The sequence below is a fragment of the Motacilla alba genome, chromosome 7, assembly GCF_015832195.1.
Source record: "Motacilla alba alba isolate MOTALB_02 chromosome 7, Motacilla_alba_V1.0_pri, whole genome shotgun sequence".
Taxonomy (NCBI): Eukaryota; Metazoa; Chordata; class Aves; order Passeriformes; family Motacillidae; genus Motacilla; species Motacilla alba.
This window is the reverse complement of record NC_052022.1, coordinates 34932565-35423585: the sequence shown is the minus strand read 5'-3', so window position 1 is coordinate 35423585 and position 491021 is coordinate 34932565. Positions and strand designations below refer to the sequence as shown.

General features: G+C 42.5%; 3 protein-coding genes across 6 annotated transcripts; 1 reads left to right on the top strand and 2 right to left on the bottom strand.

The window, feature by feature from the left end:
- The first annotated feature begins 15309 nt into the window (after positions 1-15309).
- Positions 15310-56668, top strand: BARD1 (BRCA1 associated RING domain 1). Its single transcript, XM_038143474.1, has 11 exons — positions 15310-15543; positions 15642-15698; positions 19570-19715; positions 26333-27321; positions 35254-35334; positions 35950-36122; positions 42987-43095; positions 44596-44731; positions 45752-45844; positions 55350-55447; positions 56143-56668. The coding sequence occupies exons 1-11, from the start codon at positions 15389-15391 to the stop codon at positions 56470-56472; spliced, it is 2367 nt and encodes a 788-aa protein (XP_037999402.1). The 5' UTR covers positions 15310-15388; the 3' UTR covers positions 56473-56668.
- Positions 56669-75411: 18743 nt separating this feature from the next.
- Positions 75412-121137, bottom strand: VWC2L (von Willebrand factor C domain containing 2 like). 3 transcript variants are annotated; one of them, XM_038143350.1, is made up of 4 exons: positions 120629-121137; positions 118071-118537; positions 102694-102823; positions 75412-77463 (listed from the first exon to the last, which is right to left on the bottom strand). In XM_038143350.1, exons 2-4 carry the CDS (start codon positions 118479-118481, stop codon positions 77315-77317), a joined length of 690 nt encoding a protein of 229 aa, XP_037999278.1. In that variant the 5' UTR covers positions 118482-118537; positions 120629-121137; the 3' UTR covers positions 75412-77314. The 3 variants fall into 3 exon arrangements, with proteins under 3 accessions (XP_037999278.1, XP_037999280.1, XP_037999279.1); XM_038143351.1 differs by lacking the exon at positions 75412-77463 and adding an exon at positions 94137-96911; XM_038143352.1 differs by lacking the exon at positions 102694-102823.
- Positions 121138-122447: 1310 nt separating this feature from the next.
- Positions 122448-488086, bottom strand: SPAG16 (sperm associated antigen 16). Of its 2 annotated transcripts, XM_038143348.1 has the most exons (16): positions 488022-488086; positions 484736-484782; positions 484201-484299; positions 479542-479669; positions 475276-475413; positions 470120-470227; positions 468724-468841; positions 467272-467341; positions 462255-462403; positions 436086-436216; positions 315751-315894; positions 295581-295766; positions 273531-273657; positions 243603-243668; positions 226314-226440; positions 122448-122700 (listed from the first exon to the last, which is right to left on the bottom strand). In XM_038143348.1, exons 1-16 carry the CDS (start codon positions 488065-488067, stop codon positions 122483-122485), a joined length of 1902 nt encoding a protein of 633 aa, XP_037999276.1. In that variant the 5' UTR covers positions 488068-488086; the 3' UTR covers positions 122448-122482. The 2 variants fall into 2 exon arrangements, with proteins under 2 accessions (XP_037999276.1, XP_037999277.1); XM_038143349.1 differs by lacking the exon at positions 470120-470227.
- Between the last annotated feature and the right edge of the window lie 2935 nt (positions 488087-491021).

Sequence of the window (491021 nt, the reverse complement as noted above, 5' to 3'; positions counted from 1 at the left end):
ATTAATAGATGGAGTAGTTTAATATGATTCTTCATTAGATGTATCAGCATAAGCCCCCAAAGACTCAGGTTTGGGTCAGGGCATTGATGTACCTTCAAGCACAAAATGAACTTAAACTCTGAGCTCAATAAACTTGCTGTTGCTGGTAAAACAGATTGCAGATAAAGCCTTACCTTGTGACACCTGGGGTGGCCCATACAACTTGCCTGGCTTCACCCACACAATTTCAGCCAGGTGGTTTCTTTTTCCTTTTCTTTTCCTTCCCCCAAACGAATTTGAGTCAAAGGAACCTTTGATGAAAGCTGCAACGACACATCTTTGTTACCCTGCCCATGAGTTTGACTAGTTCAGCTCCTCTGTGATGCCAAGGTTTGCTGTGAGAATTGTGCAAGGAGCAGGCACTTTGTAAAATCCCAAACACCCTTGATATTCAGTGGGATACTGAAGTTCAAGGTTTAGCTGCTGCAAGGAGGTCACATCCTCTCCTTGGATTTGGTGTAAACTTCTTACTGATAGCAGGAGGAGTTTTGTTATGGATTGAAAGTATTACAGAGCTTTGAATTATGCCTCAACCTGCTGACTGTAATTAAAACTGGGATTCAGCTCCTTTCCAGAATGCATTTGACACCTGCAGTTTATAAGTGACTGAAAAAGCTGCCCAGACATCCATTGTAGCTTCTATTATTATGTCTCCAGCTCTGCAAAAGCTCTTTTTTCTCATTTTCATTGCACATCTTACACAGATCACAGTATAAAATTAAGCTTTTCTCTAATGGAGGGCTTGTGCTCCCTGCAAAGGACTCGGAGCATGAATGCCAATGATTTAAATGCAGCCTTGTAATACCAATCAGAGTATTATTTTATTATGTCGATGGCTTTGCAACTGCCAGTGAAAGATGGATCTTCAGACTCTGTCCAGATGTACTTTACATGTAATTGAGGGAGACTGATACAAAACTATTCTTTTGTCCCTTTAGAGCCTACTAATCAAACAGGGAAAAAAAAAAAAGGAAGTGATTCATTGGAATACTTCAGCAAGTTGCAATTTAATTGTGTTAAAATAGAGTTTTGAGGAGAAAAAAAGCCAAAAGCATCCTTTGAATTCCCACCCAATTCTGGCATTAATAGAAACATCTGCTCCGTGTGAAATGTGTCACGGCCATGATCTACGCTCCCCGCTCTCACTCGCAGGTAAAAATAAACCATCTGCTCTTGCAATCAAGTCTGTGGGTACTGGTCCAAGCAAGCCAGAGTTTATATACTGGGGGAATTTAACTGAGGCCCGTGGAGAAGCAGTTACATCCGTTTGGGGGCTGGAAGCATCTGGCAGGGAGGTTGTATATAACGTCACCAGGGCCTGAATTACCATTCGTGCCACTTTCCAAACACCCCCATTCCCTGCAGAGCCTCAAATCCATCCTGTCCCTTTCAGAGGTAGGACACGCTCCAAGCTCAATTGGAGGCAAAACCCTCGGAAGCCAGCACTCTCCTGCCTCTGAACATCAGCTCCACGCCTCCCATCACCGCTTTGGCTCCCTGAGAAGGGCTCAGGGGTGGCCAGGAATGCGGAGCACTGACTGAGAAACCACTGATGAGAATCTGAAAAGTTTTGAGCAAGGTCTACAGGGCAGGGGAAGGATGGGGTGTCATACTGAGTGCCCCCCCACCGCCAGCCCTCTCTGAATCCCCTCAGAAATTGTGGCTTTACGTGACTCTGCTTCCAAAATGAGCCACCAGGCTGCCGCCTTCCTCTGGCCTGAGCAGGGAGCTGAGATTGCTGCCCTGGAGCGCTGCCTACCATGGCACATCACCTCTCCAGGAGCCAGAGATGAGCGTGTGTGCCAGAAGAAACAAGCTTTTCATCTTCCTCCTTTAATGCAGCGTCACCTCAGTCACCCCAGTATCCCCCGAGGAGGCAGCGGTGCCAGGGCGAGCCTGCCCAGCGCGGTCACACATTCAAAACGCATTTAACACAAGGGACAGGCAGTGCAATCCCTGAGCAGGGCCAGGGAATCAAGAAGAAGAATCGCAGAATTGGTTGTGTGCACTGCCAGGCTGATTGAAGTCAGGTTTGTAATTTTTGAGTTGTGGACTTGGAGCCAGCGATTCAAATCTCCATCCCGGCTCTCCTGCTTTGTGATGTTGATGGGAGCACGGTGCTGCTCCAGCCTGATCCTTCCTGAGCTCTGCTCTGGGTGCAAATGGCCCCTGAGGGCTGGTTTGGCAGGGTCGGAAAGGGTCTGGGGAAAACTCTTCAGAGGAGCCAGTGTTAAGTAAAATATTGTAAATATAAAGTCAAGGTCTCTAATGGGATTTTTTGGTCCTTTCATGAGAGCTGCAGGAGTGGTTTTGATACTGGGTCAGTTCAGTAAACATGTTTACAGCACAGATGAACACATCCAGGTAAACAAAATTCAGTGACTGCTGAAGCTTAGGGGCTGGTGGTGCCCAAAGACCTGCAGGCTGTGAGGAGTCACTCCTGGGATCCAGAATTTGAAGGATCTCTCCTCGTAACAGGCTCACAATGGGGCTTAGCCTGTAGGAGGAGCTTCAGCTTCCTTCCATTGCTGCAGCTTCACTGAAGTTGCTGTGAGGCTTTTTGGCTTTTTACAAGCCAAGAAAAATATCTGTCTCTTCAGTTAATAGTGGAAGGGTTATTTTGTGAGCTGGTGGAGAAAGAAAAATGGGTTTTGGATGGGAACAGCGCATAGCATGATTTTACTCTTTTTTTTTTTTTGTGGACAACAGCTGTGATCTTGCATAGCTCTAACAAAGTAGCAACAGCATATTAAAAGTGAGCACAACACAGAAAAGCAGCAGTGGGGAATGACAAAAAAAAATTGAATTCACCAGAATTATTATTCCATGGCAGTATTTAAATAAAAAAAATTACTCTAATTAATTTAGTTGTTCAGGGAGAGGATGGAAAGAAGGAAGATGGCACTGAAATAATAAGAAGAACATTAGTAAGGGACACAGCCAGCTCTTGCTGTTGGCTCTGTTCCTCATGCTACTCACATACCCAGCACTGGGAAGGAGGGAGCACAATGAGGAGCAGAATGGCAAGTGCAGCCCATTTTGGGCTAGACCTGACTCTTCAAAATATCTGTAGAATGCACAAGATCAGCCCAGGGAGTACCAGAGTTTAGGGGCTGGAGGCTGCCCCATGCCACGGTACAATCCTGCAGCAGCTGGATGGTGGCACGTGCCAGAATGGAAGAGTCCCACTGGCTGAACCTGGGATGAAGGACACAGATCCTTGTGCCTGCAAGCCATGGAGCAACACTTGGAACCAGTTCCCTCTCCCAAGTGCTCATCCCGGGGGGTGCAGCCCCCACTTCATTGCTCATTGCTGCTGGAAGACCCTTCTGGGAACAAGGCATCCACCAGGGAGAGCGATCCTGAGGGCCCCGTGCTGGGGGTGAGACAAGGACACGGCAGTGCTCCCACGAGCTATAAGGCTCAAAGCAGCAACCCCACCATCTCCCCAGCCTTGAGAGTCATGGAGGTGCTTTGGTGTTAAGCAGCGAGGCTTTCATTGGACCAGCAAGTTGGATAGAAATGAAGCATCTCTTGGAAAGAGTTCAGGTCTACACTGACCAAGAAAAAAACACAGGACGGCCATGACAATTTATGGTAACACACATGAGATGAAATCCAGGTGAAGACAGGGTGATATTTGAGACTCTTACCTCCGTTAGCAGGTCAAGGTGAACTCTGAGCCCTCTACTCTCCATGTCCTGGTTGTCAGGGGAAGGGTTTTTGCCCAGCCCTCTGCTTGAGTGTGCAGCGCCTCTTTGCCAGCCAGAGACAAACAAATTGAAGCACATCCAGCGTGTGACAGGGAGGAGGAAGCAGGGTGATCTGCCTCTCCATAACCAGACCCAGCTGGGTTATTCCTGCACAAGACAGCAATGAATCTAAGTTAAAATGATACTGAGCAGATTGAAATGCAATTAAAGGAGTCCCCTTAGGGTTGTGCCTCCAATTAGTAGCGTGCCTGTAATTACACCAGTGCACTTCCAAACGGACACATGCTGAGAGGGCCAGCAGCCCAGAGCTGAAGCCTGCCTGGTGAGCCATATCTGTGAGGTCCCAGAGGGTCCAAACATGAGGGTTTGCATCACCAGCAGTGTCCTGCTCCTCCCCTGGGAAAGAGCTCCCAGAGGAGAAACACAGGAACCTTTTTCAGCTTTGTTAAGAGCAATTTTCTCCAACAGACAGTTTCTGGAAAACAATAATTAAGATCCAAGTGCTTGTAAAAGGTAAGAGTTTTTCACACTTTTTTGTACATGACATTTTCCTCTTGCAGTGCCAGAATGTACCCTGCCTCCAGGAACCGTGAAAGTTAAAACAACAGAGTTGACTTTGATAAAAAAAATTCATTAAAAAATTAGGAATGCAAACATTAAGAATTGCTACAAACACCAGAGCACTTCTAGCTGTCCCTCAGCCATCTCTGTCGAGTTACATGAGTTAAAAGAACTTGAAATACCTCCCCACCTTTAACCTTGAGCATAATGCCATCCCCAAAGCAGGCAGCTGTGAGGCTGGAGTATGGTCCTTGGTCTGCAGCCTTAGCTGAAGTCCCTGTCAAAGCCTGTAGTCAGGCTGCTCTGGACAGCAGCAGGCCGTGCATCCACACCTTGCTCCCCCAGATTCTTATTTAAAATCCTGTCAAAGAGAGAAAATAAAGCTGAAGGGGGCTCTCCTTTGCCCGTTTTACACGAAGCCTGAGGGCTGGCATGTGTTGATCACCCAGGTACCCCATTTTAATGCAAACTCCCATCAACTTGCACCACATGGAGCCCTGGGATCAATTCTGAGAGGTGCACGGAAGCAGGTGCTTCATCCATCTTCACATGCTCCTCCTCAGGTGTTTCTTTAAGTACCTTCAATGTCAGTGAAACAAGCAAAAGCTGAGAGCCTAGGCTTAATCAGATTAACAATTCTAACCATTCCCATCCATCACTGCGAAGCAGCTGCAGTGCTGCCGAATCCCTTCTGCTCCAGGAACCTGGGAAATCGGAGCCATACCTGCTCAGCCAGGCAAGGGCAGCTCCAGGCTTGCCATAAAGAGAGCCATTGCTCAGCCTGACTCCTTTATTCATTTTTTATGAGCCTCCAGAGGCTCCCCAGAAGTTACTAAAGCGTCTCTGAGGAGCGCTGTGGCGCAAGGGGAGCGATCCCTCCTGGGCTGGTGCTCACGCTGCGATCACGCCCTGTGAGAACGCACCGGGGCATGGGCAGGGAGGCCTGTCCTCCCCCCTGCTTCTGCAATTTGTCCATCCTCGTTACAGACTCAGCAAGGGGCTTCCCCCCCCACAATCAGCTCTTTGCCACGCATTGGTGGAGGGCGGCAAAGGCACAGCTGGGGTGTTTGTTATAAACCACCCTGGCTGCCCGTTTGAGGGACCCTCCTGCTCCTCAGGGTTGGGTTATAAACTGGCATGTGTGAAATTGGACAGGATTAGGGAACACCACGCCATTGCAGCAATGGAAACCTTCACTGGGAGGGATCTAGGCTGAAGACCAGGCAGTGTACGAGCATGTGCAACCTTTAAAGGTCCTACAGCTGGGGCTGGGCCCCCAGACACCTGCAGGGGATGGAGATGCTCGGGGAGGAATGGGATGGTTTGCTCCCTGCCTGCTGCCCTGCCTTTCCTGACAGTGGAGGCAGCTCAGCAGGGGGATGCAGCTTCAGACCGAATTCATATTTCAACCATTCCGGGAATCCCGTGTGCCAGAACCACATAACTCTGTCAGCCTACAGGAAAATGCCATTCCTGTGTGGATGTCAGTGACCTGTGAGAGCAAGAAACCTTCACAGCTCCCTTGGAGAGTCTTGGTGTTGTAAGGGGTCATTTTTCCACTGTGAATATCCTACATGGGGTGATTTCAGGGCTTGAAATCAGCTCATATATGATGCTAATATAGTGCCCCTGTGAATAATATAGCACCCCTTCTCCCAGCAAGTGAAATGGGAGAGGCAAGTGTCCCCCCTGGACTGCTGAGATCCTGTATTATCTCACCAGGCTCATCCTGATAAATCCAAGCTGCTGTGTCATACTTCCCTCCCAGCCCCTTTGGCATTCCTGAGCTCTGGCTCAAGCAGGAATGATGGGGTGAGCTGGCTTGGGCTGTATAAGGGAGCACTCCAGCCTGTGAGCTTATGAAGTCCTTGAAATCACCTTAGGATGTGGGAAGCTGTTTTCCCATCCACCCAGGCTGTGACGTGCAGAGGTGCTCAGCACCCATCAAGTGCAAACAGGAGAGCCTGTGCCAGGGCTTTCCCACCCCCACGGGCCAGCTTGCAGAGTGGGGCAGGAAAAAGGAGCCTGTCCAAAGGGTTTGGATGGCTCAGGGCTGGGGAGTCCCAGCGGCAGCCTGGGGCACTGGGGGTGCAGGGCTGGGGATGTGCACTGGCTCCGGGGGAGCAGAGGAGCTCACAAACCATCCTGCTTCCATCAGGTGGATCAAGAGGAGGGATTACAGCAAAACCAGGGCACAAAGGTAGGGGTTGTGCTTGCAGCATGGTACATTGAGTGACAGACCCTGATAGCCTGGAGGGGAGGGTGCAATGGTCTCACCCACTGTCACAGTTTGGCTCTCTTCCCTGTGGAGGCTGGAGGAGCCAGACCTGCTCCAGAGATTTCCTCTGTTTTCCAGAGGGAAACAGCCCCCATGGCTCACAGGTCAGACCACTGTTTCTTCTGGAAGTTTATGGCAATCCTATTTGTGGATTAAAATGCAGCTGCCCAGGCTGCTGGCACAGCATTTACAAGGTGGCCTCAAAATACAGGAGAGAAGGAAAGCTGAACTCTGCTTTGATGTTTGCAAGTGTAAACTGCAGACCTGGGCTGAACACACTGTAAATAAGGATCATTAATCATCAGCTAAGTGCCGTGCAGTTGCTGTTATTTACTATAACAACATAAATCATCAGGAGCCGCTATCATGTTAATTTGGATTTAGTATGGATTAGTATGGAAAAAATAATATCCTCACCTATTTGCAGAATACATAGCTTTACTTGTAAACCCATACAGATGTGCTGTGGCTTTTGTTCCTTAGCTGCCTCCAGCCAGGATGCAAGTCAGGAAAATGCTCTGGGAGCTCTCCACGTGAGGGATTGCCAACAGTTCAGGCCAAGCCACAGCCCAACAAAATCTGTCTTGTGCTGACACAGTAAATCAGCACCGAGGAGGAAAGCAAGACCAGGAGGTCTTGGACCTGTTTTGCCACCCCCAGGCCTCCCTCCAGCCCCAGTGCAGGGCACAGTGCTGGCACCTCCCAGCTGCTGCATTGCATCCATGGATCTCGGCAGTAACTCCACGGGTTTCCTTATTTTTTTTATCTGCTGCTCAGCTCTGGCTTTCACATTTAAAAAGCACCAGGCATGGGTTTTGTGGGATGCTGGAGCCTGCTGCTCCTCCCTTTGGAAGGAAGGCTTAGCAGGGAAGGAGCATTTCATTTTAAATTAAGGGAGCATTACCCACACATTTCATACTCTCCAGAAATGCCAGCTGCACTCCTCCCTGATGTATTATTTTTTTTTCCCCTGATTTGACTTTATTCAAGCTAAAAGGTGGGGCTGAGACACTCATGCACCAGAGCAAGGCTGGCAGGGCACCAACAGGACTGTACTTGGTGTTTTGGGTGTGGAGCTCATGCCAGATTGGCTCCATCCCTCTCCACGGATCATTTCTAAATTTGGTGGTGACACAGCTTCACTGCCCAGGGATCCTCATCTCAGTGCTTGGGCACAGCCTCTGTCTCTGCCCTCAAGCACTCGGGCAAAGTGGGGGTGTCTTCTCTAGCTCCCAAACTAACTTGAATTTTTTTAAGTGAGGCAGGTTTGTTGGTAAGAAATCACAGCACATTTCTTCCCAAAGTCAGTCCAGCACTCACAGTCCTGGCTATCTGCTTTATCCTGGAGGAACTGCAGGTGCTGAGCCCTGACTGAAGGTGTAGAGATCCCTGACTGTCCTGATGGAGGTCACCAGTGCTGCCTCAGCTGGAGGTTAGTCCTGATTAAGAATTAGGCCTTGATATCTGGGAAACAATTATGGTTTGCATTTCTGAAATGTAACTGGAAGGAAAATAAAAATAATTTGATTTTTTGGGGTGTCCCAAGGATTTCCCTTAGGCTTGGAGCTGCAATGATACATTTAAAAACAGTGAAAAGAACAAAAGCAATGTTGCATCTGCACTTTGACTCCATCGGGTCTAAAAATGCAAGTAATTGCCTTTCGTGGTCTCTGTCATTTTTAACCTGTATTTTGTGTGTGCCAGATGAACAGACATCAAACCAAGGGTGAATCTCTCCAAGCGCTGAGCCAGAGCTGAGGTTTGCATAAATTAAAACTGGGTTAATTATAATAATTCTACTACAATAGGGATAGCATAATGAGATTAATTAGAGGGGGACTAATAAGAGGGTGCAAGCCACAGCAGTACAAAACCTGCACCCAGGTTCTTCAGTGCTTTCCTTGGACTTGTCTCCCACTCAGCTCAAGGCAATCCAACACCTAAGAGCTGCTGCAGAGCCTTACTGTGTTTTCCCGAGCATCCAGGCTCGCCTCGCACCGACCATATGTCTGTCTCTGTCTGCTAGCAGATTGCACCAAATATTTTCCTTTTTCATGGTGGCTGAGCAAACAAACACCATCTGTGGGGCTCGCTGAGGGAAATCCTGGCCCCCCGGCGCCAAGGGGAAGGCAGCCACACGTGTCCATGGGGCTGACGTTTCTGACATCCACAGCCCAAGACAAGGACTTCCCTCTGCTCCTCATCTCTGCCCATGAGTCAGGACCTGGCATCTCCCAGATTTTAATTCAGATTTTAGTGAGGAAAAGGTGGGTCCCATCAAAGCAGACTGCCCAGCCTGACCCAGGTTAGTGGGACTGCCTTGGGGTGGCGGTAGGTGGAAGAGGGCAAGAAGGCTGTTTTTTGGGTGGCTCTGTCTTGGATGCACCCACCCTGCTGGAGGCTTTGGGCATTTTCCAGCCGTGCCGAAATCCCTCAAATCCAGGACTGATGGGGATTTTTGGTCTTGCTTGACCTGCTTGGAGCCAGAGTTCTTGGAGGGCAGCTGATGTGGGATGGAAATTATTCCCAGTTCAGATTTTTTTTCCTTCAGAAGTTAAAACTCTGGGGGACACCACCTGGTAGGGAGGGTCTGTGCCACCTCTCCGTGCACCCCAGCACTGGAGCAGGGGAGCATCAGCAGTTACTGCAGCAAAGGTGTGAACGTGGTCCCTGGCTGGGCACAGGGTTTTCTCATGCTTTGCTGTTCTCTGTTACTTGCCTTTCTGCAGGAAATCCCTTTTCTGGTCAAATCAGAAGGGTAATTTAAATTTTGTAAAATCCCCCACAGTTTTTGACCCATGTGGGCATTGACAGAGATCTCCTGCCGGGCGATGGGCAGGTGGAAATTACCTGTCACCTCTGTTGCTTTTCTGCAGTGCTGGGCCCAGAGCTTGTGCTCTGACCAAATCTTTTGTACAAGTGCCCTTTGGATTTAGCAATTCGCACAGTGAAAGCAGAACCAATGAACCACAGGCTTCTCTGCTGCTGCCTTTAATTAAAAATGCCATGTCTAACACCAGCAGATGTTCCTGCTATCGAGACTGGAGGAATAATTTAATGCCGTGTAATGCAATGCTGACTGTGCTGCTTAGTCTGAAAGTGTAATAGACTTTTTATTATTATTGTTATTTCCTTTCGGGGATCAAATCCCTCCGTATTTGAAATCTGAAAACTTGGTAGTCTACCAGCCCTAATCAATTCCTGCACTGAATGATCTCAGCAGCCCCATGTCTGTCAAATGAGCACTGCAGCCCACGATGCCTCTGCGACCACAGTGAGCTCACAGGGCTTTGGGTGTGGGACAAAATCGGCCCCAGAGGAGTGGCCTGAGGAGCAAACAAAGCCTGTTAAAGCCTGTGATTCAGACATTTGGGAAGAGAGGGAATTCAAAGATGAGGCTGCGCCTCCTCCAGTTTTTTCAGAAGTCTTCTGATGAAGAGGATCCATCCTGTTGCTTGCTGTGGGTGGTCAGCACATCGAGCTGGGTGCAGAGGTTTCAGGATGTGCTCTGTATTCAGGTGGATGAGAGCTGAGGGATCCCCTCTTTGAGCTTTGGCTCTTTTAACTCCTAGGAAAACAGCAGATTTACAAAACTCAATGGAACTGCTTCCCTCTGCATGCTCCTTCCCGTTACACGATGAATCACATAATAATTGTATATTTGCTGAGAAACATCTGGGGAGCTTCGCTAAATGAATAAAATATCAGGTAGCGGTGTATTTCCATTAAAAAGTTCTTTACCAGATGGGCAATGCTTTGAAATGAAGCACGAGGTAGGCGAGGATTTTTTTCCCTCCCTTGTCAGCTGGGGAGCTGAGCCATCCTTCAGCACGGCTTTGGCTCTGGAGCCCAGCATTGTGTGGAAATCCCATTTCCAGCCCAGCACGGCGAGGATGAGCACTGCCTCAGCGGGGTGCAGAGCGCTGATGCACGCCCGCACCAAACGCTGCTGCCTTACTATATCACACCACTGCTGAAACCCCTTCACTGGCTCTCTGTCATGCAACAAATTCATTTTAAAGTCTGTGGGCCTCATACTGCCTGGAATGGCTTGACTTGTACTTTAAATACCGCATAAACCAAATTTAGAGATATATTTCTTGCTTCCCTCTGTTCCCCCCATAATTATTTTTTGCTCCTGACTCTCCAATTGGTTGCAGTAATTCACTGCTGAAGAAGACATTTCTTAGATTTCCAAGAGCGCCAGCTCCTTAACCTTTATAAAATTAAGGAGAATGAATCATTCGTGACTTTTACATCTTTCTTGAGCGCAAGTATTTGTTAGATGCAGGCTGCCCAGGGCAGTGCTTTGCCTCAGTTTAACTTAGTTGTAAATGTTTGTAAATTCCCACATAATGTCTCAGCACAATGGAATCTGTTGCATCTGTGGATTTATTGAGAGAGACACTAAACATATTTCAGCTGGAGGAAAGGAAGAGGAGGCACTTATCTGCTTTACTGTGCTATACAGTATATATCGGCATCTCATATTTTGTGAACATAAATGCCAGGTTGACTCAAGAGATCTATGGATCAAGTGTTGTTTGTAACCTGCTCCAAATGCTTCAAATTGCATTAAAGTTTCATCTCAGCAGTGAGGCCTTTTGCCATCTTTCAGGATCCCTGGTGCACGGGGAGCTGCTGGGAGCTGGGTTTTTGGAGCACAGGATGAGCCAAGCAACAGGGTGTTAAGGTTGCACCTGGCAACTCTTCATTCTTAAGGGAAAAATGACAGGCTTAGCTGATTTTGTGAGTTTATCCTGGTTTTGGCGATGTGAGGGAGCAGATCCCTGTCCCAGCTCCACCCCCTGCTATTACCGTGGGTCTTCTGGGCAGTCAGGACTTGGTGAAGGGAAGGAGAGATCTTGACTCCATTTCAGAAGGCTGGTTTATTGTATTATGATATATATTACATTAAAAAAGACCACACTATAACTATACTACAAAGAACAGAGAGAAAGATTCATCAGCAGGCGAGACAGGAATAGAAAAGAATGAATAACAAAGTTCTGTGACTCCTAGAGAGTCCGAGAGCTGCTGCCTCCTCGATTGGCCGCCAAGTGAGAAACCCTGCAGCCCAAGGACAGGAGCGAGTGTGCCTTGCTGTCATCCCCCTCCTGCATCCAGCTCTGATGGGATGCGTGAGTCCCCAGGCTTGCAGGGCTTGGGGACAAACTCCTCTTCGAGCACCTCTGCCTGCCCCTTTCCCTCCGCCAGGACAGGAAAGGAGGATGCCGTGCCCCGCAGCAGCTCACTGCGCCCAGATCCTGTCAGACACGCGTCCGAGCGTGCGACAGCCACACGTGTCCCTCGCAAGGTGCGCTCTGTGACACGCAGCGGGTTTTGTTCGCTCGCCTCCGTGGCTGCTGCTCTTCCCGCAGCGCCGCTTCCCTGGCGGCTCCCGAGGCAGAGGGGACGCAGAGTTCTTAACGCAGCGGGGCTTCCCTGAGCGCCGGGAAACAGCGGCGCGTTAGAGACACAGCCGCGCTTCTCCCGCCCGCATCCCAGCGCGCTGGGCAGCTCCCGCCCTGCCGCTGCTTCTGGGAGGGCACTGTCACCTCCAGAGGATGCTGAGTGACCCTTCAGCCCCTCCATGGATTCCGCTCTCACGGGTGGGGATTGGGAGATGCCACGAGCGCGCTGAGCGTGATGATGCTTCGCCCTGTGATGCGCCAGCTTTGCCCCAGACAGCAGCCTCAAACATTCTCCAAGTGCTGAGAGGTTTCACAATTCCACATCCTGTGCGGAGCCCACTTCCCTGCACCTCTCGCTCGTATTGGTAAAAATTATAGATATTTAGCCTGCTCTAAATAAAGAAAAAAAATAGAAAATTCACAATTTAGACCATCCCCGGTGTTCAGGAGCCATGGAGGGAACAAGCTATGAAAGCAGAGGAGTGTGACCCTTGCAAACTGGAGAACCTCCCTCTTGGAAGACATGAATAACTTATTAAGAAATACTTTCAGCCCTGATTTAACACCCATTTAAGTAGAACTCCTTCTGTTTAGATAGGGTAAGGCCGGGATACCCCTCTGATGGCTGTTTTCTACGACAAACCAAATTTTCATAAACCAAATTTTGCAGCTCCACACCACCATGTCCTTTTATGATGAAGTTCCCTCAAAGAATAACTTGCTTGCTTTAATCATGTTTTCTCCGAGATTTATGGCTTGATGCTTATTCACTGGCGGAGCTTCTCCACGTGAAATGTCAGTAAGCCCGTTATAAATTGCTCCTGGCATCCCCGCTCTATCTTTTACTTTGCCAGGAGTATTTCTACCTGAAAGTGATAAATTCCTGCTATAACTACTTTATCTGCTCCAGTAATTATGCTGTACAGGGATGGCGGGGGCTGCCTCTCTGTGCAAGTACCACCTAAAAAACATCAACCTGCAGAGGTGGGAGATCGGGCTGTGGCTGGCGTGCTGCAGGACACACGGGCTGAGGGAAAAACCACTCTGGAAACCCAAAATAACGGTGACTGGTTAGTTATCTCTGCCAGATATTTATGTTTATGCTGTGTTAGACGTGTTTGTTATAGATACGCAGACACTGGGAAGACGTACATAGAAGCATCAGGTTTGGGTAGGAGATCAATTTTGGATGCTAGTGTGGTATCTTGATGGGCTGAGACCAACAGCACGAGGTTCAAGAAGGCCAAGTGTGTCCTGCACTTCGGCCAGGCTGGGGCAGAGGGGCTGGAAAGCTGGGAAAGGTGCCAGAGGCAGCACAGGTAGGCAAGAAGGCCAATGGCACCTGGCCTGTATCAGTGTGAAAAGCGCATGTTATATGGCTCTGCGCAGATATGTACTATATGTATTATGTTGTATTGCTTAGCAGTGCTGTATTAACATTTTACTAGTATGGTTAATGCAGTTTTGTAGCTAAAAGGTAACTTTTGTGGTTAAAATAGGAACTATGTATGTGGGATTTTTTTTTTAAAGAAAGCAACGAGGTACTCGCACCAGATAGCAACCACGGGACACCTAAATCTTTCAGAGAAAGAGAATTTATTGCTCTTTTATCAGAAGAAACTAACTTTTTCCCTCCTTGCTCAGCCATGAAGACACCAGGTGAAGACACCGTTAGGATTAAGAAGAAGAAGATGACAATGACCAGACAGAATCCTTTGTTTGAATGGAATTTATGCATCATGTATGATGTATGAATATGCAACAAGCTATTGCTTTTAAGGGTTAATCCTTTGTTAACGGGTGCCCTTTTCTGGGCTTATTTTGCCCAGAAAAGGTACCCGTAACTCTTTGTTCTTATTATCTCGTATTTTCCTAATCTCAATTGTTCAAATTTTTATTACTCTAATTATACTGCTATTTTAATAACCATTTTATTACTATGAAACTTTTAAAATTTAAAAACCAAGTGATTGGCGTTTTTCACAATCAGGAATGGCACGGCCCCAGGAGCAGGGAAGCGATTTTTTCCCCTCACACTGGTGAGGTTGTGAGATACAAAGCTGTGTTTCGTGTCAGGTACACACAGGCAGCGTGTGTGCTTGTGATTGTGATGTGTGGAAACTGATCATGGGACAATTAAAGGATGAATTCCAAAAAAATAACTGAGGGAGTAAAGCGTGGAAGAAGGCCTTTGAACTTATCCTTTGTTTGCAATTAACTTTTATAGCATCTGAATTAAAGCTTTAAGGATGTTGCTGCTGGACAGGAACTTTTTGCACGTAGCTAAGCATTAAACAGCTTTGCAATAATAACCTTTTGAAGTATAATTTTAGAATATTGCTTGTAGTAAGGAGCTTTGAAAATATAAGTTTAGAATATATGTCAAGGAAACATGCTTATCTCAACACCTTAGCAAAACAGTAAAAAGCAGCCTGAGAAAGGAAGATGAACCTCAACCCAAGGATTGATAGCTTCGACCAAGGGAAGCTGGACATCACTGCTATGAGATATATAGTCTTGCAATTAAAAGGTGGGCCCACATCTGGAGTCTGCACCGCACCAGCTGGAAGACCTCTTTCTTCTTTCGGAACCTGGACCCCACCATCTGGGGATACTCCTTTTTGGGCTACATCCTGAGAAAAACTAACTCACAACAGTGTAGAGAATTGTGACATAAAAATTGGGAATAGAAACTGCTGAGAAAAGCTTATGTGTGCCCCTATAAATATCTGTACGCCCCAACCATCGGTGTGCAGCTGGAGGGAAAACTTCCCCCCCTGTACCCAGCGCTGTTTTGCTCATACTTTACCACATTAATTAATAAATTGATTGCTGCTTGAATATTGGCCTAGTCAAGCTTCTTATTTATGACAGTTCTGCAATATACTTAGAGACTGGCGCGGAGGCATTTCTCCTATTACCCTAAAGTTCAGAAGTTTAAACTCTCCGGGTCCTGTAACAAACCTCCGCAGTTTGATGTTCGTAGAGACAAAAAGACCCGTTTTCCCTCCAGACTCTCAAGCCATTCTTTCAGACCTAGTCGTTCCTGAAGACATTAACAGCCTATTTTCCCTCTAATTACTGCAGACTCCCACCCACGGAGCCGCACGTGAAGACGCTAACACCCAATTTCCCTGCCACACCCGAAGTGCCCCAGCACCCCTGGATCCCCGCCCCGCCCGCCATTGCCCCGGCGCTCCCCTCACGGCCGGCCCCGCCCCGCTCCCCGCGCGCGGGAAACGCTGAGGGCGGCGAGCGCGCGCGCGCGGCCCCCGCGCCTGCGCAGCGGCGGCGGGCGGGGGATTCGGAGCGGCGGCGGGAAGCGCTGAGGGAAGGAAGGGGCTGAGGCCGGCGCTGATGAGGGAGCCGCTGTGAGGGCAGCGATGAGGGAGGCGCTGCGCGGACGCTCGGGCAACCAGCCGGCCCCAGGCAGCCCTCTCCGCCCCACTAACCCCTCCATGGCGCCGCCCGGGCCCCCCTGGTCCCACACCCGCGCCGCGCTGGGGCGGCTGGAGAGAGCTCTGAGCTGCTCCCGCTGGTAATGGATGTTCTCCTTCCCTTTCCCCGCCCCGTTTTCCTCCACGGCCCCTGGTGTGTGTGTTAACGGAGCCGCGTTTCTCCTTGCTCTGCCCACAGCGCCGGTGTCCTGCGGGAGCCCGTGTCCCTGGGGCAGTGCGAGCACGTCTTCTGCCTGTAAGTACCGGGGCCCGCCGCCGTGCTGTGGAGCAAGGACAGGGAGGTGGGCACCGCTGGGGCCTTCTGGTCCTCCCGGCGAGCTGAGGGGAAGAGCAGCGCCTGCTCTCTGGGGGTCCCATGCAGGCATGCTGGTGTAGGCTTCAGGGTGCTGGCCAGGTGTGAAGGGAACTTCCAGTGTGGTGGAGGGAATTGTCCGCTTGTAGCGGGGTAGAAATCCAAAACAACCTGCAGTTCGCATCGCCCTCAGCCCCTTTCTCCTCGCATGAAGAAAAAAGAGCAGCTTGGGAAGGTGTTTCCTGTTTACGAGGGGGTTTTCCTCTGCCCCTGAGGGTTGTTGTTGGTTTGGCCTTCTACCAAGACTTTGCTCCTTCAGTTCTGCCTGTGTGCCTGTTGCTGTTCTCACACGTTGGCATAGGCAGGTTTACTTTTGCTTAGAGTTGGTCAAATAATCTGAGTGCTTCAAAAAACTGACTTAAATTAGAAACAATCTGCCAGCAAGGCGCTTCTGAGGTGGTGATGGTCCCGTCGCCTGTCGTGGGACAACTCACTGCGTTGTCAATACAGGCAGAGGCTGAAATGTTTGTGCCCCAGAAGCGCCTTTGGGTGAGGTGGGAGAACCTTTTGGCAGCCCTGTGTGTCACTGCTCTTCACCTCATGCACATGCAAGTACCGGGAGTTAAAGTCTGCCTGTATCTTAGAGCTCTGCACAACACAGGTGTAAGCAGTCTGATAAAATCCTGCCTTTGTTAGGGTGAAGAAGAAAGATACTGTGTACCCTCTGCTTGTAAACCAGCATAGATACTCGGCTTTATGTCCTGGTAATCTGCAGTCAGTATGTCAGTAAAAGCTGAAGAACCCCTCCCTCCCTCATGGATGGGTATCCGCTCCCTCTCTTCAGCTGCACTTTTCTAATAGGAGTTTACAGTGCTGAAGGCCTGAAAGGTAAAACGCAAGCAGAATATTTACTGGCTTTTTGAGGAGTAACTGATTATGGGACAGATGATGCCTTCAGCATCTCTTTCCCAGTATGCATGTACTGAACCGTGCACAGGTGATGTATTTCTCTCCAGACACGTGTTCTTTCCCAGCCGTGGCCACTGATTGCTGTAGAAGATTTTTGAAGAGAGACCCATTCACAAGGGCACGTAGGGACAGGATTAAAGGGAGTGGCTTCCCGCTGAAAGAGAGCAGGTTTGCTTTGGATATTAGGAATAAATTCTTCCCTGCGAGGGTGGGGAGGCCCTGGCACAGGGTGCCCAGAGAAGCTGTGGCTGCCCCATCCCTGGCAGTGGGATGGACAGGGCTTGGAGCAGCCTGGGACAGTGGAAAGTCCCTGCCCATGGCAGGGGGGGAAATGAGATGGGCTTTAAGCTCCCTCCCAGCTGGAACCATTCTGTGATTCTGCTATTTGAAGGAATTCTTTAAATTATTTATTTCATTTATACAGCCTGTCTGCAGATCATTTTGTAAAATAACCCCCAGAAACTTGTAAGAATTTTTTATAAACATTTCCATGTGGTTTGATAAATGTAATTGTTCAGCTCTTGGGCGTCTAAGGCCTTGTGGTTTTATTTTGGATAACCCCTGTGCATTCTAGGTGATAGATTTAAATCACCCACTGGTCGTTAAAGCTTTGTGGGGTTTTTAAAGAATTTTCAAAAATCAAGAGGACATGGTTTCTATGTCTAATCCCATCAGCACCTTCATTCATTTATGGAATATCTCTTTATTGACACCGAAATGGATTTTAAGTGACGAGGCTTGAAGCCCGTGTCCAAGTGTAAAGGGATACATTTTATATTTTATATATTTTATAGATTTAAATCACCCACTGGTCGTTAAAATTTTGTGGGGTTTTTAAAGAATTTTCCAAACATCAAGAGGACAACACAGTTTGTATTGATGGGGCTGGAAACAACAGCTAACAGGAGTGTTAAGCGCTCATTAGCAGCTGTTTCTTGCTCCAGAAAAAGGAGTTTATTTGCTATTATCTGAGTTATTGTTGTGCCTGATTTTCTTTCTTGCATACCTGACCTTTTAGCAGCAATTTCATCTGTCCTTTGATGACTGAGTCTTGGGCAGTGGCTATTTTTTAAAATTACCCTAAGGAAATTGAGATTAATTTATTCAGAAGCAAATTAGTTATTTTCAATAATATTTGCAGCTACTATGAACTATTCTCAAAACTAAATTACAGAAAACCACAGCGTATTTGCCACAGCTTTATAATCTCTCCAGTAAGTCCAGGTTGCTGCTGTTTCAGTCGCGACTCAGTTGTTTGCTTGCATATTGTCCATTGATGTTTACCTGTTGAAAGACAAATTTCCAGTACTTTTTTTGTAACTGGAGTCAAAATGAGTTAAATTCTGTTGTATCTGGAACTTATAAAGAAGCTCTCTCAACTCTGACTTCAGTTTTGTTACATTTATGTGATGTTAGGTTTATGTTTTGTCAAGTTGAAGTGCTGTTACATTTCAGCTCTGCCGGGTTTAGGTTCTGTTAGGATTAATTTCTGTCAAGTTTGACCGTTTAGAGCCGATTCTGGTCCACTGCTGAGGACAGACATTTATTAACACACCTGGGGAGGATTGAGGCCGGTGGTTGGAGCTGGCTCCTGAAATAGGGAGTGAAAGATCTGAAACCAGTGAACTGCAGTACTCGGGTCACCCATAAAACAGCCGGTTCTCCCTGAACTGCAGTACTCGGGTCACCCATAAAACAGCCGGTTCTCCCTCACCATGGTTTTGTCGTGGACAGGGGTATTTATCACGATCAGTTTCTGCAGTTTGTCGGGGTAGCTGTGCTAGGTTACCTGCACCCCAACAGCTGCACGTAATTGAGAGATGTTGTGGTCTGAAGGTCATTCTGCATCTCCTTTGCAGTGCCGTTTCCAGGGGTGGGAAGCCTGAGGCCGGCCAGCTTCCCTAGAGGAGGAGACCTGGTTGGCCCTTCCCTTTGCTCCGAGGGATTTGTCAGCTGTCTCCTCGGATATGTTGTACCCAAGAGCTTCAGTCTGCCGAAAACAGCAGTGCCTCTGCCTGTTTAAAGCACAAAACACACCTAGCTGCAGTTTTTCCATGGTCGGGTAACTGAGACTGTTCAAACGGATTCAGTCTTGGCTGTGTGGAACTATAACCTCTATTTAATAGGAGAGATGGGGGATGAGATGTAAATGGCCCTTGAATGTTGCAGTTCAGATGACAAATCATAAAGTATTCTCACTGGCCTACTCAAAGAATAAAAGATTTTAGGCTGATTTGGGGAGAGTAGTGTTAGTGAGTAAATCTGTTACCCCAGCTATCCCACCGTGATCATCTGACAGAAATGCTGTGAAAGAGAGCAGTGATAAAATACTCTGAGCACCTGGAGATCCTCGTGGGACTTCATACGGAGAAATGTTCACACAGGTGAAGCTGTTCAAACAGGTGATTTGCAGCATCAAGCAAATTTTAACTAGGAAGAAGTGGAAATTGTAGTTTACTATGGGCTGGCCTGCTGGCTCTTGTTTGAAAATGGACGGCTGCAGAATAGCAGGTGTAAAAGAATGTGTAGTTTTAACAGTGAAGCCTAATTATTACCTGGAGTCAAACAGCAGTGGAGCATTTGAAAATTTGGGTCAGTTTATGGGGCACTATGTTTTTCATGACTGTCCTGACAAGGCTTTGGAAGTGGGTTGCTTCATTTTATGTTCAGCTTGTCGCTTGCCGTGATAGATTTGTCCTGTCCTGCGTGTGTGGCTGACTCGTGTGGGCTTCCCTACGGCGGTTTGTCAGTGCTAAAATGAGATTCTGGCTGGGCTGTGAAACAGTCAATGGTGGCTGCAGCGGGTAACTTCCACCGGGTAATGGGTTTTCCCTTTGCCTTGCAGGTCCTGCGTGGGTGACTGTGTTGGCACCGAGTGCCCCGTGTGCCACATGCCGGCCTGGGTTCAGGACGCGCAGATCAACCGGCAGCTGGATAACATGATCCAGCTCTGCAGCAAGCTGCGGCAGCTCCTGGGCGCCGACGCCTCAGGTGAGACTCACCCGGCTCCCTGGCGGCTGCAGAGTCCAGGCCACCCCCTTTCATTTTACAGGGAATGAGCAGCGCAGCCCTGCTTAAAATTCCGAGAGGCTGCTCCAAATCGTGTTTGGAAAATTTGATTTGAAGAGAGCTGTCCGTATGGATTGCTCGTTCTTTGAATCTGTTTTACTAAGAAATCCGCGTGAGCGGGTTAGTCCATAATTCATTAGAATCAGTTTTCCAAAATTAGATGAAAGTGGGAGAGATTGCCGAGTCACGTGGAACAAAGCAGGGGCACAGGTTGTCCTATCTTACCCCAGTGTGTAAAGTTGTGCATTGTATTAGAGGGGCCCTATGAAAGAATTAATGCATATCTTCTCCTGCCTCTGGGTTTCTGTGCACCGAGTCGTGGCTGCTGTCCCTGTAATTTTCAGTTCAGGGTTTTTGCACGTGGGAAAAATGATCTATGCTCTTTGCCTAAAAAGGGGGAAAAAAGCAAGTCTTAACTCATTGATTTTCTGGTCCCTAACAATCAGCTAATCTGCTGCAGTGAAGTATTGTCATTGCTGACTGTGCTGGGAGATTGCAGAGAACATACTCTGAGAATTAATCTCTATCAAATTTTAGGCTGTTTGTCAAAGTAGGAAAAACTAGTGAAATAAACATAGGTGATTGTGTGTTTCCTCCGCAAGCTCCGAGAGGAGCATTTATGTAATAGCAAGTTTTAGAAAACATTCATTTAGTTGTCAGATGCAGAACAGGTAATTCTTCCTTCATTGTTGCTTCCTAATATGTTTGTCTAAGTTAAAGATTCCTTTTCTATGTCTAATCCCATCAGCACCTTCATTCATTTATGGAATATCTCTTTATTGACACCAGAATGGATTTTAAGTGACGAGGCTTGAAGCCCGTGTCCTAGTGTAAAGGAATACATTTTATGTAGGTATAAAATCCTATGGTGATTAAATCTTCTGGAGCATAGAAAACAGATGATGGCTTAAATAAGATTTCAGGGAAACATTTTAAGTGACGAAGGCTTTTAAAAGCACGCTTGGAAGAGAATAATTCTGAGAGGAGCTGTTTGTGATGCTATAAGTAAAGCTGTACTTATAAGTACTTATTTTAAGTACAGTTAACTGTACTAAAAATTGAACAGTACATTTAATCCCATAGCTCTTCTAAAATGAAGTCTGTGTGGTGTGGCTAGGCCACAGAACTAAATGAGGTTCTTTTTATCATCCCTTGTTCTGACTCTAAAAGCAGACACAAAATAGAAGTTTACCGGAGTGTTTTGTATGAAACGATGTGGGAGATGCCTTTCTGTCACTTCCAATCTTTGCAGCGTGCTGAGGATTAGCACAGTGGCCTTCTGGATGTGTGATACTGAGGTTAGGAGAAAATCCTCCCTGGTACTGTCAGGAATGGCTTCAATTCATAAGAAAATGAGCACACCTCTAAGAACAACCAGTTATGTATTGGGGAAAAAAAACCCATATGGTTGAAAATCACAGGATATTGTAGCTTTAGGGATTTTTGAGAGCAAATTCTTCAGGATGTTTTGTCCCTCATCTCTGGCAAATCCCTCACCTCCCATAGATGTCTGCATGCATTAAGTTCTGCCTTGAACTTAGTGTATCCAAAGAGAAATATGTTTGAGTTTGGAGAATCATGGGTTCTTTTCTCTTGTTAAGGACTTGCTTTCATGTTCTTACAGCACTCTACTTCTGTCAACAATATTTTCTTCTCTTTTGTGTTAGAAGGTCAGAAATTGTACTTTCTGTTCCAGTAAAGGAAATAGACCAAAAAAATCAATCTTTCAGTGCAGGAAAGGAAGAGAAGCAGTTGAAGAAAAGAATATTTCCATATATTTGTTTTATATCCCTTTTGTATATTTGCTGTGTATGCCTTGTTTTGAGACAATTGTGGCTTCTCTTGAACCTTGTTGGAGATCCTTGTTGACACTGAAATTTCTAATTGCATCCTACTAGTATATTTTTTTTTTGTCTCTGACAGAGCTAGTGCATGCAGTAAGTTGTGTGTGTTTCTTTTAAAAAAGAAACACGGAATATGGAACTGCCGTGACTGAAAAGGATAGGGTTAAGCTCACACTGAATATTTCAAATACAAAAATCCCTGTACCCTAAGGTTCCACGGCAGACATGAGAGGGATCTCACTTTGTATTCCATTGGGATAAAAACAGCTTCTGCCAAACAGCATGTGCATTGTAAGAAGCAGCAGCAAATAATTCAGGAAAGACTGCACAAACCAGCTAATACTTCCCTTTTAAATTAGAGGGAAACACAGCAAATGACACTCCTGGCGTGGCTGAAGATGAATTGACAAACCTGAAACTGGCAGGAAAATGCAAATTGTAGGTGGAAAATTCAAACTATAGGTAGGAAATGCTGAGCCTCCAAATGAATTCACTTGTGAGAGGTTTTCTATGTTTAGCCCATGGCAAGATGATGAGAGGTGCCTGACTTTTTTGGCTGCCCTGTGCTGTACCTTCCTAAGGGTAAAGGGAAGCTGCCTGGCAGGCACCACGGGTAGGATGTGATGTCTGCACTCAAACTCTTTAGCTCTGACATTGCAAGGCATCTTAGGAACTTGCAGTGGTGGGACGATGGGCTTCATGGGTGGGTAATTCCTGAGGACTTGTGGAATCATGGGCCTGGTGTACATAAGGCACTAGATTTGTTGATTTACAGTGATGATTTTCATAGGTAAGTTCCAAATACTTTTCTGTGTAATGTTCTTTAAAAGAAGGGATTGTTTTAATTTTTCAGAACCATCGCCAAGCATTTATAGTTGATTTTACCTTATTCTTTGTAGCAATCTGCTTCACTCTTATACATCAAACAGAAAGCCTTCCCCCCTCTTCTCACGCAGAGCTACATCTTGCAGGAGTTGGTCAAAGCTTCCCAAGCTGGTGCTGATGCTGGAGGACAGTCAGTGCCATCAATCAGCCTTTATAGTATCGTGAGTGTGTTTCACATTTCCTGGATGTGGAACTCCTGTTGTAACAGATTACATTGCATTTCATGGATGCTGCGACATTTTCCATAACATCTAAAGATTAAGTTTTGAATAGCTGGAATTTCTCCCTTTCCCCTTCGGTGCTGAGCACTTAACTTGCAAAACAATCACTCTTCAGTGAAGGCACTAATGTTTCACAGATGGTACCAAAGCTCTTCCCTTTGATTTTTAATAAGGGACTAGTTTGTCAAAGAGATTTCTCAACTTCTGTTCTGAAACCCATAATAGAGAATAATTTGAAAGGCACACAATGTGCATCGTTATATTCCTTTGATGCAGATTAATGATAGCTAAACCACATTTTCTAATTGCTCCTTTTTTTCCCCCTCCACTAGCCTGCTACTGCACTGCAGCAGAAGTTGGAGCTCTAGTTGCAAGGCACTGGCTATCTCCACTGGTATTTTTGTGTATTCTCAACCTTTCTAACACTTGAGAAATCCAACTCCATTAAATGTCAGCGTTGAGAAATTTTGTGCTTATTATGTGCAAATAACTCTAATTTAGAAATAATTCAGTTACTACATTGTGTGTCTGAATGTTAGGTTTAATAGGTAATGGAGACTAAATCTACTGCATTTATTATGGGCTGATTCTAATACTGCTATTGTGGATGCTCTTTATGCTATTGCAGATGCTTAAAATCTAGAATTAGTAAGGAATGCTCTACTGATTTACCTTGTCTAAATGCCTCTCTGAAAATTTTTGTGAGGACACTTATGTATTAAAAAGACAAATCAAAATAATAATAATAATTTTTTTTTGATCCTGTTGAGATCCAAGCTCTGGCTTCAAACTCGGAGACAGCAGAGAATTCATTGGGATTGATTTTATTGTGAGCAATTTTCTCTGAAGGTACTTTAACTGAATGAACTTAGCCACCAGATAATACCCTCTTTATATAAATTAACATTTACTTATTAAATCATAAGAACTTCCTTTCAGCATCTTGGCTCTGCATGTCCCCTCTTTATTTCTCTCTCTCACAGCTCTGGGTCCATCAAAAGATTCGATTTTCAAGAGAGGCAGGTTGGCCATTTGTCCAAGTTGCTTGGGCTCCCTACCTTGTACCCTTTGGAAATGGAGGAAGGGCTAGCAGAAAATGCAGTTTCCTCCCCTGGGTGTGCAGGGCTGGCCTCTGGATGGAGTGGGTGTCTTTGTCAGGATATGGGCATCTTTTAATCATGTCCCATGAGTGCCTCCCTGGTCTAGAACATGCAGTATACTCTATTACACCTCAAGTTATTGCAGGTGAAGAAAAACACTCCTTGGGAAGTATTTATTTAGCATGTAACATTTTCAGCAGTTTTTTAATAACCTGACTAGTAAGTGCCTGCTGAGGAACCAGCAATGAGCAGATCAGTTCAGGAAGCCTTGTGGTGGATTTTTCACAGGCTTTCCTGCTGCCAGAAGTGGTACATCCAGTGTAAATGCTTCATTGTGTTCTGCTGCCTTAGATCATACTTCTGAAGGACAGTGCCTTTGATTGAATTTGTCACTTGGACTTTAAAGTCTTGCTGTGCTACGCACATCAAAAAGAATTCTGGCCATCACAAAATTGTTGCACAAATTACTTCTGCAAGTCGATTTCATTCTTTCTCTTTACTTGGGGATGACTGGTACTTTTAGCAAGGTAAATATTTTACAAGGAGTTCTGCTAGTTTGTGTAAACACTGGCAAGATGAGAAAATAGTAACTTGTGTTTTATATTTTGCATCTGTTTGCAATCAAGCCCTTCCTTTTTTTTTAGATGTTCTTGTCGGAATGAGATTGGATATGTTCTCAAGGCTGGCTAGTTCTGAGATTTCAGTCTCAATTTCAGTGGTTTTTCTCTTGTTTGCACCAAGCCCAGCCTTAGAGGAAAACCAAATAGCTGCAGTTCTGTACTCGATGATGATCTTTAGATGCCTAAATGATTGATTAAGTAGCCTCAAGCTGTCTTCTTAATGACACTTTTGTTCTGATGGCTTACATATTCCTCTACCTAAATCTAATATGTAACAGGATTTAATTCGAGGGGTAAGTAGGGTATTTGAAGTCAAGATTAAGGAAACATATATAAGTTTGCAATGTTGCTTTAAAAGACACCTGTGAATGTCTGTTTTAGTGTTGAATTACAAGCTGCACAGTTCTCTTTTAAGTGGAGTTTCAAAAGTACTTTTTTTGTGACTAAGGGATTGGAACCAGTGTGTTTGTTGCTATGAGTTTGTCCCAGCTTGCTGTGAAAAACTGGCTGTAGTTACTAACACCAAAAATAGGAGAGAAGGTGTGGAGATAATAAATTAGCCATAGAAACTTAATGCACTGAAGTGGAAGTGATAGATTGTCGCAGTGAGTGTCTGTCACTTTTAATAATTGAGACTTCATATTGTTTATTTCAAAAATGCTTAAAAACCCTCCCCGCCCTTCTAATCTTGGTCTTGGTGCTGCTTCAAAACAAAATTCGTATTGGTTTTGTGTTTGATTGTTATAAATCACCAAGACTTTTGTGAGTGGTGGTCCCTAAGGTTTGAGGCAACAGGGAGAATGAGTTGTGCATGTACTTTTAAAGGACTTGTCCAAATAACCAAAAATAACACCAGTTCAGAATGAAGGAATTGGTAAAAAAATCTGCTATGGTTCTTGTGTGTCAAAAAAACTGTGAAATTAAATTAGTGTCTAACTTTGAGGTCACTTTATACTCCTTAATTTATTCCTAAGCCATTGAAGACGGTATTTATTTCCTCAGTCCTTGTTCTCAACTGTTATTTCATGTGCTGGGAGTACAGGATATGCCTCCGTCATCCTGGTCATTGATTTGTGATGTGATTTATAAAATTGCTCCAGTGCATATTTTTAAAGAAATGTTTGAGATCATCAAAACGCTTAGCTTCCTGAAATTATTTACTACCCAGGGATAAAGGATCAAACAACAGGACACAATTGCTTACAGATTTTCTATATTGATTCCTCTGGTTCATCTCCTATATCTGTGGAATCAGTCAAAATTTCTCAGGAATGTTTGACATTTTTATAAGTATATTGTTTTTGCTTGCTTACAGCTATTTTTCCTTTCCATCTTCAGATGAGCTGTAGTATCTCTGTAGAAAATTATTTCTGTGCTCTTTTGTGTATGCACATGCCTCTTCGTTAAATTTCCCTATTTCCAAGGGAAACTCGGCGAGGAAACCAACGTCTGTTCTTTTCTGACCTGGTCAGAACTCTGCTGTGTTGTGAACCCAGACTGCTGAAGGAATTTCTCTGCCAGGATGCTAACTTGCCTGATGGATAGCTGTTGCTGCACTGGGATCTCTGAGCTCCAGAGTGGGATGTAGCCTGGCCAGGGCTTTTAAAGTCTCTGTATGTGCCTTCTCAGAAGGGTGACCCTGCCAGGGCTTTTAAAGTCACTGTATGTGCCTTCTCAGAAGGGTCACCCTGCCAGGGCTTTTAAAGTCACTGTATGTGCCTTCTCAGAAGAAATGAAGGCACTCATAGATTGTATTTAGTAACACTTCATCAATTATTGCAGTTGTTGTTATGATCTTTTTTTTTCTTGGCTTTGTGAGGTTCTGAAGAGTACTCCATAATTATTTTTACCCTTTCCTCATGCACTTAGATTCAGCAGAGAACACGTGCACACCGACTGACTCAGAGGTGGAAAAAAAGAGCAAGAAGGAGCAGATAAAAATGTGGTTCAGCCCCAGAAGCAGGAAGATTCGATGTGTCGTGAACAAGAGTCAGGCTGGCACTAAAAACAATGACCTTGGTCAAGACACTTCAGTTTATGATTTCTTTCCTTCCCCTCCTCACGAAATGCCCTCTAAGCCAACAAAAAGACCAACTCAGAGACAGATTAAGAAGATGAAGAAGAAACATCTAGCAGAGATTAACAAAGAGTGGAGCTTAGAGAAACCTGAGCAGAAAAAAGCGGAGAAGATTCCCAAGGAAAAGTGTGTGACCATCTGCAGTCAACCAGTAGTGCTGTACACTCAGGAACCAGAGAGTCCTGAAGAAAGACCCCAGCAGGAGCCTGTAAAGGAAGCTGACTCCAGCAGTAATACAGAGGATGAGGAACTTCTACCACAGGTAGAATCCCCAGAGAAGAAAGATAACAGTGAGGCTGTGTGCTCTGCACGAGAGAGCAAGGGAAAAAAATGTGCTGCAGAGACATTGCTGTCGATAGCAAATGAAGTGACACCTTTGAAACGTGGAAGGGAGCAATCCAGGCTTCAGGGTACTCCTCAGTCTAAAAGGGCAAGGAGAAGTGAGAGGGGCATTCCTGGGAAGTCAGACAAGCAGGCTGATGGCTTAGAGGAGTCTCTGCAGGGCTCCCCCATCTCCCCAGCCGCTGAACAGACACCAGTTCAGATTTCTTCCTCTGCATCCACACCCACTGACACTGGAATGAAGACAAGATCATCTGCAGCCCTTCAAGTGATAAACAGTCCGTCACTTTCAGAACCTCCCTCTACCCCATCCACTTCCAAGACTGGCAGTCAAGTAGCAACACCACTCAGTCCTTCTGTGTTGAAATCCCCTGGTGTCAACACAATTGCCAGAAGAAATTACAAGGGAGAGACTCTGCTCCATGTTGCTTCCATCAAGGTAGGACCATCATCTTCTAGTTCAGCTTTAAGCAGAGGTTTAAAAAGACAATGCTGTTTTAAAAATATTCTGGAAACCAGTTACTTCACAACATCCTATTTCAGCGAGGGAAATCTCATTTTGTGATCTTTTTCTTCTAGGTTTATTGGGGAGTTTCCAACCCGATTCTCTGATTTCGTAAAGAAATGACTGTTTGAATGAGTGTCAGTTATACCTGTGAGTTTTAGGAAGTGATGAGCATTTAAATGTTGTGGCCTTGTGTGCCAGGAAGCCGTGTCTGATTTGTCACAAGGAGTTCAGGAAGTATTTCAGATCTCACTGAGTGACCTTGATCGGTTCAGTCTGAGCTGGTAACTCAGCTAGGATGAGATCTGAGTTATGTACATAAAGATAACTCTTTGAAACACTGGTTAACATGATGTAAGTGTTGAGATCCACCACCTGATGCCAAGTGCTGCACCCTGTGATTGCCATGCTGAGCCCTATGCTCTGGAGGGAAGGGACCAGAGTTGGGGCATTCTCAGTTTTATGTAAGATCAATATTATTCTTGGAATGACAGCTATCACTCATTATGCTGTTAATACCTTAACCAGTGCCTGGTGTGGCAGAACTGCATGGCTTTGCTCTTTGCAGGGGCTGTCCTTGCCCATTGCTTTGTAAGAGCTGGTGAAACATGTCCCACTCATCAGATGCACTCTCACCTTCTGAGAGGTCATTTCAGAGAGTTTGTAGTCTGGCAATTTCAATGTGCTTTGTGCTAAATCGTAAAATACAAATGCTGTGTGGTTAATAAACTGCATATACTGGAAGAGTTGATTCCTGTGTAAGCCCCTGGCTTTATGCAGCACTTCTGTCTGGTGAGACAGAGGCTGTTCTTGATAAATAACTCTGTCCTCTTTCAAAGGCATTCTAATAAGCCACTCCTGCTGCACGAGACCTTTTTGAATGGAAGTGTCAGCTGAGCTGAGTTGAGTTCAAATCTCGTATTCGATGTCATTAATATGGAATTAGGGAGGAGAAAATTAAATGCTGTCCTCACAGGACTCAAGAGCTTTGAGGAGAGATCTCGTGTTACCTCTTGTCATAAGTCCTGCATATTCCACTTTATTAAAACACTGTTTACAAATTTCCCTTCCATGATTTTCTGGGAGTTTGTAATGAATGCAGTCATGAGTGACTGGTTCTGGAAAAAATTGATCTGCCCTGACAAGTTTTCACAGAGGTATGATTTCTAGCAGAATACCTGATGCTTCTTTGGAGCACAGGTATCTCATCTAAGGAAACAGCATCCCTGCAGCTTGTTGAGACTTGGAGTGTTGGCACATTGGTGACATGCCAATAAGGTTTCATTGCAAAGCATTTTGATGATAAATGAAAAATTAGGCAGTTCATGCCGTAGACAAACAGGATGATAAACATGTTTTGATTATTGAAGTTCAGTGGTGTTGCTGGCACTCCTTACTGGCATTGGAACAGCCAAAAAAAAGCTGACTTCCAGCTGGAGTGTGGGCAGTGGGATGGCTTTTTCAGTCCTGTGTGTGAGCTCCTCTCGGTGTTGTCTTTTGATGTTTATAATTATTGAGCTGAAGTGGGAAATGGCTTCTGTTCCTCATTAGTTCTGCTGTGGTTTTTATCCAGCAGCTCCACACTCATTGAGGTGCTCATTAGCAAAGGCTTGTGTAGCTAGGTAGGGCTTCAGGGTGATCCCAGAGTTTGCTTTGAAAAGGAACTAAAATAACATGAGGAAAGTGATCTGTTGGTTATGATCTTTTAACTTGCAGGAGCCCTGTATGAACTGATAAAAGTATTTTGTCAAACTGGTCTTGAAAATACCAGCCTTTATTGTCTTTGTACAATTTTTAGTGTGGGGTTTAGATTTGGTGCTTTGGGTTTTTTTTTTCCTTCTAACTAGTTCTGATTTTTTTTTCCTGAAAGAAGCATTTCTCTTCCAGTTTTGTTTTATGGGCTTTTTGTTGTTGTTGTTGTTGTTTTCACAGCAGTAATGTTTTTCCATGTGTGTGAAGGGAAACTGACTTGTAGCTGCCACCCTCCCCCAAAGTAGAATGAAGTCTAATTCTCTGGGACTTCATTAGTTATAAAAACAAATCTGTATTATTTTCATTAGGGTCTAATACCCAGAATTTAATTAAAGTTAATTGAATTATCTCTTTTTTTTTCTTATTTAAAAGAGATCATAAACAAGGATAGCAGGCATGAAAACTAAGAGCATTGTGCTGTTTATGATTCTGAAGGATTGTCCCCATTTACTACTACTAGTAGTAGTTATTTCACAGAAATCAAAATGGTTCTCAAGAAAAGTTCTAGTGTGGATGAACTTAATGTTGAGTTAAACTAATAAACGACAATACATGTAACTCTTCCTGTAGCAACCGGCAGTCACGTTTATCTTCATAGTCATCAAAGGGGGAAATCCGATTAGTTAAAATACAAAATGTGACCTGTTCAACTCTGAATATTCCAAACTAGTGGGAAATTGCTTGATCAGCAGCCCTTCCACGTGGGACTTTCTTTACAGTAAGAGAACAAATTGTTCCCAGGGCCAGCTCCTCTTGGCCATTGAATCACAGCACAGTGCCACCGAAGGAGCCAGTGCAGAGTCCTGAACCTGCTGTGCAGAGAGGAGCCCCCTGTGCCTCGCCCCCGTGTTCTGGGTGGTGCCTGTGCTTCTCCTGCTTTGCCTAGGGAAGGGATGGGACAAATTGTGCCACTCTGGATTCCAGGGAGAGGGACAGTGAACTGCAACACAAGAGGGTGACAGGGAGTTTAGCAGCAGCCACATTGTTACAAGGAGTGTGTTGGGTCTTGCCCCCAGATTGGGGTGACCCCGAAAGATGGAAAAGTCTCTGCTCCAACTCGTGCTTTCAAAGAAAGACTCAGTAGTTCTCTGTTGTCCATTCTCAAGGTTGTTTATTGTTGTTTATCTAAAAGATTCTTCTCCTGAACTGCTGTGGCCCCTTCAGCAGCTCAGACAAAGGCACACTGCCCTCTCAGGGGCTGATGCCATCTTTTATATCATACATTACATGTTACATGTTTATACTTTTTCCCCAATGCCTCTTATCTATATTGAATGGTGACTTTCTATTCTAAACCAGTCTGTGAGTGCCAACATCACCAAAGACATGGAGGTCAGGAAGGAGAAAGGAGGAGGACAGGGCACACCCAAATCCCTCCATCTTAGATCTCCTGACCCCCATGTACAAAACTTGGACCCCTGCGTACAAGGCTTAAAATCCCTCTGTACAGCACTCAAAAATCCTTCATTTCACTTTGTGATTATCTCTACTACAATACCTAAACTTGTGTGTGGCTTGTAATTCTTCATACAGAGTTGGTAATTTGCTCCATGGGCTAAGATCAAAACCCCAGGTGTGTCTTTGGCTGCATGCCAGGGTCTCAGAGCCCCCTGCCAGCGGCTCTGGCCATCCAGGGCACCCAGAGGGATGTCCTGGGTTCCCACAGGAGGGGATGGGAAATAGCTGGGAGAAGGCTTGTGACGCTTCAAGTTAGGAGGAAATAAGGAGCTGTCCCTCCTCTGAGGAAGAAGAATTTGTCTCTGTGCAGAGCATCTACTGAGTTTATAGAGAGAGGTGGTGTATTTGGATCAGTTTTGGTTACCTCCTGTTCCAGGGACCCTTCAGTTTTCTCAGCTCATGATGGCTTTCCCTCCTTGCACTCTCAGGAGGACTCACAGAAAGGCTTCACCCATGGCTAGCCTGCTGTGCTGGACTCTTCATGGGCATTATAATTACCACAGTAAAATAACTGAGATAATTCCTTCGGAGCCTGTGAGAGTGCTCCTTTTATTGCTTTGTTACCAGTTAATGGCACATCAGCAAGGAGAGCAGAGATGTTGTGGTTTTGTGAGCATGTGATGGCGAACGCGAGCATGGCTTTTAAATCTTGTTTTCAGGCGTCTCACCTAGTCAGCTGTGCACTTCTTGCTTTTGGTGCTGGATCTGCACATGTCATGGTTGAGAGATGGGTTGCAGATGAACATCTCCCCTCCTGGAGAGAGGAGGTCAAGGCAGATATGAAATAGTGCAATGGTTTCCAATGCAGGACTTGGGAATGTGGGAACTGGCCACGAGTCAAAGCAATCCATCTTCCCAAGTGCTGATTTGGAAGCCTGGAAACAAATTACCATTTCTTTTTCAATAATGCCTGGTTGTCACTTGTCTCGTTTCTGAGGCTGTGTAACTTCTTGCATGTTTTCTCTTCATTAAAGGTTAAGCGTAGCTTCTTGTGTGTTTGTTATTAGGGAATTCATTGGGAGGATTTTGAGGTGAGAAACTTGCAGCATCCTGGAAAGAGTTCACAATTCATAGAAGCTCTTTAATGCATATTTGTCCTCCTGGACCTTTTATGAGTTGTAAATAATCTAGTTCCCCCGTGGCTTAAACAAGCAAACGGCATTGTGTTTGAAAGGGGGTCTTTTTGGCTCATTTGTTTGACCTGAAGATTGAAGTTGCTTGATTCAATTTGTAAATAAATAAAGAAATATTTGGTTGAAGGAGTACAGCTTTTAGCTTCATCTTCATGTACTGTCCTAATTCGTTGGATCTCTCTCATTAACTGGTAGAATGTGTTTTCATTTATTTAGTAATTTGACTTTTCAGTGAAAAGTACCTTGATTAATGGAAGTTGTGAAGGGCAAAATGGAAAAAATAAACCCCAGTAAAGTAGGACTAAAAGGACCCTTGCAGTTCTTAACCACATGTATTAAATTCAGGACTTGAGGGAAAAGGAAAAAAAACCCCAACAACCTTGTGTAAGCCAAGTAGAGATGCTGTTCTGGTCTTACGCCGGCCGTGGCTGCGGGAACTGAATTCTCCTTGGGGGAGGAAGCGCTAAAGCCCTGTAAGTGCTTATCTGTCTCACCCGCTGCCGGCTCCAGCTCTGCCAACAGATGGCCCCAGTGCCTTTCCTGCTTCTGCGGTTTCCCCAGCTCCCGGTTTCCCCAGCTCCCGGAGCTGCGGTGCCGAGGAGGAGCAAACCCGTGGCTTTACTGCCTTGTCACTACAGCTGAGCTTTGTTACGAGCATGAAATGTCCTGAGCTTTGTTTGTTCCCAATGGGTAATTCTGCATTCTGCAGTAGCTCCTGCCTTTTCAAGAGCTGGATGTAATCCTTCATTGATAATTAGATTTCAAAATAAACACTTGCCTGTGAATTCTTAATGGTAGGAGCATTTTTCTACCTGGTGTTTGCCTTGTTCTCCCTTTCTGAGCAAGAAGCGTCTCCTCTCAAGGTTTCCCCTCTGTTGCTGCAGACTGCTAAGAGGCTCTCTCCTTGTGTCCCCTGGTTATGGCATCTTGGTGCAGGCTGGAGATATTCCTGCTGCGTCAAATACACCCCAGGAACTAAATGTGCAAAATGAATTTCCGCGTTAGTCAAAGCACATCTTTATGCAGCATGTTGGAATTAGTCATTCCATACTAATAGGTGGAGTTCCTTCAGCTCTCTTGTTGAGGGAATACCTGGAATTGACACATTTGTGTCTGGGATTTGCACCTCTGTGGTCCTTACTCTTGTTTTAAGAGTTTAGCAAAGCATTTATTAGCTTATAAATGTTAGTAATTCCATCAACTTTGATAGAAGTGGCCAATGTAAAAGATAACTAAGCCACTTTTTTTTTTATTCTTGGATCACAGTTATTTGGCTTGACTTGTTTGGCTGACAACAATCAGCCTCTGGAAGATCCAGGCAGATGTCAGAGGCACCTGTGGTTAGTTTTGGCGATCTTATAGGTCTTTTCCAACCAAAATGATTCTGTGGTTGTGGTCCTGCTTGCAGGAGGGACTTGATAACATGTCTATTAATGACCTGCCACCTGAAATTTAGTCTCCTGCTTTCTAAAGCTGAATGTTCACCTTATGGTGGCTGACTGAAGAGCCTCTGAGGACACAAAAGGCACTTTCTCCTGGCTCTGTTTTGTTAACATCTCTCTCGTAATCCTGATTGGCAGCCCCCATCCAGTCACTGCACAGCTCGTGACAGCTTTCCCTCCTTGCTGTCACTCTCAGTGCTCAGTGCTGGTTGTAGGGAGCAGGTTCCATTTACAGACGACATGATGACAATATTTATCTTCTGTAAGCAGCAAAACACCAATTTTCCAATTTTGACATGGGCCTGGATTTAAGTCAGGGGATGTTGTCAGTCCTGGTGTCCACACCAGCAACATTCCCTTTGATGAAGCCCCAGCGGTGTTTTACAAATCAATGCTCACATAACTGATCTGAAAAGCTGCGATAGTATCTGATGCCCACACAAATTATTAGCCGTGCTTCCTGCTTTAAAGCAGTACTCCTGAAATGTCAAACCCTTTGCAGTACATGTTTGCAAACTGAACTTTAAATGATAAGCTCGGCTCTCGCTCATTATAGATAATTGTGTGTTCTCTCTGTCGGGAAGGATCTTAATGCTGAGCGCTGTCTTGGCTGCCTCTGAATGACTCCTCAGGTTTGATGTATGTCTGTTACCTTGCGACCGTAAAGAATGTGCTGCTGCTAGAATCCTTTAATTGCCTTGAAAGGTAACATTTTGCTGGGACATCCAGGTTGTGAATATAGCGCATGAAATTTATCTCTGATGTGTTAATTTGCTTGATGGTTGTAAAGCCGGTGAGCCTCGGCATTTATTTTGGTGAATTTTGAGTTTACAGTTGTTGCTTGTTGGATTTACTTTTGCAGAACAGTCTGTCATAATATTTTTTCTAACTTAAAGAGTAAGGATTAAAGCTGTTTTGTTTTTCAAAGAGTTTCTTGGTAGCAAAATCGGATTAAGTTGGTTTTTATTGTATTTAAAGCTTAATATAATATTCTCTCACCTTTTGCAAGGCTTGCTGTGAGTAGCACCTTGAAATTCCTTGACTTTCTGCTACTTAAAGGCTTTGAGCTTGATATATATCATGGATTAAATTTCTCTCTTCCAGATCTTTTTTTATATTGTATATTTGGCCTTGGCAAGGGCCACATACCAGTTTGTGTATTAAGAGTCTCTTCCTTTGGGATCTCAGTACCCTGGTCTAGGCAAAGTGTCAGCAGTTGTCTTGAAACACCTTATTTTGCCTAAAATAATAAGAATTGAGGCCTGCACTGCAGAGATCTCCTTGCCTCAGCTTCCACAGGCACCTTCTCCTTACCTATTTATAGCTGCATCTGGATGTGCTCCAATCTTATTACCAGCTTTGCTTTTCAGCGTGTCAAAACCTCTGATTCACAAATTCTGCCCTTTTGCTTCCTTTGCCTCATTTCTATTCAGCCTCTTTTCCTTGGGCTCTGCATCAGTTTCCACCCTTTCCACACCTCCTTGCTTACAGTGGAAGCTGAGTATAGCATTATTCCAAAAGGCAAATTAAAACTATTTTGGTAGGTAACTGTCAGAGAAAGTGTCAGTGAGATTCAACATAAAGTAGTAATTGCAGTGTTAAATAAAACTTTTCCTTTCGTTGGAAACCAATTTCTAGAAGCTTGTCAGGCTTATTAATTTATTTCACCTCTGTTTTCAGACAGTTACTTTGATTAACTTGAAAAAATCCAGTCTGAAGGATGAGGAAATTCTCAGTAAACGTTCCTGACTTTAATCCTTGCAGTTTGACTGTAGTGGACAGACTGCAAGTAGTGCAAACTTTTCTATTTATTTTGAATTAACTCTGTCACATGCATAGTTTTTATCTAGAAATATGTATTTGTGTAAAATGTGTGGGTGGTTCTAAATGAACAGCAATCATTAACTGTGGTCTCCAGATCAGCTGAGCTTTTGTTATCCTGACAAGATCTTCATGGAAGGCTTACATCATAACATTTTTATTGCAGTTAAATTTATGATTGAGCATATCTCAAATTTGTGTTGTATCTATGTATTTTCTTCATTACTTTTTCATCACTCTGTTTTTTTTTTCCTGTGTAGGGTGACTTAGCAGCTGTGGAGCAGCTGCTAAAAAATGGGGCAGATCCCAATGTCAAAGATAATGCTGGCTGGACACCGCTGGTGAGTGTTGAAGGCTTCTTTCTGTCGTCTGTCTTCTAATCAGATTTCGCCTCATCCCTCCATTCCTCTCTGATATTTTGGTTCCCTTCACACACATTTAGGTGACAGAGAATTATGCAAAATGAAGAAGTGATGATAAACAAGGTTAAAAGAATTCATCAGCAGCCACTGACCTGCCCGGGTGTCATTCTCCTTTGCTGGGTGTAGGGCAGGCCATGAAATTGATCAGCCTGTGACTCTGCAAATGCAGAAGATACAGCTGGGATAACTCGAAAATGATCAATTCAAAACAGTGTTTGTATTTAATGGGTTCCTAATGTCCTCAGTGGTTTGGAAATATATCAAGTAGTGGAGTGAAAAAAATTGCTCGATTGAATTACAGAAAATAAACAAAAGGTTTTTTTCAACCATGACTTCTTCCTCTCCTGCAGAATACTCCTGATAGCCTGTAATCTGGAGGGCTTTGTTCCCTGTGGTCTAATTTGCACACAGTTGGCCTTTGGTCACTTCTTCTTGGGGCTTTTTGTCAGTGCTGGGTTCCCGGGTAAATTCCCGTCAGGAGTGTAAGGCAGCACCCTCGCATCATCTGAGTTCCTGCTGTGGCTTTCTCCCCAGCACGAGGCGTGCAACCACGGGCACCGGGAGGTGGTGGAGCTGCTGCTGCAGCACGGGGCGCTGGTGAACACCACGGGCTACCAGAACGACTCTCCGCTGCACGACGCCGCCAGGAACGGGCACGTGGCCGTGGCGGAGCTGCTGCTGCTGCACGGCGCCTCCCGCCACGCCGTGTGAGTACTGGTGAGAGGGTGACAGGACGTGGAGCGGAGCCAGTGATAAATGTGGTTTATGTCAAGTGAGGGGTGGGTGTTAAATGCGTGCTCTGCTGTGCTTGCCAGGTGGGCGTTTCCTTTCCTTTTGGCTGTGTCCTAAGCTTTTCTGAGGACGCCTGAGTCACAGATAGCTGGAGTCCTGGAGAGGAAAGTAACAACATATGCTCACCCTAATCTTACACTTTCCTGTTGGCATCTTGTTATAGCTGCTGTCAGCTCTAAGATGCTGAGCTAGATGAGTTTTGAACTGCTACAGCTGTTTTTTGTCTCTTTACTTTTACTTCGCTACTTGCTAGCAGAAGGCATTTTGCTCCAGTCTCTTTTGTTTTCACAAATGACATAGACACAGGCTGAGATTTGGGAATTTTCATTTTTGCCTTTCTGGATCAAAGCACTAATCCTTGGTACACCTCTCAATTAAAAAAAGAAAAAAGCTAAGTAATATTTTCAATTCTTTAGTCTCCTGAAGATTTTGGCAATTTTGTACAGGAGGTGTTAAAGAACCTTTCAGTCTGTGAATAACCCTGTAGCCTGTTAGTATTCCAGGCACTAATATAATTTTAGGGGTTGCACTGTTTTTGTGCCAGGGCCTGTGCCTATAAATTTGAGTCCAGTGCAAGTTGTCAATAGTTGTGTGTGTGTATAGAAGCACAACAGGATGAAGTTTCTGTGGCAGCCACATGAAGAAGCATAAACAAGTTCAGCTTAATCACTTCAGCTCTCAATATTCACACTCTTGAAGCTTACAGAATTAAGGTGCTTTGTGGGAAAGCACAGGGTTTTCATAAAGTCCTAATCTTGAATATATTAGAATTTAGAAAACAGGACAAAGCCAAAACAAAGCAACAAGACTTTACCTCAAGACTTCGGCATGAAAAAGTAAAACAAGGATCAGTTGTTCATCTTCACTTTGTTCTTGAGCAGCAAGGACTGGTGCACCTGGAAAAGCTGACAGCTTCAGAGATTTTTCAAGCCTCTTGAATATGAGGAGCTGGTTGTGTCACACTTCCCAGGTGTTTGAAAGCACAGCACAGCCACCAGCTTTGCTGTGAGGTTGTGGCAGGGTTTCAGCTCCGGTGGGTTTGCTCAGCCCAGGCTCCAAATGGCAGCCATGGGCTCTGCAGGGCTCCTGTTAGCCTTGGTCTCTGCTGCACGTGCTCACACAAACAGAGGTCAAACTGAACCTCTTTCAGCTCATTCTGCGTGAGCAAACATGACTCTGTTGAAACAGAAGCTTTTTAATCAGGGAAGGGGAGATTTATGTGAACCTTAAGCCCCGCTTCAACTTTTCCCTGGATGTAGATAATGTTCAGTTAAAATCTCTGAGAACAAATGTAGCTGCCATTAATCTTTGTGTGATTTGTCTGGGTGCTGTGGCACAGATTCAGTCCTGTCCACCACTCCTGGAATAACCGAGGACTCCAGATCTTCTGTAGGCTCTCTATCTTTGGCTGAAATGCCACTGTGTGTGTTGCAATTGCACTGATGATGGAAAGAGGCTGGGGTTTCCCCTTCCCTATTTCTATAGAGAGCATTAGAGCCACAGAAAAACAGATGTACAAGCCAAGTTTTCAAGCTTGCTCTGCTGGCCCCTTCCAAACACTGTCCAGAAACAGCAGAAACAAGAACAGTGTGTCTGAGACTCCTGAGAATGCCTCGTGCCTCCCTTCCCTCCTGTGCCCCAACAGCTTCCAGCAGCGAATGGTGCTGTGATCTTTCCCTGGATCATGACTTTGCAAATCTCACAGGGTGTTTCTGCAGCCACTGCCTCTGCCACTTGTAGTCCTAATTAAGCAGTGGTTGGATTGGGCTAGGTAAGTGGACTTGAACCTTCTTGCATCTAGAAGGTTTAGTTAATTCTTCTTTCCTTGTGGATGCAGTATCCTTGTAATGGAGTCACATCTGACAAGAAGCTTGTTTTTCTTCAGTGACTTTTTTTCCTAGATCTCTGAAACCAGCTGGCCACAGTTCTGAAAACAGGAGATGAGAACAGGCTGATCACCTAAAATGGTGCAATTACAGTTCATTTCATTATGGCCAGTTATAATTGGTCTCTTTGTACTTAATGCTCAGCTTCACATTATTATTTTAGGTCCTTTACAGTAGAAATTGAAGCAGTGATGAGTAGAACTTGCATCTCCAAGGGTTATTTTCTTGAGGAGTGCCTTAACTTGAGAGGTGTGCAGTGTGTGAGCTAAGACTGTACCAAACCAATTTTGATAAAATGGATAAATTGATCTAATTTTAGTTCACTTTTTTGTTTCTATTTGGTGTATAAAACCCTTTCTAGTCCTTTTGTAGGCTCTTCAGGCTCACAATGAATTAACTTTCAGCCAAGGAGAGGGCTCTCCTTAATGTGGTGGGATAAAGTGATTGTTCTTTCTCTCACAGGAGCGGGGAGGAAAGTTTGATTAGTTCACTGTGGTTACTTAAGTGTTTTACTTTAGCTAAACTAAGTAGAATGTGAACATGACAAATGCATTCAAATGTTACTTGGGACACCATGAAACATATAGCACGAAACCTCAGAGGAGTGACTGATATCTTGCTGCTGTCTCAACAGTACAATTTACTCAGTTTTGTGTCTTAATGTCCCTGGTCTGTGGAAGAGTTAATCTACTGGAACAAAAACAGCTTGCATCCAGCAACCTGCTTAGAGCAGTAGTTTGGAACTTTAGCATGATACTCAGTTGTGCCAGGTGAAATTTATTTTAAAGGCCTGCAGTAATGACTGACAGCAGGTCCAAAGGCAGGTAAGACACACCGGTCTGTGGAGGGATGTAGGATTTATCTGGAAGCAGCTACAGCTGCTTCCTGAGAGACCTCAGTGGGCGAGGTACGACCCTATCCAGAGAGCTGAGACTTTGCCATTTCAGATTTAGGTATCAGATATTCACAAACCCATCAAGTGGGCACATTCCAAGTGCCTTTCAGGCTCTGTTTTTCTCCTTTCATGTTAACTTGTAGTGCATTAAGAAATAGCTCTACACAACAGGAAGCAGCCACATATCTTTTGGACCAAGTAAGAACAGATGAGGGCTTCCTCTTCTGCCAGAAATTAATCCTGGGATTTCCTTATTCCTTGGCAAAATTTCTTTTTGGAAATCTGTGAGATTTAATAGTCGTGGCACTTCAGTTGTCCACAACTTCATTGAAGTTTTCACTGACTGGGAGTGATGCAAACTACAAATGAAAAATATTATATGAACCAGTGGACCTATTAATTGTCCTACTGGTCCTGTTAATTTTTATACGTTAATCTCCTACACATAACTAATTTTTATTTTTACGGCTTTTTTCAACATGCTTGAATTCTTTTTTTCTTTGCTTCACAGCAAGCCAAGTGATTTGAAAAATTAGATCTGTGCATTTGCAATTTCACAGTGCTTCCTAAATGCTTTCACTCAAATGGGCTGTCTTTCCAGTTCTTCATGCACAGTAAGTTTAGCATTAGCAGAAACTGTCGTCTTGCTCTGGTTTTTTAGGGGTAGTGGTCGTGAGTGTGACTCTGAACAAACCTGTGGGAATGCTTAGGGGAAGACCATGGTCCTCAATTATGAATGGCACAGGGACAAAAATGATTATAACCTGCAGTCATTCCAAGAGGCATTAGGTCCATGGCACTGATGTCATTTTGTCTCCTTATTCTGAGTCAAGATAGTGCAGGTCTTCGCTGCCCAAGGGCAAGACAGGATGTTGAACTTCTGCTGACAGTAGGTTAATTAAAATCCTGGCTCTGTTTGGAAATCTCAGATGGTCTTTCTGGCTAGACAGATTAGGTTTTCTTCCCTCTGTCAGGTTCAGGAAAGGTTTCTGCTTAGCACATTCTCAAAATCCAGGTGCTGCCTGGAGAGCCCTGAGCCCGTCAGAGTTCCACGTGGCAGTTAATGGGTAGTGCACTGAGACCTGGCTGCAGGATTTCCGTTCATTGCTGAGCTCTTTTGTGGGGCTGGGGCAAAACTTGGTTTGTGGAGCAGCTTAAAAGTCCTGATTACAAAGAATCATGTCATTTAATGAAAAGTCACACTCAGAAGATTTGGTTGAGTTGCTCTTCACTGGCCTCCTCTTTGTTCTCAGCACAGCCATCCTGCTCTTGGATTGGATTTGTTCCTGCTGTAACAGCCCCCTGCTTGATGGCTGGCTAATAGGAGGCTGCTTGCACCCAAATGTACACCTGGCTCCAGAATGTTTTAAAAAAACTTCCACTTGCCTTCTGGTAGAAAGAAGGATGCCTTGGGGACCTCGTATTCCAGCTTAAGCACCTCACTAATTTCTCTCTAGCAGAAACAGTTGTGTCCTCTTGCAGAGTATGGAGCTCATCATGTGCACTGGACCCATTCCCAGCAAACCCAGATTTGTAGGAGGAGCACACAGAGTTATTGGCATTTCTGAAAACACTGTTTTTGTGTTAGGGTGGATGTAATTTGCATGTCTAATTTGGTTTTGGATATTGGGTAAAAATTCATCTTAGAGCAAGATGGATGATTTCCCTTGTTCAGGTTGGTTGGATAAAGATGGATGTGAACACCATTTCCCTAAAGCTTCCACTTCCCATTCCCCTGCCTTGCTAAAAAGTACAAATACAGTTTTCATCCTTTCTCTTTGAAAAGTAAATTACAACACTATCCTCCTTGAAAATCTGTTGTTAGGATGTGTTCCTTGTAGTGGTTTTTATTATGTAAACCCTCTTTTCTCCTGTTTCAGCTACATTTTCACACTCTCTTTAAGCTCAACAATCTGTTTAGTTGCAAATATTCTAAACTCTTAAAGTATTTCTTGTGCTGGTGTTCCTTTTTCAGACCTCAGCTACAAGGTTTGTCACAATTTAACTATGCCACCTTAACTTGCAGTAAATAACCCTTCATTCTTCAATGCTGAATAATGGTGGGACAGCATATCACAATACTCTAGTAAGAAGCAGCTAAAACAAGCTTGAAACTGTAGGAGAAAATTGTAAGTGAATACAGAAGGAGGAGCTGGAGCTCGTATTTGTATGGTTCAATTGGCAAAAAATGTTCTGTATTTAACTGGGGTGGTCTATGTATTTTTTTATGGTAAACATTGATGAGTTTTTTCCAACAGTCAAGAACCTTACTGTGCCTTTGGAGGGAAAAGCACTCCCAAATCTGTGCTGCTGACATGCAGGGATTTCCTCCCTCTGCTTAGCTCTCAGTGAAAGGTCAGCCAGCTAGTCCAAAGGTGATTTTGGGGGTGTTTGATGACATGTATATATGTTTCTCCCCCCTCTCTGGATGCATTGTTCAAAGGAACTTTATCTTGCAGCAGTTTGAGTTGAATATTGGCCTTATTTAAAGAAAGGGCAAGAGCTACCCTGATGATGCATGACAAAGCAGGAACAGCATGACAATATTTAATGGGCTGCGACTCCCAGGCCCGGGCAGAGATTTAACCAATTATCTCTCAGTCTGCAGAGTCGGTATTATGCCTGCACTGTGCTCATTAGTAGCACAGAAGAGCTTGGGATTGGTAACGGTGTAAAATACCATCCTGGACTCTTCTGTGGGGGATTTTTGTGGATTGTTGTTTTCCCCAGGGGCTGTGTTAGTGAGCAGTGCTCAGCCAGGGCTACAGAAGGGTGCTGAGGTCAGACTTATCTTTCAGCTTAGCATTGGCCAAAGCCTCCTAGTTAAGTCAGAGTGGAGACTTAATAATTTGAGCTGCTCTTTGGGCTGGATTGGGTTATGGCCTTATGTGGAATTCCCTGTAAAGCTTCCTGGATTCCTGCTGCACAGCAATGTGTGGCCAAGAGAGAGCTCTTCAAAGCTGCGGTGGTCCTGTGACCTCTTTAAATGTTTCATTGTTTGATGACTAAGCTTGCCGGGTTTCAGACACTGAGTCAGGGCTTTGTTCTCATGACAAGCTTCCCCTCCATAACGAGCTCTTATTGTGCCTTTGGAGAGCCAGAGCTGTGTGAGGTGGGCAGGAGAGGATCGGCTGCAGCAGCCATTATTCTCACAAAGGGCAAAGCGAGCAGAACATTTCCCCCGAGTGCTGGCAGAGCTCCTGTTTGCTAATAGCAATGTTACCCGTTCTGCAATTGCAGGCTTTCCTCCCCTCACTACTGTCCTGCAGCTGCAAAGTTGTGTGAAGAAGAAATTGAAGCCGTGGCTGAGTTTGATGTGTTTATAGCAATCACCTCTGTCTGAGGAGTGCTTAAAGAGGAAATCAGTCTGGAAGCACAACTAATAACTATGAGGTGCCACCTGCAATCAATAGCTTTGAACGAAATTGGCAAACCAGCTAAAATCTGACTGAATTGGCTCTAATGTGTTTTGTGGAACAGTGCACTGAGGGAAAATGAGATGCGCACTCAGATTTTGGAAGTGCAAGGGAGCTGTGGTTCCCGAGTAGGAAGCAGATAGCTTTTCCCATAAAAGCACTACCACATCAAGCTCCCATGTTTAATACGCTATGGAGAGTCTTCTGACGTCTCTTTTATGGCAAATGGATAAGCCAAAAATACATCTCTTGGTTATATGACTGCAATGAAAGATTAAAGCTGAAATTTCTGGGTCTTGCAAATGATATCAGAGTGCATCTTGAGACAGTTTAACAGGGACCGTGGTTTATTTAACTGAACATTCTGCTCTGAACATCCCTTTCTCCTCAGCCGGATGCAACAGCTTGTAATTCAGTATCCATCTGTCTTGGATGCAATTCTTACTTGAAGCTTTGTGCTTTTAGCTGAAATTACATATTAATAAGAAAGTGGGAGGGAAAGCTACCCAGCTAATATGCCTGGTTAGTTAAGAATCAAGTCACATTTTATTTACTTAAACCCATCTGTGCTTGTTTTGCCAGTAATATATTTGGTCTGCGGCCTGTGGACTATGCAGAAAGCAAAAAGATGAAATCTGTGCTAATGTTACCAGTGAAGAATGAATCATTTTCACTTACCCAGCCCTCTGAGGTAAATGTCTGTGTGGGTTTGTTTTTGTGTTTTGCTTTTTAACAAAACAACAAGCCATGAGTTCTTCCTTTAAATATTGAAGGCTTGGATGTAAGTACAGTACATCACCTCCTTTACAGGGAGATTGAAAATAGGCTGGGAAGCTGTCTTGGACAGTATTTCTAGGATGTATGTGGAACACTGACAAGCTATGAAGTTCTGTGTTACAGCTTTATGTGGGAAAACAAAAGATGTTTCTTGTCATGTGTTTTTATTATAGGAGAACGAGCCTGTGTTGTTTCTCAAGTATCAGTGCTCGAACTTTGCTGTTGATGTTGTTTTTCTGCATATCTAAATTTGTTCTGCTTTCCAAACTGTCTGCAGGCAGCAGCAGTCTTTGTTCCAGGTGCTTTTTGTGTGCCTCTAAAAGGCTGTTCCACTGTCATCCTTTGTCCAGCAATGGAAATATCAGCTCAGCAGTACAAAATAGCTTTTGGGAGATTGTTCTGGGGTTTTTGTTTTTCTCCTCCTTCGGACAAAGACTTCCCAGGACTTGTAACCAGAATTAGGTACTCAGACCTAACAAGCTACTGCATTATGAAATGCTTTGTGCTACCTAATGGAGGAGGATTAAGCTGACCTGGCTGATAGAAACAGCCCATATCTGCTCCAGCCCATACAGCCTGCAATGATCCCTCCTCAGTGGCCAAAAGTAAACTGCTGCAGCTAAACCAGGACTAATGTGGCTGTTCCTTCCACCTGCAGCAAAACTAAGATGTAGCTCTCCTGTGCCAAACAAACCCTTTTGGTATTTGCATTTGCTTTGGGGTGAGTGTGTGCCACAAGATGGCTGCTGGCTCACATGGGTGACTTGATCCAGAGCCTGAGGCTGTGGGGTAACTGGATCTCAAAGGTCTGTCTGTGCTATGGAATCTGGAGGATTTAGGGAAATCCCATGAGCTGAAGTATCCTACCCTTGTCAGCATAAAGCTCTTCTTGCTTTGCATTAATACTACCCACATCAAAAATCCCACTTAAGCATTGGTTACTTACAGGGTAAAGTGTTAGGGACTTCTACTAAAAGGAAATGCAGATATTAATTATATAGGTTACTCAATAATGCTCTGTTAATACTTTGCTAAAAGCAGGAGGTTTTACTACCTAATTGGGGTTTTTATTCTCTTTCAACACTGCGGTCTGCCAGGCTGTTTACACAGTGTTCAACCAGTTCTCTGCGTGCACCCCAGTGTCTTTAAAAAGCATCAGAGTGGGCAAGGGAAGAAAAACTGATCCATGTTTTGGTACCTTGCATAAACTTAATGAAGTACCTCTAATGTGAAGCTTTTTTGCTGCGGAGCTGATTTGTTACATGGAGATTTGTTCACGCACTCTGTCCACTGAGCTTGTCATGAATTGTGTTCCAAAATGCTTATTCTTGAAAAAGAAAGCTGTCCGGTGTGTAAGCTGCTTTCCTTATGTTCCCAAATATTGAGCTTATTGCTGAATTTTGTGTTCACGCAGGTGCTGAGCTCCAGCCAGCCAAGAAATGGACCCCTTGGTATACTGGGGAGCAATCTCAGTGTGGAGCAGCAGAAATTGCTGAACAAATTAGCAGCAGTCCTGAAGGCCCAGAGGTGCACTGAATTTAACAGCAGAGGTATGGAGTCTTGTTGAAATGGCTCTGTCCAAATATAAGTAACTACAGTTCTGCACTTTATCGTTTAGGATACTACCTGCAACAAGCTTTTTATCACCCCTGGGAAGGGCAGTTTCTGAAACCCCTGAGTTGTAGCTGCAGTGGAGTGATGCTGTGTTTTTCATGTAAACACATGTAAAGCTTGTCTGGCTATCAAGGCAGGAAGTTTCTGGGGGAGCCACAGTTTGGCAGTTTATTGTCTGTTATTTAAAATCCCAGTGTCTCCTCCGAGACCTCTTCTCTTTACACCCCTTTTACCAACTTTAAGGTCTCTCTCGATGTGAGACATCCTGTGTAAAGTTTTTATTCTCCAGAAGTGAGCCTCGGGCAGATGGTGCCTTGAGAAAAGAGCATGGCATTGACTGAAAATTTACATATCTTCTCACATGCTACCTTCCTTCAGATTTTGTACTTCATTAAGATTGGTGAACCCAAATGATGGGGTTTTGGTGGAGTTCTTTCCCCCTCGTTGAGGACAGGAATATTATCTTAATCCTTCCTGTTAGCATTTTTTTTTGGAGTGCTTGTGGAAAAAAAATGCTAAGGTAATTTCCCCCTACCATCTTTCACTTCTGGATTACTACTCCAGAATTTTGAGTGGAGTTCTGTTAGCTTTGTATTAAAGCAGTGAGATCCTGTAGTAAGATTCCTGTCAGAGTTAAATATAACTCTAAAAGGATTGAAAAAAAAATACTGTCCTATAAACTGGAGCCTCATCTGAAGATTTAAGTGTTAGTGTAGAGCTGTAAAACCATGGGTTCCCTTTTTCACAGCAAGTATATGTTGAAACCCACAAAATTTCTAATAGCTCTTCTACTAACTCGGATCATAGTCTCAAAAATCACCTCCTTGTGCTGGGAAGAGTGGCTGATAAATTATTATAGTCTGCTTATTCTTTAAATAATGATTGATTGCTTTTCAGCCAGGCATGGTTCTGATTTTTCTCTGCTTTTAGTTTTACTGATGTAATCTTTCTCCTAGTAACTCATCTTGTTATCCCTGATGCTCCAATGCCAACCACTGTCAAATGCATGATGGCTGTTCTGACTGGATGTTGGGTCCTCAAGTTTGAATGTAAGTATTAAATACGTGGCACTCCTTGGGGTTTTTGAGAAGAGATTGTAGAAGGGATTCCAGAGAACTTTTTTTTCAACAACTGCCCTAATGTCAATGCTATCTTGACACAAAGTGCAAGGGATTTTTTTCAATTCTCATGAATGACTAGAAATTTAATTGAATATATTTGATCAAATATAACTACTACTTCCTTGGTAAAGGAGTGCATTTCATCGTTAGGTGTGTTGGATAGATCATAGCCTAAGTATCAGTGGGGACTGAATTTTTTCATTGCTACATTAAGACTGATTTGGAAGATTATGGAAGATATCCTGGGAGAGAAGGAAGGGTTTTATTGAATTCCAGGATTTGTTATGAGCAGTTTGCATTGAAATTGAGAGGAGACTTTGGCTTGCTTGGGGGGTATGTGTTCAAGGCCTGTGGGAAGTGAGCTTATGTTTACATACCAGCTCAGATCTGTTGGAGGCTGGAACTGCTCACCCAAGTTAGCATGCAAGTCATGTTTCATGCAGTCTGTAATTTGTGTTTATACACTGCATGCTTTTTTATACAGCTGTTCTGTGGACTTAGACCCTAAATTTTGAGGGTTTTTAATTTATTTATTCTGATGTATTTCTTAGTATCTGCTTTCACAGTAGTTGCACAACCCATCTTCCCCTTGACCTTTATGGCTAAGTTCCTTTAGCTAATAAGTACACTACAAATGAGTTAATTATCCATGGAAAACTTACAGATTTCATTTCAGTTTTTTACTGTGTGACTAAATGTCAGAAGATAAGGATTCTTTAATGGTCTGGACTCTAATGTTTATGAAGACACTGTGCAAAGCCTCAGGAGCTTCAAACTAAAGCACAGCATCAGGTTGGACGCTGGACTCAGGGTGTTCATTTGACTTCCAGACAGTTTGTTCCATCCTTTTTTTTTTTTTCAAGACTGAAGACCATGTTTCTGTGGTGAATCCCTTGGCAGGTTCTTGGCTTCACTCAGCCCAGAAGGTTTGCATATATTCTATCCTATGTGCTTCCTTTATTTGATTTCATTTCATCTTCCTGCTAGTCAGATGCTTAGAAAACTTCTGAGTGTTCGGGAGATTTCATTAGTGAGACCTGAATTTAAATCTTCATGGAAGAGCTTTCATATTTAGAGGTGATTGGAAAAGGAAAAAAAAAAAAAAAAGAAATAGTTTGGGGGTTATTCAGGGAATATTTTTATGGGTTTTTTTTCACAGTAGCGTTTTATTTTATGTTGTTGGTACTGATTAATACAATCCTGCCTGCTAATGCTCCCAGCTTAGTAAGCAACATACTACTTAAGAGCGAGTGATTCTCCTCCCTAGTGGGGAATGTTAGCAATAACTCATGGGGTCTGATGCAGCTAAGTGCCTATAATTAACAGCACCACTCCATCTGTTCCCACCAGTCTGTTATCAGTCTTCTTCAGAGTCATTACAAGTTAAAGATTGTTATAACAAATAATGGGACTCCTGCTGATGGAACATTTGTCTAGGAAAAAGAGGTCCTCGCTTTTCCTGTTCATTTCCATTTATCGTGGCTTTTTGACTTCTATTTGGATAAGTTTCCTTAAATGTGATGCAAATAAACTTCCAAAAGTATGTGCATTTTCTGGTTATGTAATAAATATAAGTTATTTATGGTTCACTGTTCTAAACTATTCACTTCAAGTGAATTCATGTTGAAAAAATTTGCTAAAATATTTGAAAAAACAAAGCTCAGTGAGGCACTTAATGAAGTGCTGACTATGCATAAGTGAGTGTTTGAATTTTTTTTACTACAAGGTAAGCTGCATTTGACTGTTATCCCTAAAGTTATATTTATAGCCTACACATTATACCTCTTCTTAAAAAACATCACAAGCTTGCAAAAACAGTATTTCATTTGAGAGTCTCTTATGTTAACTCTTTTGTTACAGCAGGCTGTGAATCTTTCTCTGATAAAAAGCAGTTTCCTGCTCTTGGTGATTCTGTGACACTCCTGTTTCCAGGTGTCCATACACACAGATCCAGCATGCATTCATATTGGTAGAGAGAAAATGTGGAATTTTCCAGCAGAGTTAGAGCTGGGTGTTGGAGAGCCAAGATTTAAGTATGTATCCTCAGTTTTGGGTTGCCTTTTGTCTTCAGGGAGGAGATTAGGATGAAAGCATGTCACCGCTGAGCAATATTAGATCTTCACAGAAGAACAATTTCATGTTACCAGTTGCTTCCCCACCTTTTCTGTATTTAGCACACTGTCAGCAGTGCATCCACTTGCAAGGCAGCACAGAATTGAATCCAGGCGGTGTTGCCACAGCGCTCCTTGCCCTTGGCCATATCTTTCACTGGTTTCATTATTTTATTGCCTTTATTATTTCTGGGATGGTAATAGGGCACGAAGTGGCGAGTCATTATCCTTCTGCAAGTGGGCTGAGACAAAGATTCAAGTAGCACTGTATTTCCTCTAAGCTTTATGTGGAGCATAGAACAGTGTAATTAAAACCAGCAGAAGTCTTTAATAGCTTTTCAGCTTGTTTTTTTTTCTTTAAGTTATGGTCATCTGTTAAAGCAGGGAATGAAAAATGATCTCAGTAATGATATGCATTGAAACAAGCTTGTGTCAGTCCTGGCAGTGAAGTGTCTGGCAGAATTCTAAGCATCTGATTGCTCATTCCTTCCTCTGCTTTGCTTACCTGAAAGCAGCAGCAATGATTTAGTTCTGATCATTATAAGGAGGCAGAAAAAACTGCTTTTCCTGTAAGGACTCACGACAACAGGGAGTTGACTGGAAGAGCTAGGGGACTGCATGACTGACATTTCAAGGTGAAAACATCTTTCTGAATTTTCTATGCCCATCTTTGTTCAGGCTCTTAGAGGAGTGCAAAGCTGCTTGAGCTGACTGCTCCTCAGGCTGGACTGTCTCTCTTCCATGCAAAAACATCTTTTAGATAACTGGCTGATTCTCAGCAAAGCCCTCCCTCCTTGAAACACCCAAAACTTTTGATCACTGGAGTTTCATGCTCTTTTTGTACGTGGAAACTTCCTTCAGCTGCCTCCTACAAAAGTACTCATAGCTCTGAGAGGCTTTAGAACTCTCCAGAGTGCAGGTTCTGGTTGTGTGGGGTGTGCGGCTGAGGGCAGTGCTTCAAACCAGCAGGGACTGAACTTCTGCACTCCCTCAGTGTCTGCACCAGCTGGGAAGGAGTTTTACACTCCGAAGCTGCTGGGATTTGCAGAGGAGAAAATGGGAGTGAGAATATCTTCAGTGTGGTGTCTGCAGAGATTGGAAGTGGGTTGGTTTGAAATAAGGTCTAGAAGAAAAGGAAACCTTGGTGTTTCCTCTGTTCTGTGTCATCCAGGTACTCAGTTTTCCATATTTGTGGAGGCCTTTTTCTAGCAGGGTTCTGGTTTGAAGAAAACATGGCAGTAAGAAAGCCCTTTGTAAGGAAGAGGACAGGAAACACAACCTCACTCATTAAAAAGCCTCTGATGGGATCCAGAGGATGAGCACTCCTGGGGGAATCTAACCTGCCCTTAGGAAGGGCTGCCTCCAGTCACCGTGGTCACTCTGGGAAACAGCTGTGACCAGCAGTGTTTCTTTCCAAAGAAGATCAGACCCCTGGGGCTCCAAGTGAAGGAACACTTTCAAATCACATGCTCCCAGCTTCTGGGAATGTTTCAGGACTTCCTAAGCATCTGTTCCATCATGTTCAATAAATACCACCTGGATTAACTTGTAAGCTACTGTTCTTAAGCAGATGCTCTTCAGTCTCTGCAGATCTTGTGTCATTTGCATGTGATGAGACAACAGACTGCTCTTGTTTCACCAATGAGATCTCTACCTCACTCCATGGAAATCTGTGTCTGAAGTCACTTTATATGCTTATAAGAGACAGTGTATAAATTCTTTGCTGTAGCAGAGGCCAATAATGCTGTTTATGAAAACAAATTGAAGCCAGCCATGCCAGATTCCCCTAAAGCTTTCTCTCAGTCCAGATTTCTTCCTTTTCTAGAAAAAAAAAAAAAAATCTCACCAGGCTTTAATCAATCTGCATGTAAGTTTAAAAACCTATTGCAGACTGAACTAAGGAAGTATCAGTTGCACTCTCTACTAGATCTTGGATGTGTAGTATTTCATCTTCTTTGTTGCTATCATGTATTCCTAAATGACTTTTAGCCATTCTAAGAGATTTTTGGGACTAACCCCTGCTCTTTGCTTTATTAATGCAAATCCAACAAAACCTCCTCTAAGGCCAATTGAGTTACTGAGAGATACCCTTGGGTATCTGGGGGTGATTACAACTTGTTCTTGGCAACCAGGTTTTTTTTGTACTTCATTCTCTTCAAATTGTTTCTGCTGATGCAGTTAGTTTCATTACAAACCAATAAGACTTACATGAATAAGGATTAGAGGGCTCTGATCTTAAATTTTGCAAATAATGATTTCTTTTATTCCCAGTACTAGCAGCTGCACTTGCATCAAAGGTCAGTTAGAGTGGACTCCCTGTTAACCTGCTTGCTCCTTAGATCTCAAAGGTGAGAAGGCAGGGGCAGCTGCTCAGTCAGGTAATCAGGATCAGTGTAAATAGTGATGCTTTACTGATCTTGTTCAGCAGGGGAAAAAATGAGCAGTGCTGTGTGCCAAATGTAGTGGCACCAAGCTAAATGTGGATGCATTAAGCTAAAACTTCTTTCTGCCAGGTTTTCTAGGGACTTCAGTGCAGTTTTTAGCAAGACTTTTTTTTTTAGTTTTTTAGCAAGACTTGGGTTTTGCTAAAATTTGGTGCAAATGACCTTGTTTATACCTAAAGCTTGCAGCTGTGAAATCGGCTCTTTAGGAGGCTCTGGAGCTTGGGCTGTTCTGTGTTTCCAGGGCAGAACTCTGCAGGATCCCTGTGCCCATGGAGCTGGCCCCACAATGGTGGTGTGTCTGGCCAGCTTTCTCCATCAGGGCTTGCACACTGACCTTGGCACTGCAAGGCACCTCTGCTCCGTGAGAATTGAAATGCCACTTGCGCTCAAGTCTTGCCCTTTGTGGGTGATTGATGCAGCTACTGAGGTTAAACTAAAGGGCCATTAACACCTAGCTGTAATAATCACCCTCTTCTCTTCAAGAACATGGATAGACCTCAACAACCTCAAACTTAGATGGTCCACAGCTCTTCCAGGCAGTAGTGTTAAGGAATAAATCAAGAATGGCTGAGACCCTGTGCGAGTTGACCCTGTGGTCTTATGTTAGAACAGAATAGATTTTTAGTCAGGCTTGCTGGTCAAGAGTGCCCACACTGTGAATGTGTGGAGGAAAACAACGCAACCCTCATCTCTGCTTCCTCCTAAAATTACAGGTGCCTTCTCAAAATCTAAGGTTCCCTTCCATTTTCAGAATCCTTCTTTAGGCCTGTCCTTGTCCTTCTGAGATTCAGTCCTGTTTTGAACATTTTTTTGCATAAGTACTGAAGGTGTCCATCTCAGTTTCAGGAGTGAGATAGCATCCTGGTCACTTTTTAAATTAGGATAATAGCAATTCTTTTTTCAGTCCATTCATGTGGCCAGTGCCTTGGCATCAGGTTCTCACTGGTGGCTTTTCAGTGGAGTGCTAAGGAAATGAGAGTTTGATCTCAGGAGTTTGGGGAGTGAGTTGAACATGGCTCCTGTTTAAAATCAAAGGGGCATTTTGTCTTGAATGATGCAAGGTCAAAAGAGCTTCTGGAGAAGTTCCTGTAAAAGTAGCAGACTGATATTCCTGTGAGTAAAGTATGGAGTTTTATTTCCTTTTATATGTCCTCTTACTCAGGATGATACTGAGTTGGATGAAGAGACCATTAAAAGGGAACTGTCTTGTTATCCAGTCACTTATACGTTAGCACTTTTAAAATTAATGCTTACTGAAGGAAAAGGCCTGGGCTGTACTGAATGGACTAAACACTCAGTTTTCAAAGAAAATAAAATCTCTAGAAGTAAAAAAAAAACAGGCTGGAAGGGCCTTCAGTGTGCTGCAACCTTCTGTTTGCATCCCTTTTCTCAAGTGTGAAATTGGGATATTATTGTTTTTAGCACAAGATCGTCTTGTGGTTGGTCCCATCATCTCCTGGAAGAATGGTAAAACTTGTGCATTCCTGCTGCTTCCAAATGACACCATAACACAACCAGAGCTGGTTATGCTGTCTGAGAACCTCACTTGGGCTATTGCATCCAACAGGATTCACTGCTCCTGAAATTTAAATGGAGATTTAGAGATCTAGCAGCTAGTGGTGGCGACACAAAGTTTTGTGTGGAGAAGCGAAAAAGAACAGGAGCATAACCTTTTGTTTAGACAAATTGATATGGAATTAGTTATAAAAACAACTTGAGCCCGCTGTCATTTTATCTCAAATATGAGAACCAGGGCTTTTTTTTTTTTTTTGTTTTGTTTTGGTTTTTTTGTTTTGGTTTGGTTTTTTTTGTTTTGTTCTGATATTTGACCTCCTTAGTTCTTTAATGCAAACTCTGTAGCATGCAGGAGTCATTGAGGAGAAAGGAGCCACTTGGCAATAAATCAGTCTGAACAAAATCTGCAGTTAAAGGCCATACTGGTCTCCATCACTTACATTATTTGCTTTCCTTCTTCTAGTCAAGAGTTTGTCCTCCATGGATAAATAATCCTTGACTGTTCCCCTCAGTGTTGTAAGCACCTTCCTCAAACACTGGTTGCTGCTGACACTCACGTGTCAGAGCAAGTTCTCCTTCTAGATCTTGTATGGAAAACATGTTCGCTGATTGGAAATGTACTGCTTTTCCATCACTAAAAAAAAAGCCCTGGAGGGTTGTTTTGCTCCATGAAGGGGTGTGTGTAGGCCTAGCTGTTGCCTCTTGAAATATTTATATTGAAGGAACATACCTGGGCACTGAGAATTTATGCTCTTGGCTCTTTATGCTACGTGGAAAATGCATCCTTTGTGTCACAGACCTGTTAGGACACAGATCTGCCCTGTGCCTAGCTGGGAAAGAAAAGTTGAAATTAATGAGAAGGCTAGTCATGCAGACACTTGGCAGTTCACATGTCTCCAGCTGCTGCAGGAAACAGATGTGTCCCTTGTGGTTCTTGTGGGCACAGGGAGAACAGGACACAGGTGAGTGAGTCTCTCTTGTGGCCCTCTTGGAGGACTGTAATTAGGTGTGACAGGGAACTCTGAGGCTTTCAGGCTCCTCGGAGGAGCTGGCAGTGTGAAATGGACTGACGTGTGTAGGCAAGACAGACCTCACTGATTTTGCTTTCTGTGACATCAGCACTCCGCTGACATTAGTCACTTTCCTGACTTCATTTGTTTTTTTCTAGGCAAGCAGCAGTTCAAAAAGACATCGTAGTCTTTTGCATTCATTCAATCTTTTATTACTTTTGTATCCCATTTGCTTCATTTACTGATGCTGGCACTGGATGCTCAATTCATGATGTACTTATTGTATAAAAACCTCATCTCTGTAGTGAAAGTCCTTGAAATCGAGCTTTTGATGGTGGATTGAAATAAAACATGCTCTTAATGAATGGACAGTTCCATTCTTAAGATTAGATGAGACTTCTTCCTTTATGGTAAGTGGCACCCATTAATATCTCTATTTCCTTGGAGGGAAAGAACAGCAGTGTAAGTTAAAGGCACATTGACACAGGAAGTCTTGTGGAATTGTGGTGATTTAAAATAAATAAATAAAATGTGAAATAGCTTTTAGATTTATTTCTGAGTTATGAGTACTGAAATTAAGTTATCAGTATTCATTGCTGTTATCAATAATGAATATGTAAGTTGCCTTTCTGGAAAATCCATGACTAGGTTTGCCCTTCTAGTTCACGTTAATTTTCCTTGAAGGAATGAACAAGTGCAAATAATCAATCTGATACTTGTACAGGGAGGGAGATATTTGCTGCAGTATTCAGCCAGTTGCAATTTTCTGTAGGGGTTTATCTTTTTTGATGTAAGCACATTGAAGGACTTCTACCTAAAATGAGAATTCCTGTTGCATTTTGTGAGTTTGTATGAACTGACAGCAAATTACTGCGAGTTTCTTTCAAGATCTCTCCAGATTAGGTTTTCTTATCCATTGTCTGCTCACTGCCATGACATCCAAGTGCCTTTGTCAGTGGTATTTCTCTTCATAGCCTTGGGCTTTCTTCCTTTTTAGGGTCAAGCCTCCACAATTCTCTTTTGATTTGGTTCAGTTTATAGTTTTTATATACTGCGGGTTTCCTATTTTCCCGGTGCAAAGAAGTTGCCTGAATTAGAAACACGGTGGAAGGAGCGAGGTGCTATAAAAGTTACAGCCTCGGCCACATTGTAAATCCTCACGGAACCCTTTGCAAAATCAGCTTTGCAAACTTTTTCCTGGGTAATTCTTATTAATGGCTGCAATGTACATGCAGGCAAAATGTTCCATCCTTGAATGGGTGACCACAGCAATTCCTCTCCCCGGAGTGAGGTCAGGCAGTACATTTTATGGACGTTAGCAATGCATTACCATCAGTGCTTTCTCCATTGGAGAAAATAACTGGCCTTAAAACAAGGTAAAAACATGTTGACTCTAAAAGACAATCTCATTATGCAGCAGTGCTAACAGAAACGAATGCCACTGTTAAACCCCAGCATAAATCTCCAGTTCGTGCTGATCCCGGAGACCTTGAAATCCCATCTGATTTGTTATTTGAGGCCGTAGCTGCTCAGAAGCAGCTTTGTGCTTGCCTTGTAATTGCTCTTTATCAGGCAATTGTGTCCATTTCATAACTGCCGTGCTGGCTTTGAGCTCCCAGTGATCAGCAGTTTGACATTTGACATTAAGTGCTTGACCTTTAGAGGGTAAGAGGAAGAGCTAATAATTCCTGGTGTTTATAGCACTGATTTTAGTGTGATATTACTTCTCACCATCTCACTTGCATCTTCAGGCAGTGTTGTAAATTTTTTTTTTTTAGGTTTTAAAAGCCACTTGCTAAAGCACACCAAGCTTTGTTGTTACTATGATATTTTTATGAAAGTCCTTTGCTGGGATTTTTCTCCTGTTCTGGCTGAGAAGCCTCAGAAAGGAAATGTAAACAATAACTCTCTGATGGCTGTGGAATGTGGTCTGGAGGTTGTTTACCAAGAGGTGCATCTTTGATTGATCCATGTGAATTGTTTCTACTTAATGACCAACGTCCAGCTGTGTTGACTCTGAGTCACAGGTTTTTGTTATTCATTCCTTTCTATTCCTTTCCAGCCTTCTGATGAATCCTTTCTTTCTATTCTTTTAGTATTTAGTATAGCATTTTTAATACAATATGTATCATAATATAATAAATCAGCCTTCTGAAACGTGGAGTCAAGATTCTCATCTCTTCCCTCGTCCTGGGGGCCCTCGAACACAGCCACTCCTTGGTGCTGTGTGAGTGTAATGTCTTGCATTGTAATAATTTTATCTTAGACGCATTTTAGTCCCTGAAATGACATGCAAGCCTCTCTTAAAGCCTGGGGTGTCTAATTTCTGCCTCCCTTACTGTGGTTTTTGTAGGGGTGCGAGCCTGTCTGCGGAGCTCAGCTCGAGAACAAGAGGAGAAGTACGAAGTCCAAGGTGGCCCGCGGCGAGGGCGGCTCAACCGGGAGCAGCTGGTGGGTTTTAGTGCTCCACAGGGCCTGGATTAATGACCTGGGGCTGGGCAGCTCTGCCCTTTGCCACACACAGAGGTGCAGGAGATGTAAAATTTTAATGTGCTCTTGTACAGAAAATTTGATTATGTGCAAGGTGATCCAAAGAGCCGTGAACACCTATAAAGCTGTCATTTTTCTCCATTAGTGGAGATGTTGCTGTAACCTTGTCTGGGGAACACTGTGTTGCACTCTCTGTAGTATCACACCTGATGGGACAGGAAGTGATGTGCTCTGGCCTTCTCTGCTCAGCTTTTAGAACGTAGTTCTGAAAGAAAAATCGTTTTATTACTATTTATTTCCATTTAGGGCCTTTTTTACATTTAACTGGCTTCACTCCTGGTTATTTGCTGGATTACACTGGAGAATTTACTAACTGCATTGTAACAGTAGCTGTAAATACTCCTTACTCACAGTTTTCACAGCCCTGTTGTGCTGGAAAGTGTTTAAACAGAAGCAAGAATTTACCACATAAACAAGCTTTTCTTGGTTGCATACTTACCCTGAGAACCTTGCATGTTAAGTTATGCTCTACTTTCCAGGGGTGGTTATAAATTGTAGGGGTTCTGTATGCTCTGATTTTTCCTTTCCACTTTTTTCCTCTCTGTTCAGTTGTGAAGTCCTGTATTCATGCTTGTTTCTTTTCTTCTTCCACACAGCTGCCTAAGTTGTTTGATGGATGCTACTTCTATTTTTTGGGACCTTTCAAACAGCACCAGAAGAGTGACCTGCTGGAGCTGGTGAAAGCAGCGGGCGGCCAGGTGCTGGTTAGGCAGCCCAAACCAGACAGTGACGTGACACAGACCATCAACACAGTGTCCTACCATGCAGAGCCCACCTCTGACCAGAGGTTCTGCACTCAGTATGTCATCTATGACGTGGCTTCCAAGTTCCAGCCGGAGAAAATCCGGCAGGGCAAGGTGTGGATGGCTCCCTCCAGCTGGCTCATAGACTGTGTGATGTCATTTCAGCTCCTGCCTGTGAAGTGAATGTCAAACAGCAGCATCCCGAGAGCAAGGCTTTAAAATGGGCTGAGCCTTGGGCAGCTGGGATGCTCTGACAAGCTGCTCTGAAGCTGTGATTTCTAGTTTGGATTCAGGAGAGCTTTGGGCATTTAAGTGAGTTACTAAGGTGACTGATATGCTGGAATAAATGAACATACAATGGAGGAAAGGATTGAAAAAATGTGCCTTGGCTTATTTCATGTGCTTCATTTTTGCATTGAACTTAATAAACGCTTAATAATAATCATTGACATTTTGTAACCGGGATTTTGCAAAATGAAACCTTTTGCTTTCTTGATTTGAACCAGCCCTTTGTAGGCAATTGAGCTTGACTCCATTTATGTTGTGTTTAACATCCATTGATAAGGATCTGCTGTAATTATCAAGATTTCCCAGGCCAGAAATTGTATTTTTCAAAAAAAAAAGGGACTCAATGCATTTGAAACTGTGCAGACACGTCAGGTGACATTTATTATAACTTTTTACAACTGAATTTTGCTGGAAGTTCTTGGCATGGGATAAGTCTTGTGGAAATCAGAGTTAAATAAATGACCTGAATTCATCTAGAAGCAGACACTTTTGAGAACACTGTATTTAAGTATCTTGGTCTAAAAATTATTTCTTTGTAAAAAGATTCATGCTTTACTCACTTCTGTCCTCATTCATGCTTGTAAACATGTAACTAGAATTCAGTTCTATTTTCTGAAGGCTTTTAAGCATTCAAGTACTTATTTAATTATTACAGTAAATATTTTTGTAAATTTGGATTGTTGCTTTCATGGCTATTTTGAAGGAAAAAAACAGTGATCACAAAAGAATTGCTTCACTTTGCACCCTTGTATCTAAACAGCTGGCTACCCTGGATCAATGTTTGATTATTTAACATTTGTTACAATATTTCTCATAATGGCTCTTAAGTTATTGTCAGAATCTTGTGCCCTCACTCTGTGCTCTTATGTAATGTTTTCTATCTTAGCTTGTGAATTTGTAATTGAGGAATGGTGTCTTGGGATAATACACAATAAGAATGATGGTTGTGGGCTAGTACACAAGTTTCGTGTGTTTTTGTGTTGTTTGTAATAGTGAAACTTTTTTTGTGTGCAGTAAGTTTGGAGCATCTGTTGCACGAGCTTGGCTGCACAATAAGTGCATATCCCATACATATCTCAACAGGTAAATGCAAGCACTTTTCTGTCAGCTCAGTACAGCTGTGAAGATGGTGTGTCACACCCAGAGCTGCTTCTGCAGAGGAGGAGAGCTGTTTTCTGTAACCATTGCTGCTGGAGGTCCCGTGCCCTGTAGAGCCATTAGAACTATTCACAGCAGGTAGAACAGGTACAGTTTTCAATAGCATCTGCTAGATTTGAGTAGCTGGAGCATCTTAATCTGATCACTTCTGTTCAAGTGAGTCAGTGCTGTTCACCAAAAGCAGGGCTCATTAATAAGTGGAACAGCCCGTGGGATTAATGTGGTTTGGGGTTTTGTGCAGATGAACACTGACACAGAATGAGGTACCCAGTCAATACTGTGAGACTTGGGCATTTGTCTTAACAGTTACAGCACATTTTAACTTGGCGTTTCATAGCACATCAACATACCTAATGCAGTGTTCTTTGCAAAAGTAGCAGTGAATCTCTGCAAACTTCTTAAAAATGGAGCTTTTCTGCCCTGTACCTGGAAGAAATTTGACCCATCAGTAATCTTGCTCTATGGCAAGAGTGGAGGCAGCACTTCTACAGATTTTAAGAGCTGTTGTTCCTTGGCAGATGCCATGAAACTCAGAAAATTGCCATGATTGTTTTGGGTTTTTTCAAGCCATGCTCTGAACCTCAGCCTTGTTCCCTTGTATGCAGTTGTGTTACCAAGCAGCGTTTCTCTCCAGTCACATTAAGGATCACCCCATATCACACTGAGGAGAGACCCTTACCCAAGATTAACTCTGGCCCATCTGCTTCAGGTCTCTGCAGGAATTCAGAGTGTGATCAGCTTATGTACAGGTAGCCTTGAAGAGCCTCACAGTAGACTTTGATGCCAGAGCCACAGCAGGTGCCAAATGCTACTGAAGCACTGCAAGTACCCAAAACTTACAGGTCAGTGACACAGACCCTGCTTCATTTGCTCTTTCTCATGGTTGAAAAGAGAGGGATAGCACCTGCTAAAATAGCCCTGTAGTAAGCATAGATCGAGTCCCTTAATCCATTGGATGGAGTTTGGCTCCAGAAAGCAAGGCTCTAAACTCCTGAAGCGAGGTAAGGAGTGTGTGGGGATCATTTCTCACTGTCTCTTCTCATCTAAAACCCAGCGTGCACTAAAGGAAAGTACTGGGAGGCAGGCTGAAAATGGAAAAGGTTTTTCAGGAGGCGTGAGAGACTTGTGGTCCTGATGGCCATAGTAGCCTGGCGTAGTCAGCAGCAGTGAGTAGATGAGTTTATCAAAGAAAATCTATATTAGAGGTTAATGAAGAACTTAAGCTGTAACATGAATTTATATTAGTGTTCTCCTGCTAACCTGCATATACTTAATGTGCACTCATGATTGGGGCATTTCACAGAAATAGAGAATGGGTTGGAAGGGACCTTAAAGATCATCTAGTGATTATTACCTCCTGTGAAGAGATAGAAGTTCAAGACTTGCATTCAGGATTGTAGATATTTTTATTGATCTTGGTCAAAAACACTGTGCAGCACAGAATGGTTTGGGCTGGAAGGAACCCCAAAGCTCATCTCATCCCACCCCCTGCCGTGGGCAGTGACACCTTCCACTGTCCCAGGCTGCTCCAATCCCAGTCTCCAAGCTGGCCTTGAACACTTTCAGGGATCCAGGGGCGGCCACAGCTTCTCTGGGCAACCTGTGCCAGGGCCTCACCACTCTCACAGGCAAGAAGTTCTTCCTCAGATAATGGTTTTCAAGCGTGTTTCTTTGAAAATTATCTGTTTCTCTTAATTAATCAGTTGATCTGGGACACCTGATAACACCTTCAATAGCAGTGTCTGGGGTTCAGTGACAACATCAGTTTAACACCCCAAATAGTTAACAGAAGATAACATTTTTAGTAAACACTGTGAAATCTTTCTGAGAGATCTTTCAATTTTTCGGCAAATGGTTCAGGGAAACAACAGGCAACCAAGCAGAACCAAACAGCAGTAGCTGCTTTTGCTCTCAAATCAGAAATGGCTTACCTGGGAGGTGCTGTGGCTCTGTTTCTCACAGCCCTCTTGTAATGATAATGAGCATGGGAGTGTCCAAAGATAGATCTCTGGTAAGAAAGATGTCAGCAAGTGCTTCACCCAGCTGGCACCTACATAGCCTTTAGGGGGATAAAGCTCCTTTCTTCTGCTCTGTCCCAAGCTGTGAGCTGAGGTTGAACCTGACCCAACGTGGTCATCCCTGATCAGCCTGGGCAAGGCTCACTGGAGGGCTGAGTGACTGAAGGGAATTAATTCAAGGAAGGGAAGAATTCTAGGCGGGGGATTGAAGCTGGTTCTGTTTTCTCCAGAGGTCTAGTGTCTTAAGACCAAACTTACTGTGGAGCAGTTATTTTGTGTGGCAGTCTTCCAGGAGAACTGCATCTTGGCTGATGAAATTTCTGCATTCTGCTCAGGACAAAGCTGTCTGCATGGAAGCTGTGGCCTGGTGTAAAACTGCATGTTAGCTGTGTTGCACCCCAACATAACTGGTGTTATTTGGGGGAAGTGTATAAAACACAGGGATCACCTGGTGCCCCTGCCTGTGCTTGCTGTGCTGCTTCCAACTCCTGAAGGCTAGCTTTGCTGCCAGGGTGGCAGAGGGAAGGCAAGCATCAGCTCCTCCCTGCCAGCCCTGCAGTGCTGACAGAGCTGCTGGGCAGGGGCAGTTCTGGCCTGGCCTGTCCATTGGCTGAGCTGCCAGCAAAGTCTGGGTAGCAGCATCTTGGCATCTTGTTGAGGACAAGTCCGTGAAACACAGTAGAACAAAGCCTTTCCTTTTTCCTCCTTAGGCTATTTTGTGCTTCAGTGCTGGAGGATCACCTGGAAACGGGGCTGATGTGATGTCACATTAATCAGTTTGGCCCTGTGTCCTTTTTCTGCCTTTACTCCCATAAGCAGTGTGATGGAAAGGTTTCAATCTTTGATATGTAAGGGGACTGGTTTGTGTTTAATGAGCCAACAAAGCAGGCTTAAATACCAGCTTAAAAACTACAGCAAGGGGTCTTTGGACAGCTGGATAGTATTGGCTTGGAAATGGGCAGCAGTGTCTCAGTGGAACAAATGAAGATTCAGTTGTTTTTAATAGCAGTGCAGCATGTTCTATCTTTTCAGACTTGTTTGATTTAAATTAATGGTAGTTTAACTGGTGTTAAATTGCCCTTAAAAGCAGAAGAACATTTTGTGTGTAATCAGATGGAAGAAGGGGAGGAAGCCTCCCCACCTTTATTTATTTTTTTTCCTTTTTTTTTCCTATGGAGAAGATGCACTTTGTGTGCTTCAATTTAATTCCCGGCAGGAGGGCTGGGCTGATGAAGTAGCAGAGAGCCGTCAGCTCCCGCTGCGTGTGTGAGACCCCGCTGTCATTCCCTGCTCTGAGATGCCGAGGGCCACGGGGAGGCTGCTACCCAGGGCTTGTCGTGCAGCAGGGGTCGGATGTCTGGCTCCAGCAGGGTGGGAAGAGCTCTGCTCCACGGCTGGGAGGAGTTACGGAGCAGCGCCGCCCTCGGCTGCCCCACAGAGCCTGCTCTGGGTGTGCGAGGGTGTTCCAGAGGCAGGGAGGCTACTTCCCTGCTAAGCACAGCGTTAGGGTTGGGAGCTCCCCGCGGGCTGTGCCTGCCCGGTGACAGTCACTGCAGCAGGAGTGGCTCTGCCAGCAGAGCAGTGCTGCCGCGGGGCTGCACCAGGGCAGGGCTCCTCTTGTCAAGCCCTGCAGCAAAGCCAGGTACACAGTGACAGCAGGGTTAAAATAGGGATTAAAAATGGAATGCGAAGCAGCAGCTAAGCTGGCTGTCTTGCTCAGCTTGCTGAACTGATAAAAATGTACTTATTTCTTCAGCTAGTGTGGGGCTGGGTTAACTTCCTGCTACTTTAGTGAACTGCTAATTGTCAGAAGAGCCAGACTCTGCTGGGGGAGCAGGTGGGAGGCTGCCTCTTCTGGGGGCTCAGTTGCAATAGGAAGGCCTCTGAACTGAGGTTTTCAGGGTGCCATACACAGCTGTGTGCTTCCCAATACCCTGAGAGGGGTCCCAGTCTCTCTGAGGGGTTTGTGCTGGATGCTGCTGGCAGCCTGACCAGGGACATGGTTCTTCCTGCTCTGCTGGAAGTGTCACCTTTGAACAGCTGGTGCCAGGAGAAGCCCAGATCAGCTGTAGTTTGGGTCTAGCTGGAAGTCATGGTCTAGCAAAATTTAATTCTGCAGTGTAAAGGATCTGAAGGGACATTAAAAAAAAAAAAAGTGAGCCTTTTAATTGAAATAAATATTAATATGGGTAATGCAATCAATGCTTTATTGATTGCATTAGCCACAATAATGTTTAATTCAATAAGTCTGCAGTGCTGGATCTTCCCATGTGCAGCAAGGGAATGCCATATGCTGTGCCTGGCTGTGTCCCCCAGGCTTGTTTCAGGAGAGCAGGAGGTGATGGGACTGGGAGAGGGCAAAGGAGCCAGGCTGTGCTCGGGGTTGCATTCTTTCATGTGCCCTCAGGCTGGCTGTGTAAAGCCAGGGTCACTGGCATGGCTGGATTCAAACCAGCTACTCTTAGTAGCATGCATCTTTTCTGAAGCCCTCTTGCAAGCAGTATTGTTATTAATGCAAATGCTGCCCCTGACCCCCGTGTGCTTTGCTTCTGGAGCCCGTGCCCAATGCAGTGCTTCATTCCTGCCCTCAGCAATTGAGTCCCAGCAGCTGTGTCTGTCAGAATGGGAAGATTTTCTACCCTAAGCTCACTAACGTGCTTCTGAAGAGGTGCCAGGTTCTGGTTTTAAGCCCAGCCAAGCTTGAACAATTTTATCTGTGGTTGTAGGCAGAAGGCTTTTATTAAATTAGAGTCACAGTTTTGTTTAACTGCAAAATTGGAGGCAGATGTTCTCCCCAGCTCAGTCCACTCACACTACAAGGTTTCTGGCCTCTGGTTCTTTGCTTGCTGGGTACCTGTTGCACAAGACGTGGTAAAAAACATCGGGGAAGAGCCTGGAATAAACATTGGGGGTTTTCCAGTGATGTCTTTTAGTGGCCTTTATGAGTGCTTGATGAAAGCAACCTTGACTCAGTAAGGAGAGATGGAGGAACTGCCTGTACAGAATTGGCAGCTGCTGCAGTGGCTGGGGCCCAGAAGTTGCCTGTCCCTACCTAGGCTTGGGTCTTGGAAGCTACAGGTGTGGTGTCCCTGCCATCAGCAGGACACCAGACATGCCCAAGGAGCTGGCTTGGTGTCTGTGCCTACCCTGCACCCTGGGCCAGCGTGGGACACTCAGGCTTTTACCAATCTCTGTGGCCACTGAGGAGATTGTCACCAACAGGCAGAGAAAGTGGGGTGGAGAAAGGGGTCAGGATTTGATTTGGTCTTGTTGCATTCCATTTACATTTGTCAAATCCAAGGAGAAGCCCATAGCCTTGCTTTTATTTCCTCCTTACAGGGCCCATGTGTTTCAGTACAAAGCCCTATCAGTGTGCAGGGAATCTGGGTGCAGAAAGGATGGGCACAGTGGGCTCAGCTGCAGTCAGCTGTCCATCAGGACCAGGTTTGGACACAGTCTCATGTTTGCCCTTGGTTTTAAGAGCGTGCAGTCAGGTACTTTAGGCAGGATTTGGACTGAAAGACAGGCTGTGAATGCAAAATGCAGTAGAAGCTCCCAAATTCACACGTAAATGAGTGAGTGATCAGGTGCAGCAGCTCCTGCTGTGGCTGTTGCACACCGTGGTCCACAAGTTGGAAGGAACCACGATTCCTGAAGGCCAGACAAGGCAGTGCTGGCTCTGGATCAGTCTCTGGATGGCACCACAGTGAGCTATTAGGTTGGGGGTGGCACTTGCACTGCAGGCACGAGCAGTAATGTTTGAGCATGGTAGGTAAACACACCTGAGTGCAGCAGGGAGAGAGGCTCTAACCAGGCCTGGGGATATTCTGCATAGTTCCACACTTAATTAGTGCACATTAATCTTAAGTATTTCAACTGTCTTTGTGCATTATATATTCACTTCTGGTCTCATTCTTTCCTCTTTCTTTTCACATCACTGAAAGAAAAGCACTTAAGTCTTACAATTTCAAAGCAGAACACACAGAAAGTGAAAAAAACCCCTCAAATAAAGGCATTAGAGGCTGTCCTGTCTCTCCATTGCCATGGTCACTTTCACCTCTTCTGTTCCTTCTTTACACTGTGTCCAGGCTGCTCCTGGTATTTCTTTCATCTTCAAAGAGATGATATTAAAGATAATTTTGTACCTGCTGGAGGAGGGAAATCATTGTTTTGGTGCTGCCCAGCCCAGCACAAGAACTTGGAGGAGCTCATGTTTCACTGCCCATCAGCATTCGTGTGGCAATGGAAGAGGTTTTATACAAGGGCTTCAAGGCTCTGCTCTTGGCACGAGCAACAAAATTCCCCTGCGAAAGCGGCAGCTGCAAAGCTCACTTTCCGAATCCTCGCCTCCCCAGAGCCTATTTTGCAGGGTTTCTCTGCCCAAAGCAGATGGGAGAGCTCTCTTTGATCATCTTGCACTTGTACCCACCTTTGCTTGGGTCCCTGCTGTGCCCACTCCAGAATTGTAGCCTGATTCCCTGCATCAGAGCAGCTCCGCACTCTGGTTCCCCGGCGTTTCCCTCTAATGCATTTTGCATTACCAGCTAGGATCAGGAAATCTAGTTCCAAAAGGTTAATGTACATCCATTAGTCCTCTTCCCCCCTCTTCTTCTTGAGGTGCTAGTAGAAGACAACCAGTTTCATTAAATACATTAGGTCTGGAAAGGGTCTGGAAGTGCTTGAAATTCTGTATATGCAGAGGTGTGGGGCTGTTAATACTGTCCTAAGCACTGCAGGTAAGGTGGGATTTGTGGATGTTGAATGAAACCTTTCAGGTGTTTTCCAGCCTCCACAACCTTCCTCTTCCTCTTAAAAAGAGTTGGGGGTTTTGGAGACCTGCTCAGGATTACTTGCTTGGCATCTGCTCCTTCTGTGTGGTCTCTCAGCTATGGCAGGGTAAAGAAGGAGGGATGTCAGGGAAGTTGGGATGGTTGTGTGGGCAGCTGAGCTGGCTTTGACAGCCAGACTATTCCTCCAGCTGCAGCAAGTGGTTTTCTCCTTCTTCCCCCTGAAGCCAGCATGACAATTTCTGTCCCACTAATTACAGTGAAGCTGAACCCTGTGTCTCATTGCATTCTCTGACCTGCATTTTAGACAAGGTCAAGCTGTTTCAGGGAAAAAAATCTATTACTCCAACAATCCCAAGTGGCAAGTGGGAGGGCTGGAGAGGGGCTGGCTGTTTGTTTTGCCTCCTGATGTGTTTGTGATTTGAGGAGCGTGCCACATGCTTTAACTGAGACCTTACGTTTTAGCACAGCAGACCTTGGAAAGTCAGTAATTTGGGTGCTGGTGCTGTAAGGCCTCCTGTCTCTGTGTGTATTGGGATTGCACAGCAAGGTTTTGGGAGCAGGAGAAGCTGCTGGAAGCCCCCACGGGATGGAGTGGCAGAGACAGCCTGTGATGCACTGACTGCAGCCCCCACTCCCTGTCTCCCTTTGCCACTGACCAAAAAAAAATATCTCTACTGAAGGCTCGGGGACACGAAGATTTTTTGGTGAAATGGGGACACACAAAGTAGGATGCATGAGCAGGTCCGGGTGTGTGAGTTCAAACGCAGCAGAATCATGGCCAAAGGAAAAGAAAAAAGTTCCCACGGGCTTTAATTTCACTTAATGAGAAACCATTCACAGTGTTCCGTTTCTGATCCATATCTTTCCATTCCTATTCTAATGGTAATTACTCTAGCAGTTTATTAACAAAGAAATCATTTGATAGCTTTCACATGATCCCATACTTCAAGTATCTAACAACCTATCGATTCGATAGCTTGGCAGCGTTCCTGATTGAGGAGCTGGAGTTTGATTTTTTTAATCACTTTGATCGTCTCACATGCAAAGGATAATTATTTTTCTGGTTGAAACATGGGCTGGATTGCAGAAGGATGGAATCTAAGCATGTCTTTGTGTGGGATCTGTGCTGTACCCACAGTCAGAGTGAGCAGTGTCTGTGCTCTTACAGAGGGCTGAGTTACTGCAGTCAGGTGTGCAACACACCTGCACAGAGGTAATTGCAATATTTGTCACTACTGAGTGTAATTATGCTGCCCAGAGAGCTGTGGATTCCCCATCCCTGGAAGTGTCTGAGGCCAGGTTGCATGAAGCTTAGAGCAGCCTGGGATAGGGGAAGGTGTCCCTGCCCATGGCAGGGGGTGGAACAAGACACTCTTTAAGGTCCCTTTCAACCCAAACAGTTCTCTGGTGATTCTTTGATCTCTTTAGGAGGGTTTTGTGTTTGCACCCGTGTGCCCTGCTCTGCTGAGCCCCAGGTGCTGCACGGAACAGGCTTTGCAGTGGCAGTGCATTTTGTCAGCCCTCCCTCGTGCTGCAGACTCATGGCGCTGCTGGCTGATTCTCCTCCCACGCTCTCACCTTCTGCCTGGCTCCTCACGTTCTCAAGGTGATTGGGGAAGTTTCCCTGGACAGCACTTCCCACTGGGACAGACCAGGACACCCTGCAGGAGCTCCTGGAGGCCTGTGCAATTTGTGAGGGAGGAGTCTGCCAGAGCACACAAGCCCAGAACTGTGGTCCAGCCCCTCAGAGACGGCCAGCAGCCAGTCTGCCGCTGTCCTGGGATGGCTGGTCTGTGTTTCCATTGCTTTCATACTTTTTGAGAACTTCTAGGAGATTGTTCCCAATTTTATTGGAGGCCAGTGTGGGAATTGTGTTTGTGCTGTTTGATTGGGATGCTTGCCTAGGAAGAGGCCCAGCTAGCTGAGCAGGTAGACTTGGACCAAACAGCTTTTGTCACATCATGAGCCCTTCTGAAAGGAATGAGAGGAACAAAATGGATGGAAGGAATTCGTTGGAAGTTTCCTCATGCAGGTTTGGAAAGAACAGAAACATCTGACCTCCATGAGGAGAACCTGCCACCTGTGTCCTCTCAGGGCATTTTATGCCCATGCCGCAGATGGCTCCCTGAACTGGGTGGTTAACAATCCATATACTTCTGGAACAGCCTGGATTGATCATGCAATGCCCAGGTGACCCTACACCCTGCTGGAATAAGGTGCTGGGAGAACTTGAATTACATGTTGGTCATTTTCTCATCTCATATATCACAGACTGAAAGCTTTATGACTTCAGAGCTTACTGTATTAATTTTATGCATGAGTGCTTTATTTTTGCCATATGAGATATATCACTGGCTTACTAGAGCAAAATATCATTAGACCTGGAAAAGGATTTGGTCACTTAAACTTTGTCACCAAGGATCATTGCACACAGATTATGTAGGGCTGTACTGTGCCATTTCTCATGTGTTTATTAAGTGATTATAAATATCGAACGGCGTGCCTTCAGGGGACACTTGAGATCTGTGATTGCAGTAGCATTTCATTTAAAAGGTGGCACATACACAGTGATTTGTGCCTCAGCAGGGCCCATCGAAGGGTTTGCCTGGTGAGGAGGCAGAGGTCTGTTCCACCTGAAGGAGCTCTCCACTGTTTTTAGGGATGGGTCACAGGTTGGGCTCGGTGGTCTCAGAGGTCCTTTCCAACCAAAATGGTTCTGTGGTTCTGTTATTGTGCATTTTCTGACATCCTGGTGGCTGGCATCAAGGTCAGGATCCTGTGGCACCCAGGCTCCAGCCTTTGAATCACATCAAAGTACTTCAGCTGCTTTGGTTTCCTCCATCTCAGTTCCGGATGTCAGTCTCGGAAACAACACAAACCGTTCAGAAGTGCTGAGCCTACAGTGTTTATTGTTTCAATAATAATAAATGGGATTTTTATATGAACCCATAAAATACAGCTGTTCACCCTGAACATTCCGACTCCTTCTGCTCAAGCCATTTCCTGGCATCAGGTGATAGGGCATGGGGTGGTGCCTTCAAACTGACTGAGGGCAGGTTTAGATTAGAGTCAGGGAGAAATTCTTCTCTGGTGAGGCCCTGGCACCTCCAGGTTTTGCACAGAAACTGTGGCTGCCCCTGAATCCCTGGAAGTGTTCCTGGCCAGGCTGGACAGGGCTTGGAGCAGCCTGGGATGGTGGAAGGTGTCCCTGCCCATGGCAGGGGGTGGGATGAGACGGGCTTTAATGTCCAAGCCAGGCCATTCCATTTCCCAGAGTCTGAAGCTGTGCGGGACCATGGCTGACCACACCAGAGCTCTTCCACTCCTCAATCACCAAGACCAAAGAGCAGCCCCCGTCTCCAGATTTTCCTTTCCATTTGCTGCCAGGACTGCCAGCAACCTGATCCCTTCAGTCAGGTTTTCCAAAGCACTGTGTTCCTCTTCAGTCACAGCAGTAGGTTTTCTTTTCCACAGAAAATTAGCTTGTGAAGCATCTGCAGGAGAGCTGGTAAAGGCTGGGCCTCATCTGGCCATGGATGCTTCTTTAGGTCCCTTCTTTTCAGGTAAAATTTTATATTAAAAATGTTTCCTGCTGGATAAAGCACAACCTGGAATTGTAGCTGTTCTCCATTCCTGGATTTCCACTTATAACTGAACTTATAACTCAGGCCCACCTTTGATTCAGTGATACACAGAAGAAAAAACAAACCTGCTGTCTGCCTCTTAAAAGTTAATTAATGCTTCCGTGATTCACTAATGAAAAAGATCAAGATGAGAAAGAGGTGAGCAGTAAAGAGCTGCATAAATTCACCAACAAAGCTGACAGAAGCCTGCAATTGTGTTCTGAGCCTGAGAACACGAAGAAATGGGGTTAGAATGATTTGTGACCAGGAGAAGGAAGACTTTCCTTCTGTTACATGACTGCACGTAACTTTTATTAGTTTGATGATGTACACAGGTTCTCTTGGAAATGGCTTTTTGGTTAACATTTCATTTTCCTCCCCAAAGTTAGCTCTCTTGCAGTGATAGGAAACACAGCTCCCTGCAATTTCCTAGCCCCCAACTTTATTCATAGCACTTGTTGTCGTTGCAAATTATCTATTTCAGGCCGGGCCGCAAAGCTCTTGTTTTACAGGTGAGCCCTTTATTGCACGGCATTTCCACAGCAGGGCAAGGCTGAAAAATTGCTTAATAAAAACCAGCAAGAATAAAACTCATTGTAGGTTGCATTGATAGTTGCATCACTTTCATATCAGCTGCTGCTCTTTAGGAGTTGTAGTCTGTGCACTAATCTAATGGCACTAAATCGTCCTGGGTTTTGGCATGACCTATCCCAATATTGCATTTCCAGCCTTTGGCACTTTGGTATTACTCAGTGCATCCAAGCAACGCCTGCAAAAGTACCAGGGTCACTCCTGCCTGCCAAAGGCACAGGTTTCCAGGGTTTGAGAGGTGATGCAGATGACCTGGCAGTGGATTAAGATACATTTATCACCAAATAGATATGAGAAAATCTGATGGACTGGCCTCTTGTCATGGGAATAATTACCTGTGGGGAATGGAGCTTTTAAGATCATGTCTTGGGAATGGGGAGAGATTCCTGCTCCTGTTGGTGCTGGATGTACCATCTCCTCATGAGGCCAGTTTTTACCCCTGCATCTTCTCCAGGAGCAGGTTCTCCAGGAGCAGGTTCTGGTCCAAATTTCTGTTTGTTTGAAGGGAATGTGGCTCAGCTGTTTTCATGTTTCTTTCTTTTCACGTTTTCTAACCTGCTTGGTTTCTCTTTTCTCTTCAAAGGTAGCAGAAAGGCTTTGGCTTCAAGGCTTCCCTCCAGCACTGGTGGCCCCTGCACATGGAGGTAGCAGAATCTTTGCTATATGTTGTGTTCTACGAGTGTTCCTCTTCTCAAAAGAGTGGTTTTAGTCTCAAATTTAGGGCCAAATGCCATGGCTGGGTAACCCTACTCGAAGAGCGTGCCTGACAAAACGTCAGAACAAGTCTGTGGTGGATGTGGGTGGATTTCTCAAAGCCTCTCTGTGCCCTGCCCAAGGTTAGAGGTGCAGCAGGCCAGGCCTGGGCAGTGACACTTCCCTTGCTGGGGTAACTCCTTTAGAGGATGCTTCAGTGGTCAGGAATTCAGGTGTGCATCCAGCTAAACTTCTATTCCTATGCTGACCTAGCCTGCGGGATCTTGTCTCCTATCTGGGAATTTCTTATTTCTGCTCTTAACATGACTTCACAGAGGAAAATTCCTGTATTTCTGCCAGAAGACATCACACTCATGGGTAGCCTACGAACACTGGGGGAGTTTTGGCCTAGGAAATTATTGCTTTGGTTTGGGATCCACTTTCTTAAATCCAGAAGGATGCAGAGAGGTGGGGCTGCAAAAGGTGATTTGGTGTCCATGCTCCAGCTGGATGGAGACCAACTTTGGATCTTCTTAGAAGCACCCAAGAGGAGCAGGCAGGGAGCCCTCATGGTCTGATGGCACTTGTGCCATGATTTTAGGGATTGGCTTTCCCTTCCCCCTGCTCCCTTGCCTGAGGCACCTGCTCCTCTTTCCATTTAATGTTTTCCACGCTGCTGACAAAAGCAGTGGGATTTGGAATGTGTTTTAGGAAGGCTTAAACATCCCATGGAGCTTCCCAGCAGGATAACGAACACACTTTATTGTCCAGGCACGTCTCCATTCCTGCTGTGGGGCAGGGAGGGGCGGTGCTGTTTGTTTGGACGTGCAATTAGCCCAAGTGCTCAGGCCCGTGGCCAGCCAGGAGGATAACCTTGAATCCAGGGAAGTTAGGGGAAATGTAAAGCCATCTGCAGCTGCAATGGGTCCCCGCACACCCCTTTGGCTGGCAGCTCCTATTGGTGCCAATAAAGTGCCGGAAGATTCGCAGTACAATGGGAAATTGCTTCTTTGGGTATCGCAGTATCTTGACTTAGAAGTGCTTTAACCTTGGCCTCATGCTTCCTGCGGGGCCTGTTTGCTGTGCTGCTGAAGTGCCCGCAGCAGCCAGCAACGTATAGGATTTTCCATCTGAGGAAAATTAAACCCCAGAACCTTTACCATCCTCTCGATGCCAGACATGCTCTACCTGCATTAACTTGAGCTTAATGGACTGCAAAACGAGCCTTTCAGCGTGTATGGGAGTGGATTATTTGCAGGAGAGCAAGTTCCTCACATTTTTATCTCTTCCCTTTCCCAAAGCTTTTGTCCTTTGGAAAAAAAAAAAAAAAGAGAAAAGGCAAACATGGCCAAATTGTAGGAAGAGAGTCGGGCCCTAGGAAGTGCAGAGAACTGTTTGGGCAAGGCAGAGGGTGCATCCTCCAAGTCAGGTAAGAAATGAAAAGAGCAGTGACCATTGCTCCCTGTCTCTGAAAGCAAACTGATGTTTATCAGCCAAGACCTTGGTGGCAGTGTTGGGGACGGTACAAACACTCCAGGCCACACTTCTCAGCACAGCAGCTGAACTCCTCACCCTGGCTTTATTGCAGCCTTCCCCACAGTCCTCCGGGCAGGACCTGAGGCTGCAAAAGACAGAGCCTGCTGCTGGTGGGATGCTCCTGTCTTCAGGGTCCCCTCATCACCTCAGCCTGCTGCGCAAGGAGTGATGGTTTGGCACTGGAGAGGGGCAGTTCGTACTGGATGTAAGGAAGGTGGTTTCTGCAGTGAGGGTGGTCAGGCCCTGGCACAGGCTGTCCAGAGGTGGTGGCTGCCCCGTCCCTGGAAACATTCAAGGCCAGCTTGGATGGAGCTGTGAGCGACTTGGGCTAATGGAAGGTGACCCTGCTCGTTGCAGGGGGTTGGATTAAGTGGACTTTAAGGCCCTTCCGACCCAAACTATTCTGTGAGTCTGTGATCATCACACATTGTTTGGAAGGACAATTTAAAGTCTGGTGAGCCCCTTCTTCACCTGTTTCCTTGGAGTTTTGCCTTCCAGGTTCACAAGATTTTTTTTTTCCCACGCTCCATAGGCTTGGATTTGGCTGTTTCTCCAAACGCAGAGCCAAGGCACCACTGGAATCCCTGAAGAGACAATCCATATTGGTAACAGGATAATCCCTGTGCAAACTGGGAGGGAGAACGGGCTGGTGGTTTCTCTTCAAGCTTTCGTGGGTTATCCCTGACAAGACAAGCAGCATGGAACATTGTGTGTGTTTAATGACCAAAAGTACCTTCACTGTGTCCTTCCCAGTGCCAGATGCCTTACAGTCTAAATGAGGATCTTTAATAGACGCATTAATTATTACTGAAACCCTGCTTTGTCCCACTGAAACAAGTCTCATAGCTCACACTTGCTCTGCCTCTCTCCCCCTTTCCCCTGATCACCATCTCCTGTGTCTGGTGCCAGCATCAGGAAGGCTCCTTTCACTTGGTTGCTTGGGCCACCAGCATGGGGTGGTGTGCAGAAAAGGTCAGGCACAGGTCCAGCTCCAGGGCTGCTCCGTGAGCTGAGGATTGGGAAGGATGCCCTGAAACTCTCAGAGAGCATCACTTGGTGCTGCCATACCCAGGCCCTTGCCTTCTTTTGTGGGAAGCCCACAAAAAAGAAATAATCAGCCAAGAAAATATCAGCTCCCAGCTCACAGGGATGCAGATAACTAATTGAAATAATTAATTATTAAATGCAGATATCTCTTCTCTGTGAGGGTGTAATGCCCTGGCACAGGGTGCCCAGAGCAGCTGTGGCTGCCCCTGGATCCCTGGAAGTGCCCAAGGCCAGGTTGGTCAGGTATTGGAGCAGCCTGGGATAGTGGAAGGTGTCCCTGCTCATGGCAGGGGGTGGGATGGGATGATTCCTGAGGTCCCTTCCAACCCACACCATTCCCTGATTCTATGAAACGGTGGCCCCAGGGGAGCCAGCACAGTCAGAGGACATGAGCTCTGAGAAAGGAGAGGTTTGTCTGTCTTGAGCAGCCACAGGTAAGACCCAGCCATGGATGGCCTGCCCAGAAGATGAGGCCAGCTCTGCAGATGGGTGCAGCCGTCACCTGCCCCCAGGGATGACACCAGTCAGTGCTGGCAGGGGCACCACCTCCTCCTGTGCCATCCCAAAGGAGCCTGGCTTAGCTTTTGTGTTGGGTTCTGTCTTGCCTTCCAATTTCCTAGTGCTTGATTATCCCTTTGTCTGTGTGGGGCTGAGTGGGAGCATGAGCTGGCATCTTCTGAGAGCAGAGCTCTTTGAAGTACTGCACTTGGTCATGGTAAAAAGATACTTTCTCTTAAAAAAAAAAAAAAAGGTAGTCTATCTGCAAATACAAATAAATCCATGTGGTGTATTAGATGGCCCTTGAAAGGATCCAACCCAAACCATTCTATGATCCTAAATATATAAATACAGGCAATTCCTTTCCGTGCCTTCCATCCCCTGTGTTTTAAAAGCTAAGCTTCCACACCACAAGGAAGGTGGATTCTTGATGAATTTTTCATTTTCTCTATTGACTTGCTGTTGCAAACCCAAGTCCTTTTGCTGTGTAAAGGGCATTCATTTGCCCTGTATCCACACGGGCCCTCTTTCCCCTTTAACAACTACCAAAGAGAAACACTTGATTGCTCTTGCTGTGCTGGAATCCTGGCATTTGCTCTCTGCTGTTACCTCTAGCAGAGCTGTGGCTGGACAGGGGTTGCTGCAGTGGATCTGTTACCCAGGGGATGGTCACCAGGGCACTCAGCTCACTGTGTGCCACTGCAGCCATTGTGTGCTGCTGCCTCAGGAGCCCTGGGAGGATGGAGGGTACCCGAAGTTGGGGATTTTCCCCGGCTCAGCCTGGTTTGGAGCGTGCTTTGCAGCTTCCTGGGGGAGAAAGACATGGCCCTGCTGTGCTCCGGAGCTGAGTCATTCCCCCTGGGGTGTGCAGGAAATAATTCTGTAATTATAAAACAATCTTGACTAATGGCATATTAATGAGGACAGGGAAAGGTGATGCTCCTGGGATGGGCTTTCCCGCTGCTAGGAGAAGGAGGAGGGAGCTGTACACAGCTGCTGCATGTGGGGGGCAAAAATGGCATCCCATCAGCGAGGTTTGGGTGTAAGAACCCTGATGAGGGACTTTCCCTGACTCTGGGTTTGTTTCTCCTGGAAAATTCACTGTTGCTCCTGCTGAAGGTGCTGCCTCTGAGCTGTCCACTCTCTGACCTGCTCTTTTGCTCCAGTTTGAGTCCTTTAGGCTCCCTTTCCAGCCACATCTGCTGGGCTGTACCATTTCTATCTCCCCTCATTTTTCCAGCCCATCAGCTCTACCTTCCCCTACTTTCTGCCCCGCCAAGCCCTCTGCTCTTCTTCACCCCTCGGCACCTTCCCTCACCTTTATCCACCTCGTCTCCTCCATCTCCCACAAACACCCGATGTATTTTCAAGAGTGTCAGCCTGGGGGCACGGGAAGGACGGTGCCCACGGGGGAGGTTGTGCTCTCCCAGCTGATAACATATGTACCAGGCACCTTTCCCTTCAGCTGGCAGCCTCTGGAAGCCCGAGATGAACCTTTCAACAAGATTAAAGAGATGGTATTAATTGCTATCGATCACGGGTCAACAAATTAAATTGCATCTGCAACTGCATCTCTGAAAGGTCTAAATGAGAAGAGTGGTTAATGGGTCTGGCTGGCCCAGAGCTGTGATTAATTAAAGAAAGAAATGAACTACAACATTAAAAAAAAAAAAAAAAAGGAAGGAGATTGGGATGAGGATGACATTCTGTGGTGTATCTGGAGAGTGCCTGAGACAGGCAACTCAGTTCTGGTTCCACCCTGGCCTGAGAGAGGCTGATGGGAAGCAGAGTGGTGGCAATGGTTTTTGGGGCTACTGGCACCCCCAGCGCTGTGCAGACACTGCCCACCTGTGACTGGCAGCTCTTCCACATAAACACTGGAAGGTTTCCTAGGAAATGAGCAGTGCCCTTCACTTCTCCCTGTGGTCCCAGGGCTGTGGGATCCCTCAGTGGGACTGTCTGACGCCGCTGGATTTGGGGGATTCAGTTTCCCTTCTACAGTCTGAGCCACTGAGGCCTTGCAGACACATCCGCAGTGGGATCTGCAGGCCTTTCCCTCACGTGACCCAGAGCATGCTCCTGCTCCCTGCGTGGGGTCCTTGGGGTCCCCCTCCACCTGCTGCTTCTTCCCATTTTTTTCCCACCGTGCTGTGCAAGAGTGAAGGGCGAAATCCTGAGCATTCCCAAGTTCCTTAGCAATCCCCCTGCTCTGCCCGTGCCACTCCAGCCCTGCAGCATCCCGCTGGCAGCTGGGACAGAAGTACTCCTGGGTGGGAATAAGGGTGCTACTGTGACTCCTTGGGAAATAATGAAGTAGCACAGCATGGAATGGAGATGGTGCTTAATTAATAACGAGGAAAAATAATAATATGTGGCACGTATAGTGCTGTACTTGTTCCAAGCACTGTACAAACATTAACTACAGTAATTAAGCTGTAATTAATTAGAGTAACTACTAATCAGTGTAAATAATGATGCATCTGGAGGTACCAAAAGGAGTTTGTGAACTGAAAGCAAATTTCCGTGCTCAGGAAATGGCATCAAATATAAAATGGCACCAGGAAAAGTAATAAATCAGCAGATGGAGGTTGAAGTGAGAGCCTGGGAGCCGTGTTGGTCCATGGCAGCTCCACAAATGGGAATCCTGGTTTGGCAAAGCAAAACCAGTGAGTTACTGCTGAGACACTCCCTGAGCAACCCATCCCAGCCAGGGGATTCTCATGGCTACTTCCAGGCTCCCACCTGCTCTTCCCACCCCAGCTGCACTCACCAACACTGTGAGGAGACAGGAACTGCAGCAAGGGATGAGATGGGGAATTGGGAGCTTGAGGGGCTGATGATCAGTAGAGTAAAATACACCACAAATATATAATTTTGGGGTTTTTTTGCTGGTTCACACACTTTATATTTAACAAAATAATTTTTTTTAATAATATAGTCTTTTACACATCAAATATTGTTTCTAGGACCCCTCCCTCCCATTTGTACAGATTTTTTTTTTTCTCACTAGTTTCAGGCACACTATTGTTTGAAGTTTTGTAACTGGAGAGTCATTGACAGGCAACAGCTTACAAAGAAATGTGGCGATGACAGCTCGAATGTACCAGCTCGGCCTGCAGGGAGCCAGTGCTCAGCCACAGGACAGCAGCTGCTGTGCTGAGTGCTCCTCCCACCCCTGCCCTCCAGGAAAACACCAAAATGGGGAAGAAATGAAAGTATAAAGGCATTAGTGTGTATAAAGTGAGCCTGATGTGCTGATCTGCTTCGTGAGGATGCTGTGGGGAGGATCTGCTGCCGTCACTGTCGAGAGCGGGTGCTGGACTGGAGCCTGAACTCTGAACAAGATGAGCACCACCACCCCCATGGCACTGGGCAAAAAGCAGGGAGCCAAGCGTGGACAGAGATGGGAAAGGCCAGAGCCCCTGTGCTCGCCTGGCCAGGCAGGCAGGGAGATGACGTTGGTGGCTTTTCTTTCACAGTATCGCCTGCGAGCCGCAGCCTGAGAAAGGAGGAGGTTCCAGTGCTGGAAAGGCTGATGGGGACCCTTGGCTGCTGGGGACCTGTGCTCCTGGCAGGCAGGCACAGAAAGCAGCTCTTTCCAGAGACAGCCCTCACAGGAGCCCAGCCCAGCCCTGCTGCACCATGGCTTGCTTTGTCCCCGGCAGCGTGGATGCTCCCAGGGAGAGCCAGGGCAGCTCCCTCCCACTGCAGCACAGGGTCTTACCTGCCAGCTGAGCCAGTTTAGTGCTGCCACAGCCGCGGGACATTCCTGGAAACCTCCAGAGTGGGGTGATCCCATATTTTAATTGTGACCTGCTGTCACTGAAGGCAATGAAACACTGCCCTTGGCTCCAGTGAGAGCAGCCTCGGGACGGGACAAGGCAGGTGAGCAAGCGCTCAGCCCAGGAACCAGGGACAGGTGGGGCCCTCTTCCCTCTGCTCCACCACTGACGCCCCAGCCAGGAATCGCACACGAACAAGCCCGGTGAGATGTTGCTTTCATGGAGCACCTTCTGGTTGGCTGCCCCAGCCTGCCCATGCAGCTGCCGTGGGCTCTGCTCCCATCAAGGTCACACTGACTGTGTAGGTGTCTTCGACTTTATTGTCCCCACTCAGTGGAGAAAGTGTAACACAGATACAGCTTTGTGTCGTGGCTGTCCAGTCTATACCTGTGCATCTGCCTCGGTCCTGCTGCAGGTTACATTCCAGTTGGGATTTTTTTAAACCCCCCATCCCTTGCAATTTCTGCCTCCCTCCTGTCCTCAGTGCCACCTGCGCTTACAGACACAATACAAACGCTCCATCTATTGCTCCACTCGTAGCTGTATTGTCCCCATGATCCCAGCTTAGGAAGGGACTTAAAAAAAAAAATCACAATAGCAAAAAACCTTCAAATAAATAACTGTGAAAAACCCCACGATCCACACTGTAGAAGGTGAGAGCAGTGAATCCATGGGTGCCTCGGAGGCATCTCCAGGCCAGGAACGCGCGCGGGCTGTTTTCCTGCTGTCCTCCCCTGCGAGCACCGGTGACTCCACAGCAGAGCAGACACCTGGACACCGGGAACAGAGCGCGCACAGCGGGACAGGAGCTGCAGGGGGCACGGGGACACCCCGCCCTGCAGGGACCGAGCTCTGCTCACGTGGCACCCTCACAGGGCTTGCTGGGGACCCCGCTGCAGCTGGCAGGAGGTCGGACACGTGGGCAGCATCGAGGCCGTTCCTTCGTCGCCATCATCGCCATCATCGCCGTCACCGTGAGCGGGTTGTCGGCCGGGGGGCTGCTACAGAGCCTGCTTGCCCTGGCACTCGCGCTTGGAGCACTGTGCTGGCTTCCACCAGTCCCCGTTGTGGCAGTGGCAGATGTTGCAGTCGTCCACCTTCACCTCGATGCCCGCGGGAATGATGGTGGTGCCCGCGAAGCAGTTGGGACCTGCGGAAACACGGCGGGTAACAGGATAAATACTCCGTGCTTGGACTGGGGGCAGCTCTCTGCCCTAAGCCTGGGACAGGCAGGGACCCAGAGCCAGCCCCTTGCTGTGCTCTGGCCATGCCACCAGCACTGCTGCTATCTGCAGCAATGCCCCCACCGTGCTCAGTGCCCAGCCCTGGACCCACAGTGATCCCTTCTCTCATTTTTTGGTTGCCCTCAGGCACTAAAGGGGAAAATAAAGGCCTTGAAACTTTCCTCTCTGTTTCTGCACCCAGCCCCTAGAACAAATGGCATTGGCACTCAGCTTTTTCTACTTGGCTGACCACTAATTTAGTACCTCTTTCTCCTTAAATTTTGGCTGCAGGATGGACAAGACCCTGAGGACAAGCATGAGGACACAGCCCAGCCTTCACTGCTCCAGTCTGGAAAGGCTGCAGGGAGCTGCAGGGACCAGAGCCAGTCCATTCCCTAGGGCCATTGGCAGCCATGCTCCAACACCAGGTAACCCCAAGGACCTCCAGCAGCTTGGAGCTATTAACCAAAAATTATTTCTTGCATCACCTCTCAAATTAGCTTTCTGATAAAATCTTGGTTATTCTCCTCAAGGGTAATTCCTTTAATCTGCTTATTATTGTTTTGGGTTTTTTGTTTTTGTTTTTGGTTTTTTTTGTTTCTTTATTACACAATATCGAAGCTGACCAGCAAGTCCACAAGGATCTTATTTCCCAGTCACAGGATAGTTGGGTAGGAAGGAATCTTAAACCCTTTTCTCCTCCTCTTTAAAGCCCCACAAATATCCACTGTTGTCTGCAAGCTCTCTCCTCTTCCCCTCTTACTCCTCCACCACTTAGTGCTAGGAATTAATGTCAGAGCCAGCAGCACACACAAAAAATTCCAGGCAGTCACACTGGTGGCACGGGGGAAGCAGAAAGGCATTTGGAAAGCGTTTTGTGGCCCGAGCGCTGCTCTGAAATGTCACCCCTTGACTGGCCACCAGTTTTAATCTGTGCCTCCAGTGCATGAGGTGCATTCCAAAGGTGAGAGCGTGTACAGACATGGAACTACAGGCAAGCTGTTCCTTAAGGCTTAGGCTTAAGGCTGGGAGAGGGAAACAGGGTCCCTTACAAGGCTGGTAACAGGCTGAGCTGTAGCCACCGTGCCAGGGTGCCACGTTTTACAGTCTCAGAGAGCTATTGATGAGTGCCCTGCCTTCAGTAAGGTGCTCCTCAGGACCCTGTGTTGAACAGGCCATGGGTCTGGCAGGGCTGGCCTTAACCAGACAGTTCAGGGTGCCTGAGTGTTCCTTGTCTTTCAACACCCTCCTGCCTTCATTAAAGGCCCCTTGAAACATGGCTCTACAGCAGCATTTCACATCCATCCTTATCAGGCCACGACAGAATGGCCAGAGAAAGATGCCTGGGATTGCTCCTGTACAGAATTTGGGGTGACAGGGGTACCCCAGGGCTGCTGCTTCTTCATGGGCCGGGCCTGGGAAGGCAGGCTGTGGCACTGGGAAGGTCTGTGCTGCTCCATGCTGCCTCCTCCTTGGCCGGGCCAGCATGTGAATTCCATCAGGATTCCAGGAGGAAGCTTTAACTCCAAACAAGGAGATTGCACTGAGCCAGGTGACACGGGGCTGCTGGCAGTGGAGCAAGCCCTGGGAGTGGGGATGTTTTAAGGCTGCTGTGAGCTGGGCCTTAAGCTGGACAAGCTCCAAAGAGCCCCTCCAACCTCAGCCATTACAAACTGCAAAGAGCTGCCAGCCAGGATCATGAACAGGACAGCCAAACTCCACATATGCACACATGGTACCTGTGTTTTTCCTTGCAGGCATGAGGTTAAAGCACTCATGACCTGTTTGGGTCAGGAGCTGAAGATTTCCCAAATTGATGTCTGTCTGGAAGACACCATCCTGGTTGGAAAGGCTGTGATTCCAACTGTGGTATGTCTCTGGGAACCCACGGAAGTTGTCACACTTTCCCAGAGCCTCTGAGTCCCTGTGCTGGCTGTGCCACTGGCTGTGCTCATCACCTCTGGTTGAATGAATTCTCCATTCCCTGCAGCCCAGTGGGTGGGGGTGTGTCATCGCCCTGCGAGGGCGTCGCTGTCAGGTCACTTGCTGCTCTTAAATGTCCAGGGTTCAAATGCCATGAAAATTCCAGTAACTGCAGCTAGCTGCATCTGAAGTTGGAATAAATGGCTGGAGTGGCACATTAGTGGCATGCTCCGACTGCCTGTCGGTGTCTGGGATGCCCAGGGTGGGCAGCCTCCACACAGCAGCCTGCTCTGCACTCCCACAGCAAAAAACCCCTCCTTTTCATTGTAATATGGACAAAAAAGCTTCCTCTGGAGATTAGGGTGGCAAGGAAAGGGGAAGATCATCTTCCCTCTTGTTGTCTTGCCTGTTAAGCAACTCATTTAAGAGGCCAGTGCTGCCCCCACACCCACACACGTCTCCAGACACAGCTTTGTCTGCATTTACAGCACTGCCAGCCCGTTCCCGGGGCTGGGAACAGATGGGAGGCTGGCACTGAGGGAGCCTGCAGGTTTGCTCACTCGGGTGAGTCAGCTTTGGGGACCCAACACCTCCCTCATGGGACTTTGGCACCTCAGTGGTGCAGGGATCATGGTGAGCCAAGGGTGATGGCATTGGGACTGGCTGATGGGGTGCTGCCGACTGGGAAAAGGTTATTTTTCCTTCATCCTGCTCACCTGTCCATTCCTTGGCTGCCCTTTCTCCTCCCAGCAGCCCCAGTTCTTTTCTCCCTGCTGAGCTTCCCCAGCAGATCATATAGAAATAAAATAATTAATAAATGCCATTCATCTAATGCCCCAGGACAGGGAGGAGCAGAAAGCAGACACCGGAGGAAAGAGGAGGAGATGGATGAGGGGGATGTCCTAACAACATCACTTGCACCTCTGAGGTCCCCACCGGAGAGGGGATCCCTTATTCTGGGGACAGCAGCACAGCAACATCCCTGTCCCAGCCAAGGACATGGGGAAACTCTGCAAATCCGTAATTAAACACTAATGATCTGCCCCTCTGTAATTAAACAGTAATGATCTGCCCCTCTGATCCCTGGTCGAGGCTGGAAGGACCTGGCAAGCATCTCTGTGTCTAACAGAAAATCCTTGGGACACTGCCCCTGCCCCAAAGGGGCTGGGTGAGGCAAAGGGCAGAAATGACAGCTCCGGTGGGTAAATCCCAGGGACTGCCAAACCAGCCCTCGCTGCAGCAGCATCCCTGGGCTGCCCAGGGAGCTGCAGTCAGAGGCTGAACTGAGGGAAAAATGACAGCAATTGGGTTTGTTTTCTTTCCTCTTGGCTTTTAGCAGAATGGAGGAAAACATGACCCAGGGCTCTGCTGACATCTGCCCTCCTGTGGGATGTTCTGCCTCTCTCCTGACTGACTGTGGTACTTTTAATTTGGGCCAGCAGTGCCACTGCTCTGGGCCTTTTCTTTCCCAGCACTCTCGAAATAGCCCCCTCTGCACTGCCTGAGTGAAATGGTTTCTTTTGCTCACCACAGCGAGCTGGACAGAGCTTTATTGCATCCTCTCCCTGCCACTGCTATCCCCCATCCCTACAGAAACACGGATTTCTAACAGAAGGCAAAATTTCCGCACTGCATGTGTGATAATTCAGCTTCAATTCCCACTGCCTGAAATCCAGTTTTCAAGCACAATCACTAGCAGCCAGCCTCTCTCCCTCTGCTTTTTCCTTCTCCCCCATTTAAACTTCTCCCACCTTCACACGGAAAACTGGATCCTGTTTGTCCAAACTGGGATGCAGCGAGCGTGCACCCGTGGTGAAGGCACGAGAAAGAGGCACTCAGGGAGGGACCCTGCACTGCTGGAATTCAGGTGGAAATGTGCCACGGCACAGAAAATGCTGTTTGGCAGGAGCATAAGTCACCAGGGAGTTTTCCAGCAACTTTGGGATTTATAGAGCTGGCAGCTCCTGGTGGAGATAACCTCCAGCACCTGGGGATCTGCATGGCTGTGCCATGTGCCATGTGCCTTGCAGGGGCTGCAGCCCTTAAAGCCACGACCAGAGCCCACAGCAAGAAATCAAGTCCTGTTTGTTTGTTTGTTTGTTTGTTTCTGTGCAGCAGAGCTCAACAGACTGTTTTAATTCTCTAATATTCTTTTTCCCTCCCAACATTTCAAAAGCTCAGGGCCCCAACCCAGCGCCGCTGAGGACTGGCCTGAGCTATTCCCACTGTGACTGCTTGGAGGAACTGGATGAGACCAAGGTGTGCCAAATCAATGCCAGAACAAACCCCCGAAGAACGACACAGAACAGCACGATGGGGTTTTTCATTATCATTCAGAGGAGGACGCTGCTCAGAAATATTTGATGACATGTCAAGCACATCAGGTTACTTATGATAACAGCAGCAGGAACAAGAAGCTGCTTTGGGCAAGGGCTCTTGTCCTGCTCTTGGTAAAAGCATCTTAAACCACGACTGTGGTGATACCAGGACACTAATCACCCTTTTCCTTGCTCAGGGAGACTGATGGGAGAAGTTTGCTGCTCCCATAGACAGTGTAATGGTGAGATTTGGTTTGCTTAACGTAGTTAATACTCATAAAAGCCAGCAGCACTCCAGGCTTTGCTAGAACAGCTGTGAAGATTTTTATGGAGATGTATTAGGGACATTCAGATGCTGGTTTGATGGGAGAGATGTAAAAAAAAAAAATCATATTTGGTTTGTTGTTTGGGGAGAATGATGGAAAGTTCTGCTACCATCTGCTGAAGATCGGGTACTGGGGTGATGACCATGCTCCACTGCACCCCTGCTCCAGAGGGAATTCAGGGGCCAGGCTCTCTCCAACACCACGAGCTGATGCCTTGGAGCCACTCGGTGCAGAACAGCAACGTCCCCCCAGCTCCCTGTGACCCCTCAGATGGGTTTTACTGAACTCAGCAGCTCTGCCCGTGGCTTTCAGCAGCTCTGAATTCGGCTTTGTGTGCGCAGAGAAGCAATAAAAGGAAATCAAATGTTAATCAAACAGCAAGCACGGATCACTTCAGGCCAACTGTGATATTCAGATGTGCCCTGAATAGCATCTTGCCCCAGACAAAGCTCATCATCTCCACCAGAGCTTCTTGTTGTGCAGCCTCTGATTCCAGCAAGAGTGCTAGCTTCCCCTCAGTAAAATATGTCTCCTGCCACTTTGAGAGCCTCCCCATCCCTTTAGGAAATACTAAAGCTGACTCCAGGAGAATTTAACTTATTCAGTCGATGGATTCCATCAAGGAGAGAGGTGCTGATGGCTACGCTTATCTGCCTAGTTAAGACAGCTGCTAAGTTGCAGCTCAATTCAGCAGCCATCCCTCAGGCTCCCAAGTGGTGTGCCCCACAATTGAAGTTGCAAGGGATAAGTGGAAAACTGTAGTGTTTCCTGACAATGTTTAGGAATGGATACATCCTGGAACATCCCCCTGGACGCTCGTTCAGCTGAATGAGGCTCGATGACTTTGCTTTTGGAGCTCGACCACGAACACAATTGGGCATGGGGGTTTGCTGTTGGCAGTGTGTTCTGGCCTGGGGGAGGTGTTTCTACTGAGCATGGCCAAGTCTCTTCCCAGTGGGAAGGCAGATTTTCCTCTGCATGTCTCTACAAAACAGGCCTCTCCCAGGCTTCACAATGAGCATCCCGCACCACAAGCCACGCAGTCTCCAGCTCTGGTGTCTGGTGCTGAAACAATCCCTTGCAAAACAGGGACCAAATGAGGATGACTTGGAATCCACACAAGGATGCTCGTGGATCTCCAACAGAAAAAAGGAAAAACACAGCAGAATCCCCAGGCTCTGTCACAGAGGCAAGAAATTGCCTGTGCCTGCATCTGGGGACTTTTTCCATGTCCAGGCTGAACTCTGTGCTCAGAAGGGAAGGAAAACCATCAACTTGTTTGTAACGATGGCGGCCGTTTCTGGAGGGTAACACCGCTCCTCTCTGCTGATCCTGCAGGATCTCCTCAAATGTTCATTTAGCTCTGGCAATGCTATTTATGTGATCACTTCAGATTGCAAGAGAAGAGCTCCATTTGTGGCTTTAATTAAGGAGCTGGGGAGGGAAGAAGTCCTGCTTCCACTGCCTGATAGGCAGAGTGCCAGCCCTCCTCTCTCGGGGGAAGGAGGAGGTAGCGGGCGGAGCGGGAGGTGAGACATAAAGGAGTGAGCCGGTGATGCAGAGCTCTGCCCTGCTGAAAGTTAAATCTGGTGATGTTCTTCAGGGGCAGCTGAAAACCCCACCCAAAGAGAACAGCCCTTGAGCTTTCTTGTGTTAGAAGGAGGCCAGAGCTGGCGAGCCTGGCTCGGAGCGTGGCTGAAGCCTGAGGGTGCATTGGGAATGGGGCTGCCATGATCCTGGGATGTGGGGCAGTGAGTTCTCACCCCAGTAACCCTGGCTCTGATCCATGTCTGCCATGTCTCAGTGGTGGCAGGAGGGACAGCACTGTGCTGTGGCTCTGCCTGCTCCCTGCTCCTGCAGATGTTGTCCATGTCCTCCAGGCTACAGAGAACACAGCTCCTCCCGGTACAAACACCAGGAGAAAAGAACCCCCTGGATGCCAAAGTCCATCATCACCAACCACCCAACCTCCACAGAGACTCCTGCAGGGCTGGACACGGGACTGCTTCGGGTCAGTGTCCCCATCACCATCAGGTCTGGAAGCTGCTTCTCAGCCTGCTCACGCTCTCAGGCAGCAGCGAGCTCTCCTGTCATGCAGAGACTGCATCAATGCATCATCTGCCCCTCAATAAAATCTGTGTGCTGCTCCATTGTCAGGGGGCACTAAGAGCTGAATTTACCAACCCGTGCCAGCCTGAGTGCCACAAACTAAACCTCCTTCCCTCCAGTGGGCCACTGGTGGCTCCAGCACCCTTCCAACCCCCTGCCATTGAAAAGCTCAGGAATTGCTCCGTTCCCCCTTTTTTGGATTGCTGTTGGTATTTTAAAATACCAAAGAAAGTGTTGTCCTCTGTCAGTTTAACCCCATTTCCCCTTGTCCCGTCACTCTGTGGCTCCCAGCTCTGGTAACAAGTGTCTCCTCCTCCAGGTGACCCCAGGATGGAAGGTTTACTCTTCCTCTGCCACTCTGTCCAGCCACCCAGGAGAGAGCTGGCTCTGGCTAAAGCTCCTGGAGTCATCTGGTGGTGCCTTCTAGATGTCCATGAGCTTCCAATCGTGTGCACCACTGCCCCGAAGAATTACTCTCCTCTGAAGCTATTCTGCAGCTCTTTTCCATCCTTCCTGCATTTTGCACTGCTCAGAAGTCAATGTTAACAGCCCTTCTCAAGTACTGCCTATTTACAGGAGAGATTTTTCCAGCCATAATTCACATTACTGGGTGCCTGAAGATGCCCTAAAAGTTATTTAATCTCTGCATTTTATATATATATATATATATATATATATATATATATCTGCAGTATCCTTGTCCAAATTAAATCCAAGTTGCTCACCCCAAGCCAGCTCTCCACCATTAGAAGGAATGCATTAAGAAGGCGAGGGGGAGGGGAAAAGCTCAATTCGGGTCAATGGGAGCTGTTCCACTGACTTTCCACAGCCACGCAGCCACACAATAAAGAAAATATAACACAGCAGCAGCTCCCAGCCAGCCCAGTGGGACAGGGACCTCCTGGTGGCCCCACATCCCCTCCTGGCTCTCCGCACACCAACAGGGTCACATCATCCAGGCTTTGCTCAGACAATCCCAAGTATCTGCTGCCTTGGAGTCTCATGGATGCAGGGGCCCCACTCGAGTGCCCTACATTGTGAGCTGGCACCCAGTGACAGAGACTGATTTCGGCCTCGCCGCTGTGCACCGCAGTTAGAAAAACACTGATGGCTCGTTATCCGTCTTAATCGGCAGCAGCAAACAAATGAGGGACAGGGAGACATGCAGGAGGGAATACACCGCATTACTCCTCCTTATTGATAGCACAGTTACTTAGTTTGATGTGGAGACGTAACTTCAGGCATCACTAAGTAGTGGAGCAGGGATGTTTTGGGGCAGGGAAGATCTATGGGTGCAATTTAAAAGCCGTCTGTTTGGCAGCGGTGACGTCCGTGGGCACCGACACCGATCCTGGCTCCGCAGACAGGCTGGACACTATCCCTCACCAAGACAAATGAGGACGGTGTCCCTTCCACAGCTGAAATGCATCAGCTGGAAATGGTGGAGCCCCACCCCACTCTTCACCCTCTGTGCTTGTGGGATGAGCTGGACAACAGGGGACCAAGCCAAGACTGAGCACAGAATCCCAGAATGGTTTGGGTTGGAAAGGACCTTAAAGCTCATCCTCCTCCACCCTCTGCCATGGGCAGGGATAACTTCTGCTGGACCAGGCTGCTCCAAGCCCCATCCGAGGACCCCTGTCCTTGGACACTTCCAGGGATGGAGCAGCCACAGCTTCCAATGTCTGATGGCTTCTGGATGGTCATGTCCAACCCATCCTTCCCCTGGGCCCTGCCCGTGCTGGGGCAGCAGAGTTCTGGGTCACACCTTTGGCACAGCTCACTTGGGGGAGGCAGCATGGAGGTGGTGGAGCGAAGCTCATGATCTGGGCACACCAAAGGAAGAAATGCGAGCAGTACACTTCCCACTGCTTTAGATGATGGTATCTGCCTCCCCATATGGACATTTCCCCCAGTCCTGCGCACCCAGCCCTCTGTTTCTGACCCCAAGGGCACCAAAATCAGAGCTGGGGGCATATCCAAGTGCACTCTGAGCTCCCTGCAAAACCTCCAGCCCCAGTCTGCCCATTTGACTGGGTTTCTAACCCCGCTGTGGCTTAGGGACTGCTGGCCAGCAGGGTTAGCCATTGCTGCAGTGGGAATTAATAGGTATCAAATTCATAACCCTTTATTCACTCTGCTCACTCGTACACCTGAACAGGGACAGCCTTGAAGTGACCTGGCTGGAGGAGCCAGCACGTGGATCAGCTCCCCGACAGCAGAAGAGCAACTCCCAGTGCTTCAGGCTCATCTGTAAATCCAGGGCTTTCCCCCCTCCTTTTAGTGTAAAATGCAGCTTGGTATTTTCAAAGTCACCTATGGGATTTACATACCAAATTCCTCTTCATTTTAGAAGGATCTGTGTGTGCAAATACCTTGATCAGCACTGAAAAATGTTAAAAAATGCTGCAAAGGCAAAGGGCTCAGCATTGCATAGGCAGGAGCTGTGCATCCAAAGCAGATTTTCTCAACCAGGTTTTACTGTGCCCACTCTGGGCTGGACCAGGAAAACTGTAACACCTCAAAGCCAGCAGCATTAAAGGAGAAATCTGTGTTTCAGCATTTACCTGAGCAAACAAACAGGATTAGCTCTTAAAATTCTTTTTGCAGACAGCATAAAGTTTTGGGAAAATAGCATAGATTTTTTTTTTAATACAGGTAGATTGTAGTTGTGAAAGCTACTCTGAGGTAATTTTAACCTTTCAGGTAAGCAGCAGGCTTTCAAAAAGCTGTCTAAATAGGTACTTCCCAAAATGAGTCCCAACAGCACTGAAGGCACATTCATTCTTTTAATGGTTCAAATATAGCATGAGCTGAGGTGGGGTTTTTTTGAGCTGGTATCAAATAGATTAATTTAAAAGAAGTTAATTAATAGAACTGCCATTAAACTACTGCATCAGCTAATAATGTTACCAGTAAAATCAACAGGCAAAGGGAGGAAAAGTTGGACCTTCCAGAGACTAAACCTTTAAGTGAAGGAAGAAAATACATAAATGCATTCATAATGTGCTGTAGTGTTTGTGCTGCCCTCACCTCGGTGGCTCGGGTGCCAGGAGCAGCCACGGAACAGCCCGTGCCATGGAACAGGCTCAGTGCCAGTGACTGTGCCCTTGCAGCCGGGATTGCCCGAGAGAGGAATGGGATGCAGAGAAGCAAAGCCATCCAAGGATGCATGCTCACTCTGCAGTGGCCTGGGACACTGGGACACTGCAAGGGAGCAGCAGCCACAGCTCTTGGTCCTTGCAGGTATGGGAGGACACCCTGATCCAGAAAAATAAGGGCCCAGAGAGCCCCTGGATGCCAAAGCACCAGGCCTGTGGTCCCCGCCCAGGTATCTCCACTCAAAGGCAAAGGTTAACAACAAAAGAATAACAAGCAGGACTTTGTCCCTGGGTCTTGTGTGCTTTTAGCCAACTTATTCGCCTCTTGGTTGTGCTTTGTGCGAAAATATAATGATTTTTATGGCCCACTTTAACATTTTTATGTCTTTTTTTTCTTCAGAAAAAAATCCCACATTTGGTGTAAGAATTAAAACCGTATTTCATGCTTAACTGCAATCACGGATGATGTATGGAAGAGAGCTGGCTTCATGTCAACTCAATATAAAGCCAGAATTGGATCTAACTTGGTCACTACAGCTGTGCGATGTTTTATGGGGTGAGGGGATTTTTTCAGATCAGTCATAAATGAAATGGAAACTTTGACTGGGATCATTTTGTATCAAACAGGGGCAAAAAAATGCAGGGAAGAACCAGGATTGCTACACATTTGTCCGAGTTGTTCCTTTAGAGCTGGAGCGTGCTGCACACCCAGCCCAGCACCGGGTGATGCTGCGGTGGCAATCCGTGCGCTGGCACAAAGGCCCTGCCAGGGCAACAGGGGTTCCTGAGCTGTGGGGAGCCACACGCTTGGGATCAGCCTCCAGCTCCTGTCTGGAAAACAGCAGCACTGCAGTGCACGGGGTCAATGATGGAAAAATGCCCCGAGGCCTTTCTGCCATCATGGCATGGAATGTGATGCTTTGAGGGCACCAGCACGGTCCCACTTGCGTTTCCCACCCAGTGACAGATTTTTCTGATGGCCGTTTTAAATGCGGGGTTGCGTTAGAAATTGGATTTCAAAGCAAAGATAAAACTTTCTACGTACGGGAGGAGCTGCTGTGGAAACCATTTCTTCCTGCTCTTGGCTTGTGTTTGAGTTGTTGGGTTTTCTGCTGCTGACTTTGAGCAGAAGCCATCTCCTGCTGCCTTCACCAGCATTCCCATCTCCCTGGCGTCCAGCACTATTCCCAACCTGCTGGCCTCCGTGATGATGGACACAGAAATGATGGCCACGGGCAGGTAAGATGTGAAAGAGGAATTGAATGGTGAAAATTAAAGTCAGTCAGCAAAGGTTCCCCTTCCAGTCAAAGGATGGATCTCCTGGGGGGCGTTTAACAGTATCAGCCTTTGGATCTACCTGTTTTCATCCCTATAAATTTAGGATGGGCTGCAGTGGCAAAGCTCCCATTTCTATGCAAATCCAAACAAATGATTGATTACTTGTGGAAACAGAATAACCACAATGGCAGAAACAGTATTTCTTCGTTTATGTGGGGAAGTGAATCACTTGCCTGTGGCACAGAAAAGGAAAATCAGGAAAACATCTTCCCTGATCCCACCCCAACCATTAAATTGGGTGTTAGAGAGACAGGACATGGCTCTGCTGTGCCAAAACCTGCATCTCCTGAGGAAACAGGAGGAGCAGGGAATGGAAGGGGCAGGGCAGGATAGGTGGATGGATCTTGACACATGGGGAGACCAAAGCACTGCGAGGACGGGCACACCTTGGACAGAAGAGACAAACAGAGGTTGGTGCTTCTGGAATAAACAGGCCCCTAAACACTTGTGCTGGCACCTGCCCTGGTTTCTCCAGCTGTAATCCATCTTTTGTCCCAGGTTTTTGTCCCTTGCCATGCTGTTCCACTCCCTGAGTTTAACGGTGTCCACGGCATTTCCAGGATGCTTTCAGATGGTTCAGAAAGAGTCTGGCTGGTGGCAGAAATACAATGAGTGCTGCTGGTTTTGCATGGGAACAGCTGCATTTAATGAAATCACCCAGTGAAAAAAGGAAAGCTCCTTTCCTCTGCTCATAACCCTGGGTGTCACCACGGAAGGCCCAACCACAGTGCACGTGGTCTTTGCACTCTGCAGGTGATGCTGTGCTGATGTGCTGGGACAGGACAGTTCTTCTGTGAGGCAACAGCTGGGAATGATGAAAGGCTGCAGAAAAATGATGGTGCACACACGTGGTTCTGCATCCCTCCTGCCCAAACTTCCCAAATGCTTTGTTACCCTTCTCTGCAGTGCGTTTTTATTCATTCCTGGATGAAATTCTTGCTCACCCTCTGGTCTCAGTGGCACCACAGCATCTGAAGGGCTCGCGAGCCGCTATCCTCCCACCTTCCCCTGGGACAGGGAAGCGCACCGGGCAAACTGAGGCACAGAGGCAGTGGGGGCTCACGAGGGGATGCAGGTTATTCTAACTAAACCCCGCAGGAAACTGGATTTGACTTGCAGCAACAGGAAGGTCTGAGGCTGCAAACTGCCTTCTCAAGTGTGATGGGAATTGCTTCACCTTATTGGCAGAGGGAAGGGACTGTGGGACAGGGTGGCAAAGTGAGGGACAATGACATCCAAAAATTCCCCATTTCTGAGTGTTCCCACACTCTCCAGCTAGTAGTATTCCCTGCCTTGTTTTTCCTGCGTTCATTTTGTGCCTTAGAATTTTTTTTTAAAAGCCAGAAGAGGGATTTAGACATTAGAACAGCTACTGACCTGATACGAGTTAATGATTTTATAAAACCCCTAAAAAATGCTTTACTTTAAAAGATTGATGTTTCCTATTGTATTTTTTCAATGCCAATTAATTACTTAATTCATTAGCAATGTAACACAGGAATAGTCTTTGAAAATCTGCTGCTTTGTGTAGATGCCTTTAATTATGGATAATTAAATACTGTGGAAGGACCTGATTATACCTCTGAGCATTTTCTAATCTGGAAAATGAAACGCACTCCTGCACTCCTGAACACATAAAACAAAAGCTGAGCTCAACAGCCACAGGAAGTAAAAAAAAGTGGGAAAACAAACACCCCAAAAGCCAGAACCACTCCAAACCCTGCAACTAAAAGAGGGTGGGAATTGCTGGGCAGGCTCAAAGGCTTTGTGCATGCTCTGACACAGGGTTGGACCCAGACCCTGTCTTGTTGGGGTACAAGGGGGAGCCCAAGTGTGCTCAAGGTGGAGCTGCTGCAGGCAACAAGCAAACAGTGAACACAAGTCCCTGTTAGCACTTCCTAAAGCTGGGAACAGATTTCCAGATGGTCCCTTGTACATATGGCAGCAATAGCCAAAACTGCCACAAAGAGCAAAGCAAAGCACTCCGCAAACACAGCCATTGGAGAGGAGATCCTGCCAATGGCAGAAGTTAGGCTGCGGTTTCTTTCTCAGTTTTAGCCCCTGAAGAAAGCCAGGGAAATGCTTGTTTTGAAGACAGCATTGTCCCAGTGCCTCTGAGAGAGATCCCCTCCCTGACTCTTCCTTTGCATCGTTCCTCCCTGGGCCATGAAGTGATTGCCAAACTCAGGGAATAAACTCTCCTGTCTTTATCTATTTCTCAGCTGGCAAATTTTTAGAGAAAAATTAGGACGGGTCTTGTGAAATGTTAGGGGCAGGATGACATGAGGGGCACAAATACATGTCTGGCACAGATGGAGACACTAAAAGAAGGAAAATGTCACCCCTAAGATGGGGGCTGCCTGCCTGCCTGCCTTTAGTCAAAGCAGCCATGTGGCACACTGCCCATGGCAGGGGATGGAACTGGATGATCTTCAAGATCCCTTCCCACCCAAACTGTTCTGTGATGATTTGTGGGTGCCGATGTGTGTGGGATGATACCCTGCCCCAGAGATCCCTTCCTGGGGTGCACTCACTGGCAAAATCCCCGACACAGCAGCTGAGTTCAGCTGAGAAATGCAGAAACTCAGCCACCGTGGGGTGAAGTGCCCGAGGAGACACTGCAGCACACGGGACACATTGCTGGGATGCAGTGCCCATGGCATTTGTCAGGATTCCTACTGGATGCTGCCGGGTGCCAGCAGTGCCAGAGCCACTGCTGCTCCCACCTCAGCCACTGGTGAAGTTTGTGACAAGATGAGCTTATGTGGGGGATTTGATCTAATTATTTTTGCCCAACAGATTAGTGGAAAACAGAAAGTCAATGGTGTCTTGCTGACCCCCACAGCTGTGCCCTATTAATGCACACAGGGATGAGAACCATTGTGTTGGCCCCACCTTGGAGCCAACATTGAAAGAGCCCATGCAATCCCTGGCTTCCTGCAGACTTCCCTGTGCCAACACTTCCTGTACCAGGGCACGTTGTGTCTAAAAAGCCCAGACCTCAGTCAGGAGAACAAAAGGCACACATTTTCTTGATGCACCTTGAGCCTCACCTTCCCGTCTGGCAAGGCCTATTCCAGCAAGGAGAAGCTTTCACCCAGGGCTTTCCATCCATGGGTGGAAGAGCCCAGCCTGCTGGGCACAGGTTGCCCTCGGCAGACTGATGGTCCCTGTTAGCATCCCACAAGAACCTGTCAGCCACTGCCACTGCTCTTAATTAGCTGATGCTCTGCTCTTCTCTCTCATCTCTGGCTACTTCAACCCTTGGTTAGAAGAGGAGCTTGGGCTCATGAAGCTAAGAGGCACAGGCAGCACTCCCCTGAGAGGGAGAAACAAGCACAGGAGAAGGGGCAGTGCAAACTGCAAAAATGCCGTGCACAAAACAGGGGAGCGATAAAAGTCCTGGGTGGTCTTTGCTGGGGGCTTGTAATGCCTTTTGGGGAGGCTGCTCCTCTCTCAGCAGCTCCCCTGTAGCCTTTGCATCCATAGAGTTAGGCTGATAGGCACCTTTATTTCAGGGGCTGATCCAACTAGGAAACCCAAATAACCATTTGGGCAGGGGTGTCTCTTAAGTCCAGGTGAAGCTGTCCAAGGAGGGGCTTATGCAGGCACAGGAACTGGCCCTGACTCTTTTTGCACGTGAAACCTTCACTGTCCAGTCGTGAGGATGAATGAGAGAGGGCAGATCCCCAGCTGCACACAAAACCTGGATGTTTCCCCCAGAGAAAGGTGGCCAGGCTGGTTTACAGCAGCCTCAGGGACTGGATCACAGCATATTTACTCTCTGGGGGGCATGATGTAGCCAAGACAACAAGTGGTTTCTGTACAAAACACAGCAAATGTATCTAATCGTTACTGTCGTGGGCAGGTTTTCATTCTTTAACACAGTTTCCCATTTAATTTCCAATTTAATAATTACAGTTTGACGGTGCCTGTAATAATACTTTTCTTTTTCTGTTTGGCACAGCTTGAAAAGTAACCAGAAATTCCCTCTTGCTGCTTTCCTTGTAGCACAGGCAGTTGTTAGGGGGGAGCAGGCACTGCCTGGGTGTTGTAGCCCTTTCTGTATGTGGTTGAGAGCCTCCAGGGATGGGGCAGCCACAGCTCCTCTGGGCACTTTGTGCCAGGGCCTCACCACCCTCACAGGGAAGAATTTCTCCCAAATGTCTAAAGTCTGTCAGTGGGAAGCCATTCCCCCTTGTCCTGTCACTCCAGCCCTTTGTAAATAGTCCCTTTCCATTTTCCTTGGCAGCTTCCATCAATCCTGGACCTGGTTACTTACCCAGGGGAGAGGGAGAGCCAAGCAGGAAGGACATTTCCCATCACAGACAGAGCTATTTCTCCTATGCCTCTCCCACTCACCTGGGGAGGGAAAGTCAAAGGTGCAAACACTTTCTGCTTTCAGTAAAAACCAGGGCAGGCTGTCTGAAATAATAGGACAAAAAGCCCCTTTGTTTCTGTCTTTTCCATTGAAATATTCCAAAGTATAAAATAAAGATCTACATGTAAAACCACCTTTTATCCTCCCAGGTTTGAGGGAGTTTGTTCTGAAAGCATTAAATGGGGCATCTCATCACTTCCAGGTTTTTTTCCCAAACCTTTCTAACGTACAAACAGTGAGTTTGCTGTAATTGGCCCTTTTCCCAGGGAGGTTTCAGTGAGTCAGCATTTTCTGACCAACATATTCCCATCTTCTTCAAATACTTTCAGGCAGCTGCAGTGAAAAAAGTCAGAACTTTGACAGCGTGGGGAGAACTCTGTGTGCTCTTCTTCACGCAGACCCACCGCTCCCAACAGATCCTTGGGCAGGACACCAGCATTGCTCTTTTTGGAGCATCAGCTCCTGCTCCATTTATTCTAACAAACTGCTTCCCTGCCAGCACTACCTGGCACAAAGCATTTGTAAGTGGGACAGACTGTGGTTAGTTGATGTAAAATGAGTTACACCAGTTTGCATCAATTCTGGTACTGGTCCGTAATGACTCCTTCATCTTTGAACTCCTCAGTGAGTTCCTTGAGGGGATTATGATTCCAGCAGTGGGTACCAGTGGAATATGGACATCCTGGAGTTCACCTCCCATTACAAAGTGCTGATAGGGTCCCATGGGTGACTCCTCTGTCCTTGAGCAGCATCAGAACTGACCCAGGCCAAGCCCACCAGCCACAGCAAAGAAAGCAACATGCTCTCCTTGTTCCCACCAGGCTTTTATTTGCTCACGACCAAGCCTAAGCTCTTCAGTCTTGGGCAGTAATTCAGATAAACACTGCAGAAAACACAAACAAGGAGAGCAAGAAAGGAAGCCCTGCACCAGCCAAGCTCTTTTGCGGCCCGTGCTGCAGGGCTGGAGCCGAGGGAAGCCTGGTGCTGCAGGAGCAGTGCCCTGGGGCTGGGCCTGCTGACCTGCACTGACACTGAAGGCACCTGAAGCAGGGCAGCTGGAGTGAGGGGGTGGGCCAAGGGGGGAAGGAGATGGATGCTGATGTCTCTGGACAGCAGAGCACCTCGCACAACAGGGAGTTAGGTGACGGCTGGCACTGTCCCAGCCCCTCCCTGTCCTGCAGGAACCTCCCCCAGGCACACAGCTCCACCCCTGTCACGCGGCAGCACCACCGCCGCCCACACACGGTGTCCTCGCACCCTCACCTGGCTGTGCTGCGCCAAACTGAGGGTCCCTCTGGCAAACGGCTCCACCAAAACTGCACTTATTTTTGTTCTGCCCAGGTGAGGCACTTCACCAGCAAATCAGGGAGAAACATGAAGAAAAACACACCTTCAACCCCCTTTTTATTCTCTCCAGCCAAAGTGATGGGTGAGCTGGCAAGTGACAGGCTGGGGTAGCGTATGGCCACACAGTAACAGCCAGGTTGAAATCACTGCCCTGCTTCCTTCGCAGAGCTGTGCCCGCGTGGGAGGGACAGAAGGCTGCCCTGGAATGCAGCACCCTGCCAAAGGAGAGGGGATGGAGCTGTGGGAAAGGTGGAGAGAAGGAAAGGAAGCACGAGAAAACTTTTAAGTGTCTTTCTTAATTCTAAGTGTTGTCAGACTTGGTTGGCTCTAATCTTTAATTCATATTTTCATTACAGTCTCTTTGCTCTGTAAAGTCTGCATTTCATGTAAAAGGAGCAGCTCAGACATAAATTATTTGAAGTAAGTCAACCCCTTCTTAAAGACCTCTACTCTACATACGTGTAGGCTCCAATAAAGAAGCATTAAACATTCAGCAAATCAGAAATACATGAAGACAGTGTCTGCCACTCTTCTCACACAGACACGCTTCACAATCCCAGCCTTCTGGAGCAGCCAAAGCAAACCCTCTCTAATCCCTTCAGAGCCCCTGACCATGCGAAACGCCCCAGCCTCCTGCAATGTGCCTCTGAGCCACCCAGAGCTATCAGCAGGTCAGATCCTCAGCTGGAGTAAATCAGAGTAAGAAATGCTGTGTTTTACACCACGTGACACCGACACAGGATCTGGCTTTCAGCTTCTCTTGCTGCAAAATTATTTATAGCAATGTCGTTGGATCATAAAGTCACTTCTGGTATTTTAAAGTCACACCAAGAACCAGGTGGTGAACAGCAATACAATGCCTGCTTCAATTGCAGTGCTGCCCAGGCTCCTTGTGTTCTGCAAAGGAACCTGGCTTCCCAATGGGAATCTAGGAACTCTCCCTCCCCTCCAAAGAACCCCTAAGCCACCCCTTCTCTACAAGACACGATCATGATGATAGCGAACCTTGAACTACCACTCTCACAGGCCAGTGCACACAAACTTCAGCAACATCTCCCCGAGGGGGAACAATCATGATGAGCAAAAGCTTCTTCATAAATATTTCTGAGTTTGAAGAGTAATGCAGAGCAGGTAACGTGTTTCCCACATCTGAGAGCCGTGTCTGCTGAAAGAGAGCTTTGGAGCTGGTCCTGTGCCTCCAATGGCTCCTCGTGATCCTCCCTCACTCTTCAGGGTGCCTGTTACATTCATCTGAACTCTGCTGTGGTGGGAGCACAGAAGCCTGGTTAGGACCTGGGGTACAAATTCAGGGTAGCAGCTTTCAGCTCCTGCCTGGCCTTCAGCAGTCAGGCAGAGCCTTTTCCTGCCGTGTTTAATTTGTGAATTGTCCCTTTCTTGCTTGCCGGGCAGAGGCAGAGAACACAGAGGCTTGGGAAGCAGCAGGTGACCCGTGCAGGTGAACACACCAGGTTCAGGGGCGGCTGTCCCGCTGGCTCCAGGCTGCAGCTCCCTGGAATGGAGCTCTTCCAGCAGCATCCCTGCCACTGCACAGCCCAGCACCCCGGCTTTGTGTGAGCGCTGAGCTGTAGGACGGGCTTAATCACATGAAGTGCTGCTCGGTTCAGGGCTTTTTTGTTCTCTAAAGGCTTTTCCTCTCCCTCGTTGTTCTCGGTCTCACTTCCTCTGAAACTTCACAAGGTAGCAGATTCAACTCAGCCCTCCCTGATGCTGTCTAACATCAGGATGGCTAATTTTGGAGGTTTCAATTTTTCCAAAGCTTTTCACTGTTATAGAGGCCTCTTCCAACAGCTGTGACCAGTCTTGAGTCAGCAGGGCATTTGAGCATCTGGAGAATCCAAGTGCTGGAGATTTCCAAGGCAATGGAGGATCCAGCTCTTGACAGATGCTTTCGTGTCTAATTCTCCCCAGCAAGTTCAGCATTCAGCCTTTAACCCCTTGGCCTGAAGTGACCAGATGGACGAGCTCCACTGACAATCAGTTTCATGGAAATGACTTCTCAAGGAACAGTAAAGCAAGCACTGGAGTATTTTGTCAGTGTGGTGTCTGCCTGGCCCAAATACACCTCCTCATTTTCAGTCTTGATCTTCTACCAGCTTTCAAATCAATCCTTTCTTTCCTCTGTTGGTAATCAAATCACTGCTTCAATTGAGCCAAGAGGGCAGCACAGTTCCTGCTGGTCATCACAAAGAGCATTATCCAGTCCTCCCCGTGGCCCCTCGGGCTGACCCCTGAAGGGGGTGGTGGCTGTGGGGATGACCAAGTGCCCCAAAAGTTGGCTGCCATCAGTAATTCCCAGCCATGCAGGGTGATGTGGCTATGCTATGCTACTGCCTTCAGCTGCCAGGACCTGGGGAGAGAATGGTGGAGTCCAGCAAAATCCGGCGTGGGGAGCACTTCTTCTCCTTGGCTGGGCACATTCCCTCGCATCTGCACAACCAACCAGCACATTGCATAGACTGGCACTGAAGGGGGTTTAAGTGCAATCTTAAAATCTGGCCATTTCAGGAATTTCTGAAATAAATTAGAAGAGGAATTTTATTTAGTTGTGGTTGGTTTTGTTGTTTTTTGATTTTTTTTTCTCTAGAGGGATCTCCCCATGGCTCCAAATCACTGTTTTCCACAAAGTCAATGAACATGAAGTCTTCTCTCATCCTCTTGCCACAATTTCTGTGTCGCCTTTATCCTCCAACAGTTGTATTTAATCAAATGGCAGACAAAACATCCTGTCCCCAAATCCTTCCCTCTTTTTTCCTCAAATTTTAGTATTTTTTTCCATGCTTCCTTGATTTTTTTTGGCACTGATCAAGTTGGAAGCAGAAGCTTTCCAAAACAATGACCTGGAGCTTCAGCGATCCACATCTTGCAGATAAATAACAAGCTACATTTATGCAATAAAGCACCAGCACTGGATTATTCCATATTAAAACCTTGGCACTTTTCAAGACAGAGATAATTTGGAACAGCAGACACCACGTGGGGAAGGGGTTTTGTCAGTACTGGTTACCAGCATGCACTGTTAATCCATCACCTTCACCTGCAAGAATTTACACTGAGACAGAGCCTTTTCTCCTGCAAAATCCCCAAGGGTTTTGCAAAGTGAACAGCTCCCATTGCCCTGCCAGGGCAATCCCTGGGCAGGGGTTTGGCTGTCCCTGGCTGGGAAGGGAGAGCCCTGCTCCGTGACTGCACTGCCAGTGCCTCTTTCTGTGGCATCCAGGCATTCCTGCCCTGCTTGCTTTGGGAATGGAAATGAAGTTCAGGAACCACCTCTGAACGGGCTGGGCAGGACAGGAACAGCCTGGCCCATGTCCAGCCACCAGGTGCCCCAGTGCCCACAGCACAGCTTTTCCAGAGGGACGCCCCCTGGGCACTGCCAAACATCTCCCACTCAGAAAAAATGCATTTCTTCACAGCACTTGCTAAGAAAAGGCAGCATCAAAGGTCTGCCCCCAGGTGTTATTCTACACAGGGACCTGCAAAGCTCACTCAGGGACACGTGTAACGCGGATTTATCTGCCAAAGGAGAGGCTTCAACAGGCTGGGAAAATCCCTGGGGGGTTCCTGAGCAAGACACACTGTGTTACAGCAGGATCAGGCTGGGGTGCAGAATGCTTATTTCAAATTAACTCCAACAGAGAAATGACGAGCAGTGAGTTTATATTTCAGTAAATTAAGAGAGAAGCTTAGGTAAAATGTGGGTTTATATGCACGGAAATAAATTATTATTTACTCACGTTTGTGCTCATGCCCTCAAATATGAAGATATTTGTAGGGATTTATTAATATTTATACCACATTATAATAAATACCCACAAGAGCTTTGCATGAAGAAGCATGCTATTTTACCAATATAAAATCTGTTGAAGGTCAAAGAGATCTTTTACTGGTGTGTGGATGGCAGGATCAGCCTCTTTACTTGAAAATCTGTATCAAGTGTGATAATTTAAACTTTAATTAAAGACTCAGTGACAGATTATCTACAAAATGTCTTCCTGCTGCCCAGTATTCCATCACGAATGCCTTCAGAAGCCCAGGCTGAGTAAGCACACTTGCAAGGAAATGTTTCACTGTGGACATGTTAGCTTTTATCTGGCTTGTTGGGTCACAAATTCTTTTGTTGAGGATTGGTGACAACAAAAATTAAATTAGAGGCAAAACCAGACCCCAAACCAAAATTTTATAATATTTGTTTTGTCCATCCCCCAAGAAAATGAAGCACAGGGAATTTCTCCCTTTGTGCACTGCAGTAGGTGAGAGTTGCTTGGAGCTGGCAAAGCAGAGGAACCCATTTAATCTGGATCCCAGATTAAACCAGATGAAGGGATGTGAGGGATGATACAGCGGGGCTGCCCCCCATCCCAGCATCCTGCACCGTTCCCAGACCACATCTGAAGGGCTGAAGGAAATGGGAAGAGCAACCTCCAAGTGATGCACAGAAAGGGAGGTAAAACACACACACACCAATACCAGGGCTCACCCCACAGCAGTGGATGGGTTTATGGGGAGGGACAAGCAGAGGTCCGGGAATGAGGAGCACAGGGTGAGGAGAGAAGGGCCCAGGAACACCACACAGGCACCTCTTCAGCCCTGGCCATGCAGACCTCGCTGGGAATTTTGGCTCTGGCACAGGCAGAGTGGGGGGATGTTCTCACAGAACCGCAGCAGAAGCTGGGCAGGAGGGACAGAGGTGGTGGCACCACGAGCTGGACCCTAACAGTGACAGGCCACTTGGAGATCCCGCAGAGGAGAGAGTTAACAGCAGTGACACACTTTTGTCTAGAGAAGTCACAGGGACTGGAAAGAACAACTCGAGGCCATAATTCTGCGGTCTGTCACTACCAGGAAACGTGAAATCCAGTGACCTTTCATCTCTGTGACAGAAATGCTGCGCAGCACCTGGAGCCATCGCCCTTAAAATCCACTCTGACAAATTGGATGATAGGACATGAAGGAGAAAACCTCCTCTGCCTCCTTACCCCCAAACTGCAGCCTCCCAGTGAAGTCTGCATGCTCAGTGTGGAATGTGGTATCCCTTGCCAGGAACAGCCAGCCTTGAACGAGCTGCTGTGGTTACTGAGGCACGAGATAACAATTTCATTTCTTTGGCCAAGAAGGAACAAGTCTCTAAAGCCATTTGTTCAGACTGCTCTTAAATGATGGGAGAGAAATCGGTATTGGCTTTCTATGAATCTCCAGGCCAGGAATGTTAGAATCAACAGATTTTTGCATTATCACAGAATCACAGGATTCCAGACTGGTTTGGGTTGGAAGGCATCTTAAAGGTCATCCCCTTCCACCCCCTGCCATGAGCAGGGACACCTTCCACTATCCCAGGTTACTCCAAGCCCCATCCAACCTGGCCTTGGGCACTTCCTGGGATGGGGCAGTCACGCCTTTTGTGGGCAGCCTGTTCCAGAGCTCACTGAATCACAGCGCTTCTGCCCTTGGCAGAACATAATTGATAAGGTTATGAAAATCTACCTGACTGTATGGAAAGAGAATTATCCTCTCATTAATAGCAGCAACAGCTAAACAAGCAGGCAAGCCACGCTCCTAGCGGAGCGCAGCAGATGATGCAGGGCTGTGTTTAACCTAAAATGAGGATTTTCCTTACCAAAATTTTAAGGGGTAGCTTTTGAATTGAGGATTTGCACCACAGAGATTTCTCCCCCCCCAGCAGCTGTATCCCTTGAGCTCTTCTGTTTGTCAGTCTGAAATTACAACAGCAGGGACTAAAATCTTTTAATCACACATCACATGGCACTGTGTCTTCAACACTTCGGCAGAAGACAAAAGCTACTGAATGGAAGGAAAAAAATAAATGTAAAAAGGGGTGTTCCAGTCATTTAAGTGGGTCTGTCAGCTTGTGTTATCTCCATTCATTTGTGAAACTGAGCTTTAATTGACTGGCTGAAGTGGAGAGCTGAAAGACAAAATTTTGGTCTCAAGATGAAGACAGAGCTGAAAACACTGTGCTCCTCATTCATTAGGATGTGTCAGAGGGATTCAGACGGGAAGGGACACAGGAATGGCTGCTACTTCCACTTGAATCTCCCAGACTGTACGAGAAAGGTGTGTGCCACACTCAGCCACATCCAAGAGCAGTAACAAACTGATCATCAGATTCCCCACGACACAGGAATTGCCTTGGTGCCTACCAATTTCTGTCACTGTGGGAATCACTTCAGTATTTTGTGCAGGACACAGCCAAAACTGCCAGCTTGGGCCAACTATAAGCCAGTCAGCCCCGGCAGCAGCAGGAGGAGCAGAAAGCCCTTCCAGCTGAGGGGTCTCCATCCCTACAGCCAGGTTGGGACACCAGGAGGGGCTCAGCTCCCCCCCAGCAGCCCCATGCAGACACGGTCCTCCATCCCAAGGAACATCCATGACCCTCCACTGGCTGAGCTGTGCTGCAGTCCCCAGAGACCAGGATTCCCAAGGCAACCAGGCTGCTCTGAAGGGGATGGTGAGAATACATCCCTGCCTAAAACGGGTCTCAGATGTAGAGCTTTATGTGTATCCCCAAGAGATGAGCAAAGAGAGGAGTGGAGAGATTTGGTAAAACCATGGATGAAGGCTCCTGGTTTCCCTGTGAGGGTGCCAATCACTTCACAGTGTCTCGCAGTCCATTCAGCACACAGGATCTTCCTCCTGTCCTTGTCCCCAGCAGCAGGAGCTGCTCTTTCCTTTTTCCCTGGTGTTCTGGGCACGCTGTTCTGGGAGGAAAGATGCTTCTCACCCCTGGTCACTAGGGGCGTCGGGGACTGCATCACAGAAAGCCACCGACCCCCAAAGGGGGCATGTGGTCCTGGGGGAAATGCCATGGTGGGGAAATCCAGCAGCTCCTGGAGCTGTGAAAGCCCCTCTGAGCCTGCACTCCTGGGAAGCCTCAGGGATGCTCACAGGTGGGATTGATGTGGCGCAGACCGGATGGGATGTGCTGCCACTGTAAATGAGGGGATTTGGGATGGTGCCCTACGTGTGACGGGAACACAGAGGTCACACAAACTCCAGAGGTGTTTGCTGGGGTGTGAATGGGTCTGAGCTCTGCGACAGGCCTGAGGACAGGCAGTGGTACCCCTGAGTCACCAACCCAGGACACCAGTCTTGGTGAGTGTGATGAGAAACCTCACACCCAAACACAGCTGTACACAAAAGTGGTGCACAGAGCTGGGTAACAAACCTCTCCTCTGAACTTCAGCAATAAAAACAAACCAATGAGATTTCCTATGAACATTTTCTGCTTTCCAACAGAAACACAAAACTCAATGAAAATCTGACAAAATGTTTTGGAACAAAAATACAGATACAAACCTCAGGATTTCAAGTAACATTTATGGCTTAATTTTCCAAACATTTTTTAATTTTTCAAGTTCCTTCAATAAAAGTATTTTATATTTCCAACTCTTTGCCTTTGCCTTTACTCTGTCTTACAGAGCAGAAAATGTGTTGAAAATGTTATTTATTTACCAACATTTTCATTTAGGTACAACAGCAACCATTACTCTTATCCAGCAGCAGTGATGTATGTCAGAACAAATATATATGGATAGTGAATTCTAAACATAAGGAGATGAATCCAAGTAGCCATTTCTTACATGTTTAGAAAGCTGTGAAAAGGTTTATGTGCAGCTGCCTTACCTTTTAATCTGTCTTCACATCTACATTAGGAGAAAGGTGCTTTTTCAGAGATGTATGTGAGTTCAAGCCGTGGTACAAGACCCGGGAGACCTTTTTGGAAACAGATTTATTTTCCAAAGAGGTACTTTCAGTCATTCCAAAACATTTCTTGAAAGTATTGATGAACCTAATTCATGAAATCACCTCAGCAAGGCAATGAGGGCCAGTGCTCCACAGAGACTCCAGCACACAACCAACAATGTTCTGGCCTTGGTGGGTGTCTTAGTGGCCACAGGAGAAGTTCTGCCATTGATTTTGGTGAGTTTTCCCTTGGCCTTAGATAATAACCATTGGTTTGTTAATGCAGGGACAAAGACCCACTCTTTTCCCATGTGTTTGATTCTCCGTTAGACTAATTTTGAGAAAATAACAAAGAAATGAAACAACAATCGCTGATATCAGGACTCGGTCCCATAAAACCTTTGTCAAGCCAGCCATTCCATCTGCTTCAAGGAGAAGACACAGGCCAGGAAGGGCAGCTTAAATTTTAACCCCATAACCGAAGCACCAGGAGAAGGACCAGCCCGTGCCAACGGAAGCAAACCTCAGTAACAGCATTTCAATCAAAAGTTTCCTTTACATCTCTGTTAAAGCCAACACGGTTCTTTCTTACCATTTTTGCAGACAGGACAACACTGCTCTGGCTCATAGACCGGGTTGACACACTCGGGGACTGCGCAGTCTGCTACAACACAGTGAACTTCATTGCTGGGCTCGCAGCGACACCATTCGCATGGCGAAGGCTAGGAACAAATCTCAAATTAGCCCATGGCCTCCCGCAGCTCACAAGTTTGCAACATTCCCATCTTGCCACAAGATAAACACATCAGCGTTCAATACCCCTTGACTGAGCCATTCATCATGGGTGATACAAGTTAACCTCTGGCACAAAAGAGCAACAGCTGAAATAGGAAACCACAACATCAGAAAAACCAGCGAGCTCAGCCTTGTTTTCCCACGCAGAGCGCGAGGTCTTTTCGGATTTTAGGGCCCTATGCAAAAAAACCTGAGCTGCAGCCTCTAGGTTGTACCCATCTGTTTTGTCTTCCACGTGTGGCCAGAAGAAGAGCTGGATTTGTGGAAGGTCCTGAGTGGTGGTTCATTCCAGGAAGGGAGGACAGGATTTTCCAGGCCATACCCATCTCTCACGTAGACCACCGCTGCCAGGCACCCCCAAGCTGTTGGCAGGCTGCTGCTGGGATGGCCTGTCCATCCCCCAGCCTCCTCGCAGTGTTTTCATTCCCACTTTTCAGGGCAGAAGAGAATAGTGTTGCTCTTGGAGGGACAAACCCATTTTATTCCGTGTTTGTGCAGCACCTGCCTCGGGGCTCTGTGAGCACTCCTGTAACACAGCCATGGGATCTCAGCCTGGCCCCTCTCCTGCTTGCTTCAACAAGGTTTGTGAGCAACAGGCTCCCATAAAAGACGTAAATAATTAGGAGACTGAGTAATTCTGCTGAGTCAGGGAATTCAGAATTAAAGCACCCAGCTAAATGGCTTTGTTTCAGCACCATCAGTTCGGCCAGGAAGCTCTATCCACCTCCAAATTGCACAGAGTTGTTACTGCCTCAACCTTTAAAAAGCTGTGAAAATCTGCTGAAAACAGAGAAAGGTCAGTGTTTTAAGGTTCCCAGTGACTTATGTGTGTGCTAGTGTCATGAAAGCATGGCAGCAGAGCTAAGGAAGGAGAATAAGAGGAGAATTGAAAGGAAAATAACTTCCTTTCAGCACCAGTAGGTTCAATATCTCGGCATCCATCACTAACATTTCAATGAGTAAATGTGGGTATTGGGAAAAATTCTTCTTTGTGTGTATCTGCAGCTGTGGGAATTCCTCAATATTAAGAAATATTACTCAATATTAGAAAATAAAGTGGGATGCAAAGAAAGACATCAGGATTCATCCTGATGTGTTTCAGACCTTAGTGCTGGGTCACTCATTTCTACAAGATAGATATAACCTGTGAGCCTTGTTTGTGGCTTGTAAGAAGCTCTTCAGTTCACCTCTAAGAAGCCCCATGTGTCTTGAGTCGAATAATTTATTCCCAGGAAATTTATTTCTACCTTAAAATGCACTAATTAAAGCTTCCCTTGCTTTGTCTCAGCATCTGCAGTCTATAATTCCCATCACCTCTCATTTGCTCATGGCTTTGGCAATTTAGATAAAATCAGCACTCCTTGAGCAAAGGAAGAAGTGTGTGGAGGTGGAATTCCTCTCTCTAATTATCGTTCCTCTTTCAATCCCGCTTTGATTTCTGTCTGAAGCACCAGGAATCTAAATTCATTTGACTGACATTTCTTATTCAAGGCTGTTTAATAGGAAGAAACAATACAGGAGAAAACAGACAGAGCTATTTGCTGAGGGATCAATAAGAAAATTGCTGCTTTGTTTTTACTCATTTTAATCACTAATTATGTGGAGCAGTAGAACTAGATCTTGTGATTTGTGGAAGCTTTCACTGACGTCTCCTCCAGGGCTTGTAGCCATCCTCACTACTCCAGTGGCTGCAATGCTAAGGAATAAGTGATGCTTTTGCAGGGCTGCAGCCCAATCCACGGCTCAAAGAGGATCAGCACAAGCAGAAGCTGCCCCTGAACGACTCTGCAGCTGAGCAGATGAGACATGACACGCACATCTTCTGCCTCAGCCTTGGTGGTGCAGCGTGAAAACGACACTGTGACAAAGCAGGATGTTGCCTGATGCTCAGAGCAGCTTTCCAAGCAGGAAGAGCTGCACACAATTAGAGAAGGAAAGCACACCCTGGCAGAACACAGTGAACTGATGCCTTGAGAAGGCTGACCTAGAACAGAGGCTGGGCAGGGTTAAAGAATAAAGCAGGGATTTATTCAAAGGCCTCAGTGGATCCACCTTGGGCAGCACAAGAGCCCAGCCAGGGCTGCACCCAAGATGAACCAAAATGGTCACAAAATGGGGGGTCTCTCACTTTTATAAGTTCTGCTCCATTTACATATTGGCGTTAATTGTCCAATTACAGCTTTAGGTTATGAAGTCCCATCCTCGTTTTTCTCTCTTCAGTTCACATTGTTGATACTTTTTGGGCCTGGAGCTTAGAACAGCTGTCCTTGGACAAGCTGGAAAAGGATTGTTGTCTGCCTACCCTGTGAAGAGAGCTTGTTAACACTTAATATGAAGCTCAGAGCTACACAATAAAGCAGCACAGAATCTGGAAAATACAAAAGCCAAAACTTAAGGCATCATTTTCCCCTTTAGAGGCTTGACCTAAGCCACCAGATGAAAAGGCTGCTTTGGCATGAACCAGACCTTTCTCTGCCACCTCCTCCTCCTCACTGTATTAAGGTCAAGCCACTTGGTCTTGTCACCAGGATCTTCCTCTATCTGACCACTTTGGTGGCTTGTCAGAGCCACTTACCACGGGGGACTCCAGCCCTCCTGTCCACTTGGTTTATGAGAGCCTTGGCACTTTCTTCCATGGGATGTGCTTTGGGATTCGATCTGCAAATCCCGGCCCAGAAAGGACTTTGCCCCAAGCACACTGATTGAGCATTTTGAAGCTGTTGTCTGCTTCAAAATGACTCTGCATCCAAGCTATTCCTTTCCCTGGTGCTACCATTTTTGTGGAACAATTGTGGGACACTCCAAAAAGTCATCTGTTTATTGGTAGAGGCAGCAGGAAGACCAGGCAGCAAAAAGACAAGCTGGGAATCAGTGATGAACAGGGAACCAGCAGAAGATGTCCTTAATTTGGTTTCCTGTTTCCCAATTTAAAGATTTATCCCCCATGAAAGAGGGGTGGTTTACACTTTTGTAGCCACTGAAGTTCAAACAACAGTTCCAGAAGAGGAACTCTCATCCCTGCTGAAGAAGGATACTGAGAAAACACAGGGGGTTTTCTGGAGTAGGAAGGAGAGAGGACACTGTCCCACATGAACAGTGCAAATGCTTTATCTGTGTCCCTTAAAGTGACATTCTGGAAAGAGTGTTAAGATTAAAGCATCACAAAAGGTGGTAATTTACTCACTCCTGTGTCCAAGGCAGAAGAGTCTCTTAGAAAACTCTCTAGGGAAGGATTTATTAGGCAGCATTTCAAGAGCTGTTGGTGAAGAAACATTCTTCTGACCACTGCCCAAAAGGAAAGGGTGCTCACGATGCCCAGCTGCAACACATACATATCCACACCATTTCATGGTCCTGCACTGCTCAATATGATTTCAGAAACAGTCTATCAGGAGCAAGCTGGGCCCTGCTGTAGAAGGTATCAGTCTGTAGAGCAGTTTGACTTGGCCAAACCAGTGCAAAGCACTGAAATTCTTCTTACCCCATCTCCACTTCTAATGGGGGTGAGAGCAGTGACCCTCAGAGCCAGTGGGGTGATACATGCTTGGATGTTGTTGTCAGCACAGGGGCCAAGTCAAGCCAAGCTGGTGGGAAGCAGACGTGGCCAACATCTATCCACCACTCAAGGGCTTTTAACAGCGGCTGAAATGGGACACAGAGCACAAGGGACCTTCTCAGTCTCTGCACTGACCCTAATCCACCTCTCCTTCAGCCAGTCACTTCAAAAAGACTGGAGCAGCACAACCCATTCATAACCACCCCTGAGATCACAGCCCAATTTCTATTTCTCTTCTGTTCTCCTGACCTCAAGGAGGACTGTGAGCCCAGGTTTGGCTGGGAGGGCAGGTTCAGTCCCTGGGCAATCCTGTGTGGGATGGCCCCGTCACACACGTCAGGATGGCCCGAGGAAGGAGCCAGCACTCCCTCTGTCGTGTGGCTGGAAAACCTGAGTCTCAGGTGCTGTCAAATGGGAAACATCTGCAATCAGCAGAGTTTGTTAACAGTGCAGGAAGGAAGGAAAATTAGAACAGAGAATAGAAAATACACACGGCTAATAAAGATTTTATGTGTGCGAGCACATAATGGTAAACTTGATAGACAATATAAACAAACACATGAAAAAGGCAGCAAAGGCAACAGAACAAAACACAAGATACACCCTGAGCAGGAGAAATCGGGAAGCCAACCAGGATACAGGTGCCCCACCTCCTAATCTTCACTCTTGCACCCATACACACCAGCTCCCCACCACTTTCACCCTCTTTTTGGAAGCAAATGCCAGCACAGGTAGGAATTATGACTGCTAACATCATCCAGCTACTCCTCTCTTACAGGGTTGGGCACCACCTGGGTCTGTCTCCAGTCAGCTCCAAGGTTTCAAGAACCCACAGAAATTTCATACCTTTGAGAAGTCTGTTTTGTGAGCAGGCTCTCAAGTCCTCTACAAGGACTGGTGGGCAGCCAGAGAGATGACACGATCAAACAATTCTTTAGGCAATAGCCTACAAAACGGATCATTTCCAAACATAAGGGAGAGGTGGAGAGAAGAAAATGGAAATCTGAATTCAGAACTCAGAATGTTTAAATCTACTCCTTTATGTTTTTCTACAGCTGAAGAGATCTGAATCAAACTTTTTTTTTAGACTATGGCAGCTGGTACAATCACTGATACAATAACTGACACAAAACTTCAAGATTTTAGGCAAGACCTTGCAAGGAGCACCTCAGTCATCTCATTTAGTCATAGGAATTCTCTTGTTGCAAGTACTCACTGAACCTCATCTCCGTACTTCTCCCTTAGCTCATGTCTTGGCCACAGTTACGGCACCTAAGCCACCCCTCTGCTGCCCCAAACATGGGAATGGCTTTTCTATACCCTCACCAAGCAGGGAATCTTCTCCCTGAGTGAATGGAGGAAGCACATCTGTATCTGTGAAACATCATTTTGCAGCCCTCCTCTTGCCTGCCTGCAATCAGGATTTCTCTGTCTTTCTGTCTGCCCATCAATCACTCTTAGCTGCTTCAACACCAACAGCTCTGGAGAGGTGGAGAGGCAGTGATTTGCCTAAGACAAACTAAAAACCCTGAAGATGACATCTGGCTGATACTTTTTGTTCACCTGTTTGTTCTGTCAGTCAATAAGAAGCCATTTCCCTCACTCTGCTCTGCTGCCCCCTCCACCAGGCTAACTGGTTTCCAAGTCACCCAGCTCAGGAGATGTCTCAGACCAAGTTTCGAGGCTGCAGTTCCCTGTGATCAGTTGGGATTCTTCCAGCTGGCTTTGCTCAGCACAACACCAAGCCAGTGGGCTTGATTCTGAGCTCTGGGAAAACTCAAGGAACCATCACATCAGAGCAAAGGCAGAGGAGATGCCAGGACACTCGGCACCATCGCAAACCAAAATCAGCTCCTTCAAACACCAAAAAGGACGTGGTGTGTGAGGATGTTCCTCTTCCGGGTGATACTGCAAAAGGGGAAAATGCTTTTCTTGCCACTTTTACTGAATATGGAGTTGAAATGCTTTCTCCCCCTTCGAGGACACGTTAGAAGTGCCAACCTCTTCAAAAGGAAGCGCCATCCTCTGCATTTCTGCTGATGCCAAGGTGGTTTGGGATGCAATGGATCTCACCTGGCGGCTCTGCACACTTAAGGCATCACTGCCACAGATTCAGATCCACAAGCTGTATCCACACTCACCTCCTGCCTACACTCTGAGTGTGTCCCATCCCCTGCGAGTGCCGAGATCCAAGAAAAGGAAGACTGAAAACCATTGCTGCAGTCAATCCCTCCCTCTTCTCGTTTTCAAGAGACTCACAGAGAGAATCCCTCAGACAGGCTGGATTGGAGGCATCCTGCTCCATGCAGACAAAACAGCAGGAAAAGCAGAGCGATGCAGAGTGACGTCTGTCAAATTGGGCACTTACATCTTAAGAGGAGCTGTAACTTTTAATGACACTAAGGACAATGGCAATTCTGATGGAAATTATCTCTGTAGCTACATCTTCAGGTGGGGAATTTATTGGCAGGAAGCAAGAAAGGGAAGAAAGTTTGAAAGGACCTGATGAATACATTTGGAGGCAAAAATGGCTTCCACATTATGGCTGAGGTGGGAAGTCATGAACCAGGGGAGAGGAATGAAAAAGGAACTGGGATAGCATTCATCAGAGATACTCCTGGAGGAGAAATTAGAATAATTTTCATTGTTATTGAAATTGCCTGTGATCTCAGACAGATTAGCAGAAGATTGCAGGAAAATTCAGAGAGCTTTCAGCTGAGAAATTTTGCAGGTGCCAAACTTGTGGAGAAGGAGCTGGTGAACAAGTTCCACCTGAAGGTGGGACTGAAACCTTGCCCACTTCTCCAAGCTGCTCACTTGGCTTTCACTGTAAGCAGTGCATAAATAACCATCTAAATTTGTGTTAAAAATTAGATAAATGTCTCTTTTGTATGTGCCTAGACAAAAACCCCCGAAGTGCAAAAATTTCTCTCATTTTTGTCATTTACTTAATAAAATAAAAATCGTCCAGCCAACTAGTGGAGATACAATGTCAATTATACTACAGAAACTGTAACCACCTGGATTTTCCATAGGTGGAAAGTTGCTCAAATCAACAGTATGTCGAGTAATTATAGACAAACACACTCACTGAAAACACCGTCAGGTCGCAAATGACTTTGCAACAGGAAAAAACTATTAAGTCATTAGATAATTTATCTGCAGTGAAAAAACTGGAGTTGTATCCTACTTTTATGAAGCCCTAGCAATACAAATCAACTTTGCCATCCAAAAATTGAAAAATGCTTGCACCACACTGCAGATTGGCTAAACCAAGCACCTGGCTTCCAAGAAGCAGCAGAAGCAGATGCCAAGATCCTGTTTTTAAGGGAGCCTTCAACACACACACACAAACATTGCTAACGCAAGAGTCTTTCCAGCATGCCGGTGAGCAGGCTTGGATCTGGAGATGGGAAAGCACAAGGTTGCTCTAATCGCTCCAGGTCGTGTATTCCTCTCCTCCCCTCGTTCCTCATTCCCACGCCTGTCCATGATCAGGAACAGCATTATCCCTGCCATTCTTTTGTAACCAGTCCTGGGGAGCCCTACAGATCAGTAAAGGCAGATGAGGGGCACAGAAGATGCACCTCGTCCTGGGCCCACATCTGATGAGTCAGGGTTGTGATGCCTTTGGGAGCTTTGTACTCACAGATTTGCTCCGTGCCACACAATTTGATGAGTTTAAAAGGTTCCTGGAACCCTGTCTGGATCTGAAGAGTGACTCCTCCATTAGCTGATGAGAGAGACAACCTTGAGCCGAGTCCTGGCCCCTTTTCCTCCAGAGCTGTGTATCTGCAGTCTCGTGGCTGCTTTTCTCTCCCGAGAGCAGTAGCAAATCTTTCTGTAAAAACATGACTTTGCACTTCTTCCGTGAGAACGCTCTCTTTGCTTTGATATATGTCTCCTTTTATTCCTTACAATAGTTGCACCTCACCTACCCTGGGGCTCTGTCACTTTGGTGATAATTTTTATGACTCCATTACGATAGTTTTTTAGTTCAGACATGCCCAGTGCCCAGCGAAGGGGACTCCTTCTGAAAGGTTACAGATATGACAGATGGCTCCAACGTGTGAAATGCAGCCCCGTTCGGACACAGACAAAATGTCTGTGTGTGCTTCACCTTTGTTAAGCTCCTTTTAATGTCAGCAAGGAAAGTGAGCCTGGCTGGCAGCTTTTTGCTTCCATTCCCTCCTGGTTGGCTTTTGCAAAGAAGGAACCCTATCTAGGAGAAAGCCTCCTGGAGCAGGGAGAAAGGAACAGAGGACCTGCTCAGAAAGGTGATCCTTTTTAGGATCTGAGTCTGCTGTTTCCTCCTTTGTCCACACTGAGAGATGGGAGAAGGTGGCGAGATCAGCTCCATGGACTGATAAAACACTGTTTCTAGTTCTATATTCTAGTTTCTGTCATGGAGGAAGGTATCATACAACCAGACATCACTGGGGAGGAGATGTGGACCTTGGTCCCATTCCTTCTGCAGCTGCCAGGGAGGTTTCTGTCCCTCAGGGGACATCATCATTTGGTTACGAGCACAGGCTGGGAAGGATGTGAACTGAAATCTGGTTTGAATGGGTTATCTGTGATGAGAGAATACACTGGGCTCTGCTTACACAGGGAGCACACTGGGCTAACCCTCAGTCAGAAAGGTTTTGCTGACTGGGATGACCACACTCAACAGACTGAGAGATTCCCTGCTTTCAGGAGCTGTTTCAAAGCCTATTGCTTCTCCAAGCATACTGATTTTACTGTAATTCCCAAAGAATTACCTCTGATATTACCACAGAAGAGAGTAAGGAAGCCTCACAAATCCTTATTTTGCAACTAGACTGAGCACTGCCACTACATAACTTATCTAATTACAGCTTTTAAAACAGTAGCTAGACTAATTGGCCGATTGAACATTTTTTTAATGAACGCAATTCTGCATAGAGCACATTCCAGTGGCAACAAACACAGACCTGCACTTCCCCTCCCTCTGGCAGGAAATAGTTTCCTAAAAAACCTTCTCACCAAAGAGCTGTGAACGTTTCTAAGGATGACATCCTTCCTCCTAAGCTGATGACCCGAGGACCTCCTGCTCACCAGCCCCACAGAAATAGCCTGGGCGACAGAGACAAACAGCTTGGGAGAGCCAAGGATGAGCAGTTCTCCCCTTGGCCCCACTGAGCATTGTCTGCCACAACAATGAAGCCTCAGACTTGATTGTCCCACTCTTGGAAGGAGCTGGTAACGCCTGCAGGTACCACACATTCCATTTTCTTAACAGTAAGGCTCCAGCAGCCATGGAGGGAGGGCAGGGAAGTGCCAGAGCTTCTCCACTGGCTGTGCAGAGATATCCCCTCTCCTTCAGCAGCTCCCTGGACAGCCTCCATTCTGGAAGGCAGCAGGGCTGATGGGCTGCTTCCTGGAGTGAATCACTGAAAGCCCAGCCCCAGCTCTGGCAGCGCCAATGCTGGGCACACACTAATTCCTGTGTCACGTTTACTGGGGAAATACCAATCCCTTGGGATTGCATGCACAGGCTGAGCGCTGCACTGGGCTGCTGCACCGTGACTAAAACCAGGGGCTTGTGCTCAGTTCCTGCTGATTCTGGATTGTGGGGATTCAGGTTTTGGGTCTCATCCATCAGAGTGGGGAGCTCTGAGACAGTCTGTGTGTGGCACAGCCAGCACCACTGAGCTCTGAGCTTTTGGGGCCTCCCGTACTCTAGGGAAGAAAATTTTACTTTACTGTACTCTAGGGAAGAAAATTCCATGGATTTTTTTTTAGCCAAATCTGAATAAAGCCCACCTTCTTTCACCTATTGTAACAATATATTTGTGCATAATGTGATATATATGTTACAGAATCAGTAGCTAAATTCATAGCATAATTTTAAAAATAGGTTTCACTATAGATCAATATGTGACAGGCCTATCTATTTTAGTATGTTTTCTTGGTACAAATTATTGCAGAAATACAGTAAGTCAGTAATTTTAGATTCCTTTGCATAGGCATTGTCACTGTAATTTTGCCAGGAGGGAGATAATAAATCATACTTTTCCATCTGACTGATGTTCTGTTTCCCCTGTCTGATTTCAATGGCTGTATGCTATCTTCAGAGCTGGCATTGTTCATGGCTCCTTTTATTAAAGCACAGGCACGTTATTGAAATTTCTTTTGTATTATGATTTTCTAGCCATATGTGAAATTGAAGAACACACAAGAAGGGGAAAAGAAAAAAAGCCCCACTTGTTGAGTCACAGTAGAAAAAAAAGCCTGTTGCACACATCTTGGAGAGAAAAATGCCAATATTAAAATGGGGGGCCCATGCTGGCCCTCTCCCCCCAGGGCTGCAAACTCTTGTTTCTCACCTAAGAGCACCACCCCAGCAGTAACACTCTGCAACATCCAAGTGCTCCATTCATATTTGATAAGCTTGCACTCCAAGGCTGGGTACCTGGTGGTCTGAGCCAGGCTGTTGTTCACACCACTCAATTTCTATTTCAGTTCAGAAATTTCTATTTCTGGCACACTTCTGGGGGTGGGGAATCCCTTTTTGGTTTCACTGCCTCCTTTTCTCCAGCATCAGGATGGACACGCTGTGTTTCAGGGGCTGAGAGCTGCTGGGGCAGCAGCTGCATGCCTGCCTGCATGTGCCTTTTGATGAGAGGCCTCGCTTTGCTCAGTTAAATTCAGGTAATTGCATTAATAAAACATTTTAAAGAGCATTAACAAAGGAGAAGGAGGTGCCACTACTCTGAGGTAAAGGTTTCCATAATGAGCTGAGAATCAGTGTATGATAATGCTATGCTTACACAGTCCCTCATATATTTTGGGTTCTGATTACACCCTGAAGAACCCTGCTAGAGCTGGGCTCCTACTGTGCAAAGCACTGTTCAAGAAGACATAAAGTCAGCAAGATACAAAAACCTTCACTGAAGGATTACAGGTGATTTGTGGACAAAACAAAGCAATGAACTTAAGATATAGTGGCAGGGAGCAGGGGAGAGAAGAATAAAGTAGAACTTTCACGATGAAATCCTGGCTCTTTTCAAGTCAGCAAAAACTTTGCTCTGGAAGGAAAAATTTCACCTTTCCTGCTTCTTTTTTTTTTTTTTTTTCTTTTCCCATTGTGGAGGAAAAGGGCGAGAGCAAGGTTTGTTTTCCCACCTCTCCACCCTTGTGCTGATGCAAGGGACAAATGCTTGGGCATCACCTAGGGACTTTTTCAGTGAGGATAGGTCTGGGAGGAGCCAAGGTGGAAGGGGAGAGGACAAGGAAGTGGAGAAGTCATTGGGAAGGACAGGCAAATCAAGGCAGCAGCAGAGGATAAGCACTGGCAGAGGCAATGGCTAGAAGAAATTGCAGCTCTGTGCTTGGCAGAAAGGAAGACAGCTACTGAAGAGCACTCAAAAAATGTCCGGAGTATTCCAAACTCAAGTTCACAACTGCAGGTTGAAGCTGCCCTTCTCAGTTGACCATCATCAGGAAGGGCAAAACCTCTGGTGTTCCCACCCGAAGGATAACTCACCCAACGTTCTGCCAGGCTAACACAGATATTTTAATGTCTGTGCTTAGGAAATTCCTGTCCCTGCCTTGGAGGAGGATGGCACCATGCCCACCCTCCTGCAGGGACAGGGAGCAGTCCCTGCCTGTCAGTCTAAAATGGAGAGAACATTTCAAGATGGCAGCTTGACAATCTCTTGTGACCTGACCATTTATCTCCCAGCAATGGCATTTTGCTACATATCCAGAGGTCTGCAGGAGGTTATTCCGGGTGTGCCTCTGCTGGGTGGTGAGAAACCCGGGAAGTTCACAGCTGACTTTCAAAACTGACAACCCCATCCTCTTCCAGCAGCTCCTCACTGTGGCTACAAATACACTGTAACCACGCCATAATTCCATTTTTCAGAGGTGTGTGCTTTTCTGCCAGTAAGTCATGCAAGAGAGCAAAAACTAATCAGCACTTAGGGACACTGTTGCCTCAGTGACATTTGCAGGAGTTCTCCATCAGCTGCCAGTGAACATCCGTCACGCTGGCGGAACACTGTCTCCTTAACTTTCCATCAGCTGCTGGCTGGGGACATTCATTTCAAACACAGCCATGTGTACTTGCAATAACCAAGACCAATCTCCATTTGCTTGTTTTCTGCCTCTCAGGAGAAAGGGGAGGCTTAACAGCCTCCCTGAAAGATCTCTGCTCCTACAGGTGAGTGCAGAGCACTGGGGACTCAGACCTTAACCTCCAGGACTGAAATCGAAGCAAGGATGATGTGTGAGAGAAAAAGGAGCTGCCAAGTGAGCCCGAGAGTCCCTGCCAGATCCCTCTGGGGAAAACAGCCTGGCACCTCCAGCTTCCTTCACACCTTCCCTGCAGCCACCACAGCTGCCTTCACCCCTGCTCTGAGAAGGGCCAGTGGGACCTGAGATATCACATTGTAGCCCAACAAAGAGCAAAGCAGAAAACAAGATGGGAAAGAGAGAGACGGATCCCAGTAAAACCCATCAGACCTGCCCTCTCTCCTGCTCCACAGGTATCAGAATCACGACCACCAGGCATCAGTTTGTATTTCTTGGAATCACATGTGAATCAGTTCATGGTTAGCATTAGAGAGACTGTTTTCTGCAGGGGTTTCCAGGTGGAGCCCAAGCCTCAGCCAACGCTGGGGGTAATTCCCACTGGAACCAGGGAACGAGGCAGGCTCTGTATGAGTAGCTGGGGCCCCAAAGCCACCAACATCTCCCAGGACCACAAGAGATGAAGATGTTATGAAGATGCTGCCTGGGGTTACTAAGCCATCTGTCAGACACAAAATTTTACAAAAGGATACAAGAAAAATTCTCAATGGGTTTGGATTTATAATTGAACTTCAGTTCAGCATTTCAGTTGTACATGTTAATGATTGAGGGGCATGAGCATAAATATTTGGACAGCTGTCTAAGCTATGTGGCTTGTTGGCATGTTTGTACTTTGTGCTTATGACTGTTACGACTCAAAAAATCAGATGTACAAGATATGTTCACTAGGAGGAAGCTAAATATTCAAGAAATGGGCCTTTGTAACTGCTCCTTCACCCTGACAGCATTGCAGTTACTGCCAGTGGTAAGAAAAAAAGATTAAATCACATTTGGATTTCTCACCCCAAACCTGAGAAAAAAAAAATCTAGAAACAATACAGGAAAATTCACCCAACTGCAAACCTCTCATAGATACTGATTACCTAGGAAAAAAAAAATCTGAGAGAAAAAAATTAATCCCAATTTGTGAAAGATCAGGCAGCTGAAATTTCCACAAGATGAGTCAGTCCTGGCACACACACACAGACACACACTTGCAAAAGATTTTTAAATAGAGGCTAATTTCAGCTGAAACTCAGCAGTGACAAGCACTTCTATAGATGACGATTTGGAGTCCACATACCAGCAAAAGTAAATCAAGCGGGTGAAAGGCTTCTGAGACCACATAAAACAGTGCCTCTGTTTCCACTGAAAGCAGCCTGGGTTTGAGTCAGAACAGCCTCTCGTCTTTGACTTCAGTGTGTGTGCAATGGATGTGAGAAAGTTTGCAGACATTATGAATTCAACAGGATGAGGGAAGAGCAGAGCTCAGAGCCTGTAAAACCTACGAACTGCTCAAGATTTCATCTGCACAGATAGCAGGTATAATCTTTATTCTGCTGAAATAAACAACAAAATGCTTGGATGCCTCATAAAGTCAAGACTTCAGAGCAGCAGCTTCCTGAATCTCAAGGTTCTGCCTTTCCAATAGAATTTATAAAGTCATAGTTCACAGGGGCTTCTTTTCTCCCCACAAAACAGTGATCTTCCATTGTCTGACTCTCCAACAATACTTTGAGGGGAAAAAAGCAATCTACTGTTTATTCTAGGTAAACACAGAGATTTCCAAAACATTGCTTTCTGCCCTATCCCACAACATGCTGAGCTTTCAGCAAAGCACAGGTCTAGGTCAAAAGTTTGACTGTCAGCTGAATTAAGTGTGAAGGATCTCCCATTAGTTCCGGACAGAAGGTTACTGTGTGTCAGAGTGGTGTGACACTGTCTACTTTGTGCTTCTCAGAGGGGGCTGGAACTTTGCTTTCCACACTGCACCCCGAGTGTTTGAATACAGCAAGCAGGGACCCAGATGGCTCCTAACTCTCTCCGACAGCTTTTCTCTCCTGTATTCTGTTTTCCTAGAGCTTAAGCTGTTATCTGGATGAAATTATTTCTTTCAGCAAAAGAGATCACTACTTTTCCACTTAATTCACATGCAAGAGATACTTTTATGACAAGATCTATCTCTCCCACTGCAATCTCTTCAGAGAGTCCTTACAAACTTCTGCTTCTTAAAAACAAGACCTCACATGAAAACCTGATCACCAAGGTGGGATATCTCACCACCTGAAAGCATAGCAGTCAAAATGTAACCACTAAGTGTGATCATGGGATAAACTTGGGCCAGGCCTTCCCAGGCCAAGAAGAAACTGTTATCTGGGCAGTTCAAAAGATCAGCATCTTCACATCCCTCACTAAAGCAAAGCGGGTTTATCAGGGTGGCCCTCAAGGAGATGCTCCTCATACATTTGCTTTGCCTTGTGCTTGTGACATTAAACTGTCTTGCCCAGCCTCGGTGACTGCAGTTCCAGATGGACAGAGAAAGATAAACATACATCACAAATGATAGAAGGAAGGAACTACTAACTGCTACCTTCCCTGAAAATGACCATTTCTGTGAAAAAGGGAACTGCCATCTGTGTTACTGAGAACTGGTGAAGTACTCAGACCTATATGAAATTATTTTCCTTGCAGGAAAGGCAAGGAACTGGCCAAGTGTATAATAAGATCTGGCACTCAGCCAGGAAGAGTTACAGGCTGTTGTTCATTATGGAGGTTCAACTCTTAAAGCCACATGACCTGGAAGAACCAACTTGTGTACCTACAGCTTTTACAGCCCCTGCTCTTCACTGGAAATGCTGCGTTCCATAGCAGAATTGAAAGCTCGTGATCGAACTCATCAGAATGAGAATTGCAGGTTGTGTAGTGGTTTTGGAAAACACCGACTTGTTTTTAAGATCTATTGCAGGATTTCTTTATGACGTTCCTTACAATCACTCAACCATTACAGTGAAACCCCACGCTTCTCATTGCTTGAGATGCTCATCTGCCCAGGATTCCATCTTCTCCATTCTAGACAGCCTTACCACAGTTGAAACCAAAAAATTTAATAGAGTTTACCATCACTTATTTGCATGCTGATACAGTTATGAGTAACAACTCTCAGCACCATGCCATCCATTTTTTGCTATCCAAATTGCAAAAGGGGTTCTTAAAAAGCACTCAGCACTGCTTTACACAGCCTTGGTAGTCCAGCACGAGCCATGCTATGAGCAAAGGAGGCAGATGCAGAGGGCTGGCGATGCCCACAGGGGCTTTTGACTGACCACCGGCCCTCAGGGGTGCACATAAGGGGGAGGTGACAGCTTTTACATGAGCCAGACCTGCATCACAGCTAAAAACAACTTCAACTTCAGCCTTCATCCATGGCAGTAAGCAAACACTGAGTGCCTTTGAGAGCTCCCAACAAAAAATACAACTCCTAAAGCATACTAATACGAAATACTGAAGAAAGGGTTCCGTACCTTAAATTCCTCCAAGATTTTGTAATTTTTCCCATGATATTCACAAAAGTTTTTCACTTCTTTGCATTCTGGACAGCATCCATTGTGTTCCACTTTTGTGCACTTTGGGTGGATTTTAGGGCATTCTGGTTGATCACAAACAGGTCCGTCCTCAGTACAGACACAGGGACAGTTGGAATGTCCTGGGAAAAAACGTTCTCCCAGTTTGTACACAAAGCCACTGTCATCCACACAGCCCTTCCCCCGGTAATCATCAAAGATCAGATTGTCATTACTGGAGGTCTGGTCCCCTTCATCAGCGGGGTAGTCTTCATGATTGATGGCAGCTGGAGTGACCAAACCAGGGAGCACAAACAGAAGTATCCAGGCTTCATGGATATGAAGAGCCATCCCCCTCCTCAGCTTCTCCATGGGACCTCAAAGCCAGATACAAACAGTTGCTTCCATAGGGAGACCAGGGTCGTGGTCTGAAAACAAACAGTTTCAAGTGAGAAAAAACCCTCAAAATTCAAGGAATACTGACTTATAAAAGTCATTGTTTCACAAGTACTGAAGAATAAATCAAGGTTTTTAATTATCACTGTTTCATTTGAATTAAATATCTTCTTAATTACTGACAAAGAGAACAAAGCATGCGAAATACCTAAAATTAGACACACATGCCTGGAAGCATGTGACCATAAAATATCTCTGAAGGAATGGTGGTTCACAGAATCATCTAATTTTTACTTTCCTCATTTTTGCACTTGAGTTTTTGGATGCGCCAGAAATGTAACCAGCTGCCTGAAACCGCATGGTGATGGGCAGCTCATGAGGTTTCAAAGCCAAGTTTAAGAATGGCCTAAACCTCCTGTGGTGGCCACTGTCCCTTGGTGCTACGTATGGAGCACAGCCCACTTCATTAAACTGAGGTGGGAAACCTGGGATGAAAAAGGAGTCAAACATGAACTGTTGTCAGATCTGTGTCTGATCTGAAAGATGGTGCTGGGTTAAACCTGGGCTGTGAGAGGTGGAATAGTACAGAATCTTATTGACAGCATTTCTGAAGAGGGACTTCCGGGGCTACCAACAGAGCCCAGCCCGCAGCAGGTACGTTTAACCCTGCCAGAGGCAAAGATGCAATTCACCTTCTCCATTATTCAGCATTTCAGTAATTCCCAGCAAAAAACGCGGAGTGCAGGACGTTAAATGCCTGCATAATGCATGGAGCCGCTGAAACGTGTCGGCCTGATTAAGCTGGAGCCTTTCTAAAACTTCGGGAGCGATGCAGCACGGCCCGAGCTGCGGTGAGCTGTGCTGAAGTGGCGGAGTGAGGACGGAGCCCGGGAGGGAGAGGGGCTTTCAGTGACCCCCGGGAGAGTCGGCGCCAGGAGAAGGCTCCATGCCGGTGTCTCGGGAACACTTCTGGCTGCCCACAGTGCCACATCACTGCCACCAACCTGCCCACACACCAGCCCGCAGCCAGTGCAACCCTGGCAGCGAACTGCTTTCTCACCCCTCTTAAAAAAACTGGGCAAAGTATTACAGGAAACTTTTACATGAGATGAAACACCAGCATTACATGGACTGCAGAACTACGGAGGCAGATGCTGGCACAAACCAAACCAAGAAGGACTGTTGGGGTGTGTGTGCCACCAACCCTTCCTGTCCTCCATTCCCGGAGCATGCACACACAGGCACACGGGGTCTACACAAACATGCGTTAACCTACACACACGGGCAAACACGTACTCTCCCCCACCCCTCGGGGTGACATTTTTATATACTGGCGTTTTTGGTGGACTGCAGATGTTCAGCAATTAATCCTCCCTTAACTGAAGCAAAAAAGGAGCAGCAGGAGGAGAAAGCTTTAATCTCAGAGAAGCAGCTAAAGGATCCTGTTGACCAAGCAGTTTTTCCGAAGCCACAACAGAGGGAGACACCGGATATTACACAAGATTTATCAAATTCGAAAAGATAGCTTCTTAATTGAAGTACTAGCTGTGTTTCCATCACAAGGACTATGCACCTTCTTGTTACTCCTATCAGCAATATCTACTGTAACATGCTGTTTGGAAATCCAGCGATTCATGCAGATACGGCTGCTTTACATATCTACAGAGCAGAGAATCTCCCCACCTAACGCTACAGGTAGGTTGCAACACTGCAGATTTGTGGGCTTTTAGGGGGAAAAAAAGAGCAGCAAACAGAGTCATTCATATCTGAGGAAATGTGAAACACTTATGAGAATCTGCTGGAGTTTTATGAGGAAGCTCTCAAAACAAATACGTGAGTATGCATATACGTATATAAAAGTTCTCCCCAGATATTTTGCTACAGCAGCTGAGATGTCCCACAGCAACTCACAGGCAGTCGGCTCGATCCTGGAAATCAGACAGACTGCAGACGTCTTGCACGGACACATTTCAACAAGTAAACAAATGCTGCTTGGCTCAGAATGAGTTTACAGCTTGAACTTTCTCATCATTTCTCATCCTCAGAGAGGCCAGGATCGTAGGTAAGTCTCTGAAACGTTTCCATCCGCCTTCCCTCACCCCAAGTAAATAATTCACACCTACCTGATCAGGCTGGATGTGAAAGCTGAGAGGGGTCACAGGCCAACATGGACTGAAAGGTTAGAAACAGATTAGTGAAAGCAGTTCATCCTAATCACGTTTTCGGTGTTGACTCACGGACAATCCCTTTTCCTCCACCTCCCATCGCAAAACGGGAGCGCGGCAGCCCAGCAACCACAACATGAGAACTGAGCTTTAACCCGGCGCCGACGATTCAGAGGGAGCAGGATTCAGGCGGTCCGGAGGCTGCGATGCCGCGGAGAAACCCCGGTGCCAGCAGCAGAGTCATCGCGGCGAACTTGGGCTGCATCTCCTCAGGTCTCGGGGCGGGCGGGGGAGAGAAAACAACCCATCCCTGTCCCCTCCCTGTGCCCGGCGGATCTCCTGCGGCTCCAGCTTCGCCTCGGCGGGGGAAGGGGGGGAGCGATCGCGGCTTAGGCGGGAGGCAGGCGGGGGAGGGCGGGCGCAGGAGCCCCGCGCCCGGCGGGCGGGCAGCCCCCGCGCCCCTCCGGGGACTCCCCGGCCCGGGCGCCGGCCATGCCCGCGCCGCGCAGCTCCGCTCTCCCTGCCTGCCCTTATCGGGATTAATTTTGGTTTTAGGAGGGTGGTGGTAAAAAAAAAAAGAAGAAAAAAAAGAAAAAAGATAGAAGAGCCGGGGGGGAGGGGGGGGGTAAAACCCAAAAAATAATGCAGGGGCGGGGCGCCCCCGCCCCGGCCGCTGCTCCCCCTGCCGCCGGCTGGGGCGACGGCTCTGCTCAGACCTGCCGGTCCCCCTCAGATCCAGCGGCTCCCGTCAGATCCGCCGGCTGGAGCTCCCCTCAGCCCGGTTCCCCTCAGATCCACCGTCTGGAGCCCCCCTCAGCCCGGTTTCCCTCAGATCCACCGGCTGGAGGCTCCCCTCAGCCCGGTTCCCCTCAGATCCACCGTCTGGAGCTCCCCTCAGCCCGGTTCCCCCTCAGATCCACCGTCTGGAGCTCCCCTCAGCCCGGTCCCCCCTCAGATCCACCGGCTGGAGGCTCCCCTCAGCTCAGTTCCCCTCAAATCCACCGTCTGGAGCTCCCCTCAGCCCGGTTCCCCTCAGATCCACCGTCTGGAGCTCCCCTCAGCCCGGTTCCCCTCAGATGCACCGTCTGGAGCCCCCTCAGCCCGGTTCCCCCTCAGATCCACCGTCTGGAGCTCCCCTCAGCCCGGTTCCCCTCAGATCCACCGGCTGGAGGCTCCCCTCAGCCCGGTTCCCCTCAGATCCACCGGCTGGAGCTCCCCTCAGCCCGGTTCCCCTCAGATCCACCGTCTGGAGGCTCCCCTCAGCCCGGTTCCCCTCAGATCCACCGGCTGGAGCTCCCCTCAGCCCGGTTCCCCTCAGCCCAACTCCTCTTGGCCCCGCTCCCCCCTCAGATCCACCGGCTGGGGCTCCCCTCAGCCCGGCTGCCCTCGGATCCGTGGGTTGGGGGTTCCCTCAGCCCCTCCGCTCTCTCCAGCTCCGGCTCATCGCCGCTGCCCCGGCGGTGTCCGGGAGAACATCCCCCATGGCTGCATTGTGGAAACTTCGCCTCATCTTCCCATAGGCGGCTGCACCGGGGAAGGGGCGCCCCGGCTCCTGTGGCTCCTGCTGCGCTACATTAAAAATCAATCTCCTTGCAATTCGACTGCGCCGGCATTAGGCGTCATTGTAAAGCTGTTTCTCCAGAAACCACTAAAAGAGAGATTCTTGGTGTTGGGGAAAACACGGTGACAGCAGGAAGAGGGAGAAATAGAGGGGTTTATTCGGATAAAATGCTAAATAATACTCCGTTTGGGCGAACATTCCCCGAATAATGCAAACACGAGCTACGGAGCTATAAGCCCTCAGTGCTGCTGTCAGAGCGCTCTCGTGGAAGGCGATGGGGGCCGCGTGTCTCTGTGCCAGGTCCAGAGGCAAACCCTGCCATCGGCACCCGCGGACAGCAGGCAGTCCTCGCTGTGGAAGCGCACGCAGCGCACCTCGACCCCGGGGCCGTGCAGGACGGAGAGCTGGCCCACGGCCAGGGACAGCACCTTCACGGAGCCCTCGCTGCTGGCCAGAGCCACCAGGTCACCTGAAACACACGGCAAAGGCATCATCGAGGTTGGCAAAGGCTACAGAAGAGAGCGGTACGGGAAGTTTTGAGATGTTGGCTTTAAGGAGACTCACATGTACTCCTGTTTTCAGAGATAAATTAACAGAAAATTGGACGGATCAATGACAATGAGATTGGATTTTGGAGCGATTAGGCCAGTCTGGAGACTTCATGTTCTTTTCACAAGGAGCCTGGCTACTTTGACAGAATCACAGAACCTGCTGAGTTGGAAGGGACCCACAAGGATCATGGAGTCCAACTCCTGGCCCTGCACAGGACACCGAAGGGTCACACCATGTGCCCAAGAGCTGTTGTCCAAACATTTCTTGAACTCTGTCAGGTTTGGTGCTGTGACCATCCCTGGGGAGCCTGTGCCAGTGTCCAACCACCCTCTGGAGGAAGAACCTTTCCCTAATATCCAACCTAAACCTCCCTGACACAGCTTCAGGCCATTCCCTCGGGTCCTGTCACTGGTCCCCATAGTGATCAGTGTCTGCCCCTGCACTTCCCCTCACAAGGGAGTTGCAAACCCTGGTGAATCGCCCCCTCAGTCTCCTCCAGCTGAACAGACCAAGTGCCCGCAGTCACTCCTCACACAGCTTCCCCTCAAGGCCCTTCACCATCTTTGCTGCCCTTTGGATGCTCTCTGATAGCTTAATAATTTTTTTATGTTACAGTGACAAGAACTGCACACAACACTCAAGGTGGGGCTTCCCCAGTGCAGACCAGAGCAGGACAATCACTTATATTTGAATACAATTATTCAGGAACAGATTCTGAAACACAGACTGAGCACCAGAGGAGTAGATACTTCATTAATACCCGGAGGTATCAACATCAGACCATGCTTTTGACACTGCTTTTCTTGTACCACTCTAAGACATGAGGATATGAGTTTTCAGCTGAATTTTCAGAAGGTCAGGAACCTAACTGTACTGAGTGCTTGCTCCCTCATATCCTTATGGAAAAAACTGTATTTAAATCCTTAGTATAGAACAGGGTTTAACAGTAGAAAAAAGAAAAGAAAACCTAAAAAAGGTTCTAAGGAGTTCTCAGTTTCCATGTGCTTTTTTTTGCAAATCAAATGGACACAGTTTTCAACACTTGGAAGGAAGCACAATATGTTTATAAGTTTATTACCTTCCTGCTTAAATAAAAGCAGAGGTAATAGCTGGTAAGTGATCTGCTTGAAGTGCCTCCTACTTACCCAGCATCCAGATAAAGATTATCCTTTAGAAATTAACTATAATAATCATGAGTTTCACGTACCAAAAGAAAAATCAATACATTCATTTCAAATCTGATGTGGCCCTTACAACAATGGGATCACTGTACTGTCAGTCATGATCTTGGTCAAACACCTTTTTCTATTTAGAGCAAGTTCAATACACCCTGCGAGTGATTACAGCTCTTCTTACGTATCGAGATTTTCTCTCTGAAAGCAAAGACATCACCAGCAGAAGAATAATTAATATTGACACTGACCAAGTCAATCTGGCACCAAGGTCATAATTTTTGGGAAGATTATGAAAAACAGGAGACATTTTTCTATTTTTAGTAACTCGGGTTATTCACCAAATAGCCCATGGGAACATACTGTCCAACAGACGTGAGCATGGATGAATTTATCTGTTTTAACACTTCAGGGCCCTGGGTGTGCCTATGTGATGTACAGTTTATCCAGGGAATATGTTGTCCCTCTGTTCAGACTAGGTCATAACAATGATGCTGTCTGTTCTGCTCATGAAGATCTGATGGCTTCATTTCGCCATTTATCAAAAGAAACACGTAGCCTCAAACAGCTTACAAAGGCGCTGAGAATATTTAACCACAACTTATGCTTAGTGTGGTCATGGATATTTGTGCAAGAAAAGGAACTAGCAAGTAGAGCTAACCATGATAAATATGCCCTATTTGCAAACCTTTACAACTACCCGGCTTCTTCATCTAGAACAAAGCCTGACACAGCAAAGATCTGTAGGATGGATTAGAGTGTCCAAAGCAGCAGATGTGAATATTTATTATAAACTCTCCTCCAGCAAGTCTTTGCTGACAGAAGCATTGCATATGGATTGCACTTGCAGCGAGACTCTCCAGGCAATCACTGGATGACTTCTCCAGGAGCCAAACAAATGCCATTTTGCCTGCAGCCCTGACACCACAGCGGCTGGGCAGGGGGTTAATGTCACTTCCAGCTTCTCAAAACCAGTAATGAACCCAGTTGTTACAGAGAGGGACAGGCAGGAGAAAAGATCTGGACAGCTGCAGTCCACTTCCAGAAAGTAAGGGCAGGACAGAATGACAACCGAGACAAAGCTTCAGCTCCCTGGGTTGAGCAGGTCAGGGGCAGACCCCAACCTTGCATTTTTCTGCACGCTTTGCTAGGTGAGTCACATGCCTGATGCAAAACCGTAGCACTCATCCTGTCAGTCCATGCCAGTATTCTGACAGCCCTGGGAAACGACAAAGCCAAGAGGAAAATAGAGAGGGTCAGTACACACCAGCCAGCTAAGAGGTGCAGCAGTAGCCTGCACTGCCTCCATTGCTGGGACTCACTGCGGAAAGGATGGAAGTGCACTTGGCAGCCCTGGTGAAGAACGATTCATCTCACAGGAGTTTCTCCTTGAGTTAGGGTGTGTTACTATCACTGACCATGACACAGCCACCTCCTGGCTCAGCAGCAGCAGGATGCACAGGCAGATGCATGCGAGGGGGAATGCACAAAATGACAACATCTCATTTCCGTCACCCTTTATGTCAACACTGATCTACGGGCTCATAACAAGTTGCTCATTATAATGTAAATTTACTCCCTCCTTCCTTCCGAAAGGAGATGTTTCATTTTGGGAAGAGGGAACAAATTGTGTTTTATTGCTCTTTCAAAATTTTTTCCAATTAGGAAAGCAAACAAAACCTACTACATAATTGTGATGCAAAGCTGTATTTTAATGAAGGATACTTACTTGTCACTAACAAAGGCACTTTGATAGAACACTGGGGGAAGATAAAAGCCTGAACAGAGGTTGTTCTTCATACCTTTGACCAAACTGTCAGGTGGGGCTGGTCTATGTAAACTCACTGAACTGAGCAGTTCGGCTGATTTGCATTGAAATGAACAGATCCTGCTTAGAAGATGCAAAGTCTCCAAGACTCTGACCTCTAGATCACACAGCTTCTAGATCTCCAGCTCACAAGGCTTCCAGAACCTGCTCTGGATCTGTTGGTGCACTTGGCAACATGAGGAGGTAAAGTGAAGCTTTGCTCTGGCTGGCCCCACGCCAATCCTGAGCTCAGCCTTCCTCCTCAACCTGGCAGACAAGGAGTGATGACAAAGCACATTGCCACCACAAAGAGACCCTACAGTAGCAGCCTTTGTACTAGTCACAGCTGATTTGCTGTTGCCCGTTGCTAAACCCAAGTACTAATTTTTCTGATGGACCCCTATTATGTCCTTAGAATAACATAAGCTCTGACCATCTGGACACTCGCTTCAAGAAAGATGCACTGAGTTGGAAAAGGTAAAGAAAGGTAGCAAAGCCAATTAAAGGTACAAACAACTTCTGTGCAAGGAATCCTTGAGGGGATGACAGCTTAGCCAAGAAAAAACTCTGTGCATTAAAATGTACTTGGCTGATGGTGCTTACTCCATGTGTAAACGTCAGGCTTCAGTCCTTCCTTGGGGTTCCACAGAGAGATGTGGAGCCAGGCCAGACCCAGATCACACCCCAGGGGATGGTGAAACACAGAGTTTCCATGAAAAATGTCTGCATCCCACCTCACCTGGGAGCTGCAGAGCAGCCAGAATCTGGAATCTCTGGACAGTCACCTTTCTGCTTGGACCAGGATGAATTTATTCTCAGGAGTCATTGCAATTTCAGCTCTCTTTTTTGCCCGGCACTGGAGTTAAGAACTGCTGTAGGTTTCCAGTCCCAGTGTCCTACAGGGAAAGCTCTGTTCTTGTCTCCGGACTGGCAATGCTCTTCCTTTCAGACATTGATTAATTACAATGCAGTGCTGTTGTTTGGGCTGGAAATACATTTGTACTTAAAACAATAAAAATCATCCATGCCCTTCTAGAAGAACTATTCCTGCTACTAAAACTGTGTATCTATATTGTTTTGAGACCAGAGCTGAACCCTAAAATCATTTAGTATCTCAGAGACACTAATATTTTAGTAATTTTTTTTTTTTTACTTTTAGGATACATACCCCACTCTGGAAAAGGGGTTAAAGTTAAAATTAATTATGTTGTATGCAAATCTGTTCTTGTACATTTTCCAAATGTACATAAAATTATGGGTTTGATAAAGACCGTAGCCATAAACTGCCAAAAGCAGGAATCTGGCCAAAATCCCACCAAATTTACTGGAGTGTCCATACTGACCTAAACATGTGAGCCAAAAAGCAAAGTTATTGCATTCAGTGAGGCTCAGTTGTGTTAGATATAAGTAAGCAACCTGCTTTTTCACATCTGCAAAGAACTTTACATACCTACGGAAAGGAATCCTAAGGAACCAAAGCCCCTCCTGTGAAATCAGTATGAAATCCATCTCCTAATTTGAACTGGTGGATAAATTTAAAATAGGGCAGGCGTGTTGAAGCAATCTAATTTGTTACTGCATTTCTTCAAAAGACAGAACTAGACAAGATTAATTTGCTGGGTTGATGGTTCCAAATTACTTGGGGTAAAAGGAACAAAACCTTTACTTGTCAAAAGACAGTTTGACAATTTATATTTCATAAGAGCTTAACAGAAATCACAGCCATGATTACTGTCTTCCCTGTACAATGAATTTTGAGTGAAACCTTGCCAGGACCACACCACACACTGCTTTACATGTCCAAACAGCTGCAAACTGTGACAGTTTTGGAGCAAACCATCACCACTCCTCACTGGTGAGCCTTTTTATATGCCCATTAAAGCATTTAACTTTTCTTTGGGCAAATTAATTTACTAATTCTGTAACGTCCCATTATCAAATCCTCTGAAAAGTTCTGTTGTAGCCTGCCAGTACTTCATGTTTCTGGAGCAGTCTAGCAGCTTCTATGCTAATAAAAGAGTGTTGTAACAGAAGTCACAAACTCCACAGCTCCCCAAGCACATCAGGCTGAGACATTCCTCCTGATAACTGGCACTGATTGCTCGCTCCCAGTAACATTTTCCATAGACTCAGCAGCTCAGGTGAAGTCTTCTGCTCAAAAAATGGGGCAGAACAAGGACAGTGACAGATCAAACCCTCTCCTCTCTGCTCCAGCAGCTCCTCCTCTCACAGACAACAGAGCAGTCGAGGAGCAGGATTTAGGCAGTTGTTTCTAGTAAAAGTACAGCAGTTACTTGAGACTTCCTTGCAAATAATTCTGATGTGATAACTTCCCCAATTTAAAAATTACTTGCTCTGCCTAACTATAAGCAAAACATCCACCTTCAAAGACAAACACAGCTATTTCTGGGTTTAAATTAAAAATAAAAAATCTTGCATGGATTGAAGAAATTCTGTTTATCATAACTTCATACAGAAGCCTGAGACCATTCCTGATGGCAGAGATGAAATAACATATCAAAGAAAGAAAGCAAGAAAAGCTTTGATCAATAGGGAAATGGTTTTTATACACATCAGAACCAATTTAAAGAATTCTCTAGGATCAATTTAGATAGACAGAAATGCTTCTCAGCATTTATTACCTGTGGAGGGAATATTGATCCCATCCATTGATTTCTCCTGTGCATGTAGAGCAGCATCTGGTTTTGTTGTGTGGGTTTTTTCCCAAAGAAAGATGACCCAAAGTGGAAGGTATCAAGAAACTACTTATATTTTAAGGACTTACATTAATGGTTCAACCAATGTCATTACTCAGAACTTCTAAACTCTGTTCAAGAATAGTCAGAATGTAATTTAGCTTAATTTTGGCACATGATTGTTAGTCAATGGAATATGTTTAAAGATAAGTGGGGTTTTTTTGAACCTTACTTACCAAAGGCTACCACTTCCTTACGTTACACATTGCATCAAACATATTTTCTTTCCTATTCCCTTTTTGAAAGGGCCATCTCTTCATGGTAATGTTACAAATTGCACAGCCCTAATGGATTATATTCCCTCTGAAATTAGGTCTTTTGTCATTACTGGAGCTGGAACCACTTGCACCTTCATCAGGATCCCTCAGCCTGGAGTCTCCTAGGAACTGGGCACCTCTCAAGTGAGGTGTGAAAGGTAAAAATACCCAGTCACTCCCTTTAGTAATCTGCCTAACAGTTAATGTGCTTGCATACATAAAAGTAAATGGAATATTTACAAGGGCTGCAAACTATGATTGCAGTGGCTGTAGATAAAATTCTTCATTAGTGTCACACTAAGCAGAATGTTATTTACCAGGCAACTGATTTCAACATATTATAGATGGTGGACAAATTTTTTTGTTCTATAAATAGCTTTCAACAAATGTCACAACTATCTCTTGTCACTATGTTTTGCTTAGGAATGCAATTTTTAGACATTATTATAAGTCCTCCATTCTCAAATATGAGTAAAACCTCCTAAATATTCTTGTGGAAATAATGATGACCCCCATCCTCCCTTTGTCTTCACACTCTGTTTACATCTTTCAAGGGTCAGGGCATGGAATAATAATCTTGAGCAGTTTGTAATTCACTTGCAGCAATTAACTAAATATTCTCAGTTAATGAAGACCAAAAGGCAAGCTGGGAAAGAGAGAAGACGTCCAAGAATCTGCTGATAGAGGTGTTTAATACACTGGTACCAAAAAAACATCCTTTTGTCATTCTCTCCAGAGACATTTTTTTTTCCCCTTTCTCAGAAGTATTTAAATAGACATAGGTTTGGCAAAGCATATTAGGGAAAATTAGCTCATCTCAGAGTGCACTTAAGCTCGTGACTCACCGTACGCGTGTGAAGTCATCCAACCCAGTGCAATCACGCCCTCAAATGAGGCAGGATCAGGACACCCCAAACAGAGCCATTGCTGCAACAAGGACTTGCAGCACAAGGTCTGTGAGTGAACAAACTCACTCCTTGTTTGGCTTTCAGCAGGACAGCAACAGTCAGGCCTCCTAAACAGAATTGCAGCTTTTTAGGCTGAGTAGGGCCATAGGGTGCGGGTGTCTTAGACCCAAGTATCATAAAAAGGTAATAACAGGAAAGTCAGTGCAGAGAAGTTTCTCAGACAAATCATTCAGTAGAAATTTACAAAGCTGGAAAGGGATTCCCCTGGAACACAGAATGACCTCAAATTACCCAAGCAGTGTGTTAGCAGAAATTCAATTCACATCTTTAAAAATCTGCATGTGGAGATTTGGCCTGGCTGATAAATGAGTGTGGGGTGGGATGATGTGGCCTGATGCATTTCCCTCCAAAGAGTAAAGGCAAGGAGTGATGTTTGGCTGATGGAAAAAGGGGACTTCTCTTAACTTCTCACTCTGTAGAACTGTGACCTAGATGAAGGGGCATTATTCCTGGAGCTTAAACAGATCTCAGAACTCGACAAATCTTTTTCAAGCAAGAAATCGCCAGAAAGTTACTCAGAGCAAAGAAAGCATTTATCTGATAGAAGAAAATCCTTTATATAAAAGAACTTAAAGCCTTTTTATAAGGATTTCTAGACCCAGACCATTACTGTAAAGCTCCCTTTCAGCTGGACTTGAGCTTGTTTATATTACATTTTAGTTGGCCTTTTTGGTAGCGTTTTGGATTTTTAAAGTAGCTTCAAAACAAAGCAAAAAGTATTAAAGCAGAAACTTTTGAAGCAGAGTCTTCAAGATGTCAAAACCTTTTTGGATGTGCTAATGAGGCATGTTGAATACATTAAAAATAATATCTTGAGAATAAAAGGAAAATACCTTCTTGTCTAGGACTGTTTTTTTAAAATGAAAACGTCTGTCAGAGCAGAATATTTTTATGCATATAATAGAAAGGCACTTGTCTAGCTTTCAGTGCTACCTAGAATACCTCTATGTGGGCACGTGTGTAGGTCTGCGTTTCCAGGGGAATCTACCTTGAGGGAAAAAACTGATGAGGAAGGACCAAGCCATGCTGGCAGAAATCCTCAGATCGCTACCAAGTGCAGGACCTCAGGCTCGCCAAGCTGCTCTGAAATCAAAAAATCCCAAAAGGCAGCATTTGGCTTTTAAGTCTAAACACCACTGAAGGGGAGGTGTTGAGTGACACTGCATCCACAGGGAGCTGCAGTAACAGGCTGGCTGAGAAACTCCCGAGAAGGTGACATCAGTCCTGGTGCTGCTGCAGTTGTGCTTGTGCTGCTCAGGGCAACAACATGACAAAAATGTCACATTTTAAGAAAGCAACAGAGGAAAAGAGGGAAGATCAGTATCATCTGATGCTCTTCAAAAAGGAATAAATCACCATAAAATTATCTGCAGGAGTCGCCAAGCTGAACCTCTGTTTGCAAAGAAACTTTTTATGTGATGGCAAATGCTCCAGAGCACGGTTACTGTTCACATTCAGATCTTGTCTGAAGAACAAGCTTTTCTCTTCTGGTAAACTTATATATCGGAAGCAGCATGCTGAGTATTGTACTGCAAGTAACACTATCTCCAGAACACATTAGCTGTTTTCTTGGTGCTTCAAGAGTTGCACTTACATTAACTAAAAACTTTCATTAAGAAAAATAATACTTACTGATGGGCTAACTGAGAAAAATTAAGTCACAGCAAAATTTCTGTTACCACAAATTGAAAATTATTCTAGTTTCTGCTACAAGTGAGGTCCCTGAATACAGATTTGGATGCACAAAACCATGCTTTCCTCTGAACTTCTTACTTGGCTGCAGCTGTATGTGTTTTAGGGACTGGTATGTCTCACTTTTAAGAATTCCGTGAAGTTGAGCGGTGTATTAAGAGATGAAAAATTCCAGGTGTGTAGGAACATAGCTCTGACTAATGGAAGCACTGGTTTAAAAGCATTCAGAGAACAGAAGATAACCTTTGTATTAATCCTCTGCTCCTTCTCCTTCCTCTACTTTGAGATGCCTGCAGTCATTCAGTTAAAGCCTCCCTGATCCTCCTTCCCTTCTCAAGCGATAAGATGGATATGCTTGTGTTACAGAAGATGAGACTGGGATACGAACACTGATTTATTTTTCCCTTGGACAGCATATGCATCATCCTTTCCATTAACTCCAAGGGAATGACCAGATGTGTAATCACTTTCTGACACAGAGGGGGATTCATCTCATCTGACCTTGCCATCCCACAGTGGGTTCAGTTCATCCAGGCTCCTTCTGCAGCTACCAGGGAGGAAAACTCCCTTTTCCCAGGAGCTGCCCTGCCTCTCTGAGACAGCAGGTGTGCTGACTACAGAAGGACCTCCACAGCTCCTCCTCATACAGCTCAGGCAGGGTGACACTAAACCCCATGCAGGACTTCCAAACAGGCACCTCAAAGACATTTTAAAAGAGAATTCCCTAACTTGCACTGCTGGCAGATGTGTAAACCAGAGCATCTGCAAATATACCTAGGCACTGTATCCATGCAGGGGTTTGAATACCATCGAAAGCCAGACTTCCACAGGCAATGACCTCTATTAAACCCAAGTCTTAATCATTTGGTGCAACTCCCATGCTGTGGCAACAATCCATAATTTCAGTAGCATTTGATGGCAAGGCAGATCATGTGCATCGTCAACATTTCGTAACCCTATTAACTCTGAGATAATGGACTTGTCTCTGCTATATTTCTAAGCTTATTGGAACGGACTGTAATTAGCAATTCCTTTTTTTTTTTATACAAATCTCTTGACCCCCAAAGCCAGTTCTTACACCACAGCTAATAACCACTGCAGGTGATCAAAGCCTGCGATGGAGGTGGGACACAGACCTGGAGCCAAACTTCAGTTTACTTCCAGAGTTTAAGCAAGAGTCATGAAAACTACTGCTTCAGAGAAAAAAGCACTTTTAAGGGAAGGTAATATTTATTTTGCTTTGCCCCAAAATGATCTGCTTAAGTCCTTTACCTCTGAATATGCTCCTTAAAGAGAGGTTCAGTTTCCTTATGAGTCCAGACCAGAGCAGCTCTATATAAACATTGTGGATTCCTAAGGCTTTTTACACTCATCAGTCTTTCCTAGCAAATAAACAGGAAACACTTCTGTTTTGTCCTTAAAGCTAGTTTCTTGTTATCATTATTATTTCAAGCTTAGAGGATGATCCAATGTATGTGGATTCTAGTTTCTGTCAAGCCAAGTCCTTTGTTACACAGTTATCCCAGGACAGGGAGGCTCATGTGGGGAGGGCCAAAACCCTGCTGGAAGTGGCTGGGAAAGCCAGGCTTGGCTTGTGCCTCCAGCTTAGCCTGAGGTTCCCCTCCTGACTGTGCAGTGTCCCATCTGTAGTAGCTGTCTGGGCATCTTCTCTGGTGACTGGAAAGAGATGAGTGGCATAAAATGTGCTCTGCACATCTGCACTCTCCATTCACCCCATGGCTAGCTTGAGCAAATGATCTCATTTTCAGGTAGTCAAAGAGATGGGGCTCAATGCCACCCTTCATCTCAAACTTCAGCTCTCCCAAATCAAGTTGGGTTTCTTTGTCTGTTTGTAAAACTTGCAGGAGAAAAAAAAAGAAGGAGATTTTAAATCTTAATCAGTGCAGCCTTCATATGTTGCCTACACTATCACAATGATACAAGTGAAGCAGCTTTGCAGAGTAGCTTTTATCTTTCTTCCACATTACAACTAAATAGTATTTCACCATGGTAGTAAAACCAGACAGACAGACACACAGGAAGACTCTGAAAACAAAACAAAAACACCAAAGTAGAAAACTGGGCTTAATAATATCTTCTCCAAGTGCAAGCTCCAAGAGTCTCCCTTTAACTTAAGCATGTTATTGTCAACAGTGGCATCGTTGTTCAGCTGTTCCCTTAAAAACATTCCTATTACTGTCATCCCTCAGGTTGTCATATTCACTGCCTTGACAGCACAAACACTGTGCAGTAAAATCTGTCAGAGAGGCCAGTTGATTTCCTACATCTTCTGACACTTGCAGGTCTTTAATATCAGGCTGTCAGAACACCTGAGAGAAAGGCGGGTGCTTCCCTGCTCAGGCTGCTGCTGTGACTGCCATCACACATACTTTCATCGTTAGCCTTACACTACTGGGAAATCCTGACTCTTATGCCCTCGGAGTCCCATGCCAGGAAATGCTGCTGGCAGAAATCTCTCGTAGAGGTTAGCTGGCTCACTAACCCATGGAGTTCTGTACGTAAAACCAAGCCTTTATGTCTTTATGTTTTACAAAGCTTGTACAGTATTTTCTTAAACTTTCTTCTGTGACTTTTTTTTTTTCCCCCAGAGGGGAGCTGTAGTAGGTGTAGCAATTACTCAGTGACAGGCGTAGGGGAAAGTCATCTGCTTAAAATAAACCCCTCTGTGCCAGGACCCTTTTGTCTTTGGGTGTACTCATGGAGCAGATGAGCTTGGTGGGCAGTGAGTTTTCTGCAATGCAAAACTCCTTTAATTCAATATTAAAAGGAAACTGAGAGAAGCAGAACACGAGTAAATCAGACCAGAACAGTCCCTGATCTTTAACTGTTTATGGCACTCCCTTTACAGAGATGAGAGCATCTATAATCCTGATCCTGCTCGGATGTTGTCCCCTAAGTGACAGTGAACTAAGTGTTCCTGGGCAAATAATTATCCTGGGATACTTGGATACAGAGAAAAATAAATGAAGAGCTGTTAAAAAGATTTTATAGCCCCATGATCAGGGTGCTGCTGAGATGTAGCTGTCTCTGCTGCTACCAACAGCCCAGTTCATCTCATGGTGTGACACAGTGTCACAGAAGCCACAGGGGCAATGGATTTAGAAAATCCCATTCCAAGAACAAAGAGTGTGGTGAGCAAAGCATGTAATTCCACGTGGTATGAGTCAGGTAAGCCACTAGGAATGACAGATGAACGTTGTGTAGCTTTAAGTGACTGTATTGACGCTCCAAGTGTTTCTGCTCACAGAGAGGAGAACAAAAATTTAGGTCTTTAGTGCTTTAATTGCAAAAGAACACGTGCTGCAGGAACCTAATAACTTTTTTGTGTGTGAATCCACGAACACCCCGCAAGGGCATTACTGGAGAATCAACAGAGTTGTGGCTGAGGCAGAGGTAGAACAAGTTTGGAGATCAGTTCCAATAAGTGCCTTGCTGCCCAACAGCACAGTTCATTTAATTTCCCTGGGCCTCAGCTTTCCATCTACATCCGAAACCTGAATCACCACTTTGTTCAGCTCATCACTTTAGGCTGACTGGGGTGGCAACTCCTACAGCTTGTCCAGTGAAACCTCTGGGCATTCTTGAAAAAAATCATAAATAATCACAGAATGGGTTGGGTTGGAAGGGACTTTAGAAGCGGTGTAAGGCAGCAGCAGATCCCCTGGCTCTGTGTGCACACAAGGCATCGAGTGAACCTTGGGGGATAACACACAGTCTCACCCCCTTGGGCTGCCCAACGCCCCTCACCTGTCCTCAGGGCATGGCCAAGGCTGGGCAGGGAGCGTGGGCTGGGCTGGCTGCTCCTGCCTGGAATGGATGCTGCTGTGGGGGTAACAAACGCTGTCTGTCACCAGGGCATTTATGACACTAATGCTGAACCGCTGGACAGCATCCAGTAAAAACCTGCAGTGAGGTAACGGGACACAGCTAGAGAGTGCTGAAAAGGAATCTCCAGCTAATGTAGCTCTGATGGTTTTGAGTCTACTTAGAATATCTTGTAATAGTTATTCTTGTAATTGTTAAATAAACAACAAAGGTAATTGCAGGGTACTTCAGTCTCTTTGCAGATTTATGGTGCTTTGAAGGCAGCTCCTTGCAGTGCTCCCTGCCAAGGTTTTCAGCGGGGTTAACGCTTTTGACTCCTATGCCTTAAGTGTCTGAAAGATATGAATTGTGTTTCACTCGCTGTTCTGGACTGACTGGGACATTGCTGCTTTTATTCACAGCCAAAAAATATTTTTAATTCTTTATGGATTATTCATGCCTTGCCTGAGAAGCCAGCATAGGTCAAGTCTGAATGAGTTTGTCTTAGACCCTGCAAACTGGCTGCTCTTTCAAGCCTAAGTCCATGACGTGCAATGGTTTCCAAAATTAAAATGTCCTATTATACCCAAGTAGTTTCTGATATATTCGATTAAGATATAAAATCTAACTGTGAACCCCTTGAACTGTGTTCCTTTTCCTTGAACTTGCCATTTGCAATCCTACTGATTGCTTGGAGATGTTAGTTGCTCTTTCCCGTGCTCACAGAGCCAGTTACACACAAAAATTGTGGCGGTAGGGCTTTGTCAGTCCAATCCATCCCCTTCCTGGGACTGCATAAGCATGAGCAGTTTAAATTATTTTCATTGAAATCCAGGTTACCAAAGCAACCCTGTCAGATAGAGGCATTCACCTTTCTCATCTGCTGGATGACTCTGGCTAATACTTAGGCTGTCATGGTCTCCAAAAGAAGGAAGACTGCAATTCTCCTCCACCACCATATTATCTTTTCTCATGGATTTTATATTTTGGCAAACCTGCAATGATAGGAGGTAATTCTAGCTTGTAAGATCGGAGAAGAATTGAATGCAAATCCCAATGCATAGATTTCATAGCTAAATATGTAATCTTCTGCAACTTCCCTGCCTCCTCCTGATTTACCAAAAAACCTGGTGAATACTTTGCTATTTTCCCTTTCTTTTGAAACATAGGTTTGCTCTAATAGCTCTCTTCCAGCAATAATTTTCCTTCCTCTTGTACTGAAGCTCAGCACCTACCTGCAGATGTTGTTCTCAGTCCAGCCTGCTTCTTCCATGTCCTCTTCTACACCCGTCCAGTTCTTTACTCCACACTCCTTATTCTTCACTTCCTCACTTGTGCCTCAGGTGGTCCCATGGCCATCCATCCATCCATCCATCCATCCATCCGTCCATCCATCCATCCATCCATCCAATCCTTTCCCCACTTACAAGTCTGCACTAAACTTGCTTTTCTCCTGACACATTTCCAACTTGAAGCACTGGTTTGAACTGGTTTTTTTGTTTGTTTGTGATTTACATGTTCTTGTGACGATTTCCAAATAAAATCTTTGTCATTTAGCTTTCTAACCAGCATATCAACACAGCCAGGCTCCTGTAACTCCTGGATTACTAAATCATCTACATGACTATCCTGATGAGTCAAAAAATGATGGTATGGAAAATCACTTAGAGATTCCATCCTCCACAGAATTTTAAATGCCTTCTGAATTATTCTTAATTAGTAAGTAGCTTAATAATACTGTCCTGACATAGTCCTGTGAGGAATTATAGGAATTAACCTGAGCTGTTACTAGGCACAATTTTCCTTGTCAGAACACGAGTCTTACTCTCACAGTGCCACGTGTTTTGGGCCAGCACAAACCCAGGCCCTGGCCAAGAAAAGCTCTGGCCCCATGGTGGGACAGAATTATCAGCCACATCTCACCAAAGAAACTTCAGCTTCGTCTTTCTTCTTCATTTATACACAAAGAATTCAAGCAATGATGTTAGGGCAGAATCCCAGATCTTATTTTGAGTACAGGGAAAGCTGTGGGTCCCATTGTATTCCTCCACATTGGGAGAGCTTTTGCTTTAATTATGACCTTGTACTCCTGGGATTCTGTCCCCGTGGATACAGATCTCTTTCATCTGTACACTCAGGTTGATTCCCTAATATTGTTAATGTTTGTTATTAACTTTTAATAACCTCCACAATTCAATTGATTTGAAATTTCCATTAGACAATTGTGTCTGTTCTTTCTTTCCACTGCGAGTCCAGATCTCTGGGTTAAAGCTGCAAATGGATGCAGCTTCAATAAATGACATTTGTTTTAAAACGGGGCTCCCGTCTGGTCCTAGCTTCTCAAAAGCTGGAAATGCTTGACTGAAATTCCAACTGCAGCAACTACTGAAGGGAAAAGCCAGGCTCCACTTTCATATCCAACCTCTCTCTGAGTCTCAGTACCCATCTATCTGTCTGTCTGTCCATGTATATGTATCTCCACGGGTTTGATTCAGACTGAGTCCCTGCTTTCTTTATGTAATACTTTAGCCAGGGAGTTGGTCTGGTTTCACAAGAGCTTTAGCCACATAACCAAGCAACCATGCCAGGCTGCATAAATGGAATTTCAGCAAGTACTTCTGAACAGAACCTCTCCACCAAATTGTTTTTCTGTAATTGAAAAATGTCTTTCAAATGGAACCACTTAGCATAGCTCTGAACTCCATCCAGGATGGTCATAAACTGCTGCTCACTGGCTAAGGCCCAAGATTTTAACATCAGATACAAATGCAGCAGCAGATGCCCATACTGCCAACACCAAAATCTGGCCTGATGAGCTCCATTTTAAAGGGTTTGTTCCTTTGTTCTCATTTCTGCTTGTAAAATCAAGGAATGCAATGAAAGCAGAGCTCAAATGAAATATTCTTTGGGAAAACCTAGCATGAAAACTCTCTCCAAGCCAGGCCTCTGATCTGCCTCAGTCTTATCCCAAATAACCCAAACAGCTTGTGATGGAGCCTTCTCCAGAATTCCATATTCTTTATGAGCAACAAAAGAAATATTTATACTGAGGTTATTTTAATATGAGGTAAAGATACTGAGGGCAAGAGTCTTAGTATCAGCTTCAATTATTTTCATCAAAGCATCCCAGGCAAACAATTTCAGCATTTCTTCCCTGATGTCTGCAGGGGATCACCTTTAGCTTCTCACTGCACCCCTTTTGATGGGCTCCATTCCCCAGTTACACCAATTCAAACTTCTTTCTCCCAAGACATCTTACTCCCTTAGGTACTTCATCCTCTCATTCCACCTGCTTAGCTTTCAGTGCCTCATTTCCTGATTCAGCCAGCAGTTTTTACCCCCAAAAGCTCAACAACCCAAATACTGATGCTTTCTGCAAAACATAGAAGACTTGAATGAGATCAACTGAAACCACTGGTGTCAAATATAATGTTTGATGTTCTTTGTGCTCTTGGTAGTGGCTGTTGAGAGAACAGCCTTTCATGAGACTTGCTGCACATTCAGACATTTGAACAGCACAGACACTGCAGTGGATTCACAGGTAGAGATGCAATGAGCCAAGAAGGCAAGAGGGATGGGAAAAATGCCTCTTGTATCAAACTGATTATTCTTGTTTCAGCCCGACACCTCTGTAGGCAGCTGCCGTGCCACCACCTTTACCTTCACTCCATGCTCATTCCTGGAGTACAGCTCAGGCTTCCAGAATTACCTGGGGCACCAAAGTCTGAGATTCTGCTGAAAGCTGTTTCCATTTGGCATCCAGCCCTCAATTACATTTCTAGCATATAGATTATATTTCTAGAATATGTATCATATTTCTATATTTCTCTACCCCTGGTGCACTAAGAACTGCCCCAGTCCCATTCCATGAGCAATGCTTCCTTGGAAAGATGAACGACTGGCCTGTCCTCGACAACAAACAAACAAACAAACAAACAAAGGACTTTGGAGCCTTGCAGCTGGTAATCAAGTAGGAAAGAAATGGAAGTTCCAGAAAGGGATCCAGCCGAAGGAAAATCCTAGTTGCTGTATTTACTGCAGCTGTTCCCAAGCTAGTATGTCTGGGATAACAAGGATGAGAATTCCAACGGACAAATGATAATGACTAGAAATAATTTGATATTATCTGTTTCTCTATCCCTACTGTTGGAGTAGTTTGTTTCTCAAAATTTTGCACCACAATAAATCACTGGAAAATTACTGATTAAATCTGAGGTCTTAAAGACATGAAGTATTTGTAATATCTAGTATGAGAAAAGAATTTAACTCTTAGAATCTACTGATTAACATATAATTCATGTGATTACTTTTATTGTTAGAAATACAGTTTAATTTAAAGATAATCTTCTAATCCACTGTATTAAAAAACAATTATGGCAAGAGTGCATTAACTAAGAATCAGTTGCCAGAGACAAAACAGCTCCAGGACTTTATTAAAACACACTCATGTGGAGGTGACTGAACAACCGGGGAGGGCATCGCTTAATCCACTTAATTATTTAATGCAACAGGATTTTATTTGCTAATGAAATTAATGAAATTGTTGGATACAGAACACAGGCTGGCTAATGCACGCCCACTACGGCATCACAGGTCCTCCTCCCTCTGTCTGCAGACACTGGGGGTGAGGGGGTTGTGAGCAGCATCAACACTGAGAAAGGCTTCCCAGAAACCTTTGAAATGGAATTTAGAAACTGAGATGCAGGAGGAAGAAGCATTTGTAATTAAGCCTTCCTGTGCACAACACCACAAAGCTTCTGCACACGCCTCTGGCCTGTATAGGTTGCATTGATGCATTTAAGGAAAGGTAGAATCCTAAAGTGTAAAGTTTTAGACAGGAGGGCAGAATCTCTTCTCAATTAAGGAAACCGGGGGAAAAAAACCGAAAGAGAAGCCTACATAGACTGAACTCCATTGTTTTGGATGCTAAAGAGAGATTCTACTTAAAAATTAAAATCACATTTTCCCTTAGTACCGAATATCAATAATTCAAATACTTCAGTCAGCAAAAACGATAGAGTATTGGATCTGCATGAACAGAAGAAGTCAATGGCACATTCAGGATTAGAACTTGAATCTATTTCTCAGAACACCTCCTTTTGAAATTCTCTTTGTGCTACATGGATCAGTTCCCATCACTCCGGCTGCCTCAATAGGATGTGTAGAGTAAGACTTTAATTCCCCTGAAAGACCCAGGCATATTACAAATTATTAGCATCCTCCACTGCCTGTAAATGAAATTCATATACCTATTTGTGTTCTGCACAATTGTATTTCAATCTTGATTTCACTGGTAACTTGTTTTGTATTTGGATTAATTATTTAGTGAAAATGAACATCACTATGTGTGGCAAAGATGAAAAGCTCACCAATGGAGAAGTAGAATTCCCTTTTAGAGGGAATTGTACTCACTGCCTCTCTGAGTGTATTATGAATGCACACAAGACTAACTGAAGTCCTTCACCTCTGTCTGAAGGAAACCAATGCTCCCTCTTTGCTGTCTTCAAGCTGCAAGCTTTAGGTGCTCTGAAAACAGATTATGGCCCCTGCAGCTTTATATTATTTATTGCTATTACCTGCATCTTGCTAACCTGCCCCACACTAAGAGAGAAGCTTCCTTCTTTCAAAGTCAGATTTATCTGGAGAGCTGATTCCAGATTGTTTAAAAGTCTGGCTAAGTTTGAAATTTTACAATAACTATCAGAAATGCAGCCTGAGTAGAGATTTGTTCATCTACAGTAATGATTGTTTCTTAAACTTCAGCTCACTGTGGTTTCATAGAAAAGGCAAGCACAGAGACCTGAAACCATCATATGAACCTGGTTTTAATTGGGCTTGCTCTTTCACTAGTGAGAAAAAACAAATTACAGGCAATATTAAAAAAATAAACCATGATTAAGTGAGTTGAAGCTACACGGGGACTGAGCAGGAAACAGCAAGAAGAGAGGCAGGACTGCAAGGGGAGAAATCCCTTACTGGATGAAAGCAGCTATTTTTTTTTCTTGGTGGATGCCCCACAGCATTGTGGCTGCGAACACTTAACACCTAAGAATGTAAAAAAAAAAATAAAATTAAGCAATTAAACAGGAAAAAAGAGAAAGAAGAGTTGATGATTGTAGGAGGAGGAAAAACTGACTGGTTCAAAACAACCAGATGGGAAATGGAGAAAGAATAGGGCAAGCTCTGTGTAGGTGGACCCAAAATGGGATCCCAAATCCTTGGTACAATCTCTTTTGCTGCCTGTGGGACTCACTGGGTGGGGAGCACGGTCAGTGAAAATAGGAATGCCATTGCTCACTGCTTCTGTATTTTGAATGGTGGAGCTGCTGCCAATGGTGTGATCACCTATCCCATCTCTTCCCCCTTTTCTCCCTCTGTCTGCTGTGTGAAAATCACCAGCATGGAAGAAGATCTGGAGGGAGCAGCAGCAGCAGAGGAATTACGGAATGTCTGAGCTATGGGGTGGTGTCAGACTGAAATGTTACTGGTTCAGGGCTCATACAATCAGCCACTTGCAGCAGCAGAGAGTGCTCTGCTGACCACGTGCCTAGGAACAGCCCAGGGAATGTGCCACAGGGAAAGGGAGAAGAGAGAGCCAAATGACAGTCCCTGGGATCACCCATGGGGGACAGAGCATTGGGAATCCTCCAGAGACAATGGGTAATTCCCACTGCCTTGCATTTCTGGAGTGGAATTAGAAACTGCATTTCTGCTGACAGGTACTAAGCATTAGAAAAGCAGCTAAGCAGAATTTCCAGAGTTAGGAAAAGCAGCTTCCCAAGTAAGCACAATGATAGCCTGAGATGAACTGTGCATGGGTTTGCCATATGTTCTTGCCATCACTTCACGTGTCATCATTCCATTTCCCTCCCATCTCTTCTGTGATTTCAAGACAAAACAAAGCCAAGGCAATATTGTGGACACATCCAGCTAGCTTAAAGAACAGAGATTTTCTCATCCTTTTTGTAGGTGACTGAATTTTGAGCTGCATTTCTGTTGCCTCATTTGCACAGTCTGGGGCCAACCTGGGAAGAGTTTAAGGAAGAGTTACTCATTTAGCAGAACAGGTAATTCACTGCCAAGCTGAACTGTTCAGGCAAATTCCCTGCACTAGGCAAGGTTTTGCTTCTCATATGCTCATGCAGCTTATCTGTTACTCTTTGAAATCCACACATGAATCTTTCCCTGCATTCTCACCTATGGCCGCATTCCAAAATTTTGACATCAGAGGCAAATACCAAAATCAAGTCCTCCATGTCAGCTCTCTGCGTTCCCACTACTGCTGAGCTCCAGATTTCTGATCTTAGAACCTGAAGGGAAATATATGGCTCGTATTTGATTTATTTCTGTTATTAAATCGTGCTTGAGCTTCACCCAGGTACAAGCAACAGTGTGAACTTATTTCATGCCACAATGGATCATGTCATCAAAAGTCATCATTCCCACTGGAAATACTGCAGTTGCTTGCAGGCTTGGGAGCATATGATACTCCTGACTCCAGATTCTGTGATGGGAATGAAATTCATTGTAAGCTGGTAATTACATCTGGTCCTATCTGTGAAGATACAGGTGCTCAGAGACAAGCATGTCAATACTCTGTGTTTATATTTTTGCAAGATAGGAGAAATTCAATTTTATTCAGCTGTTTCCCAGTTTCTGCAACTATGTATCAGCAGAAGTTTTTTCATTTTTTATTTTAAAGATAAATTGCTTGGTGCACTATCAAGGATACTTATAATTTAAGAATAGAACCTATTAGGCTGTCACTCTTCCAGAGACACAGATTTTTGAGAGTCTGAAGAAGCAGTCTTTATGTGACAGTATAATAAGGATGTCAGGCCCCCTCCCTCTTCCCCCAGTCTTCTTGAATGACACTTTCCCCAGCAGGGAAAATTAATACACTTCAAAAGTTACAACGGGCCGGAAAACACACATCAGCCATCAGCATGATTTTCTAAAATGAAGCAGTGTGGAAACCACATTCTTAATCAACTTTCATAAACCAGCTCTCTTCCTTCTGCTAAAAAAAAAAAAAAAAGTAAAATAAAATAAAAAAATGCTTCATAATGCTTTCAGTGTGCAGCATTAGATTTGCTAGTGAAGTGTGGAATATTTTTCTTCTTATGTTATTAAATTTCAAAGACACACTCCTCAGGGCTTGTCTTAAGTCTGTCATCTGTGCTGCAAGTTAAGACTCTTAACAGCTGGACAGCCCCATCCTCCCCTTGGATCCCACCAGCAAATCCATCCAAATGGCAGCCCCTGTCCTGGATGCAGGCTTTCAGCAGCGTGCCAGGAGTGCTCCCGTTTCATCTCACTCAGCTGGCCCCTGTCACCCCTGTGAGGTGTCACTGTCACACAGGGGTCCCTCAGTGGGGCTGGGACACAGCCAGGACTGGCTGGTGCCTCACAAAGGGAGGGAAACAGAAGAAAAGCCAGGGAATTTAACTACGGCAAAATAATCAGAGGAAGGAAAAGAGAGCAAATACAGAGAAAGGGGAGATGAACATAAATAAGAGGAAGATGACAAAGGATTAAGGAATATGAATCAAGAAAATATGTCAACTGGAAAAGCAAACATGCTAGGAAAATAAATTCAGGTAAGAGGAAACAATACGAGTTTAGGAGGGACGTTGAGATGCTTGAGCGTGTCCAAAGGAGAGCAAAGAGGCTGCTGAGGGGCTTGGAACACAAGCTGTATAAAGAACGACTGAGGGATCTGGGGTTGTTTAGCCTGGAGAAAAGGAGACTCAGAGGTGACCTTGTCACTCTCTTCAACTTCCTGAAGGGTGGCTGTGGTGAGCTGGGGTCGGTCTCTTTCTCCGGGCAACAACAGTCAGAACAAGAGGACACAGTCTCAAGCTGCACCAAGGGAGATCCAGGCTGGAATTAAGGAGGAAGTTTTTCACAGAAAGAGTGGTCAAATACTGGAATCATCTGCCCAGGGAGGTGGTGGAGTCACCATCCCTGGATGTGTTTTTGAAAAAAGACTGGATGTGGCACTGGCTGCGATGATCTGGTTGAGGTGTTTGAACATGGGTTGGACTCAATAATCTTAAAGGTCGCTTCCAACCTAGAAATTCTGTGATTCTGTGATTGTGGGAAACAAACTCAGCAGATTCAAATATAAAGTAAGAAGTGAGGTATCATCATTGATGTTCTCCTCCCTGCCAGAACCTTTTGTACCTTTTATCTAAGGGTGTGCAGAGAGCTGTATATGCTGTGCTGCCCATCAGGGGGAAACAAGACAAACACGAGTTCAGGGACAAAAGGGTGTGACTTTGTGAAGGTGGGAAGCTTCACTTTCTGGTACTTCTTACAACCTCAACAGAAGTTCAAGGTACAGAGCAAGTTGAAAACAGATGTCCTTGCCAATGATTCACGGCAACAAAAAGGGAACATACGCAAAGCCCCTTGATGTTCATCTCACCGACCTGCATGTGATCGGGAAATATTAAAACTTTACCTGGCAAACCATTTCCCTCATTAGCATCAGGCATGTGATGGAGAATAAAAAATGAGTCAGGAAATCCACGAACAACCCAAGAGTCCAGAACTACATCCAAGACATGCCATGAAAGAGCTGAACCCACGCTGTGAGTCTGGCAAGTGAAACGGGAAGGTCTAGAATGGTGTTCAAATAAAATAAACCTGAGTTACAACGTCCTAGAGCCAACCCAGTGGAACAAGACAACTGCAGCATCCTCTAAGGGCCTTAAAATCCCACCCACTGAAGCAGGGCTGTCGCTTGCAGGCGTTTCAGAGGAACTGATCAGTCACAGGGAAAACAAACACTGGCTCTACACCGTGTTTGCCACTGAGGAGGCACCTGGTGGTCGGTAGCAGTTTACAGCACTGCCAGTTTCCTGATTAGCTCCCTTAGAAATAAAACAAGCAGAGATGACAGATGATGATGTCCCTATCACTGAGCAATAGTTTTTGCTACACAAATCATGTAATTTTCTGTTTAGAGGAGGCAGCGTGGTTATATCATTAAAGGAATTGCTGACAGCTTCTGCTATTAATGGTCCCAAATGTGCCTCCTGCCATCTGTGATGGGCAAACCATAGAAGCAGGCAATGATTGGCTTCCTGAACTACACTTAATGAAAAAGCAGGTTTTTTTGGAAGCACAGATCTGTTTCTTAGTGGCGCTTAAGAAAGCTCTTGATGTGAGTTATCTGCTTTGTACAATGTGGTAATTTCACAGGGAGGAGCCACGAATTTAAGGAGTACCTAAGTCTGCACTTACGAATGTATTTTCATTATAAGCAAGTTTGGTGGGAATTGCTTTTGCTGGCAGGACAGTAAACCAGAACCAGGGGAGTTTGGCAACCTGACTGGGAGGCAATGCTGTGTCAGCTCGTGATGGGCTACAGTCTCTGTTCATTTTGCTGTAACTGCAGCTATGGGGGCATGGCTGGGGTTAAACATTTTGAATAATTTTCTTTTCTTTTGCAATTTCAGCGTGCTTTTTATTTATTTATTTACTTATTTTGTTTGCTTGTTTTCTTTTCCTAGAGGGGTATGCTAGTCAACCAAGTGGGGGCTAGAATGGCAGTCCCAGATTTCTTGCATCACCTGTTCAAAAACTTCAAAGAATCATCTTGAAAAACAGAGCAGGCTGAAAAATGGCTTGGTTGGTTTGTGGTTTTTTTTAAATAAATCCACAGAAACAAACTGACAGTGCTCGATGATTGCTCTGAGCATTTCTGCAAGCACAATGAATGGGAAAAAGCCAAACAGGACTGAATTTCACCAACCGGTCAAGTGCCAGCAAAGGTGGCTTTGCTGGCAGGCAAGTTAGATCTCCAATTTATCCAACATAATGAACACATATTCTCTTTTATTTTAAACTGAAATTATAATCTATTTCTGAATAGAAAAGTTTCTCAGTCCTCTAATATACAGTCCACTAAATCCACAGACCTTATAAAGCTGTAAAAGGGTTGTGATGAGGTTCTAGTCATGCTAAAAATTATGTCTTTATTGAAATCTTCAGGTGCAGCATTGCAAGCTGGATTTGCATCTGCTTTGACTGTTCTCAGAACAAGCATTAAAGAAACTTGCCCTGGAATAGAAACAGATGAATGTCAAACTTTTCTTAAATAAGAAGACAGGGAGTCTTTGAAAGTGAAGACGAAGAAAGTTGTTCATTTTCCCCCCTTCTCAAGCAAACAATGCAAATAGAAATATTTTCCTCTTATGATGGAAGGATAAAAACATTCCTTTAGGGTCAAGAACAGGACACAAAAGTGAAGGGCTGATATTGCAGGAAATCCTGCCATCAGTTGGAGCAGCCAGCACACAAAAGACAGACTTTTTCTTGAATTACATTATGCTATTCATTTTTCAAAGAAAAGTTAGGGGGGTAAAACTTGCTATGAAAAAATCCCATAAGCTGTAAACAGTTTTTGTACTGATAGACTCTGACCCAGGAAAGAGCAGAAACCAAGGTGGGTGAGGGGCAGGAAAGGCAGCATAGCTGTAAACGTTGCCTGAAAGAAGCTCAATCTTCTACCACAGCATTTGCATACCATGTTATTTTCATCATGAGTAGTTACTGAGAAACAAAAGCTACTCATGGCAGGGTAAGAACTGTCACAAGAAAATCAGTAAAACCATCAGGTGATGTCTATTAAGACCAGATTTAAGAAGGTCATTCTTTTAATTTTAAGATTGCCAGCATAAAACATCATTTAATGCAACAGAGCCCAGATTTTATTTAGGCAGTTACCCTACTGAATTAGTATCACAGTAAAAAGAAAAAAAAGAATGTCAATATCTGTATTAAACATTTCTAGTGCTGTATCAATCTAAAAGTGCTCATGCCCAGCCCATCCTGGGGGAGGGGAGCAATCTTTGGGGTGGATCTTTGATTTGAGGATTGAGCCATAGTGTGGGGGGATAGAATAGAGATGGTATAGAAAGTAATCATACCCCTAAAGGAGTTGCAGCTGGGCCAATAATCAAAAATGAGGAGAAGGCCTAACTTCAACAGGCCACAGCTGTAACTGATAAGAACAACAGGAGCCATAAAAGAGTGGGCTGGCTTGTCGAGAGAATATGCCCCAAAGGAGGGGAACTGGAACTTTCTGGTGAGAGAGGAGGGGTGTGCTTGGAGGAGCTGCTCACCAGAAAACACAAAATAGGTATGAAACTTTTGTAAGAGAGAGATAATAGTATAAAAATTCCTGTTACATATATGCATAGATGACAACATCACAGGATCCCAGAAGGGTTTGGGTTGGAAAGGACCTTAAAGGTCATCTTGTTCTGCCTGCTGCCATTGCCAGGGACACCTCACACTGGACCAGGCTGCTCCAAACCCTGTCCAACCTGGCAGCAGATAAGATGCCTTGTGCTGTCCCAGAAGGATCCACTGGGACTCAGTGATGAGCAGATGTGATCCCATCCCAAGTCCATGTGCAGAGACACAGTTCTTCCATCAGCACACTGATCTTCAGCAGGGTCACACCAGGGGAGTTAAGAGGAGAATCCACCCCAATCCCTCTCTCCTGTGTCTCAGCTCTCATCAGAGCCTCATGGATCAGAAAGCCAAGGCTTTCCTGCCTAGGGAGAAAGGCCAAGTGCTGCTGCACAGCCAGAGCTTTGCTGTGAGATCCTTCTTACAAGCACCAGAAGTGGCAGAGCACCACTATAGGCTGCATTTTAGCTTCTTTTTTTTACTTCTGTTAAGATTAGGATTGAAGGCTCTTGAGATGGTGTTTCCCATTTAGGCTTAGATGGTAACTTTTTCTTAGCAATATTACAGTCTTACAATAGTAAGTATTTCACTAACAAGGTACAAAATGGTTAATTATCTTTTGTTATGAGTCTTTTTAAGGTTAAACTATCTAATTAAGAAATTACACTTAAATTATTGTTACTTTTAACTCAATAACTAATCACTCACAATGTGGACTTTTCTGTTTAATTACAAAATACCACCCAAAACCATGAAAAAGAAGGAAGGAAGAAGGTAAAGAAGGAAGAAGGTAAAGAAAAAAGAAGGAAGGAAGAAGGTAAAGAAGGAAGAAGGTAAAGAAAAAAGAAGGAAGGAAGAAGGTAAAGAAGAAAGGCTAACTTCTGTCTTAAAACTTTCTTGTTTTATATCTATTACTATATTCTAAAACTTTCAAGTTTTCTATCTTGTGGTATTATAAATTTCTAAGCAACTACGTACTTGTAATCTTAATGCTATCAATCAATTTTGGAAGGCTATTTTATGGCTTCAGGTCAAATGTAGTGGTTTTTTGGGGGTGAGAGTCTGTCAGCACAGAAAGTCTAAAATTTTTTAGCATCTAGAACTCTAACAGCAGAGGGGAGATGAGGGAAGGGGGAAATGAAGTTTGTGCATATTGTCCTTCATTTACATTAAGTAACTTTTTATCGGAGCAGAAAGCTGGCTGCGGAATACTTGGGGGGAAAAAATCACTGAAAGGCAGATTTGCTCACAGTTCTCATCTGGGTATACTTTTGCATAAAAAAATTCCCACTAACTTGTGCATTTGAAACAGGATTCTACACAAATTTGCCCAGCATCCTCAATGTATATTTATTTAGATACCGGAATAAAACCAGTCAGTCACTGCATACTGCTCAGTGAAGACACATCAAAAACAGAACCCAAATTGTCTTTTGATATTTGAAATTTTGTGGGAGGTTTCACAGGGAATTTTGAACTATCACTACTTCCAGGTAGATAGGGGATGGGACTAGGTGATATTTAAGGTCCCTTCCAACCCAAACCATTCTGTGATCCAGCCATCCATGCAAATATTACAGGGAAGAGCTGGGTCTGGGATAGCTGCAGATCACAGAGGCTGTGCAAGAGCTGTCCTTTCCAATGGATTTATGTCCTGTAGTGCCCTGGCAGCAGCTGCTGTGGTCGCTGACAGGATCTAGTGGGGAGAGATGTGAGTGCCTTTCCCTTCTGGGGCACTGCAGAGACTTGTCAGGTGCTCCGAAGCCTCTGCAGGAAGCTGCCAGACAGGAGATTCTTATTCAAGTGGACATGAATCCCTCGTGGAGACAGAGAGAAAAACAGGGCCAGGGAAGACATGTATGGGGTAAATAATAAAGAAAGCACAATGCTGAGAAAATGAGGGTTCAGAGAAAGCAGCAGAAATCTGTGTGCTCATTGGAACAAGAAGTGTGACATTTAAATGACCTGGGAAGTTCGTAGGAACAGTCAATCAGGCGTGCTGTTACAGCATTTAAGGGATTTCAGGCCATAAGGCAGTGGCACCTGCCTGAGGCTGGCCAGAACCACGCTCCCCCCTGCCACATTTTTGCTGAACTGTCCATTATAGGGGTTTTAAACCATTTTCTGAAGCATCTGCTCTTGGCTCCTGTCAGGGGCAAGGCACCTTTGCAGCTCCAGATGAACAATTTCTGATGTGTTATGACAATTCCTCTGTTCCTACAAATGTCTAGATTAAACTCCATTTTCATTTCAGCTAAATGGTCCACTTTACAAAAATAGCTCCTGGAAATACTTGGTGGAAAAAAGAGAGAACAGTAACCTGAATATCTTGCCACTACGATAATTAAAATATCGTATCAAGGGCTTTGCCTAGAAATGATTTTAATTGGAATTGTATTGTACTGCACGGTGTAATGGCAGGCCATAGGTATTCCCAGTCAATTGACAACCCATCACACCAGATGCAGGAGATTAGTTTGATGCCTGTTTAGTTACTCTGGTGGCCTGCTGTGACAAACCCTCTGAAAGGTGAACCTGGATTGCAGCAGTCCTTGAAAGTAAAGAAAACATTAACTCAAAAGCTGGGACAAATTTAGCAAGGCTGACAGTGCCAAAAGAGCTCCTTGCAAGAACAATGAAAAATTATCCCTGGGGTTTAAGCTAAAAAAGGGCACTGAATGATTTCAGAAAAAGTGGAAACTCTTTTGATTTTAAATCCTTGTAAAGCAAAGTCAAGTTGAAGCTGTCACTGTAATCTGAATGGAAGTTTCATTTGAAATCCCTCACAGCCTATAATGTTCCGATTTTAAAGGTTAAACAAGCAGCAGAAGCACAAGTTTATTAACCCTTGTCTTCTCTCCCAAACCATCTAAATACAAACCAGCTACACGAGCTGGAGGCCAAATTTAACTTCATAGCTGACAGCTGGTGGAAACAGTGATGGAGGAGAAGGAAGAGCAAGAAACCAGGAGTTCTACCCAAGTGAAAAATCATGTCTTAGAAGATTTTTTTAATCTTAAACTCCTGGCATCAGCTGCTTCATAAAGGAGAGAGAAGGAGCAGGAAAAGTTCTCCTTGGAGCACTTTAACAGACACAAACATAAGGAAAATGTCTTGTTCTTCTTTGCCAGTCTGATCTGACAGAATGAACAATTCCCAGTCCAAATCAATCTCCTCCTCCTCCTACTTTATCAAAATACTTTGTTTTACAACATGCTGGCCAAGATCATTTACAGCTCTCCTGAGTCCTTTTTTCCCCCTGCAAAACCTGGGAGATACATATTTCTTCCCTCCAGAAGAGGGAGGACTTATGCTAATGAAATTGATTTTCCTTTAGGAAGGGGGAATGTTCTTCTCTACTGGTGTTTTCATTACAGTATTACAAGCTCTCTTCTTCTACAGAAAGCAAGAAACACAAATGACCTTTTCCATGTACGAGAGAATTGCCAGGCAGCAGGAATAAAGATCCACGGAGTTGGAAAGACACACAGAACATACAGAGAGGGAGAACGAAATATTTCACTGTAAATAAGAGTATAAAAATTCTCAGTATGTGGATGCTTTTGTGGACTCCCAGTGAAGGAATGGCTTCCAAGAAGCTATCCATAAGTGAAAAATCAAGCATCACCACATTAAGATAGACCTGGTATTGCTCTGGGTTTATTATTTACTTCTCTGACAGCTGCCACTCTCTCTTTTATCAAGGCAGCCACTCACAGGCATAGAGCCTCTCTCTTGATTCACATCTCTAAATCTGTCACAGGAAGCTTTAGGACTGTGTGGCAAAGTCCTGGAGATCTGATGGCTTCACCTCTCATATCAACCGGACCCATTTCCCTCTTCTGCAGAGGAACAGGAACACCACAAACCCACTGAGAAAGGAATGAAGCTTTTCTCTGAGAGCTGAGGCTTCCCATGGCATCCATCCCAGGCAGATCTCCTGCTCAGGGGGATTCATGGGTTTGCCTTCAATAAAGAAAGGCAAATTGACTTGGTCTGGTCACAATCTTTCCCCCAGGTGCTCTCCCTATGGAATGCACCAGGAATCACTGCATAAAGAGGAATGACCTCTGCAAGATACCTCAGTTTTGGGTAAGAAAATGCTGGCTGGTTCTGCATGACCCAGTTTGCTCAAGATGCTTATCTAAAGCTCTGGGCACCTTCAGCATGCCAGTCTAAATAACCAGAAACCACAGCCACAACAGAAGGGCCAACAGCACAGAAATAATTTCCAGAAGACTTCAACAGCCTTCATTCCAGCTGAGAACTCTGAGAAATATGCTGGTTTAAGCTGGCTAACATCAGCAAATCAAATCCTAAGGAATAAAATGTTGATATATGATGTCTCAGGAAGGTTTCAGGATCAAAACTAAACTTTTGATTGGATTTGGGACAGGAAACAGGGTGATACATGGGAGTGTCTGCACTCTTGTTGCAGACATGTAGCAAGAGGCAGGAGACAGAATTAGGGGATCCCCAGTACTTTAAGCTCCACTAAGAATATGTTGAAAATCTCATCACAGGAAGCCTTTTAGATCCTCTAATATACCCACAGCTAAGCCCCAGGTTTGGCACTGGGGAAGCACTGAGGGTTTCTGTGTCTGTAATCATTTATAATTAGGGAGTTTTTGTACAGAACAGAGATTTCCTGGATTTTGTGACCCAGCTGACCAGAACAGCAGTGGGGGTAAGAGAAGGGAGTACAACTTCCATGAAGTGATGAGGAGGAAAAGCGATGCCAACAGTCATAACCTGACCTAAAGGAGCAATCCCAGGGCCCTGGAGGCAAGAGAGAAGCCTCAGGATGTGTCAGGAGGTCTGGAGCCAACTGCTCTGGGAGCAGGGTGCCCTGGCATCTGTCCAATGCATTGCCCTCATGGGAATCTGCTCCAAAATGTCCTCTAGTGGAGTAACTTTCTGTCACTGAGGACACCCCTGCACTCTTGTTGCTGAGAAAACCATTTCCATCAGACATGCAAAGCCAACAATCAAATGTCAAAAAAGGATTATTTACATCACAAGAAGCAATTCCACATCATTTGAAATTTTCTGTCTGCATTTTGTCTCATGTCCTGGAATTGGAGCTGTTAAATTAGGTTAGAATCCTGTCCATTGACTGCAGAACTACTCATAATTGAATCTCCCTAATAACATTATGAGTGCAGTAGGATCCTTCCAAACTAAGGGTAGGATGAGCTATTAGCATTTCAAGTGTATTTTCATGCAGGAAGACTGATACTAATATAAACAAATTCTGTAAAATATGAGTAGTTTCAATACATTATTTACTGAAAGCTGAAAATAGAACTACTGCTTCACCAAAGGTACAGTTTAGGCTTTTTAGGAGACTCCTGCAGGAATTATTAGAGATGAAATTAAAAATATTATATAAGGAAATAAAAACTCTTGGGAATACACTCTTCTGAAATAGGAGGATACAATTCTTCCAAAGGATGTCTGAAGTGCCTTTTTTTTTTTTGGTGCACTGTTTGTAATGCTCTTGCATAAGTAATAAAAACAGAAGAACTTTTTCTGCCTTTTAAGATGTTTCTATGCCAGACTAACCCCAGAGGTGAAGCCATGTGCATTTAAAAAGCAGCTGGGTGTTGGAATCAACGTGCACAAGTTAATATTAAAGAACAGTGAAAATGAATCAGGAGTTAGCATGAGATACAGGTAGAAGGTTTTAAATTAGTTGGTTCCAGGAGATGGCCCATCAAGAAAAAATAAGCGAAGAGTTAGATTAGTTAGATATAATTAGATTTAGGATGAGGACTAAAGCACAGGTTTTACTTTACATGTGGTTTCAAACAGTCGTATTTAAAGTACATGAAAAAAATCTGTCCAGAAAACAAAATCCACAGCTCTACTTCACGATGGAAATTACCTATGTGAAAATGTATTTTTCCATAAATGAGTCCTGAAATGTTTGAAACTATGAATCCCCTCCCCTTTTCAGCTATTTCCACCTCCTTTTAATGTCTCAGTTGGTCAGCTCAGCAATGGCTGGGTTTTTCTAAGCCAGGCTAAGAAAGAGGCCAGGATTGATGAATTTCAGAAGTGTTTCTGGCTCTGCTGGCAGCCCTCAGGCCCCACTGAGGGCAGAAGGGGATGAGCAGGCAGTCAGGAGTGATAGCCCTTCTCCTATGAACTCCAGTTTTCCTGACAGGCAAAACACCTCACGGAGTTGTAAGATAAAGGTCTGGGATGATTTTTGAGGCCACAAAGACTCTGAAAGTCATTTTTATATTCTTTATAATGGTATAAAAAAGGGACAGTAGCAATACTAGTGCTATAAAATGACTTTGTGAAGAATCTCCCCTGATCTTCACACTCCAGACTCTCTGTCACAAGCACAAGTCTAATGTTTTCATTCATCATCTCAGCCTAGATAAAAATGATCCATTTTTGGAGGAGCTTATTGTCTTTGGATTACTTCTTCTAAACACAGAGCCTTATCTATTCAAGGTGGATGCCTGGCTCAACCATGACCTTGTCAATCTCATTAAGTCTCGAATGAATTTTCTCAAATTTTCTTATCAATCAAGGTAATTGCTTCTTGCAGGAAATCCAATCTTCTGTTAACCACATCATTACCTGGTGATCGAAGTCCTCAAACTCTGTGTAAGCTGGAATCACTCAAATTACCCAAGAGAACAGAGAAGCCTAAATTCATAAAAATCCCCACAGGTCATTTCCATTTCAGCAACTATTCCACAGTTTGTCAAGTACCTTGAAATATTTCTCAGAATTAAAAATACTTTCACATCACAGTTTTACATCAGGCTTTGGAGTCATAAAAGATGACACTATCCTTGCAAAGGCTGTGTAAGATGAGAAAGGAAAAGAAGGAATTACAAAAACCTCCGGAAGAAAGGGGATTTTTAGCAGGGATCTGAAGACTACAGTAGATAAGAGCTTAAGAATATAAGAGGAGTCACACAGATGGGGCAAAAGGTCCTTTCAACCTGAAGCCTCCCCACCTGGGAGAGAGTGTGAAAACAGGAATGCAGTGATTACCCTGCTCAGAGCAGCTCCCCGACCATCAGCAGCTTTCCTGAGCCAGGGCAGCCCTGTTAGATTTACCAGCCCACGCTGGATTTTCCTGTTGTGATTCCACCCAGCTGATTTGAACCTGCAGAAGCTTTTAGCACATGCAGTATCTCCCTGTTTTAGCCATGAGTGGCTTGGATGCCATGCTAATTCAGGCCACAGATAACTTCGAAATACAGGAATGTAATTAAGAAGAAGGGTTTGGGGACAGCTGGAAGCAAGTAAGGAAACTTGCTCCTCTGTTGATACAGACCACAGACAGATTTACCAAGAGTTGCCCTACTTTCAGAGAGGCTGCATGAGTTTTTCTCCCACCAACACAACAGCAAGTGCTGGGGAGACTGGTGCTGTGTGCTAATAATTCTAAGCTTTTATAAATCAAAAATATTTATTTCACAGGCAAAAATGAATTAGTGCTTCCAGTACCAATTAGTATTTTTTTTCATTTACAGCTCTGATCATTATTTTCAGTATTTGAGAAGAGAATATATTAATATAGAGATTTGTCTTATCCTCTCTCCTCAGGCTCTAGGCAGGCATCCTCGTCCTGTTAAGTTGGTGGGAATGCCATCATTGCCTTCAGTGCAGCCAAGGTATCTGCTCATGGTGTGTGAATCTGTTTCAGGTCCCTGAACAAAATCCCTGAATTCCTCCTCCTGTACAAATCTCATGTGATTAAGTACAAAAACAAATGTATGCTTTAAGTAAATCCCATAACTGTGGAGCTTCATGTATGTACAGACTTTCTACTATAGCTATATATCTATATCTCTCTCTCTCTCTCTCTCTCTCTCTCTCTCTCTGTATATTTATTGGAAGAAAGTATGGAATCCAGGCAGGCTCCTGAATGCCTCCCACTTCACCCAGTAAACAGTGACACAAACACTGGGAGCACTGATGTTCTCTGTGATGCCTTGAGAAGGCTGACCTAGAACAGAGGCTGGGCAGGGTTAAAGAATAAAGCAGGGATTTATTAAAAGGCCTCAGTGGATCCACCTTGGGCAGCCCAAGAGCCCAGCCAGGGCTGCACCCAAGATGAACCAAAATGGTCACAAAATGGACAACAGGTCACAGGGTCTCTCACTTTTATATGTTCTGCTCCATCTGCATATTGGAGTTAATTGTCCAATTACAGCTTTAGCCCATGAAGTCCCATCCTTCTTGTTTTTCTCTCCTCATTCCACCATTGTTCGTACTTCTGAGCCTGAGATTTGGATCATTTGTCCTTGGTCCCCAGCTAGAGAAGGAATTGTTTTGTCTCCCTGCTCTGTGCAGAGAGCTCACCGTACCCTAATGTGAACCCAGCCCCACACACTAAAGCAGCACAGAATGTGAAAAATGTAAAAGCTCAAACCTGAGGCATCAGTGTGGAGGAGCAATTCACACTCATTCATAAAAGTGGCTGGGCAATACCGAGTTACAGCACAGAGATGCCACACTACCAGAGGATGTGTGTGAAGCCACCTCCTGGGGCCATCTGGGTGTCCAGAAGGACCAGGCATTTACATGCTGAGCAGAGGTATCCACAGCCTGGACACAACGTGAGATTCCCCTGCTTTGGGAGAATTCCAGCTTTAGTCTTCTGGAAAAGGCTCAGAACAGACCTGAGGCAGACCCTGCTTGGTGTGAGGGGGGAAGGTATTTCCCCCTTGTGATGCCCATCTGGACCTGCACTCGTCCAGCGCCCAGGGCCACTCCACATCACCAGTGGGATCTTGGCACATCCAAATTCAGACCCCAGCTCCACTCTGGAAAGCTGCTGCACCGTGATTTCAGTCTGAGTTGTGGTATTTCCTCCCCTTTCTCCCCGCAGTAACCCCAGGCTGTGGCTGAAACAGAATAATGACTTTTAGGAAGGCTTCTGCAGACAGATCACTGAGGAGAACAGAAGCTCTGTTATCACCAGAGAATTGCAGCTCTGTGCTTGAGGACCAGGAACAAGAAAATGACTGTGATTGTACCTTACAGTTCACCTTAGACAAACACCAGGAGCACAAGGGACCCAAGGACACAGCAGGAGACACATCAGTGAGTGACACAAAGTCACAAGCCACTTCATTTTCCCTTTCACCTGACCTAAATCTCTCCCTTTTATATCTCTTGCTCTGGTCTCGTAAGGAAAATAAATGCTGGATTTCCAGATAGCCTGCACTTGCACAATGACTATATTTAAGCCTGAAAAAAGATTTTTGTCAGACTGAAAAATTTCAAGACACGTTTTGCATTAAAAATAAGACAAAGGCAACCACAAGGTTTTCAGCTTTTCAGAGGCAGAATTCAGTGCCTGTCTAAAGGAAGGAAGGAAAGGAAGCCTTTCCACTTGCAAACTCCAAGGCAGCTCTGCAGAACCTGAGGAGTCTTTACAGGATTCATTTCAATACCTTTAACTATGAGGAAAAAATCATTGGCAATAAACTAAACCTGAGATAAACAGCAGATGGAAAAATCCCAATAAAGATCCCAAAATGCAATAAAGCAGCAGCTTTGCTCGTAAGTGAAAGGAAAAGATGATGTGGGTGCATAAGTGCCCTGAAGAAGGCTGCAGAAATGAGCTGCCCAGACTTAAAGCTGTCCAGAGCAAGATTCCCAAATTCCTGTGACATAGAAGATACTCACAGAGGGAGCTTCATCCTTCCCTGTCCCCTCTGGCTCTCACTGAGGGTGAGAGCTGGGCCTCTCCTGAGCACACAGGTCTGAGCTTGGGGCTTTGGATGCCATCCAGCAAAACCCATCTCCCTCCACCAGCCTGAAAGGGATTGAAGGGAGCCTGGCCTCCCAAACCCAGCTTAGCTCATGGAGTGGAAGCCTATAAAAGCTCCTTCTGGGGATGCTTAATCCAGTCTGACAGGCATCTCACACGTCTGCAATAATGATAGGATCTCAAGAAATTACATTATTATACAGTGAGAGCTTTATTTTATCAGTTTTTATAAGCCCAGACTAAGAGCTGGTATTCCCCCAGGGACCTCAATCAATGATCAGGTTCTATTCAGCACCAAAGTGTATTTTTACATAGCTGAGAGCAGGATCCCAATAAACTGTCACACCATTTCTATGTGCTGAGAACATACTGCTGACATATAAGATTGGTTTATTAATATCTTGATTTCTTAAACTCCTATAGCAGTGTGTTTACAGATGCAGAAGTCAACCTCTGCTTTAATTATTGATGAACACTGTTGCTGCTTTTGTGTCTCATATTTTTGGATGATAGACAGAAGTCAAGCATTAAAAATATTCACTTGAAATTTCTTTTTTCTAATGCCTAATGCTCTTTGTTGGTAGGTATGGAATTACCTGTAAAGCTAATTCCAAAATAAAACTAATTATAAAATTATTGCTAAATAAATGATTGCTTCTTTGTTGCTCATGCATCATATAATTAATACCATGATGCGATCTAACATATTAAGGAAATAAGAATTTGCCATCAGCGGGCTGAAAGAAATTTGTTTATTAGTTTACTGTGATTCAATTTATGAGAATGTGCTTCAGTGATCTTTGCAAAAGAACTTTAATTGGAAATGAATATCACAATCTATTTACCACACCACTAAACCCAGTCTGCTACAGTTCATTTAAACTACACCTGCTACTTAATTTTCCAGTAAGAGAAAAACTTTGAATTAATACAATGAGGAGCAGTTAGAAAGCAGGCCCGGCACTGCACTGCTGTTGCAATCAGAGTGCTCCTTGCATGCCCTATGAAATCCTGTGAGAAGCTGTGTGCAGAGTTTATCTCAGCCTGCATTCAGCCACTCGGCACTTGGCTACTTTCAACATGCAAAGTCTTTGCCTGCAAGATCTAAAATCCACACCCAGCATGCACATTCAGGAAAAACCTTTCCGTACTTGGGACCAGGGATGCTCCTGCTCTAAAACAAGGGCAAAAACCCCAAACCAGTCTTTTCCATCTCTGTGCTCTCTGAAGAGTTAAACTGGGGAGAAGCCTCACGTGCTCCTGGAGAGGAGAATCACGGGAGGAGACAGAGTGTAACACCCTCATGGCTAATCCCTACATTTAAGCAAGAGTCAGAACAGTCCTGAAGGTCTTGGAGTCACTGGAAACTGTGTTAGTTGGAATCCTTTCCCAAGGACATGCAGCATATATGCCACATTTGGTGGGCAAGGGGTCTCTTTTAGGTGTGTGCCAGGGATGAAGAATGACCTGGGTCCATGTATTGGGATAACACTGCCAGGGAATTCAGGACAGCAGCCCCTCCTGCCAACATATGGGGGGGAAATACCTTGCCAGCTTCGCCTGAATTTACAGAATGACCAGGCTGGAAGAGACCTTAAACCCATGGCCCAACACCTCAACTAAACCCTGGGCACCCAGTGCAGCATCCAGGCTTTGTTAAACACACCCAGGGATGGTGACTCCACCACCTCCCCGGGCAGCCACTCCAGAACTTTATCACCCTTTCTGTAAAAAACTTTTTCCCAATATCCAACCTGTGTTTCCCTTGCTGCAGCTTGAGACTGTGTCCTCTGGCTCAAGGCAGGTCTGAGCCACAGCACCCAGGGCTCAGCTCAGCAAGAACCCCTCACCTGGGCTAGCACTGGGAGGTTTTCCCCCCAGATAATCATCACACAAGCAGCCCCTCCATCCCTCTTTTCCCACTTGTCAGTCACTTCTGTGCAGCACTCTTATTTACTCTTGATTTAGTGAAGTTCCTCAACGGTGAGCATGCAAAAAAAATACATATATATCCTGATGTAATATGTTTATCTTAATTAAAGAACAGGACTGCAGTGCAACACTCATCTCCTTCATAAAGCCTCTTCCAGTTTAACACAACGACTAATTAATAGGGTTCTTTTAACATGATTACTCTTTGTATAATACTTTAAGAGATTCTGAAAAATTAATTCTTTCACAGGTTACACTCGTATAATTATAATTTTTTATTAAAGATGTTGTGCGGGGTCAGCTTCTGACCCTGCATTTTGGAAAAATGGAAGGCATTAACTACTGCACAGTTATTACAGATTTATCACATCTAAAAAAGCTGGTATTGCACAGCCTCAGTGGGAGCTTTGCCCTCTGGCTAGTCACACTGCCTCTGACACAACTATTTTTTTCCTCTAGAAACACTGATTTGTCAAAATCGAAACTGCTCTCCCAAAAGAAGATATTTCAGGTGATTTCCCAGACCTGGAAAAATACTGGAAAAAAACCAGAAACACTAGAATGTTCCCTCTGATTTCTTTGGGATGAGAAATCTTAAAGGGAGGTTTGCATAAAACTGCTTTTCATTTTGAAATTTAATCTCAGGTCTCTTTCCCAAAAGGCAAACTATAAAATGAAAAAGAGTAGAGATTGTGAGGAAGTGTTACAGCATGTCACAGCTGACATGGCCACAATGCACAGAGCATCACCACACAATTCCAGAAGGCTCCAGGCACATGCCCATACACAGCAACACCATGACACTTCAGCAGGCTGCAAGCATCTGCCCTGCTTGTTCTTCAGCCCAACCTTTTATACCCTCCTGTTGATGCCTTGCACCTGGGTGCCCTCTGCTCCCTTTGGTGGTTGCTCAGTGCCCCTGGGCACTCCCTGGCTTGTTCAATAGCATTCTCCTGTCTGCACAGCTGCACCCACTGGGGATGAGGCTGCATCCCAATCACCACACACTGAGTGCCTACAAGAGATACTCTGAAAATATCAAAAAGGAAATATTTTCACTGGCCACATGATTTTTTCCTCTGCTCTCTGAGAATGTATGAAGAATGTTAGATCACCCTTTATTTCAAGTGGGGATACCCTGGAAGTGTCCAAGGCCACGGTGGATGGGACTTGGAGCAACTTGGGATAGTGGAAAGTGTCCCTGCCCGCAGCAGGGGTGGCACTGGATGGGCTTTAAGGTCCCTTCCAACCCCAACCATCCTGTGGTTCTGTGCTATTCTTACAGGAAGGGGTGGATGGTTTGCACTCTCACCTCTGTCCTGGGGCTTTTCAGGGAGTGCAGGAAAGGCAGGAGTGCTGCCAGCAGAGGCAGGCACTCAGGAGGGCTGGGAAGTGCTGAGGATGGAGCAGCTCCATGATGAGTGGTGCTGATGCTCCCCCGCACCAGAGATGAAGGAAAGCCCTTTGCCAAGGCCCATTTCTCCCTGACTTTCTGCATGGGCCTAGGAGTTGGACCGTTACATTACTTTTCCTGCTCCTAAATTGTTCCCTGCTGCCTTGTGAAAGTATGATTAATATTCTTCAGGACTCTGTTATTAATTCTTCATTACAGCATAGTCGCACAAAAGGCAAGGGGAATATTATGTCTGGCTTGTTGCACCTCACCAACCATTTCAATAAATATCTTAAAGAACAGAGGGTGTGCAGAGAATGAAGAGTACCAGAGACTGCTTACATTTTGCACTGCAGAGCAGATCACTAATCTGTCTGATTTAATAAAAAAATTGTACAGAGCAGAGTTAAATCATAGAGCTGCATGTTGGAAGTAGAGTATTGTGAATGTGCCTTAATATATGCAGCGCCGAGATGGATATGTATTATATATGTTATTTATTTTAGCTGCACAAAGGCAAAAAGGTGGCTTTTATATGCTATACTGTTCTAATAAATATGGTGGTTCCAAAACTAAATTATGAACAGCATTAAAAATGAAGTGCTTCCCAAACATACAACCTGTACATAAAGAATATCCTATGGGGAGAAAAAGAGCTAAAAGAATTCACCAGTGAATAAATACAGCACAGCATAATTACAGGCTCTTGTGTTTTTCAGCCAGGGTACAATCACACAGTTTACTCGAAAGTCTTCTAATAGCCTCTGGGTACATTCTGCATTTAGGAGAAAGCTTTCTATTGTGAGCTCTCTCCCCTCCCTGCCCGGCCCTCCACACTCTTTAAATGTACTTTTGGGAAAAAGTCTGCACTCGAAAGGGGATGGAGCAGATTCTGGGAGAAATAATTGGCTTTTCTGAAGTTCTAATTCTGACCATTCTCCCTGTCTCAGATCCTCCTCAAGTCCAAATTCTGCTGATGCTCATAGCTATTTTTCACTTGACTCTGACTGACCTTGGACCACATATGTTTTTGCTAGGTCCAAAATTTATTTATTCATTATCCTTCCCTGGCTATTAAAAAGAGGGAGATATTAAAAATTAATCTATTCTAAGCTGTCGCCCTACTATGTTTAGTTAAGGCAATTTAGCAAATCAACCACTTTAAAGAGACTGCACTACCATGGCAATCCTGCACGTGTGATCACACATAGTTACTGCCATGTGTGGCCCCTCTCCCCCATTTTCTATCTCCTGGCAACATGGGAAGAGCAAGAATATAAAGGACCAATTCTGCAAAGTTCTAATTGTTGTTGCAAACTTTTCGGGAGGAGTAATTCTGGAGTAATGTGACATTCTGAGCGCAGCTCCATCTGTTAGTGCCAATTAATTAGGGTTTCAGCTATTCCACCATCAAGCCCAATGAGAGCTGGTTCTGTTAATATTTCCCTTGCAGGTCACAGATACAAAAACACTGTCAGTTTTGGGAGATAGATAAACGTTTATATACAGTACTTTGACTCTCTATTTTGAGACTTCTACGGCACAGGAAAAATCATATTGGAAATCCAGTCAGAAAGATCTTTTATAGAGATTATTGACTTTAAAAGGACCCAAATAGAGTATCTTAAATCCATTTGTCATTGATACAAATGGATTTACCTTTTTCTTGCTTTGATCAATGGGAATTTGGTAGTTTGTGAGGGAGTTAAGCTTTCCAAAGCTCTCCAAAGGAAAAAAATAAAAAAAAAGCTGCTACAGGTTGTGTTTGTGGAAGCACCAACTGGCAAGAATGATAAAATGTGACTGATTTCCTAAAGCATGAAATCAAAGCTTGCTTTGTTCAGAGCATTAGCACATTTTCTTTTGACTGTGTATTTATTATAGAAGGTGCACTTTAAAAAAGGAGAGATAGAATAAAGCTATTGGGATTGAGATCATGGGGATATTGAATCAAACCCAGGTTCACCCAGTTAACCACTAACAGAGGTTTGTATTAAGATACATTTTAAAGCAGTCCTGGGATCCAAAAATAAACTGCCTAGATAAGAATCTGAATGGGCTCAGGAATACCGTGATTTTTTATGAATGCAGGCAGAGAGGCTAATTCCAAGTGCAGGACTGGCCATGGATAAAGACAGTTCTCTCCCCCAACACAAGTGGCTTACAGAGGACACACATTCTAATGAGAAGTGCTGCAGATGAACACTCCTGAGGTGACAATGAGACAAGAGCTTCCTCTCCAAACCCCACTCTTCCTACCAACCCCACTCCGTCCCTGTGCCTTGGCACTCCTAAGAGCTCTCAATCACTCCTTTCTGTGAAGTACTTGCTGCCTCATTTCCCTCCTGCTCATCCTTTCCCTGTCTCAGCTCCTCTTTGTTCCCTTAGCAGCGGATTAAACATTATTCCCCTCCCTCAACAACCAACCTCATCTCCAAACATGAGCAGCCTCTGCCATCCCTGCCTCATCTCCAAACATGAGCAGCCTCTGCCATCCCTGCCTCATCTCCAAACATGCCCTGCAGCCTCTGCCATCCCTGCCTCATCTCCAAACACACCATGAGCAGCCTCTGCCATCCCTGCCTCATCTCCAAACACACCCTGCAGCCTCTGCCATCCCTGCCTCATCTCCAAACATGCTCTGCAGCCTCTGCCATCCCTGCCTCATCTCCAAACACACCATGAGCAGCCTCTGCCATGCCTGCCTCATCTCCAAACATGAGCAGCCTCTGCCATCCCTGCCTCATCTCCAAACACACTCTGCAGCCTCTGCCATCCCTGCCTCATCTCCAAACACACCATGAGCAGCCTCTGCCATCCCTGCCTCATCTCCAAACACACCATGAGCAGCCTCTGCCATGCCTGCCTCATCTCCAAACATGAGCAGCCTCTGCCATCCCTGCCTCATCTCCAAACACACTCTGCAGCCTCTGCCATCCCTGCCTCATCTCCAAACACACCATGAGCAGCCTCTGCCATCCCTGCCTCATCTCCAAACACACCATGAGCAGCCTCTGCCATCCCTGCCTCATCTCCAAACACACTCTGCAGCCTCTGCCATCCCTGCCTCATCTCCAAACACACTCTGCAGCCTCTGCCATGCCTGCCTCATCTCCAAACACACCCTGCAGCCTCTGCCATCCCTGCCTCATCTCCAAACACACTCTGCAGCCTCTGCCATCCCTGCCTCATCTCCAAACACACCCTGCAGCCTCTGCCATCCCTGCCTCATCTCCAAACACACTCTGCAGCCTCTGCCATCCCTGCCTCATCTCCAAACACACCCTGCAGCCTCTGCCATCCCTGCCTCATCTCCAAACACACCATGAGCAGCCTCTGCCATCCCTGCCTCATCTCCAAACACACCATGAGCAGCCTCTGCCATGCCTGCCTCATCTCCAAACATGAGCAGCCTCTGCCATCCCTGCCTCATCTCCAAACACACTCTGCAGCCTCTGCCATCCCTGCCTCATCTCCAAACACACCATGAGCAGCCTCTGCCATCCCTGCCTCATCTCCAAACACACCATGAGCAGCCTCTGCCATCCCCGCCTCATCTCCAAACACGCCCTGCAGCCTCTGCCATCCCTGCCTCATCTCCAAACACACTCTGCAGCCTCTGCCATCCCTGCCTCATCTCCAAACACACCATGAGCAGCCTCTGCCATCCCTGCCTCATCTCCAAACACACCATGAGCAGCCTCTGCCATCCCCGCCTCATCTCCAAACACGCCCTGCAGCCTCTGCCATCCCTGCTGTGGCATCCTGGCAGCTCCAAGTGCTGCCTCTGGAGGAGGAGCATCACTGCCATGTTTAAGGATGCACAATTCCCAGAGCCCAGGGAAGCAGTATGGCCAGGCTGAACCAGGACAAGGTGAAAGAGTCCTTCCAGAAGGAACAAGACCTCCTGACTTCTCCTTCCAGCCTCTTACCATCATATCCATTTCCCAAGGAAGATAAGCGTTCAGGATTAAACTGTGCAAACATGAAAGATGACCATGGACCTCTCCAGAACAGGCAAGTGTCTGTATTATATTTAATCTTAAACAAACCTTTAATCTTCATGAGAACATGTGATAACTCCAGTCCCACATCTCAAAGGAGAGGTACATCTCACCCCAGATGACCTACAGGTAATACTTGGTTTTTATTTGAAACAAATTTGGGATGAGATGAATCATTATTCAGAAAATAGCTCTTTATCTCTCCAGAGACCACATGGGGAGAAACTTCTAGATGATTAGAGTCAGCTGAGATGGAATCTTTCACAGCTAGATGAACAAAGTGTACCAAGCAGAAAGATTTAATGGAATATTTTGCCTGATTCTCAACTGAAATGGTAACTGGCTACTATTTGCAAACTACAGAATTGTTTAAATGTAGTTAAACAATAGAATGTAGTTAGAGAAGCAACTTCTATTTTACTTTGTAGCAGTGATGTTCATTTGGTAAATTTTGGAAAAGTCAGACCTAAGTGGGAATTGCCTCTTAACATAAAGACACACCTTTAATACTATTCTTTCTTATAAGATGCATGATTCACAAGAAAAATTCCTTTTGTAAGCAATAACCTGTTCAGTCTTAAATGACTGATCTTCACACCACAAAATAATCTCTTCACATTCAGTGTAACAGCCAAACCTGGCAGAGAGAAAAATAACTAGAAATGTAGTTACAGCTGACATGAAAATAGAAAAGAGATCCAACAATATAAAATAAGCAATAGAGCTTTGATAAAGGAGTGTGGTGAACGCAATTCAGAAATATTAATTCATCAGATAGGTCTGGAGAAATCTGCAGTGACATTCTGAATTTGGATTAACTGCACAGGTTTTGATCTGTCTCTTGCTACTTCACCCAGGATATGTAGCAGAGAAGGTTTCCATAGAACTCAAATGAGCATCCAGGATAGAGTAAGAAAATGCTGTTTCAAAAATCAAATGTGAACATACAAAGATACAAAGATAGACTATGAAAGTTTGGATTCATATTGTATATCCTGAAAAGATGTAACTTAGAGATTCAAAGCAACTGTAACTCCAGTTACAGCTCATCTGCAGGAATATGCAGGAATATGCTAAACCTGTTACTTTACTCATCCTGAGTTAGCAATCTCAGAAAGGTTCCTCTTAAATCAATGAGCCTACTCTTGAGGTGACAGCATCACACCCAGTGTTCCTCCTGAGGGATACAGACACAGCACAGATGTCTGGGACAGAAAATCCCCAATATCTGCAGCACACGCTGGGGAGCACTGGTCATCCTAATATTGACTCTTGGTTAGAAGGCATGACAATGACAGCTTCCCAGAACATGCCGAAGTGGAATCAGTATTCTCATGAAATCAAAGTAGCTAAAAGAGAAAACATTTTTTGCTTGGATTAAACCTTAATGTGCCTTGACATCTTAAAGACTTACTGCACATTCATTGCAATCAAACTCCCCATACAAACAGAGATAAGGTCTGGATGAGGGAACCATCATATTCAGGGTGTCCCCGATGCAGGGAATGATTGGCATCTGACTCCGTTGATCCAGAAGGTTGAACAATTGCTTCATTAAAGTTATATTGTATTTCATTATACTATACTATATTAAAGATATACTATACTAAAGAATAGTAAAGAATATTACAGAAAAACCTGTGACTGTCTGAGACAGCTAGGACACAGCTTTGACCCAATTAGCCAAGGAAACAAAACAATCTTCAGCAGAATCCAGCTGACAAATCCCTTCAGGTAAACAATCTTCCTAACACATTCCACATGTGCAAAAACAACAGGAGCAGAGAATAGAGGTAAGAATTGTTTTCTCTCCTCTCTCTGCTTCTCCAGGAAAAACCCTGGGAGAGAGAGTTATGTCTCTCTTTGTCCAGAGAATGTGAATACCACAGGGAACAACCTCTCCTCCATCAGGCCAGCCAGGAGCACTTCACCTTTAGGAGTATGAGAACACTACTGCAGAGTATTTCCTGAACTCTGAACTCATTAATTTTGCACTGACCATTAGAATTCCCCACTCAGGAACACGCTGGAGAGGATCAGCTCTTGTCCTCATTTTTTGGGGACAGCCTTAAACACCAAAGAAATTCTCTGTAGAATGGCTCATTAGGGATTTCAGAGCAACTCACTGCACTGATCACAGACAGGGTGCCCTGATCATGATCTTTCTTTCCTGCTCCCAACACGTCAGGCCTGAGAAAGATGCCTTTGATCGCAGGCTAAATCATAGAATGGTTTGGGTAGGGAAGAACTCTAAAGCCCACCTTGTTCCACCCCTTGCCATGGTTCCCACTATCCCAGGTTGCTCCAAGCCCTGCCCAACCTGGCCTTGAACACTTCCAGGGATGGAGAATCCACAGGTTTTCTGGGCAGACTGTGCCAGGGCCTCACCAACCTCTAATGGGGATACACACGCAAGTGAAGAAGTATCAGTGCTCTTTTCAAAGTTCCTCGTGCAACTTCATCTGGAATACTGTAAACTCCAGTTTAACAGCTTAGTCTAAGTGGAAAAGCTGGCAAATCCAAGAGGAAGATCTAGGAAATGAGGAGCCTGGAAGATGTAATGTAGCAGATCCAAACTAGGGGCTGAGTTAGGATGAGTCTGATGTGATAATAAAAGCTCCAAGAGAAAAGATGATGTTTTAAAGGAAAGAATTTAAGTGAAAGTATGAATTGACCAATTATGAATAAATGTAACCTAGAAAGGAAAAGCATTAGGCTCATGAAGGCTTCAAACAGCCTTTCAGCAGAAATAATGGGGAGCACTGAGAAAAAAAAAAAAGCTTTTTTTTTTTTAAACTGAGCTTGAAACTACACTTGAGGAATAAAACCCTCTGTGATTGCTACCTTAAGATGACACCACAATATCCGTGGTTTAGGACATCAATTGATTTTCAGAGGGAGTCCAGGTAAAACCAGGGCACTAAACAAACCCCTGAAGAGTAGAGAATGACGGAGCACGGGAAAGGTCAGTCTGTTCCAAGAGTGTGGGAAGCATTCCCGCCCCTTTCACAGGCTAGCTGAACCCAGTGGTTTTCCAGTCCTTTCAGGGGAATATGAAACCCTCAGTTTGGCATTCAGCTTTTCACTCACACGTGTGTTCAGGCAGTTTTCAATGACTGAGAATTGCCAGGCACACCAGCAGTCACTTGCCACCCAACCTTTCTAAAGGTCGGGAAGTTAATGGATCTAACATTTAGAGACGTGTTTTACCCTTTGTACATTCCTGTTAACTTCCACAGAGTAGCAAGGGGCAAGATTGCTGCAAACTTCCCTCCTTCAGTTAATTTATCTGTAGAAAGACTTAGAAAAACTTGCAATACAAAAAGCATTTCATTTGAGAGGGAGAGCAATGGACACAGACATTATATGCAGAGAAGATGGAAAGGCAAATAGGAAGGGAAAGACATGAAATAGAAATGTTTTGGTAATAAATGGCAGCCTACCTGAACTTGAAGGCAATGAAAAGAAAAAGCAGATTTAAAAAAGATGCAAATAACAATATTTTGAATTGCTAAAGATATTGTTTTCTCTTTGGAATAACTGTTTTATCATACACGTTAAAATGTGTGATTTGCTTCATTAATCACACTCATTTCCCACCCAGAGGTAGGCATATGATCACAACTTGTTTCACAGGACTGAGATAAAAAGGTTGAGCTTTTATTTTCTTTCATTTGAATGTTCAGTCTGATTACTGTGAAAAACATTTCCACCCCAAAAAGTTGAAATGCTTTGTATCTGAATGCACAGGCTGCAATAGCCAGCAGCATCTTTTGCCTATCTCTAGCTGCAATTCCAAATTCCCTTTCTGACTTGGGAAAGAGAGATCAGTGATTTATTACTCTACAGGTTACCAAGAAGAAAGGCTCTGATTCTAGATTTTTTGGCTTGGAGAGAGCAAAACCAGCTGCAGCATGAGTTAAAAGCGGAAGAAGAGGAGCTAAACCCAAGCCAGGCCCACAGAAATGCTTTGACTTAAAACAACATTTAATAATGGAGGGAATAATGAGGACTTAAAAAAACCCCATTCTGGACAAACTGAATGGAGCCCAACATTAAGGGTTAGAAATCACAGGGAAATTACTTCCAATGATCAAAAGAAAGAAATGGCAGGTCATTCTAACAAAGAAACTGACAAAGGTAAAGTTCAGCAATTCTACAGCCTAAATGCTTCTCCCTAAGATGCACTAAGTGAAATTCATTTAATATGAAGAAAGCTTCTGAATTTACAGGCAGAATTTGTCTTTGTGCAGGTCCCAAGGAGAAAAGGCAGGCGAGATTGCATTGAATAACAATCACGAGGAGAAGGGGAACATTTTCAAAGACAAAAGAAGTCTGTGCAGGACTGCCTGGAAAAGGGCATTATTCTCTCTGCAAAAAAGAGCTCTGGATGAACAACAGGCAGAGCTTCAAAATATTTTTCAGTCAATATGTTAGTCAATCCAGCCAGAACTGCTTTTGCAAAGGCAGACGAGTTCCCTGGTATTTATCACTGAAAGTATTTCTTGGGTATGAAATTACAGAGGATTCATTAAAACTCTGCTCTTGGGCAGGTGTTTTTCCTGGAAACTAAAAGGAGACAAGATAAATCTTTAATAAAAAGAAAAAAACAAATTATACTAAAGTAGGAAACAGAAGTCAGATTCACAGCTGGTACAACCTGGAAGGGATTCTTTGCCTTCCCATTGAGGACACTTCACTTGTGTGAAGCAGCTGCCCAATGAAACCAGTGTCCTTCTTTTCCTCACCTATTCATAATCTTTACTTTCCTCCAGTCCTTGTTTCATTCCACTGCAAAAATGAGCAGAAGAGAAAGGGAGAAAAAGGTACTTGTCTCTCCTGGGTTTCCCAATTGCTCCCTGCCCATCATGCACAAAGCCAACGCTACTGGATTTCCCTTGGATTTTACTTTTTTCCACAAATGATATCTCAGTGGCAAAATCCCCGCTTTCTACACAAAGAATGGTTGTGACAAGCCCCTGCCAGAGCTGCAGCTGGGCCATGGCTCCTGGTCAGCACAGGAATTACCTCGACACAGCAGCCGTGGGTCACGGCCCAGCTCTGCACTGAGCAGGACCTGCCTGCTGACACAAGGGCTCTGTCTTGGTGTGCTCAAAAAATCTTGGCCTGCGTCTCCAGCCCCTGTACAACAATAGACATGCCTTGAAATCACACAAATGTCAACTCTCCAGGGAGCAAAACGGCGCAGAAAAACAGGACGCAGCTTTTCAACACGAAAAAACTGAAATTCACATCTCCAAGTCAAGTGACCTGAGCTGATGTTCTTGTTTATTGCTTTAAATGTCTTTCTTTGAAAGGTCAAGCCTGCATGTGCCTGATTTCTTCAGTACCAGCTACAGCATCCCTAGACTTGTGTGTCTTTAGTACTGCAAAGCACAGGGGATGCCCTCTTTGCCACTTGTTTCCAGAAGTTAGATGAGCTCCAAGCTCCAAGGGTGAGCTCTAGAGCTCCTAAACCAAGAGGAAATGTTCTTATCAACACTGGGTCTAATGAACCTGCACTTTAGTAAATTCCAGCTAAGCCTAATAGTCATTTCACCTTACTAAATTTGTTCTCTTCCCTCTGATAATTTGTGTGTGTGCCTGCTTCTCTAAAGGCTCCAGGTATAACAATTTCATTTATGTTAAATTAAATTACTGCTTAAAGGAACAGGATAAGATTGGAATGTTCACAAATGGGAACAGATTTCTCAAATCTTCTAAATCTCAAACCCTTGTGTGCCACAAGGGATTGTGTGCACTTAGAGAATTTTCCTCATTAAACACCAAGTGTTGGGAAAATATAAAATTGCTGACATTTTTCTAATGCACCATTGCTTTGGAATACAGCTTTTTATTCCATTGGCGTTCAAGTGGCTGGGTTGCATGTGAATAATTTTAAAAAGTACCAGCAAAACAAATCCACCTGTGTGTGCTGGGGGAAAAAAGAATCCTGCAATTTAGCTGGCCAAGAGTGAAGAGAAACATGACCACCCAAACTCAGGGAAACTCCAAGGCCGTAACCGGATCACAACAACAACAACATCAGATCATATTTGATTACATATGACTTGGTTTGGGAGAGCTCCATCTGCATTTACAAACATGCAGTGGCACTGACCTTCACCAGCATCTCCTCACTCCCTTTGCTGAGTTTTCATCCCTCCTGCACACATGGGAGCCCCTCAGCCCCGAGGGGAGCTCACTCCCTCTTTCACAGAGAGTGTTTCTCTGCCCAGTTGCTGTTACACGTTATATCAAGATGAAAGGCAGAACACCAGCCTCGGTCCTTCATCTCCCTCTCAAAAGCTGTCATGGCCTCTCTGCCTTTCTCTGCAACTAAATTTAAGTTCTTAAAATAGCTCAGGAATGTCTCCTGTGTAACAACAGAAAACTTTTAAGTCCCTATGCAACATGAACAATACCCAGTAATCCAGGGGTAGAGAAAATAATCCAAGACTTTTATCGTAATAATCTGAAGAGCTTTCCAGAATTCATTTTGGTGAAAAAAATGCTGTTTGTTATCTGGGAATGGCCACATTATTCTAGTTCTTATGATCAGCACATACGAAAAGCAGTGCAAAGTGCACAGGAGCCAGCCACTCAGGGGCATTCCTGCCAGAACTAGCTGCTTGTGTTGATCCAGCTGTATTCCCTGAGCACTGGGATCAGTCACACTCTGTCCAAACCCATCCCTTCCCAGGTTTTTCCTTCCTGAGGCACCCATGTGATAGAGGAGAAATGGAGCTCTGAGCCCAGAAGGAGAGTGTGGAAGATAATAGATACTCTCAGAGCAGGCAGCCTCACTAAATGCAGATGATATGCACTATATGATCCCATTTATGGGCTGTGCCTGCTCGGAGGCACGCTGGATTTGCTCCTCTCGACGGTCAGACACGGATTATCGTTATTGCTGCTTATTTTACAGCCCACAAATAGTGAGCTAAGCCCTTCAGAGGAGTGCAAAGATACAGGCTCCTTATCCCAGGAGCTGTGTTAACTCATGGAATGAAACCTGGGGCTTAGGAACTCCCCTTACTCTCCCTGCACACTGACCGAGTTCAGCTTTCGCTGTTTCTAAACTGAAGGGGAAGATGCAAGAATAATTCAGATTGTTACAGCGTGAAGGCCTAAGGCAATTAATGCTTCAATCGACAAAGTACTGCGTGCATTTCCCTAACAACCAGAGATATGCTAATTTAGGGAAGGGAAAAAAACCCCCACAAACACAATGACTTCTAAAATTTGGACCTGAGAAGTTCAGACACAAAAAATATTAAAACTTTTAAACGGCACATTTATATGCAGGCATGGCGAGATGTTTGTCTCCTTCATTTGCATGCACACGTCTGGTAGAGACAGGCACAGCCTCCCCACTGAGCCTGGCTCGAGGACACAGCTCACCCTCCCTGAATCTGGTTCCTCCCCACAGAAGAAGAGGTGCACGATAATTTCCTGCAGCACCTTGGAGGCCAAATCCTCACTCTGACAAGAGTGGCTCTTGATTCCAGCAAGAACGGTACATGGCTGTAGAATGTGTTTATCCCTTCCCACAAAGGATTTAACACCATGATCAGGAGATCTTCCTGGAGAATTGCAGAAGGCATAACTCATGTTCACCTGCCCCTGTTACTGGCTTGAAGTACTGACCTACCCATCTCCTAGGTCAGCAAGTACGTCTGAGTGAACAAAATTTGTTTTTTGCCAGGAAGTAAATTTAGTTATTGCGTGTCTAGTTATTCAGGAAGGACTTCCCACACCTGCAACTGGTTGGCAGCCAAACTGTAGCTACACATTTCAAATTCCCTCTAGGAAAGAATACATTGGGAGAGCACTAAGTTAACTGGTGTCTGGAGTTACCTGGGAACTCTCACTCCCAGTTTCTGCTCCCAGCAGCTCTGAAGCTGCACACAGCACCAGGCTCCTGTGCACAATGGCCCCGAGCACAGGCTGTCAGTGCTGGTCCAGATGTTCCTATTTGCAGATTGATTGTGCGTCACACACATACCTGCGAGGCTGCAACACGGGAACAGCGCTCACAGTCACAAGGCTGACGGTATTACCTTGACAGAGTCTTTTTTCATTTGTTCAGCAGACACAGCCTTTGTACTGCCAAGGGGGAGCTTCTGAGGGACTCTACAAAAAGCCATGTGATCCAAAATGTGATCCAAACCCTGTCCCTTCACTGCTCAGTGTCACCGATGGGGCAACTGTCCAGGGAAATAGAGCAATCGGAACATCACGTGGATATTCAGTGCACGTCAGGGAAATGCAGACAATGTGACAGGTCTGAGGGGGGTTTGCTACTGCAGACAGCTTGTGCTGTTATATTATTATTCTCTTTAGCTGTGACAGAGCAGACAGAGGGCTGCCTTGACTGGCCTGAATTTCCCAGTGTCCTCTCTAACATCATGGGAGCTCATCAGCTCCCCACACAAACATCTTTGATCCTCCTCCCTTGCAGTCTGCACACGTGGCACAGCCATCCTCAATTACTTTGTGAAACACCACATTGTCTTTTTCATCCTTCTCCTAGACCTACCTACTCCAAAATTACTGCAAGAAAATTATTAATAATAACATGTGCAATATCAGGGAAAAAAACCTGATATATTTGCATGATTTTTTTTTTTCATATAGACAGACATTAAGCAGCTGCTTTTCTGAAGAAACAGCAGGAACACAACAGGATTTAATTCACTTGGAGTGTGCAATAATCACAAAATAAAGACCTGCCAATAGAGAAATCATTGAAGGCATCTTGAAGAAACATAAAACATGAGACACTAACAACAATATCCTGCACATATGGTTTTCCTGAGTTTTATTCCTGTGCACAGGTTATAGATGGCTTTTCAAAATTAAAAGCAGTAACAGAGCTTCTCAATAAATCACAATATAGAAGTTACTGGTGAACATATTATGGCAAAATCTGCCTTGATTCCAGCAAATAACTTCTCCTAGTAGTTCTTACACTGAGCCTCTGTCTTCTGGATATATATCTATATATATCTCTATATTTCCTATACTATATCCCAGTGGTATATATTAGATTGTACTTCTTCCACTCCCATACTTCACAAGTCTCCTGTTTATGCTTATATAAATCCTGAGGCTTACATAAATTCTTGGGAAGAAAGAAGAGGCCTGTGTGGATCCCAGCAGCACAATGCCAATTCCAACTGCAGCTCGTGACACAAACAGCACCTGGCTGTTCCTGGGGCAGGGATGCAGCAATTTGCTGCTCTTCAGAAGATGTTTCCAGCTCTTACACTGGATTTGTTTTGCATCAACCTGCAGGACATTAAAACTTCAGCTCTTTCTTGTCAGATCCCCTTTGAGTCAACATGAATTCAAGGTTTGGATTTCTTAAATCGTGTCATTCCTCCTGAAAAACTGCTTGACAGTGACCCTAAGAAGAAAAATGTATTTTCCACCATGCAGTGCCACATTTCTCTTTTTATTAATCAGTTCTTGATCTTAATAATACAAAAAGTAGTGTCAGAACAGCTGACAACTTCCACAGCTTTGGCACTGATGTTACTCAGATGATGAAAGGCCTGTCCACTGGCAACACCTGAAAGGTTCAATATATTGTATTTCCACAAATCCTGCAGACTTTGTGAAAAACCCACTGTCCACAGTGTAACCAGAACTCCCTCTAAACCTCACAGATTCTTCTGGTTCCTCTCTTTCAGGAACTGCAATTTTCAGAAGTTGTCACATGTGTTTCAGAGTTTGGCAGAGAATAAACTGGCCTGAATGCTTCTTTTGCTATTTTAATTAAAGTCAAGCTTTTACCTGCTTACATTTTCTTTCAAGATGCATAAAACTATGAATTAAATATATGCATTATTACTCATCAAACTGTGTATCCCAGTACTGATTATATATATATATATACAGGTTAAATATTCATGTGCTCCTTCTTCCTTTCAGACTATCATAACTCTTAGCTCCCTATTCTCCTGGACTGGCGCTTCAATGTGCACAGCAGAAGTTGAAGATCATTTAGGTAAAAGCATCCTTAGGGACCTCTGCTTAAAAATTCCAAATTAAGTGTTTTTTTTTTCCTATATTAGTAGTGGAGAGCTGTCCATATGCTTACGTTAAGCCTGACAGATCTTTGATTACCCCTTAGCTTGTAGTTATGCAGCTCTAACGCAGTTTAGATACATTCCATAGTTGTTAATGGCTCAACACGCTGAGACCTTGAAGAATAACAACCAAGGTTATTTAGTAATGTAACACAGTAAAATAAAATAGACTTCACCATGTGTGCAAAAGTAGTAAATGCTTTGCTGATTTTAAGGCATATGTTTCTTTAAAGTTCTCAGAACATAAATAATTTAACTGCTACAAACACAAAATCACAAGCCAAATTCACTGCAAAGCTCACAAGCCGCAACAAAGAGGTGAAGGCATGAATTGCTGGCAATTAGGAGTTTGCTGAAGAGGGTATTTAGGGGAGTTGCGCTGATTCAGAGAGATGAAATGCAAATCTCAGGCGCTTCACGCCCAGGGCACTGCACCTGAGCCCGGGCTGAAGCACAGCATCAGCAAGTCCTGCCAACACAGGGACCTGAGGGTGCTGGAGCACAGCAGGGAACCTGGAAGCGGGCAGGAGCTGGGCTTCTGTGGCACCTCTGAGGTCCTCCCACGCCGCATGCAGAAAGCAAAACCGCGCAAGCCGGCGCTGATTGCACCAGTTCAGCTTCCCCTGCAGACCTGAGGCACCGGCGAACTGGGGCTGGCAGCTTCACTCAGAGAGTGTCCCACTGCCTCCATGTGCCCTTTGTGGCACTGCAGGATGACATTCCGTAAGGAATGCCCAGGCCACAGCTGAATGAGCACTGGCAGGAGCATAATTTCAGTTCCTGGAGATGAACATGGCCCTGTGAGGATGCCCAGGGATGGGCGCGGATCAAAAGGTGATTAGGAAACCTCCATCTACTGAGTTCCTTCTCTACCGATGTATTCAGGTTTTACCAAATCCTTGTGGAGTTGTCTAAACCGTGGCCAAGGGCTGGGGGCTTTGGTGAGGTACCTCTGCCAGGATCACAGTGCCGCTTCTGTGGGTGCAGGCTGTTAGGGTTGGAAGGGACCCCTGGAAATCATCTAGTCCTATCCCAAGTACAATACAGGAGGGAAGGAACACAGTTGAAGGTCTAAAGAGCACAACACACAGGAATCCTACACAGACTCAGTGGAACTAACACACAAATGGGAAACAGTAGTTGTCTCAGCCTTGCCAGGCAAGAATGCCAGCTCCTTACCCTGCCAGCCCTGTTAGCAGTCCTGGTCTCAGGGCAGGCACACATCAAATCCCAAACTGCTGTGCAAGTGGCAGATGAACTTCCTTACAGAGTCACACAACCTCCTGGGTTGGGAGGGACACACAAGGATGAGTCCAACTCCTGGCCCTGCTCAGATACTCCAGGAGTCACACCCTGTGCCTGAGACCGTTGCCCAAATGCTCCTGGAGCTCCGGCAGCCTTGGGGCTGTGACCATTCCCTATTCAGTGCCCAAACACCCTCTGGAGGAAGAACCTTTCCCTAATATCCAACCTAAACATCCCCTGACACAGCTTCAGGCCATTCCCTCGGGTCCTGTCAGTGGTCCCCACAGTGATCAGTGTCTGCTCTCCTCTTCTATCCCTCATTAGGAAGCTGTAACTGTTCCTGCAATGAGTTTCCCCTCAGTCTCCTCTTCAGCTGAACAGACCAAGTGCCCTCAGCTATTCCTCACATGGCTTCCCCTCAAAGCCCTTCACCATCCTCATGGCCTCCTTTGGATGCTCTCTGATAACTCAATAATCTTTCTTATGTAGCAGTGACCAGAACTGCACACAATACTCAAGGTGAGGCCAGCCCAGGACAGAGCAGAGCAGGACATTACCCCCCCCTCACCTGGCCATGCTGATACATCCTAGAAGTTGCCTTCAGCAAGACCATGAGAAGTCTTTTTCTTTCCGTTCCAAGTATGTGGTTGATAAGCCAGGACTGCACTTAGCGTCCAGTTGTTGGTGTTCATGGCTGCTTGAGCCTCTGTGCTGTGTGTGCAATGTCCTCTGCCCTCAGATCAAGGGGGGTTCACTGGCCACTGGCAGGAGGAATAATTTTGTTGGGATTCAGTCTATAGCTAAAATAAGCTGTAACACAAGCCAGGCTCAAGGGAAATCCATTCAATGAGCAGCTTGAACAAATCTGTGTTCAATTAATGTAGCTTTTCAAACACTGTGACAGTGTTTGTGCTCTGAGAAGATGGTTAAGACATTGCTGCCACCAATCATTACGGCTGCGCTCCTTCCTCTCGGGAAGCAGTGTCAGTCCAGGAAGGGAGCACAATTAGCAGTAACAAGAGACTATGTGGGGGAGTGCAGGATGAAAGGCAAAACTGAAACTGCTGTTGAGGCATTCCTTCGCAGAAAAGGAACTTACGAAGAGAGGATGAGGACACAGAGGTAAAAGATGGAAAAAGGATGAAAAGATGAAACCTTCTGAAAGGAGAGAAGGGAAAAGAAAGAGGAAAACATATGGAGGGAAATCAAACAGAACCTGGAACTTGAAGAAGGAAAAACATTATTCTGCAATCCACGGTATTCAGGTTGCCTTGTTTTATTTTAATTTGCCTAGTTTTATTTTTATTCAGGTTGCCTCCTTTTATTTTAATTGTATCTCCTGTTGCCTTGCCCTGCCCTCCTTGCCACAAATGCCCACTTATTCCACTCAGTCGGCACAGATGAGAAACAGCACCAAGGCACAGAATGGATATTGCTGAACAGCCTTTTCCTGCCAGATAGAATGTCCAGGGCTGAACTCTGCCCCATTTTCCTCGATTCACTACTCACACTCTCTGTCCTGTCCCCAGACACTTGTTTTCACAAAACCTCAGGGAGTTTGCCCTCTCAAACTGCGCTTCCCCTCCCTCTGCTTTAGCTGCAATTAGCAAACAGGTTCCTGGTTATTAAAGGAGGACAGACAAACACACAGAGGGCCTGACAGATGGACTAATTATATAAACCTTATTTCCTCAGGCACCCAGGCTGAAAAGAGGACAAACCATGAGCAACACGAATCATGCTGGGAGTAAAGAGAAAGTGTGTGGGTAGGTGGCTGAAGGGATGTGGGAGCAAGGGAATTTGAGAGGAAAGAAATTGCTGTAAGGGAGTTGAAAGGGACAGGAATGAGCAATAGAAAGTGGTGATGTTACTGGAAGGGGTCTAGAGTTACGTGTCAGGAAAGGCAGCTGGTTTTGAAAGGAGAGTGTGTTCCTGGAGCTGTAAAGATGCTCTGTAACAACAGGAGAGCCCTTGAAGAAAGAGTTTGCTGGGAACGTGATCCAGGAAGTAATCAAGGAAGCACAAGAAGTTGGAGGATGAGGTAAAGGACAGAGAAGCTGTAAACAACTGTTGAAGTCTTCAAGGGATGAAGAAAAAATGAAGAATAGAATAGATCTCTCCTTTGTGCAAAATGAGATTTACCAAATTCGATGTTGCTATGGTGATTTAGACCACCTGAGGACCCAGGTTCAACTGTTTAAGGCAATGCATATAATTATTCTTTTTATTTTCACAAATAGTTACTTTCAGCCTCTTGCTTATATAGAATGTGTTTTATAATTCAGAATTCTGCCACAGTTCAACAGCTGGCTGAAGCACTTGCAATACCAAAAGTAATAGCAGCCTTGCTTGGAAGGTGGAAGTAAGAAGTGTGTTATGAAACAAAGGCCCTTTACAACTTAAACAGTACCTGAAAAAAAATGTGGTTAATTTAACAGGTAAGTATAAAAGAGAAGTAAAATCCAGTTTTTGGAAGATTGGTTTAATTTGAAAATTAAAGAAAGGATAGTGCTTCAAGGGTGATAGAGAGCTATGTTATCCAGCATAGACAGCAGGGATCCAAGAATCCAGCATTACTAGAAACTTCTCCTACAACTTCTGATAAGTTATTTAAACCCCTATGCTTCTGTTTCACAACTTGCATAATTGCTGGAACTAAACTTACCCGAAGGATGCATTTTGAGACTTCAGTAATAATTCCTAAGTGCTTTGAAAAGCACTACATCATGTAAGTGAAGAATGTCATTATTAAAATTGTGCTTCAGAAATCATCACTAACAAGGGTTTGTTCTACAGCTAGAACTGCACCAAAGACTTTATTAGCTTGCAAATCACAAAGCTCCCATTGACTCAGGAGAGCAGCAGTGACAGAGCTGCAAAGGGAGGGTAGGGACACCCAGCATGAGAGCAGAGGAGCCATTGCTGGGCTGGGCAGGGGCAGTGTGGCTGGGCTGAGGTGCCACGGGCTCGGTGCCACTTCTGGGACCTCACAGTCACAGTTATTCTGTTCTCAGATGGTATTTTTAGAAGAGGAACTTGTATGAGTTTAGACTTCTGAGACACCTTCCTTTGCATGGATGTTGGTTTGGTACAGTCAGTGGCTTCATGGGATTGAAAAAATATGAAGTGATGTTCACATGATTGAGAAAACCTGTCAAGATGCATTTCAGAAGACAGAGAGGGAGCTTTATTTAGGAACAACAAGGAGTGTATGTAAAATTTAGCAGAAACATTATGTGAAAAGCAAGCCTGCCTCCCTCCCACTTAGCAGAGAAAGGAATTAAGCTAAGGCTGTTAGAAAAGGTGCTTTTCTCATAGAGAACACAGTTTGTTTCCTGTAAACTCTAATACTCTGAAATCCTAGGAAAGCTGCTTGTGAGTTGGAACAGCTCTACACAAGTTGTTACCTCTCTCCAACATGCTTGTCCCACATGGAGGACAAATGTTCCTGTAACCTGCTATCAGCTTTATGTAAACACTGAGGCCACTGATTGGGTAATGTGAGGTTACTGGATGCCACGAGTGCCTGCTAATGTGAAAAGCTTGTTAGCTGTCTAGCTGTCTGGCAATGCTTAACCAGCTCTGTCTACCAACTCAGACAGAAAAACCATCCCCTTCCCAAAAAAAAAGAAGAGGCATTGTCTTCTGCAATAGATATGTAATGATTGTTTTTCATGATTTTATTAAAAAACCCAGTATTTTGAAGCATCCAAAGATATGGATGTTATACAAAGATCAAGCTTTGTACTTAGTTCAATCTTTTTTAAACTTTCATAGTCAAGTAGGGCAAAAAGAGTATTTTGGAAAATAATAATGAAAATATTTAAAAGCCTTCCTCTGGTCTGCAAGTTTCATCCACAAGAACAGATGCAACTAAGCCTGAGTTGTATTTGCAGGGCACATATTACATATGCATGAACTGAAAAGCTCACCAAGACACATGACAGTGCTGAGCCAGCTGAAGGGTAAAAGCTGATTTTGAATCCAGACACAGTTAAAAATCTAAGTTTTCCCACCTTCTATGAAAGGTGTTAGGAGCATCCTTCAACTCAAAAGCTGAAGTTGTTGGTTCAGCACTCTGTCAGCAGTGCAGGTACGTGCCAAACCTTCACAGCCAGGATGGCTCCTGAGGGAGATGCATTGCTCTGACTATGAACCAGTGCCTCAGAACCACATATTCCTGCAGACAGGATGGTTATATCCTTGATTTACCTCTTCCAGGACAGCTTTTTGGAGCACATGACAAATGCCTGCCCTGTGCTCATAAATCTTATCTAAGCTTACCCCAATTGGTCACAATGGAAGTACATAAACTGCTTCATTTAACCGTGATGCATCGAGCACAGCCAGGATCCAAAGCCAGTTTGGTGTTCTTTTACAAACTACTTATTTACCTGTGGTATAGATAAAAATGGGGCACTCTACAGGGACTCACTGCTGCTGTTGGGGCACTTTCAAGAAAAAAACCTACTGATGAAGGTGAAACATGAACTACAGAGGAGATACCAAAGGGACTGTAAACAGAATGACTCAAATTAGGTTGAAGTTTTACTTTCATAGAATCATAGAGCATCTTGAGTTGGAAGAAACCCACAAGGACCATGGAGTCCAACCCCTGGTGCTGCACAGGCACCCCAACAATCCCACCCTGTGCCTGAGAGCATTGTCCAAACACTCCTGGAGCTTCGGGGCCATGACCATTCCCTGTAATTCAAGACCTGGAATGCTTCCTTTCTGCTTGTATTTGACAGTCATGTCCCTTACAAAGCCGTAAAGATCAAGCACTTCTGCACCAGAAATTATCCGAATCCTCTATTTGTCTGTGCAGAGACAAGTCTTGAGGGTCAGTCAGAAGAAACAAAAGCTGTTTTCAGGGTGTATTTCAGATAAAATACATTAGTGTTCAGCAACTTAGAACAGCTCCTCTTTTTCAGCCTGGGCCACAGAGCCACTGATGAGGCTGTGCCCTGGTCTAGTGGTGGCTGGGCTCTGTGCCTCCCTTTAAACCTCCTCCCACCTCCCCGTCCCTTCCCTCCTGCCCCAGCTGCTGCCCCTCAGCCTTGCCAGGCACTGCACAGCACACCAGGGCATCAGCACCGGCTGAGCATCAGAGCGTTGCTGCTCTAATATTTAATAATGCCAGAACGCTTCCAAGGAAGGTGCATAAATACTGGGCAGTTTGGCCAAATGCTCTTCCATAGTGCCCCTTCACAGAATCTTTCAGGGCTTGGTAAGACACCTTTAAGCTAGAAAGTTAAGTTTAAAATAAAAATGTTCATTGTGTTCTGGAGAAAATAAGGCATAAGAAAGTCACTGCAATCAATCCCAACTTTGTCCTGTTAAAATCTAACCCTGTCTTACAGCTTTGTTTTGTTATTTTTCTCAGATCTCCAGATTCATCTTGCAATAATGTGCTCTCTCCCCAGAGAGCGAGCCAGTGCCTTTCATCAGCAACAGCTCTCCAGAAGTTCCACTTAGCTCACAAAGCAAACACAATGTTTGGCATAATATTTCAGAAAGGTCATACTGTGCTTCCTAACTTAATGGCCATTTATATTGCTTTACAACATTCAGATTCACACTCTGCTATCAAGTGGAGCCATGCCATCTAAAAATAAATGCTTAAAAGCTAAATTAAAAAAAAATGCCCTAGATACCTGGGTTTGGAAATGTTTTCTGCTTATCTGAATACAAGTTCTGACGCCCTTCTTGAGTCCTTTAACTCCAGGGCAGGTCCACTGAAAACAGCAGGGAGGCTGTTACTCACAGATAGTGCCACAGGTTCCAAAATACCCATCATCACCCTCACACGATCACCAGCAGAGCATCTACGTACACATCTTGAATTGAATCATTATTTTCCCAGCTCCCCATTGGAAGAAGGAAAGGGTATCAATGGCACAGATGCAGAGAGAAATCCAAAGCACACCTATGCCATGTGCCACATCCCAGACAGGAGCTGGTGCCAATCCACGGATCTGGAAAGCACACCACTTCCATATAGGCTCTAAAGCTGGCCCAGGTACCTGGGCACAAACAGCTAAAACACTGACATTTCCCATCTGAGTGTTTACCTTACCTGCAGTATTTGCAGTGACTCCCTGTCCTTTGGGAGGGAATCTCTCCAAATGCCACTGACCCAATGCTGGCTTCCTAATTTGCACGGCTTGTACATATTTCACTTTACTGCCTTTCAAGCGCCGCCAAATCTCTGAAAATTGCAGTGTGCCAAAATTGTAGGCAATCCACACTGACAATTTCACAGGTCTGGAAATCCTCCCTTCTTCATTTGTTTCCACTTATTCAAACTACAGGTTTTCACTCACTTGCATATGAAGATAAAGCAATCCAATTATTTTCAAATAAGCACATTCACCATTAGGCTTTCCAGGGGATGTTAAAACCCCCCTCTATTTTATTAAGAAATATGATATAAAGCTGTGAATTGGCACATCAATACCACAGTAGATCAGAAAATGGTACTCAAAATGAAAAAGCATAATTTTTCTCTTTTTATATTACTTTTACATAGCTATGCTATGTAATTGTCTGTTATTTTAAAAATCTCCATTTCCTACCAAAAGATGATAAAGGTTAGATTAATGCAAAAGTGTTCTTGTGAGTCCATATTTTAATTAGTAAGACCCAAATTTACTCTACCATGCAGTTACTTCTGTATATCTTACCCTATGAAGCCTGAATTTTGGTTTTGCTGATATCACAGTGGATTCTTTACGAAATCTGTCTTCAATTTAATATGTTTTACACTATTTCCAAGTCTCCATTTTTCCCTTACCATAATTATGGAATGGTGATTAGGGAATGCATACAAAAGGCTATGAGAACATTTATCCCAAATCCAGAAGCTACTGGGGCCACGTGGAATTTTTCTGCTGGAGTTGCACTTGTGACCATGAGACAGATCTTGGGCAGCTCCACTCACCATTTTCCCTCTGCACCACTGTTCAGACTTCCTAAAATTTTGACTCTTTGATCTCCCCTAAAAGCATAGTGACAGCCAAATATGCCAGGGGACTTTTCACTGACTTCCAAAGGCTTTTTCAGGTGGTGGCTCCTTCCTCACACTGCAACAAGAGCCATTCCATTAGCTTGGTCTGCACAGCACGGGGGGTGGAAGATAAAACTGGAACTATTTCTCCTCCTTTCTCTAAGCAGCAGAAGTAAAAACCTCAACAAATTTCTCCAAGGGTTGTCCTTCCAGAGAGAAAAGAGACAACAGCTGCCCCACCACTGGCTGTGCAGTGACTGGGTGATGTTCTACTTAAAACACAGACTGTCTGCCCTGAGACAGAACAAACAAATATTTTCAAATAAAATAACCTTTTCCCTGCAATGAATAAGAGACAAATACTACAGCATTCCCAAGTTAGCTGCACAAATCAGGGAAGTGACAGTTGTGCTAAATTATTTCATCCCATAAATTCTCTTCCTTTGGGCACAAACTACTGTCAGTATTTACTATTTAAATAACTACATCATATTCTTCCATGAACAGCAAGAATAAACCAGAAATCAGATGCATGGCCATCCCCTGTCACATTTTTGTGGATCCATAATGAAACATTTGAGAAGCTGTCTTTGCTGCCTCTGATCACAGTTGTTATGTTCATTAGTAGACACGTTCCCAAGTAAACGCTCAGCCACGCTGCCAGTTAAATCTGCTTACTTGTGTTTGGGAGCTAATTAATAGCAAATTAACATTCTGAATTCCATGCATATTTCTCATCCATAGATGAAATTTATCTCATGGCTGGCATTTCAGAGGAATTTTTTGTGATATTATTTTCATCTAACAAAAAAGGCAACTAAAATGGCCTTTGTGCTTTGCTTTGTGGTGGCACTGAAAGGCACTCTTCAGGATATTTTACCAAATATTTTCAAAGAACACTTTTCCCCTCCTCATATTTGTAGTAGCTGTCTACACTGCACTAGCATTAATAGAAATTTTGTCAAAACTGGAAAAATAACCCCTTCAAGCTCCTAATTCATTTCATGTTCCCACTCCTGGGCCGGTGTTTCTCCTTCCTACCTCCCAAGCCACCAGATGTGATAAAAGGAAGCCAAATGAAATCATATATGCATGACATAAATAGCTATACCTAAGACAGATTTTTTGTTTGCCCTATTAAAACATTTACATGGTAAAAATAAATTAAAGCAATTACATGCAAGAGTAAAAAACAAGTTGAATAACAGCTCCAGAAAAACAGAAGAGAGTCATAATCGTGAGTCCAGGTCCCAGCCCAGTAGGTTCCTGAGACATCTCATGAAGGAGCACGTGGCAAATCACTTTTGTGAGAGGAAATTCTGCAGCAGGGCCAAGTTAAATGTGCTGTTTTCTTTGCCCAAGAAAAGCAAGGACCACACAGCAATCGGCTGCTGGAAACAGGGAGAATCCAAATTTGGGGCCTGGTGAAACTACAGTGGTGAAAAGTACTTTCTTGACTTGATGCTGAATTGCACATGGGTGCAGTGATAGGGCTACAGACTGTCTTAGGCTGAAAGATGTGCCTGGGGCTGTGCATTTATCCCCATCTGTCAGAGCTGGGGCAGTTCTCTCTGTTCATGGGGCAGTTTTCTTTATCTCTCCCACAGCCAATCCTCCCTCCAGGAGATCTCTGCTGTTCATGGCCAGTGAGTGTCCCTGCATGGCTGATAAAATTCCATCATCCCACTGGGAGAGGCTCTGCCCGGGGGAGGAGCCAAGCATTCCCACCTGGACACAATCTGACCCTGGGAACAGCACAGCAGCCTTTCCCACTGCATTGCCAGAGGAAGACCAGGCCCATCTCCAGCAGCCCTGGAGCTTCAGAGGAAAATTCCCCCCTTCTCCAGGATCCCTGCTCCAGCAGAACCACAGCTGGCACTGCAGGAGGGCTGCAGCCACCACGGAATGGCACTGCTGCCACCACCCTGACCCACTGGGGGGCAGCTCCTATTCTGACTCTGCCAGTCTTTTTTTTTTTTTTTGTTTTGTTTTGTTTTTTTTTTTGTTTTGTTTTTTGTTTTGTTGGTTTTTTTTTTGTTTTTATTTATTGCATTTGTATTTTTCATTTTCCTAGTAAAGAATTGTTATTCCTATTCCCATATCGTCTCTTAATTTCAAAATCATAACAATTCAGAGAGAGGGGGTTTACATTTTCCATTTCAGGGGAGGCTCCTGCCTTCCTTAACAGGCACCTGTCTTTTCAAACCAAGACACAGATGCAAACCATAACGATAGCAGAGCAGCCTAATTAGGTAGGTTTGTGCTGGGACTTCCTCAGGGACAGAGCCAAAGTTCACCCAGTTATTTCTGTGGCAGCAGAACACGAGGAAGGAGGACTGCCATCCTCCAGATCACACCAGTGCAGCTGCAGGGCTCTGGGTGCATTCCCCTCCTTGTGCATCTTGACCAGATCAGGAGCCAACAGCCCACACCTGTCTCACTGAACCTCCAGGGCCATGGACTTCAGAGGAGCTGGAGGAGACACGAGACCTCCAGTGACCACAATATCAGATTCAAGATTGCAAATTGCTTGTTCAGGAGCCCATCGTGATTTTAGAAGTCAGCAGGAAGAACAAGGAGCCACTAGAAATGGAACATAATCAATCCTTTGTGATAACAGCTATTTTAAAGAATGGTTGAGGTCAGCTGTAAAATATAACTGCAATTGTACAGCTGAGCCTGTAAAATTACCCTTTGCTAATACAGCTATGGCAGCTTACACTGAGCAGTCTGTGCCACAGAGCTTATGGAAACACTACATTTGCTTAAAATTCCACTCTGTTTCCAGAGGATGACACTCGGAAGGATGTCTGGAGGGAGTCTATATGTACTGCACAGTTCTGAGTCACCAGGTAGCTCTGTGATATAACTGTCTATGTAACTTTAATGGGGACCTGCTAAATAGAGGCTAGAATCAGACAGCAACCATTGAATTACTAGCAATTCTGAAAAAAAAACTGTTTGAAGTGGGTTTGTGGTGACCAGATCCTTTAGGAATGCTCCCCTGCATGTTAGCATGCCAGAAGACATGACAAATAAAGACATCACAAATCTCTGAAAAAAAAAGATTACAAATCTCTGTAGTTTCTTCCACAATCATTTTAAAATAATGCTTCATCTGATCTCCCAACTATATTTAAATTAATTAAAACCCATTTATCACCACAAGTTCTCTGAAGTCAGTTTTTCTTGCTCTATCAAATATCCTAGTTTTCTAAGTGGGTAGGATGTGACCTATAAATTACCATGATGAATAACTTTGTGAGCAAGAACGTGGGTCAGTTTTTCATTAAAATTAAAAGGTCCTCATTCTCTGTTGTCAGATTCTCAAGTGCTGCTGCAAAGGGAAACAAAGAGCTGTCAAACAGAGTGATTATATTTTACACCCAGTTTGCCCTGCTGTAAGGAACACGTCATGTTACAGGACACTGCGTAGGCACAACCATTACACTCTGATTTCAAGGACAGCAAGTAAATTCTGATTTATTCACGGAGAAGAAATTTCTTGCTGGTTGAAACTTGCTTCTATGAACACACAGGGTCAATGTACCACTTAATTCCTATATATATCTTCTGAAGATGAACAAATTTCAAGTAGCACAATATTGTATCATTTCTGCTAGTCTGAAGGAAAAGCAGCATTACTGGAAAATCCTTCTCCTCATCCAAGGGTTTTGAAAGGCAGAGGAATGTGAGCAGGCTGTCAAGTTACAGAGACTGCAGGTGAAAGACAGATTTTAGGGTATTCTTTAAGATGCAGCAATGAAGCCTCCTGGAATTACTGTGCATTTTGCACAGACAGAAACTACCAAGAGTAAAAGATGCAGCTGAGAATCCTTAAAGAAACATTTGAAGGCACCCTGAAAACAAGTCCAAAAGCAGCCTGAATACTGTCAGGTCACAAGTTCACAACTTCAAATTGTAACTTTTCAGGATGGGGACAGCTGCTCCCAAGAGAAGTGCTGGTGGATGCCACGTAAGAAGAGAGAAAGGGCTCACAAAGCAAAAATCAAGCGCCCCAAGGAACCTGCATGGAGAACAGAAATACATTTCTCTAAAATATGGTCATGGGCATTTGTAAGAACCACGAAGGAGTGAAGCTCAACTGGAGATGTGGTATTCTCCCATTGGTAGTGGCACCTCTCTGGTTTGCACATACCCTGACTCCGGGAGAGCAGGAGGCACTGGAGGGAACTCTCTGTCCTGCCAAGGGGTTGCTTTAATGCTCAGAGACTGAAAGGAGCTGCCAGGGACACAGCAGGGCTCTTCTCTTCCATCTCTGACAGGAAGAGGCACCTCTGCTTCTGCAGCCAACCTGCCTCTTCTCCAAAGCAGTCAGCCCCTGAAGGAATGAGGGAATGGATCTGACAGGGCTGACATTTTCCACCTAAGCCAGTTTTCTGATGAGAAAGGAAGGTGGAGGGGATCAGCAGAAGAGCGGCAAACTCTTGTCCTAGAAAGAGAGCTGTCACCTACACAGTGTCTCCCAAACTCTGCAAGGCCAGGAGGGAACCACAGGTGAGGCTCTGCAGCTCAGCTCTGCAGTTGGTTCTGCCAGCAGGTGCTTTTTGAATTTGGTGGTTTATTTACTGATTTATAGCAGTGCCCTTCACAGAGATTTGCAGGATTGTACAAAGCAGAACAAAGAAATGCTCCAAGTGTCTCATCTCAAGTGAGTAGATAGAAGGAATTTTTAATGTTTGACCTTAAACATATTGAAAGCATAATATGGTTTCATCTGTTTTCTCAAATGAGCAAAACATCTATACCAAGAAGCTGCAGAGAACATAAACAGAACATGAAGTGAATTACCTGACCTGAAAAATAAGGCTTTGGGCAAAGATGTGAACATTAATCAGCACACTAAGATAAGGAATGAGCCAACAAATGAGGGGTTTTCATTAGAAATAATGAAAATTTGCCTTCTAAACCTGCTTTTGTGTTAAAAGGGAGCTAAGGAAGTTTTTTGAATAAAGATGTGAGAAAGATGGATGGCAGAGAATTATAATAGATATGTTACTGAACTCCGAATAGGTAATGAACAACACAGAAACATAATACAAACATACTGTAAATAATAAAAAAATTCACACTTACAATCATATAGAATGATTAATGAGAAGTTTAAATATAACTTACATAAAGCACACTGTGCCAAAAATCATGATCAGATGTGTGAAGACAAAAAAAGTAAATTGGTTTCTTGTGAGTTGAAGCACCTTATAATGATTTTATGTTCTCCCTGAAAACACAGGTTGGTTCAGCCCCACACCAGCCACAAGAGTGAAGTGGGATGTTCAGAAGAGCTTTGACACTCCACAGGATTTACACAGGTGTGTTCCCTGTGCAAAGGTGAGATCCAATTGCCCAAGCCATACCCACTTGTCTCTGCAAACCCACACGAGGTCCAAGGTACAACATCCCTGTCCTCCTGGGAAAGGAATTCTGTGTGTAATGGTGGGAGCATGAGCTTTGGAGAGGCTGTACAGAAGGGGAGGTGTGTGCACACTCTGATTTGCTGAAGATGGCTGAGGTGTCCCTGCAGATGGGGGTTGAAGGTGTTTCCCCAGGGCAGCCCAGGGACACATCCTGATCTGTTGGAAGTCACAGCTTGGCAGTGCCAGGAGCTCGGCAAACAAACACAAGTGAACAAGGTGTTGTCTGTTTCATCCTTTAAAGAAAAGGGGGAACAGCCTCCCTCCTCCTCAAGGACAGGCACCAGCCCTGCAAGCACATGAATTTCAGCTCTGTGGATTTCAGTGACCTGAAACACAAGTTCTCAGAGACACAATGTGACTCCTGGACCTACATGCTCCATCTTACTACAAAGATACGTTTTTAAAGAGAGGATTTTATAGTGAGCAGCAAAGCATAATAATGATTAATCCCCTGATTGCCAGCATGTGCCCTGAACAACTCTTACTCCGCAGACAGTGACATTCTCTTGCTGAAGTGAAAACACGGTGGCATTTCAAGTTAAAAAAAAGCAATGTTCATTGAAATAGAAAAAGCATTAGCTGGCACTGAGAGTAACAAATGAGAAGGTCAGCTGAACAGACACAAACAGTACAGAACATAGATGCAACACACCCTGTGCAGGCTTCATTCCAGCAGTATTGATAAAGCTTACATTAGTAATACATTTTCCTTTTTGTTGAACATTGCATTACGTTACCTTTTTTGATTAAATGCAAATAACTCCTAATCAGCACCTTCTAGCAGGGTTGCTAATGGAAATGCATTAATTAATGCTGGACACCTATTATTTTATTCTGGTTTGAAGAGTCACTGTTATTTGCAGTTCTGTTATCCAGAAGAACACCTGTAATTTTCAAAAAACCCAATCAAAGCTTCACAATAGAGTTTTAAACTATGATTCAGCAAAGGCTCATATGCTTAAAGTCCTATCAGAATAAAATCCAAAGTAAGCACCTATCAAATCTTTTTGTGAGGATAAAACAGAAAAAAAAAAGTACTCCTCCTTTTTGTTTATCTGCTGTATCTACCTGAAATGAAGGAGAGCCACTGCTCCCTCTGTGCACTTCCAGAGGGTTTGTGGCACTCCTGACAGGTAAGTCAAGCTCAGGCTGGATTTAAGGCAGCTCTCGAGCTTTACTCAGCCTGCATGCATTGCTTTGTGCCTGGAGGTTTGTAGGTAAGGCAACACTGGCCCTAAAGGCCAAATTCGGGGGAAAATGGATAACCAACATCTGGAGCAAAAAGGCTGTGGAGGAACAAAAACTACACCTATGCAAAATCTGTGTACACAGAGTGTGCAGGAGTCTTAAGTAATCAAAAGGAGAGAAAGAATGTACAAATTAAAGATTTTCTGTAGTCTGAGGAAGTGACCCACAGCTACAATTGTTTTCTGATAGTAAACACAAATACAAGTTAAATTTGTATCAAAACAGTAGCTACCTGAAGGGAACTAGAATGTATCTGGATTAAACAGGTGAAATAAGCTGATTAAACACCTTTGAAAGTGTATTTAGAACAGAAAGAGTTTGTTATAAGGTCGGTGTTATCATACAATGAGGGGCTCTGCCATCCTGCTCTAGGAAACACAACAAACAAAATATTTTCAATTAGGGATTTGTGTTTTGTTTTTAAAAGCACAGACCTCATAAATAACATTTTCACCCACACACTTGACATTACCTGGAATAAAAATGGAACGGGAGTGAATCAGCCCCTATCACACATGGATAAATTTAAAAAAAAGCCCTGAAAACCTGGGGTGCAGGGAAAACTGAACGCTGTATGGGGTGGCTTTTCCACCACAACAAGAGAGACTTCTCAAATTTTTTTTGGACCAAAAGAAAACTTTGACTGAAGACAAAGTTTACTATATTCCTGTAGGATAGCAAATTAACTGCCACAGGGGAAATTATTAAGCTCAAAAGTATTGGAATTAGCACCAAAACATAGTAAAAAGCCCCCAAACAAACTGGCTGATGGGGATGAAATAAGATGTGGCAAAAGAGAAATGATCAAATGGGGAGAAGCTTATTAATGCAAAACCTCCAGTACTGGTCCCAAGACTCATTTCATTTAGCATTTTCATCAGTTATCTTGGCACAAAATAGAAGAACCAAACTAATTAAACATTAATGGCACAAAGTTAGAAGGCAGTGACCATCCTAATGAGGATCCCAATCAAATACAAGAAGAGTTGGACGGCATTAAAGACTGGGGAAACAAAAATTACACAAATCATGACAGTAAGAAGTGCAAGGTCTTGTCCTGGAGATTAATACAATTTTCTCTACAATCTGAGGGCAGGGGAGATGTGCTGGACATGGCAGTGTGATGGAACCCCAGGAGATATTACAGGAAGATGGGTTCTTTAGTGTGGGGGGCATGAGAGAACTGGAGAGATGATCTTATGACAGGGATTTCAACACCCTCATTATCCATCCCCACAGAGCAAAGCTGGCAGAGGCTACCACTGCTCAGTGAAATTCTGCTGAGCATTCAACACCAACGAGGAGAGAAGGCCCATACACACAGGAGAAGAAGAGGCTGGAACTCAAGGTTGGAACTCAGAATTAAGTTTTCAGCTTTTCTGAGAGTAAAGTTCCAAACCAGTCTTTTAAAAGTTAACAATTTTTAAGGCCAGTTTTATAAAAAAGGATTAGCTGCCATGTTTGCCTGCAGTTACAGAGCAGTAAACATGTTCACCCAGGAGAGCTGCCTTTTGCTTCTACATTCCCTGTTCCTAATGGCCAAAACCAGCTCACTAACACAGATGGAGCTTCAGTTCTTCTGCCAAGCCTTGATCTGAACCTACAGATCTCCGAGATCTCAGTCAGGGACAAAGGCAATGCAGCCCAGACCCTGCCCCACGGCGCTCTGCTTCATCTCCAGTAGCACTGTGGCTTGTAACTCTCTCGGGAGACCTCTGTGACCCCTCAGAAACTGGTTAAAATAAGGCAAGCATTTCCTAGTTTTCTATTTCCTGAGTATTTTGGCAGTTGCTTTCATGGGATTTCCCACAATGTTTGAGTGAAGGTTTTTCAAAGCCTTCATAAAATCCAAGCATGCATTACAAGAAATGACTTAAGTTTACGACCTGACATTATGTCATGTAATTACCTATTAATGTAATTTTTAAAAAGACAATTTTTCTTCTGATTGCAGCAGAAATGCTGCCACACATATAAATCCAGCAAAGCTGTGTCCTGCCCTGGAAAATATTAGTGTACAAGAGTGGATTTTTTGGTCTGACTTTGAGAAGTGAGCCCTTGCTTGGCACTTGCTGTTCTCACAGAGGCTGCTCTGCATTCTGGGCAGGGGAGAGGGTTAGCCATGTCACCAGAAAATGTTACACAGCAGCCCCTGAGACATTCCCAGCTCCACAGGTCCTCTGATGGTTAGTGACTGGAATCCAACTGCAGTTTTGTTGTATGGCATGGAAAGAAACCCACTCAAGCATGGAGCTTTTCAAAAAAAGATTTCAGATGCAGTGTTTCAAATAAACATTTTGGTGATGTAACCATGAATTTTAAGTAGTCTAGTTTAAGCCTCTCTCTACTAGAAACTCTTAAAGAAAGCTTAGCTTTCACAATTTATTCTTGTCAATTGTTGGTGCTCATAACCAAAATGAAAGACAGGAATAGTGCTTAATAACAACAATTAAACATTGTCATTTTAGCTTTTCCACTGATTTATCAAGAATTTTTGCCTTATTTGCCACTAAGCACCAGATGTTACAGAGACAGAATTATTAAAATTCTACTGACCTTACTTTCCTACTTATGAATGGATATTCCTTAAAATAACACTGAAATACCCCAAACTTGGCTTTCATATACCAGAACCCTTAGAGAGCAAGGCAAATCTTCAAAATGCCGGGTAATGCCTTTACTCCATCCATCTTTTACTCTCTCAAAATATGAACTTTTTACCCATTTCCATGCCATGCACAGTAATTATGAGGTGACAGAGAGAGGGAGCCTGGCAGGTCGGGATCCTGTGCAGGCTCCAGATTTTCATGGGGCTGACAAGCCTCAAGGACTCTTTTGCTGCAATGGGGGTGTTGTTCTGCAAGTATTTCCACATATTGCCTTAAAAAAGGAAAGCAGCAGAAAGGAGAACAGCCAGAAAGCTGTAGAGATGTCAAAAGCAAGATATAAATCTCACTGGATATTTGCCAGTAAGTGTTTATTTATTTGAACCGGCATATGCAGAATTGTCTAGTCCTTTCTTACCTAGGCAAGGAAACAAAATCTAAACTCTCTGGCCATTGCAGGTAAAGAAGGGGCTGGCAGTGGCACAGGCCCAGCATTGTCAGTGACACAGAGCTGTTTGAGCCCTGGCTCACTGCAGGATGCCTCAGTTCACCCCTCGCTGGAGTTCCTGCCGCACTCTGTTATCTCACTGAGGAAAATGGACTGCAAAAGGCTCAGACAAAAGCACTGTTACAGCTACTCGTTGATGGGAATGCAGCAGGCAAGCCTCTGCTTCTGTCAGCTCCTTATTTTGAATGTTTCCACTCCCCTTGCTCTCCTCAAGTGCTGCAGCTGCAGAACCCACAGAATCCTGGGTGTACCCAGCTGTGCCTGGTGGCACACCTCAGAGAGCAGCAGCTCTGAACACATCTGCAGCACCTCCTTCAGTGCTCAGCTTTCAGGAAGCGCTGTGCTCCCAGTCCTCTCCTGGGTAAACAGCATCACCCTGCAGAGCAGTCACGATTCACCCTGACCATTTTACTTGTCCTGTACTTTCGGGGAAGATGATGTGAACACGAACCCCTCATCTTATGGGCCTCCCTTGCAGAAAGAGAACTAACACAGCATGTTCCATCTGCTGCCATGAATCACGAGTTTCTACTGGCTGCAGATCAGTCTGGGGCAGGGCAGCATCAATACAAGGCAGCAGCCCTCCAGCCAGAGCTCTGGGAGCTGAAGTGATCTAGTCACTCAAGATGTCTTTTCGATAGCTCCTGGAAAGCCAGCAGGCATGTCAGATCCCCAGAATGCTGAAGAAATGCTTAAGAGGTCATCTCTCTTTCTGCCATCTCAAGGCAAGATCAACTTTACTGCAACTCTTCATGACAGATCTTTGTTCTTGGAGCTGAAAAAGGCTGGAGCTCCATCCTACAGCTCTTCTCATCATTGTTTTTCAGCGATAGTTAAGAAACTCTCAGAAATTCACTTACATGAAGAACTTTGCACCTCGGAACACTTAGGAAAAGACACAGATACTTAATTCACAACACAAATGCTGCAGACAAAGCTGATGAGGGGAAGTTGAGCTTGAGATGTCTGAGGGCCATTACTATCCTAACCCTTACAGCTCTAATTTCTACTCTTTCTGATGGTAAAAAGGCCCAAGTGAATTTTTCTTTCACGGCCCTCCTTCTTCTTAAACTGTTAAAAAGAGAGACCTTTCTCTGATAAAAGTCAGATCAATACCTAACAGAAGAATGGCTGGAAACATATTTTTTGTGTTGCAGAGGGTTACAATGCAGACTGGAATAATTTACATGACAATTGCCTGCCCTGTTGCTGTAGCGAAGAGCTGCAGAAAGCACAGTGCAGGGACATGGGAGTCCCCTGGCCGAGTGGGAGCACTCAGTAAGGAGTTACTCCAGGAGGGCTGGGAGTGCCCGGCTGCTGCAGCACGTTGGAACAGGGGGAAGGAGCAACACAGCAACCAAAATTCATGTCCACATTTGTCCTTTTTCTGTCTTACCCAAACAGGTAACCTGCACAAACAAACAGCAAGATGTGATCTCATCCCCTCAGGCCCTGCCAGCCCAGGAGGGACACAGCTGGTGTTGCTGCATAACCTTGGCCAAGTCACCTCTACCTGTTTCTCTGACCACTGTTCCTTTGGATTGTTTACTTAGATTATGCAGTTTAGGTTCCTAAAGGCACTTGGGCACCTCATGCCTCTGTGGACACATTTTGAAGCCCACCAGGTCAGGTACTGTCTCACACATCATGCACAGCCCAGCCTTGATCTCGCCTGCCACGCCTCACTACTGATCCCAAAATTATCATCACAGCTCAGCTCTGAGCTCTTCTGCATATGAATATCAACCACAGGGCCCTGCAGGAGTCAACAAGTGAATTCACTTTTATGTAGTCACAAACATCAGGGTAGGGATTCAAACAGAAGGAAGAGCAGACTGAGGATCCATGTCACAAAACCACCATATGAAATCCTATCCACAGCATTGACAGCTTGACTTTAACTGTAAATTTCATACAGAAGAAAATGTAGGAAAACATCAGTTACTCTGAGACCAGACACTTCCCCCAGTGTTTGCTGCTCAGCAGAGTGGGCTCAGGACACCTTGACTTCCCTGAGCTTTAGCAGCCTCATGTGGTCACATGCAGAGCAAGGAGACCACAGAAAAATTCTGGACAGTGGAAAGGATGCTCCAACTTGGACCAGGAGCTGGGCAGCTGCAAACACACTCAGAGTCACAAACCAGAATTCTTCCTTAAGAAAACAAAGGCTGAAAGGTGACCTTAGTGCACATTAGTTACACACAGCAGCCAAGGGAGCTCCTCAGCCTTATTAGATAAAGGTATCATCAACCCCATCCTCTGGTAGCTGGAGAAACTCAGCTCTGTAAAAGCTGCAGTCTCATGGTGGTGTGTCCTTAAATGCTGCTGGTGCACCACCTGAATTTTTTAGATGCTTTGCAGAAGAACTACTGGGAAGAGCCCCTGCAGTAATACACTGATCCGGTCACAGGCTGGGTGCAGGATGATCTATCATCTCCTGATACCTCAAGACCTCTTCAAAGATGTGAATACTTTTTATTATTTCTGTGTTTCTATAGGGGCTCTTCTGGCCTCAGAAGATGGAATCTGCCCTAGCTAAGCACTGCCGCGGTGTCCTTATCCCATCCCTGAATAGAGGCCAATGAATAACATGCCCCATTTGGCAAGTGCTTTCTCAAGTGTAAACAAGTGCGTTTTTAAAATGCCCCTCCCCACTCCTTCTTACAAAAATAAACCGAACTCACCATATTAACTGATAAACTGTGTACTAAAGTACTGACAAAACCCAGCAATAAATAATAAAAGCACAGCTCTGCATTTCAAAAGAAGCCTTGGAACAGAAGGAGAGGTTATCTCTTTAGCTCCCAGGAAGAACAAGGATCAAACAGCAGTAACATTGTGCACTAAGGTTTAAAACCTCGGTGAGATCAGGAGGAGAGGCACTGTAAGATTTCAAATTGTTACATTGTATAGTATCAATTCTATAGGGATTGAAATGCTCATGTCTTTTTAAGCACCTCTATCCTTCAGGTAACTTTTCTATTACGTGTAGTAAAGAAAAAAACACCCAGACACATTTTCATTGCTCACCTGAAGGAATTTCAGGAAAAAAATTCAAAGCCTGCATTCTTGGGTTTTTTTATACATGTTTTACATTTAGGAAAAGAGACCAAATCAAAATGAGCAGTAAATGCAGCAATCAAAAGCAGATATTTGAAATAAAAGATGTTGATAATCTGCACTGAGTTCAGTGAGGGTCACCATGATGGTCCAGGGGTTGGAGTTGCTCTGGGAGGTGCTGGATGGTGGATGGGAGACACAAGAACAACAGGCGTAAACTGAAACTAAAGAGGTTTACACTGGAAAACAGGAAACTTTAGCACAGTGAGGAGAGCTGAGCAGTGGAAGTGGCTGTCCAGAGTAGCTGCACTCTCTCCATGCTGGAGATTTCCAGGAGCAAGCTGGATCAAGCCCCCAGTGGTCTGATGCCACATCTGCCCTGCTTTGGGCAGGAGGGTGACTAGAGCTGCAGTTCCTCCCAACCTGATCTGTTTTATGATCCTACTTCCCCCACAATGCTCAAGGCAAGGGAATTCTGAGGAAAATGGGAAAGCAACCAGGTATATGAGCTAGTAGAGAAGAAACTGATGAGAAATCTTTCCCTGTCATTCTTCAAGATGACCCTTACACAGTTTCATATGTAAGATTCTGGACATTGTCTACTATGAAAGCAGAACAATTTAGTGTAATCAGGGGAAAAAAGGATGATTGCTTTCCCAAAGCAAACACCTCTTGCACATAGAAACAGGTGCTATAGTTGAAAGGGACATAGGAAGAGGTGGATATGAAACTTCAGATCTGTAAGCATCAGGTAAAAGAGCCAACATGCTCTGGGGTTGGTCTTGGAGTGTTAAGTTCTCTAAACAGAAAACAAGAAGCTCCAAAAGCTCAAGCACTGTATCCCAAGAGCTGTTCCAGTGGGACTCTAATCCCTTCCTGAACATGGATGAAATGAAAAAGAAAACGTCAAGGATTTTAAAGTGTGTGTATAGCCAGTCACTGCTCAGTCACATGTGTGCCTTTCCAATGGTGAAGGAACTGTTCCAGTAACTATTTGAGACTATCCTCAAGGAGCTCAACTTTAGGAGGAGTTAATTCATGCTTAATTCAGAGAACTAAGAGGCACTGAGAAACTTGGCCAATACAGGCTTTTAAAAAATTCTCTGTATTCCCTGATGTAGAGACAATTTATGATTCTGTTAGGGTTGTCTTTGAGGGCAGGAAAAACATTGGATTGAAATAAGACTTCAGATTAATGGGAAAAAAAAACCAGAACAAACATTTGGAGAGATCACTTCAAATGAAGGCATCCCCAGTATTAAGGCAGATTCTCATCTTTACAAACCCACACCAATAACACAAACTCAGAGACTGGGACATCAAACAGGCACAGCAACAGATTCAATTGATGGAACTACTCCTGCAGCCTTGAAATGGTGCTGTGGCTGGATCCTCTAATCACTGCAAGATGATTGTTGCAATCCTCATACCAAACTTCAGTTTCTCTCTCACTTCAAAAGCTACCAGAATCCACAGGAGCTTATGCATTGTCATACTATAGAAAGGGCCTTCAGCAGGAGGAAATCTCAGTTTCACAGGCACAGAGATTTCAAAATAAATGGAAGTTTAAGGCATCTGGGTGCCCATCTCTGCAGGCCCAAGCCAGGGACACAGGCTGTTTGGAGAAAAAGTTTTTTGGGGGATACCTCAAGCTACAGGAAGGGTACTTCACTCTAGGAAGATAGAGAGCAAAGGGCTGTGATTAAGTCAGGTTTTACGAGAACAAACAGAATTTAAAACAGTGGAAAGACAGAAACTTCAGTGTCACAACTGGGGAGTTTCCATCCCTGATGTGTCCCATAATCTGTGTCTGCACAATGTCTCTAAGAAATCTAACCTAGGAAAGTGCTGGCATAGAGGAAAAAATTCTTAACATATAAACTCCCCTGTCTTCTGCACTCAGTACAGAGATATTTAATATTAGTGAGTGTGGAAAGGGGAAGTCAGCTGGTAGAACAAAATCTATCTGTATTAATAAATACCTGAAGAGAAATTTGCCTTCAGGCTTGTTATACAAATTTGAGGATGAAAAGTCTTATTCACAGTTCTTGAGATAATTTTCCACTTTTCTTTCTATTAAGGTACACATTTGCAGTGTAGAAAATTATGGTTATGAAAGAATATTGGGGGAATTCAAAATACATTCTAGTTTAAATATGGAAAAATTGTTAATGGAGCATTTAAGAACAAGGCCTGTATCATATTGCACCGATTAGAGCTCACCAATATCTCCAGACAGATTACAGGAAGAACCAGCATTTCTGTCAGAAAGAAGTTACAGAAACTACTTGCCTTTGGAGACTGATTCTGGTGTTTTTCTTATCTTAAAGTCAGGTTCCTATTAAGTCTTTGGATTTACTGTGAATGTGTTGTAAATCTTGGAAAATGCCAATATTTTCCTCCCTTTCTTTCCCATTCATTGCAGCATACTCCTGCTTTCTGTCAGCCTCCATAATTGGTGGAACGTAAGAGAAAAGCCCGGCACGGTGCTGAATCAATCTAACTTACGATTGCTGGAGGACCCAAACTCGGCAAGGAACGGGCTGGATTTTCCCCAAAGGTAGCAATCTCTTATTTTGCCTTCAGGGGCTTGCGAGGAACCTTGGGAGGGCCAAAGGAGGAGTAACACTAAGCACAGCTCAGTGCAGGACACCAGGTGTCTGTGCCAGGCCCAGGGGCTGCTGTGGCACACAAGGAAAGCAGGTGGTTTTGAGGGATTTCCACCACTTCTTCCTTTTTATATATGCCAGACCTTTTAATTCTATGCTTTTTGCCAGCTAACTTCCATCTTTCCTGAATAAGGAATTAGAGGGAGGTAACCTGCCCAGGATAAGCTTCTGCTGTACTATTAATAGAGCAGAGGAACCACTTAGATAAAGCTGCAAGTTCAGAGCCCAAATCCACTCTGACCCCACAACAGCTTAGAGAATATTTAAAATTTGCAGGGCACAGCCATACATTAACACCAGGGCTAACAAAAAAGAAGCCACCTGAAAGGTTTCCATTTGAAGTTACTATTCACTTACTGGTAAGTGCAAGTTCCTTTCTTGGTGCTCTTTTTTTCCCACACTTTTTAAATAGCATTTCCCTGGTTTGCTATCTTTTGTCATCCATTCCTATTGCAGAGGAAAAACTAAGCAAGTAAGAGTGAAGCAAAAAAAAAAAGAAAAAAAAAAGGATAACAGCTTGAGGTTTCTAGCAAGGAAGGATGTAATTCCATCTAGTAAGATGCACTTAAAATTTAAAAGCAAACCAAACAATTTTATAGCTGTACAGATATACATCACCTAAATAAAACGGAGCAGTTCAGTTATTCTTGCTGAAATTCAATCACCCTAAGACTCCACTCATTTAAAAAATAGCATGAAACAATGCTTATTAAGCCATCTGAAATATATCTTTGGACATGTATTTAAACTTTTGAAGCAATTTATACAAAATTCAGATTTGGCTCCTTTAGGAAAATACATTAATGAATTTTATGCTCATTTAAGACAGAGATTCTTCCTGATAGATTCAAGTGCTAAACAGAAAACTGTTTAGATGATTTCAAGCATTATTGCTCTCTAATATTCATGCAGCAGCAAATGAATAAAATGACATAAATTCTTCCTATGGAATTTACTTAAAGAGCAATATTCAGAAGTTATCCTGAAGTCTACTTAAAAAGCAGGGTGGACTTTTTAATTTCTTTTAGAAGCAAAGCAAAAGCTACTTATCAGTATGATGCAAATCAATCAGGAAGCTCTGCCTGTGTCTCTATTTCATGAGCTGTTGCATTAATATACAGAATCATAGAATCCTTTAGGTTTTAAAAGCCCTCTCGAGATCATCAAATCCAGCTCTTAACCTAACACTGCCAAGCCCACCACTAAGCCACTTCCTTAGGCACCTGTCTTAGGTTGAAAGATGTGCCTGGGGGCGGGTATTTTATCACCATCTGTCAGAGGTGGGGCAGCTTCCCTCTGTTCATGGGGCAGTTTTCTTTATCTCTCCCACAGCCAATCCTCCCTCCAGGAGATCTCTGCTGTTCATGGCCAGTGAGTGTCCCTGCATGGCTGATAAAATTCCATCATCCCACTGGGAGAGGCTCTGCCCAGGGGAGGAGCCAAGCATTCCCACCCGGATACAATCTGACCCTGGGAATACCACAGCAGCCTTTTCCCACTGCATTCCCAGAGGAGCAGCTTTCTCCTCCACTGCATTCCCAGAGGAAGAGCAGGCCCATCTACACTACCACAGCACCACATGTACACAGTTTTTGAACACTTCCAGGACTTCCTTGGACAGCCTGTCCAGTTGCTTGACCATCCTTTCAGTGAAGGAATTCTTCCCAGTATCCAACCCGTATCACAGCAGAGTTGCTCCTTGTGCTGACAGGCCAGCCTTTGTTTGGATTCCACACCATCTCAGTGTTTGTCAAAGCAAAGTGAGACTGGAGCCCCAGTCCATCAGAGAATGCACAGAATGTGCTGCCACAGGAGCTAGGGAGCCAGCAGCTCCCCATGCACCCTGCTCACTGAGCCTCCAGTGATCCAACTTGGCCACCCCTGCCTAAATAACACCAGGCTTTCCTTTTTCTAAGCATAACTGTGTATTTTGCTCCAGTCACTTCTACTCCCAGACTTGGACAGCCTGAGGAAAGTGTATTATATCTGAAGACTCTTTCTCAGGTCATCTATAACTCTCCCTTTCAGCAAAGGTCAGTGAATATAAACAACCATTTGATGCAAGAGTCCCCCATTTGACCCAACACACAAACCCATACAAGCTCATTATTTTTAGCATATAATAAATCTATTCCCTCCACCTGGAATTGGAGACCCTCCCACTCACACTTTGAGAACAAAATACGACAGGGAGGGAAGAAAACAGCTGATGTATTACACTTTACTCAGTCCAAACTGAAAGCCTACACGCCCTAATGGCATTTTGGTTTCCCAGTGAGTTCTTTGAATAATATTTCCTTCCCCTCTTTCCATTAGAATATCCAGAAATTAATAATTTAGTCTAGTTATACTGTAGGCCACATGAGCGGTAACTTCTGAATAAAACAATAACCATTCATACCCACACTTAAATTGGTGGAAGGCTTTTGAGGCTCAGTGCCAAATAACTCACCCATCTCAAGCATTTGGACAATCTGGGACTTCAGAAAAGCAGCTGAAGCCCAGTCAGCATTAACTTCAGTTTAGGAGTTTGGGTTTAATTTGTTATGATGACTTGTGTGAGAGTTTATATCCACTAGGAAAAGGATGCCCAGAGAAGGAAGACAGCCATGGCTTCTACAGCTTAGTGGAGCTGCCCTGGGACTTCTCCTACTGCCAGGTCACACAAAGCCTCTGGGCTCTGACCCTCTGTCAGCCTGTTAGGAAGATCTATGATCACCATGCTCCTGTCAGCAACACAGTATCCTGACGGATCTGTGACCATGTCTAGGAATTCTGCACTGAAGAGATTCATCCAAGTCTGTGCCAGGATCTAACATTTACAGGGGTCACCGCTATGTCTTGTAAGTGCAATCGGAAAACAGAGTAGATGAAAGGGGGAAAGAAAAAAAGAAAAAAAAAAGAAAGACAAAATGTTTCTGTAGGGCACATCAGTGTAGAAAGCTCAAGCCCTATATTGGTGATCCATCTATTGCCAGGTCAATTCCCCATGAGCTGCAGCTCAAAGGTTGCAAACTGCTGTGTTTTATTACGCAGGGGCACAAGGACAATCGTGGAGGCTCAACCTGTGCACTTTGGAGGGTTTAGCCCTCTGTGGTGAAGGTTTAGCACCTCAGTGGTGTCCCAGGAGACAGGGAAATCTGCTTAGCCCCGATGGCCGCACCCCTGCCAGCAGCTTCCCTCTGCTGTCGCCTCTGGCTTGATGTTAATTAAATTCTCCACTTTAGCACGCTGGCTTGGAATACAGGCAGGGTTTCGTGACTGTAATTTCAGACTCCAGCTGTGACATTAGCACCAAGACATGCACAGAGCACATCCAGAATCAAAAAAGCAGCTTCCCCCTCGTTTACATGATGAGATGAGAAGGATTCAGCTACCTCAGACATGAGTATCAGAAGCAGGGGCTTATGGCACTGAGGAGGAGTATGTTACATGCCTGTTATATGCTTCCAGCTTCTCAAAAGCATTACTTCAGTTTTGCCACTTATTTCCATTATTCTCTTCCTACTTATTCCCAAAGCCAATTAAAATGCAAACAGGAGATTTTAAAGGCTTCAGTTTGATAACAGGCAGCAAGACAAGCGAGGCATGGGACAACACTGAAATATGGCTTCTTAATGCAAGCATATTAATAGAAATAATTGGATTCCTAAAGGCTCACAATTGAAAGCGTTACCTCTTATTGTCCATTAAACCAATTGACATCCTGCATTTGTTATTGCAAAAGTGTGATTCTGATTTCATGAAGAGTGCTAAACACTCAGTTTGCTCTAATGAAAGCTGTCTATTTTCTTCTGAAATACATCTGAGCCTCATAGCATGCAAGAGATCCAATGGATTCCCCAAAGCCAGCATGGTAAATGCCACCCTTGGAGAAGTTAAACTCTCAGTTTTGCCTTTAGGAAGGCCAGAGTTTCATGCCAAACACATAATGTGTTATTAAGCTTTTAGTAGTTATAATAAAAGAGTTAAAGGATTTAATCTCAACTTTTCACGAGAGCCCATGGGAAGAAGATGCTGGAGCTCGTTGGAATTTCAGTGGGAGGCTTCACATTGAACATCCTCAGGAAAGCCCTGCCTTCCCTACAGCTTATTTCTGAATTTGGCATCATCTGGTTTTCCAGTTGATATGTTCAATTCAAATACCTTCCCCTGGCCATGGTTGCTGTCAGGTGATACAGACAACACACTCTCTGAGCCCATCTAACAAGGCAGAGCCCAGTCCACCTCACATCCTCCATTCCTGCCCCTTCTCTGCCACCACATCCATGCTTAGGGGGCCAAAAGCAGAGGAACACAAGCACCCCCCCAACACACCTTTTGTCTGTAGGGCCAGTTTTCTCTAGAATTAGCTCCCTGAACTTCACTGAGACACCAGGTAAGAGCAGAGACAGCTTGAGGAGGCAGAAGGGAAACACGGTAAGGTCCCAGGGGAGCAGAGGAAGCAGAGGGCAGAATCACCTCCTGCAGTTACAATCACTTCCTTGTCAGACCGTGCTGCTGATGGCTGCACAGGATTAAGCTTTCCCCCACCTCTGATGGTATAATTCCAGTTTATTTATGCCAACAGTAAACATGCTGCCAACACATGTGTTGGTTCTGCTCTCCTGCCCGCTCCCAGGAATGTGTTGCTTCTCCACTCCTTTCTGCCAGCTCAAACATCCCTGTGACTGTGCTGAGAGCTGGAGTGGGAAACAAATGCAGCTGGGAAAGAAACTTCCTTGTCTCAGAGTGGGGTCCATTTCTCTGAAGTGGTTCCCTGGTCTGGCTCCCAAAGCAGATACACTCCACTCCTGGCAGGAACAGGGGCAGGGAGAGAAGTGTCCATCTCTTGGAGCAGCACCGTGAACTTCTGCCAGAGCTGTCCATGGAGCTCTAGCTGGGATCCGACAGCTTAAAGCTGGCCCTTCCAAACTGGGAAAGGAAAAGCAGCTTTCTAACTCTGCTCACAGCACAGCATGCATCCAGCCCAGGGAATACCTCAGGAATGAAGCTTCACTGATGAGAAATTAGAATCATGCACCAGTCTCCATGTTTGAGTGTAAAATACTCAATGCAATAGGTTTAAGTATATGAATTAAGAGATACAGAACTAGAATTGAACTCTGTCACTATTTTCTCCCTTCATTTAATTCAAATTAATATTAAAAATATACAAATAAAAATCACAAAGAGAAATAAGAGGAAAGATGTGTCTATATTACCTCTTTAATGGTAAAAAAAAAACCCCAAAACAACCACTTTTGTTGCATTTCCTGGAATAACTGTCTGGAAAGGTTGAAGAGCACTTAACATACACCTCATAGTCTTGAGCACTAATGAATTGGATCTATAACTATGGTTATAGATCCAATCTTTAATTGGAGATTCATAGATCCAATCCAAATTTTAAACCATAAATTAATGTTAAAAATATACAAACATTTTTATACTTATTAATTCTCTATTCGTTATTCCAACATGAATATTTCCCTATCTGTAGCATGATAAATGATCATCTTTTTAAGTCTTCCTACAAGCAAGATATCAGTTTTCTTTTCAGCTCCTTCAGATAGTGCCTTCTAGTGCCGTGTTTTTATTACCACTAAATGCAGAATAAGTCATTCTTCCAGTTGTTATTACAATAACTGCATCACAAAGAGAAATAAGAGCAAAGATGTGTCTGAATTACTCCTTTAACGGTTAAAGAAACCCCAAAACAACCACTTTTGTTGCATTTCATGGAATAACTGTCTAGAAGGGTTGAAGAGCACTTAACATACACCTCATAGTCTTGAGCACTAATAACTTTAACAGAGGGCTGATAGTGAAATTGCTTTTCACCTTAAGGTAAAAACACAGAAAGCTATGTAGGGGATTCAGGATTTACCCAACAGAAAACTAAGTATCTCAATTGAAAATTGGAATTGCTTTTTATTTAAGCAAATGAAGGGAGAAAATAGTGACAGAGTTCAATTCTAGTTCTGTATCTCTTAATTCATATACTTAAACCTATTGCATTGAGTATTTTACACTCAAACATGGAGAAAATCAGCATTATAAATGATCAGTACTCAAATGGTGAGCAAAGGAAACAAATGCAGAGACTCAGTTCAGCATTGTAATCCCTCTGCTCTGGACCACTCCTGTCAAGTTCTGAATGCAGCCTGAGCACCTCACTTCCTTCACTGCAGTAGCATCACATCAAAGAAAAAAAGCACCTTTAAAAATTGCAGTAATTTGATGCTACAAACAGGAAAATGTCTTAATTGTAATTTTACAGCAGAATTTTATTTCAGTACATATTTTTTTAGATGCCTTAAACTGCTAATTTCCACAAATTAACATGCCTGGGTCTCTTTTCATAGTAAACATAACTTTGCATTTTCTGCTTGTAATGCTTGGCTTTAGCCTAATTACAGTATGTTCCTTGTTTGCAGCCCCATAAGGATCTCTCTCACTGCTCTCTCCCCAGCCACACTCTGCTCTACAGAGTTTTGTATCAGCAGAGGCACAAAATGAACCTGCAAAACTCACTCAAGAGATTTGCTGCACGCAGAACACTCGCACGTGTATATGCAAACTCACATTTGCATACTCCAAATGCCTGCAAACATGGTTTATTTTGGCATGCTATGGCTGTACATGCAAATTCCCTTCTTCCAGCACTAATTACCTACTCCCCTACAATCAATACATCCCATTTCCTAAAACAACCCATTTCAGACCCTATGCTACTTTGCTTTCCTGTAAGTCAATAAATACTGCCATGTCCCCTACAGAAATGTCTTTGCCCAGTTGTTTTTATGGATTCTGTGCTGGTTCCTGTTTTCTTTCCTAAGTGTTCGGCTCCCTCTCCTTTTGCTCTCTCCATGAAGAGAAGCAGCAGTAGCTCTACCTGCTCCCCTGTTTCTCACCTGTCTGACACAGAGGCACCTACTCCCTTTGCTGAAGAAACAGCATCCCCAAAAGGTTTCAAAAGGATTCAGTGGGATCCAGGCAAGGGACTGCGACTAGGGCTTGACAGACTAAATTTACTTTTAATTTCCCCCCGTGTATAAAGCCTATTTGCCTAATTTAATGTTTCACAGCTATCTTTAATGTGCAAATACTTTCCACAGTGAATATGCAATATATAAAAACAATCAGAAACTTTCACTCTGAAGCTGGGCTATTTATTTCCTTCCCAAAAACTCAGCTGAGTGAAGTCAGGTTAATTGCCTTTAAGTCACTATGAATAATGTTGCAGAGCCTTGCACTGACAGTCACACCATTCTTCTGCTGGTTGTGTATCCCAGAGCTATTTCAATGGATAACTGTAATTCATTTTGGCTGCTAGATCTGCATGTAAAGATAAAAGCTGGGAGCAAACTTCCTTTAGTCTACCTCCAATAGGGGTAATTCTGGCCATCTTACATGCTCCAGCAGAAAGGAAGTCTTTGCTGCCCTTACAGTATTCCCTGCACGTTGTCATCATTCATGGTGGCAGCAGCTGTCCCTTGGTTCATCAGGTTGAACTGATCTTGCTACCTGATATTCTTTTCACCAATCAATCTGTTGATTACAGCCAGTTTAAATTGTAGCCATAAACAGGATTCTGAGAGTTTTCAAAGGACAAAGGAATCTGAATTAATTAGCATGCAGCAGAGGAAAACCAAAATCCTCCTACAAATAGAACTGAGAAACCTCAGAGCCCACAAGGACACTGTTTATGGAGCAGTAGATGGGCTCTCACACACTTGTGGAGCAGGAGAGCGTGGCAGCCTCAGCTCCCAGACACCTCTTAGGCTATGGAGCAGCTAATTCCCACACAGGAATTTATTAATTACACCTTGAAATTCTACCAGGTTAGCCTGTGTTGATGCCAGCACTCTGACTGTGCTCATGCATAACTCATCTTTACAACCTGTAAGCATAAAGATTTGAAGCTTTTGTCAGAAGTAATTCCAGGTTACACTTCCTAGGCTATCACACACACCTCACAGAGCCAAAAGCTCTCCCAGTCTGACATGTGCATGGATAACTGTCAGCAGCACATGTCACAGCTGAGACAGCCACACTGCACAGAGCATCACCACACAATTTCAGAAGGCTGTGAGCATCTGCCCACACACAGCAACACCACGGCACCTCAGGAGGCTGCAAGCATCTGCCCTGCTTGTTCTTCAGCCCAGCCTTTCACAGCCCTCCTGTTGGTGCCTTGCCCCTGGGTGCCCTCTGCTCCCTTTGGTGGTTGCTCAGTGCCCCTGGGCACTCCCTGGCTCATTGCTGTCAGTGCTGCTCACCTGCTTCTCACAGCTGCACCCACTGGGGACGAGGCTGGGCCCAGCCCCACTCCCAGTCACCACACACCGTGTGCCTACAGAAAACCAGGGGAAATTCACGTGAAAAGGGGAGAAAAAATACACCTGTTTTCTTCAAACTCTCTTCACAGTATGTTCCATAGTTGACAACATAGCAAGATAGATTGGATATTGGGAAGGAATCCTTCTCTGTGAGGGTGGGGAGGTCCTGGCACAGGGTGCCCAGAGAAGCTGTGGCTGCATCCCTGGAAGTGTCCAAGGCCAGGCTGGACGGGGCTTGGAGCAGCCTGGGGTAGTGGAAGGTGGCCCTACCTATGGCAGAGGGTGGAGCTGGATGATCTGCAAGGTCACTTCCTATCCAAACCCTTCTGTGACTCTATGATTAGCCAGTTCTCACAAAGGGAATGCTTTCCAAAGAACATTATACATTGCCTTTGCAAAAGAGGCAAAAACCCCAAAAGACATTATTGACATGGCTGGCATGTAAAGAAATAACAATAATAATTCTCAATTTTATGGACAACAGTAACATTTGCAGTCCAAGAAACCATAAATGTCCTGTAACAGATGATGATCACCTTGCTGACATGATAAATAAGAGGCATTTAGTTTTTAATGGCTTTCGCAATTTATTTTTTCCTTATGAGAGGACCACTCTGTGTAAATGTAAGACTAAAATGTATTTTAGTCTTCAGTACTTGGAAGAAAATTCACACATTATTATTCTACATTAGTTTCATTTGTCAATTCGATGACTAAAGACCTACTGGCCAGATGCAAATGCTGCTTCCTAATCTTGATCCATCACACACAGCAGCCGTGGGATATCATTCCCCACGAAGGAGGATGAATCAGGAGAGCTGTTCCATAAGGGAAGGTGCAGAAGATGCTTTCATTACCTGGGGGAAGTTCTGGTTTCCTTCTGAGAACATTTAGTTACAGTGAAAAACCCCAACCAAAGTGGCCCAGGTGCAAGCCAAGCCCTGTCAGAAGCGCAGGGTTTCCCACTCAGAAGGTGCTGGCCTTGGCTCTGTGTGCTGAGGAGCTCTTTGCCCTCCACCAGCCACATGTGAATAGTCTGGAGAAGTCAACATGAATTTTGATGCTTTACTGGATCCAGCCCAGGAAATCTAATATACTTTTTTTCTCATTTCCATCATGCGTGCATAAGATGATATCCTCGAATTCAGGCATACATAAAATAATTACCTTCTTTTTCTTCAAGTAAGCATCAGGAGAAAATAGTGAGATGTGTTAAGGGTTTGCTAATTGATGATATATTGCCTTAAATTAATTTCCTACTATTAATATTACTTAATGGAATTTCATATTTCTTATTTGAAAAATGAGGGTCAAAGGAAGCAATGATGAGAGACAATTACAATTACCACTTAGGACCATTAATATGTAAATATATGTGTAAGTTAAGATTGTTAATTAAAGTTTCGTAATTGCTGGGTATTTTTGAAGTTAGAGCCTAATAGGTTCTGCCATTATTCGTGTCTGCTTTATGCATACAATGTCAATGATTCTTACTCTTAACATACCATGAATAACAGCATGGCATTTATTTTATTAACTGATACGGCCATTAATGTCTCATTATGCCATTAAAACATTTTATTCCTTTCTAAAAATACAACCGGTTAAAAAAATCATATCCCTTATCCACCTGCATCAGCACATCAGTCAACCCCAAGAATATCCAGTGGCTAGATCTGCCCGTAACCATCCAGTGAGCTCTGTCCTACCTTCCTTTCCTGATGTTACCAACCTAAAAGCACAGATATTTTTAAAAGGTCAAGATAGAGAATGGACTTGATCCAAAGATACCCACCTATAACAATCCAAACGTCAAGAGAACTCCATCAAATGTCAAGAGAAACTGGAAAAGACTTTGAGAAATCATTTCTGCAATACTTCTCATTTATGCCATGTGTGCGCAAGAGAAATACTTTAATCAGTTCTAATGCAATAATATTTCACCAATTTCATCTTATTTGAAACAAGTAAAGCATAAACAATGAGAATTTCCTCAGTTATGGTATTATTTTTTCATGAATTTTACACTGTTACCAAAAACTTTTAAAGAAACACTGTCCTTCAAAAAATATAATCCTAAATTACGGCCTGTATTACACAGACCATGAAAATAAAATCAGAAATAAAACACTGCAGCCCAGTTTTAATCCCAGTGCATTACTCACTTTAATTGAAAACAAATGTGTTCTCAGAAGAATGGCATGCATCCTTCTTGCAGAAGTGTGAAAAAATAATGACGGCTGTAGGAATTTTTTTATATACGATTTTAAGAAGTCTTTGAAAATATGTTTTTTTTTTCCCTTAAGCTATATATCTAGTGCAAATATTCAGTGTCTCACAGTAAAATAAAAGTTCTCAGTTTCCAAAAGTACAAGGAATTTTCAGTTCTAAGCACATTTTCTAAGATACAACCAAACTAAAACCATTAAGATCTTCCTTCTCCTTGCCTTGCATGATTTAAATTAATGCTTGGTTTAAATTAATGCTTGGTTTAAATTAATGCTTGATAGTTCTAGGAAGGCCTCAAATAAAATCAAACACTATCATCAGATGGAACAATTTTCTTTGGCATGTCCAAAGACATTTATGTAAACTCTCTTCAAGCACACCTGAAGCATAAATAAGGGTGTTGATAAGGTGTTGCAACAACCTAAAAAGAATCTGCTTTTATTTCTGTTTCTTCATTCTGCTGCAAATGGAAGAAATGTTTTGGACTCATGAAGAAGTGACTCCCTCTCCAACATGCCCTTTACTCTGTAATAAGTATGATGTGGCCTTTCTGGAGACAATTCACTCATGTCACTGCAGAAGATATAAAAATAAATCAAGCCCAATATCTGAGCCATCTGTAATAAAGTTTTAACTACTGATCCCAGAGATATTTTCCCCATAAATTGACTCACTGTACAATTGGGATTGCTCCAAGCCTTTAAGGCTTTATCTGCTAACTGTTTGGAAATAGAGACGATAACTCCCCACAGCTGATAGAGCCAAGCAGTTAAAAAGTGTTTTAGACAGTATCTTCAAAGGTCTTGACAGAGAATCCCATAATACTCTGAATTTCTTTAGCTGTGATCTGTTCTTAAATATAAACCCCTCCTTTAATCCATGCTTTGGACTGCTGGAATCACTGGATGGGTTGGGAAAGGAATTTTGTTACTGCTGAACAGCTGAAGACTACTATGCCCAAATGCCTACAGAGATATGGAGAAATCTGTGCAAAATCCCAGAATCCCAGAATCATTAAGGTTGGAAAAGCCCTCCAAGGTCATCGAGTCCAACATGTGCCTGATCCCCACCTTGTCACCCAGCCCAGAGCACTGAGTGCCACATCCAGGAGACCCTTGAGGACCACCAAGGATGGGGACTCCAACACTTCCTTGGCAGCCCCTTCCAATGCCTGACAACCCAAACTGGAAAGAAATTCTTACCTAAAACACAGCGAGCCACTGTTTACAACAAAGAGAATAAAAATCAGGTAAAAAGTTCATGGAAAGTCCCCCAGTAGGAAATGCTGTGGTGGGAAGCCCAAAGAGTAAGGAAAGTTTTGGTGGTCAGAATGGAATTATCTACCTGGGAAGAGACCAGCACTTTTCCAAACACCTGAACCACTAAAGCTGGTTGGGAGGTCACTGCTGGAAGTGAGATGAATTCACAAATTTCGATTCCAAAGAAGCTGACAAGGAGAAAACCCATCCTCATTCTAAATCTGTAATTCAAAACTTGCAATCAAGTCCAGATTTCTTTGAAGGGCTAATTTAATTTGCTCTTTTTTTGACTTGACCTCATTTTATTTTTTTTGTTTGCTGTGTCACTATAGTTTATGTAAAGAATTTACACTTTGATAATTAAATCATAAGTTAGAACTCTTTAGAGGTTTTTTTTTGTTCTAAGAATTCTAAAGCAATTTTACCAAAGTTCAATAGAGTAGGAAGAAGATTAGGCCACCAAATGAAAGAAATGCAAATGATCTTCAAAAGCTGGCATCCTTCCATCTTATCTTTGAGAGTGGATAAATCCACTTTGATACCAGGATTTAATAAAAAGATCAAAAAAGTCCACATGCTTATATCTGACATTATTCAGGCAATATTGTTGTTGAAGTAGTTCTAAGGATGGAACCTCAGCCAGGGAATGTGCAGCATTAGCTCTACATTTGCAGAACTCCTGGGACTGGGGGACATAGGGAAACACAAAGTTTGGAGCTCCTCAATTCCTCTTTCTCTTTTAAAAATAGGTTTTACAGTAAAAGAAGTTTACACCCCACAAGCAGCCTTTCCACATGACCAGATATAAAAGAATCTGTACTTTAGGTTTGACAAGAGATGGTCTGAGGTTCTCCAGATGAAAATAAAGAAGTGGAAGGGGAAAAAGAAATAGGAGATGAGACTTTAAGCCACTGTAGGTATGTGCATATGGCTTGCAACTGTTTGTGTTCATTATGAAATCAGAAGAGAACAAACTCTTTTAATTTTAATGCTAAATCCATAATTCGTCTTGCAAATGTTCCATGAGACCACACTAAAAACATTAATTCTATAGTTTCTTACAAAGGAAAGAGAGAGAACAAACAGGAGGAGCATTCTTGAATGATAAAATGTCTGAGGGATGTGATGGGAATTCTTCACATAAGATGTATTCTTCTTTAGGGAACAGGTGTAGATCTAAACAGATGGGCTTATATAAGTAGAATTGGCAGCTCCACAGATAGCTGCTTTCTTTTCTGTAGGATTTTTCAGATTTGCCAGGGTATTCTGGACCACTCTGCTTAATTATTCTTAACATTTTGCCCATTTCATATGCTCACAATATAATGGGCAAATATAAAAATAATTTAAGCAAACTGCAGTTTAAATCTCAATAAAAACAATCCATTTTATTCCAACAAAACCCTTAAAGAGGGAACTGCCTATTTCATTAATGTTAGTCCATCTGTTTGCAATAGCTCCTTTGGAAGTATTTGTTTTGCTTAGAAATACCCAAACTGGTTATGTATGTGGCAGTAGATGGGCTGAGCTGGGCTCGCTGCTTTTAAATCATTGAGCATGTGAAGGTGTTTTTACTTTAGTTGGGCCAGGACTACAGAAGGCATCAAATGCTTGAATCCCAGACTAGAGCACCTCCCTCTGTGAAATCAGGCTGAGAAATTTGGGACTATTCAGAAGAGAAGGTTGTGTGGAGACCTCAGAGCCCCTTTCAGTATCTAAAGGGGCTGCAGGGAAGCTGGAGAAGGACTCTGTCAGGAGCTGGAGTCACAGTACAAGGAGGGAAGGGTTCAAACTGACAGGGAGTAGGTTTAGATTTGATATTAGCCAGAAATTCTTTCCTGTGAGGGTGGGGAGGCCCTGGCATAGAAGCCCAGAGAAGCTGTGGCTGCTCCATCCCTGGAAGTGTCCAAGGCCAGGCTGGATGGGCTTGTAGCAAGCTGGGATAGTGGAAGGTTCCATGGCAGGCGATGGAACGAGATGACCTTTAAGGTCCCAGCCCAAACCAGTCTGTGATTTAGTGATCCTCTGTTTCTCTTCTGGGGAGGCTGTGCCCACCAGCACATGTCCACGGTGATGGCCATGCTGTACTGGGGTTCTGTTCTCCTCTGCACCAATGGCAAGAGAAGAACAAATCAGATCACACGAGAGAGGAGTCCAGTGCAGGACACTGAATTCGTGCACACATGGTACAACAGTGCCCGCAGCACAGGTGACAGAATCACACAACTAATTTGACTGGGAGCATGGGATCTACCATTTCCCAGGGCCAGGATCCTAATGGCCACTCTGCCAAATCTTTGCACAAAGGCCAGCCCCACACACCTATGAACTAATTTCTGGAAATAAAATTTCTGGAAACAAAACCTCCTCGTCCAGCCTATAGCACATGATTCCAAAGAGCCCAAACGGACTGTGAAGATGGATGTTAAGAGCAAAACTGTGCAGAGCCACAGGACCATAATCCACGTGTACTTGTACACAAGGTGGATGTCAGCTCTGTGTCATGGGTGTGACTGTGCTCTCAGCTATGGAGCAACCCAGTCTGTGTCTTTTTGGATCTGCTGAATTATTCATTCACCTCAGCACTACTCAAACTTATAATCGCAGAGAACATCAGGACAAATCACAGAAGTGAACATCAAATGTAAGAACAGAAGAGCTTTTAGAGCAGCAAAAGAGAAGTAACAACAGAAAACACATGAGCAAGGAATGAAAAGGAATTATCATAAAATATGTACCAGAGCCCTGGTTCGTGTAAGAGTTTGAAGCAGGCAGCCCCAGGAGCCCTCAGGCCAGCAGCAGGCGTGTGCAGAGATTTAAAACTCCCAAGGCTCTCAGTGAAGCTGTGTTTGGAAACCTTCACAGAGCTGGGATGAGTGAGCTAACCAACCACTACCGGGCAGAGCAGCCTGCTGCAGGTTCAGACTGCACCTTCCCAGCTGGGTGCCCTGCAGCGTGGGGGATGCCCTACACACGCAGCACGGCGCCTGCTGGAAGGAGCTGGCTTGGCTGGATTACACAACAGCCACCCAGAGCACGCTGCAGTTTCAAGAAGGGGAGTCACAGGCTCAGACTTCTTTTCCCTTCAAAGGACTAACACGGAGACTCAAGACATCCTCCACCTTGGCCTAGGAAGCCTAAGGCTGCCACAGAGAACCTGCTGCACAAGGCACACAATGCCACGAGGATGCTCAGCGCTTCCCAGCAAACACTGTTGGCCTCCTCTGCAAACATCGTGTGTATCTACCAGATGAGGCTGTGGGCAATATTTCAGGAGAGCACCTTTTTTCATTACCTGAGGGGTTCTGAAGGAGGTGATGCTCAATAATTTCTATGGGCTTGGTTCTTATTGATTTCCTTTCCCATTTCCTTTCCCTATGACTTGCTCTGATGCCAGAGAAGAAGTGTTCATTATACTCAATAACCTTGTGTTTACTATGCCTGCAATATGCCATCAAGCACCAGACTCGTCTACTAATTTACTCAAATAAATGTGTTAATTAATGAAAGAAAAAAAAAGCAGAACATGACATCACTCACAATACCTGCATCACAAGGCTCAGCAATCCCAGATTCATCCACTCCACATCAGATGCAGGAGCTGGAACAGGAAGGCTGTGAGTTTCTCAAGCCAGTTTGTTTCTCATTCCTGGCACTTGGAGCTCCCCAGGGAAGAAGGTGGAGGAGTCCCCTCAGCCACAGTGCTGAGCGAGGCCAGCACTGGCACAGATCTGCCCCGCTTGGGGTCTGACTCAGAGGCTTCATCTGCTTAAATGAAGCCCATTATTTTGCTGGTCCATCAGCCAATGACTCTTAATTGTGCCAGTGCCTAAACTTAGCTTGCAAGCACAGCTAAAATACTAATCATTAATTTCAGTCACTTATAAACGCCTGTTATGCTATCAGGTACATTCCAAGTGCCACTCAGGATGACTGGCTAGGGCATGGAATTGAAGGAAAAAGAATACACGATAGAAAATAAAACCCCTCGATACTGGACACAAAATGGAGATGTTAATAATGCCACTGATGCAAGGAAAGACCTGTTTGGCCAAATACACATAACTGTGCACCAGAGTTTTAAGGAGACAGCTGGCACTGCGGTCTGGAACACAGAAAGGGATGATCCTCAACAAAAGGCTGTTATCAACTACTGCTACTACAGCCCTACCAGGCAGTAGAAGGCAACGGATTTAACAAACTATGTTTGAAGTTCCTGCTTTTTTTAATGGACTGCAGAGTAAAATTCTCAAATTCAGTGAACCTTGCACTCCCAGGACAGTATTAACAGTTTAACTCCTAATTTTAACACCCAACTTCAGATGCACATCAGCTGAGCAACCAAAATAACTTCTATTATATAGATAGATGTCTTTGTTTGAAGGAATTGCTGACTCATTCCTTTAGTGGGAATAGTCATCCATTCCTTTGAAGATGAGGTGATGCAAAGTAAGCCAGGTGACCCATATAGCAATAGCTTAAATCCCTCTCCTCTGTGATGGATTCCAAAGGCACCTGTACATTATTCCAGCCATCCCCAAGCAGCTGCAATCCCACCAGGCAGGGCAGTGCAGAGAGCTGACTGCTTTTCTAACTCCTCACACACAGCCTGGACAGGCTGGCTTGGTTTCTTAACAGGAAACACAAGTCCAAAATCTTAGAATGAGGCGATTAAATATTGGCCAGAGGCAGAAAGTGTTCAAACAGGAGTTTAATAAACATAAAATACGAAATTAACTGAAATTGCTCCTGAAGCAACTGCTTAGCCTGATCCAAGGAGCAGAGGAATGGAAGGTGGCAAATGTGACAGCAACTTCTGAAAAGAGCCTGAGAGTGCCAGCTGGTACCTGGGATTTATTTACAGGTCCAATAAACTCAGTTGTATAAGGAGCAGATTGAGCTGATGCATGGGGAAATGCAATACCACAGTGAGGAGTTATCATAGCTTTTACAGCACAAAAATTGATCAGAAATTGGCTCTTTGATGGTGCCGAGAAGCTCAGGAGTAAGGGTGACCAGGCTGACATTAGATACTTAAATTCCCAACAGTTTTGATGACCAAAGTTAGGAGGGGGAAAAATGGAATCTTTCCAATAGGACAGACAAGTGAGAAAAGTACAGATTACGAGAAGAATGTGACATTTATTCTGGGACTTGTGCTAGTCAGCACATCAAAAATGTCTTTTTCTTTAAGGATGTGAAGGTGAACGCTGAGAATATCAAATTCATGTTTTTCAAGACAACAGCATATTTCACAGAATGACTGAAGAATCCCAAGATGCTGGATTAAATAATAGAAAGGCAGATGGAACTGAATTATGAGAAATATTAAATGATTAAAATAAACAAAAGCATTCCTAATTATACAAATCCAGTGACAGACAGTAAACTGGCCTTTGTCATTCTGGAGAGAGATCTCCCAGCCACCATGGATACTTCTTTGAAAACTTCACCTTGTTATAATGTCAAGACTTAAGACTGGGGGAAAAAACCCAAAAGCTAGAGAAGAAACTAAAAAACTTTTTTAGGCCTCTATTTAAAACCCTGATTTAGGCACATGTTGAAAAAATCATACCAGACTCATCTCTCTCCTCCATTTTTAAAAGAAGTACCCAAAATTAGATTTACAGAAGGGCAACAAATGAAGAAAGAGGAGGAATGGCTTATGTATTTAGGAGATTAAATAGACACAGACTCTTCAGCTCCACAAAGAGAGCAGGGAAGATGTGCCAGCAGGAAGTGGTTGAACAAGGAACAATTATTCAATAATTCCCACAGTATGAGAATCAGAATGTATCATTAAGAGATTTAGAGCACAGGCAGGGAGGTACTTCCACATGGCTAAGGGATCTCCTGGAAATACAAAGTAGTGCCAAACCAGAAGTTTCACAGATGAGAGATCCATGAACATGGAAGTGCGTGAGGAGCCAGTTCTGGGAGCCCTGATCCACAGCAGAGATCCATGAACACTGAAGGGCATGAGGAGCCATTTCTGGAAGCCCTGATCCACAGGAGAGATCCATGAACACTGAAGGGCATGAGGAGCCAGTTCTGGGAGCCCTGATCCACAGGAGAGGGCCATGAACACTGAAGGGCATGAGGAGCCAGTTCTGGGAGCCCTGATCCACAGGAGAGGGCCATGAACACTGAAGGGCACGAGGAGCCAGTTCTGGGAGCCCTGATCCACAGGAGAGGGCCATGAACACTGAAGGGCATGAGGAGCCAGTTCTGGGAGCCCTGATCCACAGGAGAGGGCCATGAACACTGAAGGGCATGAGGAGCCAGTTCTGGGAGCCCCGATCCACAGGAGAGGGCCATGAACTCTGAAGGGCATGAGGAGCCATTTCTGGGAGCCCTGATCCACAGGAGACATCCATGAACACTGAAGGCCATGAGGAGCCATTTCTGGGAGCCCTGATCCACAGGAGAGGGCCTGGGAAACCACAGCATTTCCTGAGTTTATCTGTTTGCCCTCAGTATCTCCCCCTGCCCAGTGCCAGAGCTGGACACTGCCACCACAGACCAGAAATGCTCTGCTTTTCTTTCTCTTCTGTGCTTGCAGGCAGGTCACCCAGGTATTGCACAGATAATCACTTGCAATATAAAATGTCAAAGGAGGAAATGATGTTTGACATAAACCCAACATTAAAGAATTCACTGTTATCACGACCTTTTTGGTGTTCTAGAAGCGGGGAAAAAAAGGATTAAGAGATTTCCTTTTTTCACTCAATTTAGTTTAGGAAGACTGAAAGTAAGTAGATTTTACCCTACTTCCCAAGAGCACGTGATACTCAGAGAGATAACAGCTCTACATAAAAGGTATTTTCATGAGTTAAAAAACAGACAAAGAAATAAAGGAAGTTCATTCCAGAGGAAAAAAACCCCAAACAAACAAACAAACAAACAAACAGCTCAAATATTCAAGTCAGGCATTGGAGGCTGTTTATAGAACTTCTTTCCTTGCTTATTTTCCCATTCATCATCATGTATAATATTTTGCCACAGAAAAAGAAAGGGAAACAAAATACTTTATTTAGTTGCCCAGAAGTTTCAATGCAAAAACTCTTTCTGCCCAGGAAATGACCATGGGCTTGCTGGTGGGAGCCTTTACAAAAGGACAGGCAATATTTATGAGCAGTTTGAAGGTTTCCTAGTGAATATCCATCTGGACAAAGTGGATATGCAAGCTTTGCACTCTCTCTCCCTTTCTCTCTCGTTCCTAGGTCAGTTACCTAATCCTAAAATTACATCCAATTTTCTCTGAGGAATAGCTCTGCATAAGTGTAAGTTAAATGCCTCAAAGGCATCTAAATCAGGATTTTCTTAGTAGTGGAACAGCCTTAAAAACAAATTAAAATCATGCTTTCATGACAAAGAGGATTTTGTCTCAGGCTTTGCATTCCTTTCAAGGAAATGGCTTTACTTTGTACCCATGCAGGCTTGACAAAAGGAGGCTCCACATCCTGTGGTGGGAGCAACTGGTGGCATTTTTCCCTTTCCAGCAAAGATGCTGCCAGGCAACCGCAGAGATGCCCTGAACTTTGTCTCACTCACCTTCCTCCACCTGCCCCTTGAAATGCAAGCAGGACTCCCAGATTGGCCCATAAAAAATAACAAGCACTGCTAGGCCATCTGTATGGAGATTATATTGTTAATCGATAGATTTTGCATAGCCCCATGGATCACTTGTTATTGATGATTACGCACTTTAGCTCCTGTGACAATTTGTCAATATAATAAAAATAAAAAAAGGCTAAGGACAGCATACTTTTAATTCAAAGATGATCTCTTTCTTGAAAAGAAGTGCCACTTTCCAAGCTCTGAAAAGACCTAGCTCATGAATATATTCCATTTACCAAGTGGAGGAGCTGTTCAAGGAATCAAAACTTTCTTGATAATCACAATACAGGTATCTGAAAGTGAATAATTTTAGACTTTGGTTACTTTTAAAAATGAATATTGAAAAAAGAGGAAGTTTTGAGTTACTGAAAGTGTGTTATTCAAACTCAGCCCAGACTGGCATAGTTTTAACTCCCACAAAGGAGAAAGAAAAATGCTGGTTATGGACAGTTTTAAATATTTAACTTTTTTTAATGGAACTGACGTTTTGTCTCCAAGTTTTAATCTAAAGTATTTAACACTTTGCTTTCTAAGAGGGAAAAGAACAGTGGGTGAAAGACCAAATTCCCTAAATTATCCTTATGTTTGAAACAGCATACTTCAGTTACTTAGGCAGTCACAAGGATTACTTTTTTCTCCAAAGCATCCCAGCTCCTATGGACTCCCTCCTCTCTCAGGATTTGCTTCCCTTAAACAAAACTACCCAGCTTCTTTGTTTTCCTAAACGTGTTTTCTCCACTCCCAACACAAGCCTGGCTCAGCCCACAGAGCTCCCAGCTAACTCATCACTCTTGATTACTGATGAATTTCTGTTTTATTTTGGCAGTGACAAAGATGCAAGTGGCTGTCCCCTTGCAGATTCCCTGACCTATCCAGTCCTTGGCAGAGAATACCATGGCCATTCCACCTTCCATATTTAACACATAGAAAGGACACACAAATACTAAACCAATATTTCAGAAACCCCCTTCCTTTATTACAGGATATGAATGATGAATGCACTATTGATCCTCTCTTTACATACAGATGCTGTACTCAAAGCACAGGACCTGGAGAGCTGTCGATATTTAAGAGGAGCTTTCATGGGAGACAGGCTGTCATGACTTTCAAAGGTCCTTCATCCCCGACTGTCTGCAGGAGTAAGTTAATCAGGAGATGAGGCTCTTGTATCTAAGCCAGGCTTGGGATGGAGCTGTGCAGTCGAAGTGAAAGTAAGGAGTTCTATCACTGTAAATACATTCAAAGGGGGAATGGGGTAATTGCGGCACTCTGTGAGCTGGAATTGATATAAACAATAACTATAAAATAGAATCCATGAACCTGGTAAAGATACAAAAGCAGTAAATGTTAGAGATGAGAGGTTGAATATATTATTATTTTAAGACTTGTGCCTAGTTAAAATGAGATTAGAAAAAAAGCCAACTTCTTGCAAGCCATTTTAATTCAGTTTGTGGATAGCTGCTGGAGAATCAAAATTTTGATCAGTTATGCCCCACATGGGATGAATAAAGCTCCAATTTTCAGCTTCTGTTAGTTTAATACAAGGATGGCAAAATTCATGTGGACATTCCCTTCATTTACTCTTGGAACAAACAATTTGCTCATCACCATGTTTTGGCTGTCTGCCTGAACTGCTGGAACTGTTGCTTCTCCTTGAAGAATAACATTTAACCAGACAGATGATAACCCAGCCAACCCGAGGTCCTCAAAACCCCCCTATCAGGTCAATATATTGCTCTAATGAGGAACAACCCTGGCTTCCAGAACATTGTTTTTATGTGGGAAATCTGCAGGCAAGGGAGATGGGGATATTCAGGAGTACAGCCTGTACTCGAAAAAGGCTGGCTCTATTAAATAGCTGTCCATCTCCTGGCACTCCAGGGAAGGAAGCATGCCCCTCTAACAAAGATGAAGGGAATATCAATGGGGCTAATCTCTTCAAAGTGCTCAGTGCTCAAAGCAATCGCCTGCAGTAGCACAGTCCCCACCCTCATTAGCTCAGCAAACACAGCCAGAGACAAAACACTATCTGCAATCAGGGCAAAAAAATGTAAAATACAGGAGTTGCGAGCCACCTCCCTTTCCTTTCCAAAGGACAAATATTTCATACATTTTAAATTATGTCTGTACTGAAAATAAAGCCATATATTTTAAGAATCCCTTTTCTTTCCCTTCCAGCATATTTAAATATTGTGGCGTTTGCTTGTATTGAAAAATGGCCGTGACACAACAGAAATACTGCACAGCACAACTCTCCCCCTGATCAACAAAGGGGGAAAATTCATCGCCAGCTTTTTCCCTTTGGCAAACTGCAACAGTCAGAAATAAGGAGAGTGATCGTTTCCTACCCCATGAAACAAGGAGACAAAACGATCTGTCAATCAGCTCTTATTTGTGTAAGTCCAATCTACCCATTGCCTCCAAATTAAAGAATTTTTATGGTCAGGAAAACAGATGTTGCGAATGAGAAAAAATGGCATACAGCAGCAGAGAGGGAAGGAGTGAGAATTATGAGACAAGGAATTACTGCTGAATAATTCAGCCTTCCAGCACATCCTTTTACTCCCATGCTGACCATAGGAGTAATTAAGGATGGTCAACAGACACTGTAAGCTCTCCTCAGGGAGGGAGGCTGACAGGGACGCCTTGTTGATCTGACTTCTGAGGGGAAGCAGCATGGTCAGGGCTGGAAAATAGGTCATGGCTTGCATAAACCAACTCACACCATGCTGGAATCTCTCCAGGGAGCCCACTAATGGATTCACCAGTGCAAACACGTGGGCTGGGCAGGATACACTACCCAATCAATACTGGGGCAGTGTCAAACAGCACACAGTCAGGGCAACAGCACCTGCTCTGCCAAAGCAGGGATTTCACCTTGAGACACAAGGATGAAACCTTTTCTCAGTGTGGCTGAGGTGAACCAGCCCACCAGTACTCCTTCTATCCAAGGTATCACTTTTGAAAATCTTTGGCTTCTATAAAAACAGCTTGGTCAATAAATGGACCTGAAAGTTTATCCCCTATCCATCAGCTGAAAGTAGGGATCCACATTCAAACATGGATCAAACATGTATCACAGGCTTTAAAGGGGAGTTTTATAAAGGGATACTCAAGTTTAGATGGAAGAGAAATAGACAGAGAGGGATGGACAGCACAAAGGTGAAATGGAGAGCCATCACTGCTTGAAACTTGCCAGCATAAAGCAAAAGGACTGACTTTGGTGTTCAGCCCTATCCCCTTTTGGAAGGAAAGAAAAGGAAGTTTTCCTTGACTACTCCTTGGCCAGATTTTACAGGGGACAGAGGAGGCAGACACAGATCAGACACACAGCCCTGATACATCACTTGCACATGAGCCGAAGCCAAGAGGAAAGTGAAGACGACCTAAAAGTGCTGATTATCAAATAATAAATGGCAAACTAAGATATGCACGTGGCTGCATTTGTGCTCATTAAGCAAAATCTGTGAGAATGTGGATCAATTATATGCAAAAGAAACAGACCATATGAATCCTTAGTTAGTACAGAAATGGGTGAACAGGGATGCAGGGAAAACCCACAGATCTTGGAATGCTGACCATAGGAAAGCAAACGGTTCTGAAGGGACAGACATTAAGCAATTTCTGATGGGAACAAGGAGAGGAACAAGTGATGTGCAATTACAAATGGACTTGAAAAAGGTCTGGGGAAAAAAAAAAAAGCAAAGCAGGCAGCAAAATAAGTCTCAATTCTCTATGTCAAGAGCAAACCTTTCAAAGACTTAAAAGATGCGCTCCAAAACCTTGGTCACCTTGCCGCCCTTTCAGGAAGAATTACAGCACTGTAGCAAGTCTGAACTGAGTAGTAACCAGAACTGGGAGTTGTCTGAGTGAAAGGGCAAGTGCCAGGACAAATCCAAAGAATTACACTCCTCCTGCATCCCCTGTTGCTGCACCAAAGGAACTGGGATGATGCACAGTTCCCACAGCAAGAACAAGGCAAGAACAAAGCAGGAAGAGGAAGGTGAGATGTTTGGCTCATGGTGAGACTGGGGAAGGGGGAGAAAAAGCACTTACTTTAACAATTGTTTCATCCTTCATGTTTTGTTTTTTCTCAATACCCAGATTCAGAGATCAGAAGGTTGTGTTAATTGTCAAGAACTTCAAACAAGTAAAAATTACCCAAGTTGAGGCTGTATTGCCTGCGACAGCATATACATAGTCAGAATTGAGGCAGGAACTCAGGCATTGAACCACAAGGGGAAAAGCACCCTAAGGAATCAATTGATGTTATCAAGTAATCTGCCTTGGAGATTAAAGAACAGAGAGCAATAAAGTGTTGTAATGAAAAAAGCTTTTGAGTCAGAAATGGGAGGCATAGGGAAAAACACACATTAATGTCAGCACATAATTGCTCTATGTGGACAAAATCAGATGCCTCTAAAGAGATTACTGCTAAGTTCTGTGCTAGAGGATTCTTCTCCCATCAAGTGTGACTTTAACTGTAATCAAAAGGAGACAAATACAGAAAAAAAAAAAAGGGTAAAGATCTTGTCCTGCTCCAGTTCTCTTTATATGTGGACACAGTGGCCACAGTCACCTCCTGAGATCTGCAAGTTACAGGTGCACCCACTGCTGATTCAGCCTCTAACTCCAAAATCCACTGTAGGCTTCCCAGCAAAGGAGAGCTTCTTCCATCCTAGAAAAGTCTCCACCCTATCAAGATGAAGCTTTATCTCCTCAGTGCCACTTAAGGGTTATCAATTAATCAAAAGCATGAAGGAAAGGAGGAAAGAAGGAGCAAAGACAGACACCTGGCTCTGTCACCTTAACACCAGCCTGTCTTTGCAGTCAATACACCAACCAAAATTGAGGAAATCAAAGAGAAAATTGAAAAGGCACCTCACTGCAAGACTGATTTGCAAGGACTACCTCTGCCAGTTCTGTTCTGGTAATTGTTACCAGATCAGGGATGTGAAAACTGTAATTTTGGAGCTTTACCTGATCTTACTCTAATTTCCATGCCCCACTCCATGTGGGGATTGCTTGTGGCTTTGACATTATCAGTAATAGCCCATATAATGTCAAGTGCAAATATTGAAAATGGTCCAGCGATGACATCCCAGAAATCCCGTCAATAATTCTGCGTTCAGTAAAAGGGTGGGTAATTTAGAGACGAAAATTCATCCCTGCAATTTGACACCAAGAACAACTGCAGAGGAACAGCAAACAGTTGCCACCCATTGGGCCAATGTTGGTCTTGCAGTAACGGTGCTGGGTGATGTCATGTGATGTGTAATTAAGCAAATGAAGCTTGCTTTCAGAGAGCAGCACTGAGCAGTTGCCCTGACCCCACCATGGCTGACAGTGGTACCATCTGTTCACTGTCAACGTGTCTCCTGCATCCCTAGAAATGTTGTCTTCTAAAATAAACAGCTTGTATCACAAAATAATCTTGATCCTGCCATTCCTCCACTTTCACATTCATTTACAGTTTTTACATTCTTTTAATCTACTTTTCCTCCGAATAAGACACGCACCTCTGGCCCTTGGGATTAGTCAGAAGCATGGAGAGGTTATTTGTTCATGCTGAGAGCAACACAGCTCAGCCTGGATGGAGGCAGGTTAAATGTTAACACCTCACTGTATCTCCAGAGCTCACAATAAAGCAGTGCATTTTTCCAAAAATTATTTGCTTGCCCTCAGCCTTACTGTAACTGCTCTTGATTTTGGATTGTTGCTGTGAAGAGGGGCTTGTTTGGTTTGTTTGTTTTAATGTGCTGTGACAATAAATAAATGCATCATAGCACACAAGCTGGAACCTTCTGCACCTTCTCTTACATATGCAATGCTGGGTTGTGATTAATCTCATTTACATTTCCTAAACAGCAACTGGAAACACTAAAGGTAATGACAAGAGGGTGTTCCAGGGATGCACGAATGCTACACAGGAATATATTCACATGGAGATGCTGTTGACTTGCACATAAAAAAGTAAAAGTGAATTTAGTTTAAAAATCAGTTACTCTGTGGTCCATCTTGCACAATAACTCTGGTCAGCCATTCACAGCATGCAGAATTCAAAAGAAATGTTAATTGTGTATGACATCAGAAAAATTTCTGATATTAAACACAGTATTGAAGAGCATTGCCACCAGTAGGCTGAGTCCCAGGCCGCTCCATCAGCACCTCTCACTGAAAGACCACAAGCTTGCTGCAGAAAGCGCAGGACAAAGCAGAAAATCCCCATGAGATGCAGTGGTAATTACTATATGTACTTATTTTCTGTTTATTCACAAGTATGGAAAAGTCCACCTTTAAGCTGGGCTAAAGAAAAGCTGAGGCAGAGCGCAGCTAAAGCAGAAAGATTTATACACAGATATTGTCATTAATTTATCTAAGATCTGAGTGTGGCTCTGATAAAGCAGGAAATGCCTTTAGGCTGCTATTTAACTTACAATGCTGGAACAGCAATGGACCACTGGAGCCAGCAAGGCTCATCCCCAAAAACGCCATTGGGAGAACCCCAGTACCTCACAAACTCCACCTTTGGGAAGCACGTCCCACCTGGAGCACGTCATACCCACAAAGGTAACACCACTTAAAAACAAAAGGTAAGATGTGCTTGTCTACACTACATTTGCAAAGATAATTACTTGAAAACAATACAAAGGAAAGCAAAACAAATTCTTCCATTAGCTGGGGCCCTCCTATCTCCGACCTCAATCTTGTTTGCTGATACCGCCAAACTTTTCATAAACCTCTTCTATCATTATTAACTTTAATTTAAATAATTATTGGGCAGAAGAAAAAAACCTGCTCAACCATGGCTCTCTAATTTAGTAATTAAATCCACCTGTAAGAGCTGAACAATTTGTGTCTCTGACTATTAATGCAGTCAAGTATTTTACACTGGCTGGTGCAACATCAGCCGGAGAGACTGAGGGACACAGCTGGAAACGGAGCCATGTTTGGATAAGGAAAATCAACACAAGCTGCTCCACAGGCAGAGGTCCTGACTGAGGCAGATGTCCCGTTCCCAACAGGCCGTTAAACACAGGATATATTTCATCTACTCTGTCCCTCTTGCAGCGGGTACAGTGTGTCTCAGCCAGGTATCTGCCTATCTTCAGCCAGCTGGAATTCCATCCTTTTGCATTCTGCCTCTCTGTGATTATCCACCCCAATTTGATATCTCTCTTTTGTGGTTACTCCTGCAGAGAAAATTTTGGATTTTGTCCAAATGATGGAGAAACGTGCCCATTTACATTACCTGAAGCTGATAACCTTTCTAATGGAAAGTTCCCATCTGGCAGAAATATTGCATTTTTCAGGGGTGTGGTTCTGCTGCAAATGACCCAACATTATACACCATAAACAAAGATTTGCAACTTCTTCAAATCCTCCTGAACAAAAAATGACCTCTTATTCCAAATTACACACATAAATACAATAGCGGTTAAACCTGTCTTTGGGAAACTGCCCAAAACTGGGCACTGTCAATGCGTTTTTTCCCCCCTGGAAAATGCAAACATCTTATTTAATGATACAGTAGAGAGATCCATGAAATCACTACACAAATAATATGGAATTTGATGTCAAAGTTTCCTGCCAAGTGACTCAATATATTGATAATATGCATTCCACAGTATGTGGGTCATTATGACAAAACACCATCCTATTATTTTTCTTTAATGATTCCTTATCATCCCTCAAATTCCATCAAAGCTTTATGTTTTATGAACACTTAATACAAATGTACACTTAGTTTTCAATGTGCCTATATACATTATGTTATATATTGTTGTTTTGTATCATGTTGCACTAGCTTTGAGTAAAACCATTTCCTAAGCTAGGATCTAATTCTGTGCTGCAACAGGAATGCTTGTGTGTGCTTTAGTACTGAAGATTGTTTTAAAACAAAAACGCTTTAGAATGGCCCCTCTTCAAATGAAAATGCAATGTGCACTCACAGTATTGCTGACATGGTAATGCATGGTTGATGATGAAAAATAACTGGCTAATTCAATTCCTATGCCTAGTAAGCAGGCCTGTCAGCACCATGAAGTTCTGAGGCATTTATAAGAGGACTTTGTAAGAGTGTTATGACATGCAATTCCAGAATTAGCAAATAAAAGAACAAACAGTAATGGAGAATAAACACCACTGGAACATGGTAATCTCACAAAGCTTTTACCCCCATTGATCAGTTCTGTATTTCATGTAATACTGTTGCAAATGTACTCTTTGTTGTCGTGCATTTTTCATTTTATATAAATGGAGCAGCAGTCCAATTTGGCAATTTAGCCCATAGAAAACAAACGTATTGATCATTGCCACAATCAGGCATTTCTTCTTCAAAATTAACACATCTGTGCTGCTTCCACATGTTATCTGCCTCCAGAACTAGGGAGAGATTAGAGACATTGCAAAACCATGTCTAAGGGGGGGAAAGTTGTTTCAGAAGCCTACCAGAGCGATGAAAGGCCACTTGGTTGGCAGGATGGGGACCCGCGTCGATGGAGAGAATAGGGAGCAGCTTCCGCATGTCCCAGAGCTTCAGCACGCCGGAGGAGTCACAGGAAGCAATGCTGTCTCCCTGCCAGAGATGGAAACAAAGTCAAGGCATGGCTTCGGTCCCTCTGCCAACAGCAAAGCCTCTGGCACAGGGCTGGGCAGCCACACAGCAGCTGTATTTAAAGAAAAAATAAATAAGCTATTATACGCGAGGTTATCACAGCCTCTTATCAGCTCTGTTGGCTTGAATAGCAACACGACACCATGACTTCTGTAGAGACCAGTTCAGGAGAAACTGGAAGTACAAAGGAGAAAAAAGGTCACCCTGGCTTCTGACACCAGTGTCTCCTAAGAACAGGCCTTGTGGTTCTTTTCTTCCCACACAGCCACAGCACTGGCCTTTTAGCCCTGATTTTCACAAATTTCCATGTGAAGAGTAAGATGAGAGCAGAACAGACGCTCCTTCCCTGCTGTGTATTCCACACTGAATAAGGGACAACTCCCCATTCACTTCAGGGTTGCATTGGATGATCCTTCTGGTTCCCTTCCAGCTCAGAATATTCTGTGATTCTGTGAGAAACTCCCTCCTTGCAATGAGCCAGAAGCATGCAGGGACTATGCAAGGAAAGAGAGCAGGACCATGTCTCCCATGCCTCTGTTCAACATTAACTAAAACCAAAACAAACAAAGAAACGAACAAGACAAAACAAACAAACAAAACCCCCAAACAAACAAAAAACACCCTATTCCCCCCAAAAAAACCTGAAACAACCTAACCTCCCCCCCTCAAAAAACCAAAAAACAAACCTCTATCCTAAAAAGAGTTTTTGGATTGTGTTGCATATAAATAAATGCAAAAATCAAAGAAGGCAGCGTAAAGGATGCCCAAACACAACTGTGTTAGCCAATTCCTCCCTCTAGACCACAAAGAACTGCCCAGCTACCCATGTAAAAACATTTACTTTTCATTTGAACCTCCTAAATTAAGATTCAAATCCCTAAGGCAGCTCAGCTGGTGTGCACTAACAGTTATCAATGTCTTTTACAATTTATGTAAACACAAGAGTATATTTAAGAATATTGTTTGGAAGGGGAATCACAATGGTATGGGATGAAAGATCAGCTGAAACACGGGTCAGATACTGCATCCATGATTTTTTTAAAAACTAATTTTTTTATATTTTCCACATAAGTAGTACATGCAATAAAATGTGTGGTGTTTTCTAGCAAATAGAGGATTTAAGATCTTAAAATATCCATTAGCTTCTCAACTAGAAACTAATGGCTTGCAAAACACTACCCTGGTGTAAGTATAATGAAATCTTTAGGTTCATTTGGAGGCGATCTAAATGTCAAAACTCCATTCTGGCTTGTTACAGGGACTAATACAGACTTAACACCAAGAAACAAAGTAATCATTGCTTGGAGAATTCAGCAGCCAGGCTCTCAGCACCTGCTGTTTTGCAAAAAAATTATCAGTAACCATAACTGTACCCCACCCAACACAGTGCCATGAACATCATGGCTCTTTGAACTGTCCCACCAGCTATGCCCACTGAATTCCCCTTCATTTCATCTGGCTCCTGCCAGCAAGTTCAGCCTGTACAAAGGATGAGGGCAAGCAGGCTAGTCAGGCAACAAACAACAAAAAACTCCAAAATACAACAACTGCACTCCAAACTGTTGTATGGCTTGAACTGGATCTCAGGAAAGCAAATTTTTAATGTGGGGGAGAAAAACCCCATCATCGTGGATATGAGACTTGAGGAGTTATCAAATCCAGTCCCTTCTCTTACGAGCAGTGTTTTCATACATTTGCTGTGTTACAAGTGCTAATTTCCACAGTAGCAGCAAGTCCCCAAACCACCTCATGCTGCTGATGCAAAGCAGCCCATGAGTATAACAGGAGTGTAAAAGTACACACGCAACCTGGGTCAGTTAGGTTAAATAAAAGTGGGGTTTTGCAGCAAAACTCCTTTCTTGCCTGTTCCTGAGGCATTTCAATTACTGCCATCCACATCCCACTTGGACACTATTTCCTTGTCCATAAATAATTAGCTCTTCCTTCTCTGCTTCCTACCCTTTCCAGATAGCATTGAGCCTGGATTAATTACGCATGCACCCACTGCTGATGTTTATGAAGCAACTCCTGCCAAACTGATCACCAGTTTTGGAATGAGCTCACATTCCGAGGGGCTAGAGATGCACATCTCAGCTGATCAGAGGTGTTGATGGAGCTGGCACACAGGAGTAACTACAGAGTGGGATGTCTCCTTCCCTTAGGTCATCACCCATCAATCCAGTAAAGGGAAGAGGAAATGATTATGCATGTACAAAGATCCCTCCATTCCCCAGCATAAATTCTTGGCCTCTGGACCAGCTCTTCACACTTCACCAGCCTCTCTTTTCACCTTCTTCTGCAAAGATGATATCCATCTCTATCAATGGCCTACTTTGGAAATCACCAGTATCCTTTACACCTGCTGTTTCATATCCTTTAATATGACTTTGACATAGATTGCATTTTACTCTGGATTTTTTTCTATCCAGAGAGACATTTTAACAAAAAATTACTTCGGGGGTGTGTGTGTGAATGGTAGTTTTGGTTTGGCTTAGAACATTCATGCCTTCACACTTGTTTTGTATGTGTCCAATAAATGAGTTCAATGAATGCTGCTTAATTACAGCTTTGGTAGCTCAGCAGTTCTGACCCAGATCAATGGACAGCCCACCTGGGTGAGACTGCACATAATCCACTCAGGGTAGTTACAGGAGACACTCCAGTGGCTGCTCTGTGACTCCTCCTTGTGTCACCTACAGTTGCACCCATGGATTTTCAATGACATTTCTCCTGTAAGTAACAGCACGGCCCAGCTGATAGTCTATAACAGCACTGAGAATGTCCCTGGAACAAATATTATGCAAACATTGATCAGAGACAGTCCCTGCTGCAAAGTGACTGAGAATGGAGAGCTGACTTTGACCTTCTCACTGGCCCTGACGTGGGCATCATTACTAGTGGCATAATTATGAGGAAAACACTCTAATTTACTGGTATTACAGGTTTTCCCTTCCATTCATTAGTTTTGCTACATGGCACACCACAAGACCCATTCCCCCCTTTCTCACAATCCTGCCATCTCATTCTCTGCCATGTTTACTTTCCCCCATTGCTACTACAGACCCCTTAGATACACAAATCTCCTGTCTGGCAGGAATTTACACAGCCCAACTGTTTATAGGCGCCAGATCCACTGCACTACTCTCACTCATTCTGGGCTCGCTTGGTCAGGGTCTGGTGTTAACAGGACCAAGGCTGTGGGTTCAGTCCCTGCATGGGCTACTCACTGACAAGTTGGACTCAATGATCCTTGGGGATCCCTTGCAACTCAGATTATTCCATGATTCTGGGATCTGCGGCCACACTAGAAAGGATGAACCCCCTGATCCTTGAATAGCAGCAGTGCTGGAGAAACCCACCCTGGATCATCCTATTGTGCTGTGTGCTGGGTGACCTGGACAAGATGGTCCTGCTCCAAAGAATTCACACACTGTCTCAGTGGCAAAGATCAACTAGTTCTTGCTGCCACAAATCTGCAGACATTTCAACAATTTCCTCCCAGAGGCCTGCTGTAAACAAATTGTGTGTAAAATGTAACAGCCAGCAGTGTATTTGGCCTGATTTCTGTGATTAGACAGCACACCTCATCAGGAAACAGAAGAAAGAAAACAGACTTCTGGTGGCAACATATCAACGTACACAAACAGGTATTTGATCAGCCTTGACACACTCTGCCCACAGACTTATTACTAAATGCATTAATTATCACCGATCCCGAGGCAGCTGCTGCACTGAGAACACCACATAATGATTTTGTTAGCGAGCTGGCTATTACACTTCAGCACTTCTTCGCTCTATTCCACGCCTTATCCAAATCAAGTGAGCTGGAGATGGGGGATAACAACTTTTCAATAGGAAGAAATAAAGCAGGACTGTAACCAAGCTGAAAAATTATTTGCAGTTACACACCATTCAAAGAAAAAGAAAAGGATAAGTCATATGTTAAATGAACTCATTTCCATCTGGCCATGGGCCATTTTCAGAAGCTTTTAAGGCAGAATCACTTTAAATTCTCCTGCGAGTTTCTGGCTTTTTCATCCCTGCTACAGTTATTATTTTAGTCATTCATGGAAGAACCCCCTGCTTTGCTCATGGTTTTCTTCTTGTTGTTTCTTGCCACGCTAAAGTCTTTTTTATGATGTATTTTGGATGCCGTATTTTACTGAACAGCATGGTGGACCATCAGGGCTTGACTGATTTCCTACATGTAAAAGGAGGAGACAATGAGTTCCAAGGAGAAGAGGTGCAAGAGCAGATTCCCCTTGTTCTGATTTCCATTCGCACTACATTTGCTGCTGCTCAGCCCAGTTGCATTAGCTCCTTTAATCAGAAAGCATGTCGAATGATTCTATAAAACTGGTCAGACTTGCTGCCTAGTCTATAGAATCAAGCTGGTGTTTCGTGTGTGCACGCTGCAGTAATTAAAGAATTTATACAAGGATTCAATTAGTTTGCATTCAAAGACTGGCTCTGTTCCAGGCTCCACTTAAAGGACTTTGCAAGTCCTTTAATTGCCTTCACAGTTACATCCTCCACTCTTTACCTTCCTGCCAACTCAATGAACATCTTTATATTCCAGAATACCTCCCATTAAAATGGACATGCTCAGCTCCATATACATCACAATCCCAATCTCAACTGACACTAGCAACAAACCAAATAATTGTTATATCAGGAACAAAAAGATTTATTTCGTTTCCATGAAGTTTTTAAAAATCTATTTCCTTCTTCCCTTGTCTTAAAAATGCATTTTTTCCATCTGAATATTAATGATTAGCAATGGGACTAATCACCAGGTACACTTTAGGTGAACGTTCCCTGAATATTTACCTAAATACCTGAAAACTGCTGTTTCACACTCGTGAGAAGGATAAAAATTTGCATATTTATGTCTCTTGCTTATAAACACACCTCTGGATTTATTGCTGAAAGATCAATAACACATGAACCACATCAAGCTGCTTTGTCTAATTTAGACTGCAGTGGACTCCTCCCAGGAGCATCCTCTTTCCAGCTGAAGGCAGGCCAGTAGTTGTTCCCCCACCTTTTGCATGTATTTTTAAAAAGGCAAAACAGTGGCTGAACAGCGACTCCTTTTTACTGTGACAAGTTCACTGCTTTGCAATCCTTTGTTTTCAGGACAGATGCAGCTGGATGAGGTGTGTTTTAAAGGACTTCTGCGATGACTTTGACATTTTCATCAACCCCAGCAGCAACAGATCCATGGTAGGCCCCTTCCCAGAGAGAGGGAAGCTTGATAGTTACTGCCCCTTCCCATCACTCCTGGGAATCTGGTTGAGCTCAGGCGTGACAAAGAGCTGATGAGTTTCTTACTGGTCCTGCCAGTCTTGTTCCCAGTCTCTGAACCCAGTGAAAGGAGTTTTGTTCTGTGTGCACAAAGCTGGTGGGAACTCCTTGCCATTAAGTGCCAGTAGGCGAGGTGGCCACATGAGGAACAGCTGCCTCAAATGGAGAGGCTCCAATAATCTGCATTTTTAAGGCTCCCTGTGGGACACATCCTAAATCACTTAGCTGTACCCCCATTCCATACACCTTCAAGTGAATGTTTGTAAGAGAAGGAGTCATCACCTCCCACATTGACAGCATGAAGCACATCGGAAACCTGAGGAGAGTGATTACCTCAGGCCTTGTTGCAATGCAAAAACGAAATACTCTCCATAAAAATAGTGAGACACACAGGCAAGGCGTCCAGAGCCCTGTGCCACCCCATCCCACTGTGGAGCAGCAGTGAGAAGGGCAGAGGGATCCCAAGAGAATCCAGGCAGAGGTGGGTGAATCTGCTGTAGTGGTTACAAGGAAAAAGATTTTAATGTCCAATTAATCCAAATGAATTATGTAAAATATGATAAAGATGGAGGAAAAAATGCAGATGCAGTCCATTATTAGACTAATGACTAATCAATCACCACCCATTTTTGAAATATCATGTTAAAACATCGCAGTTTCAAATGAAAACAGCATCTTTTTAGGAAGCCATGGAATTACTTAGCCTGGCAAAAGTACAGAGCTACACTGATTACGCTTTCCAAGTGCGGTGGTGCAGTTTTAACAATTAAGTGCATCCAGAGTGGGGGAAAGCAGTGATCAAGGGCTATTAACAGGCAGTGCCAGTGTTTTCCCATCTGCTTTTCTCCTAACTTTGTCCTTTCATAGTTTTGAGTTCTGCATTGTGATCAAAGTTGCAGAGGACCGGTTACATTTCAAAGCAACTGAAAACCCAGAGCTCATGAAACTGGGGTCTGACTCTCACTCCCAGTGACTTATTTTACAGCTTTGAATAGCCAGGAACCAGTGAGAGCCCAGCTCTTGTGGGGGTGAGGAGAATCCAAGATATTGATGCAAAAACAATAATCTAAAAGCTCCACTGTTGGTTCCTACAGAAGAATCCTCCAACTTTCTTAGCAGCTGTCAATGAACAACTCATGATTTTGCACTGAGTAGAACTAGTAGAAGCTAACCCAAGAAAGCCACTGTTGCTTTCACATGTGATGCCTCAGGTTTTAGCTTTTATATTTTTCAGATTCTGTGGTGCTTTAGTGTGTAGCTCTGAGCTTCATGTTAGGGCATGGTAAACTCTCTTCGCAGAGCAGGGAGACCAAACAATTCCTTCTCTAGCTGGGGACCAAGGACAATTGATCCAAATCTCAGGCCCAAGAGCATAAAAAATGGTGGACTGAAGAGAGAAAAACAAGAAGATTGGAACTTCATAAGCTAAAGCTGTAATTGGACAATTAACTCCAATATGCAAATAGGCCAGAACTTATAAAAGTGAGAGACCCTGTGACCATACATGCATTTTGTGACCATTTTGGTTCATCTTGGGTGCAGCCCTGGCTGGGCTCTTGTGCTGCCCAAGGTGCATCCATGGAGGCCTTTCAATAAATCCCTGCTTTATTCTTTAGCTCTGTCTGGCCTCTGTTCTAGGTCAGCCTTCTCAAGGCATCATATGGAGACTCAGAACACCCCTTGTGTCCTCCAAAGGAAGAGCTCCACTAAAAGTAATCCATGGCAATGGCAGAACTTTGCTGCAGCAGAGTTTGCAATTCTACTGACTTTGAAAATCAACCACGGATCACGGGTCTCTAGTTTGTGTACATGCACTCTGCAGGCTTTTCCCTTGCTGTGTGAAACCGGGAGAATCTCTCCTCCCTTTGTCACATCAAGTAGCAGGAAGCGCCTGGTGGCGTGTTTGAGAAGCTCAACACATGCTAGGATTGCAGAAACCCTTTGCATAAATTTACATAAGAAACCTCTGCGCTCCCCGCAGAGTTACTGCTCACAGGAGTTGACACTGCACTTGAAACAGTGCTGCAAAGGGAGCAACAGCTTTTGCAGAGAGGTTTAAAATAATCAGTTTTGTTTTTTCCCTTTCTAACCATCAAAGACAGGTCTGAATGCTGGGAGCTGTGCAGTGAGAGGAGATGAATGATAATTGCCATTCCTGGCTTTTCTCTGCATTTTTGAGAGATACCATGACTAAAGAAAAGTTAGGTGCCATCTTTACCTGATTATACACTCCTGAGAGCAACAAGCATAAAAATTCCTGAGCTACACCATGTCTGTGCACAGGGATTTTTTTGGCATTCAGTTCCAAATGTGAAAAACTGGGCATTATTCACTGCAGTAATGTTACAATACAGGTATAACACATACTTTCTTAAATTCATAAATTAGAGGCAAGAGATCTATTGCTGAAATGCAAAATTGTTCATTTGAAAATGTAGAACATCTAAGTCACTGAAAGAAAATGAGTGTCTCTAAAGTACATGTGCTTTTTATAAAGAGAAACCACCAAAGGAACACATACAATCATGGAATAATTTAGTTTGAAATAGACATCTAAGATCATTGAGTCCAACATAATATTTGGCTTCTCATCTTGTCTTTGGGTGTTTAGTAAGGAGAACTAAATGCATAAAGAAAATATACCAACAGTATTTGAAATGCATTCACAGAAGCTTACCCAATTTTGAACTCCAGTAAGTGTATGAATCTCTCTCACAGTTTTAATGTATTTCAGGTGAAAGAACGATCAGTTCAACCAACCTCATCCCATTATTTTGAGAACTACTTCACAAAAAAACAGCTAAATGTCTATGGTGGGCTGACCTTGCTGGATCTCAGGTGTCCCCCAAACCCACTCTATTCTTCCCTGCGTCAGCTAGACAGGACAGAGAGAAACAGAACAAAAGTTTTGTGGGTTTAAAAGACAGGGTGATATCACTCACCAAGCATTGTCATGGACAAAGCAGACTTGACTGAGGAAAAAAAACCCTGAATTTATGTAGGAGAGTGGAGGAATGGTTAACAGGCTCAAAACAACCAGGTGGGAAGTGGGATTGAAACAGTTTGAGCTCTGTTTCTTTTTTTTTTCCTTCTTAAGATATATTATAAGCCTGACTGAAAAATTCCAGTCAATGCCTTCTTACATACCTTGTTGTGTCTGGGTAAGTTAAAGTTCCTGAAGTGCCTTACTCAGTGTGGATGTTGTTTTACGTTTTGCCAAGTACTTTATTCTACCTTAATGTTCTAAAGTTTGCAAGCCGAATTTTGTTATTGAACCACCTGAGAATTTTGTTGTTTCTCCCATGTGCTGCCCAGATTAAATCAAACCACACTCTCCTGAGCCCACTGAGCGGTACAGGGCATTTCACCCTCACGGACCTCACCATCCCCACGGCCCCCAAAGCCCTCACGGTCCCCATTGCTCTCACTGCCCCCACAGCCTTCACTGCCCCCACAGACACCATGGCCCTCAAAGCCCTCACGGTCCCCATTGCTCTCACTGCCCCCACAGCCTTCACTGCCCCCACAGACACCACAACCCCCAAAGCCCTCACGGTCCCCATTGCTCTCACTGCCCCCACAGACACCACAACCCCCAAAGCCCTCATGGTCCCCATGTCCCCATTTCTCTTACTGCCCCCACAGCCTTCATTGCCCCCACAGACTCCACTGCCCCCAAAGCCCTCACGGTCCCCATTTCTCTAACACCTCCCACAGCCTTCGTGGCCCCCACAGACCCCACGTGTCTCACATCCCTCAGAGCCCTCACAGCCCCCACACCCACCACAGCCCCCAGAGCCCTCACAGAGCCCACATCCCCCACAGCTCTCAAAGCCTTCCCAGCCCTCAGAGCCCCCACACCCCTCACGGCCCTCACAGCCCCCACGGCCCTCACTAACCTGAGAGTTCTCAGAGACCCCACAGACCTCTGTAGGAGACCAGAGAAATGGCTGACTGGCTCAAAACCACTGGCTCCATCCCCCTGTGCCACTGAAATGGTGGTGGCCAACCTGTGGCCTGTCGCAAATGGCAGCGACTGAGCCATGGTCTGCCCCAAAATGGCAGCAGCTGATCCAGAGCCTGCTGAGGGCCCTGACTGAGCCATGGCCTGCCCAAAATGGCGGCAGCTGATCCAGGGCCTGCTGAGGGCCCTGACTGAGCCACAGCCTGCCCCAAAATGGCGGCAGCTGATCCAGGGCCTGCTGAGGGCCCTGACATAGCCATGACTGAGCCATGGCCTGCCCCGCCCTGAAATGGCAGCAGCTGATCCAGGGCCTGGTGACAGCCCTGACATGGCCGTGACTGTGCCATGGCCTGCCCAAAATGGCGCCGTCTGTCTGCATGGCAAACCTTGCCCTGCAAACCCAACACAGCACCAAAACAATATGCATTCCTACCCCTGATGGACTTCAGCTGTGGGTTCTCAGTTACTTTCAGATTAAATCAATCTGATATTCAAGTACCTTTTAACAGTGATATTTATTCAACCACAGATTAATTGCATTTTCATAACAGAGGAGCCTTTCCAAAGTTGGTCCTACTTTCATGCCTGCATAAATTCATTTTAAAATCTAGCTTGGTATTCTACAAAGCTACATCCTTTGCACCACAGATCCAGCATTATTCTAGGTACCCTGCTTCCCTTTGGCCATGATTTGATAAGTGCTAAATGTATTCTTACCAAATACAAACCTCTGGTCTAAACGAATCCCATTTCTCATGCTTAGTTTAAGCCCTTTTGGAAGACAGCTTTGCACAAACATTGTTGGAAGAGCTGTTCCTTGTCCAGTGGTTACCAATGCAAATCCAAGAGGTGTCTCTGGCCTCACAACTCAGTGGTTCCCAGTCCAGGCAGTGACAGCAACAGCAGAGCAAGTAAAAGTTCCACAGTTTGTCAAAAATGTGACTGTCACATGACAGAGTCACAGGGCAGAAGGTGGGTATGCTGTGCTGCCTTCCCAGGTGTTTTAGAACATAATCTCCCATGAAATGCCACAAAGAGAGGCAGGTTGGACCGTACTGCATATGGGAAGCTGAATTTTGAAGAATCCAAATGGATCTTTGCATTCTGATGTTGTTTGTTTTGCAAAAAGATGAGTTTAAATAAACAGCTGGTAAAAAATGAATTATGCAGGGGTCTGGACCCATGGTGTACATCTGCCACAGGAAAGGCTGGCATGCTGGGCCAGGAGATGCAATTTAGAAAAAATCCTTATTCCTTAGGACACACAAATTAATTCTTCTCCTCTAAGAAAGAAGGGCAAAGTTTTCCACAGTGCTTGTGGTTCTGCATGCTAAACAGTACTTGCTTCATGTACTGTATACACAGAGGGTCACATTCACTGCAGAACGCAGAAATAAGCAAACAAAATCACATTAAAGGAGATAATCTCTGTTTCATTTAGTTAGCAACAAACTGACATAACAGTATGTTTATATTTGTAAATATAAAGTCTGAAAACATAAAAGAAAATACTGTATAGTCAATTATTATCGGTTTCTGCTGAGGCTCTTTCAAGGGCCAATCAGACCTAGAATATACAATTCTTTAAAGAATTTTTTAAAGTCTTTAAAGTTACTCAAACCCAAGTTATGTCAAAGCCATCTAAAAATGATGCCACATTTTTTTCTTCTAGGGCTTTACAGAGCTGTCTGAATCCAAATGTCAGCGCATTACCCCAAATTTTTATCATGAAACGTTGAGACGAAGCTTCATCATGTGCAAATATTTACACAAGAGAAAAATCTGATTAAAAGCTTCAATTAGAAAAGTTAAATATTTAAATATTTCATTTACTGCTGGTTCAAAACAAATGAATGAGACAGTGTGATGGCAGACACCTGCCTTGCTTCCTATCCCACAGTCCTCATTTACACCATTATCATGTGGATTTCTTCCCAATATGCAGTCTAACCCTACTCTCTGTCAGTTTGAAGCCATTCCCCCTTGTTCTGTCACTCCAAGCCTTTGTCTCTCCCCATCCTTCCTGTAGGCTCCCTTCAGGCACTGAATTTCTTGTTGGGTACTGAATTAATTTCTTGATGGATTTGAAATACTCTCCTAGAGCCAGCCATGAGGAAGAGCAAAAGAAGGTCGTCTAAAATCTAAGCTTCCCTGAGTTTGTTTGGGTGAATTTCACAAGATAATTTGGGCTTTACTGTGAGTCCCTTGCATGGTGACAACAAAGAGCACCAGAAGGGATTGTAAAAACAGAACCAAAAAATCAACTCTGTGCTAAATCATAGAATCACAGAATATTCTGGCTTGGAAGGGACACACAAGGCAAATCAAATTCCAATCCCTGGCCTGCACAGGACAGCCTCAAATCCCACCCTGGGCCTGAAACTGTTGTCCAAACTAAAGAGGGATGCAAACCCTGAGGCTGGAGAAGAGAGGTCCTGTGGCAGAATGAGCTCATCTCACATCTCATAATGCAAAGGCTTGAGACAGAAGAAGGCAGAGTTTCTTGAGCTGTGATTATTTTTAGAGTTTGTAAACTTGATGGGATTGAGTTTAGAATCTTCAAACAAGTTTATGTTTATTTATATATAATGTATTTATATATGTTAGAGAGAATAGAAAATCAGGCAATGCCATGTTTTTGAAGTCAACTTGTGCCTTGATGAAGCAAACTGCTAGACGAAGAGATTTTTTTAATGATTTTTTCTCCAGAAGAAATTAAAACTGGGATTTTGATCCAAAAATAACCCAGGAAGACAAAACAAGCAGAGAGTGGAGGAAGTGCATTTTGTATGATTTAGGAATGCAGAGGCAAACTCCAGCAGCAGCCAGTGCATTTACTGGCACTGAAGGTTTCTCAGTGCCCATCAGCTACTGCCCTTGGCTTATCAAGGTGTGTGACACCTATTACTGAGTTTTTCTTTGCAAATCATCTCTGATGAGAAACCTGAAATGGTGATGGGAAACTGAATGACACAAACAAGATGTGACATTTAAAAACCAGTCCTGCATTTGTGGGTTTTTTAATCCCACTGAAGGGCCTTGGCTGTGAGACTGTCTCTTTTCTCAAGGACACAGGGATACAGCAGCTCAGGAGAGCCACTCCCTTCCAAACCAATGCATCCTGAATTTCCTTGGCCTATAACAGTTAAAAGAGTCCCTACAGCTTCCTCACAGTAAGATCCAGAGGAATATTTTTACTTCTAGGCTATCTGCTAGACATATTTACCCAGACTTCTACATTAAGAGTATCAGAGTTGGAGAGGAAAAATATTCAAGCTGATCAAAATAAACAAGGACCTATTCTATTCTATTCTATTCTATTCTATTCTATTCTATTCTATTCTATTCTATTCTATTCTACCTACTTCTATCTGTTCTGCACAAAATGTGTAAAGCAGGCCCAGTGCTAACTGCAGGGTCTGTGGGTAACACAGGGAGGATGGCCAAGGGAAGGGCGCACTCCAGGAAACCTACTTCCAAAATTAGGGAATAACATGACTGTGTCAGAGAATGGATGTAGAAGTGAATTCCAGAACAATTTTCAGAGGGATTCCCTAGTATCAGAAAGAGCTGTTTGCCACCAAATGAAATGGGGGTGTTTTGACACAGATTTTGTTCCTTGCCATGACAGAGAGATGGAATAGATTTTTTTTTTTTCACTTTCTAACAATGTTTGATGGCCTGAAAATGGTTAACTAATGATAAAAAAATCTGTACTTAAAATGTAATTCAGTTCTGTAATTATATTTCTCATGCATGGAGACAGAAATAAAAAATAAACTAGAGGAAGAACCTATTAGCCCTTTTGCATGTGTAATTGAACATGTTTGATATTACTGGGTAACCTTTGTAAGCAACTGGCTTTGAGTTTATGCAAAGAGGTGAACACTTTGAATACATAAATAACAATAGAAGCAGATAGGTTTTTGATTTTGTATTCTGTTCTTTTCTTGTTTGTGTCTGTTAGATGCAGTCAGACATCCCAGGCTTTATCTGGCTATCCATGGAAACATCTGAGAGATCTGACTTTTGCATCATTTGGGTGCAGTAATGAATAAGAACTGACATCAAATATCAATATTATTGGCCCAGCTAAATGGTAGCTGACATCCAACTGGACTGCAGAGGAGGTAAACAAAATTGAAATTTTTTTTGTTTAAAAACTGTCTGACATTATTTGCCCTTCAGTAAATCAATGGAGGAATGACCTAGATGCTGCTTGCATTTTGGCCCAGGGAGGTAAAATTGGGCAACTGTTCTCAAACATATTTTTTGTAGTCTTTTAGGTTTTCCTAATATAACCAGTAATTCTAAAAATACTTTTTTTTTGTTTTAGGAAAACTTGGTAAGCACTGTAATGATTCCTAAACCTGCATATATGACACAAACACAGCATGGCAGACACTTGGCATCCTTTTATTTGGACACAAACACATATATACACACACATGAGGGAGCAAACCTTGTTCTACTTTAAATTCATGACTCAACAAAGCATCTATAGTCTTTATACTTCATTAGCAGAGGTGATTTACCATTGCAAAGGAGGTACAGAGCTTACCTGAAATGCTGCTTGGGCCATACCCCAGTGCAAAATAAATACCTGAAACATTTTTCTCTACAAAGTTACTGTGTTATGGAAAATTGGGACTAAAAGGGATGGTAACAGTAACTTTTAGGAGGAAAGGTGCATTTTTCTATGTTCTCAATTCAAAAGCAGCTATGTGAATTGTGCTCAAATTTTCTCAAACGTTACATGGGCAGAGAACCAACTTGGAAAAGTGCAGGATTTAAATGCTGCTGGAAGTGTTATCTGTTAAGTGCTGACATTACCACAAGAGGAGATGGTTTCCCCAGAGCATGGTGACTCCTGCATCCCAGCAAGGCAGGACCCAACAAATGGGCACATTCCAGGTGCCAACCCAGCAGTTCTGTTCCATAGAGAGCAGGCTAATTAGGGAATCTCAGAACTAATAAGAGTTCTGGCTGCAAACCTTGCCCACTTAACCAAAAAAACTATTAACTACAGTTTCAGAAGCATGGTGTAGTAAATAACCCTGATTGAATCAGTTTCACAGAGCTTAATGAGGATTTATTTAATTTGTATAAATGCATTATTCTTTTTTAGCTTCTTCTTCACACAATACTCTTCCCCAAAAATACCCCTTAATATTAGGACATACTGCCTGGATGGTTTTCTGATCTAACTAAAAAAAATATTCCTTGTTCTAGTGTAATTAGAATTTCTTTTTTTTTTTTCTTTTTTAACTTATTTTGGCATCAAGCAGTCTGAAACAGGATTACCACACATCCACTGGAGTGATGTAGGAACCCACTCAAGCTGACCTATGTCCAAGCAGAAAAAGGAGTGAATCCCTTGGGATCTCTCACCATTACAGCTCTGCACCCACAGAGTGGGACCATGCAGGCAACGCTTCTGACAAAGCATGGGATGTGCAGACCCATGACACTAGGATACAAGAAAATACATTAAAAAAAAAATCTAAGTAAGGATTTTCCAGCAATCAGCCTCCAGTTTTATCATTTTAGACTTCCTGGGCCAGGTACAAGCATTAGGCTGGACACTCTGGCAGTAATGTTGCACTTTATCCAAGCAGTCAATGATCAATGTCCAAAATCTTTTCCATGAAAGTATTGTTGAAAAAATGGCTGTTTCTATAAAAAAATGATTCCTCATAAAATATGCATTTTTAAACAAAAATATTGACACTCAAAACACCTTAATCAGCTTGCTTAGAGTGGAGTATTTTAATTTTTTTGATGAGCAAGCACTAGACGGTAAGAAACTAGTTCTCAAGTGCTGTATTTGGCTGAAATACAGCACATGTTTTCCCAGCCAGCCAGTGGGACAACTGTTACTTGTACAACTCAGGGCCATTACTTAATTTTTCAGTAGCAGAATTAACTTTTACAATTGCAATCACAGCTTCTGGAGTTATATTCCTCACTCCCTTTGATCAATGCTGCACCAAATGCTTCCATTTTTACTAATTCAATCACGGAGAATGTCAACCATTGATTTTAGTCTAGAGTTAATGCCAACTGTAATATTCCTTACCATAGCTACATGCTTATCTGAAACGTTATCAACACGTGGTCTTTCAGCTTCCTGGTAATCACTGTAGGTCACATGAGGCCCTTTGTGAATTAATATCCACATTAAGGACAGTGCTGTGGTATCCCTACAGGATTTCCCTCATCATGTTTGCTCCTTGTCCTGAGTTGTAAGATGTGTGTATTCTATTCCCTATCTGTCAGAGGTGGGGCAGTTCTCTCTGTCCATGGGGCAGTTTTCTTTATCTCTCCCACAGCCAATCCTCCCTCCAGGAGATCTCTGCTGTTCATGGCCAGTGAGTGTCCCTGCATGGCTGATAAAATTCCATCATCCCACTGGGAGAGGCTCTGCCCAGGGGAGGAGTCAAGCATTCCTCCCTGGACAAATCTGACCCTGGGAACAGCACAGCAGCCTTTGCCCCCTGCATTCCCAGAGGAGCAGCTTTCTTCTCCACTGCATTCCCAGAGGAAGACCAGGCCCATCTCCAGCAGTCCTGGAGCTTCAGAGGAAAACTCCCCCCTTGTCCAGGATCCCTGCTCCAGCAGAACCACAGCTGGCACTGCAGGAGGGCTGCAGCCACCACGGAATGGCACTGCTGCCACCACCCTGACCCACCCGGGGGCAGCTCCTATTCTGACTCTGGCAGTGTTGTTCTGTATTACTGCATTGTTTATTTTATTTTTATTTTCTTCCCTAACAAAGAACTGTTATTCCCATTCCCATATCTTTGCCTGAGAGCTCCTTAATTTCAAAATCATAATAATTGGGAAGGAGAGGGTTTACATTCTCTATTTCAGGGGAGGCTCCTGCCTTCCTTAGCAGACACCTGGCTTTTCAAACTGAGACATCCTGTTAAACGCTCTCTGTTCCCCACCACAGTGTCTCAGGGCACTGAGAGGCAGGTTGTGCCTGTCAAATACAGAGAGATGTACATGGCCAAGAAAGAATTAAGATGCCTTGGGAATTCCTATTCCCCTCCCTGACATCAGCTTATCCCATACCTTCTGCTGTGCCAGCCCCTGGGGTTTGCCCTACAAACACACAGGGCTGGCAGAGCAGTTGGCAAAGCAGCAGCTGATACTGAGCAAGAGGAGAATATTCAGGATCTCCTGCAGGAAAAATTAGTACCTTGCTCTGCCTGTAATGAAGGTGTCAGTGGGAGCACAGGAAACAGGAACACCACAAAGTTATTTTTCAGGAAAGATGGTCTCTGAGAGAAAAGGCTGCTTGTGGCAGCAGATACCAGCACATGCCTCAGCGCTTCCACACCAGTTTTAAAGAGCAGTGTGGCCAGGAGAGCTGCAGGAATCATACATCACAAATGTTTGGGTCATTTCAGAGTATTTCATATGGCCTCTTAGAGCCATTCAGGAGAAATTCCTCCCATTCCAAAGTCATTTGAACAGCAGACTGTCACCAATCCCAGTCAAAAAGGTTCCTTTTAGACAACCAACTATAAATTACCCAGCCAGGGAATAAAACCCAACAAAAAATTCATTTAAATAAAGCAATCAATGATCTCAAGCGAGAAGAATGGCTTAGACATCATACGCTGATCAAAGGAGGAAGGGGGGAGCAGCAAAGAGGGGGCACCTCTATTGTAACAGGCACTGGGGCTCTGCTCTGGCTGGCAGGTGGGGCTACTCTGAGCCCCCACTGATTCTGAACCCAGCCCCAGAGGTCACTGTGTCGCCAAGGAGCAGGACATTATGGGCCAGAGCAAGGAACATGATGATTAAAGGGAAGAAAAAAAGGAAATTTGCATGCAGAACTTACCTTCCTGTTGAATGTAGCATGATTACAGGAATGCACATGACCCTGGAATGTGTAAACACGAAGACCCTAGGAAAGAAACAGACAGCAGCATTTAAATAAGTTACTGCAATGTAAGTTACTCTATAGCCTTGGTGTAAACAGAAAGACCTCGATTTTATGGCTGTGTGAAAATCAAGACACACTGTGTGATACAAAGGCAGCTCCTGGCTGCTAGAACAGGAGCACATTTCCCACCATTACTAAGGATCTATCTCCTCACTTCACACGGTAGCCAGCAGCAAAGGTGCATTCAAACATCCCCAAGTAAAGCCATTGCCCTGGCTGCAGGGCTGCAATCAGAAGGTGGAATTGCTCCTTCCAAAACACACAGCTCTTCCTTTCACGCAGCGAGTCAGTACATGCCTCTTGATATTCCACACACACCAACTAAGGCTTCCTTAAGGAATCACAGGCATGAAATCAAAATTAATTATCTTTTGTCATCTCCCACATTAGGCCATAGGTGACCTACATAGTGCAGTAACATATGTCAGATGTCATCACTGATATGTGGCTTGTTCTCCCAGTACAGGAGCCATCCAACCACAGTATCTTCTGCTAAAAACCCTCAAATCTTCAGGTTGGCAAGACAGAGGTATTGAAAAGAGATGCCCTTCTCTGTTTTCATAGAAACCACTGGCTTCATGGGTTAAAAAATACTTCCTGTTAAAAGTGAAGCCCAGCTTGGAGCAGTGCAATCATTTGCTGAAGAACAAATTGTCCCTCTAAGAAAGCATTTTATTAACCCACAATTGAAAGACAGTTTGTTGCATTTTTCTGGAGAGTTCAAAAAACCCAAACACAAGATCTGAAATTCCACTGCTCATCCTGGCCTTGAATAAATTTCACAGGAGCAGGGGTAACATAGGTTAATCATACATCTGTCATGCTTTTGGAGTTTATATCATCAGCTTAATCCCATTTTATTTTCCTGATTTAAAAAAAAAAATCACTCCAACTCTGACATAAGAAATTTGAATTCTCTATTTCACTGACAAAACCTCCTACATTTTATCATCAGCATGTCTAGCAGTGTATTCTCACTGTTTGCAACAAGCCCTTTCAGAAAGCAGTTAATGAGCTTTGACCACAAAGTAATTCTGGAGGGACACTCCCCAATAATGCTCTGTGGTTCATGTTATATCTCTGAACCACTTAGGAGAACTCAGCCCAACAAAGCAGCAGTTGAAGGGGATTACATTGTTGTTGTAAATAGCACAGGGGTTAAGAGCAAAGAGGGGAAGGAGCTGTTGAGGCTGAAGAGCAGTGTTGACGCAGGAACATGTGGGGATTCATTATCTGCAGATAAATTCCGGTGGAAAATTAGAAGACGGTTCTTGAACAGAGAGATACAAAAATTTACTCCACTCCAAGTAGTGGGGATAAAAAAAAATCTCATTACTATAAGAAGCTGCTTGAAAAGCCTGGGAATAAATGACCTTCTCCTGTGTGTGATCTTTTGCCTGGACTTGCAGGCCAAGGAGGCTCTCTCCAGTCTTGCTCATATGGCATTAGAATACAAACCTTTGACAAAGCCCAGCATTTAATGCTGCACAGAATTCCTTTTGTTTAAAAAAATGTCACCCAAAGGAAGGAGCAGGCAACTTTGGCTAGTGCCATTTTGTATCTCATTGTATTTTTTATTTACCACTCTGTGTTGAAGTAGTTTCTGTCCAAGGCCACATGGCTATTGTGATCACACTAGGAAATTGGTATTATTTCCATAAAAGGATTGCAAAGCAACAAGAGAAAAAGGCTCTGAACTATTAAAAGCTCTGTATTTAAAGAGCACACCGTCCACCTTAAGCATAAAAAGGTTACCAGAGCACAGTTCTTGAGTCCTCCACAGTTTTCAACAGAGTTACAAGGGGAAAGAGTGCTAAAAAACCCACTCCAAAACCCCTGCATATTTATAAGTTAGAGATTAGATATAGGCTGGATATCAGGAAAAGGTTCTTCCCCCAGAGGGTGTGTGGCACTGAACAGACTCCCCAGGGAATGGGCACAGCCCCACGGTTGCCAGAGCCCAAGGGACAGGGTGGGATTGTTGGGGTGTCTGTGCAGGACCAGAAACTGGATTGATGATCCCAGTGGACCCCTTCCAGCCCAGCAGATTCTGTGATTTCTCAGTAATAAAACATGAACCAATAAATGCTGATACAAGGAAAACTGTAATAATTACAAATTCACTGCTGGAATAGAAATGCGATTACACAAAATGCCCTAAGACTGACAGGCAACTTAATTTGATAAAGGTTACAGGACAGGAGACCAAACACACATAAGCAGATAAAGATAACCAAACACACATAAGCTGTGTAGTAAGAAAAAATGTCAAGGGCATGAGATGTACTTTGTGGCCCAGCAGCAATATCGATTGCACCCAGCCCATGGTAACAAACCAAGTGTTGGTGCATGTTTTGCATGTAAAAAGTAGCCCTTGTAAAATAACTGCTGCTGCTCAGCAGGGTGTAGTATTTACCCTCAGACACTCTCAAATACCAATACACAGACAGTAACCTTTCCAAAACACAGAAAAAGCATGCTGTCACAAACCAGTGGGAAAAAAGAGAACCACACGGATGCTGCACAAAATGGATGTTAACTTTCAGCTTTTCCCCCTTAAGTCAATTCAATATAGGCCCTCTGAAAAGGATTTTAATAAAAGTAATAATAATGATAATAAAAGTGAGACAAAGGCAATGGTTCTGCAAAGTGTTTCTCAATACTATCAAAACTTAATTTCCAAAGTGCCACTTTATTTTTATTCAGTGCACAGCTCAGGTTTTCTTTACCAACACTGGAAAATCTGAGTTTTGCTAACATACAAACAAATCTGGAAAGCTACTACTTGGCTGTAATACCAAATAGTAATAGATATTCTGTGGACCAGAACTCAAGTTAGCACTGAGCTTTCAGCACCAAGAGCTCAGCAGCAAGTTAATGCAATCTCTTTTGCACATGCATTCTGCTTTCCATGCTTTAATTATAAAATAATCCACTATAGCACCACCAGTGCTTCATGAACTGAACAGGGGGCCCACAACCACCTGGGTGCATCTGCCATTTCAATGAATTTCATTAAGGTTCAAACTGAGCAAGAACAAACATTTGGGCATTGTGTCACAAGGAAAAGAGCAGAGAAAAAGAAGGAGATTAACATTAGGACAGTTCTTAGTTAGGGGAAAATGATGGTCCTTTGCTGTAGCCTGAAGGTCTCACTGACCATCATCCCTTACAGAAGGAACAGTCACAAACTGAGAGCAGGAGCAGAAACAAAACAGCAGAGCAGAACTCTGAAACTGGAAAAAGGCCCATTTCCCCCACCTGTAACCCATGGGGTCTAGCCAGTCTCATTGCACTGGACATGCCGGCAGTATAAATCATGGAAAATACATTATTATTGCCAACTGACTCTTGACTGAAATATTAATGGAGGAAGTCTGAGTTCCATTCCCTCCTTGAGCTATTGTCAATTACATTAATAACCATACAGTCTTCCTCTGCAGGAAATACATCGATAACAGAAACATTCAAAGAAAACAAAATATGAAGTGCTCTTCATTGTTGAGATTTTGGAGGTTTTTACTTATTATTCCCACATGCACACACACATATAATTTTCCAGTCTGAAGTCCAGAAATTAACATTAGAATCAGTGGTTAGAAACACCCTGGAATTATGCCGTGGAGCCTATCAACCCTTCAGCTTCCACTGAACGCAGGCATTAATTGCCTGCCTTGGACTGGAGCTACCTAAAAGACTCCCGAGAGAGAAAACATTCCTTTGTTAGAGTGAAATCTGCTATTGTGGAAAAGCAGCCTGATCTTTGGAGCTAGGGATCTGCGAGCAGTAATCCCGCTGCAAAAGTAGTTAAACAAGGTTTCTAAATTCAAATTATTTTTTTGTTCCTACTTTCAAAGGATAAAAGCCCAAGATTTGGGAATCAATAGTAAAATTCTGCTGTAAATCCTCCCTATTGTGTATCCATATAGATACAGGAATACCAGGGTAAGACAAGACAGGCTGGAGACAATCATAATTAATTTGCTTTGCATTGCAATAATTAAGTTCCACCTTTAATTATGTAACACAGCAGCTGAATCTTCCTATACTTGTTTTAATTACCATTTCAGCAGCAACAAATAAAACTCCCAAACTTAACAAGCCATACTGCATGCACCTCTGGAGAAAATACGCAGCCAAAACCAGTAAGGTGTCATTTGAAAGCTATGAATGTTTCTCAAACTCTGCTCTTTTGGTTTTCTTTCTGGATTTTGAATGCCTTGCTGAACATGAACATCTGACATGAACAAACTCGCTTAGCAAGTCCAGAATCAAGACAAAATATGCATTAGATCAAGCTGGGTGTAATATCCTCGTCACAATAGGTAATTATCTTTATGAGTTTGATATGAGCTTTTAGATAACAACATTTGAGTATGAGATTTATCTAAACAGTGTTCAGATTGGAGATTTATTTGTAATTTCTTGGTTCATTTAGAAATTAACTCAAAGAAATAATGTTCGTTCAGAAGGACTAAACTGAGAAAAGTGTTCAAACCATGAAGCACTCAGCTGTGGAAATGTTCACCTCATTCTCTTTATTAAAAACAAACAAAACCTCCCAACAGTTCTTCATGAAAGGTTTAATTGTATTTGGGGAAAATGAAAGTTCTGAGCTCACACAGGTAGAATTTTCCCAGCAAATCGAACACTCTAATGCTTTGGAAGCTCCCTTGGCTGGACCTGAACTTCTCCTAAAGCAGGGAATGTTCAGTGTACTGTGATTTCTGGCTACCAATTCATCTGGAAGGTCTAATCCTCCTCCTTCCTTTTTGGATCTGGACAAGAGTTTCCATTTCATAGCAAAGTACAAAATTAAAACAGTGCATCCTTCTCATTCCCATGCCTTATTCAAACATGGCCTGGCTGCCTCAGCCAGCACTGGGGAGCTCCACAGGGCATGTGGCAGATCCAGCAGAACCGCGCCTCCGCCGTCCCTCCTTGCCATGAAGTGGGGGACATCAAAAAGGACTTGGATCTCTTCACGAGAGCAAAAGGTCATTTTTAGGAGCAAGAAAACTCATTTTCATGGGATATGATGGGTAAGCACAAAAACTGGAACAAAGAGCCAAAAAATGTCTGCCCTTTCTAGCTCTGCAAGAGAGCTGCTTTCTTTCCCAGCCCGTACCAGCCATACGGGGGTCAACAAGGGAAAGTGCACCCGGGATGAGGCAACCCTGGGTGTATGGACACACTGATGAGATGTTGGAAAGAGGCACCACAGAAAGGGACCTGGGGAGCCCAGCCAGTTGGATCTGAGTCAGCAGTGCCCTGGAGCCAGGAGGGACATCCCTGTCCTTGGGGATCAGGCCCAGCAGAACCAGCCAGGCTGAGGAGGGGACTGTCCTGCTCTGCTCTGGGCTGGGGTGGCCTCACCTCCAGTGCTGGGGGCGGCTTTGGGTTCCTCAATGTAAGAAAGATACTGCGCTACCGGAAAGCATGCAAAGGGCAACAAAGATGGTGAAGGACCTTGAGGGGAAGCTGTGTGAGGAACAGCTGAGGGCACTTGGTCTGTTCAGCTCAAGGAGACTGAGGGGAGACTGACTGGGGCCTGAAACTTCCTTTTGAGGGGAAGAGGAGGGGCAAACACTGATCTCTGCTCTGTGGGGACCAGTGACAGGACCCAACAGAATGGCCTGAACTTCTGTCAGGGGAGATAAGAGTTGGATATTTCAGGAAGATCCTTTCCCCACAGGGTGCTGAGCACTGCCCAGGCGCCCCAGGGAATGGGCACAGCCCTGAGGCTGTCAGAGCTCCAGGAGCATCTGGACAATGCTCCCAAGGATGCACAGTGTGGGATTGTTGGGGTGTCTGTGCAGGGCCAGGGTTTGGACTGATGATCCTTGTGAGCCCCTTCTGGCTCAGGCTATTCTGTGTTAGTAACTCATTCCAGCAGCCCCCTGCACACCCCAGGCTCTGTGTGTGTGTCCCCCAGGCCAGCCCTGCTGGCAGCCAGAGCCACTGTCCATCTGCCCCATCCTGTCCCACCCACAGGGCTCCACTTCCAGCAAGCAGAACCCCATCCATCTCCCAGTTACACCTCACAGGCACATCAGTGCAGTGCCTGAGCAACTGAGCAAATCTGGAGAACAGTTCTGCCATCTGTCAGCACAGAGTTTACTCCATGAACTCGAGCACAGAACCTTCAGTGCAAAGTTTGCTTCTGTTCTCGTCACTTGGAATAGACCCTGGGGGGAAGAATCACACAGAGAAGGTTTCTGGATGTCAGAGCAGGGGTAAGGCCAGGGCCATTCCTCTGCTGTTTTGTAATCCCTTCTTTGGGGAATAAAATTAACTTGCCACCATTTGTGTGCTCTGTTACATGAGGATTCACAGAGGCAGGTGTGTGTACCAAAACCAAAGTACATCAGCTGATGGGGGCTTTTTTTAAAAAAAAAATGTTATTCACTTCATCTTCCCAAAGAAATGGAAAGGCATTTTTAATCTATTCAAAATGCATGAACTTCTATAACAACTTTCATACAGTGAAACATTAAAAACTTGAGAAGCAGCATTTTTATAAACCTGGTAGGTAATAAAAACTGGAAAGAGAGCTCTGCCTGCCAGGTAAGCCCAACACCATGCTCTTCATCACAGAACAGTCTTCCTTTCACTTCACAGTTAGTAACACCTGCTATTAAATATATCAAAAAACTTAATTAACCTTGCTCTAGAATACCCCTGAATTACCTCATTTGTGTAGGTCTGAACTTTCACCTGAATGTAGTCTTAATATACCTTTTGCACTGATGATGCAGGCATATTAATTTTCCATAATTAGGATGAGAAGTATGTTTCTAGGCCAAGACCTTGTATGCTAAATCTGTTCAAAGTGAACCTCTAAGGCTCTCCTGAAAAACCTTAAAAACAGGAGTTTATAGTAGAAATGCTGACAGATTATATTCTTGCCAGCATAATATAACCTGACTCAAAGATAAATGTTTCATGAATTAAAAAAGTTGAAAAAAGCTCCTCTGTTCAGCTTTGTTCTCAAGATGAAAGTGAATTATCTTTTTGTCTTCTACTGACACTTGGATTTTTGTACTGCAGTCTGCAGAAAACTGTAACCACAGGCAATATTTAAACAGACATGACCGTGTGGGATTCTCTCCACACTCGACTCCTGTAAGACACATCAAACTTCCAGCTGCATAAGGAGGAACAAAGGTTTTATGGGAAGCAGATCCTTTCTTGTGCCTGCTTCTGTGAAGAGAGAGAAATGTCACCTCCTGTTGAAGAGATCACACGCGAGCACAGTCCCACCTGCAGGGCCCCGACAGGACAGGCAGGGAGGGCAGGGAGAAATGCCTTTGCTGGACCCATCCTTCCTCTACCAGAAAATAAACAGTGGAAAGAAACCCCTGCAAGATACTGAAATCCTTTCAGTGAGAGCAGAGCTGTGTACTGCTACCCTGGCTGGGGCTGGGTTCATTAGCAGAAGCTGCTGCATCTTCCTAAGGATCCGTGAGGCAGCTGAACAGACAGCACCCTGCCAGCAGCAGGACAGCCAGAGTCCAGAACTGCACTCCTCCTGTCCTGTGTGACCCTGGGAGCTTCAAGGTTCCAGCGAGGGAAGGATCAGCAGTGCAGGGGCAGGGATGGCCAGGGAAATCCTGCTGTGGTAATGTGAGCTGCAGATTAACCCAGAAACTTTGCAGCACTTTCAATTAATTTGGCATTCCGTTGCTTTGCAAAACAGACCAGCCATTGCCAGGAGAGCAATGCCTGAATGACAGGAACCTGCTAGGGCTGCCTGAAATTAAACACCATGAGCTCTATTGCTATAATGTAAAAAAGAGCAAAAAGATGAATTATAAATGAGCAGGAGCTTCTGGTGGAATATAACTGGAAAAGTTACGAGTGCAGTGCAAGCATAGAAAAAATACAAAATCATTTCTGTTGGCCTTGAAAATTAAATTACATGAAGGCAGAATAAAACAATGAATACATAATTTAATTATATACGAGAAAAAGTGAGAGCACTACATGTGGGAAATAATCTCCTCCTTACCTGACTATGAGAAGTTGCATGAGTCTGAAGGGCTTTAGAGCTCTTAAAAACTGAACCTAAATTTTGGCCTAAATGCCAAATTGTTGCCTTCTGTGAATTCCTATCAGAACAATGTGGTTTTTTTTTTGGTAGCAGGAGAAAGGAAAAACTAAGTGGCTTTAACTGCAAAAGCCAGTATAGAGATAAAAGCAGGTAGATACACAACCATGTTTATAAGTAAGACAAGAGAGGTGGCCCAAACATTAAAAAAAAAAAAGGGAAAAGAATTTCTTCCCTTCAAAGAGTCAGCATAAATCAAGAGTAAGCCAGTAAGATCAAAGTTCTTACTTGTCTGATAGCCACTGGGAGAGGGTTTACTTCTATTGGAATAAAGAAATTTGTAAGCCTGCTGCATTCACAGTGTGAATTTTGTTCTGGCAGTCACCATGCATCAAATGCATCTCAGTCAGGTTTCAAAAGGCAGATGCAAAGCAAAAAAAAACCAAAAAAAGAACAACAAAAAGGGGCAAACCTAACAACGTGGCTGCAGTTCTCCTCCACCAACAGCACTGCTGAACAGCTTTGCAAAGGCAGGCTCTGGGATCTGCATTTCTCCATTAACCAACAGGAAGGGAATTGACTTCCCAAAGAAGGGGGCTTGGCAAAGAAACCAGGGTCTGAATGGAAGGGGAAAGCACACCACTTGCTCGCCATGATCTGCTTTTCCCAACTACTGCTGCTTCAGGAATAACAGCATTGCTGACCTGAATGGCCAGGATCAGAGAAGACAATCCAGGCTATTGGGCTAGAAACACTGAAGAAGTTATTAATTGGAAAAAGAAGTCCCTGCAAGAAAAAAATCCAAATAAGAAAAAAAAAGTGACTGTGTAGTTTAAAAAAAGTCTTTAGCTATCAAAATGAAACTGAAAAAAGCACCAGTAGAAGAGGAGAAAACATTGCAATCTGCTCTTACAAACACACTGTCCACACATTCTCTACACCAGATCCTGCTTACACCATCTACAGATTCTGAGTGAAAGGAAAAAATGTTTGTAAAAGCCCATCAAAAATATTCCTAACCTTCTGCAATTTCAAATTCTGAATTCTAGAAGTATTTGAAATCAGATTCATGCCAATATTTTCAGCAGTAGAATTTTCTAGAGAAAAAAGAACGTATTTCAAGAAGGTCTGGGTAGTGATGGGAGTAGTTCTGTTTTTAGTAAGTCTGCTGGATATTTAAGCTTTATTTTTCATCATAGCACTGCTGCTGCAAATAAAAACCTGTATTCAGTCCTGATACAAATGGAATTAGGCAAAACACCAATTTTGAAATTCCTACCTGCTTTAAAGAGTCTATTGATCACTCCACAGCATAATTATTTTAATCATTAAAAATACACTCTAGTGGTTTAACTTTGTTAAGTTTATTAATGTTCCTCAATAAACTTAATGACTGAAAAGACATGGGAATAAATATACTTTTTAATCCATCAATACTGGCACCAGAACTGGTGACTGGACTTTTGGGATCAGAGCATACAGCTATTTATGTCACCTTCAAAGAAGGAGTAGAGGGGTTAACTGGAAAATCTTTACTGCAAGTACCGCACAACAAAAGAGATGTCATTAAAAAGTTATACATATGTACATAAATACATAATCCTTCATGTGCAAGAAGCTGTCACATAATAAAAAAATACTGGAAAAAAAAATCATTCCAAAGCAATGTGAGATTTTTCCCAGAAGGTTTTTGTCAGGGGTGATAACAACATTTATCAACTGAGAGCAAGAGCTCTTCACCTGTTTTAGCACCGCTTTCCCAAGAGAGTCACATCCCGGCAAAAGACTGCAGTGACACTGAAGAGAAACAAAGTACAGAACTCCTGGCAGCCTTTTCAGAGGCCTCTTGTAAAATTACAGCATGATTGCATTACCTCTTAAATTAAAAAAAGTTTCTCACAAAGTTCAGCCTGTCAGAGTTGCCGGGATTAGATCTGGGACCAAATGTATTATGACTGAGCTCAGTGCTGTATAAACACCAGATCCATTATTCAAACAGATCGCAGGACAGCGCCAGCTTGATTTTACAGTCACAAAATCCCCCCGTGAAATCTCTTCCTGGGATTTTTTCCCCAGGGAAGGAGGGCTGCGGCATGGGCCCTTGTCTGAGCAGCAAGGAGATGTAAACAGCAGGGTGTCACTAAAGGAGCCTCAGACAGAAGAACTGCAGCCTTGGGCTGGGTGAGTTATTAACAGCAGCCGGCTCTGTAATTGTTGGTGAAATAATCTCATTGACACATACAAGTTAGGAAATGGAGGGCTCATTAACAAAGCCTCCAGCCTTTATTAGATCATATAAATAACCAAGAGCGCCTGCAAAAGATCGATTACGGCCTTTAAACGTTTACTGAATCAGTGTTTAATTAAGACAATTTTAATATGCAAATCAAGCCTAATTATCATCATTTGTTAATGTTAGTCTGCCTGAGCTCTAAACAACTACAGCTGCAAATATGGTAACACCATCATATTTCTCCTGCTTTTCTCCCCCTAAAAAGAACTGCAGAGCACATGATCGAGGTGCACTCCCCACGTGTATGAATGCTTTCAACACCACATTTCCACCCACTGTTTGAAGGTCAAAAAAGTGCTCAGCCTAGCATAAAATGGAGTGGAAATGTTATGCATTTTTCACCCACTATTTTGCAGAGTCCTTTAATTAATGTATTTCCTACCCCAACCCCTCTGGGACTTCTTTTCATGAATATCTGCCCTTGTTCCATGCAGTGATTAAACAGTGAGTTTCTAACACAGACTTTTGTCACTCAGAAGCTGGTATTGGGAATTTTTTTTCTCTTCCTATTTCCTCTGCTGCCCTGGGAATGGTAACCTTCCCATGCTGAGAAGCCACAGCACCATGGCAAAGCCCCTGGAAATGAAAGTGTGGTGCAACCAAGAGAACAGCGCAAGCTCCAGCATTGCCATGAGAGGAGCAGCTGGGGAGAAAACAAATGTCTGTGTTCTGATTCTCGAAGAAGTAAAATTAAAGCCTCAAAACCTCCAGTAATTTGTTTCGGGAAAGAGGGTGGGGCAGCTGCAATACAATCCTGGTAGAAACCGTTCCCTTTTCCTGGCACTGCTGCTCTCCTGGTGCCACGATGAGCTGCACAGATTAAAGTGAAGGAAGGGAACCACTGCCTGCCGATCACTGTTGATTTCTTGTTGAATGCTTACACGGACAGTGAGGGAAATATGAAATGCTCCTGTTTGCAATGTTTCACAATATAGAAAGTCACTTCTTTGTTTTTCTTTGCCATTATGTTTTCTTTCCTCACATCCCCACCACTTTGGAGCCTGTAGCTGCCAAGCCCTCAGCTGGCTGAGGGCAAAACGAGAGCTTTCTACTTTTACTTTCTGTAATACATTAGATATTTCTAAGGAAAACAAATCCTCATGGAAGGAAAAAAAAAGGACATGTGGTTACAAAAGGCCAGGAGTCTTTCAAGACAGAATGAATAAAAATGCAACAATCGGAGGAGAAATGAAACACAAGAGACAACTTGAAAAGCCCCCAGTTCAAATGGGAGCAGAGTGGCTTTCATGGGATCTGGACTGGCTGGTGGATGAAAGGGCTCCCTACAGGAACCACATTTGGGTTCATCTGGGTAGAGATCTGTCACAAAGTCACTTCCCAGTTTTTTTTTTGAAAGGTCCTCTGCAGACAGCCTTGGAGGACAGGGCACGTCCAATAAATTCTGGCCATGTTATTGCCCACACAGCAAGTTCACACCAAAGCTGGGTCAGGCTAGAGCACAAATTTGGGCTGGGGGACAAACCCTTCGGTAGGAGGAGCCCCTGGCCCAAGTGAACTGCAGGCAGTGAAGAGCCAAGGCTGGAGAAGGGGCTCCAAGACACAGGCAGGTACCAATTCCCTGCATTCCCTATATGTTCCCAGGGAACTGTGCAGGGGCGTGGGGCTCCCACAGGGACTAACAACAGCTTTGGGAGCTGTGGGTGCTTCTGGTGAATATCTGAACGTGAGGAAAGCACGGGAATTTGAACTGAATCATGAGGGAGAGCCTGTGAAGTTTTGTCTTCCAAAGTTCTCCAGTAGCTGTTAAGAAAGATGTTGACACTCTCTTACTTATCCTTCATTAGAGAAAATGGCCAGGATTTTCAGAGCTGGAATTCCAGTGGAATTGTGTGTAATGAGTGAAACAAGCACACTTTCAGGAAATGCCTGCAAATCCAAGAGCAGGGAAGAAAGACTGGAAATCAAATGAAAGCTCAGGCACATGTAGTAGGCTTAGAGAAGAAGTTCCATGCTCAGACATGGGAGACAAACAAACCTTGGAGCTGTTCCACCAGGACTAGGGCAGGGAAGGGAAAACCAGAGGAGCACTTCCCAAGCTCAGATCATCCAGACCTTTCCTCAGCGCTGCAATGCTGCCTTGGCTAGTTTTGCACAGGGGATGTTTCCCTAAGAGTCACCAGCCCTGATATGCTTCAGACACACAGGAACTGATGGGAGAGTTCATGGCTGGGAGTTCCCATTTTCCTGGTCACCTTCTGGCTACTCAGGTAACACTCACTGGACGAGAGGCCTTCTTTTCTGTCCCAGCTGCAACTTGCCACCATGGAAAGGGCTGAGCCCTGGCACATCTGCTCCAGTTTTCCCATCCAGTTACATACAAAACCAGCTACAAGTGAGCAAAGTTCTGTTACTCTGCTGTCCCCACTACTATTTCACATTCCACATTCATATCAAAAATACACGAAATGCATTTTGACATCTTCTGTGGTCCCATTATATGCAGTTAGATGCCCATTCACTTTATATCCTGCTAAAGTAACCAACATTCCCAAACCCCCTCCTATCTCAGCAAGATTCCTGAGTCAGACACGGATCTGACAACTCCCTAAGATACACACACATATCTCAAAGTAGATATTACTGTCAAAACCCAAAGGGTTTTAAAAATTAATTCAGAAAAAAAATGATCTGCATAAGACATGCACGTCAACAACTCTGCTCCATAGCAATTTTCAGGCATCTTCCAAGTTAAATGGTACTTCTCATGCAGAGATCTTCTCTGGGCTCAGCCATCTGAACACCAAAGTTCAAGAACATTGTTAAAAGAATGTTGCAGGTGAACATTTTCAACACATGATTTTGATTAGCGAAGAATGAAGTGCAAGCTAAGCTTTGTCTTTTCAGAAGGCAAAGGCAAAAGATTAGATGTCTTTTTTTAAATGAGAAGTGCCTTTGATAAAATGCTTTCATTTGGGTTTGATTACATCCCCCCAACATACTATTTTCATTTTTGCTCATTCTCCTTTCCTGTCTCCCTCATCACTAGGGTCAGCACACACAGTCATCTCTTGATCTGAGAAGCAAAGCTCTTTCATTAATTTTATTGGTTTTGTACTTTTCAATTTAAGCCAGAGCTTTACTGATTACTCAAAGACAGGCAAGTTTTTCTTTTTCTTAAATTAGAAAAAAAATTAACATAGTAAAAATATTTCAACCAAAAAAAAAGCTCAAAAGGAAAGCACATAAAGCCCCTTAAAATGCACAGGCCCTATAACTTGCATTCCAGTTCTGCAAATTTTCAAATATAATTCTAAAATCTCATGAACAAGACAAAATGGCACAAGAAGCTCTCCACTACAAGACACCACGTTCTGTTCATTTTCTCTTCAGTGAACTGAACTGCAGATAAATGACCCAGAAAGCAGCAGGAAATGAGGACATATCACCAACAGGGCTTTATGAATATTATTTGTTAGAAGACGTAACTCCCTTAACAATACCCGACCCGTGACTAATTTCAGGGGGTCAGGGTGATCTTTGCCCTCCCCTGTGTAGGGCATTATTCTTCTCTAGAGAAGTTCAGAGGTTAATGAATAAAGTGCCAGCAAAGAAGAAATGAGACTGAGCGAGAAAATGCTCGTTCTTGGTCTCTGCTATAAATAATGCTCTCATTAAAATTCTGCCTTGGAAGAAAGGCAAGTCCATTAGTCTAAGAGCTAATTTTTACTGGCTCCTTAGATGTATGCATATTAAAAATTCAGCGTTTATAATTGCCAGCCATCAACCACCTAGTCAGTGCTGTTCTTGGAGTTTTTAATTATTTACTTCATTTGCATAGACACTCCAATTTATGATCAACCATTTGGTTATCAAGGGACAGTTTTAGCAATTCCTCTTTTGCCTTTTTATTTATTCCTTCTGTATCCCCAGCAGAAGGGCTGAGAGGACCTTTGCCAAGGTAGGTGGCAGTGGGATGGGCTCATCCCCAGCCTCCCACCCTATCTCGTGGCCAGGTTCCATGGACACCTGCTGAACACCTGCATCCCACCTTGGAGCATCACAATGGGGTACAAAACCAGCCCTCCTACCCAATGCTTTGCCTCCTCTTCCTCAGCTCTTGCTGAAGGCCCTTGCCTGGTTCCTCAGCCCCAGGAGAGGAGGGAGGAGCTCTCACCTGGCAATGTGCTCCCTCTTTTGCTGCAGGTGCTCTGGCACGTTGTCCCAAAGCTGCTCTCCTTTGGGATTTCAGTCTGGGGCTGTGTTCTCCTCCTCCCACAACCTCCCTCTGCTCCCTGAGGATACAAATGCTGCAAAACCGCCCCCAGTCCCGTCCTCCCTCGGGATCAGCAACCTCTGCTGCTCCTGCTCCTAGGCAGATACTCCATTTTCTCCCCAAAGTGCTGTCTGCCCAGTGCCTTGGGCACATGAGAAGGAGAGAAAACCTTGGGAGCTCTGCAGCGGCAGGAGCCTGCCCCAAGCATGCGCCCTGGGAGCCTGAGTACCACTCCTGCTGCCAACACACCCTCCAGCTGGACATCATCCCCCCAGGGACACCAGCCCAGGGGGAACACCGACTCCTGAAAAGCCACCCAGTCTTTGGTTCATCCTGGAAAACAACTGAATCGCTGAACTCAAGACATGCTGTCTGTCCTCAGTGTTCCCTGGTGGGCTCGGCAGCCATGGCAGTGACTGATTTGCCATCCTGCAATCCCTGTGTCCTCCCTGGGCACCATGGCCAGTGACCTTTTGCAGACAGGATACCAGGCAGCAAAGGTGATGGGAGGGAGCAGCCCTGCCTGGCAGGAAGGGAATTGATTACCAATCCCTCTTTTTGCCAGGAACCATTTCTTTGCTGCAATTCATACTTTTCAACAGCCAGCCTCCAGAAGGCTTTGGGGGAAATGAGGGCAATGACACCAGAGATTATAAATCAATCACTACTAGAGAGCCTTTTATTTGGTAGGAGCTTCTGAGAAGAAAACGGATACCAAAAATATATAATGTATCCTGATTTTTTGTTAGCTGTTTCCTTTCCTTAAGCTCTTTTATGCCCTGTTTTTCTCTTGACACCACCGCTTACTTTGCTTTCACATCGATCTCTCTAACTACTTATTTTTCATTTATCCTCGATTTTATCTTTCTATCATCTTTCTCTCTTTTTACCTACACCATCCATAGTTATCCGGGAGGGAAGTATAACACGATCCATCTACTCTACACTGTCATCTTCCCCTTGTTCCATCCCAGATCCCTCTCAAAAATGGGACAGTAACACTGACAGAGGACGGAGCAAGTTCTACCCAATTTATATTGTCCTGAAGTCATCACTTAGACCATTCTGCCTGCTTTTGGTCATGGCATTATGTGGGGTTTGGCACACTAGGATCCATGCAATAAGGAAAAATGCCAGGCCTGGAAGGGGACATTCCTCACTTGTGGGACACTTCTCATCAGGGCAGGAATTTTTTAAGGGCCACCATGGGTGCAGCCAGAAGGAATCAGAAGACACTGTTACCCCAGAGCTGGGAACAGTCCTGAGCAGCCAGCTCTGATGGGACTCACATTTATGCTTTCTCTCATGATCTAATTTGCATCCTGTTATTCACAGAAATGTTGTCAACAAGAATTGACAAAGTGGGAAATAGACCTCTTCTAACAATAAACCTGGTCAAGGAACAGGCCAGTTTAAATAAATCAGCTGACATGAATTTGGTAAAATAATATCAGCAGCGCTTAAAAACACCTTTATTAAGTTTAGGCTTACTGAATCAGAGCAACTTTCTGTTCTAAAATATTACTAAGTTAAGATTTAAGTACTAAGTTAAGATTTACTTAGCAACTTTCTGTACTTTAAGATTACGAAGTTAAGATTTTGTTAGAAACTGAAAAATAGATCAAAATTGTGAAAAGGGAATGTCCAAAAATCTGTAGACTCTACAGTCTGGTTTTGCAGAACAGAGGTTTTCTCCATGAATTGATACACAGAGTTTTCAACCTATGGACTTTTCCTGCTAATCCAAATCATCCCAATCTTGCAGACAGCAGGACACAGCTCATGGGGGGTACAGGAGCCTGAGTGACCCATTTCACACATCCTGATACAAGATATGGGATCCAAGTCCTATTTCTCCATCTATTCTAGGATAAAATTGTAGACAGAACCAGCTCCAGTCAGACATCCCTGGGCTGCCCAGGCCCTTGGCAGCAGAGCAGCTCCTCTGCCAGGCACTGCATACCCTGAGCTCTCAGAAATCCTTCCTGGGCATCTGCACTGAGCCCTCCCTGCTCCTCCCTGGGCATGGAGAAAATTCCCACTGGGACGCTACCCGGCATGTGAGAGAAGCCTGCAAAATAAAGATGTTTCCACAGAAATAATTGGATCAATGAGGTTTTATGATTAAATTCTTTTCCATCAGATAATATTCTAACCATGTTAAGAGTGATTTTGTGTTTAGGTCTGTAACATATCCTTAGCCTCTGTAATTATCTGGAAAACTATACTGTGTTTACTGTATTGATTCAACTATTGGAAATCTTGAGATTGCCACGAAATATTTCTTTCCATTATGCCATTTCTGAAGTTGAATATTGCTGAAAATAAATAGCAGGCAATTATTTTAATACCCTCTTACTGCACATTACTTATGAAGATTGTTCTAAATTGCTAAAGACAGAACCAATTTATCTAAACAGAGTTATTTAACACCAGGATGGATTAACTTTATACAGCCAGGTAGGCAGAAACTATGGAACTCTTTCCTTCCTGGTCTTAAATTAAGGGAAAGAGTGCTGCTCCAGAACAAGTCAAAGCATTGACTTTTATACCAGAAAGATAAGATGTCCTCTTTCAAAATATCTCCTACTTTGGTGATGCTTATAGAGCAATTTGTGTTATTGAGGAAGTTTGTATCATATACATATATATATATATATACATATACATATATATATATATACATATATATATATATATATATATATATATATATATATATATATATATATATATATATATATATATAAAAAATATAATATAAGCACCATTTGCAATCCATGTTACCAGTACCTAAAGAACTGATATTTTCCTCTAAGCTCATATACACAAGGGAAGAAGATTGACAGAAATGGAAAACAATTTTTGGTGGCTTTTTTTTGGCTGTGGATGCTGGCAGAAAGCCACTGTTTTTTCTGAATCTGTAATTTTATGCCCCGGTGTTCAGCAGATGCTTATCTAAATCATTTAAATCTGTCTTTTCTGTTTCAGACACATTTAGTATTAAGGAATGATCCCTGAGTAACAGCATACATTAAAAGTTAATTAAGAGGAAGTTAAAGAAGAAAGAATTACTTTTTTCATACCCCCAGCAGACATTTATTTCATTTTGGCAGGTTAAAAAATGAGAAAATTTGGCGTAAGGTGTGAGAAGTGGCAATGCATATTTTTGGGGAAAAGCTTTATTATGCGTTTCCTTACATACTAATTAGGGAATGCAATCCACTTGCTAATGTCGAGTGAGTAAGAAATGTAAATCGCTCCATTAATTTGTTTAATACCCAAACTCTCAAAAGTGGTAAGTCAGACAGCAGATGGGGGCTGTCACCACAAACCCAGCCCAATGTTGAACATTACACCAGTACACACAATTTACTGCCTTCTCAGTTGTCATCAGTGCCAAGTAATGTCTTCATTGTTTTAGATTTAATACAAGAATTTACTCTTGACTACTCCTAAGTGTTTCTGGGGTAGAGAAATAGATCTAGAAAAGGTGTGCAGCCCCGTACTCACAGACACACACTTTTACAGGTGTGTGGCAGCTGTTTAACTCTCCTGTGCAGCAAGTCATGTTCCACTGGAACACCAGGGGCTAAATTAAAAGCAATATGTGCATTTGCCTCCAGAAAAAGAGAACTTTTTGGATTAAAAAAAAAAAAGAAAAAAGAATACTCTGCAAGTTTGTAGCAGTTCCTGCAAACACCATTTTCTAGATTAGGAAAAGAAAGGTTTTAGAGGGACCCAATTTCACCAAAAAATCAGCCTCTAAACCAAAATTATTCAAATATGTTACACATTTTCTCCCAGAATAAAACTGCTTTACTTTCTTCCCCTCACAGTATCTTGCATTGCCAATCCCATTTCTTACAAACCTGACTTTTTATAAACTCCAGTTACACTCATACAAATACAACTGACACTTATCTGCACTTTAACTGGGTCAAATAAATTCTACCTGCATTTCCTAATGCAGTGAGTTTCAAACTGAACTTTCCACCTCAGCCAGTAAAACCAGCTGCATGGCACCACTGGATGGAGCTGGGAAGTGGCACAGCTTTGGCACAGGTCCTGACCATTCCTGCACTTCCGTAGCTTTTTGCTCAAGCGACTCTTTGTTACTTTTGCATGAATGTTATACAAACTAGGTAAGATTTAAATCAAAAGCAGGCCTTGGCACAGTTGCATCAATAACCGCACTCATTTCCTGTGTTTGTTCACAGTGCAGAATTGGGCCATTGATGCTGGACCATTGTCACCAGCACGGGAAGATCACAGACAAAGGCTTTGTCACCAAATGCCACTGAATTGCTGAATTCTGCTTCTTGCCTACCAGCTTTGTCCCAGTGCTTCCAATCTGAGTGTGATGTCTCATTTCTGAAAGATTATTGCTTCTCTATAAAACATTTTCTGAGGGGAAAGAAACAATCAGCTGAGTAAGGGACTGGCATGTAAAATACTATCATTTGCAAAACACTGGCCTGAAAGCCCCTTGGAGGCAGAGAAGCTGGGCTTGAGCCACAGACGAGGGAAAACAGGAAAGCCATAATCACATATTTATTTTTAGAGAAAATGAGAAGCTAAATAAACTGTAAAGCCAGTCTTTACCGGTAAATCCCTTCTGTCCTGAAAACCACACTGAGCAGAGTGGGAACAGCCAGTTCCCAGGGGATCAATTGGTGGTACCTTTTTGGCCGTGCCTCATTCCTCCTGTGTTGGTGCCAGGACACTTTGAGTCCTGAAACAATTAATTGTCGTAGTGCCACAGTGAGCCACTGCCAGAAATCTGAACTTGAGAGACAATGATGCTGCTGCTGAAGATGGTTTTTCTGCTCCAGGTCTGAAATCACCCCGCAATCAAGAGGGGCTTTGGGACTGTTCTCCTGAAAAGAAGCTCCCAGACCTCAGCCTGCCAGGAAAGCGGGACACAAAACATCCAAACATAACATTTATGAGGGGATTAGTGCACTCACAGTTGGATTTGTCATGGGATGGTGTGGGACATTGGGATTTATGGCAGGGATGAGCAATTGCATGCTGACTGCCTTGATAAATGTGTATCTTTGAGGTATGTCTAATTATCCCAAGAAAATAAAGGAGATGCCAGTATATACAGGGGGAGAAAACAGGCAGAGGAAATTTTGTGAGCAATCCCAGGGCACTCAGAGGACAAGCCTGTTGTCAGCTGAAGAGCCTGGCAAATGTCACAGTGCAAGAAAACCTGGCTGTCAACTGCAATGACACAGCAAGTCACACCTCTGACTGGAACACTGTCTCCTTGATGGGAATTCCAGATGGGCCCAGTGATGGAGACAGATGTCTTTTCCACTGCCTCACATAAATTTCACGTGCAATTAGCAGTGGATTCTTTGCTGCTGAGTGAGGGATACTCGGGGCTCTCAGGATACCAGAAAGGACAGTTCTCCACAGAGCCACTTGTGTGTCTGACAATCTCACAATTCCAGTGCCATGACAGCACCTCATCTGCAAGGCAGCAAATGGACATGTGCTCCCATTCTATGGGCGATGGGAAATCCCACCAGGATTGTCTCCTGGAGCACTTTTAAATACAACTGCACAACACAAATGCTCCTTTTTGGGTCTCCTCTCCAGCCGCCCATGCCAATGTCTCCCAACCCCACTGACACTGTTCAACACCTGAAGCTCCTTCTCAGAATGTCTGTCATATTCTTCATCCCACCTCCACCATCTTAGCAATCAGCTCTGTCTCTCATCTGCATCAAATCCATCCTTTCTACAGAACAACCTAAAAACACGAGTGGAGAAAAAGATCCCAGCAAGAGAGAACTGAGTATGTTGTATTCTAGAACATCAGGTGAAACATTTCAATGCTCCTTGGAGGTCCCTTCCAACTCAGCATATTCTGTGGTCTGCAGGTTGTTAGTACAGCACACTGACAAGGCAAGACTCCCACTTTTTGATGCGCTTTTCTCATGCCCAGCCCTGCAGCCCAAGGGTGCAAGGGGAGATGGAAGAGAGGTGAAGGGATACGGTGATGTGCCTACCACTCACATGCAAATCCCTGAGGCTGTCAAGAAGCCAAGAACCACCTCCTAAATTCCATATCCATATTGCAATAGACCAACCCCGCTGCCTCTTAACACAAACATCCTCAACTACTAATCATGCTTCTAAGTGTGGCAGAGGAATTCAGCTGCAGTCAGAGGGCTGCATTTTGGCCTTGGGCTATAGGTGAACAACACCTCCCCTGCTGCTGCCTTCAGGGTGTCAGAGCACAGAACTGTTTCACACCTCTGAGTGCCTCAGCTGCCTTACATTAAATATGCACCACCAAAATTCCATCCTTTGGGCACCGTTGGAAGTGTGAATTTCCACTGCAAACCTTCACTATCCATCAGTGCTCCATGGGGTGCTCTACCCCAAACCAGTCTGGCAGCTTTTCCTGCAAAACCAGGGCCCTCAGCTATTCTGCACACAATCAAATTGACTACTTAAGCTTTCTTGAAGCAACAAGAAAATATTTTTGTGCAAATACCTTACGAGGTCTGAAATTCCACTTGTTTGAACACAACATAGCTGAAGTCATCCCAAAGGTCTGCCAGCTTCTCAGTTCCAGCCATTTCCCAGGCAGTATCTGGCTGCTCTTATGAAAAGGACTTGAAACCCAAAGCAGCCATCCCCTGAGGCTGTGGGGAGCCAGACTGGGAAGAAATGTATCCACAAGCAGTTAAAAGGGAGTAATCTATGCAAATACATCAAGTCATCACCAATATTTTGATTCAGTTTTTTACCAAACTGAAAACCCAATCATTGAAAATGTATTACTTCACGTTATTGTTAGAAGAAAGGAAATTGATTGGGAAGGTTTGAAGTTTGTTTGGGTTTTAAAGATCTTTTTGAGAATGTGCAGCAGCAGTCACCATGGCATTTAACTTCACAGACCAACAGATTAATCTAGATCTCTCACGATCTATACTGCACAGGAATTCCCTCCCTCTCCCCTTCCACCACTGCCTCATCCCGAAGAGGATTTGGTTAGGAGCAGACGCATTGAAGCAGAATCCATCTGCAGCCAGCACAACAATCACTATCCAACAGTCTTAAGTGGTCTTTTGGAAATTTTTCTGGCGAACACCTTTGTGCTCCCCTCCCTGCCACCTTCCCCACCTGTAAAAATCCATGGACCAATCTGACTGGCATCTAAACCCTTACTTCTCATACCTATAAAATATTAATCACAATAAAATAAATTCTCAAAAAAATAAATAGTGTAGTAGGAAGCATTTTTTATGACACAAAACAATAACGTAATAGTTCCAGTGAAATTTTGAACTCTTTGGCTGAAGCTTCTGGCTTCTGCCCTGGGCTCTCAGCTGTCCAGAGTAGAAACATGCTACAGTTTTGTATCTCCTACTGCACTTCACACACCAGAGGCCTGGTCTGGAAGAGACGTGTTAATATAACATCAAATAAGTAAATTCAGCCATTATTTTAAATTAATTTAGGTATTGTGTGGTCAGTGGTCATCTGGTAGACACATTATTACACACATGCACACACCAAATTGCTTTTTTGCTAATGACTCATTTGTTTTATTTCTGCCTGTTTCAAAAAAGCAATTAAGTTGAAAATGACCTTTTGAAGATTGCACTTGTGGACCAATCTTTTCATTTTTAATTACTTACTTTGGTTTAATTGTTACATTAGGAACTATTAAGAAAGCAGCCAGCTTCATAATCAATAATTTAATTAGAGTTTTAGGACCAAGAAGTCAATGCAAATGTTATTCTGCAGCCAGGCCTTTCCCAAAGCCTTTGAAAGAACTTTACTCCCATTTTGTTTCAAAGTGACATTGGCGACACAGAAATCCAACTCATTCTCACTGCAATATATCCTGCCCACACATTATGGATGGACACAGGCAGCTGGTAAGAAGTTCAGATTCAGGTCAATCTTCACTCTGCCCAGGCAGAAGCACAACCTGCTTCCCTCACTCCATTTCCCTCATTTCCATTTCATCCCATGCTCCCCGGAGCCCTTGCCAGGAGCCACACAGTGTTTACTGGAACCCATGGCCAGACTTCCAATAGGTTACATTTCTCTATTCATAGCTCCCTAATTACTGCTAATATTCAAAGACAAGTGAAAACAGATGAAATCTGCCTCAAGGAGTGGGGAATTTATGCCCCAATTCCCTCTGCTGCCTCTCTCTGCCTGCCCTTGCAAGTTTGCAACCCAGCAGTGCAGGGAGCTGCCAGTGCAGTGGCAATGGCAGTGCCTGAGGTGTCCCTCGTTCCTGATGGCAGAGCTGTGGATCCCATGGCTCCATCTCTCCACATTGCCTTGCCCAGCAGCAGCTCCCATCACCCATCACCCATCACCCATCACCCATCACCCATCACCCATCACCCATCCTGGGCCGAGGCAAGCAGCACAGGGATGAGAGGGAGCCTTGAGCCACAGCAGAAGCTTTGCTGAAAGGCACCGAGCCCTGCAGGGCTGCAGCAATGGAGACAATCCACGCGCTGGGACGTCCGGGAGCAGGGCAGCAACCAGGGACTCCGGGACAGGCAGTGCCATACCTTGCTAGGGATGGATTGCAGGGATGTGAGGAAGGAGCCAACGCTTGCTCCAAGACACCAGTAAGCCAAAGCCAGGCTGGGCTGCACTCCAAGAAGCCTGCTCTGAAGGGTGCAGACTTCGGAGGAAAGTCCTGCAGAGCCTCTGGGGAAACCATGACTGCACAGGAAGAAAAGCATTTGGCTGCAGAGGATCCTGGGGCTCTTGGAACTGGCTCACCAGAGAATGGTCACAGTCTGGGGGCTGCCAGAACTCAAGGAGCATATGGATAATGCTTCAGGGACAGGGTGGGTTTGCTGGGGATGGTGCTGTGCGGGGCCAGGAGCTGGACTGGATGGTCCTTGTGGGTCCCTTCCAGCTCAGAAGATCCTGTGATTCTCCAGCAGCTTAAATGACTGTGACTATCATGATGGAATATCTAACATCTAACCAGTGAGGTTAGATTTATCTAACCCCGCTGCCATTTATACATTTCACATGAATTGCAAGTCAAGCTGGAGATTTAAGCTTTAACACACAGAACTATCTTGTCCTCTGAAAACTCCCCTTTGAAATTAAAAATGTAGCTTTTCTATGTTTTGGCAAAAAGGCAGAGGAAGACAACTCATTAATGGGCTGAATTCCCACTGGCAACAGGACTCAAGACATCCCCTGGACAGGACTGGGCATATCAGTGAACAGGAACAGCTTAATAAAACAATTAAAACCTTTTAAGGGCCACTAATTCACCTGGAGCTTTAGAATCACGGAATCACTTTGCTTGGAAAAGTCCTTTAAGATCGTCAAGTCCAACTGTTGAGCTCTGCAGACCAACCTGTCTGATTCTGAAAGGTTTAATCTGATTTAAACCTAGTTTAACAGGGGGGAAAGCCTGTGGGATCAGCTGATTACACAGTTTGTTAAACTGTGATTTAATGGTTTGATTTGGAAGACAAGAGAAAGGAGGAACAGGTCCAAGGGAAAGACATAGTTCCAGCGTGAGGGTGACCCTGGGGACAGCAGCCACACACAGTTTGAAGGGCAGTGGTTTACCCGTCTCTCAGGAAGAAAAAAACCAGCAAAACAAGAACATTGGATATTTTCTTGCTTGTATCTGGGTCAACTGATCCAAGTTGCACTTATATGTTCATTATTTGAAATATTTTATTGCAATCTGCCATTTTCACTGAAGTTGTGTTGAAAAAAAGTCAAAATGTAGCATTTTTAAGAACTACATTGACCAAATCAAGCTTTTTTTTCCCCTCAAATGTTTTTCATTATTAGAAAGAAATTTTGACGTTTTTCCTCAGCCATACTTCTGGTTTTTAAAAAAACTGGCACTAAGTCTCTAGGAAAGCATCCCAAATAGATTTAACATAAAGCTTTTCAAGTTTTACTTTTGTCTTTTGTGATACTACTTCTGGGAGAAAACATAATCCGTATTCATAACTATTTGTTCTTGATTTCATATTTCACTGTGACTCAAATTCCTTTTCATGGGAAGACAGGGAGTTTTAAAACATGAACCCATTATTTACAAATGCACGGAATGAGGAACACAGAATTTGTTACACTTCATGCCAGGAACTGGACTTATCCTTGCACATCCCTTATTTACAGCAGCATAATTCAGTTGCACTGGGAGATTTGGAGTTTGCATGGAAGAGCTCTTTGTCTCCGATACTGACAACTTCAATCTTTGGCCTACTTTTGAAGAGGATTGATTTGGACCTTAAACTGCCTGTCAAAGGTTTTTTAAATGACCCATCCTGTCTATCCACTCAGCTCGTGAATTCATTCCTCAGGAGTTCAAAAGGGTTCAAATAAAACTGACAAATCCAATACTCTGAGGAGATTCCGAGTGATAATTTTGTGTCTAAGGTGTTTACCTGGGGATAAATCAACTGAAATAGGCTAAAAATTATAAAGACAACCAGATTGCTTTTCAAAATCACTCCCTTTTGCCTGCTTAATGCTTCTCTCATACACTTCATCCTTAAATTCATTTTTCCTGAATTTGCCTCATGAAATGTCCACTCCAAAGGGACACAGGCAAAGAACCCCCCACCACAGATAGGCAGAATCCCTGAAAAGGCCCTGGGTGTTCCATGTGCTTTAAGTCTACTGACAAAAATGTTCTGACCAAATCCATATTGAATAGCAAAATGTCTACAAACTAATTTACATTTCACTGGAAGAAAAAAAAAATACAATAGGATATGTAAGGGAATTACTAATCTAGAAATTACTAAATAGGGATAAAATAAACACTGGAAAGTAAGTGGTCTAAAAGTAATTTAATTAGAAGAAAATAAATTTAAAAAGTTACCTAAGGAAATTATAAGTTTGGAATAATTTCCCAATTTGTTGAACCAAAAGTTAACCAGCTTTGAGCTGCAACAGGAACCACAGCAAGGCTGTCCCAGGCCAAAGGCATCCCAGGGTGGGAGAGGATGGGCAGTATTTTGAAGGAGAAAATTGCAAGGCTGCAGCTTAGATCAGCATCCTTGTAATTATTCTACATTCATATGAAACACACAGGCAGCCAAGTGCTCATCATTAAAATGCTGCAGCACAGCTGGAAAGCTCAGCCAACAGCTCAGAAACTGCCCTGTGCATGGATTTATTTATTCTCTGGTAGGACACAGAGTGAAAAGCCCTTAGAAATGGCCACTGTCCTCAAACGACCCACGTGCCTCCAGCCAGAGCCCTTTTACAAAGGAAAAAAATGTAAAAAGACCATCCCCAGATTCTTGGGGATTTCTCTGCTCTTTCTCTGGATGCACAGATGGATCATTTTGGGACCTCTGTGGGGCAAAATGAAAAGCCAAGGAAGAACAGAGCGGGCAGAAGCTGGATTGTGACGCTCGGAACGCGGTGCTGGGGTTGCTGAGTGCTGCTCTTGCCCTCCCGGGTGGGACATTCATTTGGGTTTCCCTGCTGTTTGCCACAGGCCTGAGTGGGAGCTCCATCAAACTCAGCCACTGTTCAAGAGCCATTAGCACACCATGATAAGCCGACACTGCAGCACAGAAGCTGCAATTTATTAATAACTGCTCTAAAAAGGGCTGTGCCTAAGAACCTCTTTGATCCAAGGCCACATTTGAAGACAGAATATGACCCTGCAGAAGCCCCCAGCAGCCCCTTGCTGTTCTCCCTGACTACTCCTAATGAATTCCTCTGGGTGTGCTGCAGCCCCAGAGCCCCAGCCTGCCCTGCTGGATGAAGTGAGGTGCACCACGCTCAGGAGCCATTGCCAGGGGCTGAGAGATCCAGTTTCTCCACAGCCATGCACAGATATCCCTGCAGGAGCTCAAAAGGAGGCTCTGCCTGCATTCCCAGAAGAGGAAACTGCAGGAGTCTCTGAGGAGGAAAATGGTCAGAGCTGGGTTTTTACTGGGAGCTTTTTGCTGCTATTCAGGCAGGATTTTTGGGCAATTTCATTCTGTTTTTTTTTTTCCTTTTTCCTATGAGATTGGTGCCTGCATTATTCATCAAGGACCACGCTACCTTGCAGCTTCTAACTTTCGGTTCTGCTTTTCAGCCCACAAATTACTGACAAGGACACAATTTGATGTGCAGAGCCAGAACTGGCATCTGGTCACTGTTCTGCTGTGCTGCCAAAACCCTGCTCGAGTCATCTTTGACCCAAATAGAAAAAAGGTGACATCCTTGATGCCTTCCTCCCTGAATATCAGAGGTATTAGTTTGATAATGGGGTGGGAATGGGATCCTTTTATTTGTGTTATGCAGCAATCTTCTGCAAACAGAATGCAGAAGAACCAGGTCTCATCTTAAATCACTGAGCTGCACTGCATAAAGAAATATATCCTGGATAAGTAAAATATTAAAGTAAATATATTGAGTACCAGTAAGTATATATAAAGTAAAATATTGAGTACCAGTAAGCAGTAGAGACCAAAATGGACGCGAATTATCAAACAATATCTCAAATGCTTGTTATTTCAAAAAAAAAAAAAAAAAAGGGATAGAAATAGAGCATTGTATGAGTGTGACTTTTTACAGAGCTCTGTGTGTGCTGAACTTTGTTCATAAGAACAGTGTCACTGACATAAATGGGCCTCTCCTGCTAAGGACACACAGAATTCTTCCCAAATCCTCAATGGACACATTCCTCAGGGCATTACTACTGAAAGCTGCCTTTTAAATGACAGCCTCTCCACAATGTTTTCAAAAATGAAATATCCAGTTATGAAACCTGACATTTCAAAAATCAGAAAGCAGATGAGATAGTTACTGAATCAATAAGTTTCAAACATGTAGAATGAGAAATATATTGAGTATTTTTTTTCTTCTATTTAATTATTTAAGTGTATATATATTTGGTATCTCATCTGTTTTGAAAAAGGAGCAGAGGTTCAAGCTTGGCTCAAATGGTGTCGGGACAAATGTGAGCAGTCCCAAGAAGTGGCTCCTGAGGCTGTGGGAGATGCACAGGAGTGGCAGGTCCCTCATCATGGCAGGAATTAACCCAGACAGGGGAACTTGGACTCAGGGGGTCAGGGGCTCTTCCGCACCTCTCACATTCATCACTGGACACACTTTGCAATTCATGAGTGGAGATGCTTTCCCTGATGTGTCAGCGAGGAATTGTTCTGGTGAAAAGCCAGAACACGCTTGTCTTTCTATGAAACTGGCACAAGGAGGAATAAATTCCACAGCTTATCTTGGCACCAGAGCCATCAGCTTCACTGGCAAGAAATTCCCACCAGAGAACTGCAGCCTGGGTCTCCACATCTGATCTACTGCATGTCTGGCACAGCACAAGCATGATTCCTGCCCAAATCCAGCACCAGAGCTGTAATTCTCCCTCAGTGTTTGGAAAGAGCCACGAGTGCAATTCATCTTTCTCTGCTCTCACTTTTCTATTGGCAACATAGCCCTTAGGTTTAAAATTAGAGTCAATGTGATTAAGGCTTTTTTAAACCACTGGATGGATCTTACTTTGTTATCCAGAAAAAAAATTAAAAAAAAAAAGAGGAAAAGTAACACCCTGCATTTCCAAAGTCTGCAGGCTGCATTAGAGTTCTACCTCGGTAATTACAAAGATTTATGTTCCATCCTGCCCCAAATCCAGAGCTCACTGTCCATTCAACTTCCACTGCTCTGACTTACAGTTCTCTGTATCCATTATCTTGAATAATAAAGAGCTGACTGCACTTAATGATTGAAGAGCAAGATGTGATTAGCAACAGGAATCTGATTTATGAGAAAACAAACCCGAGCGTGGTTTTCATGTTTCATTAAAAGTATCTTAAATGTACTCCTTAATGCTAATTGATCTCACAGAGATGAGAAAATACTCTATTCCCAATTAATGGGACAAAATGATTCATCTTCTTTCTGGAGGGAACATTTAACATCATTCAGCATTTAGAGGGAGGTGGCATCTTGACAGGGATTTCACCACCTCAAGTGAGGTTTCACTGTGAGCATTTATCCCAAACCTGCAAGATTTCCCAATGGACATGGAAAAAATTCAACAGCATAAATACACAACAAAATGCCATATAGAATATTTCTTTTCCATAAAAGGTCTTTCCTATCTTAGCAAAATTACCCAAAGCTGAAAAACAATATTGGTGAGCAAATATAGAGGCTTTTTCCTTATGTTTGTCAAAGGAAAACTCCTTGATGACTCTGTTAATTTGCTATGAGCAGGAGATTACTGAGATATTTGCAAGATAAAGCTCATTGCAGGATTTATTGAAAGCAAAACAAAGCAGAAATCTGTTTTTCCATTAAGCATTTCACTTTTGTTTGTATTGCAATAATTTTTTTCCTCTTTTTGAATTATTCATATTTGAATATAAAATATTCCTACAAACCAATGCATTTAGGAATAATGAGTCTTGACTAGTTTCATTTTAACTCATTGTGCTTTCTGACCAGGATTAATATTATTATTATTAAATGACCTTCTATTCAGTCTGTTTCTATAATCCATAAATAGAAACTGCCTAATGAGCATCTCAAGTACTCCACTGTCATTTCCGTGGCAGTTTTTCCTATCCTGTGTTTGTATAGCTCTGAAGACAGCACCATTTAATTCACAGCAACAGCTCCGCCTGCTTCCTCTCAAATCCCTTCCATGAATACAGCCTTCTCCATTCGAGGCTGGAATCTTGTACCTTTACACTGTGAGAAATGCAGAGTGGCTGTAACATCAACTGAAGAATTAATTTGAGAACTTCAAAAGTTGCTCCGTACCACAGAAGCAGCAATAATTATTAGATTTTCTGATGAAAGAGGAAAAAAAACTCCTTTTGCCTTGTTCTCATGTTCTGCTTGAACAGGATTTGCATATTTGGCTTGCAAAGCAGCAGGGACAAATACACCCTCCAGTACACTCAATCCATTTTTACCCATTCCAAAGAAAGAAGGTAGAGAAGAACAAAGGATGAGATGCAGACTTTCTGTCACTACCTGCAGCGAAATAATTTGGAGAAAATAATGCATGTTCCATGAGGCATCAGCAGTGTTCTGGAGGAGGAAAGGCAGATTCCTTCTAGAGGAAGTGTTACATGGTGACATTTTTGGTCAGAAGATAACAAGTGTGTTAGTGAATGTTTTACTGGCACATCACCCTCACTTTCTATTCTGATTTCACACCGGGCTTTATTTTTCTCATGTCACACACATCACTACATCCTGAATTCAGGAAAGAGCAAGGCAAAGCCTGCCTACCTTTCTGACATCCCAGAGAGACAAGGTCTTGTCAGCAGAGCTGGTGACAACGGTGCTGGAGAAGGGCAGGAACTCGATGCTGTTGACTGAGTCCTTGTGGCCACGCAGGGTGTATCTGCACCTCTCACTGCAAGAGAAGAAAGCAGGAATGCAGCACCCTCCACTCAGGGTAATATGAACAACAGACAGCTTTAGCTAAATGAAGAACACGTTTTGTGCATCTCCCCAGCTACTCCCTGGAAAAATGAACGCTGACAGCGATTCCTCACCCCAGCACTGCACCACGGAGACAGTTCCAAACCCCAACCCATTGGTGTTTGCTTCCCAGTAATGAAGGCTGGAGCAGGAAGGCATAAAGAAATGAGAAGTGCATTTTAAAACATTGAATCCTAAGGAGGAACAATGAAAACACCACTTTGTGTTCCCTGGGTGGATCCTCAAAAACCCCGTTGATGCAGAACTAAACGGGAACGTGGATGAAAAGGTAGGATAGAGGCAGCACAGTCTCCTTTTTATAGACATGAAATTCCTTTTTTTCAAAGGGACTGAGAGATCTACTGGACTGTGCCCATGTGCACCCTGAAAAAAGCCAGCGAGTGCTGGCAACCTGGTTTTCCTCTCAAGGTCTGCACAAAGGCTTAGAGAAAGCAAGTGGTGCCTGGGAGCTCTTTAGTGAGGGTAAAGTCTTGTCCCTGTGGACACCCAAACCCCCTTTTCCCTGAAGGAGAGGTCTCTGGCTATGGATGAACCACTCCAGTGGCCATTGTAAGCTCCAAGCTCTTAAAGCAGAGGTGAGGGAATAGAGGTGCACCCCAAGAAACGAGGCGTTCATCCTGAACTAACAGCTCAGATGGAATTACCAGTGAAGAGGTTCTGAAAGTTCTTTCAAGGCTGAAGACACTCAGCCACTGCACCTTCTCCCAGCTGAGCAGCTGAGGAGTAACACCCTAGAGCTTTTGGGCTGCCTTTCTCACCTCTTTGCTTTGTTTCCTTTGAAGGAGTTAATTTCTGGGACAACACCAACAGTGTTGGCCTTCTCAGGGGATGGCCTTCTGAGGGGATGGACTTCACACAGATGGAACTCCAGACAGGAAGCTTTGCCTGTTGTAGGAAACTGGACACAACCATGATGACACTGCCTGACCTTGGCTGTACAGCTGGAATCCCATGAAAGCTTTTTGGGTTTTGCTTTGCCTTCTGTGCACACACCAGAGCAGAACATTCCTTCAACTGGAGCCGAGGAGAAGAGAAGGAAGAGCCCAAGGATGCCCCATCCAGACAACACAGAAGGTGACACTGGGACAACTTAAACTCAGCAGACTGGCAAAGGCTTAACTCCTTCAGGAGAGTGTCAAGAGGGGGGATGATTGAAATAATCCAGGTTCCATCACCCATTATTAAACAAGAGCGTCACTCCATGATTTCTTCAGATATATGTAAAACTTAAATGTGCAGTATTTGTATTGTTATAGCCTGTGAAAACACACAGGTAGGGGAGCATACTGTAGAAAAAACTAATCAATGTAAACTCAATAGCAGTTCTATCCTCTTTGTTCAGCTGAGTCAAAAATAGTATGAAAAAATAAAAGCCAACAACTCATCATAAATTACTGCAGCTTTCAGCAAGAGCTCAGAATTTTATTCCCTGCTCATGTGATTCTGACAGTAGAAACACACCTCCCTGGAGCTGGCTGCTGAATATATCACTGGGGCTTGCAAATTAGATTATTGGGTGCCTCTTAACAGAGAATTTTCTTACAATATTTATTAAGGAAGCTGTCAGCAGGGGGGAATTAAAGATGTGATTTTTCTGCCTTGTTTTTCCCTGCCTGTATGTCCCCAGAAGGCTTTCAGAGCTCTTGTTCTGTACCACCAGCACAGGAGATCAGTGCAGTGAGGGGCAGGCCAGGAGAGCTGCAAGGTTGGGATGGACACTGCCCTGAGTATTGATCTAACCCAGGGACTCCTCAGATCTGTTGAGTGCTTTTCCATTTGCCATTCTGGAATGATATCCTGTGCTGAACACTGAGCCTGTCCCCACAAAGGCAGAGCAGAAGGGAAATAAGTAGCTTCTGAGGAGAAATATTATCCAGGAAATAGATTTCAAAGAAATATTAGATTCCACGGGTATCATTTCACAGAATCTATGTTTTTCCATTATAGATAATACATTATACCACCCAGTGTTATCTGTTATATAGACTACATGTATTATTTTGTCACAAGGACTCATTTTAAACCAGACATAAAGTGCTTGGCTGTTAGAACTCGGTGCACAAGGTATCTGATATTCATGATCACTTGATATACGACAGTAAAATAACTTCAGTAAAATAATTCTTTTGTCTCACAGTCTCATGGCATTGTTTTACACCACAAATATGCCTTTTCCATCTCAGATCTTACACTTTTATTTGTGCCTAGGAATGCCATTTTTTAAAGGTTCCCAACCATTTCCAGCTTGCATGTTCCAATGTAAAGGCTCTGAGCTGCTGAACAGTTTCTGACAAGGAAAATCCTGCTGCAATTTTTTTGTGGGCACTTTGTATTTTTGAAAGCATAGACAGCTTTCCATAGGTTCCATTGGAGGAAAGGGGATCTTTTCCTGTAATGACAGGGTGTGTCTATGCCCTCTTCAAAGGCTGGGGAGGAACAATGTCTTCAACGTACTTGACTGGGCTTGGGGTGAAAGAACACAGGAAAAGGGAGGCAGTTAAAGGAAAAAAAGGTATTTTGTTTGTCAGGCACTGATGTAAGCTCTGGACTGTCCCAGGCAGACAGGCTGCAAGAACAGGCTTGTGAGAGATTAATTAGGTGCCAAAGCAGTAAGGCCCATTCAGAATCCCTTAGCAAGGTGAAAATGGACTGATGATGTGATGGACCATGACAGCAGCAGAAGGGAAGGAAATGATTTGCACTTTTCCATCAGGAACACAAACACCCAGCCCTGATGCAGCCTCTCTCCTTCCCACTTCCCTATCACTGCACTCTGATGAGCTCTGGCTCTCGAGATCTCATTTACCACTCTGATAACTGACTGACTGAATATTTCTGAGAACCTTTCCCCAGTGCTACATAAAATAAATTCATCTTTCTGTCCAGCTGAGACATAATTTCAGCAAGATTGTCTCGTACTAGCTATCTTCTGGTTGGAAAGGACAACAATTTATCTAGACACGTTCTTTTTCCACGAAAAAAGAAGTTGAAGGGTAGAGCATTACCCTGTTTTTTCATGGAAGCTCATGTTTCTATCCAATGGCATGAGTTTATCTACTTTAGAATAAATCTGTAGTGTTTTTTCATGGAAGCTCATGTTTCTATCCAATGGCATGAGTTTATCTACTTTAGAATAAATCTGTAGTGTTTTTTCATGGAAGCTCATGTTTCTATCCAATGGCACAAGTTTATCTGCTTTAGAATAAATCTGTAGCTACATGCACTGGGTATTTTTCTCATTGTGAGCACAGAGGCTCCTCACAACCTCTGAACATCCTTGTTCAGAAGACAGAGGGGATCATGTAGGAACAGCAGGGTAGACACTTGCACAAATCTTGATGCCTCAAGAGGTTCTCAATAAATGATGTCATGAGAGAAATGCTGCTCAGTAGTTTAGTATTTTGCAGGTTGCATGCTAAACCTCCCTCAGACACCACTCCAACCTTCATCCTTTCCCTGTGTTAGTACAGGACTAATTATCCTCAGTGTTTTCTTTTTCTCTGCATTCAATTCCTCTCCCTGAAATCCAGGTGAGGTAATGACGTCTATCAATAAATCAGCCTTCATTTTACTTCACCAGGTTTGGATGTTTCCTAAGAGTTTCAAACAAACACGGACAGATGCTAATCCAGAAGCACACCTATGCCAGGAATGTTGGCTTCAATTAACCATACCAATATTGATATCAATAGCTCAACAGATTGTGAAGATTTCATTTCTAGAGACTTCTCTTTTGAAACTCACATTTCAGAACGGTTTATTCAAATTCCAAAGGGCTTTCAGTAAAACTGCATTGAAAACAGAAGATATGAAAAATTTCCCCTTACTTAAGACTTCAGTGAATATTGCCAGGCTCTGTACAAATGTAAAACAGCAGCCAAAAAATGCACCAGTCAGATATTCCATCGACTGTGCAGTAATTGAAAGGGAATACAGGCAGTGGGTAGATTCCTCTTGCCCTGCATACTTGCCCAGTAAAACTCAGGGAGAACAAAGCAGTGCCCAGCCTGCCCTCACTGCCAGCCATGAGGCACACAAAATGTGGCCAACTCTTCTGCTACTTAAGTGTTTCAAAAAAACACCCCACTCATGCATGCTGGCAATCCTATGGAATCAGGATTTTTTTTTTGCCCCCTTTTTTGGCTTTGTGTTTTTTGGTTTTTTTTAAGCATGTGGTTTCTGTGTTGAGCTCTATTTGGAAAAACTGGGGGAGTGGAGAGGGATACCATTTCAGAGAGTACTTAGGTAGTCATCATCACTTATTTTATTTCTGTGCCATACTGAATCTCAGTTCAAGCATGGTAATTAAAACTACCTATACAGCCAATTGAAAATAATGAGATTTTGAGCTTGTTTTTTTGGAGTCAGTGCCTCTCCCACACACCTTTTTCCATGTCTTCAGAGGAATTCATTAAATAATGAATTCCCAAACAGAAACGCCCAAACTCTACTATCTTTCCCCAAAACTGCTCTCTCAAATGGAGCCAACACTAAGCTAAACTCTCTCTCATGTCTTTTGAGAAACATTCTTCTGTGTGAGCTGCAATCACAATTTTCAGGGCCAGTTACACCAGAAAGTCACCTGCTCTGAAGGTGGCCACAGCATTTCTGAGGAAGATTTGTAAAGACACACCACAACCAGCCTCCAGTGCTCCTATTGGGCTGTAATTGGAACAGTCAAAAGGAGAATCTTTTTAACAAAACCTAACCCTATCACTTTCTCATCATGTGGCTCTATCTCCAAAATTTGTTTAAATTCGGCATAGAACTTTCCCAGCCAAGATCAATGGCCAAGGATAGCAAATGGGCTGGCTTAAGACATTAAAATGCCACCTTGGTTTATGCTGTTATAAATGCATCCTATCATGTCTTTACATTTTATGACCTCTATTTTATTTCTAGGTAGCTTCACATATGACACATCCAATTATTCATGTCAAGAATGTAAAACTACCAGTATTTCAGTGAAAAGTGCCTGCCATCATTTATGACAGTGATTTTTTTTTTTTACCCATTATTTCACTAAATGCAACACATTTTCTGAGACATTGACATGTGAGGACACTTACTCTAGAAAGTACATTTGTCTCTGGAAAGATACATGAAAGTATGATGCTGTCAACATGAAACACTTTGTTCAATTATTACTTATATTTAAGAAAATGGAACTCTCTTCCAATTGTGAACATTCATTTGTGCCCTCTCTCAAACCAGTATCTGACACTTGGAAAATGCAGTGCTAGAGGAGATATTACTGCAGCTTCCGTGACAATGCAAACATTTCTCCTCCAGTATTTAGAAACATCTAGAAAGAAAATACAAATTTAAACCTTCTCTGTGTAATTAATTTTCATACTTAGCACTTGTGGAATGCTTCAGTCTCTACGATCTGGGTGCTCTGCAAAATGAGGAGCAATCCCCTGATTTAAACAAAGTTTTGAGTCAGGCTTTCCCTGGCAAGGATCAGTTTGCAGAACTACTCACGAGTTTCTCAATCTGGTGAAATCCATCATCAGGAAATTTTAATTTTTGCACTTTTTAAGTTCCCATTGAGCAGAAGCAGGATTAATTATTTATTAAGCCCTGCTGTCATCACTCCCATCAGGGGCTGAACCACAGAGGCACCATGAGCTGTCCCAGTCCCGCTGGAAGCAGCACAAGCTCTGCCACTGATGTCAGGATGAGCAGGATGAGATCCAGCTCTGTCACCACAGGAACCTGACTGCTCACACTTTGCTCTGGTGCACAGTAAATTGAGCATGTAAAAGGAAACTGATCTCTGAAGGGGGATGGACTTAACTGGTAAGTGCAAGGATGTGATTTTCCCCCTCCCTCTATCCTTGTCTTCCTCCTTCTGCCAAAAGCAAAGCAAAAGCTTCCCAACTAGGAAGGCTTAGCCAAGGAAGAAAGAACCCCAAACATGATATAAATATTTCATTAGTGTTTTCTAGGTATATTAACAAACATTCCTCATCTGACTCAGCACGTTTGTGAGTCTGCTGTAAAATCCTGTAACACCCTTTTCTCAGACCTCCTTGTGAACAGTGGCACTGTTAAAACACAGAGTTTCTGAGCTGGATCAAATTTTGTGCTTCCACTGACAGGAAATAATGTCAACAGTTACATTTTTTACTTGCTTGGTGAGTTTTGAAAACCTGCAGCAGTTTATTTCTGAGAGTGCAGATTTCCTCCCTGAGATCAAGCAAGGCTCTTTCCCCCTCCCTTTTCAGGAGCTGAACTGAGCACGGCAGCTTTCCTTTAACACCAATTTGTAAAGACTCAACTCTCACCAGCTCTGCTTCAGCTCCTGCTGAAAACTGCAATAAAAGCCACCAGGATTTAGCAGCTGAAGAGATTCCACCTGCTGCAAGAGGGAACTGCAGTCCCAACCCTCTCCTGGCCCTGCTGGTGGAAGGAACACCCTGGGCTCACACAGGATGCACCTACACCTCCAGGTACCCCCTCCAGTCTGCTCCAAATTTGTCTCACACTTATTGAGAGCCCCCACTTTTAGCAAAACTCCAAGAGAAGGCTGAAGGGCAGTGCCTGAACATGATGGTCCTTAAATGTGGGGGTCTCGTTGGATGAGGTGTGAGCACACCGAGTGCTCCCAGCCCAGCCCCACGCACTTTGGGGTCACTCTTGAGAGCACCTCAGGAGGTTAAAGCCTTCCCACAGCAGGGAGGTGGCCAAAACCTTGTCTAATCCTTCCCTTCCCACTCCACATCCCCCCCCATTCCGTGGTGGAATTCCTCCACAGCCTCCTACCCCTGAGGCACTCGTGTGCTGTTAACAAGATACTCTGTCAACAGCAACACCCAGACAGGACAGGAAAGCTATTTTATTGTGCTGGAAATTCATTTCATCTCCAGGGACCTTGCCTCCTTACATATTTTGCTGTTCTAAAAATTACTTCGTCCCATTTCTATAACTTGAAAGAGCCTCTCTGGCAAATAATACACAGAAAGGGAAAACTGAATGTACCTGAGAACAAAAAGAATACAAAAAACCACATGCAGAACAGAAAAAGAGGGCAATGCATTACGTTAAATGAAGTCTGATAGCTTGAACTTTAGATTCAGCGAGGTCTAATAGTGAGGGACATTTGGCAAAATTCCCCTATTTATAATTAACCAGCAGAAAGCAAGGCTCCAGTCAGATTTCTGTTCTGCAGTGAAATGAGATAACAGCCAAATAATCACAGTCCTTGAAAGAGAGCGCTGTGAATGCAGGAGAAAAAGGTTGCAAAACTTCATGCCTTACCTTTGGGATTAAAGTGCTTATTTGCCTCAATTCCTGGTAATTTATGTAACACAATATGTATTACTAGAAAACTAGCCAATTATAACACTGTATTTATTCTTCTGGCAGAGCTCTACTGTGTGGATTTAAGTAGAAGCTGTGTGTTTATCGAGCGTGGGGAAACTTTCTCTACCGGGCACACACGAAGATGCAGCACTGACTTAAAAAACACTCTCAGACAAAAAAAGCACAAAGTTTGGAGGCCACCACTGCTTGCTGTGGTGATGGACACAGGCCTGGCTGCCTGATGCCAGCCTGGGAAATGATAAGAACTTTATTTTTTACCCTGTTTCTGTATCAAGTGCACATAGATGGTGGTAGGGTGGGCTTTACAGAACGAAGACTCTCCCTGTGCCATGGTTGGTTAGAACTCTCTGGCACAAACAGACAAAAAAGAAATATAATCAATTAACTTTTGGTGCTTGATTGATTCCAATGCTACTCAAACTCAGGATCTATTTTGATAAAAATTGAGAATACTAAATATGATTGACAAGAGCTTTATATGGTTTTGTGAGTGAAAAGCCCAAGTTATTGAATTAATAATATTCTACTTAGGCTTTCATTAGAAGGTGTGAAAATTTTGCCAATAATCTATCTTCTTTTTTATTGGCTTGAAACATGAATAATGAATCTGCTCATTATTACACTGAAGATTTAGTTTCTTAATGTCTTGCGCTTCTTTGAACAAATGAACTGTTCTATGAGCAGTATTATTATTTGTATTATTTTCTGATTCCAGAGGAAGGGGTTTTGGTGTGAAGCTTTAAATTTTTTAAAGGAAAGATAAAACAATAAGACTGAAGGACTTAAAATCTCTACTTAAGAATAGTCTGTGGTCTTTCTGTATGATTCTAATATATTCTTCAGTCCCTTTTGCTATGTAGGCTTGGCTGTAGCTCATCAAGGTATCTTTAAAATCTCACTGCTCAACACCTGATTGTGGGCATGTTTCAGCCCATGGCAACAGTTGTTGTAAAACCTCACTTTCTATTGAAATTGGGCTCCAAATCAATTTTAGTGACTTTTTTTCTGCAATTTTAGCTAAAACAGAAGCCTGTTACTTACAATCCTAATTTTTCAGAAGTGAGATGCATTTTTATGTGTTTCAAATTTGGATTATATTTCATTTGACAAGCACTGTACTTCCCCAAAGTTAGAGTTAGGGCAACAAAAATGACTTTGAAAGTCATGGGACAGAAGAAGATTTAGGCTTTTCTATCCAAAATGTAGATTTTAAAAGCCCTTTTTCATCAGCTTGGTCAAAACAGACCAAGTCAATTACAAGGTCTTGCTTGAAAAAGTGCCTAGCAGAGTGATGCCAGGGAATGATCTAAGTTATCCTGACTTAATTAGTAATTGTCACCCCAGCTGCCAGTCAGAAATGATACATTTGTTAACTCTACTCTAATGGGAATGTTCTGGGCATTCCCAGAACATCTGGAACACACCAGTGGGATTTGATCCCACACGGGTACCCACTGAGCACCATGCAGGAGCACACACCCTGCATTCGGTATTTCAAAATCCAGGTTTAGCTCTTTCCTTCCTTCTTCCCCTCTGGAAAATCAACACCCACGTATCAAACCATCCATTTCTGGCTATGGCTTCTAGCTTTTCCATCAAGTCTGTCTGCATGCAGAAAATAAATTCCATCAGCCAAAGGAAAAGCTTTGTGCAGCTCGGTGCTCCCAGCACTCGGAGCAACACGATCTGCAGCAGTTCCCCTCCAGGGTCAGCTCTTGTATTTCATAGTGATGGAATAAAATGCTTTTTTCAGTCCTTCAATCAGGAACTAGAAAACAAACTCCTCCTTGGAAATGCCTGTGTCCCCCTTGCAACATACAGAAAGCCGAGCCACCTATCCCAGAATTCCAAACCTCAGTCCAGGAGCAAGGTACACTCAGGTTCAGAAAGGTACATGGTAATTCTTAGATTATTTTTTGACTCTTACCCTTGCTCAGCACTTTCTGCAAATCAAGTTTCCTCGGGGGATTTTTTTGTCGGACAGGTGAAGACAGGAGCATCAGAAATCACTTACTGAAACCCAGAGCCTTGTTTCATGAAACAATTATCCTCCCCTCTCCCGGCTCAGGGGTCTGAGCTAATCAGATCAGCGCAGGCTCAGTAATAATGAGCTAGCTGTAACCCATTTAAGCAGTGCAGGACAGGGAGTGTGTTGGCTGCTCAGCAATTCTGCCACTGAATAAGCAAAGCCTCTCCCCTGTGACAGTGGGCTCTCCTCCATTGCCACATCAGCTGACAGCAGCGCTGAGCTCACGGCCTGCTCCACACTCCATATGAAGCTGTCATGATCTTATTATTTGTGTCTTCTTTTTTTTTCTTGTATTACAAGGACTTTGCCTCTAAAACCACTGCCTTTTCAGGCTAACCCTGAACAAGTAAATGCAGATGTCTCAATCCCTCCTTGCTTTTGATAGACAACAGCACACAAGCGTTTTGATGGATCGCTGCCAAGTGATTTCATTTTTTTGTGTCCTTATATTAAGGCTTATGTGAGAACTATTTGAACAGGTTATTTTGCAGTTTTAGGCTTTTGCTGTTCAAATAAAATATTGTGGAGAAGATGAGCCATCTGCACTCCACATTCAGATCCCCTTTATGGTACATTCTGACCACTCTGAAGAAATTTGTTCTTGAAGAATTTGTTCCCTGAAGAATTTGTTCTTGAATGTTATTTCTTTCATTCTCTTCCTTGTCATAATTTATTTCATTCTTCCACACGATCACGTTAATAAATAAAGAATATGGCATTATAAGCACAACTACTGACTGGTGAGACGTAACACAGAAAATAACAAATGTGACAATGAAAAACAAAATTTGAAATACATTTATAACAGAAGACCCGATAAACTTACTAAATTATGCTGGAACAAACATTTTCTTTGTGAGGCTGATCTGATCTCTTGCTTCTGAAAACTCCCAGACAATGTAAGAAATAATTATTTTTAAGAAGATTTTAAGTCTGGAACAGTGGATAGCAGCACACTTTTAAAAAATGTCACTCCTGTAACACTAAAGCCTAAAATACCTCACCAAAGCCTACAATGTTCATCCCATAAAGCTCTATCATGTCATATTCTCTATAAATTCACATGTTTTGGATGAGATTTCCAAGCTGCCTGGACAATGCAGAGTCTGAGATTCCTGCAGCTGTTGGGTGCCCAAATAATGGGATTTTCCCACGTGACAAGGTGGCTGCACCAACACATTTTTAATCAACTCCTTGGCCTCTTTGAAAGCTCCAGCTCTGGGTGTATTAAATGAAGGGTTGGGGTGCAGCAGCTGTTGAGGGAGAACTTTCTCTGTGAACTTGCTCAGAACTTGTTCTGTGCTAGCACCAGAATCGGGGAGCAGCTGCTGAGGAGAACAAGGAGTGGCTTTTGGGCTCCTGTTTGCTGGGAGCTGCATTAAATTGCACAATGGATCACCCAGGTCTGCACTAGCACAGAATTCTTGCCTTTCTTCAAAAAAACCACCGCTGTGGGAAAACTACCAACAAAAGGGAAAAACTGAACCAAGAACTATACAGGAGGCCAGCAGAATAAATCTAGAGAACTCAACTAGGCCCATACAGTTGCCATAAAACTGACTCAAATCAGCTTTTAGCTCTCAAAAAAAACCAACCAAACCCGAGTCCAGCAAACCCCCTGCACCCCCAAAAACAAACCAAAACTTCACCATTATTTTACCTCAGGATCCATCTGCTGGTCTAGCTTATAGTGATGAAATTCTATAAAGGACAGAGAAAGCAGTACTGGCACATCATCATTTAATTTCACTACTTTTTAATTTTTTGTGTATTAAGTTAGTATTTTAAAATTTATTTTAAATATATTTCTTTTATGTCTTTAATCCCAACCCATGTACATAAAAAGCACTGTGACTCTTGTCAGATGTTAGTTTATTTTCCTCCACATTTTAAATTTACTGAAATTTCTTTAGACCTATTAAGCAAGCAAATTCTTTTTGAAAACAGTACAACAAGGCTGAGATGCAATAAATATAAGCACTTCAATATTTAAGTGAGGAAAATGAATTTCAGCGTGCTTTCAAATTGGTTTTCTTCAGTGCAGAGTTTCTTTATTTGTCCAAATAAAGTGGATTTGAGTGGGTGGCAGCTTTAAGGAGTTATGCAGCACTATTCAATGGCTTTGTGAACTTGGGAAGGTATTGTGAGCAATGGATTTGCTGTGCCCTTTGACATGGAGCCACAACAAAACCAGTGCCATTGGAAGTTCTCTAATGGGCATCTGGAGGGAAAAATAAAGAACCTGGTCCACCCACTGAAGCTACAGGTGCAGGAAAGTTTGTTCAGATCAGTGCCTGAACACAGAATGGGAAGAGCTGAATTCCCAGGGATACCTCCCACCACTCCCAAAAAAAGGAGAAAAGGGCTGGATTTCCCTTTGTCAACAACTGCAGGAAGGAAAAGATTAACTTGAAACACTAACACAAAATATAAGAGAGGTGATTTAGTCGCCACCTTTCCTAGATGGGAACAGTTTGGTTTACTTTCCTTTTTGTTCCAGCTTCTCCTGTTAACAGCATGATTTTCTATCAATATAATTACACCTGTCTAATCCCAGTGTGCACCCAAAATAAGTGTCACTGGATGAGAAGAGAATCCACTGCTCTCCAGGGAAAGAGGGGCCTTTGCAAGTCACTACTGAATTCTTCAGCTGCACATAGCAAAGCTCAGTTTACAACTGAATATGTAATCAAAGTACTGTCAAGCCATGAGTGATAACCTGATATGGATCACTTAGAGGGCTGACACACTTAGAATTAGGTTTTCATCAACCCACAGTGCCAGCTGCTAACTTCACACCTAGTATCAGTATCCCCAAACCCTCATTTCAATCTTAACCTCCCAAAGTTAGCTGAGATCTGTATTACTATAAAACAAACCCTGACATTTAAAAAAAGTTATCTAAAAAGGGCTTTTAAAGGAGCAGAATGTACCTGCAGAAGATCACACACAGTATTTTTACTTTTTCCTTTGAATTTTGAATGGAATTGAATTTTGAATTGAATTTTCCTTTGAATTGAACACAGCTGTGTTCCCAGTGTACAGCAAACTCCTGTGCCCTTTATGCCACAGAAACATTCTGTGACCGTCTGCCCTGTACTAAATAATTCACAAATTTTGTTGACATTTTACTGCAGTCTCCATATTGAGATTCCATTATCTAGAATGTTTGTGTTGGTCACAGAAATATGCTTGAAAGAGACACTAAAATATAAAGGAATTCATTTGGTTTGCATCAAGTGGATAATTCCAATACATATTTAATAGGTTTCCCACAGACATATGCCTTTGCAGGCTCTGAGTTCAGTAAATAGATGCATAAAAATTGTCTTGCAGATGGTGAATTGATTCCTAGCTGGGAAAGATATTGGTCAGCCTAGAACAAGACTTTTGTGTGATGGTGTCTCAATTCACATCAGAAAACCTACAAATATTGAAGTGCAGAAGGGAAATTGCCAACATTTTTATTTGCTTCATCCTGATCTTCATCTCCAAGAAGCAAAACCTCCCTTATTTTCCTGGGAAGTGTCAGAGGGGTCGTGTCTGCTGTATTTACAGGCTTAACCACTTGGATCATGTGGGAACAGACCTTACAGCTCTCAGTCTGCTTGAGGATTTGGAGATGTGTCTCAAAGAATAACCCACACAGGGCACCAGAGAAGCTGTGTTACTTGTATGAGGTCCAGCAACTTAGGGAAGTGTAAGGAGTGAGGACAGAAATGAGCCCCAAGTTTTTGAAAACTGCCACAGAGAATTGAAATCATTACTGAGCTGGGAACAGTATTCATTCACATTTTAAGGAAGTACAAACACAATTCAGTGTCTTCCAACATCAATTAAAGACCCAGGGCACTTCTTTTGTATGCAGGAATTAATTGTTAAAGGACTAAGAAGTGACTTGTGTTCATTTTCCAGCTGAGGCTAATCAAAGATGAATAGAGTTTGCTCTAACAGGATGCACGACTAGAGTTCCACCACTTGGGAGAGAAAACGATCTTGTGTAACATCTGAACCCTTAAAAGAAAACAATAAAAAGGAAGAAAAATAAAACCCAAAAGCATCGCACACAGACATGTCTGAAGACTGCCTGGAGCCAGAGGACAAGAACTCAAAAAATTACAAGAGGAATTTACATGCATTAAGGCATCCACTAGAGCAGACTTTCACTTTGAAATCAAATGACCAATGCATCTGATTTCAAACCAGGAGACATCAGCAGCTCAAAATAGCTCCCATTCAAGTGGATATGTGGATATGCCTGTCAGGGTATTGCTGCTTGTGAATAGTAAGATGTATTCCTGCTCTTTTTAGTTCACTGGGAGACAAGAAGAGAAATAACCTACAATTACCTGTGCTGCAGTACATGGGTATTTTGGGTGACAGTGCTCCACTTGATTGTGGAGCACAGACTGTGTGTGTATTATTTGCACTAACTGGTACTGACAAGATGTGGGAGTGATGATGGAGATACATAATTTTAATGAGCTGTTGTCTTCCCTGAGCTCTGTAATACTATGTGACAGTTTTCACTGCTCTGTGAATTACTCTGTTGGTACAATTAATTTCTGGTTTGGTGGAGATACTGTAAGTCAGTATTTCTAGGGAAACAGCTTAGGTAAAGAAAAGCCTGCCAGTAATGAGTGACTGTAACGTGAGTGAGAAAGGAAACATCTGGATAATGAGCCTGGATGTGGAGTGGAAAACTATAATCTGACTTCAGCTGTGCTGAGTGCCTGCAGTGCCGATCCTCTGCATTTGAGTTCTGAATCTAGGACAGTGGAAACACCCTGTCAAGATCTGACTAACATTTTGCAGGTTATAATACCTGCACACTTGCTAATAGGAGAAAGAGAGAAAAAAACAGTGCCTGAGCTTCCTCCAGTGCACACAATCCCAGCAGCCTCAGCTTTTTGGACCTGCCAGCTGCTCTGGCTAGGATTTGGTGGAAGGTAAGTTTTTACCTCCCTCATTCCTCGTGCTTCTGAAGTAGCTTCCAGGGAATTGAGGTGTTTGGACAAAGGAGGGACACCAAGCAAAAGGTGTTCAACTTCCAGAGGAGCACATTTTCTCACCAGCTCAAATGAAGCTTCTTGCTGTCCAACAGGAGCCAACTACACATAATTTAGGAAATCTGGCCCTGGCCTAAAGGAGGAGAACTAGAACATAAAAAAACCCCCTGTTGCATCCAGTAGGCTTTTTCCAAGCCATACTGAATGCTGAAACAATGGAAGCAAGGAAACTTCTGAGATCAGAAAATTATACACCCTTTTATGTAAATCAAGTGTAACTTTCTCAACTCTCTTTTCATAAAATAAATACTCCGTAGCTAACTATGGTAGAGTTCAGATAAGCCTACTTAGAAATCTCTGCAGAACTCAGACATTTTAGAAAGCAGCTCTATTTTCAGCTTCAGTTTTTTAAAAAAATAAAGTAGTAACTTGATTTTTTTCCCCCTCCATTAATCAAAAACTGTGCTGTGCAGTTCAAGACCAGCAGCAGAAATCAGAAAGAAAAGCCCTTGCATTTCTGTGTATTCAATACTATATGAAAAAAGTCAAGATATTCCGAATTAAAAAGAAAAATTATCACTAACTACTATGATCTTCAAATATCCCTCCTGTGCACAGGTAAATTGCCACAGATGGCTTCAGTAAAATCCAGAGAGAAAATGGATTTATCTAGACCAGTAGCCAACAGCCATCACTACAAATATTTCAGCAGAAGTTACACAACTCCTGTCATGTTTTAGAGAGTAATTAATAATCACATAAACATCTATTTGTCATGGATCTATTTTATTACTGAAAATCGAATACTGATTTTCTTTCTTCTCACCCAGTAGGAAGATCTGAAGACAACTAATCTTGACATCTTTTTATCATCCCCAAGGAATGGAAAGGCAGGGTTTTAATGATGGCTTCAGCTGTTGGCCTTGAGTGAAGCCCTTCACCTCCTTGTTCATTTCACCAGATGTAAATAATGGTATGGCTTGCCCAGCTTGGGCATTCCATGGGCATCAGCTAAGATTTTTGTGGCCTTTGGGACCTGCAAATATGTGACCATAATAAACATTTCTCATTGCTGATGCATGTTGTCTCGTACTAAATCCACAATGTGATTTAAGTTTACAACATTGAGCTCAAGCTACACTTCCTGTGAAGTTTTGTACTTCAAGCTTCATCTTATCCAGTGTTATGAAGATTTAGCCATATCTTCTCCTTAACTGAACAGCTCTGCTTTGAATATAATCTTTTCCTTGATAATCCACATTTTCAAATTGATTTTTTACAATTGGCTCTCTGGGAATTATATCAACGAGATTTTAGACATTCCTGATCCTGAAAAATGCGTTATGGAATTGTAGCACAATTATAAATTTGGAGGCTTGGGCATAGGCCTGGATTTGATTTGAAGGATTAATAGCAGCATGTCTTTCCAGTGCTCCTTGGAGGATTCCAAAGGGAATTCTCCTTTATCAAAATGGCAAGCACTTCCTGCTATGCTGTCAGGAGAGACATTACAAACTACCCAAAAATGGTCCTTCCACATTTCCTCTGAGTTCTTCTACCTGCCTTCTAATTTCCTGGAGGACATTTGTCTTCTCTGAAAATAGATTAGCTCCACTCTTCCTGGAATCAATTAGACGTGGGATCTGGCCAGAAGAGCCTGTGGCTTGTGTCCCACTGAGCAGCCAGTCAGACACCTCAAATGGGGTATCTGGACAAGGACTGGCTACACACACTCACCCTGATTCAAAAAGTGAAAATGCAGCTCCATTTTGAAACTAGAAAATCTTTGGGTTCCCTCAGAGGTGATTTTGCAGGATCCTGATACGGATGCATTTGGTGTGGTGAAAAAAAACTCTATAAATCTGTGAAAAAGTATTGCCTTTCAAAGCTGTCCATTGCCTAAGGGAAAAGGAAGAAAAAGAAACAGACGATGAATGTCAAGGATGGCAGGAAAAGCCAGGCTAAACCCTGGGCTCTGATGGTACGAAGCAGAGAGTGTGACCAGTCCACTTGGCAACTCCAGCTACGTTAAATCATTACTTTAGTGAAACTAGAGAAAAAACCCAGCCCAAAGTATAATAGCAGTTTAAAATCAACATTTCCATGTCTTGCACTGCACACACTCAAGGTGTGTATTTATTAAACACATGCAGTGCCATCACTGCATGGTATCATTCCATGGTATCTTTCCAAGGAAACCTGTAGCTGACAAGGGGCTTCTAATCAAACAAAATCCATCCCTGCTTGCTTTATTTAAACACTAACCCTACATTTTCCAAAATTAAAGACTTCTTATGAGAAGAAACAAAACGATAAAACAGCAGTTACCAAGTGGAGAGAAGTCTCAACAGGAGATAATTTTAATAGGGGCTTTGGAGCAAAAGAAGGAATTATTTATATAAACTAGTAATTAATGGGCAAAGAAGTGAGAATGCCTGGCCCTGCTGCAGAGAAGCAAAAAGTGTCAACAATTTTTTTTGTGTATCTGGAAATAGGTAAAAAGTACTGTACACTATCCTCGAGGTTTTACAGGAGGATCAACAATAATCACTATTAGTCACTTGTAACATTTGCACCTGAACAAATGCACCAATGGATAGAAATGACTGAAGACTAGGGTAAACATACTTTTTAAAATTTGATTATGGAGGAAATTTCTGTAAGTAGACAAAAATTGCCATGTTAATGGGAAAGGAAAACAAATGAGTGATGGATTAAGGAACAGCAAGCAGAAATGGCTCCAATTCACAAACACTTCCTCACCCTGGGCTCTGCTGCAGGACAGCACAATTGCATTTCTCACTGGCCTAATTCCACATAGTTTGTACTACTGAAAGGAAGTAGAGAAAAATGGAGAACTGGTCTAATGAGTGCAGAATGGATCAACTGAGAAAACCAATTCTGGCTGTTCTAACTGCTGCAAACAGTTTCTCAAGCTCAAAGCATAAATAACAATGTTTGCATTTAACATTCGCTGTAGAGCATATGTCTGCAAAGCTAAACAACCGCCTGTGTTTACATGAGATATACGATGCTCAGCTTGATTTGCATATCAGAGATCAGGCTGTAAATCTCTGATGATATTTACCACTGGATAATTGATATTAATCCTGCCAAAATGACTTTGACAGCGCTGAATTTACAGGCTGAAAAAACACCCCTGGAACTGGCTGCTGCTCTAGAGCATAACTGGCTGCATATTTGCAACCTGAGCTATGCTGCTGCATACAATCCTGGCCACAAATGATAAACCTCTCCCTTTCTTCTCCAACTTCCTATTTCCACAATCATTAAGAAGTGAGGATAATTTTGAAGGTAGCAGATATGTCCCTGTTTTGCTGTTGTGTTTTGGTTTAATTTTTTCTAGCCACGGCAGGCTACACGAGTTACCTTTCTTCCCTGCACTCCCCATCCCAATGTTACACCATTTTCTTTTTAATTTCCTTTAAAAGCAACCAATTATCCCAGCAGAAAGCATCAGGAAGTTCCAACAGCAGAACTCAGACTCCCTTGAGTCCTTCAGTAACTCAGATCATGGCTGTGTCTCAGCTTGTGTCTGTGTTTCCAGGGAAAAAGGAAGGGGCTTGGATTTTTGTTTCTTTGCTTTCTGTTTCATTTCTTAAACTCAGCTTGTATCTTTAAATAGAAGGCATATAAGTTGACTAGAAGAACACAGTTTACTACAAAGCTACCTCACATTACTCTTCTGGTAGGAATGTCATTTGTGGCTTGATATATGACTGAAACTTTCATTATATGCAGAAGAAAAACATTTGTGAATAATAAAAACGCCCAAACAAAAACCTCAACAGTAATTTCACGTTCTAAGACAATAAAACTCAAATATTTAGTAGGCAGAACTTTCTCATCATAGACAAAGAATTCTGATTTATTAAATTGTAATTTATTAAAACTGCTGGCAACCTTTTCCTATTTAAGAGATGTTGCATCATGAATTCTTTGGACTCCAGTAAGGGCTTTGATGACTGTGCAAATTGCACCTTGGATTTTGGTGCTAAAAGACAGCAAATGGCCTCCCCAGTTTCTTAACACCGAGTTTGCAACTGCAGAGAATGCTGTATATTTTCCAAAAGCAACACTGATAAAAAAGCCTGTTCCTAATGTATAGAAGTGGCTTTTTTGAAACTCGGAAATAAAAAGACAACTGCCACCCACTCCAGAAATGGATGTATTTTTATTTGTAGCATTTATTTAGAACATACCTCTTTCAGAGAGGTGGCAGTAATAACTCTGACATCCTTCTTGCTTTTCTTCCCCTACAATCTGCTGCTTTCCAGGCCCATTAATTTGAAAGCAGGCATCAATCCAAATATGTAATATTAAGGAAGAAAGACAGCTCTCATTTATAAAATCTTAATTCCTTGTTAGTGGAAAGAATAAAACCACTAGATTAACTGTGATCACTGATTACTATCCTCCCACAAGAATGTTATCTTAGGCTCTCACCCCTGCTCAGAGCTTGTGGCACCTGTGATGCCTTGAGAAGGCTGACCTAGAACAGAGGCTGGGCAGGGTTAAAGAATAAAGCAGGGATTTATTCAAAGGCCTCCATGGATCCACCTTGGGCAGCCCAAGAGCCCAGCCAGGGCTGCACCCAAGATGAACCAAAATGGTCACAAAATGGACAACAGGTCATGGGGTCTCTCACTTTCATAAGTTCTGCTCCATTTGCATATTGGAGTTAATTGCCCAATTACAGCTTTAGCCCATGAAGTCCCATCCTTGTTTTTCTCTCTTCAGTCCATGTTGTTTATGCTCTTGGCCTGAGATTTGGATCATTTGTCCTTGGTTCCCAGCTAGAGAAGGAGTTGTTTTGCCTTCCTGCTCTGTGCAGAGAGCTCACTGTCCCCTAATATGAAGCTGAGAAGTACACACTAAAGCAGCACAGAATCTGAAAAATATAAAAGCTCAAACCTGAGGCATCACCTGGATAGAGAGAACGCTGATGGTGGCACCTGGATGAGCACCTGTTCTGTCAGAATGTGGAGACAAGTAATTTTCCAAGCATCATAAGCCATGGAAAGCCTGCTTTGTGTACCTGTTGTCACGCAGCCCCAGCCTGCCAGGGAGTTGAAGGAGGGCACACATTGCTGTGGTGGCCAGCCCAGCTGGTGGCTGTGTTCACACCAGAGAGCTCCAGGCTCATGGCACATTTCCAGGGGACGCCCTGGAACCGCTGGGATTAGTGCTGCACACTCGGCCAGGTAGCTCAGCAAGCAGCACTGCCAAGCCCAAACTCACTGCAGGCCCTTCTGTAGAGCAGCTCCAAATCTAACAGCAGCAATTTAACAATCCTGTGGAAACCATCAGCTCATTAATCTGTCCACAGCCTTCCCTAATTTCCAGATCTTGCTATACATCCTGCACAGGCTGATTCTTCACTTGAATGAGCCAACACGGGCATAGGGCCCAACTGCAGCTGAGTGTTGTGCAGAACCAGGATGGCTTAAGCTTGAAACAGCCACTTCTTGTCATCAAACCCCTTGTAGAGAAGCTCTTCCAAAGTGTGTCATTTCTGCACAGCCCCCATTTCATATTAAGTGCCTACACCACCTACAGCTCTACAAACTCACCTGAGCCAACCACAGCAGAACTCACCTGGTTTTGCACTGAGGCAATGCAACAGCACCCAGCACGTGGCTTTTACTGGGAACACACCCAAAACCAGCAGTGAGGACTCCCATAGGGGCTTTGTTTTTTTTCATACTTTGAATACTCCTCATTTTAATCAGACGATGTCACATTTTTACCCCACTTCCTTCTGCCTGTAGCCACAGAGATTTTGCATAATTTCTGGTGTTTCGGTGATTCTGCGTGGATAGTCAGCCTTTCACATCGTGGCTGGGATGTCACTCTCTTGTGTTCACAGGCAAAGCACAGCTCAGATAGACTGGAGGCAGAAATGGGAGCTGGTGATGAGTGCGAGTGGGAGGCAGCATGGGTTGGTGGTGAAGGTTTGCTTTGATTCCTCTGACTACAAAAGGTTCCTCAGTAGAGAAAGCATTTTCAACTGTCTAAACAAAACCTTTGTCTATGCAAATTCAAACCCATTCTGACTTAAAATTAAAGCTGTTGTTAGTATTATTTCTTAAAGGTCATGAATATGCCATAAAGGATGATCAAAGCATTAGAAATATACAACAGGTTAAGAAAAGAGGCGACAATACATTTGATTTTTGCTGTTTCCATTTCTAAGGAAAACACTGACCATTAATGCTGATTACTGATAATAATGGTGGAAGCATCATCTGTTCTCAGGACTGGCTGACCATTTCTACTATAAAAGCCACCTCTCAGCTGGCTTGAGCTTTGCCAAGCCTTAACTAGTTGGTTTGTTTGGTTTTTTTCCCAAAATAATTTGGAATAATCAATGAAAGGATAGGTTAGTTATCCCATTTTGAAAGCAATATTTTTAATATAATTTAATGCTTCCTCAATTCATGGTTCGAAAGCAAGACTGGAAATCCAATACTGACAGAGTTTTAATTAACTCCCAGTGGAATCTGCATGAATTGCAACAGTTTAAGAAGCCTCCAATGAGGGCTCGCTGCAGCTGCAGTAGACTGAGGGGGATTTAGGAAAAAGGAACAGAAGAAGAAATTCTCCCTTGCTTTTTCAGTGCAGCTTCTTCCCCTGCAGTGGCCAACAATCATGAAGGGGTATTTTGCCTCATTGAAATGCAAAGGAAGTAAAAGACCAATAGGAAATGGAAAAATCCATTAGGACTGGATAAAAAAGAACCAGGGAAAAGGCCTATAGGATTGGAAACTTCTCTGTGGATTGATGGCATTCAGCTGTTAAAAATCAGACCTGGTACAGTACAGTAATTCAGGAGCCTAGTTTATAGAGAGATAGTCTGGAAAGAGATAAATCCATCCCATTTCTTTAATCAAAACTGAAGACAACTGGAGAGAGTTAAGGAGCGAATAATTAATTGGTAAGCACAAATACACTGATATTTTAAAAGCACCTTCATAAAAATGCATTTGCCTGGATAATAAAGAAGGTATATGTTGATTTATTAATCAAGAGTCACCTTGCTGAAACATAGATAATGACTAAAATAAATTTCCACTTGGCTAACCTTAGAGTGTGTTGTGTACTTATGAGCTTGAAACAGCATACAGAAAACTCACTGAGAGTTTTACTCAGTTACTTATTCAAATTACACAGCGAAGTTCCACTAAGCTCTTCTGTTAAAAAAACACCCCAGCAGTGAAGAATAACGGATGCCAAGTGCAAGCAAATACTTTCTTTTTGGCACTATGTTAATTTAAGTCCTTCCTAGCTCCCTTTTATGTAGTAAATCCCACCAGAGACTGATTTTTGCAGCACTGCCTTTGATTCCCTCTGCTCCCGGAGCGAGCTCCCCGAATCGATGGGGAGCTAAAACACACCCCTGGTTATTCGTGAAGGTATCAATTAGTGAGCGCAGAGCCTCCATACCTGTTAACATCCCAGATTTTGCTGGTGCCATCCGCGGAGGCAGAGGCCACGAAGTCCCCGCAGGAGTGCCAGCAGCAGCCGCGCACGGCGCGGGAGTGGCCCCGCAGGGTCAGGATGCAGCCGCTCCTCGACAGGTCCCAGAGGCGCACCGTGGTGTCACCGCTCGATGTCACCAGCTGGGTGCCACTGCTCAAGGAAAAGAAAAACACGTCTGAGCCAGGAGGGAGGCGGGAAATGTTCAAGCAAAATAATTGAGCTCTGTTTGGAAAGACAGGTTTAAGTTGCATTTTGTTGATTTTACCTTAAAATACATGTGAACAAAAATTGTCTTTGGAAATGTTCATATTTTTACTGTACGCGGTTTTCTGACATGTTATAGATGAAGTGGCCACATGTTAGTACACTATCAAAAGAAAGGGAGATAGGAAGTAGCTATCCCCCACAGGAAAGTAAATACGGCTTTCCAATGAATTCCTACTTTTTGCAGTTCATTTATGACTAAAACAGAGCTTTCAAAATAAAGTAAGACAGATTCAGGGAAGAATATTTTGCTGTTTTCCAAATTCTTACCATTTTCAACACATATTTATTTTTCAAAACCATCCTAACTTTTTTTTTTTCCTAGCTCTATATAAACACTTCAACACATTCACCATCTCTTGGGGTCATTAATACATTACATAAATGAAAAATACAGAGCTCATATCAGATTATTTTTGCCCAGATCTCAGATATAAACTAGTATAATTCTGTTTCCTTAAAGCATGGACATATGGCTTCAGACTAAGAGTCCATCTGTAACATTTTATATAACTAGTAGGAGATTCTTAATAAAATAATTAGAAAAAATATGTGGAGTGATTATCTTATTAAACCCTCCCAGACCTACCCTGTGGCTCAGGATTTCTTTCTGCTTAAGAAGAAACCATGGATTTTTTTTTCCCTATGAGTAATTGATTTTTGAACATATGCAAACCTTTGGCAACTGCAATCTCTTAGGTCAATGAATCCCAAAATTTAATTATGCCTTGTGTGAAAAGCTCTTCTGGGGTCTTAAATACCTTACTTCATTTTGTTTCATGCTTCTAATTTTACTACTGTGATTAAAAGCAAACACTGAGTGCACCTTCACCATGTCCAAGTGTGTCTTCAGCCATGGTGGGACAAGCCCTGTCCTGTTCCCCTGCCAGGATGGAGACTCTGACTCATTCCTTGTGCAGATGTGATTCCAGCCCTTGGAGCACATTTCCCATCCCTCTCAGCACCCTGTTAGCTGAAAGGGAAGGAACAGGTACCCAAGGGAGGTACCCAAGGGCACTGTTTCCTGGTTTATTCTGTGTTCTTTCCATTTAGTTACTATTTTTGGCACTAGCGAACAGAAATTTTCAGCAAACTGACCACAGTGGCTGTGAGATCTCCTTCCTGAGTACTGATAATTAGACACACTCTTACCTATTATCTATTCTTATCTTAGGACTGCTTCTTCCTATGTGCATTCCTTTGTCATCCCCTCTACTGACTTTCAGCTGCTGCTTCACCCTCAAGCCGACTGTTGAGGCAGGAATCTTCTCCTGTAATTCTTCACATGCTCCTTTTCACTGCCCTGGCTAGTTAGAAACCTTATTCACCTCATTCCCTTCCCCAATTTCCAAAATCATCTTAATAACTTAGGTCCCAGCACCGATCCTGTGGGACTCAGAAATTAATTTCTCCATTCTGGAAGTGGCATCTGATTCCCGATCACCAGTTTTTAAACTTGTGAAAGAAATTTCCTTTTTATTCAGGACAGTTCTGATTCCTTGAGAGTTTCTGTGAAATGACCTCAAGAAGAATTTGCTGAAAATCCAAGTATAGGAAATTCGTGAACCTCCCTTGATCAAGTGCTCAATAAGCCCTTCAGAGAATTCCCAACTGATTTCTGAGGCTTTATTTCCAAAGCCATGCTCACAGCTCCCAGGGCTTCACTGCCACAAATGTATCCATGGATCCTGCAATTTGCCTCTTTAATATAATTCCTATCAAGATATGAAAATTAGATCAATCCATCAAGAATGCCTTCATCTCAAAATCGTATAAAATATTGAAAAAAGTTAATGCAGCCCTCCCAGGAATAACAAAGGTTTTCACTTTCTAAGCAAAAATCTGTTTCAATTGTTTTCATACTAAACAAAAACAGGAAACCAGGAAAAATGTTTGGGGACAGTACACAAAAATATGGGTCAGAAATAGTTAAGCTGCAGGTTTTCAGACCAACTTCTGCCGTTATCTGAGCAACATCAATAAGATGACCTTGCCCTTAGGATCCAATAAACTCTTTTATTTGAATAATGGCAAAGGTCCTATCTAAGGCAGTAGAAATCCTTCTTCCAAACCTCTGGATGTAAAATTGTGGGAATTGAAAACAGCTCAAGGGTTGATCCTAAGCACTATTGTAAAACTCTGAGTAAGAATACACTCAGAGATATTTAATTCACTGCTGCAGTTAATTAAAAAAAAAAAAAAAAAGGTCTGGGACCTGTGGTGTCAACCCTTTCATGTTATACTCTCCCTTTCCTCCTTTTCCAATAGATGTCCACTGAATCACTTGGTAAAAGTAGCTGCCAGGACAGCTTGAAATATGTGCATCATTTACCTGATAGATCTTAAGGGGGAACTTGCCACTTTGAAAGATCACCTACCCAAGATTCTGACTATTTTTAACACTTGCGGTTTAGGTTGCTATTTTTTGTGAAAATATCATTATAATATTCATTAATGCAGTTACACCCCCATGCCTCAGACAAAGCTCTGAGAGATTAATCTCTCAACATTTTTTTATAACATTGCACAGGAATAGTCCTGAGGCTTTTGTCACATATACCAGAGCATAAAGGCATAAAGTCTGAGTAGGGGTTCGGGGGAGACCCTAATTTTGTCGAGCTGTCAGGAATAAATGTGCTTTTGTTAACGAAACACTTTCAGTTTTAATAAGCCAGATCTCAGCTCTGGAGATAGATAAAATTAGAGAAATGACAAATCATCATAGCCCTTATGCATTTATAAAGTAAGAGCTTAAAACAAATTCAGAGTTGGGTATAAAGTGGGACTGATGAAATCTGCGATTGATTCCGAGGGAAACATGCACTGCCACTGTTGTGAATCACAGAAAGAGATATATGGCTTATGCATTTTTTAATATATAATCCCCAAAATGCTACACAAAGAACTGGTTCCTTGGGCTGAATTTCAAAAATACACCATCCAGGCAGTGATGAAAATCGTTCAGAAAACAGATGTGAGCAGGAAGGTAGTTCAAATGGATTCAATTTGGCAATCTGCAGCAGGGGAAGGAGTTACAAGTGAGGTTTAGCCCTCCTTACAGATCAAAGGAGAAAAAAATAGTGGAGATTGGAAACAAAAGTGCAGCAGGAAGCAGTTTTGAGGGACAGACTGACAGTGGAAGTAAGGGCAAAAATACTCAGGAACAGAGGAACCCAGCGCCCCAGCCCCCTGTAACACAAGTTCCCCAATATTCCCTAAGCATAAAAAAAGCATCAGGTCATTAAAGGATGGGGATCTGTGATTATCCATGTAGGAACTTAATGCCAGCATTTCTGAGAAGCACAAAGGGAATGATGGCTGTCAGGGCTGCTTCACACAGGGGCTGCACTCCCTGCTCAGGAAACCCTCCTGGTCAGGATTCACACCAGACACACACATGATGAACAGGAAAGTGCTGTGTCAAGCCAAGTCAGACATCTACATCAAGATGCTGCTCTTAGGAAGAAGCCCTATCTATTTAATAGCTGATCAATAATGACACACTTTCTCTGATTTGCAGCATTTTTCAGTCCTGGGAGATAAAAAGAAATGCTCCAAAATCTGAGGTAATGTTTAGTTACCCACGGTGGCAACGTTTTTGTACAGTGCTATTTTTCCTTATAAGAGCATGTGGGGGGAAGAAACAAATGTATCAGGGCAAGCAGCCTTTTTTTATGATTTAGTCTGTCAGTTTACCCAGGTATGGCAGTCACACAGTCCTTTATCATATGACTGATTAAAAAAAAAAAAGTATGCTGATTTTGATATTAAAACATATGAAAATATGACCTCAGCCTTAATTGTTGGCAGCAATACATAAACTCCATTTGAATTTCAGACTGATCACTAACAGGGAAAGCTCAAAAAAATTCTGTGCACTGTGCAGATATCTAACTCAGAGGAGAACAAAACACTTTGTCTTTTAACAAATACATCAAAGAACTAGGCAAGGTATTAGGAGACAAGAAAAAGGTAAATCCTATCTTGTTTTGTCACTTCAAACACATTCACATATATGCAAATAACTTTGGCAACTGTCAGAAATGTGGTGTTTTTGTAAAGAAGCAGCACCTTTGTGCATGGTGCTCTGTGCATCCCATACAGTCGGGTTTGTATGGTCTTGTGTGGCCTGGTTTTGGGGGTTTTCTGTTTATACTTTCTAGCAGACCAAAGGACTATATGGATGAAACATGTCTGTATTGAATAAAGTATTTGTATAGAAGAACCTTTCCAAAACTCCAGGCAATGGAGAGCCCACGGCACCCATAACCCCTGTCTTGCCTCCATGGATAGACCATTTTTAACAACATGAAATGTACATTAAGTTCTTCCTTTCAGCTGATTCCCAGTATTCCTAACTGATACTGTAAACCTGCTCTTCCAGAGTCAATTAAGGTGGAAAAAACTTTGAAAATATTAATTTCACCTTCCACAAAAAGAGATGGAACATTAACTTCTCAAGCCTCCAATCTATCCTCCCCCATATATTCTAAACACACACACATTTCCTTTCATTACACATTCCTGCTCCTTCCAGCTTCTTGGTTCTCACTACAAAGACACCTCTCCATTAACACTTCCCAAGTTGTAGACACATTAATAATTAAGACTCATACTCAGCAACAACATGAGCCTTTGGCACAGAGTCACTTTACAGCGTTTCAGGAGGCTGAGTGCCTCTGTGGAGTGCCAGTCAGGTGAAGGCAACAGCTACACCAACAGCGCTCCCCTGTAAATGGGTCACTCCTAACAGCAACAGCCAAAGTTCAAATGCTGCTCCTGCTTCAAATATTTCGGGACAATGGACTTAGGTCTGGATCTCAGGCTGCTCCAGGGGATTGCTCACGTTCCCTCGGAAGACCTTGTGGCCAACAACAGTTCTCAAAGCAAAGCTGAGCCAAACACAACTTGGGTTCAAGTTTTTTGTCCTAAAAAAGCTGCAGCAAGAGGCAGCATCTGACTGGAGCCTAAACAATGTAAGTGATACCTCAGGTTTTAGCTTTTATGTTTTTCAGTTTCTGTGCTGCTTTAGTGTGTGGGTCTGAGCTTCATATTAGGGATGGTGAGCTGTCTGCACAGAGCAGGGAGACCAAACAATTCCTTCTCTAGCTGGGGACCAAGGACAAATGATCCAAATCTCAGGCCCAAGAGCATAAACAATGGTGGAGGGAAGAGAGAAAAAGAAGAAGGCTAGGACTTCATAAGCTAAAGCTATAATTGAACAATTAACTCCAATATGCAAATAGGCCAGAACTTATAAAAGTGAGAGACCCCGTGACCAGTTGTCCATTCTGTGACCATTTTGGTTCATCTTGGGTGCAGCCCTGGCTGGGCTCTTGTGCTGCCCAAGGTGGATCCATGGAGGCTTTTTAATAAATCCCTGCTTTATTCTTTAACCCTGCCCAGCCTCTGTTCTAGGTCAGCCTTCACAAGGCATCACAAGCATCAGCAAAATAACAGCAAATCTTAAACATAAAGTCTAAAAGATTACAGGGGTAAGGGTCTTTCACCATGACATTGAAAAACATTTCAAAATCAATATTCCAATCAGTTAATTGGAAAAATGAGGTCTCTTTTATTTACATCTGTTCATGCAATTTTTCTAAAGCAAAACTCCAAAAGCCTCTTTGTTATTTGCAGTACTGGCACAGGTCGACAGTAGGCACAGTAAAGTACAAGGGAAAATCCGCAAATACTGCTCAAGTTTACTTGAATTTTGGTGACATTTTCTACCAGGTCAAAGAAGAAAGATAAAGAAAGATAATGCCTAGGAAAAAAAATTATTCCATGAAGAACAGAACTAATCAACACTGAATGCCTATGGAAGCACCTTTTGCCTACTTTGTTCATCATCTTAGCTGTTGATTAAATAAATATATCAAGAATTGATTGATCCTTTAGAGTTCTGTCTTCCAATTTTGCCAGAATTACCCTGTGAGTTAAAAGTTACCAGAGGGAGAGGAAGAGAGCAAGGAGGCTGGGGGAAATACATCCTTGTAAACCTAATTTACTTGGAAACAAGGTTAAAAACAGGGATCCAGACAACTACACTTGGGAAAGTAGACATCTACTGATGGAGTCCCACCTTTGGTTACAACAGCTGTATTTAAAAACTCCATTTTCCAGTTGGTGCTGGAAACAAGGTAAGGGATGGAAATGGTGAACATCAGTTCAGCTCTGCAGCCATTGCAACTCTTCTTTATTCTCCTGCTTTGTCACTGCCCCGCATTTTCCTCTCACCAGAGAAGGTGGAAATTGGGCTGAATTTAAAAAATGTTGGCGTCAATTTACAGTTTAAGAAGTTCTCATTAAAATGATTGAAAAGGCAAGGGATGATTTTCTGCCTCACCAGGCAGGATGCTTGCACAGTTCCTCTATAAAGGGTGATGTGGATCCAACTCTCTGTGGGTTCAAAGGAAGATGGGACAAAGATTTGGAAGAGGAATTCACCAGGGATTACACGTAAACAGCATCTGGCTCAAAGTACTTTGAAATAAGAAGTAGAGTCCAGTGGAGTACTAAGACCAAACCTCACCAATGCCTTTCCTATTCTTAGCCATTCTGAGGCATGCCCTGGTAGTCTCTGCTGGGAACTGGATAATGGTCCAGAAAATTCTCTGGCATGGAGAGCCATCCTTATGTTCTTAGTCTGTGTTTGAACAAAACACTCAGCAGCAAAGATTTTGTTTCTAAGATTTTGTGACCTTGAAACAGACTTCAGATATAGTTCACTTTTTTGTTGCTGCAGTTCTGAGACTCATTAATTATTTACAGTGACACTTCTTATTAAGAACCCCTAGGTTTTTTTTAGCTCTGTGGCTCATTTTGGGTGTTGCTTTAATTATCCTGGTGGTCTATGCGTCTAAGAGACATTTTATGTAGTAATTGTCATATGTGTCATCCTTCAGAATAATCTTAAGCCAAATTTTACTCACTTTATTAATGGATATGAAATGTCATTTTTACAGAAGGTGAATGCTAGAATACTCAGCAGCAGAAATACAAAAATACCTTTTCTCATTTATCACCGAAGGTGAGGAGAAAAAAAAAATTAAATTTCAAAACTACAAAATCAATTATAAAATGACACTCTGCAAGCCAAGGAAAGCCTTCCAAAGGCAGGAAGCAGGGCAGTAACCAGCAGATGGTGGATGGCACATGGGCACATGGCTTTTTGTCGGGGAAGAAAAACACAACCATCCTGCAAAAACTTTTGCCATGAGGCTGTTGGCTGGAAATCCTCAGAATCCTGTCAACGTGTACCATGCCAAGTGCAAAACTTGAGGCAATTTTTCACTCTACATTACCAAATTGGGAGATCTTCCTGTGCTATTTCCTGCTCATACATTGACCTGTGCCAGGGGATGCGTTTCCCCTCGTGCTGCCTGGCTGGCTGTGACAGCAAGGGCAAACAGGAAAGCAAGGCTTTGGCCCCAAACTGCTTCTGGATAGACTGACACCAGGAGTAGGCAGCAGCACAAAAGTAGCCAACTTTTGTTTGAGTGAAGTTCACCTTCTCCATGAAACCTTCCTCAAGGCTACTTTCACTTCAAGAGTGACAGGTTCACATCTGCAAACATTTAAACACAACGTGCTCCTGACCATCAGAAAGAGTCCTGGTGTGGTATGTGTGAACTCCGAGGTAACAAATTCAAGCCATTTATTAACAAGTTTCAACTTAGCAAGTCCTCCATACTTAAAACCATCTTTCCTGTCTCAACTGAGTACTGGACCAGAAGCTACTGTGTGAGCAATCCTGTTTCACCTGAGGCCTTTCCCACCTGCACACCTTCCTATGCCCAAGCACTCCTTTTTTCCCAAGTGCTGGCCCACTCTAAACACCACCTATAGTTCTACAGTCAGGATCATTATAATGATTTTTAATCCTTTTGTTAGCATGACTTTTTGTTACAATAACTTGGCATTTTCCAGGTTGCTCCAATGCGGGTTACAAACCACACAGACTCCCCTCAGGCCTGCCCCATTCGAATCCAGCAGCTGAGCTTGGTACTCCCCAAAAAATATTTACCATTTACTGCAGGCTACACTATTTGATGTATAAAAATGGCTTAGCTGCCATGCAATATCATGTAATTAGAGGTGGTTATAAAATAAATTAGGTTCCTGGTAGAAGGCAGCTTTTAGTATGTGTAAAATTGGCTTTTAGGAGGCTTGGGAAGCACACCAGGTAAGGAATAAAAATAAAAAAGAGGAAAGATAAACTAGTTACCATACTTGGAGATTAGATGTAGCAAAATACGTGTCAGCAAGACAGCAGGCACTACACAATGCAGGGCTCTGGGTGAAAATTAGACAGCAATGAATTCCCTTTTTACAATTATTTTGCATTTAAAAAAAAAAGATGCCTTTTCTAAAAGCTTCCTGCCAATACACATCTAGCACCCCACAGCAAAAACAGACACCTATTTAACAAGGGCTAGGAGAATCCTGGCCTCCAGCTGGAAGCAGGGAGCTTGCAGGAGCCTGGCCAGGGATATCTCCAACAATTATGAGACCCTCTTATGCTGAAGGCAAACAGCGTTTCTGGGTCCAGTTATGCCACTTTTTGTAGATCACTGCCAAGTAAATTTTTCTCCCTTAACTTCACGAGAAATAACTATTTTACCTGAAATCAAATATAATGAGTAAACGTTGCAAAACTACCACATTTTCCAGAAATAAGATCTATTTTGTACCATTCCAACACTTTCTCTCAAACAATCCAGTGTAAGATAAAGTCTTTCTGTACACTGTTAAATTTTTAAAATAATGTATTTAGCCCACATAAAATCATGCATAGTAGCAATCAATATCCATGACATACATTAAACAGTATGCCATTACAGTGTGATACTTCATCTCAACACCCATCCTATCCAGTCTGGTCATTTTTCCTCCATTGGAATGACTCCAAATCCTCAAATTGTAATGAAGGGCTGTTGAAGTAGGGAAAAATGTAGTTTGGAAGGAGTTCAGATACATGAATTCCATGTACAGAACAGATTTATGACCTATATTAACAGCGATAATCCTGTGTCTCGGTTCCTCTGAAATGCAAAGTTGTGGCTCAGTCGTTTTAAATCCATTATCATCCCCCACTGGTGGTCCAGTGATGTCTAATCTCAATCAATAGCCAGTAATGAACCACAGTCATTAATCCCATTTGCATGTTTGTATAAAGCATCATTTTTAAGCTGCATATTCATATGCAGAGAGAGTTCAGTGAGTGCACAGAGATTTTGCAGCCGGTGGAAAGTTCTGCGCTGGGATTTGAACATTCCCAAGCCCCTGGAAGGATATTTAACTCACTCTGTAATGATCCTGACAGTGAAGGCCAAGAAAACACACAGGACAGTGCACGAGCCCAGTGTTTGTACTTGGGGCAGGCGATGATCTCACTGAGCCATGCCCTGGGGATACAGGGACACAGCTTGAGGACAAAGAGTGAGTTAATGGAGACAGTGATCAATAACAATCTAACTGCAAGAGTGGAGGAGGAATGGAAATGCCGAACATGAGCAGAATCCTGGGCTGATACAAGAGAAAGCAGAACAGCAAAGTGAATATAAATTGCCTCCCTTTCTCTGAAAGGCTTTGCATGAAAACTGAGCTTTCATCCACGAGGCCACGCAGCCTAAACACTGAAAGCTCAAGAGAGGGGGCACCAGAAAACCCTTCAAACACAACAACTCTCACAGATAATCTAAACCATAGACACAAACACTGTGGCCTTCTCCCTCTGATCCCCATTTGTTTTATACACACACTACTCAGACACAAGGGCAATAATTACCACAAAATAAGAACTTGGTTCCACATCCACGTTCCTCAGCAGTCAAGTCCTGATGCTCATTCCCAGCTGGGCAACTTCTCCTGCTTCCTGTGCTCCTGCAACTGTTTTGTACCTGGAATTCCCCAAATTACTGCAGCCACACAGCTCGAGGGGAAGCACAGAAACACAATAAATGACTGTGCAATTCATACCTGGAGTTTGCGCTCCAGACAAAATCTTGTAAGCACTCTAAATATTTGGGGGTTATTTCCAATTCAAATATCTTAGATATTGCCTCAATTGAATTGCCGTTCTCTAGTCAACTCCAACACTAATGTTTGTTATTTTAACAGCTGCACTTTAGGAAAGGCTCATTTTAACAATGTAACAAACACAGATATCTCCTTAGCCACTCCACTAGAACCCTTGCAGCAGACCTCAGGGAAAATACAATTGCCTTTATTGCGCAGAAGAAAGCAATAATGAACCGAGGATGTTAAAGGCATCAAGATTATAATTGCACTCAGAGAAACATAACACAAGAGATTCCATTAAGAGAGATGTTTTGACATGTATAACAACTCTGAACAGAGTCAGAGCAACACGTCCAGGATCAGAGCACTGAACTGAGACTCCCCAGCCCCAGAGAGATGGCAGCTCCCTCTGCTACTCCAGCTCCCCAGCACAAAATGCTGATAAAGCCAGAAGAAAACCTAAACTACTCAAAATCTGAACCCCCAAAGTGAAGAACAGTTTTTTTTCTCATAGCCTAAATAAATGATCAGCAAAACTGAATTGCTTCTGGTGACTCACAGGCAGCAAGAGCTGTAGGAACTGAAAATCAGACAGATGTACAGAAAAAAGAAACCAAGAGCTCCTTGACAAGCAGGCAAATTTCTGCAAAACTTTCAGAGAACACACTCGTGGCTTCAATGAAGCTGAACTAATAGGTTTAGAAATATCCCATTTTATTGATACTCTATAAAGAGATTTCAACTGCCTATTCCTCCACCCTTTCTCTATCAAAGTGGTTATCATATAGAAATTACTTTCTTTCTTTCAAGTAAACACCAAATCTAATTACCTCACAGCTGATCAGAAAGTTTCCTTGCAATTTCTAAGTCAAAACAATTACATCCAAATGGTGATTCTCAATAACTAAATGAAGTTTTGTCAGAAGGAGAAAGATTAAACCTGACACCTGTCTTGTGAAATTGATAATCACAAAGTCATTTCAACCTAATACCAGACTGGTTTAAAGCCCCCCAAATTAAATATGTCTGTTTTCAGGTCTAAAATTCAGATAATGGCAGAATGTAGCACACGAGGTCATCCCTTAAGCAAAATAACATAATTTCTGTGTTAGCTCAGCATTCAGAACATTTGAAAAATACTGCCTTATGGGCAAGCATAACATCTAAATGATAGATGATGAAGATAAGGTAATTAAATAAGAAAATAAATAATACTACACAAAGACTAGCTAACTTTCTATCCCCATTAGGATTTCTAATGCATCCAAGGTCACACACTGTGGGTGAGAAGATTGAGGTCTTTGTTAAAGAGCTTTTACAGAGATGTTCTGCTTCTGTGCTGGAGGGGCTGCAAATTCATCAGTAAAAATGGCATTAGTTTATCAACAGGTTTTCAGTCACTGGTGTTGAAGTTCAGTGTGTTTAAAGCCACCTGGGAAAGCAACTACAGAGTGCTATCAGCAAAGGGCAGCATTTATGACAATGGGTTTTCTTCCTGTAGTTATTTCAAATATACATCTGAATGGCTCAGTGGGAGGACTGCTGCTTCTGCCAAATGTTTCCTCCTTCTCCTGTCTCCAGCTGTCCTCAGCACTTCTCTCTCCTGCCACTCACTGAATTATTGTAATGGAGATATTATTAGTGAATCACTAACTTGGAGTGGTCACTATTTCCATTCTTGTATAAGAAATACAAGCCAAAGGCAGTTTTTCATTCAAGCCTGGTCATTCTGGATGAAAAGTGAAGCCTATTCAGTAACCACACTATGGAATTGCACACTGTTTGCTTTCTAAAATCAATACAATGATGGACTCTTCAGGTTCCATACAATAGGAAAATCCTCTGGTCTTTTTATTGATGGGGAAAACTACTTCTGCAGAGCAGAGGTAACATCCTTGGAGAACATTCGTGGCCTAATTATGAATGTTTCTGAAGACAAACCTTCCAGATGGCATGTGGGCTGCCACTACGACCACCTCAGAGAGGGAAGATGAGAAGCACCGGGATAAAGCAGGCAACTAAGGATTTGGCAACAAAGAAAATCTCCAGAAGTTCGGACATCTGCTGGGAACCCTGGCCTGTGGGAGGAAATTCTCCTCAGTGGGGCAGGAATAGCAAGCAGAAAAAAAACAACTACTGAACAACAAATCAGGATCTAAAGCTGAGATTCAGTTTTTTCTTGAAATAGATACTCACCAATAGCTAATAGAGCTATTTGAAATCAAAACATTATATATATATATATATATATATATATATAAACATCTCCATCTCAAAACTCCACAGAGAATAACCAACAGTGCCACGTGCCAGAAGAGATTAGTATGGGTAGAAACATTTGGCTTGTGGGAGTGGGTGGAAGGGGAAAAATTTTAATCAAATCCATTACCTGGTTATTGATTTCTCTTTGCCAGACCGATCCTGTAGAATACTTACAAAGCCTTTGACATTGAGACGTTTGGCCAAAAAATATTGGATTAGACTAAGCAAAAGCTGAGCTTCTCATGTAATCTCTCATATTTCATTTATATGTGATTTATTCCTTTGTCCAGCAGAGGCTTTTTATTGATAAAAATAATGAGATTGAGAATCCCAAAGGAAATCTAATGCCCACCCAAATATGTTTGTGAGGTAAAAATAGTAGGCTTTGCAAGCTTGAGAGAGAATGATGTTATGTTAAAACTGTTTCCTTGTATAAAAAGTATGAAGCTTATCAAAGATTTTGAAATAAATAAAGCTACTTTTGAAATTAAAATGTTGCTGTACTTGAAAACACTGAGCACACAGTGAATACTGTACACTGGGGAACTGAATGAAAGACTTCTGAAATAGTTTTTTTCCTTGCAGAATAAATGAATACAACTTTTTTTTCTTTTGACTCCTGTATTAGCTCAGTTTGATAAAACACTTTAACAGATGTCTCGACTGCTAAATATGATGTGTTACATAAAGCCAGTTAGATGGCTGAAAATTAATCATGCCACTCAAAAGAAGTTTCTTACCACTGGCAAATTTAATATGTAATCTGGTAACTAAAGGCTTTATTGAACTATGCAGGAATTCAAAATCCTCTAAAAACTAAATCATTATGCCTTTTCATTAAATAAGTGTTCAAAAGTCCTAAGTAGAAGATACAGACTACCTCATGTTTCTTTCATAGCTATCAATAGTAGTAAAAGGATAAATATTACCCATCTGTTTCTGCAGTGAGACCTGAATGAGGTTTTAAAGACTGTTTCAAAGCACAAATCAAAATAATTCTATTCCACTGATAGCCAACAGAGACCTTTGTGATTAACCTGAGTCTTACAACTCTTTTTTTAACTTAATGCCAAGAGGGGAGTTGGTGGCTTTCAAGTCTCAGCCTCGTTTAATGTACAGTGTGAAACTCAGCATTACAACTCCAAAGCCAGCAGAGAAAGTGTTCTGTAGCTCACTGTCCATGGACCTTTTATTACCAGTAATCTCCAAACCCCTTCCCTGGGAGGACTGTTGCTCTGGCTGGCTCAGTGGCCAGGCAGAAGGGTGAAGCTGACATTCCCTTCCTCCTCCTCCTCCTCCCTGGCTCCCAGGTGTGCACAGCAGCTCCTGAGCAGCCTCACCCACCAGGGCGAGTTCTGCCTTGCTTCATTTCCTCACTCTCCAGCTAAAAGGTGCAAGTAATGGAACCCTGTAATCTAAACTCTGATCGTGAAACCATTTCCAAGATTTCTGTGTTGTCCATAATGAATCCAGCAGTTCCCTGAGAGTGCAGACAGAACACATCCCTGGGATGTGCTGCACATCTCCTGCCCACTTGGGCAGCTCATGCTCAGAACTCGACCCCTCTGGAAGGACCTGACCAGCTGGAAGTGCATTGCAGAGCCACACAGTGCCTGCACAGGGCATTATCTGCGAGGTCCAGGGCCTGTCAATGTTGTGGGATTGGGCAGTAATCCCACAAAAGTGCACAGAACTCTTAACACCACTGGAAAAGCAATATGGAGCACGACAAACAGGAGGGTCCCTGAGCACATCACTGCTGAAACTATTCCATAACAGGGTTTGAAACAGTCCCTGAATTTCCAGCCTGTTCCTATTTTAACATCTCCAGGAGCTTCCTTTGGTTCTGCTGGCTTACATGTACAGTGTCACCTTGGTGTGACTGCTGACCCAGCCTGGGCAGTGGCTCTGAAGGATGGGTGATAAAAACCAACACTTTAAAATCACTGAGTCCTAACCTCTCTTAATTTCTTCCTGGGGACAGATTTTTTGCAGAGCCCAAAAGAGTATGTGAAGGTCTGTTCTAAGAAAGAGCCTGCAGTAGCATAGTCAAACCCCACTGCTTAATGTTAAATTACAGTTTCCATGCAGACAAATTCTGCTGCATTTCACCAAAACAAACAAACATTAGATTGTAGCAACATCTTGTAGATCCTGGAATCATAACTTCAGCAGTGACTGAATGTTCTCTCAGTCCCCCTAGTTCCACCAAATAACTACAGCATCAAATCTTGGAAGCCAGAACATTAAACAAAATGGCATAATAGATAATTCCTGCATCTTTTCATAGAAATAAAAATGAATTGAAGAACAGCATTAGGAATTATTAAAGTGCAAGGAGAAATATATTTGATGTTAGTGGAATGTTTTACATTATCTTGCTACTGTGACTAAAGAACCCACTCTTCTCTGTATGTCATCAAGTGCTTTTCATTTGTTGAGGCCTTGTGGGCCCTGTACCATCTTAGCTATTTAAAATATATTATTTGCAATTTGTAACTAAGAAAGCAGTCTTTTATCTTTAGCACCAGGTTTTGTGTGACTCTCTTCATACCCTGCAGATGTTTCTCAGCGCACACTGATAGCTGAGGACATTATGATTATCAAGAAGATTGGTGTGGATTGATGCATCAGCAGCTGCCAGGACTGGGACACTCTGCAGCAGCACAGTCTGTGGGGAGCCAAGAGCAGCAGAGGTGGGGGATGAATAAAGCAGCACACCTTGTAATTCACCTTGATAATCAAAGCACTTTGGGCTCTCAAACTACAAAGGCATGTCCACTGAGAAATTCACAAGTGGTGCCTGGACCTGCCAAGCTGTCAAGTCTGATTTTTGCTCCTCAGTGTTTCCCTCCAAGCACAGAGTCCTGTGAGATGCAGTGAGCAAGGAGCAGTGTCAGTCTGTGCCTGCTGCCTCAGAACATCTGAGCCTGGCTGGATCAAAGCCAGCTGCCTCTCCTTTCTGGGACTGCCCTCCCTCCTGAATTTAGGCCCTTGCTCCCATCGCTCCTCAGAGGTTTCTCCACACTCTCCTCTCCCTTCCTCCATTACTCTTCTGCTGGGCTTTTCAGTCTTTTTTTCCACACAAAGTCACCTCTGTAGAGCTTCTTCATAAATGATAAGAAAAGAAATTAAAACAATGTAAAAAATAAAATTAGGGGCTTACCTGAGTAAGAATTAATTTCTAAGTTTATTCGGACTTAAATTCTGCTCAGGAATTTGTTTTTTAAGAGGATTTTATAAAAAACTTTTCTGAGAATTTTTGTATGATGAGAAAATAACTTCCACTCTGATAGAGTCTTACCTACACAATTTTATATTTATCAGACACTGCTCTTGAAAATTTTGGGCAAATATAATTACCTGGTTCTTTTTCCCCACTCTGGATTGTCAGCAACATTTTGGACTTGGTCTTGACAGCCACCCCAGTGCTCAGTTACCCAGAGCCCGCTCCCATGTACCACAGAATTCCCTTAAAAGCTTCTTGTGTGAATTCAAGCCCACCTGGAGTTGCATTCCCTCCACAGCTCGTTCAATCTCTCTCCAATTCCTCACATCCATCCTCCATAGATTCTAATTCTCTCTCTACAGGGTTGTCTTTCTCCTCTATCCATGCACAGGTTTCCATCTGAGTAACACCAGCTCCTCCAGCTTTGAGAAATATCACCCAGAGCTGCCTCTGCTCTGGAAGAACATGGGTTGTTCTTTCATCTTTCTCTTGCTTCCCCTCATTGGCACCTTCTTCTAGGGTATCAAACATTACATGCCTTTATTTGCATGTTTGGTGCATGAACATACTTATTCTATATTTTCTTTAGGTTTTTTTTTTTATTAATTACTGAGGAGGCAATAACTGCCTCCAGGTTTTCCAGTAGCAATAGAACTTATAGAAAATCCACACAGGTAAAAGTAAGTGCTGTGGCAATTTTTATGTAACACTAATAAATTGATAACAGTTCTGATTTCTTTCCTCAGTAACTGAGGAACAGTAGAAACTCTGCTTCTTTCTTAGGGGAACAGGACATTACAAAGGGGTTGACAATCTGACAACTTTCAATGCAAGACTGAAATAGCTTCAAGAACCTACAGGTTGTACTTCAATTCAGAAATTCATTGTATTCCACAGAACCAGACAATATTTGCATTAAAAGGGCAACAAACATTTTAGAAGAGTTGACTTGATTAATATTTATGAATATATTAAGGACATTACATATTATAAAAGCCCACATGCAGGGCAAGAATATAATATTTTACTGTTCACTGGGATTTTATCAGACATTAACACACACTTCTGCTATGCTGCAGAGCTTGATTCTTTAGCCACTCAGGAAGGTTAGTAACAAAGACAAATAAATCTAGTACATGCCATGAAATATCTTTGTGCAATTAGAGTATGGTCCTTAGAGGTACAGCATTAACAACCTCAACTTATTCTGGAAACTGGCAGAAGATGGAGATTTTTGTTTGCTATTTCAAATATCTGAGTCACCTGGCACACACAGGTGCACTACACAGCTCTTCCCCAGAACTCCAGATTCTTAGCACAAAACCTCTGTGTATGACTGTGACAGGAGACATTCTCATTCCCTCACATCTGGAAAAAGCCAAGCTGAAAAACATTAAATTTTTCAACAGCGACGGGAGCTTGAAACAGCTAATTCATCTGCAAAGCAGTGTTCAGCCAGACCAGAGTAAGAACACTGTTTTTTTTTTGAAGTTTGACCAGGTGTCACCTGAGTTTCAAAGAAGGAAGCACTGTTCTCCTCCCTCCTCCCTCATGTGCACGCTGCACATGACAGGACCTGTTTGAAGTTTTACTTTTATTTTAAAAGCTTAAGGCAATGCTTTACTCTCAGATCTGCAGGGAGCTGCTCTGCTCTCCTCACATGCATAAAGCCAGGCTGCTGCCCTTCATCCCCTGTCCTGGGAGCCGCTGCAGGGAGAACACACGGGGCACCCAGACTCTTTGTGCTGACCCAGGAGCCACACAACAGCAGCCTTGGAGCCTCAGCACAGTCTCACCTCACCCTGCTTTGATCACAAGTGAAAGAGAGGTGGTTTTCAGCCTCAAACCACTGTGGAATGAAGCGCATTGTCAGTGGGGGCATGAGGGAGAAGACTCCTCCCCAAGGCTCTGTGATGATGCTTAAGGACACTGGTACATCAGTCCTGGGAAAGCTCCTAAGGACAATCCTCATTTCTGTAACACCTGCTCCAGAGCCTAAAACACACTTTTACCTTGGTATTGCTACTTTCTAGAGCCAGTTCTCTCATGGCTCTTGGAGACACTGAGGATATACAAACCCAACAGCACTTTAGCTTCAAGTCTGTAGATCTTGCCAGCCACCTGCAATACTGGCAGCTTTGCCTCTATTTACACAGTGGAGGCACAGAGACAACCATGAGAAAGACCCTTGCTCAAGCAATACCCTGTGAGCACATAAACCCGCAGATCTCTGGGATTTGAAGCCATTTGTATGTGCAGAAGCATCAGTTAAATGCCCATCACAGCTCTCCTCGAATCGTTAGAGCCTGGGGGCTGGGTGTGGGTTATTGCTGCAGGATGCTGTACCGGCTGATCTGACAGCAGACTCGTGTGCCTGCACACAGAACACTTCTCACACCGGAGCTGGAGGTTGTTCTAAACCTGATTTTGCAGAGAGGGAAGAAACACAGAGGAGAAGTGATCTCACAGAGGACAAACAGGAAAGACTATAGAACTATGGAAGTTCTACCCAGGTCACCATTTAATGGCCCAGTGGCACAAAAATATTTTTCTTTTTCACTTCTGGGGTGAACATCATTGCAAATCTTTAAACTGGGAACAAAACTAGAAGTTATCTACATTTGATTCCAGAAAAAGAAAAAAATCTATTAGACTGTTCATTTTTACTTAATTGGTTTTACTTCCGAGAAAAATGATATGTAAAAGCCTCCTATCTAAAAAAAATTTTCAAAAAATTAAAATATGATTAAATGTATTCTGCCACATTCTGTATTTTATGCACTAACAGAAGACAATATTTTAACAGCACTGCTTTTGAATCACTCCAGAGCATTCAGCAGGAGTCAATTTATACTGCAAGAGAATAATGATGTACCTCAACTCATTTTAATTTCAATAATTGAATGAGAAATAGGAAAGCCTATTGAAAGGACTGTATTCTGGTCAAAGACTAATGAGAAAATAGTTTTGAGCCTCTGAGTCAGCGGGTGTCATGGTAACAATGCATTATCGAAATCTGATTAGTATGGCCAGCAGCTTTATAAATGATAACATGCTCTTCTAATTGTATTTCCCTTTCTTCCCCGGTGCTAAGTTTTATATTCACAACAGGTAAGAGGAGAAGGCAGCATTCTGTTTATCAGCAAGTTTAAACCATGTCCAGAACTCACAAACTCTGAAATCTGGCATGCAGCAATAGATAAATTTTCCTTCCACCTTAAAACAAGAAGCTGAGCCTTCCATTTCTCTCCTCCTGAATTATATGCAATTATTTAAGGTAAATATTATCCTCTTCTTTTAAATGTAATTATTTCTAAGGATATACACATGAAAAAGAGAACAGAGTGAAAACACAAGCATCTTAAGAAAAAGCCTCTTTTTCTTAGGAGAAAGTGATGCAAAAGAAGAGTAAGTGCACGTTTGATTCATCCCAGAGAGCAGGACTCCTGGTTCTTGAGGTTTCAAAAAGGAGGAGGGGGTTTTCTTGTGTTTAGAGGACTATGTGTGCCTTTGGTAGCTCATTACAAACTCAGAAATCAGGAGGAACCATGAAATTAAATAGGATACATTTCCTCCTCGTGAAGAAGAGAGCTAATATTGTTCCATAAAATAAACACAATGAAAATACAAGGTTGAAGGCTTAATAATGCTCCTTTTATAACCAAGCCTCAGGTGAATAGCCCGGCAGACCTTTACTATATTAACAGTGAAGAACTCTATTTAAATTGCTGCCTCACAAATCTGATGCAGAGTAATTTCAACATATAGAAGCTCAGTCTTATCAAATGCATTTTAGTTTTGAGAGTAAAATGGTGTCCTACTTTTCAACAGAAAGATGAAAAAAATCTACTTCATGTTTGCCCTATTTCCATGACCCTTGTAACTTAAATATTTAGTTTGTATTTTCCATGTTCACGTTCATTTATTAATTCAGCTTCAAATCCATAAGATGAAAGGGCAGGAAAGCTCATATTCTCTAGGTAAGCCTAATATTCTTAGTCATATGACAAATAATGCATAACACAAGAACTCAACTTTTCAGTATTATTAATAACGGGACTGTGTTTGCCATAGTGCATGAACAGGGAGAAAATGAATACAGCAAGACTTGAAAAGCTTATTACTCCTTGTTACATGCACTGGTATGGGGACAGAGCTTAAGATGTACAAAACACTAAAAGCAATCAGTCTTAAGTCAACACTGTGAGAAGCAGAGGAACATTTTATCTACATGTTTGGGAATCCAGCAGAGAGTGCAGGGTTCCCTTGAGAACAGAGAGGCAGCAAAGCAGGCCAGTGAATGCAGGAGCTCCAGGAGGGAGCAGGGCCAGTTCAGGGACTGTGGGCACTGACCTGGGCCTGAAGCAGCAGCCTGAGAGCCAATCCGTGTGTCCCTCTCCTGTCATGAGGATGTTCCCATCGGGGAAGCCCCACATCTTCCACAGGCGGTCATCGCCACCGGTGAGCACGATGTTTTTCCGGGGGTGTAAAGCCAAGCTGCAGGAGAAGAGAAAGGCAGGTTACGTTCTGTACCAGTTCCATTTCATGAGAAATACATAAGATCCATTTAACTCAGGGCAACAGCCCCAGGAGTCTGAATCTGGATGGACTGAGCAAACAGCAATGCTTTCTAAGCTCATGAGGATTCAAAATACATGCTGTGGAGATGAGCTGCTGCTGCTGCTGAAGGAAAAAAGAACAGGACTGATTTCTGTGAAACTAGAATTGCTTTCACACTCTCTTCAAGTTCCACTTAACACTCAAACAATGCTTTGAAATACTTTTTTAGGTTATGTTCTAACAAATATGCAAGAGGGTAACAAGCAGCACCCACATGATTAACATTCCCACTTATCCAAAATAATTCCAAAAAGCACCAATGCCAGCCTGTCCCCACTTGTGCCCACAGGTGTAACGTCTCCTACCACTGTGAAATAACTCAAATGATAATTACAGTCCAGGAGCTACAGTCGTTGCCAGCACTTTAGAGCCATTCACTGGGACTAGGTCAGAAAATTCATTTCCATTCTGTACTCAAAATGTGTTCCATGTTTTCATTTTAAATATGTAGCACGCTGCGATGTAATGGAAATCATACACTTAACACGCCCGTAGACTGAAAATTCAGTTTATTTTTGATTTAGCAACTGCAGTGCAGCTAAGAATGGATCCAGGGAAGAAAATCAATCTGTTGGAAAGATAACAAGTAGTGTATTTCATATGGATTTGGTTATTTGATTTAAATCATTGTAATGCCTTACTGTTTGTTGAACATCAAAAAGTTCTAGTAGTTGATTTTAGTCCCAGGAGTGGCTTATTTAGACAGATTAAATCTGGAGCTCAGAATCCAACTGCAATAATGGGAAGGAGAATCACAACCTGTGTGTGCACCTATTTCAGCTGTGCATCGGGGCCGACAGGTCAGAGAGAAAAACACTTATTAAAGCAGAATGAGAGGAGAGAGACAATGCTAAGCACCCAAACGGGAAGAAAAGAGAGGACTTAGAAGGCACAATGTCATAAAAATCTCTTTTTTATTAGTACCTTTCTCCTGCACTCAAATTATTTCATAAAATTCCTAAATCAGAACCACAGCATCTACTATAGTGGGAAAAATAATTCCCTCTATCAAATCCATGCTAAAAAATATATTTATGTCAACTAGAATTTCATCAGAAAACATCTCTTTTTGCAGTTTAATGCCCAGCCTTGGAAGATTCCTACAGACTCATCAGTTGAATCCATCTGCTCGAGCGAGGAGCCTGAGATTTACTCAGTCTCCAGTTTCTTAGGAAAAAAATGTTTTCTATCTTCTCCTAAAGAGGATAAACTTCCTCTGCATTTATAGGAAAAAAGAGAAGGAGACAATGATGCTATTTAAATTCCCCAGAGATGCACAGAGAGCAGTTGTATCACTCAGATTGGCCACAGCAGATATCTAGAAGAGCAAGGGGGGAATAGAGATAAAAGGAGAGAATTAAAGGCTGAGAGAAGGCACCAGTGGCCTGCAAATTACAGGATGAGAAGAGCTATCCCAGAATCCCTCTACAACAGAGATCTCTGAAGCACCAACACCCCCACTGCTGCTATCTCCATGTGCACACAGCTGACATTTTTCTTTTAACCTGCTTCAGACACTTCAGATCCCCTCCAGTTTTTCCCTCCAGATATTTCTGTTCTTAGTGGGGGCTGTTGTGAAGCCTTTCCATCAGCTCTCTTACATTCTTCCTAAAGATCTTCCTTTTCAGTTTCCAAGCTGCATTATACAGCCTTAGATCACTATCACGTCACCTTTCATGCAGACAAAATTTTACCTGGTGTCTTCCTCGATACCCTGACTCCTCCTGACCAATCCTTACACCCTGGCCAGGCTGCAGCTGTGCTCTCATCCATCCTGCCTCAGCTCCCAGGGACATTCTGCCTGCCCTCAACCCTCCCAACACACTTCCAGTCCAGCTTCTGAAATGCCCAACCTTCTGCACTGACCAGACATTCCTATGGAGCCTTGGGAAAACCCATAAAGTGAATTTCATACGGAAGAAAATATCCTGCTGTCTGTACAAAGGCTGCAAATTTGTTTTTCACAGTCTTTCCTTTAAATTACAGAGCTTTTGCAAAATGCTGCTGCTGTCCAATGTTCTTCTTCCCCCATGCCATTTTTACAGGCACACAGTGAACACCATTTAATTAACAGCAAATTTGTGACACAACTGCTGTTGAGCTGCTTCTGAGAAAGGGAAGCCCATTCATCCAAAAGGCATTCTATATGCAGCATTAATTAGGCACCCTTGTCTTCATTTCTGGCAATCCAGCATTGTATAGATTTTTGCTTCATCTCTGTTCACAGGGTCTAATTATTTCCAGCACAGAAGACTTTGGGTGGATTGGAATGGAAATCAATAATGGAACATGTGTGATAGGAACATTAGTTTTCTCCTCCTCCTCCTTTGGGATAAAGTGGGATCAGTGGAGACTCAGCCAAGAAAAAAAAAACAAACCCAACAAAAAACCCTCTGGGAGATTTGCTGCTGTTGAGTATATAAATACCCTTGTTTACACAACTCACTCTGGCATTATAAGACATTCTCATCTCTTCAGCACTTGCCATGGTAGATATATAGCACTCCCAGTAATTTGCTTTCAAAACAATCATCGATTATTTTAATTTATTTTGACTGAGCAATAAATAAAAATACAGTTTCTTCAGATGCAAAATACTTACAGTCTCAGGACGTTCAACACTTGACCACATCACACAAAATCAACCTTCAGTCAAAAAGTGCTGCACCCAGAGCTGCCTGGGTGTTTAATACAGCCACTAACTTGAGGGAGGGGAGATCTCAGATCCATGTGGAGGAAAACTTCCTGGCCCCAGGGTTTCTGAAACACTGGAACCAATGTGCCATGACCAGCCTGTTCTCCCAGCCCTCAGCACACCCTCAGGTATTACCCAGTAGATGGGTTCCATCATGGTTAGGAGAGGGACTGGTCATTCCACACACAAAACTGACACTGCTTGGATGTGAAATAAAAACCTAACCTAAACTGTCTAAAAATTAGGCACTGAGAGAATGAAAAACGCAAAATTAATGACCAGCTTAGTACTCCTAAGTGACTTATCCAGCCTCACCCAGTTTCTCTGTGGCAGAAACATTGACAAAATCCAGTTTTCTGTGGTTTCACATACAGGATTTATACAGAAAAATAGGTTCTCAGTATAGACAGCATTCAGCTGCCAAATTCTGATACAGCATTGTAGTGAATGCTGCTTGTGATACGTAATTTTTAGAACTTCATGATTTGATCAAATTTATTTGCATTCTCGGGTACTGGCAAAGAGGATTCTTATTAATGCCAGCAGCTGCTTTCAGACCAGAAAGCTCCTCCGCTGCATTTCTTGCTCCAAAATATGAGAGCAGCAGAGTTCCTGCAAGATTAAAAAAAAGCCCTCAACTGCATTTTTCCTAGTGACAGAAAGATTGCAGCCAACATTTTCTTACATTAAAAAGTCAGCCTTGCTCACCATACCTAGCACAGGAAATTTTGGGCTGAGCAGTTATATTTGGGTGAAGTTACAGCTGGCTGAAAAGCTTGGTTTTATAGTGGAAACTGTTGGGAAATTGCTGATATTTCTTTCTCTGCCATCAAGGTGCGTTTCGGAGGCAAGGACATGACATGCACTGAATCCCAGAGGATGGATACTGCTTACAGCCTCAGACAAGAACAAATATATATAAATAAGAGGGCATCAACAGCCCTACTGAAATCAGCGATATTGTTCACATGCACATACTTCATTATATTGCTGGACTGCACCCTAAAAATCTACAGAGTCTGTAAAAGCCAAAATTTTATTCCAGGCCTGATTTTGCTGGACATGAGTCAGTTGTGCTGAGACAAAGGACACATTAACCAGAGCATTAGGAACAGTTCCTGAGGCAATGCATGTGTGAAATGCACACCCTAACCACGTTTGCCCATCTCTGAGCTGCCACTGAGGTGTTGCCACTCACCTTTGAGCTGCCACTCAGCTGCTGCCACCCAGCTTGGGCCCAGGAACAGCTGCTGTGGGATTGATGCCTCAAGTTTTAGCTTTTATATTTTCCAGATGCTGTACTGCATTAGTATATAACTCTGAACTTCATATAAAATGTTAGCAAGTTCTCCTCACAGTTTAGTCAGACGAAACAATCCTTTGGCAGCCCGAGAACCAAGGACACTGTTACAGCTTTAGGCCCAAAAAGCGTAAAACAACGGCAAACTGAGGAGAGCAAACGGAGAGGATGGGACTTCATAACCTGGAGCAGTAACTGGACAATGAACCTCAATATGGAAATGGACCAACACTTATAAAAGTGTGAAAACTCGTGACTCAGGGTCCATCTTGGGCAGAGCCACAGCCGGGCTCTTGTGCTGCCCAAGGCGTATCCATTGAAGGCCTTTTTTAATAAATACCTGCTTTATTCCTTGAACTCTGTCTAGCCGCTGTTCCAGGCAGCCTCTTTAGGCATCAGGATGGCCACTGCTCCCTCACACCCACGCTCCAAGGCTCTCACAGCAAACAGGGTCAGCCCACACACACAGCCCAGGTGAAGGAATAGGGCCCGCATGTTGCCACACTTTTCTTCACAGAGAAAAGCGAGGCACAATTCTTCCCAAGAATCTTCCTGGGTTTCACATTCTCTGAACAGCAGAGAAAGAAAACACAATTCTTATCTCATTTGCTGTGCCTGTGTTGTGCCACAGTAGATTGCAATATGGTATTACTGTGGGTCTTCAGGGCAGTCAGGACTTGGTGAAGGGAAGGAGAGATCTTCATTTCAGAAGGCTGGTTTATTGTATTATGATATATATTACATTAAAAAAGACCACACTATAACTATACTACAAAGAACAGAGAGAAAGATTCATCAGAAGGGGAGACAGGAACAGAAAGGAATGAATAACAAAGTTCTGTGACTCCCAGAGAGTCCGAGAGCTGCTGCCTCCTGGATTGGCCACCAAGCAGAAACATCCCACACTGACCAATGGAGGAAGCACCTGCTGCATTCCACAGCAGCAGATAACAAACTGTTTACACTTGAAGCTGAGGCCCTTCAGCTTCTCAGGAGAAGAAAATCCTAGCAAAGGGATTTTCATAAAATATCACCACCACAATATGGAGACTGTTTACCCAGAGTGAGGGTGTTTTGTTTCCTTGGCCTGTCAGGGCCAGGCGTGTGTGCGTGTGACTGTCAGTGCACAGCCACGACATTCTGGGCAGTTGTGAGCAGAGTGAGTGCTTGGCAGATTCAGTTTAGATGTAATGTATATAGCATAGAATATTACAGTATCATAGAGTAATGAATTAGCCTTCTGATCTCAGTGGAGGCCTCGTCAGTCTCTCTCCCCTCGCTGGGTTCGCAGCACAGCCATACCCGCAGGGCACGGACCAGATGGAGGCAAGGCCCATCTTCCCCTCACGGCGGGCTGAGGGGCTGTCATGGAAATCCCCTCGCTTCCAGAGGGGAAAGGGAGTGCCAGAAAACACAGAGATCACCCTTTTGCTGCAGCACATCCTTCATTTCCCTCCTTACCTACGTGCTGGTGGCTGGGGATGAGGAAAAGCAAGGTGAAAACCGAGGTGAGCAGCAGCACGCCGAGGGCAGCGGGGGTGGCTCAGCCGCTGCCCCACAGACCCACGGAGCCCCGCGGCCACACGGGCCAAGGGAAGGGGACAAAATGCCAGACAAACGCTCTCAGCTACGATCAACCTGCCAAGAAGTTCAAACTAAACACGGCGCAACAGCCTAATCAATCATTTTGCCTGTTGCAACTCATGCTCTCTCTAATATAGTAATTCCTGCCACCTTTTTTATCTTGGCTTGAGTTACCTGATCTCACCTGACAGCGTTCTTCAGTAATAATTATAACACTGACATTTCATTCAGAGTTTTATTATGCAACCATAGCATAACTGAATAGCTTGCATTCCTGTTTGAAGTCTTAGAATTTATCTTTTCTTGGAAAAATGGAAGAAGGGGGAAATGCTTTCAATAGAGAAAATAAGAGCTAAAACAGACCAAAAAAAAAAAAAAAAAAAGAAAAAGAAAAAACCCATAAAAGATCATAAGAAGGGGAAAATACTCAGAGCACAAAGCTCCTGTCCTTTGTTTCATTTATGTAAATACCCATCTGGAAGTCAGTGATAGATCTCAGTCACAGCAATGCTTATAAAACCCTATCCTGTCTGGTGAAATTCCTGGCTGCTTCCCAAGCTCCTATGACTCAGGGTTTGGGAGGGAGAAAACTTGCTAGAATCCTGACATACCTGAAGTTAACCTTCTAGACTGACCAGCAGACCTTGGTACACCCTAGGAAATAATGAGAAAACAGTCTTCCAGAGACTTGAACTTGTATCTCTAGAGGCCAAGCAACTTCCTAATTCACAGTCGAGTTTATGTGCTTGTTCTAGTCCCCATGCACACAGAATCTTCCTTCTCAGCTGCACAGCAGCAGCAAACATATTTATTCCTGTGAAGTGGAATAAATTCCCACACTTTTTAATTTGGCAAACCCAGTTCTCATCTCAAAAAGAAACAACTTCAGGAAGTGGACTCTCCCTACAATATAAAGCGCCTCCAAAAATAATTGTATTAAACACATCACTGTAAGTCCCTGATACAGACCGAGTTGTGATAAATTCAGAACATCCTTTTTGTGGTGTTCTCTGATCACTTTCTGTTTACCCATTCCATGTGCAATTATGAAAATGCATAAATTTAACTGAGTGCTGTGACCTACCCAGGTTTTACTGCATTAGATCTGACCATGTACATGCTGTGCCAATATAAAACCATCTTCTTCTTCTCAACAGAGTTTGGCCCTGGATCAAATCTGAGAAAAAGTCAAAACGATGCTGTTGATCCACATGTGTTTTCAGAGGTCTCATCCTTTAAAGACACATGCATATTCCTGAATTATGCAGTACCAGGAGTAGTGCCGATTTCACAGCATACTAACTTAAAAACATCCAGAATCTTGTTTAAGATTGTCTCTTTAATCACATCAGGGCAAAAGGATTTTTCTAGAAGCTTTGTAATAACATACAAAGTGTTTATGTCATTATAGTCTTGTGTACTGTAAACCTCTGCATCCTAACACTAAGCTTTTTATCTAGAATGTCTGTAAATAACAACAGGCATGAATCTAAATTACTTCTTAGAGAATCTTTACTTATTAATTCCTTTGATTGTGCTTACAAGGTAGTTGATAATTACTGCTGGCCACAAGGAAAAAAAATCACTTAGTCTACAGCATCAGCTGTTGCACATTTCAGAAACAGCTCCCTTCTAACCTGCCTTAAACCAGAGCAGCAGGCAAGGAACAAACCACTTTCCTCTACACAGAGAACCCCTGTTTATTTTCAGTGCAAAATCTAGAGGTGGGGTTTGGCTTGATTTTTCAATTTATTCAAATTGTCATAAAGTTTAGATGCTGACAAAGCTGTGAACAGAAAAAGAGATCAAGTAGTTGGGGTATTTTTTGGTAAGACTGAGGGTGCTATTAAAGAAACCAACCAACTCAAGAGCTGCTCGCTGTAACTGTAGCTCACAAGCTCTTATTTAATATGTATTTGAATCAATTTTTCAAGCTTAGTCAACTTATTAGGTAAGCAGCATACTTAAGGGAGAAATAATTAAGCCAAAAGCAAAAAGAATGAGAGCAGCAACAAACAAGTAGATGCAATTAAAACATTGACATCCTTTCCTAATAGCTTTCCTCTGGAGTGAAAGCTGCACGTCCATGCCTGCAATGATTTATGCCATGATTCACACTGCCCATCACTCACCTTTTATTATCCCTTCATGAAAAATGCTACATCACTCTTTTAGGGAAAGGCAGCCCCCTAGGAGTATTAAATCACAGCATCCAAAATAGCACTGTAACGAGATTAGCTGGGATCTGCAGCCTCTGGAAGCCAGCTCCAGAAGGGATCCCAGCTCTCAGTGCAACTCCAGAGCAGCAGGGGAGAGACACAGAAAACAGGGGCAGCCCGTGGGCAAAGCTTGGCAAAGGAAGTGCCCCTGTGTGTTTTCACACTGCACCTCTGCTTGTGAACCACTTCAGAGCAGCAAAGGGAAAGGCAATGTTGGCAAACTTGGCAAAAACTTTCCCTGCTCAATAGAGCCCTGTTGTTTCCATTTTTTCCCTGCGCATTAGGTACTTATTGGGTAGGGACATAATGCCTGGGCTTCCTTTGCAATGAAAGAGACTGCTTTTCTAGAAGGCTATTCTAGCTTGACCAGCTCGAAAAGATGCAGATTGCTTTCACAAAAGCCTCTACCTGTGGCCTGGTTTGAATGAGTTTCCATCATTACTGTTGGCAATTCCCAGTCTTCTGTTGCACGGCAGCTTTCTCACAGATGATTAGGAGCAGTGTTGTGGTATAAAAGAGTTTGGAAGAAAAAGTACTTGAGACTTGCCAGCTGGTAAATTCTGTTAAATTATCAAGGTTGATAAAGGAAAATATATAAAAATATAATTTGCAATTAGAGCATCAAACTAACTCAGATTTCTAAATTAATAAGAAACCAAAGCATTACCTGTTCAAGGGCAGTTTCCTGCCAGTGTTTCTTTCTCACTTTTGGAGGCAGAGAAGGGTTTAATGCTCTGTGCTTTATTTCACTATTGTTATGCTGAAAAATGCTTCCATCAACAGAATTAATGGAAACTCTTGTGGGAAGAAAGTTACATAAATAGTTTCTTCACAGTTAGGACTAAGAAGCAAAGTCAGCAGCTGTGAATTGTGTTCTTCCTCTGGTGATCTCTGTAACCAGGTGTATGTGTGTGAGAGAGAAATGGATTTTGGCTTCAGAAATTCTCTAGTCCCATGATCCCAAGTAGCTGCAGCCCCACAAGGCTGTGCTGAGTCTGCCCCACAGGGTAGGAAGCTTTCCCCACTAAAAGCAGCCATTCCAAGAGAAAAATTTTTCAAGCTGTTTGTTCTACTCTCATCTCCTGCACAGAGTTACAGGCACGTGTGCTGAAAGGCATCACCTCATCCACCTTGGGCTGAGGAAGGTACACCCAGCACAGATTTGTATAATTTCTCCTTCAATAGCTTCTACAACAGCTCTAGGTGGCTTTTTCTGGGGTTCAGGCTTCAAAAAGCATTTTGTAAAACACAACCTCCATCACTGTGAGAGCAAAAAGCAAAAAAATTTCCCTTAATTTTTCGCTCAGGAATATGGAGAAAGTTTCCCTCTTGCTTTTGACTAAAAATCTTGATATATTAAATGGTTGTTACTAACATTGTCTTAACTTAGGCAGTTTTCCAGAGGCTTTTTAGAAGTCATAACCAAGCATGGATGCAGCATGTCAACTCAGACCTCACCAGCCCTAATTTGGAGTAATTACCCAACATTACAAACACAGCATCCTTCTTCACACATTCCAGAATTAACTTCCTTAGTTTGCAACGGCAGTGTACCTGCTTTTCCTCTTAGCAGGTATTGCCTACCTTGAATTTGTGGTAGGCACAAATTCTTTACCCTAAACATATCATGTGGCACTTCACTTAATTCGAGTTCATCTTGCTGATTTCAGACCATCTCTGCAATTTGCCAAGTTTATTTTGAATTCTGATCTGATACAGAAAAGCATTTTCAGATCCTCACAGCTTGGTGTCATCTGCATACTTTATAAGCTACTCTGTATTCCATCCTCCTCACTGCTAATGAAAACACTGAACAGATCTGATTTCCTAAGCAAATTCCCAAACTGAAACGCAGCCTGTGAAGTTCAACCAAGAGGTTCCTGGCCCAAGCCACTACACTGGTTTGTATTAAAACCCACCCTTTAGAAAGGAACACAATACATTTTAAAGCCCTAAATATAGGAAAAGCCATTTCCTCGGCTAAATTGTTGTGATAGTTAATTATCCTGGTTTATTTTTGTAGAATTTTACTTTAAAATCAGGCCAGCTGCATATTAAACTCTAGTTACTACACCAGAGAAAATATCCATAGAAAACACTGACTAAAGAGAATTATAGCCTGACTCTTCCATATTCTGCCATATCATTCCTCAGAATTGCTATGGATTAATCTCCACAGGCAGTACGAGTTAAGGATTTCTGAATATTTGGTGAGATTTGAAGGCTGTTTCAGGAGAATCAAGTCATATTCCTGTTTGCAGTTCCTGGCTCTGCTATGGAATTATGTACAATCACTCACAGAAAATTATTATCCTCCTGGGCAAAGCCAAGCCCTTGGAGACCATGGAATTTCTAGGATGTTTGCTACACAATATTTGGTGTATTTGGCAAATTCTCTTCCCATATCTCCTCCCCATTTGCTTTCCATAAGCATTACAGGGAAGAAAGCAGAAAGCAAAGCTCTTCAAAACTGGAAAACAACCCTTGAGAGGCCCAGATCCACAGAGCTTTATGAAAACTACAAACAGGTCTCAGAATTTCCTTCAACTGTACATGTGCATGTACAGAGAAAAAGAGGTTGAAATAGAAGAAATAAAGACTAATTTTGGGGGACACTTCTGGGGGGGAAATCTGAAGACATATTCCAAGTGTTGTTACTTAGAGATTTACATTCTGAGAAAGCCCTGAAAATATTCCTTGTAATGCACATTGGCCACACAGAACAATCTTCATGGTTGACTCTGCCAGCTGCTACATATTCCTTCACCTCTTCCTACACCCAAAAACGATGACATGGAAATGCTTAAGTAAGGTAGTTCTAGCCTGTGTAAAGATGCATGAAAGAACCCTGACAGAAGAGTCTGGAATAATAAAAACACTTACATGTAAAAATGACTGCTGGTACTTGTGAGTTTCTCTGACACCTATGGGAGCCTTACAGCCAAGCTGCAGGAGGTTCTCTGAAAGGTGTCTTCATTCTGTTTAAATTTTAATGTTTTTCCTGACTTACTGATATCTACAAAACAAACTCCTGAAGACTCAAAGTCATGCAAGTTACAAATTTTCAATTCAAAGCATATTTGGAATAAAACACCTTTTCCAGAGCCATATTCCAATTAAAACTACGGGATTCCAGATTTCAACTTTTAACCTTTCTTAGCACTTTCACCCTCCGCTGCCATTGGCACCACCTCCTGTCATTTACAGACCTCAGATTCATCTTCCAAAGTGGTTCTAGATCTTAGGACAGTCCCAAAAACCTAAACGTTCTGCTATGCCATGGATTTAGCCTATTAAGCAGCTGGCTGCTGTCAGCCAAGAATCAGAGAGTATCCAGAGCTGGGACCCACCAGGAGCATGGAGTGAACCCCTGGCCCGGCCCAGGACACCCCAGCAGTCCCACCCTGTGCCTGACAGTGTTGTCCAGATGATGTTCCTGGAGCTCTGGCAGCCCTGGGGCTGTGATCATTCCCTGGGGAACCTGACCAGTGCCTGACCACCCATCCCTTCCCAACATCCAGCCTAAACCTTCCTGGGCAGAGCTTCCTAAACCTCCTGGAATCTACTACCACACTGTGCCAAGACTTTACAACCCTCCACGACCATTTTGTTTGGTGGTGTTGTCTCTGCTGAACATCTGAACTCCTGCAAAGATGATGTTTATGAAAACCACAGAACCATGCCCACAACTGAGAAGCTCCAGCAGCATTAACCTCCAGGGCTGCCATTTATCCTGCTTCAAATATTAGGCTTCATTCCCTTCACACTGGGCTATATAAAGGGATAAAGAGGGATAAAGATCAGTCTCAACAAATACAGACTTTTAGAGCAAAGTACAGTCCTGCTTCCAGAACAGGAACAAGAGGGACAGAATTGCTGAGAGACTTCAAGTCATCACTCCCATGGAAAGAAATGTAGAGCCCCTTTATAAACAGAACTATGGTTTTCTCATATTCTGTGTGAGACTCAAAAAAGCTGAGAACACCTCAGTTTCATTTTGCCATGACCACTTTGTGTCCCACCGTGTGTGCATCACCGTGTGTGCTTATGAAAGAGAAAAAGCCCATATTCCTACACTTTGGCCTGAAGACAAATACTAGACCACAGAAAGGGAAGGACCTCTGAGAATCTGACCAAATACTACCAAACTCCCAGAGATTAACAAGTCTAAAGTAATTTTTTTACACATTTAAACATTAGGGCTTCATTTAAGATGCCAGAGAGCTATGAATGAGGAGAGGGGTGCCTGCTTACTTTTGACATGCGAGAGAGCAGACTCACAGGAAATGTTTCATCACGCCATCTATTCTGTAAAGAGCTCATGATGTCTTAGAGGAAGCGGTGGATGAACTGGGGCACCACAGCTTGCACCAATCACCCAGCAAAGCCTCACAGACAGACCCGCAAGATTTGGTTCTGATGAAGCGCAGGCACGAAGCACAACTCTAATTTGAGTGTCCCTTTGAGAGTAAGCACATGGGCATTGCTGCATGTCTCTGCCAAGGCAGTGACTATTTAGTGACCAGGATCTGACATGCTGGGGGTGGAAGGTTGCCAGCAGCTGCTGCAGAGATGAAATCTCTGGATGAAATGTTGGGATACTCACTGAGTACCTGCACAGGTGATGACTAAGCTGTGAACTTTCCAGCACTATCTCTGTGTGTGACACCAGCTTAATATCACCAGAAAGACCATACAAGTTGTTTGTTGGGGTTTTTCTTTCTCTTTAAGTACAAGCTCAAGTTCCTCTCAACTCAAAATATCAGAATATTTTGTACCACTAAAAACAACCCCTTTGTACTAACTAAAACCCAGCAACCTGAAAGCCAGTCCTTAATCAGCTTTACCAAAACAGCTGATCAAGTGTAGCTGCCCATGGCTCTCTCACACATTCTAATTAAAACATCTGTCTAATATCATCTTCCTTTGACCAATATACACTGCAGACCAACCCCCCCGTCATGCCTAACAGAGCTCACTAGTGCTGCAAATTTAAGAACCACCAGCAAGTCAAGAGGGCAACAGAACTCCATAGTCTATTTGTCATAGGAAAAACAATCATCAATATGGTAATTGCAGAAGTGCAAAATGCACTTTGAAGACCAATGCTGGTAATTTTTTATTCCATGGAATAGGAAAATTAATGAGGCACATCTTAAATTAGTTTAGGGTAATCCTAAAAGCAGTAAATAATGCTTGCTATGTAAGTAGTTTAAAGTAGATTGCTTAAAGTGAAAAACAGACAAGATTCCACCTAACGTTACAGATGCAGAAACAGAGGAATTTAAATCACCATTACATGGACTATTTGACTATTTTTATTACCATCAATTACTCAAATTTGGCAGAATACTTCACATCACATTAACTCCAATTTTAATACGATCCATTTTCTATTAAAAAAAAAAAACAAAAAACAAAACAAAACTATGGCTTTGTTTTTGTTTTTTTTTTTTTTTTTTTAAAGTCACAAATAATAATGTCCACTTGACAGAAACACAGAGTTTTAGGGAGCCACTCTATTAAGCTGTAGTCATCTAAAAGGAGCCTTGTCTGTTCCCCTGCCATGTGGAGTTAAAAAGGCAGCAATCTCAGCATGAGCAGCTTAAGCTCTGTATCCTGAAGTGGCAACAGCACAGACAAAAATCCTCAGAGAGCTGAAGCAGGATCTGGGCCAGTCCTTGGGGTACCAAGGTTCTCATGCTCAGCTCCCAAAGCACAGGGAGAGGCACCTGAGCTCTCCCCGCAATTCATAACAGCACAAAGGACACACTGAACTCCTGTCTTCCACAGGCCACGCCAAAAACATACAAAGGAACATCCAGAGCAACTCCAGGGTTCAATTCTGCAAAATTCCACGGTTTGGAAAAAGAAGGGGTTCCCGTGGTGCTGTGCTGTCACACAGCCACACTGCTAACGTGCAGCACCTGCCCCAGAACTGGCTCCTCTCCAGGCCTGCTCCAACACACTCATTTTATCCACCACAATCATTTACTAATGATCTTTAAGGTCCTGTCCAACCCTAACCTTTCTCTGACTCTCTGATTCCAGCTCCCAAGAGGCCAGCAAGAGGCATGCTTTCAAAGGGCTGTTTGGGATTTCTGCACATCCCAACATGTTGTTTTCCTTTGCATGTAACACGGATAGAGTTTTGCAGCGTTCACACTTGAATCCTCCCAGCCAGGTGTTAAAGTTAACGTAATCAACAGAAATCCTTTCTTCATTTAATGAGGCTTGTACAGAGAATTGCTCAGAAGAAAAAAAAAATACCATTAAAGTTCATGGGAATTTGGACTGACTTAGTATTTCAGCATATAGCTCTGTGCAAACAGTTGCTTAATGTGCTTGATTCTCCCTCTGTAAATGCCACTGATCAGCTCTGTGTGTCCTCCAGCAGGGAAAAAGGAAACAATACCCTATGTCCTATTCCATGAAATAGCTGCACTTCCAGTAATAAAAAAGGGATTTATAGAAACATCTACTTTAAACTGTTTTTAAAGCTTCTGAAATGTATCTGGTCTGGTTTATTTTACCCCTGCAAACCTGTACAAATAAATGCACCCTGGCTGTTAAGGCTTTACAAGTAAGAAAATGCAGAAGGCAGCTGTACCAAAATATGTCAGTCTGCTAAACCACACCTAAAATCTCTCTTAAGAATCATAAATAAAGCAGATATTATGTTTGTACATGTGTATAAAAGAGCAGAACTTTATAATGCTCTATTTAATACTTAATCCTGCACATATAACAAGCAGAATAGAGGTATTTGGGCTCTTTCTACCAATGCTAGTGTTCCAAATAAGAGCAAATATGGAATAACATGGATAATTGAGGGGGATACAGAAATGGAGTGTCACCATGCTGCTTTAAAACACGATCCTGAGTGGTGCTTTAAGTTCTGGCTGTAAAGAAGTCAAAAGCTTAAGTGACGTGCATAACTTCATACACACAATCACCGCCACAAAGCAGAACTGGATGTTGAACTACACAGATTTATTTTGGTGTCAGCAGGGTTAATTACATCCTTCAGCTTCACTGCTGCCTTGTGTACTTCTGCCACTTGTGCAGAGAGCAGCTGGTATCAAGCCCAGCACCCAAGAGCCCCCATTCCCAGCTCCCTCCTATCCAGTGAGAAGATATTCCAGGTGTTGTCCAAGTTGTACATGGTGAAGAAAAAAAAAAAAAGAGGCATTTTATGAACCTGGAAAATCATTCATCTTGCCCTTGTTATTGTGTGTGTTTATATATTAGCAGAGCTTGCTATTGCAGCTGGCCTTCATATTTCTACATAATAAAGTAGAATATTGAGAACAAGTATCTGTGTAATTAGCACATCAATCATGTCGCTCTTTAATATAAACCAAGTATTAATTCACAACTCCACAGATCTCCTCACCATAACTAACACAAATTATTAATTAGCTAACCACAAGCCAAAAAAAAAAAAAAAGAAAAAAAAAGGCAGGAAACCACTGGAGGTACAGAAATTCCAGCAGTTACAGCTCAGTGAGCATCCATAGGAGTGCCCCACCAGCCCAGGTGGGGCTGGGAATTTGCCTAGCATTTCTCAGGCTTAAGAATTTAAATCTCTTTGTTCACATCCACACTGCACACGAACTGTATAAATGTATTTTTCATAATACTTTTAGCCAGAGACAGCAAGAGAAGACCATCCTTCCAGTTTTTCCTCACACTATGTAGTGACCTTGCTTAGAAGCCACAAGAACCTCAAGAGATTATTACAGAACTGAAAACTGGATACCATGCTGAGACATATCCCTCTGAACAATACAGCACAGATATCTCTTCCCTGAGGGACATTACAATTTTAAATGTCATTTTCCTACTTTTGTTTCCGAAAAGAACCATCTTCCTCTTGCTGTATCCGTTAGAGCAAATCAAAATTTGAATTTCAAGGAATTTGAGGAGCCAGCTCATGAGAAACCACGCAACTTTTCCCCCTGGATCAGAGTGTGATCAACTCAGCCAACGTCCCTGTCACATGGTGGTGACAAAGCTCATCCGACAGGATTCAAGCGAGTTTATTGACCCACTCCCCTCTGTATTTTTGAAAGAGCTTTCTATTCCATTCAGTTTTTAACTCTAAATAAAACCCTTTCTAAAATTTTCCCCAGGTTTTTAACTCTTGGAAAATTTCATGCCTACATCTGACTCAAAGGACACACTGGACATGTCTTTCTTCTCTTTTTATACCTGCTGCTGTCCCCTGGTCACTAAGCAATGAAAACATATTTCTTTTCTTCACAAAATACATTGTAAACCAGACCAAAAATCCATAGCCATGCAGTCAGCTATACAGAAAAATAAATGGAAAAATTCTAAGAAGAGCAACGGCATAAACACTTCTTTAAGGGAAGGAAGGTGAAATCATTTCTATTGATTTAGCCAGCATGATTTAGCCAAATATTCTTCCAAAACCTATTTATACTAGGAAGATGACAAGTGGTAAAAGTCTTCCCTTTGAAGCATTTATCTGCAATGGCCATTAAAGCTCAGTGCCTTTGAGTCCACAGGCACAGAACTCCTCCTTCCCCTTCCATGTGCCATGGCAGAGCCCTGGAGCTGGCTGCAGCCCTGGCACATGCAGGTGAATTTGGGACTCCAGGCCTTTTCCAAGGTTTGGTTCACTCCACAGGGAGAAGCCAAGATCATTTTTGCCATTTTGTTCCACTGCCCCTGATGTTTAATCAAGCAGTCACTTCTCTCCTGAGAGATGCTGAAGCCTTGCTGGGGTTCGAGGAAGGTGATTCCAGCTTGCCTGAGCTTCCTGCTCCTTGTGTCATTTCCCAAAACCAAACCAAACAAACGAGTGCAGCTGAGCACACTGAGCACTTCCAGGGGCACTGGAGACATCAGCCATCCCTGCTGGCTCTCTGGGCTTCACTCAGCCTTCCACAGCCCTGCACGGCAGACACAAGGAGGAGCAGGAATACTGGTGCAGAAGCAGTGGAAAAAGGGTTGCCTTAAGGGATCCTTATCTACCATTGTACAGGGAAAAGCAGTATTGATTTGCAGTCATCAGGAATGCTGCCCCGGATCAAACATCCCTGCCAGTCAGGAGCAGCTGCAGTGCAGCTCCCATGCCAGCGCGGTCCAAGGAAGCTGCCTGAGGGCAAGGAGAGGTGGCCACAGCAGGAGGGGCACCAGCAGTAGCATTTGTGTGGGCACAGGAAAGAGAAACTCTGATTGTGTGGAGAGAGAAAAAGGAACCAGGGAAGGAAAGGATGGAGTGGGGCAGCAAGTTGTCACTGTAATGAGACTCCAAGGCTGGGAGCACGGGGGCTGCAGCTCACAGACACCACAAATACTCACTGGGAGCAAAGGATGGGCTGAAAGGACCTGGCAGGGCTCGTCTTGAGGCTCCTCCCTGTCTTTGCAGGTGTTGAGGCCGCCAGAGGCACAAGGTGCCTTCGTCAGCCTCCTCAATCCAAAAGCAAATCAGTAATGCAGGATGATGTACAAAGAAGGCACTAGCACAGAGAAAAGAAGCACAGGTAAAGCAGCAGTAGGAAATTCCCTTTGAAAGGGCCAAATTCCACCCAAGCAACAACCCCCCGGGTGCATGAGCAATCACCAGAGGGCAGGATTTGCCTGCTAAACTCAGAACGAGTCCCACACCTCCCAAAAGCAGCAGGGGTGTGGGTATCACCCAGCTTGCTCACCTACCCCCACAGGTAATGGGCAGGGACAGAAGAGAGGCCAGAAAGGAATGAGCTAGAGATGAGCCTGTGCTACCATTGCTGTTAACACACCTCTAGCTCAGTAACTTCTGTCTATTTCTCTTCATTTCTCTCCTCCCTGAGGGCTTCTAGATCAGGCTTCCATGGAGAGAGTGAAGCAGAAATACATAACATATATAACACAAATCAATTTCCAAAATATTTGTATTTTTTATCCTTTTCAGATGTGCCAAGAAATCAGTAGCGAAATATTTTATATTTTTACCTCAGATTGGCTGTCAGGGATTCTAAAAAGCCTCCTAATGCAGTTTTGCAAGCCAGGTCTTTTCTGCTGTTTGCCTTCAAATTATCAAATGATAAATGATCAAACGATGAAGGGGTTGGTTGGTTTACAATTCCCTTTGAAGTGAAAAAGCCCAGCATAAAGAATCCTATGAATAACAAATGCTGCTGTTTCCCTCTGCCATTTTAGGGTGCGGATCAAACGTTTTTCACATTTTCCCATGTCCCAATGGCTAAGCATGGAAGAAACATTGGAGAGCAAGAGTTTTCTGCACTATAGCCCAAAGGGTGAGAATAAGAGTGGTAAAACATTCTTTTTGCAATGACTCCATGATGCAGAAGTGGCAGCTACAACACACGCACACCAGGGTAGAGAAGACAAAGCACATTTCAAATCCAGAACGAAATCTGTGTGCAATCAATGCAGAAAGAACACACTGACAGATGCCCAAGCGGAGAGTCTCTGTAAGATAAGGAATGTGAAAAGGGCATTTTTTCAAATAAACAAAACCGTGACAGCTTTTTTTTTTTTACAAGAAAGATTTGAGGAAAAGGTAGGCCTAACAGAAAAACATTGGAAAGACGGAATCGTGTTTCACAGCAATTGACACGGGTGATAAATGAGCCCAGGAGAGAAAGACCTCAGAATGAGAGATGCAGCAGGGCTGTGTCTGCTGTGCTCTGACACTGCTCTAACAGCTCATAACTCTGATTAAATGATCTGCTATCTATATGCATATATACACACCATACACACACAAGGAACAATCTGTTTTGTAGCAAGCCTTGTCTGAATTCAGGCAAAACACAGCACCACTGTTCAGTTCAGCCCATCAACACCAGCCTCAGCAATCCCAGAGAGCTGCCCCCTTCTCGTCTCAGCTCTACACTTGTCCTGACATGTCCTTCAGGGGAAAGAAGTAAAAAATGTTAGTTGTGCACGAAGTGCAGGTTGTTAGAATCTCATCATTCTTAAACACATGAATACTCTTAAAATTGACACGTTTCTGTCAGAGAAAAAGAGATAGAAATGGGAAGTTTTGGATTCTGCAAGGTTGGTTTTGTTTTTTTTTTATGCTAGGTGCATACACACATACGGGTCATTTCCAGCCCCTCAAAGGCCTCTTGGGCATTTTTTCCTCATCATTTATTGATTCCTGACACCTGATCACTGACACACGTAAGGCAGAGCTTGACAAAGGTGTCACAGAGATCCTGACACACAAGCTCCCTCAATACTGCTTAGAGGAAACAGTTTGACTGTACATGACAGGCTGGGAGGGTATTCCCTGCAGGCTGGCGATGAGGAAGAGGAGGCAGAAGGTTTTGTAACCACACAGAACAGTGGCACAGAACTCTGCAGGGCAAGAAACCTGCTGTGTGCCTGAATCTGCTCCCCTGGAGAGGGCTGCCTAGGGAACATCCTTGTACCTCACACCAGTTAGACCCAGCTCCTTCTGGCCAGTGCTTGGAAATTTCCAGTGCCAGGCTTCTTGCAACTGGCTATGGCAGAAGAGAACAGACACTCCCAACAGCACTTCCAATTTCTTGTTCATTTGTAAACTTTTAAAAAAATTCAATAACAAGTTGGACAGGAAACGTTTACCATAGAGAAATTTCTGTTTTCAAATTATTCCCCAGTGCCTACAGCTATGGACTGGTGTCCTAAATATTCAATAAATATATAAAAAAACCTCAAATGCTTAATTTCCAGAAAACTTATTTCTCACCTTAACACAGTAAATTTTCATTAATTCCTTCCCCTAGGTTAATAGGAAACAAATTACATATCTGAAAATGTTAATGGAATTTCCCTACAGTTTCTCTCTTATGTACTTATACCTGCAAATGTTTAAATATTATAAAAATATAGAAGTAGGGCGAGACAATGGACAATTTATTCTATTGTAAGCACAGTACTGCATTGGATGGATTGAAAACATGAGAGGGAAAAAAAATCATCTCTATCTGAAAGGTCTGGCTGCAACAGTTTGTTCTGTCCTTAAAAGAATCCTGAGAGTAATGAAAGCATTAGATGGTGTCCTGCAGCACCAGGGAACAAATGGGTGGGGATGCAAGGTTCAGTGGAGAGGAACAAGTGGTGTCAGGAGAGAGATCAGGTCAGGAAGACAAGAGAAATGAAGTTTGGGGTGATTCATCTATAGCACGGTGGGCAGAGAATGTCAGCGACAGCAAATCAGGAAACCCAGCTGACATCCACTGCCACAGAAGGTTAACAGTAAAGGATTTCACATTACACAGATCTGCTGCTGCTCTCCCAAACATCAGGATAAACACTACTGAGTCATGGTACCACCCTTCCAAATCAGCTCTGTGCGGTGTGAGCACGCTGCAAGGCATTTTGAAATGTTTCTGTTTTGACACATCCACCCACAAGGCCCATTTCTAATAGACAGTTTAAATTAAACAGCAACACAACTATTTCCAAATGCACATTGTACTCCTTCCTGACACTGCTCCAAACAGGTAAAAGCTTCCATGGTGATTCCCACAGGGCTGTCAGCAGCAGAACTGCCTCAGCCATTCCCCCAATCCACCTCCCCAGCGCAAAGTTGAAGATGAAATTCACACTGCTGTCAGGCTTCCAGGAGCGTTCTGCCCTGCGTGCATCAACGGCAGAGGATCCAGCAGCACTGCCCATGGCCAGGATTGTGGGAACCCAGGACACCCCTCTGGGTGCCCTGGATGGCCCGAGCCGCTGGCAGGGGGCTCTGAGACCCTGACATGCAGCCAAAGACACACGTGGGGTTTTGATCTTAGCCCATGGAGCAAATTACCAACTCTGTATGAAGAATTACAAGCCACACACACAAGTTTAGGTATTGCAGTAGAGATAATCACAAAGTGAAAGGAAGGATTTTTGAGTGCTGTACAGGGGGGTTTTAAGCCTTGTACGCAGGGGTCCAAGTTTTGTACATGGGGGTCAGGGGTTCTAAGATGGAGGGATTTGGGTGTGCCCTGTCCTCCTTCTTTCTCCTTCCTAACCTCCATGTCTTTGGTGGTGTTGGCACTCACAGATTGGTTTAGAGTAGAAAGTCACCATTCAATATAGATAGTAGGCATTGGGGAAAAAGCATAAACATGTAACGCGTAATGTGTGATATAAAAGATGGCAGCAGCCTCTGGGAGGGCAGTGTGCCTTTGTCTGACCTGCTGAACGGGCCACAGCAGTTCAGGGAGAAGAATCTTTTAGATAACCAACAATAAACTACCTTGAGATCGGACAACAGAGGACTACTGAGTCTTTCTTTGAAGGCACGGGTTGGAGCAGAGACTTTTCCATCTTTCGGGGTCACCCCAATCCGGGGGTGAGACCCCACACAGGATGTGCAGTCTCCTGCATATAAAATTCCCAAGGGAGCATCTGGAATTCTCTTGTAAACGTCACCTGCTTTCCCTGGTATTCCAAGAGGCAGAATTTCCTGTAAGGATCCCTAAGGGGCAGCACAGCTCCACAAAAGTGCAACCCATGTTTTACAGGGATCACACCCCTTTCATTCTGAACCTTCAAGTGCCAGGCAATTCCTAGCAAGCTGCTGCTATGGTTCCCATAGACAAACTAAGGTTTGAGAACCTCTACATGTTTCCACACTCAGAGAGGGAGGGGTTGGTAAATTCAGTGCCAGCCTAGGCTTTTACAGTGACACTCATTATTGCCATCTGAGCCTCTGCAGGTCAGGGCAAACCCCCTGCATTGCTACAGCCAGAAGTGAGAGATATGGTCAATAAAGCAGGATGAAAAATTACATGGTCCAAGGGCTCTCCCGAGTTCCAGGGGTGGGATCAGCAGGATCAATGCAGCTGGCATCGAGTTCAAAGGGCCCTCCCAGCCTTGGTCGTGGGGCTGAGGCTGTTCACCATCTTTTAGCAAAGGTAATCATATGATTAATATCTAATCTGGAAAAACAGTACTAAGACTAAACACGAACATTTCTGTAAGTTTTCTGCTAACTAAAATGAGAGTTCTGAAAATCCAATTCTCATTTCATTGCAAAGCAGAAGCCACTTCACTGGTTTTAGAAGTATTCTGATGCCAGTGCTCATAAAAAGGAAAGCTCCATCAACTCAAGAACTGTTACCTTCCAGAAACACAAAGCTTCTAATAACTTTCTGAGGGTGTACAGTAGGATGATGACTCCAGTGCTTTCTTGATGGCCAAACTGCAGTCTCCCTTAGGAAACACTTGAGACCATTTCCTCAAACTCACTTACAGCAACATCACCTTCCCTGCCACCCCATATCCCCTGTTGTTGGTGTACTGTTAATGACTGGTGCAAAGGAACTGCAGCCATTCCCTGCATAAAAACAGCATTTCTAGCTCACTTAGAAACCACCCCATTGCTCTAAAACATGGCTTTCATCTTGGCTAATGGCTGCTTGACAGGTGGTTTGTTTTTAAAAAAAAGAAAGCCTATGTCACTGCTGCTCCCAGTTCTACTCAGAGTAGAACGTTCTTGGCCCCCAGACCTCACCGAGGGAGGGTCTCTCCCTGCAAAGTGATGCACAAGGTGCAAAACTGCTCAGGGCTATTGGTGGATCTGTTCCCTGATGTTTGCACACACAGCCACATCCATTGCATTCAAAATCTGGTCCTGTCCAACAACAAACCCAAAGCAGACTCAGAAAGCAGAATGCTCCCTGGAGCTTTATTTTCAGTTCTGATATTCTGGTTCCCCCTACAAGCACCCACATTTCAATAGTGAATGAAATGCAGGCAGAACACATTTTACACTTCAAAGAGGTGGGCCTGGAACCTGTTTCCATTTCAAAGAAATAAGGCACAAGTCAATTGATTGTCACCCAAAATCATTTTTACTGCTGTAGAAAACAATACTTTAATTTGTATTTCCTTTTTGTATGGTCTGTAAAGAGAATCCATGGAAGAGAAAGGTATTTTAAGAGAGAATGAATTAGCATAGTTTACAAAAGCCAATTAAACTATTGAAAAATACTCAGCATGCCACATTTCAAAGAAAGTGTATTGATTAATTAAGAGAAAACTACTGGCTTATTTATGGTTAAATTCCGTTTCCTTTATAGTGGGATATTTTTTGTCTTTCTTAATAGTGACATGAGGTTTTCTTCTCATCTAAAATAATATAACTCAAGTAGAACACTGCTTTTGTGTGGCAGAAAAGCATGTATATTCAGAAATGTCACACATGCAAATGGTAACACTTCTTCCTCCAACTTCTTCAAACTATGGTCTGTTCCATTAATATTAAAGCTCAGCTAAATTCAGACTTTCTGAGATATCTCAAAATGGTAAATAAAAATTCTATTCCACTGTAATGGAAATAACTGGCAAGATATATTTATACAGGACAAATTGCAGGAAAAGAAGGGATGGAGTATGGAAACACACCATGCCATAGGCAGGGATGCCACTCAGGGATTAGGATTAGGAAGACTTCGTGCTGCTTTCAACCTCCACCCTTACAAGGTGGCTAAATCTAAATAAAAAATCTTTGGACATAATTTAGTGAGTCTTCTCAAATGACTATAAAGAAACACAGGGTGTGAAATTGTGCCCCAGCTCCCACTAACTCCACTGCAATCAGAATTTCCCTCCAATGCACCTGGTTAGGGACTGGGTGGTTCTGATTTTTTAAAACTTTGAATTAAAGCCTAATCCTTTAAGAACCTGATCCATACAGGTGATGATTTTGTTCTTACAAATATTTATTAGCACAAATCTTCCCGCTCACACAGATAATCCCCTCAGGTTCAAAACCAGAAACAAATATGCTGTACTAAGAGAAAAAGGGGGGGAAAAGTCTGCAAAAAGGAGGAACAGGAGATGGTCACAAATACTGACAGAGGCAATGGGAACAGAGCAGAGCCTGGAGAAAACAAAAGAGCAGAACACTGAAGTGCTGAGGGAAGAGATGAAGGCCTGGAATCCCTGAAGAACAGGTGACATAGGCTCAGGAGTGGGACAGAAGGGCAGCTCTGACAGCCGTGATTTCCTGAGACAACAAACTGTGAGGGGGTGAGTGAGATGAAGGGAAACCAGGAAAGGCAGTGGTTTAAATCTGGGCAAGTCTGAGCACTGGAGATCCCTAAACACTGAAAACCATCAGCAACCCTTTGTCAATAAAAGGCAGAGAGGACAGAGGAAAATGATCAGAATATGAAACACAAGATATCAAGACCAGAAGTAAAAGTGGAAGAGTAATGTAAGATTAACTAAAATAAAGACAAAACCAAGCTTACATTTAATAAAATGAAAAAACCTGATCATTTTCTGGTATTTTTTACAGGCTCCTTATCTGAGTCTGTGAAGCTGAAACAATTCACATCAGAATGCCAGCACCACAAGGAGCAATCTTAAACTGGGAAGAGCAAAGCCGTACACTGTCATTTCCACCTCTAATCTCTGTTTTCCAACATAGTTACTGTACCCCTGAAACACTGCTTAGGTTCTGGCCATGTCTATGGCAAAGCACAAAACAGCCATCAATCCTGTTCTGAGGTCCTGCATTTCCACCAGGCAGGTGTCAAACAGACACCCATGGAAGAATGTAGATGTTTTAAGTTAATTATGTCCTATGGATGGTATTGCAGAAGAAATCTCAGCGACAAAAATACGTAATAAATAAATAAATAAATAAATAAAAAGGGATGGGCTCTGTAAGACTTGGAATATTTGGTTGCCAAGAGAAATGCAAGGTTATGTGTTACGGTTCAACACACTTCAAGGAAAACATGAAAATTACCAAAAGGCAACCAAATGCTACAGTATAGGCTATCTATATTTAAATCCTTGTCTAATATAGGTTGAAGACAACAGGAAAATTAAGACTTTCCAGTCAACGTTTAAGTGTTTCAGTCAATCAGGTTTAAATTGCAGTCTTGTTTTTCTCCCCTGTGACTCCTAAGCATCTTGTTAGATGCCATTACCAGCTAGTTAATGGCAGCAGCCTGAGTGGACAACAGAATGAATTCTTGGTAGAAGGAAAAATGGCAGCTATTGCTCTATAAAATATCCAAGCAGTGTCACGTAAGTGGCAAGTACGAGCTCTCTGGATGATCAGGATGTTCAGATCCTGACCCACCTCTGGGTGGCTGGATCAGTTAACAGTGATAATTATTGTATCAGATAATGATCCCTGCCCTGCCAGCAGCACAACACACAGGGGACGAATCAGTGCCTGGGGGCACAGCAGGTCAGCAGCCACGGAACCCATTACTCTGTAACACAACAGATTGGTCACTGTGCTGTGTGTTCAGCACATCCAGCTGAGTCCTGCCCTGTTCCACACCATTCCTGCTATTCCCTGTCAAGCATCTCCCAGTGAGTGCCACATGAACATGTATAAACCATCAAAATATGTTTTTATTTTGAGGGGCACGCCAGAAATGTCAACATTTCTGTTCAAAGCTGTCTTGTAGAAGTGCCAAGGCAAAGAGAGATGCGGATCCATCACAGACATTGTGGAGGGCACCTTGCTGAGGTGGGCACAGACCTCATAAATAGAAAAGGGTGATAATGAGGAACAGTGGGATGGGGAGCAGAAATGGGAACTGGTTCCTTAAATGGCACAAACAGGGGCACACAGTTAGTACTGGGATATGCAGCTTCTCCAGTGTGACTGCTGAACTGTGAGCTCCAGCTTGATTGCACAGACTGATTTCACAGCTTAGTCTGAGCTGGAAGGGACCCACAGGGATCATCAAGTCCCATCCAGGGACTGCAGCCTATTAGCACCAGGAACCAACCTCAGTTTCTCCACCTGGAAAATAGTCATCAGAACTGTCTCTAGTTTTTTTAAGTTCCATGAGCTCCATGCTGGGGGCTAAGAAAGTTAAGAGAGATCTGGGTCTCAGCCAAGTTATTCTGAAAAAAATATATACATATATTAAATCTTACAGTGGTTGTATCTCTTCCTTCAGAGTGCAAAGTTATTGTTGAAATCTTGTTATTCCAAATTGACTTTGCAAGTACAAAATTTGACAATTCTTCCTTGTATATCCACAGGGCACAAGAGATAATCTCAAAGCCAAACCTTTGAAGGAGGTTTATCAAGACTGTAGTTATTCCAACTGCTAATGAGCTAATGAGAAAAAAAATATATATTTTTTTTTCTATAGCAGAAATTAGTGATAAAAATGCCCAAAGGAACAGCATCACATTCATCACCATGCAACAACAGCCACACACTGAGATGAACATGGCTTGGAGGCCCAAGTGTTTATAGGGCTGCGTGTCGACTGAGGAAGGGCTCCTGAATGCAATCTCCTTCCCACAACACAGGCAGAGTTATAGCTTTGCTTGGAGCCAAACTGTCATAAAATAGCTCATCCTAACACACAACCATTTGGCAACAGAATTACGGCTTGTTCCAGACCACAGCATAACAAAAGAGCATCAACTTCTCACCGGGACACTGCTGAATCAATCTTACATTTTACACCTGAGCTGTCTGGGCTTAATTAGAGCCTTGCAGGATCCCAACATTGCTCCTAACAGCAGTATCACTAGCAAATAGATACTGATATTACAGGGCCTGGAGAAATCCCACTATTTACTCTTTCTAACTCATCCTGATGCAGGACATACGCACGTGATTTAATCAGTGTGGAAGAGACAGTTTTCACTGAGAAGCAGCAATCAGTTACTGCTCACTCAGACACAGAATGGCACAGGCCTGAGTTTGTTCCCAACTTTTTATTCTTCCCTGAAGAGCTGGAAGAGGTTTGTGCTTTTCAAAGCACTGATCATCATTTCTTTATAAAATAATGACCAACAACTCCTTATAGGTTAATTACCACCTCAGTTATCTCCTTGGTGCTTTCAGCAATACTTGCTTTCTGAAATACTCATTCTAAAGGCGACTGGTGTTGAGGGGGTGACACTTCTGAGGGGCTCATCCTCAAATACCTTCAACGGTTTAATTTGCAAAATCATGGCTTTGAAATCCTCTCCCAGCTGTCACTACCTCAAACCTGATATTAATCACCAGCTTTAAAAAGAAAACATGTCATTCATCTAAATAAGGCAGCATTTTGTAAATAATTAATAAGGAAATTAAGAGCAGAGTGCCAATAATGGCAGAGAAGTTCCTGGTTTATTTTCCTTCAAACCCATCCACCTTTCAAGCAACACCTATATAACAATGCCATGCCATGAGCTTAAGAATACTTGGGTTAATGTTTGTACTCGGCCTCAGAATCTGCCACTGTAAACGTGGCTGTGCCTAAATCTGCAACAAGTTCATCATCTCCTCTTGACAAACCTGACTCCTTATCCAAATAAGGATATAGCACTATGACACACAATAACTCTAATACCAGCTTTAAGATGTTATTAGAGTTACAATATGGTAATATATATATTAGCTATACCATACTAATATATATTATTACTATATCTATGATAATATATAGTGTTATATATTGCATAACACTGTAACATAACAACTCTACAATATATTTGATTACTGTGCCTGCTCAAAAAAATCCAGGTCCAATCTCCCCTTTCTCCAAGTATTTTCTGTGTAAATGGTTAATGCAAAGGGACCCTTTAAACCCAGCATCCTTTACTGATAATTTTCAACAGGGCCTGATTAACTTTACCACAGCTGACACCATTCATCTGTCAATAACAGAATATTAACAAGGGTGGAAGCTGTGTAATTAAAAGGAAAGGGAGCACACTGCTGTAACACCCAAATATTGCTGGGTACACATCAGAATTTCAATGTACTCATGCTCCAAGTCTGTAAGGTCAATTCTATATAAGATGGGCTTCAAGATACTTTGCCACTCGTGACAACCACAATTAAATATTCACACCAAACACTCCTTGAGCTTCTCTAGGTTTATGGTCAAAGCAGGTCAATCACATCCCTGTTTTGCAGACAAGTTCTCCTCCTGAATAACCATTAATTTTTGAATATTAAAAATGAGCTTTTCTTGGGTTTTGTGTTTTTCTACCGCAAGAGAACCAAAGCCAGAAGTCTCAATCATACACCTGGATGCCATTCTGCCTTTTTTATACAAAAATACTGCTGTAAAGATGGTCCCACTGCTGCTGGCTTTGGGCTGAGCCACAGCAAAGCCCTTCTTGTCTGGATAAGCTGCTTTTTGTCTGCTTCCACAGAGAGGAACAGCATGAGGAAGTCTTGTGTCAAGCAGGAATGATGACAGAACAGAAAGAAAAATATTTTTCTTTTTTAAGGTTTTAAGGAGAAACCTGGGAACATGGTGGAGAAAAGTTCCTTGGACTTTTACATAGCTGTAAAGAAAAACACATTTTTTTGGTGGAAACTGAACATAGTCTATTTATCTTGACAGCTCATTCCAGCCTACATGTACAACAGTACCGGACTGCAGGAAGCAAGCACTCAGGGAAATGAAAATTTAAATGAGTGGGATCCAGCAAAGGGCTAAAGACAAAGCAGTGAAATGATGTTGTTGTTCTTTAGCATAAAACCCTCACTGTTTTGCCAGACTCAGAGCATGCGCTCCTGCAGGAAAGAGATACATAAACAGTGAGACAACGTGGAAATATTCTGAATTAATGTTCCACCTGGCTCTCATTCTTACTTGCTGGGTTTTTAAAGAATATCAAATTAAAAAGTCACAGGTAAAAATCATTCCACTCATATTTCAATAAACAGGGACAAATTCAGGCTTTTTGTTGTTTAGAGAACATTCTGGATTTCTCCAGGCTAATAGCTGAGAAATTTTAGTTAGACAAAATGCAGTAAACTTTCAGGAAGAACTGCAATTTGCACAGCCAAAAAAAACCCCCAAAAAACAACAAACCCAAACAAACAATCTAATTTTTTTTCCTTTAGGTTTTAAGCAATAATAATTATAATGATTTATTGCTGAATATGAAACCTTTGTACCTCTTGTGCTGTAACATATACTTAAATTAATATGAAACCTACCTTTGCCTTCCCCTACTTCTGCCCTTCTCATTTAAAAAGCAAAGATAGTGTTGGGAATCCATCCCAATGATGACACGTTAATTACCATATCAAGAATCCCATTTTGGCCCCAGCATCACTGATTTTGTGCAGACCACAAATTAAAATTCCTAGACTGCAATTTCTCACGCACCAGCCTTTCCTGTGTGTCTATCATTTTAAATCAAGACCAAATTCCACCGTGTAACTTTTGCCACAGAGGAATATAGGGACTGAAGGAAACAACTGACTGGCACTTAGCAGCCAACAATTCACCAGCTCAGGAGTCTGGTTTGCAATGAACAAAAACCAGCACATAAAAATCAGAGTAAGCTTTTGGGTTGAGAGACAGTTTCATCCTTTCTGATACAAATGAAGGTAATCATGGAATGGTTTGGGCTTGAAGAGACCTTAAAGCCCATCCAGTGCCACCCTCTGCCATCAGCAGGGATGCCTCCCACTATCCCAGGGTGCTCCAAGCCCCATCCAACCTGGCCTTGGACACTTCCAGGGATAAGGAATGCACAGCTTCTGTGGGAAACCTGGGCCAGGGCCTCAGCAGCCCCACAGGGAAGAATCCCACTTTATATCCCATCTACCCCTGCCCTCTGACAGAGGGAAGCTGTTATCCCTTGTCCTGTGACTCCATCCCTTGCCCCAGTCCCTCTCCAGCTCTCCTGGAGTCCCTTTAGTCCCTGGCAGGGGCTCTGAGGTGTCCCTGGAGCCTTCTCTCCTCCAGGTGAGCACCCCCAGCTCTCCCAGCCTGCCTCCAGAGGAGAGGCTCCAGCCCACTGATAAATTCTGCATCCCAATGCTGGGAGTCTCAGGGCTGGAGGCAGCTCTGCAGGTGGGCTCTCACCCGAGGGGACAGAGGGACAGAATCCCCCCTTCCCTGCTGCCCAGGCTGTGGGATGAGCCCGGGACACGTTTGGTTTCTGGGCTGTGAGTGCACATGTCCAGCTCATGTCCAGCCTCTCCCCCTCCACACCCCAAAGGCCTTCTCAGATGCAAACACTATTTATGGGACAGGCCAAAGTCAGTCTTCAATCAAATCAACTAATAATTTGCTTATATTCTGTAAGTGATATTTACAACTGTTAATAGTATATGCCAGCAATACTGTTATTACACTAAGACTGCTTCAGAATTGCTAGTTGCAATTAATAACAATATTAATTCAGGAGGAGCAACTCTATTCTTGAAGTCCTTGGCTTGTGTACAGACCAAAGCTGGCTCTCCTTGACGGAATGATGAAAACACCAGCAGCACTGTGCAGCTCTGAGAGGTGCTTTCTGCTCTCCTGCTGCCAAGGGAATGCTCCATCAGATGCTCTGAGCCATACAAATTGCTACACGCTGCAGCAAATAGACCTTGCTCCAAATCTGCTACTGAAAGAATCACTCCAGAGCAGAATGGAAAAACTTAGCTTTGATCAAAGCCTTTAACAGGCATCATCTTTAATGTGGTCACTCAGGAGAGCAGAGCTTGCCCTGGTGCTCATCCTTTGATGTATTTGTGCACACCCTGCACACACCTGTGACCCTTGGGTATTTGACACTTCTCTTCCTCCCCTTGCCATTTCAGCCTTAACTTCCTAATCCTTCTTTGTTAAAGAGCACACAAACTGCTTCTCAACTATGTTTTTCCTTTTATTAGAGGGTATGATTATTTTATTAATTTTAGGGGTATTATTACTATTATTCTCTCTCTCCAGAGAGGATAACAGACATGATCTAGTGTGGATCTCTCCCCAGGGCACAGCCTACAACAGTACTGAAAGTGCAAATAGAAATATTTGACTTCTCACACTGAGAGGAGCCAGCAATCTTCTGGTTTGCCCTGTTTTGTTTGAAAAGGAAAACTTTATTGCTTAGAAGTCCAGCTCCTTGCTTACTGTAATGGCTCTCAGTTCCTACCTGTGTTGGATCCCATCACACAAGGAACACTCCTGGGTACAGACACCTTTTACACATATTTATTTCTTCTTCTTTTCTAACTCTGTATAGCATTGTGCCTTTTTCATTAAGTTTGAGTAAATACATCATTTCTATTCTGACATTTTCAGGGGAACAATATGAACATAACAACATATTCTTAATGACACCAAAAGTAATCTAAAACCCTCAGTGAAAAATCTTTCCAGCCAGGACTAGAGGAAACCTGCTATGTGCTGACCTTCACTGATATCCTTTTGAAATCTCCAAATGGTTGCAGCTGCCATGGTTTCTTTTATGAGTCAACAGCCTTGTCTGATTAAGTGTTAAAAGAACCCTTCTCATTACTGTTGGAAGGCAGGATTTCTCCAAGAGCTGTTAATTTAAATGAACATTCGAGTTGCTGTCTTTTAAAGGCTGTTATTTGCTACATCCATTTTCTGAACTTAGAACAGAAGATCCCTTTAACTCCTTTAATCTCCTTGTTAGCCATACCCATCTGTCCTTGCAAGAATCTCACAGGGCAGCGAGGTACACACTTGGCAATTGGAAACCAGCGTGTAATCATTAGTTTCAAAGTCACATTGTAGCACCCTCAGCTTGAGAGAAAACACAGCTTTTCACTGGTGACTTCTGAAACTTTAAGTCAGACAACACTGGAAACTGTGATTACACTAAAGAAACATTTAAAAACTTGAAATTAATTTTCAGACATGTATTAACAGGGGTGCTAGCCCAAAGAGAAACCCCAATTAGAAGTGAGTTTCTGAAGGGAACACAGCCATAGGTGGACAACATGAGGCAGGAGCCTCACAAACTCAAAACAGCAGGAGTTTTGCTGGTATTCATCTTACTGCAAAGAAAAAAAGAGAAAGCGTCCTGGCCCAACACACACTACTTAACTTAGCAACATCAACACCTTCAGATTCATTCCTACTGACCCACAAAACTTGCTGATATAGACACAGGCACCAAAACTGAGCTGAATCCACTGGCTTTGCTTGCTTGCAGTTCCGAGTATCCTCATCTGCACTAGAGCTTATCTTTTTTAAACAGAAGATGGTTGGTCTCATCAGGCCACATCAGTCACCAGGAGTGAGCAAGCTCCACTCTGGTGAAAAGAAAGCAGAAATGACAGAGCAGCACAGAACCCTTTGTAGCTGTGACACTCAGTGCTCCTGGCAGCGCTCAGCCACCGAGGGGCAGGGATTTATCAGGCAGCAGAGGACTTAAACACCAAGGAAAGAGAGATTTTCTCCCAAAAGCCTTTGATTCAGGAAGCTGAACAGAGTGAAGGACTCGGTGCATAATCCAGGCAATGGGAGAGAATGGCACAGGTGGGGAGTTACTAATTTGGGAGCAGCTGATTGCAGTCAGACTCCCAGACAGCCAGCCTGGGTGGCCAGGGCTGGCAAAGGATCCAGCACAGCATGAGGAGGCTCTGGATCCTGCTGTCCTCTGAGAGGGCAAACACAGGCAGGCAATGTGAGAAAACTGGAATGCCCCTGTGAGAAAACACGAAGAATGTGCAGGCAGGTACAGCACATACAGCACAAGTCCCTGCACCACACGATTGAGTTTGTGTTTGTGGCAGGTTTGGGTCTAAGGATCTGCACCTTAAGGATTTTTATACTAAAACAACAATGAGCTTGTCAAGTTTTGTCTTGATGTTTTCCTAACAAACTCATAACTAGGTGAAGCACTCCACTGATTGCACTGCTCCAACACAGCAGCACCCTCTCTGTAAACTGATGAATCCCCAATAATGAGGGAAGTTTGCCTCCACTTCTCTCTCCACTGCCTCACAAGAATCAAGCTGTCAAACAAAGACCAAACCTCTTCAAGATGTGCAACTTCCAAGTCAGTCAGGCAGCCAGCTGTATTTTGGCTTAGGACAAGCCAGCACAAACTCTGGAATGGTTTACAAAAACAAACAACTATATGAACATGTGTAAAAAGCTATTTAACATGATGCTTATCTAGCAATTACTTCTTTTCCAACCTTGAAAGTGATAGTAAAACTAAAATATCTTCAATGCTCCTTTTCCTTCCCCAGGATTACTCAAAAAGCTGTTGAATACATTGTACAAACTCCACAGAAAATAAGATGTGAAAAAAAAAACAGGCACAGAGATGCAAAAGAAGAACTAGTAATGTACACAGGTGAAGAAATTACACCAGAAAGTGCTATGGGCTTGCTAGTGGGACACTTGGCTTGCACTAGAACATCCCAAATCTGATGGTGCAGACACTGAAGGATCTGAATAATGATGGTGCTACTTCAAACCCACCTACAGAGAAATAATTCTGAAAGCAGCAATACTGATAGCACTTGTACTTGGAGAAACTTACTGAAGCCAAACAGCTGTGCTCCTTGAAAAAGATTCTCTCTTCCCTGAGATACACTGAAATATTCAGAACTGAACAAATTAAATTACAAAATTAATTGAAGTACAAATGCAAATGAAGGAATCATATGCTGATACAGTTACCAGCAATTTGCAAAGCCTCAGCTGAGAGCTGTATATGTAGAGGCAAGATGTTCTTTGCCTTGTTTTTCTGCTGATGCTCTTAATGAGATTTGTCCTTATATACACATTGTTAAATTTGATCAGTTGCTAAGTAATAAAATAAATTCCACTTTTTTTTTTCTTCTTAGCATCACAGAGAGGTTTTAGAAACATACCTTGCAACAGCACCACTGTGGGCAGCAGGAGCAGGGCAGTGCCCATGCTCCCATCAGGTGTCCAGTTCAGGGGGAAGGACATTGAGGGGCTGGAGTGTGTCCAGGGAAGGATCTGTGGAAGGGGCTGGAGCACCAGGAGCTGCTGGGAGGGCTCAGAAAAGGAGGCTCAGAGGGAACCTTCTCACTCTCTACAACTCCCTGACAGAGGGTGCAGCCAGGTGGGGTCGGCTCCCAAATAACAAGCCACAGGATGAGAGAGGAAATTACCTCTTTCCTACAGTAGGGAAAATTTCTTCACTGGAAGGTGGCTGGAAAGGGGTGGAATTGCCATCCCTGGAAGTCCTTAAAAGATGGACAGATGTGCAGCTCCCGTGTCCCATGCCATTCCATCACAGGTTATCTTCAGCAGGCTCAACTGCAAATTCACAGCTGAGCAACTCTGTACACCCAGAAGGATGATGGAGATGTGTTGAGCCAGGCGAGGAATTCGTTTGTAGCTTCAAGTGTCTCTGAACACTGGAATTCCTGACTCCATAAAAGTGAGAGTTGGTGTGCATTCATCATACAAGTTACCTGGAAACTGTCACTGATCACTTCAGGAGCTTGTTCTACCTGCCCAAGCCAGCACTGAAACACTGACTGATGGGTCAGTGAATGCTTTTTATTGACTACTGCTATTGTACATTCTTCCCGTGACCCCGAGCTCTACAGTAACTCTATGGAATATAAAACAGTCTATTTTGTCACTATTTCAATTGATTAAAAGCATGTCTTCGTGAAAACTAGAAAAAAAACAAACAAACTAAAAATCTAGAACAGAGAGCTAGAAGGATATTTAGGATAACAAGGCAGAAATCTAAAGATAGGATATTAAAAAAAAATAGAAAAAAACCCAATTCCATATTTCTTACTCCACTGGTTTTTGGACTTTCCATTTCAGGATCCAAAATCAATAGTCCAATAAACTATGAGACCAAAGTCATCATTCCATGGCCTGAGCATAGATTTTGTTTTGTAATTTCACAGATCCTTTACAACTTGCTAAGAGGTTCATGTTCTTATCATGGAAGAAATAAATTCATCCAGCTAGCAGAATTTCCATCCCAGTATCTGGATGAAGTACAGTTCAATCTGAGCTCAAGAGCAAGGTAGTGATTATTTGTAAGACACTAGGCCAGTGATCACCTTCACTAAGCAAAGCAGCTATGTCCTGAAATATGGGGGGAAGAGGCAGATCTTGTTTTCAAGCTGCAATTCACCTTCAGCACAGGACTCATCACTCTCAGCTAAGGCACTGGAGCTTTGTGATGCTGGGCAGCTTCCAGTATCCAAGAGCCTTTACTGATGGCCTTTCTGGCTGTCCATCCCTGGAGCTGTCTGAACAGTGGAGCCCAGCAGCAGCAAACAGGCTGTGACCCACCGTGGTTCACCTATGATCCCAAGGGACCTGTGTGACTCCTGCTGACCTTGCAGAGTTTTAGGATTTCAAAGAGCCATTGATGGCCACAGAAATACCTGCAAGAGCAGCATGATTTATATGGAGAACACTGGAGGGTGAGGGAGCTGCACCTGGAGTGGCCTCCACTGATGAGCTTTTGCAAGACTAATTGTTCCTCACTGGTATCTCCATGTTGGAAGTTTTGTTGATTTCATTTTCCCAATTTCTTTTGATGCCTTGTGAAGGCTGGCCTAGAACAGAGGCCAGGCAGAGTTAAAGAATAAAGCAGGGATTTATTCAAAGGCCTCCATGGATGCACCTTGGGCAGCCCAAGAGCCCAGCCAGGGCTACACCCAAGATGAATCAAAATGGTCACAAAATGGACAACTGCTCACGGGGTCTCTCACTTTTATAAGTTCTGCTCCATTTCCATATGGCAGTTATTGCCCAATTACAGCTTTAGCCCATGAAGTCCCATCCTTGTTTTTCTCTCTTCAGTCCATGTTGTTTATGCTCTTGGGCCTGAGATTTGGATCATTTGTCCTTGGTCCCCAGCTAGAGCAGGAATTGTTTTGTCTCCCTGCTCTGTGCAGAGAGCTCACCATCCCTAATACGAAGCTGAGAACTGCACACTCAGAAGCAGCACAGAATGTGAAAAATATAAAAGCTAAAACTTGAGGCATCACTTTGGGGCTTCTACTTCCTGCAATTTTCAGAAATGTATCCTCCCTTCTCTCCCTACCTCTCCCAGACTAGAGAGATAACACTTCTCCCAGAATCATGGAATGGGTCAGGCTGGAAGGGACCACATGGGCACCTGTGGCCCCACCTCCCTGCTCAGGCAGGGCCATCCCAGAGCACAGGGCACAGGATTGTGTCCAGACAGGTCTGGAATATGCCCAGTGACGTACTCCACAGCCTCTCTGTTCACTGCTCAGTCCCTGCACAGAAAGAAGCTGTGTCTCATGTTCAGCTGGAACTCCTGGGCATCAATTCTCACGTGGCACTGACAACAGCAGAGCTGAGAAAGCTGCTTCCCTTTCCCAGGAGGAAAGGGCTCTGAAGGAAAGGCACCAAAGGTTTCCATAATGCCTCCTGCATGTGAAGACTCACTGGGATATATTATGCTGCTTTAGAGCATAGAGTAGAAGTCTGGAGAAAGCACAACTAACCACAATGCCCAGAGAGTCTAGAAATCTCATTTAACTAAGATACCTCAATTTATTGTACAACGATTTTAAGCATCACTGGGAAAATTTAATAACATCTTACAGTAAACCAACAGAAACCCAGACATTTTGAACATTAAGCTGTCTGCAACATTCACTCTATGATCTTGACATTACAACTAAGAAGGAAAATACTCCGATTTTTGTTGAGCACTTTTGAGGGTGAGAACACAAACACCACAAAAGGAAGATCCGGTGAGAATTCAATTTCCATACACATTTTGCTGCAGTGAGACCACCAAAGTCCAACACTTCCATTAAAAACTGAAAGCTATTCCTACATAACCAAAGACAGAACTGTCACCACGGGAATCACCTGGAACATCTGCAAGGTTTTGAGGCAGGACACCACACAGACGAGAGCCACAATTTGCATTTACAAGAAAAAAAATGCTCTTTCCCTTACTTTGATGTGCTAAGTGAGAAGTTAACAAGGCAGTCACTTCAAAGATAGTTTATTTCACTGAAGGACCTTCAATTATTCTCTCCACTGGACAAGGATTCCTCATCCCAGCATTCTCAAGTTCTTGGGTGGCACAACTTGAAAGCCACCTGTGCTCAGAAAAACCACAGTGAAAAACAAATAAAAACAACCCAACTATGGAAAGCATGTTGCCCATGGAATATATCCTGTAAAACATGTTTTTCCTCCTCTACTGAATGCCCTCCTCTGGACCTGTAGGCTTCTGGAGAGAACAAGGCACTTCTTTTCCTACTGCTGTTGCAGTTTATTCCATGGTTATTTAAAAGGGGTGGATGTGACACATGGGGATGAGGTTTGGTGCAGGCCTTGGCAGTGCTCTGATAAGGGTTGGAGTGATGATTCTTAAAGCTTTTTGGAACCTAAAAAATTAGATGATTCTATTTAAAACTTCTAAGATGCAGTCAGTTTTACCCCTCCAGACTGAGTAGAGCATAGAAACCATGTGCTGCATGTTTTACACCATTTTTTTCTCTCCTGTGGCCAGGGCAGCCAAGGGAACTCATGGTCCAGTTCTAAGGAGTCACAAGAAAAGTCTGAAAATTACAGTTTTGGGAAAGGGAAAGTTATAGAACTGCACGCTGTGGCATAAACACTAAGAAGTGACATAAATCTCATTTTCTAATTTGTAAAGAACACAAAATGGTAAAAGCAGACCCTAAAAGGTCTTTAAAAAAAAACAAAAACAAACCAACAAAACAGCCCAAATGTCAGGTTTGCTGTGATGAATTCTGTTACACACTACACCCATAATTCACATATCTCCCAAGTAAACATTCTGCTATTCACCTAAAAAACCTATTTTTTCACCCAAGTGGAAGTTCTGAGATCATTCATTCAGACTGAAATGTGGGTTTTCAGAGGGATTTTTTTTTTTTGAAGAAGCAGTAAGAATATTTTTGCCAGAATCATAGAATCACTAAGGTTGGAAATATATAATAATATATGATATCATATATTATATTTAATATTATCAAGCCTAACCACCAAGCCAGCACTCCCACTAAATGGTTCATCACTAAACCATGTCCCCAGGTGCCACATCCATTTGTTTCTGACCACTTCCAGGTATGGTGGTTCTACCACAGTCCTGGCAGCCCCTTACAACACTTAACAACCCTTTCCATGAAAATTCTTTTCCCTAATATCAAATCTAAATCAGCTTACAGCTCATCGAATAATTATTTACAGAGTTAACAGAATAAAAAAATATTTAGGCAAATTTTAAAATAAAATTACTGTACTTTGGTTGAAAAAGGCTGTATTATTAATTATTGCTTTGGCCTTTACTCACACAAGTAAGTAAATGCAAGAACAGGAGATAAGTTTTTCTTCTGAAATAAAAGGGGATTTGTTATCATCTTCTGAGGATTCTTTTACATTCCAGACTTCCTTAAAAACAAAACCCAAGAGACTAAGCCTGATCTTTACAGCAACACATTTTTCCTGGAAGCAATTTCTATATTCTTAGATACTATAATGGGAAAGGTAAGAATGTCCTCTGTGTCTTTTTTTAAAACCTCCCATTTTTCACTCAGCATGTATTTTTTACTCCAAAAAGGGAGGAAAACTTGTAACAAAGTTGGTAAGAAAACCAGCTGTAAAAATCAAACAAATTTCACCTGCTCTGCAATGGGCTATTTTTCATTTTCAGCACTGTGTACTAATGTAAGTCTGCACGCTGTAATTTAACTAGCAACAAGTTTTACATCAATCTGACAGCCTTATTGGCCTCTGTGGAAAAGGGAAACAAAGAGCAGGTAGCTAATATGATGTATTCAAGCTTTCTGCATCTCTCCCCTGTCCTTTCAAACTTCATGTTGAAAGAGCCTTAGGACTTGTAAAGAGAACTAGTTAACTCTCTGTAGCTTATCACTCATTAATTGGGTCCATTCAAAAGCCATTTTTAAATTAGTCAAGTTCCTAATCAAATGCTCTGGTTTTTAAAAAACTAATAGAATAATCAGGTCAACAGGTTCTGCTCCTCATGTAATCTCATTTTGCTCTGTTCTGTTAGTAACACAACCTGATAAAAGAAAATGGACTAGGGAACTTTCTCATCATTCTTTGAATGAACTTTCTTTGTTCATTTGTATAAAACAGACAACAGCTGCTTCACTGACTTTAACAGGCAAATTCAGATTTAATGCTGCAGGTCGTTTTCTGCTGGTAGCTAAATAACTAAGAAAAGGCATTTCAATTGCCAAGAAAAAGAACCTCACCATGGGGTCACTGTGAAGTTCAAACCTAAAAGTGAACAGCTGTATGAATTCACATTTTGAGATTAGCTACCAGGAAAAAAGGTTAGTTGATTTACCACCTCCAGCCAATAGTCTTTAAATAGCAACAGTTTCCCCAGAATTGCTAAAGCTAGGAGTTTTTAATGTGAAAAAATACAAAAATAACAATTTGCAATATTCTCAGCAGTTAGTTTCTCTAGTTTTGTCTCTCAGTTCAATCAACCTGACAAGTCTCTGGGATGTATTACAACTTCCAGGGATATTATGTCAGACACTGGGATAGCACAGACCTGCCAAGGCCAGATGAAATTCCCAGCCCACCTCTGGAATGATGAGGATCTCCACAGTTGTTCATCACCAGACAGATTATCATGGCCCCGATTCATTCAGGAGTTGTAACATTTATTTTTATTTTACTTCCAAAGAAACAGACCACGTTACTTACACATACAGGAGGAGGAAAATGATGTCTAGAATATGACAATCCCCAAAATGAAAACAAAAAGCTATTTTCAGGCTAATAGTAATAGATGCTCTGAAATCACGTTCACAAAAGCTAAAGATGAGAGACAAAATACAACCTTAATTCCTTTAACTGAGAGGTGCAGGAAAACAAACTATAAACACAAATATAAGAGCTGTTGTGAATTGTCATAGCTCCATTAATTTTCACTTTCCACCTGGGATTGTTCTTATCCTGATGCTTAGATATGAATATCTGCTTTGTCTCTCTTCTACTGAATATAAAGTAGCTGTGCTGCTAGTTCAGGCATTAATGTAAATTTACTTATTCTCATTTGATCTGTGAAAAATGAGTGTAAGCTTCTATACTACAATGCCTATCTGTTTGGGGCTTGTTTGCTTTTTAAAAAATGTAACTAGAATGCAACACTGCAAATTCCTGAGCTCTCCTTTCTTTTCATAAATAGAAGAGGCACCACCTGATTTAAAAACTCCACTGGAATACCCTGATGTCTGTTACATCACAGGGAATACACAGCTTTCAATTAGTGGGTTATGGAGATAATTAAGCAAAAATGGTGAACCTTCAACCTTCAAGTTCATCATTAAGAAAGCCTCAGATTATTTACTAAGGCAGATTATGTCAGACAAAGAAACTAAGATGATCAACACTAATTTGATTATTAAGACCTTGTTATTTAGAAAAAATGTGAAACAGACACAAAGTCGGTAACAGATTGATGAAAAATACAAGCTGAGTGTTACTGCTTTTAAAGAAAACCTGTTAGATTGAAAAATGATACCACCACTCCACTCCCACACAAGAAAATAAAATATATCTTCCCCCTCTTCACCAGAGTGCAAATGAAAACGAGCCACCCATGCAGTGTCCAAACAATAAAAAAGAGATTTTTAAAAATTAAAACTCATTGCTGATCATAACCAAGTGTATTCTTTCAATTCAGTGTTAATAAAATACTACTGCCCGTAACTCCTGGATGTACTGGCAAACCAGTGCCACAGCCTCTGTCCTGTGTGTGCCTGCTGCCACGAGTGGGTGTCTGGGGAAAATGGGACTGTCACCCCCCAGCTGTCAGCACAGGCAGCTCAGAGACTTCCTGTGCTGGATACACGTCCTGGGAACTGCAGAAAGCTCTGCTCCATGAGCTGTGTCTCCTCTCCTGAGGCTCATCTCCTCGAGCCTCTGCAAACAGGCACAAAACAAGAATGACCAGTTGTCCTGGGTTAGGTGTTTATTTATCCCCATCTGTCAGAGCTGGGGCAGTTCTCTCTGTTCATGGGGCAGTTTTCTTTATCTCTCCCACAGCCAATCCTCCCTCCTGGAGATCTCTTCTGTTCATGGCCAGTGAGTGTCCCTGCAGGGCTGATACAATTCCATCATCCCATGGGGAGAGGCTCTGCCCAGGGAAGCAGCCAAGCATTCCTCCCTGGACAAATCTGACCCTGGGAACAGCACAGCAGCCTTTCCCACTGCATTCCCAGAGGAGCAGCTTTCTTCTCCACTGCATTCCCAGAGGAAGAGCAGGCCCACCTACACCAGCACTGGACCTTCAGAGGAAAACTCCCCCCTTGTCCAGGATCCCAGTTCCAGCAGAACCACAGCTGGCACTGCAGGAGGGCTGCAGCCACCATGGAATGGCACTGCTGCCACCACCCTGACCCCCCACAGGGGGGCAGCTCCTGTTCTGACTCTGGCAGTGATTTTTCTGTTTTTACTGTTGCATTTGATTTTTTTTAGTTTTCCTAGTAAAGAGCTGTTATTCCTATTCCCATATCTTTGCCTGAGAGTTTTTTAATTTCAAAATCATAATAACTCACAGGGAGGGGGTTTACATTTTCCATTTCAGGGGAGGCTCCTATCTTCCCTAGCAGACACCTGTATTTTCAAACCCAGACACTAGTCTTTTATGTTTGCTTTCAGCATGCCTCTTGTTGGTTTCATTTCATCCCTTCTAGTTCTGTTAGAAGAGACAGCAAAAAAGAATCAAACCAATCCTTCACCCAAAAAAACCCCCCTACCAACCAAACCAAACCAACCAAAAAAAAACCAACAAAAAGTCTAATCAAAACAAAAACATCACTGAAAAAGCCCCCAACCCTTTTTCCCTCCTGCTAATGGATTTTACAGCCACCTGTACTCCAGGCTGAAACCCCCTGGCTTACTTGGTTGTTCCACATAAAGCAGCATTTGACCAGCTCCTCTCTGGACAGCTCACGGATCCAATGGATTGTCCTTGATGTGTGAGGACCAGGCCTATACAAATTAATTCCAGCTGTTGGCAAAGAGTATCCAGTGATGTCACTGCTTTATCCTCTATTCCTTTATTAAGAATTCTTCATGTTTAGTTTACATTTCTTTACCACCATAAAGTGTTGAGCTGATGTTGTCACACAGCCCCTCATCACAATCTCAAAAACATTACTGTGAGCAGCAATGGCCAGCTCAGAGCTCAGAGTTCCTACTTGAAGTCCTGAAGCATTGAGGGCATATTAAGGAAGATATGGTGCATCACAATCAGCAATTAAGCTGCTTTGGCTCCAGTTTTTGAGTCAATCTGAGCTGGTCTTGGTGACTCAGTACTACTCCTTTCATCCATGTATTCCATACTCCCAAACCACATCATCTCTGAGGAGACATTTAGATTTGACACAGATCTTCTGCTAAATCCCTCCCAAGGAAGGATTCCTATTTGAGAGCTATATGGACACAGGTAAAAGGAATTACTTTATTACAACAAAATTATGCTTCTAGTAGGAAGGGTGCTGAGGCCATGGCTCAGGTTGAGGCTCACAGGAGCTGTGGCTGCCCCATCCCTGGAAATGTCCAAGCATGGGGTAGTGGAAGGTGTCCCTGCCCAAGGGTGGGACTGGATGGGATTTGAGGCTATGTTCCTTGTCTGATTACCTATGTATTGTATCCAGGATTGGCTTTCTGCATCTTAAGTGACCTTGCCAGCTTCCCAAAGCCATGGGCACAGTCTGCCTACAAAAGCAAAGTTTGCAATTGCTTCCCATTCACAGATCTCGGTGCAATTTAATTGCAGCAGGTGTATTTTATTTCTAGTATATTATCATCTTCATTTTAACAATTACACCTAAACCCCATTAAAGTGTATTTGAGAGGAGAAAAGAAAACCTATGAGGTATTACTGATAATGGTTTAAATATCTACAGTGCCTTAATAGCATTAAAAATCCCAATAAAAGAGGACAGTAAAAACTAAGTTCTTGGCCTTATCTTATTAAAAAGATTAGACAAATGCTGCACAGATGGAAAACTAAAGAGATATTTATGCAAGGATATGTGAAAAAGTCTCAGAGCCACAAGATTAAGAAATTAAATTTGAAGGGGGAGAGTAGGGGGGTTTGAGAAAGCATGAAAGCATAAAGAAAGAAATACTGGGAACAGAACAGTTAGCAAAACTTTCTTGAGAGCTACAGGAAATTAAGGTAGACTCCCAGCTATGCAAGAGGGATCTCAGCAGCTTTATAGATGAAAAGAGCATGAAACCACTCACTGATAACTTGAAGCAAACAAAAGTTCTACTCCAGGGAGCCCAGTGGAGCCAGAGGAAGATGATCCCACCAGGAGTGGAGCAGCCCCTCACTGGTGATGGCAAGGAGGGCAAGGAAATAATCCAAGTGCAACTTGGAAAATGCAGGATGCCTTTCTGGGCACTGCTGAAAGCAGTGAGAGCAAGAAAGAACTCACAGATTTCACTTCTAAATGGAAGGCAGGGAAAAAATGACACTGGGGACAACCATTGTAGATGATGGGAGAGATAATGGTGACACTACAGCTGGAGCAGAAGAATTCATAACTGAATGTGTCCAGATAACAAACATCACTGACTGGGGACGTAATATGCTGGAGCTGGGATAACAAGTGAGGGACACCAGAGAGTTTTCCAGGGAGATACAGAGCTCTGCTTTGCCTTTGTTATCACAAGCTGTCAGGCCAGAAGTGCTGGAGATGGGAGATGAAATACACGCCTGAACAGAGGCAAACAAACCCCGGGCTGACAAACTGATTTGCAACTCATCTGCATAAAAATAGCACCTGAGCATGTCTGAGGAGAGGAGGTCACCCAGGGATCTGATTGGCAGAGAGAAGGCAGTCTAAGGCAACACAGCATTCCTGCAAACTACAGGAAGGAGCAAGGAAAATATCCACAAAAATGATGATGCAAGGAGCTGGGATGGGAACTGCAGAGACAGGGGACTGCAATAACAAGGGAATACAAAATATGACAGAAGGGTGAAGGACTGATCAGTGTTACCTATGAGAAAGCATGTGGCACGGGCTGCAATTTTTGGATCAAAAATCATATTTTAGGCTTGCTGAGGCAGTTTTCTCTTGTTAAAAACAGAAGGAAACCAGACTATGATGCACTTTGGAGTAAATTTGAGGAACACAATATATTTTTAGACCATATTAATATGGAGGGGAAGTCAACAAAAAAGGATAAATGGGGACTGTAAGTCACAGTGAGGAAAGAAAGCAGCTGGACAGGATGAGGAGATGGATCTGTGCAGTGAGTGGCTAAACCTTGCAGAAAACTAGCAGAACAGTGGCTGTTCCTGAGAAGAGACAGGAGAAAGAAATCTTCTCCAGTGAGCTGTAAAAGAAAATAGATGCAGAGGGAGACCCTGGCACTCAGCTGGGTTTGGCAGGCTGATGGAAACACATAAAGCATAAATGAAGTACTTGACTGTGAAGGAAGAATAACAAAAACTGAAATGAAGGCATTAGGGAGTCTGTATGTCAGGAATACAAACACCTGTATAAGGAAAACAGTGGTGCTGGAATAACAGTGCCAGGCAGGAGGAAAGGCAGGAGGAACCAGAGTTAACAGGAATAAATACAAAATCAGCAAAGGTACTGGGCAAGGTGAGGGAGAAGGAACGATGAGACACCCTGAAATGAAAAAAGATTAGTGAGTCACTAAAAGATACTCTATACATTATAAATTAGGGAGAGGAATAATTCTGAAAAAATGTGAATCATGAAGAGAAATAAAAGTCTCTCAGTGCAAGCAGGTGAAACCACAAAAGAATCTGCTGCATGTAAAAAATTCAAATTATAATGTGAAACAAGGAAGGTTGGAGCAAAGGGCTAAGTAGGCAAGGACCTAAGATGAGGGTCTAAGGACTCATACTGAATCCAATAACTGGGTGGGTCCTCAGATGATGTCCCAGGTGCCCTCTGGAGATGTACATCAAGATCTGTACATCAGATAACGGGGAGAGCCCAAGAGCAGCCCCAAGTCAGAGTGGCTGTCACTTCATCAGCCTACAAGAGTCTTGTTTGTCTTCAGGGATATGCAAGAACTGATGTGTTACTCATGGCACAGCTGATGAAATTAGGGAAGCTGTGCAGTTTACATGAGGCAATGTCCAGTTCTTTGTCCCCAAACTCACCACCCCATTGTTCAGTCATTTACCTTCCTGCTCAAATCACGTGTCCTGTCCTGGACCACAAAATGAGCTTCCTTCCTTCTCCAGAGTGAAATGTACTGTTGGTCTCAAACTCATTCTGTTAGGAACAATGAACCTGGAACTTACCAGGTATTTTCCAGTCCCAGAATGGCTTGGGTTGGAAGGGATCTTAAAGCCCATCTCATCCCACCCCCTGCCATGGGCAGGGACACCTTCCACTATCCAGGTTGCTCCAAGTCCTGTCCAACCTGGCCTTGGACAGTGCCAGGGATCCAGGGGCAGCCACAGCTCCCTGGGTACCCTGTGCCAGGGCCTCAGCATCCTCACAGTCAGGAATTCCTTCCCAATATCCCACCTAACCCTGCCCTCTGCCAGTTGGAAGCTGTTACCCCTTGTTCTGACACTACGGTCCCTGCAGTGAAAGTATTTCCTCATCACCCAAGCAAGATTTATTACTTGAAGTCTTAGAAAAGAAATGCAGCATTGCAGAGCAGGAAGCCCTAAGCTCAAGAGCCTTCAGCCATTCCCTTCAATGTCTTTTGTGACTTACTAGTCCAAATTCACAAATTCCAAACCACATCAAGCCACACCACATCCTTACTGGGTTACCTACAAATTTTCTTGAGGAAGAGCCCCATAAAAATCAATAATCCCTATGAAGTAAGATCCTACTCAGCCTGAAAAGGAGCCGAATAATATTGCAATACCTGAATGAGTGTCCTACTGCAATCCCCTCACACCAATGGGATACCAAATAAAGTTTAAGAACAAACATGGTTTTAAACACCTGGCTGCTTGTAATTCCAACCTGAAGCCCATCAGGTGAGTGACAGCTCTTGTGGAGCAATTCAGGGAAAAATTTCTATTACTGCTTCTAAAATGAATCCAAATTCACATTGGTATTGAAAGATAACTTCTCTATCACACTTTGCTTACTTGGTAACATACAATCTCTCTTACCATTATCTTTTAATTTTTGTTTTTTAATTAGCTTCTTGGAAGGTTTGCTGTAAGCTGATACACTATTTTTATTTTTTCCAAGACTAAAATCTAATAAAACTTCTTCTTTTTTTCTCCCATTTCACTAAATGGATAAAGATCATCCCTGAGTTCCACAAACAGCAGCATTTAAAAGAAGTGATGAATAGCTTGATACATAAAAATTTAATCAGAAAACAGAAGCTGCAGATTTACACTGGTGTAAATGAACCTCATCAGTTGCTCCCAGAATTGTTGTTTAAATCACTTCGCTATGGAGCAAGACCACACTAATCTACATGAACAAGTAGGAGAATAATTGAGGTCTTGGTGGCTGTTTAAACTGTATTTACAGCTGTTCTGCATGACTAGAGTAGTACAAAACAACTGGTGCGTGCCAGCTAATCTGCCTCATTCATTCCTTCTGTATTTTGACCACTGTAATTTGTTTCCCAACATTTGTGCTTTAACATTAATTCTAGAGTGAATGTGGTACAGAATGTGATACAGAATGCTCCACTGAGTCAATGAAGTGATCAGGAATCTGAGCCCTTGTTAGAGCAGCCTGCTGGGGAGCACTGGCAGGGGAGGGCACATTTCTTCCATGGAAGTTTTTCTGTCATTACAACACACAAGGATTAGTGAGGGGCAGACACTCAAAGATCAGCAGCTCCTGGAGGTTTTTTCCAACTTCTGAAGGTTTTATGTCCTTCAAGTCAAGCTGCTTTCCCTCCAGCATCCTGGTTTTCTACGCTGCTTGTGGTCTGTTCACTTAGAATAAAAACTGCTGTGAATCCACCAGACATTCTGGTTTTCTTCCTTTTTTTCCCCTATGTTTCAAATCAGTTAAGTGCTGCCTGCCTTCTGTTCACCAGCAGGGTTTTTCCTCTGAGACTGCTATTAAACTCACTCAGTAAAGTGGTTGGCTCCAGGAACATAAGGGAACAGGGCACTGAGCACTGCCTCTCTCCCTCTCTCTTTGAACTCCACTGGAGCAATCTGCACTACTCACTCATGTTTGCTCTGCTCTGTCCAGGCTGGGGCAGCTGGGGTGGTCCAGCCTGGAAAAGAGAAGGCTCTGGGTAGACCTCAGAGCCCTTCCAGTGTCTAAAATGACTTCAAGAGAGCTGGAGAGGGACTTTAGACAAGGGATGGAGGGACAAGGACAAGGGGAATGGCTTCCCACTGCCAGTGGGCAGGGTTAGATGGGATATTGGGAAGGAATTCTCCCTTGTGGCGGTGCTGAGCCCTGGCACAGGGTGCCTGGAAAAGCTGTGGCTGCTCCTGGATCCCTGGAAGCATTCCAGGTCAGGCTGGATGGGGCTTGGAGCAGCCTGGTGTAGTGCAGGGTGTCCCTGCTGATGGCAGGTGCCTCTAAGGTCCCTTCCATGACTTTCCCACTGTTTTCTGCTCAGTATCAACTGCCCTGCAAAGACCTTCTCATTGCAGTAGCAGAGCAAGGAAGGACATGATTGTTACACCTAGCTATGCCAAGGCTTTCTTCTCATTCCTGTAAAACTCATAAGACTTACCTGGATATTGTTTTCTTGCAGACTCAGATCCCCCTTTATAGGTGGCAGAGAAATTCCCATCACTTTTAAACTCTTGGAGGTGAAAAATGGAAATGTATCACTATGAAAAAGGAATCCTTCCACAATGCATTGGGTATTAAGTGATCAAGCACATCCAGATCAAATTACTTCCATCTCTTACAAAAAATTGGATAGACAACTGGTCCTTTCCCTCCCCTGCCCAAATGCACATGACAGCTCTGTAAAGAAATACAGGGAAATCAGAGGAGAGCTGCAAAATTAAATAAACCAAATGACAAACAAAATCACATACCACAATTAACCTTGTTGAAAGTTATCACACACCTTGTCAAAAAAGCCTTCTGGTTTTAATTTCAAAGATTTGGAAATTGTTTTGTTGAAATACCAATGCTCCATTTAACAATAAATTACTGACTTGTGTGGGAAGCAGCTAGAGATTTTTTCAAAGCAGGCTTTATTATTGATTAATGGAAAGTTCTGCTCACAATAATACAGTGGCTGAGATTCAGCCACTGGCAAACTGCTGTGTGAAGACAAACACTGCATCCTAATGGCTTCAAAAAGAAGGAGTATTCTCATAGATGTGATTACAGAATTGGGGTCTACAACACTACCAGTTGCTTTCAGTGAAATTGTACAGCATTCTCATGGCTGCATGATGTATCATGGCATTCTATATTTATATTGTAATAAAGTTGTATGTTAATTAATCATTAATTGTGCATTTTTTCCTTTCTTTCCCCCCTCTACCTCTCTTTAAAAAAAAAAAAAAAATCATGGCTTCATTCTTCCCATATTCTAAGCAGCTCTGCAGTCAAAGTTTTATAATTATTACCAAACAGTTACTAGAGATGTCTTCTGGTTTAAGTACAGCATAAAGCCAGGCAATTTCAGATGCTATCTTATGGCAAACAGTATGAAAAAAAACCCAAAAACTTTAAAATACACACTGGTGTATATATAAATAGAAATTCTGGGGATTTTAAAGCTCCTGGGTTAGTGACCTGCACTAGCAGCACACTCTGTGTAGCAGAGATGCAAATCCTGTGCAACAGCTGTGCTACTCTGGGAGGTTTTCAATAGCAACTGTCCAGCAGAAATTAAACCCCAAAGGTATTTAGAGGCACCTGTGGGCACACTGGGCAGATGGCAGTGGCAGTACCCACATGCATCCCCATGGATCTGGCACTACCAGCTTCTCCCACACTGACACCTCCCATCCCCAGCTCTGCACCAAACAGGGATTACAAAAACCCTCCCTGAGGAACTTGACTTGCACTCATCCAGAAGTCTCCGGGGTTTTTCACGCTCCCCTCTTGTGCTAAGCAGTGGAGGGAGCAGAGTGAGCCCAGCCTGGCTGCAGCCCAGCTTAGCCCCGACCGCTTCAAACACCAAGTGTAATTTGTTTTGGTGCCTGCTGGAAAAGAAGTGATTTCTCATCTTCTTTTGTTCCAGAGACCTTTACAGCAGGCCAGTAATTTCTTCCAACTTTAGTTTAATTATAACTGGAGCTAAAGGTAATTGAGAACCTCATCCACAGGCTTTAATAAAACTGGGGTCTTGGAGGTTGTGCTGCTGGTAAAGCCCTACCAACCAATTTAAAAAACAAGTCCCACACGGAGGTGATAAATCAGAATTTTGTGGGCTAGACCATCGCTTGACAGCTGCAAAGATTTCACTTTCAAAATACAATCATTTAGGTGTGCCACCATGTAACATATGTTTCCTGGTAACTAGGCAAGAATTATGAGGAGATGAGTCAAAAATGCTGCACAGTTAAATAACTCACCTCCCTAACAGAAGAGACAGGGAGGTGGAAAGAGAAAAGCCCATTATTAATAGTTTTTGTAGGTACACTGGGAGAGCAAGCAGAAATTGCTGAGCCATTTTAAGTCTGCAAATGAAAAGAAACTAAATTTAAAAATCAACATTACTCTCAGGTTATCATTTTGCCAACTCTCCTGTAGGTTGCTGAAGATCAGCAATAAACCACTGCCAAAGCATTTCAGCCAAGTTTAAAGTCTAAACTGCAATAGCAATGCTGAGCATTCACATGGACATATTTAACTAAAGATGCCTTTTGCCCCCCCTTCACTTTCAGTCCATTGAGATCTCCAGGTTCTGGCAGACACTTCAGATATATCCCATCAATTGTTCAGCCCACGACATACTGCACTAATAATAATTCTCTGTGCTCCCCCCAACATCCCTGCTGCCATTTCAGTGAGTTCTTCTGAAAAATGCACTAATCTTTTCTTCTCTCTCTTCTAATTGCTTTTAGAAATCTCAAGTGGTTTAATTTTAAGCATAGACACTATAGAAAATATTACCTAAATGTTAAGGTGAAACCACAGCTTTCCAGAGAGGAATAATGGAGAAATATCATACAAGACTGGAACAGATGAGTCCATTCTCCCTGGTACCCTGAGCTCCATTTAACCTGTTGCTTCCAATGGCAGATGAGCAACTTCCCAGCAAAGAAACTGCACAGTTTCCTGGCAATTTTGACATTTCTTGCCTATTTTCTCCAGCCTGGAGTTGCTGACCACTGTGCACATGGAGAGCATCCATGGTGACTCTGTTGTGTTGGGAAGATCAGCATGGAGCCACAGACAGGGCTTTTAGTGCCTTAAACAAACAAAAAAAGGAAAAATAGCCCAATGAGGTCTAGTGTCTAAAGACTTAATCCAGTTGGGTGTTGAAAACTTGAAAGGAGAGAGACGGACAGGTTCTCCAGACATTCTGTCCTAGTGCTTGGCTGCCCTAGAGGGTGTAAAAAGTCTCTCCTTGTAGCCAGCCCTTGACCTCCAAACACAGAGATGTTCTTCATGACCTGCACTATGGAATCCTTTCACACAAAAACGTATGAATGGGTTTTTTTCCTCAGTTCACTAGCCAAAATATACTCTGTTGGCTGGGACCTCAAGACCCAGGTTCCAGTTACTTCCACACAGGTTTCAAAGGGGAAAAAAATTCATGCTCAAGAGCAGAATATACCAGGAAATTGCTAACTCTATTTGACATTAACATCACAATTACAGTTCATGCACTGTAGCTAGTCAGTTCTCTCAGCTAAATGACTTCATCTTATTTACTAATCATCTGGAGTAGGATTCAGGATTTGATGATGATGGCAAAATGGAGATACAAGTGCATCATTAACTCTGCCTCCATTTCCACATGCTTTTGATGAAGCGTGCTCGAACATGGAGGAAAAAAATGAACTTGGCAACACACTTGATTAAAAAAAACCTAGACATTAAATTACTAAGTGACAATAAAAAACAAAAAAAAAGTGGATTTTAAACACTTTCAAGGTTCATAATGTTACCCTTTTGTGGGTATGTTATTTTCCGTACTTCACAGAAGAGTTTGAATATTTTACATTAAACACACAAAGTGCAGACAACAGCTAAGAAAGAAGCCCAAAAGAGGAAAGGGTGGTACTGACTGAGTTGGAAAAGTTAAGGCTGTGCTGACAGGCATTTCTCTAAGATGGCCCCCTCCCAGAATGTTTCACTGCTCCCTGTAAGCACCACCCACTGTCTGGCACACCTGGGTTCTCCCCAGTGAGCACAAGCTCTGCCCTTTTAATTTCCCTGTGATACATCTCCACCACCCTGCCTTTGTACTGCTGCAATTCTAACTGTGTCAGGCTTTCACCCACTTTGAAAAAATATGAAGAAAACGAGTTAAGAACATCAATACAAATTTATGGAGGTGGCACTGCAATGTCAAATCAAGAATATGGTATCAAGATGAAATACAACAGTGTCAGGATAAATGTACCAAGCTGACAGCACAAAGTCACAATGGAGCAGTGTCACTGCAGATCTACTGAAACAACGTTCATCTGTCAAAACAAAATCATGTCATTAAACATTAAAGAATAGCTTAAATATACTGAAATGCCTAACTACTTGTTCAGATTAGCGAATTCCACCCACACTATCTTCCCAGCAGGGGAAAAAATACAAGTGTTTGGCAGATGTGGGCAAGTAAATACTGTGATGGGATGTAATCCTACAAACCCAGTTAGGCAAGGAGCAGAAAAGCCTGAGAGTGCAAGGGAACTTCCAAGTGAGGACCAACAACCAGAGGTCAAAGAGTTAAAGCAACCACCAAGGAACGACCCCAGCAGGAGCAGGGACTGTTCGTACAGGAGCAAGTTCAGCCATCAACTCACTTTCAGCTCTTCACTTTCATACCACTGAGGTAGAGGAAAGGCTGGGAGAATTGGGATTGTTCAGCCTGGAAATGAGGAGCTTTGGGGTGACCTAATTTGGGGTGACCTAAATGGGGGGACCTGCAGGGAGCCTGCAAGAAAGGTGAGGAGAGGCTTTGGATAAGGGCCTAGAGTCACAGGACAAGGGGGAATGGCTTCACACTGACAGAGGACAGGGATAGATGGGATATTAGGAAGAAATTCTTCCCTGTGAGGGTGGTGAGGCTCTGGCACTCTGGCCCAGAGAAGCTGTGGCTGCCCCATCCCTGGCAGTGTCCAGGGCCTAGGTGGATGGGGCTTGGGGCACCCTTGGCTAGTGGAAGGTGTCCCTGCCCATGGCAGGGGTGAAGCACAGTGAGTTTAAGGTCCCTTCCAACCCAAGCCATTCCATGGCTGTATGTTTCCATGGCTATATACTTGCTGACCTGTTACAGTCCAGTCCCAAACATGCCATATCTTTCCTTCTTTTCCTGAACAGCATTACCCCTCATCTTCACTCACGATGAAGTGGGCACCATGTAGCCCCCAACAAAATGTTTTAAGAAAGCGCTCAGAGCTGCAGACTTGCACTAATCCTGCTCCTGGGAATAAGGTCATCATTAAACAAAATATCAATCACTATTTTAAAGTCGTCTCTTGAACTCAGGACTGCTCATTTTAAACTGCACACAGCTAAACACACAGCTGTTTCTGGGAATTCACAGATTATTTGATGCCACAAGAACAGATAGAAAAAACCTACTTCTGAAGTAGTTTTCCTAATGCTAACAGCTGTATGCATCAACACATCTTCACATCTTCCAAAGTGGAGATGAAATTATTGACATTAGGAGCATATGTGCAGAAACAAATGCATTAATCAAATTCTTTGAGAGGCATGATTTTGTGTCTGAGTGTCTAGGTTTCTAGTGAATTAGAAAAGAAAATAATGCAAACATGAAAAATGCATTCTCTCTGCACTTCCACAGCTTTAGTGTAGAAGGGAACGATGGATCAGTGGGAAACTGTAAATAAAATAATCACTCTTAAGGAAAAGATTTTTTATTACTAAGGGCAGAAAAATAGATAAAGAAAATATCACACATCATTAAAGAATGCCTAACATTGGTGCTTTTGCCAGTCTTCAGGAAACCAGTGCAAATCCCCATGCATGTTTCTAGCCAGGAAGAGCTTGTACTGCAAAGCATTCTCTCTTATTTATCACTTTCCTGAAATAACTTTCTGGCAAACCAGATTTTTATTTTCTATTAAAAAAAAACAACAACAACAACAAAAAACAAAACAAAAAAAAAAAAAAACCAAAAAAACAAAAAAAAAAACCAAAAAAAAAAAAAAAAACAAAAAAAAAACCACCAAAATACACAAAACCCAAAAAACCCACTAAAACAGAGAGAGAGGAAAATAACCCAAATGAGGAGAACAAAAAGTCAATCAGCTTTTCCCTGAGGCAGCCCCACGCACAGAAGTCACTGACTGCCACATTCCACGAGATGTTGGCTGGTGTGTTAAATGTAGGAACACCTCAGTGAAGGCCACCCAGCCACAAGTTGAGAGATAAATGTGTGTTGTGTAGTTTTGCTGCAGAGCACACCAGTTAACCAAGCATAAGCCTGTTTTCAGACTGCACATGTTGAGGACTCACACAAACACCTGCACTGCTCGGCTGTCTCCAGTGGAAGGGTTACTGATTTTGTTCTGGTCAATATTTAACTGGACCCCCAACCTGAGACCATGAACACATAGCAGAAATTGCATTTATACCCTCACACAACCTTTCAGAGTAGTGAATGGTAATTTAAAAGCATGTATGAATAAGGCGGAAGTCTGCTGTGCCCTTACTGAGGCAGGACAAACCAAGTGTCTCCACAGCACTAGAGATTAGCACTCAGTCTGCTTCCTTTCCTCAAAACTTCAGAGATTTGAAGCGCACGTAAAGTCTGATTTGGATTCTCTCTTTGGAGGGGTTGTTTTCTCAAGCAGCACTGATATGAATCACACTACGTTTCTTTAATAATTATTCCTTCCTCCCACCATTCAAAAGGATTAAGTTAATAGAAAATTCATTAGCATAGTCTATCAGGGAATAGTTAAAACCTCCTAGTCAGGTAAGAAAAGGTGTACAAATGGAATATTTTGCAAGCAAAAATCCATACGTCCTCTGTCAACTGAACCATGAACACAAAAGCAAACAAGAAGGTTCTTTTGAGGCTGACTGTTCCTTTGATTAGTTTGGTGATGAAACATCACAGGGGATAATTTATTATGTGAATTCCTTCAGACAATAATTGACCAACTGCTACACATAACCAAAGGCAAGGTAACTATTTTATAAAATATGGGGATTTTTCTTCCTCCTTTATAACCCTTTCTTTTCAAGTAACAATATTCACCTCTCACCCAACTTGCTACCTGACTTCGAGACCAACAGGAACCAGCAGGAGAGCTTGTTAAATAGAGACAAGATTTTCACCACAAAAGCACTTCCTTGATACAGAAATAGGAAAATTTCATATACACAACCAGAAATCCTGTTTTCACATGCCCCTTCTGACAGAAAGGATAGCAAAGCCACAAGCTTGGCTCCAAATACATTCCTTTGCTTTGGCTGAAGTCAGGGTTATTATCCAGCCCGTCCCTCCTACAAGCCCCAGCTTAGCTCCCAGGGCATGCCATGTCCCAGGCCTGCTCACTGTGCTGGATCTCCAGATCCCAGGGAAGTCTTCATTACAATCACCACTTTGAGCAGAGGATTATTGTATTTGTTGGGAGTGTTTCGACAAGGCAGGAATGATCAATCTCACTTTATGTTTACAGAAGGTTAATTTATTATTTTATAATACTGCATTATATTAAACTATACTAAAGAATGCAGAAAGGACACTTACTGAATGCTAAAAAGATAATAATGAAAACTCGTGACTCTTTCCAGAGTCCAAACACAACTTGGTCCCAATTGGCCAATGAAGAAAACAACTCACGCCAGAATGCAGTGAAACAATCATCTGTGGGTAAACAATCCCCAAACACATTCCACAGGAGCACAACACAGGAGAAGCAAATGAGATAAGAATTGTTTTCCTTTTCTCTGAGGCTTCTCAGCTTCCCAGGAGAAAAATCCTGGGCAAAGGGATTTTTTCAGAAAATGGGCACATTACTGAGGATGACTAGAGTTCAGTGACTTCATAAGACACAGGGCCAGAAGCTTCCCCCAGCTGGTACCAATCCTCAAACCCTGAAATCTTTCCTGAGATGAAAGTGCAGTTCCCTCCACCATGGCCTGCATCCTCTAGGGCTGGATTTTGGTGCACAGCATTCTCAGTAGCTATTATGAAGAATTGTAATAATAAGTTTTCGGAATTGTCGGCTCCCAAAGCTAAAACTACTCATAAATTTTAGTGCTGCCCCAGATGCTAATACATAGATTCACTTTACCTAAACCATGACTTATTAAATACTCTGGCTGGAAAGATTTCTCTGTGTTTGCCAGGGCAAGGATACAGGATGTCAGACTAATCAAGCAGCTCTGATTCATGCAGAGCCTTTGCAGTTTGCCTTAATGTGACACTGTGAAGCAGCTATTTAATACCTTAAAGTTACATATTACTTAAATATTTCCCATGTGGAGCAAGCACAAAAGGAAAGAGGCTACTACTTAGACTCAGGAAGATGTTTGTAATTAGGTTCTACTTAAAGATGAATTAAAACTCAAGGTGCCATGTTGGCTTTTTTATTTCTCTATTTCATGCTGTGGATGGCCCAGTTATACCAGGTAGCCCAGTCTGCAAGGGGCTGTGGAAACAAGTAAGAAAGAGCCCCCATCTTCAGGTTCTGAAAAGACACTAAATATTTTGTGCAGAGAGAAGGAAGAGGCAGCAGCAAGATGAACATTGTGTGCATAATAAGCATTTCCCCCAGTGCTACCAACACAGCTACTGAGAAGAATTACGATGAGCTCTTCCACACATGCCAAGTGCTAAGCACTGAAAGATAAAAAAAAAATGCCTCTCCTTCAAAAAGGAAAGCTCACATTTGCTGAGGAAAAAAAAAAAAAAAAAAAAAAAAGGATTTTTTTCATTTTATCCCAGCATCTCCAAGTCTAAACACACCATGGAAGCAATATCAGTTCAGCAAGGTGCTGATGAAAGACAGGAAAACCCTTCATGGATTTTCAGTTGTTTCTCTCTACCTTGCCCATGGGGTTCCTCAGTGCCCTGCCTACCTGCTGAATCACTCTGGAGTCAGCCTGCACTTCCACAGCCACTCAGCCAGCTTTTACTTCACAGTGAATGCCATAAACTTGGATTCCTTCTCAGAAAAAGTTTGTCTAAAATCCTGAAATACTGACATGCTTCACAGATCATAATTTCACTTTATTTCTTTACTCCAAACTGCATGTTAATGGTGTCACCACACAAATCATAACCACAACTCCACTTGAGAAAAAGGAAGAGCACTGAATTTCAATTCCTGTATTGCAAATCATTCAAACAGTTTAACTCCAGATCCAACAGTGGTAGGCTCTCTTTTCCAGCGTTAAAGAAAAAGGCATGATTATGAAATTTAAAGAGAATTTTTCTAAGATAATGGCCACTCTAAGATTTGTAACGGCTTGTACAATAAATATTTGTTCATATGAATAACTCCACTGACCCAAGTCAAACTGTCACTTCCCAATTTCATTTACCAATGTGCCCCGCCCGAATTCACAATATTTAGCTGACTTTGAATGTAGATGTTTGTACACAGCCTCCCTCTTGAGGCAGATGTGCTGCTGAAACAAGCCTGAGCTTCTGGATTACCACACGGATTGGCAAGGAAGGAGGAAAGGACCCTGCAGGGAGGGACTCAGCCATGCCTAGACCTGTCCCAGGGATGGAAAATGCTGGAAGGACTCCCAGGTCATGGAGATGGGCAGTGGGGTGGCACCAAGAGGGGAGGAAAGTACTTGTTTGAAAGGCTTGAGTACTGTTGCCAGTTGATAAACCAACTGCAAATTCAGTATTTCCAAAAGAGGCAGACAGCTAACTGAATAGATCACTACACCAAAACTACAGTGCAAGAACTTTATATTCATACTGTGTACTGAAAAAAATGCTGCTACCCACTCCCAAGGTGGCACTGTGCTTCATCTGCCTCACTGCAATGCTTTGGGTTGGAAGGGACCTTAAAGACCATCCCATCCCACCCCCTGCCATGGGTAGAGACACCTTTCTTTAGTCCAGGTTGCTCCAAGCCCTGTCCAAACTGGCCTTGGACATCAAGCATTATTTATTTAAATCTGGGATTTCTCCTGAACAATTAATACAGGGGCAGTAGAGGACTGGTCAGCCACAAGGTCTCCTGCATAGTTCACAAACAAGTCAAAAATATCTCTAGGGAGGTTTATATCACAATAAGCCACCTGCTAAATAGCCCATACAACAAAATAACTGACTTCAGCTATTGATAACGTGGTATTAAAGAGGCTTAAACTACAGCAGGTTTTTCACTTGTACTTGATACAAGAAAAACAATTAAATTGCTCTTAATAAAGAACATCTGCACATTTTGTTATCATGACTGATAGGAGCCTTTCATTTTAAGTGTTACTGCTTCTCCTCTCATTAAGATCAAGTTCAGACTCTGCAGAACTGCCAGCTCTGTAACATGCTTTATGCAAGGGAGGAAACAAAACATGAGAGGCCAACTGTTCATAAAATAATGTCTTCACATTGTGCTTTAGCTGTCCACAATAATTAGAAGAGCTTTGATATGTATCTCACATTTGGGTGACTTGCTTTCAGTTCTGCAGTGCTGTGAACAACTACATAGATGTGAAAAGTGCAAGTCAGTTATGATCATTTAAAAATGTGTTAACTGCTGTAAAAAAAGTAGCCTGTGGTTTATTTCTCACATGAAGTGTTGGGGTGTTGATGTTTAAAATTACAGCCTGAAGTTATCAGAAATCCAGCTGAAGCTATTTTCTTGACTGGGAGATTTATCCTGGGCTATGTAGAAATGATTCTGGACTAAGTATTAGTGACCCTAGGCTAACACACAGTTTAGAAACTGCAATGCAATACAGCGAGATACCATCACCTCAACCACATCATCTGCATTTAAATGCCTGCTTCAGCAAACCATAGAAAGGTTCCTGAGAAAGGCCTCAGGTCCCTGCAAACAGGCCAGGGTTACTCTCTCCTGGATGTGCAGGACGAGTGGAAGTTGGAATCACTGCTGGTTGGGTTCCAGTCTCACCTGAGCCCAAGCACAACTTCAGAGATTAAGTCAGATATCCAGGAGCACTGATAGGAAGCCATGCACTTCATTATCCGCCATGTCTGGTTATCACGGAGCAACTCTGGCCAAAATCTGACACAGCCACACAAAACACACAGTCTGACATCAGCTGTATCCCATTTATGTTTATTCTCCACGTTGCAACTGCACACTCAACACAGAAGAGCACGCTAAGACTGTCCATGCTCAGAGGGGTTAAAAGACACAGAAATTCAGCTGAAATGCCAATATTTGAGAGGAAGAATTTAAACAATGGAAATATAAGATGGTTGGGTGGGACTTGGAGCAACCTGGTCTAATGGAAGATGTCCCAACCCTTATTGAAACAAGGTGGACTTTAAGGTGTCTTCCAGCCAAACCCCACACAATGGAAGTAGGTACAGTTTCAGAAGAAATGGAATGACACATAAATTTGAAATCAAACATCCTAGTGTTAAAGGAGATTTTCTTATCTTATTACTTGCATTGAAGAAATGGGACCCAAGTGAGTAAAGTACAGTGGGTCAGGGAGATGCTGCTCCAAAGAGCTCAGGGCTTTAGGCACTGAATTCTCTGTTCCTGCTGAAAACCCTGGCAAGCATTAAATGATGTTTACATATTCCACTGGAAGATAAGGTAATGTCAATACAGAACTGAGACACCTTTCAAAGATCATGCAAATGATCATGAAACTCATTAATAATCTTTTAAAGTCTATTCAAAGTCTCTTTATTTTAAGTGATTAAAAAATGAGCAAGAACTTGGTTTTGCAACACCTCGGAAATCAATTAGCTTGCAAGGAGATTATGTCAATAATGAATATTGTTAATATATTTAATTCAGTCTACAGATTATCTCTGTGTATTCCCATGTAAAAATTATCACAAAAAGGAACTCAAACACTGTGAGAAATGTACCAGACATTATTCTGGACATTGAAACCTGCAAACCTGGACCTAAAAAGGTACAGTGGCAGAGGCACAGTTATGTCAAAGTAAATGATGCCCTCAGAGTAAAGGCACTGAGAGGTCAGAGGACTGGCAGACAGCATGTTGGCAGCAGGGTCAGGAACAGTGAGCAGAGCCATGAATCCCTGTTGTGGACATCAACCCCTGGAACATTACTACTACACAACAATCTATAAAAATTTAACATTCTGAATTTATGGCTTTAAGTCATCCTTCATGCCTGCACTACCTGTTGCCACTCTCTGCTCTCCTTGGCTGTACTTTGCCAGCTCTTTTTGGTTTAAGCAATAAATAAAACAGGGAGAGGGTGAAGAACTAAGTGCACAGACAGCAACATCCTAAGAACAGCCAGGAGAGCTTACAAATAAAGAGGCAGAGCTAGAAATAAAACATTGAAGGAAAACTTAAACCCCTTGTGCTAGCAGTAGAACAATGCCCAGACAGAGCTTCTACAAACATTTGTGGGTGTCAGCATCACAGTTGGCTTGAAATAATTCAGTTTATTAATTCTCTTATAAGCTAAGTCTAGGTGTGTACAAAGGGACAACCACATGGGCTTTATCACCTCAACAAGCCAGGCTTATAGGCAAGCTCCAGGCCAGCACTGGTTCAGGGCTCTCACTGTCAGGTTTGCAAAGAGAACATGTTTTCTTGCTTTACTACCTGCTTTAATGGGGCAATAGTACCACCAGGGTCTTGTCAGGCTTCATAACACAAAGATTATTCCCTTACTAAATCAGTGCTGTCATGGCATTCGTGTCCTGGTTACACCACTGGAGAGCACATAGATCCTTTCAAATCAGAGCAACAACCCATCCGCACACCCATCATGTATTAGATACCAACAGACCCACTTTCATGAGCTGTTAAATAGGAAATAAAATGAAAATAAAAGAGTATCAGTGCCTGAGACAGACTATGGCACGTAGCAAAAGATCCTTGCTGTTACAACTTCAACCCACACGAACCCACATCCTTGCTCTTGCAAACCTGCTCCACTACTGTCCTGCTCTCTGCCCAAGCACAACCACCAAGCTTATCTTGTTCCTTGAGAGGCTCCTTTTTCCTCAGCTGATCAATAGGTCAGGCAGGATGGGGCTTGGAGCAGCCTGGTTGAGTGGACTCAGACTATTCTGAGTATTCCAAGCCCCACAATGCACCACAAAAGCAGCTGGTGAAAATACTGAATCTCTTTGACATATTAAAACAGGTAGGAAAACAGCAAACCCCTCAGAGGTAATACAGATACACAGCTGATGGATCCATGGCTTCAGCATAATTCAGGGCTTTCAGCATGTTCTCCCAAGGGTTTCTAGATGCACCTCATGCCAGAATCAGCCACTGCTTCATGGGAATGCTGCAGCCCCATTTCTGCTTTTCCATCCCAACTCCTCCTCGTGTATAAACTGTGTTTGCTGTAAGACCTGTACAGGAAACCAGGGTCAGAGAACTCTCCTGTGTTAAAACAAATGAACTGCACTGGACTGGGCTAATTTTCATTCCCATCAGCCTTCAGACCCAGTTCACAGCGCAGCCACACGAAACAAGCGCGAGGGCAGTGAACAGCTGCAAGAAGGGACTGAGAAAGAAGTAAAAGGTTTGTTCCTTTTGGCAGCAGCACCAGTTAATGCCTCCCTAAAGTGCCTCCATGCACTGAGATCCATGCATTTTGCCCAAGATTTTTGCTTGTATTTTGTGTTTTTAACCGAAGTTGACTACCTTGGATTTCTGAAAGATCACTGGCCTAATTTTTTTTTTCACCCCAAAGCTTTTCCTTATGTCATTAAGCCTTTGAAAAACGAAATAGGCAGAGAAGAAGAGAGAAGAAAGGAGAAGAGAGAGAGAGAAAAGGAGAAGAGAGAGAGAAGAAATGAGAAGAGAGAGAGAGAAGAAAGGAGAAGAGAGAGAGAGAAGAAAGGAGAAGAGAGAGAGAGAAGAAAGGAGAGAAAGCTCTTCAAGAAAGGAAATATTTGCAGTCCAACATTACAACAAAGAGGTTAAGGCCATTTAATCCACCCCACCTGCTTTCTTTGAGATGTTCATTTTTGCAAGGAGGAGAATTTGGACAGATGACAGCCTTTCAGAAGATTTCTTGCTACACTAATAATTCTAAAATTTCCTCAAAGAGGAAAATTTGATGTACATGTTTCATGGGACATAACAGAGATGCTCTTCAGATGTTGTCTTCCAGAAATAAAAATTAACAAAAGCACTGAGAAAATAGTTGTGAGACCTGAGAGTGAGGGACAAAAAACCAGACACTGAAGACTCGATCCAACATCAAACCACTGTATCTGATGTTGTCCTATCACAACAACACAGAAGGGTAAATAGATTATTGCTGTTCAATCTGTTTTCTGAAAATTGCTTGCCTCCACAGCTTTTGTACTATCTTTAGCAGCACAGTTTTTAGGGGTCTGCTGTCACAAGAAAACTGTGTCTACTGAAGTCTCTTGGTTTTTTGCAGCAGAGCATTTCAGAAACAGAAAGCTGGAAGGGGCACCTGGATTTGCAGATGTCCTGGCCTCACCCACCACCACCTAAGGATCACCTCTGGGGCAGCAATCACTCATTTCACCCAAGAGCTGGACATGACTTTGTCCTGCTAAAAAGCAGGTTCTGTACAGCCAGCACTCTGCTGCCAAATTATTACAAGTAAATCAACTGCAAATAAATGTCTTTGCAATCCTTCCAGTTGAAGTGTGCACCAAGCCATGTCACAGTATCAAAATGTAAGTTAAATTCACCAGTACAGAGAAAGAAATAAAACACTTTCTATTCTCAAGTGTGATCCTGCAGAAAGCTGCTGCTTGGAAAGCAACTTTTCAGTAAATCAACCTGTCAAAATTCAGAACTGAAGTGAATTTATTTTTTTCAGAGAATAGTTCTGCACCCATAGACAAGACACCCATAGTTCCCTTCCAGTATAAAGATATTTTCTGGAATATTCCATGCATGCAAGATGCCAGGATTTAGGGAGCACAGTAAAGCTGATTGATAAACTCTTACCTTGGGTGTGGTTTGGACTTGGATGGCTCAGGGCAAAGCCTTTATACCAAAAATGAAAACAAATGCCGTGATTTCTACCAGAGGATGCTTTTAGCAGATACAGCTTGAACTCAGCAAAGCATGTGCTCACATGTGGACAGCAAAAATAGCAAGTTACCTAGAAACACCTCAGCATGCTGACCTCAGCCTGCCAGGAGCATGCCAGTCTCCTCTCCCCACGTGTAAAGGCCCAGGGCATGGAGCTGAAGAACAAGCACCCCTCCAGTGCAGCAGCCTTGGCTCTGATTTAGCTTTTGCTCATTTTCCTTCTCTGCAGGAGGACAGTAGCTAATTGCTGTCTACATAATAATTAACAAACCCACTCTTTGCTGTTCTTCATCAGTGTAGAAAAGGACCCAGTGGCATCCCAAAGGAGATACAACTCCTGGGACAGCCACAGCAGATGACACTTTAGCTAGTGGTGGCACCAAGGAGGATGAAAACCCCAGTGCAGGCACAGGAAAGCCCTGACAGGTTGGATTATTCCTCTCCTTCCCACAGACCTTTCTCAGCCCAGCCTAACCCAGTGGGTTCTTTGGATGGATTTGTTTGGAGATACTTCCCTCGCTCCCAGCCCTGGCAGCAACAGGGGTTGCACAAAACCTATTCCTACTCACTTATTGAGCTTTGTTCCTGCAGCCCTGTCTCATTTCTCCAGAATGCTCCTCCTAGCAACCAACACAACCACAAGGATTTTACCTGCACCCCTTCTGGAGCTCTCATGAATTTCTATTTTATATTTCAGTAATCAATTGCCCTCTCACACCCTTCCTGTATAGCTGCTTTATGGATATAAAACATAATGTGCCAGATTCCAAAAATTCTGCCTGTGTGATGTCTCATCATGATGTAGCTACAGCTCCTGAGAAATATATTTTTTCCCAATGAGATTTTAAGTTATAATAATATTTGGCACTTACATACCACTTTACATACTGAAAGCACTGTCCAAACATGTACCTAATTAGTCTTCCCAATTTCTCCATGAAAAAAAAATCTACAAGGAATTAAGGTTATCAATAATTATTACCCTATTTTTTTGTTAAATCCTGACGGTCTACTTGGCCCTGAGCATGAAGAAAAATATTTCTGCCTTAAGGACTTCACAATCTGAACTGTGAAGAACTTGTTGATGAACTGTCAAAGGCACGCATTATGCTGACAGCAGAATTCAGCCCCCCACTGCCCCAAATTCAGATGAAATCAAAAGCCACAGTAAAATTTATGATGGAAAAATCAAGTTGTTTCCACACTAAACCAAAAAAAAAAAAATTGTAACCCCCAAACCTGAAAGTTTCTAGTGGAAACAAGAAAAGCAGCACCACTGGGTGCTTTATTTCACATCCATACATGACATACAGCCATCCAGGGAACAGAGTAAATGCATAAACTCAATTTAAAAAAAAATCTAACAAAGAAGTAAAACCTTTTCCAAGGTCCTGAACAATCAAGCATTAAAACAACCAAGGCTCTCTGATAGTTTTATTTACAAATGTGGTGATTGTTTTTATTTTATTTTTCTAACAAATGCTGATGCAACATGTTTTATTAGTACTATCACAGGACCTTCTTCTGGGGTAGGATGAGAAATAAATACTGCACCTCTCAGCAACCTTTAATGCAGCTGCTGCATGCTCACTAAAATGGACACCACAGTTTCAGGAATCCATTCAAAACCAGGTAAATAATTCTCAAACTTGCAGGCATCATGTGAGACATTTATGTGTCAGTTAAAATTCATACTGTGTGTTTTGTTTGCTAAACCTTATAAATTAAACAGATTTGTGCTGTTCACATAAGCAGCATGAAGTGTCAGACCTCCCCTCTGTATGAGGATTGCAACACCAGAGGAAAAAGAATGGGATATCCTTCCTGGAAAAGTCAATATCCCAGCCTCAGGTGGGAACAGGGCTGGAGGAGAAATATCATTGACAGGCAGATGAGATGCAGAGCTGCACTTCAGGGTGGGATTCTCCCTCTCCATGAAGTCAGTGAACGATGTCTTTGGGGCACATCCCTGCAGCTGTTCAGCTGAACATTTCAGAACTGATTCCCAGAGCTCAGATAAACAAAATTTCCAGGAGCTAACTCCTAACAACAACAACAGCAAAAAAAAAATCCAGATTTATTACTGTTGGTCATCTTCTCACTTCTGCTGATATTTGAATCTTAGTGATTTCAAGTGAAAGCAAATCTGAAGACACAAAGTCATCTGAATGGCACACAGCTGAGCATCCCACACCCTTCCTGGGAGGATTTGCCAGTGACAACAAAATGGGATATTAATTTATGAATTGCAGCCTGTGCCGCTCTAATACCTATCCCTATCTCTGGGACAAATGCACTGCAACATATCACTTTAATATCTGGTGTGAACACGGCCTTAGGAGAGTAAGAAAACTGAGAAAAGATTATGTGTGCTAAGGGGGTTAACCAGGACCACAGTAAACACCAGAAGTGTGTCTTTTGAGTCATCTATTTTAGGTGACTATCCCTAGGATAGTCACCTCCTATCCCTAGGAGGGATTTTAAAGGTGTGCAGACATGGCACTCAGGGACATGGCTTAGTGCTGGGCTTGGCAGGGCTGGGTTAACAGCTGGACTTGATCTTAAGGATCTTTTCCAACCCAAATGATGCTACAACTCAATGGTTCTGTATTTCTTGAAAATAAAAAAACCCCGAGTCATCAGAAAAAACTGCAAAATAATGGAAACTTCCAAATGAGATGTAGTAGACTCCTAGGGCACAGAGTCCTAAGGCACACAGGTTTTATGTAAAGGCAAATTTCCCAGCAGCTGTCATAATCCACCATCTCTTGCAAACACTTCTGTATCTTTTTCTCCTATGTTGTAATTTTTCTCCTATATTAAAATGTTTTGTACATTTTTCTCCTATGTTAAATATTTTAACATGGGAAAAAAATGTACAAAAGTACAGAGATGTAACAGATTGAAATAGCTTAAGCTAGGATGTAAAAAAATTATTATAAAATATTTCTTAATGAAATCACTGAGCTTTTTATTTTGTTCTGTTCTGCCTCTTCCAAAACGTATACTGAAAACAAAACAGCACCATCTAAAACACCCAGTTAGCTTAAAACAGCAATTGTCACTTTCCTGCATATGACAGATTCACTTATACAAAAACAACTGACTTGTTCTCAAAGTAAAATAGCACTTAAGAAAAATAGCAGGATTACCATTGTACACAGAAAGTAATTTGAGCTAAGCATGGGCAACTCTTGAGAAGAAAATAGTAACTGTTTCATAAATATTCCTTTCAGATTAATGGTTTCCTACTTCTTTTCATTTTGTAGCTTGAATATGGTGATTCACTACTAAAATTTTTAATTTAAACATTACTACTGGATTAATTCAAAAGAACCAACCCTAGAATTACTTGTGAAGAGAGTTAATACAAAAGTTCAAGGGATACCAATTCTTTTGTTGTGTGTGAATCATCGTGCAAGCTAAATTGAAAATACTACTTCAAGTAGTTTGACTTTGATCTCAGTTAAACCAGCTTGGGTTCAGACATGGAATTTCATTGAGAAAAAACTTCCACTTGCAATACCAAGTTCAATGGACCTCTGGGACGTAGGGAGTTGATCCCATTATGTTCTTATGTGATCTGCAGAGAGGGTTTTGCAGGCACTATTTTAATTACTGAAACTTGGAAGCCATAGAGAATTTCCTGCGGAAGCCAACAAAGAGGAAAAATTCCCCCCTTCTCATAGCCTAGGAAAGGGATTGTAGGAGACAGAGGCCTCCCCTCCACAGGAGATATTTAAGAAGAAATTAAACCAGTGAATTGGCCTAGCTTCAGGTTTATCAGCTGATCAGTGACTTTCCAAAGGACACAGCTGGAAGGGTGGGTTGGAGTTCTTTCCTGCTTCTGCCATTCCCTTTCCCACACTGCTTGGCTGCAGGTCCATAATGCCAGTGCAAGGTCTTGACAGCCATAAGGAGCTTCAGTAGCTTAGCAGCTTTCATCTGGAGACAGATATCCTTCCTCTCTTAATCCACAGTGGTGGTCAAACTGGATCCCAAGATGATGCCATGGGCGTAACTCCATAGAAGGGGTGAAATGAAAGAATTTTGTCATCAGTGAAGGGTACTAAGTCCACCCCTCTACAGCAGACTGCAGAGGAAAGCCAGAGTTTTCCATCCCATGGAGCATATCAACCTTCCAGTTTCAGGTGCAAGGCAGCAGCAGAGGATTCTCACCCTCCTTATCAACCCAACTCCTTCTGCTCCCTACATCTTAACACAGCACTGCATGGCAGGTGTCTGGAATTCTTTATTGTGGTTTAAATACCAGCCACCACAACCACCCTTGATTTAGAAGCCTTCCTAAGTCTTGTAATACCCTCTCTGATAACTGAAGAGGAAACCTCAGCCACCACAGACTAAGCCAGCACTGAAAAACAGTGTTTGCCACTAAAGTGGGCCAGAGACCTCTCTCTCTCTCCCTTAGTAACTCTCCTCTCCAACTACACATTGTAGAGCAGTAACTGATACTTCAAACTTGGGCATTTTCTGCACTGGAGCTTTCAACATCACTAATGCCTCCTCCCTCTCAACATGGTGCAGGGAATGACAGAGGGGTGGAGAGGTTTGGGGTTTGAGAAGGAAAAAAAAAGTGGAGGTGGGACCACAAAGCCCTTGGGGTGTTTGTGACCCTTGTAGGGTCATGTCCCCATTGACACCCAGCTCCATAGGAAAACCCCAAGTCATGTCAGCTGGACAACCATTCCTCTTCAAAAGGATCCATTTCCCTTGACATCTCCTTAAGACATGACTCAGGCAGGTCCACACAGGTGTGGAAACCAGACCTTCTGCTGGAAGGGTTAATTCTGCCTTCAGCAGAAGTGTGTTGATTTACATCAACTTCGAACCTGCAGTCTCAGTTGAGGGCTGTTTTTCCTCTTTGTTACAAAAAAATAAAAAACAGAAAGAGACAGAAAATCAGATCCTGCTTCTTAAAATTCAGTATGCAATATATCTGCTTGGACACAGACTCAGGCTTTTATTTCCCCAAGCAATAATAGTTTAAAACATCCCAGCTACACCAAGCAGATACATTGGCACATACTGTTCTTATCGTGCAGTTCTTCCTCAGTGTGTTCTTTTGGTATTGCTTGTTTCTCCTAACTCATTATTTGAGATCTAAAATAATTTTGTAAACCCTTCTGATCATAGCAAGCACCCTTTGCTGCCTCTGTAGAGCACAAGATATTTTAAATAATAATAACACACTTTTGTTAGACACAAATAAATCCTCAGTTCAGAAGAGGAGGTGAATCAAGTGATTGAGGAGGCAGAGGAGTAAGCAAAGCCAGCTGGGTGTAAAAGGAATTTAATTGGATTTCTTTAGTCCTACCATTTCCTGCATCTAGACTATGCAGACTACACAGAAACATTTAGACTCAAGGCTGGTGTGAGCATATGGCTCAGGGAATCTAAAATGCAGGCTGGCACCTCAGCTTTATCCCAGGGAGGCAGTTCCATGCAGAAACTGGTTTCTCAAGGCAGTTCTGAGAAAGGAAGCAGAAGATATTTCTGGCGCTGCTATACTTGGAACCACTACCACATTCAGAGAAATAGCAAAGGACATGGCATTCCCATTTCCTGTGCAGCAGCCTACCTCTCCTAGACATTTTCCAAGCATTAATACATGCCCTTGGGAGTGTGGACACAGGCACATAAAAATGTAACTCCTATGACATTAAGAAAGAAACTGAAAAATGCTCCCAGCTTTTATTTAGTGCATAACACACATTACTTGAGGGTATATGTGGGAGACAGAGCTAAGAAAATAGCTCATTCATTATTTAAATTGAGGAATGGACTCAGAAAGGTTTTATTAATGTTCAAAGAAGTGAAAAGCCAGAATCTCCTTATGCAGACTATATCTGTCTAAATCCTGTTTACAGCATGGACATTTGACAACACTTTTGAAGTTCTGAATTATTTCCATAGTGTAGCAGTACTTTGGGTAATTTTTTTTCCCTTATGTATTAAAAACAATCATGAAAATATCCTTCCAAGGTCACGCTACCCAATTCCTCATATAAGATAAAATGACAAGTCCATTAATCATTGTAACAGTGAAGTATTGTAAAGTATATCTTGAGTTCAGTACCACAACTTGCAGTGAATCATCTTCAATCAATTAACAGATTACCTTAATTCAACAAAATCCAATACCTGCATTTTCCTGATTAATTCCTTTTATACGTCTACAGTTCTGGTAATTATATATAGAAATTAAAGATGGATTGTACATTTGTGAGTACAGAATGTGAGGGCCTGTGAGACTGGCAGAAATCTCCCTTAAAGAGGGAATTTTCATGGCCTGAGCTGTGCATATTATTAAAATCAGGGTTCCTGATTTACCTGGATTCATTGTGGCCTAAATGCTGTCAGAATAAAAGGCTTGGCATCAAGACCATTAAAATACACACATATTGGGCATGTATTAGCATGTCCTCACAGGCTTCTGTCTGGGATTGGGCATTCCAGTGCAAACATCCCTGCATCTCTGCTGACCTGCCCAGCAGTCCAGTGGGATTCATTTGGAGGCACCAATTTCAGCAGAAACCCCTAAAATTTACCCCAATGGGCAGCTGCCTCCACCAGCTCAGGACAGATGATGGCTTTTCCCAAACCAACTGAGCACTCACAAACATCTTGGGGTGAGAAAGAGCTGGAGTGAGTGCTGCCCTATGCCAAACCCTTCCAAGTGCTGAGGAGGAACCTGACTGCTGCCCAGGAAAGGAAACAAGGGCTGTGAATTCCCCAAGGAAATGCTGATTAGCCCTGGAGATGGCATGATGAGAGCTGAAAGCATTCAAATGTTCAGGGCCAGAGAGCCAGAAGCAAGATGAACACATGGAAATGGAAACTCCAGGCAGCAGGAGGAGAAGGGCAGCTGGCAGGGAGCAGGAGGGGAGATGCCCATGCTGGAGGATGGAGACGTGCACAGAGGAGCCTTTGTCCTGCAGCAACAGAGCCCTGACTCCAATTGAGAGGATTCCCCTCTGTGGATTGTGATTAAATCCCACTACAGTGAAATTCAGGAGAATTCAGCAGCGTTCAGAGAATGATCTGGCAGACTGGAAATGATAGCTCTGCCTGACACTGACCCTTTCAGTGCTGGGCAGGAGCTGGGACACTGGGAAAACACAGCTATGATGGCAGTGCTAAGTGTCAAGGCTGGGGCCAGTTTTAAACTTGATTGTACAATCAGGGACTTTGCTTTGGCAGTTCAGAGCCCAGAACAGCTGCAGTGTAAAGGGTTCACAGTAGGCTGCTCAAGAAAATGGGCACCAATCAAACACTTATCCCAATTCAAAGTTCACATTGCTGATATTCAAACCACTCTCTTCCACACAGGCTTCCTTCAGTGTACCCAATCCAGCAACCCCTGGAGGCAAGGCAGACATATTTCCAGTTCTCTCTGACTTGTAACCATTTAACTAGTGAAAGCGTGGTTATTTGAAACTACACACCCAAACACACAAGAATTGCTACAGAGTGGACACACGGAGGGCTAAACAGACCCGGGGAAACTCCAGCCTGTGCACCTCAGATATTTCACTGTAAAATACCTTCAGTGTTACTAAGATCCAGAACAGAAGCCAGCTTCAACAAAATGTTAACATGGACAGCAGTTTGAATTTACCAGAAAAAAAATGAAGTAGAGATTCAGACAACAAACTTCAGTGAAACTCTGAAGTTAACAAGGACAAAGCCAAGGTTATACAATGTATTACAGAAACTATTTTCTTCACTCTCATGCATGTAAATATTTTTCTTGGGCAAGTAACTGACTTCCAAGTAAACACAGTCTACCAAAATAAACAAAATTTTTCTAATTTATTAGACTTTCGGATTTTCCACATTTTCCTCCCCCAACAAACCTTGCATTAACAAGGCAATGTTCTATCAAAAGAGCCATATCAATATCAATAACATAGAAATGAAAAGGAAATTTAACATTCTAAACTCTTAGAATTATCTAATCGGTAAGTAAAATTCTATTATCCCACTTTAATGAAGATATTATACACTCATTTTCCTTGGATGCTCACAATCCTAATTACTGCATGCGTGGGTGAGCCCTGGAATTATTTTTAATAGACATCAGTATATGTATTGGTTCTCCACAGGCAATAGCATATTAATAAAAAAAAAGCCACCGCCCATCAGCAAAAAAGAAAAGTAGAGATAGAAGTTATTGCAACAAAACAAAGCAACTCTGAATACAGAATTTAACAGAACTTAAATCTACTTATTTTTTCTAAGCCCCTTGGGACTATTGCTGTCACAGACCTTTTCTAATTTAGCTACCAAAGTGCCTAAACTCCAGTCTTGGCAAATGCTACTCATATGACAGGCTCAAGTCTTTTGAGCCTCTCCTTATGCTTGGAAATACATCATTTCTTCAGTTTCTGAGGAGCTTTACATACAAACCGAGACAACTGCAAGGCAGTTGGTAAAATACGACATCAGTTTCTTTAACACCTGCAAAGCAACTCTGACAGTATCTTACAGGAACACTTCATGCCTTCAAGTCTTCTGCTGAAACAGTCGCCAAGAGGAGCAGGTGATTAAAGAGCCATTATTCACATTATTACTATTTAAAGGAAAGCCAGCAGGAATTGCAGCAGTAACCCCCTCAGCAGTGTATATTTAATAGACTGCTATCATTACATGCTTAGGATGTGGCAGTAAGTCAATTGTATACTGAGCAGTAGAGAGAATATACATTCACACACATATGGAAGCACGGAGGTGTAAACATTGCCAGCAAAAGTCTCCCAGCTCAGCCCCAGGGGAGGAATTCTGCTGCCTTTAAAGGCACAGGAGCAGCAGGCATGATCAACCTCATACCAGAGCTGAAAGGGGATACAAGAACAAAAAAAAAAAAAAAACCAAAGCAAGTGCCAGGCTGTCTTTCCTTCCCATGCTCCCTCTGGTTTCCAAAGGAACTCTCCCCACAGGTCTGGGAGGGGATGTTTTTTCAAAGGCAGGCAGGAATGTGGAGTGTCAGGTAAGCAGGCAGGCTCACAGATCAAAGCCATCAAAGGCCTCAGTCCCAGTGACATCTGCCCAGTTCTTCCACCTCTTCTACCCTGACTTGTGTCAGCTCACACAATGTGAGCTGTGCGGGCTGAGCTGGGTATTCCAGTGCTTTGCTGGTCTCCAAAAGCTTTCTCCAAAACCAGCTTTAACACTTATCCATCACACTTTTAACATCCTTTAGAACTTCTTTAAGGAGCTCAGATATTTAACTCTCTGGATCCCAATTTTAAAGTCATGAAGCACAGCTTATACTTAGTTTATTCTCACATTAAAGCAAAACAAACCCGTGTTAAAGAAACTTAATTGTTCCCACATAGAAAGACTTAAAGAATAAACAACATTGGCTCTAAATATTGCACTTGTACAACATCTCACATGGGACACAGGGACTTTGGAACACATTCAATGTCTCCAGTCCACAGCAGGCCACCAAGCTGATCTAAGGGATGGAGCACCTCTCCTGGTGAGAGAATTGGGGCTGTTCAGACTGGGGCAGAAAAGGCTTTGGGATGAACTAACTGGGGCCTCCCAGGGCCTAAAACGAGCCCGCAAGAGAAATGGAGAGAGATTATTTACAAAGGCCTGGAGTGACAGGACAAGGGGGAATAGTGGGAAGGAATTCTTCCCTGTGGGGGTGCTAAGGCCCTGGCACAGGTTTCCCAGAGAAGCTGTGGCTGTCCCATCCCTGGAAGCGTCCAAGGCCAGGTTAGATAGGGCTTGAAGCAGCCTGGGATAGTGGAGGGTGTCCTTGTGAGATTTAAGGTCCCTTCTAATCCAAACCATTCCAGGATTCTATATCCTTGTAATTATATAACAGCTAGATAATAAGATGAAAAATATTTTTAAAAGCCTGTAAGTCAAGCATAATTTTTGATGCATAATTTTTGATATGAACAGCGAATCTGGTTGAGAGATACACAGAGCAGAAATAAATCTCAAAGTCTCCCTGCTCCTCACTTTCCAAGTAGCCTGTACCCCACATTTTCCACTATATGCTTGTGAGTTAGAACTCGTAACATCAGCCCCCACTTAACTTCTCTGGTACCACATTGCAAGAGCCTTGCAATTTTAGGGACTGTTTTGTTAGATGCAGATTAGTTTACATGTGGGTAATTTATCATTTAATTACTCAGTAATAATTGGAAAAAGATCAAATGATTTCTCCCTTTATAGATCAGATAATTAATGGTTATTTCTATGGTAATTTGTCAAGGCACAGCTGGAAGAATTAGACAACTATTCAGCTAAAGTGCACATAATCATTTTAGCATTACCATAATCTGAGTGATACAAGTATTTCTGCAATTATACACAGCTCCAAGAGCTCTCACCCCTCATCTACAAGGACCTAAGTGAGTACACAGCTTTTAAGCTGTCCCAGCGGGCACCTGCAGGGAGGGGAGGGGTTAGCAGTTTAACAAAATGGAAAAGAAGTAAAACTAATCCTGTAACAGCAATACATGATTGCATTTGGAAATTGAAACTGCAGTTCAGCAGAAAGGGAAGAAGGATAGTTCTCAGATTGCAGAACTGGTGAGCTGTGGGGGCTCAAGTGCACCTCAGGCTCCAACATGGGATCAGTAGATCCTGCCCAGTGGGAAGGTTTTTCTTCCACCACTCCTAAGTCTTGATAGGAAAGCTTTCCAACTATTCATGTTTGTGACAAACGGATTTGGCAGAAAGATAAATTCTATGAGCTCCTCCCTTGGTTCATTTTATCTTCAAATTTTTCTTTGTTTTTAACTGCACTGTCTACTTAACAGATTACATTTTTAAAAAGGTGCATTTGTTTTCTCTCCTGTGTCAAAGAAAAATATATTCAGACAACAAGAAGTTACCTTCAGGTAAATTTTAAAAAAGAAACAAAGAAAGACAACCCCAGAATCATGAAAGCCATAAACACAAACTGAATTCCAACCTAGTCACATGAACCCAGTAAAGTCAGCTCAGTTCTGCCCAGGCCACAAACACACAGGTCAAAAACCATAAAAACCATACTGTCAAATCTACTGTCACACTTCCCCATGCCCAACACATGGCTTTTATAGTCATAGGTTTGATTCATTTTGGAACTACTTTCTAGAAAGCTGAAGATTATTATTCATGTTTCTTATGCAACAAGATTCACAGCATTCCATTAAGGAGAGGAGAATGGCTGCATATTCAAATTCAGTTTTACAGGAGTGAACTTACAGCCCCAAACCTGGGACTTTATACTTGCAGAGAACTCAGTAAAGTCCTGCAAAAATTCAGCCTTTGGATTCTTAAGTTTGTCCTGGACTGCAGATGCATTCAAACTCCACCTAAATACACGATTTACAACTTTTTACTACTGTAAGCAGTGAGATGCAGAATTCACCAGGAATATCATCATCTGTGAACTGCACTTCAGTAATCAACTTCTACCTTTCTTGGTTTATTATCAGTTCTCTTTATTAAAAAGCATGCAATAGATATGATAAACAGTTTGTGTGTAAACCAGACAAGAAAAAGCTGAGTAAAACAATATGTTGCCTTTTTGCTTTTACAGAGACACAAATAAATAGCTGTAATTTGATCTTCAAAACAAACAACTTGTTTTTAAAAAGGGAAGAGTTATAATAATTTAATTTCTTCTCCGTGGACAGCAATTCATATTGGCACAATATTAGTACAAACTGGGCATCAATATCTTAAATCTATACATGCTCTACATGCTCCTATACTGGTGTCCATTTCTAATACTAATTTAGAACACAGCAGGCCATTTATAATACTAATTTAGAACACAAAAAACCTGCCAAGCAAAAAATACCAAGTTAAAAAACAAATCCACTAACATTATGCCATTGCTGAAGCCCTTCACAAGTAAAGGCATTTTCTCAAAACGACAGTGACCACCCTACTGCTCTTCCACACACATTTGCAGCACACCTACATAGGAAAGACCCCTTGAGTGCTGAATGCTAGCTGCTGGATTTGGGGGAATCCAAGGGCCACTTGGACACCAGAGCTGTCCTGAGGTCCCCAGCCCATTTTCATTTCACTGGGATTAGAGGCATTAAGTGAGTACAGTTAAATACACACTGAAAGACTTTATGGAAGAACTGCATGTTGTGCTTGAATGCCACACTACACAAAAAACTTAAACCAGCTCCTGCTACTCAGAGAAATTTCAAAGGAACTGGATGAGGGAAGGCAGACACTGGGCTGCACACATCATTCATCTCATAAATGAAAAAGATCACCCTAAGAATAATTTTTCCTTTCTTCCTAGGGCCCCAACTCTCTAAATTCTCATTCAGAATAGAGTGAGGCTGATGAAGAAAAACCAGAGTGAGGAAATGTGCCACAGAATCACAGACCACTGGAGGCTGGACAGGAACTACTGGAGGTCACCAACCCCTCCTGCTCAAGCAGGAACAGCTGCCCAGGACTATCCCCAGATTGCTTTTGAAAAATCCCTAAGGATGGCAACTACACAATCACTGTGGGCAACCAAGCACTGGTCACACAATTAAAAAATATTGCTTTAGAAATATTTTCTGTTTATCCCTTGTCCTGGGTTAGCCTGTTGAACAATCCCAGAAAACAGGATCAGTGGGAGGTAAACAGAAGACAAGTAGGACCTTCCTCTGTCACCAGCAGAGCTATTAAAGTGCCTCTTACCCTCTGTGAAAATAGACCCTGGAAATGAATCAGATGAGAGAGGAAAGTATCACTTATGTAGCACTAAAATCTCTAAAAATGTGTATAAAAATACCAGTTAAAGAAATCTGAGGAGGAACCCAAATTCAACAGGGTAGAAAGGAAAAATAAGTAAAATGCACTTTAGCTACACAATGGGTAGCTAAAGTCACAAAAGGAGACTTATTTAGCTAGATAAACCAAATGAAGGAGATACGAATGCTTGCAGTGCCATGTGGACTAAATTATGAAAGCAAGACAACAACACTGCAAAAACAACCACGGCTATCTCTCATGATTAAACCTGAAATCTGAAGACTAACAAATAATGGGCATGAAAGGTTTTACAAATTAGACTTCAAATTGAAAGGACAAATCGCTGTTTTTTGAAGGAAATGAATTGCTCAGGTGCAACAGAGAAGTACCAAACTGTGTGGGTGCCTGAGCTGATACAGAGCCCAACACAAACACCTCTCCTGCCTTCCTGAGCCTGGCAGCACACTCTGCTAGAAAACAAGTGTAAGCTTGGATAAGATTACCAACAGAACACGAGCTAACCCACACATCTCTGCAAACGACACTTTCCAGGGACTGCTATAAACTTGCAAGATTTATTGTAAGAGTTCCTGCTATCTACTGAAGCAGCTGTTTGCTCTCTATAGACAAAGATCTGAGTGATCTGTTCATGACCTCAGCAGTTTGGGGAGGTTTTCCCCCACTCTGCTTTTTCTTTTGGTTTTGCTGCTTTCTCTCCCTCTACTGTTCCTCACCATAAAACAGCATTTTGAGTGTGATTACCATTCCACAGCAAGGTTGCTCACTCAATGTTTCACTTAGGGGTTTCAGGGATTCAGTCCTGAATGCCTGAAACCCCAAAGTGAAACACTGAGATCCACTGCTCTTTCTCTCCTTGCTGAATAATGTGTTCTCTGTGCACTCTGGGCAGGTGAGATCAGACACTCCTTCCACAGAACTCAGCACCCAATTACCAAAAAGAACAAGGACTGGAGCCCAGGCTTCTCTCCAACATATTAATCTCTTGAGATAACAGCAGTTGTAAGAAAAGTAACAAGGGAAAACGCGGGGATCTGAAGCAGCTTCTGTTCACACAGGAGAGAGCTGGAATTTGTTTGAGGTTGGGAACGTCAAGGCTCAGTGTATCTTTGCTAAATGGGTGTATTCTGCAGTGGAACTGCAGACCTGATGTGCCATAAAGCATGCTAAGGTCTTTGGGGAACAGAGCTATACAAACAGGAAACTTTTCCATTGGCAAGGCAGGCCTGGATATTGTTGGCATGTTTGGTTGAAACCATCATATTGCTGAAAGGGTACTGGGGATAGTTAAAGGTGATACAGAGACTTCATCATCAGAAGGCAAGAAAAGACACTTTATTATTAGAAATCTACAGTTCTTATAGAAACAATGGTGGACCTAAGACTTGACTGGCCTTTAGGAACCTTCTCTCACACTACTGGTGAACTATGAATAGCACACTCTGGAGAACCCTGTGTATGAACAATGGTTACAGAGAGAGAGTAATTGTTTGAATTATTTCCTCTTTGTTTCCCACAGCTTCCCAGGATTTTCCTGTGAGAACCATGTCTCTCTCTGTTCTGAAGATATGTAATGACTACACCATCAGGTTTAGGAGATGGGAGCATGAACATAGAATCGTGAAGGTTCACCAACATCATCTCCTAAAAAAAGCTCAATTAGTAGACACAGAAGTAACTCCATGGCATTCCTGCACATTTCCTAAATAAAAAATACACAACTGACACCAAATCCAAGTTCATTTTATCTATTATCACTGAACATAAAGAAATTTATTCCTTTTGTAAGCCAAGCCTCCAGCAATCGCTAAGCAGTTCTAGAGAGCTTAGCCTTACAAGTGTGTACCTAATTATTTAGACAATATTTAAGCACTATATGGGACACAGTTAATGAGATTATTTTTCCATTGAAAAGTCATCAAATTTTATTTAGCTTGCAAATCCCCCTTTTTTTAAATAAAAGCAGGAGCCAACAAATCAAGAAATTTAGCACTCACTTGCAAACCTTTTGTGGTTCCTTCCATTGTAAAAGGAGAGTAAATTCCTAGTGTTTAGATACCAGCATCACATTAATTTTGTGAGGGTCAGAGATTTGTACCAAACTTCCACAAATCCTGCAGACACTTTATCAACACAAGGCAGGCACCCAGAAGAGCTCTCTCATCAAGCACACTGGTGAGATAATGGACCTGGTCAAGCAGAACTGATGCATCTTGAGAACCTTATTTAATCCTAGCTCTACCAGAGTTAGACATTCAACAGCTCAAATAGCTCCTGGCTGAGGCTGCAGTTTTGCACTGCTGGCTTTCACCTCCTTGCCTCATCCTTCAGATGAAATATGAAGTCCTGACACATGAGAATGTTGAGAAAACCTGACTCCAGCCCGGCTGAGAGGAGTCAGGTTCAACACATCAGTGCGTGGATTTGCCTGCTGAAACAGAACTGGAATACCTTTGGAAGGTACAAGTGGGTCTATCACAGAATTTATGGATGATGTGATAATCCAATCAGCACAAAATTCTGATCTCAGTCACCTCGTCCTCCCAAAGTTAAAAACTAATAATGATCACACATAATTCAAGTGAAATGTTTCTCAAACTGTGGTAGCTTGACAGGAAATGAGCATTTCCCATTCAACAAGGAATGGCTGGATGCCTCATTCCCAGTTGGAGAAAACATGCCTTCACAGAAATATTAAGCAGTTCTTTGGAGCCATTTAAGCCCCTAATTGATTTTCCATGCTCGGTGAGAGCTGTAAAAGACGATCTGTTCATCCGTGCCTGAACTTGCTGGGAGTGTCATGCACAGAATAGTTCTTGCCTTGGCAGTGAGACCTCCAGAGCTGAGCAATCCTTCTCAAAGCCTGCCTTAGCCAGGAGGGACTAATTCTGTGGGACTTAACTCGAACTCAACTCAGCCCTGAACTGCAGAATACCTCATTTTTTCTGTATCTGAAGCAAAACTATCCCCTGGGAGCTCCACTGGTGTAGCCGGTTAGCTGACAAACTTCTTTTTCATTGTAATAACCCATCATTAAATGTGAGATGGAATATTTAATGCAGTACTTTGTATCCAAAATGCAGAGCTACCCGGATACCTCTTCACCCTAAGTTAAATATCCATTTTTCTCCGTACTAAATCACAGCAACAAACTCCCAAGATTGACAAAGGTTTGCCTTTTTCAAGCTAAACAAGGCGAAAGAATCACAGATTGAATCCTAATAAAATATTTGTTCACTAAATTCCACTCGCAGGATAACTTGTATTTAACTTCAAATAAAGCTGTTACTGCAGATAGCCTAATGACTTCATCTGCACAGTACTTACAATGCAAAAAAATAAAATTTCCTCCCTCGTTTTCAGCTCTTGCAGTTTGGGTATTTTAGGGTGAATGCTTCCCCTTGAAGTATTTTGTGAGTCCTGTTTCCTGACACGGAAAGACTTCTTAGCTTTATTTACAGCCCGACTGTGAGGACTCAGGAAGATTACCAAGTTCGTTAAGCTCGCACACTTTCTGTGTGTTAATTAGGTTTTCCGCTTGGTTTGAGGATTTCAAACACGAGCATGTTCCACAGCAAAAACACAGTGTCAAATTAGTGTGTTTAAGACTTGCAGTCAGTTTCAATTATAGGATATGAGAATTAACAACATCTTTATTAATATATTAATGTACTCTGATGCATTAATGTATTTTGATGGAAAACTATCAAAGGCCTGAACTGACTCATGTAGCTTTCAAATACAGCCCCAAGCTCACTTTCAAATTTGAATAAAGATCTTGTAGGAGGCTTCCTGGACTGATGAATAATATTTCTTTTATTTTTACGGTCAAGTTCAGGGGGACCTGTTGTTCCCAGAGTGACTGAATAACTGACAATAATAACTGAGGTAGGAAGGGGATCCCGGAGAACATCCAGCCCAAGCCTCTGCTCACAGCAGGGTCACTCAGAACAGGATGCTCAGGACACCTTCAGTCACATGTTGAGTACCTCCTAAGCCCGTGGGGGCTCTGCAGCCTCTCTGGGCCACCACCTCAACATGAAAAGGTTTTTTCTGATGTTACAGTTGATTGCCTGGTACTTCCATTTGCAGCCAGGTTCCCAAGTAATTCAGCCCAGCTGCCTTTTTCAGCAGTTTCTGCCACAACTCCTTTCATATCCTATTGCTGATTTTCAGTGCAATAAGGTAAATCTGGTCAAAGTTTCTCCTGCGGTGCTTGTGAAACGAGAGTATTTTGGACTCCTGTTGATAAATCTTAGATATGTGTTCAGCCTCAGAACCATTCATCATCAGTTATAGCCTAGAAACTTCCACGACTTGGAAACAGCAGTTAATTAGCAGAAGACTCCACACAGTAACTCTGAGCACTGCCAGAGCCCACATTCCAATATAGCCATGAACCAAACTGAAAGGTTTTAAAGGCCTGCTGACCCTCAGAGATGCCATTTTCCCCTTCTCCATCTTAAAAACCTTAATGATAGAAATCTCTTTCTTTTGCACCTTCACAATTAAGCAAATAATACATGAACTTACACAAATAAAACCAGTATTCATATTCCTATTAATGCAATCTCTATCTAAGCCAGTCAGTTAAAATGGCTCTTCAAAGGAATTTAAGATTTTTTGCCCTTCCTCCAGATCTGCGGGTTGGAAACCAAGCCAAAAGTTTAAAAAACCCTATTTTTCAATCATCTTTAAAAATTAAAACATCTGGAGATTTTGCTGTACCTATACCAGCACCTAGATGCTACTGAGGTCCTTCTTCAGCCTCTGAACTTCAAAGCATTCAGTGAAATCTCTTGGTTCACTATTAAATGCTCTTACAATTTTCCCTTGGGGACATCAAGTTCTGCAGTTCACACACAGAATATTTTGAGAGTCTCTATGAAGCATAAGGAATTGGACAAGTAGCTCTAATTTTCATAAAAATCTAGATAACTTTGTCAAACCAGTTCCAATGCAGTAACTAATAAAGAAGTTGAAAGCCTAATTTGTAATACGCTTTCACTGCACATTAAAAAAGCCAGTCTGTCAAACAAAACACTTTTTCTTATAAATCATACTTTCAAACATTCAGAATGTTTTATATAGCAGCGCAAACATCCCATGGTAATACTGCATTCCTGCAGAAAGCTAAGTATTTCATCAATAAAAATCACAGAACTTTATCTCAAATTTCATTACACTTAAACGTCTCAACATATTAAATTTGTCTACAGAAATATTCCTCCAATCTCCACTCCTTGCATTTAACTAGAAGCACTGTCCTTCAAGTGCTGACTTTCCTGCCATAAAACCAGATTTTATTTCTCCTTTACTTTGTTTCCTTGCAGTACATCAGGGCAAGAGACAATAGGTATGCTGCTATAATTTGATTTTTGTTTGATTCACAGCATACTTTGGTCGGATGTTGAAAGCTGGAAAGTAAGGACACATTAGAAAGTTGACAATCCTATTTTTAAATGTCTCCTGCGAGCCATGCATTTCTCCCTAGACATACTGCAGTCTGCATTAAAAATAAATGTATTTGGACTACAAAGACAACAAACCCAGCTCTGCAGAAAACTCCTTGGTATGAGTCTTTCCTTCCTGACAGGTAAATGCCTTCAAACTTTCATCAGCAAATGAAGCAAGAGTGCTGCAAAGCCTCCCATTTGTGCAGAGAACAGTTCAGCCTCTCCATTCTGTTTGCTCACATGTTCTGTAAAGACATCTCTATTATATCTCTATAATAAACAGAATTTGTAACTCTGTCTGGAGAGAACTGCTTTTATTACACAGCCACATGCTAGGGAAAACAAAAGGCATTGCATTCCAGTTGCAATTAAGAATGCTTTGGGCAAGTATCATCATAGTCATGTTATTTCACAAACTAAAAAAGAAAAGAAATCTGAGTACCACAAAAACCCCAAGCCCAAACATCTAAGCCCCAACCACCATCTACCACCCCCAACAGAGAAAATTGTGACAGCCAGATAGAAGGCAGGATGATTAGTTTTATCTGCAAGCAGGTAAATCAAACAGCTTAAAAATCAAAATTATTTTTATGCCACTGTTTTGCAAAGCTTCATATGGCCACACACCAACACGCATCTGAATAATCTGAGGCACAGACTACTCAATACTGGACACTGACCAGTATTTGATCATGATACACAGTTTAATTACACAGAACCCTGAAGAACTCAATCACACCAGCCACAGAAGTACAAACCACACTTGAACTTCAAGAAAAAGACAAACCAATGTTTCTCACAAGAGCAAATTAGTGGCTTGTGGCTCTTTTTGAAAAAGTAGTTATTTGGAATTAAACACAGACTTAAACCTTCCCACTTGAAGACAGTGATGACAAGATTTAGATTAAGATCACATTTTTCAACACTTTGCCTCAATTAATGAAGCAGAAACCTTAGACCTTTGTGCAGAACAGAAAAACCCCCAACCACCTTTTTCAGGAACCACAATGAGCCACATGTCTCTCAGAACAGCTTCTCCAAACTCCAAAAGGATAAGCAGGATTGCATTAAAGCAAAGCAGTCCAAGCACTTTCTTAACCATTACCTCCCAATTCTCAACAAAAGTGCTGCTGTAAAACTACAAATGAAGAAAGGTAAAATATTAAGACAAGAGGAGAGGAAGAAGTTTCTTGTTCTGCATTCTTTCCCACCCAGCAGGCATTAGGAATTACATGAAGGAGAAGAGCAAATGAAGCAAGTAATGCAATAAAAAGTGCAAAGTCCTGTGGCAATTTACAGAAAATTCTTCTGGTTCTGCCATCTAAAAGTTATTTTATCGACTCCTTCAGCATTCTGTGTTAAATGCAAAGGAAATCTCAAATCACTAAGACCATTCAGGCTCTAAAAAAGCACAACAAAATCACAACAGAACGACTGAGGAGTGATCAGGGCAGCTGCCTGCAACCTTGTACATACAATAGATGAACACAGCCAACAATGACAAGCTCTCCTTGCCTGGAGGATTTCCAGCCTAACACCTCACTTATTTTCTAAGTTGTACTGGGAAATGAGACCCCTCTGTGACAATTATTCCCTGCAGAGAGTTATTGAAACAGAACAGTGTTTGAGAAGCTCAGTTATAAAGCAACAGCAGTTATATTTATATTGCACACATTGATTACTTTGCAAGCCAATGAACTTGGACTGCTGAGAAGCGCCACCACTGAAGCCATACAAAATAATACAACAAAGCCTAAAATACTGTATATTCTTCATTCTTACTACACAGAAGGACAAAGAACAGATATAAAATTAAAAGCAGGAAGGGATCCTATTTTTAAATCACTGACACAACACTAATATCAGACATATGCAGTAACTGTATTCCAATTAGCCAAGATACTCAGACACGGGTGAGGAAATAATACCCAATTCCTTAAAAAACCTCCAAACTTGAGGGGGTGAGAGGATTTAATCAGGTGAACCACAAAGCAGCACTGCACACCACGGATAAAAATGAGCCTCAGTGGTCAGAGGTACTTAATGAAAACATCTCTTCCCTGACATGCCCTAAGTGCATCACAGGAAAGGTGGCAGTGCCTGTGTGAACACAGCCTGGAAAAAGGCCAGAGGATCAAACAGCTCCCAATGATCCCGAGAAATTCAGCTCAGTTCTGAAGGCACAGCTATACAACTGAACTTGAAAGAATATTGTTCTCATCACTGAGCCTTTTGGGCTGGGTTTGTTTCCCCCTTTGCTTTCCCTACTCAAAAGAAGAGCTGTACTTTGCAGCAGGTGAAAGTGGCATTAAAGTTTAGATCTTGAGTAGACAGAGAATGAGACTAAAAAAGAAAAAGGGTGAAACATTTTCTTTATGCGACCATTTTAAAGAGATCCTACTCCTGCTGTAAGCACTTTGGCAGCTTCTTTCTTATTTAAAGAAATATCCACTGCTAATTTAGTACTTCTTCATTTCAGAACCAGCCAATTAAAAGAATACAAGTTTATTACTTAAAGTTCACATTACAGCGAGCAGCTGTAGGCACTTCGAGTTCTTAAAAACACTCCACACAGGTATTAATAGCAGAAGTTTCCATTAGGTTAATCTCAGACCCCCCCAGGCACACAGAGAATTACTAAATGCACCAGGAAATGCCTAACCACTTGTATTTTGCAGACATAAATAGCATAACAAGTGACATTTTATCTTGAGCCACCTTAACACACTCAGGACTCTCAGCAGAAAGTTCATTTCAATCAAAAGCACTGGGATATAAATTCTGAAACACTAAGTACAGGAATTTTCTGTTTTAAATCTCATTCCAGCCATGTAGAATGACTGGAATATTTGCTGCAGAACAGTTACAGCACTATGGCCACTCCACTTGGCTCAGTGTGTTCCAAAAACAAAGGGCCCCCAAACCCTTTGATCCTATACAGTGTTGTTTAAGTGCTCAATTCTGAACATGCACCAGTATGAATACCTGCAAGTAAAAGGTGGCTAAGGAATTAACTACAGTGATCAGTTTTGGACAAGGGGTTGGCAAAAATATTGGATGAACAGAATATATTATTCAAATTACAAAAAAAAAAAAAAAAAAAAACCCTAAAAAAATCCGACCAAATTAATTAAGGTTGTTAAAAATAAGTGACTAAACACTATATCTATATCTATATCTATATCTATCTATATCTATATAAAGTAATGCATCCAAATAAAGATATTCAAAGTTTGAGAAAAGAAAAAGCCTTTTGGCAATGTTTTGGGGTCTAGGACACCTGAAGTGCTTTCCTGGGGAGGGTGGGTGGACACAATAAAACAAAAGTTTATTTTTATCAGTTTTATTGCCAATGTATATACAAACTTGCAAATTGATCTTTCTAATTGGGAATTTTTTTCTCTTTAAGAAAAAAAAAAAAGAATTTGGAAACTCATTCTGAAGATCTATGAAAGAAATCATGACAAGGTTACCAGATGGCTGCAAAAATATACACGTACACATTATGATGGATTTCTATATCTGTACCCAAACTAAACAATCATTTTGTATCCTGAAAATGAAACACTGGCACCTTAGCTTGTTAAATGCAAAAAAAAAGCTGTTGTATTCACTATATTTCTTCCAGCAAAGCCTGTCACATTTCATTAAACAATATCATACCACGATAAGCTTAGTAATAAAAAAGCAATAAAACTTCATAGCTTAATTTCTTCTGGGGAAGACACTCCTGATTTATGTAGCCTTCCCTACAAAAAGTGCCACCTAATGGAGCACACAATTGATGTACATCAAGATGGCCAAATTGTTTGGTTTTAAGAAGAGCTTATTTGTGTAAGGCTGTATCTTAAAATCAGCAGTTTGCTTAAGACCAAGAGTTCCAGAAGGTTAAAAAGCAATTTTTTTTTTTTTTTGGTGCAAATAAACTCTATCATGCATCTTAAATATAAATCTTGTTGTGGGATTTTGTTAGTGGTTCAAGCTTTTATTTTAATAACAGTCCACTGAACAACGTAATAGACATGTGAAAAGTTGAATCCACAAATATGTTCTGACTCTTTTTAGACACAGCCAAAACAGAAATGCACGAGGTCCACAACAAACCCTACTGACCAGCAATACCTCAGTTATTTCTTTCTTTCATACTTCTCTGCATAACAACTAGCATTTTATTGCCATTTTTGAAGAACATTTTTGAAATATTTGATTTCTAAACTATAATCCCAAATATGGAGCTAAGTCTGAAAAAAACTTCAATTGAAAATCCTTTTTAAAAGGTCAAAGTGGACTTAAAATCCACCTAATTAAATACAGGCTGAGTAATTTCAGAATGAAAATCTGCTACCAGATTTCCTTTCCTTTTGTTATTACAAGCATTCCTTTTTTTTTTTTTTTTTTGTTGAAAAAACCCAGTTAAATGGGAAAATCCAACACAAAGGAAAACAGGTAAATTAATCCATTTTTTCCTTGACAAAGAACCATGAAATGTCTTGGGCTGAAAGGAACCTTAAAACTCATCTCATCCCACCCCCTGCCATGGGGCAGGGACACCTTCCACTATCCCAGGTTGCACCAAGCCCCGTCCAACCTGGCCTTGGACACTTCCAGGGATCCAGGGGCAGCCACAGCTTCTCTGGGCACCCTGTGCCAGGGCCTCACCACCCTCAGAGGGAAGGATCTCTTCCCAATATCCAATATTCCACTAATATCTAATCTTTTAGTATCTAATCTTGTCCCCTTATCATGTCCAGTCCCATCAGGATTTGTGGGACACAGCAGAGAAGCAGACCACGGAATTCTGGAACCTGACAGCCCGTGGGCTCGGGAGAGGAACTTTTTGGTGTGTTGTTCTTGGAGTCAATCACTTTTTCTGAACAAAATTTCAAATCCAGCTGGAAACTGCCAAATTCAATGGTTGTGGAAGAGGGGGAGAACAGACAGTATGGATGAGGCACAACATCCCCCTAAGCCTTGTTCCCAAAGGCTGCAGATCTGTCATCTTACATGTGATTTTTCTTAATGATCTGGAAAAGAAGGTAACTGGGATTGCATATTTACACTGAAGGTCTGATTCTGCTTTAAGTGGAAAAGAATATTGTGCAACCTTAGAAGAGAAAGATCTGCTGCATTTCCATAAGTGAAAGCCTAATGCAGCACTTAGCGTTCTCTCCCCAGGTATTTTAAAAAGCCTACACCCCAATCAAGCCTTTTTGCTTTAAAATGTGATGAAAATGTTATTGAGCATTTCACCAAAAAACGGAAACTATCAAAAGCACCAAAAAGTTGCCATTAAGTAACTTGCATGTATTTTAGACTTTATTGCTGTTATGATCTCACCATCCCAGCTTTCTGGATAGCTCTTTGAGCACATTAAGCACCTGATTACAGGAGATGCAGATTCTTTCTATTTCAAAGGCCTTTCAGGGAAGGTCAGGAACAACATTTAGAAATCTTTCAAAAAGATTTTTTTTTTTCCAGTGTCCTCCCCCAATTTGAGAAGAGCAAAATGTTAACAAAAGGTATTGGAGAAAGAAAGAACTGCTCTCATGATAAACTTGCTTTATTCTCAACACAGATCTGGTATTTCAGTCTGTATTGATTTTAATGAAATTCTCAGTCTTCAAGGTGTCAGAAACAACAATGTGAAACACTGATGGGCTCAGATTATAGATTATCAATACAAGTGCAATGCTCATCTTCCTTGAATGTTTCTTAATCTGTGTAGGAAAATTCTAGCAGTATTTTACTTATTACCACAGGGGTTGTGTAGAGATATAGTTAAAATGTACATAACTACAAAGTACATTGCAAAAATAAAGTGTTTAATCAAAAGTGAAACACAGAAGTTTCTTCTACTTTTGCTGTAGAAATTCTTTTTTCCAAGCTCTCCCACAAAAAAAAAAAAAATCATGTTTAGTGAAAAGCTCTCAATTCAGATGTTGATGCATCACCCAGTGTCATTGATACAAGATTTTAAAAAAATCTGAAAATACATCAATAAATGCCATCGATCATAAGCTACAATTACAAAAATTACTTTAAGCAGCTTCCTGCACCTCTGGACCAGTGACTACACTCTTTAAATAATTTATAAGTGTGTCATGCAGGAACGTTTAGAACTAAATCAGTTTGGCCATGCATGTAATGTGTGGATATTTTTGCTTAAAAGAGTGTTCTGGTATCACTACAAGCACAGATTGATACCCACCACACTTGTCCTGCAGCTGTAAGATCCTGCTGCCTGGATACTACACTTCACAAGGGAATTTTGGAAATACCTCAGGCACAGTGAGTGCCAGAGAATGAAAGCATGGCTACAGCAATACTTTTTAACTTCATTTTCTAACATCTTGTCATTGGTGAAAGGAGTAGAATGAGTTTCATATTCCGCAGCGCAAAGAAAAGAAAAACTGAACTCAAAACAACCCTGAACTGAAATTAGTGAAGTGGCAAAACTGAGCATCAAAAGCTAAATGAGCTCACAACACCCTTTCAAGTTTCATGCATATAACAACAGTTTCCAAGAACAAAACCATTTGCTTCTTCTAGGTGGACTCTGCTGAATCATCAAGTGATTAATTTAATCTGCATACTGAAAGGAATGCAAGTTACTCCTATTATTATTATTAGTGATATTGATAAACTCCAGTGGCACCCCTCAGTGAAAACAAAATTAAGGCCCTCAGTTATGGGGTTTTTGAGGTGTTCTCACAGCACTTTTACTGATAGCATTTAAATCTTTCAAAACCAATAAGTAATTCTCCCAGCCCCAAAATCTCGTGAGCAAAACTATGAACGTTTTAAAACAGTCATAAGAAGAGTCAAAAGCACAAAAGTAAGGAGCTGCAGGACCCAACCTGACCAAACCCTGCCTGTCACAGATGTTCACCCCCAGTTCCAGGGACACACACTCCCACCAAGGGCTCACCCTACAACTGGGCATCTCCTACACCCAAAGAGTGTGATATGGAGCAAGGGAAATAGTCTGCATTGCACCACAACTGGCACGAGCAAATTCCTACAGAAATCACACACATGGATCATCTCTGTTCCGGTTTCCCATACTCCTAACAGGGAAATCACTAATATTTGAATTTCTGTGCATTTGTGCATTGCTTCTGTAAGCAAATATCAAAGGAAAACTTTGACTGAGGTGTTCTTAAAAACATTATCATTATGGCTTTATTTTAAAATATTATTGTCACTGTTTTTCTCAGGAACAGTACTAGTTAACATGGATAAATGTCCATACTGCAAAGTGTAATGTTTGCTTGGCATTTGCTAATTCAGATGAAAAAGAGGGATTTTCCAGCATTCTGGACAGTACACAGCTATCAGAACTCAATATATAGTCCTTACCTTTAGCAAAACACAGAGTGCAGGTCTTTAGTTTTACAAAACTTGGTCACTGCCATGTTATTTTTCAAAGCAAATGTGTGCTTACCCTAGGCAAAATACCATATGAAAAACCAAACTGATGCCAAGCCAAAGGCAAATCTACCCCTGTGTTCTTCTGCAGCTGAGACATCCTTGCCTGAGTGCAACCCTGAAGATAAATAATGTAAAAAAAAAAAATAAAAAGCCATTATCATCAGCTTCACCAGTTCCTGCAGATTTTCTCTCTGCTGCACATCTGGGCTGGGTCAAACACAGCCACCTGCTTGAAGCTCCTCCCACTGCAAATTAATCCAAGACAGGCAGCAGTTCATGCTCCAGTGAAGTCAACATCTCACAGTCCCTATTGCTTCCCATCCTAGTCAGTGCCATTTCCCCTGACAAGCTATTAATAAACATTAATTTCATCACTACAAAGCATCTGAATACTATTCAGTGAGCAAGAAAAAAAATATGTTGTCAGCTTTACTGTGCCCTTTTGGAAAGTGCTATTTGATGGTGATTATTTGCATATTTTGAACTGAGAATTTCCTCTCTTCTTGGGGATAACAGAGTGACAGTTCCCACAGATCCACCGAGACAGGGATCTGTGGGGGCTTTGACTCTATCAATTCTACACACTCAAACCAAGTAAATTATGGGGCAAAGAAAAGCTCCTGAGGACAAAAGTTATAAGCAGTAGAAGCAGAATGGCACTCAGGAAGGAGTAGCTCCAAATTCAGGTTGATTCCTTGCCTAAGAATGAAAGCAACAAGGCAGGAATTCTGCCCAGGCACTGTAGAACTAACAGATGATGAAAAGGAAACTTGGCCACTTCCTTAACTGCACAGAACATCTGCCCATGAGGTAAGTGACAACCAAACTGCATGATTCCTGGCTGCTCTGCATCCTGCACACTCAGGAACAACTTGAATCATCCCAGGTTGGATGGGGCTTGGAGCAATCTGGGATAGTGGGAGGTGTCCCTGTCCATGGCAGGGGGTGGAACTGGATGGGCTTTAAGGTCCCTTCCAACCCAAACCATTCTATGGTTCTGTGATTTTAGTTTATGGTTCCCTTGACACTCATTCCACTGCTTCACCTCAAAATAATTTGGTTCCATCAGTGTGTGGATCTCCATCAGTGTGGAAAACATGAGCATTAATTCTCACCAAACACACAGTTATGATTACTCAGATCACTGGGATCTGCCTCCCCTTTGTGCCTGTGACTGCTGCTGACAAACTGCACCAAACAAGCTCACACTCAGTAGAGTAAACCCTCTTTAAAAAGGCTTCTTCCAAGAGCCTTCTATCCCTTTGAAGAGCTGAGATTTCCCACTACCACATCCAAGACATGTTACCTGTCCCACACACAAAATGCTGAACATCAGGGAGCAGAACTGCAGCCACCACATGTGACATTCACATTCTCTGAAAAATCCCTTCGCCCAGGATTTTTCTCCTGGGAAGCTGAGAAGCCTCAGAGAACAGGAAAACAACTCTTATCTCATTTGCTTCTCCTGTGTTGTGCTCGTGTGGAATGTGTTTGGGGATTGTTTACCCACAGGTGATTGTTTCACTGCATTCTGCTGTGAGCTGTTTGGCTCTTTGGCCAAGCAGGGTCAAGCTGTGTGGGGACTCTGGAAAGAGTCACGAGTTTTCATTATTATCTTTTTAGCATTCAGTAAGTGTCCTTGCTGTACTCTTTAGTATAGTATAGTATTCTTTATTATAAGATAGTACCATGAAGTAACAAATTAGCCTTCTGAGAACATGAAGTCAGGTGCATCATTCCTGCCTTCGTCAGGGCACCCCTGCAAATGCAATAACCACACTGGAGCCACCAGCAAAGCAATCCCTCCCTTACTCCCTTCCAGATTGTAACTAAACACTGCTATTAAAGAGCTGTCATTTCACTTAATCAGAACACTATAACCAAAAGAATGAGGAAACAATGAAAATAATTTCCAATCACTTCCTAATCTGGCAGTGAAGAGCAAACTGATGCATCTTTGTGGGGACTGACACCTGATGATCATTTGCTTCCAGGCAATTACTATTTAATGAAGCACAAAACCACAATGATGGAACACACCCGGGTGATTGCAAAGTACCTTCTCAATATCATTACTGAATAATTAACGCTAAGATGACTTACAGAACAATTTCAGCCTGGGGAAACAAAGGGAACCAAGATTTTCAATAACACAATGCTTGCCTGGGGCATAATAATGATGGATTGGCTTTGCTCCAGTGATCAGCATTGAACCAGCACTCCTCATCCCCCAGTAACTCTCAAACACACTTCCCTGGGAAGTTCTGATTGCCAAGGGATGCACTGACATGCATGCTGACATTATTTATCACTTCACAGTTAGAAAATTAAAATTATACTAACACCCTAATGAACAGCATGGCGTTCAAAGTTCTGTTGTAGATATAATTTATACAGAACCCTTAATCCACGAAAAAAATACAATGGTTGCTTAAACTTTTTGCCAAATATTAAAGGTGATCTCAATTTCCCCTTTCAATTCCCTCTCTTTTAGGTTGCCAAGATATTTATCTTTACAGTAAGATAAAACCCCAAACCAGTAGCTCCCATTAAGTGACATCTGTGGTCCTCCAGAACTACCTTTCATTCCATTAGCCAAACTTCTGACAGCATGCACATACAGAGCTTGAAAAGTGAACCCAAAAAGTGAATAAAATGTCAGGTTTGATATATTTTAAAAAGCAAACCTGCATTTCTTTTTAAGTCAATTGACAGTACACAGACTTGCCTGTCTATCTGTCTTTGTCTAAGTTTTTCCAGCTGGATAAACCCAATTGCTATTAAAGTTGACAAAAGACAATGATATTATTAATGAAAGCAGCTACATGATGTTAGACTTTTCATTACAGCCTCCTAGTGAACTTCAATTAATTGCATGGCTGCTATGCTTAAAAAGGCTGCTGAGGGAAAGGAGGCTTGGGGGGAAGGAGAAAGGAGGTATTTTTAACTTCTCGCTCTGAGGTGCTCAATCCATCATTTTCCTCCTCAATTCTAAATAAAATATTGCTTCAGAAAAGCCCTCTTTAGATTAGCCGTATGGGTTTTTTTCCTCTAAGCACAGCCTATATTAAACTACCCATCTGTATTTACCTGTGTAGACAGCTTCTGATAAAACACAGCTTTATATGGTGTCTCTAGCAGTGTGGTGTTTGGCTTATAGACTTCATTGGAGCTGAACAGAACACAGAAATAGCAATGCCAGCACAGCCCTGGCCTAGCACCCTTTGTCCTGCCCTGCTGTCCCCACTCCATCCAAATGCAGCCTGTGCAGCTGAGGGAAATGTCTCCAAGGACTCCCAAGGATTCCACTCCCTCCCTGACTTCCTGACCACTTTGGCTTGATCTGAAACTACGAACACCTCGTTAGCAGTAGAGATGCAAATGAGAGCTGTGCTTGACTGAGCTGTTCATAAACTATTAATAATTCACACTCCAAGTCCTCTCTCTCACCCAGGGAGGCAGCAGGGGTATCTCCCTGTGAATGCTTTCCAAACTCTGACCTCCTATGAACATGCAGGCATGTAAATGTAATTAACTGCTACTCTTCATGAGAGACGCTTCATTGCTGCCACACCCAAACCCAGGTGCCCTTCTGTCCCAGCTGTGAGCCCAGCAGCAGACCCCAGGACAAACCCCAGCTTTGCCCAGCACTGTGCCTTCATCAGCAGTTCAGTTCCCGACACACACGAGCTTGCTCTCCGTCAGCACAAATTTAAGTAAAGGCTGAAGAAACTCAAGTTGGTTTTTTGGCCATCCTTACTGAAAAGTGGTTCAGTTATTCTAACCTATTCCTAATGACTTTAACTCCAATTGTCTCTTAATGACAGTAAAGCAGGGAAGCTTCAGTCACTTCCAAAAGCACCAATTTCCTCCTTCACCTCATGGGAAGGTTTTGCTAATTCAGAAAACTTTGGGTGATTTTTGCTTTTTCTGCCACTATGTTCTCGTCCCTCACAATCCTCACACCATCTTCTCTGTTGTACTAATAGATGATTTTTAAATTAGGATTGTACTTGATTGAGTGTTTCAGGCCCTGACCAATTTATTGATAGAAATAAAAGTTCTGTCCCAAAGCAAGTAATTAACTCTGGCTTTTTTTTTCTATCCCTTTTAATATTCATTCATATTCAATCACTTTTCTCCCTCACAATATTTTCATGTTAGTCCTGCTGAAAGGGGTATGAAAAGACATTACAATTATCTTCAAATGCAAAATTCTGCTGTCTCTTGGGCTCCCTGCTTAACTTGTTGATGCCCTCTGCTCTGCATCCTTCATTTTAATTGATTTCTCTATTTTTAGGAGCAGGTAAGAAGCAGCAGTTCAGAGTTCTGTATAAGACTTTTGCCATCATATACATTTATGCAACTGCATTAGCTTCTGTGCCTGGGCTATACGTCTCTAATAAGCTTTAGTTATTCTTGCAAAAAAGCCCCAAAACATCAACTAAACATTGCAGTGGATAATCCTCAAACTGGCAACTCAAACTGGAAGTCAGCAGCAGGATGGTCCTGTATTGAAGTCAAGAGATTTCAGACTAGAGCCTTCAAGAGTTCCTAAGAAAAAAAAATTTAAATGCCTTAGAAATGCATTCAAATATTTAAACTGTGGATGAAGTCTAGAAAAAGAAAGGTCTCTCTGCATGTTTGACAGCCAACAGCTTTCATATTTTCATTTATCTCTGCTTTCAGGAGCACTCACACCACACAGTGACATAACCATCTCTTTTTTTTTTTTTAATGCAGTGTTTTCCTAATTTCCTCTTGACTCTCCCATTTATGCCAGAAACGCTGCTCCAGTCAGACAGAAAACACAAAACCCAAGGCACCTAACAAGGACAGCTATCCTCTCTTATTGATTTCATTATTCACTGCAAACCCAGCTGGAAACAGCAAAGTTATTGACATGTTCCAGGAGGAGCTTCTGCACACATTCCCCCCAACGGCTCCCAACATCAGAATTCCCAGAATTTCCACTTTTGCTTGTATTTTTCATTTAAAAATCACTTTTTAAAGTAAATTGCAGTGTTGTCACAGTAAGCAGGTAATGTTTAGCAAAAATGCCAAGGTAAAAACATTGGTTTTCCTGTTTTCAAGTAGTATTTTGAACTTCTGGTTCCATGAAGGTTTCCTCACTTAATTTTGCAGTCTTGGGACTTCACAGAGAACGACAGCTCTAATTTTGGACAGTTTGAGCCAACACACTTCATCCTGAGCATCTTGAAGTTGAAAAAGCCAGCCCTGGAAATGGAACATGCAGCTGATTTGACTGGCTTTTAACACTGACTCACATGAAATACTCCCATATTTACACTTCCTATCACAAACATATTTCCAGCCCATCCTACAGAACACCCAACAAGGTGCATCACCACATCTAGAGCAGGCATCAGAAACTCAATCTGGGTTCCACAAGCAATGGAATGTAAAACTACTAATAATCTATAGACAGGACAGTTTGCAGCCTCCCCACTGGATGTGACTTTGATATTTCAGAGCCAATTTTTAAGGGCGTTTTTGTACTTTTTTTGAAGAAGGAGCCTGAGCGACCTGATCTAACTTCAGAACTGGATCTTCTAGAACAGGGTGGACTGAACAACCTCTTTGGTCCTTTCTATTCTAAATTATTCTGTCATTCAGTAACACCATCATGGCCACAACAGAGGGCCTTTGGATAGCAATAACCACATCTGTTATATAAACTGGATGAACATAACATAAAAATATGGTTATTTTCTTACACAGGTAAGCTTTATTAATTTTATTGCATGCACAGCTGCTCTTTATTATTTCTCTGTGCTTTCTTAAAACAGGCTATCTACTTAATGGACTAAAAACAACATTAAAAGCACCTGAAATAAAATATTTCATTCTACTAATTGAGAAAAACAAAATCTTTCCAAGCCACAATTTGCAGTTATTACACCTTAAAATTCACACACACATTAAATTATGAACTTCACTCTCTTCTTAACAAAGCTGCAATACACAGAACACTTAAAAAGGGCATCACATTTGGTCCTCCAATTTCATTAGCTTTAGGAAATGTGAATTTTACAAACTATATATCACATATATCACCAGCAGCACCCCTTGCATAGTGAAAGTAGCTTTGTGATGAGTGATTCTGTAGGCTGAGCTGTCCCAATGGGATGCAGGGAGAACAGAAAGCATCACCACAAAGCCATCTTTGTGAACTTCTGGATTTGGTTATATAAAGTCTGCAGGGCAGTTGGATGAGGACAGCACACCACTGCAGAAAGATCATTAAAAGTTTTCAAACTGTCCAAATTGCAGAGTTAATAAATGTTAGCAAAGGTCTACATTTGGGTGGGCTACATTCAATTTCTTGTTAGACAAGCATTAAATTACTGTGAGGAAGGCATCCCCTCGATAATAAGTAGTGGAAGACACATCAACTGTCTATTAAAGGATGAAGAGAGGAAATGAATAACTGAAGGTCTTTTAAATCACTTGTGTGCCATTTTGATGCATTCAATGTGGTACTTACTTTAAATTCTTCATTTCATAAAGTATATGAAGTTCATGATTTAAAACAAATTTCCTAAGAGACTGATTTGTTCTTTTTCCTCTGACCCGTTTCATGATTAAAAGCAGCAAAGCTGCAGGATCATAAAAGGATGCGTTATTTGAAACTTGGTACCTTTGCATATCCTTTACATTTAATGAATTCATTAGTGAAATTTCTATTCACAATCACAAATATACTTTGCTTAAGAGTTGTAATGATTGCAGGACTGAACGAATGGATTTTAAAAACTGGCACTTCATAAAAATTCCAAGTGATCCCTAAGGTCCACAACATTACTCAACACAGATTTACTCAGAAAAGACTTATTAAGAAATATTATATATTCTATAGGCAATTTGGTAACTCACTTACAATTGCACACATATGTAGGTATCAGTTTGCCAAAAAACCCTCTTTCCATCTAGCTTTGTGGAGTTTCATTTTCAGAAAAGACAGAAATAGGCATTTCTTTCCTGTCAGTATAGCACTTGAACTAACGATTAGTGGAAATCAAACTTATGCAAGGATACTTTAAAAACTAATTTATTGAGCTGTAAAAGAGTTTTACCTATCTCAGACTGCAATTTCATTATTTCAGATTTCACAAAATTACAATCAGAACACCATCCTTCTCAAAGGTGACCACAGTGATCTCTAACAATAAACTCCTGCATTAACCCTCCATAAAACTTTGAAATATACTTTTAATGAAAGGGCAGACACTTTTTTATTTGATTCAGTTATTGAAGTAGTTACTAACACAGACTGAAAAAGTGCTAAGCTCTAACAGCCTATTCACAGGTAATTCCAAAGGGAACTTAGAGAAGCAGCCTTACTTCCCCCTCTTCAGCCACACACCTTGAAATGTGCTGGAATTTAGAATATAAAACAGCTCCACACTGGTATTGCATCAGTCAATTTTGATATTCCATTCATCAGAAAACCCCAACCAAAAAAAGCCACAAAAAAATCAGAATATCCATCAGCATCTACGGGGAGAAACAGATGAAAAAACAAGCTCCAGGAGGTACAGTAGGGGAAAATCACACCCTTTGACCCAGCAAAGAATTCTGATTATTCACCTCCCCAACAGTATTTGCTGCTTTTTTATTACCCTCAAATTCATACAAGCTGTATGAATTATTACTGCCATTCCTCTGTTTCCATTAGGTTTTCCTTCATTGCTTTTTTTGGACATATAAAAAACACTTGAAAAAAGAACAAATGTATTTTACCATGTATATCTTTATGCTCTCAAAATTTACTGTACATCTTAATTTATTGTACTTTCTATCGAAAAGCTGGGGGGTTTCAAAGAAATATTGAAGTTGGCAATTGCAGAACAGGAGAAAATACTGAATCCTGGAGTGTAAATTAGATTTAGTTTCCAACCAACAGGTTCAAGTCTAGTGAGAAACCAGCTCCAATGTTGAAAGCAGAACTCCAACTCCAACTTGTGCTCCAAAGGCCAAACCATTGCAGAGGAATGTTTGCTGCCTTTGTCTACCCTTCACTACTGAAATGATCATAACATCATCATGAAATGATTACCAAATAACTAATGCTGACTTAGTAAGCTGCAGTTATTAGCACCAACAGCTACAGATTAGTTACATAAAGGTAAATCTAGCTCATTTTCATTATTTTCTTCTTACATTTGAAACTCTTGAAAGTGTTGCTATGGTTAAAAACAAATACCTTCTCACACAGTAAAAAAAAAAATAAGTGTGACTAATAAAAGTCAGATACACAACCCTAGCATTCATTTTAATGTAAAAATTATTTCAAGAGGGTGAAGTTGTTTATGCCTTCTTACATCAAAATATATCAAATTGTGTGCTCCTGCAAACACCAAGTTCTTGCTATCATGAAAACATGACAGATGTGGATTTAAACAAAACTAAACAAAAAATGCACATCAAAGCTAAGACTGATTAACTTTTCAGCATTGAGTGAAGTGACATTTCTCAGCTCATTTATCCATAGCCTGCCAAATTAAACCCATAAGTCTTGGTCACTGCAAACACCTGTTACTCAGCTACAGCATTTCCCAGCCTTTTTAGCTTTTTCTGTTCTCGACTCAGACACTTGGGCAGAGGCTAATAGGAAATCATTTCATTTTACAATTTCAGTTACTCCACTCTAATGATACCAAAGTGCAGGTGCACTGAAAGCTACCAAACTTCTGAACTGAGAGAATTGTTCCTGACAACTGGGGAACAGTTAGAGCTTCACAAAAACTGCTTGGGACACCACAGCAAAACCACAAGTTCCCTTAAAATATGGTAAAAAATGCATCTTGTACAACCAAATTACATCTGCGTTGCCTCCCTCCCCAGCCACCCGTAGAGCTGAACTCCTGACGTGGAAGGTGAAAAAAGGAAAGTCTTGAAAACTCACTGTGACCATGACAATTTTGCCAGCATGGATAAAAAGTCATTAAAAAAAAAAAAAAAGAACAGACAGATATTGCTAGAAGTGAAACCAGAGGGGCAAAACATAAGCTGTTTTCTCAGCATGTAAGGATTATAAATTCACCATGTAAGGATTATAAATTCACCTGCCACTGGGTCAGGATGAAGAGTTGGTCAATCAACAACGCAGATTTTGCAAGCCAGCTTGTGAGCAGGCACTGCTTTTCCACAGGTGCAAGCTTTACTGGTTAGAGCACACTGCTTGGGAATCAAGGACTACACCTGCTGTAATTTGCTTATCAGTTAGAAGAGCAATGAAAATAAAAAGGAACTGGCCTGATGGAATAAAACACAAGAAAATGGAAAACCACTGTTGCAGAATTCAAGAGAATTCCACACACAGGGGGTCATTCTACCCTGAAAAGAGGAGCTACAGAATAAAGGACAGAGGAGCTATAGATAGCAGTTAAAGCAGGACAAAGATGGCCTTTTTAAGGCTGTGGGACACTATCACCAATGACAGCATGGACATTTGAAATGAGCTTTGCCATTTTCAAAAATTACCCACCCTGGGCTCAGTTCTGAGGTAAGAAAAACACCAGTGATGAAGAAACACAAGAAGAAGGTGCAGCTATACTACTGTAAAGAAAGAAAACCTATCCTTGAGAGCATAGTTCTTAAGGAGAAACACTGCTTTGTACCCCAGCTCTTCTCTCACGAGAAAGCAATGGAAGCCCCATGGAGAATAATAACCAATAAAAGAAATTTTTAACATTAAAGTTTTACACAATTTCCATAAACCAGCTCAGGAAACTGCAGGAGCAGATTTGTGTGGTGCTACTAGTTTGTTGTAAGAGAACAGATAAAGCCAGGGCATGAGTTTGTCCAACCCTTCTACCATTGCCATGAAGGCATCACTGTACTACATGACCCGGCACAACACCCACATCATCACATTTATTCACACATCATCATTCAAAAGCTGCACAAAAATAATTAAAGACTCTAATTGATTTTCTGTCAATAGAGAACAACCTAAATGTTCTGTACCGAGTTAAGGTCATCATTCTTTTGTCAAAAATTACTCTGGAAGAATAATGATTTGCTCATAATTATTACACACATGGAGTTATGGAACTGAATTTAGAGTACTGGCACGTTCAACACACAGTTAAACTCTCATCATGCCATTTTCTTTTTCCTTTTAAAAAGTGCTCTCTAATCAAATATGCCCTTAAAGCATACTCCAAGTGAACTAAGCAAGGCTACTTTAGGACTCCAGGAATGACTACACAGGTCTACACATAAAACTTCCAGACAACATTTTAATGTACACACATCAGCACAAAAGAAAGAAAATACTTTCTCCCCGTGACAGGAAGTTACCTTCCTCAACCCGTGTTCCTCAAGATCACTGTTTCAAGCTGACATTTTACACCTCGTGGTAATTTTCCAGTACTCAGGTTTCTTTATCTATAGTCAAGCCAGCTCAGCTAGACCACCCCTGGCTTTCACTACAAACAGTAACTCTCTGACTGGAGCTCAGAACTTGGGCTCTGGATCACCAGCAACTCCCAAGTTACCTCAGCTGGGCTGCACTGCAGGTGTGTCCACATCTCACCTCCCTGGTTCTCCTTTCTAAAGGAGCGACAGAAAAAACAACTTGGGGTTGAAATGAAATTGTTGACACCTCGTGCAAAAGGAGTTCTGTTGCAGCATATACCATAGTTGATACACAGAGTATCACCACACAATTTCAGAAAACTCCAACCCATACACAGTAACACCACAGCACCTCAGGAGGCTGCAAGCATCTGCCCTGCTTGTTCTTCAGCCCAACCTTTCACAGCCCTCCTGTTGATGCCTTGCCCCTGGGTGCCCTCTGCTCCCTTTGGTGGTTGCTCAGTGCCCCTGGGCACTCCCTGGCTCATTGCTGTCAGTGCTGCTCACCTGCTTCTCACAGCTGCACCCACTGGGGACGAGGCTGGGCCCAGCCCCACTCCCAATCAACACAAACTGAGTGCCTACACAAAGTAGCACAAGAATATCTGTTTGTCTTCACTTTCAGAAGCTCCACACCCTGCATTGTCCTACAAGGGTGCTATTAACCCAAGCCAAACTTATGAAGATCACTAAGCTAATGACTTCATGATCAGTCTGAGCACATCCATTCCAGACCCAAGACCTGGAAGATATTTTTCAGTGGACTGTGGCTTCAATCACAAGCACAGCCTAACAAAACCACTCCAAAATCCATGGAGCAGTAGGGACTTTCAATCATTGGGGATGAGGCTCAGCTACAGCCTCACTCCCAATTATCACAAACTGTGTGCCTACAGATTACTGCTGCTTTGTTGAATCCTGATGAGTGGAACAACTTCAAAAGTGGTACCTGGAAAACTGCTTCAAGTCAAACATCTAAGCAACATTTAAACAAAAATGCACATTTTGATACATTTAGTAAGAGTCACTTTTCCAGAAGTTCCTTTAGTCTGGAAGGAACATTTGAACACAATGGCAGGTTCACAAGTGTCCTTGTATCTGATCTACAGAACTGTAGCACAGCCTAAGATTTGGATCTAATTCAGCTGAATGTCACAGATACAAGAAGGGCAACAGTAAGATTTTCATATCTGAAAGATTAGGCAGTCTGGACATACTATTATAAGAAAGAAAGAAAGGCTGGCTTAAAAATACATGGAAAGCAACCCTAAATATAGCAGAAAATACAGCAAAACACTCCACCCTTCTGAACCTCAGCAGCCATACAAAAAGTGAAAAGTAAGAGGGATGATAAAAAACTTGTTCCCCCAACTCCTTGGAAAATTAAGTTTCAGTCTGAGAACAAAATCAGCTTAAAGCTGCTTTTGTTGTTTGTTTTTTTTTTTTAATCAGTCTTCACCCAGTTTTTTATTATTCTACAGCACACACCAGATTTTGCCACCTTTATTCCTCAGAGACACTGAAATGCCTCAGACACAGAACTGGGGCTGGAGTAAGAGCAGTGACTTTTGTCAAGTTATAAGTGATTAATATGCCTACTTCTAAGGAATCTTCATATTCCCTACCCTCTTTAATTGGTGTCTTTTTGGTCAGAACATTTAATCTCTGGCCCTTCAGAGTGGTTGTACATGGCTTTATCATTCACTGTTAAGTAATTCCATTCCATGCACCTTCCACTGTCTGGATTGTTCAAAACCAGAAATTTCATCTTTTATGTCACATTAGCAGATGTTCTTTGGTCATTATTCCCTTAAGCCTTTGAATGTAAAGCACACTCAGGCTCATTTTCATCACTCATCTTTGCAGCAGCTGAAGTGACAGGCTGCTCTTTTAATCCCACAAAAGGCCTTTTTCATGTTTTTTATAGACAAAGTCCATGGCACTGAACAAGAAACAAGACTGAAGAAAGAAGCAGGGTTGTAGATCCCCCGATGGGGTTTCTGTGCTCTGCTCTGGTGGTGGGGGTTCCTAGCAGGAAATCCCTGCAGTTCTGAATGATATTTCATTGATATTTCATGCCACAGGCCCCTCCTATACCCTCAGTTTTAGTGTACAATTTTTTTTCCCCTGGCTCACTGCTGCCATAAGATTGTTAAAGGCTAACAGCTTGAGGTATGACTCAGCTTTACTTTTTTTTTTTTTTAAATTTAAAACAAAATCAAGCAGTTTAAGCCACCTCAAGGCAGGTGAAAATAATTACATTTAACAGCTGATAAAACCCACATGGTAATTGAATCCAATTTTCAAGAAAATATTAGTGCCACAGATGCTGTATTTATGTTGTAACACCAAAACCTTCAAATACATCTTTAAAAGTTTCAGTTTATAGAGTTCCGGCAGTTTTTAGTTACTGCATAAAATTGAAAGAATGTTAAATGATGTGAAGGTATGGAAAGGAAACCACATCACTTCTGTAAGTGAATGCCCATAAATTCAAAATATCCATTTCAACAGCCAGGAGATGTGAAATGCAAGCTTCAGAAAATTCCAGCTCCAGTTCCTGAAGTAACTGGAAATTAGATGCACTGGTACTGAAATGCAGACTTTCTCATTCCTTGTTTGCACATTTTTTGCAAAACCCATCATTTCAGATATAAGTTTTGAAGACATCCAAGATACAGCCACACACACTGCAGATTTTGAGCCTGCAACTCGGCTTAGTTCTCAATCCCAGACACAAGACAGCAAAGGGAACCACAAGGAAATCATTTTCAAAACTGAACTTCCACAAGGTATCACTTGCCTTCACTAGCACAGCAACACAATTTTTACTACAGCACAAGAAACAGAAATACGTGATTAAAAAAAAACCAAAACCAAACCCCAGAGCGGATCAACCTGGCACGTTCTGCCAAAAATCTAAAAAGCCAACATGACATGCTTTTCATCAAAATGCATCAACAGAAGCATTCACAGGCACAGGGCAGACACTGCTAAAGTTCTTGAAGGTAGGTCACCTTTACTCGCTGTATTTTAGTAAATTGTTTCCTTTCTTTTACTTTACAGTTCTGCTTTGGAAAGAAAGCTTATAAAAATTCCAGGATTTGGAAAATAAAGATACCATTACTGATATACTTCAAAAAGAATATGGTACATGAGAAAACAAAAGCACTTCCAGGAGGAGAGGAATATACAAAGCCCCATATACATACCCATCCTGTCACTGACTGAAAACTGACTCCAGTTCCTTCCCGTGTTTCTGACAGCAATAAAAATCACTTCATCCCAGCATCAATAAATGTGGGATTCACAGACCAACTGCTCCCTATTTGTGCACTTTACATCATCTCTCTTTTCTCACTATTCTCATTTTATGTGGCCATTGATTTATCAAGTGAGTGCAGTAAATGCATAAATATCACTCACATCAAATAATTTCCTAAGTCTCTATTTCTCCAGAACATAAAAGTAGTAAGTATGAATACTGCCAACAGAATCCTATTACTCATCATGAACAAGTTTCTTTCACTTTCCCTCCCAATTCCCTTCCTTCACTGTTTGCTTGAGGGGGGAGGAAGCTCTTCCTTAGGTAAGGCCACACTGCAGAGTAGTGGAAGATCTATTCAAGATTTCCATTCCCCAAGAGTAAGAGATACACAGAAGGCCACACTTCAGCTGTAAGAAATATATTGTGAATTAAGACAGGACTGTGATTTTAATTTAATGCAATTACTTGTTAATTTAATATCCCTGAATCATTATTGCTCTGGGGCCTTTGCCTGTGACTCCATTAATTCTTCTCATCCCACTCCACTTGCAGCAAACTGAGCAAGGCCATGCTAATGGAGAAGCTGCAATTATTTATTTTGTGCATTTCCTGCTGACTGAGGTTATTGCACCATGCAAGAAATGTCAGTGGGTTTGAATAAAATACTGATAATGGCACGGCATAAAGCAAGAGGAGACTGCAGTGCCATCATTTGTCATTGAGTTTTTGCCTTTTGGGTGAGCAGAAAGGCATTAAGTTGTTAAGTGAAAGCTTGGCATTACTGAAACCTATCTTTTCACAAATTTTCAATAAGAACTGCATGATTTTTCCATTAGTGAAGTGTTCAAATTCCATTTAATTTACTTAACTATGAAATGTTTACAGTCAAATTCCTACTGTTAAACCCAGCAACAGCTGTTGAAAAAGGTTATTATAAACATGTTAAACAACTTGAATGCATAGAGGTTTACATGAGAAATGGGAAATTGGGTGATTTCTCTATAAAAAAATCTAAGTTACACTGTATTATTTTGTATGACTGCATTATTTAAACATCAGCACTACAGAGAATATGAAGGAATAATGAAGGAAAGGGTCACACTGCCAAGCTCTACAGGACCTTTATCTATGTTCTATAAAACAGTATGAATGAAAACAGATTAAAAAAAGGAATTAAAGGGTAAATAGGTTTTCACATATCCACTTACTAGCATATGAAATTCATCACCTGAAGCCTAAGGTAACAGTGCTGCAATGGAGTGATGGGACTGGGTCACTCTCTGGGAAGTCACGGGGTTTGCAGCACACCAATGTTCTGGCAGTCTGCTCCAAAGTGCAATTACACTGATTTCTGAGTGCTAGGCACCACTGCTGGGCTTTACATTCAGCAGCCTTTATCAAACACATCAATACACCAACACAACCTTCTAAAACTCAAAAGCCTCTAACCCAGAAAAGGTAGAAAAACACCCCAACACCTTCGCAGATTAAAATACAACATGAATTCGTAAGAAAGTAAAGAATCTTTACACACATGGAAAGAAAAGAAGAAAAAAAAAATACATAAATGCTTGAGGGAATCAATAGAACAAAAAAGCAAAAGCCAGAGATGTCATCTCAACATAAAAGACTGCTCAAGTGACAAATGCAGGTCTGAATATCAAACGCAGTGAAGAGTCCTTAGCTAAAGTGAATTGCTGGCAGAAGTGTTGTCAGGTTCTACAAACATAAAGTCAGTATTAAAAGGATAGATTTTAAAAGCAAACAGGGGAAATAAAAAAACCCCAAACATTCTCCTGGTTTTGAATGGCTCTCCACACAGCTTTCTTTTATTAGTTGCATTTGTTGTTGATTTTTTGCCAAAGAAAAGGATTCTCCTGTGTTTGGTCACGTATTCAGTCACACAAAGTAAGACTTAAACCAACAAAAAGGGGAAGAACCAAAGCTAACCCCCGAAGCTTGTCACAGCATTATAAGAATCACCAACAGTGGAATTGGCTTACTGCAAAGAATCTCTGATATTTAAAGAGTTTATAGGTTATAAATGGGAGAGCACTTCCCAGAGGATTGCATATTCTCTGCTCCTGCTGGCTGACAGAACAAGCTCTTCTGCTTCCTAAAGCTGCTGCCACCATCTCAAAAGTAACAGGCATCTGCAAGAAGTCTCCAGGTGCAAAACTTGGGGTTACTTACCTTTTAATGTACTTACATATCAGTAAGTATTGTAATGCCTTTATCATTATTTTTCCCCTCCAAACAAACACTCCCATTATACAGGCAAGAGATTCCTTGCAGAAAGTCTGTATAAATCTGCAGAAAGCAAAAACTAATGTCTGTACAGCCTAAGCCATCTTGTTAACAGGTATTTTATCACCTGAATTTTGTAAGCTTTTCCATTTTCTCAGGACAAGAAGCTGAGATTTCTCATGTACCTTTCGTGCCATTTAATTCACAGAAGCTCCTAAATGCCTTGAACACCCAATTTTTACAATGAAAGAGCTTTCATTTACCATCCAATCACATCCACTAACACTATTCTATTACTTTCAAATGCAATAAGAAGTGTAAGACACTCCGTGGGGTTTGTAACAGCATAGAATGAGAACTGTATTAAAGCTGCTGCCTTTTGACCCAGAAAAAAGTACCCCTTGATTGTCCCTTTCACTCGGGGTAAGAACTGTCAGTCAGCCACTCAGCAAAAGAACACATCACTCAGGAAGCAGTAGGTATTTAAGACTTGTAAAAGGGTTGGAAACATGTGAGTTTCACAGCAAATTAACATCTTAAATCAAGCTTAAGACTGGGGTCATTATTTTGAAATCCTTCACTCGGCTGAAAGGTTCTGCTGATGGTATGAGTGGGTCACAAAATCAAAGTTAACACACAAATTAAATTCTAAATCTGGTGATAAAAGCTAGACCACAGTTCTAAATTAAAGGAGTAATGAGTGTTACTGACAGCACCCTGGAGGAGCCTCATGTGACTTCATTCCCACAAATGTAGCCTTGGCTGAGCTGGGCTATCTTTTATCTAGAAAGAATAACTTTCAAACTGAAAATCATCCATCAGCGTGTGCTCTAAAGCACAGCAAAAAACTTAATTTCAAAGGCAGAAAGGGTACAGCAAAGAGCAGCTCCCAGTGTAAAATTAATGCTGAGGTGCTCAAAGTCCCCTCAAACCTCCCTCTGTTTTTAATAAGGTGCTTATACTTACTACAGACACCTACAGCCCTGCTCCTTGTCCTTCTCTGAGGAGCAGCACCATGCTGTCTCAGAGCCCGTCTGACCTCAGACACTGAAAGAGAAGCACTTGATCACAAAGGAAGGACGTGAAAATGAAACTGTTCAAGTTCCTTTACAGACCCAACAAGAACAAGCTAAGCAACCAACCCCCCCAAACCCCTAAGCAAACAAAAGATGCCATGGAAAGAGGTTTTACCCAACAGAAAAGTTGGGTAAAAAAGGTAGAAAGGCAAAAAGAAGAGGGGTGAGTATCTTCAAACTTCAATCTGAGTTAGACTAGAACGGACTGGAGTGTGTGACACAAATCCCATACAAACACTGGAGTCGTCAAGAATGAAAACCAAACCACCTCTGTGGATCACAAATAGCAAGACTCAGCTAAAAACTTCCAAATGATACCCAAAGTAGACCAGGAGAATTAATATATCAAATTGACAATACACAGCAGAAGTGATGAATACAAGCTTGGAAAGATGTAAGATGTGTAAGATCTGTTGTAAGATGTGCCTCGCAGCATTGCTCAGATATTATCTGTGTGTCAACAAATCCCAGCTTACACTCCACAACAGATTGCTCCAAAGACAACAGAGAGGAACAACTGGAAGTGATGAGAGTACAGATCAAGGCACAATTACATCCTAAAGATCAGCTCAACAATTCACCAGCGATTTAATCACACACCCCAGAATGCGTGAGGCTGGAAGGGACCACAGTGGCTCATCTGGTCCCACCTCCTGCTCCAGCAGGGTTATCCCAGAGCACACAGCACAGGATTGTGTCCAGATGGGTCTTCCATGAGGAAGTACCAAACCCTCTCTGCTCTCTGTTTGAAAAGTTCTTCCTCCTGTCCAGGTGGAACTTCCTGAGCATCAGTCCCTGCCCCTTCCTTGTGTGGGGCCATTGCTGGGCCCCACAGGGCAGAGCCTGGGCCCTGCTCTGAGCCCTCCTGCACACAGGGACACCCAGGGCTGAGGGCCCCTCTCCAGGCTGGGCAGCCCCAGCTCCCTCAGCCTTTCCTCATCTGGGAAGGGCTCTAGGCCCTTCCTCATGTCTGCAGCCTCCAGTGGCCCTGCTCCAGAAGCTCCATGTCCCTCCTGTCCTGATGATCCCAGAGCTGGACACAGCTGTCCAGAGGTGCCTCCCAGGGCTGAGCAGAGAGCAGGATCACTCCCTGACCTGCCGGCACTGCTCCTCCTCACACACCCCAGGACTGCTGAGCTGATGGCTGGTAAAGAAAGCTAATTCATGCTGGGGTTCAAAACAGGCACCTTCCTGCAAAGATACTGAGTCCACACAGAGGTCAAAGAAGCCTTGACCATTACATTTCCTAAACATGAGGGGGAAACTCCCAGTTCCCCCAAGCTAACACAGGCTCAGTTTCTTGGTCAAAATACCTCCAGTGTCAGCCTGCTCAAAACCAGTGCAGATCAAATTCCTGTGTCTAAGACATGTATAGGGAGGGGGAGAACAACCCTTCAAGGGATTCATGGAGTGCTTCTCTTCTTGGGAATATTATTCCTCTTTGGATTTATTTTGAAATGTTACCCTCCCACTTATTTATTTCTTAATCTTCATATTATCTAAAAATTCTTTAATTTATATATTTTGCATAGATAAGGAGAAAAAAAAAGGTGGTTTATATTTAGCATGCCTCTTGTGAATTTCTGTCCTTCTCACATCAACAGATAATGTTTAATCTAGTAAACTTTGGCATAATTTAAAATAGCACTCGTCTCCAAAGTCTTGTAGATCTCCAGCATTTGGAATGTTATTCTTCAGGGAACCCATTAATTTTCACAAAAAGGTCTCAAAGGGCTGTATTAATTAACAGATCCAAGTAATCTACAAAAACTGAAATACTGCCAAAACACTCTGCACGTACTCCCAGCTCATTAAAAACGCCAAAATCCTCAGTTTAACATTAAATAATTCCCACAGGACTTACAAAAAAGCTTACACAAGTATGGTATTTAAAAATCATTTTAAATGCTAGGGAAATTTACAATGATTTATTATCACAATTACACATAATAAACCTTTCAGAGCTATAGCTCTAACCTAAGTTATAACTGTTACTGTGTGATAAACTGCTCCATCAATATGTCCTTTCCATATGGACTTTGTGCTCCCATTCTTTCACTCCTGCTTTTTAGAGAGCATTTTGTTCAGTCTGTCCAAACTACTACAGAAACAGACTCAGTCTTACACCACCATTGATCTAAAGAGGATGAAGAGCTCAAGAAGTGACACTGAAGGATGGTAATACCCAACCCAACCCTGAAGAGATGAGGAAGCAAACAAGGGCAAGTAGTGCATTGTTTAAACATAAAACCAGGTTGAGGATGCTAATGGATTAGAAATTGTTTGTAAAGACTTGGCACCTACTGTTTAACTCACAAAAAATGCCCTCAAAGTTTCAATGACTATCCAAGTTATGCCATAGTCCCATCTTTGTTCTACTCAAACTGTACCAACGAACATATTTTATTCTGTCTTCTCCTCCTTTGTCCTTCTCCCCACACCCCTCCAAGCATGACTGTGCACAACCCAGTTCCATTTGTGTCCAAAGTTCCCAACTGCAGTCACACTATTCTAAACTCAAGGCAAAAATCAGGCCCAAAACCAAGCAGTTTTATTTCCCAACATGTCAAAGATAAAACATGTCTTCTTTTCAAGAAAAAAAAAAAAACAAACCAACCTAACAAAAACAAACCTGAAGACTTTAAAATCCTTGAATACTCCCACAACGTTACATTCCATTTTCTATTCCTTGGACTCTCTTGTGACTTCAGTTTTCTATGAAATATTTTCAGTACTTTTTTTCCTACATTGGAATAAAAAGTCTTTGTGTTGGTCCTTTTGCCAAAGACACACTTCATCTTGCATAATGGAACTATAACTGCAGCATCGCAGACCTTGGCACACGTACTCACATGAAAAGCATGTTGAAGCACTTCATTGTCCAGGAACTTTAAAGTCCACGAAGTATCACATCTGTTGGAGCGCTCCATTATGTCAGGAATGGCACACATTGGGCTGTACAATATGGAATACCTTAAATGCCTCAACCATCCACCAGAGTGGTTTTTGCTATATAACCACATGCAACACAAAATGGGGTTGAAGGACATTTCAGTATCAAAGGCACCAATTTTCATATAAGCCATGCTAGCCCATATGCCAATATTAGCTAGTGAATTAAATTCAGACCCCAAAACCAATTAAAGCACGCATTACTGCTTCATTTTTTAAGGCACACTGAGTTTCATGGATGTTTCCTTGCCACTAGATCAGGATTACAGTATTAAAATGACATATTTTGTTTCTATTTTTGCCCTGAATGCTCAGAAATGCAAGGAAGTCAGTTTTAGACAGAAAACTCTCCAAGTGGCCATCAATCTTCCTTCATTTGCTGTTGTCTCATTTGTCCTTCCCCTGCCACTGTCTCCTGAGAGATAGCTGATCCATTTAAGCATTGTTCACAGCACAGAAAGAATTTTCTGGCCTCCCTGCCTCCCCCAAACACCAGCCAGGAACAATGCAGTTAGAACTGTGGAGTATCTAAAGGATGTACCATCCACAGGATCTGAAATTACCATGTAATTCCCATCCCTGGAAGTGTCCAAGGCCAGGTTGGATGGGCTTGGAAGAACCTGGGACAGTAGAAGGCCCCCTCCCATGACAGGAGTTGGAACAACATGAGCTTCAAGGTCCCTTCCAACCCAAACCATTCTGGGATTCTATGATATGAATCTAGCTTGAAAAACTAAACAAAACTGCACCAAAAAAATTTCCCATCATGTGAACAAGTAGTGCTGCTCATTTCTGGCTGCTGGTACTTTTGCTTTTGAAAGCAGTGATATAAATATGCACATATTTTACTAAAACAGACATTTGTATAAGAAGGCTATGTTAAAATAGCAGTGCTTGGAGAAGCACTATAGCATTTGGCAGCATCAATTCCTGTAAAGTTTTATTGAACATTTTAAAGTTGTCTTAGAAGTTGATTTATAGTTGGTTAGCAGAATTATGAGGCTTGATTTCCCAGCACTTTCAATCCATAACTCAAACATATGAAAAACCAAACAAATACCAAACAGAAGCATGGGGACTTCATTGATTTTAAGTTTAAAAACCCAAACATATTTCAATTCAAAGAAGCTCAAAAAGAAACTGTAACTACTCCACAAAGGAGATCAATAAATAAATCAGAATGGGTTCATTGCTGGGGTTATATGAGGGATAGCACACACCATTTAATAGCAATTTCATTATTTCAAAATGCAGCAATGCCACAATGAGCAGGAAAACAAGAGGAGCAACTCACTGACCCTAACCAACGTCATCCAAACACCAAGAACGAAGGACAAAATTTCAACTGGCAAAGATCAGTTACTAACCAGAAGAGGGTGTTACAAAATAATCAGCATTCACACACCCATAAAATTATTTGAATTATGGAAGGTTGGAAAAGACCTCTAAGATCAAGTCCCACATCAAGCCAGCACTGCCAAGGCCACCACTACACCATGTGTCCAAGTGCCACATCCACACATCTTTTAAAGGGAGATACTGATGGTCTGGGATGGTGACACCACCAGTTCTCTGTCCAGTGCATGACAACCGTTCAATAAAGGAAGTTCCCTTCCTAGCAAAGCACAGTCCTGCTCATTTTAATACAAGAAATTAATGGAAAACAGTCAAAACAACCTCTATTTCTGAATGAATTTTAAAATAAAACTACAAAAATAAAGCAAGATAAAAAACGCTGTCTGCAGCTATATGGAAAACTATGAACCATAAATTTTAATAAAACAAACTTGTTTTGTTTTGGACACTCTGTGCCTAAAACATGCCATTTCACACACAGATGGCTTTATTTTTAAGGGAAAAAATAAACCCAAACAAATAAATATCAACAGAACTTCAGTCTGGAAATAGCCCTGATAAATGTAGAAACAGTTTCCAGAGTTGCAGTCCATTAACTCCCATGATTATGAGCTCTCACAGGGAAACAAGGATGATCACAGCCTTAGACAAACATTCACCTGGGTAACATTTTTATTTCAAATGCCAACATTTACATCCCAGGGCCCAGAGACTGACATCTCCATCAGTTCTGTTTCAATTATAAGTTAAGAGTTATAAATCTAATTGGTTTGAAACAAGGAAAGAAAGAGATCCAAGGAAAGCTGACAAGTAGTATTCTACCATTTAGTATCAATTAGTGAAAAATCAAAATCAAGACATTCTTTTGTCTGGTTTGACAGAAGCAGTTTTTTACTCACCTCATCTGTCCTACACTGATGACAGAAAAAATGTTGATTTAATTTAATGATTAAGCTTAAGACTGAACTAAAAACTCCACAGATTTTCAAATCTTAGCAACATCTACAACTGGAATGAAATTTGCAGAATATGCTGAGCATCCCCAAGGAAATGTAGTCATTTTGTCTGAGTCTCCATAGGAGAATTGGTTTCCTCTGCAATATGGATGTTTGTTTATACACCTGCAGAGTAGCTGCTGAAAGCTGGATCTGAATTAGAATTTGGGCACTTACATGATACAGAAAGTTTGTCCCTGAAGTCAAGCATAGCCCCTGAAAATTTGAATGTTAATGAAAATATTCAAGTAAGATTATTGCTGCCGTACATCTGCTCCCTTTCACAGCTCCCAAACCCCTAGCTAGGGATCTCTTACTCCTTACCTGATCTGCACAGAACCTAGTGCAGACAAAAAACCACAAACCACTGTGATCTACTGATGGTGCTCACCAGTCCTAACTCATTATAACAGCAGCAATTAAAGTCTATCCAGTAAATAAACCCATAACCACAACTCACCACTGCCAGGCATCTTCCAGCAGCTCCTTAGGACTTTTTCCAGCACAAGGACACACCCTCCTCCTGGCATCCAGGGGAAACAGAACAGAAGCACCACTGCAGACAATGCACAGCCCCTGGATTTTATGGCATCTCCATCAAAACCAAGGGTAAAAAGTCTATCAATGAATTCCTGGTACTGGTAGGCTATTCCAAGTTCTGTTGACTGTGGCAAGAAATAGGTATCCTGGCCTAAAATACTGCTAGAAAAATGGGTACCAGCTACAGAAGTGAAGCTACTGAAAAGCGTTTTTAAAGGAAGGCAGACATTGGCCAAGCACTCAGAATATACAGGATTCTCTACTGCTTGATTTCTTGCCCAGTTCTATTTGGAAGGTTTTTTGTGCTGGAAATCCTCCAGGGAGATACTTCTGAAAGATTAGGAACTGAAATCACAAGTAGAGGAACATGGAGGGAATTGTGGAGTGAACAGGCCAACAAACCTCTAAAATTCAGCTTCAGCATTTTAAGGGAAACCCACAGGAATTCACTCTCTTCCCATGAGACTTGAACATGGTTTTGAACATTTTTTAAACTTCACCTTTCAGACTGAGTTCAAGTTTTACTTTTTGTGTCAATCTTATCAATTGCATAGCTCCAAGTGTGTCAACGCTGGTGTTTTCACAATTTACCATGAAGGAAATTTTGAAATCAGAATGGAATAAACAGGAAATCATCACTAGGAGGGTTGGTATCATTCTTGTCATTTTCACAGGTATTTCTCCTTATTGCTCTTTTGTACTTAGGAACTTTTATTCAACAATGCAGCAAGTCTGCCCACAATCTAATAATTCTTTTCCTTCTGGCCAGCTGTGTAGTTACTCCTTCAAACAAGAGTAAATACACCTACTTTCTTCTTTAAATTTCTTATATTTATCTTGCTTTCCTTCAGAGACACTGCAGCTACTCCAGTTCAAGTACTATGCTCATTTTAATAATTGAAAATCTCACTTAAAAATATTTATATAGCAAAAAATCAACAGAAGATTTCTTTTTAAACTACAGCTATTAACACCCTGTAAGATAAAGCACTGATATGAGATTTCCCAAGCCACGGGGATTAGGAAATAGAGCTACACAAATGGAAACTGCCACCTTTATGCATCTCTGTGTTAGTGCTGTATCTCTAAATCACTGCAACCATAAATACCCTAAACCTTCAGTGATTTTACATTTGGCTTATGGAACTGGTCTACAAATGAGTGGCAGGAGATTTCAGTTTCTATTACCCCAGCCAGTACAGAATCATTAGAACAGCAGGTTTGTAATACATGCACGGCTTTTCACAGGTCAGACTGAGAATAAGGGAAGACCACAAGCATTAATAAATCAGTTTACAATTTCTACAGGATAGTATCAAAGAATGAATAGTGCTTAATGGTATTAATTGCAATGTATTAAATGCTTTGGCAAGTAAAATTCCTCATTAAAGCACAGCAAAAGCAGCCCTACATATTCCCTCTGATGACTTTTGAACATTATGCATTATTCTTGCATTTATGTAAGTTACTTCCATTTAGAATATATTTTTAATTTGGCCTTATCTTATATTTTTATTGTGTTCCTCTTCCTTTCTTTCTACCGCAATATATTATTCCTGAACACTCTGATTCTCGGGAAAACCAGTCCACAATATTCTTCACTTTCCCAGAAACCAAACCACTTATCTATGGCTAATTGTACACATCTCTTGCTGTGACTGCCTACAAACTCAACTTTTTAAAAAATTAACTTCTCCCAAAGATATGCATTTCTTCACATGGAAAAATTCATTGCCAACTACCAGAAAATGTAAAAAGAGGTATATGAAATCAAAATAAAACTTCTAACCATCCTAAAGAAAGTATTTGTTTCTTGACAAATACTAGTTCTGAATGGGTATTACACATATACTAAAAATGTAAATGGCTGTTAAGTTCACATGAAAAATTCACTATTGCAACTTCAATAATTATTCACTTTTTGTGAATAATTATTTAGAATTGTATCAAAGGGAAAGAAGTGTTATGACACATATTTGTCATCTTCTAGAAATCCTAAAGTTTACCATTTTTCTTTTCTGAAGAATAAAAATCCCATTATATGAATTCCCTCATGCTAATTAGTATCTTTTTAAAGCTCACAAATATACTCCATTTCAAGAAAATCTCAACATCTTGTTCACACTCCATGAGATACATTTATAAGCTGACTTATTTTTAAACTGTCTTTGGTTAGTGTATCAGCCCATGTGACAAATGTCAAAACCATTTCTTTTATTATTGATATATTACATCTGTTCAATTTAGAATTACAGAACTATAGAATATCCTGAGTTGGAAGAGACCCACCAGGACACACCAGCCTAGCTCCTGGCCCTGCCCAGGACACCCCAACAACCCCACCCTGTGCCCAAGAGCATTTCTCATGTCCATTAAATATTGAGGTTTTGGTGCATTTGGAGTCCAGAATAGTCAGATCACCACAGGATGATTGCTTTCAGTTAAATACTTATCAGAAAATTACTAACCCAATCTATTCAGCCCTTTTCTGTCCCCAAACTATTGGGAAGAACAAGCAAAAGCCAAGCAATTTAGCGGAGTGACAGTTGCCAGGCATCACACCTTTGGCTCTATGGAGAATACACAAGAGCCTCAATAAAGTTACAACCATATCTTTTTACAATCTTTTCTTTTGCAAACAAGTACTTCTTCTGCAAAATCTGCTCAATAACTATGAAGATAGCTAGTAAAAAGAAAACACATTATATGCTTTCCCTCTGTTGACCCTGCATAAAAACTGTCCTTTTTTTTCTGGTAAAGATGTTTGTTAACTAATAAAATTACAGAGACACCCAGCTCTTTTCATGTGTGCACCATAAATACACCACGTGCCTTGAGATTATCCTTCAGATCACTGCTGCTATGGTTTCAAAGTGCCTGCTCCAGCCACAGCCAAGGCTTTCCTCAGGAGCCATCCCTGGTGGCCAGAGCAGCAGACAGAGCTAATGAGAAACAAAAAGGCTTCCAAAGACTCTGATAGCCCAAAGCTTTAGAGACGAACAGGAAGGAACACTCAGGCTGCAGGGGAAGAGGGAAAGGTGGAGCCAAGGGAACCATTCACTTCCCTTCTGATTGCTGTATTAGATGGAAAAAGCTCCAAAGGAGGCTGAGAGGTTGGAGCCAGGAGTTCTGCATTCCTCCTGCCAGGGCAGCAAGGCCTCCCAGAGCTTATCCAAGTGTGAGCCACACAGTTCTCACTGATTATTCACAGAGAGCTCACTTTTCCTCTCTATTAAACTGCATTACAGCGAGCTAAACTGCTTCTGACATTTTCCTCTTGAGTGCTCCCTCCACATAAACTGTGTCCAAGCTGTTGCAGAGCTGTACAATAAGTCTGTGGAACAGTACCTCCATCACAACATGGGCCTTAATGCAGACAGAAATTAACTTAATTTGTATAGAAAACAGTGCTACTCTGCCACTGAGGGTTAAAGCACTGAACTGTGACTTGGAAGACACGAGTTTAATTTCTGGATCTTCCACTTGGGCAATCTAGCAGGAATGATTTCACAAGAGGATAATGCTGTCTCACAGGACTGCTGGGCACATAAGGACATGCATGAGGCTGGCAGGGCACGCACAAATATCCTTCCCAACCTCTGTAAGTGATGTGGAGTGTACCCACACTTGCAGGCTGTAGGGTTATTTATCACTTGTTCTTTGCAGAAGGGTAAGAACTTAATGTGCAGTTTAAACACACATTCATACTTCTCATAAAGGCCAGTCATGGGGGAAAAAAAAGGCATTCATTGCAAGAATTTTTCAAAGGAAAGTACTTGAATTTTCTATATGGCAAAGAGAGAGATATAAAATTTATTAACAACATTAATTTGATGCTAAAAGACTTGACAGGTTTATCTGGGAAAGTTAAATGTTTAAAACATCATGAAAAACCCTTACTGCAAGTGCACAGACTGATCTGTCAGAGTGATCCAAGCTGAGCTGCTGGGTTTTGTCCCTTGTGTCATGGAAAATGCACTAAGTGACTTGTTAATTTTACATTTAACCACCCCTCACACTAGCTTCTTCAACTATATTCAAAGGCTGATCAAATTGAGAGCTAAAAATAAAACATGTGAATCAGGAATTTCTTGTCATTATATACAAGGAGATAAAGATGAACCCAGGCTTCCACTCATATTGCTTTTGTTTTTGAAAAGACACACAATTTGAATAGTTCAAAAGAGGCTAAATGGCGTATTTGAATATTTCAGCACACATAAAAATCCAATTCTGCAACTCTACCCTTCTTCAGCAGATGTGAAAATTAACAGCATAAATACACTTATGAGTATTAGTCAATTTAATTTATACACACTAATGTATGTGTTTATGGGCACCTCTTAGCACCCTCCCTTCAATATTTGTGCACACTGATGGATGAGATCTGTCCCTGAGCCCTCTTTTCTCCTGGCTGAGCAGCCCCAGCTCTGACTTTCCTCATATGAGAGATGCCTGTATGTCATATTCCTTTAAAAGCAGGTATAATTTCTGTAGGAAAATTAAGCAGCAGCTCATGTTGCTAATGCAAATCTCCAATTCACTCTGGCTACTCATGCAAGAAATCAGCATATGATGGCACAATTACAAAGTTTTACTGTTAATGGAAAAATGTAATTTAATTTAAAAAAATCTTTTCTAATGCCCTAGGAGGCAAGAAGAGGGTTTAAATAATTAATAAGGATTTTTTACCTCAGTAAACTCTTCAACAGGAAATTTCCTCATGAATTTTGGACTTTGAATCCTCTTTCCTACCTTGTGTTACACAAGGACACAAAGATTCGTATGACTGATCACCTCTTGGTAGACAGACCCTATTTTGCTTGGCATTGTTCAGAGACAGAATAAAATGATATTACTTCCCCAGCTCGAAGGCACCAGAGAGATGGAAACAAATGGGCAGAACACAGGAAAAAGGGAGCCAACATCTGTCAGCCTGACAGGCAGCAGTCTCAGCAAACCATCAGGGTGACTGTTGTCAGAACTCTACAGGCATCACAGAGAAGGATATCAAGGGTAGTGACAAGACAGACCATGGCAAAGCTGCTCTGAGTTGTTAATGCAGAGCTCTTGGCAAAGAGGAGCAGCAACAAAAAGAACCACCAAGATGTTTGCTTAAAAATCATCTGTGCTACTTTTGTTTACACGCAACACAATTTCAATGTCCTGCTCTTCCCACAAGTATATCTTACTTAACTCTGTAACTCTAAGAAAGCCAAAGTCTGAGAATGAAAAAAAAAACAGGCAGTTATGTCTAGAAAGGACCAAAACATAGTTCAGAGCAAGTGTCAAATCTGACCAACAGAACAAAACACACTGTTCTTCACACACTGCCAAACTCCCTGTGCCTCACCACCTTACCAAGTAAATGGAAAACTTCACTTTTATCTAGTGCATGTGGAACTCTGAAAGACAGTGCACACCAACACCACCCATTCTGCAGCAGAACTTCAGGCTATAATCTAATTTGAAATAATTTCCTCATGTCAACACTCAGAGGATTCTCTGTCCTGCATAGCTGGCTCCTCTGTGTGATGTGGATGTGCATCTGTGTGCACATATGTGCTCAGCTGTTAAGGAGAAAAAGTGGTAAATGTGAACTCTTTTCCTCTGAAAAGAGCCCAGGCTCTGCAGTGCTTTCCTACCTTCATCTCTTGGCACAAGGCTCTACAAATTGTACCTTTCATTACAGCTACACAATTTTATGCCACAAGTCAATTTGCATGGTTCCCAAGGAGATAAGTTTTGAAAATCTTCTCTGGAATCTACTGATAAAAATAGGGGAAACTAGTCTAGTAAGATATAATGATGAATTAGACCTGATTGAAAAGTTATCTTTATTTCCTGGGCCAATCAGGAAATGTGAGATAATCACTAAACATTTTGTACTTGCTTTTCTTTACTATTATCTCCCCCTTTCTGTTTTTACTGTGCCTAGGCAGAGCGAGAGAGCACTGCTCTAGTAAGCATTGTGCTTACTAGAACAATTTTCTGCCTTTTTATTTTACAAACTATCAAACGAGGACAAAGGATTTGAGAACATCAGGTTACATGTAAATAAGAATAACATACATTTCCTATTTACAGTGCCTGCACACTAGTAGGTAAAACATCCATTTAAAACATAGAATCACAGAATCTCTAAGGTTGGAAGAGACCTCTGAAGATCAGCAAGTCCCACCCAGCTCTACTGTGGTTCATCACTACTCCATGTCCCCAAGTGCCACATCCACACTCCTGAGTACTTCTAGTGATTCCACCAGCACCCTGGGCAGCCTGTGCCAGTGCCTGACCACCCTGTGAGTGAAGAATTTTTTCCTAATATCTAATGCAAACATCCCCTGGCATCTTTATTAGGCCATATATTTACAAATTCTATGGCAATTTTGATTGAAAGTGCATCAAAGCAATGACTGCAGTGATAAAACAGGAAATAAGATTTGAAGGAAGGACTGTAACATCAGTGTGGAGGGAGGGAAGTGGAAAAGGAAAAGGAAAAAGAAAAGGAGGAGGAGAAGGAAAAAGAAAAGGAGGAGGAAAAGGAAAAAGAAAAGGAGGAGGAGAAGGAAAAAGAAAAGGAGGAGGAGAAGGAAAAAGAAAAGGAGGAGGAGGAAAAGGAGACCATGACATCTTAAAATATTACCAAAACAGCCTAGATGATTACTGCTTATTTTTTCAGCTTCCTTTTGGGTAGTCATCTCTCCACTATAATTCCTGGCATTTTCCTGGTTTCCAACACTGTGCTAAACATTAAAAATGCACTGAATACTGTTTGTGTGGGCACCTTTCTTTTCCCACGTGAAGACAAGATAAACCATGACAGATGGAGCATTGCATGTGGTTTCTGCAGAGGTAATTTTTGTGGGAAACAATACAAAAGGTTAAAGCAAAGATGCAGAAAGCCAGTGAGGAGAAAGTGGCCAAGTAAGATTAAGGAAGATCCTTTAGCCACTGTAGATCTTAGTACAGTGCTTCCTGTAGGCACAGTAAGATTCACCAGGATATCTGAAAGGACACTGGAGCAATGTGAATTTAATGCAGAAGAGGAACGCCTGCGAGATGATTTGAGAAGTGGGAATCATTCAGCTTAGCAGCAAATAAACATGGTTTCCCAAGGGATTTCTCCTCCCCCTTCACTGACATGCATTTCAATGAATACTGATGAAGGTCTGAAGAACTAACGTATGTGAGCTTGTGCAAACTGAGAATTTGGATTTGCAGGTGCTCCAGTTTCTATGGAAATGTAGAAGAACCCACTAATACCCATACACAAACCAGATTCTGTTCTGTCCTTTTGATATACTGGTTCTGGTGAGAAAAATCTGGTCTCATAAGTCAAAAGAGTGTTTTCCATCTATCCTATGAACTACAAGAAAAACTTAATTTTCATCTAGTGCATATGGATTTCCCCTTGTGTCTGTAAAATCAGATAGGCAATTACAATTATTAGAAATACATTTAGTGAACGTTTGGAATTTCTTTAGAGGGGCTATTTTTATTTAATTCCCTACACAAATAATTTAATGTAAGACATTCTTCTCTGAAAAATCGTGATTTATGCATTTAATAACCTCCTGGAAAACTAGATTCAGAACTGAATAGCTGCTGTGCCAAACTAAAAAACCAAGCTCTGTGTGCATTACCTGTGTGCCTTGGGATTGGATCCTATAGCATCTAATAAGGTATGAGCTCCATTTGCAGCTCTTCCCCCCAAAAATTTGCAACTTCTCTTTTCTCTGAGTTCTCAGTCACCTGCAGCCAACAGGGTCCTAAAAGTGACCCTTTCTTCAACAGAGATCTGTTCTCTTGAAACAGTCCTCAGGACTTCCTGAGTGTTATTCCTCTGTCAAACTTGCTTGAAATTGAGAAGGATGTTCAAAAAAATCACTGTAGGAAACACTGTCAAAAAAAGCAAAGCAGGCTACTCTAGAGACTTTAGCACTACCTAGAAAAACAAGACAATCTCTCTTTCGCAACACTTGAAAAGGCTGATTTTAAGTAGCAGTATTCATATAGGAAAAAAATTTTTGCTAATTTAAATATGTTTTAAGTGTTTTTTTCAGATATAGATAAATGTGTAGTAGCTACACCCCCCCTCCCCAAAGTACACAGAGAGTTTTTGAAGCAAATGAAAAAATTCTGTTGTTTTGTTTACATTTTTTCAAGCGCACCTTAAAATTCTTTCATTCTTTATGTGATTTTATATGATCACATTTTTAAAAGAAGCATTTCAGTTAATTTCAGAGCATTATCCCAGACTCTCACTTTCTTTAAAGGAGCATATTTACATGAAAGCCAACACCATATTTGCAGTATATAAAATTAAACACACGTCCTCCCTGGCAGGTTTCTTTCAGTATAGTTGTTGTTTCTCCAAGCAAGTTTTAAAGTGTTTCCAAATAAGTTTAAGGACATCCAATTTATTTTTATTTTAGAAAATTGCTTGCTGAAGTGGCACGGTATCCTTACGGTGTGATATCCAGTTATGAATTGCAAAGAATACTTACAATTTCTCAGCACATTATGTATCTCTGTGAGCAATAACTAGAAACACTGGATAGAAGGGTCTACAGAAATTATATAAAAAATATAATTCAAGAAAGAGAAATAAAACAAGAAATACTCTTACATGACCATACTTAATTGCTGCTGTTCAGCTACAACATAATGGAAAAACGTTGCTAGACCCGAGCTTCTAAGACTTTTTATTACATATTAAATTCTTCTAGATTCACAAGTAGTTTGTAACAACATCCAGAAGTACTTGGCAACTGAAACCTGGCTTTCTCTGCAGGTAAAAGCAGACTTTTAACAAGGAAATGATGACTTGAGCCTGTGATACACCAACAGCTTGTGCTGCTGCAGCCTGGAAGGGTCACAGCTGGATGCTTGTCCCACCTGATCCACTGAAAATCTTGTTCAGCGTGGAAGTGTCTTCCTTCTCCAGACTGGTTTTCCTTCTGGTTTGTATTTTTTTAAACACACACTATTCTTTAACCTGGTGTCCTTCAGATAAGCCAAAGAACCCACTGATATTTGGGTGGATTTGCTACAGGCTTCTCTGAGTAGCAGCTCAGAGACACCAGCTGCAAGCTCTCCTTCATGCTTAGACCCATATGATGATGTAATTTGGGAGAAAGATATGCAAACCAGACAGAAACCCAAAATTGAGTATCTGGGAGCCTAAGCAGAATCCTGTTGATGCAGGCCAAAGCTCACAGCACTGTGGTGGTTACTTACTGCAAAATGTAGGCAGTTACCAAAACCAACTGTAAGTGACCTTTGCATTTTAAGTATTAAATGCATAAATATTTTTTTACATTTTATTTAAGATTATATTCAAACCCATTCAACGCATCAGAATTGTCAGAACTTTACTATGAACTTTTAGTTTTTTTAAAAAAATATTTTTAGGTTCATTCTTCCTCAGCTGCAGCAAGCAAGCCCTGAAATGTCATTGCTTACAAGACAATCCAAATTTAAACTCTTCTGATTTTTGACCCAGGGGAATAAACTACAATCAAATACAAATTGCAAAAACATTCAGCACTATAATTCAGTGTCATTTAAGCAGAGTTCACAGTCATCTCTGGTTTCTGTTTTTATACCTACTAACCAAATCCCACTCTTCCTACATAAAAGATGAATCTCAATCTGTAACCAGTTCTGCCCAGGTGTTTAACTGTACTTACACTCCCACTGCATTTCATGATCAGTTTTTCCACTGTGACATCCTTCAGAAGGGAAGTCCCCTGACTGCTGCCAGTAATTTTTCAGATATTTACTTACACTAAACGCTTCTCAATGACCTGTTGAAAAATAAAACTCCACATGTACATAATAAAATTAATGTACTGTTCATGGTTCCTACCAGCTCACTGCGAAGTCGTGCACCTTCAAAATGCTGCTCAGCTGATACTGTCCAGATTTCAGGGGCTGGGTGTGCTCTTTAGCATGCTCAAATGACAGGGTCCCTTCAGGATCAACAGGGAACTCTGAATCCTGCAGAAAACCAAAATTATTAATTCTCAGAAATGCTGCATAACTTCTATGCGTAGATACATACTTCACACAATGTATCTATCTATATTAATATTTTGAAAAAAAAAGTATCTTATTTTTCCACTCTTTTTTCTCTTCTATTCAATTTTCATAATTTTTTTCATCAGTGCTGTCCTGATTTTATTAATTTTGATACATATTGGTAAAGCTAACTGCAGGCAGAACAACTGAACACTAGTAATTAGTTCTTTTCAAATTATATTCCTACTATTTAAGATAAGCCTGACGTAAAACACAGGACAAGAACTGCGAAGGAAGGTTTATATCAAACCCCTCACTAAGATCACTAGCATGGGTTATTTTCCATTTTTCCATGGCCTATTTGTTTTCTATCCCTGTTTTCCATGGCAGGCTAGCTCCATGAGCTGCATCCAGAAGCAAAGCTGCTGTATTCTTCAAAAGACCTTTCTTATAAGTATAATGCCAATAAAAAGTCAAAATATGTGTAGCTAATTTACAGCCTCATTTTCCATTGCTGCGGTTTAAAGTATTTCCTAAGATTAATCAGCAGACTAGGAGATTTACTACTGGCTCTAATTAACCAAGCTAAACAGCTTTATTAAAAAATAGATTGTCATTAAAGAATGTAACGAGGGTAACTGTGCACAATATATTTTAAGGACTGCACCAGTCATTACAAAACCACTTTCCAAGACATCACAGTTTGCTGAAGACCTGGCTGATGGCTTCTGTTTGCAACATTTTCACAACATCCTGCTGTGAGAAGCTTTAAAGGAGACTGAAATCGCTGTACTCTTTAAAATGCCCATCAAACACTAAGATTAAGGAGGGAATGAAATCATTGCATTTTAATCTGAAAGCACACACACACAGCAGGGATAACCACTAAGTCTTTTTAGTATTTGTTTGCACTAAACTTGATAGCAGCCATCCTGTTTGCTGATAATTTGCAGCAATGAGCATAAAGCAAATTTTACAGCTACAAAGTAGCACAAGAATATCTGTTTGTCTTCACTTTCAGAAGCTCCACACCCTGCATTGTCCTACAAGGGTGCTATTAACCCAAGCCAAACTTATGAAGATCACTAAGCTAATGACTTCATGATCAGTCTGAGCACATCCATTCCAGACCCAAGACCTGGAAGATATTTTTCAGTGGACTGTGGCTTCAATCACAAGCACAGCCTAAAAAACCACTCCAAAATCCATGGAGCAGTAGGGACTTTCAATATTGACTGATATCAGACAACAGCCTTTCTTCTCTGACTGGGGAGAAAGACAGAATCTGGAAATCATGGTGATGCCTTGAGAAGGCTGACCTAGAGCAGAGGCCAGACAGAGCTAAAGAGTAAAGCAGGGATTTATTCAAAGGCCTCCATGGATCCACCTTGGGCAGCACAAGAGCCCAGCCAGGGCTGCACCCAAGATGAACCAAAATGGTCACAAAATGGACAGCTGGTCACGGGGTCTCTCACTTTTATAAGTTCTGCTCCATTTGCATATTGGAGTTAATTGTCCAATTCCAGCTTTAGCCCATGAAGTCCCATCCTTGTTTTTCTCTCTTCATTCCACGTTGTTTGTGCTCTTGGGCCTGAGATTTGGATCATTTGTCCTTGGTCCCCAGCTAGAGAAGGAATTGTTTTGTCTCCCTGCTCTGTGAAGAGAGCTCACCATCCCCTAATATGAAGCCCAGACCCACACACTAAAGCAGCACAGAATCTGAAAAATAGAAAAGCTAAAACCTGAGCCATCAATGGAGAAGCAAATGAGCAAAGTCATCCTTTGCTTAACACAGATACTAGCAAGATATCTACTTTTGCAAAAAAAAAAAAAAAAAAAAGCAATAAATTTGCAATATTCAGAATTAGGAAATAACTATGTCAAGTACAAATACATACAGAAAAAAGATTAATCTGGCATTGTTAATCCAACAAGGAATGTGGTTTTGGCTAAAGTTCCACATTTTTATACAACTGCGTATCAAGTTCTGACTGTGCCTCAACCATAATATTCTTGAAGATCTCTGAATCCCGTTCAAGAAAAATCCATAAATTTTCCAAATTTAGGAACAATTATTATAAGTCTGGTCTGCAATATTTATTATACACACACACTAAACTGAGCAAAGATATTACCTAAAGGTAAGTATAGTCCCAACCTCTGTGCAACTCTTGGAAGCTTTCTGTACTCCTTGTCTTACAAAGTTCTACCTCTCAAGGTTTACAAATCTGAACAACTCTGATTATAACATAACAAAGGCATAAAATCAGCATGCTTATTGCAAATTGTTCTCATTCACTTTCTGGAACACAATCGATTAGTAAATGCTACCAGACTTCCTCATTTCAGAGTGAAACAAGCCTAGGAAAGGTGAGGCTCTCTGAATAGAAGTGACAGAAAGTCTTGCATTTTTCCGTAGGAAAAAAATCCCCAGATATTGCTTCAGGAGATAGTGCTGTAAAATGATTGCTGTAACATTAAAATACAGTAAAAAGAGAATAATATAAACATATTTGGTTTTTTGTAACTCCATTGTAAGCATCTGAAATATTTCTGAAACTGTAGCTTTTGTACCCTTTGCAGTGGTAATCCTGTGTTCCACTAGAACAGGAGACTTGCCCTCAGCTGAGATAATTCATACCTGTGGTTCCACTGGCATGAACAGCGGGATCATTTGTTATGGCCAGATGAAATGTTGATTTCAATAGCTCCCCAGCAGGTAAAAGTCACAGTGTGACTTTTTTTCCCCAAACACAAATATTTCTCACTGTGGAGTAAATGGGGTATTTTTATCCTAAAAACTTGCTACAACAGAACTGTTCAATGCTTGCATGAAGATATCTCCCCTCCCCTGACAAATTTTTGCAATCAGGTTTCATTATTTAATCCTTATTTTATTATTTCCAATTGCTAAATCCTAAGGGTAAAAGAGAACCCATTACACGAGTTAAGACTTTGGATAACAAAGCTTGTGAAACTTTTACAGGCATTGACTGCAAAGTCTGATGTTCCTCCAGCATGGGCAAGGGCCATGTGCAAGCCAAAATTCAGGAGAACAGCCTGAGTGCTAAGGAGCCAAAGCAATATACTGTGGTTTTGTTCACTCCTTTATCTGCTGGGTACAAGACATTTGTACTATGACAAAAATAAAAACCTACCAAGCTTCTCTCTCATATTCGTATAAAAAGGAATTACTGCACTTCCTGCCCGTGACATTAAACATCCTTTTACTCTACCACCCAAGGCAAGGAACAGAACATTCAAAAGAGTGTCCCAGGAAGAACCTCTGTGAATCAAAACCCTCCTGAATGCCTGTCCTCAGTCACTGACAAGGGTCAATGGTACCAGGTCCCTACCTAAAATCACAGGTGCAACAATCAGCCACTCACTAAAAGTTGCCATAACTCTTGAGCCATTTACACACAGTATTTCCACAGCTGTCTAAAATATCAGAAGACAGAAGGCTACAGAAGTCAGAATTGTGTGAAGTCATAAAGGCATTTCATGCCTTAAGACCTCACGTACAAAAAGCAAACCAGAAGAGAAGAGCTTGCCTTTCTTTTGTTTGTTTGGGATTTTTCAGTGTCTTTTTTCTTCCCTTTCAAGAGCCTGAACCATAAGAGGATTCAGTGTTTTATCCCAGATCAAGCTGAAATTCTCTAGAACAGCTTGTAAACTGAACTCATCTCTTCTGAGTCTCCAACCATGCCTTAATTTCCCCTTTTAAGATAAAAAGCTTTGTCTTGATGCAAACTGTCATGCAATTAAGAAAATTTACCTGTAAAGCTATTAGAAATATCTCTTTTCTGTCCTGATTTTTTCCAGTAAGACTTCCTTTTCTCTCCCAACAGCAGGGCTCTTCAGAGCATGTCTACAGCTTTCTTTTTCCTCCAGAAAGACACAAGAGACTCATTTGTCAGAACATACAGAAGGCAATGAATAGATAAGTGGAACTGATCTAAATCATCTCAGAGCTGAGAAAAATGTAGTAGAGTTTAATAGAAAACATCCAAATCAGTTTGTCTAAATCACAGCTTGGCCTTGTCTATATCATTATTACAGCTAGTATTGAGTTTCTCCTTACTCAGATGTTAAAAATTGAAGTCAACTGAGGAAGCAACTTCACTCTGTAACCAGGAACAAACTCAAACCTTGCTACTTTAATTCTGAAAGAAAATAAAGTCATCTTAAATCAGGCAAAGCCCATCAGACAGCAAATTAGTGAGCACTGTCTTTCAGTGAGGGAGGAGAAGGAGCAACCTTTTATTTTGCAAAAAATTAATGACCATTATCATCAGCAGTCCCAATCTTAAAGCTGTCAAGGTCATTCTAAGACTGCAGCTCAGACATGCACAAGGAGCACAGTCACAGGTGCTGGTGTATCCATACATTCAATTTAAAAAGCAAATACTAGATATTTTTTTCAGAAATGTGAAGTAATGAAAATTAGGTTTTTCTTAGGGCACAGCTACTGTCTATGTCCAAGACTCAGCAAGACAGTCTAACTTATAGCACTAAATATTTTCAAGGAAATATTCTATTCTCAATTCTCACCCAAGAATCAGCATTGTCTCTGTTTTTCTGTACTTAAAATGAGTCCTGAACTAATCACTGATAGTTATACTGACATACCACTGAAATTCTCTTTTTATTCAAAGTCACAGAGAATTTTAATAATTGTTCACTTATTTTTCCTGAAAATCTGATACACTTATATTATGGAGAACATGTTTTGTCTGTTTTCATTTTAAACCTGTTTCAATATATCGAAATTTCCATATTTTAGTTTTTAACTATCAAAGCAGTCTCATGGAAACCAGTAGGTGTTCTCAGAAGCTACTTATCACATACCTAGTTTTCACAACAGGCCTTGAGTTTTACACTCATTTTTGGTCCCAACTTTCAAAACAATTTAAGGAGTACTAAGAATCCATAAATTCAAAATGTGCAAATAAAAAAAAAAACATTCTTAGAACACAAATATATAAATAAGAATGAAAATACCCTTGGCTGCAATTGCTGACAATGAATCTTGCTTCCCAGATTATCAAAAATAAAATATATCAAATAAGCAAAACCACTTTAATGGCAAACTGGAGTATGAGATTTTCAAACCCCATTTTACTTTTTGTTTGCTATACTTGAAATAGTTTAAAGTTTCAAAGTAAATGAAGAAAGATTCAAACCTCCTCCTGTTTCCCTCCTTCCCATGAAGAAAACCCGGACAGTCAGTTCTCTGAGTAGCTCAGTTTTGCAGCACTACAGGTAGGCAGATTCAGAAGGAACCAAAGCTAAGCAGGAAAGTATTAAACTAATATTAAAAATCTTTGCTGCAAGAGTGACTGAAAAATTGACATCTAATATAGTAGCTGAGCATGATTTTGTTTTCATATTTCCTGTAATTGAAGGGGCAGGGTATCCTTTTCTAGCAGAGTATGAAGAAATGAAGGTATTCAGTGCACCCACTGAGCATTCTGCAGCAGTGAAACAGTCAGCAGGCACTGTTGTACAATTAATACTGAAACAACTCCATTTCAAAATGCTCCAGTGTCTATAGTAACCATAATACAACACATTTGCACATTATTTTACTATGCTAATCATGACCACAATTATTTTAGAAACATCTGAAATGTAAGGAAAGGAAGTTGAAAGCAATAGCAGGAGAGTGTAGTAAAACTTTTACTGCCTGCTCCATCTTGCTTGGCTTGCTAATAAAAACCATAAAACTCCGCTACAAAGGTTGTGGCCACATAACTCCTCCTTATTCAGTTTATAATGCTGACATTTTTTCCTTTTTTTAATAAAATAAACATGAAGATAGTATGTAATAGGCAGTAAAAGCCAGATTAATTAAAAAAGCAATGGTAAAACTGTTCTGTCTTCAAGTTCAGGGCTAGTGTAGCTCTTCAGACAGTTTGTGAGCTGGTGCTAACAGTAAATTTGCACTTGAAATTGCTCCTGACAATGTCAGTTTTAAGGCTCTGCCACATCAAGTCAAGCCATTGCCTCTGCAATAAAAAAACTAGAAAGCTCCACTACTCAATGTCTAACTATGCCACAGACACTCAATCACTTTTGGACTAGAGCTCTCATTAGCACTCATTGATAAATATACTGCAATTATTTTCTACTATCAAAAGGATAAACTTCAAGCTTCTGCACTTCACTGGTTTTGTTTCTTTTACTGCAGCTATTAAAACCAGATTTCATTAGCCAGATATGATTAATAATCAGGGAGGTTTGAAAAAGTAAGAAGATCAGAATTATAGAAAGATCCATCACTGAAATGCAATAGCTTTCTTCCAGTCTTCAGCATTAGGGCTTGTTTAACTTTATCACCACTATTTCAGAAAGTAACAGCATAAAATGCAAAATTACTCTATGCCAAGCATACTGCCCAACACTACAGAAATAAAACTACTGCACTGTTTTAGCTTCTGCTAAACTTCCTCTCCAATGCCCAGGTAAATCACATTTCTCAGCTGAAAGCAACCCAGCTGTGGCTGACGCTGTTAAGGATGAACACAACATCCCAGTGGGAGACTGGAACGTGATCTGTGCACTGGAGGCAGCTGCACAGCTGCCCTGAGAGGTGGAGTCACAGGACAAGGCTGCGAGTGTCCAAGGCCAGCCTGGATGGGACTTGGAGCAACCTGGTCTAGCAGCAGGTGTTCCTGACCATGGCAGGGCATGGAATGAGATGAGTTTTAAGGTCCCTTCCAACGCAAACCATTCTGGGACTCTGACCAGAGAAATACAAAACAGCTCCTTGAGCCTTGCTCTAGACTGACCATAGAACAAGGAGTAGGTTTAACAAGATGCTCTGCACCCACACTGAGTGGAAGACAAAGGCTTAGGTTATATAAAGATGAACAGATAATTTCTCCAGAGAAGGAACAATCCTTAAAAAACCTCAACATTCCTTGAGGACCTGTTCAAAAGGAAACCTGTGCTGTACAGAAATACCTCATGCAGCCTTCTTCCAACACCTCTACCATCCCAGCTATATCATCAAATGTATTTTAACCCCTTCTTTTGATTACTCTCCTCTGTCACAGCAAATTGCACGACCAAAATTCTCTGCAGAGTCAACAAGGTGAGTGAACAGTCACAGTAAATTATTCCAGAACAGGAATGTACAGTAATTCTGAGTGCTAGGTTAAGTTACAGTCTCAAGAAAGTGATATAATGATTCATCCAACTTTTCATTAACTACTCCCTCATGGTGGAATCGAGTTTAATATGTGTAAGTGAAATTAACTTCTTAGTTTAAAATTATTACAACTCTAAGATACAAAGTCTATACCAGTACTGATATGCCCAGATTTTAAATACCTCCTGCTGGTCACCATCAACAGCAGTTATGAATACAAGTTCATCACATGTGAAAGAATAAATCCAGTTCTATTTTACTGGTAGTAATTTCCAGTTTGTCACCCTGATTCTCATCATCATCTCATCACCACATTGTAACAGCAGAACGTGCTCCTGTTTGTTTTTCAAAACACCATTACATGTCTCACAGCTAATTAACCAATATGTTCATACAACAGAGATGTACACACAGCTATGTATATAACTTAATCTTGCATAAACAACTGCAAACACTGCTACAAAGCTCAGCTTGATCATCCTGCAAGAAGTAAAAACATCTATGAAAATGCTGCAATAAATTATCATTATATGAGGCATGCAATCCATTTTCATGGCAGTTTTCTAAGTCACAAATAACCATGTGCTATTCCCAAAGATGTTCCCTATCCCTTCCTTTAAAAGGCCTATGTTTGAAAATCAACCACATTTATGACCATGATCAATGTTGAAATAAACAACAGTGCAATAAAATACAGATCTCTTACAATTATAATTTTATTTTGTAGATTTAAATTTTGATATGGTGCAATCAAACAGCAGCAATATTTTAAGCTACAGCAGCACAGGCTGCACATAATTCATCATGTTAAAGAGGCAATGCTGAGTAAATGACAGACATCAAGTTACTTCAGTTTTCTGACATACTCCAAAATATGTTGCAATATTGTATCTTTTTATATATTTTTTTTAGTTTTCGTAGTGATTAATGTAAATTTTCTCTACCACAGAAGTATCCTACTGTAGAATCAACTAAAAAATCTAGATGCCTTGATTTTCTCCAAGAAAGCATCAGTACAAACAAGACAAGATTGTCCATTCATCCACAGATGTTCCAGAGGACAGCTTATCTGAATTCATTTTGATTTTATTTCAAAAACATGTACTGTGAAAGACTGTGGAAAAACCCTTTAAAAAAAAAATTATTTCTTTTGACATGATCTCACCTGCACTTTTAACAAGAGAAAAAATACCTGCTCCCAAAGGCTCTCCTACCACTAGTAATATCCAAACATAAATGCTAGGGGTGCAATTAAGTTCTAAATGTTGCAATTCTTTTATTCACTTTCCAAATATTAACAAACAAATTTTATTTTTCCTCAAGTATCTACTCTGCTTCTCAGGCCCTGTCGGGAAGCTCAGAAACTGTGTTTATATTCTCAGTAGCCTGGATCCACTAATTTCTGCCAGGGCCAAAGTACCCACTGTAATCATCTCAATAACTGTTATAAGGCACCCAGGGTTTGCAGAGCTCCATACATCACTACAATGAACTGGTAAACACATTCAGGGGCCATTAGTTATTGATTTATTTGCAATTATGCCTTACAGATGCTGTCCATGTTCCCCCCCCTTGGCACTTCATCATCCTGCCTCCGTTTCAGGACAGCCAGTAACCATTATCCCAAGCTCCACATAATGAGAAATAATGAAAACAAAGCTGTAAGAGTACTCTGACATGCAGGTACAAAGCTATCAGCTTGTCAATACTGCAGAGAAACGGATTCTTTATAATAAAGAGCTAATTAATTGATTACTGTACTTGTAAGCAATAAGTACTTTATCAAACAGTGATAAAGCTGGTTATCTATCACTGTGATCCACCAGAAATATTTGCAGCACTGCAGAAGTGGATACAGCAAGAATATGAAAGGGGTACAGCCAGGCTGACTTCACAAACATGCCAGCAGTGAAACTGAAACTGCTAGAAGGGCCTGAAGGTGTGATGAAGTCAGTCTGCTCCAGAGTCAGCAAGGCAGAATATGAAACCAGACCCAAAATGGCTGCAGTCTGTAAATGATTCTGGACCACATTAAACCCAGGCCTCTGCACTTCCCTGAACTAAATTTCTACTTAAGGTCGACACAGCTTTAAAAAACCCCATAATTTATAAATTGTCCATTTTTTCAAGGCTGAAGGATTGACTGTAACTGCCAGTACATTTGTGAAACGCCTAACTACATTCTCTATTAAAAACCAACTCTATTTCTTACCCAGAATGTCCTTAGATTCAATTTTCATCTACTAAATTCTATTCTACTTCTGTCTGCTAAGTAAACACTGCTACTAAGAGTACATTTTGTCCCCTTTGTCACAGTCAATGATGAAGAACACCCTAATTAAGCCTCTTCTGGTTGAAGATTACCCTGCTCATTGTAGGGGGGGGTTGGAAAAATGGCCTTAAAGGTCCCTTCAAAGCCAAACTATTCTATGATTCTGTGAACTTTAAAAGCATAGTAAGGAAAGTATATTTTTATTTCTCTTTCATTTACCAAGTGATCAAGACTTCCCCTCCTCATGGAAACAGACCTCACCAGTCTGTCATTGGATAAATTTATCAGTAACTCAAACACAAATCACATTTTTGAGATTCTTTTTTTCCCCCAAGTCACATAAAAATGCTAAATAGTTTATAAGAAAAAAAATCTCTTAATACATTTGATTTTTCTCCATTTAAGGCTTCATGTCAGACTTGAACATACTAGCAACATTATTTAGGTTGATTTTGTACAATTCTACAACTGTATCTTCTACAGTCATGGGATAATTTGCACTGATTGTAGCTGATTATTTATAGTTTTCAGTTCTATTAGTTTGTTTCTCCATTTCTTGAGGCACTTTTTTACATTTTAAATATAGTTTTGAAAGTAACCACAGATTGCTGGCACAATCTCCCTGCGACAATTTCTTACAACAGAAGGAGACAAAAAACCAGAATAAGTTTATCACCACCTGACTCCCAAGTTACAAAGCTGAAACACTGAGCTTTCAAGTGGGATAGCAGAAACTACAGGATTTTATTCAATGCCTGAAACCTAGCCCATGTACTCTCAATAGAAAGGCAATTTGTTCATGTGGGTTAGCACAGATGGCATGGAGACCTAAAATGAATTTTACTCTGACAAACAGTAATTGTTTACCCAATGGATCTGTTCTTCTTCTGTATTCAGAATCATATATCCTTAGAAAGAATCTAAGCAACAGTTTTTATTGCTTTTTATTACCCTTAGCCCCTTAAACCCACACAAGTTTGAGATGGAACTAGGGGCTATTTTTTTAGTACTATTTAGTACTATTTTAGTACTATTTTTTTTAGATACTTTTTTTTAGTATCTCTCCAAACCTGTTCATACACAGAAGTTCTCTGTTCCATCCTCTCTGGCCAAGTCAGAGGGAATATCTGAAACCAATTCTTCCCAACTGTTCATCCACGGTGAGATTCAAGACAACTTCCAATTTCATTCTGAATTTAGGCACTTGGGCACTGCCATAACAGCTGCAAAGCTTTCACTGGAGATGTCAAATTTCACTCACCAGCAGCTACAGCACAGGATGAGTGTGAAGAATGCGCTTTACTAATTTTTAAGACTGCTATTTATCAATATTTCTATGTGGACTCAGAGGGTGATGGTACAGCCAGGATTAAAACACAAATGGTTAAAACCCCACAAAATTCAGTGACCACAGTTTGCAGCCTGATGCTTGCAGAGACACCACCAGAAATCTACAACAGAAAGGGATACAGCCCAACAATACCCAGAAAAATGGACAATTTGTCTGATCAGAGGCTGCACCCCCCCATGCTAATTCATGAGCCATTACTAAAGATAAGTCTGGATAAAAATAAACCAAAGACAATCTGGAGATAAGAGGAGTGAGATGCTAGTGGGGAAAAGCCGCCTTAGAAGCAAACACTCCAAGGAATTCTTCAGTAGAGCACACAGGGCCTAGCACCATGCAAAATCAGTTTGAAGAAAAATCAAATAAGTAAATGGTGCAAACAGGGCATAACTCCCAGCTTTTTAGGAATGTGCCCTTTCAATTTATTTTAACTATCTTTATATAGTAAATTATTACTTTTGTTTCCTCCATCTACTCCTCTAGCAAAAGCTTTTTCTTCTAACTTTCCCAATTCTTCAGAACCTACAGAGGTTCAAACCCTGCCTTGATCCCTGATTCCCTGCCTACAGAATTATGCCTAACTGCCCTTTGACTGTGCCTGAGCAGGGAGGACTCTCCCTTACCCACCACAACAACACACAGAAATGTAATTAATTCTAAATCTGAATTTCACTCGGACTTGTATTGTATGAAATAACCTTTTTTTTAGTAAATGTCCAGCTCCTACCTCATCTTCTCGGTACCTTTCTCTATGACTTTAGTAAAAGCCTTAGGATAACAATCCACCTTAACACATTCCTCTTTAGAGCAAACCCAAATGGAAAGGAGTAGGCAAATTACATTTCTCTTGCCCATGTTCTCCCTGTATCAGAAATCCTATCACTCTTTGTTGATTTCACAACACACAAATTCCACTACCCCTTTCCACTCACAAATTAATTTGCTTTTTTCCCCTCTACTTTCTGTCCTCAAAAACTCTAAACCATAATCTTCTCTCCCCTTATTTATGATCTAGAATCTGTATCATTGCCTCATTCTTGGTTGACTTGCAGTTCAGAGTCATCTGCCATGTCCTTCGTGAACTTTCACTCTTATTTCCTCTCCAGCTTCCATACGTTCCTGGGTACTTCTATGCTACGTGGAAAATTCTGTGGAACATATTTATTCCAGTTATGCACAAAGAGAGAACCTGCACTGCCACCTTTCCCATTTTCAGTCCCACTCCCATTACCATGCAGCTCAAAGTGTTCTGCCTCACCTGTCAGTTCCTTCTTACCTTTCATTTCTACCCTTAGTTGTCACATCAACACCTCATTTCTTGTTCTTGTGCTTCTGCCTCCCCTCTGCAGATATTGAAGGCAAAATCTGGCAAGAGTAAATCTGGAAAACCACCATCACATTTTCTACTCGAAGGAGCTGCAGTTACTAAAAGCATTTGAAGTTGTTTTTAAACAACTTTCCTATGTGATCACAGCTATTACTGCACATCAGATACAAGGCCTGTAATGTTTAAGCCATAAACTGCACCACTGGACTGCCTTAGTACATGCCCTGAAGGAAATCCTAATAAAGTCTCCAGCTTCTAACTGATGAAAAATTCAGTAATACTCTGCCTCCAGACCAGATGGAGAATTTGACTGGAATCACACTGGCAATTGCTTAGATATTAAAGATCTTCTTTTTTTTCTTTTTTTTTTTGTTGTGCTATGGAAGAAAATAGAGGGCCCATTCAGCACTGCAGTTCAACTACATAAACTAATGCTCACAAACACATCAGACATCATTCCTCTCCATTTCTATCATTCCTACAATTAAAGGCACACATCCTTACTCTGGTGTGTAAAAAAACTTATACTTTATATATACTGGTAATGAAAAAAGGGATTAAGGCATCTCTGATCATTCTCTCAGCATTATATTTTTACCAGTAGTTTCTTAAAACTATTTTATTTATTCAGAACAAAAAAAAATTTTAAAAACATTTAAAAATTAAGAAGTCTCTTCTAAAAACACCTATTCTACATTCAATTACTAACAAACTATCCAAAATAGTATCAAGACTAAAAAACTTCTAGTTCTTTCCCTGGTACCAAGTTTTGAACTGAAAGTCAGACATGTTACTGCACTGAGTGAAATTCAAGGGGTTTGATGTCTCTTTTGAGTCAGAAATAATTTAAAATATATATATATAATGTCGCAAGAGCATAATTAATAGAGGTTAATTAATCATGTTTGAGAAGTGGGGTCCTAACTCCACATTTCTATGCTAAAATTAGGCTACGTTGGATTTTTTCACCCAAGATATGGCTGCCAATACAAACTCACTATTTGTGTGTGCCTGTAACCTCAATAGGGCTTAGACACATTTTTGGAAGCTTCTATCCAACTGATGGGTACAGTCTCTCCAAAAACTCCTTTTCTAACTCAGAATCTAAAGGAAATGCAAAGAACAAAGCAGAAGATGCATTGCTACAATTACAGAATAATCAAAATCACTTGAAAATTTCAGGGTTTTTTCTTCTTAATTAGAGGATTAAAACAGTTCAGTCAGAACAATGCAAAAAGCACATGGGGATGAAACAGCACAGATTTACCTGGATATTTCCTCAGAGGGCTAGGGGGAAGAAACAACCACAAAGAGCAAACTTCAAAGTATCAGCTGAGAGCAGCACTTCAAATTTCTACAGAAAAACCACTGCATGGAAGGTGCAGATATATAACCAATTATTTTTGCAGTGACACCTAATATATTTATTTATTTATTTATTTTTATAATTTATTTATATATTTATTTATTTATATATTTGTTTATTTATTATATTTTTGTGTTTTTATATTTTATATATATATATATGTACTTGTAGCTTGCATGCATGCTTCAGCAGAAAGGTAAATTGCAGTAATTCATTGAGCAATGTCTTTATCACAGCAACAGAATTACAGCTTTCACAAACCCCAGCCCCCCAAACACTGCCTTACCTGAGCAGGACTGGAGAAAACCCTTCTACACAATGGTCACAGGATAACTGCAGAAGAAATGCACACCATGAAAGTCCTCTGCAGAGGCAGACAAATTTTGACCATTGTTCAATAAACCTGGACTTACTGAACTTTTTGAATTCCTCAACAATTCCATCAGCATTCTGTCTCAGATGTAGAAAGGCTGTGAGGATTCTGTAAGAATCATCCCAAACTTGAAAGGCCCCCCAGAAATTGTCATCTACTCTGGAGGGAATGGGAAAAGATGTCCTGGAACATACTGATCTAAGCCCAGCAGATCCTGTGCCTCACACATGTTAATGCACATCCAGTTTCCCTGGCACTGCAGAGCATGGATCTGAACCCACAGCCATCCTGTCCACCTCATCATTCCAGGAGAAAACAAGTACCACCAGGAAAATGGATTCATTTCTGCAAAGACTGGAAGAAGAAGGGAGAAAATAGTGGCAGGAAATTGGAACCTTGTCATTGGCACCATTAGATCTGTTTAACTGATTGTTATGATACTAATTACCAGAGAAAATTAATTTACAGTGCAACACTATATAATGATAGCTGACTCAAAACAGAAGCTGGCTATTTAAGCTTAGAAAATTTATTAGACAATATTATCCACCCAGTCTTAAGCCCTAAATTCTCAAAAGCATTTAGGCATCTGATGTACCTCCCAGTTCAAACCATTCAATGATTCCATGACCTATTCCTACTAACTTCCATGGAGGGAACCTGGACACCTTTGCAGAGCTTGAAATACTAATAACTGCAGAATGTATGGACACTATTTTGAGAAAAAAAAGTACCTGAAAGGTTAAAATCCCTTGGTAAATGGCATTCAGTGATGGGGTGAGCAGCTCTAAGAAGACAACACGGACTACAAGTACATCAACCTCTCACAGGCACATACTTGTGTAGCTAAAAATAGTAGCCAAATTAGTGATACAGACTCACCAAAAAGAGAGGACTAATAAAGTCAAATCTCAGCTGTGCCATGGCTGGAACAATCAGTGACATACTAAAGTGATGCTCAAATGTATTTGGCTGCAAAGCGGGGCAAAAAGGTTACCCTTTCCTTGTTTCCTCTCATTACCTTTGTTACAGTAACTTACTTCTGACAGGAAATTCACAATGAATTCATTCAATTTATAAAAAGATCTTTAAAAGTAATAAACTTATGACTTGTAATGTCAGGAACAACACTGACACCTCCAAATCTCTAATTTGAAAGCTTCCCTGATGTTCACAAATTATTTAAAAGCCCAAACTTTTTAATACAAAGAAACAGAAAAGGACCACTTCAAAAGGTATAAAATGTGAGCCAGTCTGGAGCCTTGCAGAGCAGCTGACACAGCTGATAAGAATAGTCCCCTGCACAGGTGTTGGCATGTTCTGACTGAGCTCCCAGCCACAGCCTTGGCACAGCCAGCCTCTTCTACTGCCGCTGAGGCTCTCCACTCACACATGTTGCCAGATGGTGGCTAGAAGCTTACTCAGTGTGCATCCTGACAAAAATGGAAATGAACTACAAAGACTGTAAAGAGCTCCTTGCTATGACTCCCAGACCAAAAATCAGTTAACTTAGCACCAAGGCTAACAAAATATGTGAGTGTATTAGCTTGTGTGGCTGTGTTCTTAAAAACAATACAGGAGTTATCAAACACAACACAAGACCTTTCCAATTATCCTTAAATGTGCTCCAAATATTGTCAGCCTTCCCCCTCTCACTCTATTTATAAACTGTGCAATAAAACACTTAACTAGTACATAATAGGATGTCTTCCATTAAAATAGAACAAAACTCTATAAATAAACAATTATTCCAACAAAACCCCGTCAGCTTCTCTTCACTGTTATTTCCCAAATTATTTTTAGCCTGGGTGGATTTTTGAGATCAAAGCAAGCCTGCACACACTGTTCTCCACAGCTTTGGTGGCAGGCAGGAATTGGTCATGAACCGTGAGTTTGGAGGGGCAGGGTCAGAGCAAGGGAAGTTTAGCCAACAACAGAACAGGAGCAGCAGAATAAACAGCTGCCAAAGCCTTCTAGCATGCAACTCAAGAGAACATCTCTTTCCAATCACTACTGTTTGGATAAAGCCAATTGCTCAACAGCTGACTGTACATCAAAAAAAAAAAAAAATCCAGGTAAAAAATATACTCAAAATGAGGATTCCTCTCTCAAATGATAATTTTTAAAAGCAAACATACTTCCTATTTCATCTCTATCTTCATTACTATTTTTCTGATTTGCAATATTGAAAAACCAAGGACAGTATCTTCACATTAACCCACCCTGTGATCTCTGTTAAAACATACAATTGGGGTATTTTTAAGTATTACATTACCATGACTCTCTGGTTATTTGTCTGCTGGGTTCAAGCCAGGGCATGTACATCTTGTAGCACAGAACAATTTCTACACCAAGAGTGAAGGAGGCCTGTGAATTCCTCTACTACTGCTAACATCCTTTCCAGACTGACATGTCACAACTATATGCATTGTTCCTAAATTATCTACAAGAGCTAAGTAATCTAAACAGAATTTTTAAAAAATTACAATTATTACACACCAGAAGTGTGGAAATATAGTGTAGACATTTTCACATTAACAAATACCACTGGTAAACTAAATATTTTTAATGACTACAGATTTTTAAAATACTATGAACTGTCATTTTGCATAGTAATTTTTTTCTTGTTTATATCTTTTTCTGTGGGAATGAACTCTTGAGAGATTTACATCATAGCAAATCTCAGTTTTTGCTGTACTACTTCAAGAGAACAATTTCTTTGCAGGTGCTACAGAAACATGAGGGAGATCTGCTTTGTACAGTAAGTGAAGGATTCCTGCAAAAATAGAAACAGCTTCAAATTTCTAGTAAATTATAAATGTCTGACTGGCTGATCTGCTTTGGTTAATTTACAGTATATAGCACATGATCTGAACTATATATACACACAAGATAAACACTTGGAAACAATAAATACAGAGCTATGGTGTAAAACATACAAAAGAAATGCAAACTGAAACTGTGTACTAAGTATTTGGTGTTCTGCTGTCACACCAGCACGGTGTGGCCTTTGTTCCAAGTAACAGAATTCTGTAACTAGGCTTTCAAATTTGTGTGTTCAAACTTTGTCATTCAGCACCTTAACGGAAAGGATTTAGAGAATTTACAAAGAGCAGAGGTAGGAAAGAGATGTGGAGCTGCTAGGGAGGAGAGAGGACTTCAGAAAGGAAACAGGGAAAAACAGCATTCTTCTGAATGAGCTGTGAAACCACTTAAACCACTTGACTCATTGTGCCTTGTAGTCCCCAAGCTCAGAGATCATGGCCAAACTCCACAGTGAGACATTAACCTGCACTTCTGAACAAACAAATTTGAATATGAGACGATTCCTAATGTGTCCACAAAATTGTTTAGCAGCTGTGCTTTACAAAGCGGTTGATGTAGTGGAAACAAATCTGAGTTGCCTTTGTTGTCTGAGCATCACATGAATTATTTCTGCTCCTCTGGTGTAAGAGCCCACCTGTATAGACATAATTCCAGGCTGGGCTCCAGCAGAAATCTGCCCAACCTCAGCCTCCCTTTGCTTACTGCATGTAAGAGCAGGTAAGATCAACTGATCCATGATTATACAACAACTAGTTTTAATCATGATCAAACCTGTCAAGCCTGGACTCAAACTGGAAATCCAATTACAAAGAGGCCTGTGACCCATTAACATTATCCTCATAGTATGTGACACTCCAATGAAACAGTGTCACATTGTCTGGAGGAAATGCTCTGATTATTAATTCATAAACTGTTTGGAGTAAAGACTTAGTATTTTATTTCATTTCATTGTATTTAAACAGAAACAATTAAGATTTTACTTTCCACTCCCAGAAGTGCTGTTTGAATATACAAGACAAACAACCCTGAACACTGTGAGCAGTGCCAGAGCTCTTAGGGTATGTTCGAGATTTGTTACCATGAAAACGAAATGCTAATGTTGAATTTCATTTTACTTAAAGTGATGTTGACATATGCAAAAGCTTTGTTTAAATATTGGAAAAAAAAGATTGAAACACCAAAATCCATAACTTACTGCAGAATATTAATTTAAAATATAAATACCACAGTCAGCACCTGAGCTTTTCCCTCCAGAATTTGGGGGTCTAAGCACTTACTTCATATTTCAATCACATTTCACTAATTTGAAAGGGATCTAGTTTTATCCATTAATAACTTTAGCTGAACTACATTAAAATGGGAAAAAAACCCACCAAACCTAATTAGTATTAAGTTTGGCCTCATTTAATCTACTATTTTTGTGTAAGTATACCAAACATTAGTTCATATATTGCCTTTTTAGCCACATCCATGAATACCAAGCTACCGTTAACCACTGAACTGTAGACTGCAAATACTTCTGGTAGAATACTCCTTTAAAAACAGTGGTGATTATTTACCCAGTTCAAATACAATTACCATTCCGAACATTTTGACTTGCAGTTGTGTATCAATTACAACTAACACTTTTATATGTTTTATCAATACCCCAAAACACCAAGCAAATCATTGATTTGAAAATTAAAACTTAGTATGAAGAGTTTGCAAATTATTACACAACTCTTCCCAACTCCTGCATCATAAACTTTGCATTATGAAACAGACCTTGGAAAAAAAAATAGAGGAATTATAATTGGAAATAGACCTTTGTGGAATTCAGGTATTTTTTGGTCTCCCACAAGAAAAAGCACTTTCTAAAAACCATGGACATTTTTCAAGTGAAATGAAGTTTGCACCAACATTGTAGCTGAGGTACCCAACACTATTTATGTCTTGTGTAGGGCATTCTACACATTCTGCTAGTTAGTGCCTCTGCTTCCTTGAAGGAAATGGGGATCTTGGCAGAAGTTGAACATTCCAAAGAGCACTGGAATTGCACTGTTAGATACGTCATACTGGCAGAATTCCCTTCGGGGGCTGTAAGCACCGAACACCTGTCAGTGAACAAACAAGCACAACTAAACCATTCTCCTCCTCTTCCCCCACAATTCCCACCTGGTTTCCAAGAGAAATGTTAAGGTCTTGACACTTTAATTAAAGGGAAAACAAAGTGTTGGTCCTGAGTTAATGAAATTGCTTAATTATGGTCTCAAAGGCCAACAGAGCTGACGTGACCAGCAGCTGTGCAAGCACCATCCCACCTCCTGCTCTGCAGGGTTCTGCAGGGAGCCTCTGGTGCCTCTGCAAAGTTCTCTCTGAACTCAGGCAGAGTCAAATCCCATCCTACAGCCCAGCCAGAATGAGGGAAAGTGCTGCAGGAACTCTGAGGGATGAAGGAAACCCTGCACATCACAATTCCTTACTCTCTCCGTTTGTCTGTCCTGAGGAAGACAGCAGCAGCTATTTGTAAAAGCAAAGAAAACCAAACATTTTCAAGCCCTTATGCAATTTTTTTATATCTGTTCTATCTTCTCTGCAAAGAGAACTCAAGGATTTTCTTCAATTAAATACAGTTCCAGTACATCCCTCTTTCAGGAGATCTGCATACAAAAACCAGTAATTCTATTATTTTTCAGCAGTTTTTGCAAGTGACTATAGCAAGAGCGAGATTCACAGTCTCAGCTCTAAAATCTGTCATTATTGACACTAAATACAGAAAGAAATAGAGGAATGTGAAAAGCCTATGTACAATTAGAATTAGAACCAAATGAATCTTACTTGCCAACAACTATCTGTGCTGGTTCTCCATCTTGGGGGCCTGTTACTTTATTATTCAGGGCAGCCTGCAGTATCTCAAAATAAGCCTTGTTCTTCAGCACAAAGAAAAGCCTTTGGATGCTCTGTTAGATATTTTTTATCAACTACCAATGGCTTACAGAAACAATTTTACTACTAAGAGTGCAAGGCATTGGATGTCTCCATTTAACAAAGCTCCAAAGGTGGATGGAAAATTCTATAAGTTGTCTTTATAATTCAGTCTTGCAACGGAATGAGTATTTCCTCTGTAGCTTTTTTTGGAGCTAACATTCTGAAGCACTTTCTCATTTTCTCCATGTAGGCCCAACATCTTTAAAGACATTTGAGCAAGTCCTAAAACTAAAGCCATCATCACATTATCCATTACATTACAGAATACAATAGACAATTACATTCATGCCTTTTTTTTTTTTTAAAGCATGAATTTCACCTAAAAAGTAGCTTTCTTTTTACCATTTTCAAGTCCATAGCAAAAGTATTTTTTTTAAAAAATACAGAATTGCCTAACAAAACACGTAATTCTTTTAAATTAAATTCTATCAAAACCAACTAAAGGACACATTTTAGATTACACCCAGTTAATCTTGGATGATACTCTATACATTTGAGTCACAGAACATTAATTCTGCAAGTAAAGAGGCATCATATTATAAGGATATACATTTTCTTTGCTGCTTAACACCCACTGTATTCTGAATGACTCTTACTGAATTTCTACTTTATTACTACTTGTTCTAACAAGTTGTTTTGTAATTTTGGATTTGTTTTGGTTTTATTTATGATTTTTTAACCAGAATTCTTTTCTATTTTAAGGATGCATCCTGTCTCCCCTTAGGGTTCTTTTCTATAGACTACCCAATTTCACTTTTCACCCTTTCTTTGACAGTTCCACTGACTTCTAATCATTCTCACTGCTCTGGTGTAGATGCTCTACTTGTCTCCTGAAGAGCTGTGATCAGACTGCACAGAAAACTGCAGCCAAAGGCACATGCCATGTGAAATTAGCAGGAGGAATATGCCACATGCTCCAGGCAATATTCCTGGTTTACACTGCAGCACAGTGTTCAGCTATTCCACAATATTATGTGGTTTTCAACTCATGTTAAGCCTGGTTTACACTACATGCCCTAGAGCCCACTCTAATTAAAAGCCAATGATCAAGTCTTTCTAATCTTCCAGATCTCTATTTGTACATTGGATCATTTTTTTAAGGCAGAGCTTTGTACCTCTTCTTACACTGTCTGTTATTTCTTTGGATCAGCTCTCCAAGAGGTCAGCTTTGGCATTCCACTCCTGTCCTCAGCTGCACTTGCTGTTCCAGCCCCACCAAACCCAGGCCACTTGCCCTGCAAATTCTGTCAGCTTTTTTTCTGTTCCATTTTCCAGATCATTAAGGACAATATATCCCTGCAAAAAAACCACTTCAGTGTATCTGCATGTTCCTAATCTATTTTCCATTAATTTAAAAAAAAAATTGTCATTCCAAATTTCCACAGTTGTTCACAGGAATTAAACTGTGAGACACTATCCAAAGCCTTTTTAAAACCTAAGTGCTCTTGTATGTTATCCATGGTACCTCTTATCCTCCCATGGATGCAATGTAGACTGGATTTAAACAATTTTTCCTTGCAAACCCATTTTCCCAGTTAATTCTTTCCCTGCTTTCTTGCAGATACTGAGTAAAATTTCAGTTACACACTTCCAGCTTCCTTAGGAATGTAAATTATAGTGTCTAGTCTATGATTTCTTAGCTTTTACTTTTAATCTCATTTGAGACACAGACATTGCATTTTCTTTTCTATTATCTAGACTGCAGTCTTATATTTGGGTAACTTGTATCAATTTCCTTAGCTCCATGTCTGCAGTTTCATTATCCCAGGGAAGGCCTGTAGAAATAAGCATTCCCACTATTATCTGTCAGTCACCTACTCTCTTCTGAATACCAAACCAGTGCTTTCTCAGCCACATTATTACAAACACAAAGTGATTGTCTGTTTCATTTACGACCCTTCCTAACTACTTTGGGAGCATCTTTCCAATTCTGTCCCCAATACACCTGCGCTAATTTATATTCAAACTCAATAATCTGATTACGTAATCATCTGGTTTCATCTCCTCTTCTACTTGAGAGCACAGGAACAGCAGTTCTTGTCAATTTTGTACTCTTCTTTCCATAGAACTGAGGAGAAACTTCATGTAATACATGTACCCATTTGATATTTTAACCCATAGTCTTATTAATTACAAAAGCCATATCTGTATGATCCCTGGATTTTGCATCTCTATTTTTTAATATACACAATGGCCATAATTGCAAAATCTGTTCTACAGAAACAGATAATTCCTGAACTCCAGAAATGTCCAACACACCTTTAGATAAAGTTTTACAGCAAGTAAAACTTGAGAAAATTAAAGTGGGTTGTAATACAAGTAGAAATATAATTTAGTGAACATAAAGAAGCTGCAATTGTCCTGCTAAGATTACTTTTAAAAGCAATCAAACACAGAATGTACTCTGAAAGGAACCTGAGAGAATAAAAATAGGAAAGTTTTCAAGAGCATAATGAAATTCACATTATCAAAGGTTCTCTACAATTTTAATGACCTGTGAGTGCATTTTAATTAATTTAAATGTTTAAAGTAGTACTCAATGCACATTCTTAATCTATGACTACTTCTACTATTGATAGTGGCTTATTAAGGGCCAGATATGTAAATAGTTTAGACTAATTGTCTGCTACTAGAATTTCATTCAGTCTCATAACAAAGATTGTAAAGTCAGGATAATGCATTCTCTGAGGAAAAAAAACCCTGTTGCTTTTTCACTTACTGTTTCAGTGACAAACTTCACATCAAAGGGACTCCGTGTTTTAAATGACATGCCAGCTTTTACAGGATATTGCAGTAACACAATATATGTCTGTCCTTGAAGTAAATGTTCCAGCTCAGCTATGACTCATATTTGCATCTACTTAACAGCACAGGCATTTGTTAGATCACTGTTTAGCTACCAGACACAGAAGAGATGTTAAATCATTTCCATCACCATAGTTCACTGCTATGTAACAGTACATAATACAAACATTTATAATTTTGTCTCAAGGATACATTCTCATGACAATATAGTGGCTTTTTACTGAATGGGATATAATCCAAGTGCCTGAACTTATAAATTGGATAACATGCTCAGTATAAACTTTTGTAAGCTTTAAAAGTTCACTTACATTTACTGAAGCAGGCTTGACAATACTAGATGGTGAATTTTACCTAGATCTACCACATCTTCTGTTCTCTTTTTCTCTGTTTTGTTGTAAATGTATATGCAAATGCAGGATTTCAATTGCATTTATTTCTTCTATATATTCCTCACCAAACTCCGTGGAACTGACCAAATTCATGCTCTGATTCCTAGTTCCATTGTGGTATAAGCAAAATTTAAATGAATCATCATCTCAATATGTGTAAACCAATTTTACCCTTCCCAATAAAACATTTAAATGACTTATGGAACACTTTTCAGTAGATGTTCATGTTCATTCACATTGAATTATTTTAAGAAAGTATCTAAGTTGTATAATACACAGCAGAACTTGATTTTTTGATATAGGTCAGAGGAGATGAGACACCACACAAGCTTGATTCCAAGTATCACAGAAATTCACCTAAGAAAGGGAAGGATCTCCTTTAAACCTCATCCTTTTGATGGGGACAAATACTTCAGACACCTAAACACTTGATTTTCCACATCTTCTGTTCTCTTTTTCTCTGTTTTGTTGTAAATGTATATGCAAATGCAGGATTTCAATTGCATTTATTTCTTCTATATATTCCTCACCAAACTCCGTGGAACTGACCAAATTCATGCTCTGATTCCTAGTTCCATTGTGGTATAAGCAAAATTTAAATGAATCATCATCTCAATATGTGTAAACCAATTTTACCCTTCCCAATAAAACATTTAAATGACTTATGGAACACTTTTCAGTAGATGTTCAGGTTCATTCACATTGAATCATTTTAAGAAAGTATCTAAGTTACATAATACACAGCAGAACTTGATTTTTTGATATAGGTCAGAGGAGATGAGACACCACACAAGCTTGATTCCAAGTATCACAGAAATTCACCTAAAAAAGGGAAGGATCTCCTTTAAACCTCATCCTTTTGATGGGGACAAATACTTCAGACACCTAAACACTTGATTTTCCACATCTTCTGTTCTCTTTTTCTCTATTTTGTTGTAAATGTATATGCAAATGCAGGATTTCAATTGCATTTATTTCTTCTATATATTCCTCACCAAACTCCATGGAACTGACCAAATTCGTGCTCTGATTCCTAGTTCCATTGTGGTATAAGCAAAATTTAAATGAATCATCATCTCAATATGTGTAAACCAATTTTACCCTTCCCAATAAAACATTGAAATGACTTATGGAACACTTTTCAGTAGATGTTCAGGCTCATTCACATTGAATCATTTTAAGAAAGTATCTAAGTTACATAATACACAGAAGAACTTGATTTTTTGATATAGGTCAGAGGAGATGAGACACCACACAAGCTTGATTCCAAGTATCACAGAAATTCACCCAAGAAAGGGAAGGCTCTCCTTTAAACCTCATCCTTTTGATGGGGACAAATACTTCAGACACTTAAACACTTGAATAAGAACACACTATTTTAATTCAATACATTGGATTAGAACTGTAGTTCAATAAATGTGCACCACAGGACAGAGTTCTGTCTCTTCTGTTTTAAACACAATTTTAACTCACCTCTTTGCACTCTAGACATTGATCATTCCCTCTGTCATTTATTTCTTACATCCTAAACAGCAATTCACATGCACTATCCAAGCTGGAATCCTTTATTAGAGGAAATGAAATATTTAGAAATAATAGATCCAGGAAATGTGAAGTGAAAAAGAACTATTGTTCCATTTGGAAGAGATGCTAATCCCACACCTAAAGTTTTAGACTATTGCTTAGCCATGGAAAACTCAAACATGCCCTTATTTTCTGATGCCTTATTTCTGGAACTAGCCCAGTTTTCTAATCCATTGATTAAATAAAGACATCAGGGCCTCTGGTGGGACTCCTTTGGGAAACATAAGACCTGTAAAAACACAGATGCTTGCCAGAACCAGTCAACTAACTGTGCTCATGAATTTCAAAGAACGAGAGCCAGACAGGCACACTACCTGTGCAGAGTTTTTATTTTGGGGGTGAAGCATAACTCTGCTGAAGTCTTCCATAAAAATCCTGATGACTTCAGTAGAAACAGAAACACAAAAATGATTTCTTCTTGCATTATGAAATTGTATCTGTTCACAAGACAGAATGAAGAGAGGAGGTGCCTCTAAGAGTCTAGCATGGAAGATTTTCACCATTGCATGAAAATCAGGGAACGTGGAGATGGACTGACTGGCACATGCCTCAGATACTAATACTAATACTCAGATACTAATAGGTGTGGGGACAGCATGGAGAAATTTTTGTTATACATGATGAAAAATGCTTCAGTAGGCAACAGAAGAGGTACAGACAGATATAGATTTTTTATTTGAGGGCTCAGGAGCAGAAAAAAGACTGAAAGCAGAAGTAAAATGGTTTGTTTGTCCGTGGAGAGGTGCACTGCCAAAGTGAAACAGATGAAACGCTCTTGCAAAGCCAGACAGAAACCTGTAAAAATTAATTACCATGGACATATTCTTGTGGAGAAAGGGAAAGATTGAAGTTACTTCTGACTACATCATCATCAACTAAAGCTTTTTTCCTCACAGTTTAAACTCTAACTGTAGTTCTCAAACAAAAATAGGGCAGTGTAACAGTTTTGGGAGCTTCTGAAATTTTAGATATTAAAATGTTTACCCTAATATGAAAAAACAAAAAGCGTTGTTATGTAGCCCCAAAATGCAACCTCAATAAATAAAACAATCAGAATAAAGTAAACATTCTTTTCCATAATAAAAGAAAATATTCAATCAGGAATTAATTTTGATTTTGCACAACTTGCAAACTGAAGCAGTAACTCACATCTGGTATACTCAGGTTTAGAAGGAAGGAAATTACTATTAGGAAATTACTATTAGGAAGCTATCAGGTTTTTGCCCTTAGTCTTGCAAATATTGTCCCTATTAGTTCCAGCTGGAACAGAATGAAATGCTGGAGAAGTTTGCAAGCATTATGGAACACATCAGGATTTCTCAAGTGACAAAAGAAACACAACAGAGCAAGAAGCAATTACAGCCAGTGCTCCTCCTCTGCTAGGACTGGATTCTCAAAATGCAGACTGCTAGCTTCAATTAATCAAGAGTTCCTGTAATTCCCTGAAAATTTAATTGTGATAGAAACGTGTATTTAAAAAAAGCCAAAACTTGTTACCTACCTGTCCTATTTACTTCAGCTAAGCAGGTCTTCTTTTAATCACACTGGATAGATGTCTTTCACCTGTACAAAGAGGACTGATACAGCTGGGAAGAACACAATACCTTTAGATCTCTCCTGCCCGTCTTCTCTGCCTCTTCATCTGGATCGCAGGAAGAGCTTGCAACAACAAGGAATCTTTGCTGCCTGGCTTCCCGAAGAGCTTTCTGGGTGGGACCTTCAAAGTCTTTCTTCCTTGTACAATAATGGCCTACTATAAAATAAAACCAAGAGAAATATCATCAGAATGCTTTTTATCTACGCTTCTGGAAGCTATCTCCTTACTTCATATTAGCAAGAAAGGTGAAATTCTCAAAGAAACACCACTTCAACTAAGCAGATATTCAGGTTACTGTGTCATCCATATAAAGTATTCCAGGGCTACATGTATCTCTGTTCCACAAATTATTTCATCCTATCTGAAGGGTAGCCCAGACTTGGCCCTAAAAATGCAACAATCTTGCAGTACACAGAGAGTCACAGGGAAATGGATGCATTCTTTCACACCCCTCAGAGCCACAGGAAACATCAGCTCACTGCATCCTATCCACTATCCACCACCAATGCAATATTCTGATTCACAGAATTCCTTTTGTTCCACAATTCCTTTTGTTGCCCTGCACTTTTCTGCCAACCTTTCAAACAAGGAATTCCTGATGAATAGGTAACTCAGCAAAGAAATCCTGAGCAGGTAACACAGCTTAAAATCATCAAAGGTTGAAAGGGATAGGATGAGGAGTACAGCGCAAGGCATCTGCCAGGACCTGGCAGAAAGGACACTGCTCTCTGACAGCCTTTGCATGGGCAGCTCACACAAATCCAAGCACAGCCCTCTGGGATCCCTGTATCTTGTTGCAGTGCTCTGTTGGATGCACATGGGTACATGAAAAAGAATGTAATACTGATTTCCAACAGGATTTGGGCACTTACATCCCTTTCAGTTCTTTGGAAAAAAAAAATCTCTGATTGAAAGGACACATTATACAGCTAAAATCCAGATTGAAATAAATGTACTTCACATTACACATTTCTAAATGACTGCTCTTGTAAAATGGTTTTATTAAGATCTTTACACCAAAATGCAAACCTGATGACTTAAAGCAGGGAAAAAAATCCCAAATATTCCCCTCCATTCTTGAGGAAAAAAAAAAACCAGATCAAGCAACACAAAACCTCCCTGTATATCCAACCTGAGTACAACTGGAACTGGTGGAAAGAACCATGCCTGGATTGAAAAACTTTAGTATTTATGTATTCTAAGTGTTTTAAAAGTTGAAGCTACTGTCATAGATATCCTGAATAATAATTTTCTCTGAGGAAAAGTAAACAGCAAAATTGGTTTGTATGTCTAACACCTTCTACTCACTTAGTAACTGCTATCCACTAGCAATGCTGCTCACAGAGCATTTGGTTTGTTGGTCCTTTTGAGATACACATACCTATAAAGCAACAGTGTTCTGACAGTTCTGGAGCTTTAAAAGTCAGTAACTATGAAAAAAAAGAAAGAATGAGTTCCAAAGAACTGTTGCACTTAGATGTCAACAGCTTAGGTTCAAAGATTTTCTATTCTAATTGTATTCCACATGGAATGGGCACAACGAGGCTAATTTTAAATTTCTTTTTGCATGACCTTCTAACTGCAATTGCATCAGATCAAGGAAAGGAAAAGCACAGTTAACAGTCTTAGCAATGAGTTAATTCAACCATGAGCAAAGAAACTCATTGAGTTCAACTTCTGAATATAATTGGGTAATAAATAAGCAGCTGCTGTTTTTAGAAAATACAAGAAGAGTACTGAGCAAGGAGCAGTTTTAGAACATGTTTAGAACCAGCTGCCATAGCAGTGTTCACTTAGGTTTATAAGCAAGCCACAATCAACACTGCTAAACTCCTGCAGGCAAAAGGGAGTTATTTTCAGAGCATCACTTAACACTGTGTTTTGATCTGTAAGGAAGAGTGCAAGCACTGTAAGTATACACCAATACCCTAAATAAAATACCAGCTCTCCCACTTTGATAATTAGATTCCTCTGTGTATGATCTTGCTACCCTATCAGGAAGGACCAGATTTAAAACACAACCAGTTTTTAATGCAAATCTCCTTTAAAAGAAAAAAAAATCCATTACTTTTTAAAAAGTAATCTGAACTCAAAGTACAATTTTTTTTCAGAGCTGATTTCTAAGTGGGCATCAGAGAGAGAGAACCAGCCCTCATGTTAGGATGACAAAGTCCTAACAATAATTGCTAACTAGCTCCTCTCCAACTACTACATGTCCTTCATATCAATTTGAAACAAGCAAGGCAAGAATCAGGTTTCTTTATGTGTCTTAAAAATTATTAGATGTTCTTCTCTTGAAGGACTTCTGTAGAAAGCTGAACAGCAGCCTGACAGTGAGACAGCAAAAACTGCTAGTAAATAAATTACATGCTCTGTATTGTGGATGCTATCTTCAATTGCTTGAAATGCAGCAGGATGAAAGCTCCCACATCAAATGCCTGAGTAATAAAGTCGAGAATAGTTGCCCTAAAATTAAGTACTGTTAATTTTTTCTACCTAGCTGCCAGATACAAATTTACAATGCAAACTCACTGTGAATACTAAGAAGTTCCCCTTTGTTCTTTTTTGTGCACTATATGACTCAGAGAGACAAAAAAAAGCAGCCCCAAACTAAAACCAAGCCCACAATCACTGAATGGTTTGGGTTGCAAGGTGCCTTAAAGCTCATCCACTTTCACCCTTCTGCCATGGGCTGGGACACCTTCCACCATCCCAGCTTCCTCCAAGCCCTGTCCAGCCTGGCCTTGGACACCTCCAGGGAAGGGGCAGCCACCTTCTGGGCTTCTGGCTTCTCTGGGCACCCTGTGCCTCACCACCCTCACAGGGAAGAATTTCTTCCTAATATCTCATTTAAACCTATTATCTCTCAGCACGAAGCAATTTCCCCTTGCCCTGTCACTACACGCCCCTGTAAAAAGTTCCTGTCCTGTTTTCTTGGAGCAGATGTGCAGAACCTGACAGTTCAGCAAATCCAAAACTAATTAAAAGGCACTCTCAGTGCCCTCTGGCCAAGCCAGCATTCCAGGTGATCCACAGTCAAGTCAGGCTGTGGGACAAATGCAGCCTCGGGAGCAGTGAAGGGCAATCCCCTGCTGCTGGGCAGAGCCCTCCTCCTTCCCTCAGGCTCTGCACTGCAGTGAAAGCAGACACCTGCCAGGAGGGGCAGCTCAGCTTGGCCAAGGACCATCTGCCACTCTGGGTGCGCGCTGTCCTCTAACTCAACATCTAGAAGACTGAAAAGTGCAGCTGGAAGTCTCCTTATAGCTCAGATTTCCAACTCCAACAGCAACCTGAATTTTGAGAAAAAATTAAGCAAACATTTCTCTAGTATCCACAAGAAATCCACATTTCTCAGGGTTATACTCTCTCACAAATGAGAATATGATCACCTTTCAAGAGGCAGCAGAAAGTATTTTAAAGAGACAATATTACCCACTGAGACATGAGTGTGACCTACAGAGGGCAATAAAAATTATGCAGTATTAGAGGACAAAGCACTGAAACAAAATGAATTGAAATACTGATTAATTTATGATACCCAAGGTATGAAGCAAATTAAGACTTGTAGAAGCATGTGGGTGGCTGATGAGCTCAATTTGTCTTGGAGAATGACAAGGGTTTTTTTATATAATTATTTATCAAATGGCTCCCTTGCTTGTCACTTCTTGGTATTACAAAATGCTCTCAAGATTTCTGGAGAATAAACAAGGCTGAACAGCCAGAGAGTGATTATTAGAATCCAACAACAAATGAAAGTATGTTTAATGTGAAAAGGAGACAGATCCATGCACACTGTAAAACACACGGGGAAGATCCCACACTACAAATCCTCAAGCCAGAGTATATCTTAATGGGAAATGAAGGCAATGCTTCCTAGCCTCTTCACTCAACTACAAACACCAAAAAAAAACCCCAAATAAATATATGTGCCTACTATTCTTTTTCTCAGCCTTGTGTTTTCTAGAGGAACTTTACACAGTGGTAGTAATTCCATGAACATGGGAACTAATGAAGCTTTATTGTCAAAGGCTGGGGTGTATCACAAGTGCCAAAGGAGGTTTAGGCTTTAATACATGGGGGGGGGGGGGGGGGGGGAGGACCAAACAAAAAACCCAGACAAACAACAAAAAAAACCCCAAACTACAAAACAAACAGATACTGAAGTTGCCGTAATTGGAACATATTCTTCACCTGGAAGCTGTATAGTATTTTTAGGGTTCTCTAATTTCAAGTAAACAATTCTCTCTGATGGGAGTTCTGCTCATGACTAAGGCAGGTGTCACATGCCCTTCACATGTGAATACTCTGTTGGCACAGGACAGAGCTCACCTCTTCCCCTTTGCACCATCCCACTTATTTTCAGGAGAATTTAAGCAACCTGGTTTCTTTGAAACTCATCTTATTATTAAATGTGGCTGCAATTGAAAAATAGGTTCAAAATTATTAGTGGGATTGATGCTGTCAGAGAATGTGATAGCACAATCTTAGTTTACTTAGGAAAGCAGAAGTACTAGGGTTTTCCTGATGGAGTTAGGAAAAATAATGTAAAATTTACATCTGGAAGTAGTGTGGTACCACACAGATACTATTGCAGCAGGTATTGTATCTCTTAGCAATCTTCTGTAAAAATGAGAATCTGGATTTCATAATACCAGGATTTTCAAAATGTTTCCAGACCACAATGTATGCTTTCTGAAGGGTGAGCTGGGAAAGAACACACGCACACACACATCAAAGGGAATATCAGCAGATACAGTAACAAAATCAGTGACAAAATAGATTTCTAGGACAAAGTCCTTCCAAATTAGTCATATATTCCAACATTTCCTTCAGCAGTCTCACTCTTAGTGAATACACTTCAGAATAATATATTCAAATGATAAAACTGCTGCTCAGACACCAGGTCAGCTGATAAAGCGTAGTGCAAGTATTTTTGACTTACTGTTACAGCATATTTTGAGATGCATCACATCAACAAAAAAAAAACCATAAGCAGTCTGAGCCTGGTGATGGGAATATTTTACCTTTTGTCTGAGAGATCTGCTTAGCATTTCCAGACTCTAAACTTTCTAACGCAGCCTGCAAACTTGTAACCTAATTTTAAAAAGAGAAAAGAACAAGAGGAAGCAATATGAAAACATTACTTTTGAAGTGTCTGTTCACAACACACAGAATTCATGCTGGTGTACTTTATTAATTCCATCTACAATTTTTAGCTCTGGATTATTGTCTCTAAGTTATGAACACAACTCCTAATTCAAGATTTTTGGAAAGACCTAGAGCAACAATGCAATAGAACACAAGCCACCCAGAATCTGTCAAAACACTTTTACAACTCTATTAAACAATGCAGACATAGAGAATACTAGGGTTCTGACTACACCAGCAAGTTTTAGAACTGCTGTCACTGCACTGAGCTCAAATTTAATGGCACAATAGGACTTACAGCTTCGTCACAACCAAATGTCACAAAATATGGTGTTATGCATTGTAAAAAACTCATTGCTCTGGAAGGAATACAGTTCATAACTGCAGAGGTCCTACACACACACACACACACACATATATATACTCCTGAAATTTCACAGCATTGGAACTGTTCCATGTTTCATACTCCTGATTCAGCAGAACTCCATATGGGCATACACTTCCTTTTTCTACAGGGCATTTTCTTTTCTTTATTGAAATTTCAAACATCTAATCCTCGCTGTTTTATAAGTAAGCCCTGAGGTGACCAGAAAAAAAACTGGAGGCAGAGGAAAGGAGGAGATGAGAGATGAAGACTATCAGAAGAAGCTGTGAGCATGGTAAATTCCTTTCATTTTACCCCCATATAATTGATGCTATTGCTGAAACAATCGCAGGAATATAATTGCATAAAATATATCCATATAAAATGTAATTTGGGTAGGGTTTTTTTCTTTTTTTTTTGCATTTCTTTCCTTAAACACATGCAAGGTAATTTTCTGTCATCCCTCCTACCTGTGCTCATACTGCTTCCTGTCAAAGGGGCAGAATATCTTGTATACATCAGGTAAGATTGGAGAAGAAAAAATAATGTTCAAATACTCCACTCAAGACAGAAAAACTGTCTCTGATCTCTTCATGTATCTTTTTTCTAAACTAGCAGGTCACTCCTGTGTATATTTAGGAAAATAATAAAATAATTAACAGCAATAAAAGAAGTTAAAATAAACTTCTTCCCAAGGCATAGAGGGAAGCATGGGAATGTGTGTGAAGATCACACCTGCTGGCTCATGTAGAGCAGCACTGAGCAAGCACACACAGACATTTATTACTCTGTGGCACCTTGTTTCACATACTTTCACTGCTAATATTTCACCAAATCATGAAACCCACAAAATACTCTGCTTCAGAATGCTGCATAAGCTTTACCAGAAATATCCTGTGCATTTACCAAAGCAAAAAGCAGAAGCTCCTTACAGCTGTGCAAGTGGTATTCACTACATTTTTACCTGCCCCACTGCTTTGTCTCTCTCCAAACTGGTTAACATTTTCTGTGTCAGTGAATTCTGGTATTTTTCTGACAGCTGCTTCAGCATTGGTTCATAGGATGCATAATGTGCCTTCAGCCTGTGAGCAAGAGGAGGAAAAATTATTCCTCACAGATGAGTTAAATCAGATTTATACCTGCACAACTTTTCCCCTCCCCAAACAAATGAGTAAAATTACCAAAAGGTCAACACAGAGGAGACAGCAAAGCTGTTTAGTATGTAACTAACCAACTGCAATACCACAACAAAGGAGAAAAAAAAAAAACTTAGACCAATGAATAAGAGAATTCACAGCTTGTTTGGTCACATCTTAAAACAACCCGTCCAATTTTGTCCTTTTGTCAATCCTTCATGCACATACTGCACATTAATTTTGGCTAATTTGTTTTCTTACAGATGGATTGTATTTCACTGGAAGAAAGAGAACTACAGCTGTTATCTGATTACCAAATGAGATCCTCATCTGGACAAACCAGTCATAATATAATCCTGATTTCTTTCTTCACTACACATTACACTGTGAATGTTTATGCACTTGAACTCTTCAGACAAACTAAGATTCAGACAAGAAATTGGTGACACCACCAGCTCCAGAACCACTGCATCCTGCAAAATGCTGAGTCACAGAGGAGAAATCAGTGCAGAGTGCTCCCTTGCATCAGCAAGCATGCATTCCAAGGGTGGGGATGTAGAAAACAGAGCTGCTATTACAGGCACTGATGGATAACAATACCAACAGAACTCAGGGAATTGACTGGAGATGCAGATAAGCCTCTGCCCAGGGTTATTTTAAAACACATGTGAAGAAAAGATTCTAAACTCAGCTCCTATTTAGAAATAAAATCACTGTAACTCAGTAGCAATGGACTGGTTTGGGCTTATTTGCAACCAAAGCAACATAGCAAGTTTCTTACTGAAAGTTCAAGATGACAGAAAATGCCAACTATGAGAATCAGGAATGCAAAGGTTCTGAACCTGGTGTGATATCAGTTACCATTAAAACAGGCAAAAGTTGTAAACAAAAATCACCTATTTATGGTAAAAGATCTGTGTAAAGAAAAAAAAACAACTCAGTTTTTGTTTCCAACTATTAGAAATACTAGGTATTCATTACTGCATGTTGCATCAGAGAAAATCCACCAAAAATAAATCATTGGAAATTCTTTGATCTGTGTGGCACAACGTGGAAATTCTTTGATCTGTGTGGCACAATGGTCACACGGAGCTGCTGTTTACCAGCACATACCAATATGCAGCTAGACTCACTTCAGATTCCTTAGTGTTATCTCTTTATCAGGCAACAATTCAAAACATTCTATTTCATGCTACATGTATAGCAACTAAAATCAGGTTGTACCTTTTCAATTCACAAACCAGCCTGTTTTTCTCCTGGACCACTCGCTTATGATTCATTCGATGGAAGTCTCGTTCTTTCTCCATTTTTAGGAGAGCCTCTTCTACTTTACTGTGTGTGAAAACAGAAAACACAGGGCAGCAGCGTTAGTCTCCTCCTCTGAATTGCATCAAGGTGTGGTGGGAATAGAGTATAAGAAATGTGTTAAAAGCAGCTTTGCCCCCAAAGAGTTGCAGCCAGGCCAATTATCCAAGATCAGAAACAGGCTTGACTCACAGCTGTAACCAACAAGGAAGAACAGTCCTATAAGACAAGGAGAACTGGGACCTAGAGTCAGTTGCTGTCTGGGCTTTGAAGAAGAAGGAGCAGTGTGGAGAGGAACTACCCATGAGAAATCACTGAGAAGGTCTGGGACTCTTGCAATAAGATAACAACACTTTTACATTGAGAACACAACATCAAGATATGCTGACTACGTGGGGAATTAATTTTCAGATCTGCACATGTCTACTGCAGCTAAGTTGGAATATCTTGGTAGTACAACCTGTGCTGAAGAACATGTACTTTTGAGGTCTTTTTGCTGCCAGCTGAGACTCAAAACCATGGCTACTCTTCCATTTCCCTCAGATCCTTCACACAGAATCCATAAGGATTCTGGCATTATGAATCTCAGAGTTGAGGTCAACTTTATGTTAAGCACAAGGAGTCTCATGGAGGTACAAAAAACAATCCTCTTGTTTCAAATTCTGTGTAAAAGTGCATTGATAATATTGATGATACACCAAAAATACTGCTTTTTAAAAAATATTTACATCACATTTGTATTGTTGCCTTGCAGATTAATTTGGAGAGCCTTCTGGAAAAAGTTGGGCCAAAAATGTTTTAGGCTCTCTTCAATCACATTTGCAACTTGTCCCCAAGTGTTTCTTGGATGTGAGAGCAGGCAGCAAAAGGACTCTATTTCAAAATTAATTGTAAATATACTGATAACCTGTTATTCTCTGAGCACATTCTACACACCTGAGCCATGGGACACCCTGAGATGCTCTGCTCCATAAACTTAAAAAGAAAATACTCTGCATATATTCAGTACATTTTCTCCTTGCCTTTACTGATATGGGTTTGACAGGAAAGATTAGTAGATGAGTTGTTTAATTGCAAAGGAAGCTTAAAATTAACTTGCACTGAAATTAGCTATTTGCTTCTTGCAGAAATAAAGCTCATTTCCTCTGCAACCGGAGCTGAAGAATTAGGTAAAACCAAAAGGAAAACTCACTATCAAAGTGAGTGCCAAAATCAGAGGTCCAGGACGAAGATCTGGAACTGCCAGTGCATTATATTTAAAAATTTAAAATATAAATTACTTACTACAACAAATAATTGATATTTGCTGTACATGCCAGCACTCTGTGTGCTACCTATACAAACTGCCATAGTGACACACGAACATTTGTAGGTGAATCGGTGCTTGTAGCACGGGCTGAAGGAGAGAGAGCCCAGTGAATTCCTGGCAGCAGCTCTGGGTGGAAGCTGGCAGGGCCCTGGCACCGGGCAGGGCTGCCCCTCCCTGGAGCCCCGGGCACAGACACATCCTGCTGTGTGCACACCCACGAGCTGGCAAACAGAGCAACTTGAGCCCACGTTAAAGATTCTGCTCAGGCTTCTACCAGCATTTGAGATGTAAATGAATCAGTGGTCCAGGATAGTTCTGGGAAACAACTCCCTCACGACACCACACTCAAAATCTGACTTGCCTTAAAGACCTTGAATGCAAACCCAGCCCCTTCAGAGCTCAGCAGATGGCTTGTTCTGAGCATAAAAGATGTTTCTACAGCCACAGAAAAGCCAATATCCACTTTTTTTAGGGAAGATATATGTCAAAGTCTGCAGGTCTCTCCATTTAAACGTCTCTCAAGCAAGTACTTCTGTTAAAACAGCAAAAGAGGACAGGGTGCAACAAACCCAAGTAGGGATTTTCAGAGGCAAGTTGCAAGCCCTGATTCCACTGAATTTACATGGGACTACATTCCACAAGATGCTGCAAGTCATAGCCCTAAAATTTTAATTGAAATAAAGACAGTCTTAGAAAACATATACTTTCAGGCTTTTACTCTATCTAGTTTCCATGGCACTTAGCAGCAAAGATGCTAAATGCACCATGTAATTAAACAGCTGCATTTAAATTTGGTGCACAACACAAAAAGTGTGCACTTTTTTTTTTTTTTTCCCATGGTGTAAGTGGAAAAATACGTGCAGGAATAGTTAGCTTTTGGTACAGAAACGGGAGCTGAACTGGGAATTTTGTTGCTAATGTCACTAACTAAATAATAAACATGACTTCCAGAATTACTTTATATTTTGACCATTACTTTGGCTATAAGCTGGGTGTGTATTTGTGAGCACGCTTACAAAAAGGAAAGAAAGGTACCTGCAAATGTTTACAATTCCTAACTGATGCTGTGAACTCAACCACATACCTCAGGCAAAAGCTTGATACAACTTTGATTCCATCTACATAAGAAATTCCTAAACATTTAAAGAGATTTTAAATATCAAAGTCCACAGTCCCCATGACCAACACAACTTTATCCTGCCACAACATTTGTGTGACTGCACATGTTTAAATAAACAGGCAACAGACAGGGTCTGGCCACAGGAAAACACAAAAATATCTGGTATTCAAAAGATTTCGTATCATCAGATAAGCAGAGTTTTTAACATGGCTAGGAAACTGCAATCTATTTTCAGTTCAGAAAAATTACACCAGAATATTAAGTGACCGGACACCACCCGATGAATTAGAATTAACTAGTCTCATTTTCAACAGTTAACAATTTTCAGTGTTATTTACAATTTTTTCCTGCATATTGGGAGGAAAGCCCATGCTTCCATTAGGGAAACAATCAGCAGATAACAACACCCCTTAACAACCAACTGAGGCTCAAATGCAACCTTCAAGATTAAAGAAAGGGAGCACATCTGAGGTACCCTTTAACTAGTGTCACATGGCAGACCAATGTAAATTTAGTTTTGCTTTCTGTCACCATGATCTGTCACCATGAATCACACCAGTGATTTTTAGAATTCACCTTTAAATAAAGATTAGAAATGTATCTAAACCTTAAGGTAATAACTATTCTTAGTTTTGGAGTAAAAGGATTATGCTGATATTTATTTCTTTTAATATATGCAGAGAGATCAAGATGCCTTCAGACATTGCACAAGCTATAAAAAATACATGCTCACGATAGAGAGGAAATGAAGCTAACTGTAATTTTCTCTTTAAATAATGAAACACCACAGTGAAATCTAACCAACAGCCTGCAATCTACTCAATTTGCCCCCCTGCTTGCAAGCAATCATGTAAATACTGTATTAAAATACCCAAAATACAATTACAGTTAGCTTCTAGACACTAAATGTCTTCCACCAATTGCTAAACAACATTAAAGCAGGAGGTAATTGGTTTACAGTCATTTATCCTGGGCCCCCATACTGCCTAAGTCCCAAATAACATCCTTTTCTGCAAGATGGCCGTCAAGAGTACCAAGCTCAGGTAATTAAAAGCTTTCCTCAAATACATTTCACAGCACTGTAGCTCTCAACCAGTGCTTTCTGAGTAATCCACAGAGTAAAATACACGACTTTCCTTGCTCACAAATCCTTGGTTTCTAACCAGTCAAATCAGCATTTCTCCTGTGTTCTCAGGCATTGTGCTTTCTGAGTCATTCTCTCTGAAAACCTGAAAACCCACGTTGTCCTCCAGGTAATTTTGAATCCTGCTGGAATATTTACTTCACCACAGCAAAGGCAGTGACTCAAGTTACTGAATGTATGAACAAGAAAAAATGCTGTTAGCAGTCACTAAACTAAATGGATTTAGTATAGAGTATTAGGACCAGGGTTTATCCAAAAGGCATAAAAGAACACTGTAGCCCAGTACAGTAAAAATGCTCAATTTCACACATTTCAATTATTTCAAAGAAAAAAGGTGAGGGGAAAAAAGAAAATAAAGCTCACTGAATTTACTACTGTCAAGGTTAAGTTTCATGAGGGCCACATTTCGTCCTTCCTTCTTTTACTCTGCATGACTGCTTCTTACTCTCCCCCACTCATATGAGACACAATCTTTGAGTACCCATTGTCCAAAGAAGCTGCAGATTAAAAAAGGAAATGTTTTCTCTATGGTCTGTCTCCCAATGCATCATTATATTTAGACTACACGTATCTGACTTGATAGTTGCCACTGTTTATTAAACTACTTGACTGTGGCAAATTAATTCATTAGTTTAAAATGTAATAAATCATTACAATCAGAAAATAATTTAATTACCATTATCAGCAGCAATGATTATTTAACATCTGAATAGTTTTGGTTTTTTTTCATAGAAAGGAACAACCTAAATGAAAATTAGCAACTTGAGCAACCCTGAGGAAAATCAAAAAGATGGAATCAACTTTACAGTTCCATGTTTTGAAACCACACACTGGCAAATCTGAAGTGAGTGCATCATTAGGCCCTAGAGTACATCCTCAATGAACACACACATGTGCAAACACACCATTCTCCAGAAAAGGCCATGCGACACAGGGCTCATTACTACACCTCTCCATTTTATAGGCTAAGTATTTTAATTCTCTTGACTGAAGTACTGCAGACGTGTAGAATAAACTGCTACAATGTACACACGAGTATAATCAATGATGGTAATTTACACTGACACACCATTACCACTAGGCCCAGAGTGATAGATTTTTTGTAATTAAAAAAATGAAGAATAAATGTATAGTGATTTTTTTCCTACACCGAAGGTTTGTGCTAGCTGTAATTTATAGTACTGTAATACAAAATGCACATAACAATTTATTTTTTTAGTTCTACCTATTAGGCTCTCATGATTCTCTGTAGTAATTTGTTATGATTACTGGATACTGAAAATTATTTTTGGCCTAGTAAATACAAATAAAAGAAACTAAGATTTACATTTCTAACAACTCAGAAAAACTTGAACTATAATTATAAATGTCACCTAGAGGCAAAAGTCTGTGTAGCCAGCATAACAAACAGGAACTTACTATTTTTCACTAAGTACTTGGGTTTACTTTACCTGGCCATCTACTAGCATATATAAGAGTTTCAATAAAATCAAATAACATACTTGACAGACTGTCTGTAGCTTTCCAGATCTTTCTTCAGGCTCACATTCTCAGTCTCGAGTTGCTCGTTGCGAGTGTACACGTCTGGAACCAGCCCAGCTTCATCAACTGATAACTCACCTTTCTCTATGCGCTCGTACCTGGTAGAAAAGAAACAGATTTATTTTACTTATTTTATTGCATGTTTCCATTTCCTCACTTCACTCATGTTTTCCTTCTCATGCTGTCATTTACCTAAACTAGAATCACAGCAATATTTACCATCTTAAAGCATTTACTTTCTATGATCATTAAGAATTCACAGCAGTGGATTCCCTACCCCACCACACTGCTAAATTCTACTGCTTTTCGTTCTAAAATGTGTATTGCTCATAACAGTCAGGACACATAACACAGCACTTCACATTAAACAACTCTTTTCTTCCTTTCTTCTAAATAGCTTAAATAAAAGGCAGAAACAAATATTCTTGTTCAAATAGCATTTGTATATACTCACAGTCCTCTTTATCTCACATGCTCAAATACATCAGGGTTTGTTGTTTTTGGGGGTTTTTTTTTTTTGAGGGCTCAAGCTGCAGATAATGAGGATGAATGATTCCGAACCATCTTCAACATGGAACACAGAGCTCACTAGGGAATGCCTTCATTCCTTCCTGTTTATTTTCCCTCTCCTTATTTAAATAGATTTACCAATATTTACCTATTTTACCAGCCCCTGAGAACACTTGATTCCGTGATGTAGAAGGCTGAAGGTTGCTTTAGTTAAATACCTGCACAGACTGACATGGATTTTAAGAAGTAAAAGTATCTGAGGCAGCCTGGAATACTGGGTAGCCCCCTGGAATTTCTACAGCTCCACCAATAACATCTACTCATTCAGTATCCTATTTGAGGACTATCCATCTTTTGGTGATATGTCAGTAAAACCTAAGAATGCAGTAGAGACACAAGAGTGAGACCTCAGCCATTGCATCAGCTCACCAGAGGCTGCATGGAGTTGTAACTAACTTAAATCAGATAAACACCATAACCCCACCAGCAGCTTCCCTGCTGGGAAGATGTTTTGGGTGGGAGATCACTAGAAAGAGCAACATGAACATTATTTGCCTTTTCAGGTGACAAATATCTTGAATCTGTGCATTTTTTTGTTTCCAAGTAATAAGGAAGTATGAAAAGAACTAAACAGAATAAATAAATAGAAATAAAAATCACACTAAACACTATCTCCTACACCTGGATATAAGCAGCAGATCTGAAATCTGAAGACAGCAATCAATATCATTCATCAATAATCATGCTGCTGAAACAAAAAGCATTTCTAAAAAAAAGCACCCTTTACTTAACATCCTCCAAAAAAATTAAGGTGAATGATAGTATCTGTGTCCAAATGACTTCCTACAATCAGCTACGTATTTGCATTCTGAGGATGCTTCTTGGAATGCTCATCCCTCTGAACTAAGCTGTCACATTCACCACCAGTAGATGGAAGGTTTTTGAAAAATTCATCTGAATATGTCCACAGTAAAATTCATTCTATCATCACTTTATTTTCTTAATAAATTACTGCAGGAACAGGCTTTAACATTAAGAAAGAAGCTTAGGGTTTTTTTTTTTCTTTCCTCCAAACAGTGAGTGATGCACAGGTACAATTTCTATCAGAAATATTGCAAATAAGGGCAGCCTCATGGCAGAAATTCACAACTGTACCTAGAGTTGTACTCCTTCACTTGCTGAAAGTATTTCTGCACTGAATGCCCTAACTACACGTCATGAAAACTACCAAGTATCTGCACGAAGACTCATCAAACATGGATAACTGATGCACCTCAAACTCCAGCAGAGCTAAAAATTCTGACAGACAATTTTCATGAAACACAATTAATACCAATAAATTCACTCCACCCTTGTGTAAGAACAGGACTGAAAATGAATGTTTTTGTGCATGTAGCAGAAATGGAAAACCACACACCAAACTGCACCGAGAAATCTCATTATCTTTCATCAGCCTGGTCCTGTAAATCTCACAGACCTCCTCCCTACTGAGCCGACTGCCAAAAGGCTGCTCTTCTCACTTCTTTCATTGCACATGGAAATCAAATTAGTTCCATGAACACACAGGTATTTTTACTAAGCTTTTCAGAACGACTGAGTTATAATTCTTAAATCACTATTAAAAATTAACCAAGAATCTGGAAACCTGAGGAACAGACGGTTAACTATGATTTTGTCATCAAAGCTCCGTGCAGACGGACTGAAAATAATACATTATTACTATACACTTTACATCAGAACTCCTAGAAACTGGATTTCAAAGGAATCAAGCTGCACAGAGGCTCTGCAATAAACTGATAGCTCAGGATGACCTGGGCTCTCAGGATTGGGAGGGAGAGACTGGCAGATGCAGGAATTCACAGCTGATCAGCCTCTGCACTTCATACTTAAAAGCTGTCAATCCAGTATCTTCAATAAACAACAGAAGTCCTATCAAGTCTTGTATAACAAATGAATGGAAAATTTAATGGAAAATTAAATATTCAGAAAATAATCTACCTGTAAAGTTCCTTAAAGTATAATGGGAACAAAAAGTTTATGTGCAAAACAGCCAACATAATTTAAAAAAAAAATCACTACAACTGTTATAAAATAATTCGTTACTTCATTGAAAAATAAGAGTTTTGGCATAAAATAAACCATAATCAAATCATGGCATTTTATACAGCTTGGTAGAGTAATGCTGTTTTCCCAAACTCCAAAATAAACACAGACAATTTGGTCCAATTTAAGTGACCTTTAGATCTCAGACAGACAATAATTTCAAAGCCAGTCTTTTGATAAATTTTCTCTACGTTAATTAATTTCTCATTTTAAATTCCATTAGTACTTGATCACCACAGCATGAGAGCAAGAGTGTCGTCCCAATACATAATGAGGGACCCGAGTACACTAATCTGCTCTCACTTTCATTAATATTGTAAATTATCCATTTCAAACCAACATGAAACATTTTGAAATAAGGTATTAATGCAGCAAGTCTCTATACAGTAAGATTAGATACCGACATGCTGAGCTCATTTGTAAAGCTACTGAAATTAAAAGTATTACTAATAGAGAAAACATCTATGTACAGCTAAGAATTTACAAGATAGGGCCTGTTAAATCCTGCACTTTCTGTTAAAAAGCAATTTGAATTTTGCCATTGATATAAATTCAGACTCTAAGTGTTTCAAAGAAAGCTGTAAGCTTCATAAAAAGGTCACTATTTATATCTGCCTAGTATTATTAATCTTTTTAGCATAAAAACTATTAGACTTCAAACTTAATATCAGCTACTCATATCAGTTCTTTTGTTGAGAAAGAATACAGGAGTATCGTGCTCCTTCTCCAAAGGATCATTGAAGTCCATCGTTATGCTATCAAAAAGCAGATCGGATAATTATTAATTCCAAAGGCAATGCCTGATTGATGAGTAAGACCAGAGCCTTGCAAATTCCAGAGCACAGATTCCACACCTGAGAATATTTCTAAGAAAATTTAAAAGCTTTAATGTTTTTGTGTGAAAAAATAAGATGTTTCTAACTTTTTCTAGTTTTCAAATTACACAATTTCAAGAGACTTTACTAAAAAACCCTCTCTGAACTTCTCTTGTTTGAAACTGAGAACAAGGTTAATCAAAGAGAGGTGTTTCCAGAGTTTCTCCAACATAACCTGCTGGTTCAAAGCAACCCTAACTTCATGCATTTCAACAGAACTTTATGACAAGTGCCATCTTTTGCTCTAAAGTTGTTCAGCTCTCCTCCAAAGTTTTGCAGCACTCCTAAGAGGTAATTTTTAATCAAGTAAAAAAGTATACATCCTGCAGGATGCATGAAGAGAGTGGTGTATTTAAACAAAGACACGCCTTTAAACTTCTGCATAGAGTATGGATAAAATCCCAGCAATCTGCAAAAGCTGGGAACAAGAAAATAGCAACAGCTCAAGAGTTTATTATTTTTCTGATTACTGTATAAACTAAATCTTAAAAAACAAAAAAACATTCATAGTTCTTAACTGCTGTACCAAAAATTACCAATTAATAAATATTCTGATTATTCTAATTAAACAAGGGTTCCTCATTCTCACCAAGAATACATCTGTTTGTTAAAACTCCACATATTTAATAATGACTTGTCCTCAGGAGAGTTTTCTGAAAAAATATCCTGAAACACCGAAAAGATTTGAATCCTGACCATCTAATTCCCAAACCAACATGGTCACTTAAATTATTTTACCATTCAGTCTGGAAGCAGTCAAGGGTTCTAGACATTCCCATTCTGACCAGGAAATTGCAGAAGAAGTCATCCATTGCTTGAGGTAGGTCTGATACGGATCTCTCAGAAGTCAGAAGCGACAGAAAATCCTGAAATCAAATTTTGGTAGCTGTTAAACTTAAAAGAGAAGCGTCATGATCATACTTTCTATTTCTGAAGTCATCTACAGTCACAGATTTACTGGAGTACAACCTAATGTTCTCCTTGTCTTTACAGATCAGAACTGTCATCAGTAATCCTTCTAATGGCAAGGTTTGTGAAAGGTTATAAAGAAGTAACTCAAACCCCCCTTATTTAAGCAGGTATTCCAAACCTGTCACCTGGTAGAGCCTTGAAAGTATTAAAACTGATGGCTGATCCTTTGTCACTGAGCAGAGTAAAAGTCAGTCCTCATCTAATGAAGAATGTAGCTGTCCAAGGTGCCAGCAGAATGGCTTGTGAGCTTTTTTGTAATGGTGCATGCAGTGGAGGGACAGACTGAACCTCCTCTCCATCCACTGATCCCTTAGGAATAATTCTCACAAAGATCAAGCACCCCTTTCCTCTCAACATGCACTGCAGGAAGCTGCCAGACAGCGCTGCTACAAGTGTTAGCAGAAGGCAGATGGTGCACCAGGGCTTCATGTGCACCTCCCCCAGTGCCACCCAGACTGTCAGCTCTGCAGAGGGGGCCAGCTAGTGGGGCAAGCACATTGCCAAAAGCAGAACCAACACAGAACAGAGCAGTCCTACTAAAGAGAAAAAAATAAAAAAAAAACTCTTTCGCAGCTTTCTGATGCAATGTGAATCTCTTCCCTTCACCCAACCCCAACCAGCACACAGTTTAGTGTTTCTCTCTCAGAGAGAATTCAACCTGCAAGGAGGTATGGAAAAAAAGGAAAATGTGACCCAGACTGAGACTACTCCCTCACAAAAAGCATTCAAAAGACAATGAGATGAGGGAGACTGCCCCAACTCAGCAGCCAAAGAGATGGCCTTATTTCACTCAGATATCAAATGGATTGCAGTGACTTGACATACCTAAATATGAGGGTCTTGGCTTTTGGGAACTCCACGTGGGCACAGTGCCAAAATGGACCTGCTCCACAATGCACTACAAGCTACTGCACTGCACGTGCATCTTGGTGAGAGATTATAAAAAAAATACCACAAAACTGAGAAAACCCCACTGAGAGATTTATCGAGAGATGCTAAAGGCCAGGACTGCAAATCATTTCCATCACCATTTATAAAAGAATCTGTGAGGCCAGGGATTTCTGATAACTCCATTCATTTATGGCTTATTCATGCCCTTAGTGGCAGCTCTCTCACCATGAGTGCATAAATTACCTGGAGATAAAGGCATTTCTCTTGATAAAATCAAAACACTGGAAAAATCTCTCGGCTATTTTGTATAACACAGAAAATGTTGTCTTCAATCCAACCAACCTACCTAATATAACCAGAAAAGATTGTAAATGTCTGATGGAGGCCATGTAACAGTGCCTTATGACTAATACAATATGCCAAGTGCAATGTAACATTTAGCATATTTTCATTATTAGAGCTCCAGTACATCAGGCAGGTCTATTTTCTAATTGTGGCAACACAAGAACCAAAGAGTACATGGGCAGGCATGCAGCTGCATCCCTTGGCTCGCTTCTTTCTTTACTCCAAGTGAGGCAAATGTGTTATATTGTTGCTTGTAGTTTTCCAAACACATCTATAAAGCCAGGCTTTGGAAGAAGAGACACAGCTTGATTCCCCTAATAAATGGAAATTTGATAGGAATTCATTTCAGCTGCGCAGAAGAGAATTTATTCGTGAGATCCCAGCACTGAGCACCATTTCAGGAAGCAAAGCTCGAGCAGGGAACAATCCAGGGAGAAATGAATTCAGTCTAACAGGCACAGAATCACAACGGGACCTCAGGAAAGCAGACCTGGATTCCCAGCACTTTCCCAGACTTTGGGAGTGATATTAGGCCAACCACTTGCTTCAGTTTCATTGTAATGTCTTGGCTGAGTACTAACAGAAGAGCACAACGAGAATTTTACTGTATATATTTGCTTGTTTGGAAAATGAGGAAAATACAATCAATTAACAAAATGCAAATAGGCATCCTATAGCAGTTGTATGGACAAAACCATCTTATTAAAAGAGCCTGACCATGGAGTCAAAATAAATCAAATCTTTGCTTTGTTAAGTATTTCTTTGTGTTAATTAAAATATTCCAAAAATTGCGGGTGCAAAGATTGTAAATATGATCAGTAAAATAAATTATTTTCTAAGAGCTTAACTTTAGGAACTTCCACAGCACTTCTAAGAATTTCTGTCCACTGAAGAAATATGAACACCAAATAAACTTATAAATTCTCTGGAAAACAAGGTAAGATGTTCTCAAAAACTTACTAAATTTAAGAAGAACATAGAAAGGGAATTCAAGGATTTTAACATGTTCAAACAAACTGAAAATCAAGCATACATAAATTGCAACATTAATGAATGTCAATGTTACTTCTCATTATCATTGTAGATATTAAGAGGACAAAAAAACTTGGAAGGAAAGTCTAACTTCTTAACTTTTCTGAAGAAAGTTTTTCAGCCAGCTTTCATCTCTGTGTGGCCTTCCAGAAGTTTTGCATCCTTTTCCTACAGTCCCTATGAGCTGGATATTTTCTTTTATATGCAGAATATTTTTTGCTTGCGTTGAAAAATAATTTATATTACTTTAAAATGTCTCAAAAATCAGAAAAAAATAAATAGAGATGTGCTTACGGACAAATGATGTTACTCAACTTAAAAACTCTGGATAGTTTTAATATCTGCAGTTGGAAAATGTCCAATTTTTAATCTTTTTGGATGATCACTGATCTGAGCACCTAGCATTGCACTTTAATATGGGATTACATACACAAGTGAAAAACCAAGTTGAGCAGCAAACACACACACAATCACTTAGAACTACCATCCAGGTTATGGTTATTACATAAACTAATTTATTTTAGCCAAGATTACAAGTTATTTTAAAAAATAGGCCAACTATTTATCATGTGAAGAAGACAGACTTGTATTTGCTTCCTAGTCAGAGTAGGGATGTTGAGTCAATATTAATTCACAGGAAACAGTGCTTCTAACCTGGGTCACCAGAAGCACTTGGCTTTTTCAGGGAACTAATATCAAACCATCGAGTCGGTGAGCCTCACAAAATGTCCAGTAAATCATTATGAAAGCTGTCAGGGAACTAGCCAGTGTATTAGAACATTTCTCCACTCATGTCTTTCTGTCCAAAGGCTGAAAACACTACTTCAGTTTCAAAATTATAGAAAAAATGAAGCCTCCAAATAACAAATCAAGCAGGAAGAAGGCAGGCAACTCTTAGCATAAGCTTAAAATCAAAGAGAATTTAAGTTTAAGCACAAATTATCTGCTGGTTTTAAGGAAAAGTAAATTTCTTCAGTTTGATTAACTGGGATAGACATTAGAGTACTGTTCCTACCACTCCAACAAATCAATGAAGAGGTAAAAGAATATTTAAATACAGCACTGTCAAAAGATCAATAGGTTAAAAATGTTCTTTTTTCACTTCCTATTTTAACATCAACTCACACAGTAAAACAATCATAACCTCAGCTACCCCTAAGGAACATGAAGAATTTCCACCGCTCCCTTAGCATTAAGCATTTGCCATCTCAAACACTTCAGCAATCTTTCCCTTAATTTTCAATTGAGCACATTCAGTTTTAATACACATAAAACTCTGTTATTGTCAGTTTCCACTCAGAGTTTGATCTAAAGTACAAAACTGATCTGTTGATAAGGACAAGTACAAAAGAAAACACACATTTTCCCTCCATTTTCAGTTTAAGTATCATTCACTTGATTTCATCTTTTCACTATTAATCATTTACTTTTGCAAAACAAAGCCTATGACTGTACCCTTCTGATGAGGCTACAAGATAGTGGTGATATTGGAAACACAGCAGGGAAAACCACTTTTCCATTAGATTGTTAAAAACAAGTAAATTCAGGTAGATCCTAATTTGAAAAATGCAATACAACCATCCCATTGTGTAACTCTGAACTATTACACAACTGCTTTGAAATCAAACTGAAAATGTAAGGAGTGTCAAAACTAATGGTGTGGGATGATTGATAATTTCATTCATATTTTGATTCAACATAGTGTAACAGTCCATTCTTTATTTTCAATATACAGAAAATTTCTTTTAGCAAAGTATTCAAGTACAACCTTTTGTGAGTGTTAAGCAGATGCAGTTTCTTTCCTGTGCTAGGGATCACATTCTCATTTAATCTGCTCAGATAAAGAACAAACTCTAAAATACTGATGTATTACAATAATATTAATATATTTTAAATAGCTAAAGATTTGGCTACATGTGTTTGAAACATCAGGTTGTTTACAGAACACAAATTAAAGGAAGATGGAACCCAGAAAATGTAAGTTGTGTAAGTTGTCTTTTGCACTATGGCATACGTTAACTCCTATAAGCTTGTAAGAAAATAAGAGACAATCCTTCCTACAAAATATTTCATAATTAGTATAACTATCGTGTGTAAATTTCAAGCCACTAATGTCAACTGAATTAGAGACTCTTAGATTGTTTAGGAAACTCTTACCATAATTTTGGCATCTTCAGCCTGGTCTTGAATAGTCTGCAAAGCTTTGGACAGATCCTCATCATCTTCAGGAAGACTGAAGTCATCATCTGCTGTAACCTAAATGAAATTACCTGAAGTTTGCAATCAACACATTTTATACACCTTTCTTTCACAATAAAACTGCTCCCACTCCCATTACAACTGCTGAAAATAATTCCCTCCCCGTTAAAATACCATTTTGCCATTTGTAAACAGAAATCCTATTACTGAAATATTTTTTATAAATAAGCTGAAATATCTAAAGAGATGTTTTATCTAAATAGAAATTCTTATACCTTTAAAAAAGTATTTATTGTTTGAATAAAGGTAATACACAACGATCCAACTAACACTGAATCTTCTCTTGAAAAACAGATATGCTCTCTTTCATCACTTTATAAAAGGAGATTTGTGTAATTTCTCCCAGGATGTATATGTGACTGATGAAGTAAAAAGAACAAAATATGAACATGCTACCAAAATATATCAGAAGATTATCAGCTTAGTAAGTTACCTCTTCATACTGATAGTCATCTTTGGCATCATCTATTATGGTAATCTCTGCAGGTTTAGTTAAGTCTAGAACAGCTGGTGCATGTGAGGAGTTCCAACTTAATAAAAAAAAAAAACCAAAAAATAACCACCTATAAATCTGCTATCACCACCCCCACCCTTGTTCTTCTCAACACAAGACTTTCAACTTCCAAGGTTTCCTTCAGCCCCAAGGTGAGCAAGCCTAGTTCAGTGCACAGAGACAGAACTTAGGTGTAACTTTTTACAGCAGGCTTGAACACCATTACAAATTGACTCGTCAGATCTCAGAAGCCAAGCACTATTACAAAATAAAACAGCAGCTCAACTGTGCTGTCAGCCAAGCATCAGTTTTCAGGGGGGTCTTTTTTGCACTAGAATTTCCGCAGCCTTCTAAGCAGAAATAGCTTCATGCTCTCAGAAAATACCATTTTTTAGCAAATTCAGATGGGTGAGTTCAAAGAGGAACACCTGAAGTCAAACCCTGAACACCACAGGGCCACTTAAAAGAGCTGATGCAGATGCTTTAATAATCACAAGACTGTTACAATAAAAGGATGAGGAACTTTCTAAACTCAAAAATTCATTTGGAAATTATCTACAGTTCCTTGAAACGCTTTGGAGTTAAACTTTTGATTAAACATAACTACAAATAGTCTAAAATAAAAGCCAAATAAACATCTTTTCATCCACCAGCCTCACAGCCCATGAAAGAATAATGAAATGGTTTTAGCAGATGCTGTTGACAGCTTCCCTAGGAAATCAGTTAGCCTACAAGTGACCCATGTAAACAAACCAGGAATTAACTTCCAAAGAAAAGAAAAGCTGGCAATTCAGTACTTCAAACACAGAAAACAAGGAAAAAAAACCAACATAATTTTACAGCTTTGCACTGTGTTGCCCAAATCTGAACTATTCTCCTTAAAATAGGCCTTTTGCCAATTTTCACAGTACAGTATATATGCAAAAGCACAAAACTTAGGTAGAAGTATCATCTGCATTCAAGACCGCAGCATCACAGCACCAGGAAAACTCAGATAAATTGTATCCATCTGGAAGGCTAACAGCTGAACACCATAACCCCCTGATAAGTAATAAACTTTTAAAAACTGGGGATTTTTTTTTCCTCAATTTTCTATTGACCTGACTGTCCTTGTGATCCACTGTGGTCCAAACTAATGTGTCACTGCAAACAATTTGCCCAGACTAAAATATTACATAAAATATCCTAGGTTTCTCCTCCTTTTTTTTTTCTTTCCTTCCAAAAAAGCATAGCTAGGTGCACTACAAAACAGAGAAATTATCTTTAAAAACCACTGTATTTCTCTACAGTGTTAAATCTGTTAAATGTGTTAAATCTGATGAGGCAGAGCTTTTTTTTTTTTTTTTAAGCACACCACACTGAAAACAGCTGTGCAGATTCAGTAAGGTAGAAATTGAGGCATGAGCTGCAAAAGGGACACTCTTCCACTTTTTAAAATTTGCTTTATATTGGCTTACAACTTAATTCTAGCAAGGCAGGAAAAACTAAGGTATGGTAGGGTCTAAAGTATGATTGTTCAGCCTCTAAAAGCATTAGAGCTTCTTGATTTGCAGGTCATACCTAGAAAAGAGAACAGGTGCAGCTCATCTGGCCTAGTGAGAAAAGCAGAATTTGGGTCATTTGACCAAAAAATTACACATTTAAAAGCCATAAGCTTCCAGCATCATTTGCTACAACTAAAATGTGGAAAGAATTGGGGGGAGGTTGCTGTAAAAGCCACAGCAAAGATATGTCTAGGTTATGTATCACAACCCTCATATTCACTATAAACCATGAACCATGAATATCCCAGCAGTTATTCTGCAGTGGGAAATTAAAGGAGCACCTTTTCCAGCAGCAGATTGTTGCTGGGAGTCTTAATAACAAACCTTGTCCTCCCTCCATAGGTATTTTGCATGTTGTGCCCAATAGTTAGCACAGGAGAGGTGACAAGAGCCTTTCATGCTGGTATTGTAACTCCTGCTCAGGCTGCCCCACCAGCACTGGAGGACTCAATTCCCCCAGTTTTCCAAGGGGCATTCAGGAACCCCGACCTTCAGCCAGGAATGCAAACACCACCTTACAGTGAGCAAGACCCCACTGCCTCTGCAGGGCCAAAACCCCAAGTATTCACAGAATTGCTTGAGTTGAAAAAGACCTCTGAGAGCAAACTGTTAACATAGCACCACGTTCACCTCTAAATGTCCTCAAGTACAGCGTATATTTTCGGTCCCGATGAAGGGGAGAGAATGATGAGGAGGACTCCATCGATATCAGAAGGCTAATTAATTACTTTATTACACTATATTATTCTATACATCTAAAACTGAACCTGCCAAGCACTCAACTCTGCACACACCTGCACACACTGCTCAGAATCTCGTGGCTGTCAGGCGACATTCACCACATACACACACACTCTCTTGGCCCTGACAGGCCAAGGAAGCAAAACACCTTCACTTTGGATAAGCAATCTCCATATTGCATTCTACCTTTGCACAAACACAGGCACAGCAAATGACAAGAACCGTGCCTTCCCTTTCTCTGAGGTTCACAGAGAGAATGTGAATCTCAGAAATCCTCAGAAAGAATTGTGCCTTGCTTTTCTCTGTGAGGAGAAATGTGGCTACACTCCAGTGCCATATCCACGCAGGGCTTTTTAACACTTCCAGGGGAGTTGCTGTGGCCACCGCTTCGCTGGGCAGCCCGTTCCAATGCCTGGCCACCCGTTCAAGGAAGAAATTTTTCCTGGTACCTAAACATCCCCTGGCACGGACTGAGGCCATTCCCCCTTGTCCCATCGCAGTTCCCTGGGGGCACAGCCCGAGCCCCCGGCTGTCCCCTCCTGTCAGGAGCTGTGCAGAGCCACAAGGGCCCCGCTGGGCCTCCTCTGCTCCAGGCTGAGCCCCTTCCCAGCTCCCTCAGCCGCTCCCGGTGCTCCAGCCCCTTCCCCAGCTCCACTGCCCGTCTCTGGACAGGCTTCAGCCGCTTTTCAGCCTCCAGGAACAACAACCCACAAAAAGAACCAACAAGCCGGGGGGATTTTTGACATTTTCCCCGTGCTCTCAAACGCTGCCCTCGCCCCACCCAAACCCTCCCACCCCCCTTCCCCCAGCAGGTGCGGGGCCGGCCCGGCTGAGGCAGGAGAAGCGCTGAGGACACGGACCCCTGAGGCGGGCAACCGGCACCCCCAGGGCAGCAGGAGGATGAGGATGGAGGGGGACAGGCTGGGGAGGAAGAAGGATACTCTGCAGGCTGTAGGCCGCCTCAGAGGCCGTCGCCTCCTCCGCCATGGCCGCGGCGTTGCCGGGGGCGACCTCTCGCGAGGAGAGGCGCCCGCGCCGCGGCGGGAAGAGAGCCGGGTTTAATTGAATTAAAGTGAATTTAATTCAATTCAGTTTAATGTAATTCAGCGCCTGTGACTCCGGGCGAAGCTCCTCGCCCGTGTGGGAGCGGCGCTGTGAGGAGCGGGCGGTGAGGGCGGGCAGGCTCCGGAGGCTTCCCGGGCGTCCCTCAGCGCGGCCCCTCCGGCAATCACACACCGACCTTCCTCAAGGGGAAGGAAAAGCGGCACAAAATGAGGGGGGAAACTGCTTCAAACTCCTGAGAGAGGACTGATTTCTTCAGGACTAATTTCTTCTGCAGAAGGAACATTTTTTGTAGCTGGGAGCTGAGCTAAGTCCTGTGGGACCGATTGCTTAAGTCCCTTCAGAACCCAAACTCGCCTGTGATCCTATATTCACGATTAAAAGCAAGAGTTTTCCGAGGAATAAGTTCGGGAGAGCAACATATATTTGTGGAGAACACACATCACGGCTCCTAGGAGTTTGAAATAAAGTTGCAGGGCTCGACAGAAAAATTTCTGTTGCTTTTTCTTATTTTAATGTAAGCTTAGAGGTACCAGTACTAAATTTCCATTGAGTTAAGGGGCTTTACATGCAACAGGAACTCAGAATCAGTGCTTGGATTAATGTAAAGTAGTGGAAATAACTGCTCAAAGTATCTGGTGGGGAAAAAAAGTAAGTGCAAAATTTTTGAAAATTGCTGATGGTTGGGTTGAAAGGAGAGGCACCAGTTTTCCTTGCAAGGTTAACAAAAAAAACCACCCCAAAAATACAAACAAACAAAAAGGTAAGCATTGACACATTGACATACAGCCTGAAGATCAGAGCAGATGTAAGTGGAGGAAACAGAATTATATAATTCAGTTAACATTGTAGCCTGAAAAGATAGAATTCTGCAAGAGGACCTGCTGCCTGTGAAACTATTGTTTTGGCGCTGTGCAGAGATTGTCACACAGGATTGCCATTCCTCTCCCGTGGCAGACACATTCTTGAGAAATAACGAGTACTTTGGCACTGTCAAAGTCTCCAAATTGTAATAAAAGAACAGTGTTTTGGCACAAGATTGTCACAACACTGCAAAGAAGACAGAAACTGCTGTATTCCCTCAAATTCTCTCACACACTGTTGTTGAGTTTAATACGTGTCAGAGCTTGAGGTCAGCTGGTTTCAAGAGGTAGAGGGCAAATGCTGACATACCTTTCTTGATCTTTGATGGCTGGGGTTTTCCACCCCTTCAGATTAAACTGATGTGACCAGAACAATGTTCTTTCATCATATCCAACCCACCAGAGGCATCCCGAACTCCAGCAAAGCATCTCAGAAAAACAATAAGCAGAAGTGGCATCATGGAGCACAACGTTCACCAGTCACTAGTCCTAAACTGCAGATTGAAAAGGTGGGTAACACTACAAAAGTTGGGCTGGCTACAACTGAAGGCATCATTCTCTCAGGGAAGTTTCCAATTCCGCCACAAATCACTAAGTTTATGTCGTACAGGCTAGCACAGCTGATTAATCTAAGTTAATGCCGCTCAATTCTCTCAGCAAGGTTTGCTGTTAGCCTTCACACAAAGAGCTGAACAAACAAAATGCCAAGCAATGCCCTTCTCTGAGTCCTCTCTTTCTGCAGGCCTAACTTCTCCCTACAAATTATTCATGGGATATCTCTGTCTCACTAAAAACATGGAAATGTATGGAATCCACAACTGAAGAAGAGTGATGAAAGCTGAAAAAGGGCTCAGAAAGGTGCTTCAGGGAAGATTATGATTAGAAAACAATTACTAGTGGCAGACAAAAGGATCTCAGTCTTATTGGTTTATTTAAGGAATCATTAGAGATCATCTTATTGGTTTATTTAGAGATCATCTTATTTAAGGAATTTAAGGAATCATTAGAGATCATCTTATTGGTTTATTTAAGGAATCATTAGAGATCAATGCTAATGGGTAATGGATTCAGTAAAAAGGCTGTGCAGAGATAGAACCATATCAAGAGAGTAGATCTAGGTTAAATATTAGGAATAAATTCTTCCCTATGACGGGAGTGAGGCCCTGGCACAGCTTGCCCAGAGAAGCTGTGGCTGCCCCATCCCTGGAAGTGTCCAAGGCCAGGCTGGACAAGGCTTGGAGCAACCTGGGATAGTGGAAGGCATCCCTGCCTAGGGAAGGGGTGGGGTTGGATGAGCTTTAAGGTCTCTTCCAACCTAAACCATCTGGGGATTCTATAATATCCAGTAATACAGGGGATTCACTAAAAGTAAGTCATAACTAAAAGCAAAGAGCAAATTTTTTAGCTAATCTAACTGATTTTCAAGTATCCAGAAGGATTTTAAGAACCCCAGGGTTCTTTTTTAGAAGTTGTATTCTCCATTCAGACACCAGCTAGTTCAGGACATCTTATGGCTCCCATTTTCAGAAGTCAGATATAGTCAGTGCACTTGCTATGAAAAAAAGTTGAAGCAAAAAAAAAATAACCAATTCCATCATACATGGGCATTTTCCAGTATTGTAAAGGACCCATAGAGTTCATTTGATTACTTTTAAATAAAAGTCAGTTGGTCAAAGATTGTTATTTCCCAAAGATTTAAAGCTTTGTTTGGAAACAGTGTTTGGTTGGCAACTTCTAGACTCTTTATGTCACCCCACTGTGGCTATATAAATGGCCTCATCGTGCTGACATTTTCCTTCAAAAGGCATCACGAGCCAACTAGTTTCTCTCTACCTCGTTCAGAGCCACCTGCCATAAATGCTTTGTATTTGATTATTGCTAAGCTGAATTCCAAGCACCCAATTCCCCCCTGTTTATGGCCTCATAACAGTCTGGAATATAAATGATTATCATCTCCCAAATGGCAGCAACCAGTGCTGTTACTGTATCCCATAACTTCTCGTGAGAAAGACATGG

Coding starts and splice junctions, on each gene's coding strand:
- SPAG16 (XM_038143348.1), bottom strand. CDS start 488,067: ATGGCGGAGGAGGCGACGGCCTCTGAGGCGGCCTACAGCCTGCAGA. Junction 273,658..295,580: donor AAAATCTGGGATGTTAACAG/GTATGGAGGCTC, acceptor CTTCTCTTGCAG/TGAGAGGTGCAGATACACCC. Junction 243,669..273,530: donor CTCTCTGGGATGTCAGAAAG/GTAGGCAGGCTT, acceptor TTTCTTTCCTAG/GGTCTTCGTGTTTACACATT.
- BARD1 (XM_038143474.1), top strand. CDS start 15,389: ATGAGGGAGGCGCTGCGCGGACGCTCGGGCAACCAGCCGGCCCCAGGC. Junction 15,544..15,641: donor GCTCTGAGCTGCTCCCGCTG/GTAATGGATGTT, acceptor CTCTGCCCACAG/CGCCGGTGTCCTGCGGGAGC. Junction 55,448..56,142: donor GGCTCAACCGGGAGCAGCTG/GTGGGTTTTAGT, acceptor TCTTCCACACAG/CTGCCTAAGTTGTTTGATGG.
- VWC2L (XM_038143350.1), bottom strand. CDS start 118,481: ATGGAGAAGCTGAGGAGGGGGATGGCTCTTCATATCCATGAAGCCTGG. Junction 102,824..118,070: donor AAATCTTGGAGGAATTTAAG/GTACGGAACCCT, acceptor ATTTGTTCCTAG/CCTTCGCCATGCGAATGGTG. Junction 77,464..102,693: donor TTGTCCTGTCTGCAAAAATG/GTAAGAAAGAAC, acceptor GTGTTTCCGCAG/GTCCCAACTGCTTCGCGGGC.